General features: G+C 22.5%; 97 protein-coding genes across 97 annotated transcripts; 58 read left to right on the top strand and 39 right to left on the bottom strand. All coding sequences in view use genetic code 6, as the record gives it.

Annotated features, from left to right (window-relative positions):
- Nucleotides 1-1,631: 1,631 nt before the first annotated feature.
- Nucleotides 1,632-2,465, top strand: TTHERM_00540460 (hypothetical protein; the record flags this gene model as incomplete). The annotated part of the gene is made up of 1 exon (XM_001007971.1): nt 1,632-2,465. The coding sequence occupies one exon, from the start codon at nt 1,632-1,634 to the stop codon at nt 2,463-2,465; it is 834 nt and encodes a 277-aa protein (XP_001007971.1).
- A 60-nt stretch (nt 2,466-2,525) lies between these two features.
- Nucleotides 2,526-4,708, top strand: TTHERM_00540450 (hypothetical protein; the record flags this gene model as incomplete). The annotated part of the gene is made up of 2 exons (XM_001007970.2): nt 2,526-2,965; nt 3,064-4,708. 2 exons carry the CDS (start codon nt 2,526-2,528, stop codon nt 4,706-4,708), a joined length of 2,085 nt encoding a protein of 694 aa, XP_001007970.2.
- Nucleotides 4,709-5,721: 1,013 nt separating this feature from the next.
- On the top strand, nt 5,722-11,781 carry TTHERM_00540440 (bowman-birk serine protease inhibitor family protein; the record flags this gene model as incomplete). The annotated part of the gene is made up of 19 exons (XM_001007969.2): nt 5,722-6,115; nt 6,256-6,703; nt 6,785-7,111; nt 7,168-7,211; nt 7,731-7,973; nt 8,028-8,276; nt 8,339-8,482; nt 8,554-8,637; nt 8,699-8,752; nt 8,812-9,093; nt 9,148-9,306; nt 9,373-9,645; nt 9,704-9,766; nt 9,819-9,881; nt 9,938-10,054; nt 10,106-10,267; nt 10,318-10,443; nt 10,503-10,781; nt 11,003-11,781. The coding sequence occupies 19 exons, from the start codon at nt 5,722-5,724 to the stop codon at nt 11,779-11,781; spliced, it is 4,290 nt and encodes a 1,429-aa protein (XP_001007969.2).
- Nucleotides 11,782-12,400: 619 nt separating this feature from the next.
- On the bottom strand, nt 12,401-13,761 carry TTHERM_00540430 (hypothetical protein; the record flags this gene model as incomplete). The annotated part of the gene is made up of 2 exons (XM_001007968.2): nt 12,401-12,556; nt 12,601-13,761. 2 exons carry the CDS (start codon nt 13,759-13,761, stop codon nt 12,401-12,403), a joined length of 1,317 nt encoding a protein of 438 aa, XP_001007968.2.
- Nucleotides 13,762-14,641: 880 nt separating this feature from the next.
- TTHERM_00540420 (cyclic nucleotide-binding domain protein) lies at nt 14,642-16,882 on the bottom strand (the record flags this gene model as incomplete). The annotated part of the gene is made up of 5 exons (XM_001007967.1): nt 14,642-15,658; nt 15,771-15,896; nt 16,039-16,475; nt 16,587-16,779; nt 16,844-16,882. The coding sequence occupies 5 exons, from the start codon at nt 16,880-16,882 to the stop codon at nt 14,642-14,644; spliced, it is 1,812 nt and encodes a 603-aa protein (XP_001007967.1).
- A 691-nt stretch (nt 16,883-17,573) lies between these two features.
- On the top strand, nt 17,574-19,959 carry TTHERM_00540410 (tetratricopeptide repeat protein; the record flags this gene model as incomplete). Its single annotated transcript, XM_001007966.1, has 5 exons — nt 17,574-18,101; nt 18,156-18,243; nt 18,315-18,856; nt 18,908-19,492; nt 19,546-19,959. 5 exons carry the CDS (start codon nt 17,574-17,576, stop codon nt 19,957-19,959), a joined length of 2,157 nt encoding a protein of 718 aa, XP_001007966.1.
- A 1,413-nt stretch (nt 19,960-21,372) lies between these two features.
- TTHERM_00540400 (hypothetical protein) lies at nt 21,373-26,397 on the bottom strand (the record flags this gene model as incomplete). Its single annotated transcript, XM_001007965.3, has 1 exon — nt 21,373-26,397. One exon carries the CDS (start codon nt 26,395-26,397, stop codon nt 21,373-21,375), a length of 5,025 nt encoding a protein of 1,674 aa, XP_001007965.3.
- Nucleotides 26,398-27,802: 1,405 nt separating this feature from the next.
- TTHERM_00540390 (hypothetical protein) lies at nt 27,803-32,926 on the bottom strand (the record flags this gene model as incomplete). Its single annotated transcript, XM_001007964.1, has 1 exon — nt 27,803-32,926. One exon carries the CDS (start codon nt 32,924-32,926, stop codon nt 27,803-27,805), a length of 5,124 nt encoding a protein of 1,707 aa, XP_001007964.1.
- Nucleotides 32,927-34,700: 1,774 nt separating this feature from the next.
- On the bottom strand, nt 34,701-35,273 carry TTHERM_000540389 (tRNA pseudouridine synthase D, putative; the record flags this gene model as incomplete). The annotated part of the gene is made up of 1 exon (XM_012795603.1): nt 34,701-35,273. One exon carries the CDS (start codon nt 35,271-35,273, stop codon nt 34,701-34,703), a length of 573 nt encoding a protein of 190 aa, XP_012651057.1.
- A 53-nt stretch (nt 35,274-35,326) lies between these two features.
- TTHERM_00540380 (tRNA pseudouridine synthase D) lies at nt 35,327-36,168 on the bottom strand (the record flags this gene model as incomplete). The annotated part of the gene is made up of 2 exons (XM_001007963.2): nt 35,327-35,550; nt 35,658-36,168. The coding sequence occupies 2 exons, from the start codon at nt 36,166-36,168 to the stop codon at nt 35,327-35,329; spliced, it is 735 nt and encodes a 244-aa protein (XP_001007963.2).
- Nucleotides 36,169-37,123: 955 nt separating this feature from the next.
- On the top strand, nt 37,124-37,276 carry TTHERM_00540370 (hypothetical protein; the record flags this gene model as incomplete). Its single annotated transcript, XM_001007962.1, has 1 exon — nt 37,124-37,276. The coding sequence occupies one exon, from the start codon at nt 37,124-37,126 to the stop codon at nt 37,274-37,276; it is 153 nt and encodes a 50-aa protein (XP_001007962.1).
- A 144-nt stretch (nt 37,277-37,420) lies between these two features.
- On the bottom strand, nt 37,421-42,445 carry TTHERM_00540360 (hypothetical protein; the record flags this gene model as incomplete). Its single annotated transcript, XM_001007961.1, has 1 exon — nt 37,421-42,445. One exon carries the CDS (start codon nt 42,443-42,445, stop codon nt 37,421-37,423), a length of 5,025 nt encoding a protein of 1,674 aa, XP_001007961.1.
- Nucleotides 42,446-44,183: 1,738 nt separating this feature from the next.
- On the bottom strand, nt 44,184-46,146 carry TTHERM_00540350 (tRNA pseudouridine synthase D; the record flags this gene model as incomplete). Its single annotated transcript, XM_001007960.3, has 2 exons — nt 44,184-45,094; nt 45,198-46,146. 2 exons carry the CDS (start codon nt 46,144-46,146, stop codon nt 44,184-44,186), a joined length of 1,860 nt encoding a protein of 619 aa, XP_001007960.1.
- An 840-nt stretch (nt 46,147-46,986) lies between these two features.
- Nucleotides 46,987-50,256, top strand: TTHERM_00540340 (condensin complex subunit 2; the record flags this gene model as incomplete). The annotated part of the gene is made up of 7 exons (XM_001007959.2): nt 46,987-47,454; nt 47,544-47,811; nt 47,869-48,713; nt 48,776-48,885; nt 48,935-49,154; nt 49,209-49,336; nt 49,389-50,256. 7 exons carry the CDS (start codon nt 46,987-46,989, stop codon nt 50,254-50,256), a joined length of 2,907 nt encoding a protein of 968 aa, XP_001007959.2.
- Nucleotides 50,257-51,064: 808 nt separating this feature from the next.
- Nucleotides 51,065-54,122, top strand: TTHERM_00540330 (acyl-CoA dehydrogenase family protein; the record flags this gene model as incomplete). Its single annotated transcript, XM_001007958.3, has 7 exons — nt 51,065-51,386; nt 51,586-52,235; nt 52,300-52,689; nt 52,741-53,153; nt 53,440-53,690; nt 53,748-53,846; nt 53,914-54,122. 7 exons carry the CDS (start codon nt 51,065-51,067, stop codon nt 54,120-54,122), a joined length of 2,334 nt encoding a protein of 777 aa, XP_001007958.1.
- Nucleotides 54,123-54,954: 832 nt separating this feature from the next.
- On the bottom strand, nt 54,955-58,602 carry TTHERM_000540329 (kinase domain protein). Its single transcript, XM_012795602.1, has 16 exons — nt 58,503-58,602; nt 58,393-58,442; nt 58,094-58,183; nt 57,828-57,917; nt 57,572-57,661; nt 57,290-57,379; nt 57,063-57,152; nt 56,756-56,845; nt 56,393-56,482; nt 56,241-56,330; nt 55,971-56,060; nt 55,781-55,870; nt 55,531-55,614; nt 55,367-55,456; nt 55,146-55,235; nt 54,955-55,070 (listed from the first exon to the last, which is right to left on the bottom strand). Exons 1-16 carry the CDS (start codon nt 58,539-58,541, stop codon nt 54,980-54,982), a joined length of 1,344 nt encoding a protein of 447 aa, XP_012651056.1. The 5' UTR covers nt 58,542-58,602; the 3' UTR covers nt 54,955-54,979.
- A 1,332-nt stretch (nt 58,603-59,934) lies between these two features.
- Nucleotides 59,935-61,270, top strand: TTHERM_00540310 (PQ loop protein; the record flags this gene model as incomplete). Its single annotated transcript, XM_001007956.1, has 6 exons — nt 59,935-60,006; nt 60,124-60,216; nt 60,313-60,438; nt 60,620-60,872; nt 60,949-61,097; nt 61,160-61,270. The coding sequence occupies 6 exons, from the start codon at nt 59,935-59,937 to the stop codon at nt 61,268-61,270; spliced, it is 804 nt and encodes a 267-aa protein (XP_001007956.1).
- Nucleotides 61,271-61,998: 728 nt separating this feature from the next.
- On the top strand, nt 61,999-64,922 carry TTHERM_00540300 (IQ calmodulin-binding motif protein; the record flags this gene model as incomplete). The annotated part of the gene is made up of 3 exons (XM_001007955.3): nt 61,999-62,160; nt 62,329-62,488; nt 62,608-64,922. 3 exons carry the CDS (start codon nt 61,999-62,001, stop codon nt 64,920-64,922), a joined length of 2,637 nt encoding a protein of 878 aa, XP_001007955.2.
- Nucleotides 64,923-66,030: 1,108 nt separating this feature from the next.
- TTHERM_00540299 (MORN repeat protein) lies at nt 66,031-67,954 on the top strand (the record flags this gene model as incomplete). Its single annotated transcript, XM_001470677.1, has 4 exons — nt 66,031-66,440; nt 66,497-66,729; nt 66,877-67,165; nt 67,222-67,954. The coding sequence occupies 4 exons, from the start codon at nt 66,031-66,033 to the stop codon at nt 67,952-67,954; spliced, it is 1,665 nt and encodes a 554-aa protein (XP_001470727.1).
- A 527-nt stretch (nt 67,955-68,481) lies between these two features.
- TTHERM_00540290 (SCP-2 sterol transfer family protein) lies at nt 68,482-68,844 on the bottom strand (the record flags this gene model as incomplete). The annotated part of the gene is made up of 1 exon (XM_001007954.2): nt 68,482-68,844. The coding sequence occupies one exon, from the start codon at nt 68,842-68,844 to the stop codon at nt 68,482-68,484; it is 363 nt and encodes a 120-aa protein (XP_001007954.2).
- A 1,208-nt stretch (nt 68,845-70,052) lies between these two features.
- On the top strand, nt 70,053-71,780 carry TTHERM_00540280 (Man1-Src1p-carboxy-terminal domain protein; the record flags this gene model as incomplete). The annotated part of the gene is made up of 1 exon (XM_001007953.3): nt 70,053-71,780. The coding sequence occupies one exon, from the start codon at nt 70,053-70,055 to the stop codon at nt 71,778-71,780; it is 1,728 nt and encodes a 575-aa protein (XP_001007953.1).
- Nucleotides 71,781-74,979: 3,199 nt separating this feature from the next.
- On the bottom strand, nt 74,980-75,516 carry TTHERM_00540270 (hypothetical protein; the record flags this gene model as incomplete). Its single annotated transcript, XM_001007952.1, has 2 exons — nt 74,980-75,196; nt 75,464-75,516. The coding sequence occupies 2 exons, from the start codon at nt 75,514-75,516 to the stop codon at nt 74,980-74,982; spliced, it is 270 nt and encodes an 89-aa protein (XP_001007952.1).
- Nucleotides 75,517-76,121: 605 nt separating this feature from the next.
- On the top strand, nt 76,122-77,933 carry TTHERM_00540260 (MFS transporter; the record flags this gene model as incomplete). The annotated part of the gene is made up of 2 exons (XM_001007951.3): nt 76,122-76,236; nt 76,480-77,933. The coding sequence occupies 2 exons, from the start codon at nt 76,122-76,124 to the stop codon at nt 77,931-77,933; spliced, it is 1,569 nt and encodes a 522-aa protein (XP_001007951.1).
- Nucleotides 77,934-80,461: 2,528 nt separating this feature from the next.
- On the top strand, nt 80,462-82,277 carry TTHERM_00540250 (MFS transporter; the record flags this gene model as incomplete). The annotated part of the gene is made up of 3 exons (XM_001007950.1): nt 80,462-80,576; nt 80,706-81,139; nt 81,258-82,277. The coding sequence occupies 3 exons, from the start codon at nt 80,462-80,464 to the stop codon at nt 82,275-82,277; spliced, it is 1,569 nt and encodes a 522-aa protein (XP_001007950.1).
- A 1,318-nt stretch (nt 82,278-83,595) lies between these two features.
- Nucleotides 83,596-85,398, bottom strand: TTHERM_00540240 (hypothetical protein; the record flags this gene model as incomplete). The annotated part of the gene is made up of 1 exon (XM_001007949.2): nt 83,596-85,398. The coding sequence occupies exon 1, from the start codon at nt 85,285-85,287 to the stop codon at nt 83,596-83,598; it is 1,692 nt and encodes a 563-aa protein (XP_001007949.1). The 5' UTR covers nt 85,288-85,398.
- Nucleotides 85,399-91,505: 6,107 nt separating this feature from the next.
- Nucleotides 91,506-92,030, bottom strand: TTHERM_00540230 (hypothetical protein; the record flags this gene model as incomplete). The annotated part of the gene is made up of 1 exon (XM_001007948.1): nt 91,506-92,030. One exon carries the CDS (start codon nt 92,028-92,030, stop codon nt 91,506-91,508), a length of 525 nt encoding a protein of 174 aa, XP_001007948.1.
- A 1,420-nt stretch (nt 92,031-93,450) lies between these two features.
- TTHERM_00540220 (hypothetical protein) lies at nt 93,451-98,136 on the bottom strand (the record flags this gene model as incomplete). The annotated part of the gene is made up of 3 exons (XM_001007947.3): nt 96,251-98,136; nt 94,786-94,973; nt 93,451-94,712 (listed from the first exon to the last, which is right to left on the bottom strand). Exons 1-3 carry the CDS (start codon nt 98,044-98,046, stop codon nt 93,451-93,453), a joined length of 3,246 nt encoding a protein of 1,081 aa, XP_001007947.2. The 5' UTR covers nt 98,047-98,136.
- Nucleotides 98,137-100,363: 2,227 nt separating this feature from the next.
- Nucleotides 100,364-102,268, top strand: TTHERM_00540200 (hypothetical protein; the record flags this gene model as incomplete). The annotated part of the gene is made up of 1 exon (XM_001007945.3): nt 100,364-102,268. The coding sequence occupies exon 1, from the start codon at nt 100,421-100,423 to the stop codon at nt 102,266-102,268; it is 1,848 nt and encodes a 615-aa protein (XP_001007945.3). The 5' UTR covers nt 100,364-100,420.
- A 779-nt stretch (nt 102,269-103,047) lies between these two features.
- Nucleotides 103,048-104,394, top strand: TTHERM_00540180 (hypothetical protein; the record flags this gene model as incomplete). Its single annotated transcript, XM_001007943.4, has 1 exon — nt 103,048-104,394. One exon carries the CDS (start codon nt 103,048-103,050, stop codon nt 104,392-104,394), a length of 1,347 nt encoding a protein of 448 aa, XP_001007943.4.
- Nucleotides 104,395-105,331: 937 nt separating this feature from the next.
- TTHERM_00540170 (WD40 repeat protein SMU1) lies at nt 105,332-106,991 on the bottom strand (the record flags this gene model as incomplete). Its single annotated transcript, XM_001007942.3, has 3 exons — nt 105,332-106,276; nt 106,339-106,442; nt 106,496-106,991. 3 exons carry the CDS (start codon nt 106,989-106,991, stop codon nt 105,332-105,334), a joined length of 1,545 nt encoding a protein of 514 aa, XP_001007942.1.
- A 1,138-nt stretch (nt 106,992-108,129) lies between these two features.
- On the top strand, nt 108,130-112,900 carry TTHERM_00540160 (LRR and IQ domain protein, putative; the record flags this gene model as incomplete). The annotated part of the gene is made up of 6 exons (XM_001007941.2): nt 108,130-108,579; nt 108,624-110,439; nt 110,486-110,803; nt 111,023-111,675; nt 111,765-111,966; nt 112,056-112,900. The coding sequence occupies 6 exons, from the start codon at nt 108,130-108,132 to the stop codon at nt 112,898-112,900; spliced, it is 4,284 nt and encodes a 1,427-aa protein (XP_001007941.2).
- An 817-nt stretch (nt 112,901-113,717) lies between these two features.
- Nucleotides 113,718-114,767, bottom strand: TTHERM_00540150 (phospholipase D1; the record flags this gene model as incomplete). The annotated part of the gene is made up of 1 exon (XM_001007940.1): nt 113,718-114,767. The coding sequence occupies one exon, from the start codon at nt 114,765-114,767 to the stop codon at nt 113,718-113,720; it is 1,050 nt and encodes a 349-aa protein (XP_001007940.1).
- A 2,658-nt stretch (nt 114,768-117,425) lies between these two features.
- TTHERM_00540130 (hypothetical protein) lies at nt 117,426-122,521 on the top strand (the record flags this gene model as incomplete). Its single annotated transcript, XM_001007938.2, has 13 exons — nt 117,426-117,484; nt 117,620-117,724; nt 117,824-117,896; nt 118,000-118,086; nt 118,270-118,523; nt 118,661-119,345; nt 119,404-119,964; nt 120,016-120,423; nt 120,482-120,835; nt 120,905-121,217; nt 121,271-121,527; nt 121,965-122,298; nt 122,367-122,521. The coding sequence occupies 13 exons, from the start codon at nt 117,426-117,428 to the stop codon at nt 122,519-122,521; spliced, it is 3,645 nt and encodes a 1,214-aa protein (XP_001007938.2).
- A 1,549-nt stretch (nt 122,522-124,070) lies between these two features.
- On the bottom strand, nt 124,071-124,940 carry TTHERM_000540129 (transmembrane protein, putative; the record flags this gene model as incomplete). The annotated part of the gene is made up of 1 exon (XM_012795601.1): nt 124,071-124,940. The coding sequence occupies one exon, from the start codon at nt 124,938-124,940 to the stop codon at nt 124,071-124,073; it is 870 nt and encodes a 289-aa protein (XP_012651055.1).
- Nucleotides 124,941-127,827: 2,887 nt separating this feature from the next.
- TTHERM_00540120 (zinc finger C-x8-C-x5-C-x3-H type protein) lies at nt 127,828-128,757 on the top strand (the record flags this gene model as incomplete). Its single annotated transcript, XM_001007937.3, has 1 exon — nt 127,828-128,757. One exon carries the CDS (start codon nt 127,828-127,830, stop codon nt 128,755-128,757), a length of 930 nt encoding a protein of 309 aa, XP_001007937.3.
- A 3,582-nt stretch (nt 128,758-132,339) lies between these two features.
- On the bottom strand, nt 132,340-134,374 carry TTHERM_00540110 (Ras family protein). Its single transcript, XM_001007936.2, has 13 exons — nt 134,182-134,374; nt 134,079-134,127; nt 133,931-134,010; nt 133,821-133,872; nt 133,687-133,763; nt 133,581-133,623; nt 133,363-133,494; nt 133,235-133,314; nt 133,122-133,167; nt 132,923-133,054; nt 132,787-132,872; nt 132,681-132,726; nt 132,340-132,627 (listed from the first exon to the last, which is right to left on the bottom strand). Exons 1-13 carry the CDS (start codon nt 134,317-134,319, stop codon nt 132,437-132,439), a joined length of 1,152 nt encoding a protein of 383 aa, XP_001007936.2. The 5' UTR covers nt 134,320-134,374; the 3' UTR covers nt 132,340-132,436.
- An 888-nt stretch (nt 134,375-135,262) lies between these two features.
- On the bottom strand, nt 135,263-136,287 carry TTHERM_000540109 (small guanosine triphosphatase family Ras family protein; the record flags this gene model as incomplete). The annotated part of the gene is made up of 5 exons (XM_012795600.1): nt 135,263-135,366; nt 135,459-135,669; nt 135,767-135,874; nt 135,963-136,102; nt 136,242-136,287. 5 exons carry the CDS (start codon nt 136,285-136,287, stop codon nt 135,263-135,265), a joined length of 609 nt encoding a protein of 202 aa, XP_012651054.1.
- A 1,203-nt stretch (nt 136,288-137,490) lies between these two features.
- Nucleotides 137,491-138,601, bottom strand: TTHERM_000540108 (Rab-family small GTPase; the record flags this gene model as incomplete). The annotated part of the gene is made up of 5 exons (XM_012795599.1): nt 137,491-137,618; nt 137,685-137,895; nt 138,057-138,164; nt 138,262-138,401; nt 138,559-138,601. 5 exons carry the CDS (start codon nt 138,599-138,601, stop codon nt 137,491-137,493), a joined length of 630 nt encoding a protein of 209 aa, XP_012651053.1.
- Nucleotides 138,602-140,345: 1,744 nt separating this feature from the next.
- Nucleotides 140,346-141,434, bottom strand: TTHERM_00540100 (small GTPase family Rab protein; the record flags this gene model as incomplete). Its single annotated transcript, XM_001007935.3, has 5 exons — nt 140,346-140,467; nt 140,553-140,763; nt 140,879-140,986; nt 141,095-141,234; nt 141,392-141,434. The coding sequence occupies 5 exons, from the start codon at nt 141,432-141,434 to the stop codon at nt 140,346-140,348; spliced, it is 624 nt and encodes a 207-aa protein (XP_001007935.1).
- A 1,852-nt stretch (nt 141,435-143,286) lies between these two features.
- TTHERM_00540090 (kinase domain protein, putative) lies at nt 143,287-143,913 on the bottom strand (the record flags this gene model as incomplete). The annotated part of the gene is made up of 3 exons (XM_001007934.2): nt 143,287-143,351; nt 143,661-143,689; nt 143,777-143,913. 3 exons carry the CDS (start codon nt 143,911-143,913, stop codon nt 143,287-143,289), a joined length of 231 nt encoding a protein of 76 aa, XP_001007934.2.
- A 2,543-nt stretch (nt 143,914-146,456) lies between these two features.
- Nucleotides 146,457-149,243, top strand: TTHERM_00540070 (hypothetical protein; the record flags this gene model as incomplete). Its single annotated transcript, XM_001007932.2, has 2 exons — nt 146,457-146,790; nt 148,030-149,243. The coding sequence occupies 2 exons, from the start codon at nt 146,457-146,459 to the stop codon at nt 149,241-149,243; spliced, it is 1,548 nt and encodes a 515-aa protein (XP_001007932.2).
- Nucleotides 149,244-153,162: 3,919 nt separating this feature from the next.
- On the top strand, nt 153,163-154,287 carry TTHERM_00540050 (proteinase inhibitor I4 serpin; the record flags this gene model as incomplete). Its single annotated transcript, XM_001007930.3, has 1 exon — nt 153,163-154,287. One exon carries the CDS (start codon nt 153,163-153,165, stop codon nt 154,285-154,287), a length of 1,125 nt encoding a protein of 374 aa, XP_001007930.1.
- A 1,840-nt stretch (nt 154,288-156,127) lies between these two features.
- On the top strand, nt 156,128-157,856 carry TTHERM_000540049 (transmembrane protein, putative; the record flags this gene model as incomplete). Its single annotated transcript, XM_012795598.1, has 4 exons — nt 156,128-156,722; nt 156,789-157,195; nt 157,262-157,618; nt 157,809-157,856. 4 exons carry the CDS (start codon nt 156,128-156,130, stop codon nt 157,854-157,856), a joined length of 1,407 nt encoding a protein of 468 aa, XP_012651052.1.
- A 1,046-nt stretch (nt 157,857-158,902) lies between these two features.
- Nucleotides 158,903-161,038, top strand: TTHERM_00540040 (hypothetical protein; the record flags this gene model as incomplete). Its single annotated transcript, XM_001007929.2, has 3 exons — nt 158,903-160,515; nt 160,575-160,810; nt 160,872-161,038. The coding sequence occupies 3 exons, from the start codon at nt 158,903-158,905 to the stop codon at nt 161,036-161,038; spliced, it is 2,016 nt and encodes a 671-aa protein (XP_001007929.2).
- A 4,386-nt stretch (nt 161,039-165,424) lies between these two features.
- On the bottom strand, nt 165,425-166,091 carry TTHERM_000540039 (hypothetical protein; the record flags this gene model as incomplete). The annotated part of the gene is made up of 3 exons (XM_012795597.1): nt 165,425-165,507; nt 165,702-165,820; nt 165,973-166,091. 3 exons carry the CDS (start codon nt 166,089-166,091, stop codon nt 165,425-165,427), a joined length of 321 nt encoding a protein of 106 aa, XP_012651051.1.
- Nucleotides 166,092-168,438: 2,347 nt separating this feature from the next.
- On the top strand, nt 168,439-170,765 carry TTHERM_00540020 (AMP-binding enzyme family protein). The gene is made up of 3 exons (XM_001007927.3): nt 168,439-170,175; nt 170,236-170,480; nt 170,534-170,765. The coding sequence occupies exons 1-3, from the start codon at nt 168,557-168,559 to the stop codon at nt 170,698-170,700; spliced, it is 2,031 nt and encodes a 676-aa protein (XP_001007927.3). The 5' UTR covers nt 168,439-168,556; the 3' UTR covers nt 170,701-170,765.
- Nucleotides 170,766-172,314: 1,549 nt separating this feature from the next.
- Nucleotides 172,315-174,112, top strand: TTHERM_000539043 (transmembrane protein, putative; the record flags this gene model as incomplete). Its single annotated transcript, XM_012795596.1, has 2 exons — nt 172,315-173,878; nt 174,057-174,112. 2 exons carry the CDS (start codon nt 172,315-172,317, stop codon nt 174,110-174,112), a joined length of 1,620 nt encoding a protein of 539 aa, XP_012651050.1.
- A 6-nt stretch (nt 174,113-174,118) lies between these two features.
- TTHERM_000539032 (hypothetical protein) lies at nt 174,119-174,382 on the top strand (the record flags this gene model as incomplete). The annotated part of the gene is made up of 2 exons (XM_012795595.1): nt 174,119-174,194; nt 174,258-174,382. The coding sequence occupies 2 exons, from the start codon at nt 174,119-174,121 to the stop codon at nt 174,380-174,382; spliced, it is 201 nt and encodes a 66-aa protein (XP_012651049.1).
- A 1,739-nt stretch (nt 174,383-176,121) lies between these two features.
- TTHERM_000539021 (transmembrane protein, putative) lies at nt 176,122-185,458 on the top strand (the record flags this gene model as incomplete). The annotated part of the gene is made up of 9 exons (XM_012795594.1): nt 176,122-178,013; nt 178,072-178,307; nt 179,404-180,213; nt 180,280-180,896; nt 180,948-181,021; nt 181,317-181,472; nt 183,259-184,938; nt 184,995-185,230; nt 185,292-185,458. 9 exons carry the CDS (start codon nt 176,122-176,124, stop codon nt 185,456-185,458), a joined length of 5,868 nt encoding a protein of 1,955 aa, XP_012651048.1.
- A 589-nt stretch (nt 185,459-186,047) lies between these two features.
- Nucleotides 186,048-186,827, top strand: TTHERM_00539011 (hypothetical protein; the record flags this gene model as incomplete). Its single annotated transcript, XM_001470676.1, has 2 exons — nt 186,048-186,564; nt 186,634-186,827. The coding sequence occupies 2 exons, from the start codon at nt 186,048-186,050 to the stop codon at nt 186,825-186,827; spliced, it is 711 nt and encodes a 236-aa protein (XP_001470726.1).
- A 2,272-nt stretch (nt 186,828-189,099) lies between these two features.
- On the top strand, nt 189,100-191,489 carry TTHERM_000539010 (transmembrane protein, putative; the record flags this gene model as incomplete). The annotated part of the gene is made up of 3 exons (XM_012795593.1): nt 189,100-190,970; nt 191,027-191,262; nt 191,323-191,489. The coding sequence occupies 3 exons, from the start codon at nt 189,100-189,102 to the stop codon at nt 191,487-191,489; spliced, it is 2,274 nt and encodes a 757-aa protein (XP_012651047.1).
- Nucleotides 191,490-193,931: 2,442 nt separating this feature from the next.
- Nucleotides 193,932-195,900, top strand: TTHERM_000539009 (transmembrane protein, putative; the record flags this gene model as incomplete). Its single annotated transcript, XM_012795592.1, has 2 exons — nt 193,932-195,794; nt 195,853-195,900. The coding sequence occupies 2 exons, from the start codon at nt 193,932-193,934 to the stop codon at nt 195,898-195,900; spliced, it is 1,911 nt and encodes a 636-aa protein (XP_012651046.1).
- Nucleotides 195,901-197,227: 1,327 nt separating this feature from the next.
- Nucleotides 197,228-199,121, top strand: TTHERM_000539008 (transmembrane protein, putative; the record flags this gene model as incomplete). Its single annotated transcript, XM_012795591.1, has 4 exons — nt 197,228-197,900; nt 198,075-198,855; nt 198,919-198,991; nt 199,074-199,121. 4 exons carry the CDS (start codon nt 197,228-197,230, stop codon nt 199,119-199,121), a joined length of 1,575 nt encoding a protein of 524 aa, XP_012651045.1.
- A 2,112-nt stretch (nt 199,122-201,233) lies between these two features.
- TTHERM_00539000 (hypothetical protein) lies at nt 201,234-203,413 on the top strand (the record flags this gene model as incomplete). The annotated part of the gene is made up of 3 exons (XM_001007924.3): nt 201,234-202,897; nt 202,957-203,192; nt 203,247-203,413. 3 exons carry the CDS (start codon nt 201,234-201,236, stop codon nt 203,411-203,413), a joined length of 2,067 nt encoding a protein of 688 aa, XP_001007924.3.
- An 808-nt stretch (nt 203,414-204,221) lies between these two features.
- Nucleotides 204,222-205,566, top strand: TTHERM_00538999 (transmembrane protein, putative; the record flags this gene model as incomplete). Its single annotated transcript, XM_001470675.2, has 3 exons — nt 204,222-204,846; nt 204,928-205,476; nt 205,544-205,566. The coding sequence occupies 3 exons, from the start codon at nt 204,222-204,224 to the stop codon at nt 205,564-205,566; spliced, it is 1,197 nt and encodes a 398-aa protein (XP_001470725.2).
- Nucleotides 205,567-207,470: 1,904 nt separating this feature from the next.
- On the bottom strand, nt 207,471-217,831 carry TTHERM_00538990 (transmembrane protein, putative; the record flags this gene model as incomplete). Its single annotated transcript, XM_001007923.3, has 10 exons — nt 207,471-212,609; nt 212,665-212,839; nt 212,902-213,161; nt 213,221-213,298; nt 213,360-213,787; nt 214,045-215,011; nt 215,235-215,666; nt 215,723-216,008; nt 216,811-217,456; nt 217,762-217,831. 10 exons carry the CDS (start codon nt 217,829-217,831, stop codon nt 207,471-207,473), a joined length of 8,481 nt encoding a protein of 2,826 aa, XP_001007923.3.
- An 870-nt stretch (nt 217,832-218,701) lies between these two features.
- TTHERM_00538980 (phosphatidylinositol-3,4,5-trisphosphate 3-phosphatase) lies at nt 218,702-222,231 on the bottom strand. The gene is made up of 10 exons (XM_001007922.3): nt 221,811-222,231; nt 221,447-221,674; nt 221,172-221,226; nt 220,841-220,925; nt 220,144-220,474; nt 219,937-220,090; nt 219,816-219,877; nt 219,605-219,720; nt 219,458-219,554; nt 218,702-219,395 (listed from the first exon to the last, which is right to left on the bottom strand). Exons 1-10 carry the CDS (start codon nt 222,210-222,212, stop codon nt 219,222-219,224), a joined length of 1,704 nt encoding a protein of 567 aa, XP_001007922.3. The 5' UTR covers nt 222,213-222,231; the 3' UTR covers nt 218,702-219,221.
- A 1,372-nt stretch (nt 222,232-223,603) lies between these two features.
- TTHERM_00538960 (D-alanyl-D-alanine carboxypeptidase family protein) lies at nt 223,604-225,058 on the bottom strand. The gene is made up of 2 exons (XM_001007920.2): nt 224,573-225,058; nt 223,604-224,430 (listed from the first exon to the last, which is right to left on the bottom strand). Exons 1-2 carry the CDS (start codon nt 224,946-224,948, stop codon nt 223,820-223,822), a joined length of 987 nt encoding a protein of 328 aa, XP_001007920.1. The 5' UTR covers nt 224,949-225,058; the 3' UTR covers nt 223,604-223,819.
- A 1,619-nt stretch (nt 225,059-226,677) lies between these two features.
- Nucleotides 226,678-229,980, bottom strand: TTHERM_00538950 (PTEN tumor-suppressor protein C2 domain protein; the record flags this gene model as incomplete). The annotated part of the gene is made up of 10 exons (XM_001007919.3): nt 226,678-226,932; nt 226,989-227,085; nt 227,137-227,252; nt 227,309-227,370; nt 227,428-227,581; nt 227,649-227,979; nt 229,033-229,117; nt 229,310-229,364; nt 229,561-229,752; nt 229,849-229,980. 10 exons carry the CDS (start codon nt 229,978-229,980, stop codon nt 226,678-226,680), a joined length of 1,479 nt encoding a protein of 492 aa, XP_001007919.3.
- A 1,337-nt stretch (nt 229,981-231,317) lies between these two features.
- Nucleotides 231,318-238,384, top strand: TTHERM_00538940 (DNA-directed RNA polymerase; the record flags this gene model as incomplete). Its single annotated transcript, XM_001007918.3, has 16 exons — nt 231,318-231,410; nt 231,731-231,988; nt 232,305-232,623; nt 232,754-232,950; nt 233,197-233,620; nt 233,680-233,886; nt 233,941-234,265; nt 234,344-234,769; nt 234,822-235,024; nt 235,075-235,926; nt 236,031-236,766; nt 236,877-237,327; nt 237,384-237,675; nt 237,728-237,835; nt 237,959-238,097; nt 238,165-238,384. 16 exons carry the CDS (start codon nt 231,318-231,320, stop codon nt 238,382-238,384), a joined length of 5,250 nt encoding a protein of 1,749 aa, XP_001007918.2.
- Nucleotides 238,385-238,846: 462 nt separating this feature from the next.
- Nucleotides 238,847-243,879, bottom strand: TTHERM_00538930 (cyclic nucleotide-binding domain protein; the record flags this gene model as incomplete). The annotated part of the gene is made up of 5 exons (XM_001007917.2): nt 238,847-240,179; nt 240,593-241,357; nt 241,628-241,799; nt 242,077-242,223; nt 242,289-243,879. The coding sequence occupies 5 exons, from the start codon at nt 243,877-243,879 to the stop codon at nt 238,847-238,849; spliced, it is 4,008 nt and encodes a 1,335-aa protein (XP_001007917.2).
- A 748-nt stretch (nt 243,880-244,627) lies between these two features.
- Nucleotides 244,628-245,038, bottom strand: TTHERM_000538929 (hypothetical protein; the record flags this gene model as incomplete). The annotated part of the gene is made up of 1 exon (XM_012795590.1): nt 244,628-245,038. The coding sequence occupies one exon, from the start codon at nt 245,036-245,038 to the stop codon at nt 244,628-244,630; it is 411 nt and encodes a 136-aa protein (XP_012651044.1).
- A 2,931-nt stretch (nt 245,039-247,969) lies between these two features.
- On the top strand, nt 247,970-249,373 carry TTHERM_00538920 (FAD-dependent oxidoreductase; the record flags this gene model as incomplete). Its single annotated transcript, XM_001007916.1, has 1 exon — nt 247,970-249,373. One exon carries the CDS (start codon nt 247,970-247,972, stop codon nt 249,371-249,373), a length of 1,404 nt encoding a protein of 467 aa, XP_001007916.1.
- A 4,160-nt stretch (nt 249,374-253,533) lies between these two features.
- Nucleotides 253,534-254,406, bottom strand: TTHERM_00538910 (translation initiation factor SUI1; the record flags this gene model as incomplete). Its single annotated transcript, XM_001007915.3, has 3 exons — nt 253,534-253,680; nt 253,844-253,944; nt 254,130-254,406. 3 exons carry the CDS (start codon nt 254,404-254,406, stop codon nt 253,534-253,536), a joined length of 525 nt encoding a protein of 174 aa, XP_001007915.3.
- Nucleotides 254,407-258,019: 3,613 nt separating this feature from the next.
- Nucleotides 258,020-258,839, bottom strand: TTHERM_00538900 (tyrosine phosphatase-like protein, PTPLA protein). The gene has a single exon (XM_001007914.2). The coding sequence runs from the start codon at nt 258,832-258,834 to the stop codon at nt 258,121-258,123; it is 714 nt and encodes a 237-aa protein (XP_001007914.2). The 5' UTR covers nt 258,835-258,839; the 3' UTR covers nt 258,020-258,120.
- A 1,899-nt stretch (nt 258,840-260,738) lies between these two features.
- Nucleotides 260,739-261,098, top strand: TTHERM_000538899 (transmembrane protein, putative; the record flags this gene model as incomplete). The annotated part of the gene is made up of 1 exon (XM_012795589.1): nt 260,739-261,098. The coding sequence occupies one exon, from the start codon at nt 260,739-260,741 to the stop codon at nt 261,096-261,098; it is 360 nt and encodes a 119-aa protein (XP_012651043.1).
- A 1,769-nt stretch (nt 261,099-262,867) lies between these two features.
- TTHERM_00538880 (Serine/Threonine kinase) lies at nt 262,868-266,999 on the bottom strand (the record flags this gene model as incomplete). Its single annotated transcript, XM_001007912.1, has 7 exons — nt 262,868-263,663; nt 264,001-264,095; nt 264,167-264,325; nt 264,398-265,360; nt 266,051-266,177; nt 266,474-266,803; nt 266,974-266,999. The coding sequence occupies 7 exons, from the start codon at nt 266,997-266,999 to the stop codon at nt 262,868-262,870; spliced, it is 2,496 nt and encodes an 831-aa protein (XP_001007912.1).
- A 1,356-nt stretch (nt 267,000-268,355) lies between these two features.
- On the top strand, nt 268,356-282,318 carry TTHERM_00538870 (MIR domain protein; the record flags this gene model as incomplete). The annotated part of the gene is made up of 26 exons (XM_001007911.2): nt 268,356-268,952; nt 269,218-269,841; nt 269,893-269,970; nt 270,031-270,373; nt 270,458-270,506; nt 271,047-272,093; nt 272,264-272,749; nt 272,814-273,019; nt 273,072-273,824; nt 273,894-274,291; nt 274,944-275,360; nt 275,424-275,686; nt 275,737-275,839; nt 275,898-276,065; nt 276,113-276,322; nt 276,934-277,454; nt 277,511-278,268; nt 278,646-279,256; nt 279,309-279,905; nt 279,965-280,109; nt 280,170-280,387; nt 280,448-280,729; nt 280,820-281,038; nt 281,265-281,678; nt 281,739-281,865; nt 281,918-282,318. 26 exons carry the CDS (start codon nt 268,356-268,358, stop codon nt 282,316-282,318), a joined length of 10,035 nt encoding a protein of 3,344 aa, XP_001007911.2.
- Nucleotides 282,319-283,987: 1,669 nt separating this feature from the next.
- On the top strand, nt 283,988-297,199 carry TTHERM_00538860 (MIR domain protein; the record flags this gene model as incomplete). The annotated part of the gene is made up of 27 exons (XM_001007910.2): nt 283,988-284,608; nt 284,903-285,496; nt 286,033-286,155; nt 286,202-286,550; nt 286,609-286,657; nt 286,722-287,094; nt 287,185-287,849; nt 287,902-288,390; nt 288,442-288,644; nt 288,698-289,420; nt 289,641-290,053; nt 290,107-290,529; nt 290,589-290,851; nt 290,908-291,184; nt 291,231-291,443; nt 291,498-292,021; nt 292,668-293,094; nt 293,146-293,512; nt 293,570-294,219; nt 294,276-294,872; nt 294,929-295,073; nt 295,125-295,333; nt 295,398-295,679; nt 295,864-296,085; nt 296,149-296,562; nt 296,617-296,746; nt 296,802-297,199. 27 exons carry the CDS (start codon nt 283,988-283,990, stop codon nt 297,197-297,199), a joined length of 10,143 nt encoding a protein of 3,380 aa, XP_001007910.2.
- A 1,490-nt stretch (nt 297,200-298,689) lies between these two features.
- On the bottom strand, nt 298,690-311,074 carry TTHERM_00538850 (SET domain protein; the record flags this gene model as incomplete). The annotated part of the gene is made up of 15 exons (XM_001007909.2): nt 298,690-302,048; nt 302,101-305,348; nt 305,407-305,958; nt 306,008-306,300; nt 306,379-306,673; nt 306,727-306,911; nt 306,967-307,647; nt 307,701-307,987; nt 308,050-308,278; nt 308,340-308,677; nt 308,925-309,195; nt 309,307-309,423; nt 310,011-310,191; nt 310,606-310,772; nt 310,826-311,074. 15 exons carry the CDS (start codon nt 311,072-311,074, stop codon nt 298,690-298,692), a joined length of 10,452 nt encoding a protein of 3,483 aa, XP_001007909.2.
- Nucleotides 311,075-312,661: 1,587 nt separating this feature from the next.
- On the bottom strand, nt 312,662-313,156 carry TTHERM_000538849 (hypothetical protein; the record flags this gene model as incomplete). The annotated part of the gene is made up of 1 exon (XM_012795588.1): nt 312,662-313,156. The coding sequence occupies one exon, from the start codon at nt 313,154-313,156 to the stop codon at nt 312,662-312,664; it is 495 nt and encodes a 164-aa protein (XP_012651042.1).
- Nucleotides 313,157-313,781: 625 nt separating this feature from the next.
- On the top strand, nt 313,782-313,985 carry TTHERM_00538830 (hypothetical protein; the record flags this gene model as incomplete). The annotated part of the gene is made up of 1 exon (XM_001007907.1): nt 313,782-313,985. The coding sequence occupies one exon, from the start codon at nt 313,782-313,784 to the stop codon at nt 313,983-313,985; it is 204 nt and encodes a 67-aa protein (XP_001007907.1).
- Nucleotides 313,986-315,078: 1,093 nt separating this feature from the next.
- TTHERM_00538820 (helicase carboxy-terminal domain protein) lies at nt 315,079-324,615 on the bottom strand (the record flags this gene model as incomplete). The annotated part of the gene is made up of 1 exon (XM_001007906.2): nt 315,079-324,615. The coding sequence occupies one exon, from the start codon at nt 324,613-324,615 to the stop codon at nt 315,079-315,081; it is 9,537 nt and encodes a 3,178-aa protein (XP_001007906.2).
- A 3,588-nt stretch (nt 324,616-328,203) lies between these two features.
- TTHERM_00538810 (ubiquitin-conjugating enzyme) lies at nt 328,204-329,670 on the top strand (the record flags this gene model as incomplete). Its single annotated transcript, XM_001007905.4, has 6 exons — nt 328,204-328,263; nt 328,356-328,430; nt 328,554-328,631; nt 328,690-328,840; nt 329,097-329,257; nt 329,605-329,670. The coding sequence occupies 6 exons, from the start codon at nt 328,204-328,206 to the stop codon at nt 329,668-329,670; spliced, it is 591 nt and encodes a 196-aa protein (XP_001007905.4).
- Nucleotides 329,671-332,059: 2,389 nt separating this feature from the next.
- On the top strand, nt 332,060-337,587 carry TTHERM_00538800 (RNA recognition motif protein; the record flags this gene model as incomplete). The annotated part of the gene is made up of 7 exons (XM_001007904.1): nt 332,060-334,933; nt 334,999-335,475; nt 335,532-335,744; nt 335,807-336,289; nt 336,348-336,537; nt 336,593-336,909; nt 337,027-337,587. The coding sequence occupies 7 exons, from the start codon at nt 332,060-332,062 to the stop codon at nt 337,585-337,587; spliced, it is 5,115 nt and encodes a 1,704-aa protein (XP_001007904.1).
- Nucleotides 337,588-338,046: 459 nt separating this feature from the next.
- On the bottom strand, nt 338,047-340,069 carry TTHERM_00538790 (CobQ/CobB/MinD/ParA nucleotide-binding domain protein; the record flags this gene model as incomplete). Its single annotated transcript, XM_001007903.3, has 6 exons — nt 338,047-338,368; nt 338,469-338,737; nt 338,836-339,162; nt 339,278-339,508; nt 339,580-339,803; nt 339,916-340,069. 6 exons carry the CDS (start codon nt 340,067-340,069, stop codon nt 338,047-338,049), a joined length of 1,527 nt encoding a protein of 508 aa, XP_001007903.1.
- A 3,086-nt stretch (nt 340,070-343,155) lies between these two features.
- Nucleotides 343,156-343,860, top strand: TTHERM_00538770 (hypothetical protein; the record flags this gene model as incomplete). Its single annotated transcript, XM_001007902.2, has 3 exons — nt 343,156-343,385; nt 343,442-343,719; nt 343,790-343,860. 3 exons carry the CDS (start codon nt 343,156-343,158, stop codon nt 343,858-343,860), a joined length of 579 nt encoding a protein of 192 aa, XP_001007902.2.
- Nucleotides 343,861-344,512: 652 nt separating this feature from the next.
- Nucleotides 344,513-344,860, top strand: TTHERM_000538718 (hypothetical protein; the record flags this gene model as incomplete). Its single annotated transcript, XM_012795587.1, has 2 exons — nt 344,513-344,715; nt 344,767-344,860. The coding sequence occupies 2 exons, from the start codon at nt 344,513-344,515 to the stop codon at nt 344,858-344,860; spliced, it is 297 nt and encodes a 98-aa protein (XP_012651041.1).
- Nucleotides 344,861-347,054: 2,194 nt separating this feature from the next.
- TTHERM_000538715 (transmembrane protein, putative) lies at nt 347,055-353,076 on the top strand (the record flags this gene model as incomplete). The annotated part of the gene is made up of 7 exons (XM_012795586.1): nt 347,055-349,374; nt 349,428-350,051; nt 350,271-350,676; nt 350,737-351,316; nt 351,376-351,666; nt 351,854-352,030; nt 352,078-353,076. The coding sequence occupies 7 exons, from the start codon at nt 347,055-347,057 to the stop codon at nt 353,074-353,076; spliced, it is 5,397 nt and encodes a 1,798-aa protein (XP_012651040.1).
- Nucleotides 353,077-354,191: 1,115 nt separating this feature from the next.
- TTHERM_000538712 (transmembrane protein, putative) lies at nt 354,192-363,349 on the top strand (the record flags this gene model as incomplete). Its single annotated transcript, XM_012795585.1, has 14 exons — nt 354,192-354,704; nt 354,848-355,443; nt 355,500-355,797; nt 355,848-356,279; nt 356,357-356,776; nt 356,828-357,091; nt 357,154-357,369; nt 357,780-357,977; nt 358,036-358,197; nt 358,462-358,687; nt 359,624-359,815; nt 361,025-361,648; nt 362,187-362,592; nt 362,650-363,349. 14 exons carry the CDS (start codon nt 354,192-354,194, stop codon nt 363,347-363,349), a joined length of 5,247 nt encoding a protein of 1,748 aa, XP_012651039.1.
- Nucleotides 363,350-364,008: 659 nt separating this feature from the next.
- Nucleotides 364,009-365,055, top strand: TTHERM_00538710 (hypothetical protein; the record flags this gene model as incomplete). Its single annotated transcript, XM_001007896.2, has 3 exons — nt 364,009-364,792; nt 364,841-364,989; nt 365,038-365,055. The coding sequence occupies exons 1-3, from the start codon at nt 364,246-364,248 to the stop codon at nt 365,053-365,055; spliced, it is 714 nt and encodes a 237-aa protein (XP_001007896.2). The 5' UTR covers nt 364,009-364,245.
- Nucleotides 365,056-366,256: 1,201 nt separating this feature from the next.
- On the top strand, nt 366,257-376,788 carry TTHERM_00538690 (WD domain, G-beta repeat protein; the record flags this gene model as incomplete). The annotated part of the gene is made up of 23 exons (XM_001007894.2): nt 366,257-366,721; nt 366,910-367,505; nt 367,559-367,856; nt 367,907-368,341; nt 368,414-368,833; nt 368,885-369,145; nt 369,206-369,547; nt 369,830-370,027; nt 370,089-370,250; nt 370,318-370,455; nt 370,519-371,262; nt 371,683-371,767; nt 372,290-373,018; nt 373,074-373,697; nt 373,911-374,313; nt 374,372-374,787; nt 374,906-374,951; nt 375,010-375,106; nt 375,145-375,448; nt 375,603-375,673; nt 375,725-376,526; nt 376,575-376,723; nt 376,771-376,788. The coding sequence occupies 23 exons, from the start codon at nt 366,257-366,259 to the stop codon at nt 376,786-376,788; spliced, it is 7,803 nt and encodes a 2,600-aa protein (XP_001007894.2).
- Nucleotides 376,789-377,577: 789 nt separating this feature from the next.
- On the bottom strand, nt 377,578-378,046 carry TTHERM_000538619 (hypothetical protein; the record flags this gene model as incomplete). The annotated part of the gene is made up of 2 exons (XM_012795584.1): nt 377,578-377,692; nt 377,805-378,046. The coding sequence occupies 2 exons, from the start codon at nt 378,044-378,046 to the stop codon at nt 377,578-377,580; spliced, it is 357 nt and encodes a 118-aa protein (XP_012651038.1).
- A 2,836-nt stretch (nt 378,047-380,882) lies between these two features.
- Nucleotides 380,883-381,452, top strand: TTHERM_000538611 (hypothetical protein; the record flags this gene model as incomplete). Its single annotated transcript, XM_012795583.1, has 1 exon — nt 380,883-381,452. One exon carries the CDS (start codon nt 380,883-380,885, stop codon nt 381,450-381,452), a length of 570 nt encoding a protein of 189 aa, XP_012651037.1.
- A 343-nt stretch (nt 381,453-381,795) lies between these two features.
- TTHERM_000538603 (WD40 domain protein) lies at nt 381,796-392,612 on the top strand (the record flags this gene model as incomplete). The annotated part of the gene is made up of 21 exons (XM_012795582.1): nt 381,796-382,260; nt 382,457-383,052; nt 383,108-383,405; nt 383,456-383,887; nt 383,961-384,380; nt 384,432-384,695; nt 384,758-385,096; nt 385,375-385,572; nt 385,630-385,791; nt 386,053-386,206; nt 388,112-388,552; nt 388,605-389,228; nt 389,734-390,139; nt 390,200-390,578; nt 390,756-390,779; nt 390,837-391,074; nt 391,128-391,217; nt 391,321-391,407; nt 391,886-392,350; nt 392,399-392,547; nt 392,604-392,612. The coding sequence occupies 21 exons, from the start codon at nt 381,796-381,798 to the stop codon at nt 392,610-392,612; spliced, it is 6,240 nt and encodes a 2,079-aa protein (XP_012651036.1).
- Nucleotides 392,613-393,290: 678 nt separating this feature from the next.
- On the top strand, nt 393,291-413,000 carry TTHERM_000538595 (WD domain, G-beta repeat protein; the record flags this gene model as incomplete). Its single annotated transcript, XM_012795581.1, has 36 exons — nt 393,291-393,800; nt 393,989-394,584; nt 394,640-394,937; nt 394,988-395,422; nt 395,486-395,905; nt 395,957-396,220; nt 396,291-396,632; nt 397,462-397,659; nt 397,728-397,889; nt 398,147-398,505; nt 400,261-400,646; nt 400,703-401,326; nt 401,529-401,931; nt 401,992-402,097; nt 402,200-402,370; nt 402,462-402,571; nt 402,674-402,858; nt 403,041-403,058; nt 403,212-403,282; nt 403,335-404,136; nt 404,185-404,333; nt 404,792-405,355; nt 405,550-406,145; nt 406,202-406,499; nt 406,550-406,981; nt 407,055-407,474; nt 407,526-407,789; nt 407,842-408,183; nt 408,541-408,738; nt 408,800-408,961; nt 409,027-409,164; nt 409,221-411,705; nt 411,762-412,092; nt 412,138-412,385; nt 412,509-412,911; nt 412,979-413,000. The coding sequence occupies 36 exons, from the start codon at nt 393,291-393,293 to the stop codon at nt 412,998-413,000; spliced, it is 13,512 nt and encodes a 4,503-aa protein (XP_012651035.1).
- Nucleotides 413,001-418,277: 5,277 nt separating this feature from the next.
- On the top strand, nt 418,278-418,633 carry TTHERM_000538587 (transmembrane protein, putative; the record flags this gene model as incomplete). Its single annotated transcript, XM_012795580.1, has 2 exons — nt 418,278-418,282; nt 418,330-418,633. 2 exons carry the CDS (start codon nt 418,278-418,280, stop codon nt 418,631-418,633), a joined length of 309 nt encoding a protein of 102 aa, XP_012651034.1.
- A 510-nt stretch (nt 418,634-419,143) lies between these two features.
- Nucleotides 419,144-419,706, top strand: TTHERM_00538580 (transmembrane protein, putative; the record flags this gene model as incomplete). The annotated part of the gene is made up of 2 exons (XM_001007883.2): nt 419,144-419,256; nt 419,388-419,706. The coding sequence occupies 2 exons, from the start codon at nt 419,144-419,146 to the stop codon at nt 419,704-419,706; spliced, it is 432 nt and encodes a 143-aa protein (XP_001007883.2).
- A 1,221-nt stretch (nt 419,707-420,927) lies between these two features.
- TTHERM_000538544 (WD domain, G-beta repeat protein) lies at nt 420,928-431,766 on the top strand (the record flags this gene model as incomplete). The annotated part of the gene is made up of 20 exons (XM_012795579.1): nt 420,928-421,392; nt 421,588-422,183; nt 422,240-422,537; nt 422,588-423,019; nt 423,092-423,511; nt 423,563-423,826; nt 423,895-424,236; nt 424,522-424,719; nt 424,780-424,941; nt 425,007-425,144; nt 425,200-425,353; nt 427,298-427,678; nt 427,734-428,357; nt 428,496-428,901; nt 428,962-429,541; nt 429,600-429,890; nt 430,483-430,659; nt 430,714-431,503; nt 431,552-431,700; nt 431,749-431,766. The coding sequence occupies 20 exons, from the start codon at nt 420,928-420,930 to the stop codon at nt 431,764-431,766; spliced, it is 6,885 nt and encodes a 2,294-aa protein (XP_012651033.1).
- A 2,199-nt stretch (nt 431,767-433,965) lies between these two features.
- On the top strand, nt 433,966-434,310 carry TTHERM_00538540 (hypothetical protein; the record flags this gene model as incomplete). Its single annotated transcript, XM_001007879.1, has 2 exons — nt 433,966-434,058; nt 434,233-434,310. The coding sequence occupies 2 exons, from the start codon at nt 433,966-433,968 to the stop codon at nt 434,308-434,310; spliced, it is 171 nt and encodes a 56-aa protein (XP_001007879.1).
- A 1,218-nt stretch (nt 434,311-435,528) lies between these two features.
- Nucleotides 435,529-440,368, top strand: TTHERM_00538530 (hypothetical protein; the record flags this gene model as incomplete). The annotated part of the gene is made up of 11 exons (XM_001007878.2): nt 435,529-436,035; nt 436,237-436,832; nt 436,889-437,186; nt 437,237-437,671; nt 437,745-438,164; nt 438,216-438,479; nt 438,541-438,882; nt 439,166-439,363; nt 439,434-439,595; nt 439,860-440,085; nt 440,277-440,368. 11 exons carry the CDS (start codon nt 435,529-435,531, stop codon nt 440,366-440,368), a joined length of 3,540 nt encoding a protein of 1,179 aa, XP_001007878.2.
- A 97-nt stretch (nt 440,369-440,465) lies between these two features.
- On the top strand, nt 440,466-441,746 carry TTHERM_000538521 (hypothetical protein; the record flags this gene model as incomplete). The annotated part of the gene is made up of 1 exon (XM_012795578.1): nt 440,466-441,746. Exon 1 carries the CDS (start codon nt 440,862-440,864, stop codon nt 441,744-441,746), a length of 885 nt encoding a protein of 294 aa, XP_012651032.1. The 5' UTR covers nt 440,466-440,861.
- A 116-nt stretch (nt 441,747-441,862) lies between these two features.
- On the top strand, nt 441,863-445,994 carry TTHERM_00538520 (transmembrane protein, putative; the record flags this gene model as incomplete). Its single annotated transcript, XM_001007877.2, has 9 exons — nt 441,863-442,346; nt 442,403-443,026; nt 443,138-443,540; nt 443,600-444,179; nt 444,237-444,527; nt 444,727-444,903; nt 444,957-445,746; nt 445,795-445,928; nt 445,977-445,994. The coding sequence occupies 9 exons, from the start codon at nt 441,863-441,865 to the stop codon at nt 445,992-445,994; spliced, it is 3,501 nt and encodes a 1,166-aa protein (XP_001007877.2).
- A 691-nt stretch (nt 445,995-446,685) lies between these two features.
- TTHERM_00538500 (WD domain, G-beta repeat protein) lies at nt 446,686-455,973 on the top strand (the record flags this gene model as incomplete). The annotated part of the gene is made up of 15 exons (XM_001007875.2): nt 446,686-447,150; nt 447,342-447,937; nt 447,994-448,291; nt 448,342-448,773; nt 448,847-449,266; nt 449,318-449,581; nt 449,644-449,985; nt 450,258-450,455; nt 450,514-450,675; nt 450,733-450,870; nt 450,930-453,432; nt 453,483-454,106; nt 454,322-454,724; nt 454,788-455,367; nt 455,425-455,973. The coding sequence occupies 15 exons, from the start codon at nt 446,686-446,688 to the stop codon at nt 455,971-455,973; spliced, it is 7,974 nt and encodes a 2,657-aa protein (XP_001007875.2).
- Nucleotides 455,974-458,020: 2,047 nt separating this feature from the next.
- Nucleotides 458,021-462,154, top strand: TTHERM_00538490 (hypothetical protein; the record flags this gene model as incomplete). Its single annotated transcript, XM_001007874.2, has 1 exon — nt 458,021-462,154. One exon carries the CDS (start codon nt 458,021-458,023, stop codon nt 462,152-462,154), a length of 4,134 nt encoding a protein of 1,377 aa, XP_001007874.2.
- Nucleotides 462,155-462,649: 495 nt separating this feature from the next.
- Nucleotides 462,650-463,141, bottom strand: TTHERM_00538480 (peptidyl-prolyl cis-trans isomerase, cyclophilin-type protein; the record flags this gene model as incomplete). Its single annotated transcript, XM_001007873.1, has 1 exon — nt 462,650-463,141. The coding sequence occupies one exon, from the start codon at nt 463,139-463,141 to the stop codon at nt 462,650-462,652; it is 492 nt and encodes a 163-aa protein (XP_001007873.1).
- A 262-nt stretch (nt 463,142-463,403) lies between these two features.
- Nucleotides 463,404-465,642, bottom strand: TTHERM_00538470 (hypothetical protein; the record flags this gene model as incomplete). The annotated part of the gene is made up of 3 exons (XM_001007872.4): nt 463,404-464,640; nt 464,757-465,081; nt 465,138-465,642. 3 exons carry the CDS (start codon nt 465,640-465,642, stop codon nt 463,404-463,406), a joined length of 2,067 nt encoding a protein of 688 aa, XP_001007872.4.
- Nucleotides 465,643-466,182: the final 540 nt, after the last annotated feature.

Genomic DNA, 466,182 nt, shown 5'->3' with positions numbered 1-466,182 from the left:
ACCCCACAACCCCAACCCCAACCCCAAATATACTAAATTTCATAATCTTTTTTGTTTAATTATTAAAATTTTAGTATTTATCATTGCTGTTAAAAACCTTACTTTAGAATACATGATATAATAAAGTGTTTTATGTTTTATAGATTTATTAAATTTTAATATCCTTTAATAATTTATTATTCAAGTTCATAATTTATATAATATTTGATATGTTTATTTAGACCATTATTAAATGTTAAAAAAATTAAACTTTGAAAATGAATTAAAAATTGTAAAAATTAAATTAATAAGAAAATAAGTAGCAGGCATTACTCATTTTCAGCATTAAATAGCTTAATTAAATTAAATCCATTTTATTATAAAAATATTAAAATTTATTTGTTAAATTATTTAATTAAAAGCTATTTTTACTACTTTTTAGTTTATGTCCCTATAATGAAGCTAGTTTTTTAGTATTTTTGCTTATTTATTAATATTTATTAAATTAATTTTTATTTCTTTGATTAAAATAAGGTAATTATTATAAACTTTTCAAACTAATAAATTATTTTATAAAATAAAAAAAATGTATTTGCTTCAAAATATTTCTTTTTATTATTAAATTTTTTTTGTTTTCTTTTTAAATTTAAATGTTGTTTTTTTAAATATTTCTTATCATATAGTCTTCAATTTATTATGAAAATATTTAAAATAAATTATAAAAATTAAATTTATCTAAAATAAAAATAGAAAAATATTCAATTTGTTTGATTTAATTACTAGATGAGTTACTTAGTTTGATAATAAATAAATTCTATTAAATTGATTAATATGATAATTTTAATAATTGCCATTAGTTAGTTCAAAATACTTTAAAAGTAAAGATATAAAAAATTGTTTTGTGTTAACTGTTGTGGAGATTTAATTACCAAAGAAATCTTAATCAAATTATTAATAGCCTTTCTTTAAGTTAAAAATTATATGGCTTACTTTTTATATATTCTAAAAAGGGCATAACTTTTATTTGATAATCTAAGATTGTCTTTCACAAATTTAAATTTTGATGTTATAATTTTTTTGTTTGAAAATTAAAAGAAAAGAGTTACTTAAAAAATTAATAAATTTTTTCAAATTTCTTAATATAAAGCCAAAATTGAGAATTTGTTATAAAGATGGTGTTGAAACACATTTAAAACTGAATGTAAATCTATATGAAATATGTATATTTGATTGTATGTATGATTAAATAATTGAAATTAGTGCTTATTTCATTAGCAGAATAATTTTGCTTATTACAGAGAATCTATCATATATTTTTTAAATAAAAAGAAATTAATGATAATGATAGTAAAGAATTAAATTAAAATTGAAAAAAGTCTTTAAGATAGCTATTGAAAATAGATTATATTTAATTAAAAGTAAATAAAAGTCAAAGATAATAACAAATTATTTTCATTATTATCAAATAATCAAATCAACCAAATTCATTACAACCATCAGGAGTGACAAAAAATAAAGAAAAAAATCAAAAAAAATTAAATAAAGAAAAAAGTATCATACAAAAAATATTAATTAAGACAAATAGCAAATTAATATAGATAGAAAACTTTATTCAATAAAAGCCATCATTTTTGTTTGTCTTTTTTGGTAAAATGCAAAAAAATCATCAAACAGAGGATATAGAATTGCAAAACCCTCAATCTTCTGATGATCTAGGAAAGACGGCAAATTTCTTCTTTCCAAAGGAATCTACACCCAAAAACAGTCTAAAGTAAATAGTTTCTCAGGATAAATAATTAACTAGCCATGTTGCATAATAAGTGACTAACTATGAATAAAACAATTAAACTTTTGATAGCAAGGAACATATTTAGCAGGTCATGAATAATTAAGTTTAACTTCAGAATTAACTAAATACTTAAACAAAGACAAGTAAGATATCTACAGGAAATGCTTTAGAGTAGTTTCAAAGCAAATCCGCTTACGAAGGTCTACAATCATAACTTAATAATTTAAATCAACTAGTTTAGGAAAATCCTCCTCAGCGCAATTAAAATAACAGTTCCTAATAATCTACAAGAAGATAGAACAATAATGCAATTATTAATATATAAGGTATGTTATCAAATCAGAATTAGGTTAACCTTGCTAATTAAAATCCTGGAGGATCATATGTACCAACATACTCTTCATAGATCTAATAATAGTAAGCAGGAGCATATAGCTCAAAATAGTAGTTTGAAATGCAGAAAAAAATATCAAGAGGCGGAGGAAACCATGATGAATTTGACTAACTGATCAACAATAACATTAACAATTTAGGAACTACTTTGTCTAAGGCTCTGCCTATCAATATCTACAACTCACAAAATAAAAATAGCGAGAATTTGAATATTCAAAACTCAGTTCTATCTCCAAGGTTACAGCCACATTCTTATTCTATGTCTACCAGAAATGTCAATGGGAAACTTGATCAGAAACTATGAGGAAATGAACCTTAGTTTTCACCTAAAATAAAAATACAAACAAACCAGCAAGTGGTTGAGATGCAAATCGACCAATAATTTAACCCTTTTGAATACTCTAGATTAAATCAGCAATAATAGTAATAGATTTATCAAAATAAATAACAGTAAGCCAAAAACTCAGAAGATTAAAATCCGTTTTTTTCTATTAGCAAAGACGGATAATCTACAAGCAATAACATGCAATTTAATGCAACGTTTAATTTTAATCAAAATCTATAACTTCAGTAAAACGGCAGAAAACTTTCTAGAGAAGGAGGAACAAAGCTCCCTTCTATTTCTTCAAATTAAAATTAATAGCTAAACTTGTTGCAGTAATAATCACAGCAGCAATCCACTACAAATTCTGCTTATTAGTCTTCAATCAAGCAGTTCCAAAACGCTAATCCTAAAAGTATGGTAAAGTACGCTTAAATTAGTTTAGCTAACAACGATCCTACTGTAAGATATATTAATGAACAGTAATTAATTGAAATAAAACATTATTATTTTTAGCATTTCTTTACAAAATAAATGTTATATTTTATATTTATTCATTCTTTTTTAAATATAAAAATAGGGGTTTTAATTCTTCTCTTAAAAATCGTAAAATTTAACGTACATAAATTCAATCTGTAACAAATGGAGTTGCTGCTGGAACAATAAGCAAAGCAGCAGCATACTAGAATCAGGTTGTTAACTAAAATAGCTAAACAAACCATGAACTGTATCCACTTTAAAATAATAGCAACTCAACATAAGAAACAACCCCAGAAATGAGTATAAAAAGTACAAACTACAATAGTCCAGTTGGGCAAAAAGTTATAGGCTTAAACATGAACTAGATGTAGATGTTAAGCCCATCTATGTAGCAATAGCATGAAGAAAATATGAATAACAATTAATATTTCAGTATTGTTTAATCTGTTCCCGTTTCTTAAATGTCTCAATAATAAAATTAATAGTCAAACATGATTAATTCAGTAAGCAGCAGGGTGGGCATGAGGACAAACAGTCCTAAAACACTAAATCCTATTTAGCTAGCTCAAGCAGCTGAAGTATATTATTCTAAGAATTTAGCAGCTATGTAAAGCAATATCTAATAATCTCAAAGAGAAGCACAAAGGATTTCACCTTAATACAACTCTGAGATAAAAGTTAATTAAAAATCAGACACATCTTAAGTAAATTATCAAAATAAAGCTCAAAATAAATATGATTTCAATGAAGATTAAAAACCAGAGTTAAAAGAAATAAATAATTTTGCTAGCGCACCTCATTCACATTAGCAATCCTTAGATGTAAACGAAAGATAAAAAACTGATACAATAGTTAACTCAACTCTGCAAAAGTAAAAAATGTTTTTACCACCACCTGACTAGTAGATTCCTAAGCAATAAATAAATTTAAAGACATATTTTGAATAGTAAAACATGTTCAATCAAAATTTAAACAATCCTAGTTAGAATTTAACTAACTAAAACTTGTAACCTTATGAATCTCTAATGAGAAAGCACTAATCTCTAGGTTAGATGACTATCTCGAAGAGGATTCAGCTTGATCCTATAAAAATTTCAGATCCAATCAATCAGTAAACTCTAACAACAAATGGAACTGCCTCAACTAAAAAATTCTTAACTAGAAAACCCTAAACAAAAATATTAAACAGAGTTTTCTCTAGCAAGGCAGATGTAAAACCTAATAAAAATGTAATTAACAAAAATATCCCATAAACAGCTAACTCTCAGCAAACAACAAATTCTCCTTTATTTAACGAAGACCATCTTAATTATTTACCTGAATACAACCTTAACACAGAACCTCCTTAATTTCAAGCAAATGGTCCAACAACTAACGAATTCAAAAAGATAACTGCTAATTTTTTCTCCCAGCCTGAGAAAGATATTCTAAATGAAGAAATAGAACGCAAGCAGTAAGAAAAAATTTTGTATGAATCTAATATTTATAGTAACCTAGATTCAAAAAGAAATTATAATAAGTAAATAGGAGAATTGGATTCACTTTAAAGTACTCTTAGTAGGGGAGCCAAAGTAATATAAAACCACCAAAGATTACTCTAAAAGCCTGCTATGGAAATAATAAATAATAGACAATAAATACCTTTTTAACAAGGTGAACAGTATAATTAATAGCAACAATTTCTAAACTTTAAAAACTCTCGATAAAATTTCAAGCCTCAAGTACAACAAATTTCTTTTTAATGAAAATTATATAGAAACACAACATTCATTTTTAAGCACCATCTCTATTAAATAAGAGTTATCAATTATTATCAAAGCAACTTATTAAAAAGAAAATAAACCATCAAGAAAAATTATTATCTAAATCTATGTAAAATATTATTTATAACCAAACAAATAAAAATGCAATCTTATTTAAATTCTATTAATCAGGTCAACCAACCCTTGATTTTGTAATAGAATTAAAATTCGTTATCCATTTTAAATATAACTGTGTATATTCTTAATTAACTAATTAATAATTTATAATATAATAATTGTTATTTTTTATTACAAAACTATTTTCATTTTTCCAAAGCACTTTAGCTTCACTTTATTTTGAATAAAATTAATTGCACAATAAAATAAATTAAACTTTAAATACGCAAAAAGCTGTTTATTTTTTTTGAATTTATTTATCATTTTAATAGAGGAAAATACCTTTCCAAACACATACATTTTTACTCTAATAGATTCATGTAAAAAAAATTACTTTAAAGTCTTGTCACCTACAGTAAAATCGTCAAACTAAGCATCCTAAAAAATGCAAATAGCCTAAGGTTTTTATCCCAATTTTAGATTATTCAATATAAATTATAAATTCTAAAATAAATAAATAACTCAATATTAAAAAAAATAAATAATAAAACCATGAAATGATTGATTAAATCAAAAAATTAAATTCTAATAAAATAAATTTTATCAGTATGATAACTATTTTTTATTTTTAAGAGTAAGCTGTTAATTGTAGAAATTTCTTATTTAATGGTGGATGAATGAATTAAAAATCAAATAATAATATATTTATTTTTGAACGATAAAATTATGTAAGCTTCTGGTATGAATAATATTATGTAATCTTTCTTATATCAGAATGGAAAATTAACAATTCTTCAAAGATAACTAAAATGAATTTGACAAGGTAATCATTAGAATATCACAAAATAATGAATAAACAAATTAAGAGTGTATGGTGATATTTAATCATTATTTAAAATATGGTTTTGAAATCAAAAATAACCTTTAATTAAATTTTTTATCTATTGAGCAAGTCTTTTATAAAAACTTTAGATCAAATACTTTGTTAACAAAAAAGGATTTTGTTGGTGATTTTTAATATTTCTGGTTAGAAATTCTTTAAAACTTATATTAACAACCAACTTTTTTTATTATAAATTTTCTTCAAATTTATTGGTTAGCCACAAAGCATATCTAATTAAGAAATAAAGAAAAATAGATACCAATATAATTTGAATTAAATAGTGATTCACTAAATAAGTAGAAAAAAAGATATTAACTAAAATCAATTTATGCCTTCTTTAAAAATGATGACCTCATTAAAGAAAGCTTTACTGTTTTTAATGTTTACCCTTCAGTGTTTAGTAAAGGCATGTAAATTATCTCTTAGAATTATCAAAATGAACAAATATTTTATTTAATATAAATATTCATATTTTACATCTAAATCATTTCTTTAACTTAAAGTTAAAAGTGTTAAAATGAGTCAATTTAAAAAATATTTTAATTAAAAGAAACTGAAATGGTTCAAGTTGCATTTGAATTACAGGGAAATGTTTAAATGAGTGATCTTGTAAATTGGACTTGCTTGTAGAAAAATGTTATTGTTGTGTCTGGTGGTATTTAAAATTGGGCTTTAACTTCTTTAGGTCCTTTAGGTTAAAATGTACCAGCAAGTAGAACAATATCTGGACTTACTCCTCACAATTAATTAATTTTTACTATTGATGTTTTCTATTAATATATTGCTACTCCTTTTACTGGTACTGATAATATCTAAGTTATTCTTGATGGTACTTAAGCTAGCTATTTGACATTTACTCCTTATGATGGGTTTACTTTTGCAAATTTAATAACATGTACAGGAAACCTTACTCATACTGTGAATACTCTTTCTTTAAATGTTATAAGTAACTATGTGCGTCCCCTTTCAGATCAAAGCTATTATATAAGAAACTTTTAGTAATTTCATTCTAACAAAAATATTTTTTTATTTAATCTTTATACACAATTTTAAGCTCTAATTCAATTTTTAAATTAAAGGGCTTGGGTTAAACCTTGTCACTTTAGTTGCACATAGTGTTCAGCATCAAATTCATAGATATGTACTAGTTGCCCAGCCTATGCAACATTAAATGGTAACTTATGTACTTGTGACAATTCCCATTTTATGTTGAGTAATAATTGTGTATCTAGTTGTCCTTCTGGATACACTCCTGATACAGTTAATAGAATATGCTTGCTTAATGTTTTAAACTGTGCCACTCCAAAAAATATTACTGCATGCTCTGCATGTAATGCTGGTTACTTCTTGAATGCTTAGGATTTGACTTGCTACTCTTCATGTCCAATGGGATTAGAGACTGTTGGGTAATTAAATTAATTATCAAAGAAAATAATTTAATACATTTATTCTATTTAAATAGCAATAACTGTTAACCGTATGAGTATAAGTTAAGTCCCTAAACAGGTAATTATTTTAACAATGAATTAATGTTAATATAATAAATTAATTACTGAATTTCTTACATATTAATCTGAGCAATAATTTCGTTTAACTCATTACTTTTATCATAAATGCATTCATTTGCTTTTATTAAAGCAAAATTATTCAAATAAAATCAAATAAGTTAATAATTAATTTTGAACTAGCAAATTAGAAGAAGAAAATCCATTTTGTTTGAGATAAAAACAATTTTTATAGATTTATTTTTTTAATGAATGAGTTATTAATATTTTATGCACCTCTTTCTGATATAAAAATAAATAGAGATAGTCATGTGCTCATTTTAAATAAATTTATAGTTAATTTTATTTAATTTTTTATTAGGTAAAGTTAAAATTACTTAAATTTGATTTATAAAAAGAAAGAGTGAGTTTAAATTATTAGGTAGTTCTGTTTACCCTTACAACTTTTTATATCATAAACAATTTTTACATATATATCTAGAAATAATTAAATTCAATTAATTATGATTTTAATTGATAGGATTGTTGCTGTTTAGTCTTTTTGATAGACCTTGGGCTACGAACAAAGAATTCAGTGTAAAAGGTACATCATTTAGCATATGTGGTGGATGTAACGGTTAATATTCAATTAGAATCAGCGGATGGTGTGGAAATGATAAAATTTTTGGAGGTTATGGATCTCAAACTTCTATGTCTTGGAGTAAATAAATTACTGCTCCCCCTCATTATAGATATAGATTATATGTCAAACTCTATTTGATAGGTGATTATAAATAATTTTTTTTATACTCATATTTATTTTGAATATATTTTAAAGATAATTGGACTGGAGGAGGTTCTGTTACAATCACTGTAGACTCTAACACCTATACTTACACTACTGCTAATTGCCCTTGGTATCAGCAGCTATGTGGAAGCTTGGCCTATAATGATTGTATTATAATAGTTGATTAAATAGTGCCCCATACTACTACTCCAATTAATATTTCAATGTCTTCTTCGGTTGGATAGGGGAGTACACAATAAACTTTTGGATTTAATAATTTCTATTTTGCAGTTGATCAATGTAAAAATTATTTTTCTATTCTTTTCTTTACCATGAACTCTGTTGTTTTAATTTAATTTAAGGTACTCCTAATTGCATAGCTTGTACTTTTACTACAATAAATGCTTGTACTCAATGTGCACCTGGATATTATCTAAATACCCTTGACTCTTTGTGCTATAATCCTTGTCCTAATGGGTAATATGGCTCAAATGGTGTATGTTATCGTAAATATTCATATATTTATTTCTATTTCATTTGTTTGTTTATTTTATAAAAAATCTACTTAATTATTTAGCTTGTGCAGTTCAATGTGCTACTTGTATTACTTCAGCAGCAAATTGCCTGACTTGTGCAGCAAATCGTATAGGACCCCCTACCTGTAAATACTTATTATACTTAGCATTTTATAAACTTAATTTTTTTACTATTTCATTTTTCAGGTAATTGTGCAGATGGTTCTTTCAGTTTAAATGGTACAGCAGCTAATTGTACACGTAAAATATAATAAATTTCAAAAAATTATTGAATCCTGACTGTTTTACTTATATTCTAGCTTGTAATTTTAGATGTGCTACATGCTCAAATACTGCAACTAACTGTACTTAATGTGCAGCGAATAGAGACCCCTTAACAATACCAGCATGTAATTGTCTCGTTAATAATTATGAAATAGCTGGTACCCCTGCTTGTTAACCTTGTTTTAACGTATGCTCTTAATGTACTGGTCCCAACTAACCTCAATGCACTGCATGTAAGTCTCCCACAAGAGATCCTAATCAAGCATGTGCTTGTGCAGCTCATTATTTTGGAGATTTTAATAATTTAGCTTGCAACAGTAAATTAAATTTTAAATGTTTTAATTAACTAAAATATAAAAAAAATTATTTAGCTTGTGATCCAACATGTTGGAATTGCTCTAACACAAGCACAAACTGTACTAGTTGCCCAGCAGGATCTGCACCAGCAAATACTCTACCAAGAAATCTTAATGTTAATTAATGTATTTGTCCTTAAGGTTCCTATGACACTTTATAACCTTATTGCCCAAGTAATAAAACAACAACAACAAAAAATATTTTTTTCAGATATTATATAATTTTTATAATAAAAAAAGCATGTAATTATAGATGTGCAATATGTACAGGACCTACCAGCACTCCAGCTGATTGCTAATAATGCCAACCAGGAAGATAACTAGCCAACAACTGTGCTTGCATATCTGGATTTGATATTGTTGGTCAAGCAACATGCTCTGCTTGCCCAGTATAATGCTAAACTTGCGATGGATTAGGTAATTGCTTAGTATGTGCAGGAACTACGAGATAAGCTATTCCATAATGTCTTTGCAAACCTGGCTACTATGAAAACAACACTCCTGAATGTGCATGTAAGCTAAAAAATTATTTATTTTTAAATGTAAGATAACCTTAATTCAATTAAAAAAGAATGCATGAGCAAATGCGGAACTTGTGTAAATGGAACTGCTTGTACTTCTTGTGCAGCTGGACGTAAAAAACTATTATTTTTTAGAAATTTAATCAATTAATTTTAAAAAAATAGGTGACCCACCTAACTGCGATTGCTAATACGGTAAATATAGTGACGCTAATGGAGTTTGTTAACGTAAATTTTACTCTAAAGTTTAGAAGATATTTATTATTTAAATAAATTTGATATAGCTTGCCATCCAAATTGTTTATCATGTTCTGGCCCTGGATCTAATTAATGCATTTAATGTTCTCCAAATCGTGTCTCACCTCCATATTGTAATTGTCCCATAGGAACTTTCTCAATTAGTAAATTAATAAAATTTATTTAATTTTTAATAAATTATTATTATTACTTAGCAAATTAAGTAACATGTCCTAGATGCGATCCTACCTGTTTGACTTGTAATGGACCAAATCCTAACAACTGTACTAGCTGTGATACTTCAAATAGAATTTTATCTGGAAATTAATGTGTATGCTAAGATGGGTATTTCAGTAATATTTATGGATAATGCTAATGTAAATAAAATTAAATAAAATTCTTAATAGTAATTTAATATTTAATTCAGAATGTAGTAGTTTTTGTGCAAAATGCTCTGATTTGTAGACATGCACCTAGTGTAATGGTAATAGATACGGAAATAACTGCTCTTGTCCCTCAGGATTTTTAGACACATAAGTTGCTGTTTGTCCAGGTATCTAAATGATTAAAAGAATTAATAAATTGAATCTTTAAATATATAATATATAAAAGCTTGCGATCCAAGATGTGCTGAATGTTCAGTAACTTCTAATAATTGTACAGTTTGTGCAGCAAATAGAATTACATAACCTTAATGCCCTTGTAGTCCAGGATTTTACGAAATTGCAAACACAAAATAGTGTGATGTTTGCTAATGGTAATGTGCTACTTGCTAAACAACCTCTGATACATGCTTGAGTTGCAGAGGAAATAGAATTTATATTTAGACTTAAAATGATTGCATCTGCCCTGATTACACCTACGAAGACTACGTATCTTAGCAATGTCCAAGTAAATTAATTATTAACATCATCAACCCAAAATTCACACATTTGGTTAATAAAAATTATGCAAATAATAATATTTTAAATTTTGAAAAAATTAAATCATTAATTTAAAAATCTGTAAATAAAATTAAAGAATTTACTATTTATTTTTAAATTGATATTTTACCAAAAATTAAAATTTTTAATTATAAAAAATATTTATGAAAAAAATTTAATTTATATAAGGTTGTCATCGTTCTTGCAAAAAATGCTCAGGTGGATTAGCTTCAAACTGTGTTATTTGTAGAGATAGTTATGTTAGAGATTCATTAAATAATTGTATTTGTCCATCAAATACTTATGAAGATAAAATTAATTTTGTATGTAAGTAGTGTGATGTTAGTTGCTTAACATGTGCTGGATCTTCCAACTCTTAATGCACTTAATGTGCTTCAGGATATTTAAATTAGTAAGGAATTTGTGTAAAATAATCAGGTCAAGCTGGAACATGCTCCCCACTTTGCACATCTTGCGATTCTAATTTTAATTGTATTGGATGCAAAGACACTTTAAGATAAGTATTGAATGGTAAGTGCGTTTGTTTAGGAGGAACTTATGATGCAGTAACATCTTGTTAAAATTGTAACTCCACTTGTCTTTAATGCAGTGGTGCTAGCCCTAGTTCATGTACTCAATGTAGAGAAGGATTTGTATTAACAAGCGAAGGTTATTGTAAAATTGATGTCACTGATTAAAATTCTAAAGGTCTAATGATAGGATTAGTTGTTGGGTTTAGTGTTTTTGTTGGTTTGATTTTAATTTATGTAATTTATAGGATTGTTAAAAATTAACTCGCCAAATAAGCTGCTGCAGAAAATTATGTTTATTAAGATTCTAGACACCTTGATGAGTAATCATAAATCGACATGAATAGATCATAAGGAATTAATTCACCTTAAAATCATATCTAACATCAAAATACATAACACTTTTAAAATTAATATATGAGAGCTTCATTTTATTGAGAAATTAAAATATATTAAAATATAAATTATTAAATTTAGATAAATACATACATATATTTTTATTTTAATGTATTAATATTAGCATAAAGAAAACACAAAAATTAATTTTTGAAAAAAAAATATACATGATAATTAAAATGAAAGATAAATATGAATAAAAAAAAGTTTTATATATAAAGCATTACGACAAATATATTCCTTTTAACAAATTGCCAAAGTTTTCATTGAAAATATATTTATATTTTAAATAGTCGATTCTTTATGTATGTTTATCAAAAATCTTTTTGTATTCATCATATATAATATTTTGGTGATTATATTTTTCAAATTTGAGACTAGATAAATAAAAGAAAAACAAATCAAATTTAATTAAATTTTCATATTTGAAAATATTTTTTCTATTTAATTATTTATTTAAAAGTTATCTCTACAAATTCAAATAAATTTTTTATTAAATTGTACAAGTCTTTTAAATGACTTTTTAATTTTCCAAAATTTTTATTTTAGTGTTATATCATAATCAATGCGGATTTAGATGAAATAAAGGTTTTATAGTTTTTAATTCATATGGATTAAGTTATCATAGATATTATTTTGTATTTCTTATGTTATTTCATAATCATAAATAATTTTTTATTTTACTACAAAAACTAACTTAATTAAGCCTGATAAATTTTCTATTGATGAAAAGAGATTAAGTATTTCTTGCTTCAATATAATTTAATTATTAAATTTAAGAGAAAGTTAATTGATTTATCTCATTTATTACAGGTTTCTAGTTAAGTTTAATAAGGTTTTACTATTTAAATTAAAATTTACTTCTAAATTTAAAATTTACAAATTAGTTAATTGCAAGAAGCAATCTAAATTTAAGGTTAACTAAAATTAAATTTAAGCAGGTTTCTCAAATTTAAGGTGCAGTTATTTTAAGCTTTAAATTGAAAATACTTTTTATAAGAGTTTATCTGTTTCTATCGAAACATTAATGTTTTTAATTTAAATACTTAAACTTTCTAGATTATCTAATCCATTTAATTATTCATTCATGAATAAAATATATTATTTTTCATAAATCAAATCTAGCTATTTTAATTATTTTGTGCATGGCAACAACTCTCCTAAATCATCAGCAAGTTTTTAATTCTAAATTTTACTTTTAAGTATCCATTTAAACTATGTTAATTTTTCAAGATATTAGAACGAAAATTTGGCTTCTTTAAGTATTTAATCTGATATTGTTTCATTTCCAAATATATCTAAATGTAAATTTTCTAATGATTTAAGGTGTCTTATGCTCTATAAAAGCTAAATTATTCCTTATTAACTTATTTAATTATCTGATTAAATTATTAGATTTAGTCTTTTTAGTTAAATTAGTTTTTGAATTGAATTTGCCAAAATTATTGAATTTTCAGTTTTTAATTAACAATTATCACCAACTTGAAAGTATAAATTTTAAAGATTTGTCAACTTTTCTAAATACTGAGTAAAGATCTCTATTGAAGATGAGTCGATATCAATTAATTTAACATCTAGATTCAATGAACTTAACTTTTTTGGAATATTTTTAAAAATACTTGAGAAAATATTAAAACTATAATCTATTTTTTATTTATTGAAGTTATCGATAATCAAACTCAAGTATTCTAAAGATTCTAAGTTAGAAATGAAAATTCCTAAATTCTCAAAAACTGATGATTTTATTTCAGAATAGTTGCTGAAATCAATTGATAAATATTGTAAGCTTGGAAAGTAATTAGATGAATTTTTTAGCTAAAGAGCAGAATTGTAGATGTCACAATTTTTAAAAAAGTTAAAAGAAATTTTTTCCAAACTCATCAAGTCTAAAATAATTTTCTAAAGGGTCTATATTTTACTTTATTCGTAATTAGGATCTATTTCATTAGTATCTAAATCAAACAAACTTTCTTCAAAGTATTAAACAATATCTTCGTATTAGAAGTTAGAAAATGCAATCATTTTTAATTGAAAAGATTCGATTAGTTAACTTAAATTGTCCATTTTTTATTTTTTGAAACCAAAATCAATAATTGCTGTTTTAATTAATTAAATTTATAAAAATAAATTAAATTTTTATCTTTGGGATTTTTAGTTTTAAAATACTGTGATTTTTCATTTTTAGCTTAAAAAAACTTTTACATTCAAATTTGTTCAAAAATTTTTATAAAAATTTAAAACTTTATTTTAAAACAAAATTCTTTTAATATCCATCCATATTTTTTATTTAATATAATGTTGTCTATTTGAATTTTATTATTTAAAATCTAGTTCATATTAAAATTTTCCTGCTGCTAATAATAATTTAACAAATTTAAATACAATTTGTCTAAAATTTATTAAAAAGAATATTTTTTTATTTTTATTTTTTAATTATTTTCTTGCATTATCTAAAATGCATTATAAAACCAATCTTATTTCTACTGAAGCTCAAAATAAAATTGAATTAGATTTTTAAAAACTTAATCAAAAAATTAAAATAATTATTCATTAAGCTTTCTTTATCTTATTATAGAGGTTCAAACCCTCAAAGTAAAAAATTTTTTTTCTCGCATTTTTTACTTAAAACAAAGACATATTTTTGAAATTTTTTCATTAAAATTTACTTTTTCAAGCTAGCTTATTAGCATTTATATATTTTGAATAAGAAGAAAAAATTAAAATAGAAAAAGTAATTTATTAAAATTAAATATTTAAGAATATCTTTATCAGTTCTTTATTTATACTAATTCATATAAAGAATATTGTAATAATAGAATTTTAACTGTATATATAAATAAACATCAACACAATTAATTTATATTAAAAATTATAACTAGATGAAGATTGGTTTTGTTTGTACTCATTTTTTTATACTATTTGAGTGATTCAAGTTCTTAATTTTATAATCTGGATCAAATTCTTCTTAGATTTTAAGCTTTGCTCTTTCGTATTCTTAGTTTGTATCTCTAATTTCTTCAATACCCAAACAACGGAAACCTCTCTGTCCCAATTTATTATTAAAAGCCCCTTTAGCATACATTTTATTATTTGAATATTCTTTATTAATATCTGTGCATTAATCAATAATTTTGTTGCAGTAATTTTTATCAACTACATTAAATTTAAACTAATCGTAATACTTTTGCATATAATTTTTGCGCCTTTTTTCATAAACAGCTTGACCTTTTTGTAGACCTGAATAATTTCCAGCAGCTGCTATCTATTGTTAGCTTTAACTAGAATAATATTGAGTATTAACAAGACTATCATTTGAATTTAAGTTGTTAAGGGATTTGAAGTTAACTTAAGTCCTGCTTAGTAGTAAATTGTTTTTATCTTCATTATTTAAGTTGTTAGTCCTGCTTGAAGATAATTAATTTTCTTAATTAGAATGCTGTCTATAGAAAGTCAAATTTTAAGCAGTGCTATTATTTAATTAAGGTAGATCTATTCTAATACTGTTTTTGATACCACTTTGATTTCTCATAGTTCCATACTTGGAATCACTAAGTTTTGTTAGCGTTTTCATGCTTTAAATCATGCTTTGCTAGTCAATAATTTTAGATGCCCTTGTTGAAAGAAAATCCTCTGTCATTCGTAACTAATCTTAATTTTTTTCTATAACATCAATTTTAACACTTGAAATATACTAAGAAATATTATCTAATCTTTTAGAGTAAGAATTTTATTTATTCTTAAATCTTGCTAAGATGTAATTTTTAGATTTTTCTTAATTCATTATTAAACAACTCATTGCTGATTTTGTGAAAACGAATAGCTCTCCATAATCAGATTCGCAAACTACAGAGTATTTTCTATTCCTTTTTGTCAGTATATCTTCTTCTCCAAACATCTCATTACGTTCTATAGTACCAACCTATTTAATTAAATTATAAATTCGCTTTTCTGTATTTTTAAAGTAATTTTAACACACACAATCTATTGAAAAACAATAAACACGATAAAATTTTTTAAATTAGATTTTTTACTTGAAGATTCTTTTCCTCTTCGAATTCTTTAATTGCTTTTGTGTGATATTTATCCTAGTCCAATTACTGCTTAAAACTTTGATCATAGTATTTTCTAATACGAAGCTCATCAAAATGTTTAAAAATCTATGTTTTTAAAAACAAAAATAATATTTTAAGGAAAGATCTTTAAAACAAAGAATTAACAAAAATAATATTATCCATAAATTGAAATTCTTTTAATCTATTTAGATAGTTTAAATATGTGCATAAAACAAGATAATATTACCCTAAATTAACCTTCTTTAACGATGTAAATATATTATGATGTATCACCTTACAGATAGACAGGCTCTTCCTGAATAAACTTCTATCTTGAATAAACTTAATATAATATTCTCATGTCGTTTTCGCTCCAGCCCCAAAATAAGGGAATTTCTCTCAGAAAATTTAATTAAAATGTCATGCGAATTAAAAAGAATTAGTCAAGGACATTTTTAAATCTTTTTTTGTCTAATGTTGCAGTTTGAGTTTCTGTAAGACATACATAATTTACTAAGCTCGCTTAATTATGAACCATTCCTACTTCTCCAAACCAGTCACCTTGTCCTAAGGTTTTTACCAAAAATAGCTACTCTTCCTTTTAAACTTGGTCTTTGCGCTTTTATCTAACATAGACACCCACTTGACCTGTAAGGATTATTTAGAAAGTCTGAGCATGCTAACCTATTTATAAAAAATGATTAATCGTTGATTTTTAGCTTATCTAAATGTTTTTGATTAAATAATCATTAGAAATTTAAGAAATATCAAACAAATTTAAATGTTATTTATTACCAATTGTTAATATAACTTCATTTTCTCTGTATGTTTTGTGATTGAGCTCACTGCATACTTAATAATTTGCATCAAGCTAACCACTCTTTTTTACAGATTCAAATAAAGGCAGATTTTATGTTAACTCACATAATCTTTAAATATCTTAACTCATCCTCTCTTTTAGTGGAAGTTGAAGGATGTTAACTATTTCCTATTTATTATTATACCAGAAAAAGAACTTTTATTCTAAATAAGTATGATTATAATCTATTTACAGGAATAGCGCTTTAATTGAGAGTTGATTTTCTCCTCATTGAAGTAATGTTTTAATATAGAGAAAGATATTATTTTGATTATCTATAGATAAATTGATTATAAATATTATTCTAAGTAAAAACAATCTCTATTAATTAATATTTTTATTTATATAATTACGCCTAAAAACTGTCACTTGTAATACCATTAACTATATAAGAAGATAGATATATAATTACTGACAAATACTTAAAATTTAACTCATTCTAAATTATAATTTATCTCTTAGTGAAATAGTTGCAAAATTATAAAATTAATATTCTTTTTTTTCAAATTTAATTTTTATAATTTTAATAAATATTTTAATTAAATCTAATTTTAAGATATTTAAATTTTAAAATGAATTTTGAAATAATAATTTTAAAATTTTTACCAAAAATTGCTGTTTGAATTAAATTAAATTATAATTGCATAAATTTGAGAAAGTTTCAAATTTTTACTTATTATTGAAAAAAAAATTACATTTAATTAGATATTTTTGAAAAATAATATTCATTCATTTTTACATATTATTCATGAGTTATTAAATTTTAAAACAAAAATTAATTATAATAAAAGTGAAAGAGATATTAAAATTTTAAATTTTTGATAAAAAATATAATTCATTTTCAATCAATATCTTTAGAAAATAAATTAAAATAGTTAATTAATTAGTCTTTCACCAAATATTTAAAAGCCAAGTAAATAGAAATGATAGGAAATAATGCAGCAGGAGTCCCTCAATTTCCACCAGAGCCAGTTCCAAGAATTAAACCAAAACATGGTTATGAGTGGTATTAAGATAACAAAATAGTTAAGATTAGAATCCCAATTAAAGGAATCACTATGAAGAAAATTGATATCTTTATTTCAGATTTAGTTTTAAAAATTAACATCACAGAAAAGAAGTGGGTCAGAGTTTTGGACCTTAAGCATGAAATCGACTTTTAAGGATAAGAAAACAATGTCGTTTATGCAAATGAAGTTCTAGAAATAATTTTAGTAAAGAAAGAAGAAAAAAAACATTGGGAAGACCTTATCGAGGATGGTCTAGATAAGGAATAAATAAAGAAAAGAAGATAAGAATCATTCTAAAGAAGAGAGACAGCTTATTAAGAGCACTTAAAGCAAAGAAATGATTTAAAAATAAAATTCGATACTCATGCCACTAAAGAACAAATGAGATTGGAAGATGAAAACAGAAAGGTTTTAGAAGTCAAAAAGACCGAAGAAAAAAATGTAATTATTTTAAACATAAAATTTAATTCAATAAAATTATTCATTTTTCAAAAGTAAGCAATTGATAAAATATATGATGATGTTGATGAAAAAGGAAACATAACTCAAAACTAAGAATAGAAAACAAAGGTCAAGGAAGAAAGTACTTCAATTATTTTTAATTTCAAATAATAATTGATGAGAAAAATTTAATTTTTTAAAATACATAAAAAGTCAAACCTTAAATTATTTGGACTCATAAATACGACGATACTATTTTCAACGATGAAGACATTTTCAGGAACGAAGAATTAGCTGTTGAATATGATGATAAACCAAAGGTGAGAGAATAAAAGAAGTTAGATTTAGCCTTTACTTAGAGAATGTATCCAGGAGTTGCTGCTAGAGAATAACACTTTAAAGAACCTCCCCTTCCAAAAGTAAAATAATAGTAAGAAAAGAGCGGCGATGATTTAGAAAATAAAAATCCTCTTTGGTTGAAGGACAGAGGTGACGAATTCTATAAAAATTAAGATTTTTATTCAGCTATTATGGCATATAATTAAGCCTACAAACTAGATTAGTCTATGATAAATTGTATAGCTAATCGTTGTGCTTGCAATATCCATTTATATAACTATGAAGAAGCACTGATGGATGCAGATATGGTCCTTAGCTACTGCAATTCTCTAAAAGAAGAAGAAAAAGAGCTTGCTAAAAACTAATCTTTAAGACTAAAAACAATTTTAAGGAAAGCTATTGCAACATCATGGAAGGTAATTTCTAAATTAAGTATTTGGTATAAATAATTTTTATATAATAAATAGGGAGATGTTGATAGAAGTTTAGAAATTTTAGACAAGTCTTTAAGTGAAGATATCTTTTACTTGAAAGACAACTAGCTGATTTAATAGTTTGAAGGAGTTTAATAAACTATATAAAAAAGAAAAGAAAGTATTTTAATAAAAAAGCAAGGAGATACTCTTTTCAAATCTGCTTAGTATGAAAAAGCCTTAGAAAAATATTTTAAATGCCTTGAAATTGACAATAATGAAACAGCTATGGGAAATATAAGTTTAACATATCTTAAGATGGGTAAAAACTAAGAGTGTGTTGAATTTTGCAATAAAAGTATTGAAAAAGTTTAAAAATTTACAAGATTTGCAAGCTTTAACCCAATAAATAAGCAAAGTGTGTAAGATTCAAATAATTTTTTGATAAAGCTTTACATAAGAAAGGCAAAAGCTCAATAGTAACTGAAATTATTAAAAGAATCATTTGATACAATTAAACAAGCTATTTAAATTAATGATAAAAACTCTGAGGCTAAAGAAATTTATAAAGAAATAGAAAAATCTTTTGCAATTGAAGAAGTCAATCATCTTAAAGCATAAGCAGCTGCATTTATGAAAGTAAATAGTTTTAAAAGAATTTCAGTTTTAATTTAATTTTTTTAATTTTTAAGGAAAATAAAGTAAGTGAAGCACTTGAAATTTATAATGAATGCTTGAAGAAAATAGATAGTACTGAAACAATAGAATATTTAGCCATATTACTAAACAGATGTGCATGCTTCCTGAAGTTAGAAAAGTATGAAGATATTATAACAAATTGCCTTCGTGGTCTTAAAATAATTAGAAGCTACAAAAATAGAGTCATCTCTTGGACAAATCAAAAATTAACTAAAGAGGAAAAAGATAAATTAATTAGCTTTGAATCCAGGTTCTTGGTCAGAAGAGCAAATGCTTATTTGAAATAGAATTTAATTTTCAATGCCAAATCTGACCTAGAAGAAGCTTTAAAATTAGATCCTAATAACGAATAATTAAAATAAGATATTTTAAAAATAGATGTAACAATTAATGAAACTAAAAAATGAAATTTGTTTGTTTTGTTTTATTAAAAAAATTTATTTTACTTTAACTATTTTAAAACAAAATTAAAAAAAATTTTTAAATGATAAACAAAAAGACATTTTTTATGTAGGATTTGCTTTATTTTTAAAAAATATTAGTCATTTGTTGCAATTATTCATTCAAACAAAATTCATTATAGTGGAATAACAAATTAATATATTTTTAAAGAAAAAAAAGAATTGTTAAAAACTTAATTAAATAAAAGAAATTTAATAATATTATGAGTATTTCAATTTGTATTAAAAATAAATGCTAACAAGTTGTAAGAAGGACATTGCGCTTAAATAATTTTAAAAAATTAATTTTATATTTGATATAAAACTTTATTATAAAATCTATAAATATTATAGCAGCTCAAAACAAAACCTGTAATAAAACTTTTGGTTTTATTTTTCATTTAAAAATTTTATAAATCATAATCAAGATAATGTATCAATTAATATTATAATTTTTCACTTTTCAAGCTTTTTTAGTTTCATTAATTGAGTTTTCAATTCTTTAATCAAATATGGCTAAATTTCTTTGTGTAAATCTCCCATCTCCTTTCAAGGCACTCCATATTTACACTTGCTTTTGGTTATCTAAAGAAAGAAAGACTTCAAAACTTCCATCAAAAGAATCAGCTGTTTTGGATTCAATTTAAACGGTATTTTAATTAATTTCATACTTTTACCTAATATGTCTTTCTAATTAGTTAAAAGCACTTCTTGAACCTCATGAAACACAGTACTTAATATCAAATTTGTAATTAGCAAAAGTGTAACCTTAAAAGCTTGTCAACTATTTATTTTATTTTAATGTTTACAAAAAGAATTTCCTAATCATACTTAAATCTAAATTATAAGAATTAATAAATTTGTTTAGATAATAATAAATTATGATTTTATTAAACATTATAAAACTTGTATAAATATTAACTATTCAAAATTTGAGTTATTTAGATTTAGAAAAATAGAAAATTCAATATATTATAAAAACTTTTGATAAGAATTAAATATTAAAAGACTTTTAAAATAATAATATCTATTACCATAACTCCTCCAACTATGCCGAAACAAGGTAAAGAGGGGAGGTCTATAATTAGGTCAAATTATTTAAATTATTTCTACTTTAATATTTTTATTTTTGATTTATTAAAAAAAATTAAATTGAAGTAACTAAAACCAAATAAATATTTAGCTAAAAATTTTTATAAAATAGCATCTAAAGCTAGTTTTAATAAATCTAAAATTAAGATTTTAGTTACATAAATTAATATAAAATAGCCAATAATCTTTAAGTAAAATGCTACTAAATTTAAAGAATAAGAAAAAATATAAACTAAAAACCCAATTTTAATGTAAAATTTATTAAAAGAATATTAATAGATTTTTATTTCATTGAATTAAATCATCTTTTTCTGTTTAGAAAATAGTGTTCAAATTTTATGAATTCTTTTTCGTATGGTAGTAATGATGTGTGATTATCGTTTGTACTTCATCTTAAACAAAACTCTCAGCAATATTTGAATCTGTTTCTGGAAAATCAATATTTTACTATATTATTTCATTCTTTTCAAATTAGAAATCTAATTGTTCATTGTATTTAACTTCAATATTTATTCTCTTTATTGTGTAGCCATAGAAATCATTTATTTTGAATAAATATCTTCCAACATCTTTGTTTTAAGGAAGCCCTTTAAGTATCATAACATTATTTGAAATATCTATAATATTTACCCAAGAATTCAGTTTTTAGTTATCAATAAGTTCTTTTTAAACATAGTCAAGCCCTAAGCATTTTCTTAAACTCAAACAAGAAGTATTAGTTACTGGAACGTATCCTTCAATACACTTTAGAGAGTGAGCTCTCATATGAAGACATTCTCCAATAGGACGAGGAATAAAGTAAAATTTATCAAATATAAAGCCATATGAGTATGCAATTAAATAATCTTCAATAAGTGGCCTAAAAATTGAGAAAAACTAATTAGAGTTAGTTTTCTAAGTTTAATTTATTTCTTCCTATTTAAATATATTCAAAGCTTCATTTAGTGTTTATTCATTTATTTTAATGATAGGAAAGGGTTATGTCTGTATTAATTCAATACAAGGTTATACAAAAACATATTGCTTATACCAGTCTTGAGGAGAGAAATTTTTTGTTGCAACATTTTTAAGAAATTTAATAATGCTTTTAGTTGATTCATCGAATTCAGCAAATTAGACTGATGCAAGGCCGAAGATACAGCAAGATAATTTACTATTAGTTTCTTTAAGCTAATTGCTAAGAAATTCTTAATTTTTAATTTTTTTTTGAGTTGTTAAAAATATTCTTACTTATTCAAGTATGTATTATTTATTCAGGTATCCAGATTAAGTAAAATAACTGTTATTTGATTCATTACCAGCTTTTTATCTTTAAAGTTGTTACTTATATTTTTATTATATCTTCTTTGAAATTTTCACTTGTTTTTTATCAAGTTGGGAGATTTGTCTTAAAATTTTATTAGCTTTAGATACACTAAATAGAGATTTTTTTTAAGATGATGAAGGTGAATTTTCAAAACTTTTATCATCTACTTTTTGTGAAAGTGTAAATTTATTTTAGAGGCCTTATTCAGTTAGATCAAGAACATGAGCTTGAAAGTTGTTTGAAAATGATATTTCATTTTCATCTACACAATCCTTGAATGAATACTACTGATTAATTCTATTAGGAGTTTTCTATTCTTAAGCTGAGTTACTTTTAATGGACTAATAAGATTGGTTTAATTTAGATAAAATGTATTAATTTTAATCAATCTTCATTTGTATATTTTGATGCTATATATTTTTTGAATAAATTTCTTTTGATTTGGTTAGTGCTAATATAAAGCTTTCTTTTGATAATTATTTGTAGAATTTATCCCAAATGTCTCTAGCAATTTAGATTTCATCTTTTATTAATGGAATTTGAAAAATTATCTACTCTCCTGCATTAACCGTAACTAAAGAAGTTTCATGTTTGCTTTTATTGGTTATATTATAAAAAGTAGAACTATATCTCCATAAACCTAAAAGACCGAGAGTAGGACCTAAAATTTAAAATAAAAGAGTCAACACATAAGATAGAGGAATAGCATTTATATCAATTTCAAAAAAATCTTCTGCTGTCGTATATCCATCTGTAGCAACAACCTTGAGTCTAAGGACTGTGTTATATTCACTTGCTGAGGGAATTCCTGAGAAAACTTTTTAATTTTAATCATAAGAGAGCCAAAATTGGTTATTCAAAGGAGCATAAGTACCATTGTTGTTCAAAATAAGTGCAGATAAAACTAAATTAGAGGAATCTTTATTAAGAAAGACTTCAGAGTTGATTTGATAATCAAATTTAGTTAGAATCTAAACACTAGCTTAAGAAAATTTACGATTAAAATCATCTTATAAGCTAAGATTCGGATTTTTATATGTCTGACTATTTAGAGTAATTATTTGAGTATCTCCACAAACAAATTCTTTGTATAAATCGTAATTAACTCCATCACTGACTTATATTTTTATTTAGATTTAAGATTGATCCGTCAAATTTGAAATTTTGACACCATTTATAAGGACAGAGTTAACAGAATCAATGCCTCCTTATATTTAAATTTAGTCGAAGTTAGAAGAAAAAGAAGTTAAAACTGCGGGGTAGTTTTTATTCACAAACTATGCTACAGTAGAGTTGACAAAAAAGTAAACAACAACTGATGAAGAGTATGAAGTGATAACTTTTACTTGAGAGTAAATATCTATAAAGAGAGAATTTTGAATATTGAATTGAACAGGGTAGTTAGTTATTTTTTGGCGAAGAATGTACTTTATTTACTCCATAATTTGTGGTGTATAAACAGAAGAAGTTAAAAAAGCCTAGATTTAATTATCTGAGTAGTTTGGATTTACAAAACCCGAGTCTAATATTATTTGATATGTCATACAATCATTAAATATTTAAGTAGAGAGTGAACTTGAAATTCCTATTTACGACTGCACAAAATCAGAAGCTGAAATTCTTTCTGAAAGTTAGAAGAAAACGAGTTTATTTTGTATAACAATTTAAGAGAATATTCCATCTCCTTTACCTTATTAGCTTACTTAGGATTGAATTAATGATGAGTCAATAGCAGATTTATCGACTGAAATCTAAGCGCTTAGAGTTTTCTAGGAGATAGAAATCCAAGTAGGTAATGGTTTCATAACTTGGTTTTCATAGTAAAAAGCGTTTACCAGGGTTACAGTATTTACTGAATAGAGCTGACTTAGTTTAAGTATGACATTCATACCAACTTATAAATTTTGAGCTTTTGAGATCGAATCTACTGGATTCATTAAGATTTATTTTTTCATAGAAGAGTTTGGTATATCTTGTAACCAAATTATATCAGTATGAAATACGACGGGATTTCTTAGAGGTATATAAACAACTCCATAAGGGAATATCATCATCGAAAAAGATTCGTCTGGTGAGACACACACATCACCTGAGGTAATCTCCACTCCTTAATATTAGTATGATTAAATAAGCTATGGTTTAGTTCTGTCTCTGTAGTCAATCAAAAACAACTATCCTTAGTATAAAGAAGTTGTTAATATAAAACTACAGCTTTAAAGAAATCTCATGTGAACTGCTTATCCCTAAGTCCTAAGAGATGCTTATTTTATTGGTTTAGTTCTATCTGGTTCAAGTGACCAGAAAGAAAGCCCATAAATAGTTTCAACAACTACCATATTCAAATTGTCATCAGTAAGAAATACATCTTCTCCACCCAAAGTATAAACAACATTTACTTATTTAGGATTGTGGAAATCTGAAATGTCATAGATTACAACACCTAAATATCTATATGTCATATAAAGATATTTTTCATCATTTGATATCGAAATTCCTTTGCTTTAGCAGTTTGGAGCTAAAGGGAAAGTATAATAAACAGCGGTGATATGTTTAGGGTTATTGATGTCAGAAATGTCTATTACTATTAAGCCTACTTAACCACCAGCAACAAACAAAGTATTTCCATCTTTTGATTATCTTATGCATCCTATATGAGCATTATTCATTGGCGGAGTGTAAATAGAAAGCTGTGTTAACTGTGAAAGATCTGCAGATCTCGAATAGAAATATATCAAGTAGCCTGGAGAAAGAGCAAGATATTTAAGTCCTGACAAGAAGTGAGGTTCATCTAAGATATTATTTGAAAATGGGTAAGTTAAGTGCTATACTATTTTAATACTGTAATTGATAGGATTAATATTCATTAACCAAGCACCATTGGCTCCATTAGAAATAACCATGTTAAGATTATCATCAATGATGCAGTGCCAAAATGTTCTTATAGATTAAACATGTTGATTAAATAAGGTATTTTAATGTGTATTGAGAATATTTGGAGCTTCAATATTTAGGTTTGAAGGGATTTACCTATAGACATTCAATGAATTATCTAAGGTTAAGACAATAAATGATTCATCTTCACTCACTCCCATAGCAGTATTTAATCCTGTAAGCTAAATACTATAGTATTAGGCAAATCCTGATCTTTAACTGACATCATAAATGTAGATTCCATAAAAATTGTAGAAAACGATGAAGTAATTTGTGTCCTTAGTCAAATAGATATTTTAAAATCCCAAGATGAGCTACTTTTGGGTTGCTATCATGATAACTGATGTATTATCACATTTTTATGTTTTAATGCAACCAGAAATGTCGTAATGGTTTAATCCTGTAAATGTGGACCAAGTAAATAGATATTTATTATCAACAAAGTACATTTTAGGTGTATTGTCTCCTGTAATAATTTATTAGGAATTACCAAACTAATAAGGTTAGGTGGGATCATAACTGCTATTCTAGATCTAGTAGAAGTATAAATTATATCCTCCTAAAATTAAAAGGTTATACTGAGGCAAAACGAGAATTGAAGCTGGATTATTAGTGTTGATAAACTTTTAAATGAAAACTAAGTTCTACATCAAATAAATTTGAATATTCCCTTATGACTAAAGAAAGAAGACCTGCTTGTTATCAGAACTAAATTAGATAGTCTAAGTTGATAAAGTAAATGAATTTATCTGATTCAAAGCTTAAAGCTTTTAGGGATTAGAAGCGTCATAAATAGTTATCGCAAAGGAGTAATCAGCTACCCATAGTGTATTCTGAGCATAATTGTAAGCTATTGCTGAGACATTCTTTATAGAAGGATAGCTTTAAATGAGCTTATAGTCTCCTGTTGATATTTAAAGTTATGAAAGTACCAAGCCGCAGTTATCGCTGAGTGCAAAGAAGTAATTCTAGTATGACTATTGAAGAGTTATAATATAATTTAGCTTTTTAGTTTGACAGATGGTGTTTAGATCAACTTGAACAACTTGAAGTGATGAATATACTTATTTGTTCATAAGATTTTTTTACTACTGATAAGATAATGCACATTCTACAAAAGTCTTTATCTAGAGCAATCCACAAAAGATTATTAGAATTTATTTTACTGTTTTTTTCATCTTATTTTTAAAAGTATTGTTTAAAATTTATATGTTTTATAAAGAATTTTTATTTACTTTTAACTTTTTATTGTTATCTTTTGCATTATTTTTAAGTATAATCTTCTTAAATAAATTCAAGAAATTTTAATTAAAATTACTCAAAAAAATTTCATATAAAAATAACAAAATTTACTTATTAAGCTAAGTTATCCCCTTTTCTACTTATATCAGTTATTATAATGAAAAAATTGATTATAATTATTAGTAGAATAATCTATAATATGAATGAATTTACTTTATAATTAATCAGATTTAAATGGTACTGTTTATTTACTTTAAATTATTAACATTAAATAGATAACCACTGAATTTATTTTAGGTTGACATAACTTTATCAATTTTCTTTTTTGATTATTTTTTATGCTTAATTCTTAAAATATTTTAAAATTTTCAAATAAAAAAATAATTATTACAATTAAATTTGTTAGCAAACTAAAATCCTGATAGGAATATTTAATAATCAAAAGAGATACTTTTTATAAGTGAAAAAATAAATTATATTTAAGAAAAAAAGTAAATTTTTGTGAAGACATATATTTAGCTTATTATTTGACGTCATACACAATGTTATGAAAATAAAAATAAAATTTAAAAAAGCTGTAGAAATTTTATTTGATTAAATAAGTGACTGACATTGATTTTAATTTTAATTTTTTATTTATGAGATGCTCTTAAATGAATTAAAATACAATTATTAATTAATTTTATAAAGTCTATGAAAGACATTTTTGACAAGAATTAAAATGTTATCTATAAAACGAGGTTCAATGTTTTTATATTTTATCTTTTCAACAAACTCAAGAGGTTATTTATAAAGTGATAGAATTTTAATTCTAATCTCAATAAATAATTTACAATAAAAAAAAACTAATTTATTATGTATAAATCTTTGTATATATAGAAGAATTAGGTACGAAAAGCAAAAAAATAATAGTAATTGTATTTACTGGTGAATTATAATTAACAACAATATAACCACATTAGTTAAAATTAATAATTATAGACACCAATAAAACTTCAACACTTATACAAATACATTTTATCAAATTCAACAGTTAAAAAATAGCAATATAATCAAATATCAATATAAACCTTAATTTTCACAAACAGAGATGCATTGAAAATTAAATAACGAGCTATGAGAGTGTTCAAACTCAAAATTAATAAAAAAATACCAATAATCTTTAAAATGATACTACTCAATATAAAGAATGAAGTATATAAAAATTACATATTAAAATAATATTAATACATTTTTATTTCATTCAATTAACTCATCTTTTTCACTCATTTAGTAAATAGCTTACAAATTCTATGAATTATTTTTAGTTGAATTACAATACTGTGATACCATCATTTATACTTCATCTTAAATAGAACCTTCTGCAATATTGAAATCTGCTTCTTGAATAACAGTAGATTTTTATGTTAATTCATTCTTTTTATATTAGGAAGCTAATTATTTATTGTAAATAACTTCAATATTTATTCTTTTTATTGTGTAGCCATAGAAATCATTTATTTTGAATAAATATCTACCAACATCTTTGTTTTAAGGGAGCCCTTTAAGCAGTATAACATTATTAGAAATATCAATCATCTAAACCCAAGAATTCAGTTTTTAGTTATCAATAAATTCTTTTTAAACATAGTCAAGCCCTAAGCATTTTCTTAAACTCATACAAGAAGTATTAGTTATTGGAACATATCCTTCTATGCATTTTAGAGAGTGAGCTTGCATTTGAAGACATTCTCCAATAGGGTGAGGAATAAAGTAAAAGGTATCAAAGGTAAAACCATAAGAGCATGCAATCAAATAATCCTCAATAAGTGGTCTAAAAATTTAAAAGGAAGAGCTAGAGTTAGTTTTTTAAGCTTAATTTGCTTCTTCCTTGTTAAATATTTTCAGAGCTTCATTTAGTGCTTATTAATTTATTGAAATGGTAGGAAAGGGTTATGTCTATATTAATTCAATACAAGGTTATACAAAAACATATTGCTTATACCAGTCTTGAGGAGAAAAACTTTTGTCAGCAACACTTTTAAGAAATTCAATAATTCTTTTAGTTGATTCATCAAATTCAGCAAATTAAACTGATGCAAGACCGAAGATACAGCAAGATAATTTACTATTAGCTTCTTTAAGTTAATTATTGACAAATTCTTAATTTTTAATTTTTTTTTGAGTTGATAAAAATATTCTTACTTAATCAAGTATGTATTATTTATTCAGGTATCCAAATTAAGTAAAATAACTGTTATTTAATTCATCACCAGCTTATTTTGGTTCATCCTACTTATATTTTTATGATATCATCATTGACATTTTCATTTGTTTTTTCTCGAGTTGGGTGACTTGCCTTTAAATTTTGTTGGCTTTAGATGCGCTAACTACTGGTTTATATTAAGATGCTTAAGATGAATTTTCTAAATATTTATCATCGTTTTGTGTTAATTTAAGTTTATTTTTGATGCCTTAAGGAGTTAGATCAAGCATATGAGTTGGAGAGTTGTTTTATAGTTAGCTTTCAATTTCTTCTGTGCAAATCTTAATTGGACTCAACGCATTAAGTCTCATAATATTTTGCTATTCTTAGCTTTAGCTGCTTTTTATGAACTAGTCAGATTGAATGGATTTAAAAAAAGCTTGTTAATTTTAAGCAATTTTCTCTTGTATATTTTAATGCAATCTATTTCTTGAATAGTTTTCTTTTGATTTGGTCAGTGCTAATATAAAACTTTCTTTAGATAATTACTTGTAGAATTTACCCCATATTTCTTTAGCAATTTACATTTCATCTTTAATTAGAGGAATCTGTAAAATGATCTACTCTCCTGCATTAACAGTAACCAAAGAAGTTTCATGCTTCTTTTTATTGATTATATTGTAAAGAGTAGAACTGTATCTCCATAGACCTAAAAGACCGAGAGTAGGACCTAAAATTTAAAATAAAATAGTCAACACATAAGATAGAGGTATAGCATTGATATGAATTTCTAACAAATCTTCTGCTGTTGTATATCCATCTGTAGCAACAACCTTGAGATTAACAATTGTATTATATTCGCTTGATGAGGGAGTCCCTGAGAAAGCTTTTTAATTTTAATCATAAGAGAGCCAAAATTGGTTATTCAAAGGAGCATAAGTACCATTGTGGTTCATAACAAGTGTAGATAAAACTAAATTAGAGGAATCTTTATTAAGAAAGACTTCAGAGCTGATTTGATAATCAAATTTAGTTAGAATCTAAACACTAGCTTAAGAAAATTTACGATTAAAATCATCTTATAAGCTAAGATTCGGATTTTTATATGTCTAACTATTTAGAGTAATTATTTGAGTATCTCCACATACAAATTGTTTGTATAAATCTTAATTAACTCCATCACTGACTTATATTTTTATTTAGATTTAAGAAGGATCTGTTAAATTTGAAATTTTGACACCATTTAGAAGGACAGAGTTAACAGAATCAATGCCTCCTTATATTTAAATTTAGTCGAAGTTAGAAGAAAATGAAGTTAAGACTGCGGGGTAGTTTTTATTCACAAACTATGCTACAGTGGAGTTGACAAAAAAGTAAACAACAACTGATGAAGAGTATGAAGTGATAACTTTTACTTGAGAGTAAATATCTATAAAGAGAGAATTTTGAATATTGAATTGAACAGGGTAATTAGTTATTTTTTGGCGAAGAATAAACTTTATTTACTCTAAGATTTGTGGTGTATAAACCTAAGAAGTTAAAGAAGACTGGATTTAATTATCTGAGTAGTTTGGGTTTATAAAACCAGAGTCTAATATTATTTGATATGCGATGCAATCATTAAATATTTAAGTAGAGAGTGAACTTGAAATTCCTATTTACGACTGCACAAAATCAGAAGCTGAAATTCTTTCTGAAAGTTAGAAAAAAACGAGTTTATTTTGTATAACAACTTAAGAGGATATGCCATCACCTTTACCTTATTTGCTTACTTAAGATTGAATTAATGATGAATCTATGGCAGATTTATCAACTGAAACCTCTGCGCTCAAAGAATTCTAGGAGATAGAAATCCAAGTAGGAAGTGGCTTCATAACTTGGTTTTCATAGTAAAAAGCGTTTACCAGGGTTACAGTATTTACTGAATAAAGCTGACTTAGTTTAAGTATGACATTCATACCAACTTATAAATTTTAAGCTTTTGAGATCGAATCAACTGGATTCATTAAGATTTATTTCTTCATCGAAGAGTTTGGTATATCTTGTAACCAAATTATATCAGTATGAAATACGACGGGATTTCTTAGAGGTATATAAACAACTCCATAAGGGAATATCATCATCGAAAAGGATTCGTCTGGTGAGACACACACATCACCTGAGGTAACCTCCACTCCTTAATATTAGTATGATTGAATAAGCTATGGGTTAGTTCTGTCTCTGTAGTCAATCAAAAACAACTATCCCTTGTATAAAGAAGTTGTTAAAATAAAGCTACAGCTTTAAAGAAATCTCATGTGTACTGCTTATCCCTAAGTCCTTAGAGATGCTTGTTTTATTGGTTTTGTTCTATCTGGTTCAAGTGACCAGAAAGAAAGCCCATAAATAGTTTCAACAACTACCATATTCAAATTGTCATCAGTAAGAAATACATCTTCTCCACCCAAAGTATAAACAACATTTACTTATTTAGGATTGTGGAAATCTGAAATGTCATAGATTACAACACCTAAATATCTATATGTCATATAAAGATATTTTTCATCATTTGATATCGAAATTCCTTTGCTTTAGCAGTTTGGAGCTAAAGGGAAAGTATAATAAACAGCAGTGATATGTTTAGGGTTATTTATGTCAGAAATGTCTATTACTATCAAGCCTACTTAACCTCCAGCAACAAACAAAGTATTTCCATCTTTTGATTATCTTATGCATCCTATATGAGCATTATTCATTGGTGGTGTGTAAATAGAAAGCTGTGTCACTTGTGAAAGATCTGCAGATCTCGAATAGAAATATATCAAGTAGCCTGGAGAAAGAGCAAGATATTTAAGTCCTGACAAAAAGCGAGGTTCATCTAAGATATTATTTGAAAATGGGTAAGTTAAGTGCTAGACTATATTAATACTGTAATTGATAGGATTAATATTCATTAACCAAGCTCCATTGGCTCCATTAGAAATAACCATGTTAAGATTATCATCTATGGTGCAGTGCCAAAATGTTCTTACAGATTAAACATGTTGGTTAAACAAGGTATTTTAATGTGTATTGAGAATATTTGGAGCTTGAATATTTAGGTTTGAAGGGATTTACCTATAGACATTCAATGAATTATCTAAGGTTAAGACAATAAATGATTCGTCTTAACTTATTCCCATAGCAGTATTTAATCCTGTAAGCTAAATGCTATAGTATTAGGCAAATCCTGATCTTTAACTGACATCATAAATGTAGATTCCATAAAAATTGTAGAAAACGATGAAGTAATTTGTGTCCTTAGTCAAATAGATATTTTAAAATCCCAAGATGAGCTACTTTTGGGTTGCTATCATGATAACTGATGTATTATCACATTTTTATGTTTTAATGCAACCAGAAATGTCGTAATGGTTTAATCCTGTAAATGTGGACCAAGTAAATAGATATTTATTATCAACAAAGTACATTTTAGGTGTATTGTCTCCTGTAATAATTTATTAGGAATTACCAAGCTAATAAGGTTATGTGGGATCATAACTGCTATTCTAGATTTAGTAGAAATATAAATTATATCCTCCTAAAATTAAAAGGTTTTACTGAGGCAAAACGAGAATTGAAGCTGGATTATTAGTGTTGATAAACTTTTAAATGAAAACTAAGTTCTACATCAAATAAATTTGAATATTCCCTTATGCCTAAAGAAAGAAGACCTGCTTGTTATCATAACTAAATTAGATGGTCTAAGTAGATAAAGTAAATGAATTTATCTGATTCAAAGCTTAAAGCTTTTAGGGATTAGAAGCATCATAAATAGTTATCGCAAAGGAGTAATCAGCTACCCATAGTGTATTCTGAGCATAATTGTAAGCTATTGCTGAGACATTCTTTATAGAAGGATAGCTTTAAATGAGCTTATAGTCTCCTGTTGATATCTAAAGTTATGAAAGTACTAAACCGCAGTTATCGCTGAGTGCAAAGAAGTAATTCTAGTATGGCTATTGTAGAGTTATTATAAACTTTAGTTATTTCGTTTGACAGATAGTGTTTAGATCAACTTGAACAACTTGAAGTGATGAATATACTTATTTATTCATAAGATTTATTTACTACTCATAAGATAATGCACATTCTACGAAAGTCTTTATCTAAAGTAATGCAAAAGAGATTATTAGAATTTGTTTTGCTATTTTTTTCATCTTTTTTTTGAAAGTATTATTTCAAATTTATTTATTTTATAAAGAATTTGTATTTAGTTTAACTTTTTAATGTTATTTTTTGCATTATTTTTAATTGTGGCTTTTTAATTAACTTGAAAAATTTTAAAGTAAATTATTAAAAAGAGCAAAATTTTATTTAATGTAGAAAAATTTTATTTCATTAGCAAAGTTATCCTCTATTGTAATGATGTCAAATAATAAAATAAGACATAGTTAATATAATTCTTTGTAGAATAAACTGGAAAATTCATTCAATTAGTTTATATTTAATAAGATTTGGGCTGATCTTTTTTAATTTCAAATCATAAACAGTAAATAGATAAAACTCAAATTTTTTTTAGTGTAACATCACTTTTTCAATTTTCTTATTATTTTATTTTATATTATTGGTACAAAAAATTCATTTTAAATTTAAAAAAAATACTTAATACTCTTAAATTTGTTAACAAACTAAAATCAATCTTGATGAAGTAAACAAAAGAGATACTTTCATAAAATGAAAAAAGAAATTATGTTCAATATATAAATTATATTTTTTTGAAATCATATATTTCGTTTAATATTTGACATTGTAGAAAATTTATTTGATTAGTATGATTGACATATGGTTTTAACTATTTATAAATGATATACACTTTACTGAATTAAAAAACTAGTATGAATTAATTATATAAAGAAGACCTCCTAAAAATCAATTATTATTTTATTGGCAAGAATTAAATTTTGTTTGCAAAATGATGCTTAATTCTTCTATATTCTAGATTTTTAACTAACTCTCTGCATTTTATAAAAAGTGAAAGAGTTATAATTGTAAAGCTCTTAAAAAACTCAATTTTTTAAATAATCATTTATTTTATGAAGATATTATTTGGTCCACTCAAAATCAAATAAATATTTTTCTATTTTTAGATTATTGTGATTTTATTTATTTTTTGAAATTCTTCTAAAAAGATAAGAAAGTAATAAAAAACTCAAGTGGTTTAATAAAATTTCTTATTTCAATAACAGGATCATTATTTACCCCAATTTTACATATTTTTTTAATTTTTATTTTTTTAATTTTTCTTATCATTCAAGAGGATTAATAAAAACTAAAAAAATAATCTTTTAAACATCAAATTCGTTGCTAAATGAATATGTAAAGTATATACTTTCTTATATTTAATAACATGCTATAAAAATCTTGGGGTAATAAGAATAAATCAAACAGGAATTATTTAATACTTAATTTCTTTATTATTTCTATTTTCATCTATTGACGTTTTAAGTATTATAGTATTATTCTTAAAAGCAAAGAATAAATCATATTAATCATTAATATATTAGTTAATTTACCTTCTTTATTTCCTAAAAATAAAGTAGTTTTTGCTTTATTGCTTTATTTAAATAAAATTTTTTTAATTTTGAGGATTTTTTAGCTTTTTATTTCTGTTTTTTTTCAGATAGAATAAAATGTAACAATAATAAAAGCACAAAGGTTAACAAATTATACTAAATTCTGAGTTCAAAAAGAGTTAAAATATTTATAATTATTCCTTTTTTCAAAAAATAATTTTAAAATTGTATAATTTTTTAAATTGTTACAAATTCTATTTAAACTTAGTGTTAACACATACTATAAAGAATTATTATTATCTAAGTATTATAATAAACTGTGAAGTAGAACTAATTTTTTAAATTTAATTATTTCTTTTTTTAAAAAATACAGAAATATATTTATGATAAAAAATTTCTATATAAAATTATTTTTTAATCATTCTAAGTGTTAGTACTCTTTATTTAAACCCATTTAGGTGTCAAAATCAGAAGAAATTTTCGTTAATTCTCTGCACTATATTTACCGTTTTCTTCTTATTAATCTTGCTAAAGGTTGTAGTAAGGAGTAAGAGTGTCTGGTTTTTTTTATTGTATTTATTAATCGAGAGTATTAAACGTCTTCAGCTTAACATATTAAAAATCTGTAACCTCCTTCTACATAAAATTTCTTTTAAACTTATTCAAACAATTATTAATCAAGACCATCCTTTTCTAAAATTGAAATGAGATAAGCATTTAAATTAAAATTTTCAGGGACTTTAAGTTTTCCTCCTATTATAGGAATAAGAACGTCATAGAGAGTATATTTATCAATATTTGGGTCGTCTATCACTTCAATTTCATAATCACCAATGCTTTAATATTTAGATTCTTCTTCTTCTTAGCCATTTTCATCATCACCTTCAGCTTCACCATCTATCAAAAAATTCTCTCTCTTTTTTGCTACTATATCCCATTAACAAGCTAGTTACCTATTGTCTGAATTCTATAAGAAGCAAGTAGATTCCATATATAGCTCTAGTAAGCGTGACAATAAAGATTTCTAGTGCTCTTGTTTAAAAATCAAATGGCTTATAGGAAATTATTTTTCATATCTACTCTTTCGTAACCTTACAATAATGTTCTTTCTATTTTGTATTTAAAGGGAATGCCCCTCAAAGCATCTCTAATTTAAGTTTTATCCTTTAAGAAAGCTTTTTTAGCTTCATTTACTCTTTTATCGTTTGTTTCTTATCCAACTATTGAATCAAAAACTTATTCCTACTGTCTTTTTAGGATGAGTAAACCTAATTAAAAAATAAAAATTGTTAAAAATCACCCATAAATTAAAAACTTTTATTTTTGTTTTGTTTGAGCGACTTAATTTTTTTATATATAGCATTTATATTTTTACCTATTTCGTGAGTATGAATGCTATTATTTGTGCCAAAACGTTGCATACCAAAATAATTGATAAACCTTAATTTTTTAAGGTCTTCAACTGCTTTTATGACTTCTTGTTCTTCGTAAGAAACCAGTTTAATTGCTAATGAAAATCTATTTCCGTACAAATCACCAGCTCTGAGTTTAGAAGTAGCATCTTTAACATTTTAGAATTTCATTTTGTTCCATCTAGAATTTTGGAATCTTTGATTGAGTATCTCAGCTGATGTATTACTCATAGCAATACTGATAAGATGAGTAGTGATTCCTCTTTTTTCTTTAATACCAGCAGCATTAATATTCTTTGGAGGTAATCTCAGATATTTACTGATGTTTTGAATTGCAGTAAAGTTGTCTATGCCATTTTTAAATAAAACGCAATTGTAAACCTTTTGGTCAATCTTACCTCTTTTTGCTTTGTTTTTTGTAAAAAATACTTTAATAGACTTTTTTGCATTATCTCCCTCAGTGGAAGAATCCATGTGGATTAGCTCCTATCTCACAAATTGATGAATCTTGAGTCTCTCTCTCTTTTCATTAGGGCAGTCTACTAAAAATTGAATTCGTTTTCTTTAGCCTCCAAGCCTGCTTCTAAGTCTTTGCAAAACTTTATCATCTTTTCTCCTTTTTCATACCCAAATATTTCATTTATTTTCTAAGAAATTTCTTCAGAAATTTCATATTTTGATTTTTTTTCATCTTGAATAGCCATTTAATTTGTTTTCTCGTTCTTCTAATTATTTTATTTCTAAAATGTTGTCTTCTCAGAAGGTCTCTTTATCTTAAATATCCTCGTTTATAATAAAATCTTTAATTCTATAATTAGCAATGCCTATAAAAAGTTTGCCTTAGGTTAAAAAGACATTATTACCTACATTAGTTTCTCCTTATGTAGCTTTCTATTAATTCATTTAAATTATATGCTATCTCCTAACCTTATTACTAATTTGTTTTTTATTTAATATTTTTGAGAGTGTTAATTGTAAAACAAAATTTTAAGTTAAATCTTGATATTACCCATAAATATTCAATTTTGTTTAATATTTTTTAATCTTAAATACTTAGAAATTGATAGTATTAAAATAAAAATAGTAGAATTTAAAGTATCTTTAGACACAAATCATTTTTATTATTTATTTACATAAATTATAAAATTAATTAAGGTTAATATAAAGGGAAATATGTGGTGTAAACAAAATTTTTGAAATAAATTTTTTATAATTTTTTTTACATTCAAGAAACTCATTCTTCTGTATTTATTTAAAAAATAATTTTCAAGCAAATTCAATAAAATATTTTTAAATCAAGTAAATTCATATTATTTTCAATTTAGTTCATTTCAGAATTTAAAAATTTTTTACTTTATAAGGGTTAAAAAATAAAAATTATTCAGTAAAAAAGTACTGAAACATAATTTATAATTAAAATTTGTTAAAAATGTTTTTAAAAAAGTCTAAAAAAGTAGCCCTCCAAGGAAAATACTTGGAAGGCGAAAAAATAGTAGGCAGAGACGTTTTTTCTGCCTACTGGTCTAAAAATCCTCCAATTGTAACTTCTCTAATAAAAAATTATTTTTAATTAGAAATTTGAATTTAATATTGCAAAATTAAATTAAAAAATCATTAAAAAAAGTTATTATGATAAAATTAAAAGAAAAATTAATAATCTACTTTATAGCAAAAACAAATTAGTAATGTAAAATATATATTAAAATAATATTAATACACTTTTATTTCATTCAAGTAGCTCGTCTTTTTAACTTGTTTAGTAAATATCATTCAAATTCTATGAATTCTTTTTAGTAAAATTACAATACTGAGAAACCATCATTTGCACTTCATCTTATGCATAACCCTCTTCAATATTTTAATCTGCTTCTGGAAAAACAGTAGATTTCTATGTTAATTCATTCTTTTTAAATTAGGAAGCTAATTATTTATTGTAATTAACTTCAATATTTATTCTTTTTATTGTGTAACCATTGAAATCATTTATTTTGAATAAATATCTTCCAACGTCTTTGTTTAAAGGGACCCCTTTAAGTAGTATGACATTATTAGAAATGTCAATCATCTAAACCCAAGAGTTCAGTTTTTAGTTTTCAATAAATTCTTTTTAAACATAGTCAAGCCCTAAGCATTTTCTTAAATTCATACAAGAAGAATCAGTTACTGGAACGTATCCTTCGATACACTTTAGAGAGTGAGCTTTCATTTGAAGACATTCTCCAATAGGGTGAGGAATAAAGTAAAAGGTATCAAAGGTAAAACCATAACAGCTTGCAATCAAGTAATCTTCAATAAGTGGTCTAAAAATTGAGAAGAATAAGTTAGAATTAGTTTTTTAAGTTTAATTTATTTCTTCATAGTTAAATATCTTCAGAGTTTCATTTAATGCTTATTCATTTATTTAAATGGTAGGAAAAGGTTATGTCTGTATTAATTCAATACAAGGTTATACAAAAACATATTGCTTATACCATTCTTGACTGGAGAAACTTTAGCTTGCAACACTTTTAAGAAACTCAATAATTCTTTTAGTTGATTCATCAAATTCAGCAAATTAAACTGATGCAAGACCAAAGATACAGTAAGATAATTTACTATTAGAATCTTTAAGTTGATTGATAACAAATTCTTTATTTTTAATTTTTTTTTAAGTTGTTAAAAATATTCTTACTTAGTCTAGTATGTATTATTTATTCAGGTATCCAGATTAAGTAAAATAGCTGTTATTTGATTAATCCTCAGCTTATTTGGGCTCTTCTTACTTATATTTTTATGATATCATTATTGACATTTTCACTTGTTTTTTTTCAAGTTTGGTGACTTATCTTTAAATTTTATTAGCTTTAGATGCACTAACTATTGTCTAAAATTAAGATACTTAAGATGAATTTTCGATATTTTTATCATTGTTTAGTTGTGGAAATTTAAATTTGTTTTTGAGGCCTTAAGAAGTTAGCTCATGTAAATGAGTTGGAGAGTTGTTTTAAAATTAACTTTCATTTTCGTCATTGCAAAGCTTGATTGGGCTCAAAGGATTACTTCTCTATGGAGATTGTTATTCTTAACTTTAGTTAACTTTTAAGAAATAGTCAGATTGAATAGATTTAATAAAATTTTGTTAATTTTTTACAATTTTTTTTTGAATATTTTGATGCATTTTATTTTTTGAATACGTTTCTTTTGATTTGGTTAGTGCTAATATAAAACTATCTTTAGATAATTACTTGTAGAATTTACCCCAGATGTCTCTAGCGATTTACATTTCATCTTTTATTAGTGGAATCTGTAAAATAATCTACTCTCCAGCATTAACCGTAATCAAAGAAGTTTCATGTTTACTTTTATTGATTATATTATAAAAAGTAGAGCTGTATCTCCACAAACCTAAAAGACCTAGAGTAGGACCTAAAACTTAAAATAAAATAGTCAGAACATAAGAAAGAGGTATAGCGTTAATATGAATTTCTAAAAAATCTTCTGCTGTTGTATATCCATCTGTAGCAACAACTTTGAGTCTAATAACTGTATTATATTCGCTTGATGAAGGAGTTCCTGAGAAAACTTTTTAATTTTAATCATAAGAGAGCCAAAATTAATTATTCAAAGGAGTGTATGTGCCTTTATTGCTCAAAATAAATGCTGTTAAAATTAAATTAGAGACATCTTTATTAAGAAAGACTTCAGAGCTGATTTAATAATCAAATTTAGTTAAAATCTGAACACTGGCTTATGAAAATTTATGATTAAAATCATCTTATAAGCTAAGATTCGGATTTTTATATGTCTGACTATTTAGAGTAATTATTTGAGTATCTCCACATTCAAATTGTTTGTATATATCATAATTAACTCCATCACTGACTTATATTTTTATTTAGATTTTAGATGGATCTGTTAAATTTGAAATTTTGACACCATTTAGAAGGACAGAGTTAACAGAATCAATACCTCCTTGTATTTAAATTTAGTCGAAGTTAGAAGAAAAAGAAGTTAAGACTGCGGGGTAGTTTTTATTCACAAACTATGCTACAGTAGAGTTGACAAAAAAGTAAACAACAACTGATGAAGAGTAAGAAGTGATAACTTTTACCTGAGAGTAAATGTCTATAAAAAGAGAATTTTGAATATTGAATTGAACAGGATAGTTAGTTAATTTTTGGCGAAGAATGTACTTTATTTATTCCATGATTTGTGGTGTATAAACTGAAGAAGTTAAAAAAGCTTAAATTTAATTATCAGAGTAGTTTGGATTTACAAAACCAGAGTCAAGTATTATTTAATAAATCGTGCAATCATTATATATCTAAGTAGAGAGTGCGCTTGTAATTCCTATTTAGGACTGCACAAAATCAGTAACTGAAACTCTTTCTGAAAGCTAGAAAAAAAAGAGTTTATTTTGTATAACAACTTAAGAAGATATTCCATCTCCCTTACCTTATTTTTTTACCTAGGATTAAATTAATGATTAGTCAATAGCAGCTTTATCAACTGAAACCTATACGCTTAAGGAATTCTAGGAGATAGTAACCCAAGTAGGTAGTGTGTTCATCACTTAGTTTTCATAGTAAAAAGCATTTACCAAGGCTACGGTATTTACTGAATAAAGCTGACTTAGTTTAAGTATAACTTTCATACCAACTTATAAATTTTGGGCTTGTGAGCTAAAATCTACTGGATTCATTAAGATTTATTTATTCGTTGAAGAGTTTGGTGTTTCTTGCAACCAAATAATATCTGTATGGAATACGACTGGATTTCTTAGAGGTACATAAACTACTCCATTAGGGAATATCATCATAGAAAATGATTCGTCTGGTGAAATACACACATCAGCTGAGTTATTCTCCACTCCTTAATACTAGTATGATTGAATGAGCTACGGATTAGTTCTGTCTCTGTAGTCTATCAAGAAAAGCTATCCTTTGTATATAGAAGTTGTTAAAATAAAGCTATAGTTTTAAAGAAATCTCATGTGTACTGCTTATCCTTAAGTCATTAGAGATGCTTATTTTATTGGTTGAGTTCTATCTGGTTCAAGTGACCAGAAAGAAAGCCCATAAATTGTATCAACAACTACCATATTTAAATTGTCATCAGTAAGAAAGACGTCTTCTCCACCCAAAGTGTAAACAACATTTACTTATTTAGGATTGTGGAAATCTGAAATGTCATAGATTACAACACCTAAATATCTATATGTCATATAAAGATATTTTTCATCATTTGATATCGAAATTCCTTTACTTTAGCAGCTTGGAGCTTAAGGGAAAGTATAATAAACTGCAGAAATATGTTTAGGATTATTAATGTCAGAAATATCTATCACTATTAAGCCTGCTTAGCCTCCAGCAACAAACAAAGTTTTTCCATCTTTTGATTATCTTATGCATCCTATATGAGCATTATTCATTGGTGGTGTGTAAATAGAAAGCTGTGTTAACTGTGAAAGATCTGCAGATCTTGAATAGAAATATATCAAGTAGCCTGGAGAAAGAGCAATATACTTAAGTCCTGACAAGAAGCGAGCTTCATCTAAGATATTATTTGAAAATTGGTAAGTTAAGTGCTATACTATATTAATACTATAGTTGATAGGATTAATATTCATCAGCCAAGCACCGTTAGCTCCATTAGTAATAGCCATATTAAGATTATCGTCTATAGTGCAGTGCCAAAATGTTTTTATAGACTAAACATGTTGATTAAATAAGGTATTTTAATGTGTATTGAGAATATTTGGAGCTTAAATATTTAGGTTTGAAGGGATTTACCTATAGACATTCAATGAATTATCTAAAGTTAGGATAATATATTTTTCATCTTAACTTATTCCCATAGCAGTGTTTTATCCTGTAAGCTAAATACTATAGTATTGAGTAAATCCTGATCTTTAACTGACATCATAAATGTAGATTCCATAAAAATTGTAGAAAACGATGAAGTAATTTGTGTCCTTAGTCAAATAGATATTTTAAAATCCTAAGATGAGCTACTTTTGGGTTGCTATCATGATAACTGATGTATTATCACATATTTATGTTTTAATGCAACCAGAAATGTCGTAATGGTTTAATCCTGTAAATGTGGACCAAGTAAATAGATATTTATTATCAACAAAGTACATTTTAGGTGTATTGTCTCCTGTAATAATTTATTAGGAATTACCAAGCTAATAAGGTTAGGTGGGATCATAACTGCTATTCTAGATTTAGTAGAAGTATAAATTATATCCTCCTAAAATTAAAAGGTTTTACTGAGGCAAAACAAGGATTGAAGCTGGATTATTAGCGTTGATAAACTTTTAGATAAAAACTAAGTTCTACATCAAATAAATTTGAATATTCCCTTATGATTAAAGAAAGTAGACCTGTTTGTTATCCGAACTGAAGTAGATGGCCTAAGTTGATAAATTAAATGAAGTTATCTGATTCAAAGCTTAAAGCTATTATGGATTAGAAGCGTCATAAATAGTTATTTTATAGGAGTAATCAGCTACCCATAATGTATTTAGAGCATAATTGTAAGCTATTGCTGAAACATCCTTTATAATAGGATAACTTTAAATGAGCTTATAGTCTCCTGTAGATATTTAAAGTTATAAAAGTATTAAACCGCATTTATTGCTGTGTGCAAAGAAGTAATCCTAGTATGGTTATTGTAGAGTTATTATATATTTTAACGTTTTAAGTTAGCATATATTATCTATGTCAACTTGAACAACTTGAAGTGATGAATATACTTATTTGTTCATTAGATTTTTTTGCTACTGATAAGATAATGCACATTTAACAAAAGTCTTTATATAAAGTAAGACAAAAAAGACTTTTAGAATTTGTTTTCCTATTTTTTTCATTATTTTTAGATAGTATAATTTCAAATGTATTTGCTTGATAAAGAATTTGTGTTTACTTTTAGTTTTTTATTCTTATTTTTTGCATTATTTTTAATTATGGTTTTTTAAATAACTAAAAAAACTTTAAAGTAATTTGTTAATCTAAACAAAAATTTTATTTTATTATCTTCATTTATAATTATATTATATTAATTAATAAAATCAAGACACTCTGATTATTATCCTTAATACAATAAACAGGAAAATTCATGCATTTACTTTATAGTTAATTAGATTTGGGCTGTTCTATCTATTCTTTTGTTTCTAATTACAAACAATAAATAGATAACACTCAATTTTTTTTGGTGTAAAATCACTTTTTTAATTATTTTTTACTTTTTATGCTTAGTACTAAAAGATTCCTTTTAAAATTATGAAATAAAAAAATATTTACTACTCTTAATTTAATCAGAATATTTAATAAACAAAAAAGATTCTTTATATTAATGAAAAAAGAAATTATGATTAATATATAAACTAACTTTTAGTGAAATCATATATTTGGTTTATATTTGAGTTCATAGAAAATTTATTTGATTAGTATAATTGACATAGGATTTTAATTTATGCATGATATACTTTACTGAATTAATATGTTAGTATGAGTTTATTTTATGAACAAGACCTCCTTAAAATGAATGTTTTAATATTTTTGACAAAAATTATTTTATTTATAAAAAGATGTTTAATTTTTTTACAATCTAGGTTTTTAACTAATTCTCTGTGGTGTTTTGTATAAAGTGAAAGAATTTTAATTCTAAAATTCTTTAATTTTTAAAATAATCATTTATTTTTTGAAAATTCTTTGTTAGATTCACTGAATTAAATATTTATATTTTTAGGTTATAGTGATAAATAAATTTTGAAATTCTTTTTAAAAATAAGAAAGCAATTTAATATTAAAGTCACTTCATAAATTTATTTTTTTTAATAAAATAAATTATTTACCCCAATTTTATTAATTTTTTAATTTTTATTTTTGTTAAGAAACAGTATTATTAATAGAAAGAAATCTTATAAACATCAATTTCACTAAGTTTAATATGCATAAATACTAGATTAATAATAAAGTATATAATTACTTATATTAGATAAAATTTTTATTTTCTTCTACTACTAATGTTTTAAGAAAAATAGTTTTTTTTAATATTGGATGAGAATAAAATATATTTGTCATAAAAATATAAACTAATTTACATTCTTTATTTTCTAAAAATGAATGAATTAATTTTTAATTTATTATTTCTAACTTTCTCTCTTAATAACTGAAATAAAATTTTTTAAAAATTGTGGTTTTTTTAGAGTTAATTACTGCTTTTTTGAAGATAAAATAAAAAACTAAAGCACAAAGTTTAAGAAAGTAAGCTAAATTTGAAGTGCAAAAAAGAATTAGAATATTTATTATTATTCCTAGTTAATTTTTGAAAATAATTTAAAAATTATATAACTGCTTGAATTACTTCAAATTCAATTATCCATTAATATCTAACTATTATATAATTATGAAGTATAGCTAATTTATTTAATTAAATTATATCCTTTTTAAAAAAATAAAAATATATATCATGAAAAATCACATGAAAAAATTATTTTTTAATCATTCTAATTGTTAGTACTCTTTATTTAAACCCATTTAGGTGTCAAAATCAGAAGGCATTTTCGTTAATTCTCTGATTAGCATAGTTGCATATGAACCTTTCGCAAGAGTAAACTTTAAACAAAGGGCACTATATTTACCATTTTCTTCTGAGTGATCTTGCTAAACGTTGTAGTAAGGAGTGAGAATGTCCTAGTTTTTCTCATTGTATTTATTAATGGAATATTAAACGTCTTCAGCTTAACATATTAAAAATCTATAACCTCCTTCTACAAAAAATTCCTTTTAGATTTTTTCAAACAATTGTTAATCAAGACCATCTTTTTCTAAAATTGAGGTGAGGTAAGCATTTAAATTAAAATTTTCAGGTATTTTGAGTTTTCCTCCTATAATAGGAATTAGAACATCATAGAGAGTATATTTATCAATATTTGAGTCGTCTATCACTTCAATTTCATAATCACCAATGCTTTAATATTTAGATTCTTCTTCTTACTCTTCCTCTTAGCCATTTTCTTCTTCGACTTCAGCTTCAACATCTATCAAAAAATTCTCTCTCTTTTTTGCTACTATATCCCCCTTAACAAGCTAGTTACCTAATGTCTGAATTCTATAAGAAGCAAGTAGATTCCATATATAGCTCTAATAAGCGTGACAATAAAGATTTCTAGTGCTCCTGTTTAAAAAGCAAATGGCTTATAGGAAATTATTTTTCATACCTACTCTTTCGTAACCTTACAACAATGTTCTTTCTATTTTGTATTTAAAGGGAATGTCTCTCAAAGCATCTCTAATTTAAGTTTTATCCTTTAAGAAAGCTTTTTTAGCTTCATTTACTCTTTTATCATTTGTTTCTTATCCGACTATTGAATCAAAAACTTATTCCCACTGTCTTTTTAGGATGAGTAAACCTAATTAAAAAATAAAAATTGCTAAAAATCACCCATAAATTAAAAATTTTATTATATTTTTGTTTGAGTAATTTAATTTTTTTTATAGTGTTAATATTTTTACCTATTTCGTGAGTATGAATGCTATTATTTGTGCCAAAACGTTACATACCAAAATAATTGATAAACCCTAATTTTTTAAGGTCTTCAACTGCTTTTATGACTTCTTATTCTTCGTACGAAACCAGTCTAATTGCTAATGAAAATCTATTTCCGTACAAATCACCAGTTCTAAGTTGAGAAGTAGCATCTTTAACATTTTAGACCTTCATATTGTTCCATCTTGAATTTTGGAATCTTTGATTGAGTATCTCAGCTGATGTGTTACTCATAGCAATACTTATAAGTTGAGTAGTGATTCCTCTTTTGTCTTTAATACCAGCAGCGTTAATATTCTTTGGAGGTAATCTCAGATATTTGCTGATGTTTTGAATGGCAGTAAAGTTATCTATGCCATTTTTAAATAAAACGCAATGGTAAACCTTTTGGTCAATTTTACCTCTTTTTGCTTTGTTTTTTGTAAAAAATACTTTAATAGACTTTTTTGCATTATCTCCCTCAGTGGATGAGTCCATATGAATTAGCTCCTCTCTCACAAATTAATGAATTTTGAGTCTCTCCTCCTTTTCATCTGGGCAGTCTATTAAAATACTAAATTCGTTTTCTTTAGCCTTCAAGCCTGCTTCTAAATCATTATAAAACTTTATCATCTTTTCTCCTTTTTCCTACCCGAATATTTCTTTTATCTTCTAGGAAAGCTCATCAGAAATTTCATATTCTGATTTTTTTTCTTCTTGAGGAGCCTCTTAATTGCTTTAATCTTTCTTCTAATTATTTTATTTCTAAAATATTGTCTTCTCAGAAGGATAAAGTGTCTCTTTTTCTTAAGTCACCTCATTTACAATAAAATCTTAAATTCTATACTTAACAATGCCCTTGAAAGGTTTACCTTAGGTTAAAAAGGCAGTAATTCCTACATTAGTTTCTCCTAATGTTTCTTTTTATTATTCCATTTAAATTATATGCTATCTCCTACCCTTATTACTAATTTGTTATATATTTAATATTTTTAAGAGTTTTAATTGCCTATCAAAATTTTAAGTAAAACCTTGATATTACCCATAAATATTCAATTTTGATAAATATATATTTAATCTTAAATACTTAGAAATTAATAGTATTAAAACAAAAATAGCGTAGTTTAAAATATCATTAGACACAAATCATTTTAATTCATTCATTTACATAAATCACTATCTTAAAATTAATTAAGGTGAGCATTGAAATTTTTTATTATTAGATTAAATTTAATTTTTAGTTTATCAAGAAATAAAAAATGACTCAATAAAAGAGCAAATAAAATCTAGTATGATAACAAATATAATTTGCTTGATAACTATTTTTAGGAAAAAAAAAAATTTAATTGTGGTTATTTAATAAATTTTAATTTTTAAAACTTTTAAAAAACTTAAAGGAAAAGGTTGATGATATCAAAAAATATTTTAATTAGCTTAAAATAATATCTAGAAGAATATTTTTTGCACATTAAATTATTCAGAATTTCTGGATGTCTAATTTACTTAATGCAAAATTAGCAATACAAAAAAATAAATTACTATTTGTTTATTATTAAAAAAGCAGTAATAACAACTATGCCAAAAATTAGAAAATATTCAAATTTAATTTTTGGTGGGATTGACATTCTACCAAGTATTTATTTTTGTGATTTAAAAATACTTAATTAAATAAAATAATAAAATCTTAATTATTGCGCACTCTATTTTTTTTATCAGCTTATAAATCATAAATATTGATAGATAGATATACGCATTTAGTTAGCAAAAATAGTAAAGATGAATGCAAACAAAAAGCAAACAAAAATTAGAAGGGCAAAAAGCACTTTGAAGAGTTCTAGAAAGGAAAAATATAGCATAGAAGATTTAGAAACAGAAAAGGAAAGTAACATATCATCTTATGATCTTGATTATTAGGATGATATTTGGGAGATTAATTCTAATTAAAAAGCAGCTGAAATATCTTTTTCTTAGAAAAAAAATGTAAGTGTGAATAGCAGTCTTAAAGGGAGAAATAATAGTCAGCTAGTTAAATCTGACGATTTAGCTATGAAGACTTCTAATAAACCTATCAGGAGAGTTAACACAAGCATAAGCATGAGTTAGAGCTCTGTATAAATATAGGATGAAAGCATAGATTTGGATGCTGAAAGCGATCAAGAAAGTGATGATGATTCACATCTCACTCCAGAATAAAAATAACTAAAAGATAGATGGCTTCAAATATTCCAAAAAATATCTAAAAGTGTAAGAATTTATTTTTTATATTTACTATCTTAGTAAGTATAAAGTAAAGTTAAGACACATCATTATTTTTTAAAACATTAAATACAAAGAGAATAAAGACGGATGAAGCTTTTGATTTTGATGTAGAATAGGAACTTTAATTAGTTTTGTATGAGTGGAAAGACTCAGGATGTATATTAGAGTGTATTTCCAAGCTCTATTCTATGAAAGTTGATAGACTATCAAAAGAGGCTTATCATTTATTAGCATGTATAGCAAGAGGATAAATAGGTGGAGACAAGAGTAAAGAAATGGAAAATGAAGAATAAGAGGATGAAAGCAAGAATGAAGGAAATAAATAAGACAGAAACGATTAAAGTATTCTTTAAAAAATCATTATTTTATATTTTAATCATTCAATTAATTAATAATTAGAAAAAAAGATAGTTTCATTTGAAGAAAAATAAATCTAACAAGGATCTTTTGAAAATTTTGATCCGTTTATTGCTGGTTAAAAGCAGATAGAAAAGCCAGAAAAATTAATTGTTGATAAGTATGATATTCTTTTTGATCTAGATCCTCTATTTAGGAAGAAAAGCTAGTATTTTGACGATACTAGCTCGGAAGGTCTTCTTCTTAATGTACTGGAAGTAGATAAAGAGCTTTGTATAAATTTGTCTGAATTAGATGAGGCATTGGGCAAATAGTAAAAATTAGTTTAAAGAGATTAAAAAAAATAGACTAAGTCAAATTATATGAAATTATTCACTTAAGAAGAATTTAAAAATAAATTCTCAGCTCCTGTTGAAGATTAGATTATCGATTTATTTCCAGAATTAATTGATTTTAAGATGTCAGTGATTGACGAAGTTTCTTAATAATTGCTATTTGATAATATTTAAAGTTTAAACTCTGAGAATGATATTAAGATTCTAACTCAAAATAATAAAAAAATGGAAATCATGGATGAAAATTCTGCTTCTATAGTCAATTAAGTGCTTTAAAATGAGAATGATAAAATTTTATTAAACGAAATAAACCTAGCATATTAAATGAATGCTTTTACCTCATAAAATTTTATGTACAGAAACCTGAGTGACGATTCATTGTTTCAAAATGCATCTCAGTCTTCATAAAACAAAGAAGATTTTATTTTATCATAAATGTCTTAAAGTTACACGCCTGATAACAGTATTTTTAAGAACACAAAGCAGATAAGATTCGATTTGAATGACGAATACTAAGGTTTTGATTCTTCAAATGACTATGCAAATTATCATGTATGTATAAATTTCAGTTAAAACTTCTTCAATAAAATAGAAAATTGTAAAATATATTATAGGATGAAAATCCATCAACTTAAGAAACAAAGCAAATTGATAATTCTTTACTTCATAATTCTTTAAACAAAGTAGGAGGAGGAGATAAAACAATATTCTCTAATTTTCTCATGTAAATTTTTAATTTATGTAATGTTTCTCAATAAAAATTTATTAAAAAGGAATTTAAATTGGGGAGACCCTAAGCAATGGGATATACAAAAGCTGAGTGCTAATAAAAGGAAAAAAATACGTTCAAAAAAATTGTAAGATGATCTATTACTTGGAGAGATAAAGGAAGATATGGAAGCTGAAGAATAAAATGAAAACATAGCCATGAATAACCAGTATGAAAGATTAACGAAGCCACAAAAATATATTGATTTTAGCCTAAATAATGGAGTAATTTGTCAAAACATTAAAGATTAATTATAATTTATTTTCTAAACCAAAAAGAAAGAAGAAAGCTATAAAGAAGTAATAGGCAAGAAATTTTAGAGATATAAGAGTAATTTAGGATTAAAATATGTAAAAATAAAGTAGAAAAGTACTATTCAAAAAGATTATAAAATTACCAGTGAGCAGTACTAATTTTAATTATATTATGATAATATTTAAATATTTATTTTTTAAAAGAGTATTCTAAATAGGTTTAAAATACATAGAAAATACAAAATAAAGTAGAATAAAGGAATTTACTAGTGAATATGACAGTTAATTTGATATATTTTAGTAGAGCTAATAGAATTAAAATACAAGCTAAAATGCTATTAATTAAAATGATGAATATTAAAATGAGTACGAAGCTATTGGCTTTGATGATTTATATGATGAAATGGATGATAGATTTTACAATCCTTAGAAGTATAATAATTAAAGAGATAATAGATTTTTTAACACACAAAGAGAAGGCTAAAGTCAATTTGATATTTAAATGAATAACTCACCATACGGAAGATATCAATACCCTTTCTCTGCTAATAATAATTCACAAAGTCTCTACACTCAAAATAAAACCCAAAACTTTTTTTCATAAACTATAAAAAGAAAGCCTGTGAGAATTAGAGATTTAAAAGAAACAGTATGGTAGACTATGACTTAATAGAAGAGCAAAGAAAATAACAGCTAATTAACCTAATTAAGTTAAATTGTATAAGAAAATTAAAATAAAAGAGGAAAAAGAAAAAATAAAGCCAAGCTATCTGAAAATGAAGAATAGGAGTAAATTGAAAGTGCGATTACTCAAATTAATAGTGAAGATGTTTCTCTCAAGTTTAGTGATTTAATGCATTAATTACCAAATTCTCTTGGATAAGATAATTAAGCTTAGGGAGTTTCAGTCTAGAATTGCTTTATTAGCATACTGCATTTGGCAAACGAAAAACATCTTAGACTTGTTGATCCAAGTCACACTGAGTTAGAATTTTTTATTTTCTTGGATTAAACATTACAAGAAAATGAAAACTCATAAAACCTTAGACGAAGCAAAATTTAAGAATCTTGATTTATGAAGCTATATATTTTTGTTTATATTTAGACGATTTAATCTATAATTTTTATAAAAGAGTAAGCAAATTTTGAGAAATCAATGAAACTCCAGTCAAATAAAAAACAAACTTGAATTAAAATTATGAGGAAAATGAGATATTATTTTGATATAATAAAAATCTGATCTATAAAAACTTATTTTATTTACTAACACTCTTTACACACTATTATTAAAGCAATTATAATTTAATTAACTTAGTAATTAATTAATCAAAATTGAAAATAAAACATTCCATAGCCTTCTTGCTTGATAAAAACTAAATAAAATAATAATAAAAATACATTAATTTCTATCTATTTTACTTGTAACATACAACTTATTTATTTATATAAAATCTACAATTTTCTTAATTATTCACCAATTAATGTTGAGAAATTTTCTATTTTTGTATTTAATTTTTTATCTGTTTATTTGTGTATATCTAATTTAGTGGTTAATATAAATCTTTTTACAATCAATTATTACTTCTTTTGTTTTTCCAACTGTTAATTTCAGCAAACATAAAGATTTTTTACAGAAATCTTTAGATAAATTTAAAGAGTAATGATATAATTGGAATTGATTCTACGTCATATGAATCACTTTTGTTGGAATTTATCATATAACTTATGACTGTGATTATAAAAATCCTTTTCTAAATTAAATAAACAATACTTAATTCGTTTCAAACAAAAATAGATTCTCTCTAATCTACAAATAATTAAAAAAAAAAAATATTTCAAAGGATTAATAAATAAATAGAAAGTAAGAAGAAGAAGAAGAAATGGACACTACCGAAGTTAGAAAAAATCATCAATTTGACTCTGTTTAATTGAGAACATATTTTGATAAAATTTTATACAACGAAAATACTAACGGATAAGTTCATCCAATAGAAATCAAGCAATTTTCACATGGACAATCTAATCCTACATTTTATATTAATTACAGAAACGAAGAATACGTTTTAAGAAAAAAACCTCCAGGCAAGCTTCTTAAAGGAGCTCATTTAGTTGATAGAGAATTCAAAATTATTTCTGCTCTTCATAAAGCAAACTTCCCAGTAGCTAAACCCATATTATACTGCAGTGACCCTTAAATAATAGGTAAAATATAAACAAGAAAAACAAAGATTAATATTAAAACAAATTAACAATTTTATTTAAGTGGATTTAGATAAAATGTTTTATTTTATAAGATAAAAAATGAATAGAAAGCATTCATTTTGATTTTTATTCTAAAAAAATCTATTTAAATTTTATAATTTTATTTGATTTATAAAATAATTTACTTTTTAATGGAAAGGTACTGAATTCTACGTAATGAGCTATGTTAGAGGAAGAATTTTTAGAGCTGATAACATAGATTTAAAGGGCTTAATTCCAGATGAAAGAAGAGAGATATATAGAGAATTACTTGATGTTTTAGTAAGACTTCATAAGTTAGATCCATATTAAATTGGGCTTGGAGACTTATCTGCAAATCCTGAAGCTTACTATGATAAGCAAATTGAAACTTGGAGCCGCAATTATAAGTTAGCTGAAACTGATCCTATAAAGGATATGGATGATGTGATTGAATGGCTACCTAATAATAAACCTGTTAAAACTGCTGACAATTCTAAAATCAGTATAGTCCATGGTGATTACAGATTAGATAATGTTATTTTCCATCCTACTGAACCCAGAATCTTAGCTGTTCTTGATTGGGAACTTACTGCTTTAGGCAATCCTATTGCTGATGCTGCTTACACTTGTATGGCTTACTATTCCTACCCATCAATCCTTGGCTTTGGTAAATTAGATTTTACTTATCATGGCATTCCTCATGAGTTCACTATTCGTTAAACTTATTGCGAAAAAATGGGTTTATAAGAAATTTCTGATAAAGACTGGTACTTCTATCTGTGTTTCTCCTTTTTTAGATTAGCAGCAATCAGCTAAGGAGTTTTCAGAGTAACATAATATTAAAAATTATATCCATTTTTTATCTTAATAATTTCTAATATTTATATAAAAGAGATCTTAACTTGGAAACGCCAGCAGTACAAATGCCGGTTTATATCATAAAAATGCAAAATTCCTTGCAAACAGATGCAAGTTAATGATTAAGAAAAGTACTGGTGAAATTCCTCCTAATCCCAAGCTCCAGGGAATTTTCAATAACTTCTCTGCAAAATATAAAGAACTTGAAAGAAAATTAATCATTTTTATGGACAAGTATATTTATCCAAATGAATAAACCTACTATAACTAGATTTCTGAAGACAAAAAGTTAAGATGGTAAACAGTTCCTCCTGTATTAAAATAACTTCAAGAAAAAGCTAAAGCTTAAGGACTTTGGAATCTCTTCCTCCCTTCTGTTTCAGGCTTAACTAACCTCGAATATGCTCCTCTTTGTGAAATTATGGTAATATTAATTCAATTTTTTTTATCTTAGTAAAAAAATTATTTTATAAAGGGAAGATCTTTCTTAGCTCCAGTAGTTTTCAATTGTAGTGCACCTGATACAGGCAACATGGAAGTATTACACTTATATGGAACAAAAGAATAAAAGAAACAATGGTTAGAACCTTTGTTAAATGGTGAAATAAGATCTATGTATGGCATGACAGAACCTGCAGTAGCCTCATCAGATGCTACTAATATGAGTTTATAAATAAGCAGATGTCCTAAAGAGCCTGAAAATTTCTACATTGTAAATGGACGCAAGTGGTGGAGTTCAGGTGCTGGAGATCCTCATTGCAAGGTAGCTATCGTTATGGGTGTTACTCCTAATCCTAAGAAACGTAGACACGAATAACACTCTTAAATTTTGGTACCTATGGATGCACCTGGAGTTAAGATTCTAAGACCCTTATAAGTTTTTGGAATGTAAAAAATCATATTTTATTTTATAACAAGCAAACAAATAAATATTCATGAAAGGGATTAATAAAAATTTTTTTATCTACAAATTACAAAATTTATTCTATTTTTAGATTAAAATATTTACAATTTATCTTTATTAAAATTTATTTTTATCATCTTAAATTATAAAAAAATTCATTTAACAGTTAAAAAATTTGTATTTTGGATGTTAAAAGTTATTTTATAATTAAGGCTTAAATCAACTTATTAGTAAAATAAATATTTAAATTTTTAATCTTTTTTATAAAAGTGATGATGCTCCTCATGGCCATATGGAAATCGATTTCTAAAATGTAAGAGTACCTGCTTCAAACATGATTCTTGGAGAAGGAAGAGGATTTGAAATTTCTCAAGGAAGACTTGGACCTGGTAGAATCCATCATTGTATGAGATTAATTGGCTTGATGGAAAGATGCTATGATTCAATGTGTGATAGAGTTGGAAGAAGATCTACATTTGGCAAATAACTTAAGGACAATGATAATGTACTTTAAATCATAGGTATATTTTAAAAAATATATTTTAATTATATGATAATCATAAATATTAAAATAAAAGGTGATTGCAGATGTAAAATAGATTAAGCTAGATTATTAACTTTAAATGCTGCTAGAATGATTGATACAGTTGGTGCCAAAAATGCTAGAATAGAAATTAGTAATTTGATAATATAAAATTATAAATTAAAATTTCTAATTTATATATTTTTTATACAAAAAAATAGGTATGATTAAGATTGTTGCTCCTAGGGTTGCTTGTGAAGTTATTGATGCCGCTATCTAAATTCACGGTGGAGCAGGTGTATCTTAGGATCACCATCTAGCATAAGCTTATATTAATGCTCGTACACTTAGATTAGCTGATGGACCTGATGAAGTACATTTAATGGCCGTTGCTAAGTCTGAATTGCAAAGATATCATCCAAGACTTTGAAGGAATTAAAAATAAAAGAATAAAATTCTTAACTGATGATTAATTTTATATTTTAAAAATAAATATATAGCTTGAATTTTATAGATATATATGTATTTTCATTTATTATTATTTTAATAAAATAAAATTATAAATCTTAGTTTTGAATATAAAATAATCATCTGATATTCTAAAAATTGGCTCATTTTGATTTGAGAAATATTTCAAAATTTTAATTAATAATAGGTTTAAAACGAAGTGTTATTATTTAAAATAAATTATGTTTAAATTAAAAAATGGCTGCAAATGAAAGTTAATACTAAAAATATAACTCCCCAAAAAGTTTCAGACACCTAAAATTTTGTCCATAAATTTATAATTTAATTAACTGTAATTGATATAAACAATATTTGAAAGAAAATCTAGTTATAAATACTATTTAACCAAGATTTTTTAGTCATAGATAGATTTTAGTCCTTATATTAATTAATATTGAAAATCAAAAAAATTTTAATTAAAATTAAAAATTTTAATTAAACTTTATTAATTTGTAGCAAAATTAATTTTTTTATATAAAAAATTAACACACTATGTTTGATGTTAGTTAAAATAAAGGTTTATCTGATAAATTCTGATTTAAGAAAGAAAAAAAAACATATAAAATGACTGTCATATAATCATTTTTTCAATAAATATTTTAAAACCTAAAACAGTTAAATAAATAATTTATCATATAAAAATTTAACAAAAATATGTAAAAATAGCGATTATTTGTTTTTACAAGAATAGACTCAAAGCACTAATATAAAATATTTTTTTTAACTTTTATTTATTTATTTTTATTTTCTATTTTAAACAATATAATTTTATTTATATTATCATAAAAATGCAAAATTAATAACTAATCTCTTGGCTTTAATTATCTATTTTTTCAATTTCTTCTTTTGCAGTTCATCAACCTAATTGTAACTTTATTTAAAAATTATTTTAATAACTATTTGATTAAATATTACAAACATTTTCAAAAATGAATAATATTTTTACCGAAGATAAAGTAATGATTTTAAGAGATGAGCACTCTTTACTAAACCAGAAATTAAATTTTTTGCACCCAAATTCCCTATTTGATTATAACTATTATATTCAGGTAAAATTTTACTAAATAAGTATTCATTTTTATAAGGTTGAATATTAGTTAAGAATAAATATTATGGTATTTTTATAACTCAAAAAATAGTAAAAATAAATAAAAATACTGTTTTTACTCTAAATTAAGTGTCAAAGTTTAGATATTAGAGCAATTTGCTAAAGCTAAGCCTAAACTCGATACATTTTCATTGCAAATTAAATTGTTGCTTATATTTTTCAATAAATATTTTTAAAATATTTCCCTTAAAAGAAAAAACTCAATCAAAATGAAGTAAGTTACCTGAGGTAGAGTGTTAAAGTTGAAATTTTATTACAGCATTTTAAAATTTAATTTAAACCTGATGTACTCTTCAAATTTAAATTACTTTATTTTTTAATAAAAAATAAAAAAAATAATGAAAATACTAAAATTGATAATAATAACAGAAAAAATTAAATAAACAAATAATTAAACTGTAAATAAATTTAGCAAGCTTAGTGGATTATTTGATAATAATTACTATATTAAATCAACACATAAATTATTTTACCAGAGAAAAAGACTCAAAAAATGAAGATTAGTGCAATTAGACAATTTAGAACCAAAATCAATTATATCTTCATCACTTATTTAGTTCTAACTAATATATTATTTAGATTAATATATATAAAATTAAAATTCCTTTAATAATTTTTTAAATTCAAAAATCTGATATAATTCATAAATTATCTTTTTTTTACTTTATATTAACAGTCAAATGTGAGATATTTGTACACTTTCCTAAGGCAGATCCTAAACCTATAACACCTTAAGATTAAATTTGATTATCTCTTTTCAATAATAAGAATTTATTTAAATATTTTAGATTATTTAAAAGCTTATTTTATTTGGAAAATTAAAATATAAATTTATGCAAAAAATTTGTAAAAAGTTTAAATTTTTCCTTTTTAAATGAAAATAAATTAATTTCCTAAATAAGAAATCAATCATATATTTAATTATTTTCTTACTATAAGTTAAGAGATAAGGTTTTAAGTTAGGTAAATTTTGTGAAACCAACACATAGATCTGAAGCTCCCTAAGATCCAATTTTATTTTTACTTTTAAAATTTGAATAATATAAAATTATTAATTTGATTGCAAAAATATTAAAGCTTATAACCTAATATTTAGCTTTAATGTGGAGAGATTAGAACAATTTGTTAAATCTAAACCTAAATTTGATACACATTATGGGCCTATTTAATTGTTACTTTTAAAACATTATAATAAATATATTATAAATAAGAAATAAATTAAAAAATCAAAAAATAGTAAAATATTTAGTCCATAAAAATTTTTTTTCATATTCAATAAAAATTTAATTTGGAAATTTAATAAATACATAATTTCCTATTTTTTTATTAATGCTATTCTACTTGTTAAAATTATAAAATAAACTATTTATTTATTTAAACTGATATAATTTACAATTATTTGTAACATGTTCTACAATTTTTACATTAAAATTTTGAAAAAAATTTACTGTAATAAAAGTTCTAAACTTGTTAGATGAGAGCACTTAGCTAAAGAAGAACTCAAGTTTTATCCACCTTATGGCCCAATTTTATTCCAACTATTTATTTTATTAGAAAATTGTTAGTTTATTTTGAGAAAAACAAAAAAAATGTAATGAAGACTAAAATTTTTTCAGAAACAAACAAATGATATTTGCGGAATATTGAAAGTATTTTATATTTAACTTAATACTTTAAATCTCTTTTTTTATTCTTATTTACTAATAATAAACGCCGAATTTATAATTTATTTGATATATATAAGAAATTATTTACCCAATACCAAGTACTAATTTCGTTAAATTAATACATTTTTCTAAAGCTTAACCTAAATTAGATATGCCTTCATCTCCTATTTAATTCTAACTTTTAATACATTTAAAACCTATTATTTTTGTCCTATAATAGCAATTTTAAGAATGCAAATATAATTTTAAATAAAGATCACCAAATTATTTTATAATAAATAAACAAACTAATTAATTTATAAAAAAAACTTTTACTCTACTATGAGTGTCAAAAATGCTAGATTAGTACATTTTACTAATGCCTAACCTATATCTGAAATACCTTAATGCTAGATTCTATTTCCACTTTTAATTTATAATTCAAACATAATTTGAGTTATATTGCATTAGTTAAATAAATAATCGAAAAAAGGCAGAATTACCTATTGAAATAATAAAAAAATGAATTTGAGGGAATAAAAAGCAAACTGATAAATGCATTTTATTTTATTAATTTTGTAAAAATTGTAATTTTAACTAAAAACTAAATATTTTTACACAAGGTTTAGTGATAGACTTGAAAGAGAGTTATATTTTGTTAATAAAAGACTTAGACTCTATACACCTTCTGGTCCAATTTAATTTTAACTTTTAATCCATCAAATAATAATTTCTAAATCAAAGTGAAAAATGAAAATTAAGCAAATAAGAAAATGCAACAAACAAACAAACCAACTTTAATAATAATAATAATAAATTGCTTAATTCTTATGAATATAATAATGTAAATTTGAATGTCTAATCAATCGTTTACCATAATTAAAGCGATAAAGTTGTAATTTAAGAGCAATTTGTTAGAGCTAAACCCAAATTTGATAATTATTAATCACCTAAATTAAGGTTACTTATTTAAAATAGATTTAAAAAATTTTTAAGTGCTTAAAAATAAAATTTAAAAATAAATGAAAATAAATATTTTATGAAAAATTAATTAAGTGTAAATAAAAGAGTTTAAACTTGTATAATATTATCAGCGTCAATAATTAACAATTAAATAATTAAAAAAATAATTCTATTTACATTAAGGATAGTGTCAAATTTTTGATATTGGTACATTTTTATAGAGCAGAAGTTAAATAATCAAAATTTTAAGAATAATTATGATTATTGCTTTTCAATAATGGAAAAATATTTTATTAATTAATCAGCTTAAAAAAAATTAAAACCTAAAATAAAATTTTCAAATTAAAATTAATAATTAAAATTAGAATAAAGTTAAAATTAAAAAAAATTTTAATTATTTTAATATTTAGAGAGAGAAAAAGTATTGTTTTGAAATAAAAAATAAAAAAGCAAATGTATTCATTAGTATTTTAAACCTTATATTTATTTCTATGTCAGTATGTGATGCATGAGAAGAGGATAGAAACTATTTTTGTTATCAAAATTAAATTTTGAATGATAAAATTGCCAGTTTGTTAGTTGTTACGTCATTTAAGTTTGTAAACTATTTTTTCTATTAAATCATTTTTATTTTTAAACTCTAAATTTAAAAATTAGATATTCCAGTTTTTAAGAAGGGTTTAAATCTATTTATTAATTATTTTAAATTAATTAAAATAAAACCATCAAAATTAATAGCATTTTTTAAATACAAAAATTAATGAAATTCAACTCATAAGATATTTAAAAGTACTTTTAAAACTAAAACTTTAAACTTGGCTAAATGATATAATTTTAGATTTATTTAATATCAAATCAGAAAATTATAAAGAGATTCTTATTTTTATTTTCATTATTTAATCTTTTCTTCTTAGTTAATAAAAAATATAATATGTAAATCTAAAAATTGAAATATATAACTACTTCTTTTTTTATATATTGCTAAATAGGATTGATTGACTTATCAAGTAGTTAAATGGCCACAAAATAAATTTTATTCTAATAAATCCTATAAAATGTTTTTTAATTTATGTATTTTAAATTGAACTATCTTTGCAATAAATTATTTTTATTTTGAAGAATATTTATTGTAAAGCTTAATTAATATAAAAAATAATTTACAAACTTAAAAATTCTAAGAATTAATCATTTTAACAATATTAATTCTTGATTAACAAAAGAATAAACTTTTTTTATTCACAAAAATTTTTAAATAATTAGAATTTGTATGAAATTAATTTAATTTTTGTAAAATTCTTTGAAATTAGGGACTTAAAAATTTTAATTAGAATAATTTCTTACTAGCTTACTTAATGTTTATTTGAAGAAAATATAGTTCAAAATAAATTTAAAATAATATGATATTTCAAAATATATTGTAAGAACTTTAATTTTTTTAAAAGTAATAAATTTTCTATTCAAATCCAATTAAACTAAACAAAAATTTTGCAAAAATCTTCTTTTCTTTTAAATCTTCATAATAAATTTATTTTCCTTAATTAAAAAATTTAGATTTTAATATTCAATATGTAAATCATGTATAATGTTAATCATAAATTACACAAAATGGAAAATAAATTAAATAATAGAAGATTGCTTATTGCTTTATTTAGCAAAATTTGAATTTTAATGATAAAAATATGGAATAATTAAACAAAATAAGCGAAACACTTTTAATTACATCATTTTTATAGCACATATCGAATAATTTAGTGCTACGCGTTGAAATGATAATGATATATTATCAAAGATACAAACGTTTATTAAATAAGTCTAACAAAATTTGATTAATACACAAATTTACTTCAATATTAAATTTTAATTGATTGATAAGCCATTTTTGATACAACTAGTTTGATTTAAATACAGATAAATTAAAAGCAGATTTTTTTATATAATTTAAGAAAAGAATAAATTTTCAACTAAATTAAAAAGTTAAAAAATAATCAATTAGGAGTTAGGAAATTAGATAAATAGATATGAACAAATCAATTTTAGTTCTTGCAATATTAGTTTGCACTGTCATGGCTGCTGGAGTCAAAGCCCCTGATGTAATAAATTCATCTATTACAAACTACATTTAATGAATGAAATAATTTATTTTTTATTTCTTAAATGCTCAAATCAGCGATGTATTAACTAACATTTATATTAAATAACATCTATAGACCAGAAAATACAAGTTTGTTATTTTCACTGAAGAGTGTTTTGACACCTTTTTCACTAAGAATGATTTCTTGAACGTTCCTTGCATCAAGTTTGTAAATAATCATACCTTATAAATTAGTTTCATTTGAATTTTGATCATAGATAAAAAAACATAATTTGAATGCTAAATTTATATTTTATTCAAATAGACTTTATCTAAGATCCTTGGTACTAGTATTGTAGTCTTTTCTACTATCTTGAAGGTTCCCTAGATCCTTAAGATTGTTAAGAATAAATCAGTTGAAGGTTTATCATTCCCTGCTCTTGCTTCTGAAGTAATATCATTTATTATTTATAAAATTGGTAGTTATAGCTATATAAAAGATATTAATATTTTAAATAAAATTAATAAATAAATTAATATATGAAGGACTTAAATATAAACTACATTATAAAAAATGCTTAAAAGCCTTATTTAATCCTTGAAATAATAAATATTATTTATCATAAAATTAGACATTTTTATACTTCTTCACAGTCAGCTACAATTTGTACAAGCAAAATAGTTTCAGTTTATATGGTGAAAACGTCTTCATTATTATCTAAAATATTATCATTATGGCTCTCTTTTACGTCTATGGAAAGAATTTCAGCCTTGTTAAGTTGTTAAGTACATACATAGTTTTTGGTGTTGTAGCTGGTCCCCTCCTTTTATAGATTGCTCCCACTAAGCTTTACGATTTTGCTATGATCATCAACATGGTCTTATGTAAGACTTTATTTTCAAATAAATATTTTAATCAGTAAAATAAAATAGAAATTTAACAATTATTTTTTTTTAATAGTTTTCTTCGGAAGAGCTCCTCAAATTTATTCCAACTTCAAGAACAAAAGCACTGGTTAACTTGCTGCTTTTACAGTTTTCTTGAATCTTTCTGGTTGCATTGCTAGAACTTTCACTGTTCTCACTGAAGCTCCTGATTTCTTTGTCTTAGTAATTATTCATTAGTTTTTAAGTATTAAAAGAAAATAATATTTTAATTATTATAATATTAGCTCAATAATTTCGAAGCTGTTATCTTAAATGGAACCATTTTCGCTCAATTACTCATCTACTGGAAGAACACTCCTGCTCGTCATTAACAACAAGTTAAGAAAGATTAATGATATTTAAGTTTTAATATATTATTAATATATTTTAAGATACTTAAAATTAAACTTCTTGTGAGTATTTTATTAATTTTGATCGGTAAATTTCGGTCAAATAGATTTTTTTTAAAGAAAATTCTATGCTTATTAAATTATATAAGTAATTAATTTTTATATTTTGGAATATGTATCTTTTTTAAAAGTGTCTACAATAATTTACTTTGAATAAAGTATTTTGATTATCATATTATTATAATTTAGGTTGAGTTAATTATTTGTAGATAATTAATTTCTTTTTTTAAATTGAGTGGAGAATTTCTCTCTTAAATATATTTCTATAAGCATTCCAAAAGAGTTGTAAAGAGTAAAGTCAATTAATTTTATTGAAGAAAATTAGATTAAATAAAGTATGCAGGGCTCAAGCAAGCAATGGATCGATCAATAGATCAAAAATCTGCATAAGATCAACTACAGAAAGAATTTCTTTAAATTTTTGTAAAAAAATGTAAAACATATAAAAATATAGTAAGTGCTTATAAATCACATAAATTTAATCAACTTATTAAACAAATGTTAAAAAATTTACAATAACTAACTATATCGCATTATAAAGATAAATCAAAAAAATTTTGTATTTTTTTGATGCATAAATATTTATAAATTCTTGGTGATAGATCAAAAAAAATTAAATAACAATAATAAATAGAATAAAAAATACTTTCTTTAAATAAGTAAAGATAATAAAAATGGGGACAAATAATTCTAAGCAAAGGCTAAAAGATAGACGTGATTTATCATAGTAGTCTGTCAGCACCGAATTAGATAACAGCTCAAGTAGTTATTACTCGAATTATGAAGAGTTAAGAATAGTAAAAGAGTCAAATTGTCTGTCCTGTTAATTTAAAAAAGTATGCAAACTAAATTATCTTAGTTTATTAATTAACTAAATGCAACATTTACTTACCATTAATTTAAGTTAGTCTGTAGCGGATTAGCTAATGTTTTATGGATTTAGATAATATTTATTGCTTTAAAGTACTTCAAAAGACTATTAATTTTCATTTTTTATAAAATAGGGTAAAAAGCCAAATTGGCTTAGGTTTTTTCATTCAAAGTGTGATAAAATGATTTTGAGCAACATACCTTGGGCATACGAAGGCAAACTTATATCTGAAATGAAAGGAAAAAGGGATTATAGAGGGGAATACGATGATGTTTTTAATGCAAATTTGAAAAGTAAATTTAGAATTTATAAGGAAAAATGAGAAAATTTATTTTATTAAGAAAAAATTTTAGCAAATTTTAATTTGTTGAATAAATTGGGCTTTTATTAAATTATTTTTTAATTCCTAAAGAGATAAAATAGATAATGAGCGAAAGACCAATAGTTGTTTAAGAAGAGCCTGAGGTTAATATGAATAATTTGTTAGGCGATTTAGATACTACATAGAATCCAAACTAGAACTAAAATAATTTTGCATTTTAGAACCAAAAAAATGCTCACTTACACCATAATCAAGGAGAAAACAATTAAATAAGAGGGTCCGAATCATCTCATAAGCGCTCTGAAAAGCATTTTGGTAGTTCAAATTTAACCAACGAGAATGAATTTCAAAGCGTTAAATCAGATCTTTTAAGCAATCCAACTCCTGTAAATAACTTTCCAGATGGTCAAAAAAGATCTCACAGACACGATGACTAGTCTAACTATTAAAGTTGCAATAGCAATACAAACAATATTAATTAAAATAAATTACAAAAAGAGGATCCTACTAATATATCTGGATACATTCCAACAAATTATAATCATAATGTTCATAATAATTCTTTTCCATCATACATGCTCGAAAATTAGTTCCAAGGACTCAGAGCAGGTCATGGATCGATGATTAAAGATATAGATCCTGACACTCAGAAAAAGAATCTTTAATTTTACTTTGAATGCACCACACGCATAAGCTAGCATCTTGATGATCACAATTTTACTCTTTTCTAAATAAGATAACTTTTTATTACCTCTTTTTACGCAAGATACTCTCTATAAATTAAATAATATCGCGAGCAGCTTGAGGTTCAAAAGAAGAAATAGGAAGAAACTCTTAACACAAACTAGAACCCCACAGAGAGTTAAGAAATCCCTAAAGATTAATTCTAGTAGCAAATAGAACAAAATTAAGCTCCTTAAGTAGTTCCCTTAGATCAACTATAACATGGATAAGAAAGTAACTACCTCTACAATAATATCAGCTCCTATAGATTCAGCAGCGAAGAAAAATACAGTCCAATGATTGATGCTTTCAAAATTTACAAAAATGCAATAAGGGAATTCCAATATTTTGTTAAAATTTATATGGAAGTTATTAAATAATATTATGATATTCATTATAAAAAAAATGTTTTTATGAACGAAGATCTTAAATAGCTTTTTTCCTACCACAATTTCTAAAATTTTGTTATTTCCAAAGTCTTCTAAAATGAAAAAATTCCAAAAATATTGATAGAGCTGATTAAGTTGGTAATCCCTGACGACAGGGAGTTGATAAGCTCAATTGATCGTTCAAGATTAACTCCTTAGATGTTTGGTATTCCTGCACATTTGTCTCTTGATGAAGAAACAAGAAGATTGTTTGGTAGCTAAGGGTTTATCTCTTCTGATGGATTTGGATCAATCAAAGAAGAATTAGAAGAATAAAATGATAAAAGCTACTCAACATGTAATAAGCCTTAGCCAAAGTTATAGGCACAAAAAATATCAGATTAGAATGCTATTAACAGCGATAAGTATTCCAAATCTAGCAGCTTCACAGACACTATCGATAGCAACTTCTAAAGCAAATAAAGCTCACATTAATAGGTTTTCGTTAGTCCTCTAATTTAACCTTCTTAGCCTTAAGCTAAAGAAAAGGGTAAAAAATAAGAAGATGATGAAGATGAATTTGATATAGAAAACAATGATGAAGAGTAAGATATAATCTTTGAACTTAAAGTAAACAACAAGAGTAAAATGCAAGTTATGCAATATTATTAATAAAATGATCCTCTTAGAGGTAATTCTACCATATTTAATTCTGATTAAGTATAGGGAGTATAGAACTAAGGTGGTGAAGCTGAATAATAATAATAATAACAATAAAAAGTTAATCCCTATTAAAAGTGCATAGATTACATTCATCAAATGAAAAATAGTACTACCCCAACTGGTAAATTTAAATCAATAATTCTGGCATGCGAAAGTATCCAAAAGTGCATTACCGAATACTACAAGCAGAATGGAAGAACTTTCAACACTTCACTAGATGAACAAAGTATCATTTCCATTCTCACATATGCCATTGCTTAGACAGGCTTTTCTAATTTAGATGCTCATTGTAAATTTGTCCAATCTTTCTATAAAAATCCTTCCAAAAAAATAAAGCTTAAATACTATCTTATAGCCTTTGAAGTTAGTGTAAGAAATGTTTAAGAGCTATATTATACCTTGTATCAACAAGAGAAATCAACTGATTCAACCAATGTCAGCGACAGATCACCATAAGTGATTATTAAGAAAAACATCGACAAGAAGCTCATTGAAACATTTGGCTCTGGACCTAATTCTAACATGTTGAAAAACATTACTGGTAAAAACTCTTTCCTTAAATAAACATTGCAGGGAGTCAGATAATAATGATCCTAATTAAATCTTTAATGAAATAAAATGTTTTAAAAATTAATGATTTCTTATAGATCATCATCCTACTTTAATAACTCTTTCTAATATTTGATATTCTTGAAATAAAATTAATTATTATAAAAATGTAAATTTAAAAACAATTTAAATAAACCAATTTTAAAAATATTTTCGCTAATTTATTAAAATCAATCAACCAATATAATTTATCTGCATTTTATATATTTTGTGTTTAAAATTCTTTGAAAATTGCTTTCATTATATCTCAATTTTAATTTATTTTTGATATCTTCAACTTTATCAAAATTTGAATTTATTTTTAATTTGTTTAACTCTATCAAAACTAGGTAAAAATTTATTCAATTTCATTCAAAATTTTTAGCAGCTAAGATTCTTTTTACTTCTTTAAAAAGTGAAATATTTTAATTAATAAAACCTGCTATTTCAATTAGCTAATTATTTTAAAATGTGAAACACTTTAATTAATAAATTTTGATAAAATGTTGATAAATTAATGAAAATTTAATCTAAAAGCTTTGTCTTCTTCAAAATAAAATTTTCATATAAAAACTTGCTTTGGTAAACAAGTAGTATTAAGATTTAGAAATTGAAGAAGATTTAGATGAAATAATTAATTTTTTAGATATTTTAATTTATGTTTTAGAATTTAATGTAAAAATATCTATCTAGAATTTCTACAATCTCAACTTAACTTTAGAAGGAGAAAATATTCTTTTTACAAATAATAAATTATTTGAAATTCATAAAGTGGCTTTCTTTTTAGGTATTAGAGATAGTTTATACATAAGAGAAAAAAAAGAGATGTTAAATTACCAATTCTTTTTAAAAAAAAATCAATTTTGAAATTATTTCTATTAATTTATTCAAAAATGCGAACAAAGAAAAACTTATTAAAGATTGCAAATTTATAAAAGCACATGCAAAAACACATATTCATATTTTGATCTTTATTTTTCAAAATAGTAATTAATTAATAATTAATATAGATCTTTTAAAACAAACAGATTGTTTAACAAAAACAAACAAATAAATAATTTGAAAAACAATAGATTTATAAGTAGACTTTAAGCAATAAAAATTTTATAAAATGGGTTAAGCTAATTGTGGAGCATGTGTAAAATCTTTAGAGGGAAGCTAATATGAAATATAAGTTGATAAAAAACCTCTACCTAGAGATAATGGAACAATTTAAAAAGTAGGAAACCAAAAAATGCAAAATTATGAATTCGTTTTATATCGCAATATCGTTAAAATTCAATCTCTTTTGAGAGGATGGCTTGCTCGTAGAAAATTTACAAAACTCAGAATTGACTCTTACAATAAAAAAGTGGATTAACTATTGGCTGATTTTTCTATAAAACATCTATCAAAATTCTCAAAAGTTTCTTAGTTTGAATTTGATAAGCCTTATCCTGAACAAGACACTGATGATTTTAACTCTCGTTACTTTAGAAATCCTGTTCTCCTTGAAAATGGAGCAATTTATATTGGAGAATGGTAATTAACATCTTTATTTTTGACTTATTTAGATAATTCTTTCTAAAAAATAAAAGGGCTTTCGATAAAAAATATGGTAAAGGTATTTAAGTTTGGAAAGATGGCTCTATTTATCAAGGCTATTGGATTGCTGATAAAGCTTGCGGTTATGGAAGACTAGTCCATGCTAATGGCGATATTTACTATGGAGAATGGAAAAATCATAAATCTCATGGTTATGGTGTTTATATTCACAAAGACGGTTCTAAATATGAAGGGTAATGGTATGAAGATCTTCAACACGGTGAAGGTAAATCAGATTTACATTAAAGTTATTCTAAAAATTTATATTTGATTGATTATTCTAAAAATTACAAGAAATTTAAAAATATGTTTTTTGAAAGCAAAAAAAATTTTATTTTCTATTTAATTAATCCTTTCATCATATTAAAAAAAGGTATAGAAACATGGAGCGATGGCGCCACTTATAAAGGCTAATACAAAGTTGGTATGAAGGATGGCTTTGGATCATTTACTTGGAGTGACGGATCTCGCTATGATGGAGAATTCTCTAACAATGATATTGAAGGACAAGGAACTTACATCTGGCCTGATATGAGAAAATACACAGGTACATGGAGAAGTAATAAAATGAATGGCCGTGGAATTTTTACATGGATTGATGGGAGGAGATATATAGGTGAGTACAAAGATGATAAAAAGGATGGACTCGGAATATTTGAATGGTAAATTGAGTATGTGCATAAGTAAATTTAAATATAAATAATTTAATTAATTAAAGGCCAGATGGAAGAAAATATATCGGTGGATGGAAAAATGGTAAACAGCATGGAAAAGGTACTTTTTTCACTTCAAATGGCTAAAAGAAAAAGGGAGAATGGAAAAATGGACAAAGAGAAAGATGGATCATTTTCGAGGAAGGAAATGATAAAGATTAACAAGATATAGAAAATAAATTTAAGGATTTAATGCAATAAGTTGGTAAAAATCAGCAATAGCCTTAATAAAATTAACTTTTAACTGAATCAGGAGTTCAAAAAAACAAAGTGGTTGCATAATAAACGAGTGAATAATAAAATTAGTTGAGAAAAAGTATTTAAAACTTAAACAACGAAAACACTCCTCAAGGAAATTAACTTAGTAAAGCAGCTACAGGAAATGTCAATGAAATACGAGTTGCCAAAAATAACAACAATAATGTAAGCAATTTTAATAGTAATAACAACTCAACTATTCCTTCTTCATCTTCTATTCCTTCTTCTACAAATATAAATGGTACTAATTTTAACAACCCTCCTAAATAAATTTTTAATAGCAGTAGTAGTGCTGGAATATTTGGGTAAGTTCACCCTAGATAATCACAAGCGCTATCAGCACTTAACATGAATAACAACTAGAAAATAATGTAATAAAATAGCTAGCTACCTCCAAATCAATATAAAATTAACAACAATAACATGATAAATAGATAATAAAATAATTATTAAATGAATTATCAGACCAACAATTACTGAAAACTAATAAACTATTTTGAGTATTTAATTTAACTATTATATAAATTAATTAATTATTATCATATATTATTCAATAATAATAAAATGTAGCTCATAATTTATATCTTCTTCTTTTAAAATAAAGCATCCTCCCTTACCATTAATTAATTTAAAAGTGTTATTATTTATGTTTTCATTAAAATTATTATAGTGTATTTTGTTTGTATTAAATTATAATAAGTATCAAAAGAATTTAAAAAGAATTGTGTTTTTATTTAAATAATTTAATTAAGAATATGTTGATAAAACATTAACTTATCTTTCAATTTTTAATCATTTATTAATGAAAAATAAATTTAATACTTAAATAAATATATTCACATTTTTGCTTTTATATCAATTATCAAATCATTTTCTTCTAAAATAAAGTTTATTCCCAAACTTGTAGTGCAAGTACAGAGTTAATTATAAAGACTAAAAGCAAATATTTTAATAAATGTAATCAACATTTAATAAAAAATTTATTTGATTTTTATTATGTAGCTTCTTCAGAGCTTGGGTACAGTAGGGAAAAAGTCTGAGGTAAGTTTACTTATATATTCTTATTTTCCTTCTGCTTTTATTTTTTTTTCAGCTACTAGCTTTGAAGGATTAACTTATTTGTTGGTTATTTTAAGCATTATAGCATCATCTGTACTGAATTTAACATCATATTTTTCAAATGGAGTTTCTTGCCAAGTAACGCTTAAGTTATCGAAGTCAATTAAATAATATTGGTATGCTTTTTTTTCTTCGTCTACCAAGATTTCAAATAGGTACGTCCCTTTGTAATTAGCTTTTAGAAGTTTTTTATTAAATTTCATGTAGTCTTTGTACATATTAAATATAAGAAAAGATTTAGTTACTCTCATATCTTTTAATTTATCTTAAAAACTGATCAAATTTTTTTTAGACTTAATTAATCTAATTTATTTTTTTAATGCAATTATGAACCAGTCTACAATTGCTAAAGCTAGATAGATATATCAAGCATATCTGATCTTAATCTAGCTTAGAATTATTTAAAGAATCTATATTAAAATTCAAAATACTTTCCATAGTAATTTTTATAAGTACCTTTCACTAAAATATACAAAATCTTATTTTTATTTTTGAAATCAATTTTTCAACTAGAATAAATTAAAATAGTTTTCCTTCTAAATAAAATTTTGATAGAATAGTAAAAATTAATTAGTCTAAGAAGTTGGATTAAAAATAATTATCAAATAAACTGATTAAAAATAAAAAAATTACAAAAACTCATCATTTGTGTTTTTTAGATGATATTTCTTATTTTTGTCTTTGTTTCTAGCATAATTAGTATAATTTTAGTCATAAAAATTATTTTTTATTAATTTCTTTTAGAGATTTTTAGAGAAAATAGATTTCCATTTTTATTTAAAGAGGGAATGAAAAAATATTTCATTAAATATCTTTATTTTTGATGACAATCTACTATCACTAAAGATAGAAATATCAAGTATATCTGATCTTAATCTGAATTATTTAAAGAATTTATATTAACAACCAAAGTATTTTTCTATTTGAATATTTTTATACTAAAATTATAAGAATGAATACAAAGATAATTAATTAAAAAATTATTTTCAGTTAAAGTAAATTTTTCTCATTTATAATAAAAAAAATAGCAAAAATAATATTGAGTGCTTTTTATCTGTTATACCTAACTTATTGTGTTTTTTTCTTAAAGTTTTAACATGATTTTAGTAATTTAGATACTTTTGTTCTTTTATTTTGAGATTTTAGAGAAAATCGATTTTTATTTTTAAAAGCTGAAAGAGGAAATGATAAAATATCTTTACTTTTGATAATCTACTCTAATTCAGTTTTATGTGAGAAATTTTATAATATTTGAAATGTCTCCTAGGATTATCAATTCAATTTCAAATCAAATGAATAGAAATTTTATTGGAGCGAATATTTACTAGTTGGAGTCATATTTTAATAGAAATTCAAAAACAAAAATTAAATCATTCTAAAAAGAATAATTATTATATTTATAAAAAATTTATCAAGGATAATTAGCTAATAAGAAAGAAAATCTGTTTTATTTATAAAAATGAGCAAACCTGTCAATTTTTTAGACTTAATTAAGAACCCAGACAAGATTTAGAATAAATAACCAATAAAAGGTAGCAATTCAAATACAACTACTCCTAAAGAAGCAGTTATACCTCCAAATTTAGCAGGTGCATAAAAAAATGAATGGCTTGAATAGTAGTAGAAGAAAAACTCATAGAATGCTAATAAAAAAGATGATGATGTCTAAATTCTAGATTACAATCCCTTCAAAAATAACTAGGAAGCAAAGGATAGCTTAAAGAAATAAATTTAAAAACCAAACATTTAGTAAGCTGCTCCACCTAAAAATATAAGTGAAGGAAATAAAATAAATAATACATACTAGATTATATCTAAACCCAACCAACTATAATAAGCAAATTCACCACAATAGCAAATTAATAAGAATAATGTTGTTAACATAGGAGGTGATTAACTCGTCTTCAGACAAACTTAGAATAATAAATAAGATAAGAATGCAATTTAACCTACAGAAATATCTAAAAAAAATAGTATTTAGTTTAATAGCGACAGTAGCAATAGCTCAAAGAACAACAATATCATAAATTAAAACAATAAAGCTAATTAACAAATATCCTCTAACACAAATACTCATAACACTAACAATAAAATAGTAAGCAATAACTAAAGAGTTCAATCTAATAAAAGCGTTGGAAGTATCTTTTCTTCTAATAAATCAAATACTTCTAACAAAAGTGCAGGCATGTCAAAATAAGAAATGCTCAAAGCTAAATATTCACTAGTAAACTAAAGCAAAGAAGACTACAAGAAAATATTTTCAAAAATTGTTAAAGAATACTCAGATACAGAGAATCTAACTTATAATCCATCTAAAATCAATTATTCACTTTACTTCATCTATTTTTGCGTTTTTGTCTTTTTTGTAATGGTTTCCTTGGATTATGTTGCATCTAACACTCCCAAGTTTTGCAAAAATGAGGTTAAATATGATACACCTAAATGCATTGTATGTCCTGAAAATGCTTAATGTAAAAATTATGTCATGAAATGCAACGATGGATTCATTTAAGAAGGTTATAAGTGCAAACTAAATCCAAATTTAATAAGCAGCTCAGAGAGTTTCATAATTGAAAAAATAACACAAATACAATACGATAATGGTCATAGAATGTGCTTTGCATAGGAAAGTGATATTGACTAAAAGCAAAAAGAGGAAGAAGAAGTAATCAAAATAAGCAGAGCTTAGTTGCTTGAAGAGCTTTAACAACGTTTGGCTGATAAAAAAGCCGTTGCTTAACAAAAGAAGATATTAGAAAAGTTCTTAGTAAGCACTGAAAATCAAGAAAAATTAGGATTCAAATATGATTAAGAATCATAAACTTTGACATCTTCAAGACTTAGATTTACTATATTTTGCAAGTGCAAGCAATTAATAAAAAATAATTAAAAAAGCATAGCTATAAGTTCCTTAACCCTTGTTTCTTTAATTATTGTTGGAATAATTTTAAAGAAGCACTTTAAGAAAATTAGAATTGCTAACGAAATCTATGAAGAGCTTGCCCATCAAATTTAAGAAACATCTGATAAATAAATTAATGTATCATACTATAAAGAAGGAATTGTTAATAGATTTAAAAGTGATTTTAATGAAGATGTCTGGATTCTAGTTGATAGAAAGCGTGTAAATGAATAAAAAATAAATGTTTACAGAGATTGCGATGGACTATATTGGTCTTAAATTTGAAATTTAAAAAACTTAGTTAAATTATATTTAAATAAATATGTCTATTTTAATTATCTTACTTATATGTATGTTTATTTACTTACATAAATATTTTATATATTGCATCTATTCTTCTTTTATCAATTTATTTAATATTATGTTTTCTTTAATTATAAATAATATTCTGACTGGTTTTCATCTTGGTCAAAATTTAAAAATTTTTGGTTTTTAATAAAATAAAAATCTATTTTTATATTAAAATTTAACCATAAAATAATAAATAAATAATAAAAGCTAAAATAAAATTATTTATTTTTAAATAGCAATTATTATGTTTAAGCATCTATAAGAATCTAAATAGTGCTTTATTTGTTAATTTTAACTTTTTTTTCTCTAAAACTAAATATATATTCCTCATTTATGAATAAATATTTTTCTACTTCTTGTTAAAACAAACCAATACCATACCATACATATTTATTTTTGAATAAAATGATACTAATTATACTACTTTTTTATTTTTTAAATTTTGTATATAATTTCTTGAATAACCAAAGTTGATTAAATTTTAAGTTAAATTTATTATTTCATTCGAATTACAAAAAAGTATTAGAATAGAGTCTTAATTTCTAAAACAAAACATTTTTACTTTCTAATTTACTTACTTTAAAAACAATAAGTTTCTATTTTAATTAAAAAAAGTTAATAATGATGTAAATTAAATTTTCAAAGAGTTTTTTTTAGTCCTAGTTATTCTCATGTATATTTTTTATTATCTTTCATGCTTCAAATTAATAGAGACTGATGACTGCATTTGAAATTATTACTCAAAATTATACTCAAAATCAGCTAAAATGTATTCATAATAAAAAAATCATCATTAAAATCCAACCAAGACTTTAAATTCTGGTTAATTAAAAAAAATTATCAAAATAACTAAGAAAATACGATTAATTGGCATATTCACTCATAAATAATTATATATTTAAATCCTATTTAAAAAAGAAGTAAAATAAATTTGATTATCTTAATTCCAATAACAGCTCATTAGTATACATAATTTATATAATTAAATCAAGAATTTTTGCAAGTTTCAATCAGTCTATATAAAAAAGCTATTTAAAAATATTTTATTTATAATTAATTAAGAATAGAATATGAAACTAGTTGAAACCAATTATTAAAAAAACATAATGAAATAAATTTTATTTGCATTACAAAAATAGACTTTAGAATTTAAAATTATTTGTTTTTCTTTTTTAATTAAAATATTATTTTATTAAATACATGAATAAAAATGATAAATAAGCAAATAGTTCAAAAGAGAATATATGGATAATACGAGAGTAATTTGATATTAAATTTTTGAAATAAATAAAAATTATTGCTGTTGTATAACTATTTTTTGATAGTTATCAAAATTATGTAAGCTATAAAAGGAAATATCTATTCGTAATAGTCATTTCTATATATAATTTAGAATGCTTTTATATTCAATTGATTCATTTAAATTTCATGAAAATTAGGTAGTTTGATATTATTAAGCATTTGTTGTTATCATTGGGAAAATTAATAAATTTTTAAATAAGCAATATTATCCATAAAAAACAAGTAAGCAAGTATTTGTTTATGACTTCTTAGTTAATATTTTAATATTTATCCTAATTATGACAAAATAATTTCAATTAATTTTATTTTATACCAAACCTGTATGCAATAAGTGTTTGAAAATTAAACTTTGTAAAACTATTAGTACGTAATAATTTTACATTTAATTATTACAGATTTAATTTAGGCAAAAATTTTTAGCAACCAATGAATATTATTGGTCATATTTAGTTGTATAAAAATAGTATCGGTGCTCTATCAATAGCAGCTGAAAATATCACAAAAACTATTATATGAAACCATTTTTATTTTTTATGAACTTAATTCGATGGTGGGAGAAGATAGGTCTTTAATTTAATAATTATAATTAGTAGAAAAAAAGACAAGGATGAATGCATTTATTTAATATTATTAAGTAAAGATTTAAATTTACATAAGAGATAATCATATAAAACATACCATATTTATATTTATTTATTCGTAAGTATTCGATTAAACAGTATATTGGGATAAAATATAAATAGTGAGCCAATAATTTTAGCTTGTAGAATAAAATATAAGTAAATAGACAAATGACTATTTATTCCTTTGAAATAAATAATGGCTTTTTATTGAAATGATATCCAAGAGATGAGAAATAAAAAACATTCATATAAGCATAGAAATATAAGAAAAATAATTGTGGTCATTTTATTCAATAATATGTCAAAGATAAATATTATAACAAAATATTTGTATGATTTACAATTAATGTTGTTTGTTAGAGGGAGTGAATTAATTAATCAAAACTGGCTTACAATAAATTAGATAGTACTTCATTTTGTATATTATGTAAATCTTATTAATTTAAGTGATACCATCTATGTCTTTTTAGAACTGTATTTTTTGTTCTAGATAGATTTTTAATAATTTCTTCTTAATTTATGGCGTAATATGAACATAAATTTAAATATTATATCTCATTATTATACAGATAAAATATAATCTAATCTAAAGCCAGAAGACGCTTTTATACTTTTCATAAAACTCTATTTGAGTATTATGTGGTTATTTTGAGAATGGTTCATTTATAATAGTCCCTTATGTGATTCAAATGTTTTAAAAAAGCAAATACTTAAATTAAATTAAAAAGGATGAGTATAATAAGATTAAGATTATAATTTATCAGTGGGTATTTTAGATTATATCTATATATCATGTATTTCAAACGCTTTTAAAAATAGATTGTAATTATTTACTTGACCCTTTACTAAGAAATTTAAAATTTTCAGTAAATTATTATGCAGTAAAAAAAGATAGAATAGATAGATTGCGCAATAATTAGAAAAAATTAGTAGCAAAATGACTTCAAATTATATATTTAGATAAGGCTAATTTATTTAGATGGCTCTATTTAAAAAAGATAGAGGTTAATTTTAAATTAATGTCTAAGAAAATCATGTAAGCGCTCAATGTTTCTTACACAGGAAAATTAAAAATGAATTTTAATATTATATGAAATATCTTTGTAAAATACTTAATTATGACTCATTTTATTTTAATTATTCTATTGGTCCATCATTTTCAAATTTAAAATCGTTAAAGATTTTGTATTTAATAATTAATTTAATGTTCAAGCATCATTGTCTAAAAATTTACCGTTCTAATGAAGACTTAATAAATAGTAGACCATATCACAGCTCTAAATTATTAAAATTTGTTTGATATCCATCTAGATCAAAGATGGTAATTTCATTTTTGTTGATACTTACCTCAAATCACTGTAATTAACGTGTCTTAGTCCTTTTTGGCTTCTTTCATTATGCTTTCTCAAAAGTCTTACTGACAGCCTACATTAAAGAATTAAAAAACTAAATTATAAATATAGTGCATTAAATTTCTTAATTTGCAAGGATAAATTAATTGCTTTTTTATTAATTTTAAGCTCAAACATATAAATTTTATGCTTATTAATAATCATCAATATGGCGTTCTTAGTTATACAGTTAGTATATTTGTTTTTAAATATCAATTAAATTCAAATTTCATGATCATTTTTCTATTTTTGTGCTCTTCTTTCAAAATATATCTGCTAAACATATAAATTGTAGACATACTGAAGGGATGCATTTTACCATTTAAAGGAAATCTCTATATTTTAAGTAACCATGTATATTAATTTATTAAATGGTGCGTATTGATAGATAAGATATCAAATAAATATTTTCTCAGTTACTAGATATTTAATTCATACCTAATTTAATAAGTCAAACTTAACTATTTTAGTTGAGCTATTCTCATATATTTTCGAAAAAACTTCGAAATACGCACATAAAAATTCTAGTTCTAAAAAAGGAGTTGGGCAATAAACAAACAACCCTCAGAATATAAATTACATCAAGAAGTACACTTTTTAATAAAAAAAAAGTGTAAAATCAAGCTGTATAATACTATTAAATTGTCTAAATGTTTGTAAATAAATTTTAAACCAGACTTTGAATTAATTAGTAATTCATCAGATTCGTTAAACACTAAGAAATACTAGATAACTGATGCTATTTTTAATAACTTGATTTCGATTATCAACGCTAGTACAAATATGTATAATTTTACTATCTTAACTTTAAAAATTGACTCAAACTCTATAGCATAATATAATAATTTAAATAAAATAAAAATTACATATTAATAAATAGTACCTCAAATATAACTAAGAATTCAAATATTTCCTCAAGAAATAAAATCAATATCGCTTAATTGCTTTAAATATTCCAAATGGATAGATAAATTAACATTAACAAGCCTAGAGTCTTTGCTATGGCTTCAAATATTTGCTTAGCAAGTCTCTACTTTGGTTACAACATTGCCACATACAATTCTGCTTCTCAAGGTAATTACAAAAAAATTATTTTATTCCTACTTCCAAAAAATCTCAAAAAAAAAAAATGCAAATAAATATGCAAACGCTCTTGAGTATTAAAAATTAAAATTATATGAATTCTCAAGAAAGAGTGCTTTTTTAAAATTAAATATTCAATGATAAAAACATTTAAAAGATACTTGGAAAATAATGAATTAATTTTGAATATTAAAAAAATAAAATGATATTAAATATAATTTTATAATAATTTAGTCATCATCAGTTTGAATGGTTGGAGAGGAACTGATAAAGAAACTCTATATCCTTCACTTATTACAAGTTCTTTAGCCGCTGGTTGCATTATCTCTGCTCCAGTTGCTGTCAATGTCTTAAAGATTTTCAAGAACAATTTGCGTAAAGCTTCTATGCTTCTTGACATCTTGACAATTGTTGCCTGCGTTATCCAACTTGTTGACACTCATGTCGCTAATTTAATCGTTGGTCGTTTCCTTGCTGGTTTAATCATTGGTTTGAACTGTACTTACGTTTCCTCGTTTATTGCTGAAGTTTCTCCCACTTAATTAAGAGGTGTCACAGGTTGCATTAACTAACTTTTAATTTGCTTTGGTATCTGCGTTGTTTTCTTGCTTGGTTTGATTCTTCCTAGTAAGTAAGCTTTAATCGATGATCCCACATATGATAATTAGGTTAACTGGAGAATTGTTGTTGGTTTCCCAGTCATTTTTACAGTTCTTAGATTCATTAACTTTATCTTGTTTTTCAGATACGATACTCCTTGCGAACTATATAAATAAGGAAAGTTAGATGATTTAAAGAATTTCCTTAGATCAATTTACAGAGAAGAATCTGAAATCGATATCTAAATTGAGTTGATTAAAGAATAAGTCAATGCTACTTCTGGTTCTTCAAACAAAGTTGATATTGAAAAGGCATAAAATCCTGCTTAACCTGCTAACCCTGCCACCAACTCCGATATTTCTTCAACCAATAAAGAAAAGAAGAACGAACACCGTGCTAGTGATGATTTATCAAATGGCTCTGAAGAACACAACTATGCTAAGGAAAGTTTCAAAAGAAGATGGTTATTAGGTCTTTTGATGTGTATTGGTTAACAATTAACTTGCATTAATGGTGTCAACTTCTATTCTAATTAAATTTTCGAAGATGCCAACCAAGCTGACAACGCTTATTACTATACTATTGGTTTGGGATTCATCTAATTCTTCGCTTGCTTAGTCAGTGTATTTATTGTTGACAAGAAGGGAAGAAGACCTATGATGCTCTGGGGAACTGTTGTTTTGGTCATTTCTTTGGCCTTAATCGCTATCTTATTGTCTTTCGATTTATTCATTCCTAGTTTCTTAGCTATTTGCTTATTCTTGATTGCTTTCTCTTTGAGTTAAGGTCCTTTAGTTTGGGCTTATCAAGGTGAAATGTTAGAATAAAAGGCATTACAAATCAATACTTGTGTTCTTTGGATTTTCACTCTCGTTATTGGTATTATTTTCCCTTACATGGCTTAATACATTAAGGCTGGTGGTACTTTTGCTATTTTTGCAGCCATTACCTTCTTGTTCCTTATCTACTACAAGAAAGAATTTATTGAAACCAAAGGAAAAAGCAGAATCGAAATCTACAGAGAATTCTGCAATAAACCTGCTGTAAGCTTAAAACAAAAATAACCTGAATAAATGAATGCTGCTTGATTAAAAAATTCATTTCCGAAAATTAATAGCAACAAAAATAAATTTACTTTGATCGATTGATCAAAAATTATTTGATATTCAAATTATAAACAATAAACCAACCAATTTAAATAAACAATATATACATATATAAATAAATCTTATCTCATACTTCAATACAAAAATGTCTATACCTCATTAAATATTTGATTGTATAAATATATATTCTATTCATGTATGAAAATATACATGCGATAATCATTCATTTTTACAATTCCAATCATATTCAATCTAAAATTTTATTTTCATTATTTTTTTTTTGCTAAAATAAAAATATTTAAATAATCTAAGTTATATGATTTCCAACTAACTTAGAAAATTCCTAAAAACACAAATTTTCGTAGGAATTAAATTAAAACAGATAAAGGAGCAAATTAAGAATTTAAATATGAACAAAAATATAAATGATTCAATAAAAAATTTAATTTAATAATTAATCTTAGAAGACTTAATAAGTGAAGAAAATACTTATTATCTGTGATAAAATAAAATTTTTAGATAATTTTCATAATGGAATAATTTAAATAAAAAATATTTTTATAAGACAGAAGTTACAAGAGTTAATCAAAAAATAGAACAATATTGATTATTTAATCAAAGATTTAGTTTAATACTTAATTCATGTAGAATGAATAAGTTAGCATTATGTAATATAAATTATGTAAAAGTAATTTTATGATTTCTTGTTTTATAATTTCTAAATAAAGAAAATTCAATGATATTAATTAGTTTTTCTATTTGTTGACTAAATCATTTAGTTTTAATAAATTGTGAAAAAATAAATAATAGAAATAAATGTTAATGAGAATATAAAAATATTAGTTACTCTTTAAATAATTTGAAGCATGTTTTAAAAGAAATAAATATCTCTTAAAAAATAATAAAAACAGTATTATTAAAAAATCATTTTAATGATAATATTTTAAAAATATAATTTAGTTATATAGGATTAATTATTTACTTAAAGTAATTAATTATAAATTAATAATATTTGATAAATTTAATCAAAAAATGATTTAATAAAATGTGATATTAAATAAAAATACATTTAAATAAAATATTTAATAAAATATTAAAAAGTAAATTTAAATTTGTAAAATGTATTAATGAAAATAGTATTTGTTTTACCGTTTGAAAATGACTAAATATATATTATAAATTACACAAAAAAGTTTTATGGTTTACAAACAATATACTATTATTTATATATTAAACACAATTAATTTATTAGATTATTTAGTTTACAATTTTTTAAATGTATTTTTAGAATATATATCTTGTAAGATTTTGATTTTTTTGCAAATTAATTTGTTATTTTGGAACTGTAATTTATGTTCCAGATTATTTTCTAATAAATTCTTTAATCTTTGATTAAATTATAAAAATAATTAATAAAACAATAGATTTACAAATATAAGTCTTATTTATAAACTCTGAATGTTGTTACACTCTCTTATTACACTTTTTTAATGTAACTTGATTATAAATTATTGTATATGTATTAGGATAAATAACTTGAAAACCATCTCAAACGAATTGAATATAATCTATTTTCAATCAAAAAACGAATAAATTTAACTTAAACTTTATATAATAAATATTTTAAATATATAAAAAATCAATTTGAAATTATTTTTTGAAACATTTTGAAAATTTTTAAGCTTCAATTAGAAATACAACTAAATCAAATAAAATAGACTCATCACAATTAAAAATATTTAGTAGTAAAATGACATCAAATATCTCTTTTATTTTAATTATATCTATTTTTATTTTTAAATTTGAGGTAAATTTTTAATTAGCTTATAAAGAAATTTAGTAATCAATTTTTGTTGCTTATTCAATAAAATTGTAAACTTTTTTGAATAGTTGATTAAACATAATTATAATTTGTTTAATTATGACTCATTTTAGTTTATTTCATCATTTTTAAATTAAAAATCGTTAAAGATTTTGTATATTAATAGTAAAGTAATATTTCTGCATCATATTCTAAATATTCTTTAACTTTAATGAAGATTTAACATCAGCCAAACCTAAATTTAATAGTTAAAATTTTTTAAATAAATATTCATTCTAATTGAAGGATAAATTTACTTTATTCTTCAAAAATTTTTACTCATTTACAAATGGAATAACTCCCATTAAATATGACTAACTGATAGAGAGATGTATAAACCATTGAGATAAAATTATTCAATTATCAGTTTATATAAATCCTTAAATAGTGTATTTAAAAAAAATAAAATGTAAATCATACAATAGATAAATTAAATACCGAAATATACTAGTAAATTTACGTAATATAATTGTTTTTTGATTTCAATTCACAACTTTGTTTAAAATACCTCTATGTTTTTTTACTTTAAATTCTACTTTATATCGAAGAATAATTTATGTATTTAAATAAAATAATATAAAATAACAATTAAAAAAGTTTAAAGAAAAAATTTGCTTACAAGTAAATCACACTCTTATTTTCTTGATAAATGTAAAAAGAAATAAATATCAATAAGCCTAGAGTTTTTGCTATGGCTTCTAATATATGCTTAGCTAGTCTCTACTTTGGTTATAATATTTCCACTTATAACTCGGTTTCTTAAGGTAAAAAAACCAAATTATTAATATTAATAATCATTTCTAAAATATATAATAGTAATAATTTTACTAAAATCTAAAATTTTTAACTGAAGATATTATTTTTATTCTTAATACAATTTTATTAAAATATAGTCATCATAAGTTTGAATGGATGGAGAGGAACTGATAAAGAAACTCTTTATCCCTCATTGATAACTAGCTCTCTTGCAGCTGGATGCATTATTTCTGCTCCTGTTGCTGTTAATGTTTTGAAAATTTTCAAGAACAACTTACGTAGAGCTTCCATGCTTCTTGATTTATTGACTATAATTGCTTGTATAGTTTAACTTGTTGATACACATGTAGCTAATCTGATGATAGGTCGTTTTATTGCTGGTATGATAATAGGTTTGAATTGTACTTATGTTTCTTCTTTTGTTGCTGAAGTATCGCCTACTCAATTAAGAGGTATCACTGGATGTATCAATCAACTTCTAGTCTGTTTTGGAATATGTGTGGTTTTTTTGCTAGGTTTGAGTCTTCCGAGTAAGTAAAACTTAATTGATGATCCCACTTACGATAATTAGGTAAATTATTTATAATTATCAAAAAATTTTTAATATATATTTATTAATTCTTCGATTTAAATTTTCCTGCTTTAAGCATTTGGTTTTTGTACTTACTAATTAATTATTTAATAAATAGGTTAATTGGAGAATTGTAGTTGGCTTCCCAGTAATATTTACAATTTTAAGATTTATCAATTTTGTCCTTTTTTTCAGATACGACACTCCTTGCGAACTGTATAAGCAGGGAAAAATAAAAGAATTATAGAGCTTCTTAAGAACAATTTATAGAGATGAATCTGAAATAGATATTCAAGTTAATTTAATAAAGGAATAAGTCAATGCAACGTCTTCCTCAAACAATAAAATCGATACTGAAAAAGCTAAAAGTAATAGTCAAAATGTTAATCCTGCAACTAATTCTGAAATATCTTCTGAAACAAAACATTAAAAAAATGATAAAAATGCAACCTCAGATTTACATGAACATTCAGAAGAAAATGATTATGCTAAAAAAAGCTTCAATAGAAGGTGGCTATTAGGTCTTCTGATGTGCATAGGCTAACAATTGACATGCATCAATGGTGTCAATTTCTATTCAAACTAAATTTTCGAAGATGCCAACCAAGCAGATAATGCTTACTATTATTCTATCGGTTTAGGATTTATACAATTTTTTGCTTGTTTAGTTAGTGTATTTATTGTTGATAAGAAGGGAAGAAGACCTATGATGCTATGGGGAACTGTGCTTTTAGTTATTTCATTAGCACTAATTGCAATACTTTTATCTCTGGATTTATTCATTCCTAGCTTTTTAGCAATCTGTTTGTTCTTAATCGCTTTTTCTTTAAGCTAAGGACCCTTAGTCTGGGCTTATTAGGGTGAAATGCTAGAATAAAAGGCTCTACAAATTAATACATGCGTACTTTGGATTTTTACCCTTGTTATTGGTATAATCTTCCCATACATGGCTTAAGGAATAAAAGCAGGCGGTACTTTTGCTATATTTGCAGCTATAACTTTTATTTTCCTTATCTACTACAAGAAAGAGTTCATTGAAACAAAAGGAAAGAGTAGAGTTGAAATCTATAGAGATTTTTGTGATTAAATATTTGTTAAACAAAAAGAAATAAAATAGGAGCAAATAAATGCTGCCTGATTTAACTTTAAGTGGATAAGAAATATGTTAAATCTATCTGTAAAATTAAATATATATATTAGATAATAAAATATTTTTGAAATATACATTATACTAAAAATATTAAATTGATTGAGATTAGAATTGTTTTTTAACTAGATCATTTTAAATGTATTTTTTTTCAAAAATGTTTAATCCAATTATTGACTCTAAATTAAAAAGAAAATATTATTTTTAAATTTAAGTAAAAATTCAATTTTTGTTATAAAAAACCATTAATTTCTATTCAATTAGATAAAGCTATGAAAAATTGTAAGCATCATCACCTTTATTTACTTTTAATTATTAAATGAATCAAAATTTATAAAATTTTCTTATTTTATTTAGTTCCTTACACTCTTTTTATTTTTTTTGTAGAACTAGAAAAAATATTTTCTCAATGAATTTAAAATTTAAAAATATAATCAGTGTTAAATTAAGCAAATAAATAAAAAATATTTTGGAATATTTTCATTAATAAATTATTTGAATACTAATATAAAAATTTGAGTTCATTAAATTGGTTCTATTTTGCCATAATAATGACAAATTTTGATTATAATTGCATTTCTTGCTTACTGATGTAAAATTTGAACAATTTTTATGCTTTTTCTTTGATTTTGTAGCAAAATATGATAAAGTTGTGACTTGAATAATCTATTTTTAGAAATTAATTTGTCTTTTATGAAAACAAAATTCAATTTATTTTATATTTTTATGCTAATTTATTAACAAAAAGTACCTAAAAAATTTATAATTATTACCTTTTGGAAGTATTGCAAAATATTTTTAACTTACATTTAAATATTTTGATTAATTAGCATATAACTAATTTTAGTATAAAAATTTGAATGATTTGAGGGAATTAAGGTGTAAACGAAATATATAAATATATATGATAAAAAAAACCTTAGTAAATATGTTTTGAATTAGAATTGGTAGTATATTTAGTTGTTATTAAAAATTTATAATCTAATTTAAATTAATATTAATGGATAGTTATTTAGCCATATAATAGCCATTATTGATGCATTTAATTATTGATTTTACATAGTATTAATCATGAGTGATAGATAGTTTTTGTATAGACCCATATATTTATAATTTATAAAATGATGGAGCAATTTGTATATAGTTAGTTATAGTGAAGTGGAAAATGTAATAACTTAGTATTAATTTAGTATATTTGTTATAAAGATTTATGTGATTTTGTTTTTTTTGTAGGGTTCATTCTAAGTATTTTATGCAAACAGGAATCATTATTAATAAATAATACGCTGCATGCTTTTTAATAGATTAATCAAGATTACTAGTCTTATCCTAATTCAAATATATGCAGATTCCTATCAAATGCAACTTATTTTTTGACTTTTGATGAGTCTCTTTTGTTTTTTAAAATACCCTTTGGCTAGATCTAGCTTTATTCGCTGGTTTGGTCAAGATTGGAAGAGCTGCCCCACATATTTTAGATGACAGAGGATTTGGATGTTGTAGAGTGAATTTAAAGTTTTTATGGCATTTCAATATGCTGTAATGAAGAGTTTTTAATTTATCTATTTTTGATCAAAGGAAGGTTTTGCTAAGAGGATGATGAGTTAGCTGTTGATAGCATCTCATCGAGTGGTGAAGAACTGCTTGAGTTAGGAGAATTAAAAATTGTAAGCTTTTTTCCTAATTATTAATTTAATTAATCGTGCTAAAATGTTTACGAATTCCCCAATTTAGAGTTGAGAGGTGCATTGTTACTAGATATCTCTAGCAATTTTCTAGAATCTGTTATGTTTTATAGGTCCTTCAAAAGAATTTATCTTTAAGTGAGGTTTTTAGTAGATTATGACTAAGGAATAGTGACAGTGTTTGAATAGTTTGAATTTACCAAATTTTTTATTTAAAATTTGTGAAAACCTGTAGAAGAGTTTTCCATTAAGCTTGTCATCGAAGCAGGTTTTTTAATTGGTGAAGGTTCTGCAGAAGAGAATCCGACTCTATTATTTTTATTAGGACTCTAAAACATGTTCAAAGTTGATCTGAAATTCTCCTCTATAAGAGGTGATGGTTATTATTTAGTAAATTCAACAGATTTGTGGTTATCAGTTTATATAAAATTTTGTAGCATTTGATTTGATTATTAAGATTCTAATTATTGGTTTTATAAGTTATTTTGTTGATTTTATAGACTATGTTAATCAAAATTTTATGGATTAGTAGGATTATAAGAAGGCATTCTATGTCTTTTACGCACAATGATTTTTGCTTGAGTTTTTTACTCATTTTCCTCATTTTTTTGTTTTTCATCTGAATTTTATTCATTTTAATTCTTTTGTTAAGTATTTTGAATGATAGTTTACACTTAGTTGCTATTAGAAACGTCTGGTTATCGTTAATAAATTATATCACTCTGCGCACGGCGTTATGTTCTACGAATAATACCTCTTTCTTAAATTTGATTAATTTGCTAGTTGTCCTAGTTCTGAATTGTACTTTATTCTTGAGTATTATTTATATCTGTTTTTTTGTCTCCATTAAAAAAATCTTATTTTTTTGAAGAAGATCCTATTTATATTAAGCTGTGATTACCCTTAATACTTGCTTAATTCTAATTTTTCTCTCCTTACAATAAATTTTGTTAGGAAGGTTATTTACCTATCAACCAATCCTTTAATTATTCAGTACTCATATTTTTAGCGATTAAAGAGTTCTTTCTTGAAGCAACCAATTAAGGCTAACTGTTGTTTAGGTTCTATTGCTAAGATAATTGTGGTAAAAATGAAGTCTTTTCTTAAACTTACTATTATTAAGCTGTGTGATTTTACTATGATTATTAGATCAAAATTTATCTAGGGTGAACAGATCCCCTGCTTGATGGTCTTAGAAAATAATTTTAGCTTCCAAAATGATTATCTTACTTAATAAATTAAAGACTAGCAGAAGGACTAGCTAGTAACAACTATCCAGAAGACTTGAAGATGCTGGAATCTTTTAGTAAACTCATGTTTTAAATGTTTTTGAGCTTTAAATTTGCAAAAAAAATTATAATGTTAACAATCTAAAGCGAGATATTTTATCCTAAAATTTGTTTTTGAAGTTAATAACTTTTGATGATTATTTTTGATTATTAAATTATATATAATATTCATAAAAGGTAATTAATATTATCAAGACTAAATTCTGATTTAAATCTAAATTGTCATTTCCCAAATACAGTCAGCCTATAAAAGATTAATCATTTACTTAGATAAATAAATATTAATTCCTTTATTCGCTTTCTTCTATTTTTATGAATCTTCATTTAAAATATTAAGTCAATATTTATATTTAACCATAAAAAATTTGAGGATATAAAAGTAATAAAATTAATGGTTACAATCAAAGTTTTGAGAAAATAATAATCTTCGGTCCTTTAAAGAATTATATTTAGAAAAATAAATCTGCAAGCAATTTAAAGCGGTAAATCACAAAATTTTCTAAAACATCGAAATTTATTAATAATTTATAATATTTCATTGTATGTATCTTTTAATTTTATTTAATAAAAAAGTCCCTCACTCACTACTTTTAATTCCGAACCTATTAGATATTAGTTTCTCTTCTACTACTTGTATAGTAGTAAGTGCGATAATTAATATCAGTTTAACCTTACTCTAATAATTATAACAATTATCTAAATATCTTATAAATTAACTAACTTTTTATAGTGATTGATTAACTTTTTTATTGATTATCTATCTTTTTATATGTTTTACCAAACTTTTTATATTTTCTATCCTGCTTACACTTACAACTTAGACTCTAAAAATATCTAATTTACTAAATTTTTGATAGTGCTTTCTTGGTCATATCTATGTTTCGCTAAATACTTATCTACACAAAATATAATCTCAAACAACATATGAAATCTTATTGATTAAAAATAAATTAAGTTATTTTTTTTTTCTTTGATCTTTATTTTTTAAAAAGTATTTCATTTCTAATAAATAAATAATAAAAGCCTCCAGCGATAAATTAAATTTGAAATTAAAGACTTTTTACAGATTATAATATCTGATGATATTTCAAAATAGATATTTATTTTTTTTCTACTAAAAAATATTAAAAGATACATACATCTTTACAATTTCTTTACATGAATCAACGATTCTAATAATTATTTTATTTTTCTTAATTGAAAATCAAAATTTTATCATTTAATTTTATTTATTTACAATTTTTTTTCTTTAGAATTTTATTACTAACTAGTTTTTGCTAATTTTTGTTGTGTTTATTGTACCCAAAATATTATTTTAACTTTGTAAAAAATAAAAATGTTATTAAAAAAGTAAGATTAAGCTCACATAGTATGTAAACAAAAGCAAACTTTAATTTTAAAATTTTTACTTACAAATTCTCAGATACATTAAGAAAATATTTAATTTGATTTTTGGAAAAATTTAGTATTTTTGAATTATTTTGCTTTGTAATAGTACTTACTTACTTAATTAATTTTAAACAAAATAATTACTCAGAAAATTTATATTTTCATAAATAAAAAAGTATCTTAAACAAAATTATGTAAAGTATCTAATTTCCTCTTTTACAAAAATTAGGATACTTACTTGCCTATCAAAGATACAATAAATTTGTTTCTTTAAGTTAAATTCAACATTTTTAACATTTAAAAACAAAAAAAAATTATTTTTTTGAAAATAAAAGCTTATTTACTACTATTAAATAGCTAATTTTTTATCGCTTTAGTTTTTACTCTCTAAATCTAACCTCAAACAATAAATTTCATTTATGTATTCTTTATCTTAGTGTAAACTTAAAAGAAAGCAAAATTTTATTTTCTATGTTTGAAATTAATATTATTTGGTCAAAATAGAAGCAAATTCTTTATAGTATGGTATAATTTTTAAACAAAATAATAAAATTGATTACAAATTATCTTAAGGTAATTTTTAAATTTTCTTCTAAAATTTTATTATTTTCCTATCTTATTATCATAAATTTTACTTACATTATGTATTATTATATATTTAAACAAGACACTGGGTGTTTGTTTATCTTATATCTAATATAAAAATTAAAAAAATATATTTTATGATATCTTTAATACAAAAAAAATTAAATTACAAATTTAAACACCTCTCTCTTAAAAATGTAAATTTTATTTGCTGTAAAATAGATTATTTTTGATGTTTACTTTTAGACATTAGAATATCTCTATTGCATAGAGAGTAATTATAAATTTATGAGATTAAGAAATCAAATTTTCGATATTTATTTTTATGTAATAATTTGTATGATTTAAATTACAATTAAAAGATGCATCATTTTTGGGAAATGAATTATAAATTATAACGTCATAATCTAAAAATCATAAACTCTTTTTAAAAAAATAATAAGTAGATATTTAAATTCATATTTAAAAAGTTATAAACTCCATCAATATAAATTTCAAGAAAATAATTTCATTTGAATTTAAATTAAATTCCATATTTAAAATTATATTTTTACTCATTTTCTATAAAAATTCATCAGAAATTTATAATACTATTTTTAATAATAATTTGATTATTTTTAAATAGTTTAAAAGTTAACTATTTATATTTATATTTACATTAAAATAAACATAATCAATAAATTTAATTTTGAATAAGAAATACAAAATAATTGAATAAAAATTTAGCATATTTTTTATATCAAATAAGTAAATTATTTTAGAATAAGTACCATTTTCATTCATTAGAAATAGAATAGAAAATCAAGTAAATATGAAAGAATTCCTATAATAAAAATTTTGAAATTAAAATTTCTTTTAATTTAAAGCAAATACAAAAAAATATAAAATTAATATTAATTAGAATTAAAATTTATTAAATAATCATAATAAAAAATTAATTTATTTATTTATCAAGAAGCATTTATTTATGATCTTTAATAGTTAAATAGTAGAGTTCTGATAATTAAGATAAATATAGATATTAGCAATTTACAGATTAATTTGCTAAACTTGATCTTAGTTTATTAATATGTATTGACCAATAAAATAAATTAATTCTAAAAGGATATCTAATAAAATAATTTACTCGCTCATTTATTTATTAGAAAGTAAATTAAAGTTTTAAATAAATTTATTTAGTTTTTATTCTTTTATTGAATTATATTTTTTATTTAATTTAAAAATAAAATATGTATTTTTTTTATTCAAAATAATTTATTGAATTTTGATAAATAATTATCTCTTTAAATTTTATTAATTATGTATTGAAGTAATACAAAATTTTAAGGCTAAAAGCTTTCATGAAAGAAACTTACTAAAAATTATATTATTACAATAAAATATTATTAAAATGATATCGATTGTATTTTTCTCTGAGTGAGTTTAAAAGATTAGCAATTTGCAAAATTGCTTTTTATAATTTATATTTTGAATGATAGATGTAATGCTTATTATCTTTCAAGCATTTTCCTCAATTAAATAACTTCAACCAGCAATTTAAAAGATAATATTATATTTGAACACTTTTTATTCTATATATTTATATATTATATTCAATTTATGAATTTTATTGAATAGTGATTTTACTTACTTTTTCATAAATATTTTAATTTCTTTTTTTCATTTTAAATTAAACAAATTTTTTATTATAAATAGATTAGTTAAAACAAAAATATAATATGTTGACTTAATTTATTATTTTTAATACTAATAAACAGACAACTGATAAAAAACGAATAATATTTTTAAAATATTTTTATAATTTAAAATACATACATTAAAAATATTTATTCATTTTAAATTTGAAATAAAAAACTAAGCAAAAAATATTTGTTGGTTAGTTTCAAAAATTAGCTTTTAAAAATATAAATTCTGAAATTATTTTTAGACAATTTTTAGATAAATTTTTGATATTATTCAAACAAAATCAAATTAATTCCATTAAAATACTATATACCATCCCAAATATTTTTTACAAAAAAAAGTTAGGTATATGAAATTCTTTAATGCTTTTTAATAGAGGGGGTACAGAGAATATTTTATAAAATAAAATTTAATACATGAATTTAAATTTGTTTTAACTTTTAGGTAATATAAAAAACAAATAAATAAATAAAGTTAAGTTATTTAATTATGATTAGTAATTTTTTGATGTTATTTTTTTGTATGATAAATAATCAATTATAAAATATTTAAGAAGTGGATTAAGAATAGATCATTTCAATTAGAAATTTAATGATTATAAAAGTATTTTTTCTTATAAATAGCTAATCAGATGAAGTATTATTCGATGATGATATGTATTATTTTAAAAATGTATATTTTGTTATTATAATATTAATAATAAATAATTAATTTAAATTCTTTTAGAATTATAAGAAATTCTTTTTTAATAAAATACTCTTATAAAACATATTTATTTTATAATGACTTCAAAATTATTCTTCACTTTTAAAAATAGAATAATATTTATGTAATTGATTGCTTGTCTGATTAATTCCTTAATATTGATTATATTTTTTTAGAAATTCTTGTACAATAATTAAATTTTATTTGAATATTTAGAGTCTTTCTATATGCTATTAAATAGACCCTTTTCGAAAGTTATGAAGACTATCTACGTAGCTACTAAAGAAATATAATAAAGAGTTTTATAAAATTTCTAAGTATTCTTCTTAAAATTAATCAAACTAGATAATATATTTTAGTAAAATATATTAGATATTTATCATTAGAGAATTTCTTTTTTGAAGCAAATGTTCGAAGATATTATTTTCGCATTCAAGAGCACGAAGATCACTAATCTAATTTCACTTGATTTAATTAAATTTTTTATGTTACATTTATTCTTTTTAAAAGATGCACTATTCTTTTACAATTTAAATAATGAGGATTTTCATACTTCAATTTATTTATTTATATATTTATAGTAAATACTCATGTAAGTTAAATCTTAAAAAAGAACGCTGTTATTAATAGTTTCTTTTCAATTGAAGCAAAAATTCATTTGGAAATATTTAAAAAATACAAATAAAAAAAAAAAATCGAAATTGTTTACTCATTTTTGTTGTTTTGATTTTATACATAATTTTTTTGAGAAAGAATATTTTGTTTTATTATAATGCTAAATATAGATTAATTACTGATAGTTATTTAAAAATAGAGTTTCAACAAAAACACCTTTTACATAAAATCTAGTGTTTTAAGAATATTAAAAAGTAGAAAGCAATTTATATTATGAACTAGTTAAAACTATTGAATACAAAAATAAGGATAAAAGAGTATGGCCAGATAATATTCGAGCTAAAATTAATGAGTAATTATCATTCAGTTTAAATTTAATCCTAAGAGAGTGGAGTAAAGGAATTAAGTGTAAAAAGGTTAGAAATATAAAAGAAAAACCAAGTTAATCAAATATGGATTATGAATTTTATAAGTTTTTATAAGGAAATTTAGGAATCTTAAAAATTATGAGGAAATTAGTATTTAATATTAATTTCTGTGTAAGTTAATCGCTTGGCGAATGATTAAAGAAGAAAATTAATTAATTGATATCACCAAGTAATTGGAATGATAAAAAAACCCCAATTAATTTTTTTATAGCTAATTGAATTGATTGATGTATCTTTTGTTAAAATTTACATTAATTTGATTGTTTGAAATTAATTTGCGGATTTTAAATTTGCATTGTTATAGGTAAAGATTTGTGTAAATGAATGACTTTGTACATTTTTAATATAGAAAGAAATAATCAACAAGGAAAATATAATTTATGATAATGTTTAATAAATAAATATTTTTTTTTTTTTTGAGAAAGTAGATTGAGTGAGTGAGGGTGATTACTGATTTTGTTTGTTTGTTAGATTAGTTAGTTAGTTATTAATTAATTGTAAAATAATTGAATAATATAAGGAAGGATTGGATATTTTAAGGTTTCATTGAGTTTTTTTAATACTTTAAGTTAAGTTTTTTAGTAATTTTATATGGTGTGGTAGATTTATTATTGCATGGTATTGCTTAAATTTAATGATTTGAGAGATGTTATTAGGTATAGAAAACTAGATAATTGTTTATTATAAGCTGGAGTTTAATAGTATCTTAATGAGTTGATAAATATACTCGTATATACTTTTTTCCACTTTTAGAGTATTTCTGAAATATTTAATTTATTTAACTAAGATCTTAAATATCTTTGAAATCGCTGACTTAGTTTAATTATTAGAAAAGAGCTTTCAGAAGTTATGTAAGATAGAAATGTATTAATCTTCTAAGTTTTATTTGTTTAAACATAATTTTTCGTTATCAATGATCTTTTCCATGATCATTTTGTACTTAAATTGGTCATTTTGGTTTTTGAACAAAAATTTAATTTATTGAATTGTCTTGAATTTTTAAAGTTATCCTTTAATTTCTACATTGCCAAGAACATTGATGATTAGCATGTTAGGTTTGTTGGGATTTGTTTGAACAGAGTGGAGTTCAGAGTGCTTGAATGATAATTTAGGAGTGACTTTTTGCATTTCTTTCATGCTCATAGTGCTTTTTTATGAAAGTTTGCTATAGTAGCAAATTCTGTTGTTATCGATACAAATAAATCTGTCATTTGAAAAAAGACCACTTTTGCTGACCTTCTTAGCCTTAGTGCATAAGAAGAAAGACTTTTCCTCAGAAATAGTCTCTAAGGTACTGGTACTTTGATTTGATTTACTCTTTTTGTAGAGCTTAGTGATTGCGGGATTGATGAGAGAGCTTGACATTGTAATATGTATGTATGTGTTTGTTAGAAGGAATGAAGTTATTTGTTAGTATGTATAAGCTAATTCTGAGTTTTTTTTAGCTTTTGGATAGTATTTATTAAATTATTAATTATAAATTTCAATTTCTTTTACTTTTTCTTATTTTTAAAACAAGAAGATATACTGATAAAATTCTTTTTTTTTAATTAATCAATTTTTCGATCTATTTATTTTATTTATTGGTGCTTGCTATAAATGTAAATAAAGATAATAGCTATTTTTTACCTTTATATTCGGATAGATGCTTGTGATATATAACTAAATGTTTAATCAGAATACAAACATAACTTTTTGATTAATAGATAAATTTTTTCTGCATTTATTTTTTTTCCATAATTTACAGCAAGCACTCAAAGTAATCAAAAATTTCTTAATTATTATCTGCCTTAAATTAGTAAGTAATATTAAAAAAGAAAGAGAAAAGTAGATAGATACATTAAGAAAACCAAACATAACAAAAAGAGTCTTTCTATTTGAAAAGAAAATCTTTTATAGGTATAATGTAACACCAACATAAATCAAAGGTTTAGGAAATTTGAATCATTGTATGTATTTCCTTCTATTCACAAACTCTGTTTTCATTACTTCTATTTTTATTAAAAAATCATGTTTCTATTTAAATGTACCTGGTAAGTAAAAATAATTCCCTGACGTCTTTATCAGAGAAATCCGTTATAGGAGTAATTAATAATTGCACTGTAATTTGCAAATTCTTTCAAGATCAAAGTAAGGCATTTAAATTTAAAAAAAGCTCATTTTCCAATTTTCAATTCAAAAATTGTTTAAATATTGTAAAAGCAATCAAAGTTTATGTTTTTATTCTTAATTTGCGTTATCTATTTTAATTTAAAAAAACTTTGTCTATTTTTAATGATCAAATTAAAAATATTTTATCAGTTTTATGCTAAAATTTAAATTGCAGCTTAGTTAATTTTAAAATTATTTCAATACTTAGCTGCTTCATTGCTTTTAAATAATAATCTCACTCACGAAAGATATTTATTATCCGATAAGTTTTTTTGTGGAAAAGAGGAAAAGAGAAGAATTAACCAAATGATATCTAAGATTATTTTAAATATCGATTAACAAATGAATGACTGCAATATTATTAATATTAATTTTAAGGCAAATTATGAAAAATTTTAATTTAAATACCAACACATACATATTACTTGTAAATAGATTAATAAAATTACTGCAAAAAAAAAAACATTATGAGATAATTAACCCGTTTAAATTTTATATTTAACTACCAATTAATTTATAGATCTATCAATCTTTTTGCAAACAAAAATAAATAGATATAAACACAGATATTTCCTTATCAAATTATTAATTTTTTTCTTGATTTTCTTAATAAATCAATAAAATATTTTTAATTTCAAATACGCTGTTTATTGGCTGAATTTGAGCGTATAGTGCTTCTTTTTACATTTCCATCAACAGCTGCACTGGTTGCTGTTTTTTTGGAAGAAGAAATTGGAGTTTTAACTGATTTTTTCTAAACACTCACCTGCATTTACTATTCATTATTATTCCTGCTTGACTATCTCTCTTAAGTTTATAATTTGTCTTTCGTACTTCCTTGTGATTGATTAGTACTATTTGGAATCGAGCTTTTCTTCTTTTTTTATAGGATCACTTTCTTTAATTTATCGATTTGCTTGATAAATTCCTTAACCATCTTTTTATCTGTGGTTTAATCTTGAGTATATTTACTATTTAAGTTTTATTAAGACTCGCTTGTATCATAGTTAGCAATGTTATAATTTTCTAAAGAAACAGACTTCATCAGATGTGATTATGATGAATTTGAGTTATAATGCTTTTATGAATTTTCTCTACTACTATATGATTCTTTTATTTATTTTTTACTTTATGGGGTAGAAATCATTAATCCCCCAGTTTTTGGGGGCTTTTATTAATTTACATATTAATTATTAATTTTTATGCCTTCTTTAGATGACTAAGAGGAAGATCTTTTTTAATTTTAAGTAGTATTTATAGATTTTTAAGTGAATTAGTCATATCCTCTTAACTCGCTATTTTTTAATTTCAAATTTGAGCTGTAGTTTTTCGGAATGTTACTATTGATGGACTCATTTTTAAATATCGTACTATATCTGCCTTTCTCTTCAAACTAGACACTCTTAAACTCGCTTTTGTCTTTCTCATCTTGCTAGAACCTAGGTGCAAATTATTGATCTTCATACTCATTTTATTATATTTCTTCCTCTTATTCAATTATATTTTCTTGATTTTTCGAATCTATTTTAATTCCTTTCTACAACAAATCGGCTTCATCTTTATTTTTTTCTATTTCTCTTGCCTTCAATTCCCTGGTCATAAAAATTTTCTGATACAAAGAATTAATTTCTTAATTGTCTTCATATAGACTCTTTTCTTGGTGCTAGATATTCTAGCTTCTAAGCTCTGACTCTAGTTTATCCCTTTGTCTTTTCTCTATTTCCAGCTCTTCCTTTAATTTACTGAGCTCTTCTCTCCACTCATGTTAATCCTCTTTTGATATTTATTAATCAGTTGCTTTTGAAATGTAGCTTTAATTCTTATTAGGATTTTCATAGTTGCAACGCTTATCCTGAATATATTACTGGCTCTCGACTTTATGCTCTGAAATTTATGCTAATTTAATAATAAATTCGAAGTTAAATTTAAAAGCTCATTCAATTTTCATTAAAAATAATAAATAATTTACATTAAGGAAAAATTAACTAGTTAGTGACAACCGCTGGCTTGGTATTTCTATCAGAATAACTGCTTTGACAAAATGAATGATGTAAGCTACGTTCATTCTTTTAAATGTCAATTTAAAGCATTTAATTGTGGACAGCTAATAAATTAGAGTAACTCTAATTTATATTATCTCTCTCATCTACAAGTTCTCTAAATTAAAAACAAAAAAAAAATAAATCAAAGTGAATTAATAGTCATTATCTATCAATTTACTCCAATTTGCAATATTATGCAAAAATTTTAGTAAATACATGAATTTAAGTTTTTATTTAAAAAGAAATATCAAATAAGCTTTTTGCTTGCTATATGAAAAGTGCAATAAGATATTTATTTATTTATCAAAGCAGCAAATCTGCCTTAAAAAAAATAATAAAAAATTGGAATTTGAATATCTTTGAGAAATCGAATATCAAAATTATTTTTCTGCTTAAAAATGTAAAAAAAAAGGCTTAAAATATATTGGATAAATTAATTAATTCATAAAAATCAAAATACTTAATTATTTATGAGTAATCCAAATAATCGTAATGTAGATGTTACTAATCAATACTGATTTAGTTCTAGAAAAATATGTTAATTCGCTTTAATTAGATAAAATTTAATTTGATTTTTGGCTTTGTTTCTTTATTTAAATTCAGCTCAGTATTTAGTTTGATTGGAATAATTTAATTTTAACTACATATATTTAACTCTTTAAACAAATTTAAATTCAATTAATTAATGGTCCATTAAATTGGCAATAAGTTATTTTATAGAGAAAGTTTTCAAATTATTATTTTTTCATTTTTATGTAAACTATCTGAGTAAATATACAACTTAATTAAATTTTTGATGTCATTTAATTTTACGCAATTACAATTTAATTGTATATTCGCCTGATAGATTTTTGTTATTTTAAATATTCCTTGAAGTAAGACAATTAAATATTCATTAAAAGCCACTTTTTTTTTCGTTTTTTATTCTAGCTTTGAAGAAACCATTTTTTTAAATTTCATTTATTTCAAAGCATTTTACTAAAAATATCTTTTCCACAAAGATAAATTCATCAAATTACAAAATTATTTTTTTTTTAAAGTTAAAAGTTAATTTATTTCATTTAAAGATATTCAATTTAAAAAAAAAAAAATTAGAATTTAACTTATTTTTAAATTATTTTTTAGATAGCACTAAGACTTTCTTCTAGCTAATTATTGGTGAGTGTAATTACATTTTTCAATTTAATAATTGTTTAGTAATATTAATTCAAAAAAAAAAAATCTACTGAAGAGATTTTTATGTGAAATGTAAACATTCCTAAAAATATTTAGATGTTACTTTATTAAATGCTTATCAGCTTTTAAATAAAAGAATACTTCCAGTATTTGCTTATTGCGCTTGGTATTTATCCTATGCAATTAATTATAACGAAAAAGACAAAATTAATTTACGTGTTATTCTTCTTTAATTCGTCCAGCTCTTTCATCAAATTCTGTCTCTCAAATTTTATTTAATCCAGTTCTTTTTAGTAGGCGTGCTTTTCTTCAAGCTATTGGGACAGAAACTCTTAATTTTTGTTAGAAAACCTGTTTAAATTCATCTCAAACTCTGTATTCAGTCGATGCTCCTACTCTTTCAATTTTTGCTATATTTCTATTAAAAATTGTTCTTTTTACATCATCAACTTTTATTAAAGCTGTTCATTTTGCTAAACTAATTCACTATTTGTCTTTAACAGCTTTTAGTTCTCACTTTCCAAAGAGTTTATTCTTTCTTCCAAAATCCTTGTTCTATTTTAATAAAACTCCTCCATTTTTTGTAATTTTGATACAATACTGTCTGTTCCTCTTGTTGAATAAGTTGAAGGAAGCATTGAGCTATTATTTTAGCTATTTTAAATCATTGAATTAGAACGAGATGAAGCATTTTAATAACTTTGTGGCAGCTATTCTCTGTTTGTTGCATTTTGCTTTTATGCTTATATAGTAGAAGAGCTGTTATTAATTATGGATATATCGCCAATCGAATTTAAACCTCGATTCGTCTATTAGACGGTTGAATGTTAATATTATTACGAGGCTTTTGATGGACTAAAAGTTGTTTGATCTACGTTATTTCTTCTAGCAGTAGACTCTTAATCAAGCTAGTTTAATCTTTTTTGCAATTAAATTAACTCATTTTCTAATTCCTCTTTATTTTTAACAGAAATCACTGAATTATCCAACATACTTTTATTTCCTCTTCCATAGCTTGCATCGCCTCTAAAGCTTTACAAATTATCAACTGTATCTTCATTATTTAAATCCTTTTGATTCATTGCTTGAGATAATTATTATTGTTATTTTAGTTAAATATTTTATTTCAAATTCTCCTATAATTATTATTATTTCATCTATAAATACTATTATTGCTATTATAAATTTTATTTTTGCTATTATTATTAATCGATAAACCCTACTTATTGCTATTAAAAATGATGCATCAAATTCTTATTCTAAAACAAAGGCACTTGCTATTCTTGTTATTGCTAAATTAAGTTACTATAATTATTCTTCACATTTAATGCACCTTGCTCTGATTTATAATTTTTGTAATAATAACCATTTTCATCTAGCTAATCTTCTTGAATTGCTTATAACTCATTGCTAGTTTGATAATTTTTTAAGAGGTATTTATCTTTTAATCTCAACATTTATTCACTTGTAAATGTGTTATTTAACTAGCTCTCATTCACTTTTACATCTAATTCATCTTTATCATGATTGTAATCTTCATTTTTGTTTCTATTTAAATTTTGGTTTCTAAATTACTCATCTTAATTTTCATCATCACTGTCTTTTTCTACAGAATTTATCTCTTCTTAAAAATTGTATTACTTTTTTTCTGAGCTTGCTGCTCTTTCTCCATATAAATTCTGCGAATAATCACTAGCTTGCTATTTACTATTTACAATAGTTGTATTGCTGCTTTATTAGTTAATAGAATTTATATAACTATCTTCATTCTATTTAAATGGACTGCTCTTCATATTTGGAGAATAGCTGCTCATTTGTAAAACCATTTCCTGATTATTATTGTGATTGCTCTAATAATTGCTATTATATCCTCCAGACTTTTTAGTAAAAAATTCATTCAACTAATTCTCTAAATTGTTAATTATATTATTAGTTGCCTCTATTTACTTCATATTAGAATCTAAAGATTCAATAGAAAAGTTCTCTTTATCTCTATACTTTTAATCACTCATTTGCACTTTAAATTTAAAATACGCCTTTTGCAACAAACAAACAAATAAATAAATAACTAAAAAAAGATATAAACGAATTTCTGCTTTTATGATTTTAAATTTTTTGCAATCAAACGAAATATTTGTTTTAAAATCACAAAATCTTAAATAATTCCTCTTCAAAAGAAATTAAATCCAATCATAAATCAAAGTGATTTTCAAAATTTTTTATTTTTTTTGAATTGGCAAACTTTAATATTTTATTTGAATTTAAGATGTAGCTTTTGATATCTAAAAATTATCTACTTCTTAAAAAATTTTTATAGGAAAATTATATTTAAATTTTAATTAATTCTGAATAGTAAAAATAATTTTAAAACAAAAATATTTGAAAAAATATTATAATTTAATAATGTAAATATTTAATTTTTATTTATATAAACAAGAAATGTTAAAAATTCAAAACATAATTTTATTAATAATTTATATAATGTTATTTTTATTAAAATTGTGATGATTAAATAAAATACATGATTTTTAAAATTTTTATTATTTTTAATTTAATTTTGATAAAAATATTTTTTTAGAGATTATCATAAATGAAGAATTACAATAATTTCCAAAATAAAATAGCTATATTCACTTAGAAATTTAATTAAATATATTTAAAGATATTTTCTTTTTCATTACTCTTGCTTTTGAAGAAATTTTAAATCACAAATTGAAAATTTTATAAAATTAATATTTTAAAATTAACCAAAAGAATCTTCTAGATTTTAAGTAAGTAATATGAAAATGATAAAAGAAGATTAATTTTTCAGCAGTTTAGATGATGCAATTTAATTCAATTATCTTAACTTAATTGTTAAAATTATAAAAATATGTTTTGTTTAAAAGTTATTCAACTCTTCTCTTTCGATTCATACAAGCTTCCATATAAATTTAATGCTAATTTTTTAAAAAATTTATGATTTTAAATAAAATGATGCCAAAAATAACTTCTAAAAGAATTTAATAATAATAATTTTAAACAACTTGAATTTAAAAATAAGTAAGATCATTTTAATTGTAAAAATTATAATTTAATTTAATTTAAACATTAAATAAACTAAAAAGAAATCCGAGTAAATTAATTGAGAAGGAGAAGAAGTATTAAAATTTAAGAAATTTATTAAAAATTTCCATATTTTTTATAATAAAATCATATTATAATAAATTTATTGAATATTTAGCCTAAATATCATCCATTCATTATTTCTTTAATTAAAGCAATCAATAATTTTAAGATATAACTTTTTTTGTATTTTATTTTAATATTATTATTCTTTGAATAAAATCATATCTACTAATGTTGAATATAAAATATATAACTAAAATATGGTAAACTAATTGTTAAAAAAAAACATATAATTTATTCTAAAATGAAATAATAAATTTTTTGAAATAACTTGATGAAATAACATGAGAAAAAGTATAATGAAATTTAGTAAGATAACTTAAAAAGATACTTAGATGCTTGATCTTTAAAACAGATAATTATGTACTAAAAGAATAATTAGCCTATAAATATCAATAAGAATTATTTTTTGTTTAAAAATACAGAACAATCTTAAAATATTACAATATTATTTCAATACAATTATTCTTGAATTCAATAAAATTTCTAACAAAATTATGTCAAAAATATAATTAAAATATTGTAATTACAAAAGAGAATAACAGATAATTAAATATTAAATGAAAAATAACTTTTTATTTAATAAATAGATGAAATAAAATGTGTAAAGTTGAGAAAAAGAATATTGAAACTTATAAACTAACTAAAAAAAAATATAGATTTTTGATCTTTAAAACTTGTAATTATGAGTGAAATATCTTCCAGTAAAAATGTTGTTTTAAAAACAAAAGAACACTCCTAACATATAACTATGTATTTTTAATTTAATTATTCTTTAATTAATCAAATCTACAATAAAATAAAACAAAGATATAACTATAATTTAAAAAAGAATTACAGCTTATTATCTTTTAAGAGAAAAATAACGATAAATTATTCTAAAAAGATTTTAAAGGTTAGATTTTAAAATGAAACAAATATTCGATAAAATTAAATTTTTTATTTAAAACTATTTATTTATTTATTAATAATTTGATGAGTGCTTTTTAAAAAATAAAAAATAATTTGCAAATTAAATATGAGATATTATTTATTTATTTATTTGACTGGTTTTAAAAATAAAAAATATTCATGTAATAAACATTTATTTTTTTATCTACCATTTTATTTTTTGTTTGCTCTAAAGATAAAATTTTGATTACAATTTCAAATTATGATTTGAAAAATATAATAATTAATTAAATAAAACAATTTAAAAACAAAAATATATTAAAGAAAATGCAGTAATAGCCTATTATACTCAATAATATGCCAAACTAATTTTAATATAATTAGAATATCCTAGCCAACACGAGCATGAAAATGATTCAGCCATTTGTTCCATCGTATTTTTAGATACAATAACAACAACCTAGAATATCACAATTTTAACATGATATGTGCGAAATCGATAAAAAAATAGTTAAGTGTGCTTTCAAGAAAAAAAGAATGCTGAAAAGACTGCTTACCTGGATTGCTTTACTATAATAAGAAAAAGAACTAGAAAAAAAGAAACTTGATTTTTAGATTTATTAGAAAAAGTATACCAAGAACAATACAATGCAAGATGCTAATACGTTATAGAAAATAAACAATAAATCTGTGAAATTTGAAGAAGAAAATCAAATTCTTAAAAAGAAATCTTCTTAAGAAAATAAATAGCCTTCACAATCTTCTTCAGATGTAAATTAGAGCTTATGCAAGTATACACCTTAATAAACAGAACTTCCTCCTTCTTATTCTTCGAATTCTTCCTAAGATATCAATTAGAGCTTAAGCTAGCATACTCTTTAAAAAATATCTGTTACTCCTCCTTCTTAAGAAGTCAATTAGAGCTTATCCTAACATACACCCTAAAAGACAGAAGTTATTCCTTCTTAAGATGTTTACAATAAATTGCATGATTAGAAAACTTAAAAATTAAAAAATCAAATAATCTAATCTAATGAAGATGCTTCATTTGAAGAAACTCCAAAATTTAATTAAAAAAATATCTAATCAAATTAAGGCACTTAAGATAGCTGTTTAGTAGAGAAAAGAGATCATCAGAAGTTATCTGATACAAGTAGAAAGTAAAATAATTCTGTAAATGATTCTTAAGTCACTCATTTAAAAAGATCAAAAGTTTCAGAATTTGATTGTGAAGATAGCTAACTTAATATTAATAGAGAGAAGAATAGAGACCACCCTTAAAAAAACATGAAAAAAAGTGATAAATCTCAATGTAAATATCTGTAAAAATAAAAATAGAAACCATATTAATAAACAGAAAAAACTAGTTAAAAGGCTTTGCAAAAAATGTAAAAAGAAAAACACAAGTCTCATAAAAACTCCGAATAAGAATTAGAATACAATCGATATAAATATTAAAGTTATAAATAAGTTAAAGTTGAAGAAAATAATTTTAATGATGAATTTGAAAAACATTCTGATTTCGATTTTGAATTTGAAGAAATTACAAAAAATTTTAACCAAAAATAATAAATTGTTGATAAAAATCTCAATTTGATTCAAGTTACCAATAATTTTCAAAATAAATCACTTCAGAAATCAACTGTTGAAGAAAATTAAAATGCTAATAACAACAACTTATAAAAATAAGAATAAACTTAGTAAGACCATGACAAATAAGTTAAAGATTTGGATTTTTAAACTCCAGTAAAGTCAACTTGTGAAAACTAAAGTTCTAAGGAGAGTTCCTTAAATAAGGAGTAGTCAAGAGAGAAATAGTTTAATTATAGTACAGAAAAAAAAGTATAAAATTAAAATTGCCATTTATTAAATTCTCCTAATGAAAGTGCTATAGAATCAACATAACCTTCTTAAAATGAATAATTTTAATCAAGTTTAATGTCTTAATCGAATGATTAAACATAACTAATTTCTCACTTTTCTAATACAAAAATAGAATAACTTGAAGAACAATTAATATAATTTATTTCTGAAGGGTAGAGAGATCTTGATTCTGTGTTAGAAAAGGCGTATCACCTTAGAGAATCACTTGGACTAACAAAAAAAGATTTAACTTTATCTGAAAAATGGTATAAATAGTTTTTGTAGAAATATTAAATAGAATTCGAAGAATGAATAAAATTCATTTTTAACAACAATTTATTGCATTTAAAGTTTATACTTCTACTTAGTAGTTTGTTTTTCAAGTTATGTGTTTGTTTGTTACTTTTTCTTTTTTGTTAAGATTCTTTTAAAGATAATTATATCGAAAATATAAATAAAGGCGCTATTTACCTTTAATAAAATACTTAGTAGAAATAAATATCATCTACATTCATTTATTTTTGGCGGGATTAAAAAAAACAAACACAAATAACAATTTAACACTTTTGGTTAAAATCTAATTATTAATTTTTTGATTATTTTATATTAAATATTAACACAGCAATCCAATTCAAAACTTTTTTAGTTTTAATATTTAGAAGTTTAGTTATAAAATAATTTGTTGAAATGTACAGCTTTTAAGCAAAATAAGAAACAAATAAAAAATAGATATAGGAGGAACCAGTCAATGTGCATATGATTCCATTTAAAATTGAAGTTGATGGTCCTGCTTAAGTAAAAGAGTATTTTGAATCCATAATGCAAGAAAAGAAAAAGTAATAAACAGAGGAAATTGATCATTATAAAACCAGTTTATATGGCAGAGAACTCTTGGGAAATTAAGTATAGCTCCCTGAAGGCATATAAGCTCACTTCTTCAAGCGTAACGCATAAGATTTTGAAAGTATAAAATTCAACGAAGTAAACAAATGTAATCTATATTAATGGCAACATGATGAAAAACCTTCACTTTCAGATAAATTCTAATCTAATGCAGCTTATTTACAAATAATGCAAGAATTAAGCTAAGAATGAATATTTAGTTTAAACCTATATATAAATAAGCAGTCTATTTATTTTATATTTATGATGTCAATATATTAAAAATAAATACCACCAAAATAGATTGGAAAAATAATAATTCTAATTATTTTCTAAATTATCTTTGTAATTAGAATTTTGATGTTTGTTTTAAAAATTACTTTTTGATGTTTTTTATAGGAAATTAATAGAGTTTATGTTAAATTTTTTAGAAATACTTTTTTTAATATTTAAAACACTTTAAAATATTACTGCATAAAACATTAAATTATAAATAATTTTAAACAAACTTTTTATTTGCAAAAAAATAATTAATTTTAATTGGCAATTATTCTAAAATGTAAATGGAAGAAGAGTAAAATTCTGATATTACTTGTGATATAGATGCATAAATTTTAGAAGAGCTTTAAAATAAGAAAAAATTAATTGACAGATAGCTGTAGATTCTATGTGATCTAGAGAATCAAACTAAAGAAGAACTATCTATTTGGGAAGAAAAATGCAAAAATCTTAGATAAATTTACAATTATTATAACTATTCCTAAGCTTAATATCCAAGAAATTTAATTTAGAAGGAACCTCATTAGAATTCAAAATGTATCCAAGCAGATATCTAAATCAAGTCCTAATAAATTGATTAAATATAGTAAATGCCTTAACTTTAATAAAAACCTTTGCAAAGCTAGGCAGTAAATAAATTTGAAATGAATTAAAATCAAGAAAACAATGCTTAAAGTTAATTAATTGACAATAAACAAAATGCTGACTAATTTATGTAAAAAAAATTGATTCCTTAGTCTCCCATATAATAATAAAATGAAGTTTAGAATAAAAAAGTTGTTTTAAAAAATGTGGAACTTGAAGATGAAGAATTCGAAGACGATTTTGAAGAGTAAAAAGAGGATTCAAATAAAAATGAATTCAAGTTATTAAAAACACCTTAGATTGATCATTAGAAAAAGACTGTGTCACCTACTTAAAATTTAATTCAAGAATTAAATAATGTAAGAGTTGAAAAAAAGATAAAAAATTAAGCTAAGAAATTTAAATTCCCTAAAGATTAGATAATTGCACCATCACCATAAAATGACAAGCCTAACATTGAAAGAAAAGATGATGTATAGCAATAATAAAAACTTGATAACTTTAAAACCTTTGAGAAATATATGTAGAAATATATCAACAAATTTCAAGATGAATCTCCAAACAGCATTCTAAAATAACTTTAAAAAGCAAAAAAAATAAAAGCTATTTTAGGTGTTCCTGATGAAAAATTAATTATTTCTCATAAATGGCTCAAATAATTCAAAGCATAGATTAATAAATTCTATCAATGAAATTAAATTTACTTTCAAAGATAATAATACTTTAATTTCTAATTTCATGTTTGTAAAACTAATTTTTAAAGTTTTTATCCCTATTCAAACAAACTTTTCTTTATAAATCTTTAAAAAAATTTATTTATTATTTGAATGTGTTTATTTGTTATTGACATTTCACTATTAAGAAATAACTTTTTGTTTAAAATTTTTTAAATTGTATAATTTAATTTACTTAAATTTATTATTTAATAAAAACTTTTTAAAAATAATAATTGAATTAAATATCAAATATTTTAACTGATTAAGACATTTTAATGTTTTCTTTATAATTTGTTTATAGATCAGAAAAAATACAAGAATATAGCTTAAAAAACAAATGAATTTTAAAATTAACTTTCAAATATGTTTGCATAAGTTGGTTTTGTAATAATAAATTAAAGAATTAATTTGATAAAAAATTAGAATAAAAACACTTTAATTTAAAATAATAATTAAATTTAATTTTTAAAACTTGTTTAGCTAAATAATTAACTAAAGTGACAAAAATATAATTACTTTAAACTTTTTAAATTTCCTTATTTAAAATATCTTATTAAGTAAAATAATTATTCAAAAAAAACTTTTAATAAAAATTAATTCAAATTTCAATTTAAATTTAAAACACATTAATGTTGTTTTCTTTACAATTTTTTTAAAATTAAATAAAATCAAACAATGAAATTAATTTTAATTCATTTTCAATCTAACTTTGTAATAAATTAATTTCAGTAATTGTAAATAAAAGAATTAATTTTATAAGTATTTATTAATCATTTTTAAATTTAATTTTTTAACTAAATAAAAATATTATTAAATTTTATAAAAATTGATAAATTTCATAGAATTTGCAATACATAAATTATTTTTAATCAATCGAAATTTTTTATTTTTAACTTATAAAAACAATAATAACTCATTTTGCCTTCAAAAACAAGAAATCTCCACCTAGAGTATATGCTACTAGAATATTACGAGATGGATGGTGTTTTATGCCTATTACTTCGTCTTGTGAGACTTAAAAGAAGGATTAAATTTTAGAATCCTTGGCACGATAACAATATAAATAACCTTTATTAGTAACGCCATAAACTAATCTTTTTTAAGCTGATAGTGAACCAGAAGAAAAGTCTTCATTTCTATCGTTTACGTACTAACTTGTTATTTCAAATGTTTTTTTATCTAAGATGACTAGTCTGTTACTTTTTTCACAAACAAAGTAACCTTTTTTATGTCTAGATTCAAGGATATTAAATATTTCTACTTCGTTTGCAGATTGGTTTTCTGTACGAGGTAATTTAATTTATTAATGCTATTAGCCTGTTTTAGAGTCCCAAACTCTAATGAAGCCATCAGTTCCAACAGAAATAACCTCTTCTAATGAAGGTACAAATATATCGTTTATATTTCCTTCTTATTTTGATCTATGCTCCATAATGACAGTACCGCTTTTTAAACCATAGACTCTTATTAAATTCTTATTATATCCAACTATCAAATGTGATGGATCAGCTCCAAACTTAAGTGAAGAGATGCTTTCACTTAAGCCATTATCTATTTTCTTTAAGCTTTTTCCTGTCTATGTCTTCCAAACTTTTAATGTTCCCGCTTTATCACCTGAAACTAATATTTCACCATCATCTGAAAAAGCTAACGCATGAATTGCTTCTTCGTGGAACATAAATTGCTCGTCTTTTTAATAATTTAAATCAGATCTTAATTTCATCAATACACTATCCCATATTTCTATTATGCCATCTGCGCTTCCAAGTGCCAAATAATTTCCATTTTTACTGAATTCTGCACATAGAATTCTACTTTCACCTCCAAATTGAACAACCTTTTCTACCTTATTGATAGGCTTTTATAAAAAAACTAAAGTTGAGACTCTTAAAACCTTTGCTAAATAATAAATATTTTTACAATATCTTCTGTATCTTCAGTATGAGGTACTTAGCCTGTGAATAAGTCTAGTTTAATCCCAGTTGTAAGCTATCCTGATTGTTCTTAAAATTTCAATGCATCTCCTAATAAATAACAGATCTAATTTGATATTAGGATTCAATTAAAAATTATTTACCTAATAACTGCAAAAGACGAGAAGGAGGTGCAGAAACAACTTCCTTTAATAGTGAACTAGCAAGATTAGCTCTTCTTTTTTCTTTTGTGTATTTATCTTGATACAATTCTCTAATGTCAATTGGTATTTTTTTAGATAGATAATCTAATCTTAAAGCTCTTTCTTTGAATTCTTCGAAAAGTCCAGCAGGTTTAACAGCCTATTTAACAATGAATTAAGCAGCAACGCTTTCTCCTAATTCTAATAACTCGCAAACAACTATTTCATATAACTCCATTAACTTTTTTCCAGGTAATTTCATGCTTTATACCTCATTTAGAACTTTATCCCATCTACCTTCTTTAATATTTTCAACAAACTACTCAGTATTACTAACTACATTTAAAGAAACTTATGTTTCTTCTTGTAATGACTTTAAAGAGTTTACTAATCCATTTTCTTTCATGAATTAAAGCATAAGCTTTACTACATCTTCTGTTTTAAATTGTAAAGACATTGATTTATTTTTAGGTTAATTCTATCAATAATAAATTAAAATATAAGTAACTAAATAATTAATTTATTTGGATATTTATCAAAATAAATTATCAGCGTCTAATCTTTTCTACTAAATGGATCCAATTTAATAATGCAAACATATTTGAATCTACATGTAATTTCTATTTTTTATGCTTGAATATATAAAAAGAGATAGCAACAGCTAGTTTCTATTTATATTTTATAATAAATTGCTCTACCAAGATTAAAAATTTAAATATAGCTAAAATTTAATATAAATAAAATTATTTACTAATATAAATTTAATCCTATTTAATCTGATATTTAATATCCCTCATTAATATCATATTAACTGTTCAATATATTTGTTGTTAAATACAAAAAAATTAACTCAATTCAATTTTAAAAGCAAAAATATATTTATTTGATTTACTAAATACATTTTATGCATTAACTTTAAAAAAGAAGAATTAAAGGAAAGAATAAATACCAATAAATTACCGAATTAGTATGCAAATTTATTTATTTATTTATGTATTTTTCTCAAATTGATTTTTCTTATTTAAATTAATTTAAAAATTTTAGTTAAACAAATTTATATTGAAAATCATAAATGTGTATTTTTTTTTATAATAAAAATGACATAACAATTTTTTTTGTTTAACAAAATAGATGGCAAATATTTTTTAAGATAAAAATTATGTTTTTTATTTTAGCAAAGATTAATTCTTTAAATTATTAAAATAAAAAATATCATTTTGAGTTGAAAATAATTTGTAAACACTTTATTAAATGAATTTTTAAATAAAATAATTTATTTTTTTGATTTGATTTTGCTTTTTTTAAACTTTAGTAAAAGGATTTGATTTTATAAATAGTAAATAAGATTTCTATTTATGAGTTCAAATTGGTTTTATAGTTTTGTGTATTAGAAATTTGAGAAAATAATCAATTTTTAACTGCATAATTTATTCTCATGCTTAATTATTTATTTTAACTATTAATTAGATTTTTGATTGGTAAAAAAATTGATTTTTTTGTTTGTTTAATCAAAAGAAAAAGAAAAATATTGGGTAAAGTAAGCAGTCTTTATAAATACTGAATAGGAAGGTTAAACGCTCATTAAAGTTAATATAATGAGTTTGAATAAAAATATTGACAGCTTGTAAGAAGGAAATGTAACTATTTAAAAAACAAATGTTTTAGCTAGCAGAATTTAAGAACCACTCAAGCTAAAAATTCTTATTCTTTAAGGGACAGAAATAATGGTTAAAGAATTAGAAAATATTAAATAATGCTCAAACTTGATAAAGCTCGATATAAGTAGCAATAAAATATAGTCTTTTCCTAAGAATGTTTCATTCAAAAATTTAACATCTCTTAAGTTACTTTATCTTCATAATAATTTAATTGATGATGCTGAGAGTTTGTATAAGGTCTTTGAAATACCTAATTTAATGTATCTTACTATTTTCAACAATCCTCTATCAACTAAGTGGTCACTTCGTCACTTTGTTGTTAATTCTATGCCTAAGCTATTCGCCTTGGATTTTAATGCAATTTCTGATGAAGAAAGGATGGAGATGGTAAAACAAATTATTTTAATCACAAATTAAATTATTTTTTTTAGATATCAAAAACTGATAGATTTTATGCTCTTTCTCCTTCTACAAAAATAAATTGGCCTCTTATTAGCATCCCCTCTGAAACTGTTCTCTAAGATGATGACTATCTCCTCTTAATGAGAGAAGAAATTAAGATTATTATTAAAAAATATTCAGAAAATTCCCCAGTTGTGATAATATAAAGGATATGGAGAGGCTACGTTTGCAGAAAGTAGCTCAAAAGTAAACTTAAAACAGCTGAAGATCGCTTACAGATGTCGTTAAGGGTATCTCAGCATTGGAAGAAACATACTATGAGGAAGCTAACTCTCAAAACGTTATTATAAGAAAGGGGAAAGGAATATTTATTATATGAAAAAAAGTCATACTAATTTCACAGAAGTCTTGATATGCTTAAAAAATTGTTTAGGGATTACTTGCACAGATTTCGTATTAAAAAGTAAATGTAAATGGCAGCTAGAATTATATTAAAGGCTTTCAAAAAAATGAAATAGTTTTTAAATTCATATTAGCAGGTACTCTTTCCTTAACCTGCTCTTCCATAATCTTCCACAAAGTCAAATTAAATGACGCCTGCTAATAAATTCTAATCATCTCAGTACAAATAAAACCAAAAGAACTCTAATTTAAATATGCAAATTCAAAACTCAGACAATAACAATAATAATTTATAACCTAACTAAATAATTATTTATTTTCATCGTGATTAAGTGAGGGAGTTTAGTAAAATATTTAATGATTGCTACAAATATATATAAAATTAAGATTAAGCTTAAAGTATTTATGAAGATATTAAAAAAAATCTATTTTCAAAGTATGTAAAAAAAGCTGAAAAAGTTTTGGGATTTCGTGTAATAGAGAGTTAGGAATCTAAAAATCATATTTATTACAGTAAGTATCCGTTTAACGCTTTAATGCGTCCTTCATTAAGATCAAAGGTTTTGTTCACAAAAACAGATCAAAAATATTACGAAATGCAATATCATCCCTTCTTCAATAGATTTCATAGCTACATTAGTTTGCCTAATATGGATAGAGAATTGAAAAAATAAATAATGACTGAAAAAGATTGGGAGAAGTTTAATTATCTATGTAATAAACTAAGAAGATTTTAATAAAAAGAATATGAGTGCCTTATGGAATTTCAATGCCCAGATCCGAGTATAGCTACAGCTTTCACAAAGCAAGTTATATCATACAACTATATAGCTTTCCATGGTTCAGAAGAGGAAAGCTAAAATTAAGTTAGAGATTTATATAAAGAATAAGAGGATCAATTAAGAAATAAGAATAGATCAAATGAATTGGAAGAAACCAATTTTCTTACTAGTGTAGCTGACTAAGCTGAATAAATTTTACCTAAGAATCAAGAAAGTTTATAGCAAAAAAAAAATTAAAAAAAGCCTCTTTTTTTAGTGTTTTTTAAGAATTATTTAATTTAAGTATCTGCAGCTGTAAAGATACAAAAAATATGGAGATACCATAAAAGCAAGCCACAGCAAATTTAAGTTTTTGCTATAATACAACAAAAAAGAGCTTGCAGTAAGCTTCAGCATTGGTTTCGAAATATAAAATGGTATCACAAAAGATCCTTTTACAGTTAGCTTTCATACTACGTACATTAACAAATTAATACAAACACACTTTTCCTGCATTACTCTACTTATGAAGAACTTCCTAAAATTTATTAAAAAACTCTCCAAAAGAAAACTCTAACGTTTAAGGAATAAGACAATATGATTTAGTACTCTCCCTTAAAAGGAACAGCGAGATTAACTTGGAATTTTGATAATTAAGAGCAATAAAAATTCATAGAATTATGTAAAAGTAAATTTAAAAAATATAAATTAATTTTATTTTGTAAAAGAAAAAAGAATTTTCCCAAAGTGGTTAAAATTGACTGCAGATTCAAATACTAAAGAAATGTCTGATGAAGAATATTGTGGTGATATTATGCATTTGATTCATGTTTCTACAAAAATAGGATTATTGTAGATTGGAGGAATGAAGTATCTTAAAATTGAATTTGCTTCCCTCCAAGAAGCTAAATATAGAGCAGCAGCCCTTGCTCTAATAACATATAGATTTAGAAATAACGGATACTTTATTAAGCTCTTTACTTATTCATAAATATCAAACTATACATTTATACTTTCCGAAGAGACTGAGCTCAAAGCAACCTATGGTAAAATTTATTTATTATTATATTTAAACTTTGACTTATTTTATAGACATGCTTTAAGCTCTTTTTAGGATATATTTTTAGTATATAATCAGTTTTAAGCACTTCGCACTTGTTTCTACAAACTTTAATATCATATATATTCATTTAATATTCAATAAGTTTTAAGGATTTTAAATTTCTATTTCATATAAAATAAAAAACTAATTTTATATTTAACAGACATAAATTTGAAGTATGACTAAAATAGATGTCTTGCAAAGGAAGAAAAATCTATCAACAATCCTAATAGTTTATTCTTAAGCAGCCAAAATAAAATAGAATTTAATTCGAAGGCTAGCAAGATTTGCTAAATGAGCTAAGTTGAAAGCCTTGTCACATACAAAGAAACTATGATTCCCTTGCTCTAAAAGAAATCCACTTAAAAACTGAGTAACACAAAAAAATAGAAACCACTTTAAAAACTAGAATAAGAATTCAATTTATTCTATAATGATTAAATTTATATTTACAAGCCTCAAAATAATTAAGTTTTACTTAGTGGTAAAAATTTAAATGAATAGATAAAAGTTTAAATTGAAGCTTAGAATATTGAATTGCCTAATAAAAGGGGACTTCCTTAGCTTTAAAATGAGAATTTTGATTTCTCAAAAAGAGGTTTACCAGTAACTACTAACGATACTTCTACCAAATACGCTAAGTCTGAATTTGATTCAACAGTTATAAGTTTTTATAAAGGAAATTAGGTTAATCCTTTATCAACTTCTCATAGTAGATATCGCAGTAAACCTCTCTTAGACAACTCTTTAAATAACATAGTCACTGATGTTACACTTTTAAAAGACCAGTAAAGGTGTCTAAGCAGAGATTTCCAAGTAAAATTTTATGGTTTTTAATTAATTATTTATGCCATTTTTCAATTTTTTTATTGAAAATGCTTACAAATTTTATTCTAATTAATTAGGTTTTACTGAAGGAAAGAGAAGAACAAAGTATAATAGCAAAATAAAAAGGAATTTAAGATAGTAAAAAGAGATCTTATTTAATAAAAGAGATAAAGAATATGGATAAACTCATTCACTAAAACGAATAAAAAGAAATTACCAATATTGAGAAGAAGAACAGAGAATTTACAAAAGAAGTTAATATGAAAATAGATATTGAATGTAAAATATTTTTAATTTTGTTAATTTAATTATTTATTTATTTAATTATTTATTTATTTATTTATTTATTAATTCTTTCAAAAAATTAGAAAAACTGCAAAGAGTCGAAATTCTAAAGCAAATTGGGATGCAAACAAAAAGTGAAGAAATGTGGGTGCAGAATTTTAACAGATCTCAGAACTATCTAGTTCGCTAAATGACTTAAATGAATAAAAAAAAGGCTTAAGATGATCTTATTAAGCGAAATGTGGAGAAGGCTAATAAGGTTAGAGAGAAAAAATTGCTTGGAACATCTTAACAAAACAGAACTTAATCATCACATCATAGAAATAGAACAGAATCATCATTTTGTTCAAGTTCAAGCAATCAAAATAATTTTATGTTGGCAAGCTTTTAAGATTTTGAAAATCAATAAAGAGGGAAAATTGCTAGCAGAGGAGGTGATAGAACTACATCCCTTTAACCTGCATAAAATCAATAATAATAAAATCCGTCTTTGGTTTAACTTGGAGTATACTAAAATGCTAAGCCTCCTTCAAATAACAAAAAAAATGTTAAAAGATTAAATACCTCAAGCGATGTTATGTATAGAACAACTACAAATGCATCAAATCCTTTAGATACAATTACTGGTTTAAATACAGAACCAAACGAAATATAGAATATTATTAGCTTAGAATCTACTTTCTATGGAATGAACCAAGTTTATAATAAAAACTAAAAACTTTTTACAGAAGGAGATGAAAAATCACTAGGTATCCATACTAGCAATAGTAAAAACAGTAAGAAGATAACGCTAAAAAGAAGTTTGGATAAAGGTTTAAAGACATAAACTCAATTTAATAATAAAATAGTGCATGCAGTATTTCCAGAGGAATTCTATCCAATTTCTACAGGATCTAATTAAATAAAATTAAATATTCAAAATTTTTGATTTTAAAAAATATTTTAAAAAAATTATTAATGAATTAAATAAATAAATAAATTAAGTTATAAAATCATCTTAAAATGAGTAGTTGTACATTTATATATTTTTCAATGTAAATAAATATTTTTGCTTTATATTAAAAGTTTTTTTGTCAATTTTTTAGTTTTTAAATTAACCATTCAAATTTAAATATGTTAATTCAAAATTCTAATTCTATTTTTTATAGATAAAATAACCAATTTTTTTAATTTTTATTTATCAATCACATTTAAAAATTTTATAAATTAATAATAATCAAATTTTATAACAATACAATTAATTAATTAACAAAAAAATGAAAAAAATAAATTTTTTTTGATAATTTTATGAATAGATTTATAAAAAAAACATGTTAGATTTTTTAAAATTTTAATTATAATTTTTTTAATCCTTTTCTCGTCTTTAAATTTAGTCAATCTTGTTTTAAAATGTTTATTTTTTTTAGAAAAATTACAGGCCTTTAAAAACAATATAAAGAAAATTGCATATTAAATTTATATGAAAGAAAATTATTTATTTTTTCAAAATAAAAATTTATTTGGAAGAGGTGTGATGTAAAAAATGACTTAAATTTGATTTTTAATAGATAAAGAAATGATTGGTAGGAACTTAATTTAAATAAGATTTAATCATAATTAATTAATAAATAAATTATGATTAGATGAAAAATATATATTGATTAAAAACTAACTATTTTCTGATAATATAAAGCAAAGCATGTAGCAAGCAGTAGATAAAAACAAACATGAAAAATAAGAAAAATATTAACAGTTATTTAACTAACTCAGAATTTTCTTTAGGATAAATAGAGGTAAGAACCAAAAGATAAGACTCCCAAAGTGAATGAAGCTGCATTGTAAAGTATGTTCTTGAATTTTTGGAATCTAGATTAAGCCATTTTGCTCTATAAAACCACCCTTTTAACCTCAGTTACTTTGCTCATTTTGACCAATTTTTTAATCTTCTTTTTTTTCTTTGCATTCTCTTTTTTTTACTATAACTCTTCCTCTTCTTCTCTGCTTAATTATCTTGGTTTTCTACCTCTTTTTACAGGAGTTGTATCTCCGTTTTGTGTTTAGTTAGAAGGTGGAGGATTATTATTATCTTCTTATTCAATGGGCTTTTATTATTATTAGTTGTTTGGTTTTCTTGATCTTTTTACTTGATCTTCATCTTCTTCCTCATTTTCAATTATCATATCTCCTGCAACTTACTTTTTCTCTTATTCTTATGGCTAAGCTTTCTTTCTACCTTTGCTACTAGCCTACTTTTCACCTTTTTAAGCTTCTTTTTCTATTTTATTTTTCAGAGATGTCCCTCTTTACTTTACATCACTAGATAGCTTTGAGAGAGACTTTTCAGTTGATTTAAATTATTCCCAAAGTTCCTCAAAATTTTTTGAGTATATTTTAGCCAATTTCTGATTTTTGATTAGAAGTAAATTTTCATTATTTTTCAATACTGCAGCAGAAGTCCAGTTAAAGGACCCAGTTGCAATCATTTTGTCATCAATAACAACATATTTATGATGCATGTGAGCATCCTTATTTAAATCTGTTCTGAACTTAATTAAATCGTCGCTAGCATATTAAAGCACATCTACTATACTAAATTTACCTTCATTTTGTACGTCATCAGTAATAATTCTTACTTTAATTTTTTCATTTTCAACTTTTTTCAAGATGGCTGTAGCAATGGCTGTATTGGTAAAAGTAAATACACAAATCTTAAGCTCCTTTTTAGCCAAATTAATGAAATCAATCACCTTCTACTCATTGCTTTTATCAGGGAAGAATAAAACATCACATTCCTAATCTAATTTTTCTTAACCCATCTTATTAAATAAAGCGTTCTAATACTAATTATTTACTTCAATTGCTTTTAAGTTTTTTTATAGAATTTATTTCCTCCAAAATATTATAAATCAAAATTTTTTTATTTAAATAATGATTAATAAGATTCATTTTTAAGACTTGGTGATCACCAAATTAATTAAGCATACATTTTGTGATAAGCAATCGTTATACATATAACTTATCCACTTTAAAACCGGTAAAATAAAATTGTATTTCCCTCTTTTTATGATATTTCAAATTCTTTATTTATTCTTGAATTATAAAACAAACATACTTTTTTTCATTTTCTTCTAAAGAGATGTATTCTGAAAATAAATTGTAAAGGAAGTAAGCATAAGCCAATGTTCCTTTTCATAATAAATTTATATAACACTTATTTTATATTATATTAATATATTTTTATTTTAATAATATATTTATAAATATTAAATGAAAATTAAAGATTTATACATTAACTAATATTATCTTAATTCTTAATGAATATAATTAAATAAAGTAAATTCATAAATTCAAATAAATTTAGATTTAAAGTTACTTCTATTAGTTAAATCACCTTTTTAAAAGTTATAAATATATACTTATATATAAATTTTCCAAATTAATTAATGTTAATCGAATATATTAATTATGCTTTCTCTTTATTTAAAATATTTTTTTATTGGTTTCTTATTAATTACAAAAGAATTAATAAAAAGTTTAATTTTTAGAATAAAAGATGAGAAAACAGTCTTTAATCAAAACATGATAAATAATGTTAATAATAGAGAATAAATTAAAATTATTATAATTTTATGCAATAAACAATAAAAATCAAAAACAGTAATTTTAAAGATTGTAAAATTCTAGTTTTTTAAATAATTCTCAATTATAATTTTCAAAATGTATACACAATATTTTTAAGGATATAGAATCAAACATCAAAGAACAGATATTAAAAAATAAATTATCACAAATTAGTAAAAAAAGGAATATAATAGTAGAAATGATAATTATTTTTTAAAAGGTAAAATTATTTTAAATAGAGATATTTATATTGAATTATATAAGTTTTAAATTCTAATAAATTCAAAAGATAAACTCATTTTTCTTTATTTGGAGCTAGACAATCAATATCTAATATAAAAATAAAATTTTTATTTTAAAAGATTCGTTCACAAATCTGCAAAAAATTTTAAGAGAAAAATAATAGGAAATTAATAAATAAATTGTAACTATCAAAATTTTCATAAATAAATAAAAGATCATTTATAAATATTTAAAAGAAATAAAAAAACTCATATTAAATAATATTATAAAATTTAATTGAAATGCTTAAATAAATATTCCAACCAACAATTTCCTTACTTAAAATTACAATCTACTTTTATATCATTTTGGTTTTGGTACTATATCTCCAAGTTAAGCAAATTAATTATTTAGCTTTTTTGATTTAAAACTGAATGAGCTTTGTTATTTTCTAGTTCTTATTTTCATAAAGAAAAGTTAGAAAAAAAATTAATATTGTTATTAAATATTTTTGTTTGAAAAATAATACAAAATTTTTAATGGATGAAAACAATTTCAAATTAAAGCAAAATTTTCTTTAAATAGTTAAATTACTTAACTTGTAAAAATTCTAAAAATTTGAAGGAATAGAATAGAATAATTTTTGGTTTTTATTCAAAAATATAATATATAAAGATATGAAAACTTTAAAACTTAAAAAACTTTTTGTTTTGTAGATTAAAAATACACTTTCTTATAACTTTAATTTTGAATTGCAGAAATTTTATGACTATTTTACAATGTTTAAATCAAACTTAAGTGTTTTGATAAATAAATTTTTTTAAACATAAAATATTTTTATAGAATCTGTTGATAATTTATTAATTAAATTAAAAAAAAGGTATTTAAATAAGCTTTTTACAAAATTTAATGGATAGATTAATCAAATTTAGTTTTAATAAAATAAATTATTTCAGTAATAAAAATGAAAACTTAAAAAAGCTTTTGGTTTAGTATACACTTTTCTTATAACTAAAAGTATTGAATTACAGCAATCATGTAATTATTTTACAGTGCTTAAATCAAACTTAAGTGTTATGATAAATAAATTTTTATATGTCAAGGATTTCTATTGAATTTGAGAATAGTTACTTAATTAAATTAAAAAAAGTATTTAAAAAAATTTTTTATGGAATTTAATGTACAGATTAATGAAATTTAGTTTTAATAAAATAAATTCGCACAGTAATAAAAATGAACTATTGCATAAATTAAGTAAGTTAGTAACTTTATTTTCATGCTTGAGAATACAATTTTTCCTTGGCATTAAAAATAGTTAACATAAAACGATCCAGTATAAAATTTATAGACAGAGAATATAAACAATTTATTATATTTTTCTTGTCATAGCTTTTTGATATAAGATAATTAATTAAATAATTGACTGATACCTGATTCATGCTAAATCCAATATTTATCTATTTATTTTAATTTATAGAAGTTTATTGTTTTTAAAGAAATCAATAATTTTATGTAGTAAAAATATAGCCAAATAAATCTTTATATTTTGTTCAGCAAAAAAATTATCAGCAAAAAATTATTAGCTAAAAAAATAATTAATTGTTTAAATAATCGTAGACTTTATAATATAGATGAGTGCAGCTAATAATAGATATTCAGATAGTTTGAGGATACAATCAGCTAAAAGCAAGTAAATAGAAACAAAGATTAACAAAATAAAATCATTTCTGTTTTGAATTAGCTTGTGGTTTTATTGTCAAAAACCATCTTATGATTTTTTTTCTAATTTTTTATCATTATGTAAAATTTAAAATAAAATTAATAGCAATAGCATTAGAGTATAGTCAATGGTAATTAGGTCGCATGATAATTTATCACCTGAGAGAAATACTGCTTCAATGACAGTCTTTCCTACATTTAATCATAATTCGTAAGAGCACACTTTTAATTTTATTTGCACAAATCATATTAAATTGATAAATTAAAGTTACATTAAATGATGAAAATCATATTCTGTATTTATTTAAAGGTAAAAGCTTAAACCCGAATTTCCTAAGATTGTAGATAGCGTCATGCCCTTAATGTACGATTCTACTTATGGTGTAATTCTAAATTTATTTGAAATTTGGTTTCTTTAAAAGCTTTTTTTTATCATTTGACTTTTCATATGAATAATTTAATAGTAATATTAAAATTAAATAAAAGAATATAAGCACAGGAAACAGGTACAAATTTTAAGACAAGGGAATGCCCATTCTTATTAACTACAGAGCCTTGCAAAACAAGCAAAAAGTAAATAAATTAAATGAACTATGTATGTTTAAGCCTTGAGGATAGTTAATATATGTATATATAGATTAAAGTTAATAATAGCGAATAAAGATATTAAAGATGTTACAAATTTTAATTAATTAATTAATTATAATTATTATTATCATTGATTGTTTATTAATTATTTTTAATATAAAAAAATAGAATTAATAAATTCCAGTTGGTATTTTAGTAGAATATTTCAGACAATGGATAGAGATTATGAAACTTTAAATAGACAATATAATCAACAATTTATATGAAAAAGCAAGCTTTTACACAGAAAAATCTATTATTTTATTTGAGGATGCCCTTGCATACAATTAAAAATACATGAAATACATTATGTTGTCTATCATTCCATCTCGCGCAATACACCAAAATCACAGTTTGACTAACGTAGAATAGACTTTATCAAGGTATAAAAAAATAGCTTTTGAAAATTAAAAATATTTTATTTGATAAAATTAATTGAAAAATTAGCAATCAAGCTTTTACAAATTTGTTAGAATGAAGATTTTAGATTAAAAATATAATTTAATTTTAATAAAAATAGATAAAATTTAAAGCTAACCACATGCCAACATTGCTATGACTTTACATTAGAATGCGAAATGTACGTTGAGAAGGTTCTTTGTACTGAGAAGATTTAACCTGAAGTAAGTGTTTAGAAAGATATTCGCGATATTAAGAATAAATACAAATAATTGATCACTGATGTTGAATGCAAACAAATATTCTAAAAATACACTTAAATATTAACTTAACACTTCTTAGAGTAATTTGCTCAGTAAGCTGCTGTTTCCAAGAAGATTTTTAACGAATATCATGAATATCGTAGACAAGTTGGTAAATTTACTACAGTAGATTTGATGGATACCGAATCATATGATTAAGAGGATGCTATTAATGTTTTTAGTGTTCACTTACCCAAGGGAGATGCAATTATTGAAGGTCTCATTTAGATAGAAAATTATTAGCTATTTTCTATTAAAGTAAGGTAATAAGCCAACGCCTACAAAGAAGACATGGAAAATATAAATCAAAAGCTTATGGGATCGATGCAACAAGCTCCTTATCTTATGTTAGAAACTTTGGAGCATTTGATTTCTGCCAAATTTTGTCTTAATATGAATCTTGAAAAGGTTGAAATGCAAATGATAAACTAATTCAAGAACAATGAACGTTTCCTCACTTCAATCAGCAAAAAGTTGCCTTCTTTCTAGGAAAAATTCGATAAAGTATTTTTTTTAGTCAACGAATTAATAAATAATTTTATTTATTTTTTAAATTAATTAGTACATGGTTAAACAGCAAGAGTTCAATTAAAAATGGAACGATCTTATTAAGTTTTACAAATAAGAAATAGGACCATTTGTCGATAAACTTAAATAAGGAAACCCAGATTAGCAATTGTACATCGATATTGACTCTTAGAAGTTGTTTGCAGATTTGAAATAAAGAGGTAAAAAGATAGAGGAGAGATATCTTGAGTTATGGAAGTTCTTAGGAGATCTCAGAAAGGAATTGGACATGAAAGTTGATTTATTCGAGGATGATAAAGAAGTCATCACAAGAGAGTTAAATTTCTTAGATAAAATTACCAAGACCTCTTAGCTGTTCTATGAAACAATTTATGGATCACCATTTTTGCTTGATGATCCTATTTCTTTGATGGAAATCAATGGACTTGAAACCCAAAAGCAAAATATTTCAAACTTCCTAAACGTGCTCTCACATATGTAAAAGGAATTTGATTAACTTAGAAATAACAACCTTTTAGGAACTATCTTTAAGAAGCTTACCATAAAAGACCCTTTGATGCATTCTCTTATGAAAAAGAAACTAGTTAATCTCTTAGTAAAATTTAATATTCATTTTATTGAAATTCTATAATTTATATTAAAAAAGAACTAGATTTTGAAATAGCCCAGCTTAGAAACAATTAAAGATAAAATTGAATATTACAATAAAATCGAAGCAGCTATAGAATAAACTCAATTAAAGGAGTCTACTCCATAATAGCTGAGAGACAGACTATTCAAATTAATAAGAAACATGATTTATTGTGAATTGAAACTAACTTTTAAGTATGAAATGATCCCCTAGATGAAGGAAAAACTCCAAAAATCAATAGCAGACGTACTTAATACAGATATTTAGGCTGATTAAAATGAATATTTCTAAAAAGCTGTCTAAGTTTGCTATGAATAAATGGTCGAATTGAAGGGTCATTTGCAAAATTTCAACTACCCAGATTTTTTGAATCTTTTCAGCGAAATAGAACATATAAAAAATAATTTCTAGGTTTATAATGATGTAATCAATATTTAAGCACATTTTGATTCAAATTTTAAACTAAATATTTATTAAAAAGGTTATTGGTAAGTAAAATCTCCACATTAAAATTGCAACTTACAGAGAGATAATAGACAAAACTTATAAATATTTCTTCTAGTTATAAAACCCACCAGTTTATAATGTATTGAGAGTTGTTGAGAGTTTCTTAGAAGAGTTAAAATAGAACATAGCTTTGATTGACGGATTTTTGAAAAAAAATTTCCAAGGATTTGAAAACTTAAGCAAGATCCTCTAAAATTAAAAGACTATTTTACTTGAAATATAAAATGAATACTCAAATTTCTAAAAATAATTAAGTTAATGGGTAATTTTAAATCCTTCTAACTTATCAAAAGTAATCACACCAATCAAAAACTGGCTTATCCATGTCGTAAATAATTTTAAATATTATTTGATTTATTTATATGATTTTTCATATTTATCATATATATTTTTTTAGCATTAAAAAGTTTACACCTTAGACAGCAAGAAGCTTAAGGGCTCAACAATCTACATGAATACTTGTGAAGAAAAGGAGCCTATCCAGGGAATTTATGATAAAATCTTAAGAAATAGATACTTCGGTATTAAAGGAGGTATGAATAAGAATGAATAAGAAAAGCTTAAAGAAAATTTTACTCCTTATAAGTAAGAAAAATACGAATTAGGTATTGACTGGGACTAAAAGCCTAAATAAACAAAGTTGCTTCTTGATATAGCAATTCCCTTTAAGTCCTTTAATTATAAAATACAGGCATTAAATGAAAATAATTGTAAAAAATAAATTGAAAGAGATTAATGTATTTAAGCTCATTTTATTTTATAGAACTAGTTACAGTCTTAGAGAAGACAGGCTAGAATGATAATGTATACAAGACATTGAGGGATGAAGTTGATATCGAAATGCATGATATTTACACCACAATAGTTGCAGAAATTACAGCAATTGATGAAAAAGGATTCAAAAGAGTTTAATATACAAGAGAGATAGTTGTAAGCAGTTTGGAAAGAGAGACCAAGCTAGTTTTAAATGAATTAGGTGTCTAATTCCAAAAGAACGAAGAATGGAAAATCTATGTTAAAGTAAAATTTTAATACATAATTTAATAAAAAATGAAATTGTTATTCCAAGTTGAACTAGTTTTATGATAATTTTTGAGAAAATAAATATCATTAAAAGCATGACTAAAATCTGAAGAAAGCACCTAAATAAAAATTAATTTAATAATAAATTTAAAATAAAATAAAAATATTTTTAACTTTAAAGAAATTTTAATTTTAATGAAAATATTAAATTAAAATTAATTACTATTTTCTTCAAAAATAGATTCAATAATTTTTTTTAAGTTTAAGTAACTATTTTACAGCTAAAAATATGATATAAGTCTAGCCAAAAATTTTATTTAAAAAAGAAAAAATAAACTTTCATTATAATGACAAAATTAAAAATTTTTAGATGAATTAAGAAAAAATATTTTAAAGTTTAAAATTTATAAAAAATAAATTTGTTTAAAAATTAGAACTTTGAAAGTATCATGTGGACTCCTTTAATCAAGATTGGAGAAATGAAGTAGGTTGGAAAGAATGGAGATATTTTTATAGATTTTATTCAAGATGTAGATGTGAAATAAAAAAGTTGGTAGAATGTAGAGCTATCTGAATATTAATATGGTTCATTTGAATTCACTATTTCACATGCTAATAATCATTCTGCTAGTAAATACATATATTATATAATTATTGAATGCGATGGTTGTGAAAAAGACTTGTAAACACAAGACCACAAGATATTTTTGAGTGGTAAAACTCAAAATCTTCCATAGGTTTTCACATACACAATGGCAGATACCTAAGGTAATTATTTATTTAATTATGCTTTAAATTAATAATAATTTTAAAATTATCATTTTTTTTAAATTAAGCAATGAGAAGAGAAAAGCCTATATGGATGCTTGGCTATATAAAAGAAGGAATATATTTTAAGACCAATGTTTTCGTTAGTAGAACCGAAGTTGATGAGCACCTTCAAAATATTTTCAAATAAGACGTTTAATAACAACAGGAAAAATAACAATGATATTATTATTAAATTTATAATATAATTTGTTTAAATTTTATTTGTTTTTTCATTAAGTAAACTAACTATGTATCAATAAATTCTTCAAACCCTAATTAATTTATATGCCCGTTTAAAGCTATTTTTGCATTTATTTTTTTAAAATCTGAATGAATCTTATTCTAAAGTAAATAATATATAGTGAAAAGTTATCTACTAAAATAAATAGCTGAATAGCGGGGCACAAAAAAATAAAGAAGATATTGAATTAAAAAAGGCTAGCAAATATATAATTTGAATATTCTGCATATATTTATGAAAATATATAACAAATTTAGAGGATAAGAGACATGGTTTTATTTTTAGATACCAAATAGAAGTAAAATCTGATAAGTAAATTTGATCCAATTATTTTAATAGATATAATAAATTTGATTGCTATATTTTTGATCAAATTAACTGAAGTAATCAAGTATTCAACCAGTAAATAATTAATTGTTTGAATTCGAGTAGCCAGCCTTTCTATTTCAAAAATTAAATAGATCTTTTCTAATTTTTGATCATTAAAGTATTTGTTAAGAAAGAATTAATAAAAATGTTATTCATGCTTGAATTTTTCTAAGCAATAACAAAAAAATTTCTGAGGTAATTCCCCAAATATTTTTTAATTTAATTAAGTCAAAGTAATATTGAATTTTTTCATAAGTAATATTGTGTAATATGAATAATGTATTAATTATTCTATAAATATAATATTAGGATTGAAGTAAGACTTGCCTTAAAATATTTTATATTTAGTTTATTTAAAAACTTTCATTTGTTTATTTTTTTAAAAATTTTTTAGTAAAAAAATCTACTTTTGTCATTCCAACATTAAAAAATTAATTTATTTTTAAAGCGTTTCATAGTAAATTTATGAGATTTATATAAAATTATCAAAGCCTATTAGTTATTTACTAACTTAATACCAATCTTTCAATAAGTAAATATGAAATATACTTCAAGAAATAAAAGCAAGATTAATATTGTAGTCTTATTTGTGAGAATTTTGGAATAAAAGTTTAAATTTCAAAAATATTTTAGAAATAGAAAATAGATAATTTTTTATCTAGATTATTAAAACCAATCAATTAGTAAATTAAATTTAAATCTGAAATAGACGAAAATCAAAAATCTCCTATTATAAATTATTTGTCAATTTTCATGCACTTTATCCCTAGATAAAATGCAGACAGAAAGAATAAAATTTATTTTAATGTTTTATGGTCTGTGAAACATTAGGAATAAATGAATACTTTAAAAAAATTAAGTTTATTTTCGTTTATAATGAAAAATTATTCAATTAACTTACTAACAAACATATTTTTCTTTTTAAAGAATTGTAATAAATATTATTCTCTTACTTATTAACCCATTTTACTTCTGATGAATTCAGCAAAGCGGCAAAAAAACTTAATAATATAAATACTAAAATCAAATAAAATATCTTAACAATTTAACTGATATATACATTCAATAAGATCCATGAAGGTTGCTTTTTAAGGTTCATATTTAAATAATAATTCTATGATCAAAAATAATTTTTAGTGAATTAGCTTTAATCTTTAAAAAAATGATTCTGAATCAAATAATTATAATGCATTTTTAATTTTTATGATGATTCTTAACAATTCTATAGTTAATGCTTAGGATTTCTTAAAAGGTCATATTTTATCAAGTAAATCAAACTGAATAATAGAGAATGACAGTGTAAAAGTAGCGTTGGATGCTAAAAAGTCAGATAGGATTAATAAATAATTAACCTTTTTATTAATAACACTTATTCATAATAAGGCTGTGTTTAAATATTTGAAATTAATTAAATTTACTTGATGCTTAATAAGAAAGTAACTATGATTATAATTTACAATAAAAATGAATTTTTAAGGTAATTATTAATGGCCAAAATGTAAATAAGTTAAGAAAAAAGGATTCTACATTTTTTTTAAATACCATAATTAAATAATGCTTATAAATTAGGATTTTATTTATGAAAATATGAAATATCTACTAATAGAATAAATTTTCTGTCAAGAAAGTCTAAATAACTAAATGAATTTGAATAAGAAGTTTAAGTTGCTCTAAGCTTCTAGATGAATGATGATATTAGGCTTTGAGTTTATTTCTTTATTTTTAAGTATTTTAAACTCTTAAGTTATAATGTTTTGTAATCAATTTAGTATAAAATTGTTATTGAGTAATATAACAAAAGCAAGATTTCATATATTAGTTGAGATAAAAAAATACTTATGTAGAAAAAAAATGAAAATGAAAATGGTAAAAAATATTATCTATATTTTTAATTATTTAAGAGATTCACTTACTAAATGAGGAAGGGATCGTTTATCAATTAAATTGTAGAATTATTTTTATTGTACGAAAGTTTTTTGAGTTAGAGCATTTAATAGGTGATTAAAATCAGTTTATTTACTTGATAAATATTACCAACAAATTTTTGTATTACAGAATAAGTATAGAGATAATTAATTTATTAACGAGTAAATTTGCTTAAATTTATAAGATTTTTGGAGGCATTACCTGCCCACTTAAGTATACTAAAAAACCTTACATCAAGAAAAGGTAATTATTTGTTTATTGTTTTTGGAATAGAACTTCTTCAATAAATTAAATTGTATGACGAGGAATTCTCGCTTCTTCTTTATTAAAAGTTTTTGGATTTTAGCTCTTTATTCAGAAGATGAGTAAATGTAAATCACATTTAATTTATTATAATTAATTATTTGTTGATATTTAGTGATATTCATTATGTTTTTTGATCCTCTCTTAGCTTGATTGAAACCATATATTTCATTCACATATGATTCTAATTCTAATTCTTTTGATTTTGATTAAAAATTTTGTTATAATCAAATATATACTACAATAGATAATATATACACACACTTTCAATACAAAAAAAACAATATCATATATATTTAATTTTAGTTATTATTTAATAATTTATATATACTAACTCATTCACTCATTTATTAATAAATATTTTTGTTTTCATGTGTAACTATATATTTATTTACTTACTTACTTACGGTAATATAAAAATGTTATTTTTATCATAACTATTAATGCTATTGATATGAACATCAATATTAAAATATTAAAATAATTTTGACAAATTTCAAATTAATAAGTATTTATTTACTTACTTACTTAGTTTCTACTTCAAATATTTCAACTTCTAAAATACTAAAAGTAATTTAAGCATCTTTTACAACATTTTTAAGAGTAAGCCTTGCATTTTTTCTGTAACAAAGCTGTTCTAAATCCCATATTTTGTAGTATTTTGTTAAAATATTGAAATATTTAATGTTAATAGGTACTAAGCTTCAATATAATTCAAAAGCAATGATTACCCCTGATAAAACCCTTAAAATTCTTAATTATTTATTCACATATGTTTTTTTCAAAGTATATCTTATTATCAAAGTAAAAACCTAAGCTGATTTTGTTTATGACATTAATTGTTGAATCAAATAATGACATTTTTCCATTTGATTAATAATTCAATAAATCTACAAAAATTAATATCTTTACAAAGATAGAACCTTATTTTATATAATCTAGGTTAGGTATCCCAAGGTTCATTTATCCAATAATGTCAAAAATAATATAAGAATAGAAGAGATTATTAAAAAAAGTCTTATATATTTTATATGAAGCCTTTCTATTAGAGTTGCCCCACAAACGATAATGGTGCCTATTGCAATATTGATCTTCCAAAGCATAACCAATATTTATCAATGTCATAACCAAATAAAGGACTTAAGCATCAAAATTTCTAATATGAATATCAACAAGAAAATATTCCTGCTTTACAGTTTATACTTCTCTACAATTATTTTTATATGTAAACAATGCATTTTATCACTCTTCTTATAAAAATACGGCGTCAACAACTTATACAACAATATCCATATTTAGCATTAAATTTAATTTAACCTTTATTTTAATCACACATTAATGGTATTGAAAGTTAAGCATGAGTACTTAAAATTAAGCTTATAAATATAAAAATCACAGCAAAGCTATTTTTTGCTGCCATTATTAGAATTTGTGCTTTTAGATTTAATTAGACTATTTCAATTTTAATTAATCAAATAAATCTGATATTTTAATTAAATAGAGTAGAGGGTTTTAATTTTTTTTTTTTTCTTCATAACATTACTTTGGCTACTTCTGTCTATTTGAGAATTGGTTTTTTTTTTTGGTTTATTTTGAAAGTGAAAACTGATTAGGACTTATATTAATGGAAACTATAAATTATTCGCAGGGATTTTTGAAGTAGTAGTGATAGAAAACTAATTTAGACAGTAAATACAGAAAATAAAAGAAAAAGCATATAGATTTATTTACAACATACATATCATTAAATTTTTGTTTGGCTCAGAGGTAAAAATGTCAATTTTATAATTTAATTTTCTAGTGATCAAAATAATCAATGCAAATTTAATAGCCAGCAAGTTGCTTAGGAATTTCATGAGTTTCGCTTTGTCTTTTATTAAATTTGGAGAAATTCCCTAACCTAAAGAGAGATGATATTTCTATTGATTGATGATTGTCTATCTGATCTAAATAAATCAAATTGTTTCTAATCGTTTAAAATTCCTTGATTCATTTAGCTAAGAGTGATTAAAAATTTATGAATTAATTGATAGATTCATAGATATAAAATATATGTGTTTTGTATTTAATCAATGAATCAAATAAATTTATAATATTGCAATCAAAAATCAAATAAATTGATTTGCAAAAAGCTATGAAAGAAAGAAAATCAAAGGTAGCCTGATTGATCTATCGATAGACTATTGCCCTTCAAGCGAACGTTTAATTAGGTTCTTCAATCAATGTTTTTTTGATTGTTTGCTTAATTATTTGTTTATTCATTCAATAATGAAAAAATAAGCACATTCATTCATATATAAATACACACTTTAATTAATTAATTCATTCATTCATTCGTTCACGCCTTTTTGATTCGATTTGTTTGCTTGATTGCTTGATTGCTTGTTTATATATATTGTCTCTATCCTAAAATCATAATTATTTTTTCATTCCAAATTCTATATAAATCAAAAAGAAAAAAAAATAAGTAAAAAAATTTATAATAAACAATCTTAAGAAAACAAACAATAAAGAGAGAAAGAAAAGCTTAAACCTCTTTGAATTAATCAATAATCAATAAAATATTCAAAATCACCATCTATTAACAAAAATCAAAGAGATTGATTGATTGCTACTCAAACCAATTATTTTAAAAAACCTCAGTAAATATGTTTTACAATAATTAATACTCCTCCTTCACCAACCAATAAATTGGATACCCCTAATATTAGGGCTTCTAAACTCATCCTTAACAATAGCAACAACAATAATAACATCCATCTTAATTATTAAATGGATTTGCACCTCAGTAATAATAATAGTACGCAAACAACTAATTATTTGCTCCAAAGCCCATCAACAACTTTGGCTACTGCGCTTAAAACTAATTCGTTAAATCCTCTAGCCCCATGCAATTGAACCATGCTAGTTTCACTTCAAATAACCAAGATTAGTACTCCGAAAATTCCACTTCTTGTGGCTCTGAAGAAAATCAACAAGACGATTTCCTTGACTAAATGCCCTAATTGCAACCCACTCTTTCTTTTAAGAATATTTAAGCTGCTTCCCCTGCTATCGCTTTGAACTCCTAACAATAGCATAATAATATCCAAAAAATTGCCCCTAAAATAGCTACCACTACTGTTCCTTCAACTAACGCCTCATCAGCTGCTTCCACTAATGTGATTCCCGAAGAAGCCAAGTATAAGACTGAAATGTGTAAGAACTGGGTTGAAAATGGAAAGTGCAACTATGGAGATAAGTGCAAATTCGCCCATGGCAAGAATGAACTCGTTCAAAAGGTAGCTGCCAATAAACATTTCAAGACAAAAAAATGCAAATAATACTACGAAAGCTGCGTCTGCAATTACGGTCCTCGTTGCCACTTTGTTCATGATATTCGTACTGTTGCAGAGATTAAGGCTAACAATGAATACACCAAAAAGATGCTACACCCAGAAATCTTCTTAGATCTCTCCTCTTCATCCTCTCAAACATCTATCTCATCTAACCAACCTTCTGCCTCTAGGAGATTGGACATTTTCCAAAAACTAACCTCTTCCCAAACCTCTTTTATATCAAATACTACTTCTCAATGATTTTAATCTTCTTTAATTATTCATTCATTTAAACATACAAATCGTACCAATAGTTTCAAATAAATTATTTAAGATCAATTATCAAATCAAATTATACAAACAAACAAACAAAAAATAAACAACCAATAATAAAATGAATAATAATACCAATAATCAGAATAATAAAATTGAATAAAGCGTATATTGAACTATCCTATCCTATATAAATAGTAACAACTAACTGACAGTCGGCCATCCATAGATCCATTCACTTATCAACAGATTTATGAATGAATCAATCAATCAATTATAGTACTATCTATCTATTGTGCTGGCTGCTCATTTTTCTCTTATTTAATAACCTAATTAATACAATAGACAAATATAAGTTTATAAAAACTACTTTTATAAATGCTCAGTAGGCTGATTCTTCCTTTTGTCGATTCAAACGATGGCAGCTAAGAATCAGGCAAGTATTATGACAAAAATTTCCTTAAATTATAAATTTACAATGAAAAAATATATAATTAAATATATAAGTAATAATAAATTATATGCCAATCTGAAAAACAAACACTGCTTGAATGATTAAATCAATCTTGATAGAGTTTTCTAAGTATGAGCTTCATATGTGTGCATTCATTCTCGCTAAATCCGCGAAAATAATACACATTTAGTGTGTACTTGAATTAGCAATTTAATATTTAATTTTTTTCCTCAAAAAAACTAAACATAATCAAACAAACAATTCACCAAAAAACATCCAGAAAATAAACTTTGTTTTAAAGCCACTCAATGGACAAAAACTCTATAGAAGTGCACAACTACTAGCATTAAACAATAAATAAATCAGGCATGCAGGCAGGCAAACAAACACCAAACACATTATTTAATAAATTATCAATTAAAATCAATGATTTTTTATTTATAAACTCCAAATTAAACTATATTTTAAAATTTTCATTTTTTGTTTTAACTTTATATTAAATATTATTGTAAGAACTATATAATTAATTATTATTTATATCTCAAAAAACTCTCAAAAATCCATCAGTTATGAATTCTTTCCCTACTACTATTTACCTTATTCTATCTTTTTGTTGACTCTTTTGTAGTAATTTTTAATAAACATGATAGTAAAATGATTATCTTATTTTTCAAAAATGCCTTTTTCATTAATACCGCTCAAAAAAACTCAATTAAAGCCAACAGATATTCTTATATTACAATTTTTTTTCTTAATATTGTAAAAAAATTAGAATTATCCGATTTTTAATCCCCACAAAAAAATCAAATAAAGATTGCTTATATATTAATTTATTTATTTGTTTGTTTGATTTGTTTTTTTGGCATGATTTACCTGTTAATTAATCTTATTTTCTTATTAATTGACTGAAAAATCAAAAAATTTGAAATTTTCATTGAGATGAATTTAATTTATTTTTTTTTGAAAACAGAAGGGAAAACAAATCTAAAAATCAATTGTGACAATTTATTTTGATAAAAAGGAGAAGTAACATTAAAAACAAATAAATTTTAAATTTCTTTTTTAATAATTTTTAAAATTTTAGTATTCTATTTTTCTATGCTACTAAATTATTTATTTGTATTTTCATTTGTCAATAATTATTCATGACAAATAGCTAAGAAATTCAAGCAGTAATAATTAAATAACAAATATGAAAAATTTCTAGATTTTATCAGTGTTATTTAAATTTTCATTGTAAAATTTTATCCAAATAAATATAAAGCAATCTTTCAAGAAAAAAATTTTAGATTGAAAAAAATTTAATTTGATTGTTAAAAAATCCCTCAATTTTATAATGGGACAATCTTAATTTCAAATTTTATTATTATCACATAAAAAAGTTATTGCTTTATTTAAGATAAATTTTTTTTTTTTTCAAATAAAGCTATCATAAAAGTAAGTTGGAGTTTATTAATTTTTTTGGATTTTGTTTTGAGTAATATAAACCCTTTTTTATAAACAACTAGACTTTAGGCGCTACTTGAGTCTAAAAGCATTTAAATTTATTATGACAATATGTGGTTTTTATTAAATACAATATTTTCAGAAATTTTATTCTTTCATAAAGATTATTAAAATTTTTAATATCTGATAATACAATAAAATTATAGTAAAATCTAATGTTTATGATGCAATTTTTACTATCAAAGTCTTTATCTTTAAATTTAAATTACACTTTAAAAAGCTCATTCCAAAACCATAAAATAGCTTTTATAATGATTGAATGATAAAACTGTTTTTATAATTTGAATAGTTTCAGTTGTAAACTTTCATAAAATCTATTAAAAATAATTATGTAAAAATATAGTGATATATTTCTTAATTCTTAGTAATTGCGTTCAAGCAATCTAGCAATAAATTTAATGTAATAAATAAATTCTAAAAATTTAAATATTTGTAAGCTCATAATCATAAAAATGATAGTTAATGTTAAATTTAGTAATAAACTAAAAAAAAGCTTATGAGCATTTTCTTTATTATGGTAAAAGTTTTTATAATACATCTTACTTAAATTTTGCAGTAAAATAATTATTTTCTAACTGTTATATTTTAATCTCCATTCTCACAAATGTTTATCTATTTTTATTTATTATATTTGCTTGCATCATTGATTGGTCTTAATAAATAATTACTAATAATAAAATAAAAAATTCTAGCAGTCAAACAACTAGTAAAAATGTATAATTAAATCTTATCAGCCCTTGTTTTTTAGAATTTTAAATATTTCTTTATAAAAAACCTCATTTAGTAACTAATTATTTATATTAATAATAGTCTATATTAATAATATTTAACCAATATTTAAAAAAATAATATGGTTTAATTCTTGAATGTAATGAATTAATTTGTTACTACAGTAAGTCGATGTGCTAAAAATGTTTAGAAAGTTTATAAAAACAAATATTTGCTTTACTCTATTAATTGTTGTAAAAATATTTACCATGTTAAATATTTTTCAATTTTTTATTTTCTTTTCTTTTCAAATAATCATTTCAAAGTAAGAAAATTACTTTTTAGTTTTCTTATAGTTATTAATTGACAGTAAAATAATTAAAATTTATTATTTTGAAATTAATTTTTATGTCCAACAGATTTAATTATGATTTAAATTTAAGAATACTTTTATTTATGAAATAATATTAGTTTTTTATAAATAATTACTTTTCATTAGTTTTTCTTAAACTTAATTATTTAAATTTACAGTATTTATTTAATAAGTTTTACTTTAAATTTTAATGCAACATTTACAAAATATGTTTTTTATAGAATTTAATATAGATTTAGAACATACTTTAAAAAATTTTATTTTTAAATTATTGCTTTTTTTGTATATTTTATTATAAAAACTTAATTAAATATTTTATTAACATTTTTTATTTTTTTTGTTTGTTTAGGTTTGAATCCTATTTCTCTATACCTTTTTTTATTATTTTAATTTTTTTTTAATTTATAAAATAATGTTTACTATTCTAGTCAATATTTATTTCCTACTAGAGAAATATTTATTCGAGAATAGCAATAATTCAAAAAAAAATTAAAGTATGTATATATTTATAAAGTAAAGAAAGGTAATTAATTATAATATTAATAACTATTAATTTAATTTAAGACTAATACAAAATATTTTATTTACAAATTATTATTAATTTGAAAAGTAAAATAAGCAAAAACTCATAACTCTTCATTTAAATCATCCATAAAAGGAAGCTTGATAACCACTTCATCGCTTTCTTCTTCAACTTTTTCTCCACTTTATGTTGAAAGGCAAATCTATCTACTTTCATCTTTTTCTACACAATTTTCAATGCAAGTATGTGTTTCAAGATTGTAATAATCATATTTTGTTTTACAAATTGTCCATTCTAATTTATTATCAAAAAAGTTTCTATCTATTGTAAATTTAATATTTTTTTACTTTTAGTTGAATAATCTGCTGATGAACTATAAAAGTAACCAGTACCCTAAATTTTTAATATTCAATTATTTAGCAAACAGTGCTTAAATTTCAACAAAAAACATACTTCTAAATAAACTAATCTCCAAATCTCATTGATGTGTCCTTGCTTTTGGTAAAGAGGTTTTTGATTTTATTTGGTAACATCAAAATCTAGTTTTTAAATATATTTTATATTTTATTTTACTTAATTAAATACTTACAAAAGATCTATTTCTTTCCAAACCCAGCTGCTATCAAAATGTTGCTATTAGGGATTACCAATAACTCTAAAGGGAAAAATCCACTGAAGTCTTTGTAAATTTAAAATGGTCTGCCTACCTTCCAATACCAAGCTGAATAATTAATTAATTAATAAACAAATAATTGATATGATAATCATTTCAGTATTTTCAAATTTACAGTAGATGAATCCTTCATTGTCACCTGTCAAAAGTAGATCAAGGTGCTGTGATATAAATTATTTATTTATTTATTAATTGATTAAAAAATAAATTAATTTTAATATGTTTTACTTTAATATATATTAAACTATAAACTAATGCCCCAGCTGTTCTCATCTAAGCTACCTATTTTCCGGTTTTGGCATCCCAAACTTTATTTAAAAAACAAATTAAAAATACAAACAATACTTTTTTTATACCTCTAATATAATCATTTCCTACAGTTGCAAATTGCATTGGATCTGATGTCATAACTGCTGTCAGACGAGTACCGTTTTCATGAGGTCTGTCTATTTTAATGATAGGTTCTCCTCCTTGAACAAAATTCCAAACTAATTTAATAAAATATAATATGAGTAACTCTTTAGTATTTATATTATCTATATAACTTTATTTAATTTTAAATTATTAATCTTACCTTTAGATACAGTTTCTTCTTGAGAGACAATAAAATCAGTTCCCTTTATTGATAAATCATATATTTATTATTGAAATCAATCTAAGATAATTAATTGAAGTCTTACCTCAAACTAAAATACTTTAATTGTTCTTCCTATTGAATCTAATTTATGAACTAGCTCGAAGGTAAACAAATCCCATACTAATTGATAATTAAATAATTGATAGCTTTTTGCTTATAATTCAATTTAAATATTACTATAAATAACACTGTCAAATCCATGGCTTAAAATGTATCTTTTGTCACCACTCTAATTTATATTTGGATCAAGTATTAGATATTTTCTTTCTCTTTTTCAAATAATTTACTTTTAAGGCTACAACTCCTCTAATTTGATCTTTGTGATCATCAAAAGTATGAATCAGTGTATGGTCGTCTGCATTCCACACTATATTATTTTAAAAGTTGGATTAAAATAAGAAATATTTAAATAGCTATTTATTTTAATGCATATACCTTTAACTTTTTTATCAAAAATGCCTCCTGTTATGATTCTTTTTTCTTCCTTTATTTAAGTAGAATAAGTCATTTTTAAAATATTTATAAAATAAGCTTATACAGAGAATATTGCAAGTCCTATCGTAGGACCTTAATGTGCTTCAAATGTTTTTTCAAAAAGATATTCTTTCTCAGCACAACAAAATGCTAAAATGCTTGCTAATAGTAGTATATAAGCTATAAAGCTCTTCATATTCATCTATTTATTAGATTTATATAGATCTTTAATAAAAACAAATTTTTTTGGATATTATTTGATATAAATAATTATTTATTTGTTGATTTTCTGATTAACGCGTAAATAAATAAATAGATATAGCTTGATGTATTTTCTTAATCAGCTTTGAAATAACTTCTTTTTTTTACTGATTTATAGGGAAAAAAAGTTTATCGAATTAAACTTATAACTCAAAATTTATTCGATCATTCCTTTTAGAAATAGCCAGAATTTTTTTTTTAAAAAGATTTAATAAACAAATTTAAATTGAATGAAAAGGGTTTACTTTTCTGTCTATTTATGCAAAATAAAAATAAATTTATAATTGAAATATTTTTTTTATGAATTATTTATAATTTTACTTCAATTCTCATCAACATTAATAAAAAACAATAAATTCAAATAAAATTAAGATTCCACAAAATAATAAATTCACTTAAGAAGACAGATTCTATAACAAAAAATGCACAAAAATTTATAAAGCATTGTTAATTTCTTCTATATCAATTATAAGTTTCACTAACTTATCAAAAGAAATGAATAAACTTAAATTATAAAAAATAAAATAGAGTCAAAATTTTTATTTATTTAGTGCAAAAATCAATTTATCAAGTAGAATTATAATTTTCAATAAAGAGCATCAACAAATAATAAATTTTTAATATAATCAGATTTTTTTTTTGAAATCAATCAATAAAAGAGAGCTTCATATTTGATATAAATAAATATAAAACTTATTTGTTATTTGTTACAAGATATTTATTTGTTAATAATTTAAATTTTTCAGTTTGTTAAAAAAGGAAGATTTTTAAAATTATTTTACTAATTATTTGTTATCATTGATTTATTTTTTATTGAATTTATTATTTTATTACTTATAACAATCAATAAACTATCTGTATAAAATCTCAGATTGAAAGAAAGATCAACAGCAAGGTTTTCTCTAATTTTATTAATTTTAAGCCTTATCTTCAAATATAGGAGGACCTCTTCTTTTTTTTACGTTTGTATTTTTTCTTTTGAAAATTTCTATTTTGTATAAATTTATTATTAAATATTTTAAATAAAATAATGAATGATTCTAAAATGAAAGATTTAAATCAATACTAATTTTAATTTACCTTGACCTATATATTGAAACAGTTCATCAACTCCTCTATTATTTTTTGCTGAAGTGTGAAAGTGATGGGCACCAACAGATTAAGAGTATTCTTCAGCAAATTGCTTGCTAATTTATCTATTATTTTCTAAATCGCATTTATTGCCTACTATACATATTATTAACTTGCTAGTATCTAAGATCTAAGTGAGCTCAGTCACCCACAATTTAACCTAATTTTTAAAAAAATTTATCATTTAATAAAATGAATATAAATAATCCTAAAAAAATTTTTAATTTTTAAAAATTTAATAATTTATTTATTATTACCTTATCAAATGATTCTTTGAAAGTAATATCATAAACTATAATAGCACAAACTGCATCATGATAATACATTGGAGTAATAGACTTGAATCTTTCTTATCCAGCAGTATCCTATAATAATAAATTAAATATCTTAGATTCAATTAAAGTATACTAGAAATTAATTTATAAATAATATTCTTTTGAATTTAATTTTTACCCAAATGTACATGTTAAGATTTTCTGTATCATTCACTTGAATTGTTTTCTCTAAATAAAAAGCATTAATAGTCGATTCTTAATTATCACTATATTCTCCTTTACAGCATCTCAAAATCAAAGATGTTTTCCCAACTCTTCCTTTTCATTTTCATAATTTAATTTGTTAATAATTTGCTTTTGAAAATCAAAAAACTGCAACATTTTTTATAATCTGAAAAATGAATTCATAGTTTTCAATTAAAAAATGGACACACTATATTAAACTAGAATTAATTACCTTCTCCTACGATAACTATTTTATTATTCATTCCTTTGCTCATCATTTTATTCTAATTTATTTAGAATATTAAAATGTTGAATCATAAACAACGAATTGTAAAAGTATTTGCTTCATATTTAATTTGATCATAAATAGATCTTAAAAGATTTCTATAAATAATTTTATTTGTAAATCCCTTGCATCCTTAAAAAAATGAATGTACAAGTCTAATACTGCTTATTTAATTCTAAAAAACAGATATAAAACTTGTTTGTATCAACAAGTTTATCACATAGAAGTAAAGTTCTTTATTTTATCTAAATAAAGTATAATAATCTAAAATTGCTTCAATAATATTAAATTAATTAATAATTAAAGATTTACCTGTAAATATTCTACTTAATAATGTTTCCTTCTTTGCAAACAAAAAAAAAATAAAAGTAATTAATCTTATTAAATAATTTTTTTATGAACAAAAATCAAGATAAACCGCTTTTTTACTTTCTTTTTTGATAAAAGATTTTGTTGCTATATTTATTTTTTCTATATTATTTTATCAGATTTTATATAAAATAATAATTAGATTTTCACTTAAAATACTGTAAAAATAAAATCAAATTTAAAGGTAAAACGAATAAATCAATTTCATTATATTTTTACAAATAAAATTAAATTTTTTCAATCATAAATCTTAGCTAAAAAAAACATATAAATGTCTTTTTAAAGATAATTTTATAAGAATCTCTTAAATTTATGCCATTTATCTTACAGAATTATAAATTTACTTTTCAAAAATACAATTTTTCTTTTATAAAAACAAATTAAGATGTGATTATTTAAAAGAAATGAGTTAATAAAAAATAGAAAAATACTTATTTGTTTTCGGAACTACCTAATTATTTTATAAATCTTATAAAAACTGATTTAATTAATTTTGACTGAATATCTCAAATGACAAAAACAATATAAATTTTTCTATTAAGATTATTTGAAAACTTAAAGAATATAAATAAAACCAATATAAATTGTGAATAAATATTAAAGCAACATTCTTAAATTTATATTTTGATTGAATTTGATGAGTTAAAATAATATATTTTTATTATTGTTTATTTTTTGTTGCAAATTAAATTATTTCGATTTTAATTTGAAAGTAACTTGAAAAATTTATAAATATTTTTATTTGTTAATTTCACTTTCATTTTTATTTTTAGCTAACGAAGTACTTAATCTCATAGTTTTTTATATATATACTAGTTAGGAAGAATCAACAGCAAGATTTACCTTAATCCCTTTCTTCTTCTTTCTTTCTATTTGCTTCATGAAATGATTGATTATTAATTACAAGTCTTTCTTTTTTCTTCTTTCCTTTAATACAATTTCTTTTAAGTATTTCTGTTTGAATAAAAAATCAAAAAGCTATCTTAAATTGTTTTATTATGATGAAAAGAAAATATTCACCTGATCCAATATATTGAAATAGCTCATTAATTCCTTTGTTGTTCTTAGCAGAGGTCATGAAATGGCAAGCACCCACTTAGTAAGCATAGCTTTCTGCAAAATATTTATCAATCTATCTATCCTTTTCAAGGTCACACTTGTTTCCTGCGATGCATAAAATAATCTAACTTGTATCTAAAGTCTTAGTGAGTTCAGTCACCCACATTTTTACCTAAGTTAATTTTATTAAATAAATTGAAGATATTTGATATATGATTTTTGTTAAATTATGATTAGAAAATTTGCTCTTTGATCTAAAAATTTAACTTCAAATTAGATTATGAAAGAATTAATTAATTAATGAATGTTATAATTATTGATAATTAATTTTACTTTATCAAAAGATTCTTTGAAAGTAATATCGTATACTATAATTGCACAAACTGCTTCTTGGTAAAACATAGGAGCTAAAGCTTTATATTTTTCTTATCCTGCAGTATCCTTTGATAATATAATAAATTGAGTTAATTACATTTATTAAATACCAAAAATCAAAGAAAATTATATATTTTAAATATACATGTAAAAAAAATATTACCCAAATAGCAATATTAACTTTATCAGTCTCATTTACTTATATTTACTTCTATAAACAAAAAGCATTAATTGTTGATTCCTGCTTATCGCTATATTCACCTTTACAATATCTAACTAATAAAGATGTTTTTCCTACTCTCCCTGTATATTTTTATAATTAATAAATAAAAATTAGTACATTTTTTATTTTTTTATCTCAATCTATTTTGCATTTTTAAAAACAATAATATGATATTTTTTTATAAAATGACCAAATTATATTCGTATTAAATATATTTAAAAATAGGTAGTTAATTACCTTCACCAATAATGACTACTTTATACTTTGTATCGTTGCTCATATTTTTTAAAAAGTGAAACTGGGTCAAATATTTACTTTTATATTAATCTAATTTAGTAGTTAAAATTATTATGTCACTCTTTTGCTTTAGAATAAATTTGAAATCTAAATTGATTCTTATTTATATCTTGAATTATGCTTGCTATATTGCTTATGAATAAATATGTTGATCAGCTTAAATTTTCTAATCAATATTGAGTGTTTCAAAAAAAATTGGAAATCAAAACTTATTTTATTCTCTCTGAATTAGTATTTTTAACTACTAAGTGTTTTTTAATTAAGCTGTAATTATCTTTGTTTTTAATAACCTTAATCAACAAAATTCTTAAAGAAAATTGATATAATATTTGGTATTCACTAGCACCAATTCTACTTAATTTTTCTACTTAATAACCAAGATGAATTTAATTAAAGTCTAATTATATGCATTTTTTCCTTTATTTAAACCATTATAAAATAAATACTTTACATATAAATTATTTAGTTTATAATTGATTATATTTTTTATCTTAGTTGCTTTAATTATCTCTTAATTATTTAATAATCATTTGTTTCTTAATAAATTTTTTCTAGACAACAAATAAAGTTAAAGCAACTTCCTAACTATGTTAAATTTTGAATCTCTTGTTTGATAATTTAAATTAATTTTACAAAAAATGCTTTTGTGTTTCATGTCTCTTCAAAGAAAAAGTGAATGAGCTGTTTGTTATGAAGCTATAAAGTAATTCCTTATCTTGAAATAGAATATCAACCATGTCTTAAATCTCATAAAAATATTATTAATTTCAAACCCCAATATTAATTTTATTTATTAATGATATAATAAAAGTAGAATTTGTAAACAACTATTTTTTTTTTTTGAAAATATGTAATCAATCATTTTAAAAATTGATATTAAGATTAAGAATCAAATTTTTCTCTCAAAACATAAAAAATATTTTTCTTCTATAAAATCATATAGTGATTGATAGTTTATTTTTGGCAAAAATTAAATTTTTATTTGAATAAACAATTTGTATTTCTTCTATTAATTAATTTTTAATGGGTATTTAAAATCTTAAAAAATAAATATTTTGAATTCATTTTAGCACAAACTTGCTAGAATTATAAATTAATGATTAGTATATAGAAAAATTATGAAGATTATTAATTATTAAAAAAACTAATTAAAATTATAAACAAAAATTTGTCTTTTAAAGGTTTCAAAATGTAAATAAATAAACATTTTTCTTCAATTACCAAATTTATTGCTCAATTATTTTAGTAAAATTATTTTTATTTAAATAGAAAACCAAGTAATTTTCTTGAATAATTTAACTATTTAATTAATATTTTTGATCTTTAAAAAATGAATATTTTTTAATTTAGATGGAAAATCGATTGTATTTAAAATTAAAAGTTAAAGAAAACATTATTATTGGTTATTTATGAAGAAAACTAATTCAGATTATAAACATGTTAATAATGTATATGGACACATTTATTTTTTTATATATAAATATAATTTTTTATTCATCGTAATTTTGATAGATATAACAAAAATAGTTTTGTTTTCTTCGTTATCATATTTTATAAATTTTTTAAGCGAGTGGTTTTTAATATTAATATTTAGATAATATTTAAGAAATATATTCAGTTTCTTATCGTATCTTCATTTTATTTTATTTATTTTTTATAATTTTTGTCAATAAAATATATTATGTATGCATGCATGAATTGTCAAATCTAAATATTTTCATTTTTAATCAACAGCAAGAGTCCTTCTTCTTTTTTTCTTCTTTCTTTTTATCACCTTCAAGAATTGATTGATTATTTATAATCATTTTACTATTTTTCTTTCCTTTGTTAGTATTTCTTTTTAGAATTTCTTTTTTATAAAATGTTATTAAAATTATAAAACAACAAACTATTAAGCTTAATAATATTAATTTATTTATTTATTTATTTATTACCTTAGCCAACATATTAGAAAAGTTCATCAATACCTCTGTTGTTTTTAGCAGATGTAAGGAAATGACGAGCACCCACAGATTTAGCATAATCTTCTGCAAATTATTTATCAATTTATCTATTATTTTCTAGATCGCACTTGTTTCCTGCTATACATATTACTATCTTATTTGTATCTAAAATTTAAGTTAGCTCAGTAACCCACGATTTAACCTATTATATTTCATTAATTGATCAAATAAATAAACTAAATTGAATGAAAAATATCATTTTTTTATAGGAGAAATTAGTATAATATATTCAAAATAAGATAATTAATTGTATTTACCTTATCAAAAGATTCTTTATAAGTAATATCATATACAATAATAGCGCAGACAGCTTACTAGTAATACATAGGAGTTATAGATTTGAATTTTTCTTGTCCTGCAGTATCCTTTTATATAAAAAATTATGTTAGCAAATACTAAATTTTAAATAAAATAATGCAATTTTAAAGATAATATTTATCAGAAACTATTTTATTATTAATAATAATTTTTACCCAAATAGCAATGTTAACTTTATCTGTCTCATTTACTTGGACTGTTTTTTCTAAATAAGAAACATTAATTGTAGATTCTTATGTATCGCTATATTCTCCTTTGCAATATCTCAATGTAAGTGAAGTCTTTCCAACTCTACCTAAACATTTTCCAATAAAAATATTCTCAATTTTAGATATTATTTTGTTTGATTGATTAAAAGCATCCATATTTTTTTCTCAATATTTACAAGAAATATCAAAAAAGTTTTTAACTATTTTAATGAATATCTTCTAAAAGTAAAAAGCAATAATTACCTTCACCAATAATGACTATTTTATTCATTGTACCTTTGCTCATTTTTGTTGCGTTTATTAAAGGATTATTAAGGGATTTATATTTTTCAGATAAATTTAAATAAATCTATTTTAAGAGCTATGATTCTTTTTTTTGGTTCTTGATTAATTTATACAAGTATTGATGTCAATATTGAGTAAATGGTCTCTCTCTAGTTAGATGGCTTTATTGCTTATAAATAAATATGTTAGTGTGCTAAAAATGTTGATAAATATTCAGGAAAAAATAGATAATTTTAAGATTTATCTAATTGATTCCTGCATTAAAAAAATAAATATTCCTTCATCTGAATAAATATGCTTCTTTTATTAATGAAAACTATAAATAATTTTTGTTTTTGACATGGCGAATCATCAAAATCATGTCATTCTTTGTGATAATAGTTTAATAATTTAATGTTTACTAGCACAAACGCTTGTTTAAGAGCTTTTTTCTGCTTGAGTGATTAAAATAAGAAGGTATTAAATATTTTTGAAATAGTAATTTTTTTTCTAAACGAAAATAATAACAATCTGATTGTTTTTAATCTTTTTTTGATAATAAATTTTCTTTCAATAATCTTAAAGATTTAGTAATATCTAATAAATATTATGTACACTGACTGACTGACTTGCTATTTCGCAATTTTCTTATTTTATTCCCATATCTCTTTATAAGCTTTCCTATTTATGAGAATGACTCACATAATACGATTTATAAAAAATAAATTATTCCTCTACCATAACAGAAAAATCACTCAAAAGAAGCTAAATGTAATATTTAATTTCTAATCTTTTAATTCCAGATTTAATGTTAATTTTTTTATTAATGCATAAGTCTTCTCAATTTAACACACTTACTTACATATGATGTTTATTTTATATAAGATATTTTTATTTTCTTGAAACAATTTTAATTAATCAGTAATAATCTCATCAAAACTTATCATTACTTACAAGTGTACTGTACTATTAATTATTTGAGCATATTTTATCCATGCACTTGTAAATTTATCCTTATATCGCACGTTGTAAGCACAAATAATTTATTAAATTTTTAAAAATTGAATTTTATTCAAAACTATTTTTATAATAGTATGTAAACTCATTTAAAATAAAACAATTTAAATCTAGATTTGCTTTGTAATTTCAAACTTTTACTTGATTTGCTTTTCACCATTTTCTCAAGGTTTCAAATAAAAATACTTAAATAAAATTATTTAGACTGTAACACCTGACCTATATTTGATATTACCTAATCAATACATTAGGTTATAAAAGTATTATAATAAATTTTCGTATAAGAATATCTGATCAAATAAAGTTTTGAAAGATTTTAGTTATTTCTTAGTAATTTATCAGAAAGTACACACACAAAAAAAGTAAATTTAAATAACTTTATTCTTTTTATATCAAATAAAATAATTAATTAAGAATCAATACAATATAGTAATAAATAAACAATATAACAAATAATCTCATTTTTGAATAAATTTAAGCTATTTTTATAGAATTTGTTAATAAAAATAAATAAAATAAAATTTAATAAAACAATTTTTAAGTTAAAAATGGTCTTACAGGCATTTAATAATTATTATTATTTAGAATTGATTAAAGAAACAAAGTAAAGATTTTTATAATATTCGTACATAAGTCAATAATAATATTTAATAGACATAATCTGATTTTAAAGTTAATTTTATTATAATATCAATCAATTAATCAATTTTGTATTTTAATTTTATAGTCAAATTTATAATTATCTAAAGCTAGTTAAGAAAATCTAGCATCTTTTTTCTAAATTTTTCATGATTGTAAAATATTTCATAGCTCTTTTATTTCATTCATTTTTAATTTATTTAGATATTATTTTCTTTTCAGACTCTTGAAGAGGAATCTGGCTTTTCGAGTTCGTTCATAATGTGCTTATCGGAATTATTTTCTTTTGTTATTAAAATTTAAAATATTTATTTTTTAAATTTACATTTAAATAAGTAGATTTATTTTTTATATTTCATTATATTTGCTATTGTTATAAATTTATATTTTTAGATTTATAAATTTTGAAACTTTTTAGAAGTTAATTAATTAAACAAAGGGGATTCAAGAAAAGAAGGCTGACAATATAGCAAATAATGCATAATTAAATAAAAATAGCCAATAAATCAACTAATTCATAATTAATATGAGATATTTTAATTTATCTAATCTATTAAACATTTTTAAATATTTGCTAAATGAAAATTCTTACTTCTTTTTTCTATTAAATCGCGGAAGTACCTAATTAATAACAAAAAAAATGATTTAGATTACTTTTATTTTAATACAAATAATTATGTTGAAATAATATTTTTGCAATGCAATTACTTGGCAGAGAAATCATAAATTGAAACTGGGTTATTTCTGATAACTTCTTTGGAATAATGCTTTAAAATTATTGGTAATTCTTGGGGGACTACAATTTATTCGGCACAGTAAATTCTTTATTCTCTAACGTCAGCCATTATCTCTATGTGCTATAATATATAACTTTTCTTTTATCTTTTATCAAATAATAATTGATTATTTAATGTTAAATCCTAAAATATTCAATTTATTTATTTATTATTTTTTTTTCTTTTTTAAAAATCAAAAACCAACTAATTATTAAAAGCCTTGTTTCTTTTAAATTTTTTAAGAAACTCTTCTTTTTACCTTGAAAACCTAGTAAAATTAGTGCTGCGTTATCATATTGTTTATTTTTTATGAAAGAAGGAAGATACATTCATTCTATTTATACATAAAGCTTATATGAAAAAACAAAAAAGCAAAAGAAATTAATTATTCATTCAAATTAATATACAAGTCATATAAAAATTAATAGAGGAAATAAGCTTACAAGCAAATAGAAAAATATTGCAAAAAAAAAAAGCCTAATAAAAAACAGATGAAAAAAATAAAAATAGACAATAAATATTTATCAGAATAGGCTTTAGTTAAAAAAGAGGTTATGTAATTAATGGACATTTAACATTTCAAATTCAATTGTAAATACTTTATGAAAATATTTTTTGACAATAAAAAACTGTAATTATTTCCCTTTTTTATTTATTTTTTAGGAATATATTATCAAGAGAAAGCAAAAAAATTGAATTTTTTGATATTGTTTTCAAATTTGAAATGATAAAGAGTAACCCGTTTTTTATAATTCAAAAAATGTTATTTAACAAATAAATTCTTGCTTCATCCAAAAAAAATATGATTTTTCAGCCAAATTATTAATAAAAAATGGATGTAAAACAGAGTATCTTGGAATAATGTTATATATTGATAATTTTTTTGAGGTGATTTTATAGAAAGCAAATAGGAAAATCTATTTATTTATTTACGCTTTCAGTAAAAAGAAGTTTTTTCAAAATGGTGGCAGCAAGTAATCAAGTTTATTGAAAATTAGTATTTCATACCTCAATTAAAAAATTAAATAAAAAAAAATGTCTTAGTTTACAAATTTAATTTTACTTGATTGATTTTCAAAATTTGAAATATTTCGTTTCTATTGTCAAAGATAATCAAATAAAATTAAAGTTAGATTTGATTAGGCTAAATTTTTATTGTGAAAGGGATGGACAAGAGTCTAATTATTTTTAAAGTGATTACTATTTAAACAGTGTCAGTGAGTTTTGTTTGCATATGATGCAATAATTTAAGAATCCTTTCATGTTTATATAAGGAATAAAATGAAATGCGGTATTAAAGGAAACATAGAAAAAAAAGGGGAGAGAGAGAAATCTAGAATCAATTTCTGCACAGTCTGACAACTGACTGATCAAATTCGATTATTAAAATCTGGGTTATTATAGAAATCGCTTCCCAAAAATTATTGTAAGGAAAATATGGTTGTACTGCTTTTAATACTCTCACAATATCTATTCATTAAAAATGTATATATGTCTTTACTTCTTACTTGAATTATAAATGTCAAATTTTTTATATTATTTTAGATTAGTCGCTGTAAAATGAATTTTAGGTTTTCAATATTTTAATGTAAAAATTATGATTTTTTTTAAGCTCACTTTGAGCTAAATTCTGAGTATGAAGGAAGGAAGGAAGCATATCAAGCTAATTAATTTCTTTATTTATTTAAAAATATTAATCAAATTCACTAACTAACTAACAACCCTTAGAATATTCTTATGAGTGAAAGCAAAATAAACACTTACCAAAGACACAACAATAAAAAACTCAAAATTTCGGATTAAACCTCAGAGTGGAGAAGGTCAAAGTAAAAAACGTTAATAAAATTGTTTTTAGAAGGAAATATATATAGGTTAATATTTTTACTAATTAATTTTCCTTTCATGCCTCAAACAAGTACTTTTAAGATAATTTTAAAAGGGATCTTTGATATTCGCTAGTAGCACTAATCCCTAAAATTACTTTTTCAAAGTTATTAAGGTTAAAAATTGTAAATAAATCTGGATTTTACTAAGCTATACGTTTAAAATTATGTATATAGATAGGTTTGATGGAGTTAGCTTTATTTGTGAATTAATTAAACCGAGCGCTTGGCAACAGAGAGAGGAGGGGCCAGCTAGAAACCAAATTAAATAAATTAATAAATTTAATATATGTAGGCAATGTTCAATGAGAGGGTGAGTGCTAATATTTATTTTGGTCAGAACGACAAACGAAATACTAAAAGAGATAGTAATTAAGGAAATAATCTTAATAATAATTATTATTATAATGTGTCGATAATGTAGAAGGTAAGTGAAAACAGGAAATAGAGTGTTTGCTTGTAATTATTCAATAATGATTTCTTTATATTTTTAGTTAATCAAATAATGCAGAGACAAGTTAGTGAGTGTATGTGTGTGTTTGTTTGTATATGAGTATATATTAATGAATGAATGAATGATAAAGATAGCAGGCAAAAAAATTAGCTTTAAAGAGCAGCTATGAATGAAATTTATTTTCAAATAATTTAATTGTTATAAAAATTAATCGGAAAGAGAAAGAGTGAAAAAGAAAAGAAGAGTAAAAAAAAGTAGAGAGTTTTCAATTAATAATGGGAAAATCTAAGACCCCGAAGGGATAACCAAGCTTGGAAAACGGCGGAGGCAGTAGCTGTTAGCTTTTATGTAACATATGCCAGTCTAACAACCCAATAAACTTAGTCTGTACTGACCAAAAGTGCAGTAAGCAGGAGTAATTGTAAGCGATATGTGCTACATGCCATTACAGCCTTTATCATTCCTCGGTATCCCTAGAAACCTATCTGAAAAAGATTTCTTTGATATTTTAAGACTCCCTTGCTATTCTTGAAATAGACCAAAAAAAATTATTGCAATTTTAAGAATCTCTGAATTAAACCTACTTCATGATAGAGAACCTCAAGCTCAGTAAGATGATTTCTATTATTATTTTAAGTCCCCCCTTGACATTTTAGTCTCTATTGGTTTGAATTCTACTTCTTTTACTTTACTTTCTTCCTTATTGCCCTCGCCTTTTTAAAAATAGATTCCTTTTTTCCTTGAAAATAACTTTTAAATTCATATAAAACCTCTTCTTTATTTTTTTCTTTTCCTCCCCACCTATCTTATTCTTACCAATTTATACGTTCCTTCGCTTACAAGCACTGCCAAAGTAACTCAATCCATCAATAAAAAGTATGATTTAGGATTGAACGAAAATATTTTTGAGAGGCAAGGTTTGGCAAATGAATCTCTTTTAGCACTGCAATTTGATATCGATTAGAAGATTTGCATATTGATTTTTTACGCTTAAATTAGTTTGAAATAAATCATTAAATGAATGAATAATTAAATAAATCAATGTATTTATTTATTTATCTCTAGATTATTAATTAATTAATACTGCTTGCTTGTGTTTAACAAACAACCTTATAAATTAAGTTTATGCAATTGATTATAATCAATCAGATTTTTCAATTTCTCTTAAATTTTCTTCTCGTTTTAAATAATAAAAAGTTAGTCACTTATTGTACTCTCATACAGTATTTTTTTTCCCAGCTAATTACTTATCTAAAAATCTAAAAACTTTTTTTTTTGCATCTTAATCGACTTTTATTATCACTCACCCATTCATATAATCAATAAAACAGGAATAAAAGTAATTAAGGAATTCGTTAAAGAAAAAAAGCTGTTTGATGCAAAGATCGATCAATCCCAATTAAATCTTTTTTATAGAAAAACTACAATAAAAGGTTTTATGAATAAATTTATTTACTTTGATTGCGTCAAACTTAAAATTAATTTGAATCATTTTAAGAGTAAATCAAATGAATTTTTGTGTAATTTATTGACCATTTTAAAAATGGTCTATTCAAATAATTTAAGTCGTTCTAGATTTTGTACTAATACAAGGTTTGTTTGATTGATTTACTTACTAATTTACGCATTTGAATTTATTTACTGCTTAAATTAGAGTAATATTTTTTTATTCTAATTTTTGTCCAGAATACTGTTTTTAATTCATCTTGATAAAATTTGTTTTTAAAAAAATGAAGTAGTATTTTTTAAACTAATTAATTAGACTTAGCCATAATATTTATGGAATCTTGCTTGACTCTATAAAATTTTAATCAAAAATTTATCTTTTTTTTTTTTTGATCTAAACAGAAACTTATGAGTATCTCCAAGAACAAGAGAATTAGAGATAGCAGCTTTTGACTTTGATTAAGACTATTAAAAACTTGGAAGAGAGTAAACAACCCTCACCATAAGTGCTCAAAGATAAAGTTCGAGAAATAAGCAAAATTGTTATCCTTGATCCGAAAGCAAGTGAGGAGAATCCTCTACGCACAACAATGAATTTCTACCGTGAATTCGTTTACTAATGTGAAATGGAGATATGGATTAAATTTAACAGATATTTCTCATAGAGAAGAGACTGGGTTGTCAAAACTGAAGAAGAAATTGAATCTGCAGAAAATGTTGTTGCATCCACAAATAATAACCCAAGCATGACTTTTATGAATGGAAATAGCAATATTTACAATACACAATACCTTAAGAATGATTCTCGTTTAAATGGTCAGCGCGACTAAAGTAGGGGTAAAAAGGATTTAATATTTGGAAATCAGAGTCAAATGGAAACAGAAAACCTTCAGAATGGAAATAAATACTACCAAAACAATTAAAATTAGAGATAAAATGGTGAAGAAACGGATAATTCGAAGGAAGAAGAAGATCTTCATTTTGAGATTGAGAGAAATCCTGATGAATACTCAGAAAAATCTGAAAACGAAGATGAAATAGATGAAGAAGATGATGATGGCAAAGAAGAGGATGATGAAGAAGATGCAGATTTCGAATATATACAGAGAAGACGTAGAACTTCAAACGGAAGTCAAGGCGTCTATAACAGAGGCTCTTAAAATAATCATTCTACTATAAATGGCTATCAAAGTCAAAGAATTAAATCGAACAGTGCCTATCATAGATACCATGGAAATAATTCAAATCATAACGATTATTAGTAATCCAGTAGCCATTCAAATCAAAGCACAGGCGTGCCTAAAATTGCTCAAGGTATACGCAAAATCCGCGACCTCTTGCCTAAAGAAAAAGAAACTATTTTGCAAGAATACGACTAAACAGGAGATATTCGTAAAATTTCTGAAAAATATAAGATTAAATATCGCCGTCTCTATAATTTCATTCAAAACTCTAGAGGACCTAACAACTAATCCATCCGCTAATACTCTGATGATGACAAGTAACTCATCTACGAAGACTATAAAAAGAGTAATAACGTGAGAGAAGTTGCCAATAAATGGAAACTTAATTATGACTCTCTTTACTCCTTCATTCGTTATAAAAAATAAAAGTGAGTGGTATGAAAATCAAAACAAAATTCTTTTCTTTGTCTGTCTGTCAGTGAGTTGAACATAGTTTCTATCTTAAAAGCTTACTCTACCAAAAAAAATATAATTACAAATAAATAAATAACTAAATTATTTCATTAGGAGATTAAACTATAGCTCCTATTTAAACAAACAAAATAGATTTTTTGATTAAATATGATAATAACAATAATACTAACTAACTAATTTATAATACATTTTATATCTAAAAACTCGCTATCAAATGAGCTAGGCTAGCGCATTCAATATAAAACTAAGTGAATAGAAAAAAATATTTCATCATACTAATAAATTATTAAAATTCAAAAAGAAAGAGGAGCAACCAAATTAATCATAGAAGTAACTCAATCAATCAATGATACAATTTTACATTTAAAATTAATACCCAATTATCTGCTAGCGTCTCTTGCTAATTTTTGCTTGAGCTTCAAAAAAATAATCACATAAAATCTAACATGCTTGAAACTATCCAGAAATAACAGAAAACAGATTAAACAAAATTATAAGCAAGACAATTTATATTTTGAGTGCTTCTTGTTACAAAAAAAATTGATTAATAAATATCATTCATCCATTAATACCTTCTATTCAAATTTTATTGAAATGATACTAAGATAAAAGATAAAAATTAAAATTTTTATTCATAAAAACATTCATTTGCTCGCTAACTCACGGATTTTTATATCAATCAATCAATCAAATTTATCTATCTATCTATCTTAATAAAAAATTATGATTGTGCTGTACATTATTTATATAAACTATATTAATATTACATAATTTTATATTGATACCTAAAATATTATGATCTTTAAAGTTTTAACATCTTTTAGAAATATTAACAGTCTGATAACTGCTAAATTAATGTAAAAATCTTCCAAATTAAAACTTAAATATCAAATGTATTTTTAAAGTTGTAATTGATTGATTTTTCATTTACTTTAGAGGAAAAAATCTTGAGCACACACAGAAGAACAATAAAAAATATTAATTAATTTTATATTCATTCAAATTTGATGAGAATCTAATACTTAAGTAAAAAAATATGAATAACTTTGGATTAAATCTAGTTTTAATCTAAAAAGGATTTTGTTTCAAAATAATTCATTTAAATTGAAAGAGCTATTTTTTAATATTTGATAGCAACTTTTAGCATTTTACTTACGTTATTACAATTACTTCACATCAGTATTGCCTTATTTTTATCAAATTAGATATCTTGAAAGGGCAATATATTTTTAATAAAATCTGATTATCTTTTTCTTACGTCGGTGATTTAATGTGCGTAAAAAAATTTATTATTTTTCTAAATTAATAACTCTTGTTTCTTTTTTCTTTTTAGTTTTCTTAATTTCTAAATTTGCTTACCTCCTCATCCTCCTTTATTCTTCTCCTTTACAACTAATCCTTTGCAAGACCTTGAAAATTCTATTCACATATTAATATTCTTATTCATTCCTATATTGATTTTACTTGCTCTATCAAATCAATATATCCCACATTGTATCTGCTTAAAATAATAATGATTTCTCTAAATTTCCATAGAAATATTTACCAAACTATTTATTTATGCATGTTTTTAATTAAATAAACCTTATCTTCAGAAAATTTAAATAACATCATTAGCAATCTCTTGGAATATGGATTTATTTATTCTTTAGTAAAATCTTATTTAATATTTAAAAATATAAAACAATCCATTAAATGAATTTTTATATGAAAAATTTTCTATCAAATTCTATAATAATAATAATAAAATTCTATTTAAATAAAAAAAATATATTATAAACTGATTTTCAACTTATGATAAAAGGTATATTTCTAATTACTTTTAAGTATTTTATTTTTTATGAATTAAAATCATATGTATTTTATATAATAAAAATACCTAATATGGATTAATGAACAAGAAAATTATAAAATAATAAAAAAAATTACACATTTACTCTTTTTTTCAGGTATGCCTTACTCTCAATTTATCCATAAATTTTTAAAATTTAAATTATTTAGGTTTTTTTTTTTATTTGTTACATTTCTAAAAGATTTAGATAAATTAGATAAAATTATTATAATCATAAATATCTTATTTATTTCCTCTTTTTATCTTTACTAAGGAAAATTATTAAAAAAATTAAAAATTAAACATTTTAACAATACTTCTTTCACTTTTTTTTCCTTAAAATATTTTTTGGTTTTTAGGTTTGTCTCAAAAAATAAGCTCTTTTAACTAATCCATAATTGATAATTTTAATACATTTTTAGTAAATTAAAACTTACTTAGCCTGATGAAAAAAAGTTTTTCATTATTGTTAAAATAAATAAGCTATTTATAATCTAATCAATAATAAATAATGTCAAATAAATATTTAAAATTAAAGAGACATTTTTATTATTTTTTCCAAACCTGAATTTTAAATAATATTTTTGTTTTAAATATAAAATTTATTTTTATGATATTTTAAACTTATAAAATATTTAAAGTAGAAGTTTTATTTCTAGATTTATTTAAATTTATTGCTAAAAATACTCATTAAATCATTTGTATTTAAAATAATTTATCTATAAATAACAAGAATACATAAAAAAAAGTAATTTTTTATTTATCTGATCAATAATAATGAGACATATTTATTTATATAAAACTTTATTAATTCTTAGCTATAAGGACAGTAGCAATACATAATAATTTATATAATTTAAATCCAAAAATAATTTAATTTTATAGATTTTTAGCTAGTTAAATTCTTATATATTTAATAATTTATTAGTTAATCTATATTTCTTGATAAGAAAATGGATTTTGCTCATAAAAATCAATGATATGTTTCTTTATTAATAATTTACCCTTCAGAATTATATTCACTTCAAAAACAAATAAAATCTGTTTTTAATTTGTTGATTTTATTTAAAAAAATATTTTAAATTTTTTAGTTTATTAAAAATTTTAATTTTAAATAAATGATAAAACAAAGACAAAAATATGTTTTATCTCTTCTAAAAATAAAATCATCTATTTGTTTAAATGTATTAAAATAGATAAATTTGTTTTTTAATAAAAGCTAAATTTAACATTTAGTTGAAAAGGAGTTATTTATTTATATCACCCATTATCTAAATATAGATTTTTTAAATTTATTAGTTTTTTTAGAGATAATTTTTGTCTATTTTTTATGTGCTTGAAGTAATTTAGTTATATCAAAAATTTAATATAGACAAAAAAACAATTAATAATTAAATAAATAAAAAGTAATTAATTCATTCATGAACATTAAATAGATCTTAATTATTTATTTTATTGTAGGAGACTCAAATATTAATGATAATAGAAAATAAAATCATAATTAGTTTGCTATTTTTATAAAATTTTTCTTATCAGAAATTATTTTAATAGAGATTTATTTCTTATTTAATTTAAATATGAATTAGATTTTTTTAAAAACATTAAATTATTTGTTAAGAGATGTTATTTGAATAAAAATACGTGTTCCATTCAATTATTTGATCAATAAATAACTATTAAATTCGATGGGCTAATTATTTTATTTAATTAATGCGTGAATTATTTTAGTTTACAAAGTCTTATTTTAGGTCAAACAAAGTGTATTAATTAATTCAAGCTGTAAGTTAAGATGCTAATTGTTAAGAATATTTTAATTTGATCAGAAAAATATAGATTTTTAGAAATTTAATTTTAATGATTTAATATGTGGATCGTCTCCAATAAAATTAAAGGTTATAGACAAGATACCATAAATCATACTTTATATTTCTGCATAAATTGTATGACTGATAATCTGTAATTAATTAAAAATAAAAACAATTATCAAATAAATAAATATCCAAACAACAACAAAAAATAAATATCTTTTAATCAAAAATATCTTAAATGGAAACTCAATAAGTTAACTCTTAAATTTCTGCCTTCGGTCTCAGATTGTTCAAGGAACTCCCTACTAATTCTAACTTAATTTTCTCTCCTGCCTCCATTTACTTAGCTCTTGCTATGGCTGGCTTAGGCTCTAACAGCTAAACTCTCTAAGAATTCAAGGATGTTCTTGGTTTTGAAAACCCTCAATAGTTCGCTAAAGAAGTCAGCAACGCTACTTAGCTCTTACTTACTAAGTCTGAAGGCATTTAAACTAGAATTGCTAACAAGATTTACTCTGGACTTCCCAACTTAAAGGCTGAATACTAAACCATGATGAAGGAGAGCTTTAACTCACCTGTTGAATAAGTTAACTTCAAGACTGAATACGAATAAGTTCGTTTAACAATTAATAAGTGGGTTGAAGAAGTTACTAATGATAAAATCAAGGATTTACTCCAATCTGGTACTCTCACTCCCTCAACAGTCATGGTCTTAGTCAATGCCATCTACTTTAAGGGTAACTGGGATGAATAATTCCCCAAGCACAATACTTATAAGAGCGAATTCAACGTTTCTGCTAACTCTACCGTCTAAGTAGACTATATGTCTATTGAAAAGAAATATCCTTATTTCGAAAATGACTCTTGCTAATACGTTTAAATTCCTTACAAAGGTAAAGAATATATGATGGAAGTTATTTTACCTAAGGAAAGTGTTGCTTTAAGCTAGGTTGAAGGTGATTTCAGTCAATAAGTTCTTCATGACTTAAGATAAAATGCTCATGAAACAAAGATTAACCTTGGTTTACCCAAATTCAAGATTGAAGATCCTTCAGCTAATAGCTTGAAGTTCATCTTATCCAAGCTTGGATTAAAGAAATGTTTCTAAGGTGATGCTGATTTCTCTGGTATGGATGAATCTAAAGAAATCTTTATTGATGACGTTGTTCACAAAGCTATGATTGAAGTTAACGAAGAAGGAGCTGAAGCTGCTGCTGCCACCGCTATCTTAATGAGATGCTTGATGATGGAATTCAATCCTGAAGTAAGATGCACAAGACCTTTCCTCTACACCATCTCCCACAAGCCTACTGGCTCTATTCTCTTTATGGGAAGAGTCAACAACCCTGCTGAAAGCAAGTGATTAAAAATCATATATATGTTTAACAAATTATTTTAAATGCTTAACTTTTAGCTTACATCGTAAAAAATATATAACTTTATATGAATGTATTTTATTATTAATAGCCAAATAGCACAAAATTTAATCAAATAAATTTCAAAATTGTTTAGTCTCTAAAACCATGAACTATTTGTTTATTTATTGTTTATTTACCTCAAAAACACAGTCAAATTACATTTGTTATAAAAATTGTACACTTGATCAATTATTAACTTCAAATTTGATAAATTTTGTTAATATTACAAACAAATTAAAAAAATCAAAGTTTAAACGCGTGAAATTATATGAGCATAGGTGGATACTTAATATTGCATCAATAAAACAATTACCGCAATATTCAAATTAATTTTTTGAATTGCATCATTTTTAGAGTTTAAGTCTACACCATTATAATTTATTCATAGACATCTGCTGATAAAATACAGATTTGAGTAGTTTAAAATTAGTCATCTAAATAAAGAATTAATGAGCACAAACACAATAAATTTTAAATTATTTTTTGTTATTTCCTTAATTTAGATACAAAAATAATTTTAACGTATTCCAAACCATATTAATTTTCAATTATTACCTATTCCTAAACTTTAAGTATAAATTAATGTTTATTTTGTTACAATTATTATATATTCTTCCTTAAAAAATAAAAATGAATTTTTCTATTCTTAATAACATAATACTGATTATTTTTCAAAAAAATAAATAAATAGTTTCTAAAATTAAATTATAATTTTTTAAATAAAGTAAATTTAAATAATTTATTTTGTTAAATAAAATGTGAGCGTTTAATTTATTTTATTGTTTCTATTTTAATTTAGTATTATTTACATTTTACCATGCAATCTATTATTTCTTTATTATTATATAATTTAGACAAGGTAAAATTATATAAAAATTTATTTTCGCTAATTCTTAAACTTCAGTATATATTAAATTTTCGATTAGGTCATTAACTGATTTCATTCTTTTTAGAGCTTAAATTAATTCTTTAGTAATACTTATATTTCCTAAATAAATTATAATAGATTTAATAGAATTTTTATCAAAGAAAACTCTATGCTATTTAGAAAGCTTTAAAGAACTACAAGTTTCTAAAAATAAATATATCTATTTTCTCGACTATCATATTCAATAAATAATCATAATTAATTAAGATCAATTATTATTGCCAATTAAGTTCCAAAAACAACTATAAAAAAAAGAAAAGAGAGTGTTAATAATAAAAATATTTAATGATTTGAATAAACTTTTTTAATTTCTTTTCATTTTCCTTTTTTTTATTTAAGTATTTTTGCTAAATCAAATTTTTCTTTGTTTTTTAAAAAGCAGCTATTCTAGTTAGCTAGTGTGGGTGGAATTTTAAAAATAAATATAGAAACAATAATTACTAAGTAAAGTGATAAAAATTAAAGTTTTATTTTTACTTTGTGATTAATCTAACTAGAAAATAATACATAAAAATAAATAAAAATATAGAATCAAAAGCAAATAAAATTTTTTTTAAAAGTATAATTAACTGCTTTCCACTAAAAAAATCATGAATATTTAAGCTTTAGATTTATTTTCTTCAGAATTTTATTTTAATTTAGGGCCAAAGCATTATAAAAGAAACACTCTCTTAGGATTAATACTCTCGTTTTTAGCTGTTACTACGACTCTTTCTTATACCATTTACTTATTTTATCTCAATTTTAGCAACTAAATAAACCCGAAATTTTAATCTTAAAGCTTTATTACAAATGAAAAGATAGAAGTACCTCTCGAAGATGATTTAGTTGGGTTTTAGTTTATGTATAATTATTCAATGACCATAGATTAATATTAACAATCTTTGAATCAGACATATCTAGTTTATGTTGTTTAGCTTTACTATTAAGACCCTACAAATAACACTTACAATACTATCAATCTCAATACGTTTCAATGCACAACGCCTTAATTACAAGGTTTTAGATGTATTGATTTTTCCAATGTAGGTAACTATACTTTTTTGCTTGATAATAATAATAATAATCAAATTTATTCTTCTATTTACATTCATATGTATGGTTGCAGAGATTAGGACTTTGTAAAAACAACTGTACCTGATAATTGTCCAGCACAAACGGATATTGATAACGTTATAAATGGATAATAAGCATATTTTTAGCTGAAACTTAAAACTTAGTAATACAATACAAATTCATAAGAAATTCAAACTACTTACAGAAACATATATAATTATGCATACTCTCCTTAATTTGTACTTAATTCTTTGAGCGCATAAAAATAAGAAACTCAGGTAGACTTAGGTCTCCTTTTTTAATAAAGATAAACTTACTCTTCTCCTATTTAATATACTTAAACAACTTAAAATTTTGATAGAAATTCCTCATTGGCATTAGGATTAGGCCCATATAGTAAATAAATATTATTAATGGATGAAATTGTTTAAAAATTTCAAATTTAATATCCAACAATTACAGAAATTTTAGCACTTGTAAATGCTGTTGCTGGATTAATAGTTGTATTTAGGATTTTGGGTAAATTTTACAGTTAAAAGTTAATAAAATAAGACTTCTTTATGCTAATGCTTCAAAATCTTTACTAAGATAAATACAAAAATATCATAATCCATAATAATCTTATTAACAACTAAGAAAATATTTCTAGTTTGATTTCAACTGAAAAAACTTAAAAAGATGAAGTGGAAGATGAAATTTAAGAAAATTGTTTAAAAAGAGACATTATTGTACCTGACTTTCCAACAAAACTTAGAGATTATGTAGAAAAAAGTCAAAGTCCTATTTTAAATGATACTAAAAATTGTTAATATCTTTTAAAATTCAATGACTAAATAAATGAAGAAAATGAAAAAACAGAAAACTAGAAAGTAAATATAGACTTAAAAAATAATTTTTAAAACAATGAAGAAAATACACTAAATTTAAAAAATTAGAACTCTATAAATAATAACGATCTGAATAACTATGTAATAAACTCTCCAAATGAAGAATCAATAAACAAAAAATTCAGTTTTCCTCAAGTAGTAACAAATTAATAAAATGAATAAAATGAGCAAAGCACAATTAAAGATATTTAATTAAATGAAAACTACTATTATAATACATACAAGAATCAATTATTGAATTCTCAAAATAAAATAAAATTAAACAATTTGCTTTGTAGCTAATAAATCAGCTCTCAAAGGTAACTTCTATCAAGCCCGAAAATGTAGAATAAATAGAAAAGTGCCAGTGTTTTCTAAAGTAGATCTTAATTTAATAACAGATCATCTATTAATATTGCTAATAGAGTATTCAACTCATAAAATTTAACACAAGGATAAAAAAAGGAGATATTGAAGGAAAGGGACTATTAACATTTAAAAAATATTTAAAACAATAGTTTTAAATAAACCATTAAAAATACCATTTTTAAATTTAAGTAAATATTCAAAAAAATTAGAGATTTATTAATTTAATCATATTATTAAATAAAAAAAGGTAATTTAAGTCTAAAACATTTTTTCAGTAGAAGGGGATAGAATATGATTTTATAAAGTAAATTGAGGAAGAGGTCAATAGGAATTTAAACATTTATGATTTATACAAAGACATTATTTTTTTGAAAAAGGCTATTACAATGATGTTAAGCGAAGAGTAATTAGCAGCTATATAATTTGTAACTCTCACTGAATAATTTTAAAGTTTTGATAAAACACCAAACATGAATATTGAATGTAAGTTCTTTTTTTAAATTAAAAGTATAGCATCTAAATCACTTTATTTTTTTAAGAAATAAACGATGGAAGGTTAAATTATTTTGAAAAGCAGATTTGCATATTAAATTCCTAGCTATTGCAAGAAGAGTATCTAAAAAAATTTTACATAAAATAGTAATAAGAAATACATCAACAAGATGTTATAGATTAAAGAATATTTTTTTCATTATTAAAATGTTGATTATAATACTTCGCATTATATAATTTTATATATCATAAAATGACAAAGATTAAATAATATATATAAGTACCTTCAAAAAAAAGTTTGCCAATTAATTGAGTAAAAATATATATTCAAGTTTTTATTGTAATTCAATTTGTTTAATAAATTCTACATTAAATTACATGAAAAAAATAAAAATTAATAAACCTAAGAGAATAAAATTAAAACTTTACTTTTTTATTTTTTTATTTATATTTAGTTAAACCAGCCTTTAATTAAAAATAATTTATTTAATAAGTAAATATATATAAATAAAAAGTAGAAGCAAAAAGCAAATAAAAACCTCTAAAAGTATAGTTAGCTGCAACGCACATATCTCAAAAAAAACCATGACATAAAGTTTCGATTTATTTTCTTCAGAGTTTTATTTTAATATAGGGCCAAAACATTATAAAAGAAACACTATCTTAGGATTCATCCTATCAATTTTAGCTATTACTACCACTCTTTCTTATGCCATTTACTTATTTTATCTCAATTTTAGTAACTAAATAAACCCAAAATTTTAATCTTAAAGTTTTATTACAAATGGTAGGATAGAAGTACCTCTAGAAAATGATTTAGTTGGGTTTTAGTTTATGTATAATTATTCGATGAGTGTAGATTAATATTAACAATCTTTGAATCAGACTTATCTTATTTATATTGTTTAACTTTACTATTAAGACTCTAAAAATAATATTTACAATACAATCTATCTCAATACATTTTAATGCACAACACCAGAGTTATAAGGTTTTATATGTATTGATTTTTCTAATGTAGGTAACTATACTTTTTTGCTTGATAATACAAATAATAATCAAGTTTATTCTTCTATTTACATTCATTTGTATGGTTGCAGAGATTAAGACTTAGTAAAAACAGTTGTACCTGATGATTGTCCAGACCAAATAGATATTGATAATATTATAGATGGAGTTTAAGCATATTTTTAACTGAAACTCAAAACATAGTAATACAATACAAATTCAAAAGAGATGCAAACTAATTACAGAAACTTATATAATTATGTATCCTCTGCTTAATTTGTACTTAATTCTCTCAGCACGTAAAAATAAGAAACTAATGTAGACTCAGGTCTCCTTTTTTAGTAGAGATAAACTTACTCTTCTCCTATTTAATATACTCAAACAACTTAAAATTTTGATAGAATTTCTGCATAATAATCAGGATTAGGCCCCTATAGTAAATAAATATTACTAATGGATGAGATTGTTTAATAATTTCAAATTTAATATCCAACAATTACTGAAATTTTGGCAATTATAAATGCTGTTGCTGGAATAATAGTTGTATTTAGAATTGTTGGCAAATTTTACAGTTAATAATTAATAAAATAAGACTTCTTTATGCTCTTACTTCAAAATCTTTACTAAGATAAGTATAGAAAAATCATAAACCATAATAATCTTATCAAAAACTAAGAAAATATTTCTTGCTTGATTTAAACTGAAAAAACTGAAAAAGAAGAAGTGGTAGGTGAAATCTAAGAAAATTGTTTAAAAAGAGACATTATTGTGCCCGACTTTCCAACAAAACTTAGAGATTATGTTGAAAAAAATCAAAATCGAACTTTAAATAATAATAATTGTTAAGTTGTTTTAAATTTTAATGACGACTAAATAAATGAAGAAAATGAAAAAACGGAAAACTAGAAATTAAATATTGACTTAATAAATAATTTATAAAATAGTGAAGAAAATTTTAAAATTTAGAACAGTGCTAATAATAACGATCAGGTTTACTCCGTAACAAGCTCTCCAAAGGCAGATTCAATAAACAGTAAATTAATTTTCTCTCGAATTGAAAAAAGTTAGTAAAATGAATAAAATGAGCAAGATGTAATTAAAAATACTTAAATTAGTGAAAATTGCTGTAATAATACAGAATAGTCTTAACTATCGAGTCCTCTAAATAAAACAAAATTAAAAGTTTTGTTAAACAATTAATAAATCAGCTCTCAAAAGTAATTTCTATCAAACCAAAAAACATAGAGTTAGTAGAAAGGTGCAAGTGTTTTCTAAAGTAGATCCTTATTTAATACTAAACAATCTAATAATATTAGTAATAGCGAGTCTATCTAATAAAATTTTACTCAAACATAAAAAAAGGAAAACTTGAAGGAATATGCCCATTAATATTTAAAAAATATTAAAAATTATAGTTTTAAATAAACTATCAAAAGTACCATTTTTAAATTCAAGTAAAGCATCAAAAAATTCACAAATTTATTAATTTAATCATTTTATTAAATAAAAAAAGGTAATTTAAGTCTAGAGCATTTTTTTAGTAGAAGGGGATAGAATATGATTTTATAAAGTAAATTGAGGAAGAGGTCAATAGGAATTTAAACATTTATGATGTATACAAAGACATCATTTTATTGAAAAAGGCTATTATGATGATATTAAGCGAGGAGCAATTAGCAGCTATATAGCTTGTAACTCTCACTGAAAAATTTTAAAGTTTTGATAAAACATCTAACATAAATGTTGAATGTAAGTTATTTATTTTTATAAATTAAAAGTATAGCAACAAATTAAATTTATTTTTTTTAAGAAATAAACAATTTAGGGTTTAATTACTTTGAGAAGCAGAATTGCATATTAAATTCCTAGCTATTGCAAGAAGGGTATCTAAAAAAATTTTACATAAAATAGTAATAAGAAATATATGAACAAGATGCTATAGATTAAAGAATATTTTCTTCATTATTAAAATATTGATGCTAAATATTTCACTCTATATAATTTTATATATCCAACTATAATAACGTGTTAAAGATGAAAGAAAATATATATTTTTTTTATTAGTAAAAATTTAACATTTCATTCTACATTATTTTATTAATTTATATTTTGAAATTAACAAATATTATTTTATTTGAGTTACCAATTTTCAAAGTTGGTAGAATAAGTTAGTCATATGATTAATAAAAAGAATTTTAAAAATATTTGCATTAATTTAAAAATAAAAAAAATTTGTTACTTATCAATTAACTTGAAGAAAAAAGTAAATTGACATTTTTAATTAATTTCATTATGGCCTTGAAAATATGCTTAACAAAATTAGATTATGCTCTGATAGAAATTTTTATTTAAAAAAATTTTTTTATACTTTATCACAAAAATTATATCAAATAAGAATTGAATTTTTCATTCATTGTCCGGTTCCAGACTACCCCGCCAATAATTCTACAATATATTCACAAAATATAATAAGTTTCATTATATCAAAGATCTTTGAAAAAGTATGGACATTATTTTTTTCGTATCCTGTATATGTTAGGTAATTAGTTTTAAATTTAATTTTTATTAAATTTTAATTATAATTTAACATAAACAGAAAAAAGCTTTAAATATTCAAAAAAATCATTACTGTTTTTATCTTAGTGTCTAAAAATATGATAACTTTAATTTAATAATTATAAAAAATAAGAATTTAATTGGTTCAAGAAATTCAGCTAGCTTTTAATTAATTTAAAAAGTAGAAGTAATTAATAACAAAATTAAGATAATATTTTGATTCATATATGGATATTCTCAAGTACGATTTATTTTCTTCAGAATTATATTTTAATATGGGAAGCTAGAAATACAAAAGAGGCACAGTTTGGGACTATCGTTATCTGTGATAGCTACTGTGGTTGTACTTTTTTACTTTTTTTACTTATTTAATTAATATTTCAATAACTTGATAAATCCGAAATTTAGATCTTAAAGTTTTATCACAGAAAACAGGAAAGAAGTGCCTTTGACTTTAGATTTGGTTGGATTTTAGTTTAATTATAATTATTCAATGACTATTGATGAATATTAAACATCTTAAAATAAAACATATATTATTTTTTATGCTTAATTTTACTACTAAGATATTAAAAATAATATTTACAATACATTTAACCTTGATATTGTAAGATGCACTGATCCTTATTTGAATGGATTCTATTGTATAGACTTTTCCTAAATAAGTAATTACACTTTATTGCTTGATAATAGTGATTAGTTAACTGTTTACTCTTCAATATAGATTAATACATACGGTTGCTTAGATATAGATAATGTAAAAACTAATATTCCTAATAATTTTGCCAATTAAACTGAAATTGATAATGTAATTAATGTTTTAGATTCTTATTTTTATTTAAAACTTAAAATATAGCAATATAACACAACATCCAAAAAGATTTAAACAAATTATAGAAATATTTACAATTACCTTTCATCTAATTAGTTTTTTGTCAACACCTTAAGCACCTAAATGCAAGAGATTAGTGTCAATTAAGGGTTAATATTTTAAAGTTAAGAAACATTTTCCTCTCCAATCTAGTATAATTAAATAAATAAAACTTTTAATAAGGAATTCTCATTAAAATAAGGGTTAGGTCCATATAATTAAGTAATTATACAAATGGATGAAATTGTTTAGTAATTTGAAATTTAATTTCCCACTTTCACAGAAATATTTGCTGTTTGTTGTAAATGGAGTAGCTACTTTAGTTACAGTTTTAAGATATTTTGGTAGATTTTATTCACAAAGATTAATCAAATAGGATTTCTTTATGATACTACTTCAAAATATTTATCAAGATAAATACTTAAAGATACTATAATAAAACAAATTTATTTAATAAAATAAATCTATTAATGAATCAAATCTAAAATAAGATGATGAAATGTTTGAAAGGAACAATAGCAATAATATTTTTATCCCAAATTTTTAAATTAAATTAAAAGATAATGTTGAAAAATCTCAGGCTAGTGATTTCAATTAAAATATATTTTAAAGTAGTATAAAAAGCGAAGAAAATTAAAAACCAGATATATATTACTCACTCAAATAAACAAAACAAGTTAAACCTTATAAAAAAATAATAAAATTTTACTTTACGATTTTACAAACAAAGCTAAACAATTAGGTAGCCTACTAACTATTTCCCCAAAAGGAAACGTTAAGAGTCCAAGAGCAGTTTTCTATCAAAAAGAAAGTATTGATTCGAGTAAATCTAATATTTTAAAGAAATAAAATAAAAAAACTACTCATAAAATTTAACAAACTCAAAAGAAAGAAACTATTTATTTGGAAAGCAATAATAAATTGAAAAATAAAACCCTAACTGAGAAATTCAAAGCAATTTATAGCAATTCAATAAGAAAACTGATTAAAAACTTTATTTTTAAATTTAAGTAAAATATTTAAATTATATTTTTATTAATCAAATTTGATATTTAAAATTTTTTTCAAAAAGGTTTTTCAAATCGAAAAAATATTTTAAGTCTAAAGGAATAGATAAATAATTGATAAATCACATTTAGTTCGAAGTCAACAAAAGTTTAGACATATATGAATTCTATAAAGATGTAATTTTTATAAAAAAGGCTATATCAATACTTTTAAGCAATCAATAATTAGCGGCTATTTAATGTATAAGTCTTACTGAAAATTTCTTTAATCTAAATTTAAAAAGAGATGAACATCTAATAGGAGCTTAATAAAGTTATTTCATATAAATTTACATTCAGTTTTTTGGCTGAAATATTGTAAATTCTCAAAAATTTAAATCACATAAACTCTGTTTTGACCCATACCAAATAGGCTTTTAATTTAATTTTTTAAAAATATGGCTTTAATAAAAAAGTCTTAATAAATAAGGATCTAAAGCATATGTTTATTTATTGTATTAAAAAATAAATAGAAATAGATAACAAATTAAATTACTTCGAAAAGTAGCTTTGTATATTACAGTCTCAGGAATTATAAGATTTGTATTTATAAAAGTTCTTACTCAAATAATAAGAGAATAAACAAAAAAATGAAATAGACTAAAGAATATGTTCATCTATATTTATGACAAAATGAAATTAAAAATTTCACCTCAAATTCTAACTCATTGGCATATAAAATTTCATATGCAATTCTAATGTAACTAAGTATAAATTTAGGTCTAATTCATGAAGAACTAGATTGTTAATCACAGTTGTTGTATTAAAAATATTTAAGTTAATCATCCTTTATATTTTTTAACTTCTTTTGAAATCTATTAATTGTAAATTGTAAAAAGTTAGTTGATTTTTTTATTTATAACAACACACAATACTTTACTTGTAATAATTAAGTAAACTTGAGTAAATTATAAAATTTAGTTATGCAATATTACATTTTTTAAGAAGCTTATTTTATATTTTATAAAGAATCCAAAATATATTAATTTACTCTTTATTTAAAAAATACTTAAAATTGCTAAAAGTAATTACATCAAGAATATAAAATAAACAAATAAAAATTTTCAACTTAAAGTAAAACAAATTTTAAAATGTTTTAAAAATATTTAAATCTTTTGTTTTAAATAAATCATTAAAATACCATTTTTAAATTCAATTAAAACATCAAAAAATTTACATATAACAGTATTCGAATATAATTCAATGAAAAAAATATATTTTATTGTTGTTTATTCAGGTTCGAAACAAACCTATTTTGATACCTTTTTTTATTATTTTTAAATTTTTTTTTCATTTATAAAAAAATATTTAATTTTTTATTAAATTTAATTTTATTAAGGAAATAATTATTATAGAGAGAATGCTAAAAGAATTATATGATTTGGGAATACATAAATTAAAATTGGAATTTTATGAGCTTAATAATTTATATAATAAAAGAATAATTAAGTAAAAGTAGAGATAAGTGATATCAATTAGTTAGTAGAAATAAAAATATAGTGATTTTCATAACAATAGAAATGAATATTAACAAATATGATTTATTTTCTTCTGAGTTTTATTTTAATATTGGAACTTAATAACAGTAAAAAAGAGGTAGTTGCTTTGGCTTCATATTATCTATACTTTCTTATGGTGCTGTTTTTTATTACTTCGTTTATATGCTTTATTAATATTTGAATAATTTGATTAGTCCAAACTTTAGATCTCAAAGTTTTATCACAGACTATCAGAAAAAAGTAGACTTAAGCTAGAATCTAGTAGGGTTTTAATTTTATTATAATCTCTCAATGACAATAGATCAGTATTAACAAATTTATAATTAAACATATGCAGTTTTTTATGCTTAATATTTCTATTAGGATACTTTAAATAATATATTTAATACTATCAATCTTGATATTGTTAAATGCAATGATCCTGCTTTATAAGGCTTCTATTGTGTTGATTTCTCAAAGATTTAAGACTAAGTTCTATTACTTGATAATAGTAATAATAATAATGTTTACTCTTAGATATATATTAGTATGTATGGTTGTTAAGACTTAGATTAAGTAAAAACTACATTCCCTAGTAATTGTGCTAATTAAATTGATATAGATAATGTAATTAATGGAAAAGATGCTTACTTCTATATTAAACTTAAAACTTAATAATACAATACTACTTCGTAGTAGATTCAAACTAATTATAGGAGTGTATACAACTATGTTTTATCTAATTAATACATAGTTAATACTATCTATACATAAACTTAAGAGACTTAGGTTAGCATAGGATTATTATCTTAAAGTTAAGAAAATTATTTTTCCCCAATATAGCATAATTAGGTAATTTAATCATTTGATAGAAATCTATCTTTGTTATCAGGTGTGGGTCCATATATGTAAGTAATTATCAGAATTGATGAAATTGTATAAAAAATTAATATTTAGTACCCTACAATAACTTCAATTTTGGCACTTGTCAATGGAGTTGCTATTCTAGTTATCATTTCTAGATTTTTTTGTAGGTTATATTCCTAAAAGCTAATTTACTAAGACTTCTTTATGCTCATACTTTAAAACATCTTTAGGAGCAAGTATGAATAAATACTTTAACATAATCATTTTATAATTTAAAAGAATTATAATTTTGATTAATTAACAAATATAAAGCAAGAATTTTCAGATGATAACTTGGAAAAGAATTTAAAAAAGCAAATTTTTATACCAAGTCTCAATACTAAATCAAAAATCCATGTTGATAAAAATTAATTGACTCATTAATCAAAAGACGATGCCACTTAAAATTTATAAAAATATATGAATAAAGAAGAAAATTTAATGTATAAAAAAGATGACTAGCAGCTAATTACTGTAGAATAAATTAGTACAAGAAACAAAAAAAGTGATTAAAATCTGTTGATCAATTCTCCAAATTTTAGTTTTTTAACAAGTTCATAGACCAAGTCTTAAAGTTTTTTATTAAACTTTCTCCAACCTTCTAATTATTAAAAGGAAAGTTAAAATTCAAGTAAATAAAGTTAAAAGTAAACAAGAGAGCTTAATATTAAAGATAATTTAGAAAATCTAAATAATAAAATTATCTATTAGAATAGAAATAAAGAAGATTTTAGTCAAGCTTATTCTTCTAAATTTAGAAAGATTTAAAGTCCTTCAATAAAATAATAAATAAAAAATATTATATTTAAATTTAAGTAAAATTTTTTAAAAAAATAAATAAATAATTTTTTGTTTAACGTTTTATTTATTTATTATAAAAATTAGAATTTTCAAGACAAAAGAATTTTTAAAATCAAAAGGTATAGAGAATAAAATTATCCACAAAGTTTAACAAGAGATTAATACAAGCTTAGATGTATTTTAGCTTTATAAAGATATTATTTTTTTGAAAAAAGCAATTACTATGCTTCTTAGCTAAGATCAACTCTCTGCTATATATTGTATAGGTCTTTCAGAACAATTTTTGAACCTAGATTTAAAGAATAGCTAATCAAAACTTAGTTATGATTGTAAATTAATTATTTTAATAACTAATCATGTATTTATATTTTTATGATTTTAAGAAATAAAAAGCAAGCTTAATTATTTTGAAAAATAGTTTTGCATTCTACGATCATAAGATTTGCAATAAAAATATATATATAAATTTATTTAAAGATGCTAGTAAAACAAATAATATAACGAAATAGATTAAAGGATAATGTCTTCAATATTAATAAAATTATGATATAAAATGTATAAATTGGTATATTTTATAATTTGTTATATTTTTATTGAATAAAATAATTTAATTCTCTATTTAATAATTTGACACAATAAATTTTGAAAATATGTAGAAAAAAATTAGATTAGTTATGAATAAAATATTAATATTAGCATTAAATCTTTGGAATAGGGATAAAAAGCTTGATTATTAAATAATTAAAATATATTGTGAGATAAGAAATAAATTAATTTCTTTTATCTACAAATTTTGAATGTTTGGAATAATTTCTACAGAAATTGATGACCCCAAACCCTGTATTTTTGCTACCCTACTTCACAAAATTTAACTAAATTTAAAAATTATGATGAAAAAAATTATTTATTTTTGAAATTATAATAAATTAAATTCATAATAAAAATTTTATTATAAAATATAAAAATCAAATTTTTTAATTAATTAAAATCTAATTCATAATGAGTGGTATGCAAACCACGAAATTTTTGTATGGCATCTTGCTTTACATAAATTATACCCTTATAAGCAGTAAATCAACTTAAAATATTTTGTTTTTGTAATAAGCAATAAATATATTTTAAGTTAACTGAGTTAACATATTAAAAATAATTTGATTAGTTAAAGTAAAACAAATCAGGTTAAAAGTGAAACATAGAATTAGATTATTATAAGAAAGTTGTTAAAATTTATAAATACTTTTAGAATTTTTAGATATTTTTTTGTTTTTGTTTTTGTTTTAATGATAACTGAATTGATAAATTTTAAATCTATAATATAATTAATTGATAAAATTTATTCTATTTCTTTTATTTGTCTCCCAATTAAATTATTAATATTAAAAGATGACATATAAAATAAATTGAATGAGTTTTTTTAAAAATAATCATGCTTTAATAATTTAACTTGCATAATATTACTAAATTTGCTCTATTGTTATCAAATATCAAAAATTAGTGATCATTTTAAAACGAAATAAGGAAACATTTATATATTTTAGTTTGACATAAAAATTGATTTTGTCTATTTATTTTACTTATTGATAATCTAGTAATTAATTTGTTATTTTATTTATCATTTTCTTTGAAGTCACTATCATAATTTATTTAAGAATTTTTTTTACTATATTAGTTCTTATTGATTGTAATTAAAAAATATTTATATTTTAAAAAAGTGTTAAACAACTATCTATAATTTGATTGTAAATTAAAAAAGTATATTTAGTCAGATAGTAGAAGAAAAAAATTAATTAAAAACTAGAAGTAAAGATAAGAGAGTAGGATAGATATAGTAAAAGTAATGAGCATTCTTAAATTCGATTTATTTTCTTCTGAATTTAACTTTAATATGGGAGAAGGAAGATATAAAAGAGGAACTTGTTTAGGTTTGTCTTTATCTGTGGTAACTGTTGCTATAGTTCTCTTTTATATATTTTACATATTTAATTAGTATTTTAGTAATTTGATTGATCCAAAATTTAGATCATAGAGTTTCATCACAAGCTTTAGGAAAGAAGTACCTTTAAGCTAAGATCTTATAGGGTTTTAATAATTTTACAATTTATCTATGACTTTGGATGAATATCAGGCTTCACAGAATAAAACCTATGTTGTGTATTATCCTTAATTTTATTACTAAGACTTGAAAAATCAGATTTACTTAACCATCGATCTTGATGTTGTTAAATGTACTGACCCTTCACTAAAAGGATTTAACTGCATAGATTTTTCCTAAGTAAGCAATTACACTTTTTTACTTGATAACAGTAATGACAATTAAATTTATTCTGGAATTTACATAAATATGTATGGATGTTTAGATTTAGATGTTTAAAAGACAACTATTCCAGATAACTGTGCTTCATAAACTGAAATTGATAATGCTATTAATAATTTAGGTTCTTATTATTACCTAAAACTTAAAACATAATAATACAACACTACTTCTAAATAGATTCAAACTAATTATAGAAGTATATATAATTATATATACTCTAATTAATATACTATCATTACTCTCAATACCTAAATATAGGAAACAAAAGTTAACTTAGGTTTATTATATCAGAATGAGCTTAATTTTTAGTCTCCAATACAATATAATTAAATAAGTTAAAGTTTTGATAGATAATTTTCTTTAAAGTAAGGATTTGGTCCATACTATTAAACGATGATATTTATGGATGAAATTGTTTAGTAATTCTAAATTTAGTATCCTACAATTACAGAAATTCTGGCACTAATAAATGGGGTTGCAGCATTAGTAATGATTGCAAGATTTATTGGTAGATTTTATTCATAAAAGCTTATTAAATAAGACTTCTTTATGCTTTTGCTACAAAACATCTACTCAGATAAATACGAAAAAATACTTGAGCATAATAATCTAATTGAAAAAAAGGAAGATATTTCATAATAAATTATAAATTTAAAATAATCATCAGACATTATCTCAGAAGAGTATTAGAATAAAAGTGAAATGTTGGTTCCTACATTCCCAGCTAAATTTAGAGATACTCCAGAAAAAAATATATTTCCTTCTAAGAACAATTAAAATAATAATAGCAACAATTATTGTAATGACTCTTCGCCCTTATATAAATAGAGTAATATACTGATTGAAGATTTTGACCTAAAAGATGAAAGTTACATGTTTTCAAAGAAATAAAACATTAGCACTTAAAAAAGTTTTATAAGTATAAACAAAAATCAAATAAAAATGACTAATAGCCAGATCCAAACAAATTCTAAAAAGACATTATTTAATTAAGCAAAATCTGCTTTTAACGGATCAATCATTGAAACTCGAAAAAAAAACTAAAACAATGACACTTTAAGCTTAGCTGTTTCTTAAAAGTTAAAAGCCATTCAAAATAAACCAACTAAACAAATGATTCAAAATATTTTATTTAAATTTTAGTAAATTACAATTTTATTTTTAAAATAAATTAATTTTTTTTAATTTAATTTTCAAAAAAGATTATATAGATCTAAAGATTTTCTTAAATCTAAAGGATTAGATCTCAAAATTTTAATGAATGTTGGATAAGAGGTCAATAAAAATTTAAATATATATGAATTATACAAAGACATCATTTTTTTAAAAAAAGCAATCTCAATTCTATTAACCAAAGATTAATTAGCTGCTATTCAATTTGTAGGTCTCACAGAAAATGTACTGAATCTTGACTTTGTGAAAAATAAGTTTTCAGATGATTATCAAAGTAAATTATTATTATTTTAAAGAAAATAACAAAATTTTTAAATAAATAAATAGAAATAAAAGAGAAGCTTAATTATTTTGAAAAGTAATTTTGCATAATGCAATCTTAACAGTTACAGGAAGAATATATAAAAAAATTCTTTTTTAAATACTAACTGAACAATAATAAAAATGAAATTAATAATAGAATTATTTCTTCTATTTTTAAAAAAAATTAGTGAATGTTTGTTTTTTAATTATTTTTTTGTAAAAGTTTAAATTAAAAATTATAAAAAAATTAACGAAGTAACAAATTTTATTTCTTTTATTTTAAATATTGTTAAATAAGAAAATTTAAGTAAATTAATTTTAAATAATATATATATAATGATAACAATTTTAAACTTGTAATTTGTTTTTAAAATAAAATAATTTTCACAATAAAGTATCAGGCCATTTTTTTTTTTCGTCTGCCAACCATTTCATTTGGAGGACTTATTTTACAATATTTAATTTTATGTTATGCATATTGATATTTTCATTTATAATATTATTCTAATGAATACAAAATTTTAATTAATACAAACTATTAATTTATTTTATTAAGGCCAAAAACTAACTTTTTCGAGCAATTATTTGTTTATTTATTTATTTTCAAATTTTGATTAATAGAATGTGATTTTATAAAGTACATTGAGTAAGAGGTCAATAGGAATTTAAGCATTTATGATTTATATAAAGAAATTCTTTTTTTGAAAAAGGCTATTATGATAATATTAAGCGAAGAGCGAGCAATTAGCAGCAATATAGTTTGTAACCCTCACTGAATAATTTTAAAGTTTTGATAAAGCATCTAACATAAATATTTAATGTAAGTTCTTTTTATAAATTAAAGGAATAGCTATAAGATCATTTTATTTTTTTAAGAAATAAACAATAGAGGGTTAAATTATTTTGAAAAGCAGATTTGCATATCAAATTCCTAGTTATTGCAGATAGAATATCTAAAAAGATTTTTCATAAAATAATAATAAGAAATATAAGAACAAAATGCTAAAGATAAAAGAATAATTTCTTCATTATTAAAATATTGATGTTAAATATATCAAACTATTTAATATAATTTTATATATCCAACTGTAATAGCGATTTAAAGATTAAAGAAAATTTATATTTTTTTTCTATTAGTAAAATACTAATATTTAATATTTCATTCTACATATTGTTTTTATTTAATACTTTTAAATTAACAAATATTATTTTATTTGAGTTATCAACTTTAAAGGTTTGCAGAATGAATGAATGAGTTAGTCAGGTAATTACTAAAAGGAAAATTTTAAATATTTACATTAAATTAAGAAAATAAAAATAGCAATTAATTTGAAGAAAAAAGTAACTTGGAGTTTTTAATTAATTTCTCTATTATGGCCAGGGCATTTAAAATTGGCTCAATAAAATCAAATTATTGAAATTTATATTTTTCATTTATTTTTCTAATTTTAGTACTTTTGATTAAAAAATTTTTTTCCTACCTTAAAATACTGTTAATTTAATAATCTTGGGTAGGATTTTAACAAAATATGCTTGCAATTGAGTAAAAATTATATTCAAGCTTTAATTATGATCAATTTTTTTTAATAAATTCTAAATTAAATTACATGAAAAAATGTAATCTAAACAATCAAACATTTTGTATTTTTTTTTTATCTTAATAATAAATTTAAGGTAAGCCAGTCTTGAATTAAGATTATTTCATTTAATTAATACATAAAAATAAATAAAACTTAGAAACGAAAAGAAAATAAAAACCTCTAAAACTATTGCTAGCAGCTACAAGCTTATCACTAAAAAAAACAATGAGTATTTAAGGTTTAGATTTATTTTCTTCAGAGTTTTATTTTAATATAGGGCCAAAGCATTATAAAAGAGATACTGTCTTAGGATTTATCTTGTCTTTTTTAGCTGTTACAACCACTCTTTCTTATGCGATTTACTTATTTTATCTCAATTTTAGCAACTAATTAAGCCCAAAATTTTAATCTTAAAGCTTTATTACGAATGATAGGATAGAAGTACCTCTCGAAGATGATTTAGTTGCATTTTAGTTTATGTATAATTATTCAACGAGCATAGATTAATATTAACAAACTTTGAATCAGACATATCTTGTTTATGTTGTTTAACTTTACTATTAAGACCCTAAAAATAATACTTACAATACTATCAATCTCAATACATTTTAATGCACTTCACCTTAATTATAAGGTTTTACATGCATTGATTTTTCTAAAGCAAATAACTATACTTTTTTACTTGATAATAGTAATAATAATCAAGTTTATTCTTCTATTTACATACATTTATATGGTTGCAGAGATTAAGACTTAGTAAAAACAACTATACCTCATAATTGCCCAGCCCAAAATGATATTAATAATGTTATAGATGGAAAATAAGCATATTTTTAGCTGAAACTCAAAACTTAGTAATATAATACAACTTCAAAGCAAATCCAAACTACTTACAGAAACATATATAATTATGTATCATCTTCTTAATTTGTACTTAACTCTCTGAGCACTTAAAAATAAGAAACTCAGGTAGACTTAGGTCTCCTTATTTAGCAGAGATAATATTATTCTTCTCCTATTTAATACACTCTAACAACTTAAAATTTTGACAGAATTTCAGCATTAACATCAGGATTAGGCCCATATAGCAAATAAATAATACTAATGGATGAAATTGTTTAAAAATTCCAATTTTAATATCCAACAATTACAGAAATATTGGCGCTTGTAAATGCTGTAGCTGGAGTAATAGTTGTATTAAGAATTGTGGGGAAATTTTACAGTTAAAATTTAATAAAATAAGACTTTTTTATGCTCTTGCTTCAAAATCTTTACTAAGATAAATATAGAAAAATCATGATCCATAATAATCTTATTAAAAAGTAAGAAAATATTACTTGTTCAATTTCCACTGAAAAGGCTGAAAAAGAAGAAGCGGTAGATGAAGTCTAAGAAAATTATATAAAAAAAGACCTAATTGTACCTGTGTTTCAAACAAAAAATAGTGATTATCTCAAAAAAAATAAATATCCTATTAAAAATAATAACAATAATTGCTAATTTCATTTAAAATTTAATGACTAAATAAACATAAAAAATGAAAAAATAGATAACTAGAAATTAAATATAGACTTAAAAAATAACTTTTTAAAAATTGAAGAAAATATGTTGGATATAAAAAATTAGAACAGTATAAATAATAAAGATCTGGTCAATTCTGTAATAAATTCTCCAAATGCAGCAGAATCAACAAATCATAAATTAATTTTGTCTCAAATTCAAAAAGATCAGTAAAAAGAATTAAATGAGCAATATGAAATTAAAAATACTTAAATTTTTGAAAATTGCTGTTAAAATATATAATAGAATAATTAACTATCTAATTCTCAAAATAAAATAAAAACAAACAATTAGTTTAGCAGCTAATAAATCAACTCTGAAAGGTAATTTCTATCAAGCCCAAGAGAGTAGAATTAGTATAAAAGTGCTAGCTCCTAAATTAATAATATATAACCTAATAATATTAGCAATAAAGAATCTATCTAATAAAATTTAGTTCAAGGATAAAAAAAGGAGATATTGAAGGAAAATGACTATTAACATTTTAAAAATATTTAAAGCAATATTTTTAAATAAACCATCAAAAATACCATTTTTAAATTCAAGTAAAGATTCAAAAAATAAATTCACAAATTTATTAATTTATTCATTTTATTAAATAAAAAAAGGTAATTTAAGTCTAAAACATTTTTTAAGTAGAAGGGGATAGAATACGGTTTTATAAAATAGATTGAGAAAGAGGTCGATAGGAATTTAAATATTTATGATTTATACAAAGACATAATTTTTTTGAAAAAGGCTATTATGATGATGTTAAGCGAAGAGTAATTAGCAGCTATATAATTTGTAACTCTCACTGAATAATTTTAAAGTTTTCATAAAAAATCTAATATAAATTATGAATGTAAGTTATTTATTTTTATAAATTAAAAGTATAGTAGCAAAAATGACTTTATTTTTTTTAAGAAATAAACAAAATTAGGTTAAATTATTTTGAGAAGCAGATTTGCATATTAAATTCCTAGTTATTGTAAGAAGAATACCTAAAAAGATTTTTAATAAAACAGTAATAAGAATTATAAGAATAAGGTGCTATAGATTAAAGAATATTTTCTTCATTATTAAAATCTTGATGCTAAATATTTTGCATTATTTAATTTTATTTATTAATTTATAACAAAATGTTAAAGATTAAAATGTATAAATAAATATTTTATTTATTTCATAGTAAAATTTTGGTATTTAATATTTCATTCTAAATAATTTTATTAAGTTATTATATTTTTAAATTCACTGATATTATTTAATTAAGATTGGCAGAATAAACTAGTTAAGTATTTAATAAAAAGATACTTATAAATATTTGCATTAAATTAAATAAATAAAAAAAGATTTATTACTTTTCAATTAATTAAAAAAAATATTAAGTCCTTTTTAATTTATTTAATTATTATGATTAATTTATGTTATATTTCCTAGCTAAATATATTTAATTTAACTCATAATTATTGATAAAAAACTCAAAATACCCCCTCAAGTAATTAAACTAAATATTCCTATTTCCTATGCTAGTAAATACACCTTTTGGTTTTCTCTATGGACTCAACTCAATCGCCTAAAAAGTTTTAAAACTGATTGAATAGAAATAATGACTTTCTTCGTAACTGAAGTACTTGATTATTCTCATGCGCCTGAAAAGTAATTGAAAATTCAGATAACGAGAAAGACTATCTAAAATTTTGATTTAACACTACCATTTTAAAAATATAATTTTTAATTACATTATTTATTTTTATAAAAGTTTTATTAATTAATTAGAATATCTGTTTTAATTTATTTTTATTGAAGTTGAAATCAAATAAAATTAATAAAATTTACATAATTTTCAAGAAACATTTAAAAATATCAAGCTTTAGATTGAAATCTTAAATTTTGATAATATTTTTAGAAGTTTCTTTTATTTATTTCAAAATATTCTTTAAAATTATTACAGAATTTTAATTTTTTACTTATTTATTTTTTTTAATATTCTTTATTTGAAAATTATTTGATTATTAATTATAAATATTTTCTTTTAAAATAATTAAGCATGCTTTATTATAAAATAAAAATATATTATAAATTAAAAATTGTATATTTAAAATATTATACCGTAGGTATTCAATCAATAAGGATGATTTTTGAATAAAGAGATAAAATTTTTAAAATAAAAAATCTGAAAAATTATTCAAATTTTAATATTTTATCTAATTTCTTAAATTGAAAATTATTTGATTATTAAATAGTTAATATTTTATTTAAAAATAATTAAGCATAATTACAAGAAAAAAATAAAAACGAATAAATTTAAACAAGAAAAATCAAAGATTTTTACTATTTTATTTTTTGATTTATCTTAATAACAAATTTAAATTAAGCCAACCTTGAATTAAGAATACTTTATTTTATAAGTAAATAAAAATTTGAAGCCAAAAGAAAATAAAAACTCCTAAAACTACAGTTAGCTGCTACACATTTATCACTAAAAAAATCATGAATATTTAAGGTTTAGATTTATTTTCTTCAGAGTTTTATTTTAATATTGGGCCAAAACATTATAAAAGAGATACTGTCTTAGGATTAATATTGTCATTTTTAGCTGTTACTACAACACTTTCGTATGCTCTTTACTTATTTTACCTCAATTTTAACAACTAAATAAACCCAAAATTTTAGTCTTAAAGCTTCATTGCAAATGGTAGGATAGAAGTACCTCTCGAAGATGATCTTGTTGGATTTTAGTTTATGTATAATTATTCTATGAGTATAGATTAATATTAACAATCTTTGAATCAGACATATCTTGTTTATGTTGTTTAACTTTACTATTAAGACCCTAAAAATAAAATTTACAATACAATCAATCTCAATACATTTTAATGCACAACACCTTAATTATAAGGTTTTACATGTATTGATTTTTCTAAAGTAGGTAACTATTCATTTTTGCTTGATAATATGAATAATAATTAAGTTTATTCTTCTATTTATATTCATTTGTATGGTTGCAGAGATTAAGATTTAGTAAAAGCAACTGTGCCTAGTAATTGCCCAGCCCAAACGGATATTAATAATGTTATAGATGGATAACAAGCATATTTTTAACTGAAACTCAAAACTTAGTAATACAATACAACTTCAAAAGAAATCCAAACAAATTACAGAAACATATATAATTATGTATCCTCTGGTTAATTTGTACTTAACTCTCTGAGCACATAAAAATAGGATACTCAGGTAGACTTAGGTCTCTTAATTTAGCAGAGATAAACTTACTCTTCTCCTATTTAATATACTCTATCAACTTAAAATTTTGATAGAATTTCTGCTTAATAATCAGGACTAGGCCCCTATAGTAAATAAATATTACTAATGGATGAAATTGTTTAAAAATTTCAAATATAATATCCAAAAATTACAGAAATTTTGGCACTTGTAAATGCTGTTGCTGGATTAATAGTTGTATTTAGAATTTTGGGCAAATTTTACAGTTAAAATTTAATAAAATAAGACTTCTTTATGCTCTTGCTTCAAAATCTTTACTAAGATAAATATAGAAAAATCATGATCCATAATAATCTTATTAAAAAGTAAGAAAGTATTTCTTGTTTGATTTCCACTTAAAAAACTGATGAAAAAGAAGAAGTGGCAGATGAAGTATAAGAAAATTGTATAAAAAAAGACCTAATTGTGCCTGTCTTTCCAGCAAAAAATTAGGTAGAAAAAAGTCCATATCCAACTTTAAATAATAAGAATAATAATAATAATAATTGTTAACTTCTTTTAAAATTTAATGAATAAATAAATGTAGAAAATCAAAAAAAAGAAAACTAGAAATTAAATATAAATTTAAAAAAGAATTAGCAAAATAATGAAGAAAGTATGCTAAATTTAAAAAATTAGAGCAATATAGGTAATAATGATTTAACTAACTCTGTAATAAACTATCCAAATGAAGAATCTATAAACAATAAATTAATTTTCTCACAAATTGAAAAATATTAGTAAAAAAAATAAAAAGAGCTAGATGTAATTAAAAATACTTAAATTAGTTAAAATTTTTGCTATATTAAATAACAGAATTAACTATCAAATTCTCAAAATAAAATAAATAATTAGTTTACCATCTAATAAATCAGCTCTCAAAAGTAATTTCTATCAAACCCAAAAACATAGAATCAATAGAAAGGTACCAGTGTTTTCTAAAATAGGTCCTTATTTAATAAAAGATAATCTAATAATATTAGCAATAAAGAATCTATCTAACAAAATATAACTTAAGCATAAAAAAAGGAGATATCTAAGGAATCTCCTTATTAATATTTAAAAAATATTTAAAACAGTAGATTTAAAAATACAATCAAAAATACCATTTTTAAATTCAAGTAAAGATTCAAAAATTCTCAAATGTATTAATTTAATCATATTATTAAATAATAAAAGGTAATTTAAGTCTAAAACATTTTTTAAGTAGAAGGGGATAGAATACGGTTTTATAAAATAGATTGAGTAAGAGGTCAATAGAAATTTAAATATTTATGATTTATACAAAGACATTATTTTTTTGAAAAAGGCTATTATGATGATACTAAGCTAAGAGCAATTAGCAGCTATATAATTTGTAACTCTCACTGAATAGTTTTAAAGTTTTGGCAAAACATCTAACATAAATATTGAATGTAAGTTATTTTATAAATTAAAAGTATAGAAACAAAATCATTTTATTTTTTTAAGAAATAAACAATATCAGGCTAAATTATTTTGATAAGCAGATTTGCATATTAAATTCCTATTTATTGCAAGAAGAATATCTAAAAAAATTTTTGATAAAATAGTAATAAGAAATATAAGAACAAGATGCTATAGATTAAAGAATATTTTCTTCATTATTAAAATATTGATGCTAAATGTTACCCACTGTATAATTTTATTTTTCTGTATATAATAGTGTGTTTAAGATTAAAGCATATATAAATATATATACGGTAAAGGTTCATATATTAAGGCCATTTCGATTTCAGTTTAAACATCTCACTTACCAGCTTTAATTTTTTGAGAATATTTTATTTAAATTTATTTTAATAATATAATAAGTATGTGATTTAAAGTATATAAATATTTAAGTAAATAAAATACATTAAAAAGTACATTTTTATTTTAATAAAAAATATTTGATAAAATACTTTATTAGATTCGTGTTTTTGATATGTTTTACTTAAAAAAATTTTTTAAGATGAAGTACCTTTTTATAAGGAAAAATATTTTTCGTCCTTATTCAAAAATCATCCTTTTATATGAGTACCTACGATATTAAGTCACTCATTACTTTTCATTTTCATTTTTCTAATTTTAGTATTTTTGCTTAAACATATTTTTTTCCTTGATTACAAAGTAGTTAATGCAGTTAGCTTGAGTAGGATTTTATCAGAATATGTTTATAATTGAGTAAAAAGTTAGATTCAAGCTTTAATTATAATTCAATTTGTTTATAAATTCTATAAATTACATGATAAAAAAAATCTAATAAATCTAAAAGAGAAAAATCATAGATTTACTATTCTATTCTTTAATTTTTCATAAAAGTAAATTTAAGTTAAGCCAGCCTTGAGTTAAGAATATTTAATTTAATAAACACACAAAATAAATAAAAATTTAGAAGACAAAAACAAATAAAAACTTATAAAAGTATAGCTAGCTACTACACGCTTATCACTAAAAAAATCATGAATATTTAAGGTTTAGATTTATTTTCTTCAGAGTTTTAATTTAATATAGGGCCCAAGCATTATAAAAGAGATACTGTCTTAGGATTAATCTTGTCGTTTTTAGCTGTTACCACGACGCTTTCTTATGCTGTTTACTTATTTTATCTCAATTTTAGCAATTAATTAAGACCAAAATTTTAATCTTAAAGCTTCATTTCAAATGATAGGATAGAAGTACCTCTCGAAAATGATTTAATAGGGTTTTAGTTTATGTATAATTATTCAATGAGCATAGATTAATATTAAAAATCTTTGAATAAGACATATCTTGTTTATATTGTTTAATTTTACTATTAAGACCCTAAAAGTAATACTTACAATACTATCAATCTCAATACTTTTTAATGCACAGCACCTTAATTATAAGGTTTTACATGTATTGATTTTTCTAATCTAGGTAACTATACTTTTTTGCTTGATAATAGTAAAAATAATCAAATTTATTCTTCTATTTACATTCATTTGTATGGCTGCAGAGATTAAGACTTAGTAAAAACAACTGTACCTGATAATTGTCCATCCCAAAAGGATATTAATAATATTATAGATGGATAATAAGCATATTTTTAGCTAAAACTCAAAACTTAGTAATACAATACAACTTCAAAAGAAATGTAAATTAATTACAGAAACATTTATAATTATGTATTCTCTCCTTAATTTGTACTTAATTCTCTGAGCACATAAAAATAAGATACTCAGGTAGACTTAGGTCTCCTTTTTTAGTAGAGATAAACTTATTCTTCTCCTATTTAATATACTCTAACAACTTAAAATTTTGATAGAAATTCCTCATTGACATAAGGATTAGGCCCATATAGTAAATAAATATTACTAATGGATGAAATAGTTTAAAAATTTTAATTTTAATATCCAACGATTACAGAAATTTTGGCACTTGTAAATGCTGTTGCTGGATTAATCGTTGTATTTAGAATTTTGGGCAAATTTTACAGTTAAAAATTAATAAAATAAGACTTCTTTATGCTCTTGCTTCAAAATCTTTACTAAGATAAATATAGAAAAATCATGATCCATAATAATCTTATTAAAAAGTAAGAAAATATTTCTTGTTTGATTTCCACTGAAAGAACTGATAAAGAAGAAGATGTAGATGAAGTCTAAGAAAATTGTATAAAAAAAGACATTATTGTTCCTGAATTTTCAACAAAACTTAGAGAGGATGTTCAAAAAAGTCAAAATCTAACTTTAAATCGTAATAATAATAATAATAATAATAGTTGTTAATTTCATGTAAAATTTAATGAATAATTAAACATACAAAATGAAAAAGTAAATAACTAGAAATTAAATATAGACTTAATAAAGAATTTTTAAAACAATGAAGAAAATATGCTGAATATAAAAAATTAGAATAGTATAAATAATAACGATCTGGTTAACTCTGTAATAAACTCTCCAAATACAGAATCAACAATAAATAATAAATTAATTTACTCTCAAATTGAAAAAAATTAGTAAAAAGAATAAATTGAGCAAGATGTAATTAAAAATACTTAAATTAATGAAAATTGTTAATATAATAAACTATAGAATTAACTATCAAATTCTCAAAATAAAATAAAAATAAACAATTAGTTTAGCAGCTAATAAATTAGTTCTCAAAAGTAATTTCTATCAAGCCCAAGAAAGTAATATTAGTAGAAAGATGCCAGTGTTATCTAAAGTAGGTCCTTATTTGTTAATAAATAACCTATTAATATTAGTAATAAAGAATCTATCTAATAAAATTTAACTCAAGGATAAAAAAAGGAGATATTGAAGGAAAATGATTATTTACATTTAAAAAATATTTAAAACAATAGTTTTAAAAAAATCATAAAAAATACCTTTTTTAAATTCAAGTAAAGATTCAAAAAATTCTCAAATTTATTAATTTAATCATTTTATTAAAAAAAAAAGGTAATTTAAGTCTAAAACATTTTTCAAGTAGAAAGGGATAGAATACGGTTTTATAAAGTACATTGAGTAAGAGGTCGATAGGAATTTAAACATTTATGATTTATACAAAGATATTATTTTTTTGAAAAAGGCTATTATGATGATATTAAGCGAGGAGTAATTAGCAGCTATATAATTTGTAACTCTCACTGAATAATTTTAAAGTTTTGATAAAAAATCTAATATAAATTCTGAATGTAAGTTATTTTTATATTTTAAAGGAAAAGTAAAATCACTTTATTTTTTTTAAGAAATAAACAAAAGAAGATTAAATTATTTTGAGAAGCAGGTTTGCATATTAAATTCTTAGTTATTGCAAGAAGAATATCTAAAAAGATTTTTCATAAAATAGTAATAAGAAATATAACAAGATGCTATAGATTAAAGAATATATTCTTCTTTATTAAAATATTGATGCTAAATATTTTGCACTATAATTTTATTTATCCATCATTAACAATTGTTATAGATTAAATAATATCAATTTTTTATTAAAATATTATAAGTTAAATGTTTATATTTAATATTTCGCTCTATATAACTTATTAATTTATATTTTTAAATTTTCAAATATTATTTTATTTCAGTTATCAATTTTCAAGATTGCTAGAATAAGCTAATCAGGTACTTAATAAAACGAAGCTTTTAAATACAATAGAGATCGATATTTTCCCCGCATTTTATAATAAAAATATAAGGTCTTCAGGGAAAATTTTAATCAAAAAATTTTTAAGTGTAAATATTTGAGTGGATGAAAAAAAGGAGGATTTACAATAAAATAAATTATTTTGAAAAAAATTTAACTTAATCCATGAAGTTAATTTTACCTATTTGGTTTAGACTATTAAAATAAATTTCATTTGTAGAATATTTTGGACTAATTAATCTAAAACAATATTTCAGTTTTTTAAAAATAGGCCTTAAATAAAAAATACTTAATAAAATAGAATCTGAAAGAATCCAAAATAAATTAGCTCATCATCTGAAAATAAACATAATTTTATCATGATTAAGTTTAGTAAATAAAAAATATTAAAATTATTTATTACTTACTGTGAATATCTAATAAAAATATGTTTTTGAAAAAATTTTTAAACAATTTTCTTATGTAGTTAAATAAATTATTATTCTATGTTATTTATAACTTTTGGAAAACTTTTTACAAGTTTCTAATAATAGTAAATTAATATATTTTAAGGGAAGTTATATTTGATAAATAATCAAAATTAAATAAATAACCAAGATAATTATTTGTGCTGATTACGGTCCAATTTCAACTATGAAAAAAAGGATAAGGCTAATAATAAAAATATTTAATAATTCTAACAAAATTTTTTAATTACTTTTCATTTTCATTTTTCTAATTTTTGTATTTTTGCTAAAAAATTATTTTCCTACTTTAAAAAGCAGTTAGTGTAGTTAGTTTGTGCGGAATTTTAACAAAATATTATTTAATTTAGAAAAAATTCAAGCTACAAATAATTATGAATTAAATTAAATAAAGAAATAAAAATTAATAAATTTTAGTGAGAAAAATCAAAGGTAAATTTCTATTTTTAGGTTTATTTCAATTGCAAATTTTAGCTAAACCAGTCTTGAATTAAGAATAATTTATTTAATAGTACATAAAAATAAATAAAAAGTAGAAGCAAAAAGCAAATAAAATCCTCTAGGAGTAGAGATAGCTGTGCATTTTATCACTATAAAAAACAATGAATATTGAAAGTTTAGATTTATTCTCTTCAGAGTTTTAATTTAATATAGGGCCCAAGCATTTTAAAAGAAACACTATTGTAGGATTAATCCTATCCTTTTTAGCTGTTACTACGACACTTTCTTATGCTATTTACTTATTTTATCTCACTTTTAGCAACTAAATAAACCCTAAATTTTAATCTTAAAGCTTCATTAAAAATGATAGGATAGAAGTACCTTTCGATAATGATTTAGTTGGGTTTTAGTTTATGTATAACTTCTCAATGAGTATAGATTAATATTAACAATCTTTGAATCAGACATATCTTATTTATGTTGTTTAACTTTACTATTAAGATCCTAAAAATAATATTTACAATGTTATCAATCTCGATACATTTTAATGCACTACACCTTAATTATAAGGTTTTATATGCATTGATTTTTCTAATGTAAGTAATTATACTTTTTTGCTTGATAATAGTGATAATAATCAAGTTTATTCTTCTCTTTTCATTAGTTTGTATGGCTGCAATGATCAAGACTAAACAAAAACAACTGTACCTAATAACTGCCCAGCCTAAAATGATATTGATAATATTATAGATGGAAATTAAGCATATTTTTAGCTGAAACTCAAAACATAGTAATACAATACAACTTCAAGAAAAATGCAAACTAATTACAGAAACTTATATAATTATGTATCCTCTGCTTAATTTGTACTTAATTCTCTCAGCGCGTAAAAATAAGATACTAATGTAGACTCAGGTCTCCTTTTTTAGTAGAGATAAACTTACACTTCTCCTATTTAATATACTCTAACAACTTAAAATTTTGATAGAATTTCTTCATTAGAATCAGGAGTAGGCCCATATAGTAAATAAATAATACTAATGGATGAAATTGTTTAATAATTTGAAATTTAATATCCAACAATTACAGAAATTTTAGCACTTATAAATGCTGTGGCTGGATTGATAGTTATATTTAGAATTTTGGGTAAATTTTACAGTTATAAGTTAATAAAATAAGACTTCTTTATGCTAATGCTTCAAAATCTTTATTAAGATAACTATAGAAAAATCATAATCCATAATAATCTTATTAAAAACTAAGAAAATATTTTTTCTTTGATTTCTGAAAAAACTGAAAAAGATGAAGTGGAAGTGGTAGATGAAGTCTAAGAAGATTGTATTAAAAAAGACATTATTGTGCCTGATTTTCCAACGAAACTTAGAGATTATGTAGAAAAAAGCCAATATCTTTCTTAAAATAATAACAATAACAATGGTAAATTTCATTTAAAATTGAAAGACTAATTGAATGAAGAGAATGAAAAAATAGATAGCAATAGATTAAATATAAACTTAAAAAAGAATTTTTAAAATACTGAAGAAAGTGTTCTAAATTTAAAAAATTAGACCAGTATAGATCATAGCGATTTGCCAAACTATGAAATAAACACTCCAAACGCAGAATCGATAAGCAAAAAATTAATTCTCTTTCAAACTGAAAGAAACTAGTAAAAAGAATAGAACGACCAAGATATAATTAAAATTGATAATAAATAACAAAATTAACCATCTAATTATTATAAAAAATTAAAATTAAAAAATTTGTATAACTGTTAATAAATCGGCTCTTAAAGGAATTTTCTATCAAGCCCAAAAATATAGAATTAGTAAAAAAGTGTGAATATTTTCTAAAGTAGATCCTTATTTAATACAAAATAATCTAATAATATTAATAGTAGAGATTCTATCTAATAAAATTCAACTTAAGCTTAAAAAAAGGAGATATTAAAGGAATCTGCCTTTTAAAATTTCAAAAGTATTTAAAGCAATAGTTTTAAAAAAATCATTAAAAATACCATTTTTAAATTCAAGTAAAATATCAAAAATACACAAATTTATTAATTTAATCATTCTATTTTATAATAAGGCAATTTAAATAAAAAAAATTTTTTCAGGAGAGAGAGATAGATTGTGATTTTATAAAGTACATTTAGTAAGAGGTCAATAAAAGCTTAGACATTTATGATTTATACAAAGACATTATTTTTTTGAAAAAGGCTATTATGATGATACTAAGCGAAGAGCAATTAGCAGCTATATAATTTGTTACTCTCACAGAATAATTTTAACGTTTAGATAAAAAATCTAATATAAGCGATGAATGTAAGTTATTTATATCAATTAAAAATAAAGCTACAAAACCATTCATTCTATTTTTTTTAAGAAATAAATAATATTAGGTTAAATTATTTTGAGAAGCAGATTTGCATATAAAATTCCTAAATATTGCAAGAAGTATATTTTAAAAAATTTTTTATAAAGCAGTAATAAGAAAAAGAGTAGAAAGATGTTATAGACTAAAGAATATTTTCTTCATTATTAAAATATTGATGATAAATATATTTCATATAATAATTTTATGTATCAATCCATAATAATGTGTTAAGTTTTAAAAGCAAAAAATATATTTTTTTTTTATTAGTAAAATGATACTTAATATTTCACCCAAAATTATTTTATTAATTTATATTTTTAAATAAATAAATATTTTTTTAATAATTTTATATGAGTTTTCAATTTTTAAGATTGGCAGAATATGTTAGCTCGGTATTTAATAAAAAGAAACTTTTAAATACATTAAATGTTCTTATATTAAATGAACTATTTATAATAATATTTTTGAAAATTAAAAAACAGCATTCTCCCTTCTACCGTACATATCAAAAAGATGTTTATCTAGCAAAACATTGCTTTGATTTGAATAAAAATAGTAAAACCTATTTATAATTTTGAAAATAGAAGATAGTTTAGAATATTAACATCTTTTGTTTTTGTAATATAAACAAAGACATAAACACAAATTTAAATACTTATATTTTTTCTCATTTTTTTTATAAAAAATATAAAATCAAAATATTATTTACTTAATTACAATTATTTTTTGCCTTAAACCCGAGCAAAATATTTTAGTTTAAAAAGCATGAGCATTGGTGATAAAAGTTTAAATGAGTTGGGCGACTTCTTATTGAGCAAGTGCTCAGATAACGTCAAGATTGATAAAGAATAAATCTTTAGTGCGCTGAAAGAATTCAAAGAGTTTAACAAAGCAAAGGAAGTTGATAACTTGAGCCAAAATAAAATAAAAGTGAAGAATGTAGAGGTTAGCAGTGGCATGAAAAAGGTTGCAAATAGTGGGTTAAATAGGTAGAAAATCGAAAAGATTTAAAAAGTACTCGAGCAAAAGAATCAAAGGTAGCTGGAGTTGATTAACGAGTACAGGTCATTCAAGGATTAACTGGAGAGGAACAAACTGCGTGGCGCTGATAATGATGATGATGAAGATGATCAGGACGAGGACAGATAACATCAGGGCAATGGGAGCTAGGAGGCGGCACGTATACCCTGTCTCAAGTAAGATTGCAAAAAGTCTTACGGTACGTTTAAGGCGAGAAAGCTGCACATTATCAACAAGCATAAGATGCTTGCTGTGAAACTTGGTATTTCTATTTAATTTTTCCTTTATCTTTTAATTACTTACTGTTCAATTAATTCTTTATAAAAAATAGACTATATCAAGTACATTTGTGAAGTATGTGAGGACTATACTTCGAATGACTTCGATGCCTACAAGGATCACGAGGAGGGCTGCGCGATGGAGCAGTCTAAGGTACTAGGGCTTTAGGGCATTCACTTCGATAATGAGCTCAAGCTGACTAAAGAGCAAAACTAAATGCTTTAGCAAGCAAAAAAGTTCAACTGAAGGCTGGAAGCAAACAAATTTCGATAAACTACTATATAAATTGCTACTTAATTATCTGCTAAGGCTGCTCCTGCTCTAGCGCATTCGAAACATGAAAATTAAAAAAAAAATATATATATATAAAAATTCAAAAGCTTGGCTTATCATTTAGTCTTATTATGTTATTCATTTGTGTTATTTATTTTTGTATGTTGAAACTTTGAATTTTAACTTTTTAATTAATCTTTTTTTTTTTAAAGTATACATTATTGATTTTATTCAATTTTTAGATCAATTAATTCAAAAAAATTATGATGATAAAACAACATAAATCTAAAAGAAAAAGGATTAGATGGCCATTCGTTTGCATGCAGCTCCCAAAGCTAAGTGTTAAGCCATAAGATGAGCGAGTTGAGAGGCAAATCAACTGTAAAAAAAAAAGATTGCAGCGTTTGTTTTTTTGGAATTTTCATCTTAGTACAACTATTTTATTTTACTTGTTTCGAGTAGCGCCGGCGATAAACGTGCATCAGAAGTTAGGCTCAGCTTCAGCAACATGTAATAAGCTTTCAACTTTAAAAAAATGTGCATTCAGCAAATTAGATTTTTCAGCGGAAGCTCCATCATTCCCAAAATTTAATTTAGAGCTGTTATAAATGAAGTCAAGCTTAATTAAAGATTAAAGACGTTTATTGAATTTTGATGCTGTTTCTTTTTAATTCAGTTTGAATAAAAAGCTTTTCCATAATTTTTTTTCAAGAGTAATAAATTGAAATAAATTCACCTTTTTAAAAATTCTAAATTTACATGTTGAGCACAGTTACTCTAACCTAATCTGATTATTTTTGCTCCTTTATCACCAAATTTATTTCCATTTTCAAAATAAAATAAAATAAAATAAAACAAAACAAAACAGAACAGAACAGAACAAATTAATTTATTTATTTACGACTTAAAATTGTTTTTGAAATTTCAATCAAAATATTTTAAACAATTCAAACTTCTTAAAGTTATCATCATCAATGCATAATTAAAAAAATTAATTTTACATCTATTTCTTTAATTGTTTTTTGAATTAATTTTATTGACAAACAAAAACTAATTTCAATTTTAATATCTGTGTTTCATTGTTAGCTTGTTATTTTTGATTGAAATTTATATGGATACTTTTAAAAAATAATATGTTTAAAGGAATAACGGAATAAAGGAATAAAAGAATAAAGGAATAAAGGAATAAAAGAATAAAGGAATAAAGGAATAAAAGAATAATGGAATTAAAAAAATTTTTTTAAAAATTAATCAAAAAATTTTTATGTGTAAATATTTGAGTGGATGAAAAAAAGGAGGATTTACAATAAAATAAATTATTTTGAAAAAAATTTAACTTAATCCATGAAGTTAATTTTACCTATTTTGGTTTAGACTATTAAAATAAATTTCATTTGTAGAATATTATGGACTAATCTAAAACAATATTTTAGTTTTTAAAAAATAGGCCTTAAATAAAAAATACTTAATAAAATAGAATCTGAAAGAATCCAAAATAAATTAGCTCATCATCTGAAAATAAAATTAATTTTATCATGATTAAGTTTAGTAAATAAAAAATATTAAAATTATTTATTACTTACTGTGAATATCTAATAAAAGTATGTTTTTGAAAGAATTTTTAAACATTTTTCTTATGTAGTTAATTAAATTATTATTTTATGTTATTTATAACTTTTGGAAGAATTTTTGCAAGTTTCTAATAATAGTAAATTAATATATTTTCAGGAAAGTTATATTTGATAAATAATCAAAATTAAATAAATAATCAAGGTAATTATTTATGCTGATTACGGTCCAATTTCAACTATGAAAAGAAGGAAAATATTAATAATAAAAATATTTAATAATTCTAATAAAATTTTTTAATTACTTTTCCTTTTTATTTTTCTAATTTTTGTATTTTTGCTAAAACAATTATTTTCCTACTTTAAAAAGAAGCTAGTGTAGTTAGTTTGTGCGGAATTTGAACAAAATATATTTTTAATTTAGTAAAAAATTCAAGCTACAAATAATTCTGAATTAAATTAAATAAAGTAATAAAAAATAATAAATTTTAGTGAGAAAAATCAAAGATAAATTTTTATTTTTAGGTTTATCTCAATTTCAAATTTTAGCTAAACCAGTCTTGAATTAAGAATAATTTATTTAATAGTACATAAAAATAAATAAAAAGTAGAAGCAAAAAGCAAATAAAATCCTCTAGAAGTAGAGATAGCTGTGCATTTTATCACTATAAAAAACAATGAATATTGAAAGTTTAGATTTATTCTCTTCAGAGTTTTAATTTAATATAGGGCCCAAGTATTTTAAAAGAAACACTATTGTAGGATTAATCCTATCCTTTTTAGCTGTTACTATGACATTTTCTTATGCTATTTACTTATTTTATCTCAATTTTAGCAACTAAATAAACCCAAAATTTTAATCTTAAAGCTTCATTAAAAATGATAGGATAGAAGTACCTTTCGATAATGATTTAGTTGGGTTTTAGTTTATGTATAACTTCTCAATGAGTATAGATTAATATTAACAATCTTTGAATCAGACATATCTTATTTATGTTGCTTAACTTTACTATTAAGACCCTAAAAATAATATTTACAATGTTATCGATCTCGATACATTTTAATGCACTACACCTTAATTATAAGGTTTTATATGCATTGATTTTTCTAATGTAAGTAATTATACTTTTTTGCTTGATAATAGTGATAATAATCAAGTTTATTCTTCTCTTTTCATTAGTTTGTATGGCTGCAATGATCAAGACTAAACAAAAACAACTGTACCTAATAACTGCCCAGCCTAAAATGATATTGATAATATTATAGATGGAGATTAAGCATATTTTTAGCTGAAACTCAAAACATAGTAATACAATACAACTTCAAGAAAAATGCAAACTAATTACAGAAACTTATATAATTATGTAGCCTCTGCTTAGTTTGTACTTAATTCTCTCAGCGCGTAAAAATAAGAAACTAATGTAGACTCAGGTCTTCTTTTTTAGTAGAGATAAACTTACTCTTCTCCTATTTAATATACTCTAACAACTTAAAGTTTTGATAGAACTATTGCATTAAAAACAGGAGTAGGCCCATACAGTAAATAAATATTACTAATGGATGAAATTGTTTAATAATTTGAAATTTAATATCCAACAATCACAGAAATTTTAGCACTTATAAATGCTGTTGCTGGATTGATATTTGTATTTAGAATTGTGGGTAAATTTTACAGTTATAAGTTAATAAAATAAGACTTCTTTATGCTAATGCTTCAAAATCTTTATTAAGATAACTATAGAAAAATCATAATCCATAATAATCTTATTAAAAACTAAGAAAATATTTTTTCTTTGATTTCTGAAAAAACTGAAAAAGATGAAGTGGAAGTGGTAGATGAAGTCTAAGAAGATTGTATTAAAAAAGACATTATTGTGCCTGATTTTCCAACGAAACTTAGAGATTATGTAGAAAAAAGCCAATATCTTTCTTAAAATAATAACAATAACAATGGTAAATTTCATTTAAAATTGAATGACTAATTGAATGAAGAGAACGAAAAAATAGATAGCAATAGAATAATTGTAAACTTAAAAAAGAATTTTTAAAATACTGAAGAAAGTGTACTAAATTTAAAAAATTAGACCAGTATAGATCATAGCGATTTTCCAAACTATGAAATAAATACTCCAAATGCAGAATCGAAAAGCAAAAAATTAATTCTCTTTCAAACTGAAAGAAACTAGTAAAAAGAATAGAACGACCAAGATATAATTAAAATTGATAATAAATAACAAAATTAACTATCTAATTATTAAAATAAAATGAAATAAAAAAATTTGTATAGCTGTTAATAAATCGGCTCTTAAAAGTATTTTCTATCAAGCCCAAAAACATAGAATTAGTAGAAAAGTGTGGCTGTTTTCTAAAGTAGATCCTTATTTAACACAAGATAATCTAATAATATTAATAATAGAGAGTCTATCTAATAAGATTTATCTTAATCATAAAAAAAGGAGATATTGAAGGAATCTGCCTTTTAAAATTTCAAAAGTATTTAAAGCAATAGTTTAAAATAAATCATTAAAAATACCATTTTTAAATTCAAGTAAAATATCAAAAATACACAAATTTATTAATTTAATCATTTTATTGTATAATAAGGAAATTTAAATCAAAAATATTTTTTCAGGAGAGAGGGATAGATTGTGATTATATAAAGTACATTGAGTAAGAGGTCAATAAAAGCTTAGACATTTATGATTTATACAAAGACATTATTTTTTTGAAAAAGGCTATTATGATGATACTAAGCGAAGAGCAATTAGCAGCTATATAATTTGTTACTCTCACAGAATAATTTTAAAGTTTATATAAAATATCTAATATAAGTGATGAATGTAAGTTATTTTTATCAATTAAAATAAAACTACAAAATCATTCATTCTATTTTTTTTAAGAAATAAATAATATTAGGTTAAATTATTTTGAGAAACAGATTTGCATATAAAATTCCTAAATATTGCAAGAAGAATATTTAAAAAAATTTTTCATAAAGCAGTAACAAGAAATATAACAGTAAGATGTTATAGACTAAAGAATATTTTCTTCATTAGTAAAATATTGATGATAAATATATTTCACTTAATAATTTTATGTATCAATCCATAATAATGTGTTAAATTTATTTTTAAAGTAAAATACTGTAAATGCTCATTAATTAAGGAGTATTTTAATTAAGGCATTTTTTTCTTTAATTTTTTAATCGAAACAATACTATTTTAAATTAGAAAAATTTAAACATTTTTATTCTAATAATTTGTCAATCAATTTTTTTTGATTTATTTTTGTTATTTTCGATCTGAAAATTAATCAATTAAAACATTGATTTTTAATTTATTTTTTAATATTTGTCTATTTGAAAAATTAACCAATTAAAGCATTGATTTTGAATTTATTTTTATTTTTTGTCTATTTGAAAATTAATCAACTAATTCTTTGATTTTTAATTATTTCTAATTTGATTAATTTTCGATTTCTTATAAATTCAAATAATCCTTTATTATTTAACTAATTCTTTTAAATTTCTAGTTTTACTTTTACATAATTATATAAAAATCAATGTTTTCACAATTTTACTAAAGTAAAATCTAAGCCTAATGCTCCTTTTGCACCAATTTAATTCATTCATTTAAATATGAAAGAAAGAATATATAGTTAAATAGTTAATTAGAAGAAATAATATGAAATTATAAGATTAATAAATAATAAAAGCAAAATTTGAAAATAAAATGATGAGTTAAATTAACAAACAAATAAAAAAAAAAGAGCAAGTATAATAAAAAGAAAAAGAACGATATTATTTTAAATTAGTTTTAATAATTAAAACATCACAATTCAAAATGAATAAACTATTTTTACTAAAGCTCAAGTATCAAATTTAAGAGATTAGTGTGTTAAAGCTGAACATAAGCTTAATACACTAATTTAGTTGTAACTTTTTAAATATTGAAGAAATAAAATATTGTTAAATAGTTGGAAGGAAAAATATGAAATAATAAGATTAATAAATAATAAAAGCAAAAGTTTAAATAAAATGATGAGTTAAATTAACAAAGAAAGAAATATTGTTATTTAAAAAATTTCTGATAAAATTAAATTTACATATATACTGTAATTCCTCTAAAAAATGGGGGTTGAGTCAGGTCTCTGACTATCTAATATATTAAATTTCATTTAAAATCAAATATAAAGAAAATAATTAAGATTCAGAAAAAAAAATATTCATAATCAATATAATAATTATTTCAAATGCAGAAACAGATATATTTAAGTTAATTATCCATCATTATATTTTCAAATTACTTTTTAAATCTATTAGCTCTTACTTGTAAAACATATATTATTTAAAAATAACTCACAATATTTTTATATTATTAAGTAAACTTAAAATAAATTTATATGTTAAATTATGCAATATTAATCCTTTAAGATACTTATTTTATATTTAAAAAAGAATGCAAAATAAATTGGCTCACCATCTTAAAATAAACAAAATTTTATAATTATTAAATTAAGTAAATATAAAATATTAAAATTATTTTATTACTTACTAGGAAATATCTAATAAAAGGAAGTTTAAGAAAGAAATTTAAACATTTTTCTTATTTAATTAATTTGATTATTACTTTATGTTATTTATAACTTTTGGAATAATTTTTGCAAGTTTCTAATTATAGTAAATTAATATAATTTCTGGAAAGTTATATTTGATAAATAATCAAAATTAAATAAATAACCAAGATGAATTAATCGTGATAATTACAGTCTAATTTTTTCAAAAAAAAGGAAAATGGGAATAATAAAAAATTTAATAATTCAAATAAAATTTTTTAATTACTTTTCATTTTCATTTATCTAATTTTTGTATTTTTGCTAAAACAATTTTTTTCTTACTTTAAAAAGCAGTTAGTTTAGTTAGTTTGGGTGGAATTTTAACAAAATATATTTTTAATTTAGTAAAAAATTAACCAATCAAACTACAAATAATTCTACATCAAATTAAATTAAGAAATAAAAATTAATAAGTCTTAGTGAGAAGAATCAAAATTTTTAATTATTATTTTTATGTTTAGGTTTATCTCAATATCAAATTTTATCTAAACCCGTCTTGAATTAAGAATAATTTACTTAATAGTACATAAAAATAAATAGAAAGTAGAAGCAAAAAGCAAATAAAAACCTCTAAAAGTATAACTAGCTGGGCGTTTTATCTCTATAAAAAGCCATAAATATTTAAGGTTTAGATTTATTCTCTTCAGAGTTTTATTTTAATATAGGACCCAAGTATTATAAAAGAAACACTATTTTAGGATTAATCCTGTCGCTTTTAGCTGTTACTACGACACTTTCTTATGCAATTTACTTATTTTATCTCAATTTTAGAAACTAAATGAATTAAGACTAATTTATTTAATAGTAAATAAAAATAAATAGAAAGTAGAAGCAAAAAGCAAATAAAAACCTCTAGAAGTATAACTAGCTGGGCGTTTTATCTCTATAAAAAGCCATGAATATTCAAGGTTTAGATTTATTCTCTTCAGAGTTTTATTTTAATATAGGACCCAAGTATTATAAAAGAAACACTATTTTAGGATTAATCCTGTCGTTTTTAGCTGTTACTACGACACTTTCTTATGCGATTTACTTATTTTATCTCAATTTTAGCAACTAAATAAACCCAAAATTTTAATCTTAAAGCTTCATTAAAAATGATAGGATAGAAGTACCTTTCGAAAATGATTTAGTTGGGTTTTAATATTTTAATAATTACTCAATGAGTATAGATTAATATTAACAATCTTTGAATCAGACATATCTTATTTATGTTGTTTAACTTTACTATTAAGACCCTAAAAATAATATTTACAATGTTATCAATCTCGATACATTTTAATGCATTACACCTTAATTATAAGGTTTTATATGCATTGATTTTTCTAAAGTAAGGAATTATACTTTTTTGCTTGATAATAGTAATAATAATCAAGTTTATTCTTTTATTTTAATTCATTTGTATGGCTGCTAAGATCAAGACTATGTAAAAACAACTGTACCTAATAATTGTGCAGCCCAAGTAGATATTGATAGTATTATAGATGGAGATTAAGCATTTTTTTAGCTGAAACTCAAAACCTAGTAATACAATACAAATTCAAAAAATATGCAAACTAATTACAGAAGCATATATAATTATGTAGCCTCTAATTAATTTGTACTTAATTCTCTCAGCACGTAAACATAATAAACTAATGTAGACACAGGTCTCCTTTTTTAGTAGACATAAACTTACACTTCTCCTATTTAATATACTCTAGCAACTTAAAGTTTTGATAGAAATTCTTCATTAGCATTAGGATTAGGCCCATACAGTAAATAAATATTACTAATGGATGAAATTGTTTAATAATTTCAAATTTAATATCCAACAATTACAGAAATTTTAGCACTTATAAATGCTGTGGCTGGATTGATAGTTGTATTTAGAATTGTGGGTAAATTTTACAGTTATAAGTTAATAAAATAAGACTTCTTTATGCTAATGCTTCAAAATCTTTATTAAGATAACTATAGAAAAATCATAATCGATAATAATCTTATTAAAAAGTAAGAAAATACTTCTTATTTGATTACTGAAAAAACTGAAAAAGAAGAAGTGGTAGATGATGTCTAAGAAGATTGTATTAAAAAAGACATTATTGTGCCTGATTTTCCAACGAAACTTAGAGATTATGTAGAAAAAAGCCAATATCTTTCTTTAAATAATAACAATAATAATGGTAAATTTAATTTAAAATTGAATGACTAATTGAATGAAGAGAACGAAAAAATAGATAGCAATAGATTAAATATAAACTTAAAAAAGAATTTTTAAAATATTGAAGAAAATATGCTAAATTTAAAAATTTAGAGTAGTTTAGGTAATAGTGACTTGACTAACTATGAAATAAACTCTCCAAACGCAGAATCGATAAACAAAAAATTAACTTTCTCTCAAGCTGAAAAAAATTAGTAAAAATAATAAGATGAGGAAGATATAATTAAAAAAAGCTAAATCAGCGATAATTACTTTGATAGTAAATAACATAATTATATAACTATCTAATTATTAAAATAAAATGAAATTAAAAAATTTGTATAACTGCTAACAAATCCCTAAAATATAGAATTAGTAGAAGAGTGTGAATGTTTTCTAAAATAGGTCATAATTTAATAGATAACCTATTAATATTAATAATAGAGAGTCTATCTAATAAGATTCATCTTAAGCATAAAAAAAAGAGATATTGAAGGAATCTGCCTATTAAAATTTCAAAAAGATTTAAAGCAATAGTTTTAAATAAATCATTAAAAATACCATTTTTAAATTCAAGTAAATAATCAAAATTTCACAAATTTATTAATTTAATCATTTTATTAAATAAAAAAAGGAAATTTAAATCAATAAAATTTTTTCAGGAGAGAGGGATAGATTGTGATTTTATAAAGTACATTTAGTAAGAGGTCAATAAAAGTTTAGACATTTATGATTTATACAAAGACATTATTTTTTTGAAAAAGGCTATTATGATGATACTAAGCAAAGAGCAATTAGCAGCTATATAATTTATAACTCTCACAGAATAATTTTAAAGTTTAGATAAAATATCTAATATAAACGACAAATGTAAGTTATTTTTATAAATTAAAAATAAAGCTACAAAATTATTCTATTTTTTTTTAAGAAATAAATAATATTAGGTTAAATTATTTTGAGAAGCAGATTTGCATATAAAATTCCTAAATATTGTAAGAGGAATATTTTTAAAAATTTTTCATAAAGCAGTAATAAGAAAAATAGCAGAAAGATGTTATAGACTAAAGAATATTTTCTTCATTAGTAAAATATTGATGCTAAATATATTTCACAAAATAATTTTATGTATCAATCCATAATAATGTGTTAATGATTAAAGCAAACAAAAATATATTTTTTTTATTCGTAAAATGTTGATACTTAATATTTCACACTAAATTATTTTATTAATTTATATTTTTAGATAAATAAATATTTTTTAATTTTTAAAATAATTTTATTTGAGTTTTCAATTCTTAAGATTGGCAGAAAATGTTAGCTAGGTAGAGCCAAACGCCATTCAAAAATTTAGTTAATTGAGATCACTATATTTTTCAATTGCTGATGCGTTTGAATATTAATTATTTTAAAATAAATAATTTTATAATAGAATTTAATTAATAATATTTTTTATTTTAATTTATATCAATATTTATGATTTTTCTATTAAATTTTTAATTAATTTTAGCCTTTTTTAAAAATTTTTATATAAGAAATCAAATAAAAAGAAAATAATTAAGATTTAGAAAAAAAAAAAATACATTAGTAATATAAAATTTATATGAAATATCACAAATCATGATATCATGATCTGTGATATTTCAAATGCAGGAACAGCTATATAAAAAATTAGTGATCATTTTAAAAGGAAAAACATTTTTTTATTTTAGTTTTACATAATAATTAATTATATATTTATTTTGAGTCATTGATAAGAAATCTAGTTATTTTGTGATTTTATTTCTATTTTATATTAATTCACTATCATAATTTCTTTGAGAAATGTTTTTACTAAATTACTTCATTTTTGATTTTAAATTAAATAAAATTTATATTATAAAAAAGTGTTAAGCAATTATCATTAATTTGATTGTAAATTAATAACAGGATATTTAATCAGATAGTAGAAGAAAAAAATAATTAAAAACTAGAAGTAAAGATAAAAGAGAAGGGTAGATATAATAAAAGTAATGAGTATTTTGAAATTCGATTTATATTCTTCTGAATTTAACTTTAACATGGGAGAAGGAAAATATAAAAGAGGAACTTTTTTAGGTTTATTTTTATCTGTGATTACTGTTGCTATAGTTCTCTTTTATATATTTTACATATTTAATTAGTATTTTAGTAATTTGATTGATCCAAAATTTAGATCTTAGAGTTTCATCACAAGTGATAAGAAAGAAGTACCTTTAAGCTAAGACCTTATTGGGTTTTAGTATTTTTACAATTTGTCTATGACTATAGATGAATATCAGGCCTCATAGAATAAAACCTATGTCTTATATTATCCTTAACTTTATTACTAAGACTTGTTAAATAACATTTACTAAACCATCGATCTTGATGTTGTTAAATGTACTGACCCTTCACTAAAAGGATTTAACTGCATAGATTTTTCTAAAGTAAGCAATTACACTTTTTTACTTGATAACAGTAATAACAATTAAATATATTCTGGAATTTACATAAATATGTATGGATGTTTTGATTTAGATGTTGTAAAAACAACTATTCCAGACAACTGTGCTTCTTAAACTGAAATTGATAATGCTATTAATAATTTAGGTTCTTATTATTACCTAAAACTTAAAACATAATAATACAACACTACTTCTAAATAGATTCAAACTAATTATAGAAGTATATATAATTATCTAGTATCTAGTTAATTTAATATCATAACTATGAATACCTAAATATAGCAAACAAAAGTTAATTTAGGTTTATTATTTCAGAATGAAGTAAATTTTTAATCTCCAATATAATATAGTTAAATAAGCTAAAGTCTTGATAGATAAATTTCTTTAAAGTAAGGATTTGGTCCATACAGTTAAACAATGATACTTATGGATGAAATTGTATAGTAATTCTAAATTTAGTATCCTACAATTACAGAAATTCTGGCACTAATAAATGGAGTTGCTGTATTAGTTGTGATTGCAAGATTTATTGGTAGATTTCATTCACAAAAGCTTATTAGATAAGACTTCTTTATGCTTTTGCTATAAAACATTTATTAGGATAAATACGAAAAAATACTTGAGCATAATAATCTAATTGATAAAATAAAAGATATTTCATAATAAATATAAAATTTAAAATAATCAACAGACGATATCTCAGAAGAATATTAGAATAAAAGTGAAATGTTGGTTCCTACATTCCCAGCTAAATTTAGAGATACTCCAGAAAAAAATCTATTTTCTTTTTAGAAAAATTAAAATAATAATAGCAATAATTATTGTAATGATACTTCGCCCTTTGCTAAATAGAGTAATAGACTGACTGAAGATTTTGACCTAAAAGATGAAAGTTACATGTTTTCAAAGAAATAAAACATTAGCACTTAAAAAAGTTTTATAAGTATAAACAAAAATCAAATAAAAATGACTAATAGCCAGATCCAAACAACTTCTAAAAAGACATCATTTAATTAAGGAAAATCTGCTTTTAACGGATTAAGCACTGAAACCCGAAATATATAGATACAAAACTAAAAAAATGACACTTTAAGTTTAGCTGTTTCTTAAAAGTTAAAAGTCATTCAAAATAAACCAACTAAATAAATGATCCAAAATCTTTTATTTAAATTTTAGTAAATTACAATTTTATTATTAAAATAAATTAATTTTTTTTTTTAATTTAATTTTCAAAAAAGATTATTTAGATCTAAAGATTTTCTTAAATCTAAAGGACTTGATCTAAAAATTTTAATGAACGTTGGATAAGAGGTCAATAAAAATTTAAACATATTTTAATTATACAAAGAGATCATTTTTTTAAAAAAAGCAATATCAATTTTATTAACGAAAGATTAATTAGCTGCTATTTAATTTGTAGGTCTCACAGAAAATGTAATGAATATTGACTTTGTGAGCAATAAATTTTAAGATAATTATTAAAGTAAATTATTTTATTTTAAAGAAAATAACAAAAATTTTTAAATAAATAAATAGAAATAAAAGAGAAGCTTAACTATTTTGAAAAGTAATTTTGCATAATGCAATCTTAACAGTTACAGGAAGAATATATAAAAAAATTCTTCTTTAAATAATAGCTGAACAGTTAATAAAATGAAATTAATAATAGAATTATTTCTTCTATTTTTAAAAAAAATTAGTGAATGTTATTGTGATTTATTTTTTATAAAAGTTTAATAAAAATTATTAAACAATTAAAGAAATTATTTAACAATATTTTATTTAAAAATAACTTGTAATTTATTTCTAAAATATAATAATATTCATAATAATTTGCTTGCATTTTAATTGCAACTTCTATTATTTTAATAAAATAAATCTAAACCTATAAATTATATTTTATTCGAGTAACGAAAGGATTCTATTATTTTAATAAAAAATTATAAAATAAATTAGATTTTAAAACAAATTTCACCAATTTAAATTACTATTATATACTTTGATTTATAGGTAAATATTAACACTGGGTTACAGCTTTTTGGCTCAAGCTTGTCATTATTTAAAAATAAATTGCAATATTTTGGTATTATTAAGCAAACTTAAATTAGTTTAATTACGCTATATTTTTCTTTAAAGAAACTCATTTTATATTTTATAAAAAATCCAAAATAAAATAGTTTATCATCTTAAAATTAAAAAATTTTGTGATGATTAAGTTTAGTAAATAAAAATATTAAAATTATTTTATTGCATACTATGTAATAATTAATAAAACGGTACTTTCTTAAGAAATTTTAAACATTTTTCTTGAGAAATTAATTTAATTATTACTCTTGCTATTAAACATTTTTGGAAGAATTTTTGTTAGTTTCTAATAATAGTAAATAAGTATACTTTCTTGAAAATAACATTTGATAAAAATGAAAATTAAATAAATAACCAAGATGAATTGTTAGTGCTAATTACTTTCTAGTTTAAACTATAAAAAAGGAAAATTCTAATAATAAAAATAATTTTTTAACGACTTTTCATTTTCATTTTTCTAATTTTTGTATTTTTGCTCAAATAGTTTTTTTCCATACTTTAAAAAGCAGTTAGTTGGGGAGGAATTTTAACACTATATTTTTTCACTTATATTCAAGCTAATCATAATTATACATTAAATTAAATAAAGAAATAAAATTTATAAATCTATTTTTAGGTTTATCTCAATAACTAAATTTTAGTTTTATTAGCCTTGGTTAAGAATAGTTTATTTAATAGTACCTAAAAATAAATAAAAGATATAAGCAAAAAGTAAATAAAAATCTATAGTAGTATAGCTAGCTGCGCATTTATCACTATTAAAAAATTTAAAAATTTTTGGAAGAATTTTTTTGTTAGTTTCTAATAATAGTAAATAAGTATACTTTCTTGAAAATAACATTTGATAAAAATGAAAATTAAATAAATAACCAAGACGAATTGTTAGTGCTAATTACTTTCTAGTTTAAACTATAAAAAAGGAAAATTCTAATAATAAAAATAATTTTTTAACGACTTTTCATTTTCATTTTTCTAATTTTTGTATTTTTGCTCAAATAGTTTTTTTCCCTACTTTAAAAAACAGTTAGTTGGGGAGGAATTTTAACACTATATTTTTTCACTTATATTCAAGCTAATCATAATTATACATTAAATTAAATAAAGAAATAAAATTTATAAATCTATTTTTAGGTTTATATCAATAACAAATTTTAGTTTATTAGTCTTGGTTAAGAATAATTTATTTAATAGTACATAAAAATAAATAAAAAATATAAGCAAAAAGTAAATAAAAAATAATCAAAAAGCAAATTAAATCTCTAGTAGTATCGCTAGCTGCGCATTTATCACTATTAAAAAAACTATGAATATTTAAGGTTTAGATTTATTTTCTTCGGAGTTTTATTTTAATGTAGGGTCCAAACATAATAAAAGAGGCACTTTTTTAGGATTAATCTTGACATTTTTAGCTGTTAGTATGATACTTTTTTATGCGATTTACTTATTTTATCTCAATTTTAGCAACTAAATGAACCCAAAGTTTTAATCTTAAAGCTTTATTAAAAGTGATAAGATATAAGTACCCTTTGATAATGATTTAGTTGGGTTTTAGTTTATGTATAATTTCTCAATGAGCTTAGATTAATATTAACAATCTTTAAATCAGACATATTTAATTTATATTGTTTAATTTTATTATTAAGACCCTAAAAATAATATTTTCATTACTACTAATCTCAATACATTTTAATGCACTTCACCTTAATTAGAAGGTTTTATATGTATTGATTTTTCTAGTGTAATGAATTATACTTTTTTGCTTGATAATAGTAATAATAATCAAGTTTATTCTTCTATTTTCATTAGTATGTATGGCTGCAATGACCAAGACTAGACAAAAACAACTGTACCTAATAACTGCCCAGCCCAATCTGATATTGATAGTATTGTAGATGGAGGTGAAGCATATTTTTAGCTGAAACTTAAATCTTAGTAATACAATACAAATTCAAAAACAATGCAAACTAATTACAGAAATATATATAATTATTTAGGCTCTGAATTATTTGTACTTAATTCTATTAGCGCGTAAAAATAAGAGACGAATGTAGACTCAGGTCTTCTTTTTTAGTAGAGATAAAGTTACTCTTCTCCTATTTAATATACTCTAGCAACTTAAAGTTTTGGTAGAGTTAAAGCATTAGCCACAGGAGTAGGCCCATATAGTAAATAAATAATACTAATGGATGAAATTGTTTAAGAATTTCAAATTTAATATCCAACAATTACAGAAATTTTAGCACTTATAAATGCTCTTGCTGGATTAATAGTTGTATTTAGAATTGTGGGTAAATTTTACAGTTAAAAGTTAATAAAATAAGATTTCTTTATGCTAATGTTTCAAAATCTTTATTAAGATAACTATAGAAAAGTCATAATGCATAATAATCTTATTAAAAAATTGGAAAATAATTCATGTTTTATTACAGAAAAAACTGAAAAAGAAGAAGATGTAGATGAAGCCTAAGAAAATACTATTAAAAAAGACATTATTGTGCCTGATTTTCCTACGAAACTTAGAGATTATGTAGAAAAAAGCTAGTCTCTTTCTATAAATAATAACAATAACAATAGTTAATTTCGCTTAAAATTTAATAATTAATTCAATGAAGAGAACGAAAAAATAGATAGCTAGAAATTAAATTTAAAATTAAAAAATTAGAGTAGTTTTGATAATATTCATTTGTTAAATAGTGAAATAAACTCTCCAAAAGCAGAATTTATAAACAAAAAATGTATTTTTGTTCAAACTGAAAGAAGTTAGTAAAAGGAATAATATGATCAAGATATAATCAAAAATAGCTAAATTAATGATAATTGCTTTGATAATAAATAAAAAAATTAACTATCTAATTATTAAAATAAAATTAAATTAAAAAATATGTTTTACAGTTAACAAATGAGATCAAGCCCAAAAAATAATAATTAGTAGAAAGGTACCAATGCTTTCTAAAATAGGCCCTAATTTCATACAAAATAATCTATTAATACAATTAATAGAGAATCTATCTAATAAAGTCCAACTTAAGGATAAAAAAAAGAGATGTTGAAAGAATCTACCTTTTAAAATCTCTAAAATATTTAAGACAATAGTTTTAAATAAACCATTAAAAAAACCATTTTTAAATTCAAGTAAACTATCAACAATATCACAAATTTATTAATTTAATCATTTTTTTAAATAAAAAAAGGTAATTTAAATCAAAAATATTTTATCAGTAGAGAGGGATAGATTGTGATTTTATAGAGTACATTTAGAAAGAGGTCAATAAAAGCTTAGACATTTATGATTTATACAAAGACATTATTTTTTTGAAAAAGGCTATTATGATGATATTAAGTGAAGAGCAATTAGCAGCTATATAATTTATAACTCTCACTGAATAATTTTAAAGTTTAGATAAAATATCTAATATGAACGATCAATGTAAGTTTAATTAAAAATAAAGCTACAAAATCATTCATTCTATTTTTTTTTAAGAATTAAATAATATAAGGTTAAATTATTTTGAGAAGCAGATTTGCATCTAAAATTCCTAATTATTGCAAGAATAATATCTAAAAAAATTTTTAAAAAAACAGTAATAAGAAATATAACAACAAGATAGTCTAGATTAAAGAATAATTTCTTCATTAGTAAAATATTGAGGTTAAAATATTTCATATAATAATTTTATGTATACATTCATAATATTATGTTAACAATTAAAGTAAAAAAAAATAAATTTTTTTATTAGTAAAATGCTTTTACCTAACAATTCTCTCTAAATCATTTAAATACATAAATATTTTTTAATTTTTTAATAATTATATTTGAGTTTTCATTTTTTAAGAAGGCAGAATAAGTTAGTCATGTATTCAATAAAAAGAAACTTCTAATTATTTATATTAAATTAAAAAATATCAAAAAAAATATTTGGATTTATTTATATATTAATTTGAAGAAGGAAGTAAATCTGCATTTACACCTAAACTTAAAATTCACACATTTTTACTATTATAATCATTTTATGCTTTAAGAATTTAACTTTCATATTATCAAAAATTTGTTCTAGTGTTATCAAATATCAAAATAGTGATCATTTTAAAATGAAACACATTTATATATTTTATTTTTTCATAATAATTAATTATTTATATTTATTTTGAGTTATTCATATTAAATCTAGTTATTAATTTGTGATTTTTTTTATCATTTTCTAATAAGCCACTATCATAATTTCTTTAAGAGTTATTTTTACTAATTTACTTCTTTTTTTTATGGTAAAAAATAAAATTTACATTATAAATAGTGTTAAACAATCATATCAATAATTTTATTCTAAATTAATTAAAGGAGATTTAGTGACATAGTAGAATCAAAAACTAGAAGTAAAGATAAAAGAGTAGGGTAGAAATAATAAAAATAATGAGTATTCTGAAATTAGATTTATTTTCTTCTGAATTTTAATTTAATATGGGAGAAGGAAGATATAGAAGAGGAACTTTTTTAGGTTTGTTCTTATCTGTGATTACTGTTGCTATAGTTCTCTTTTATATATTTTACATATTTAATTAGTATTTCTGTAATTTAATTGATCCAAAATTTAGATCATAGAGTTTCATCACTAGCGATAGGAAAGAAGTACCTTTAAGCTAAGATCTTATAGGGTTTTAATACTTTTACAATTTGTCTATGACGATAGATGAATATCAGGCCTCATAGAATAAAACCTATGTCTTGTATTATCCTTAATTATATTACTAAGACTTGAAAAATAACATTTACTAAACCATCGATCTTGATGTTGTTAAATGTACTGACCCTTCACTAAAAGGATTTAATTGCATAGACTTTTCCAAAGTAAGCAATTACACTTTTTTACTTGATAACAGTAATGACAATTAAATATATTCTGCAATTTACATAAATATGTATGGATGTTTAGATTTAGATTCTGTAAAAACAACAAAACCAGACAACTGTGCTTCTTAAACTGAAATTGATAATGCTATTAATAATTTAGGTTCTTATTATTATCTAAAACTTAAAACATAACAATACAACACTACTTCTAAATAGATTCAAACTAATTATAGAAGTATATATAGCTATTTATTATCTAATTAATTAACTATCAATACTATGAATACATAAATATAGCAAACAAAAGTTAATTTAGGTTTATTATTTCAGAATGAGCTTAATTTTTAATCACCTATTCAATATAATTAAATGAGCTAAAGTTTTGACAGATAATATTGTTTAAACTCGGGATTTGGCCCATACAGTTAAGCGATGATACTTATGGATGAAATTGTATAGTAATTCTAAATTTAGTATCCTACATTTACAGAAATTCTGGCATTAATAAATGGAGTTGCTGCATTAGTTATGATTGCAAGATTTATTGGTAGGTTTTATTCACAAAAACTTATTAGATAAGACTTCTTTATGCTTTTACTACAAAATATCTACTAAGATAAATACGAAAAAATACTTGAGCATAATAATCTAATTGAAAAAAAGGAAGATATTTCATAATAAATATTAAATTTAAAGCAATCAATTAACGACATCTCAGAATATTAGAATAAAAGTGAAATATTGGTTCCTACATTCCCAGCTAAATTTAGAGATTCTACAGAAAAAAGTAAATTTTCTAATTAGAACAGTTAAAATAATAATAGCAACAATAATTGTAATGATGTTTCGCCCTTTGCCAAATAGAGTAATAGACTGATTGAAGATTTTGAACTAAAAGATGAAAGTTGCATGTTTTCAAAGAATTAAAACAGGAGCAACTAAGAAAGTTTTATGAGTATAAACAAAAATCAATCAATAGAGAATAGTCAAATCCAAATAAATTCTAAAAAAACATTATTTAATTAAGGAAAATCTGCTTTTAACAGATTAAGCATAGAAAAAAGAAATGAATAAATAAAAAATTAAAATAATGACACAATAAGTTAAGTTATTTCTTAAAAGTTAAAAGCCATTAAAAATAAACCAACTAAATAAATGATCCAAAATCTTTTATTTAAATTTTAGTAAATTAATTTTATAATTAAAATATATTAACTTCTTTTTTCAATTTGATTTTCAAAAAAGATTATATAGATCTAAAGAATTTCTTAAGTCTAAAGGATTTGATCTAAAAATTTTAATGAATGTTGGATAAGAAGTGAATAAAAATTTAAACATATATGAGTTATACAAAGACATCATTTTTTTAAAAAAAGCAATCTCAATTCTATTAACGAAAGATTAATTAGCTGCTATTTAATTTGTAGGTCTAACAGAAAATGTACTCAATCTTGACTTTGCGAGCAATAAATTCTAAGATGATTATCAAAGTAAATTATTATTATTTAAAAGGGAATAACAAATATTTTAAAATAAATAAATAGAAATAAAAGAGAGGCTTAATTATTTTGAAAAGTAATTTTGCATAATGCAATCTTAACAGTTACAGGAAGAATATATAAAAAAATTCTTTTTTAAGAATTAACTGAACTGTTAAAAAAATGATGTCAATAATAGAATTGTTTCTTCCATTTTTAAAAAACATTAATGAATCATGAAATTTATTTTTAATTATTTTGAAAAAAAAATTTAAATTAAAAATTTTAAAACAAACAAAGAAGTTTCTAAATAATATTTTATCTAAAAATAACTTGTTTTTTGTTTTTATAATGCAAAATAGTTTCTTTTTATTTTAATTGCAACTTCTATTATTTTAATTAAATAAATAAAATGATAAAATAAAAGACTTATGTCAAAATTATTCAATAAAATTAGATTTAAAGCAACTTTACTAATTTTAATTTCTATTTCATACTTAAATTTATAAATAAATGTTGAAAAAAAACATTTATTTTGATTGATATTAATTCAATTTTAGAATTTAATGAAATATATTTTAATTATTTATAATTGATATTTTTAAAAATGTTAAATAAAATTCTTAATACTTGATTTGAAAACACCTTTCGCAAGTAAAATTTTTATTTTATATTTTAATTTTTCAATAAGTTTGTTAAAAGTAAATATAATTATTATATTAAATTTTAGATTTAAAAATGTAGATAATTTGTTTTGATGGTGAATAGAATTAAAAAAAATAATTTATTGATATTGCCTTAAAGTAATTTACATTTATTTGATATTTTTTTATTTTTATAATTAAACTTTTAATTCAAATTTTTAAATTTTTAATGAAAGTTTAGAAAGTTAAATTATATTCAACTTTTTAAATCTAAATGAAGGTAATTGAAATAAATAAAAGTTTAGAATTAAAGATTAAGAAAAATTGTTTTGGAGTTAATCAAAAAAAATAATTAAATTTTAGTTTGAATTTATCTATTGATCAATTATAATATTTGGAGCTATATAGATATATATATATATATATATTTTTTATTTTTTGTTTATTTATATATTAATATTAGATAAATTATATGAAATAGCCCATAATTGGCATAAATAAAGGTCATTCGAGTATTTTTTACCTTTTTTATTTCATCACATTCTTTAAACATTCAACTTTCCTTTTATTAGTTCATGTATTGATTTAAAGCTTGCTTTTATTTATTTGATTAGCCTTATTAATATTCATTATGTATGTCTTTTTATTTATTGTTGGTGAAGGTAATTATAAATTTAATAGAATGTTGCAATTAAATGAGTTAATTTATTTAAATTAACTAATGATAATACTCTTTATCACTGATTATTTTTAGGTGGTTATCCTATCAGTCCAGGAGGAGCTGAGAGATCGAATTTGAGCTCTGTAGTCTTAAATTATTCAGGCTGGTTTGAATTTAGAGTTTTGCTACCCTTCAAATTATCTGGGACCATGCACATTCCAGGAGGAGGACCAATGGTTGGGAATTTAATTGCTGCATTTGATAAAATAGGCTTAGTATTAGTAGTATTCACAAATCCTTACTATGGGAATTGTTTTTAGAAGTTGAATGGCTACTATTAAATTACAGAAGGATTTCCTTCATCCAGTTCATTAGCTGAAGACTTCAAAGGCATTTTTTTACTGATATTTCCACTAGTTGGGTAGGGATTACGTGAGTTAGCCATATGAGGGAAATTAAATGATGTATTACTTCTTTGCTATTGGGTGTTTTGCTAGCGATTAGAAACTGTAATTTCATTTTTTTCTTAAGATTAGTTTGTTGATAATAAAGTAGGATTACATAATGGCTACTCATCTGAAAAGAATTCAGACTCAGAATCTTTGTTAGGCACTGTGCTTGAAGCTGATTATTATTGTGGAGGATTAGAGTATTTCTAATTACTTAAGTAAAGGTTTTAAGAAGAGTTGGGATTAAAACTTGTACCAGGATTATTAAAGAGATGGATATTGTTTGATTCAATTAATGTTTATGAACCTGATAAATTTGTACTATTACTAGCATAAGGGACAAAGTTTCTATTGTTAGGAGGGTTATTTAATATTGAAGTACCAATAGTTTGTTAGAAATTCTAAGATTGGCTAGGGCTGAATTAGCTAGAATTTGCTCTATTGTGAGTTAGCACTCCTCCTAAATTAAGTTATTGTGTGTCTGAGCTAAAGCTACTTTCTACACCAACTGGATCAACTGAACTTGACATATCTACAGCATTATTTTAACTAAGTAAATTAATGGGGTAAATTAATGTAGGCTAAGAGAAAACGTTATAGTATCTTCTTTGAATGGGTTAAGAATTATCATCGTCACTGCTTTCTGATTAATAATTGAAAATGTTTCTATAAGGTTCATTTTGATTTGAATTCTAAGTAGTTTAGATTTAGTTGGGGATGTAAGTATTTGCAGTGCTACTATTGAATGGGTCTTTTATCTGAGTATTTAGGTTGCCTTAGCTGGTGATACTGTTTTAGCTCTATAATTAATTAACTTGCACATTTGTATCTTTTGTGAAATTCTAAGAATTCTTCAAGGAGTTATTGTTATTACTATAAGTACTGTTGTTATCGTCATCGTTTCCTAAGAAGCTACCTTGTAATTAACCTAGGCGAGTAAAGCCAATAGCCTTAATGTGTTCATTCGATCTCTTGAAATTATCGATATCTTCCTCAGATAAACTATCACCACTAGAAAGTTGACTACTCTCACTACTCTTGTTATTTAAATCATTTGATTTACTTTGGTTTTCATCAAATTCCTCTTCATCTTCATGAGTTTATTATTCTTTCTTCTCAGCAACACCAGAAGGGTTATGGTCTTCCATATTTTTAGCAGTTTAATCAACATTTTATTATTACAATAACTTTTAGTTATTCTAAAGGATATTAAATGTATGGTTGATGCTACTGCTACTATTGTAACTAGCAGTTAATGTCATAAGCAAAGGGTTATCCATATAATCTAGTTCTTAAAAGTCATTTTAATTATTGAATTGATCATCTTTCTTTTACTAAATTGCAGAAAACTAATTTAGTTGTTATTTATCATCTTGCATCTTTGCTGGCTTACTAGGAGTTGTCTACTGCTAATATTATTAGTACTAGCTTTTGTTGCTTTAGTCAACAAGTTATTGAATTTAAGGGAATTAAGTTATAATATCTTAGCTTGCCTTAGAAATTTTCTTCTTGCGAATATTACTAGAAGAAGCAGGATTGTTATCATCATCCTCTCCACAGCTACTAATATGGTCATGGACAAGGAATGCCTTTTTTTGCATTTGCTACTGTTATCCGAATTGATAGGAATTAGCTTGATTAGAGTTTTGAAGGCCAATTTCATTCGCTTAATGGAAATCATCAACAATGAAATTTTCTGATTTTTTTCTCTTTTGTGCAGCTTAATTCTATCCACCCCATTAATTCATTAAATCATCAGCAATCTTCTATGTAGCTTGCATGACTTACTATTATTAAGATTGTTACTCAGATTAGTAATTTGACATTTTACCTACTTTATTGTCAGTAAAACCCTATCTACTTTATTGCACCTATTATTTTTAGTTAGCTTTACTTTGTTGTTGCTTTTACTACAGCTATTGTTATTGTTTTTACTATTATTATTGAGACTTCTACTCGTACTTAATTTTTTGTTGTCTCATATACAACTCTTCTATCTCTTTTTAAATGCTTTCGTCTTTAACTCTGTTTGACTAGTTCTGTTAAGAAGAAGTTGGATTTGATCCAGAAGATTTTCTAGTTTCAAAATTTGCATGAGAGTTATTCATACTAGCGTTTGTGGCAGTAGCAGATGAAGAAGACTTGTTTGAGTTTTTTCTTATCACTGCAATATCTTCATCATATTCTTCCTCATCAGAGTTTTCGTTTTCTTATTTATTTTGGCCATTTTGCAATGAGGATTCATTATTATCTAATGAGTGAGGTTTTGAGTTATTTTCGTTCTCTCTGGTGATAATCACAACTTTCTCCCTTTCTTTTTCCCTCTTTGTTTTCTTGTGTTTGTCTTTTTGTTACTTCTTCTAAATATTTGGTTTACTTTACTATGAAGAAGTTTGTTGTTAAGAGCTTATCTACTAATCTTCTTGAGTAGTCTGAGTTGTGCTTTATTGCTATTCCTAAACCTAATATTATTATTGTTGTTAAACCTACTATTATATCTATGATTAAAGCCCCTACTAGTGTTGTAATCCATTTAATTACTGTTAAATCATATGTTGTTATTACTAATCCCTGGATTTTACGTTTTGCAAATCCTCTTTCTCAAATCTCTAAGTTTAATTATTTGTTAGATTTGTATTTTATTAGTGTTAATTAGATTTATTATCAATTTGTTTATTTTTGTTTGTAGTCTTAATGCAGTCGATTTCCTCATCTTCTTCTAATCCATCATCTTCCTTATCAGAATTATTGTTAAAATAGTCTTTTTAATTATCTTTTTAATTTTGATAAAATTATTAGACCTAATTTTGTTTTAATTCTTCAAGAGTTCTTTCTTTATTTTTTCTTTGTTGCAATTATTTTTGCTTTTAAAGTCGAATTTCTAATTATTACTTTTCTTAAAATTCTTTTATCTTTTAAAGTTCTGCTTTATAGCTTAATATTGAAGGATCTAATTTATTTTATTTAATAAATTATGATATGTCATAACTAATTTAATCTTAGGCTTAATCAGCTACATTTATCTGTTAGCCTGAGTTTTTTTTAATCTTTAAATTGCTTGAATTTGATTAATTATTTTTGTTTTGCTGAGATTGTTAAGATTAATTAGCTGTTTATGCTTTAGAAGATTGAGAAAATTCATATTTATTCTTCTTACTATTTAGGCTGAGAATTTCTTAGAATAAGAACGAAATAAAGGTGTAGAAGAAAAATATCAAAGTCATAAAAATTATGGTAATTATAAAATAATTAAAATAATAATTTGCATTAACTTTGCTTGCTATTTCATGACGATTGATTTAGGTATTAGTTATCAGATAATGCTTGGCTTATTCCAAAACATCTTCACGTATTTCGAAACTTTTATGAGCTGCAACTGTTGCTTTTTCAATATTTTCTAAGAAAATGCTAAGTAGTTTTTCATTATTTTCATTTGAAATATCCTAATTACCAAAGATACTTTCATTATTTTCATTGAATATTTCTATGATGTTATCAGCTAGCTTCTTATTTACCATTGGATGTATGATTGTATAAGTGCCAGGAGAAGCTTCAGGATTGTAAGTAGGCTTATGATAAAATTAAGCTCTTAATTTAAATTTGATATGGTATGTTTAAGTGTAGAAATAAATATTCTTCTCCAAGGTATCATATGGATAGTCAGTTTTATAACCAATAGTTATTGTTCTCTCTTATTAAGGTTCAAGTTTAAAGGAACAACTACATCCCAATATAAAAAACCCATATGCTGCACATGGCTGACTCTCAATAAAAATATTTTTAATACTAATAGGATACTAGCCTATATTTTTGATAACAAAATTCTTCATACTATCTACCTTATGCTTTTGCGCTCCATCTAACTCTTCTTAAGTCAATGCATACAGGAAAACATCATTATTTATATTATCTTAAATGAATTCTCTATATTTAATTTCATCATCTGATTTATTTTTTTGGCTTTAAAGCTAAGAAAAAAGTAAAGGAGACATATTTTTAATTTCTGTCAATTTAATTTAACCAACCCCACTTCTGCCTCTAATAGGGATAATATCGATACCACTTGCGTTACTTTTTATTATCAAATTATTCTAAGTTTATCCATATTTTGGTAAATAAATCAAAGAATTGATCTCAAGAGTTTGTTTAGGTTGTAATACCAGTGTTTTATTTAGCACCTCGCTACTTAAGAAGAATTATTATTAGCTTAATACATCATTATTCTTTTGTGCATTGTTATATGAATATTACCATTCATTATTGAAATTATGAAGCTATGATTACCATTCAGCTACAGTATTTTCAGCAGAGTTCTAATTAAAAGATATACCAAAGCTTAAAAAGTATTTAATTTTTTCCCACAATCCTTTATCTGTCTTTATGTTATAGTTGAAAAGAGAAGGTCTATTGCGTGTAGTTGTTGTAATTTCTACAACTTCTCGCTTCAAAGATTAAATTTGAATAATTGTGTTTTTAATCTTTTGAATGTGCCTCTAAGGATCATTATAAAAATCTGCTAATTATTTGTTGAATTCTATTTTGATCAAGTAATTGTTTATTTTTTGTGTAACAAGACCCTTTTTGCAGATATAATTTCCACTTTAACTGATTTTGTTGTTATTACTACTGCTCTTATTATCTCCTTAGTTGTTATTCTAGAATTGTTATTCCTAGGCTTCAAGCTCTTCGAAGTATTTTTAATATTATTTTATCACCTCAGAGCAATGGATTAAATCTTTTTCTTATGATCTGTCGAAGTCTGGATTCTATTATTTAAATAAAATATTGTAATTAGTTATAATTTATTTATTATAAGGCTACATTAGATAATATTTTGACAACATCTTGGTGCTGTATTTCTGTTAGTTGCTCAGCACCTCTGTTAGTGAAAAAGATAGATAAATTATCATAAACTTCCTTAATAATAGGGCTATTTTGTAAACTATCCTATGGTACCACAAAGAGGAACTCTACTTCCTGCTAGAATTACGTTTGTCTTTTTGAAAGAATTAATAAAAAATTTAATTAAATAACTAACTAATTAATTGATTGGTTTACTTGCTGATATAATTTTCAGGTGTTGAGATATTTTGAGGAGCTAAATAGAGTTAGAAGGAAACAGGAATATCTAAAGGATTAAAGAATGTTAGAGATTTAGTATAGAACTAATTAGTTTCTGTGTTATTGAAATCTATTACTTACTCATTAATTAATTTTAGCTATTAAACTTCTGCAGTTGCACTGATAAAAATATTCTTAATATCAAAATTAACTATAACATCAGCACTCAAAATGTTTTTCTCAGCATTTTAAAGCATCTAAAATAGCAAATATAAAAATATTTAAAAAAGATAAATGTTTTATTATAAAACTTTACACTTTAGGTAACATTCCACATAATCATGTCTTCAATACTGATGAAATTATCGTCATTTGTTGGTTTTATATTTTAACCCTAAAATAATAAATTTTTATCTATTAATTTATTTATTTTAATATTTAATTAAATCAAATACATATCCGAATGTTCTATTGAAGACCAAAGTAAGTAGTTATTTTGTTGACTTAGCTGGAATAGTTCTGGTGTAGCTTAAAATTTAAAATCTAGGATCACTTACTTAGAAGTCAACTACTTTCAGAGCTACATCATAAGTATTTTTAATATAGACTACTTAAGGTTAATCCAATTCGTTAATTAAACGTTTGAAATGAATATTTGGAGGAATCAGTTCTGTATCTCCATCAACTACGTTATATTCCATTAAAAATGAAAATTATTCATAATTAGTTTAAGTCTGAATTAAATCGTTGTAGCTTTTAACTATGTTTTGTGTATTTAATTCTATAGTAAAAATTGCTTCATCATAAGGACCAACATACATTAAAGGAGTCTTTTTATTTGTTTCAACAATCACCCTGTTTTAAGTTTGTTACTAAACTTAACCTAAATAGTTTTAAAAGTAAAAAGATTTTAAACATTTGAATTTTTATTCTTTATTTATTTATTTATTTATTTATTTATTTATTTATTTATTTATTTATTTATTTATTTATTTATTATTTATTTATTTATTTATTTATTTATTTATTTATTTATTTATTTATTCATTCATTCATTCATTCATTTTGTTTAGATTTTATTTAAGTTTAAAATGTATCCCATTTCAATTTATAAAAATAAAAGAAATTTAAATGTTTTACCTTAATAGTTAATTTGCTTTTTGAGTATAATGTTGATTGGAGATTGTAATTTATATATTCCATAAAGAGTGACAACTTCGGGATTATCATTTTTTAATCTAAATTCTTAAATAGCTGTTTTATTTATTGCTTTATTGCCAAATTTAATTAATTCGTGTTAGCTTAGTTCAGTACAGTCAAAATAGTCTGGTATTGAGTTTATTGAACATAGAAGATGCATGTTGTAAATTTTAAAGAATACTGGAATTACGAAGTTATGATTAAATTCTAAAAGAATGTATGTATCAACTTTTTATGTGTTCCCTATCAATTAAAAATTAAAGATTGATTTCTTTTCTCCAACATCAATTTTAACTTTTTAGAAATCAGAAATAAGGATATTCTTGTCAAAGTCAAAGCCATTAGTGACTGGAGGTTTAATTAAACCAGTTAATTTAATTTAAGAAGAAAAAGTGTTAACTATTTCTAAAACCCTTTTTTCAGAAGGTACTTTTGTAGATGGAATATAAGTTTATTAGTTAACTGTATCTTCTGGTTTTATTGCAACTTTAAAACTGGTTTGAGTAGAAGTGTAATTAATCAACTACTCATGACGATAAAACTTAAATTCCTATTCAATATCGAAATTAGTAATATTTGTCACAATTTAAATGCGCCCTTCAAAAATTTTTTATTAAGTATTTAAGTCTTAAAATTTAGGAAATATTTTTAAAACACCTATTTTTTTGTTTTACTCAAACGCCCTAATTACTAGTTTCTTATTTTATTATATACAACCTACTTTAGAATATTCTAAGAAGGGATAGATTTAACTACTAGAGGTTTATCTTTACTTTTATTCATCAAAATCCAACACAGCTTCTGCCTATAAGCAGCTATAATTATTTTTAAAATGCACTATGATATCTAAAATCTCTACTGCAACACCACTATTATTTTCAATGATAATACTTCTACTATTATATCCCTTAAATTTATAAACAATTTTATTTTAAAATTGATTAACAATCATATTTAAAGAATTTGATTTTCAAAAAAAAAAAACAATCATAAAAATTTAATTATTTTTAGAAAAACCTTTTTTTTATATGCATAAACATACATTTATCCTATTTTACTGATTTATGGATATATTTTTAATGAATTTAATGATATTTTATTGATTGATTGATTTAAAAATATGTATTTACCTAGCGGCTAGAGATCACACCCATGAATAAAAAATTATTTTTGAAAGAAATTGAGTTTGTTATAATTCTAAAGTGTATTGGAATTTAAATAACAATTTATGAATGCTCATAGAATATTTTAATATAATCTGTAAAAGATCCAGTCTAGTTTTGATAGGCAAATATGTCAATGATATGAGAATTTTCGTTTTATTTTAGAATCCATTTTTACTTATTTTAGAGATCTTTAGATTAAATAATGTGATTTCTTTCACTTTGAAGAAATTCATCTAAACTTTCTGATAAAAAGAGGTACTTTTTTAGAAACTGGATTTCACTTATAATCAAATCTTGTTGAAAAGGGTTAATTAATGATAATTATTATTGAGAAATTTATCCTTAAATAACTTTTCCTAAATTGATAGGTTTTATCCCAAAAACATTATGTTTTACCTTTATTTATTATTATTAATCATTTTATTTATTAAAAATTTAAAATAAAATTTTACATTTGCAAGAGTTATTGTGTACATCACAGTTCTTTAAGAAACTGGTTTCATAAGCCTGTTGTCGTAAAATCTTACTTTAAAATATAAATTTATTTCTTGATTTGCTCCTGTTTCCTCAGGTATCACATAAAATTTTATCACACGCTCTTTATTTTAATAAATATCTTATTTTTTCTCAGGGATTGTTATAATGTTAGAGTCTTGTATAATATCTAAGATATACAGAACATAATCTGTGCTGTGATTATAAATTTTTATTTCTCCTTAAGTTTCAATTAATGTGTGACTTTTTTATTGATAAAATAAATAAATAAATAAATAAATAAATTTATTAATAAATCAACTTTAGTTTCCCTCTTTACAACTCTACTATTTAAAAAATTAATTAAAATTTGTTCATATCAGAAATGCATTTCTTTTATAATTATTTAAATTAGTCTTATTAAGGTATTTTTAGTTTTAGTTTGTCTAGAAACAAAAATGTAGAATAAATAAAACTTTTTGTCTTTTTAAGTGCTTCATTTATTTAAAATGGCTTCATTCATAATTCAAATATGTTGCTTTATTATGAAAAGAATCAGATTATTATTATTAGCAATATTTATTACTTTTTGTATAAAGAGATTTAAATATTCCTTAAGAGTAATTTTATGTTTAATAATAGATGCTATGATTTAAAAGGTTATTTATTTCTCAAATTATTGTATTTTTGATAGGAAAAGAGCTTTATTTAAAAATATTTTGCATTTTCTGTATTAGCATGACAAAAAATATTTGGAAAAATGAAAGAAAAATTTATGTTTTATTTTTTGGAATGTTAAGGAAAAATTGGAGTGTCAAAAATAATGTGTATAACAATCTATTTGAATATGTGAGTATGTCGCATCATAAGCTGAAGTAATAAAAAGAAGTTAATTTAATATGCGAAATAGTTTTGGTAAGAATAATAAATTAAATATAAATGTGTTTTATTTAGAAAATGTTCCCTACCAATCTATCAGGCTAAATTAGCTACTAAGGGCAAGTAAAATAAATGAATGTAGAGTAGAGGTGTTGTTTGTTTATTGAATGAAAATTTGAAAACATACATTTCTTCTGAAATGACTTGATTCCATGAGCTAAAGAGTCTATTAAATAAAAGATTAGAATTTGTATTAGATTTATCAGAGGGAATATCTCTTCTTTATTCTGACGTAGTACTTGATTGTGCTTAAGAAGAGCAACCTGCTGACGAAGTGCAAGAAGAATGTGATGGAAACTGTATATCACTCATAACCTCAATGAATGAAAAGTCTTTATTGGAATTTATATAGAAATGATCATCCAAATTAACTTGTATTGTATTTGATTGAAGGATTTCGCAATCATCCTAGTAGACATACGCTGCTTTTTCGAAGAATTCTTAGCAATGCTATTTGTTTGATATTTGCTATATATAAGGTGTAATCGGAAACTAATTTTAGTTCAAAATTATGGAATTAACATTGCTATTTAGAGTTTGGCCTTATTGCTTAATAACATAGTGGCCACTACTGCACCCTTATCCATTTTTTCCATTTACTATTCGCCCTTGCTGAAAATAATTTCCATTTCTCCTGCTTGGATCGATGTCCTAACTGCACTATACATTATGATCACTAAAAAGAATTCTACACGAATCTTTTAAGTATACTGGTTGTTCTTCTTAGCCACACATGGACTGGCTAGATGAACTTCCAGACTACTATCCACTAACTATTATAATTGATAGAAATTTTAAATAAATTTGCATAGTTGTGCTTTATCAGCAATTTGTAATTTTTTGCCAGCAGAGTTGAAAATCGCATAGTCCTATTAGTTCATTCTATTTTCCTTAAGTTTTGCTTTTGATCATTCTGAGTTTTGAATTATAATAAAGATCGAAAAAAAAAAATAGAACGTGATAGTAAAAATGCTTTTATTTGATGGCTTTTGAAAGTTGGATTTGCTAAATGAACTCTATCAAGGAAGGACCACTTCGATTCAACTCTGGCGGCATTAAAGAAGCTATTTATTGATACCTTGTGGTGCTTGCTAGATAAACCCTGTTACTACTATGAATAGAAACAAGATTAAAAATCGTTCTTTCATACCTAGTTTTTGTTTTTTTTTTGTTTCTTTAAAATATTGGTTGCTAATTGCTAATTACTATTTACTTTTTCTTATTTTAAATATATACCTTCTTATAATTCAAAGATTAATTATTAATATTTTTTCTCTTCTTATATCTTGATTTTATTATTCACTTTTTCTTCTCTCTCTTTTATTACTAACAAAAACATATATAAACTCACACACTCTCTCTATCAAATAATCTATCAAGCTAGTATATAGATGCATGCATTTATGCAAACTAACAAAAACAAACAAAAAATATAAAATTTTGCAATTCTTTTTTTCATGGGATTTCTTTTCCTATTTATTGACACGCATGCCAGCGAAAATAAATCTATACAGCCAAAGATGCATTGAATTCGTGTTAATTGTCATTTAACTAAAACTATCATAAATATATTAAATTTTCATGATTTATCTTTATTCCTTTTTTCAAATTATTTGCAAAGTTTTTATTTACATTGATTATTCTACTGTATTCTATTTAAAGCGTTTTCGAAATAAATTTATCTAAACACTACAAAAGTTTTTCTCATACAAATTTCTAAAATATAAAAGTAGCAATATTGAAATACCTAATATCTTCTTATTTCTATATAAGTTGTCTAAAAATTATTGATATAGCTTTCTGTTCAAAATTATAATTATAAATATTAAAGATCTAATTCATGATGATCTTTCAAATAATTCCAAATTATTAATTAAAATTAATAATCTCACATGAAAATTTTATTTCGTTTAAATAAAAATTCTGTTGAAAATAATGAAAAAAAAAATTTTGAAACATAATTTATTCCTACTAAATGAACTTCTAAGATAAAAAATAAAAATAAATAAATAAATTATATTATATTAATTTAATAATGATAATAATAAAAATATATAACTAAATAACTACATATGATACATTTTACTAATTAAAAGAAAAAAGTAAGATACTTAGGGTTATAGTAATTAATCCACTCTAAAATTATATAAATATTTATTATATATTAAAGTAATTGAAATGCACTTGTTGTTGTAGTTTTAGCATTCAATAATCTTATATAGCTTGATTATTTCTCTAAATAGCTCGTCCTCCAATAATGTTTAACAATGTTTTCTTGAAGAATTAATTCATTTATTTGACAGAATAATATTTAATTTTAATAAAGAAGACAATTTTATTTACTAATTTATATCATCAGAAATAAATATTTTTGTTTATTATTTTTTGTAAGAATAGCTTTTTTAGCCAGGAAAAATATAAAAGTAACTCGACTTAAATAGAATGTACATCTTATGAGGAAATAAGTATGTAAAATAGTTTAACGAGCCTACTACGTTAATGTAAAATTTATTCTATTTTGGTTATACTATTTCTTTATCATTAGTTTTATATTGCACTCTTTTATTACTGCTATTATTTTAGTTGAGCTATAAAGTGTCTGTTTTATTCTAAATAGCTTGTTTACAAGAATTCGATTTTTGTATCCTGCTATGGGTGAATTGCATGAACTTAAACATGAAATTCTTTACTAAATTTCTTATTTTTCTTATCCTATTTTAATAAATATAATAAGTTAAACGTTCTTTAAATTCTCAATTTAATTTCAAACATACTTTGCATGCAGTGTCCAACATAGTCTTTTCGATTTCCATGACCCCATTAGGTTCAAAAAAGGCACAATTGAACCAAAATTAAAACATTTTCTCCTTTCTATAAAATAATTAATCAAAGTTATTATTTTATTTAATTCAATTAATTACTTTTTGAATAAAGATCTATTATAAAATTAAACTTGAACATCCCCATAGACTACGTATTCGTCTAAATTATATTCTATATAAGCTTCTTTTTCATACTTCTGTAATTTGAATTTATCCTTTAAAATAATATTTTATTAAAGCAATTAAACAAGAAATATAAAAAATATTAATTAAAAAAACGTTAAAAGAAGATTTGAGTTAGTTTGCTTACCAGAGAATTGAATTCGACTTTTTCTTTTTTTGATCTAGAGTAAGTAATTGTGAAATATGGTTCTGTTTTTTTATAAAATATCATAAAATAAATATTATTCCTCTTGTAGTTAATAGATTACCACATCCTCCAAACAAATTAAAGTTAGGAATTGTCATCAATCTTATCTTAATCAACTTTTTACATATCTATGGGAAATCATCCAATTTCCACTTATTGTGTAAGGCTTTTTCAAAATATTGAACATATCTTATTTAACTTGGAATAGTTACTCCCTAAATAATTAATATACAACTAAATTTTAATTCACATAAATTATTAAAAATACCTTTTTGTTATTTGTTCTCATTAATCCATAGTAGCGCAGAGCATCAATAGCTTTTTCATATTCACCTGAATACATTAGATAACAACAAATCATAACTCCTGTTCTACCTTTACCTGCTTTACAATGGACTCCTGCTGTGTTTTTGCCTTCTTTATCAGCATGAATATACTAAAACAAGTCCTTGCAGAAGCGGTATATTAAAGAAAATTCTGGAGCCTAATGATCCTCAAAAGGGTAATATGATACATCAGGAAATCTTGTTTTCTCATATGTTCTTTCAGAGCAAAGATTATAAACTTTATAGTGGTTAGTGTGCATTTTATTGAAAAAGCTTTTATTACACATAAAAGGGATTAATTTACATGTAATTAGAATATTTAAATATTATTCTACTATAAAAAATATTGAATAATAAAGAAAAAAAAATATCTTCTTTGTAATTTTTTGCAATCTATTAAATACTTAGTAGGTAATTTTATTTGAAAGAGAAAAAGAATAATTAATTAATTAACTAATCTAAATAAAAGATAATCTATAAATAAATATTGCAAGAAGGGAAGTAAAGTATTTAATAATTTATTGGACAAAATAAAAATTAGTTTACTCCTCGAAAGAGTAAGCTAATAATAATTTAATATTCAATTAAAGTTTATTTTGATTGAATTTTGTTGATATAATGAATTTTTATTCAAATTACTTTTAAACGTCAATCATAGAATTTCTATACCATCGCTCATAATTTTCAGCAGGAAATCCCATTGCAATAATTCTCGGAGTTATATCTATTTTAGTATTTTGAAATTAAACTTGTCAATATTGAAGCTTTATTTTTAAAACATAAATTTCCGAGTAAATTATTTATGGAAAACAGAATGAGTAAGGAAAAGAGGGATACGCAAGCTAATTAACTTGTTAAAATTTTCTTTTATTTATTTATTTATTTATTTGCTTAAGTTCTCCCTCCTTTTCTAACTTTAATTTTACTTATCAAATTTATGTGCGTTAATAAGTTTATAAATATAAATTACATGTTAAATCAAGCGAGAAACCATTAGATTCCCACCTCTTTTTCTGCTTTGATACCTTTAAATAATATTAATGACATTAACTTTTTATCAGATAAATGTTTTTTGTAACAGGTTAATTTTATTTTATCTAAAACTTAATACTTTAGCTTCTAATTTTTATTTATGATACAGTAATTTATCACTTAAAATTATATATAGAATGTATATAGAGCTAAATAAATGAATGAATGAGCTACTATATTAACATAACAATCAAATCAAATCAAATTGTCTACCAGAAGTTTTATGTAATTTTTAAAGAACTTTTTCTTTTGGTCCACATTCTCATTCTTGTCTTTAGCTGTTTGGTTTACTTTTTTGTTGACCATTTCTGCCTCAGCATCCAACTCTTTTGTAGTCTTGCGGTGAAATTATTAATTATTCTAGTTTCTTTCAAAAAAATCACCCTCTCCACCGTTTATTTCATCGAAATTATCTCCATAATAAAAGTCATCTATTTCTTCCTAAATTTAAATTATTGGCAATAAGATTTCGCTCATAATTGATTGTTTAGCAAGATTGAATTGTTTGAATTTTTTGTAAATAACCAATATTTTTCTGCTATTATCTCAAAATAAATCTTGTTTTTTAATAAAATACATCAGAAGAGCAAGAGTCAGACTCATCGCTTGACTGTGCCTTCTTTCGATTTTTGAAGAGCTTATCAGCTTAATCGGATGAATAACCTCTCTAACTAACTTGATAGTTTTATTTCTCTTCTTCTTATATCCTAATATCGCTAGAAGACATGCCTTTGCTTACTTGGTTGCTATTCAATCCAATTAAATACCTTTATAATCTATTGCTTTTTGATTGATTAATTATTTAATTAGAAAGAAAGAGAGTGCGTGAAATCAATCCTTCTATTTATTTATTTGTTTTTAATTATTTTTTTTACTACTTCTTTTTCAGATAGTAATTTATTTAGAGATTCCTAAAAAAATTAGATGCCTTTATGGTTAATTTTTAGAACTCAGATATTATAAATAATAAACCCTACATTCCTTTTAAACAAATTACGCATACTTATTTTTTTATCAATAATAACAAACAGACGGATAGACAGATAAACAAACAAACAAATTAGCTAGTCGTATGAGATAAAAAATTCTAAAGTTTTTTTATTATATAATCAAACTAAGTCTTTTTTAAATATTTTTTGTTACACAAAATCAAAACTCAATACAAAAAAGTAAGTTTACATTTCTAAAATTTAGAAAAACAAATTGCCAATTTTTTGAATTTGCCTAAAAAAAAAATTAAATTTGATTGAATCGAAAATCGAACTTGTTTTAATTTTATTGATAAATCTCCCTAGCTCATAAATTTTAAGTCAATTCGTCTCCTCTTAATGTAATTTAACTTCATCAAAAATATAATCTAAAAATAAAAACAAACAATTATCCTTTGTAATTTTAAGTTTGTCTTTTAGGATAAAGTTTTAAACAAAAATAAATACATTTATAATAGTTAAAATTTATTGAACAATATTTTTAATATTTACATTTATATATAATTTATTAAATAAGTAAAACAATTTTATGAGTTATTTTAAAAAGTATTTCTATTAAAACTATTAATTTCAACTGATTGAAAAAAGGGTTTTAAGCAGTAAAGAATAAATCAAATTATTAATACAGATTAATTAATACCTTTTCACCCTATATGTCATAAAATTATATCAAATTAATAGTTATGCGAAATTTGTAACTTTCTCGATTTAAACAAGATTTCCATTCCCTCATTATTAAATTTTAAAAGTGTAAGCAAAAGGAAATGACAAATAACTTTAATTAAATCAAAGCTTTCTTTTCCAAACGATGCAAATCTATTATAATGATTTATAATTAAACTAATATAAGGATTTCAATTTATGAGTAGAGTTAAAGTAACATATAAATATTTTTTTTATAATTAAATTCAGGTGTTTGAATAATGTAATTACTAGAGAAGCTTCTTGAGATTAAAGCATTATTTGGTAAATATATTGATTATAGTAATTACTAATAATATTATAAAAAATAAATGTTACAATTTTATTTCACTCAGCACTTTAAGGAATTTTCCAATTTAAAATTAAATCTGCTTATTCTATCTAAAATATTTGTAATAGAATTTAACATTTTGTTGAAAATACTTGAAAATATTTTTATGAGATTACAGATAAATCTTCATTCTTTTTTAAATTAAAAATATTAAATATTTAGTTTGAGAAAAATAATATCACATTCGTTTTAACTAACAGGCGCAAATTAAATGATATGTTAAAATATAAATAAAGAAAGTATTTATTAAAAGAAGCACATTTAATTTAATAATATGAAATCAAACTAAAACAAGTATTTTAAAGTTCAAAAATTTTAAATTTCATTCTTTGATAATTTTGTAATAAATATCTATCTAAATTTTGAATTTTATTTACTACTTTTTTTAGCAAATATTTATTTTTAGTCTTTTGCCAACTGATTTAAATTTTATTTCAATTTTTAATTTGTTAATTTATCTTATTTTTGTCTTATCTCAAAGTTATTTCCTCAAAGAAAAAAATTCATTAGAACAAAAATCCGTTGATGTAAATATTTAAATTTGATATTTTTAAGTTATTTTTATCAACTTGGTAAGGATGCCATTTATTTAAATGATTATTCATAGAATTTGCATCTCTCTTTTATTTTATGATTCAGTTATCTAAAATACCATTCCACTAATAACTAAGTATCAACAAACCTATTTTCCATAGAGTCTGATTTTAGGACAACTATTATAACCTCAACTGTTTAAGCCATAATTTTATCATATTATTTAAACAATGAAGCCAAACAGCCACCAGCTGAATTTGTATAACCTGTTTTCATTCCAAAATAACCTGGCTTCTCTAGCAGTTTATTTGTATTAACCAAATTAATTTACCTACATGTATTGTCAATTTAATTTTTAACTTCAAATTAATAACTTTTTGCTTGGCATAACTAAAGAGTAAATTTATCTTCCTTCATAATCTCTCTTGTTAGAATTGCCATATCTTTCGCAGAAGAAACATTTACTTTATCATGTAATCCATGAGGATTTGAAAATTTAGTTTCATTCAACCCTAACTCTTAAGCCATATTATTCATTTCATTAACAAAACTCATTACAGAGCAAGATTAAATTGCAGTAGATTCATTTTATATATTCAGAATATTTAAATTTCTTATTACATAAGCTGATTTAACCAGACCTTAATTATAAATTAAATAAATTTGAGTGTAAGTCTAGCTTACCTTTTAAATTCTAAAAAATGAATCTTTTTTAATAAAATGAATTAAATTAAAACTCTAAAGTATATTTAGTGTAATTAATTATAGCTTATTTTTCAATACCTTTCTGCATTTTATATAGAAGAGATCCTATATTTTCAGCTAAGCATAGAGCTGCATCGTTCCCACTAGGTAGCATTAAGCAAAAGAGTAAGTCTCGAATTGATATTTAATCGCCTACCTTCAATCCAGAAGATGTTCCTAAAATTGCTGATGCGTTTCTGCTAACCACAAACTAAAGATTATCAATATCTATCTGATGCTTCTTGCAAAATCGGAGAACTACGATATAAGTCATCATTTTCGTCAACGAAGCAATTTGTAATTACATATTTTAATTAGCTCCACATATTACTTACAACTCTTTGAGAGAATAAATACACCAACTTTTGCAAGTTATTTCAGAAGGAGGATTCTCATACATAGTAAATTGGTTCATTTTAAGGACAAATATTTTGGTAATTTAAAAATTTATTATAAAAATGGATGTCCTCTTCAAATCTTATTGATAATTATTATTGTTTTTAATTAAGTCTATTGAAATATTATTTAGTAATCCTCTTTATTTGATTGATTAATAACATAACATTATCAATAATCACCAGAATTAAATAACGCAAATAATATTTATTAATAAAGTAATTATAATTGGTTTGTTTGTTAAACAATTAAAAATATCTCTTCCAAATTGAATAAAAATAAACCAATTGCTTTTAAATAAGAAGGGTTACTGTTAGTAAATAAGTTATTATTGATAAAAAAATAAAAGATTATATAAAAATAAATAAAAATTGTCAATTTAAAATTAATTTTATATTAGATAATTCAGTTTTTTATATTTTATAAATTCCTAAAAAAAAATATTGATTAAGCTATGGCTGATGATAGCAAGCGATCATTCATTTTTAAGATGGATTCATAATGATGAATATGTAGAAGGACTACAACAAGCAATCATGCGTGAGGCAATTTAAACATATTATAAAAGTAGTGCATTAATTCAATTATCAATCAAAAAATATTATGTTTAAATCTTAATATTTAAAAAATTAAGATAGATTATATTTTAATAAATTTTTTAAATTTAAATAGTATTAATTAATAGTATTTATGTAAATATAATTTGTTAATATTGATTGAAGATTTACAAATATTCATGACCTTTAAAACATAATAATCTCATAAAAATGGTAAGAATAAAAATTTAAATGTTAGAAATATTTGATTAAGAAGTACTGTATATTTTTATATTTTTGAATTCAGCATAAAATTAAAAAAAAAATTTTTTTATTAACATTATTAAGAGATTTCTTGAGAAGAATTTTTAAAATTTAATAAAATATTTATTAAATCCTATTTAAAATCTAATTAAATTAATAAAAATAAGATTTGTAGGAAATTTAATTAGCTAAGTAAATAATTGAATCAAATATGCATACTCATTATTAATAACAACTCAAGAAAGATATTTATTTATATATTTAATATTTCAGCTTCTACTGAAATTTCTCATATAGATATTTACAAATTAAAAATTTGTTATTAACTCATTTATGTGAAATATATAGTCATTTAGTTTTAATTAAGACATTTTTTAATTGGACTTAATACAATAATTTTAATTGAAAAATTGATGATGTTAAATTATCTATAAAAATGATTAATTCAACAAAATTTATTTAATTTTAAAAAAGTTACAAAACAGCTTTTTTTAAATACAAATATACAAATGATTTTTTATTTTATATAAAGAGATTTTAACTCTAGTTTTTATTTTAATATGTTAAAATCTTCTAAAAATATAATTCAATTTAATTTAAATATATTTTTTTATAATTTTGTCAAAATTTGAAATAATTTTTTGTAAATTAAACATTTATAAACGAAATTCAATTAAGAATAATCATCTAATGAATGCTTGCTTCTTATATTTGAATTCCTTTGAAATTATTTTTTTAATAATTTTAATAAACAAAGATTATTATTTATGGTTTTAAAATTCAATAATGGAAATTTATTACATTATATGAACTCCCTAATTAAAGATGGTAAGGAGAAGTTCATAATTTCTAATTAAGTTTTTGATTTATTTTAATTCTAAGAGCTTATCTTTTATTACTATTTATTTTGAGTAAATTACTTTCTTGAAATATTTTCAAATGAAAACTTCAATTTTTTTAGTTCTTCTGTAACTAAAATATATTTATTTTATCAATTTCTAAATTTTATGGGATATTTTATTGATTGAAAGTTGAAGCACCCTGTTTCATCTTCATTCTACTTTCATATTCTTCTTTTTTTCTTTTATTTACTTATAAATATCCGTTTTCTTCACTCATAATTTATATTTCCTATTATTAATTTGGTCTTAAAGCGTGTACTTCTACATGGAATGCTTCGCTAAATTATTTGTGCTTTTTATCCTAAAAAATTTATAATCATATAAGAGAGTGTAAAAAATAAAATATATTATTTCTACCTTGCATGCAGAATCTAGCTAATTTTTATCAAGGACTAGTACTCCATTTGGCTCAAAGAAAGCACAGTTAAACCAAAATTAAAACATTTTTTCTTTCCTTTTTAAATGAATTAAAAATTAATTTATATTTTATGTGAAAAGTAATCACTTTTTAAGGAGAGATTTATTAAAGAATTGAATTTAAACATCGCCTTTAACTTCATATTCATCTAAAACAAATTCTATATATGGCTCTTTATGGTATTTTTATAATTTAAAGTTGTCCTTTGTTTAAAAAAAAATATTTTTAAGTGAAAATATAAAAAAATTAAATAATTTACTAGCGAATTGTATTCTGTTTTTTCCTTATTATCTTAAAAGTAAGTAATTGTAAAGAATGGCTCTATTATATTTTTTAAGATCATTAAATAAATGTTTTTAAGTTTTTAATAATTTTTACCGCAACCACCAAAGAAATTAAAATTAGGAATTGTGACTAGTTTTATCTTTAGTAATTTGAGGTTGATTCTAGGAAAATTTTCTAAGTTATATCTGCATTATAGCGCTTTTTCGAAGTACTATACATATCTTATTTAGCTTGGAATAGTTACTCCCTTTTATGAATTTATTTAAAATAATTAATGTTTTTTTTTGTTAAAATTAATTTTGGGTGTTTTTTACCTTTTTATTTTTCGTTCTCATTATGCCATAGTAACGTAAAGAATCTATAGCTTTTTCATAAACTCCTGAGAACATTAAGAAACAACATATCATCACTCCAGTTCTACCTTTTCCTGCTTTGCAATGAACTGCAGCAATATTCTCGCCATTACCCTCTTCATAAATAAATTTAAACAGGTCTTTGCAAAAGTTGTATATCAGTTAAAACTCTGGTGCTTAATGATCTTCAAAAGGATAATGAGCAAAATTTTAAAATTCTTCTTTATTGTATTCTCTTTCCGAACATAAATTATATATCTTGTAACTATCTTGATGCTATTTTTTGAAGAAGCTAAAATAATTTAAAAAAATGAATTAATTATAGTAATTTAAAAGTCTTTCTAACTTATCTGATTTTAAAAAAAAGAAAATTAATCAATAAATATTATATTATTAGCTATATTACTCTTTATTATAATTATTATTGCTGTTAATTAAAATAATTAAATTATCTTATTTATTGATAAATTTATTCAATTTATAGAGTTATCTAAAAAAATTACTTGTATTTATTAATTTTTTGCAGATTATTAATAAATAAAAAAAGTAAACATAACATAATCTTGAAAAAAATATTCAAAATATGTTTTTAATTTTTAATTTGAGGTTTATCTAAATAATAAAAGTAACAATAATATTTATCTATTTTTCTTTCTTAATTTATCAGTAAAAATAAAGAAGTTAATCAGTAAAAAATTTTAATTAAAATCTAATAAATATATTCAATCATCATGCTCTTAATTCTTTTATATTCAGCATACACTAAATAATTAGTTGATTCATTAGTTAAATTAGATTTATATTTAAAATAATTATGCTTGGTTTGGTTATATTAGGATTATAAAAAATATTAAGAGAAAGTCTTTTAAAATTATATTTTTCTACCAAGTATTTTGGCATAAAATTTTTATGGTTGTACTTAATTTAGAAAGAGTAACAAGGCTAGAATAATAATAGAACTGGGTAAAATTGATAAAAAATCAAAATTGGAAATTTTGATAAAAATTATGAATAGACGTAGGACTAAAAAGAATAAAAAAACAAATTTTATAATAATTCTTAAAATTTCTTAGATTACCGAACATAATTTGCTTTTCTATTAAAATAGTTATTACCACAAAAATTTAATTTTGCAATATTTTATCGACTTTTTATCAAAGTATTTAGGAAAAAAAAAATTTTTTTCAATGAATTTGAATGGATTTATCTCTTTCAAAGCCTGTTAATTTGATGTATAAAGTTTTAGCTTTTATATGGAAAAATAATCATTCATTAATAAATTCATAAAAGTGCCAGTATTTTTTGCTTTTATAAAATAAATTAATGTAAATGAAATATTCTATACTTTTTCACTTCTTTACGATCATTTCTGTAAAGACTCTCCAATTTGTCTGCAGGAAACCCCATAGCTATAATCTTTGATGTTATATCTATTTGTATAAATATAAACAATAATGCTCATTTTACTAAAATCATCTTTATATTTATTTAAATAGTAACAAATTATTTTGCTAAATTGAAATTTTAAATATTTTTCTCACTATCATTAAGTAAGTTTGCTTTGAAGTTATTTAAAGTAGTGCTTTTTAACTTATTTTATAAACTTAATAAATAATGCCTACATGTTAAATCGAGGGAGAATTCATCTGACTCAAATCTTTTTTTTTGTTTTGAAACCTGTATATTTTATAAAATAAAGATTATCAATAAATTTTGTTGACATATTTGATAGTATTATTCTATCTATTCCTTGTTGATTATATAAGTAGCAAGCAATGAAATATAAGACAAGCCTTAAAATAATTAGATTTATAGCTGATTAAATTTTTTTTTGCAATATTTCTCATAATTTATTTATTCAAAATAATTTTACTAGCATCTTTATGTAGTTCCTGAAATATTTTTTTTTGTCTTTATTAAATGCTTTATTGATTCTTGTTGCTTCTTCATCTAACTGCGTTGTTGTTTTACGATTTAATTCGGTTTGGGCAGGAATTTAACTTATTTCTTAAACCTCTGCTTCATCTTAATCGCTATCGCCATAATAATAGTCATATTGAACTTCCTAGTTTAAACAAAATAAATTAATTATCTTTGCAGATTTTCTATGTAAAATCCAAGCAAAATCTAACAGCCTTATTTATAAAATTGTGCATCTTACATTATCAGATGATTAGCTTGCATTGTCAAAGACATTATTTTATTCTTCATAGTAATCGTCATCATAAGAATACCCCTTCTAATTATCTTAGTTGGGTTCAAATATGTTTCCTTAAATTGGTTATGATGCCATGTTGATTTTAGTGAGTTGCTATTTAGTTATAAATATTTCCTTAGCAAACTATCTCTTTGAAAACTTATTTTAAATGCAAACAAAGCAAAGAATATTTGTGATTAATAATTATCAATAATATTAACAAACAAAAGAAGTATGTTAATTAATAGTTCAGTCTTCTTCTATGTTATTTTTGTAATAATTGAACTAATTACTATTAAAAATTAATTATGTATATTATTTACAATCTAGAGAAACAAAGTATAAGATTATTCTATTGCTAGAATGACTTCATAAAACTAAAATTTTAATGTATAAAACTGATATCAACAAAAACTCTAGTTAAATTACTTAAACCCAAATTACTAATTATACTTATTTATAAATAGATTTTTACAATCCTTAATTAATTCAGCTTATATTATATTTTTATGTCATTTTCAAAATTTATTGATTTATTTTTATTCCATTTTCTTAAAATAGTAAACATAATTAAGTAAATCATTAACTGTTGAAAAATTTATTTAAAACCAAATATCAATCAATCAACATTATTCATTATATTTAAATGAAAAAACTGAGTTGTTCAAATATATTTATTTTAAATGAATTTAGTCAATATTAAATTAAGAATTATTTTATTTTTACAAAAAATCAAACTTATTTTCAAAATATTTAAATGATAATTAAAAAATTTAAAATATATATAATAATATAAATAATATATTTTTATAATTATTTTATTCAAAATATAATTAAAATATTTAAATAAATTTATAAATTTAAATTAATTTTAAACCAAATTCCTTTTCATCAAATAATATTTCAAATTATCACTTTTGTATAATTTTTGACTTAATATTTATTTGGTGATTTTTTAGTTAGCTAGATTTTTAATTTGAAATTGCTCATGAAAATTTGAATGTTTAGCTAAATTTGTTTTTAATAATTTGGCGGACTTTAAACAAATTGCATTGTTATGAATGAAAAATAAAATAGATATAAACAATTTATTGATGTTTTTGTTAAAAGCACTATAAAATAGAATAAAATGATTTTCATAAAATTTTAATTAGTAAAATAAATAATATATTTATTAAAAAATTAAGTTAAAAACAGTCTGATAGATATAATACTTTATTTGGTTGTGTCTAGGGAAGATGATTTACTAAGTAATTGAATAGACTGTTTTCGAAAAGGAAGAAATTAATTAATTAAAAAGTGTATTTATTTAGTTAGATACATTAAAAAAATAAATCTTTTTACAGCTAATAATTAAACAAAGCAATTGATATAATTAATAAATCAGATTTATTGCATTTTATTGATATTAAAAAGCAAAAAAAAATCAAGAAATGAAATAGTCTGGACAAAAGTATGCTTACTCCTAGATGGAGACAGCCAAAGTTAATGGCGTCCATTTCTCTATTCTCTCTGAAAAGGAAATAGTACATATACATTCTATAAAATTATTTTTTTATGCAAGATTAGAATTTATTATTTAAATGGACTTCAAATATTAAGATTTACATTAGAGGGAATATTAATTTTTAAAATTTAATGCATATTTCAAATCTTAGAATATACTTTTTAAAAATGGATATAAATTTTTTATAGCTATTGTTTTACTATTTGATTGTAATAAGCATAAAATGAATGTTTCAAGATTTAGCATAATTAAATAATAAGTCTATTTAAATAAATTGGAGTTTGCTTATTCTTAGCGGTTCAAAGAGCAATCATTAAATTATTTCATAAAATAAAATAGGAAAGCTGGTGCGTTTGTGAAATTAAAAATTTTGAAAATGGTAATAAAGAAGATGAAGGCTTTATAAACGATAAAAGATTAGGTACTACCTCTAAGGATGCATGCAAAACTTGTAATTAAAAGAATGAATGTCCTGGTCATTTTGGTTACATCAATCTTAGAAGGCCTATATATCATATCAATTTCATAAACACAGTCAAGCAAATTCTTCTCTGCGTCTGTCACAAATGTGGTGCTGTAAGAGAGCCCCCTATTAAGGTGAATTATTATAGCAATACATTATTTTTTTCTTACAATTCGGCTGTATTTCTCCCTAAAATGAAATCAATTTTGCTAAAATTACCTTTGATTGTATAATTTATGAATTCAATTCTACCGCCTTTAAAAAAAACTTAACTCATAACATCGAAATTACAAATTGCATGAAAAAAGGAAGCATTTATAAAATAAATTAGACACAACTCAATTTTAATTTAATTGTGTTTGTTTTTTAGAGAGAAAACAGCTTCAACATAAAGAGAAAAATAAATCATTTAATTTCTATTTATAAAGAATATTCAATATTAAACAATAGAGAAATGAGAGTGGTAAACCTGCAAGTAAAACAGAATTTGCTAAACTTGAAAAGTATTTAGAAGTTATGAATATTTCTTAGCCTAAGAGAAGACTTAATGAATTGTATAAAATCCTTGGAAAATAATCCAAATGCCAAAACGATAAGTGCAACTCATATTTATTTGTTAAAGTCAGTGTAGTGAAGTTCTTAAATCTTAAAGTAGCTGAAAAGTAAAGTGATAAGGATGCTATTGAGTATGATCTGAGTGCAGAATAAGCATTAGAAATTTTAAAGAAGATTAGATATGCTGACTCCAAAAAGTTATTAGCTTACAAAGGTATTAAGATTTTTAGTTAATACTTTGTAATCAAAAACCAAATGAGAGTTTTAAAATACAATCATATTTATTGATGATTATATTTGAATACTTCTTTTATATGTAAGTGAAATATTTTTTATATTAAAAGGATAAAGAAAACATGATGACGATTTCTTGTAGCCAACTAATCTTATCTTAACAAAGTTGCTTGTACCTCCACCCTAAGTTCGCCCTTCTATTGAAATGTCATCTAATATGACCTGTCAAGATGAACTCACTAAATGCTATGAAGAAGTATTGAAGCTAAATGCATAAATTAAAGATAATTCTGATAACAGAAAGCTGGTAAATAAAACATTTTTTTAATAATTTATATTTGTTTTAAAAAATAAAAAATCTCAGTATATAGTTTAGCAAAAATTTATTAAAATTTTAGATAGATAATATTAATTAATATTTAAAAAGAGCAAGAATATCTTTAAAAATATAAAGCTTTATAAAATAAAATATTTAAATGCTAAGCGAACATATTTTATGATGATATAAATTGTTTTTAGATTATGAAGTTAATTTTGATTTTTTGTTTAAAAGGTTGAGTAAATCTAGAGTGTTGTTGCCAGAATGATGGATAACGATAAACCAAGATTAGAAGCACTTAAAATTAAATCAAAGGTTGTTAAAAGTTTTTCTTAGAGATTAAAAGGAAAAGAAGGTAGATTTAGATAAAATTTAATGGGTAAAAGAGTAGATTTTTCTGCAAGATCTGTTATTTCCCCAGATGCAAATTTATGGTTGGATGAATTAGGTGTTCCTAGAAGTATTGCTGACAGTTTGACTGTTCCTGAAATAGTTAACTAACAAAATATAAACAGAATTCGTGAATTATGGAAGTAAGGCAAAATTAAAAGTATTATGAAACCTAATCGTGAAAAATAGATTTATGAAGCTTACGATGCTATTATTTGCAGTGGTGATAGATAAGCTGATGATAATTTTGACATGCACGTTAATGATGGTAAATATTATTAATTTCATTCTTTTTAGATTATAGTTATTGTTCATAAATAAAAATAGGTGTTATTATTGAAAGAGCCTTATAGAATGGTGATTATGTGCTATTTAACCGTTAGCCCTCTCTCCATAAAATGAGTATGATGGGACATAGAGTTAGAATTCTTCCTTACAGTACTTTCCGTCTTAACTTATCAGTCACAACCCCTTATAATGCAGATTTTGACGGTGATGAAATGAATATGCATGTGCCATAATCTTATGAAACTCGTAAATATGATTGAATTGAAAATATCTTTTTAAAAAGTTAATTTAAATATAAAGGTGTTGAACTTGGTTATATTTGCCATGTTCCTAGATAAATTGTCACTCCCAAGGCTAACAAACCAGTTATGGGTTTGGTGCAAGATTCATTATTAGGTGTAGCTATGTTTACTTTAAGAGATAAGTTTTTAACAAGAGAATAAGTTATGAATTTAGTTATGTGGATTGACAATTGGGAAGGAGACCTACCCATGCCTGCTATTCTTAAACCTGAACCTTTATGGACTGGTAAATAAATTATGTCTTTAGTCATTCCTGAATAAATGACTATGACCAGATTCAAAGGTGACAAGGAAGATGACAAGTGGTTCCATAAATAGGATGAGTAATAATTAGTTAAATTTTATTTTAATTTACATCTATCTTATTTATATTTTACATAAACGATTAATTTAATAAACAGATCTATTTACATCTACAAAGGTGAACTAATTTAAGGCTATATGAATAAGGCTATTGTTGGTGATGGTCCTGGTGGTTTAGTCCATTTGATTTGGTTAGATATTGGTCATGAAGAAACTAAAAATTTCATGACTAGATGTTAGAGGGTAGTTAATAACTGGCTTATTATGTTTGGTCACACAATCAGTTGTGCTGATATCGTGCCTAGTGAAAAATGTTCAGAAGAAATTGAAAAAATTAGAAAGAAAGCCTTTGAAAAATATGATAAAATTGAATTAGATTTCTAAGATGCAGCTTATATTGATTAAAATAATATGCACAAGGCTGGTAAGAAGATTTTTGATTCTTTCGAAGTTCAAGTTAACTCCATCTTGAATGAACTCAGACAAGAATCCGAAAAGAAAGCAGAAGAAACAATTAAATTCAAGTATATTTATTTATTTACTTTTAAAAATGTAACTCTAAAAAATCTAAAATAGGTACAACTAATTCAACAAGATGGTGTGGTCAGGTTCAAAAGGTAAAGCTACTAACTTAGCCTAAGTCATGGGTCTTGTAGGTTAACAAAATATTGAAGGTGCTAGAATCAGGAATGGTTTTTCAAGAAGAACTCTTCCTCATTTCTGCAAAGATGATAATGGTATTATTGCAAGAGGTTTCGTCGTTAACAATTTCTACATAGGTAAATAAATATTAAAAAATAAATGTAATAATTGTTTTAAATATATACAGGTTTAAAGCCCTACGAATTCTTCTTCCACACAATGGGTGGTAGAGAAGGTCTTTCTGATACTGCAGTCAAGACAAGTAGAACTGGTTATATTTAAAGAAAGCTTGTCAAGGCTCTTGAAGATGTCATCGTACGTTATGATGGTACAGTTAGAGATAGTTAGGGTATGATTATTTAAACATGCTATGGTGAAGATTCATTGGCAGGTGAATTCATCGAAACCTAAAAGATCGGAGAAGTTGATTATAAGGAAGAAGATTTCCAAAAGGAATACAGATTTGTCAAAGCAAATAAAAGCGACGACTGGTTATTCCAATATACAAAATTGGACTAGATGGAAAATCAAATTAGCAAAGAAATCAGTAGAGATGTTTTAATTGCAATCAAGGAAGAATTTATGCGTATGATTAACGAAAGAAACGAAGGAGAAGATCCTAAATTTATCTTAGAATAAGAGTACGAAGAACTCATCGAAGCTAGAAACCTGTTTAGAAAGAATTTCTACTTCTACGCATAAGAAGGCAAACTTGATATTAACTTGCCAGTCAACATTGGTAGAATGATTGAATCTGCTAAAATTGAAATGTCTTAAAAGAATAAAACTTATACTAGAGATTAATGTAAGACTAATCCTATTTAAGTTTATAAGAGTCTCTTAGAATTATTTAAGAATCTTGATGACTATGCAGTTAAAAGAGGTATGGAGTATGAATCTTTGGCTTTGTTCAAGGCTCATATCCGTCTCCATCTTGGTTCCAAAAAGATAGTATTAAGGCATAAGCTTTCAATGGAAGTATTTGATAAACTCACAAAGGAAATTTTTGATAAATTTAAAAAAGCCATTTCTCACCCAGGTAAATATATTTTTAAAATTAATTGGCAAGAAAATTTTTATTTGTTAATTTCATTTTATGCTTTTTTATTCTGTTTCTTATGAGTTGGTTTAATTTTATTAAAGGTGAAACCATTGGTGCTATTTCAGCTTAATCTGTAGGTGAACCCACAACATAAATGACTTTGAATACTTTCCACTTTGCAGGTGTGTCAGATCGTAACGTTACGCTTGGTGTCCCTCGTCTTTAGGAAATATTAGATGCTTCTAAAAATGTAAAGACACCAGAAATGACTGTCTTCTTTGAAAATGGTTTAAGAAAAAAAATTTTCAGGAAAGATATGATGAGCAACTATGATGCAGAAAGCTTTAAGAGAGAATATGACGAAATTGTTTCGTAGGAAAGATAGGAAATTTTAAGACTTAAACAAGAGATTGAATACTAAACTATTTCTTACTACATTAATCAAACCAGAATTGTTTATAAATCTAAAGATGATGAAGACTTTTAATAACAAGATAACATTTTCGATGATGATAATATTTCTGATGATCTCGAAGATCCTATTGTCCTCATTATTTATTTTGATACTTAAAAGACAACAATTGATACTTTTGAACTCTTGAATGCAAAAATTAGAAAAATTGCTGATGACTCTAAAAAGTGGGGTAACCTCATAGTTGAAAAGAAATAATTTGAAAAAGGACAAATTCATGTTAAATTTGACTCTACCCAATTAGGTTAAGGATAATAAAATCCAGATTCTTAAATGAACGCTTATTCTTCTCTCCTTCTCTTTGAATCCGAATTCAAGGATGCATACATAGGAGGTATTTAGAAAATCCAAAAAGTTTATCCTACGTAATATTTTATATTTTTTTTCTATCTCTTTTATTTAATTATGTTAAAAATAAATAAATAAACAAACAAACACATAACTATCAATTAATTATTTATTTTATATTTAATAGCCAAAAGAAGGAATTCAGACCTTGGGTTGAAAATGAATGTATATGTGAAGCCCCCAAACCAGGTGCAGCTTTCTTCACAGAGAGAAAACCTTAAGAACATATTTTCAATACTTCTGGTTCAAATCTCAAAGAAGTATTGAAGGTTGATAAAGTAGATGCTACTAGAACTTATTCTAACGATATCTAAGAAATCATTACCATTCTTGGTATCGAAGCAGGTAGAAGATCTATTGTTAATTAAATTAGAGTCGTCATTGAACCTTATGGTATTTACATCAACTATCGTCATTTAGCTATTTTGGCTGAGTGGATGACTGTAAGAGGTCGTTTGACTCCTATTAATAGAAACGGTATCAATCGTATTCCTGGTTTATCTTGCCTCAGAAAATCTTCCTTTGAAGAGACAGTAGATATTCTCAACACAGCTGCCATTTTCTTTGAAAAGGATGATGTAATTAATTAATTAATCAAGAAATATTTTTAAATTATTATTTTCATATTTTAAAGTTGAAAGGTGTTACTGAAAATATTATCTTTGGTCAAAATTGTGATATTGGTACTGGTTGCTTCGACTTATTAGTCGACTTGAATAAGGTTGGTGAATTTAAAACAAAGAGATAGGTTGAATAGACATTAGAGATGGAAGATTATTCAGAAAACGAATCCTCTCGTTACGAAAATACTCCTTCTCATTTCCAAACTCCTGGTCCCGGTCTCGTTTCTGCTTATCCTAATTCTATTAGAACAGTATAACATGCTGGATCTTTCACTCCAACCACTCCCTACCTAAACTCTCCTGGTAAAATAATTTTGTTTTCAATCAACAGCATAATTTTTAATTTATAAATTAGGATACAATATGTCAACTCCTATCTCTTACTCTAACACCTATAACCAAACCAGAAGTTCTTAATATAGTCCTCAGACAGGCAATAATTCTCCATTTGTTCCTTCTCCAAGTAATTTTTTTCCATTTTTTACAACTTTAAATCAGGAAAGAATTAATTTAATCTTGAAAAATAAATTTTAAAACCATAAAAATATAAATTAAAATTTTAATTTTTAATACTAATATCATAAAGACTACTCACCTCCAAGCCACACTCCAGCTGGTTCAACAAGCCCTGCAAACGCTAGTCCTTATGCAAGCTCACCTTAATATAAAAGCAGTAGTCTTAGTGGAGCTCACTCTCCCTCTTACACTTCACCTTCACAAGTGAGGTATAAAAATAAAAAAAATACAATAAATTTTAATTTAATTATTAATAAAAAATGAAATATAAATTAGATATAATTCCCCAAGTTATCAAAATCCTCATGCTAGTTCATCTAGTCCACTTGATAGATCTAAGTCAGCTTATATGGGATCCTAACAATCACCTTAATACATGAGTTCTCCTCACTATGAATAGAGAACAACTCCTATGACTAGAAATATTAAAAGCGAAACTTCTTACAATCCAACTGAAGAAAGGGAAAGTGAAGAAAGTGATTCTGATCAAGATTGAACGATTTGATTTTTTTTAATTGTACACTTACCTCTTAAATTATATATTTTATCTAATTTAACTTAAATTACATTTGTTAAAGTAATTAAACTTTATCAAAAAGAGTTAGGTTTCAATTAAAATTATAAAATATTTTCAAAAAACTTATGTTTCAATTTTTAAATAAGTTTATATCGAGTATTTTTTTATTTTTTATTTTCATTAACTCTATCAAAAAATTTCTTCAATTTCATTTAATAATTTCACAAAAAACAAAAAAACAGAATTCGTATAAACTTTAAATAATAGTAAAAATTTTCAAAATATAAAAAATTAATTATGTTTTGAAAAAGTTTTTTAGATTAGATATGACTTAGCTTTGAAGCACTAATATATAAATATATAATTAAATAATTATGTTTTTTTAAAAATTTATAATTAACTATTTATTTAATTTAATGAATAAATTAAAAACAAAAAAAATCAGACTACTTATTTTAGCTATTCTTTTTACTTTAAAGTAACTCCATATGATAACGAAGTAAGCTCCTTTTTTTTTTAGCGTACATTGTTTTTAGAAGGCGTTTCACAAATTAACCTGTTTTAAATATGGTCTAAAGCAAATATAATTTATCTTCTTCTTTCTAAGTTTTTTTTAAATCTTTCTTTTTTTTATTAAGTCTAAATTTTTTTCAAAGTTGTTATTACTCTATCAATATTATTATGAGGAAAAAATTTTTTGTATATTTTTACTCTCTCAAAATCATACATTTAAATCTACTCAAAAAAATCTTATTAAGAATAAAACTTTGAATATTAAGAATAGTCATGAGATCTAATCAAGTTATTACTGGTTTTTTAACTGTTTCTCATTTTTTCGGAAGCAAATTCTTACGTTAACTAATTTGTCTAATTTTTAAATTACAAATTTGTTTACTTACTTGAGCTTAATTTAGTTAAAGATCTATTACCCTTGTATTCGCTTGATTTAATTCTGTTTAATTAATTTTTAGATGGGTTTTCTTCTCCTTTTTCTTGCTATTATATTTGCTACTCAAATATTTTGAAGCTTGTTGCAGACAAAGAAGGTTATTCTTTTTTATTATTTTATTATATATTGGATTAAACCTTTATGATTTATGGAGATAGAAAAAAAACATCCTAATCATCTAGTAACTCTTTCGATATTTTCTTCTAAAAGAAAATTTAATTTTTTGGATCTTAATTTGAATTTTAAGTATTTTATTTATTAAAATTGACTTATTTTGAATTCAAATAATTTTTAAAATCACTTCTTGATTTAATAAATTAACCTTATTTTTAGTTATTCTCCTTAGCATTTTCATTAGCTAGACTATTATACAGCTAATTTTGCTTTTTTAAAACAGAAACTATTTATTCAACCTTAGAAAAATACTGTGTATCAGGAGATATGTTAAAGTTATTATTAATTTATTATAAATCATAATTATTAGCACAATTGTTAGAAACTTAATCATTCAAAGCCGAATTCTATTTAATTAAGCCTATTTGTTTTTCTATTATACTTATTTCATCTTAATTAGATTTAATGAGTTTTTGTATTTGTTTATTTTCTATCTTTTAAGATAAATCTGTTGTTTATTTTGCAAAACTTTTTATTTCTTACCCAAATTTACTAGATTAAGCATCCTAAGATAGTAAGCTGTCAGTATCAAAAGTTAATCCTTCATCTTCATCAGAAGTAATATTGTAGAGAAATTATGTTCTACTATTGAGATTTCTACATAAATCTTTTAATTTTTTACAAATTTGGATATTCTTTTTAGCTTAAATTCTAATTAATTTTTTAATTCATTAAAAAAATTATTAAATTTAGTTTTAATTATAATTAGAAAATACATATGAACTATTAATATTAAGTAAAATATCATGAATATAGATAATTATTTAAATTAAAAATTTGTTTCATATTTTTACTAATTTTCTATTAAATATTCATTAAAAAAAGTTATTTTAATAAATTATTCAAAATAAATATTTTTTATTTAGTATTTCAATATTCATTTGAATATTTATTTTTTTAAAATAAAAATTTAGTAAATGTTTAAAAAATAAAGATAGAATTATCTATCTGAATTAATTTTTGAAAATTTAATTAAGATATCTAATTGAAATTAATAAAAATGATAATTAAAAAATATATAAAAAATAGGCTTCACTAAGCAAATAAAAAAAATAAAACATTACATGGGTTTCAGTTATTTTGTTTTTTCTGCTCTTAAATAGTTTGGTTGTCTTTCTTAAATCTCAGAAAAATTATTTTTCAAGAATATGAATTACTTGTCAAAAAATGGATGAGTTACAGGGCAATTAGAAGCTAAATGACCTATTTTTTTACATGAGTAACACTTTAAATATAGGCAGCTTAAATTTCCATGGATAGCTATTTTTTCTTATATCATTTTAAATCTCTCAAAATCATATTCACTAGTTTTTACTAAATCAATAAATCTATCTCTTTTTATTCTATATAAAGTAGTGAGATTCACACTTCTTGCAGAAGCACTTCTTGCTAAACCAGAAAAGAAGGAAATTTCACCAAAAAACTAGTTTTATGTAATTGTCTAATATACTTTACAAGAAGTTTCTTTGTCTTATCTATAGCAATCTGAGTATATTTCAACTATTCCGTTTTAGATAAAATAAATTGATTAATCATTCGTATCGTTTTCTTGAAATATTATTTCATTTGGAGTAACTAGCACTTCTTCCATAATAAAAACGATACTCTTATTAATTTTATGGGAAAAATTATTTTTAAAAATATTTTAATCTTGCAGAATTTTTGAATTTATCTATTAGGTGATTTCTTCTCTAAGCTAGTTAGATAATGTACCTATAATCTTATCCTCAGCCTACTTATCTCTATTTTTTGATTCTTATTCTAAAAAACTGAGATAGAATCTTACTCTAGTTTTCAGCTAAATATCCACATTCTTTCTATTTAAATATCTATTTAAACACATTAATTAATTTTTACAATTTTTATTAAAACAAATTAAAGATTTTTTTAAACATTCAAAAGATTTTAAAAATTTATTCATTTTTTTTAAATTCAACAATAATAATAAACTTATGAAAAAAATAGTTAATTCGTCATCTGTTTATTTTTATATCTTAATTTAAAATAATTAAAATTAAACAAGTTTTAATTAAAATGATTAATTAAAAAAAAAAATAATTATTTAATATAATTTTATTTGGTTTTATTTAAATATATACCTTTATATAATAGAAATATTCTCATTCAACTTTTTTGATGATCTTTCTATTTCTTAAAGGATAAAACCAATATTATTTATAGAATAAGCATATACACAGCTGAAAACAATCAGGGCTATAGAAATAAACAATGCTTCTGAAGAGTTTGTTGCTGTAATATCACCATAACCAACTTTTTAATTAATAGATAACACTTCAAATACTAATGATCAATTAATTAATTAGTTAAAATTTTTTGTTGTTTTTTTAATAATTTAGAGACTTTTTCATCATTTAAATTACGTTTAAAAAGTTTATGAAAAAGTAAATATGTTTAAAATTTATTTTTAAGACTTATGGAAAAATTATTTAAGATTTGGATTATTTAAAGAATATTTTGATATCGTTTTTAAATAAACAATTTTAATTATTTATAAAATATTTTTGTATGAAATTAATGAATTAATTACCTGTTGTCATTGTTGTTACTGCCCAGTAAATAGAATAAATATATCTATCATAATATTCTAAATTCGTAATTCCATATTTTTATAACCAAGAGACTTAAAAGTTGTTTGAATCTTCATAGATTCCTAACATGTAGAATGCTATACTTACTTTTTACAAATAATGAAAAATTTAATAAAATAATATAATTACTGCTAAAATTTTAGTTATTTACCTATGTGAGTAACTGTGACTACATTTAAGACTTACGAAAAAAGCCAAAATAAATGCTTTTGACTTTGTTCTAATGTAATAATGCTTTGCAATAATTTTTTCTATTTTAAAGCCCTGTTAAGGAGTAAAAAGATTAAAAAATTTTCTAGATACAAATAGAGGCTATTGTTTGGATTATATGAAATTTCTTTATTTCTATATTTTAACTTAAAAAGGATGGTGGAAAGACTTATTACATCGGTTATAAAGATACTTGAGGTAATATATTTAAATATAATCTTTGACCTTATTTAAATAATTTAATCTTTCTCAAAGTATGAAGTATTAAATTTTTTTAAAATATCAATTAAAGTTATTGATAATATTATTTCAAAAAAGGTAACCATAAACAAGTTTGTTGTCTCATTTTAAGCAAAAAACACTTCAATCGAGTAAAGGAACAAAAATAAATATGTCATTGTAATCTAAAGCAAATCCCATAAAACAATTGCTGAGCTTGTTGGCATAAAAATTTTGATAGGAATAACTTCTTCTTTAAAACTATCAATTATTAATGATTTAATCTGTTGATATTTTATAATAAAAGCCCTTAGAAAAGAATTTTTATAAGCCTTAAATGATACTTAATTATAATTTTGTTAATAGTAACTTAAATCACTAATTAGCTATAAATTACCAGTGTCTACATCATTTAGACTTTTCTTTAAGTGCCTTTGCTTAATTGCTGAAGCAAATTTAAATATTTTAAATTAAATTCTATTCTATTTTTATGTTTAGTTTAACTAAAGATTTTCAAAAAATGTTAAACTCCTTTTGTAGTTTTTAAACTTTTTTTTAGGTTTTATGCAACAAATAAGTTTATTCAACACACCTTGTTTGCTTTTTGATTTTGATTTTATATTTTTAAAGAACAGAGAATTAATTTCTTGTTAGAAATTAAATTTTTTCTTTTACTCATTACCATTATCTTATCTCATTAGATTTTTTCCACTCAACATACTAAAATTATTCATTTCAATATTTTAATGGGTCTTGTATTTACTAGAATCTTCAGAAGATTCATTATATTTGTTAAGAGATTATTGTAATTTTTCGCTTTATGGAGAAACAACAAGATCATTTCGATTAAAATCATAGGAAAGCATATTTTATGGCGAATCCTCACTAAAAGCTAATTTTAAATCTTGACCTAGTTATTATTTTTCATCATCTTCCTACTTCTACTAGAATATTCCCTTTTAAATGCTAATATCATCAAAATCAGAATTAGAATTCATTTCTTTAGCATTTATAGATTATTTGCCAAGCTAAAATCTATTTTTAGGTTAATGTTCACTTTAACCAAGCTAATTTATAAATTCAAAATCTTCTATACTTTTAAAAGAAGGAGGATCATTTCCATGATCTCCATTGAGTGATCTCCCAATTTTAGTTTAACCCTTTAATTTGTCATGCATTGTTTACATTTTAAGTCTGAGTTCGTTTTATTCTTATTCATCTCTTTAGCCTCCTTACTTTAAAAGCTGATTTGTTTGAAAAGATGTCTAGTTTTGAGAAGATTAATAAATTGTAATTCTATTAATATCTTCCATTGATAAATAGTTTTATCAGATCTTGTTTTTTAATTAAGTCAAAATAGGTATTTAAGCTAAATAAAATATAGTGTATAGCTCTTTTTTTCACCTGCTTAATAAAAATTTTTTCTTTATTTAACTAATAAATTATTAGCTAAGTTTTATAAAGTTTTTATGTATTTAACTTATTTAAATAAATAAATAATTCTTAATTATATTAAAATTCATTTTATTTTCATATTTTTCGTTATTTATTTTTTTAAAATTCATGAATCATAAATTATGTAAAATCAATATTAGTTATTTAGTTTATTCAACCTGTTAAATCAATATTATTTTTATCATTTTTATTAAAATTTTAAAAATAGTTAACTTCCTTTAATTTCATTTTTTTAAATAGCATAGATTCTTAATATTTAATATAATCAAATAAATACTAAATAAATTATTGTTAAAATATTATTTCAAAGATTTATTAGATTTTATATTAATGATATTTTTATTTTTAGTATTTACATACATATTATTTTAAATACCGTACACTATAATAACTAATTATAATTATTTAATTTATTTTACTTTTTAAATATAAATAAATTCTTTTCTTAATCTTCTTATTCATTATTTGAATGACCCCCTATCTTTTTGAAATGTATTGATGTGTTGTCTGTCTATAAATATCTCTATGTTATTTTATTATTTTCTATATTTTTTTTTCTCTAAAATCCATCTTTTTATTTTATTTTATATTTTTATTTCATTAATATCATTTTGTTTATATTTAAATAATTTTTTATTTATTTTTAGAAGATATCTTTTAATGTTCTTCTTCACTTCCATGCATTTCAAATAATTTATTTTTTTACTAAATCTTCTATCTAAATTTTATTTATATTTTCTTTAATTTTTCTTTGTTTATTTATTTTGGACTAAATTTTATTTTTATGGTTCTTGCAAGAAATTATTTTTAATGTTAAAATATCCTCTTAGTTTAAATTATTTTCTGTTTATCAGATATTTTGGTTTTTTACCTTCCCACTTAAAAACAGTTACATAAAGAATCCTTCTTCTTTATGTCTTTTTCTTTCTCTGATTTACTTTTTATCATTTTATTTTTATATATAGTAAAAGTTTTGAAATTTATTTAAGTAAATTGATTTTTTTTTTGTTTTTTCATTTTCTATCACAATCGCCAACAGTAAGTAGTTTTAATTTACCTCTACTGAATTTTAAGTAATGCAATTTTTTATTAATTATAATATCATTTAGCAAATACATTTAGATTTAAGATACATCTTTAAATAAATAATTATAGTTTTTCATATTTCTTTAAAAAATGTTATCAGAAAATACTTTGAATAATGGAATCTTAAATGAAATAAATTAGATATGAAATATTTATAATTTAACAAGAATTTTTATTTAATTTAAAGATATTTATTTATCTTTATGTGTAGAATATAAATTTTTAGTCTTTTTCTATTAAAAAATTAGTTAAGCATCTACATAAAAAGAAATTATTGTTCCTTAACTTGTTTAAGAATAAAAACGTTTAAAAAAATATAAATCAGACAGATAAAAATTTGTAATTAGATGTAAAATTTATAAAATAATTTTAATTAAGTAGTAAAGAAGTTTGCTTTATATTTTGTTTTGTATCATGATCATGAATTTCTTCAATTATATTGAATTTCTAAATTTTTTATTATTTGATTAATTTATTATGAGAATGTATTTATTGATCTTATTGAATGAATGTTATTTACTTTACTTTATCAATTTGTTTTTATTTTTTTATTTTATTTTGTTAAATTGTTTTATTTTTGTATTTGTTTTTAGATGAATATAAATCATTTTACTTTTTTTATAAGATTTGCGATGCATATTAATTTTTTAAGCAAGTAATTTTGAAAGAGGAAGAAGATTTATTGTTTATTTAAGTAAAATAAGTTAAAAAAGAAAATACAGCCCCAAAGCTAGATTTTATAATAGTATTAAATTTTATATGAATAAAAGAAAGCGGTGATAGCAATTTATAAAGGAATCTTTGTTAATATTTTGAAAAAAATGTATTTGATTATGTATTTATTTTTTCGCTAATAATCTCTAAAGGAAATATGTAACAATCAATGTTGATGTGTAAGGGATTAAGAATGTGTTTGTGTGTGTGTGTGTGTTTTCCTGGCTTAAAATAATTTTGGATTAAAAACTATATCATTTTAACTGTTACATTTCACTTTCGTTTTAGAAATTTTACAAATGCTTAAGCTTTTTGTTAGCTATTTAATGATTCTATTTTTTTTTTCTTCTTTGAATTATTATTAACTTTAAAACAAAAAAATTAATGCGGAATATTTAATTAACTTTATTGAGATAAATTGTCTTTTGTTATTAAAGATTTATTTTTTATTAGTATTTTTTATTAAAAATCTTTCTTATAAGAAGTAATAATTTTTATGAAATTTCTTAATAAACAAAAAAAATATCCGTTAAAGTTTAAATAGATTTGCATAAATAAATAAATATTAAATTGTCTAATTGGATATTTTTAGATGGGAAATCTGAGATATTATAACAAATTAATTTACTTCATTAATAAAATAATTTTATAACTCTAATTAAAAAGAAACAAATTATTTATAAACTAAGTAAAATTAAAAGCTTGATATTAAATTTATTTTTATGTTTAAGATCTTTTTAGGTTTTAAATTACAATAATTGACTAATGTAAAGGAATTAAAACAGAGTGCAAATTCTCAAGTATTATCACACACGTATTATACAAAACACAGGCTTATATTTAATATAAAACTCTAAGATTCCAAAGATTAAAATTAATTAAATTGGATAAATTATAAGCTTTTATTTATGAATAATATTTATTCTAATTTAAATATTTTATAAAATTAATTTATTTTATCTTCTAATTTTTTAAAGCTTATTATTTGAAATATTTTAAAATAGGCAAAAATTTGAATGTAATTTTATGAATTTTAAAGCTGATTTTGTTTAACTATTTCTATTTATTTATTGAGCATATAATTATCTCAAAGTCTAACTCTTTTAATTATTATTTTCCTTTCATTCTAAAAAAATTGAAATTATTGTAAATAATTTAATATCATACCAATTTTCAAAGTAATTATATTAATTTAACAAAAAGAAATTTAGTGATTTTAATGATGAGTTTTGAAAGAATTATTAGAAATTTAACATACGATAGATAGATAGCTTGTATAATTGCGTCATTATATTACAAAAAAAATAAATGATTAGATTTATAAAAAAATAGTGCACTAAATAATAACAATATTTAAATTTATTAATGTTTGAACGCATCTAATTAATTTTTCTTTAATTTACATCTTAAAGAAGTAATAGATAAATTAATTATTTGCCCTTAAAGATACTTGGTAAAAAATACTTAACTATACATAACTTACATTTATTTTAAAAATCTGAAAATAATTAAATTTTATTACTTCATTTCAAAGTTTAACATGGAGAACATTACAAAATTAAAATCAAAATTGATGGATTTTGTTTATATCTTAGAAAAATACTAAAAATCATTTTAAAAATAAATATTATTTTGTTTTTTTTGGTAAAAAATATCTTTTTATTTTAATTTACATGAAATTACTTAAATTACATAAGAAAATAATCCAATAAAACAAATGTAAGATATGTAAGTAAATTTTTACATCATTATTTTAAGATACAACAATTAAAACGTATTTGTGCCATTTCTTTTTATAAGTCTGAATGAAACAACAGTAAAAATGATTAAATAAAATATGTCTGATGCTAGGTTTTAAAAGTTCCATCTTATAAAGTTAAGTTAAAATTGAAAATAAAATGTTTATTTTTAATATTTGACATTTAAAAATTTTTTAATTTTGTAAAAAAGTCTTAAAACTCCTTTTTCTCTAATTAATTATTTGATATTTAATCTATTTAGTAAAATTTATATAATGCTTAACTTCATACTTAATCCGCCTATAAATAGTAATAAACCTATGGGTTTTACACAGATAAATAGATAAATCTTTTTTCAAATATTAATCAAAAAATTTTAAAAAGTGTACTTATAAATTTAAAAGGAGTAATGCAAGAAAGTAATATTAATAGAGAGGAAGCAAGCAACACTAATTATCCTTCAGAATGTGAAGTTTTGATAGTCGGAGCAGGCGTTTCTGGTGCCAGTACTCTTTACTAGCTCCACAAGGCTGGTGTTAAGGGTATGGTAATTCTTGATGCAGGTTAATGTGGATAAGGAAGTAGTTAAGGCAAAGTATCTGAAGACCATGCATTTATAAGAGAAGATGATATCTACTAAGGCAGAGAATTCTAACATGCCAGAAAAAGTGGAACAGCTGTACTAGATAAACCAGCTTCTAGAATTAAAATGATGGTAAATATCTATCCATGCACTTCTGAGTACTTTATGTCTCATCATGGTGAACAAGGAGCACGCCGTTATTTAAAGCTGTGCTACGAAGGTTTGCAAATCTAAAAATAACTTGCAAGACTTGTATTTAAAAGTGAGGAATTAGAAGAAAATCTACTTGAAAAGGGGTCTCTTCAAGTAGGTGTAGAAAAAGATGAAGAGGATATCAAAGAAGAGTTTGAAACATTAAAGAAACTTGGATTCGTTGATATTTAATTGTGGGGAAGAGATTAAGTTGAAAAGTAATTAGGTAAGGAGAGTAAATTTACTATTGGGCTGTATTATCCTCATGACGCAATAATTAACTCCTAATAATATTCAGCTAATTTAGTCAATTACGTTTTAGAATAAGACAAGACAACTAAGTTATTTGAAAACTGCTCATAAGTAACTAACGTACAAACTATTAACTCTGAATACGCCTTGACAACTCTATAAAATGGTTGCACAATAAAAAGCAAATATGTAGTCCTTTGCACAGGAGGCTTATTTACTAATTCAACCACATTATGTGGTATTTTTACTCCTTGTTTTTCTTATCTCGTTTCGATGAAAGAACCTGAAAATATAAATCCCCAACATCATCGCTTAGAACATCCTAATTCTATGAACTATTTTACTTGGGGATTCACTCATGACTGGTGCTTGACCTAAGGACATATCAGATTGAGTGGACAAGATCATTTTTCCGCTTTTAAGCCTCCAAGAGAAGATGAAAGATGCGGAATTTTAGCTAAATGGATTATTCAAAAATTCCCTTATATGAAAAATTCAGAGATGAAATATGAAACAAAGTATGGTGTCTACTCAGAAACACCTGATAAAGCTCCATTAGTTGGTACTGTTTCACCTTCCAGTAAAATTTGTTATGTTGTTGGATGCAATGCTTAAGGCTAATCCTCTCTAACTTATTGCGCAACCTTAGTACCAGGTTTATTAGGTTATAAAAAGTTAGATTCAGACCAAAAAGATATCATGAAGTTAGTCACAATCAGAAGATTTGCTTTATTAAATGATGTATTGAAAAACCAAAAAAATGAAGAAAAAATCCACAAATCTTGATAAGAAGTAAGGATATATAAATAGTAAAAAACTAGAATTTCTTCAAAATAATAATAGCAATGACAATATATTCATTATTAATTAATTAAAAAATATCAATCAATTTTTAACAAACATATCAAAATAATAAAATAAATAAATAACAAAATAATTAAAACATTCAAAACAATTCTTATAAATATTTTTTCTTTCTTAATTAGCAGGCTATTTATTTATCTTTGTATTTTAATTTAATTGCATTATATTTTTAATTATATTTTTTATTTTTCAAAGATGATTTTTATTAGAAGTTGGAGTAGAAAGTAAATATTTTACATTTATTAAAATATAGGTTAATTGTTATTTTTCTTTTGCTTATCATTTTTATAAAACATTTTAATTATAACTTTATTTTATAGATATAAGTTATTTAATAAATGAATTATATATCATAATTATAACTTGGATTATTTATTTTTGTCAAGCATAAATAAACAATTAATTATGTAAATCATTAACATATACTTTAAATTTATTAATCTAGTTTATTTTTTCAGCACTTTCATTTGTTTAAAAATACATCTAACACATTTTAAGATTCTTATTATTTTTTTAAATTTAGCTTAAAATAGAAAATAGTATTTATATATTTCAAAAACATATAATATCAGCTATAAAAAATTCGTTAAAAAGTAAATTTTAATCATAATATTTATTTGATATATTCTATTCAAGCGTAAATAAATGATTAATTATTAAAATTACAAAAAAAGAATAAATTTATTAATCTAGTTTATTTATAAATTATTTCATTTCCTTAAAAATACTACTATAATTTTAAATAAGCAATTCTAAGAATTTACTTTGAGTTAATGTATTCATTTATAATTCTTTAATTATCTTAACCCAAATAAGTTACTTATATACTTTTTATGAAATAAAAATATACATTAAAAATAATTGAATTATTGCAATACTTCAAGATTAGTCCCATTAAAATATAAATCCAAAACTAAATTAGTTATCTTATATAAATTATAGTTTAAAAATATGTTTTATTATTTAAAATTCTTTTATAATCAGAAATAAATTAATTTTATTTATCATTTAAAAAAAACAAACATAAAATAACAGTTAATTTTTAATTGGATAAGTATTGCTTTATAATTGGTTTTCATTAAACAAAAATATATTTTTTAGTTTTTATCTTGTTTATTATATAGTTTATTTATTTTGATGTGATTTATGTTTGTATTTATTAATATTTTTAGTTATTTAGTTAGATTTTAAATCTATTTAATTTTCAATTTATTTTTATTCATTTATATATATATTTTATTTTTAGTGAGTTGTTCTATTTTTTTATTTTGTTTAGAGTTTAAGTTAAAATATTTGTGTATTAAAAAAGAGAGTTTTCATTTTAAGTAGATTTAGCAGCAGTTTGTTTTAAATAAAATTGTTGAGTAGATTTAAGAGGCTTATAGTTAAGAATAAAGTCATTCCTTTAATATATAATTTTATATGAAAAGAGAGTTGTTTCAATATTATTTTAAGTAGGAAATTTTGAAAATGTTTTCTCTTTACTGAAAGATTAGAAATAAAATCTAAACCATGATAGCAGTTTAGTATTTCAAAGATGGATATACGAGATATAGTAATAAATATATGATGATTATTTTCATATGCGGGCAAATGTATCACCAGATAAGCATTTAAGCCGAGTTAAAAAACTTTTTACCTTAAAAACTTAGAAAATAATTAACTTTCTCTATCCATTTATTTGAAATCTAAACTAAATCCATAATGATTCAAACTTTTTCTTCATCTTCAAGCTAGAGAGCTGTTTTTATTTTTTAACGGTATTATTTAATTGTTTTTTTTCTTCTTTATTTAATTTAATGTTATTAATTATTAATTTTCTATGGATAAAATTTTTAGATATCTTTTCTAATAATTATGAAATTTCTTTCTTAGTTTTTAATTGATTTGAAACTAAATATAAATTTTCTTTGTAATATTTATTGATAAGTTAAGTATACTTAATCGTTTTTATCAAGAGTGCGAGTGCGTATATTCTAAATTATTAACAAAATTTTTTCATTTTTTTCAAATATTAATATTATGAATATTATTTTATCTAAAAAACAACAAAAATCTAAAGAAAAATCTAATTTAAATTAGTTTGTAAAATTTTTAGATATAGTAGAGTACTTATCATTTTCATCAATCTTCATATTCTAATATAAATTTCCTTTGAAGTATCTATCTCTTACTTGTTAATTTTATAAATAATAATTATAAAATTTAATGAAAAATTTAATTTTAGTTTGTTTATAAAATGTATATTAAGTGTTATAAAATATTTTGATCAACAGACATTTTATTTTAATTTATATTTAATTTTTTAACATAACATATTAATAAATACTTATTTTTTAATTTTATGAATGTTAATTATAAAAATATTATGAAAAATCTAGTTTTAATGTGTTTGCAAAATTAATTTTACATTCTAATTTATATTTCCTTTTTAAGCAAAAATTATTCATGCTACTTGCTTATTTTATTTATGAATAATATTTTTAAAAATATAATAAATGTTATTTTAATTTATTTGTAAAATTTATATTAATCAACCTTTTCATCATATTAATATTATTCTAATTTATATTTCTATATTAAGAAAAAAATATTATGCTAAAAAACTAATTTTTTGAATAATAACTTTAAAAAAGAATAAATCTAATTTAAATTTGTTTTTAAAATAAATATATCCACGATTTTGATTAACCATTATATTTTAATTTATATTTAATTTTTTAACAGAACATATTAATTAATACTTATTTTTTAATTTTATGAATGTTAATTATAAAAATATTATGAAAAATCTAGTTTTAATGTGTTTGCAAAATTAATTTTACATTCTAATTTATATTTCCTTTTTAAGCAAAAATTATTCTTGCTACTTGCTTATTTTATTTATGAATAATATTTTTAAAAATATAATAAATGTAATAAATTCTTATTTTAATATATTTGTAAAATTTATATTAATCAACCTTTTCATCATATTAACATTATTCTAATTTATATTCCTATATTAAGAATAAAATATATTATGATAAAAAACTAATTTTTTGAATAATAACTTTAAAAAAGAATAAATCTAATTTAAATTTATTTTTAAAATTAATATATCCACGATTTTGATTAACCATTATATTTTAATTTATATTTAATTTTTTAACAGAACATATTAATTAATATTTATTTTTTAATTTTACAAATGATAGTTATAAAAATAAATATAATAAATCCAGTTAAAAATCTAATTAGCTTGTAAAATTAACATTAAGAGTAATAAATAATATTCATATGTTTTTATATTCTAATTTATATTTTGTTTTTGAACAAAATTTTTTATGTTAACTTGCTAATCTTATGAATTATATTTTAAAATGCAAAAAATCTAATTAAGTTTTTTTATTAAAAGAAATATTAAAAACTTTTTTTTCTCCTTTCAAACTTAAATTAAATTTTATGCAAAAATGTTAATTATGTTATTTTCTGTCTATTTGAATAAGATATTAGTAAAATTTAAGTTTTTAATTCTTTAAAGAAAAAGAATTAGAATAATTGATATGACTAGAAGTATTTTGAATTAATAAATTAGAAAGACAAAGTTTAATAATAAATGAAATACTAAAAAGTAAATTATGCAGAATAACAATATTTCAATTCACAATTGTGTGTATTTTAATTATTAGTAATAATATTAATTAATGGCTATAGAAGTTATTATTTATTAGCATTTAGTTTAAATCAGTAATGGGCTTAAATATTTTATATGTTATTAATGCTAATTCGCCTTTGTCTTAAGACTTATTTAGAAAACATAGAAAGATTCCATTTAAATAGTTATTTCTATCTTAAATTTGCTATTTAACAATTCATTGCTTTTATTATTAAACTTTGGCTAACTTTTAAATTATATCATAATACAAAAGATTTTTATATGAGTTGATGAATTAAGAGCAAGCAAGCAAGTAATTATATTTGAATTTATATGTTTGAGATGCTAATTGTGTTTATGTGTTTTAATCCATTCACTCACTCATATAATCTCTATAGAATATTTTTTAATGTATTAGGAAAATAAAAAGCATAAGCAGCACTCTTCAGATACCGTGGATAGTAATGTTATCAACAGCAGCAATACCTTCTTCACTCAAGAATTATTGGATTTAATTTCTGTGGTCACCATTAAGCTTAATTACTTTTTTTCCTTCATCTTCTTCAACAATAGTAGCGTTACAAGACAACCACTTTTTTATAAATAAATTCAATTAAATTCTGCTAATTTGTGATCAAAAGCAATTTTAAAAGTTGCAAAATATGTTTTTTATCTATTTTTTTTATCATTAGATTAATCCACTCGTTTGTTATGTGCATTTATGTAATGTTTTTAAATTATCAATATTTATTTACCTTTTTCCAGTATTTCATAATCTTTTCATAATCAAACTCAGGAGGAATACCTTCTACAGTGGTGAAACACTTTCTACCTCTTCTTTATTCGACTCTAATGTCTTTTTATGTTATTTAATTGATTAAAAATTATTTTATTTCATAAATTTAACAAATTAAAATAATTCAAATCGCAGCTATTTCTCACTAAAATCCTATAGTTAAATATTTAAATTGGTCTTTCCTTTGAATTAAAATGATTTTCTATTTGCTTCTTGCTTGAAACTTAAAAAAAATAATTCTTTACGAATATGGGTTTGGAAATCATCAATATTATTTTCAAACTAAAAGTCGTTGTCGTTCATTTTTAATTTTTTATATATTTAGTCTCTAGTTTTTTTCTGTATATTTTTATATTTGTTTTGATTTATTAATATATTCCTTTTTTCTTCTTTTCTTGTAAAAAATATACATACATACTAAAACAAAGAAAGAAGTTCTTCTGATTTGTCTAATTTATCTTTCTTTCTTGCTCCACTTAAAAACTAATTTATTTATTTAATAATTTAACTCTATTCTATCATCCCTTAATATCAATTAATTATTACTCAATAATATCAAAAACATTTTTAACTTAATATAAATCCTTCAAGTTTCTAAAAATTTGTTTCTCTTATTTCCATTCTAAGTTTCCATTTTTTGAAGAACAAATTCATTATTTTATATTTATTTTTAAAACCAAATACCAAATGATCAACTAGCATTTATCCATTCTTCTCTAAAAAAGATCAATAAGTAGCATATTAAAAATTTTTTAATTTTTTGTATTATTTATTGAGTTTATATTTATTTTAAAATTGAATCTTATCAAGTTCATTATCAAAAAATTAATTTATTATTCTAAATATTGTTAAGAAAAAAAATGTCTTGTGCATTAAATAAATTTAAATTTATTGAAAATTTAATGTTAATATTATTAAAGTTTTATTTATGAATTATTATTAGCTTTAATATTTAATACTTACTGGCTATTTGTAGAAATAATACGATTAGATAGGATTATATTTATCCTTTGATTAAAATAAAGCTAATTCAAAAAATATTTTAATTAATTTATATTTAAAAAGTTAAAATACATTTTAAATTAAAAGTTTATTTTATATCACACATAAATCAAAGTAAATAAAAGCATTTAAATATCAACATTATGAAACAAATATCAATAAATTCTTAATTTTAGCTTTTATTTATCATAATTATTATTGATATTATAAAATGAATTAACTAAATTATAAACGTCTTCAAAAAAACTTCAATTAAAGCTATTATTATGATTAATAGCAATGTAATAAAATTTTTTTATAAAATTTACATGTTTTCTTATTAATATTGAGGAATGACTGTTAAAATTCTAGCAAAATATCTTATACTCATAAGAAATATTTATGAAATTAAAAAAATACAAGGTGGCAGCTATAAATACTTTGATAATTATCTTTTTGTTGAATCCTTTGTATTGATTCAATCAAAATGTTAAAAAATAAATAAATAATTTTATATAAAAACCTACTTTAACTGCGCAATATAAAATATATGTTTAGTAAACATTTAATGATATTTTTGTTAAAAAATTTGTGCTTTTAAGTATAAAAAAACAAATATTTATTTTCAAAGTATAAAATCATTCAGTTAAAAACTACCCCAAAAAAAAAAGTGAAACACTTTCATAATAGATTATTCAAAACAATTTTAATTGAAATAATATTTTAAGTTTAGCTTTTATTATAAAGTTAAGCTGTTATATCAAAAACAAGAACAAATTTTATCACTAACTTTAATTAAATAACTAAAAAATTAATTTAAATTGTACATAAAAATACTATAAATCCTCTTTTTTTAATAAATTAAATGTTATTTAGTTGCTTATTAAAATATTAATAGGTTAAATGTATAAAGAGCAATCAAAATAAAACAAATTTCTTTAAATTGTTAAATGCAAAGATATATTAAGTTAAAAAATTTTATAAGAAAATATAAATTTATTGATTAAAGCAGTTATGAAAACTTGTTCTTTTGATTTTGTTCTAATTTATTAAATTTACTTTGTTTCTTTATTTGTGTTTAATTAAGATTTTCTTTTATTTTTTTATAGCTGTTAAATTTTTTTCCTTATTTATTTGTTAATTTTTCATATTATTTTTATTTTTAATTAATTAATTAGCAATTATGTTAGAAGTTTGTTAAGTATTTTATTTATATTTGGATAAAAGAGTTTGTCCTGTGTTTATTTTATAAAGATTTGTTTGTATTTATGAAGAATAGATGAAAGAGAGTATTTAAGTTTTATTAAAATAAAAAGGCTTCAGAGTTTCTTTATTATTGAGACTATCAATAAATAAGTTTTATGGTTTAAAATTATTAATATCTAACTATTAAAAGAGAAATCAAACGATAAAGCTTTAAATAAAAAAAATATTTTCATTAGTTTTGAGTAAACTTTAGAAATTGTAATTTTAACTGTGTTTTCGCTTCATCCTCGAAAGATATGATGATTGTTTTAGAGATAAAAGAAAACAAATTATTGAGATAAAATCAATCTAAGCATATACTTGTTTAGCTATAAATAATAACTTAAGTATAACAAATCATTCATAAAAATGAAGATATTGTATGCCACCACTTAGATGATTTCAATCTCATCTTTTTTTGTAAAAAACTTGCTATCCAAGGGTAATAACATTTTAAAAACTATTATTAATTATCTCTTTTATCTCTAATTATCTTCATTTTTTCTTATCTTTCTTATATTATTAATGTTTTTTAATTAAATTATTGTTAATCAAAGTCAATTCAATAACCTACTTTTTACTAGAAATATCAGATATTTAATTAAATTTTATGAGTAAATTATATTTTCTTTACATAAACAATTTATTTCTTTTATTTAACAAATTTATATAATATTTATTTAATTAATTAATTTGTCTATAAATCTAATTATGCCTTTGTGTTACATTCATATTTATTTTTTAATAAAGAATCAAATAAATTTAAGAAATTTATAAAAATAACTTTATCGAATTGAATATTTTGCTTGATTGACTGATAAAATTATTTCCTATTAATTACAAAAAATAAAAAATTATTCTATTTATTTAAATTTTTTATAATTTTTTATTAACTTTCTTATTCACTATCTTCACAACTCGTCCCACATACATTTAACAAGCTGACTTTAACGAAATCCTAAACATCAGAAAGTTCTATTAGATTGAATAATAATAGAATCATATTTGAATTAATTTTATTTACTTTTAATCATTTTATATTTATACACAACTTCATTACTTTTTTCATGGTTTTTTCAAGTTTATCAGAAATATACTTATGTCTTATTTGTTTAAATTGAAAAAGCCGAAAAAATATACCATATTAATTTTAATTTTAGCATTAAGAAAAATAAAATTTTATAAATATATGTTAAATTTTTAACCTTTTAAAAAGCTAAAAAAATCAACCAAAATTGTATCTATGTTAATAATTAGTTTAAGATACGATATAAAATTTTTAATATTGGTATTTTTAATTGAAATAGAAATTTAATTTAAATATAATAATTTATTTTTTTAATTTAGATTGAGATATAAATTTTGATTTAGAGAAATGGAAAATTAAGTTAAGAAAAAATAAATTACATAAAGACTTAGATATTAAACAAAAATTGAAATAATGTTTATTTTATCTTTATTTAGTTTTCAATTTAAAGAAAATGATGGATTATTTGTTATTTAAAATAATAATTTTCTTTTTTAAGTTTAGCTTGAGAATAATTTTGTTTGAGGAATATGGAAAATTTATAAATGAAAAAGATGAAATTAAGATTATGATATTTAACAAAAGATTAATAAATATATCTTATACAAATAATTAATAGTCGAAATTAACAAATGATCCATCATTTTATTTAAGTTGATTATTAACTAAAGAAAGAAAATAAAATATTAAATAAATAATTGGTATTTTTAATAGAAATAGATTTAATGGCAATTTATTTTTAATAATAATAATTTTCTTTTTAAGTTCAGCTAGAGAATAAATTTTGATTGAGAAAAATGAAAAATTTTATAAAAAAAAAGATTAAATTAAGATTAAGATATTTATTTAACAAAAGATTAATTAATATTTCTTATACAAATCATAAATAATTGAAATTAACAAATAATCCATCATTTTACTTACATTTATTCAAAATTTTATTAGATTTTGACAAAAATATTAAAGTTAAGCAGAAAAATCTTTCAATCTCTTTTCTATTAAGATTTGGTTTGTTTAACTTATTTAGTAGATTCTCTTTTGCTGTAGAATTTAGATCTAACTTTTAAAAGATAAGCATAGAGCAAAGGCATACCGATACAAACGGCTACTTAGACAAATTTTCCAAAATAATACTAAATGTCATAGAAATCAGATGTGGGATTTAATTTAGCCAATGTGTATTGAATGCAAAAAATTTCACCTAAGAAAACTCCAACTGGATACAATATTAAAAATGCATTATATCTAAAGAATGCAACTATATCGCTTTTTGAAATGTAATAGAGATATCTTATGATATCAGCAGTAGACCAGGCTAGAAGCACACTAGTAGCATAACAAGTTGGGACTACCTCACTCATATAAAGCCAAGCAACAATCATTCTTCCAAGGTACTAGGCAAATACTGAAACGAGGTTTCCAGAAGACTAAATGAAGTCTATAAATTAAGCTGTTTAAACGATTCTCATGACAAAAATGGCTCTGCTAAATGTGTTTTCGCTACTTTAGTCTAAGAATTTTTCGGGTTTTTCTAAAATGTTGAAAATCACATCAATAATGACATAACTCCAACCTGCTATCTAAAATAAATTGATTAATTTTTTCATTAATTCTTTCTTTAATTTTTTAGGATTTAAATTTAGTTAATTTTAAGTTTTTATAAAGATTTATTGAAAGATTTTATCACTTTACACCATTAAATAACAATTATCTATCACAAAATTGATTTAAATTTTATATCAAATTAAATATTGTTGTAAAATGATATTGTAAATCAGATCATAGAATAAGCACTCAAATATAGTTTTCTAGAATTATTTTACTCAAAATTTATTATAATTTTTAAATAAATACAAATAAATTAGCTAAAACATATCAAAGTATCTATTTCAGTTTCATCTTATCATAATAAAAGTAATTTTCTATCTTATTATTGTAATTTTTTTTCAAATAATAAAGCATATTTTTTAATTTTCTAAAAAGTTGAAAAATATTCTACATTAATCAATAAAAAATCTATAGAAAAAACTTAATTATATCAAATTGTTTATAAAATAATGAAAATAAAGATATTTTAAAATACTTCAAATTAAATTCAAAGAAAGTCTATTTTATTTAAGAATCTCCATAATTAAATATAGAAAAGCATTAATGTTTGTTTTTATTTAATATTTTCATATGTTTGTATAAAGTAATTATTATATAAAATAATTAATAGCATTAATTTATTGTTTAATAGTGAATTTAATTGATAATGATATATATGAATAATCAATCAATAAATAATTCTATTTCATACCATACTTTTCATTCAAAAATTATACCATTTAACTTTTTTGATTTAAAATAATATATTAACACAATTAATAGATAACAGTTATTTTAATAATATTTTTTAAACTATCTTTTTCAAAAAAATAATAAATTAAAAGGATAATTTAAGCTTTATTAATTTAATCTATTCTAAACAATAATTTAAAAAGTTATTAAGTTTTATCAAAATTTTATAAAAATCTATAATATTTTTAAAAGAAAGCTAGAGAAATAGAATATATTTTGTTCGTATATGTTGAAAAATAATTTATGATTTCTTATTATTAATTTTCTTTAGTAAATATATAGATAAATTGATTAATAAATAGATAAATAAATTACTAGTAATAATATCTTTAAAAAAGTAAATATTACTAGATAGAAATTTAATCTAATAATAAAAATATAAAAGTATTAAAAAATAATTTAAAATGACTGAAAAGTAATTTATAATTTATTATGGTTATTTTTTTAGTAAATATATTTATAAATACATTATTAGGTAAATAAATTATTTTATAATAACTTTATTATTAAAACTTTAAAAAAAAAATTAAAAATATTCATATTTTCTTAAAAGAGAATGAACATTAATATATGATTTACTAGGATTATTTTTCTTGAGTAAATATATTAGCAAGTAAATTAATTAGTTTATAATATACTTTTTGTCTACAAAATAAATTAAAAACATTAATTTATAAAATATTTTGTTTAAAAAAAATTATAACGATAAAAAAAAAAATAAAAAAATATTTTTATTTTCAAAATAAAATTAATTATTAACTTAAATATTTTATTTCATTGAATGAGCTAATATATATAATAAAATTAATATTAATAAATAGATTATTCTTGCTTTTTAGTCAAAATGTCACTTTTAATTACTTGATGGAAAAATAAGTTAAGAATTTCATTATTCAGATTTAATTTATTTCGAAATTAATTAAGTCTTTCTTTCTTAAAAATTTAAATATTTTTTGATTAGAAATTTATTTATAAAAGGACCTTCTTAACGGAATTCTTAATTAATAAAATTTTCATAATAAATAATAAAGAAAAAAATTAAAAGAATACAAAAAATAAAAGTAAAAGGAATCTCAAATCACCAAAAGCTTCATGGCAGACAACATTATTTTTTTGATTAAAACGATAAAAACTCAAAGATCAAGTACCATTCCACAAAGTTTTTTAAAATCGTATGTCATGAAGCAAACAATAAACCTTCGGATCCAAAAAAATAAAAAATGGCATCAGCAAAAGGTCGAAAAGTTCAAATGAATTAAATATGAGCAAACAAATTTTTAAAAATCTTGCTAATAGTTAAATTTATTTGAAAAAAGATACTAGCTATGTCTCCCTAATAGTTTTATTCCTATTACTAATTAGTAAAATAAAAATAAAAAATCATTTTAATCTTTTTTAAACATTTAAATAAAAAATAAATATATTGCTTTAACGCACAAGTTAAAAAAAAATAAATAAAAAAATCTTAAATCCTTTCTAACAGATATAAAATAAACAAATAAACAAACAGATAAAACAATCAAATCAAATTAAATTAATAGAAAAAATAAATCAAATTAATTAAAAATTAGAAAGAAAGATAAAAAATAACTATTAAAACAATCATACATAAAAAACATGAAAAACTCCTCTCAAATTCACAAAAATCAGTTAGCAAAAAAGCTTTTTTAATTAAGAAATTTTTTTTTTCGTTGATATTTCTAATTTTATTAAAATAAGAAGTTAATATATGTCATAATGCATAATGCGGTTTTTTAGACAACTTATAAATTGCAAATATTTTTAAAGACAAGCATAATTAAAATTGAAATTAGCCTTTTTTAATAGCTTTGTATTCTAAAATATAGTAAATATATTTCTAAAGATTATTTCTTTTATAGTATCTGAAATATAAAAAACAAATTTATTTAGTATTGTTTTATATATTTTTATAATTGATTATTTTTGATGAAAGCTTCTCTAGCTTATCTAGTTAATAATCTATCCATTTCCCTTAATTTTTTAGTTAATATATTCAAAAGGAAATTATTTACAAATCGTAATATAATTTTATTTAAAATTTGCTTGTAATTTGAAATTAAATTTGGAAAAAATAATTTAATTTTTATCATGTCCTATAAGATATATTTTATAATTTAAATTTATTTACCTATTTTTAATTATTTTACATGATTTACTTACTTTAAACTCTTAAGCACAAGCATAATCATAATTAAAATTAACCTAAATAATTAATTTCATTTTAAAATGTTTAGAAAATAAATATCTAAATATTATTTCAATAAAATGAATGAAATCTATCAAACGATTAGAATTGATTATTTTTGATGAAAACTGCTTTCTTTCGCTGATATATATTTATTGTTAATAATTTGTAAGTTTTTCTAAATCTCTTTATTATATTTTAAACTTAAAAAAATAAATAAGTGAAAGTAGATTTTAAATGAGAATTTATTCATAAATAGAAATCCAATTTTAGTTGAAAAATTCTTGGATGAAAATTGAAAAAAAATACATTTTTTTGTGAAAAAAATTTTATTTATTATATGAATTTTTTTTAAAGCATTATAATATAAAAGAATAAATATGTATTTACAAAGAAAAATAGATATTAATATCCTAATAGATCTTTTATATTTATTCATATATTATTAATTATTATATATATAGGACTTTAATTTGAGCCAGAAAGAGAAAGATAATTAGAATTAAAATTAGCTAAACCAATTATTTTCATATTTAAATATATAGTAAATATTAATAAGTTATAGTAGATTTTAAATGAGAATTTATTCATAAATAGAAATCCAATTTTAGTTGAAAAATTCTTGGATGAAAATTGAAAAAAAGATAAATTTTTTTGTGAAAAAATTTTATTTATTATTTGAATTTTTTTTTAAGCATTATAATATAAAAGTATAAATATGTATTTACAAAGAAAAATAGATATTAATATCCTAATAGATCTTTTATATTTATTCATATATTATTAATTATTATATAGGACTTTAATTTGAGCCAGAAAGAGAAAGATAATTAGAATTAAAATTAGCTAAACCAATTATTTTCATATTAAAATATATAGTAAATATAAATATAAATACAATTTTATAGATTTTATTTGAAAAACACTTGCAATTATTTTGTGATGTAATTTTTTTTGGAAAAGATGATAAAATTCAGCTTAGAAATAAATATGAATTTTAATATATTTATTAAATATTTATTTAGTTTATTATTTAGTATTATAATATAAAAAGTATATTTGAATGTATGTACAAAGAAAAGTAGATTATTATAACCTATAGGATCTATCTATTTTATACGATGAATTTATTATTCTATTTTAATTATTTTATTGCATTTTACTTTAAAATTTTGTTTGTTTACTCAATTATTATTGTTTGGATTAAATATAAATTTGTGTTTGAAATCGTTATAAACTTGTATTTATTCGTATGTTTGTTATATTTTCTGATGCACTTTTTTAGGTTGAATTCCTAAATCGTTAGCTAGTGCAAGTATAAAGGGATTTTAAGCATCTAATAAGGGCAAGTGCTGCACAAATTCCATATATTAGGGCACTTTAAACCATATTTAGCAGTTAGGTAAAATCATTTATATTCCTTCGCAAACCCTTTCCAATTGCTTTTCGCTTGCTGCTTGGTACTTTTCTGGAAGTAGTACTGAGTGAGAAGATATTTTATTAGAAACAGAAATCAATTCTCTAAGTGAAGGAAGAGATTGATTCTATTCTGATTTAACAAAAGGATGCTTTAGCAGTTCTTCTATAGACAGCCTAGACCTGTAATTATATTACAAGCATTTACACAAAAAATCCTTAAAATTAGAAGAGTATTTCTTTAATAGGATATTTATACTCAAGCAGTTGGCACCATTTTTTCTAATAGATTGCATGATATTTTCTTCATCATGTAGTAGACAACAGAACTTGTTATCGTTGTTTTTACTTGAAAGCTCAACTTATTTTTAAACCTACTCAAAGAATAAATAGAGCTGATCATCCAAAAGATCAAGATTTCCAATAGCAGAGACAAGTAATAAAAGACCTAATTTGAAAATTTCATCTTATCTATCTAATAAGTCACCTTATTTCGATTTATCTCCATTTCGTTCTAACATACTTTTCTACCAAATACTTGCCATACTTTGATAATCGTAAAAGCTAATGTTTAAAATGAAATAAAAAATTACATTTAAAATAAATTTATTTTATTTTATAAAAATAATTAATTAGTGCTAATTTTCATTCTTTTGATAAGAATTAATAACAATATATCCCTAAAATTGCATAATACAGAGATATATGTTACACTTAAACAGTTAAAATTAAATTTATAATTAACGGAGTTAAATAAAAAGCTAATCATTATTTTAATAAATCATATTTATTTAAAAATGTGAATAATCTGTTAACAATTTAATTTATTATGTTTGTTAATTTAAAAATTTGAATAATCAATATAAGACAGAATAAATAAATAAATAAATTAACTAACTACCTTTTTTTTTCATTTTTATTATAGCTTACTGTATTGAAAATGCTGCTGCTAACTGACTAGTTATTTTGTGTTCTGTTAGTTATTCCAAGGGATAGCTATTTATTTATTTTAAAAATTATTGAATAACTTTTTACTATCAAGCTTTGAGTAGTATAATTATTTATACCTTCAGAAATCCTTGTTTGTTAAAGAGAATTTGAGATGGAGAAATACTACCATGACAAATGTGGTGTTCATTGTGGAGAGTGTAAAGAGCAGAAATTACTTGCATAGTTAATTCTTGTATTGCTCTTTCATTTAAATTTCCAATATTCTCTAATAAATCCTATTTATAATTATATGAAATATCTATAGAATCAAACTATTTAATAATATTAATTCAATTTAAGATGATTACCTAAAGAGAATTTCCATTCATATGCTCCATTATTATTGACACACAGCCTTCTGGTACATTCCAACAAGTTCCATAAACTCTAATAAATTATTCATTAGAGTTTAGCACTGTTGGCCAAAAGTGAAGCCAATCTTTAAGAATTTTTCTAATGTCTTTGGTAGCTATTGGCTATTCTTTAACAGCAAAAATAGACAAAGTTGGAGCATGAAGCATTTTTTTTATAGCTCCTGAGTTTTTATTACTTTTTAAGAGATTTAGAGTTATCATTTCTTCTAGTCTAACTTTAAAAACTGGATAAGACTATCCGCCTACAGACACAGAATGACTCTTATTTAAATTTTAGTTGCTAGAATCTGTATGATGTAGATTTTACTCTTTGTTAGGCTTAGATGAAAATCCTTTTCTTAGATGAGCTTCAGAGTGAATTTGATTGTAAATTTAACCATTACTTGTAGTAGAGCTAGGGTTACTAAAGTTAGAAGGTATTAAACCATTTTATTAAATAAATTTTGATGAAATTAAAGGGCCTGAGGCTTAGTTATTTTGTTATTAATTCATCGAAGAAGGTATAGGAGTTAACGTTGGTGGATATTAATTATCAATTTATCCAAGTTTTTCATTTTTAAGTATAAGTTAGTTAATTTTATCCATAAGTAAATCTGGAACTTCTTTGAATTAATCTTTAAATTTTTGCATTGTGTCAATATATTCCCTCAAAGGATTGAGAGGATTATTATTTGATTTTTCTTTACTGAGAGATTTTCTATTATTCATTTGAGGAATAGAAACCATTTGATATTATAACCCACCATTTTATTATCCTTTAATTAAATTTTGTAATGCATCTCCTTGCTAAAGTGGAGTTGATAAAGTTGTGCCTATTTTTGAGTCATTATTAGGATTTGATTGCTCATGAAACGAAAATAGTTTTTTTTGTTTATTGTGAACAACTTTGCCCTCTCTCTTTTTATAAAATAATTTAAATAGATAGATGATAAAAATTATATAAAATTCTATGATAAATAACATAAAATAAATGCAACTATTCCGTTTTAAATCTAAATTAGTATGATTTTATCGATTATTTTGAAGTAAAATATTTGTCATTTTTAATATGTTATTATTATTAGCTTATCTAAGATATCTTTAATTAATCCAATTTTTTAAATCATATGTTTGTCGTTTTTAATATATGGTAATACTATAATTTAACTAAAATATTTATTTTTATTGTTTAGAGAAAATAATAATTTTGTTTTTTCTTCTAATTCCTTATAAAAATAATCAGTTAAATCTTTAAATTTAAGTAGAATAAGCATTTTTCAATCTGTTCATTTTCTAATCTTCATTTAGATTTTCTAAACTTTTTCAAATTTTAGATTGAATTTATATTCTTTTAATAATATTTTAATTCATTTTAAGCTACAATTTTTGTTAGTTTAAATTATTCAAAAGCAAGAATTGCTCTTTTTAAAAAAGTTCATTTATCTTAAATGGTTTTTTTTTAACTATTTATTAGCCATCTTGTGTAATATACTTTAATTGAAATGTAAACTATCAGGATTGATTTAAGTGTTTTAAATTTGATTTTTTTTTACTTTTATCCTATCGAATGTAAAATATTTAAAAAGCTTTTTAGAACAAAAGTCTTACTATTTTCAAAGGAGAAAGTAGATTTTAAATTTATCTGTACTCTTATATGTCTACCATGTTATCGATTTTTTTAGAAATATCTTCTTCTTATGGTTTAGGCAATGACATCTGAGAAAAAACTGCTGGTCTGATAAAATAAAAAAATAATGAATTAAAGTGTTATAACAGAAATAATTTTATTCATTATAGGAGAAAAATATGAAATGTTTTATAAAATAGCCCTATTTATGAAATTAATAATAAGCTAAGAGAGCAAGCAAGATAAAAAAATTTAACATTAAGTATAGCTATTAAATGATTTTGTATCTGTTTGTTTTAATTTGAACAATTAAAAATAGTAGTATCAAAGAATTATAGTAATAGTCTTAAACAGTAAAAAATTCTCCTTTTGTCCATATATATTTTCAATAGAAATAGACTTACTTTAGCTTTTTTGGTGGATTTGCTTACAGATTCATGAAGGCTGAAGGGAGTTTGTGATAATGAATCTTAGGAGGACCTCTTCTTGAAGAAGAATAGGGATCATCTTAGTTTATGCAATTCAAATTGTTTTCAGAATTTCCTAAATTTGAGTTCGTTCTTTTGTTAATTTTTACAGTTTGTTAAATCTGATTTGGATTAAACTGCTACAACAAATTTTAATTCAGAATGCCTTAAGAGACATCTAGAGGACTTTAACTTTCTCCAGATTTTTTGAAGCTATTGAATGAGTAGCTATTAATGATCTTCGGAGCCTTAAAGTTTTAACTTTCCCTAAACGCATTTAAGATAAAAGAGAAAAATTAACTTACACTTATTATTTACTTTTAATTTAAGGACATTTATTTTAGCATTATAAACATATAAATTGCCATCAAAAAAAAATTTTTAGATCATAAGAAGGATTTAAAATTATTTTAATTATAAAGTATATTTTAAAATACCTGTTCTCAACTTAATCAACAAACATTTTGATTCAAATACAGGGTTGCTCTCTTTTTGTAGCTATTTTAACTATTGTTTGATTATTTTTTTGTAATATTGCTTGCTTGCTATTTGCAATAATTCAAAGTTGATATTTTTTGTAATTAATTTTAAGGATTTTAATATAAATATATAATTTCGAATAGTTGCTTGTCAATGAAATACCTTTTGTACTTTAACTTCTAAGTGAATATTGTTTGTTTGTTTCTTACTAATATACAGAAAATGTTAATTAATTTAATAAGTAAATAAATAAGAGCATTTCATCTCACTCTTTCATTAATAAATTAGCAAATTAGATTAAAATTTTGTTTTCATAACTTTTTTTAATTAATTCATTTACAATTTACAAAGATATCAAAAAGCCTAATTATTTAATTAATCAAACAATCAACCATAGCATAAATTTAAAAGTAACATTTAAAAATTTAACAGAAAAATTAAAATAAAGCAAGTAATGCAAAATAACGTTTATTTATTTTTTTTATTTCATCAACAATAAGATTTATTTCTATAAAATTATTAAAGTAAATAAAAATATTTAGATTTTTTTAAATCTTTTTTCATTCATAATAAATAAAATAAAGTTAAATAATAAATTTTAATAAAACCTAAGAAAGGATATACTTCCTTTTCATTTTTAAAACAACAAAATTTATAATTATAATTATTATTTCTTATATAAAACTACTAGAAAATTATCAATAAAAAGATTAATTTCTTATCAAAAATATATTTAAGATATAACTTATGCCACTTGAATATTATTATTTACTTAAGATAATTAATACCTTTTTATAATATTAAAGGTAGCTAATTGAACATGTACTTGATGTTTTCCTACAATTAAATTATTATTTACATTTAATTATCTGAAGTATTTTTCATCTTTTTTATTTTTGATTTGTTTTTTTTATGATTTAAAGTTTTGAAAATTAAAAAAAATATTTAATATTCATAAATTGTTAATGAATGATAAATAAATATTGTTTTAAAAATTGAAAATAAAATGAAAATAAGTTACATAAATCTTTAATTTTATGTGTTAAGAAAGATTCTCAGTAATTCTTCTGATAATAGCCAAAGATTAAAATGAGAAAAAATTTAAAATAGAAAAAAAATTTGTGTTTATTTTAAAGATTTGTGATAGTTGCTATGAAATTTAATTTGCTTTGCTTAATCCTATACAAAAAAGAATAAGATTTGATTTTTAGCTTTTTTTACGCAAAAAAAAAAAATAATTAATATTTGTTTCTTATTAAGATTAATAGACTTACTTACTTACTGATTATTTAAATTGAATCAATCTGTAATTCTGATATTTTGAAATATATAATTAAGCATGGATTTGATATAAATCAATAGTGGGTTTAAATATTTAGATATTTTTTTAAAGAAACGCTATTTTAATAGTTTATGGAATGGATAAGATGATATGCTTGTAGAAGATAGATAGGATTAAGAATAAATACTAAAATTATTTAGACCTGCTATGACAAACCATATAGAAGAGGCGCCTAGAGCTCAAAGTGCTAACTAAAGGATAAGCTTTTAAGATGAAAAGAAAGTTAGTTTAGTTAATTAAAAATAAGATTCAGTATCTCCTCAGACTCTTCCTAAATTACATTCTTTCAAGTCTAAGAAGTTTTTTGATAGTTTGCAGTCGAGGAGTAACATTAATGATTAACTAGAATTAATAGATCAAACTGTTCATTTTGATAATGAAGTTGAAAATATAAATAGTAATGGAGAAATATCTCAAATTCCGATTGTTAAAAGCACCAAATCCAGACTTTAGAATGAAATTTTTTTCCCTAGGTTTTCTTTAAATACTCCAGAAAACTCTTAAAATAAATCGAAATCTTCAGATAAACCTTTTAAAACGTTAAAATTTAATGACATCGTTTATTTAAAATTCAAGCAGGAGAATAAAAAAGAAGTAATTTTACATTGAATACTTATTTTAAATAAAAAAAGATGTTACATTCAAAATATTTTAATATTTTATTTGTAAAAAGAGTAAATTTAAGCTTCAAAAAGCTTTGCCTTATTTGATATTTTCTACTTTCTACAATTTAGAAAAAAAATTTAAATTTTGAAAGAAATTATTTTAAAACACAAAAAATACATTTTTGAACTTTAAACTAAAATTGAAAATAAACTAGATATTTTTTAATGAATTTTGTTTAAACTTACAAAAAAAGAATGAAAGATAATCAGTTAGAAGCTATTTGGTTATAACAAATACAAAAAATTAACTTGAATGTGTTAGTGAATAAGTTCAATCGTTGGACAACCCAGTTGCAAATTTTAGGAGATGCTTGTTTTAAATATTGAACCCAAGATAATCATTAGAAATATAGAAACTTAATGCAATTACTAGTGTTTAAAGTGCCAGCTCAAATTCTAAAAAATAAATATATGGAACTTTGAAATAGCTTAATTCAAGTCAATAAATTTACAGCTAATAATTAGAAACTTAGAAGTATCAGAATACTCTTAACGGGGATAATTTATAGAGTTAACAAAACTAATTGAACGAAGATGATAATGGAGATTTACTTGTTTATGGCAAATAAGTTTTGCTTTATCATTAATATTCAAAAATGTTTTTAACTTTCAATCCTTAAAAGCCTGCAAAATAGAATGGATGTATTTAATGCACATTAGAGAAGTATCCAAATTCTTTCTCTGTATTTAGAATGCTTCCAAATGACTATAGTCGTAGGTTAGGAGATAAAATTTTCGACTCTGATGTGATTAATATATAAGAAATTAAAAAAGGATTATTTTTTTTAAATGTTTAGGTGACCAACAAAATTTTGAAAGTAAGAAAAAAGCATATTAGAATTTAAATAAATATTTTCTTATTAAAAAAGGAAAATGTTCTATCGAATTAAATTGTATAAAGCAGTGTATCTTAAATTTATGCTAGTGAAGAATCATCTAAGTTTAAAGTAATTCATTTTGGATTTTTGTTAAAAAATCTTTAAATTTATAAAATATAAATTTTTCAGGTGAAATGCTATTTGGGAAGTGAGTACATTGAATAAAATAATGATTTACCAGAGGACGGTATAGCATTCAAAACAGGAGATATCATAAAAATTAAACATCTCGATTCAGGAGCCTTTCTTAGTGTTTCTGAAAAAAAATTCAGTAAATATAGCTTAACTTGCAAAGTGTAAAATAGCTAAGAAGAATAATAATAATCTGGTCATGGTGATAACTTAGTTATTAGAGGGCTAGAATAAAGCAAAATTTTTTCTCCCGATAATTTTTAATTATTATATGAGCTAGAGAATCCTAATTCTTCATATTGTCACTGGGAAATACAAAGATCAGATCATTACAAAGGAGGTAATTTATATTATATAAAATACTTTGATAAATAAGCTTTCAAATTTAAGTGAGTGAAATATTGATTTGTTAAAATTAATTTAGGAGAGTTATTTAGTGATGAGTGTTTTAGATTGAAAAACTTAGCCACAGGGTAAACTATTAATATTTTTTTAAATATTCTTAATATAAATAAAACCAATATCTGCTTCATTATAATTTAAATTAGCTTTAAATAAATAAATAATTTAAGGGTTTAAATTCATTTAATCATTCCTTTAAGGTTATTTATTAATTAATTGATAAAAACATATTTTTCACTATTCAAAATAAGAAAAATAGATTTGTTAGAAAAGGAAATTGAAAGATTTTACAATATTAACAAATCATTTTTGATTTGAACTAATTTAAAAAAAAAATATTAATTAAATTTTCCTTCAAACAAAAACTTCAAATTAAAATATTAACAAATATTCAAAAAATGTTTATGCTTTTCCAGGTTAGAATATTTGTAAATAAAAGAATTACATTTATACTAATTTGGTAGATTATTGCAATTATATTAAATTTTAAATTGCTAATCTGCTTTGACTGTCTTTTAAAATTTAAAATATATTTTTAATTCAAGCTAATTCTAAAAAAATACTTTTTAGCTTATTATCATTTATTTATTTATTAATAATTAATTAATTAGATTGTTTTTAACTTAAGACTAATTAAGAGTGGGGAAGTTATCTTTGACTTATAATGGAAAAGAAGAAGATTGCTACTTTTATATTAAGAAAGATAAGACTACAAACGAGAGAAAGAATATTTATCAACAAGATACTTTTAAAATTTATAATTATGAAAGAAAATATGTTGCTGCTAATTTAATTGAGAAGGGGAAATTAGAAATTAGCATTTAAAAAAAGATATCTGGAGTAAGCATACCTTACCTTCATGCATTTATTACTACTGAAAAGCAAGTAGTTGAATTTATTGAACAGTCTTTGCAAATCTATAATATTCTTTTGTAGTTTCATTTTTATCTGTAAAATTTTGCCATAACTTTAGACAAATCTAAAAAGCAAACAAATGAAAAAATCAGTGAAGATGTCATTTCTTTTTCATATCAAGAAGCTAGTCTTTAATAAAAAGCTTTAGAAACGGAATAACAGTAAGTCTAAAAATCACTCACTGAGCTAGAAAATCTTTTGATGAAAGACTCAACTGATAGCTAATTTACTATTTAGATGAAACAGTAAATTTTGAAGGAATAAAAAATACTTGAGTTGCTTATTTTGTTAGCTAGACTTATTGATGTTATGTCTCATGGAAGCAAAAGTAGTTAAGGGTCTAAAGACAAATTTAAATTTATCCGTAATATTAGAAATGTTAGTGATAAATCTCCTCTGTTTATTGTAAACAAACATCTTTAACAGCTCCCTATTAAGATATACAACATCCTTCTGCTGGGATCAAAGTAAAATTCAAGTTGGTCTTCTTACATATTTGAGAATGATGATTTATTTTCTGGCTAACTACGTTATTATCCAAAAGAAGTTGGTGCCTTACTTAAAGAAGCAGTTAAGAATGTTGAAAATTTCAAAAATGAAAACACCTAAGGAGAGGAAATTGCAGAATGGGTAAGATTATTGGAACCTTTAGATGACACAAAATCAAATATTTCAGATTAAATATTCTTTGTTGAGTTCATATGCTTGGCTATAATTGATCCGTTACAGCGTCCCATCTAAATGTAATTATTTATTTTTTTAATTTTTAAATACATTTTAAAACTATTTTTTAGGGCAATTCAATTATTTATTAATAATTTTAATTTCAATTAAACTTTAAAAAATTAATTTTATTAACAAATAAAACTTTTTTATGGTTTTTATATTTAAAATATTTGTAATATAAATATAGATACTAAAATAAATGTTGCAGCGAACTACTGTCTAAGAAAGATGGGAGACCGATCATTCAATTACATGATAGCTCAAATGCGAACGGAGTGAATGTTTCGTTTTTTTATAGCTAAAGACCTGAGGATATTTAGGCAAATAATAAATCTTTGGAAGATTTAGGAATAGAAGGAAACAAAGGAGATAGAATTACTTTTTCTTTGGAGAAGATGAGCAAAGATTCTATTGATAAGGATAAAAATTTATTATAATATATAAGGTATATTTCTTCTGCATTGAATTTACTTGCGAATCTATGCAGAGGAAGGAATAAGAATTCAATTATGATCATCAAAGATAGTTTAGGAATAAATGAAAATCATATTTTTAATGCTCTAAGGTCAAGTGATATGCACATAAGTATTAAAACAAGCTTTTTATAACTCTTTGAAGTTTTATTTTTAGATGATGAGCCTTATTTGTCACTTGCACGCTCTGAAAACAGAAAGTATTTTTTTGTTTTTCAAAATATCAATCAAAAATTTTAACTTATATTAAAAAAATATTAAAAGCTATGTTTGGGAATAAATTGAGAAGAAGAATTGTACTTCTAAAACAGCTGATATTTTCAAGTAAGTTCAGTAAGAGCAGGAGGGTTACATTTAAAATGTGAAGTAGTTTGATTAGAGAATTTTGCAAATTTTAGTTGATTTATGGGAAAAAGGGTTGCCTGATTTTGAATACAATTTTGCAGTTAATTTTCAAAATATGACTCAAAGTAAAGTTTCGTTTAAAAGTAAAACAAAGATAAAACTAAATAAATTTAATAGAATAAAAATAGGAAAGAGAAGAAAAAGGGAGATATTAACTATAATTTTTGATTACTGTAATGAAGGTTACTCGAACTGCTATGGATTTAGGTTAATTTACAACTGAAAAAATAGAATTTATAACAAATTAGGTTATATAAAGTCTTAGTGCTTTTGTTGGATTTAGTGTTTAAAAGAGTTTGTATCAGTAAGATCACTGGATTAAAAAGTTTATAAATAAAATAGTTGTCTTTGGAGATTTCGACTAAGAACTAGAATAAATTATAATAGAAGTCTCAAATATAATCAGACTTTACTTAAGGATAAAATTAAATTTACAGATAAATGCATTACTTAAGATATTTTATTAAGAGTACACTTCTATGAAGGGGAAAAAATCATAGAAAGAGCTCTAAGAGCTATATTAACAAGTAATCCTCAACTTTATAATCAATACAAAAAATGCTTAAAACTCTCAGTCTAAAGATTCAAAAAAGAAAAAAGCTGATGTATTAAATATCACTGCACCTGCAGTATTGAATAGAATCGACGATGCTGTCTTGCCTTTAAATAAACAAGATGGGGGAAGTGCTGGAAATGGAGAAAATTTAGGCAGTTTTAATATTTTAAGCGAGCACAATAATAATTTACAAAACAAACTTGCAATTTTAGAATAAAAAACTATTTTTGAAAGAAAAGAATTATTCTAAGAAGATGAAAGTTTAAATGCATCTAAAATCGAAAATATGATATTAATTTTCCTCCTAAGCAAAGGTATTTATATTTGATTTTATCTTAAATATTTGAAATTGTTTATTTATTGAATTTTTTTAAAATTTTTAGAGAAGCTGCATTTTAATTAAGCATATGACCACATGACAGAGACTTTAAAATAAGCCATTAACCATGTTGAAACATTCTTCAAAGAGCTGAAAAATGTAGAGCTATTTTATGGAGAAGATGAAAATAACTTATACAGGATGTTTGAAATTGGCTCAGAAACTCAACTTATTTCCTTCTTTAAATTAGAAAATTTGATTGATTCCTTGCTTTTTGAGGAGTCTAGTAAAAATAAGGGACAAAAAAATGAAACAGTATCAAATCTTATAAATAAATATATTTAAACAATTAATAATGAGTTTAAGATCATGCATAAGAATGAAAATCACATCCTCTTTTAAAAGTTTTAAAACATCATAAGAAATCTGAGAGTTCATAAATCAATCTCTAAACTACTCATTGTAAAATTATTTAATTAATTTATTATAAAATTTTTAATTAATTTATTTTAAAATTATTTATCAATTTAATTTAATAATTCAATTTAAAGTTAAGAAAATTAATGTTTGCTATTTTTAAAAATATTTAAAGTGTCAATAAAATTATTCAAATTCTTTATAAATTTTAATTCATTTTATAAGAAGAATCCAAATAATTTCATTAAATATTTACTTATTTTTGATATTTGAAAATCAAAAAAAATTTCTTATTTTAAATTTTAACATTCCTATTAATTTTTTAACATTTTTTCCATGTATTTAATTTTTTATCAGCTTATTATTTTTATACATTGAAAGTTTTATTTCAAGAAATAGTTATCAATAATTATATTTTCTTAATTTTATAATTAAAAAATTTAGCTGTATTACTTATACTTAAATTAAGTGGTTGCTAAAATAATACTTTTTTGTTTAAAATGCTTTATATTTTCTAAATCTAATAAGAATAAAACTTAATAATATATTTAAAAATAAAATTTTAGATTAAAAATATGAATTTATTTTTTGCTTTTATAAAAAAAGCTTTTGATTCACTTATTTAAATTTTCTAAATTCAATTCAATTTAAATTAAATTTTTTATAATATGAAATTATTTTTTATTTATTGCAATAGTTGAGTCCTCAGTTTTATTAAAGCACTTTGGAGTGCGTGATTAGATTTTTAATTAACTTCAGCAAAAATAATGAATTTAATTAAAAAGAACTTTTGTACAGATTTGATGATCTCCTTAATTTGATCAATTATGAAGTAGGTGCTGAAATTTTACTTGGAATTATATTATAGTCAGTTTGTTTAAGGGAGCATGAATTTAAGCCTTATTTATAATCAATATTTTAGAAATTAAACTCTCCATTTTCAACAAAAGCAGGATAAACTCATATATTTGAGATGCTTTTATCTGTGCTTAAGAAGCAAATAAACATTTAACATTCTTAAAGCTCAGACCCAATAAAATTATAAAAAAAAATAAACTGCTTAGCTGAATTAATACCTGAAAACTAGCAAAAAATACTTAATCTTATCCTATAGGTAATTAATTTTTAAAACATTATTATTAAATTTATTTATTATTATTTTTTTATATATTAACAGATATCTCCAGTTTAGCTTTTCATAGAATCTCATAAGCACTTCAATGATTTCTAATAAAAAAGTAAAACAAAATAAGAATTATACTAAGATATATACATGTACAAAAGCCTGATGAAGTTACTCAGCACTCTTTCAGAGAAAAATTAGCTAAGTATAATTTAATGTTAGAGAATAATGATATATGAAGATATGAAGTAGTTCTTGCTTAGTCCATAAACGCCATACATTATTAAATAAGAAACTTTTAAAGTCTTGTTATAAATGTAACTTTTGCTTATTTAGATTAAAAATAAAATATTGAATTATTATATAGATATATTCAATAAACTGAAGATTCAAATCTCAACTTCTCAATAACTGAAATGAATGAAATTTTACAACACGTAATTTTAAAAGACCTCACTTAATTCTCAAAAGTAAATGCAATTTATTTTTACTTTATTACTCAATTGATAACATTTTTTAAATCTACAGTATATAGAAGGAGTCGTATATGTTGGATAGCATTCGCTAGAATCAGAGCAGTTACTTTAAGCTAAAATAAAGGAATATACCAAAGAGTTTTTTGAAGATAAAACTTTAAATGTTGATAAGCCAAACCAACCAGGATTTGCTCCTAAAGTAGCTCTGCAAAAAGAAGCAGTAAAATAATTATTATCTTATCAATTTTAAATATGATCTCTTAACAGGAAAATAATGTAGATATTATAGACTCTCCACTAGAGTATTGGAATTACTTATATTCAGGCCATAATTGGAACTTAACTAAAGATGGTCTTTTATAAATAATATTAGACAGTTACTAAGAAATAAATAAAAGAGGTTGGACAAATTTTGAAGCTAATGAAGAAGAAATACCCACCACAGAACAAGAGATATTAACAGATTAGCTATTATTGGTATATTTTTTTAAAATATTCATTTTTAATGTTTTAAAGTTATTTAAAAACTTAAAATTTTATGAAAATTAAAATTAAAATTTTAAATAAACAATTAAATATTTTAAATACCATTAAACCAAAGTGAAAAATATGAATTATTTTGAAAATAAACTAAAAAGAGGAGAATAAATTGTTTAGTAAAATATGAAATTAATTAGGGTAAACTTTAAGTTTGAAAAAAAGAGTTTATTTAAATTAAAAAAACTAAATAAAAGTTTTAATTATTCTAAAATTCCTCATTTTTATGAAGATTAAATTTGAACTAATTTTAATGTAATTTCTAAGTAATTTTGCTTGTTAGAGTTTCAAGAATTTCTGTATTTTTAAAAAAAAATTATTTCACATTACTGATCTTCGATTTATATGACTGAATAATCTGTAATTGAGAATCTACAAAAAAATTATAAATTTAGATAATAAATTTAATTGTTTATAATTTTAGTAATTAAATGAAAGAATATTTTGAATAATTTAAAAACTTAGACAAAATATATTAAACTCAATTAAATACTGAAAATATTTCAAAAAGAAGAATATTTTAATATCAAAATTTATTAACTTTAAAAAAGATAAAATTGGTTTGTCAGAATATCAGATGCATCCTAAAAAAAATATAAAATTAATTTGACATTGATCTTTCCTAGTTGATATATATGCTGTCTGAATGCATTATGAAAAATAAAGTGAAGAAAGAGTTCAACAACCTTAAAAATATCAAGTAAGCTTAACTAAGCATATCTGGCATGTAATAGAAACTATATGATACAATATCTGAAGATTTTGAGAGCTATGTTAAAAATTATGAAGAGGTCAAGATGATTCAGATAGTTGAGCAGCTTAGAAAACATAATAAACTTTATGATAGGTTTTAGAAGCTTGATTAGGTGCCAAAAGAACCATCTAAAGAATTTGTTTATAGACAAGAAAGACAAACTTAAAGGTAAGCGCCTTTGCACCAGCAATTAATTAAACAAAGATACTTAGAAAGCATCTAAATATAAAAAAATTCAATTCTGACACTCATTTTATTTTATGACAAATTAAAGTTCTTAATTGAAAGGAAATTCCTAACCTTAAAATAAATATACAAGTAAAATAAAATAAAGGATTAGCTTTTAATTAAAATGAATTTTTATAATTAATTAGAACATTTGGTGCTCAATAGCTTGCAAAGGAAGGAAATTAGCCAATTATTGAATTAGATAAATACAGTGAAACAGCTATTAAAAAAGAAGAATTTATAATTAAATTTGTTAGTTTGCTTAAAGATATATCTCTTTATGGAATTAAAGATGCAAATTTGATAAACTATGATGATCTTAATTTCTTCTTTGATGCTTTTGCTATTGTTTATCCTTAATATAAAGATTCTTACAATATTTAAGTCTAGCAAAAAGGTAAAGGAAATACCACTTAAAGAGAAATTACATAACTATAACTTAATTTGTAAGGGAGCTTTATAATTAAAAAAGATATTGAAAAGCTTTATTTCTTAACTAAGTTTACCAAATATATTTAAAAGAATTATCATGTTTCTATATAAAGTCATGACTAAATTGTACTTTTATCATTTGAAAAGAGCTTTAAACAATTTGAATCTTTTAAGTATTTTATAAATGTCTTCAAATAAGTGAGTCTCTAATCAGTAAAAGAGAAATCATATTCTACCTTTGCAAATAATATTTTAAATGAAATAATTATGTGCAACGAATCAGATCAAAGAAGAAAAAGTAAAGTTTTCTTCGAATAGTTAGTCACACTATTAAAAAAGAAGGATCACTAATACTTTTTGATCCTAATGAACTTCATTGAAGAGTTGGCTGCTTAATAAAATCAAAGCCTTACAAGTTCTTATGGATAGTAAAAGGTTCACAACTAAATTTAATACCAAATTTAGTAGATGGGTAATAATAACAATATTTCATAATTTTGTTCATGAGTTCACTCTAAACTTTTTCATTATTCTAATTTGAAATAAATTAATTTTTAAACAAATAAATAATCTGAGAAACAAACAAAATAACAAATAAAAAATGTTTGAATTAATTTAATTAAAAATGGATAATAAAATCTAATTATTTTAATTAATTAAAAGAACGCAAAATAAAATTTAAGTAAAAATAAATAAATAAAACTTTAAATGCATTTCATTTTATTAAATTTAAAAGAGCAAAAAAAAAAAAAGTTTTTGTAATAATTTTAACAAAAAAGTGATAATTTAAAATAAAAAATTCATAAAAATATGAATAAAATTTTTTAATTTATTTTTAAAATAATAAAGATCTCTTTGGAAATCATAGTGTGAATAGGACTAAAGAAATTAGAAAACTGTTCCATCCTTCAAAATATATGAGGGTTTCTTAAAATTTAATTTGGAATCAAAAGCTTTATTATTAGGTTTTGCTCACAATTTCAGATATTTTTATTGAAAATTAGACTCTTTCTAATACAAATAAATGGATTTAGCCTAATTAGTAAGAGACTTAAATTTTCTAGGAAAGCAGCATGAACAACAGCTTGCATTAGCAAGTAAAGGCTTTACTGATTAGGAAAAAAGAAAACACAAAAATAGTACTTTATTGCATGAAAATACTAAATGGATTATACTCTTTGAATCTTAAGCACTCTCATGCTTAGTTACTCTCTATATTAAAGAAGCCTAGAAACATCAAAATAACTAGAAATTTCCTCAGCTTCATGAAAAATAGCTTTTAGAATTATCTTCAATAAATAGAATAATTCCATAATTAAGATGTGAATTAATAGTTATTCTACAAAGAAAGAAAGGAAGAGCTTTAATTGCAAGAAGAAATAGTGCTGCAAATACTCAAAGTCATAGAAAATTCGTGTGAACATTGCAATGAGGAGTTTTAAAACTTCTTTAGAATTTAAGTAATATTTGAATAAAAATAAAATAAAAAGTTAACAATATATTAAAATATAGAATATTGAATCTTCTCAGTCTTATGTTCATTTAAATATCTTGAGAGAGATCCTTTACTTCTTTACAAACTTTACTAAACATAAAAGTTCCTATTTTTACTCTTTTACATCTAAGCAATCTCAATAGAATATTTCTTAACAAAAAAGATTAAATATAAGATATTATTTATTAATAAACTAATGCATTGCAACTCTTAAAAATCTCTGCAACGGAACTTCTTCAAAAAATAAAGATTTATTATTAAATAACACTAATTTCTTAATATAGCTTAATTCCATAATAACTGAATCAAATTTAGACTTACAAAGTGAGAATTTAAATGATATTAGAGCTCTTTAAACAGTTTCTAACTGTGTAGATTTGTTATTAACTATTATTGTCTGTTCAGATGACTAAAACTCATTGATGAGATTAATTTCTATTATGAATATGGAAAATATAATCAAGTTGCTCAATTTTATTTATCACTTTAAAATTAAATCAAGACTTTACATAATTTAGCAAGAGCAGCAGTGCATTCACTAAAACACACTTAACTGCAGTGCCAGTGTTTGTTATAAAAACTTTATGACATTCCACGATCACTTAATAATGAGAGTATTAATTATTAAATAAAATATAAATCTTTTACAATTTTTTTTGCCTAAAATAAATAGCTAGCGTTTAATTTTGTTATAGCTCTAGAGCTAATACTTGACAATCTAAATGAAGATGACATGAATTTAAAGTTAAGAATGCAAGAAGAAAACACTCTTTTGTTAAGCATTTTTATAGAAATGAAAAAGAAAGACGATTTTACAGGTAAATAAAAACTAAATTTACAATAAAAATTAAACTGATTGTTTTTTAAATTTTAATTAGATATTTATAATAGGGCTAAGTTGAGTAATGAAGAAAATTCTCTTGAAAACAAGCAATCTTTAGAAAAGAAACGTTCTAATGATAGCAGATAATCAAAAATTTACGATTCAAAGAAGAGTCAAATATTTAAGAGTAGAACTTATAAAAAGTTTACAAGTGCAAAAAAAAGCATGACATTACATAATATACTATATAATGAGATTAAAGAAGATGATTCAGTAAAATTTCTCATCCAAAGATTTATTTGATTTTAACATTTACTAAATTTTTAAATTTAGAGCAAGTAAGATGAAATCGATAACTATCAATAAGAATAACTAGCCGAAGATATGGGTCTTCATAGAGAAAGCAGAATTTCAACAAAGTTTAATCAACTGAAAAGAGAAAGGGCGCTTTTAAGAGAAAGCTTAAGCTTTTATATGTAATTTGTTGGAAGTGTTGAAATAGTAAAAGAAAAGTCCATTTCTAAACTCTTCTTTAGAATTCCCCTCCTTTCTTCCTATCTCACTCATAGTATAAGAAAAAATCTCATAAACAAAGCAGTTGATTTATCAGATAAAGTAATTTTTTTCTCATCAATAATTTTTGATGAACTAAATAAAATTGTCTTTGATTGTATAAAATTAATTCAAATTTTTTTAACATTACAGAATCGTCTTAAGCTATTAGTTAGGTACACTGATTACTTCTAATAAGAAATGAGATTTTGTTAAAATCTTTCCAAGTATCAACTCATAATTTTTGCTGTGGAATACCAAAGTTATTTAATTAATCTTCTATTCATACTTGTCTTGATAATCAACCTTGTATTTTTATTTAAACTAACTATTGTCGATGCTTCTTAAAATCTTAGTGGAACAGGGGAAGTGGTAAAAATAAAATTTAATTAAATGTTAAAAACAGATTTTAAACTAAAAATTAAGAATTTGCTAATTTACTTAATAAGTATTTAGAATTTCTTTATTAAAATTATGAAATTTTATAAAAAACAATAAATTTAAATTACTGAAATTATAAATCCAATAAAATTTTTTAAGATTCTTTGAATCAATTTGAAATGGAATAATTTATTTTTTTTGAAAATATTTATTTAAGGTTTACACAATAATTAGACTGATTCATTTGATTTTAACAATATTGAATATGATAATTGTGACAATTGAGAGATATCCAGTAGTAACTTATCAAAATTATATAGAAATAAAATAAAAATATAGGAGTAAAATTATGCAGTAAATTCTAAAATATCCTTAGGCTGCTTTTGCATTTGATTTTGATTTTATATACTACCTTTTCTATCTTGTTTTAACCTTTTGCGCTTTAGGAAATATCATTATTTATTCAGTCTTGCTTGTAGATATTATTAAGCAGAGTGTAGATCTTAGTCAAATCCTTTTAATATTTAGCCTTAACTTTAGGAAATTGTTTAAAACAGCAATCCTTTGCTTTTTGATCATTTTTATATACTCTCTAATTGGATCATTGTCTTTTACATAGAATTTTACCTAAGTAAATTTTATCATCAAAAAAAAAATGCATTTATTTTTAAATATTGTTATTTAAAATTAGAGCACTGTTATGGGATCAGTTGATACGAATTCAAGTATTGAGTTCTATGATCTATTTACAATTACCCTTTTAGAAGGGCTTTTGAATCCTTAGGGAATTAGTTAAGCTTTAGTTATACCTGGAACTTGTAAAATTTTAAGAATATTTATTGAAATATTAATTAAAAATTTTTATTTTAGAAAATAGTAAATATTGGGGAAGATTTTTTTATGACATAAGCTTTTGGCTAATTGTAAATTTTCTGTTTCTTAATTTGATGCTCGGATAAATCATAGACTCCTATTCAGAGTACAGAAATTTATAAAAAAAATATGATAAAAATATCAAACGCAAATGCTTTATTTGTGGACTTACTGTAGAGGATTTAGAAGCAAAAACCTTAGATTGGGATAATCATATAAAATACGAACATAATTTAAATAATTACCTAAACTATCTTCTCTACATTAAAAGCAAAACTCTAGATGAATGTGATGGTATTGAAAAGTATGTAAAAGAGTGTATTTCTAAGTAATAAACTGACTTTTTCCCTTAAAGAAATACTCTCACAATAGAAAGGTTAAACAAAAAAATTAAGTGAGAGATACCATTAAAAATATTAATACAAATTTTAAATTTATTAAATTGCTTTAAAAATAAATAAATAAATTACAATTTTTCATAAAAAATTTAAAATAAATAATTTAAAAAATGACAATAATAATTAATTTTATGTTGTTGAGTTATATAAGCTCCTAATAATTAAATTACCAATTAATAGTGTTTTTTCATCTTTTTATTACTCTAAAAAGTTAATTATTTAGTAATGGTTTAGAAAATATTGAAAACAATAATTAAAATCTGCTAAAGAGTCTTTTATTTTTATAATTATTTTTAACATTTATTTTTAAATTTTATCTCCTCGAATGAAAAAAGAAATATTTTTATGTAATTTAATTATTAATTTTTAATAGATTGAAATTTGATTTAATTTTGATAAGTAGTATTTATTTATTAATTATTATATCCTTAATGTTGCTTTAAATATGTATCAGTTTTCCTTTAATTAAAAATTTAAGAAATGATGATTATTATTTCTAAATATGCTTATAAGTAGAGCGGAGAAATATTAAATTTACTTTAATTTTAAAAATTCTTAATATTTATTTATAATAGATTATCAAAATTTATTATAAATTCTAATAACCCTGCACCCCTTTTTATAAAATTTAAAATATAATTAATAGAGAAAAGTCATCGATTTAGCATATTAGAACTATTCAAGTTTTATCTCTAAACACAACATTAACTTAGTTACATCAAAAGATGATCTAAAAATTAATGATTTGGCTTGGTTTATAAGCTCAAACTTAGATTCAAATCAAAAAGCTTACCCTTTAATGTGTATATCAATTAAAGATAATGGTTTATTCTTATACAGAAGAGCCAAATATTTGTTTTTTAATAATATTTTAAAATATTATAAAAACTCTATAATAAATAAATAGCTGTTTTTTATTAATTTATTTATTCTTTATCTCTTTTGTTTTGTAACTAATTATAAAGATTCAGATTTGGTAAGGGATAAATTAAGCTATTTGAAAATTGTAGAATTCAAATACAACAAACAAACAAACATTTTGTAAAAAATAAATAAATTTTTTAAGGTTTCATTTATAATTAGTTCATAACTCCAAATAAATATAATCCTAATTAGTTAATTTATGAATACTTTGCATATTAAAACTATTTAATATTAAAATATTAAATTAAAAAAGAAAAGGTTTTTTCTTTAGTTTTATTGAAGTAATTTGATTTATTTAAATGTCTTTATAATATTTGTGAAAATCAAATGATACAATTATGTATTCAATAAACAAATTTATTTAATTTGAGAAATTATTTGCTAATAAATTAATTTCTTAGATTTAGAAGAAGTTACATATTATCATTTATAAAACCAATTATTTTAAAATAGAGTAGTTTAAAATAAATTAATTAAATTTGATTTTTATGATTTAATGGAAGACGTTTGCGTATTATAACTATTTGTTAATCAATTTTAAAATTAGATATTTTCAAAAAACATGCAAAAAATAAATAAATGAATTAATTAATATAGATTCTCTATTTTACTCTAAATAATATATAAATATTACATTCTCCTACCTAAACATAAGTAGGAAATAGATTGATTAGCTCTTATAAATTTTAAATTCCTTCAACAAGAAGATCAAACAAGTTTATTTTATTGTATATAAGTTGGAAAGATGGACGAAACAAGTCAAAGTATAGGTTGGATGTACAGGACTTAAATCGAGAGTGGGTTTAAGCAATTAGACTATCTTTTAAAGCGGTATTATGTTAAATCTCTATTTAGTGGATAGGATTAATATGAGGAAAATAAGTAAGAAGAAAATGAATTATAGACCTAAAAAATTCAATCCACAATTAAGGAAGAAGTATATAATGATAGCAAAAACATATCTGATTAAATAAAAACGCCTAGAGGCTTAGGAAATACGGAAACGAAATCACCTTAAAACATTTAATCATAATTTTCATACAAAACCAGTAAATTATCAAGCATATAACCATAGCTGATTTAAAACTATATAAATGAGTAATAATCAGATATGATGGATTAAATAATAGACGAACCACCTGAAGTTATACAGGTTGTAGAAAACTAAAAAAATATAACGAAATCTTTATCAAAATTTCGCTAGCTCAATTTAGACAGTGTATAATCACAGCAATCTCCTAACATTTTTGTTAACAACTACAATAATTAAGAAATAAAGGAGCTGTAATCAACTGAAAAAGCATTTAAAACCCTGCAATTCAATGACATAGTATATTTAAAATTTAAGCATGAAAGCAAGAAAGAGGTAATATAGTGTAATTTTATTTAATATTTTGCAAAAAACTAATATAAATAGATACAAATATATTTAAATAAAAAAGAACACTGAATAATTAATTTATTAGTTTCTTTGAATACTATAATGATTAAAATTTTTGAAATTTAACCAAAACTTGAAAATTCAACTTAAAAATAGAATTAGAAAGGAAAAAAATGTAAAAGCATTACATAATTAAATATGCAAACCTTCTTTTAAAATTAGATTTTCTCAAAAAATTATTGCTCTATTTTAATTTAAAGAATATTTTTAATAAAATAGACTAACAGTGAGGAATTAAAAAGCTTTTTAGTAATAACAAATACAAGGAATTAGCTTGAATGCATTAGTGAATAAGTTGAATCTCTTGATAACCCTATTGCTAATTTTAGGAGATGCCTTTTTTAAGTTCTTAACCCAAGATAAGCTTTAGAAATCAAAAAACATAATCAATATAATGCAGTATAAAAGAAAGTCTAACGTTAGAGCTTATTGTCTCTGGAATTAAGTAACTAAGATGAAAATAATTTTCAAAGAAATAAAAAGCTCTAAATGTTTGAATAGTAGCTTAACGTTAAAAACGATACCCATGAAGATGATGGAGATTTACTCGTCTATGGAAAATAAGTTATGCTTTATCATTAATATTCTAAAATGTTTTTAACATTTAACCCATAGAAACCAGCAAAAAAAAATGGATGCATCTAATGTACTTTAGAGAAATTCCCTAACTAATTTTCTATATTCAGAATGCTCCCAAATGATTATAGCCGTAGGGTTGGAGATAAAATATTTGATTCTGATGTAATCAATATTCAAGAAATAAAAAATAGTTAATTTTTCCTCAATGTTTCTCTTACCAATAAAATGATAAAAGTAATAATTAAATTTTTAAAAATTTTTAAAGATAAAATTAATTTTTTAATATTTTCAAATGGAAAATATAAATTTAAGAAAATAAATGAATTTTAAGAACATTTTTTATTCTTTAATAATAAAAACCTTAATTTTTATTAATAATCTATAAATTATGATGATAAACTTTGATATTTAAATACAAAAAAAGCATGAAGATTACCTTATCGTTCAATTTTTTTATATAAACTTATTGAAGTTCTACATAAACTTGAATTAGTTAAATTTGATTGCTATTCAAAAATCGATATACTTTATTTTTTGCTGCGATTTAACAATATTTTGCATTTGCATTTGCAATATTTTTGCAAATTTTTAAAATAATTCCAAATTAGTTATTAAGTAATTTTAAAATTTTTAGAATCTTTATTGTTATTTAATTATTAGGTAATTTAATTGAATAATACTTAGATATTTTTATATAGAAATTAATAAAATTTATTAAACAAAACATTTTATAGAATTTTAATAATAAACATGTTAATTATAAAAATTAGGATCCTCAGCAAGGTAATATTGGTTTCTTATAAAATAATGTATCGATTCAGCCTAGTCCTTTCAGAGGTAGATAATAAAATAGGATACATATAAATGCTAGTGAAGAACAAACAAAATTTAAAGTATATTTATTTTTATTATTTAGTATTATAATCTTTATTTGTATAGGTAAAATGCTATATTAGTAGAGAATCATTAGAATAAACGAAAGACCAAGCAGAAGAAGGAATTGCCTTTAAAACTGGAGATATTATAAAAATTTAACATCTCGACTCAGGAGCTTTTTTGAGTGTTTCTGAGAAAAAGCTCTCAAGATTTATTTTGACCAAAAATTGTAGAATCCAACACAGCCATGATGAAGTATATTCTGGTCTAAGTGATTAAATATTCACACTTAGGTTTTTAGATTAAAATAAAGTTTCTTCTCCTGAAAATTTTGAAGCTATATATGATTCTGAAAATACTAATTCATCATATTCATTTTGGGAAATACAACGCAAAGATCACTTCACTGGAGGTAAATATAAATTAAAAACATCTTATATCTCATTGCATTTTATATTAATGATCAATAGGTGACCTATATAGCGAGGAATGCTTCAGGTTGAAAAATTTAGCAACAGGGTAAATTAATTAAAAAAATTAAGATTTTATTAATTTAGTTTTTAATTTTGAATATCTAAATTAGACTCTTTCTTTCTCGTGATAAAGGAATGCCTACGAAATTTTCGTTAATTTGGAATGGAAAAGATTAGGATTGCTATTTTTATGTTAAAAAAGATAAAACAAACAACGAAAAAAAGAAAATTTACTTGTAAGATACTTTCAAAATATACAATTAAGAAAGAAAATATATTCATGTTGCTTCCAACCCTGAGAAAGGTAAAATTACTTTGAGCTTACAACCTAAAATTTCAGGAGTAAGTCTGCCTTACTTGCATGCCTTTACAACTACTGACAAAAAAGTTGTAGATTTTTTAGAATAAAGCTTGTAAATATACAATACCTTGCTACAGTTTCATTATTTTCTTCAGTGCTTTGCAATAAATGACAAATTAAAGGTAAAATTTTTTAATAGATTTGCAAAAATACTAATTACTCAATAATATTTTGGGGTGAAATTGAATTAAATAAATCTTATATTTTTAAAGGGCAATGAAGAAACTGTGTACTCTTATCAAGAGGCAGTACACTAATAAAAAAAATTAGAGTCTGAATACCAATACGTACTTAGAGCTCTCAATGAGTTAGAGATATTATTAATGAAAGAATCAGTTGATTCTCTTTAAGTTTTTTAGATGAAATAATAATTTTTAAGAGAATAAAAAGTACTAGAGTTGCTTATACTTATTGTTAAATTAATTGATGTTATGTCCCATGGAAATAGGAGTTAGCAAGGTTAAAAAGATAAATCTAAATTAATAAAAATGAATAGAAGTGTAGGTTATAAAATAAATGAGAAATCACCACAATATATAGTAAATAAACACTTATGTCAGTTACCTGTTAAAATCTTCAACATCCTATATTTAGGATCGAAGTAGAATGCTAATTGGTCATCTTATATTTTTGAGAATGATGATTTTTTTTCAGGTCAACTTCGTTACTATCCAAAAGAAGTTGGATCGTTGCTTAAAGAAGCAATCAAAAATTTATTTAATCTCAAAGGAGAAGGTGCTTAAGGTGATGAAATAGTTGAGTGGGTTAAATTGCTTGAACCTTTAGACGAAAGCAAATCAAACATCTTAGATTAAACTTTTTACATTGATTTTATTTCATTAGCAATGATTGATCCTTAACAAAAACCACTTTAAATGTAATTTCTATTTAAATTTTATTTCTAAAAATAAGGTTTTGTATTTCAATAGCTACTAAAACAAATGCTCAACAGAACTATTCTCTAAGGGAAAAGGTGGTTAGAGTAAGGCAATCATTTAATTTCATTAAGATTTTACCAATGGGACATATATCTCGTTTTATCATGAAACTCCTTTGAACGAATTCATAAATAGTAATGCTCCTTTGAATAATATTGGAGTAGAAATAAATAAAAGAGATAAAATGGCTTTTTCGCTTGAAAAAATGAGTAAAGACGCAGAAAAGAATAAGAGTATCGCTCCATATTTAAATTATGTGTCTTCTGTTCTAACTTTATTAGCAAATTTATGTAATGGCAGAAATAAAAAATCTCTAACATAGATTAAGAATACATTAGGAATAAATGAAACTCACATTTTTAATGCACTCAAGTCGACTGATATTAATATAAGCATAAGAACAAGCTATTTTCAGATTTATGAGGTAATATTCCTTGACGATGAACCTTTCTTGACTTTAGAAAAATCTTAAAACAGAAGGTAAACTAAATTTTTCTAAAATCAATTTTTATTATTGTTAATATTAAATAGTTACATATGGAAGGATATAGAAAAGCGCTTTTTATCAAGAAAGACTGCTGAGATTTTCAAGTAGCTTTCAGATTAAAGTGATGTAATAAAGAGCACTTAAAATTTTGATTAGAATATTTTGCCTATTTTAGAAGAATTTTGGGAAAGGGGAATGCCTGAATTAGAAATTCAAGCCTTAAACAAATATTAGTTCAACAATTTAAGTAAAATACAACTTAAGCAAAATAAATAGACTTAAATGAATATTTAAAAAAAGCCTTAGAGTAACAGCAAGAAAAATAATAAAATGCAAAAATTCTGCTTAGATTCGTCTTAGTAGTTTTGTAGGTCACAAGAATCGCTATGGATTTAGGCTAACTCACAACTGAAAAAATAGATTAAATTGTGAATTAAGCAATTTAAATATTAAATGCTTTTATTAATTTCAGTAAATTTAAGAGCATTTTCTAGTAAGAGCACTGGCTTAAGAAATTTTTCAATAAGATTTAGAATTATGGAGACTTAGATTAGGAATTAGAAGCTATAATTATTGAAGTTTCCAATTTAATCAGACTTTATTTAAAAATAAAATAAAATCTTTAAATTAATTAATTGCTAAAGTAGTTTTATTAAGAGTACACAAGTCAAAAGAGTAGAAAGAAATTTAGAGAGCTCCAAGAAGATTTCTAACAAATTATCTAAGATTTTACAATAGTATAAAAGTAAATCAATGTACCTCTCAAAGAAAATAAAAAGCGTAGAGTGGATTTCTTGAATTTTATATAACAAAATGAAGGTCAATCATAATCTATTAAAGACTCAGCTTTTAATCCTTATGGTAGAAACAATAGCAATAGTCTAAATGCCAATAATAGCAATAATAATATGATCAGCTAGTTCAATGCAGATAAGAATGAAGGAGACAAAAAAGATAACTTAGATGATGATTCTTTAGCAAACAAAATAGAAAATATGATGTTGACCTTCCTTTTAAGCAAAGGTAATTTTGAAATTCTAAAATATTTAAAGGACATTGTATAATATAAAACTAGCTTTGATGATAAAAAAATATATTTTATTTATTTTTTAATCAAATGTAAAAGAATTTGAGTGAACATATTAATAAATATTCATCAACAATCACTCAATCAGTATATTAAGACAAAAGAAAGCCAATTTATTTGCTATTTTATTTATTAATTTATTTTTTTGAATTTTAGAGAAATCTAATATAAGTCTTGCATATGATCACGTGGCAGAGACAATGTAAATAGCTATGAACCATGCTAAATTCTTTTGTGAGGAGATTCAACATGTTGAGCTAATTGATGGAGAAGACGAATTAAGTTTATACAAGCAACTTGATAGCAATCATTCAGAAAATTAGATAGTTTCACCAATTAAACTAGAAATACAAGTAAATAATCTACTTTTTGACGAATTTAACAAAGCGAAGGCTTTAAAGAATGAAAATTCGTCTGCTGAGAATATCCTACAAATAAACAATTTGGTTGATAAGATCGTAGGAGAATTCAAAAATAAAAGAAACAACTCTAACGCCGTGCTGCTGAATAAAATGCAAAATATTTTAAGAAATGTACGAGTGCACAAATCTATAGCCAATCTTCTAAATGTAATTTTATTTAAAAGTCAAATACTATTTCAATTTACTTACAAAATAATTAGCTGCCTTCTGATGAAAAAGTTTATCATAATATGTTTGAATGCGTTATAAGCTTTTTGATTATATTTTGTCAGGATAATCATATAAATAAGAAAGAAATTCTCCCAAGATTTGATGATTTGCTAAATCTAATAAATTACAATGTTAAAGCATAAAAGTTAATAGGCTTAACTCTATAGTCAGTGTGTTAAAGTGAGCTTGAGTTTAAGCCTTATCTGTAAGCAATATTCTAGAAACTGACATCTCCAGGCATAACTAAAGTAGGATAGACACACATTTTTGAGATGCTTCTAGCTTTTCTTAAAAAAATAGATACTCCAAAATTTTAAGTTATTTAAGATACCATTTAATTCTAGAAAAAAATTAAAAGAGAAGGCATTTTAATCCCAGAAAATTAGTCAAAAATCTTAAATTTAATCTTGCAAGTAATTAAATTAATTACATTTAATCATTATTTAAATGTTCAATATAAATTAAAATTTAGTTGAATATCATTTAGCCTTTCCTGGATTAGCACAAAACTCCAAGCGATTTCTTAAAGCACTTTAAAGAAGGATAAAAAGTTAAACAAGATATTTATTTATATAAAAGTATCATGAAATTAATGAGTGCACTTTCAGAAAACAACTAACTTGGAATAATCTAATGCTAAAGAATTTTAGTTTATGAAGATTTGAAATAACTTCTTTTAAGCGCTTAAAGTCCCTTCATCATTAAAAAAGAAGTTTTTAAAATTCTGTTTTAGATGTAAAACAAAATATCGCTCAATAAAAAATAATAAATAAATATTTTATTCATAAAAGTTACATACAGCAATATGAGGATTAAAATAACGGCTTCGCTCTTGTTGAAATGAATGAGCTGCTCTAAAATGTAGTGCTAAAAGACCTTTCCTAATTCTCGAGATACATAGAGGGATTAGTTGATCCTAATAATAAATATCTTTTTGAAGATAACAAAGAAAAAGGAGTAAAACTTTAACAAAAGCTGAGGGAATTTATTAAAGATTTAATAGAAGAAAAGTCAGTTTAAAGCGAGCAGAAGTAAGTACTAATTAGGAAGTCTAGTAACAACAAAGAAGTAAATATTTCTAATAAAATTAATTAATAAATTAATAATTTTAAAGGATGCAAATATAGATATAATAGCATCTCCAAAGGAATACTGGGATTATTTGTATTCAGGAAGCAATTGGAATTTTTCAAAAGATGGACTTTTGCAAATTTTATTAGATATTTATAGAGAAATTGACAAAAGAAAATGGCTGGCATTTGAAACATCCTAAGAAAATAAAAGAGGTAGCACTGATGAAGAAAACCTCACCGATCACCTTCTATCTGTATGTTAAAAATCAAAATAATTTTGTTCTTATTTATAAATTTTTATGATTTAGATTAAAATTATGTGCGAGAATATCAGGTTCATTTTGAAGAAAATATAAAATAAATTCTAGATAGATCTTACTGAAATTACATACATGTTTTCTGAGTGCATCATTTTATGCTCAACGAAGAAACATAGAACAAATATGAGCAATTTCAAGCATCAGAGTTAAAATCTCCCAAGCATTAGTCTTGAAAAAAAGTTAAAAGAAACAAGAACAGAAGATTTAGATACTTATGTCAAGAGTTTTGGATAAGCTAAGCTGAATCAAATAAATGAATAATTAGAAAAACATAAAAATTTGTTTGAAAAATATTAATTGCTTGAATAATAAATTAAAGATGCTCCAAAGGAAGCGATTAATTTTACCAACGACAAGGTAGTTTCTTCTTAAGTTGCAAGCGTAGTTCATACTTAAAAAAATAAAGCTTCTAAAGAAGAATTGAAAAATTCTATAATAACATACTTCTTATTCTTAGAAAAGTTAAGAAACTTGATACTTTTAAAATACATTACCATTCACTAAGTTTATGAGTAAATTTTTTTAATTTAAATGATAGATTTTCAAAAAAATCAAAAAATAAATAACTGCATTTAAAAAATAAAAATAATAAAAACTAATTAGCTAATTTACACAAAAAATCAATTTTTTGGTTGAATAAAATTGGAAAATTTAATGAAAGAAAATCTTTCAAAAAATAAAATATTTCTAAAATAAAAACTGTTAATTCTTTTTAAAATATTACCAGTCAGATTATTAATGATATTCAATAAATATTTACAAAAAAGTGAATTTATTGAATAAAATAGGACAATTAAATAAAAATTTTACATAGAATAATATGCTTCTAAGATAAAAACAGTTAATTTCTTTTAAAAATATTACCAATCAGATAATTAATTCAAATGATATTCAATAAATATTTACAAAAAAATGAAATTATTGAATAAAATAGGATAATTAAGTTAATATGTTTCTAAAATAAAAACAGTTAATTTCTTTTAAAATATTATCAATCAGATTATTACAGTAAAAAATAAATAAAAAATTAGTTAATCAAATTATATAAAAACAAATTTGGCTTTTAGGAAATTATTTTCAGATTAATTCTAAACATAAATTTCAAAATTTATGAATTTTATTTATTTTTTTGGTATTAACTAAATTATTTAATAATAGGATTTTTGATTCAAATTATAATCCTTTGGATTAGAATGAAGAGTTTTTAAAAGAGGAATTAAGATTTATTAATTAAATTGAAAATGAAGTCTAACTTTAGCCAAATCCGTTCTTGATTAATGAATAAGAATTTATTGCTAAATTTGTGAATTTGATGAAGTCTGTAGAAATATTTGGAATAAATGACCAAACATACATTGATTATGACGATATTTACTACTTTTTTAATGCATTTATAAATATTTACCCTTTCTAAGAAGTTAAAGATAAAATGATTCAGCTAGGAGCTCAAAAAGAAGGGATTTAAACAAATATTGGAATGTAATAGGCCTCAAAAAGCAACAACCAAGCTTAAAAAATGGACAAATAAGTATTTTTGAAAAAACTCAGCAGATATGTTGAAAAAAACAAGAGTGTCTATGTTAAAGTAAATTAAAATAAGTCATTTTAATTGAATTAAAAGATTTTATAAATAAAGTTGTAGAAATAGAAAAATGAACTCATCTAATTAACAGAAAACGAAAAAAGTTTTTAGCAACTCTAGTCTCTTAAAAAATACACAAGTATTTTTGAAAGAATTAGTGAAGAAAACTGCAAAGAAAAACCTTTCAAACTATTTGCTTAAAAAATTATGAACGAGATTTTATAAAGCAACGATACAGATTAAGGAAGGAAGATAAAGTTATACTTTGAGCAATTTGTGAGCATTTTAAAAAAGAAAGACTCTCACTATTTTAGAATTCTTTAATACTTTATTAAAGATTTAGGAATACAATAGAGCAAAAGTGTGTAATAAATATAAAATTCTTAAAAATAATCAACTACAACCTTAGCAAACGCATTAGGTAAACTTTTTTAAAAATATTATTTAAAAAGTTAATGGAAAATATTTTTTTAAAAAGAATAAATAGGCCTTTAATCCAAGTAAAGTAAGGAGTAAAAAAAATAAACAAACCCATAAGTTTATATAAAAATATCTTAAAACTTAATTTGGAATCAGAAACTCTACTATTAGATACTACAAACAATTTCAGATATTCATATTGAATAATAGTAATAAGCTGCAAACTAAAATAAAAATACTTTCCAAAGCATCTTTTAACAGCAAGCCCAGACAGCAAGCATGTAACAATAACAGTAGGATGCGTTTAATAATATGGAAAACCTTCACAATAGATTTTCTTGCTAAGTTAAATAATATCTTAGTAAAAGGGAGTAAAATGTTTCTATTCTTTTAGATTGTATGGAAATTATTAATGGACTTTATCATCTTAATTTGAAAAACTCTCATGCATAAATTCTGGCTATTTTGAAAAAACCGAGTAATATTAAAATAACAAGGAATTTCTTGAGCTTTATAAAGCAGAGCTTCTCTAATTATTTACAAGCTATAGAGAATCTTTCAAATTAGGACGCTTAGCACTATATTTTATACCAAGAAAAGAAAAAAGATCTTTAGAATTAAGAAGAGATAGTGCTCTAAGTTCTCAAAGTTATCCAAAACTCATGTGAACTATGCAACGAAGAATTCTAAAATTTCTTTAGAACTCAGGTAAAATACAAATAAATTTTATCAATTTAATAATTAAAAAAAATTATATATAAAAGAATATCATTTCCAGTTAATCGTATGTCCCTTTGAATATACTCAATGAGATTCTTTACTTTATGACTAATTTCACCTAGTTGAAGTGTTCTTACTTTAATTCCTTTGATTAAAGCAGCTAAGGGATTAACTGCAACATATTTTAAGGATAGAATTTAAAATATTATCTCGTTATAAACTAATGTATATCCACCCTAAAAAATCTTTGCAACGGAACTTCACCGAAGAACAAAGAATTGCTTCTAAGCAATAGCCATTTCTTAGTTCAACTGAATGCTATTATAACTGAATCTGATTTAGATCTTTAAAGTGAAAATTTGAAAGATGTAAGAATTCTCTAAACTGTTTCTAACTGTATAGACTTACTTCTTACGATAATTGTATGTTCAAACAATGAGAAATCTTTGCTTGGTTTAATCACAATCATGAATATAGAAAAGCTAATTAAATTATTGAATTTCGTTTACCACTATAAAATAAAATCTAGACTAGAAATAATCCAATAGGAATAGATATGTACTCATAAAAACTCTACTACTTGTAGCACAAGTGTTTGCTATAAAAAGTGCATTACTTATCATGACCAGTTAGTGATGAGAGTAATTTTTAAAAAATATTTCTTTTCTTCTAGAAAATATGTAATTTAAATATAAAGTTGGCATTTAACATTGTCATAGTAATTGAACTTATCCTTGACAAAGTAAACGAAGAGGACTTGAACATGAAAATGAGAATGCAGGAAGAAAGTTCAAATTTACTTGGAATTTTGTTAGAAATGAAGAAAAAAGAAGACTTTTTTGGTAAGAATAATTTTATTCTAAAAATAAATTTAAAATTATGAAATAAAATAGAAATGGAATAAACCAAACTGCATTCTGGGCTAAGTGTTGAAGCTGCTCAACAAAATAGCTAATCAGTCTAAAAAGTTTCTGATAAATTATCCCAGTCTTTTGGTTAAAAGAAGCTTTACAAAAACCAAAAAACTGCTAAAAAAATATCTACTAAAAAATCAACAACTTTACATAATTTAATATACAATGAAATAAAAGACGATCAATCTGTAAATTTAAAATAAAAAAAAATTATTTTTTCTAAAATAAGTTTTTTTCTTTAAAATTAAAAAGAGCAAATAAGATGAAATAGATGCATTCTACTAAGACTAGTTGGTCCATGATATGGGAGTTTAGAGAGAAGTTAATCCTAGTGGTAAAATAAACTACTACAAGAAAGAAAGATTATATTTAATTGAAAGCTTGAGCTTTTATTTACAGTTTGTAGGTAGTGTTGAAATAGTTTAGGAAAATTAAATATCTAAACTTTTCTTTAGAATACCATTGCTTTCTTCTTACTTAACTCATAACATCAGAAAAAATCTAATCCAAAAAGCCGTTAATTATTCAGATAAAGTAAAAACTTTTAATTTTAAATCTTAATTTTAATATTTCTTCAGATAAAGTAATAAATTTAAATTTTAAATTTTAATTTTTAAATTTTTATCAAATTAGTTTCAATATTTTTGAATAAAAATTTTCCCTTTATTTATTTATTTATTTATTTATTTATTTATTTATTTTTATTTGTAAAATTTAGAATCGTTTAAAACTCTTAATGAGGTACAGTGAATACTTTTAGCATGAGATGAGATTTTGCTAAAATTTATCAAAATATTCATTAATAATTCAAGCTGTAGAATATAGGAATGCCTTGAATATCTTTATATTTTTGCTTATAGTTGCTATCAACTTAATTTTTCTATTTAAAATGCAAATAAAACCTGATGGTAGTACTTCTCTCAGTACTTCTCAGGACGTAGTAATTAAAAATTATTTTTATTTTTCTTTTTTTAACTGAAAAAAATTTAATTTAATAAAAAAGATTTTCTAAGTTCTTAAGTTAATACACTTAATTCTTACCTTTGCGAACATGCTAATTGTAACCATTGAGAGATATCCTGTTGTTACTTATTAAAAATATATAGAATTGAAATAAAATTACCGAAATAATATCATCTCAACTATTTTAAGACATAAATTAGTTTCATTTATTTTTGACTTTGATTTTATATATTATTTAATATATCTCATACTTGCTATTGTCGCACTAGACCAGATTGTTATTTACTCAGTGCTTCTAATAGATATTGTTAAGCTAAGTGAGGATCTTACTTAAATAATTAAAATAACTAAGTTAAACTTAAATAAGCTCATAAAAACGACTCTCCTTTGCTTTTTAATTATATTTATTTACTCTCTAATTGGAGCTATTGTGTTTCCAAACCATTTCTCTGATGTAAAATTTAAATTAGCAATAAATAAAATTAAACAATAAATTATTTTTAAAAAGGCCGAGAGTTTTGGACCCGTAAACGCAGCCGTTTCAACATTAGATTTTTACTTTTTCTTCAGTACTAGTTTACTGGAAGGCATATTAAATCCTCAAGGAATAAACGAAGCACTAACAATTCCTGGTGTTTGTAAACAACAATTTTTTTATTTTATATATTTATAAATTAAATTAATTATAATTAGCATCAAATGTTTACTGGGATAGATTCTTTTATGATATTAGCTTTTGGATTATAATAAATTTCCTGTTTATGGATTTAATGCTTGGTTAAATTATAGACTCGTATGCACAATTCAGATACTTTTAGAGGAAATATGAAAAAAATATAAAACGTAAATGCTTCATATGCAGTCTCACAGTAGAAGATCTAGAAGCGAAAACTTTAGATTGGGAGCAACATATCAAATATGAACATAACTTAAATAATTACTTAAATTATATCATCTATATTAAAAGCAAACCTTTAGACGAATGTGATGGTATAGAAAAATATGTAAAAGAGTCAATAAGTAAAGAAATAACAGATTTCTTCCCATAAAGAACTTCGTTGTCTCAAGAGAGATTAGAAATAAAATATTGATATTTTAATTAATAGAAATATTTAAAAATTTATTGTAGAAATAAAGAGCATTTAAAAATATTAAATTGTTAATTATTTATATATTTAATTTAAAAAAGCTACTTAATTTATTTTAATTTTCAAATAAATAAACTTTAAAACTTTCAATAAAAATTTATCTAAAATTAATGTATTTTTATGTGTGAAATGAAGCCTGCTGAATTAATTATTCAAATATTAACTTATTTAGTTTAAGTTTAGATAAATTTTTGTTTGTAAATATCATTTACTAAAATTTTAATTTTGATTTCTTTCTACAAATTAATCCTCAAAGATGAATGAGTATTATTTACTTTTCAAAATTATTTAAAATAGAGTTTTTACAAATTTAAAACTGTTTTTTTAAAGAATAAATCCTATTAGAGTAAAAACTAATGTAAATCAGTCAATTATATTAAAATTATCATAACCCTTTTAAATTAGTATTTTTTTAAAAAATTTTTAATTGAATAAAAAATAAACAATAAAAAAATCAACAAATTTACATATTTTATTAATAAAATTTGTTTTACTTAAAATCAATAAAAAAAATATATTTATTATAAATTTCAAGAAAAAGATTAATCAAAAGTTTTATTTAATCAACACATTTATCAATATTTATTGTATTTTGATTAAAGATTTTTAAATAATTTTGAATGAATATTCGCCAAACATAATAAAAAAATTGAAGATTTCTATAAAAAATTTATTTATTTATTAAATAATTATCAAATTTATGAGATAATTTTAAATTTTATTTTGATTTTTAATAATTTTAACTAAAATTGATAGAAAGAAAGAATTAAAATTTGTATCACTTTATTAAATAACTAATTACAGAATACAATAAGAAATATATAAAAATGTAATGAAGTAAGTTAGTTAATTATTGAGCTATTTATTTATTTATTTACTTAATTAATTAATTTATAAATAACAAATGAATTCAATTTAAAAATATATTGAAAAGATAAGAAAAATTTGTAAGTTTAAACAAATAGAATGAATGAATGAGCAATAATTTGTATAAATCAAGCTAGAATGAATGAATCAACTATAATTTTATATAGGAATTATTAGATGATTGATAGATTAATTGATTATCTTTTAACTACAAAACTGATTAATTTATGAAATAAATTTTAATCTTTAAGTTAATTAATCGGATTTTATTTTTGGTTTGAAAGTAAGTTAAGCTTATTTCTTTTAATTTCTAAAAAATAGTTTAAATATTTTGAGAGTTGTTAAGTAAGTAGATAAGTATCTAACTAACTAACTTACTAATTAAGCAAACAAAAAGAAAGAAATGAAGTATTTTCTATTCATAGTTACTTTTAAAATACTTTTGCTATGTATGATTCTACGTTCAACTCTTCTTTTAATTTAGTTTTAATGCATTTTATTTGGTTTAACGTTATTAAAATAGAAAACCAGTTGGGTTCAATTATTTTTCTTTTCTCATTTTAGACTCACTTTTTACTTGAGTGGGATTTAGACCTGCTTTTAATATGCTTTTTATGGCTTCTTGATCTTTTTCTTGAAGATTCTTAATGATGGGTGATCTTAGAAGATGTCGGAGAATCTCCTGGATTTGCTCTGCTCCAATGGTTTACTCTTCCCCTTGAACTTTATACTGATTAGAGTGAAGAAACCATAGCTAAGCTTCCGCTTTAAGAATTAGTTGATGGTTGGCTTGAGAAGTTACTAAAACCTTTTTAAGGGATATTAGATAGCATAGACATATTTTATTATTAGCCTGTAAATGAAAATTTATTATTTGAATATCTAGTAGTTGGAGGTGGTATGTTTGAAGAAGAGGCACCATGTCGTCCACTAAATCTCTAAGTAGGTGGACTATTTTTGTTTCTAAAGCGGTTTCCTTGAACAAAGTTATATTATTCTGAAGAGAAAAATGACTAAGACCCTGTCCCTGTACCACTGTGATGGAATTTAGAATGATAAAAACCAGAAGAAGAGTCTGAATCACTTGAGTCATCTCTATGAGTTTTATTTTTTTTAGATTTAGATGCGTGATTTTTAGATGTCTTTTTAGTCTTCTTTTTTTTATGACTAAAACTAGATCTACTACTGCTTGATGAGTCTTTCTTTTTCTTCTTCTTTTTATCTTTACTTGAAGGAATGCCTCCTTCTTCTTCTTCGCTATCATTATTTTCTTAATCACTTTCGCCTTCTTCCTCAATACCCTCTTCTGATTCACTTTTAGCTTCACCCTCATCAAGCTTTGCAGCTCCTTCTTCCTCTTCATCGTCTTCTTCTCCTGCTTCTTTATCGGAATCAACTTTTGGTTTAGAAATATTTTACACAATGCTACTTGTTTCTTTTTTGAGAGATGATTTCTGTTTAAGCTGCTGAATAGTGTTCAAAAGGGGATCAACCTTCATTTGAGAAAAGGCTTAGCTAGAGCTCTGTTACTATTAAGTTTACTACGCAGTAACTACGGTTACTGGTTATATTGTGCTTGAGGCAGTTGCTTACTTTACAACCTTCTCCTCTTAAGGAGGGATTGAGCTAAATTTAGAGCTGTGATGGTGAGGTTGCTATTGTTTTTCTTAACTCAACTAGATATTTTCATTAGATTTATTTAATGTAGGCGCTGAATCAGAAACAATCTGACCAGATTCATTTGTAGAAGTTTTTGAAGCTAAGTTATTATTATTATTAATTATAATATTTGTACTATTGTCATTAGACTAAGATTTAATTGATTAAGTAGGCGATTATTAGCTTATATTTACAGTTTGGTTAGCAACTATTGTATTCCCTAAGGATATGCGCTCACTACTGATGCTGACATTTTTGCTATCATCTTAGTTATTTTATTCTTCATTTTTAAATTTATTTTTTCTTTCTGAAAATTTGCTGATTCTTTATCCCGCTTCTCTTTTGCGTCCTTTGATAAGCTATTGGAAGTGTTAGTAATCGATACCACCTGTGTTAGTATTAGAATTAGCAGTTCCATACTTTTTAAGCTATAAATTTTATTTGCTAGCAGATGATTGAGAACTATCATCATCTTCATCATCTACTTCACTTTAGTAATACCTTAATTATGATCTGCTACTTGAACTAGAATAAAAATTACTAGACTAATGCTACTAGGGTTCAGAGTCTGACTGAGATGAAGATCCTGAAGAAGACTAAATGTGATAATTAGGTCTAGTAGCAATAACGCCTCTCTGCATTCTTTGGTTTGTCATAACTAATCCACCTTGCAAGTTAGACTATCCCATATTCAAGCCAGAAGGTACTAAATGTCTTTATCCACCACCGTGATGATGAGCAATTACTTATTTTTTAATAGCTACATTAGCTTTCTTCTTTTCTTTGCTTCTTGATTTAGAATTTTTATTTTTCTTTCTATCACTTTTTGTTAAGCGAGGATTGCTGTGATTTTTTTCTTTCTTCAAATTATGACTTTTATTCGATTTATAATCTGATGGTTTAAGCAAAGAACTTTCGTCAAGTTCTCCTTCATCCTCATCTTCACCTTCCTCACCCTCTTCTTTCTTTAAATCTTCTTCACCCTTTTGATCATAGTTCTCTGTTTTACCTTTTGAAAATCCCAAACTGCCCTTTGAAATATCTTTGCTTTATTTCTATTAAAGTTCTTGTTTTTCCTCTTAAACTTCATTTTTTTCTTCAGAAAAGTTAGATTATTTTATTTGCTATTGCTAGTTTTTATTTTGTTCTAACTTTTATTAATTTGTATTCTCAACTTGCTGATGTTGCTTATTAGAAGATTATTGAGTAGGTTAGGTCTAAATTTGAGTCGGACCAGATATGAGTTGTAATTGAAGAGAAGTTAAAGTTTTAAGCAATTCTTCTTTTGGTATATTTTCATCTTTCATGATTTTATTTTATATATCCATGATAAGAGACATGATGTCCTTTTTAAACATTTATTCATTTTATTAGGGCTATTGCTGTATATTTTATTGTTACTAATTTTAGATATTCAATTGCCCATCTTCTTATTATTTTTAGTGTTAATTTTACTTTTGTTCAACCATTTGCTTTTATTAATCCTCTTTCAAATCTTTCTAAATACTGAAAGAAGTTTTTCTTTCAGATTTAACAAAAATTTCTTATTTATTCTCCATTTCTATTTCCTCTTTAGTGCTAAATAGACTTGCTTTTTTTATTGGAGGTTTAGCGGTTATTTGCTCTTTGATTTCCTCAGCCTATTTTTTTGATATGTTAAAACCTTTTGAAGTATTTTAGGTTTTATTTTTTCTTTCTTAACTCTAAGTATCAACTCTTAACTGCTCTTTATTTGATGATTCAGATACTTCCTAATTATTTTCTGGTGGGATTGCTGACGAGAATCTGCTTACCTTTTTTACCGCTGTGGGCTTATTTTCTTTAACAGGCTGCTTTTAGGATTTATGAGTAGAAGAAGAGCTAGAAGAAGATGAAGATGAATGTGACGATGAAGAAGACGAAGAGGATGAAGAATTTGAGCGGCTTCCACTTGAAGAAGTAAATTTGCCTTTTTTATTCCTTGCACCACTGTGGCGTCTGGCTTATTATTTATAATTGCTTCCTTGTTCCTTAGTATTTTTCTTTTTTGTTTATGATCTTCCCCTTGATGACCTACTTCTGCTTTTGTTACTTTAACTCAGGTTTGCTAAATTAGAAAGTTATTTTTAAGAAATTTATGATTCGCCTTCTTGTTAGAGTGTTTCATTCATCTAAGAAGGGGCTGCATCACTAAAACCACTACTTTTCTTTCTAAATTTGTTCATTCTTACATCACTATTCATCGGCTATGAAACTCCTCCTGATTAAGATACAATACTCTCCATTCCTTATATAATTATAATACATAAATTTAATATTTAATTATAAATATAAATTACCTCTTCTATTTTTACCCATCTTAAAATATTTATTATTCACTTTTTAGTACTTGAATTGTTGTGAATTCATAGGATGATAATAGTTTTCAACCTATTCAAAGCCTCCTCTGCGTTAGTAATCATATGAACTGGAAGATGAATTAGAAGATTCAGAGTTACGTTTTTAAATGTAATTTCTTTTCTTATTTTTGATGTTACTTTTATCAGATTCTTCTCCTTCCTCATCTTCTTCATTTTCTGATTACATTCCTTCTTCTCCTTCTTCATCACCCTATTCTCTATTGTTCTACTTTTTTTGATCTTAAACTGTTTAACGAGTCTTTGGAACAATTTCCTCCTCACCTTCCTCTTCATCATTATCTAAGTCATCCTTGACTGAAAAATTATCAAATTTAGAGCGTGATTTTTAAGTATTTGTAACTACATTTTTACTGCTGCTATTACTTCTCTTTTTTAATTTATTTTTAGATTAAGATGAAGATGTTTTTTTTTGGCTCTTACTGACTTATCCTTTACTAAATTTACTAATATGCTTGCTTTATCTGTTAATGCCAACTTTTGATGTTTATAATCCTTCCTCTTCACCCTCTTCTACATGTACTTGCTCTCCTTCTTCTTTTTCCATATCTCTAAATTTCGATTTTCTGTTTGCTGGTCTTTCGAAATTAGATTCACTTGTCAGAGGAGAACTATCTGCATCACTAGAAGATGTTTTATCTTCATCTAATATTGACAAAATAGTCTTGTTATTTTTTTTCTTTTATTAAGATTAGCTTAGTAGATGAGACATAGTAATCTACTTTTATGGTGGAGAACTAGAGTGAATCTTTTATGAATCAACTTATTATTAATCAAACTAATTAATTATTGAAGTTTTTTGCTATATTTCCTTTACAGGAAGACTTTCTTCCTCTATTTCCCCTTCTTCTTCCATTTATGATTTATCATTATTATTTATTTAAGAATGCTGATTATCTTACTTTTTGTTTAAATTATATTCTGAATTGAATGTATTTTTATTATCAACACTTAGAATTGTTTCTTATTTTGATTATTTTATTATCTAGCTAGAATTACCTATAGATTCTTATATTTTATTGATGCTTTAGCTTTCATTTTATTGTGATTATTGTAAAATATTTTAATATTTAATTTCATTTTAAGATATTTGTTGTTACTTTTAGTCTTAAGCATTTGCACTATTTGTTTGAATTGAGTTTTTTTCTGAAAAATTAGTTTATTTTTTAGAATTTATTTCATTAATCATAGCTTTTGTGCTCAAAATAATTGTTTCTTTACTAAAGCTCTATTCTTAAGATTATTACTTTTAAATTGTTGGTAAAGAGAATCCTTTGCTTACTGACTAGACTTATTGAGTTGTAATTTGCTAAGAAGAGATAGCAGGATTCATATTATTATCTTATTACTATTAAAGAATTATTGATTTCTGAGCTAAAGAAGATACATTTTGCTAATTTTAGGAAGTAATATTTAAGTTACTAATTGCATTCTATGCAATTTTACTTTAAATATCTCCAATTAATTACTATTACTACTAGTTTTGTTGCTATAATTATGATGATTATTAAGGTTATTGCTTATCTATTTAATTAGACTATAATTAGTTTAGTAAACTAGTACTAGCTTCATTTTAAGTTACTGGCTTACTAGAAAATTTACTAACTTTTACAGGTGGAGGAGCCTAGACCTAATTAACTTGAGGAATGATGTTTTATTATGTTTATGTGAGAAGAGCTTAGGAAGTAGAAGAAACTACAGGTGGTATAGTTGTAGCTGTTTATTGTGACTATAAAGGATTAGTTGATTATTATGTTTAAATAAATGTATTTGATTAATTTTATTGAAGGTTTTAATTAGCTTAGCTAGTATTTTAAGTTATTGCATTTGGGGCTTGTTGAGAAACTTGAGATGGTTAATTATTATTCAAGTCTGATTTTATATCCCATTTTGAAAGTCTTTACTTTTAAGGTTGCACAGTAGATATGGTGTTTGATTGAGGTAAAGAGATAGACGAAGAGGCTTGTGTTAGATTTATGGTTTTTATGTCAAATTTACTTGAGAGTACTTATGTTGGAGTAATTAAAGGAGAGGTTGAAGCTGAAATAGGTGTTATTTGAGAATTAATTAAAAAATTAGAAGAAGCGTTGTTAGAAGGCGTAGATAGTTATTATTAAAGTTTTACAGGTAATATAGTGTTATTAGCGATAATTTATTATGAAGCTTACTATGTTTATTAAATCTAATTTTATGAAAGAGTGTCAGAAGATTAGTTGTTTTATGTTTATATAATTTTATTTTGTGAATTCTATATAATCGATTAAGTTGTTGGATTATTACAAATTTATTAAACAGGATTTGAAATTGGTTAGTTTGGTTGTTGCTGAGAAATATTTTATGTTTAACTCTCTGCTACTGCAGAAGGTTGTTGTTACTACTGCTACTGCTATAATAAATAATTTGTTTCTTTATTTTAAGAAATAGGAGAGATAACCTGCTACATAGATTGCTATTAGATATTCTATTATTATTGCTGCGAAGTTTGAGCTATGTTTTAGGCTAAGTTGCTAGACAGACTTATAGTTTTGATTGGCGCGTTAGCTATACTGAAGGAATTAGAAGGTGCTAAAATAGGTGAAGTAGAAGGAATCAACTAGCTTGAACCAACCTATTTTAAGTTAGATACTACGGGCCCAGATGAGAAATTAGATGGTTTATTTGCTCTTCTTGGTTTCGACTGAGATTTAGAATTTTTCTTTGAAGATGAAGATGATGAAGATCTAGATGTAGAGGATCTAGAATATGATGAACTAGAATTTTCTTCTGCAGAGGAGTTGCTTGAAGAATTACGCTCAGAATTACTACTTTTATCTTGCTTTCTATGTTTTGGTTTTGAGCTAAAATTGTTTGAACGGCCAAGACTTCTTTCTCTTGAAGAAAATTTTGTATTTTTTTAGAATCTTGTTGAAATTGATTGGGTTGCAGGAACTGCTCCAGCAGAATTTGATGCTCCAAGTGATACATTTGGTACACTTGACCAATTACTACCTGGAGTAGCTGCTGAATTCACAGAAGTGAGAGCTAAACTTGATGGCTGAATAGGAGGAGCATCACTGAAATTAGAAGATTAGGTTTAAGTTGGTGGGATTGAAGAAAATCCGCCTCTGCGTATTGTGCTAAAATTATTTGTCGTTCTTCTTCTACCTCTGCTCTTGCTACGTGATCTGCTTCTATTTATTTATAAAAATTAAATTATTAAAATTTCCTTTATCTTTTTTTTTTAATTACTTTTTTCCATCTTCTAAAGGTAATTCTCCAATCTCAGGTTCTGAGCTTTCTCTATTATAATATGATCCACCGTTAAAGTTAATTCCAGAAAATGAATCTCTGAAAAAATTGTGGTTAGGGAGCTATTTACGATTGTAGATTGTCTGGTAGTTCTTAAGAACTCCTACATTCTTATTTATCAATTTATGGAGAATCATTTTAATCAAAAGGATAATGTTTTTCTTAACTTTAGCATCTTAACTTAAATTCTAGTCAAAGCATGGATATATTTAATCATCATCTTGATGCAAGAAGTTATTTTTAGGATTTCTTTGATAGGGAGATAAAGACTAAGCTGAAGATTCACTAGAAGAACTCCTACTTGAGGAAGAAGATGAAGATGATCTGCTTTTACGAGTAGTATTTTCATCTACCATTTTATCATTCTGAACTTTATTCTTATTTGCATCTTCATTTTCAACTTTATCTTCTTCTGACATTTCTGATGAGTCTGAATTTGAATTACTCTTATCCTTATTGCCCCATTTATCGCCATGAGATTTTTTATTTTTCCTAATAAATCTTATTATTAAAAATATTTAAAAAAAAGTATTTATATTACGTTTAATTTGCCATTTCCTGTTCTTTTTCATTAACAAATCTTTAAACCAAGTCCAACTTTTTTGCAACAAAGCAAATATAGAGCTAGGTATCGTAGTCGTTCATGACATGCTTCTTAATAGCTTTCCAAAACCAATTTTATTCTAACGATGTATAAGACATATAAGGAGACACTATATCCCAATTTTTCATAAAAGAAGTGTCATTAGTAAGAAAGCTATTTTGCATGTATTTGAATAGATATTTAGTCATCTAGTACATCATTTAATCTTAGAAATTATCTACTTCGAATTTCTATTTGATATGTAAAATTTTGTTAGGTTAGTGATTAACAGTTAACAACATTTATATAAATATAAAAGTATAAATTACAAATTATCTCTATTCATTTTACTATTCCTCAAAATATTTAACTATGACTTATTTCGCTTTCGATCTCTATTCTTATAACCCACAAGTAGTCAGAGTGATATTCTTACGAGGGTGAGTTGGATCAAACAAGTATACCTTCAACCCTGGAACTTTATTTTCTATTTACTGCTTAATTTGGTTTGTGCAGTTCTTTAAGTGATGAGGAATCAAATAATGTGAACACTAAAACTCTTCTCTGTCTTTATTTGTAGAATTTATCAAGTTAAGAATCTCCTACTATGTTTATTCATTCTCCCTAATTATATCAAGAAATTAATCTTAACTCTCACTACTAATTATTTTAAATACTCTCTGGTACCGATAAGTGTCAACTCTTTTTCTTTTACTTGGATGAAAAAGAAAGGATGGTTTATATCTTTAAAGGGGTTTTCCCTATGCAAACGAAATTCAGATTTATGATTTTTCCTTTTCAGCATTTAGAGAGAACTTAACACATTCTTTGTTTCCCATGGAGTCAAATATACTCTATGAACCTAAAAGAATTTATAATCAAATTGATCATTAATTAAAAATTAAAATATTCTTTACTTCAAGTGAGTTTATCTTTTCTGAAATATCTTTGTGGCACGAAATGATGTTTTCTTTGATACCTTTTACAAGAAGGCTCACTTTCTAATCCATGGTATAGCACTCATCAGTGATAAAGCGCTTATTATAGAAAATAGTGACATTGTGCTATTTTTCCATTCTGTTTATATTTGAATGGCTCAAACCAATAATTCTCTTTAAGTAGATAGCTGGAATGGTGATATATGCTTCAACAATACCCATTTCATTTTTTATCTGCTTTACTACTTCCTGCATAGAGTCAATTATTTCAGTGAAGATAGCAATTTACTAATCGTTACCCAAAATTGATAGTTCTGTATTTTTCATAAATAAGTCATGGGCTACTTTTTGGCTATGATCCCAAAATGTCCTTACTCCCAATTTCTCAAACAAAGTGAAATTAGTACGAAAGAGGTGCATTTCAAGCTTATTTAATTATATGATAGACTTCTTAGAAACATCATTCAAAGCTAAATTATTTTCATTGAATATATTTATTTTTTATAAGAATGAAGGATTTGTCGTTAAAAATTCCTAATAAGAATGTTCAACTTTTTTAAAAATTTCTCCATTAGGACCTTTATTCTTTTTCATAGGTGAAACTCTGTCAACACTCAATTGCTTCTAATTAGTAGTTTATATATCCTAGCTTGATGAAATCTGTTAAGTAAAAAAAAGTATTAAATATATTTTATAATTCAATTTTTTTTTACTCTCTTTGGATTTGGAGATTTAAAGACAAAGCTTCTGTTTTATGAATCTTCCTCTTCATCTTCATCATCCTCATTTAAAAAATATTCCTCTTTATCAATATGCTCTATATCAGGCTCTTCACCTTCCTCCAACATTTGGCTAGCTTATTGCTATTGATTCGATTACACTTACTATGATTAATTTTAACTTGATACTGCAGCAACATTAGCATTTTAATCTGCAGGTTAAGACTTTTTTGATTATTCTACTTTTATCTTAGCTTTTTTATACTACTCATTAAGTTATTCTATTTTTAATGATAAAAATAAAATTAATCATAAAATTTTTCATTTAATTTTTTCTGCTTACTCTAAAATTCTTCCTCTGAATACTATTTAGATGCTGTTTTTTCCTAATGCTTATTTTGTTTTTTTTTCTTTTATTCTTCGAGTCTCTTTTACTCTTCTTTGTCTTGCTAATGAAGCTCTTTGCGCCTTTTGATTTTCAATTAAACTTAATCATCATCGTCATCCCTATCGTGAATATCATATAATTCCTCAATAGCTTAGTTTTCTATATTCTTCATGAAGCTGTAAAACTTTTTATTAAATAATTAAATAATAAAGCCACATTCTGCTAAGTAATTGAATAGTTCTTACTTGCTCATATTATTCAGAATATTTAAATATTTCTTCATCATTTGATTCTAAAGTAATATTTTTACTTTTCTTCTTTTTGAGCCTCTCTTTCTTTTCTAAAGCTATTTTCTCATGATTGACATTATTCATCTAGTTTATACAATCAGCGCAAAACCACTACTCTTCTGGAATTTCTGTTAAGGGAGGTTTCAAGCAAAATATGTGAAATCCATTATTACATCTATCACATAGTAATAACTTATCATCATCATCTTCAGTATTTCCATCACAAATGCTACAAGGAAGATTATCTAATCTCTCTTCCCATTCTTCTACAGTAAAATCAGTGGGAATGTATCCTATAAAATAAATATAAATATTATTTTATTGCAAAAATTATTTTTTTAATTTTTATTTTCAAATTTAAATTTTGGTTTGTAAACAAAATTGCTATCAAAAATTTCTTTCTTTAACTAGAATTTGAAATATTTCAATGTAACTTGCTAGAATATTTTCTTAATTGAATTTAAGCACCAAGATTAATATTAAATAAATTAAATTTCTTAAATAATTTGAGTTTTTATTTAACATTTGCTTATTATTTACCTAAATATCCTTTGCATTTGGCAGCCTGACATAAACATTTAGTTAAAGGAGTTTTAAATGAATCAAACTAATAATCAAATGTAAGTTCTTCGTCTTCTTGTATGTCTTTAATAGAAAAAATACCAATGCAGATTTCTCCCAAAACATGCCACTTCTATGTAATGCAGTTTGGGTCGCAAGAGTGGTTTATAAAACGAGCTAAATTTCCTTTATAAGTAGGGTCAATAACTTCGTTTCTATCTATTTTCATCAGATAAGTGCAAGTTGATCTCTTTTTTATATATAAAATCCATTAAGTTTTTAACTTGAATAAATTGTTTTTTTTTCATCATATAATCATGATTTTTTTATTGCTTTTATTGAACAAATCTTAAATATTTACACTGTAATCTTTGCATCTTTTGATACCCTCGGAAGAATTGATATCAAATACTTCTCCTGTGTATTAAATGATAAATGTTCCCTTAGGAATAAACTAACCTGCACAAAGACCCCAACCCTTTTTATTTAATAAAATGTAAATAAGTAAACAAATGAATTAAAATTTTATTTGAGTCTAATAAAATATGACAAAATTTAATTTGTATGCAAAAAAAAAAAAATTGGAAAATTCCGCAAAAATTATTGATCTTAATAGACACAAGATTTTGTATAATGTTTTGTTTAGATAATATATTAAATAAGATTAATTTGACTTCATCGGCCAATATATTTTAATTCGTGTTTTTTTATATACACTTATTCTATAAATTTTTTCAAAATTTTCAAGGCAGTTTATAATAATTTGTTTGCATTTTTTTACAATTCAGCCCCAATTTTTCTTGAATTTTCAAAAGTTATATTCAGAAAAAGCTATTTTTTAAATTAACAAATTTTTTAATAATTTTCATCCTAAGAAATATTGTTTCTTACTTATATCATCGATTATTGGATAGATAGATAAATAGATTGATCGAAATCAAATTAATAAGAAAAATAATTTAATAATTTTATCAATATTTTAAAATTGAGTGAAATTTGGCTTTAAATCAATAGTTTTTTTGTTATATTCATTATATTGCACATTTGCTATTTATGATAACTTACCTTTCCTCTAGTAGGTACAGGATAAACGCATGCATCTTGATGTTTTTAAAATCTTCTATTTTGGCATAGTTCACCACATCTACATGATAAATCGCAACATTCAGTACATACTGCCCTATTCCAGCAATTTTCACCACAGTTAATCATGCCATTCATACGCTTTGATAATGGAATCTTTGAACTAATTTTATTTTTATTTTAAATTAATTTTAATAAACTTTATCTTATTTTTCCTTTTTGCTGTTATTTTCATTCAATCTGCATAATCATCATTTATTTGTTCACTTGTAATTAATTCTCGTATCGCAGTTTCAAATTTGCAGATTTTTAAGTCTTGGTTGATGCTTAGCTTCAATTCGCACTAAATTGTCTCAAATTACATAATCAAAATTCACTTTTTCAATTTAATTATTATGCAATAACTCTTTATACTTCTGTATCTACCAAATCTTCTGCTTCTGAATTTGAACTTTCTGCTCTTATGAGTTGAGAAATTAATTTTAAATGATGATTGAGAATGCAAAAACTTGCGCATTTGCCAATCTGCGATTGAATAAATTTAAGCTAAGGATGAATATTTATATTAAATTATTACATATTCTCTGGAGCTACTCTCTTGCAATCGCATCCTATAATGTCTTTATGAGAAACCATTCTTCGCTTACGAAAAAGATATATATTTTTCTTAATTAAGCAGAAATCCTTCAAGGATTCCTTAAGCCACTTCAACCTTTAAGGATTCTTCTTGATCGCATCTACAATCTAAATTAATGAATTATGAATACAAATTATTCACTCTTTTTAAATTAGCTTACATTTATTTAACTAAACCTTTTCATGTTTTCCTCTTGAAAAGCAGTTCTTTGTGGGCTTGTAGTAGAAGATTATTCAGTATCTAAAGTAAAAGGGTTTTCTTTGATCCTCTACTCGCCTCCACTAACCAATGTGCTTGCTGCAGTGCTTTTAGTAGGTGATGCAAACTATTGCTACTATAAGTTACTACTACTTTTGCTACCATTTTCTTGATTATCAGGCGCCTTTTAATACGCCTACTCAACATTCATTTTCTCTCTCTCTATGCTTTTTGTAAGCTTTTTCTACCACTCTTTATTATTTATTTATTTATTTCTTTGTTTTTTTGTTTCTCTCTTTGTTTGTTTGTTTCTTTCTTTCTTCTTTTGCTTCTTGCTTTCTTTTCTTCTTCTTATTTCTAGGTTTAATAATTTATTTATATATATTTTGTTAGCTTTTACTTGTATTAATTAATCATTATTAATTTCTTAGTATATTTATTTAGTAATTGATGTTCACTCTCTAATTTTTTTTATGATATACCAATAAATAAATATCCGTATTTATCTATATATGTATGCACAATCTATGTCTAAAAGATGCATAATTCAATCTATATACTAAAAGCATTCGCATAATTATATTATATATATGTTGACCTACTTTCTAGTTTTCAGTTTAACATTCAAATTAATAAATACCAACTAAATTTTGCTATCCCTAAATTAATTTTTAGTTTTTTTTAGTGCTATTTCCTAAATAGTTATAAACACAATTATTTATCTATTTTTAAATTATTTAAAATTAAATAAAAATTATAATAGGCATTTATTGCAATAAATAATACTTAAAACTTAAAATATTACAAAAATTATTATTTACTTTCTTTAATTTTTTTAATAATTAATTTGAGTATTTTATTATTAATATTGGCATTTGATTTATTTAATTTAGAAAAATTTGGATATAAAAATCAATCTAAGATCTAATTTATAGAAATTGAAATTATAAAAGTTAGATTTCATATCTATTAAAATGAATAAAATCATCTTATCAATTATGAAAACTAAATAATTTTTTTTTTGTTTCATAAATTTAAAAAAATATTTTAAATCAATCACTAAAATAGTGAAAAATTAATTAAAATGTTTCAATAAATATATTTTTGTTTTAAAAAACCATTAAGATTATTCAATATTAGTGACATAAAAATTAAAATTAAAAAATTATTTAAAAAAAATTAAAATTAAAATATTTTAAATAAAAAAACACTTTAAAGATTGAATAATAAAAATATTTTAGAAATTGCTTAGATAAATATTTTAATTTTAATTTAATCAATGAAAATTAATAAATTAGCAAATAATATATTAATTATATACATTATTTAAACATATTAAATGTTTTCTTATTAATTTAAATTATATTATAAAAGAGTATTTATTTTTGTTATATTTATAATTATGTTAAATTTCACATTTTATTTTGATAATTTTTGAGGAGCATGATTGACTGATTAATTAATATAAAAAGTGTATTTGGTTTTATTTTTTGAATTTAAATTAGAGGGTTTGCTTTCAAAAAAGATATTGGTGGATCTTTGATTATTTGATTAATTAATTAAAATATAAAGGAAATAAATTATTTAATGATTTGGAAGAAAAAAAATTTGAAAAATTAAAAACGAAATCAAAGAGATTTTGATATAATTAATTAAATTCCTTCTTAATTAAAAACTAAGAAGGAACTGCCCCGAAAAAGGAAAGTATGAGTAAGGAGCGAAAATAAAAAAATACTTTGAATTCTAAAATTAATGTCCAATTAATCAGAATTCTAAGTAGATCTTAGTTAGTACCTACTCATCTCAACTATGAGGAACAGCGCTCTCTCTTTGTTCCGTCCATATTGAGCAGTTTCCTTAAGCCAAAGTAGTTGAGAATAACGATTTGCTCAAATTGTTTTATCTAATTCTATTCTGAAGAAAGTCCAAATCTGAAGAAGTCATGATTAGTAAAACAGCAGCAAATCTAGGTAGAGAACTCTAAGATCACACAAACTGTTCCGTCCAATAAAGAAGTCCATTAAATATTTTTTACTTAAAACCAAAATGATTATTTAAAATAAAATTAGGAGACATCTAAAATAAAAAATACTTATATTAACCATTTTTTTAAACATATTTTTTTAAATTCCTCGGAAATCCCATAAAAATACAAAAGAACTTCAAACTAATAGCTTGAACAATAAGTTTTTAAATAAAATAACAACTTTAGTATCTGGAAGTGGTGTTCCAATACTAAAAATATATAAAATGATGGAAGAATATTTGTGGTGAATATTCTTATCAAAACCATCTAAAATAAAGGAAAAGCCTTTATGAGATGAATTCAAAGTGGTGTTTGAAAGATTCTCTTAGGCCAATCCTAATAAAAGCAAAATAAAGTGCTTAAGTTTTTAAAATCCAGAATGATATTTTATGAATCATAACTGAATGTTTGAAAGAATTTACAATTACTTGTAATTGTGGTGTGAATACGTTAATATTCAAGTAAAACATTCAAATGAAAGATAATTATCATACGCTATAATAAATGCACAGATCAATGATCCGAATAAAATCCCTTATGTGGTGTGAGGGTAAAACAAGTTTTTAATTTTTTCAAAATTGTTTAAAAAATTAGCAAAAAATCTCAAGAGCTTAAAGATATTTCGTTGAATACTGCTGATAATAATGATTTATTGATCGCTAGAAAAATATGCTTTGAATGAAATTAAGATTAAGATTGCTAAGTAAATAAGATTGATTTTGATTTAAAATACTATATTAATGAAAAAGATATTAATTAGATTCATTATGATCAGATTATTTATAACATACATATCAAAATAAGAAAAATTATGAAAAAAGAAAGAAAAAAGAATTTAACTTAATTAATTTATTAAAAACTTCAAATTGCATAAATATGAAATAATATTGAAATGAAATAAAAATCCCAACTGAAAAAGAAAAAATAAATAAATAAATCATAATCCTTCAATAAAAATCTCACAAATATCGAAAGATGTGAATACGAAAAGAGATAGAAGGAAAATGAAATATTTATAAATAAATACATCCATCAAATCCCGGACCACGCCCGCCATCCCAATTCATTTCAATATGATTTTCATATAACAATTTGAATGTTTGATTTTTTATCAAATTTTAAGTTTTTAAATCCCCAAATCGAAATTAATTAAAAAGCAAAAAGAGGTAGAGAAAGCAAAAAGGTAGAGAGATAATTAGGCAAAATTTTTTAATTAAGAGGAGAGAAAGCAAAATTAAATAAAAAGAAAAAAAGAAAATTAACTAATAAAAAAGATAATAAAAGAAAAATAAAAAGATAATAAAAAAATTAAAAAGAAATAAAATTAACAAAATAAAAAGACAAGAAAAGAAAAGAAAAAAGTATCAAATATTAAATAATATGCATAAAAAATTCAAACAACATTAAAACTAAAGACTAAAATAAACAGAGGCTCATCACGCTAATTTTTTTTTAATATTTCAGTATTTATTTAATAATAAAAATAATTCAGATACAAATAATTTTAAATATTAAATTAAATTTTTTTGACAATTTAAGAGCAGATAATTTAGTTATTATGCATTTTCTTAAAATTATACAATCTATAAATAAATAAATTATTTGCTTTTTAATAAATAATTATTTTACCCAAATATTATTTATTTAATTAAATATATTTACTATTTATATTATTTAAATTCAGGATATAAAAAAATATATATAAATAATATTTTGCGCCAATCAATCTGAAAAATAAAAAATAATAAATAAGAGTAATAAATAACTTACTAAAAAAAGAAATGTTTATAAGTAAAAATTTCTCATAGAAACTCTAAGACTTTTATTTATAAAATTTTAAAGAAATATTTCAAAAGCAGTTGTTATATGAGCAAAATATTTTAATAAAATGAGATGATATAATAGATTTAAAATTTATCACAGAAAAATCATAGACTTTAGTTTATATATTTTTAAAGAAATATTTAAAATTTAATCATCATTTATTTGAATAAGGATATTAAGATTAAAAATTTCAATTAAACACTTTTATTTATTAAAAGAATATATTAAGATAATTATTAAAAATAATTCATTAGGAAATCAAATTAGGATACAATAAGCTAATATATTTTCTATAGTAAAGATAAATGAAAAAATGAAAAAGAAAAAATATTATTTAATAATTTTTCAAATAAAACAATCAACACTCACTCACTCACTCTGATATAACTTTTGCTGTATATTTTTAAATATTTTTGATAGAGAGAATCTCCTACTCCATTTTATTTTCCTACATTAACAAGAATGGGTTCAACAACAAACTATATCAATTTCTAAGAAGCTTAGGAAGAATTAATATCTAAGCTCTCACATTTTCCTCCAGTCTAGCTCGAAATTTAAGTAAAATTTTCCTTAGCTCCATAATTCAAGTAGAAACAATGCACAGGTATTTTAACTTTTTTGATTTTTTCAATTTCCGCTTAAAAATCAGTTATCTATGAAAATTTAGTTTTTTTCCAATAATCTTCTCCACCATATTTTTTTCTGTAATTCTTAATTTAAGATAAGCTTTTTGCAGGAGCATCTGCAATTAAAATAATAGCTGATAATGGATATTTTGAATTTTCCTAATTTGCATGTTATAATCCTATTTCAATAGCTTCTTCATAATCCTCTCCTCCTTTAGGCGTTATTTATTCTAAAAATTGCTTCAAATTCTCTGCTTTTGATTCCCATGGAGATACTTATAAAATACCTTCATTCATTTAGTCATAATCCCTATAAACTGCAAATTATATCTAAAAACAATCCTCAGGAATGTTTTTTTCGCTATTTATTATTATCTGACAAGACCTTTCAAGCATAACGCTTATTTCAGTTTTAACTTTGTTTAACACAAGTCCCATTGAACTTGTTCCATCTACTAAGCATAGTATTCTGATTAAATTTTGTATATCATTAGAGCCTTTATTATTTTTTAATAAGAATTCTTAAACTTAATTTTCATTTTAAGAAACAAGGGAATTAATATATTGTTAACCTTCAATGTGCTTTTATTTAATTTAATCAATATATTTATGGTAGTTAGTATACTCTAAACACTCAATTTCATTTCGTTTTTTATCTAAAACTTCATAAAAATTATTATTTTATCTTATCTATTCTATTGCTTTTCTATAGTCAGCTCCTAATATTTTTTCTAAATCTGAATCTAAAAGTACTAAGCTATAGGATCCTTCTGCTCCTTACCTAGCACACCTTCCCATAATTTAGATTTCCTCAGATTTTTTACTTGAGAAGAAAGTTTAGATAACATGAACTCCGCCATTATCTAGAACTTGTTAATCAGAACATTTGAAATCAGTACCACGACCAAATGAAGAAGTTAAAAGAGTTATTTAACCTTAGATAGTGGACTTTTTAATTAGTTATTTAATTTTTTCTACATAATTATAATTTGAAATTTATTCAGTAATAATATTGATATTATATTTTAAATCATTTAATTCTGGAGAATTATAAAATTTTAAAAGCTATTACTCTGTTTCAAAGAATAATAAAACAGCTCTTTTTTATTCATTTCTATATAAACTTTTTTCAATTTTTTCTCTCAGAATCTTAAAGTAATCATCTTCGCTCTCAACATATGTATCATCTTTCTATGCAAACTTACGTTTATTTTTACCAAAAACACTAGGAATAAATGTGCTTTTTGTTATTTTAAAAATCTTTTAGACAATATTTTTTTCAAAATCATTCAAAGTCTCTAAAGTACCTGTTACTCCAATAATATTTTCAAATTAAAAAGGTATTTCAGAGTAGGAAAAACTACCACATCGTAATAAAATAAAAGTATTTTCTTGCAAACTTTTTAAACTTATTTATCCCTTTTCTTGTTCATAAAAGTAAGCAAATAAAGTTTTATAGCCATAATTAATATCAAAAGACACTCTATCTTATTCCTTGTAACAAATTCTATCATTTAGAACCAAATAATCATGAGAAAAATTTTTAGAATCTGAAATCATGTCTTTTAGACATTCGTCGATAATAGTTCTCAAATTTTTAAATTTATTTATGCATTATTTGTAAAAATTTGTTTATTAAATTTTTTCCAAAAACAAATGCTATTTTCTTGATTACCATATAAATTCAGCTAACTTTACAATATTTTCATCTTGCAAACGAGCTACAGGATTATACATGCTTCCATAAAAATCCTTAGTAAAGAATACATCTACCTCATCAATAATTAATATGCTTGGATTTTTCGTTGTTTTTTTAGTCTTTTTCTTATTTTCAGAAAAGCCATTACATATGTAATCCGCTGTTAACTAACGAATATCTCCCTATTGATTTATGAAATGTTCACATATTTTAGTAAAGGCTCCATACTTTATATTTTGTATAACCCCTAAAATATTAAATAATTTTAGAAAACTTTCATAATCTCTTTCACTAAGGTACTAGCTATAGCAAGCACAATATACATCAACTTCATGCAGTGCAAATATTATTGCAGTAACTGCTAATACAATAGATTTTCCTTCTCCAGTTCCTATTTAAATAAAATTATTTTATAAGCCATCAGTTTAATACCCCAATCCTAATAAACGGAATATTGATATAATTTATCCTGCATGAGGTGAAAATAAGTAAGTTTCTTTCTCTTCCTTTGCCATATGAGTTAACTCTTTGAAATATTCCATATTCAAAAATGTCCATAAAGCAAATATATGAGCCATAAGTGATGGAATATTTTGTCTTACAGAATTGTCCCATTTTATCTATTTATTTTTTAATTCTATTTTTTTGGCAAAGCTTTTAACTTTGTAAGCTAAAGATTCAATAACTATCTTTTCAGATTGACTCTTATTTTCTATGCAAATGATATTATTTTAAACGATATCTTCATATTATTTTAAGAATTTATTGTAAACATTATCTAATTTTTCTTTATTCAGATCTTCACCTTTAATGTTTTCTAAAACATATTTAATTCCTTACTCTTTTACTTACTTATTAAAGATAGATATGGATTATTGTTTAAATATATCGTGTTCTTCAATTATAATTATTCCTATACCAGTTTTTTCTCTTTATAAATGTGTTACGAGCTAAGCTAATTTCATTCCTTTAAATTCATTAAAATAGATATTTTTGATCCAAATATCTAATCGACAATCAAAATTCTTTTTAAATGAAGGTATATTTTCAGAGTAAGTCTTTATCAAAATCAAACTTTTGGCAACACTATCAATTTAGGTAACATCTATGCTCTAAAATAAATTTTCTATTTTTTATTCTAATTTTTAACTGATTCTCCTTTTGTAATATTCAATATCAATATTTAAATTTTTAACATTTTCATTAAATTAATTCAAATTATCATAATACTTATTAAACATTTTGAATTCATTTTCTGAAAATTATTTCTCTTAGCTTTCCAAAATTATCTCTATTTCTTTTTAAAATTCTTCAATTTTACTTATTAATTTTGGGAGACACTCTTTTTCATAGCATTCATAGTCAAGTTGAGTACTTTAAAAATCTATTTTTTCCTCTTTTAATTGTATTAGAATATTAACATCTTTTTTCAGTTCTTAATGTTAAGAATGCATTTAATAATCATCTTAGAACTTAAAATTTATTACATTTTATTTTACTTCTTATATCTAATTTATAAATTTTTCTATGCAATCTTTATAACTATGATATTTTTCTTTAAATTATGTTATTTAATAGTCATTTAAGAATTATTCAGTGAAAATATTTTATTTTTTTACATCCATAACTATTTTTTATATGAAATTCTCCCATTTACTTATAAGTAAAAGATCTTATTTAATTTTCTTGATCTTCATGTCCTTTAAGTTATCATTAAAACTTTTAAAGATTTTTTCAAAAAAATTATAAATTTCAAAGCCTAAACTTTTTATTTTGGTATTGAAATCATTGATAAGGAAATATTTTTCATAATCTTTAAGATTTATAATGAAACTTTAAAGCTTATCATATTCTTTTTGGTAGGAATCCTAGTCTTCTATTGTTTTAATAGCCTTTAAACTTTCAAAGCTCATTGATATATCCGATTAGATAGCCCTACGAGCGCTTTCGTAATTGGATGAAATAGCTTTTTCAAGTTCTGAATACATTTTTTCGAACTCTTCAATTCTATCTTTTTCTTCTCCAAATTTCTTTTTATAATCTAAAAATTTATTTTTATTCTCTAACAACTTAATTGCTTATTAAATACTTTCTTTAATTTCATTTTTACCTAGATAATCTGTTAGTTAAGAAGAATACTTTTAGCACTCTTATTGTATTTATTTGCTCATTTTATCTTAAAATGAAAACATTTTTTCTTAGCTACATTATTCCATAAACTTTAATTTTTTATCTAAGTCTTTGCTTTTTTCTGCTTATTTAAAATCTTTTTCAAAAACATCATTCTTTTATTTAATAAATTGCTTCACACTATTAAATTAATCTTATGATTATAGTTTTAAATCATCTGGTAGAGAATTTATGAGAGTTTAAATTTTAAGTTCTTTCTAATTTTGTTCTTATTATATTGAATTTTGATAATCCAGAATACTATTGCTTACTCTATCTATCAAAATTTTATTTAATTTATCATAACATTCAGCATATTTAATATTTCTTGATGAGACTTTACTGAGCTTTTCTAAGATAAATTTTGGAGGTTTATGTATTAAATTATTTTAATCATTATAATCGATTTAAGTAATTTGTTTTACTTTTTCTTCGAGCTCTTTTTGCAATTAATTTAGCTTTTTGTTTATCTCTTCTTTTGTTTAGCTATTATAGCGAGACAGAAGTAATATAATCTACATTATGTGCTCTCTCTTTTCCTCTACTTAAAAAAAATCTAATTGCTTTACATGAGCAGACATACTCTCTAAATATTGCTCTATTTTATTTTAAATATCAATAATGATTTAATCAACTTATCTATCTACGTTATCTAAAAATTCTTTTTCAAAATAGTCTTACAAGCATTACTTTGCCTTTTTTATTTATTCAATAATTTAAACAATTTGATTTATCAAATCTTTTTGAATTTGATTTTCAAGATACGATTGTTTATCTTAAGCTTTATCAAGTAACAGCTCTACTGAGGTTACAAGCGTTAATCTTATTTATTTCATAGCTTTTTCATTAGCAGATTTATCATCTATTGACAACAATTCAAAAGATGCATTTTAATATTAATTTAGTTCTATTTACTCTATTATTTTTTAATAAATTCCTTTATATTCATTATTTATTTCAATTTACTGATTCTTATAAAGGTTATAAAACTTATTATCGCCAAGGATATTTTCAGTGTGAATTAGTTACTTTATAATCCTTATTATTTGCGCTTAAAATTATTTTTCTAATGAAGTCTAGTTCAGTTAATCATACAGTTCTAAATAATGTTATTGCATTAAATTTTTTAAATCTTTAAGTATTTATCCTCCTTAGACTAGCTAGCAAGTCATTTTATAATTTTATAGCTCCATCAGCTCTTGAGCTTATGTAGCTAGCTTTTAAGATGCCAAAGACTTCTCATTATCATTTTATTCATTTGCTTCTGTGATTATTTAAAAATATTATTATATTTGAACTTTTAAAGAATTTCCATATTAGACCAACAATTATTTTAGTTTATCTTTTAGAGTGTTTGCATCTAATCTTATCCATTTACTTGTGCAACAATTTTCGATATAAACTAAATAGTCTTCAATCTAGTTCATATCAATTTTAATAGGGAAAAAATTTTATTTATTCTTAAGTTTACTTTGATGCTCAATTTGTATAAACCTTTTTGATTCTCTTTTTATTTTTACAATATTATTTTTGATAATTTATTTTGAGCATTTAATACTCTTTTTTTATTGTATTTAATTATCATTTGCCAAACAATATTTTGAAGAATTTATTTTGTTTTATATATTCTCCTTCTCTTCTTCTTATTCTTCTGAAGTTTCAGTATTTTAAGGCTAAATTAAGAAGGAACCTTCCATTCTTAAATTTAAAAATTTATTATATTTGCTTATTAATTCCTTGATCTAATTAAACACACTTTCGATGGAATTTGAAAATTTTTTTTCAGCTGTTTCTCTTAATTCCTTTAATTTAATATTAAATTCTTCAAAGACCTACATTCTTTCCATTTCTATAAGCAACTCAGATGCCACAGAAATATTTTAATAGTTTTTACAGCTTAAATCTAAATCTACCAATTTTGTAATTATTTAAAACTGTGAATATTTGAAAAGTTCATCAGTAATACCTTTAATCTTTTATTCATAAATTCCTTTTTGAACACCATCCATCCACTCAGCAGATTTTAACTAAATTAAGCATCTATAAACTTTTTAAAAATCTACTTTTTTTTTATCATGTTAGAAATCATTTAAGTATTAATCTATCTACCTCTTTATTGATTACATTAAACCTTCCACATCTTAGATTGATTTATAATACTTATCAGAAGTCAAATGATCTATTGTATTAATTTATCTAAATTATTTCATTTAATAAACCAAAATTTCTAATTTTTAGAATGCTTGCTCAGGTTCTAATTTAAGCGTATCTTCAATTTATTTGATTATTTTTTCAAAATGTTTTACCAAATTATTAATGAAATTTTTTTTATACTTTGAGATTTAGTCAGTTGAAAAATGCTGAATCAGTTTCAAATTTTTTTCAACATCTCCAAAATCTTAAAAATGTCTATTTAAGTTATCAATATCTTATATTTATAATTCTTTTTTTTCTAACGTGTGGTTTGATTATTCAATAATATTAACAAAAATATCATAAAATTGTTTTTTCACATTATTTAATTCTTCATTTATACTTTATTCATTCAGATGGTTTTTAAATTCAATTTGGTAAGATTTTATTTATGAAAGCTACATTGAAAGTTAATCGTAATTCTTATTTTTTATTGTCTGTTTGCAAAGTATAAGAAGGCTTTCAATTTTTTTCATTATTAATTAACAAGAGTTACCATATTACTACTTTATTTCAGGAAAGATTTCAGAAATAAGTTTTATGTTATCAATATTATTTGAAGCAAATTTGGTTATATTATCATCTTAATTAAAAACATTTGCCATCTTTTAAACTGATAGTTTTAATTGTTATATTAGAGAATCGTATTACATAACTTCATTACCTAAATGCTAGCTTCTTAACTATTCTAAATTTTTAGATTTATTTACTAGATCTTAAAACTAATAAAGATATTAAATATCCAATTTATTTTGATTCTAAATAGATTAATCAAGCTACGATATAGCATTGTTGTAATAAGTATTAAAATTATCTATGATTAGCTTTTTGCATTTTTCATAAGTTTATTTAATAGAATTTTAATTTAAAGTATCCACTAAAAATTTTAATTTATTTAATTAATAATTTATTAATTCATATTCACATCTACTTACAGCTGAAATAATCATTTATTGTGTTTTTAAAGCTTAATCCTAAATTACAGATTACGAGTTTTAAGTAATTGAAAATTTGAAGATCTAACTTGGATCATCAACTCCTTATTTTTTAAGTATTTACTTTAATAAAACTTAAGGCTGATTTGTTAATGGTTCTACTCTGCAGCAACCTTTTTCAGTTTAATAAATCATATCTTCAAAGAGACTTATAAATGCTTTATCTGAGGATTCTTCTATACTTTTTTTGATATTTTTCAGTTCCTTGTTTATGTCAACATCTTGAGGAAATTTTGTAAATAAGTAAGTAAATAGACTTAAATTATCATCTGGATTTTAAATAAGCCCTAGAAGCAAGTGAGCTAAATCTTTTATCCCTTATCCTTTGTCTCCAGTGCTTTTGAAACTTAATAAAATGACAGGTCTAACACTTTTGCACTGTTTAATAGCCTCGACTATTCCGATTCCGTTTGCGATATCTACTTCAGGTCCAGCAGTATCTCCAAATCCTGGTACATCGCAAAGTATAAAATGTCCTTTTTAATTCATTTAAACATCTTAATAATGCACTTAAACAGGAGTAATGTAACGTGTTTCTGATTAAGCTTAAACTCCAATTTTAACTTTTTAAAGAGACTTGTTTAATATTTTATTAGGGTCTGGGCCAATGTAATCTATAAATTCGCTTTTTAATTTAACCATCCTTGATCCAGATAAAAAATGAACTGTTGTTGATTTACCTGCCCCAGTATTACCTAAAAATAATATAATGTCTTATCCTTTCATAATATTTGATGCCTTATTAGCTTCATTAATTAGTCTATTCATTTCATTTACATTTAAAGGTCTAATTTTTTTAAGCAGCTTTTCTGTATCAACAATAAATTATTTTAAATTATCATGATCTATGCTTAATTTTAAACACTATATTGACTATAATATTTCTGGACCGAGCTAATCTTCTATCTTTAATCTATTTTCTATTTCTAATAGAAAATTTAAGACTTAAGAATAATATTCATCAGCAATCTTAATACCATTAGAAGTTAACAATTCTATACAAAATATTAGCATTTCAGTTAGTAGTTTTTCGCTAGAATAAGGTATTTGCGAAGCATCTTATTTTAAATATTTAACATTAAATTTTGTATTCAAATCCAAAATTTAGTTATCTCTTTAATTAGGATCCTCCTATTAATAAATTTAATTGGTAAAATCTAATTCCATTTCTGAATTTTAATTAATAATTTCTTTTAAATTACTATTATTTAAATTTGCCTCATCATTTAGTTTCTATAAGTCTAAGTATATTAATTGGCAATTTTTAAGCTTTGATAAAGTTTATTCTTCTTATGAAACTTTGGAATTTTCTTTTCTTTATGAATATTTTTCTATTTTTTCCAATATTTATTAAATTTCTTCTTCTATTTATTAAACGTCTTCTAACTCAAGTTCTTTCATAAATTAATCCAGCTATTGTTCTAGTTATTGTTTCTTTTTTGACTTTTAATCGATTTATAACTATTAATCTAATTAATGTAATTCTTTTGCAATGTTTTAAAGATTCTCAAGCTTTTCAAGGTTACACTTTTTTTCAGAAGCCTAATTTTATTTTTTTTTAGATAACAGCTATTTGATTTCTGATTTTACTTCTTATATCACTATTTCTATAGAATCAACATCTTCTAATTTTAGCTCTTGCAAACCTATTCTTAATTTTTCTTCTAAATGTTACTTAAAAAGCTAATCTAAAATAGTTTATGGATCTCCATTTGAGTATTATATTTCAAAATATATTTATTGAGCATTTATTAGCTTTTCTAGAGTTTTTCTTTTCTCTGCAACTTTTTTTGGTCTTTTTTTCATTTCATAATTTTCTAATTCAGATTTAACGTCTCCTATTTCTTCTGCTAATAGATTCGCATCTCTCATATTTAATTCAGAAAGTATTTCATTTAATTAATATTCTAATTATTAATTTCTTATTTCACATAATTGTTTTATCATTTACTGAATCTCATTCAGTTTTTCAAGAGTTTATTCTTTTTCAGATACTCTAGCCTAATTATCTTTCAATTTATACTTTTCAATTTCTTTTTATACTTCTTCAATTTCTCCTTAAATTGAGCTGACATTTCTCAATTCGAGCTCTTCTAAATATTTTAATAGTCTATCTTCTAATTAAGATTTCTTAATTTCCTCTTAATTTTATTACTAGGCATTCTATTATCGCTAATGATTAAGCTCATTATTATTTTCGTCAATAAAATTAAAATCCATTTATTTAGGTTTTTTTTAATTTGTTTTATTTATTTTTATCTAATTATTTATAAAATTCAATTTTGATTTTGTTTTTAAAATGCATCACAATATCAAAATATATTATATTTTAGAATATTTATACTCCTACTTTAAAAAAAAAAACGGGTTCTTAATTATAACAGTTGAAGCCCTTTAATTTGAAAACTGAAATTAATTATTTGGAGATTCTTAATAAAGAATAGATACATTAAAGATATTCATAAATAATTCTTTTACAATTATAAAAAATATTTATCAACATCATAAATATAATCAATTTAATGGTTACAATTTTTTATTCATATTTTAAAATACGAGAAAGCTTATTTTGAATTTTTTAATGATAAAATAATAATAGAATTCATACATATATCTTAATTATGGTTTAAATTATTAATAAAAATAATTGCAATATAAACTAAGAATAAAATTTGAATTTAATTTATTTATTTATTTTCATCTCTAATCTTTCATATTCTTATACATAAATTTCTATACTCTAATCTTAAATTGTTATATTCTAATATTTATTAATTTTTATATTCTAATATTTATTTTTCATATTCTAAATTCAATTTTCATATTCTAAATTCAATTTTCATATTCTAATGTTTATTTTTCATAAATAAATATTAATTTTTGATATTAGTATATGAATATATGATAATCTTAAAGTATAAATTTTATTTTAGCTTTATTCTTTGATATTTGAAAATGAATTTTTGATGTTCTAATATTATTATAAATGATCTAAAAAGAATTTTGAAAAACAAATATATTTTTACATATTCGAATATTTATTTTTGATATTCTAATATTAATGTATGAAAAATAGATATTAGAATATGAAAATTCAAATTAGAATATCAAAAATGAATATTTTATAATTATTAATATGAATTCTTGAAAACTAATATATTTTTTCATATTCTAATATTTATTTTTGATATTCTAATATTAATGTATGAAAAATAGATATTAGAATACGAAAATTCAAATTAGAATATCAAAAATGAATATTTTATAATTATTAATATGAATTTTTGAAAACTAATATATTTTTTCATATTCTAATATTTATTTTTGATATTCTAATATTAATGTATGAAAAATAGATATTAGAATAATAAAATTCAATTTAGAATATGAAAAATAGATATTTTATAATTATTAATATGAATTTTTGAAAATTAATATATTTTTTCATATTCTAATATTTATTTTTGATATTCTAATATTAATGTATGAAAAATAGATATTAGAATAATAAAATTCAATTTAGAATATGAAAAATAGATATTATGAATTTTAAACTAATATATTTTTTCATATTCTTATATTTATTTTGGATATTATAGTGTTATTTTAGATATTCTAATAGGTATTTTTTAATATCATAATATTTATATATCATATTCTAATTTTAACTAACATTTATAAAATAATTTATATTTAAATATTTAATTTTTAAAAGACATACATCTTTAAAAATAATAAAATAACCATTAAATTATTTAAGCTAATTATTTTTTTTATTTTTTGTATATTATTTTATGATTTAAAGTTTAGAATTCAATTATCAAATAATTTTAGGTTAGTCTTTGAAGAAAATTGCATAAAAAATTCTAAAATTGGTTTATTTTTTTTCTTATAATATTTTGATAATTTAATATGTATAAATTTTATTTTAGTAATTATTATTCTTTCATATTCTAATATGAATTTTTGAAATCACAATATTTATATTTCATATTGCAATTTTAATTTGCATTAATTAAATATTTAATTTTTAAATGAAGCATATCTATCTTTAAATATTAAAGTAATGATTAAATTATTTAAGTTAATTATTTATTGAATTTAATTTATATTATTTTATATTTTAAAGTTAAGGATTTAATTTTCAAAAAAATTTAGGTTAATCCTTGAAAAGAAATTAGCTTAAAAAATTCTAGAATAGATTTTATTTTTTTCTTAAATATTACTTATACTTATATTTATTTTAGTATTCTAAAATTTAATATGCTTGCTGCGAATTCAAATATTTATTGCTTATGCTTTAAATTTTTAACTTTTAATACTTTAATATTTATTAATCAAATTTAAATATTTGCTTAATATTCTAAAATCAATATTTGATTTCTAATCATACTTGCTTTACATTCTAATATATTATCTAATATTCTAATACTATTATTTCCTAAAATAGTTTTGAAATTTTAAATAATTAGGAGTCAAAAGAGTTCTTAATTTCATATTTGAAAAAATTATGATATCTTATTAAATGTTGGTTATGTAAATTTAAAAATAAAATTTTTTAAAATTTAATAGTCTAATAACAATAAATTGACTTTAACGATAATGTAATTTAAAAAATAAACAAAAAATAAATATATCAACATATTAGAATATAAAACAAATATTATAATGTATAAGAAAATAGGTCATGAGACTCATTTTCAAAATACCCCTCAAGTTATAAGTAGCAATTTTTACAACATGCTTAATTTACTGTTTATTATGGTTTATTTTGAAATGACTCTAATGACTCATTTTCTTACATTTAATAATTTAATATTAAAATCCAGAATTTAATATGGAAAAAAATAAAATAATTATTTAATTAAGTTTTTACATTACAATAAATTATTTTTTATTCGTTTTATATTAATTAAATAGCATAAAAACCTAATTAATAGATCCAAAACCATAATTTCTAAAAATTCTGCTATTATTCTATTTGCAACAAAGATATTTACTTAATTAAATTACACTTACTAGTATTAATTTTATTTTCAATAATTTAATTCAATTCTTTAAATATTGTTAACTCTTAACAAAATTATATGGTAATAAATGTTGGTAAAATTTTAATAATTTATTTAATGTTTTAAAATATACTGTTAAATATACTTTGTTGTTTAAAAAATATAATTATATAACAATCTTTTGTTTTATAAAACATAGATATTTTTAGTAGAAAATAAATTAATCAATTGATATTGAAAAAAACAAAAGCTTTTTAATAATTTATTGAGTGTTCGAGCTTTTTGTTATTTTCATTATTCATTTAAATTACAACATACAGCAATTAAATTACAATTAAATTCAAATAACTATAAAGTTTTAACTCAAATCAACACTAACATTTGATTCAGAATACATAATTTATTAACAAATTAAATATGCTTTTTTCCCTATTAAAATATATTGTGAAATTAATAATCTTTTTGGATAAATTTTTGTCATACCTTTTGTCATTTTTGTTCGAGTCGGAAGAGTTTTTAATTGAAATATATTGCTTAAAAATGGAGAAATGGGGCAATTAGTTTTTAAAGAGTTGAGTAATTATTTTCAATTTTATTAACAAGAATAAATAAAGAATTAAAATAAACATTAACCTTTTACGAGTAAGAAAGAATTTGGAAAAAATGTTTAAAGACTAGATTTTATTAATAGTGAAATGATGTGTGCAAATCAAGAGTAGAAAAAAAAACAGGTAAAGTGAAAAAAAAAATAATAATTTTAAAGAAAAAAGAAAAATTTGATAGAATTTATTAAAAAAGAATGCAACCTGGAAATAATAAAGGAAGAATTCAAAAAGAATTAAGCGATTTTAGTAAAAATGTGATTTTTACTTTTATTATTTGAATTATAAATGCTTTAGCATATTTCTTGACATGCAAATGCTCATTTCTTACCATTTTAACTTCAAATAGGCTGAATCCAGCAATATTAAAGTTTGCACAGTTGGCGATAATATCAATCATTGGAAAGGATACATTAATGGACCTGTAATTTAATCATTTTTACTGCAATTCAAAAATATTTCTTAGCTAAACCTTTTCTTTCAGGAACAATTCTTCAAAATATCTTTTTAAGTCAAGCCAAATGTTCAATTTTATTTTATATAAAAGGAGGATACTCCCTATCACGGAGGTGTTTTCTAGATTGATATCTAGCTTCCAAATGACTATCCCTATAAACCTCCTAAAGTAAACTTATTTTAAAAGAAAAACAAATAATTTGAATTATACATTACCTATTTTCTAGATGAAATTTGATACTAGAATATGGCATCCTAATATTTCTTCTCAAACTGGAGCTATCTGCTTAGATATTCTCAAAAACGAATGGTCACCTGCACTTTCAATTAGAACAGCTTTGCTCTCCCTCCAAGCCTTGATGTGTGCACCTGAACCAGGTGAGACTTAAATTCAATAAAATATACAAATCTCAAATGAATTGTTAAAGACCGTTCCATAATGGCATAAATTTTTCTTATAGATATGTTTTGCAAAAGCAAAATCCACTATTTTTGCCAGCCTCATTTTGAGATTTTAAACAAATTCAAAAATTTTCTGAAAAACGAACAAATAGAAATTGAAAACATAAATTTTTATGGATTAAATATCAACGAAACACATTTTAATGCATTTTTTTTACTTAAATTTATATAGATGATCCTCAAGATGCAGTTGTTGCCGGCTAATATAAAAGTTAAAGAGATTAATTTTTAAAACAAGCAAAAGAATGGACACAAAACTATGCAAATACTAAATCTTAAGATGAGAAGATCAAAAAGTTTGTAGATATGGGTTTCGATGAAAAAACTAGTAGAGTAATAATTAAAATTTAGTTATTTTTTAAATAAATAGAGACAGTTAACCTCCACCAAATAAAAATAAAACAAAGCAAGCGAAAAATACACTTGAAGCTATTTGATCATTTATTTATTTATTTCAAGTAGTAATAAAATTCAAAATGTATATATAAATAAATATATTACCAAAAGGGTTTATATAATTAACTAAAATTAAATTGATAGATTTAAAAAATAGCAATATAATTTGCATTCAAATAATTGATAAACTAAAGATAGATAGATAGAAAGCTGATATAATTATTTTCAATTTAAAGCAAAGCGAAAAATGATTTATTGATTGAGTATTAAAATTTTATAAATAGGAAGTATTAATGAAATATGGCTGGGAAGAAGAAAATGCCTTGAATCATCTACTTGGTGGAAATTGATAATATATTATTTAAATACATCTTGCTCTCTCGTGCGTGACTAAAAAAATGGTTTTATTCATGAAAAATTAAGACTATTTAAAGAAAACAACGAATTGGGCTAGGAAGGAAGGAATTGAACTAGAATATATTTTCTAATAGAATTTTATTCACTAAAAACATAATTATATATTATATCTATTAAAATAAATAAATAAATAATCAATTAAACCATTTTCGTATTTTTTCTAGTTGCTAATGTTATATATTAGAAATTTAGTTAAAAATATATTTTTTAATCTCACAAAAAATAACCCTTCTCTTTTTACCATTTCATCCCTGGCATATTTTGTTGAAGCTCATTTTTGTTTGTATTTTCTTTTTTTCTTCCAAAATAAAATCTAATATCTTATCCTAATTAATCAGATTCTATTCTGATCTTTGATAGTTAAGTATAAAGTAAAATTAACATTTTCTCAATTATAATTATCAGATTTTTATTAATACAATTATGCAGATATTATATTCATTACTTATTTCATTCCAAATAAATCAAATAAATAAATAGACATAAAAATATAATATGATTAAGTTTTTTAGTATTCTTCTTTTCAAGTTCTTTCATTTAAAAATTTAAAACAAGATTTTTTCATTCTTAAAATTTCATTTTGAATTTCTTATTAGAAGCAATATAAATCAGATAAAAATATATTGCTAAAATCAATTATTATTTATTTAAATTTAGCAACAAAAATAATTAAAATTAGCAATTATAAGCATAAGTATAATTAATATAAATTTCATTTAAATTAAAAATAAAAAATTAAAAAAATAGAAAAAAATTTATTTAATTTTACATCATTGAAAATAAAAATATTTTATTAACAATGCTTAAACCAAAATAAAAGCTAAGAAATTTAATTATATAATATTTATAAAATTCTTATTTTAAATAATTTGTTACTGTAGCAAAAATAAAAATATATTAATAAACATGCAATAATAATTAAATTCAATATTATTTAATTTATTTTGTGAGGAATTATTAAAAATATAAAGATATTTATGAAAATTAATTTATAAAATTAAAAATAAAAACAGTTTATTTAAAACCAAAATAAAAGTTAAGAAATTGAAGATAAAGATATAAATCATATTAACACAAAATTATTTTTTTAAATATTTATTTATTTGAATATTGTAAAAAAAGATGAAAAACATTAATAATAAATATGCAAAAATAATTAATATCAACATTTTTGAAAATCAAAATTAATAAATTTATTCCGATATGAAATTTATTTAAATATAAAAAGTAAAAAATAAAAAAAGTTTAGTTTTTACAAGAGCGAAATATAAATTAAGATATAATTATTCAAAGATAATGCATAAAAATGCAAAATTATTTTTTTAAATTTCAATTTTTTTCATCAAAGTAATTAATTTAAATTTGTATTTAGATAATTTACTTTATTATTTATCAAAGAATCTTTAAAAACAAACTATGTGTTTTTTTTAATAATAAAATTTGCTTTAAACTACTTTAATTTTAAGGAAAAATTCAACTAAAATACGATAAGAATAGATTAAAATAAACTCTGCTAATAAAGGTAATAAAAAATTAAATTATTCTTTAAAAAATTAATAATTAGAAAATTGTTATTTGCCTCTAGAAATTAAAGTGACTATTAATGAAAACAAAGGAGACGCTATTTTTTATAATATTTATTAAAGTGATAACAATAAAATTTATTAAAATCATTTATTTTTGTTAAAATTGATTTTTTAACATAGTTAAATTGACAGAAGAAAACTCATAAAATACAATCAAATTAGTATAAAATCATATAGAAAAATTAAATAATATATTATTAGTTTATTTATTTTACGATTAATTATATCTTACTTTCTTTTCTATAAGATACAAATAAATCTTATTTTATACTTCTACATCTATTTCTTTTAAGAATTAGGGAAATACATAAATAATAAAATCAATTTTAAGCTCAATATAAACTAAGTAATAATTTAAATGGTTTTGCTATGAAAAGTTTCATTTTTTTAATTTATGGTGAATTATTAACACATAAATGAATACGTATTATGTCTAAAGTAAAGCAAGAAGCGCTAGTTTCAAAACTTATTAAGGAGCCTCTATGACCAAAAAATATCAGATAACATAAATAATATTTATCTATAATAAACATCAAGTATCTCTTTGATCTTTCCCACAAGCTTTTTTATATGATGCTTATACTATTTATATCAAAAAACGAATCTTATAATAAAATTTTGGATTAAAAAATTTGGTTTCTATAACCTATCAAAAAAAAATAACAACAAATAATAAAAGATTGATATTAGTAGAATCATCAATAAGAATTTAAAAAGCAGTTTATATTTATAAATTATGTAGCAGCTTTAATAGGAACTCTCTGAACTCATAAACTAATAGGGTTAAGTTCAAGATATACACAGTACATTAACAAGAAACTCTGCTTCTAATAGTATTATAAGAGAAGAAACATTACAAAACTATTTGATTTCTGAAAGTAAAGAAAGCCAAGAAAATTTAAAGCATATTATCCAAAAAAGCAAAATAGATTATTTGTGCAAATTGTAATCAACTTTCACTAGCTCTGAATAAGAACAAGAGTTGGCTGAATATATCAAAGATTTCAAAAATAATTTTGGATATCTTGGAAGCGACTAAAATAGCCATGTTTGGTAAATTTTATAAAGTTTGAACGAACTTTAATCTGTAAATAGTGGATTATCATTTATAACAGATAAAAACCCTATTTAGAATGGAGGACTCATTTTTTCTCTTTTAAAGAGTGCTTTTAATCTTTATCATAAAATTAACTTAGTTAACATATTCGAATCATAAGCTAGTGAAGACAAGAACTTAAAGCTATAACTAGACGAATAGATGATAGAGACAATTTGGGACTCCGTTATCGTAAATGGATCCAATAATAAAAAAACTGTTTACTTTTTAAATTTAGAGTTTTTGAATCCTTCTTAGATTATTTTTATAGCAAAGTTATAGAAACATTTAAATAATTTAAAAAATGAAGCTTAGATTCCAAATATCGTGATTTACTCTGATGACATTTTAGCATCATAGCTTAAAGAGTAGATAAAGCCTTAATTAGAAATAGTTTTGGAGTTCAAAAGAATGCCTCAAAAAATTTAGTATGTATAGAATGCTATTTTATCACAAAAAAGTAAAATGGATTTAATAGAGCAACTGATAATTGATGCTTTGAAAAAATACAAGCAAACTTTGTTGAGATTTGACGTGCTTATATTTGTTAAGAACATTGAAGAGAGCAAATACTTATAGCAACACTATTTAAATCTTATCAAAGAAAAACTAAATATTATAGATTTGACAGATATTGAAGTGAATGAAGAAGAAAGTAAGTTTTACTTAGAAGATTTCAAAAAGAATTGGGAAAAATAATTGGTCGAAAAAAAAATAAAAGAAAAAGAATTAAAAATTTAACAAGAAAAAGAATAGTAGGCCAAGAAAATTGAGGAGGAGTTAGCACTTGAAAGAGAAAGACAAAGGAAGATTGAAGAAGATAAAAATAAAATATTCGATGAAGAAAAAAAACTAATAAAAGAAAAAATAAATCAATAACAAGTATAATAAATACCAGATGTTCATCCTTTACAACAAATTAATTAAGATGAACTTAACATTCCTCCTTTCCCTGCTGTTCCAGAAATATAGCAATAATAGTTAAACTTATAAGAAATATAGATAAATTAAAATTAAGAGTAAGAGATCTAATTATAGAAAGTACAAAGAGAAGAAGAGATGGTAAAAGAAGAAGAAGAGTAAAAAAGAAAAGAAGAAGAACTAATGGTAAAAGAAGAAGAAGAGAGAAAAAGAATTGAAGAAGAAGAAGTGAGAAAAATAAGAGAAGATGAAGAAAACATTAAATTAAAATAATTATAAGAAGAAGAAGAGAGAAAAAGAAGAGAAGAAGAAGAAATTAAATTAAAAGAAGATGAAGAGATAAAAAGAAAGCAAGATGAAGAAAATAAGTTGAAGCAGGAAGAAGAAGAAAGATAAAAAGATATACAGCAATATAATGAAGATTTAAATAAATAGATTAATAAAAATAAGTAAAATCTCTACAAAGCAAATGAATTTAATATTTTCATAGCTAAAAGCTATAAGCAATTGAAACATCATAACTTAGATAATGTAATCATTTAAATTGATACAGGTGAAGCATTCAAAGTATATTTCATGGATACTATTTTTGATTAGATTCCTGTAGTAAGCTCTAAAATTACAAGAGAAGAAGCTATTAAAAGAGAAAGACTCATTGGTAATACTAAATCATGCGAAATTCATAGATTGTATGAAAAAAAAGAATTCCTTAGACTACAAAAGAGGGATTTTTTGAATTTAATAAATTTGGAATAGTATAAGGCCTTTTCAGAAATTTAAAATGAGAAATGCCCTTAAAAGTAAGCAATTAGGATTTTGTTATAGATCATGATAAATCTTAGTGAAAACTGGTTTAGCTGCTCTTCAGAAGTAGGAGCTCATATCTCAATTTTATGGAGTAGAATGGGTGATATCTTTTCTGTTCATAACTAGCTCTTGGTTTCTTAGACTGATGATTTATATTTAGCTTGCTAAAATCTCAATCTGCAGAATATTTTAGAAAAAAATCAAGTTAATTCAAATCAATATGATAAAATTGTTTATAAAATGCTCAATATTCAAAAAGTTTTAAATATCAAAGAAGATCCAGTTAAAATCTTACAGAAATTAGAAGCAACCAAATTTTCAGAACTTGTTCAGTAAGTTGCTATAGAAAAATATTGGAAAAATTTATGCGTTTATTCAGGACATAGAAGACTTGGTTTCCGTCACTTTGAATCAGCTAAAATGTTGAACTATGCTGAAATAAGCAGCATGAACCTTATTTAAGAAAGACCTTTCCTTATTATTCCCCTTCAGCTTCAAATTAATTCTAAAAATTAATATGAAATAAAGCAATGCTTAGCTATAGATCATCCTTTTTTACTAGAAAATGCTCCTTCTTAATTTATTGAAAAGCATTAACTCAGACTGCTTAAAAGACAAAGTTTGAATTTGCATGAGATCGAATATTTTGGTATTTCAGATGCGTTGTTCTAATACTTTGAAGATAACAATTAAATAATTAAAGATATGGAAAATAAATTCGATTGTTATTATGAGCCTAATCATCATATGGACACTATAACCATACATTCTGATGCAAGCTAAAAGGTAATTCTTAATTTTATTATTTCAATTATGAAAATAAAAATTTTTTTTTTTTTAATTTTCAACAGGAAAAACTAGAAAAACACTTTAATAACTTGCTTTAAGAAGCATAAAAAATACTCTCAGAAGAAGTTATGGAAATTTCACATGGAAACAACTGCATCCTAAAGATTTAAAAAGGAGGTACTATCAAAGAAGTTACTATTTTACAGAATGAACACATCTTTATTGTTGATAATCTACCCTTAAATGTGAAAGAGTAAGATGTTATAAATTTATTTGAAGAATATGGAGATATTGTTCAAGTCAAATTTTTCACTGATCCCACCCTCAAAAATGTTGAAGAAAAATCTATTTCTGCAGAAGTTTTAGTGGCTGAAACAGAAGATTCCAAATTTTTTGTAGAAACATTTAATTAAATAGAATTTTAAGATAGAGTCCTGCAGTTGCGTTTGAAAAACCACAGCTACTAAATACATCAAGATAATAATTCTACTAGATATCATAACATTTTTAGATGGCAAACTTGGAAATCAAAACAAACTGTAATTTTATTCATCTTTCTTTGAATTTTTATTGAAAAATATTTTTTTAAATTAAGGGAAGAATTGAATTTCTTGATGAATCATCAGTTTAATCTTTTATGAAATTAGTTTAAAATAAACTAATTGTTGATGGTAAGGAAATTAAAGCAGAATAGGATAAAAATTTTAATAAAACCGTCATATTGAGTGGGCTATAAAAATGCACAGATGAAGAAACTTTAAAATCTTGTTTGATACCAGAACTTTAAAAGAATATTGTGAGAATAAATGTAAATTGATTATTAATTAATATATTTGTTTATTTTACCATTTTATTTTTAATATAAAATAGGTAGATAGAATAGCTGATGTTGACAGAGGAATTAGCAAAACTAGTTTAATATTCGCTCTTAATAAGATTTATAAAGAGTAACACTAAATAAGTTGGGTAAGAAGAAAAGATCATGGTATTGTTGAAGCTAAAATATGCTTTTCTAAAAATTACTTATATAAGATGAACACTTACTATGAAAGATTTAATAGTAAGCCAGATATTTTAGGATAATAAAAATTATATGTTTAAAGAAATTATATTGAAACCTTTAACTATGACTTGAAGATGATGAACGTAGTCTAAATGATATTAAAAGGTAATCAGGAATTAGTTTAAATGTAACAAAAGAATGAAATAAAACTCAAGGAAAAAATTGTAAGACCAATTCCCTCTAAATAAGAATTCATTGTAATTTTGAAATGCAATGATGAAACCCACTTTAATAAGGCAAAAGGAATTATGTAAGCTCTGCTTTAATCAAAACTGCTTGATTTGAGAAATGTATTAAAATAATTAAATTTAAAATAATTTTTATAGATTGATTAATTAATTGAAATAGGTAAAATTAGATTTGGCCAGCTTATTCGATGAGGAAGATTAAGTAGATTACTCTTAGTTGTTCACTGAAATAGGATAAAAGAAGCTCAAAGAAATAGAAAGCAAATACCCAGTATTTTTCAAAATAAATTTAATCAAAGAAGAAGTTAGAGTTTTCTGTACTGATGCCATTTATGATTTGATAAATAAAGGTAAATTATTAATTAAGTTTAAAACAAAATTAAGGAATTTATAAAATAATTAAAGATGTTGAGTACTTCTTAAGATAGAGTGTCAGAGTTAAAATTCCTATTAGTGGAAAAAATATTAGAAACATACTTGGAATAGATGGAAGAGGTTTAGAAGAGTTTAAAAATAAAACTAACATTTGCAAAATTTAGCTAGACTACATATCTAAAGACATTTATATGGAAGGTAATTCTAAGTAAGTTGACTAAGCTAAGAATGCTTTACTTGCTTTATTGGAGGAAAAAAATAGCTAAGCATGCTTAAATAACATGCCTTATTCATATGAAGATTGCTAAGTCTGCTCTGACACTATTGTCACAGGATACAGATTGCAAGTAATTCAAAGATATCAAATATTTTATTTTAACATTAATTGATATTTTTAAATAGAAATTGTCAAATAAAATATTTTAGAGCAAAATATTGATTTAATTTTTTAATTTATTAATTAGGGCTGTGGTCATAAATTTTGCCTAAGCTGTATTATGTTTGTAATAGATAATTCTTTAGGTGATGTGAATTCTCTTCCAATTAAATGTCCTTTTTGCAGTTAAGCTATTATTATGAAAGATATAAAAACTCTTATGAGTGAGGATCAAATATAAAAAATGACAAGAATGTCTTTAAATCATTACATACAAAACAACTTTTAAGAATTCAGCTTTTGTGTGAATGAAAATTGTAAGTCTATTCATTCATCTAAACTAACTAAATATACTTGTTATGAATGCAAAAAAACTTACTGTTCAAAGTGTGCAGCAGAATATCATTTTGGTATGACTTGTACAGTTTATTAGGAAACTGAAGCGAAAAACATAGAATTCTTAATCAAAGAAGGTGCTCGTAAATGCCCTAATTGTGGAGTCTACATCATTCGTATAGATGGATGTTATAGGGTAGAATGTAGAAGATGCAACCAGCATATTTGCTGGAAAGATAATTGCATGAAGTTCTTTGCAACTTCATCCGAATGTTATAACCATTTAGACGAGAATCATGGAGGTTATTGGTGATAGGCAAAATGAAATATAAATATAATTCATTCAAATTAATAAAAAATAATTTTAATTTTAATATTTTTTCCTTAATAATAATTTACATACAAAGTTTAATTTTCTTATTTTTATTTTGCAAAGCTTTAAAAATTTATATATTTTTATGTTCTGTAGTAATTTGGATAATAAATAATTTAACATATATCTTCCTTTAAAATTTACCAAAAATATATGTCCATATAATTTAAAAAAGATATTAAAAAATATAATGGGTAATAAATAATATGTAACTTTTTTAATAAATTAGAAAGGTTAAAGTATTTATTATTATTATTAACATTTTAACTACTTCAAATCAATTTTTAGAAAAGCTATAAATTTATTTATTTTAGATTTGTTTATTTATTTAATTTTGTAAATTAACATATCTTTGATTGTTAAACAAAATGAAAATACAAATAAATTATTATTGATTAATCATTTAGAAGTAGAACAGGCACTTTTTTTCTTTTCAGGCTCTTCATAAGCTGGGATCTTATCTGAAAATAAGGTGTCATAAGGATAAATTGAAGAACGATGCCCATCACTCCAAATGATAGCTACTGCATAGTTACCCTTAGGTTCTATTTTATAAGGATATACTTCGTTATCAATGGTATCATCTTTAATTAATCTTTTTCCAGTAAATTCATCAACGCAAAGAGCACAATTGCAGTGCTTTCTTAATACATCAGCTTTCATCTTTTTGATTTCCCCATTATTCTTTTCAACGATAACTAAACTATTACCGGTTTAGTATCTATTATTTTTAATATAAGTTAAATTAAAAAAATTGCTCAAAAAACTCAAATGATATGTAAACTAATTAAATTGCTGATCTTTTAAAAAAAGTTTTATACCTTACGATAGGAGGTTCGTTATTACCGTTTTGTAATTTAAGAATTTCTTGATGGACATTTTCAGCAAGGCTGCTGTAAATTTTAGTAATTGTGTGCTCATCGGGGAGAGTGATAGATACAGGACGACCATAGTCAGAGTATTTAGCTATCATATCGTATATTGGGATTTAAACAGAACTTTGAATACCAAATTAGTTTTTCAACATATTCATATAACCAGGTCCAAAAGGATGATGTTCTTTACCACATCCATCACAAACAAATAAACACTTTATTTAATTAAAATAATTCATTTAAGATTTTAGAAGAATAAAAAGGATTAAAGTCTGTAAAAATATATATTTAAATATCAAATTTAATTTCATACCATATTTTCAACAACAGCTAAGGTAGGAACCTTTAATTCATCAAACATTTCAATTCCCTTAATAACATCAACGAATGCTAATTTTTAAGGAGTAGTGACAACAACAGCACCATCGAATTTAATTTCTTAGCAAAGTGTAATTTAAATATCTCCAGTACCAGGTGGCATATCAACAATAAGGTAATCAAGATCTCCCCATTGAGTTTGCATAGCCAACTATGTTACTATAGCTGAAACCATAGGACCTCTAATGATTGCTTTTTTTCTTGCAAAACCATATGACATAGTTTTTAAACCTTCATACTCAATTGGAAGTATTTCTTTAGGCTTTAATTTATTGAAATAAATTCAATTTAGAATTAATTAAATTTTCAAAATTTTATAGCATATCTTTTTTTTTAATGTTGATGCTAACAAAATTAATAAATTAATTCATATTTACTCTATCTTCAGGTGCTTGCAGGATAGCATTTTCCTTATTAATCAAAGTTGGTATAGAAGGACCATAAATATCAGCATCGAAAATACCTACTTTGTGGCCTTGCTTAAGGAGCGAAAATGCTAAATTAATTGCAACAGTTGATTTTCCTACACCACCTTTGCAACTGCTTACAGCAATAATCTTTTTGACATTTTCTAATTAACCTCTCTTCTTGAAAGATGTTTCTTAATCCTTTTAATTTATTTTGAATAAAAACACATAAGTATTTTCTTAAATCTAAATTATTCATTATAATTATTTACTTTTGGTGCCATTTTAATTTCAAACTCCTTAATCCATGGAATTTCTTACAATTTGGCATTGCATAATCCTTTAAGTTTTCTGTAATTTTAATCTAACTTAAGCTAAACAGTGACCTTTCCACTTGATTCAATATCGATAGTGAGAATAGATCCATTATCAATAATATTACTTCCATCTTCAAATGTGATTTCTTTCAATTTTTTAGTAATTTCAGCTTTTCCTTCTATATTTTAAAAAAAGATTGGTGATTTTATTAAAAATTAGGAAATTTCTATTTTATTTTAAGAAATTGCTCCAAAAAGCAATCAGCTTAAAATTATAAAGATATTATGTACCTTAAACTGCATTGGAGAAATGAAAAGTTGGCTTTTGAGTCAATTAACCTATTTTAATAGTATTGCTAAAGCTTTATGAGTTAAGATTAAGTTTTTTTAAAATAGTTGCAGATCTTGCGCACTATTTAAAGAGCTATACGGTGTTTCTAATCATTAGAATAAATATTTTCTTCAAGTAAAATTAAAAATTAATTAAATTTATAAATCTTAATATCTATTGATTTACCAAAATATATTACCACTATTTTTCAGATTTAAAGACATATCTTAATTTTAAAAGTAAGTAAAGACACAATTAAATGATAAAGACATAAAAATAAACAAACGTTTTCTCAATATAAAATGAATTATTTTTATCAAATTAATTGATAAATATTGAACGAAAAACAAAATTTGTTTCGTAATTCAATAAAAAAATTATTAAAAGTGATGATTTTTGAAAGGAAAATACTTCTATTTTAATAATAATTTTTATTGATAAAATTTCAAACAAAATAATACTTTACATAAAAATATTAACTCTTTTTATCATTATTTTAACTTTAACATTAATAATTGATGAAAAAATTTTTCTTTTTTAATAGTTTATTTATTCATGTGCTATTTATTTAGTTAGCTGTTATTTTAATATAAACTTTTTAAAAATTATTAGTTTAATAATCTAAAAACAAATATTAAAAAGATAAAAGACTTGTCAAGTGATTATGAATTATGATATTTTATATATTGTTATTTTATTACTTTTAAAAAGAAATACTATCATCAAAAAATATTAAATTATTCATTTTAACATTTTAAAAGGAATTTTAAATTTATTTTTTTTTTTTACTTAAAATATTAGCCTTTATAAAAGAGAGTACAAGTAAAAAATTCAGTGTCACCTCCTAATATTTTTATTTTAGAAGTAAATAGAATAAACAGTATTATATTGATTGATATATTTTAAAAAGTTCTATTATAAATACATTTATTTATTTTAAGATCTTTTATAGATAAAATATTTTTCTAATTAATTTTTTTATTTTGGATAATTTTTTTTAATTTTTTTCAAAAGAAAATTTCTAGATGAACTTTACTTAAAATATAAAATACATTATTAAAACTAATGGATAAGATCTATCAGATAAATAAGTAAAGAATGTATTATAAATTTTATTATAATAAGTCCTATAAAGGCTTAATTTTTAATAATTTTGAAAATTAATATGAAATTAAGTAAACTTTAGAAACTAATTAATAAATCCTATGAAATACTAAATTAATTTATGGTGTATTTAATAAAATAAGAATTTAAAATATATAATTTACAAATCAAAGTTCACTATTTATTTCAAAAAATATAAATAAAAATAATTTTTAAAGTTTTTAAATTTATTTTGTATTACCAAAATGAATGATCTTAAACTTATAATTAAAAAAATTGTTAAGCTCGATTAGCTCAGCTGGTTAGAGCATGCGGCTGTTAACCGCAAGGTCGTAGGTTCGATCCCTACATCGAGCGCTTTTTTTTGGTTATAAAAACTAAGTTTAACTATATTTATCAAAACAATAAATATACTTACTTTTTTTTCAAAATAAATTTAAGTAATCTTATTTAAATATATTATGATTTAATTTGCACTAAATTTATGATTCATTAATAAAATTTGAGAATTTATATTTAGCTAAAAATACATCTATCAGTAAGTATGCTTTAAAGAATTATTTGCTTTTTTAATTAAAATATATCTTTTATTTTAAAGCTCTTTTTTTAAGTAAAAATGTTTAATCTTTTATTTTTTATCTTTCAACTATTAAATAACATTTAGGAAATAATTATGAAAATTTCTAAGTGCAATTTTATTACTGTATCTATAAAAATAACAATAATGGAATATTCAAAATATCATAAATTTCTTCCTTTATTCTTTTGTAGTTAGTTTTAAATATATGAGTAATTTAAATTAATGTAATGTAATAAAATAAAGTATTTTAAACCCCTTCAAATAATAGTTATTTTATATATCTTTTTTTTAAATTATTTTAAAAATTATTTTTTCATAAAGTCGGAAAATCAGCTAATTAGATATCCCTTTTTATATTGTATATAATTAAAAATCAAGATTTTTTATTGATCAAATGAGTAAATTTTAGGAGTTGGTAATAAATAAATAATCATAAATTTAAATGATTAATTTGAAATATAAATTAGTTTTTCAAATCAATAAGAAAAAAATAATAAGTAAATAACTATTTTGTAAAAATGGATAAGCTTTTAATAATTTTAACTTGTTTAAATTTAATAAAAATATCATTTTAAGAAATTTGCCCTTTTGATATTGATTTAGGTTATTCCTCTACTAATTGTTAAGGAAAAATAGGAGATTATAATGTTTAAGGAGGAGAATTATTATTCTTTAAAAATTAAGATATATATGAGTAACTAATGGTAGATTATGGAAGCTAAGGATTACTTGGAGTGTGGAATCTTACAGATGCTAGTCTTTTTTATTCAACTTCTTATTTTTCTGATAAAAAAATTCAAATTCACTCTATTTTTACTGATAAGCAAATCAACTTTTCTGATCCATTTTTAGCACAAACTTTCATATACATAATAGATATTAATTTTAATGTATATTAATAAAGTCTATATCAATAGAATAGTACAGTTATTAAATTTAACTATGAGACAGTAGATAATAGTTAATAACTATAAATTTAAATCTGTTACAACATTTAAAAAAATATTTTATACTACCCTAAAGATAACTATGTAAAATATATTTTACTTTTCCTCTTTTATTAAATTATATTCAAAAACAATCATTAATTTTCTTATTTTTTATCTCTACTTTTTAATTGTCTTTCGTTTTGAAATTAATTATTATTTAAAAGGTCTACCTTCGCTCAATTGAATAATCTTCTTAAATAAAATTAGATTCTGATGGAATTCAATGCGAAAGTGATTTTAGTTAAGACTATATATATGTTCTTTCATCTAATAATAACATTTACATGATAAGCTAAACTAATTTTGAAATTTAAAATATATTTTAATTTTAATTAGGAAATATTACTCATTTGAAATTTTAATAAAACTAAGGATTAACATTCATAAGTTATAATATAAGTGGATATTCCATTTTCTCTTTGAATTAAAATTTTAATTAACCTAATTTACTTTTTTTCTCTCCAAATTAAATTAATGACTATGGATTTTTAAAAGATCGATCTTTGATAGTATGTGGAAATAATTCAATGATTTATTTTGGTTCTTAGTTTATAAATCCTGCTACATAATCGATCGACTATAATGATTATCATGTGTATGATAATCTTAATGCTCTACTTCTGCAAGATTTAAAATAGATAAATTACACTAAACTAATTGTAGGAGATGATTTCACAGTATTTTATGGAGAAACAATGATAACTGTGGTAGTAAATGAAAATAGAGTTATACAACTTAACAAATGCTTAGGCTCATAGTAAATATTACATTTTTTATAAACAGCTTTCTAATTTCAATTTAATGATCAATAAGATTACTTTTAGGTGTTACTCCAAATGCTATTTTTGAAGGTTCCATATTAAAAACGTTAACATCTAATGGAATAGTATTTATAGATATAACAAATGGATAAATAAAAAGGCATACAAGCTGCTTCTAGACAAATGATATACCAAACGAATAAGTAAAAGGTCTTTACTTTGATGATGAATTACTTAGAATTTACATGATTGAGAATTAAGGGAAATTAGGGTACTTTAGCTTTCCAAAGGGTGAATATCTGACTTAGTACTATAATCTATCAACTTAAAGTAGATTATAATTTAACAAGGTTTTGTTTTTAATTCAAAATTCTAAAAATAAATTATTTTTTTAAAATAGTAAGGAGATTAAATATATATTTGGCCATTTTAGACTCCTTAAAATTATTTAGTAATAACAACCTATCTTGATGGAACTTTTTTATAAACTCTAAATTTTGATAATGACTTCAAAGTTAACTAAATTTATTATGACAATAATTTAGAAATTATTTTAGTTATTGATTTAAGCTAAAAATTATTTGTTTTTAATTATAAAAAATTTAATTTACTCTATGATTCACCAATTACTAATTACACAGTAGAAATTTTTTAAAGCTAGTATGGAACAATTATTGTGTATTAAAATTTGATACAAATGCTCACAAAAGGATAGGATAATCACCAAATTTAAATAAATACTTTAAATTTACAAAATTACTATTCTAATTAAACATACTTTGATACTTTTTCAAACTCATTGATCCTTTTTAATATAGTTGGATTATTATAAGTAAATTTTATTTAAATATTAATTTTTGTTAAAAATTGAAAACATTTTATTTTTATAAATTATTTTACAAATAGATTGTAGATATAGAAAATCCTTTAAACATAAATATAAAAAGTTTATCATTCATATAAAAGTAAAATTAAGTATCTTTAAACGTTTGCTATGGAAAATAATATTTGGTTATTTTAATGGCTTCTCCAAACCAAATTATCCTCATTAACAAATAGACTAATGATTTAAAAGTGATTAATTTTGCATTCACAATACCAAACTAGTGTTTACTACTTCTTGATGAAAAATTACTCTTGGTTGTCTCTAATGGAAACTAACTTATTTTTATTGATGTTTAATCTTAAATTTATTTAAAAAATGAATAACTTGATTAATTAAGTTCTACTGTTTCCTCTATCTAAATTGATGAGGAAGAAAAATTATTAATTATTTTGCTTTCTACAAACCAAATATTTAGTTACGATTACTCATCTCTATAATTAGTAAATTCAATCCCTTTAATAACTCATTTATTATATTATGCTTATTAATAGGTTTGTGATTGGATGGAGACTAATTAAATTACAATCTCTACATTTTAGATAAACACTTCTTATAAAAAAATTCTATACGCCTCAGGGATTATGATTTATTTTATTGATTACACTTAGAAAAAATTAATGAAATAAATTTAATTTGTAGAGTAAACTTAAGGAGGAGTTATAGATTAGAAAAAAAACATAATATTTATTTATACTAATATAGTGTATTAGTATGATCTTTATACATATAATCTGATTAGAGTCTCTTAATTTAAAGTAATTTTATTTTTTCATGTAATTTTTCATAATTTTATATTAATAATATGTGTTTAAAAGCATCTTTAATAAATAAATCAATTAAATATTATTTACGAATGGGATATCATTGTGACCTCTTCTTTAGATAACACTATAGCTATACATAGCTATCCAGAATTACATTTTATAGAGTTACTTTAGCATGATCCTACCGATTGCTAAAGTGTTAGCGCTTTTGCTGTGGATATATAAAACAACAGAATAATCTCTGGTTGTGGACGTGGGAGTATTTATGTATGGAAGAACGATATTTCAATTAATAATTTCTATTTGCTTAAAAATTATTAACATTTGCTTTAGATTTACTCTGTATCTCGAATTATAATTGACTAAACAAACAACTTTTTAATGTTATTCGGAGTAAATTTTAAACTTTTTATCATTTTAAAAATACTCTAAATTCTCCTATATTCTAATTCACTTTAACATTAGCCTATAAAAAATTTTTTGGCTTAAAATTTAATAATTTGCCCAAAATGAAAAAATTAAAATGGTTGAAAATTAAGATATATTTTAATAGTACTAAAAAAAAAATATTTTATTATTAGGATATTCTAATGTTGATTAAAGTTTATTGATAGAATCCACCTAGCAAAAAATAATTATAAATAATCACAATGTATCGTAAAGCTTAGGTGTCATAGCAAAATTAATTTTATTTATTATCTCTTGTAGTAATAGGGATATAGCAAGAAAGAAGTTAATCTAATTCACTTTTTGGATTGAAAGGAATAGAAGATATTTGTTATTATTTTTTTGTGATATTATTATTATTATTATTATTATTTTTTAATTAATAATTAATTTTTGATTGATTTATAGCTTTACAGGTGTTAAAAATTATAATCGTTTAAAAGAAGTTCAAAATCACTTTAGTGAACTAAAAAATCAAATGTTCAGAATTATGAGTTTTAATTTTAGTTAAATTTTTTAATTTTAAATTGTTTTAAAAAATAATAAAAACTAGTTACCCCTAATTAAATTATAAATTAACTGAATTAAATATAGTATTACAGTATTCAATTTAATAAATCCTTTTAAAAAGAAAATTATATTATTTTTAAATAAAATATTATTAAGTTTATTTAATAAATTTTAAAAATAATAAGTAATTTAAATTATCAACTATTAAAAAAGTTAGATGGGTTTCCATTGTTAGTTTAACTAAGTAGTATAGATTAATAAGTTAACATAATTTAAGTCTTACAAGGAAACGATGGAGCATATGACAGGCTTAATTAATGTATACTTACTTTTGACTAAGATGGATATGTTTGGAATTTCAATATCACTTCTAAAAGCTACATTTTTAGAAAGCAGTTTCCTATTCACCAAGTAATAAGTTTGTTTAATATTATTTTAATCTGTACTTACTTTCTATTTTTTATAATAGGGTTAAGTGAAAACAATAGTTCTAGATCCTATTAATTAAAGATTTGGGAGCATGGGTTTAGATAATAAAGTATAAATATGGTCATATAATCCTTAAAATGCTCAAATACCACTTTTTTAATATAAAAACATAGCCTAAATTTAAAATGGATATTTAGATTTAGTAAGTATTTTATTTAATTAGAAATTAATTATATTATTATTATTAAATAAAAGGATAATTAAATTTTAATTATTTCAGATTCTAATTTTAGAATAGTTTTGCTTTCATTTCCTTTACTGAATGTTATTTAAGTTTTTGACTAGCATAAAGATGTCATAAATTCTTTTATACTTAATTAGAACTCATTTTAGGTACATTTTCATTTTTAAAATATTTCAAAATACAGAAAATTTATAATCAATTATTTTAGATTATTTCATTTTCGAATGATTAAACAGTAAAGTTTTGGGAATACGAGTTTTCTATACAAAATAGTTATTTTTAGATTATTAATAGATCATCTTCTATTATAAGTTATGCTTTTGATGAAGAAAATAATAGTCTATATTATACTAGGTCTGATGGTAATATTTAAAAATGGTCTTTAATGGATTAACAGGCAGAAAATGGGCCTATATTATAATTTAGCGATAGATGTAACAATACGATATATTTAATAAACGAAGATATTTTTGTTTTAGTCACTACAAAGTAGATTAATTTAATCTAAAAAAAAAATTTAGAGCTAATTCAAAAAATTTAAGTAGAATGCTCTCACAGTGTTAACAAATAAGATATAATTGTATGCGGATATAATAATTAAATTACATCGTATTAAATTAGTTAGATTGGTAATAAATATGATTTCTTAAAATTATACCAGAAGTAATTAGATATGCCGTTATATAAGTTTTTCAATAGTATTTTACAATCAACTGAATTTATTATTATATTTGTCAACCACTCTATTGCTTTTGTAGAAAGTTCAACAGGTTTAATAACAAAATAATTTCCAAAAATTCATCAGCTAGCTATAATAGATTTGATAATATATACTGATTAAATAATTTTTAGTTACTCTTTTGATAGTTAATTAGTTTAATACCTAGTCGAAAATAATAATGTAAAAGTTTAAAGATAAATTCATTTAGGATTTCCTATATTTTAAATTATTGTAAATTCCGATTATATTTTAGTAAACTTGCAAAATGTAAACTATTGCCAAATCTATAAAAACGATGATTATGAATAATTTACTTTACTGTAACTTATTTAAACAGCATCTCGTTGGTAGACATATTAGTAAATTATACTTTAACCAGAATACTAATTGATTTTAGTGAGTTCTGATTTCTACTATATTCTATATGATTATTAATCATTTGAATTAATAAATTTCTATCAGAGCAATTTTCTAGTGGAGACCAATTTTATGAAAAGGAAAGCTACTCTTCTTTAAAATTAGCAAATCTTTGTGTAATTTGGGTAGACTTTTTCAATAATTTCTTCTAATGAAAATCCTGAATCGATATAATTGAGCGTTGTATAATAATTTCTAAATAGAAACTAATTTTATGAAAATATTTATTTAAAAGTTGAATAAGTAGGATTTGATTATATAATAAGTGTTCTTTCATATAATTACAATGGTATCAATTATATGATGGCAGATACCTTGGGGTAAATGTCATGCTAATATAATACTAATGATGCTGATTATTTTTAATTATATAAAAGACTAAGCTAATATTAAAATTTGAGGAAAAATAGTTTGATAAACTACGAATCCTATCAGTAACATAAAATTCTCATAAATATGTATTAAAATTTTAAGTTTAAAGGATTTCCAGTATTGGATTCTAAAGTAGATATGCAAATTTAACTTATAATAAACGGAGCTAATTATTCAAAATCTGTTGAAGGAAGTATAAATATAAATTAGTTAATCAATTCATAAACATTAGTAGAAATATAGTTATAAAATTTAATAGTTTATTTTCAAGAAGAAGAATAATAATAGCAATAATTAGGAAATGTTTAATTATAAAAATTATAATTTCTTTCATGTTAAATAATCTTTTAAAACCAATCTTTAAATGTTTAAAACCTGTAATTATTTCATTTTAATAATGTCAGTATAATTAATCAAGATATTTAAACCTCCTTAAATATTGAAAACACAGAACTTTTAATAATAGAAGAGAGCTACTTTACTGATAATAATATTAATACAAAACAATTTCTTACTTTTAATAACAGTGTTAATTATGATAAAGATTCAGAATTTATATTTAGAAATAATAAGATTGCAAATAATAAAATAAAATCGACTAATTTCTTTTTAATTTAGTACGCATATTCAATTACTATGGATTTAAATGAAATTTTTGATAATGTTAGCACATAGCTCTCTATCTTATTGTAAACTGTAATATCGAATAATATTAATTTTACCTATTTAAATTTTAATAATAATATAAATCTAGCAATAATTTATGACAATTATTTTTTATAATAATCTCAAAACTCCTTAATTAATAATTTGTAAGTAAAAAATAGTTACTTTGGAATGTCTTTGAGTAAAATAGAGTCAAATAAATACTTAATTCCAGATAGCTATATGATATATGCTAATTTTTCCTTTATTGATTTTCAAATTATATCTATGAAAAATTAATTAAGCAACTCAACTACTGGTTTAATAACACTTATTTCAGAGCAGATTTAAATAAAGAATTTTAAGCTAGAAGATAATTAATTATAAAACTTTTCACCAATTTTTATTACCTAAAGCTAAGTGCTAATAGATTAATCATATTTTACTTCAAATAAACTTTATTCTACATAATACGGAGGAGGTGTCTTTTATTTTGAGTCTTCTTATGTTGAAATATAAAATAGTTAATTTTTTGAAAATGAAGCTTAAAGTAATTATTCAGAATTTTTACAATTATTAATGATTTATTATATTAAAATAAAGATGGAGGATCACTATATTTTATTAACATGTGTGATGGTCAGTTAAATAATGTAACCTTTACGAATAATACAGCAAGAGAAAATGGTGGAGTTTTTTTACTTAATGACTCAAATATCTAGATATCGAATAGCACTTTTGAAAGAAACAAAGCTATTATTGGAGGAGTAGCTAGGTACTTGAACTTTATACCTTAATTCCTTAAAAAAAATAGTAACAGCTCAGTTAAAGATTCGTGTGGTACTGCTTATTAAAATGAATGCATAAATAATTAAGGTTAATTCTATGGTAACAATTTCTGTTCTTATCCTTAAAGCGTTAAAATTAATAATCAGTCTTTACAAAATGGATCAATATATACTTTTAAAGATATATAAAGTGGAACGCAAAATAATATTTTGAAAATAAACATCTTAGATGAAGAAGGAAGTTAAGTAAAATTTTAGAGTTCAGAAAATGTCCCAGATAAAATAATATAAGAATTTTCTTAATATTTTGTTGAGCTCTAAGAGTTATATATTTTAAATAATATCCAAGATTTAAGGTAAATTGACTTGAAGTTATAGGGCGCAACAATTTAATCTTTTGAGTTTGATGAATTTCTTTTAAATTAGTACTAAGTATCAGGTAATTTTTTAATAAATAAATACCATTGATTCTCATAAATTCTAATATACCTATTATAGGATAATTATTTCTTGAATAAGAAATATGTAGTTTTTTTTATTTATCCTCATTATTTATCATCAAATCAAATTTTTTGAGGATTTATGGTATATTTGTTATATTAAAATAAACAATTGCAAAAAATCTGGGTAGATTTGAATAAACTTTATAAAAAATAAGGGCAATTAGGTAAAATAGGGAGAGCAGTTTTGTAATTTAAAGGATTTCACTTGTTTTCTAATTTAACACAAGGATTTACTGATACTTTAACTATTTATATAGATTACAACTTTAGATATTGTTAAATAGGAGAAATAATATAATCAGCTTGCACATCTTGTTCATTAGCAAACTGTTAAACATGTTAAAATGGTACATATTCAATTGAAGATCCAAACTCAAATACAAATAATATATAATGCAAGCCTTGTGATTATTCATCTTGCATTTCTTGTTTAGGAAGCTAAATTACTTTAAAATAAGGATTTTGGAGATCTGATAAATTCAGTGATAATATACTATCTTGTACTACAAAATAATAAAATTTTTGTAACGGATAAGAAGATACTAATTATTGCTCTGAAGGGTAATTTTTTCTCAAAAATTACTTTAGTTTTAAATAAATTTAATTGATAAAAAATAAAAGTTTAATAGGACCTCTTTGCTAGACTTGTGATATATTAGGATCATTTTGGAATCATTCTTATGGATAAAGTGGTTTAGAAGTTAATTGTTATAAATGTTAATCAGAAGGAAAATAAATAGCTGAATAGATTTTAATATGTTTCATTACTCTATTATATTTGACATATTTACTTTACTAAACTAAAATGAATTTAAATATGATGACTAAGGTTTTGATTATTGATAGGCTAGGGCTAATAAGATTAGGCAATTCAGGCTAAATAGGTGAAAAAAGTTTTTATAGTAGATTGATGATTAGATATCTTTAAATCTTTATCAGTATTTCCAATCTTTGCCCAAAACAAATATTTAACTTTAAAATAATCTCAATATTTTCTCCTGTAAGTTCAAATTAAAATTTGCTGGATTGTATTGTAAGTAAATTTGGTACTATCTTACCAGTGTATTATTATAAAGTGTTATTTTTTATAGCATTTCCTTTAATAATCATTCCCTTAGGGTTCTTATTCTACACTGTGATTATTAAAGTAATAAGTTTTTTCTCTAAATAAAATAAGAGTTCTTTTTATTATGAATACAAGGTAAATTTTAATTACAAAATAAATTTTTTATATGTAAATAACTCTAAATATCTTACTAGAAAGATTCAACTGTGATTTGTTTCGTCTTCCTTTTCTTTTTCTTATAGTAAAGTTCCTTTGAGTCTTTGGCTTAGATATTTACTTGCAAAAAGATAGGTAAGGAGTCGTTTATGAGCTACTACTTATTAGAAAAGTGCTATTCAACCAATCATGTGATTTTGATAATATCTATGATAATGCCAATGACATTATTATGGATAGTTTTAGTACCAGGGATATTGATTTATAAAATATGTAGTAAATCAAAGCATTTTGATACATTTTCACATCAATTTGAATTAATTAGAAAGGTATTTATATACTTTAAATAATCTACCGTAGCTTCTTACTTTTAATTAAACAATAATCATTAATTGATGGGCTACCCAAAGCCAAGTTTTTTTTAAAAAAGAAGAGTAAAATTTTGAATTTTGACTCAGCAGAGTAAATAAGAAGTTACAGTAACTTATATTATCATTTATTTATTTTTTTAAAAAGTATGGTTTCCTCATTTGTGGATATAGATAAAAATTTTATTTGTGGGAGTTTTTAGCAATGAACTTGAAGTTGATCTTAGTCTTTTTAGTAATATATTTTGATTCCAGCGTACTTATTAGAGCATCTTTGATACTAATTATCCTTTACTGCTATCTTCTGCTTTTACAAAAATATTAAGTAAGTTTTCTTTTTTATCTGAAAAATTAACTTTTTTTTTTAAAAAGCCATACTAAAAGGTTAAATACTATAAAATAGACTTATTTTTTTCTTAAATTTGTTGTTTGCTCACAATAATAAATATTCTACTCAATATTATAGAATAAGATATTCTTATATACCTTGGTACTATTGTTGCTTATATTTTGCAAACAGCCGCATTTTTAAAAATCTTCTTTGCTTACTTAGATACCTCAATTTTTCTTACTTATCATTAGTTAAAAAATACTAAGGTTATATTAATTATAAAAGGATGTTTGCAAAGCAATTCAAATTTTTTCAAGTTCATTAAAAAATACTTAAAATAGCATATGAACTCTCTTTATTTATTAATCTATTGCACAGAAGACAATTCATTTAAAAAATTCAATAATTTTTAGCTTCTTCGACTTTAAATTTAAGATTATATTTAGAGAAAAAAAAGAGATAAAAATGCACCTTTCTTTTCTAATTCTGAGCCTAATGATCAAAATAGCTTTAAAGAGGCTAATAATTTAGCATATAATACAAGAAAAAAGCTTCTTTCCAAAAAGATGAAAGAAAACAGTACTTTAAAATAGAGCGGTCTATTTTTAAATATAAACTAAACTTCTCCAAAAAAATTTTTGGTTTAGTATAATACAGAAATCTAATCTACAACATAAAATTTTACTCTTAGCTAATAAGGAAGTCCAAAACTATATAAAATGTTTTCTGAATTACAAAACAAAAATCAAAAGGATATTGACTAATAAATTAGTTAAAATGTTAGTGAGCAAGAAGAGAATTAATAAAATAACTGCTTAGCTAAGTATAATTTTAGAACAAGAAGTAATTTTATAGTAAAAACAAACAAATTTCAAAATTTATTATTTAAAGATAATAATATCAAAAATATCTATCGTGATTAGTTTGCGCTGTTGAATAACCAAATAGAGTACAGAGATTATAAAAAGAATGACTAAGAATTAGATTCAATCTTTAATGATTAACTTTCTACTTTTAAAAAAACAAACTCTTAAATATGATGAAGTAATATTATTCTTTTATTTAAATTAATATTAATTCATTTTCATAAGGCCGATTAGATAGAACGGTCAAAAGAAATTTAATAAAAATAAAATTTGATTAGTATTATTATAACTAATTTTTATTGAAGTATATTTAAATTGAAAAAAATTCTAGAATATAGTTTAATTATTGAACCTTATTTAATGTTATTCATCTATATTATATTTATGTTAGCATATTATTATTGTACTATATTAAAAATTATTTTATTTTTTGCTTTTAAATTTATAAAAGCGCTAAAAATATAAAAGAATTTCAAAAAAAAAAAATTATTTTAAAACACCAAACAATAAATGTAAACCTTTTGTATCAATAATCAATTACCAAACTAAATTAAACCAACAATTTCTTTTAAATTTAGTTAAAGAAATCTTTATTTTACTCAATTTCATTATTTTTAAACCAAAAAAACTCATATAAAAAACTCGAAATGAATTTTATAAAATGATTAAAAAGTTATTTTTACAATTGTAACTATTTTATAGAAGCCATTTTAGATCATATTTTAAAATATTTTATCATTTTACACAATAAATATTTTAAACTTTAATTAAAATCTAATTAACTACTATAAAACTTGAGGAATTTGGTCACTCAAGGGGGAAAATTTTGTGCCCAATATACAAAGGTTTAGCTAAATTTAAAAATTTTGATGTAAAAAAATTATTTATTTTTGAAATTATAATAAATTAAATTATTAATAATAATTCTATTATAAAATATAAAAATTAGATTTTTTAATAACTAAATAAAAAATATATTTCATAATAAGTGGCATGCAAACCAAGAAATTTTTGTATGGCATCTTGCTATATTTAATAATTTGTAAAAAAGATAAATAGTTATTTTAAAAACGATTTTTTCATAAGGCCAATAATGGACACTCTATTAAAATTCCCTTTTTATAAATATTATCAAAGATTAAGATTTTTATTAGTCAAATACACATATTTTATAAGTTAATAAGAAATAAATAAACAGAAAATTTAAATAATTAATATTTATAGAATATAAATTAGTTTTTCAAAATCTATTTAAGAAAAGACAATAAATAAATAACTATTTTTTAAAAATGGATAAGCTTTTAATAATATTAGCTTGTCTAAATTTAATAAAAATTTCATTTTAAGAAATTTGCCCTTTTGATATTGATTTAGGTTATTCCTCTACTAGTTGTTAAGGATAAATAGGAGATTAGAATGTTTTAGGAGGAGAATTATTATTCTTTAAAAAATAGGATAAATATGAATAGCTAATGGTAGATTATGGAAGTTAAGGCTTGCTTGGAGTGTGGAATCTTACAGATGCTAGTCTTTTTTATTCAACTTCATATTTTTAAGATAACAAAATTCAAATTCATTCTATTTTTACTGATAAGCAAATCAACATTTCTGATTTATCTTTATCAGAAACTTTCATATACATAATAGATATCAATTTTAATGTATATTAATAAAGTCTCTATTAATAGAATAGTACAGCTATTAAATATAACTTTGAAACTATAGATAATAGTTAGTAACAATAAATTTAAGTTTGTTACAACATTAAAAATAATATTTTGTACTACCCTAAAGATAACTATGTAAAATATAACTTTCTCTTTTTATTTAAATTATTTATCTCTACTTTTAAGATAATTAGATTTCGTTTTGATATTAAATATTAAGCTTTTTAATTTTTTTTATTTTAAAAGTAAATATAATTTTTATGCAAAATAATTAAAAGGTCTACCTTCGCTCGGTTGGATAATCTTTTTAAATAAAATTAGATTCTGATGGAATTCAATGCGAAAGTGATTTTACTTAAGACTACATATTTGTTCTTTCATCTAATAATAGCATTTACAAGATAAGCTAAACTAATTTTGAAATCTAAAATATTTTATAATTTTAATTAGGAAATATTACAAATTTGAAATTCTAATAAAGCTAAGGATTAACATTCATAAGTTATAATATAAGTGGATATTCCATTTTCTCTTTGAATTAAAATTTTAATTAACATAATTTACTTTTTTTCTCTCCAAATTAAATTAACGACTATGGATTTTTAAATGATGGATCTTTGATAGTATGTGGAAGTAATTCAATGATTTATTTTGGTTCTTAGTTTATAAATCCTGCGACATAATTGATGGATTATAGCGATTATAATGTGTACGATAGTCTTAATGCACTACCTCCTTAAGATTTAAAGTTAATAAATTACACTAAGCTAATTGTAGGAGATGATTTCACAGTATTTTATGGTAATTAAACAATGATAACTGTGGTAGTAAATGAAAATAGAGTTATACAACTTAACAAATGCTTAGGCTCATAGTAAAAATTACATTTTTTATAAACAGTTTTCTAATTTTAATTTAATGATCAATAAGATTACTTTTAGGTGTTACTCCAAATGCTATTTTTGAAGGTTCCATATTAAAAACGTTAACATCTAGTGGAATGGTATTTATAGATATAACAAATGGGCAAATAAAAAGGCAGACAAGCTGCTTCTATACATATGATATACCAAATGAATAAGTAGAAGGTCTTTATTTTGATGATGAATTACTTAGAATTTACATGATTGAGAATTAAGGGAAATTAGGTTACTATAGCTTTCCAAAGGGTGAATATCTGACTTAATATTATAATCTCTCAACTTTTAGTAGATTATAATTTAATAAGGTTTAGTTTTTTATTCAAAATTCTAAAAATCAATTAAATTTTTAAAATAGTAAGGAGATTAAATATATATTTGGCCTGCTTGGACTCCTTAAAATTATTTAGTAATAACAACTTATCTAGATGGAACTTTTTTATAAATTCTACATTTTGAAGAAAGTTTCAAAGTTAACTAAGTTTATTTTGACAATAATTTATCAATTATTTTAGTTGTAGATTTAAGCTAAAAATTATATGCTTTTAATTATAAAAAATTTAATCTATTCTACGATTCACCAATTACTAATTATACTGTAAAAGTTTTTTAAAGTCAGTATGGACCAATTATTGTGTATTAAAATTTGATACAAATGCTCACTTAAGGATCGGATAGTCACTAAATTTAAATAAATACTTTAAATTTACAAAATTATTACTCTAATTAAACATACTTTGATACTTTTTCAAACTCATTGATCCTTTTTAATGTAGTTGGGACGTTATAAGTAAATTTTATTTATATATTAATTTTGTTCAAAATTAAAAAAATTATATATTTTTTTATAATTTTTTTTACAAATAGATTGCAATAATAGAAAATACTTAAAACATAAATATAAAAAGTTTATCATTCAAGTAAAAGTAAAATTAAGTATCTTAAAGTGCTTGCTTTGGAAATAAATATTTAGTTATTTTAATGGCTTCTCCAAACGAAATTATCCTAATTAACAAATAGACAAATGATTTAAAAATGATTAATTTTGCATTTATAATACCAAACTAGTGTTTACTACTGCTGGATGAAGAATTACTCTTAGTTGTCGCTAATGGAAACTAACTTGTTTTTATTGATGTTTAATCTTAAATTTTTTTGAAAAATGAGTAACTTGATTAAGGAAGTTCTACTGTTTCCTCTATCTAAATTGATGAGGAGGAAAAATTATTAATTATTTTGCTTTCTACCAATCAAATTTTTAGTTACGATTACTCAACTTTAGAATAAGTAAATTAAATTACTTAAATTACTCAATTACAATATTTTGCTTATTAATAGGTTTGTGATTGGATAGCGACTAGTTAAATTACACTTTCTACTTTTTAGATAAACACTTCTTATAAAAAAATTCTATATGGCTCAGGCCTTATGATTTATTTTATTGATTATACTTAGAAAAAATTAATGAAACAAATATAATTTGTAGAGAAAACTTAAGGAGGGGTTATAGATTAATATACAAACAGCATATTTATTTATACTGATAAAGTTTATTAGTATGATCTTTAAACATATAATATGATTTTAGTGTCATAATTTAAAGTAATTTTATTTTTTCATGTACCTATTTTTTATTTTATTTTAATTATTTATTTTTTAAAAAGCATCTTTAATTAATAAACCAATTAAACATCATTTATGAATGGAGTATTATTGCGACTTCTTCTTTAGATAACACTATTGCTATTCATAGTTATCCAAAATTAAATTTCATATAATTACTTTAGCATGATCCTATTGATTGCCAAATTGTAAATACTTTTGCTGTTGATGTAGAAAACAACAGAATAATTTCAGGTTGTACAGGTGGGAGTATTTATGTATGGAAGAATGATATTTCAATTAATAATTTCTATCTGCTTAAAGATTATTAATATTTGATGTAGATTTACGTTGTCAGTAGAATTATAATTGATTAAACAAACAATTTTTTAATCTTATTAGGAGTAAATTTTTTAACTTTTTTATATTTTATAAATACTTTAAAATCTTCTTTTTTCATTTTAAATGAAGAAAACTATAATTTTCACCATTTTTGTATTATTTTTCCTAAAAAATAATAAAACTAACTAATGATTTAATTGTATTGTAAAAAATTATTACAGTATTTAATTTAATTAATAAGCATTTAAAAAAGAAAATTATAAAAAATCTGAAATAAAATATTATTATGTTGAAATAATAAATTTAAAAAAATAATTTGTAATTTATTTTATCAACTATTAAATAGGTAGATTGGTTTCCATTATTAGTTTAACTGAGTAGTTTTGACTAATAAGTTAATATAATTTAAGTTTTATAAGGAACAGATGGGGCATATGACAAGCTTAATTAATGTATACTTACTTTTGACTAAGATGGGTATGTTTGGAATTACAATATCACTTCCTAAAGTTACATTTTTACAAAACTGTTTCCTATTCATTAAGTATTTTATTTTGTTTTAACACTACTTTAAACTTTACTTACTTTCTATTTTTTATAAGGGTTAAGTATAATCAATAGTTCTAGATCCTATTAATTAAAGATTTGGGAGTATGGGATTAGATAATAAAGTATAAATATGGCCATATAATTCTTAAAATGCTCAAATACCACTTTTTTAATATAAAAACATAGCTTAAATTTAATATGGCTATTTAGATTTAGTAAGTATTTTAATTCAAATTTAATTGATTTTGATATTAATTATATTATTTATTAAATAAAAGGATAATTAAATTTTAATTATTTCAGATTCTAATTTTAGAATAGTTTTACTTTAATTTCCTTTACTGAATGTTATTAAAGTTTTCGACTAGCATAGAGATGTCATAAATTCTTTTATAGTACATTAGAGTTCATTTTAGGTACAATTTTATTTTAAAAATATTTTATTTATAAAACAGAAAATTTATAATTAATTATTTTAGATTATTTCATTTTCGAATGATTAAACAGTAAGATTTTGGGAATACGAGTTTTCTATACAAAATAGCTATTTTTAGATTATTCATAGATCATCTTCAATTATAAGTTATGCTTTTGATGAAGAAAATAAAAGTCTATATTATACTAGGTCTGAGGGTAATATTTAAAAGTGGTCTTTAATGGATTAATAGGCAATAAATGGGCCTATTTTATAATTTAACGATAGATGTAATAATACGATATATTTAATAAACGAAGATATTTTGGTTTTAGCTACAACAAAATAGATAAATTTAATCTACAAAAAAAACTTAAAGCTAATTCAAAAAATTTAAATAGATTGCTCTAATAGTGTTAAAAAATAAGACATAATTGTTTGTGGATATAATTAATAAATTACTTCGTATTAAATTATTTAAAATGGTAATAAATATGATTTCTTAAAATTATATCAGTAGAAATTAGATTAGCCATTATATAAATTTTACAACGGTATTTTACAATCAACTGAATTTATAATTATATTTGTCAATCATTCTATTGCTTTTATAGAAAGTTCAACAGGTTTGATTACAAAATCATTTCCACTAATTCATCAATTAGCTATAATAGATTTGATTATATATACTGAGTAAATAATTTTTAGTTACTCTTTTGATAGTTAATTAGTTCAATACCTAGTAAAAAGCAATAGTGTTAAAGTCTATAGATAAATTCATTTAGGATATCCTATATTTTAAGTGATTGTAAATTCAGATTATATTTTAGTAAACTTGCAAAATTTCAACTATTGTCAAATTTATAAAAACGATGATTAAGAATAATTTACTTTACTGTAACTTATTTAAACAGCATCTCGTTGGTAGACATATTAATAAATTATACTTTAACCAGAATACTAATTGATTTTATTAAGCTCTGATTTCTACTATATTCTATATGATTATATAACATTTGAATTAATAAATTTCTATCAAAGCAATTTTTTAGTAGAGACTAATTTTATGAAGAGGAAAGTTACTCTTCTTAAAAATAATTAAATTTTTGTTTAATTTGGGTAGACTTTTTCAGTAATTGATTCAAATAAAGATCTAGGATAGAAATAATTGAGTGTTGTATAATAATTTTTAAATAGAAACTAATTTTATGAAAATATTTATTTAGAAGTTGAATAAGTATAATCAGATTACATAATAACTGTTCTTTCATATAATTATAATGGTATCAATTTTATGATGACAGATACCTTAGGATAAAGAGATTGCCAATATAATACTAACGATGCTGATTATTTTTAGTTATATACAAGACTTAAACAATATTAGAATTTGAGGAAAAATATATTGAAAGATGATGGTATTTAAAAGAAACATAAAATTTTTGTAAACATGTATGAAAAATTTAAGTTCTAAGGTTTTCCGATAGTGGATTCTAATTCATAAATGTAAGTTAACCTTACAATAAATGGAGCTAATGAATAAAATTATGTTGAAGGGATTATTAATTTAAATTAGTTAATCAACTCAAAAACGTTAGTAGAATTATATTTATAAAATTTAAACATTTATTTGTAAGAAGAAGGTCAATAACAGCAATAATAATTAGGAAATGTTTAACTATTTTAATTACAATTTATTTCATGTTAAATATTCTTTAACAATAAATCTTTAAACGCTTCAAATCTGAACTATTTTAGTTTTACTGATGTCAGTATTACTAATCAAAATATTGAAAATTCCTTAATTCTCATTTAAAACACATAATATATAATTATAGAACAGAGTTATTTTGCTGATAATAATATAAATACTAAACAATTTCTTACTTTTAATAATACTATTGATTTTAACGATAATTCAGAATTTATATTTAGGAATAATAAGATTGTAAATAACAAAATTGACTTGACTAATTTCTTTTTAATTTAGAATGTGAATAAAATCACTATTGATCAAAATGAGATTTTTGATAATATTAGCAAATAGCTCTCTTTCTTATTGTAAACTATAATATCTAAAAATATTATTATTAGCTATTTAAAGTTTAATGATAATATAAATCTAGCAATAATTGATGACCATTAATTTTTATAATAATCTCAATACTCTTTCATTAATTACTTGGAAGTATAAAATAGTTACTTTGGAATATCATTTAGTGAGATAAAGTAAAATAAGTACTTAATTCCAGATAGCTATATGATATATACTAATTGTTCCTTTATTGATCTTCTAAGTACATCTATGAAAAGTTAATTAAGCAACTCATTTGTTGGATTAATAACATTTATTTCAAACTAGCTAGTAATAGCAAATTTTACTCTAGAAGAGAGTTAATTATAAAATGTTTCACCGATTGTAATTACCTAAAGCTAAGTGCTTATAGATTCATCTTATTTTATTTCAAATAAACTTTATTCTACATAATATGGAGGGGGTGTCTTTTATTTTGATGCTTCTCTTGTTAAAATATAAAATAGTTAATTTATAGATAATGAAGCTTAAAGTAATTATTTGCAATATTTATTTTTAATTATTAATTATATATTAATTATTTTAAATAAAGATGGAGGATCACTATATTTTATTGATATGTCTGATTGTGTGCTAAAAAATGTAACTTTTACGAATAACACAGCTAGAGAAAATGGAGGAGTTTTTTTGCTTAATAACTCAAATATTTAAATTTAGAATAGCACTTTTGAGAGAAACAAAGCATTAATAGGAGGAATAGCTAGATATTTCACCTTTATACCCTTATTCCTTAAAAAAAATAGTAGCGAGTTAGCTAAAGATTCATGTGGTACCACTTATTAAAATAATTGCATAGATAATTATGGTTAATTCTATGGTAACAATTTCTGTTCTTATCCATAAAGTGCTAAAATTAATAATCAGTCTTTACAAAATGGATCAATATATGTATTTAAAAATGTATAAAGTGGAACGTAAAATAATATTTTGAAAATAAACATCTTAGACGAAGAAGGAAATTAAGTAAAATTTTAAAATTAAAAAAACATTCCTGATAGAATATTACAAGAATTTTCTTAGTATTATGTTGAGCTCTAGGAGCTATATTTGCTAAACAATATTCCGGATTTAAGGTAAATTGACTTGAAATTATAAGGAGAAACTATTCAACCTTTTGAGTCCGATGAATATCTTTTAGATTAGTACTAAGTATCAGGTAATTTTTTAATAATGCCTTAAATTCTCATTGATTCTCACAAAACTCACTATTATCTTTAAAAGAAAAAATGGTGAAAATACAAATTGAGCAAAGTGTAGAGAAATTATTTTTAGTTCGTTATTTTTTATTAAAATATTTAATCTCACTTTAAAAAAATTATTAGAATAAACATATTTTTTGATTTATAAAATATTAAAATATGACTAACAACAATAGTTTTATTTAAGTAGACATTTAATAAATATATAATATTGCTAATCCAGGTACAAAAATTGAATGCTAAGTAGCCTTCTTGCTTTTTTTATTTTTGTTTTTTTAAATATATCAATCAGATCTACCTGTGATTTTATTAAAAACAAATACCTTTTAATTTTTTATTCAAAAAATATTTATTTTTGCTTAACAAGTCAAATTTTTTTTTTAATTTAAGGAAAAATGGATAAAATTAAAAAGGATTTATGGCATATTTTGCTAAATTTAAATAAACAATTGTAAAAAACTTTAGTAGAATTTAATTTATTTTATAAACAATAAGGGTAATTAGGTAATATAGGGAGAGCAGTACTGTAATTTAAAGGATTCTACCTGTTTTCTAATTTAACATAAGGGTTTACTGATACTTTAACTATTTATATTGATTACAACTTTAGAAATTGTTAAATAGGAGAAATAATATAATCAGCTTGCACATCTTGTTCATTAGCAAACTGTTATACATGTTAAAATGGTACATACTCAATTGAAGATCCAAACTCAAATACTAGTAATATGTAATGCAAGCCTTGTGATTACTCATCTTGTATTTCTTGTTATGGAAGCTAAATTACATTAAAATAAGGATTTTGGAGATCTGATAAATTCAATGATAGAATAATACCTTGTACTACTAAATCGTAAAACTTTTGTAATGGATAAGAAGATACTAATTATTGCTCTAAAGGGTAATTTATTCTAAAAATTATTATAGTTTTAAATATATTTAATTGATAAAAAACAAGTTTTATCGGACCTCTATGCTAGACTTGTGATATATTAGGATAGTTTTGGAATCATTCTTATGGAAGAAGTGGTTTAGAAGTTAATTGTTTTAATTGCTAATCAGAAGATAAATAAATAGTTGAATAGATTTTTATATGTTTCATTACATTGTTATATTTGACCTATTTATTTTACTAAACTAAAATAAATTTAAGTATGATGACTAAGGTATTGATTATTGATAGGCTAGGACTAATTAGATTAGGTAATTCAGGTTAAATAGGTGAAAAAAGTTTTTATAGTAGATTGATGATTAGATATCTTTAAATCTTTATTAGTATTTCTAGTCTTAGTCCAAAACCAATATTTAACTTACAAGTAATCTCAATATTTTCTCCTGTAAGTTCCAATTAAAATTTGTTTGATTGTATTATAAGTAAATTTAGTACTATCTTACCAGTATATTATTACAAAGTTCTATTTTTTATAGCATTTCCTTTAATAGTTATTCCTTTAGGGTACTTATTCTACATTTTAGTAGTTAAAGTGATAAGCTATTTCTCTAAACAAGAAAAGAACTCTTTTTATTTTGAATTCAAGGTAAATTTATATTTTAAAATAATTTTTTATAATCAAATAACTTCAAATTTTTTTCTAGAAAGACTCTACTGTCATTTGCTTTGTGTTCCTATTCTTTTTCTTGTAGTAAAGCTCCTTTGAGTCTTTGGCTTAGATATTTACTTGCAAAAAGATAGGTTAGGAGTCGTTTATGAACTACTACTTATTAGAAAAGTGCTATTCAACCAATCATGTGATTTTGATAACATCTATGATAATACCCATGACATTTTTATGGATAGTTTTAGTACCAGGGATATTGATTTATAAAATATGGAGTAAATCTTAGCATTTTGATAAGTTTTCACATCAATTTGAATTAATTAAAAAGGTATTTATATACTTTAAATAATCTACCATAGCTTCTTACTTACTATTCAGCAAAATTCATTTTTTAAGTTTTATCTTTTTAAAAAAATGAGTAAAATTTTTAATTTTAACTTAGAAGAATAAGTAGGAAGTTATGGTAGCTTATATTAAAATTTATATATTTATTATTTTATTATTTAATAAGTACGGTTTCCTAATTTGTGGGTATAGATAAAAATTTTATTTGTGGGAGTTTTTAGCAATGAACCTAAGGCTGCTCTTAGTATTTTTAGTTATATATTTTGATTCCGATGTATTTAGTAAAGCATCTTTGATGCTAATTATCCTCTACAGCTATCTTATGCTCTTATAAAAATATTAAGTAAGATTACTTTTTTATCTGAAAAACTAATTTTAATTTTTTTTAAAAAAAGCCATACTAAAATATTAAATACTACAAAATAGATTTATTTTTTTCTTAAATTTGCTGTTTGCTAACAATATTATATATCCTACTCAATGTTATAGAATAAGATATTCTTTTATTACTTGGTACTATTATTGCTTATATTTTGCAAGTAGCAGCATTTGTAAAAATCTTCTTAATTTACTTAGATGTCTTAATTAGGCTTAATTACCATTTATTAAAAAAAACTAAAGTTATATAAATTTTATAAAGATGTTTGAAAATGAATTTAACATGTATCAAATTCTTTAAAAAATACTTAAAATAGCATATGAACTCTCTTTATTTATTAATTTACTGCACAGAAGACAATTCATTTAAAAAATTCAATAATTTTTAGCTTCTTAGACTTTCAATCTAAGATTATATTTAGAGAAAAAAAAGAGACAAATATGCTCCTTTCTTTTCTAATAATTAGCCTAATGATGAAAATAGCTTTAAAGATACTAATAATTTAGCATATTCTACCAGAAAAGCTCTTCTTAACAATAGAATGAAAGAAAGGAGTATTTTAAAATAGAGCAGCATATTATTAAATACAAATTAAAATTCTCCAAAAAAATATATGATTTAGTTTAACTACGAATGCTAATCTCCAACATAAAATAGTATTTTTAGCTAATAATTTAGTCCGAAAGTAAATATAAAGTTTTCTGAATTCCTAAACAAAAATTAAACATAAATTGATTCATAAATTAGTGAAAACACTAGCGAGTAAGAAGTTAATTAATAAAATAACTGCTAAACTAAATATAATTTTAGAACAAGAAGTAATTTTATTGCTAAAATAAACAAATTTCAAAATTTATTATTTTAAGGCAATATCAAAAATATCAATCATGATTAGTTTGTGCTATTGAGTAGCCCAATAGAGTACAGAAATTATAAAAAGAATGATGAAGAATTATATTCAATTTTTAATTATAAACCTTCTGCTTAAAAAAAACAAACTCTTTAATCTGATGAAGTAAGAATATTATTTTATTTGAAATAAATATTAATTCATTTTCATAAGGCCAATCAGATAGAATGATCGAAAGAAATTAAAGAAAAATAAAATTTGATTAATCTAAGAATCACTAGTTTTATTTGAAGTAAATTTGTATTGCCAAAAGTATATAATATAATTTTAGAGCCTTATCTATGTTAATAGAAGACAATTATATATATATATATATATATATATATTAGCAGCTGTTTTTATTGTATTATGTCAATTTTATTGGATGTTTTTAATTTTTTGTTTGTTTTTAATTTATAATAGTGTCAAAAATATTTTTTAGATTTAAAATTATTTTAAATATTGTAATTAATAAGCACATAAAAATTATTTGAAAAACACGAAACAAATAAAAATTAATCTTTTTTGTGATAATAATCAATTACCAAACTAAATTATATGCGAGAGGTAGTTTTAGAACTATCACAAACCATTAGTCAACTAAAGATGTTAGAAGCTTGAATTTAATGAATTTTTCAAAAAAAGAAATTAAGAGAGTATTATTTGTTATTTTAACTCTCTAAGATAGCTTGAAAATCACAAGATATTCAAAGTAGAAATAAAGTATAGTTAATTTAGGCAAATTACTCTCAAATATCAAAAAAATGAATAAACTAGTATAATTTGATATCTTTATTGGTTCTAACTCAAAAATATTATAGTTTCAAATAAAAAAACTCTGAAGAAATGAATATCGTTTTTTTTAATTTTATTTATTTTTTTTATTTTTAACCAATTTAAATAATAATAAAAAACTATTTTTTCATTTAATAAAAATGTTTAGTGATTTAAAAATATTAATTATATAAATATCCTTTTACCTCTATTCTTCAGTACTCAATTTTCAAAAAAACTGGCCTACTAGAGGAAGTATAGAACCTCTCCATTCGTAATCAAAATTTTTGATTTCGAGCTGCGAGGTTGCGAGGGATTACGGTAATTATTTGGAAAATTATTTATTCATAAGGACACAACATCACTGTTCAATATAGTTCCCTTTTCAATATTATTTATTATTAAAAGTCAATATTTTTTATTTGTCAGATAAGCATATTTTATGAGTTGAAACTTAATAAATAAACATAAAATTTAAATGGTTAATACATATATATATATACAACATAAATTAGTTTTTCAAAATCAATAAAAGAAAAAGATAATAAATAAATAAAATAACTATTTTGTAAAAATGGATAAGCTTTTAATAATATTAACTTGTCTAAATTTAATAAAAATGTCGTTTTAAGATATTTGCCCTTTTGATATTGATTTAGGCTATTCTTCTACTAGTTGTTAAGGATAAATAGGAGATTAGAATGTTTTAGGAGGAGAATTATTATTCTTTAAAAATAAAGATAAATATGAGTAGCTGATGGTTGATTATGGAAGTTAAGGATTGCTTGGAGTGTGGAATCTTACAGATGCTAGTCTTTTTTATTCAACTTCATATTTTTCTGATAAAAAAATTCAAATTCATTCAATTTATACTGATAAGCAAATCAACATTTCTGATCCATCTTTACCACGGACTTTTATATACATAATAGATATCAATTATAATGTATATTAATAAAGTCTCTATCAATAGAATAGTACAGCTCTTAAATTTAACTATGAATTGGTAGATAGTTAATAGCAATAGATTTAAATTTGTTACAACATTAAAAATAATATTTTGTACTACCCTAAAGATAACTATGTAAAATATATTTTATTTTTCCTCTTTTATTAAATTAAAAATCAAGATAATTTTCTCTTTTTAATGAAGTTATTTATCTCTACTTTTTAATTCGCTTTCGTTTTAAAATTAATTACTAAGTTTTGCAATTATTATAATTTTAAATGTAAATAGAATTTTTTAGAAAATTTTTTTTGCAAATTTAAAAGGTCTACCTTAGCTCAATTGAATAATCTTCTTAATTATAATTAGATTCTGATGGAATTCAATGCGAAAGTGATTTTAGTTAAGAATACATATATGTTCTTTCATCTAATAATAACATTTACATGATAAGCTAAACTAATTTTGAAATTTAAAATACATTATAATTTTAATTAGGAAATATTACTCGTTTGAAATTCTAATAAAGCTAAGGATTAACGTTCATAAGTTATAATACAAGTGGATATTCTATTTTCTCTTTGGATTAAAATTTTAATTACACCAATTTACTTTTCTTCTCTCCAAATTAGATTAATGACTATGGATTTTTAAATGATGGGTCTTTGATAGTATGTGGAAATAATTCAATGATTTATTTTGGTTCTTAGTTTATAAATCCTGCTACATTATCGATGGATTATAATGATTATCATGTGTATGATAATCTTAATGCTCTACGTCTTCAAGATTTAAAATTGATAAATTACACTAAACTAATTGTAGGAGATGATTTCACAGTATTTTATGGAAATTAAACAATGATAACTGTGGTAGTAAACGAAAATAGAGTTATACAACTTAACAAATGCTTAGGCTCATAGTAAAATTACATTTTTTATAAAAATTTTTGAATTCAATTTAATCATTAATAAGATTACTTTTTGGAGTTACTCCTAATGCTATATTTGAAGGTTCCATATTAAAAACGTTAACATCTAGTGGAATGGTATTTATAGATATAACAAATGGGCAAATAAAAAGGCATACAAGCTGCTTCTATACAAATGATATACCAAACGAATAAGTAGAAGGTCTTTACTTTGATGATGAATTACTTAGAATTTATATGATTGAAAATTAGGGGAAATTAGGATATTTTAGCTACCCGAAGGGTGAATATCTGACTTAGTACTATAATCTCTCAACTTAAAGTAGATTATAATTCAACAAGGTTTGGTTTTTAATTCAAAATCCTAAAAATAAATTAATTTTATAAAATAGTATGGTGATTAAATATATATTTGGCCATCTTGGTCTCCTTAAAATTATTTAGTAATAACAACCTATCTTGAAGGAACTTTTTTATAAACTCTAAATTTTGATAATGATTTCAAAGTAAGCTAAGTATATTTTGATAACGATTTAGAAATTATTTTAGTTATTGATTTAAGCTAAAAATTATTTGTTTTTAATTCTAAATAATTTAATCTACTCTACGATTCGCCAATTACCAATTATACTCTATAAGTTTTTTAAAGTCAATATGGAATAATTATTGTATATTAAAATTTGATACAAATGCTCATTAAAGGATAGGATAGTAATCACTAAATTTAAATAAATACTTTAAATTTACAAAATTATTATTCTAATTAAACATACTTTGATACTTTTTCAAACTCATTGATCCTATTTAATGTAGTTGGTATGCTATAAGTAAATTTTCTTGAATATTAGTATTTGTTCAAAGTTAGAAAAATTTTATTTTTATAAATTTTTTACAAATAGATTGCAATAATAGAGAATCCTTAAAACATAAATATAAAAAGTTTATCATTCACATAAAAGTAAAATCAAGTATCTTAAAATGTTTGTTTTGGAAACTAATATTTGGTTATTTTAATGGCTTCTCCAAACGAAATTATCCTAATTAACAAATAGACAAATGATTTATAAATAATTAATTTTGCCTTTACAATACCAAACTAGTGTTTACTACTTATGGATGAAAAATTACTCTTAGTTGTATCTGATGGAAACTAACTTATTTTTATTGATGTTTAATCTTAAATTTTTTTAAAAAATGAATAACTTGATTTATTCAGCTCTGCTGTTTCCTCTATCTAAATTGATGAAGAGGAAAAATTATTAATTATTTTACTTTCTACCAACCAAATTTTTAGTTACGATTACTCATCTCTATAATAAGTAAATTAAATCCCTTTAATAACTCATTTAAGATATTTTGATGATTAATAGGTTTGTGATTGGATGGCGACTAATATTACACTTTCTACATTTTAAATAAACACCTCTTATAAAAAAATTATTTATGGTTCAGGACTTATGATTTATTTTATTGATTACACTTAGAAAAAATTAATGAATGAAATGTAATTTGAAGAGCAAACTTAAGGAGGAGTTATAGATTAGTAAACTAACACTATATTTATTTATACTAATAAAGTTTATAAGTATGATCTTTAAACGAATAATCTGATTTTGGTGTCAAAATTTGAAGTAATTTTATTTTTTTTTCATGTAAATATATAATTTAATATTAATTATTTTTTTTTAAAGCATCTTAAATAAATAAATCAATTAAATATTATTTATGAATGGGGTATAATTGTGACTTCTTCTTTAGATAATACTATAGCTATACATAGTTATCCAGAATTAAAATTCATATAATTACTTTAGCATGATCCTATTGATTGCCAAATTATTAGTTCTTTTGCTGTAGATGTAGAAAACAACAGAATAATCTCTGGTTGCGGATTTGGGAGTATTTATGTATGGAAGAACGATATATCAATTAAAAATTTCTATTTGCTTAAAGATTATTAATATTTGCTTTAGATTTACACTGTAACTCGAATTATAATTGATTAAGAAAATAATTTTTTAATGCTATTCGGAGTAAATTTTTTAATTTGATTTTTTATAAATAATTTAAAATCTCCTTTATACTAACCCTCTTAAATATTCATTTATAAAAAATTTTAAACTTAAAAAAAAAATAAATTAAAACTCTTTGATTAATTATGATTTTATGAATAAAAAAAAATTACTACAGTATTTAATTTAATTAATAAACCTTATAAATAGAAAATTATATAAAATTTTAAATATAATATTATTATGTTTAAATAATAAATTAAAAAAACAATTCATAATTTATTTTATCAACAATTAAAATAGTTAGATTGGTTTCCATTATTAGTTTAACTAAGTAGTATAGATTAAGAAGTTAACATTATTTAAGTTTTACAAGGAAATGATGGGGCATATGACAAGCTTAATTAATGTATACTTACTTTTGACTAGGATGGATATGTTTGGAATTACAATATCACGACCTAAAGCTACATTTTTACGAAGCAGTATCCTATTCATCAAGTAATAATTTCTTTTAACATTATTTTAATCTGTACTTACTTATATTAAATTTTTATAATAGGGTTAAGTATAATAAATAGTTCTAGATCCTATTAATTAAAGGTTTGTAAGCATGGGATTAGATAACAAAGTATAAATATGGCCATATAACTCTTAAAATGCTCAAATACCACTTTTTTAATATAAAAACATAGCCTAAATTTAGTATGGATATTTAGATTTAGTAAGCATTTTATTTGAAATATTATTTATTTAGAAATTAATTATATTTTATTATTATTAAATAAAAGGATAATTAAATTTTAATTATTTCAGATTCTAATTTTAGAATAGTTTTACTTTAATTTCCTTTACTGAATGTTATTCAAGTTTTTGACTAGCATAAAGATGTTATAAATTCTTTTATACTAAATTAGAACTCATTTTAGGTAAATTTTCATTTTTTTAATATTTTAAAATACAGTAAATTTATAATCAATTAATTATATTAGATTATTTCATTTTCGAATGATTAAACAGTAAAGTTTTGGGAATATGAGTTTTCTATACAAAATACCTATTTTTAGATTATTCATAGAGCATCTTCAATTATAAGTTATGCTTTTGATGAAAACAATAATAACATATATTATACTAGATCTGATGGAAATATTTAAAAGTGGTCTTTAATGGATTAACAAGCAGTAAATGGGCCTATTTTACAATTTAATGATAGATTTAATAATACGATATATTTAATAAACGAAGATATTTTTGTTTTAGCCACTACCAAGTAGATTAATTTAATCTACAAAAAAAATTTAGAGCTAATTCAAAAAATTTAAGTAGAGTGCTCTCACAGTGTTAACAAATAAGATATAATTGTATGCGGATATAATTAATAAATTACATCATATTAAATTATTTAGAATGGTAATACATATAATTTCTTAAAATTATATTAATAGAAATTAGATAAGCCATTATATAAGTTTTACAATGGTATTTTACTATCAACTGAATTTATTATTATATTTGTCAACCACTCTATTGCTTTTGTAGAAAGTTCAACAGGCTTGATAACAAAATAATTTCCACTAATTCATCAGCTTGCTATTATAGATTTGATAATATACACTGAGTAAATAATTTTTAGTTACTCTTTTGATAGTTAATTAGTTCAATACCTAGTCGAAGACAATGATGTTCAAGTTTAAAGATAAACTCAGTTAGGATATCCTATATTTTAAGTTATTGTAAATTCTGATTATATTTTAGTAAACTTGTAAAATTACAACTATTGCCAAATCTATTAAAACGATGATTAAGATTCATTTACTTTACTGTAGCTTATTTAAACAGCATCTCGCTGGTAGACATATTAGTAAATTATACTTAAACCAGAATACTAATTGATTTTAGTGAGTTCTGATTTCTACTATATTCTATATGATTATTATACATTTGAATTAATAAGTTTCTATCAGAGCAATTTTCTAGTGGAGACCAATTTTATGAAGAGGAAAGTCACTCTTCTTAAAAATCGTTAAATTTTTGTTTAATTTGGGTAGACTTTTTCTGTAATTTATTCTAATGAAGATCCTGAATAGAAACAATTGTAAGTCATATAATAATTTACAAATAGAAACTCATTTTATGAAAATATTTATTTAAAGGTTGAAAAAGTAGAATTTGATTATATAATAAGTGTTCTTTCATATAATTATAATGGTATCAATTACATGATGATAGATAGCAAAGGTATAAGTGCTTGCTAATATAATACTAATGATGCTGATTATTTTTAGCTATATAAACGGCTTTAGTAATTTTAGAATTTGAGGAAAAATATTTTGATAGATAATGGTTATTAAAAGAAACATTACATTTAATTAGATATGTATGAAAAATTTAAGTTCTAAGGATTTCCAATAGTAGATTCTAATGCAAATTTGCAAGTTAGCCTTACAATAAATGGAGCTAATGAATAGAATTATGTTGAAGGAGTTATTAATTTAAATTAATTAATCAACTCATAAACGTTAGTAGAGATATATTTATAAAATTTGATAATTTATTTATAAGATGAAGACCAATAACAGCAATATTAACGAGGAAATGTTTAATTATTTTAATTATAATTTATTTCATGTTAAATAGTCTTTAACAATAAAACTTTAATTGCTTAAAATCTGTACTATTTTAGTTTTACTAATGTCAGTATAACTAATCAAAATATTGAAACTTCTTTAATTTTTTAAAACACATAATATGTAATTATAGAACAGAGCTATTTTGCTGATAATAATATAAATACAAAACAATTTCTTACTTTTAATAACACTGTTGATTTTAATTATGATTCAGAATTTATATTTAGGAATAATAAGATTGCAAATAACAAAATTAATTTGACTACTTTCTTTTTAGTTTAGTACGTGAATAAGATCACTATGGATTAAAATGAGATTTTTGATAATATTAGCATATAGCTCTCTTTCTTATTGTAAACTGTAATATCTACAAATATTATGATTAGCTACTTAAATTTTAATAATAATATAAATCTAGCAATAATTGATGACTATCAATTTTTATAATAATATCAAAAATCTTTAGTTAATAATTTGGAAGTATAAGATAGTTATTTTGGAATTTCATTTAGTGAAATAAAGTAAAATAAGTACTTAATTCCAGATAGCTATATGATATATACTAATTCTTCCTCTATTGATCTTCTAAGCACATCTATGAAAAGTTAATTAAGCAACTCATCTATTGGTTTAATAACGCTTATATCAAACTAGCTTTAAATAACAAATTTTACTATAGAAGAGAGTTAATTATAAAACGTTTCACCAATTGTAATTAGCTAAAGCTAAGTGATCATAGATTAATCTTATTTTATTTCAAATAAACTTTATTCTACATAATATGGAGGAGGCGTATTTTATTTTGACGCTTCTCTTGTTAAAATATAAAATAGTTAATTTATAGATAATGAAGCTTAAAGTAATCATTTACAATATTTTTAATTATTAATTTATATTAATTATTTTAAATAAAGATGGAGGATCCCTGTATTTTATTAATATGTGTGATTGTCTACTAAATAATGTAACTTTTTCGAATAACACAGCTAGGGAAAATGGAGGAGTATTTTTGCTTAATGACTCAAATATCTAAATATAGAATAGTACTTTTGAAAGAAACAAAGCTTTAATTGGTGGAATAGCTAGATATTTCACCTTTATACCCATATTCCTTTAAAAAAATAGTAGCGATTTAGCTTAAGATTCATGTGGTACCACCTATTAAAATAATTGCATAGATAATTATGGTTAATTCTATGGAAACAATTTTTGTTCTTTTCCATAAAGTGCTAAAATTAATAATCAGTCATTGCAAAATGGATCAATTTATATATTTAAAGATGTATAAAGTGGAACGTAAAATAATATTTTGAAAATAAATATCTTAGACGAAGAAGGAAATTAAGTAAAATTCTAGAGTAAAAAAAACATCCCTGATAGAATATTGTAAGAATTTTCTTAATATTATGTTGAGCTATAGGAGCTATATTTGCTAAATAATATTCAAGATTTAAGGTAAATTGACTTAAAATTATAGGGTGCAACTATTCAAGCTTTTGAGTTAGATTAATTTCTTTTAAATTAGTACTAAGTATCAGGTAATTGTTTAATAATACCATAAATCCTTATAAATTCTCACGAACCTACCTCTTATCTTTATAGGAATAAAATAGTGTTACATCAAATCAAAATTTTAAAAAAATTAAGGAAAAGTGAATAAAAGTAATGAGGATTTATGGTATATTTTGCTATATCAAATAAACAATTGTAAAAAACTTGAGTATATTTTAATATATTTTTTTAATAATAAGGATAATTAGGTAAAATAGGGAGAGCAGTATTGTAATTTAAAGGATTCCACTTATTTTCTAATTAAACACAAGGGTTTACCGATACTTTAACTATTTATATTGATTACAGCTTTAGAAATTGTTAAATAGGAGAAATAATATAATCAGCTTGCACATCTTGTTCATTAGCAAACTGTTATACATGTTAAAATGGTACATATTCAATTCAAGATCCAAACTCAAATACAAGTAATATGTAATGCAAACCTTGTGATTACTCATCAAGTATTTCATGTTAAGGAAGCTAAATTAATTTAAAATAAGGATTTTGGAGATCTGATAAATTCAATGATGATATAATACCTTGCACTAAATCGTAAAATTTTTGTAACGGATAAGAAGAAACTAATTATTGCTCTGAGGGGTAATTTTTTCTCAAAAATTATTTTTGTTTTAAAAAATTTAATTGATAAAAACAAAAGTTTAATAGGACCTTTATGCTAGACTTGTGATGTACTAGGATAATTTTGGAATAATTCTTATGGAAAAAGCGGTTTAGAAGTTAATTGTTATTAATGTTAATCAGAGGTAAATTAAATAGCTGAATAGATGCTAATATGTTTATTTACATTGCTATATTTGACATATTTATTTTACTAAACTAAAATTAATTTGAATATGATGACTAAGGTCTTGATTATTGATAGGCTAGGACTAATTAGATTAGGTAATTCAGGTTAAATAGGTGAAAAAAGTTTTTATAGTAGGTTGATGATTAGATACCTTTAAATATTTATTAGTATTTCTAGTCTTAGTCCAAAACCAATATTTAACTTGTAAATAATCTCAATATTTTCTCCCGTAAGTTCCAATTAAAATTTATTGGATTGTATTATAAGTAAATTTAGTACTATCTTACCCGTATATTATTACAAAGTACTATTTTTTATAGCTTTTCCTTTAATAGTTATTCCTTTAGGGCTCTTATTCTACATTTTAATAGTTAAATTAATAAGCTGTTTCTCTAAATAAGATAAGAAGTCGTTTTATTTTGAACTCAAGGTAAATTTATATGTCAAAAATATTTTTTAAAATCAAATAACTTCAAATATATTTCTAGAAAGATTCTGCTGTCATTTGCTTCGTGTTCCTATTCTTTTTCTTGTAGTAAAGCTCCTTTGAATCTTTAGTTTAGATTTTTACTTGCAAAAAGATAGGTAAGGAGTCGTATATGAACTACTACTTATTAGAAAAGTGCTATTCAACAGATCATGTGATTTTGATAACATCTATGATAATGCCAATGACATTTTTATGGATAGTTTTAGTACCAGGGATATTGATTTATAAAATATGGAGTAAATCATAGCATTTAGATTAATTTTCACATCAATTTGGATTAATTAAAAAGGTATTTATAAACTTTAAATCATCTACCGTAGCTTCTTACTTGCTATTCAGCAAAATTCATTTTTTAATTAAAGACTACCCTAACCAAGTTTTTTAAAAAAAGAGTAAAATTTTGAATTTTAGCTTAGTAGAATAAGCAGGAAGTTACGGTAACTATTATTACCATTTATATATTTATTTTTTAATTTTTTAATAAGTATGGTTTCCTAATTTGTGGGTATAGATAAAAATTTTATTTGTGGGAGTTTTTAGCAATGAACCTAAGGCTACTCTTAGTATTTTTAGTTATATATTTTGATTCAGATGTACTTAGTAAAGCTTCTTTGATGTTAATTATCCTCTACTGCTATCTTTTGCTCTTACAAAAATTTTAAGTAAGATTACTTTTTTATCTGAAAAACTAAGTTTAATTTTTTTAAAAAAAGCCATACTAAAAGGTTAAATACTATAAAATAGATTTATTTTTTTCTTAAATTTGCTGTTTGCTCACAATATTATATATATTGCTCAATGTTATAGAATAAGATATTCTTTTATATCTTGGTACTATTATTGCTTATATTTTGCAAGCAGTAGCATTTTCAAAAATCTTCTTAATTTACTTAGATGTCTTAATTAGGCTTAATTATCATTTGTTAAAATAAACTAAGGTTATATTAATTTTATAAGGAAGTTTGAAAAAAAATTCAACATGCTTCAAATTCTTTAAATAATAATTAAAATAACATATGAATTCTCTTTATTTATTAATTTACTGCACAGAAGACAATTCATTTAAAAAATTCAACAATTTTTAGCTTCTTAGACTATCAATCTAAGATTATTTTTAAAGAAAAAAAAGAGACAAATATGCTCCTTTCTTTTCTAATCATTAGCCTAATGATGAAAATAGCTTTAAAGAGACTAACAATTTAACAAATTCTACCAGAAAAGTGCTTCTTTCTAAAAGGATGAAAGAAATGAGTATTAATAAATAGAGCGGCTTTTAATTAAATCAAAATTAAAATTCACCAAAAAGATTTTTGGTCTAGTTTAATTCAGAAGGCTAATCTCCAACATAAAATAGTATTTTTAGCTAATAATTTAGTCCGAAACTAAATATAAAGTTTTCTGAATTACAAAACAAAAATCAAACATAAATAGATTCATAATTTAGTGAAAATGTTAGTGAGTATGAAGCGAATTAATAAAATAACTGCTAAGCAAAATATAATTTTAGAACAAGAAGTAATTTTATTATTTAAAAAAACAAATTTCAAAATTTATAATAAAAAGGCAATATCAAAAATATTAATCCTGATTAGTTTGTGCTATTGAGTAACCCTATAGAGTAGAGAGATTATTAAAAGAATGATAAAGATTTAGATATAATCTTTTATGATAAACCTTCTGCTTAAAAAAAAAAAACTCTTTAATCTGATGAAGTAAGAATATTCTTTTGTTTAAATTAACATTAATTCATTTTCATAAGGCCAATTAGATAGAATGATCAAAAGAAATTAAAGGAAAATAATATTTGATTAATCTTAGTATAACTAGTTTTTATTGAAGTAAATTTGTATTGCCAAAAGCATAAAATTTAATTATTGAACCTTAATACATGTTAATAAAAAACAATTATATAGATCTTTGTAGCTTTTTTAATTGTGTATGTGTATTGTCAATTTTATTGGAAGTTTTTTATTTTTTTTTTGTTTTTAATTTATATAAGTGTCAAAAATATTAACAAGAATTCCAAAAATATTTTTTAAATTTAAAATTATTTAAAAAAAATTTGTAATCCGAATTTCAAAAATAGCAAATAAATACTAACAATTGAAAATATTATCATTTAATATATTTTCTAATATCATTTATAATTATGTTATCCATTTATTATTTAGACTATTTTGATTCTTTTTATTCATTTAATTTATTTTTAACTTAAATTAGTTTATAAAGATGTATTTATTCATTATATTAACTAATATAAGTTTCTTTAAACATAATGTCAGAACCATATTTAGTAAATATTATATATTCTTGAATTATTTATGGCTAAATAGGATCATTTGCAAAATTAACTTAAATATCCATCTTCTTTTCTTCCTCTATATTTATTTTTAAACAACTTTCCTTATTCATTTCTATTTTCATATATATATTAGTATTACTTGATTTATATTCATTTTATTTAGTTTTCTTTTTTATTTCTATTTCATCTTCAAACTATATTTCATTAATATTTCTCTTAGTATTTAAATTATTTTCTTTTTCATCACCATCAAACTCTGAACTATCATTATTATCTTCCTTCATATTATAGTGATGTATTATTTTCTTAGTCATCTTAAATTTATAAATATTCTATAAATGATGATTCTTAACTTTCTTCACTGCTACTATAATAGTCGCTAAATTCATATAATACCTATATAATGGCCTCTTTTGATTCTGGTGTGTTATTAATTTTATCTTTTAAACCTTAAGAAATTTCATATGGAAGATATAATTGATCTCATTTACTTTTTCATAATTTCAATCAATTCATCCCCTTTTTATGAATCATAGTTGTTTATTTCTAAATCTATTTGCTGTTGAACAAATTTAGTATCTTTAATTTTAGGATTAAGTAATAGATTTTCACTATTATCTAAATTAAAACTTTTACCACAATATTTAAAACTTTATTAAATACTATCATTCTTTATACTATTTAAAGATTAAAGTTTCCATTCTAGAATATTTTCTAATTTTGGATGTTTCATTTTCTCACAGCTGTTTTAATTTGAGGCTTTATCAATATACCCTATTTTAAAATTAAATATGGATTTCATCATTAAAAGGGTTGTTTATCGAAATATCCAATGGTTCAAAGAGAGAAGTAGATCCTGCATGAATTTAAAATTCCAAAATATTATTTTCATATTGATACTTTTTGACAAAATCAAGTCTATGAACTGAAGATTTGTCATGTACTAAGTATAATTAATATTTATCTTTGTAATATTTAAGATTTCTAATTGTAGATTTTAAATATAATACAAAGAGAGTCTCAGTAATCCAAGCATTTTAATTATTGCAAAGCAAGCAATATTAACCATACAAATTAAATATCTTCTGTGTCATTAAATTTTTACTTATTTATTTAGGGAGGAAACATTTAACCTAGATTATTAATCATTAATGTGAGAGTGTATCTTATTTAAAATTTGAAATCCCTTTTATTTATATATCCTTTTCTCCTTAACTATTAAAGGTTTTACTAGCTAAATCTAATTATAAAAGAGTTTCATCTTTATTAAAAATAATTAGCTATTTCTGTAAACAACTAATTTAAATGCGATAATCTTAAACTTGCTATAAAAATAGTTATATTTCAAAACTATTTGTTCACTGCACCTTTATTTACAATGATATGTGTAGATGTTCTTAAGGAAATTTTCCAATGATATTTAAAATTCTGAAACCAACCTGAAGATGCTGTAAAACATGAATCATGGCAAATGTAATACTATGGATTTCTTTACCTTTTTTTGATTATTATTTTTTTTATTTCACTTGAAGTACTAAAATATTAGTTTTTGTAGTTTCTAACAGTTTTTTGGTTAATTTAATATTTTTTAGCAATGTAGCAGTTATTTCTTTAAACAAATACCTCTTTTCCTATTACAACCTTTTAGGATTGTGACAATTTATTGAATTTTTAAAAATAATTTATTGTTCAACATCAATTTCTTTTTTTTAATTTACTTTGAAATATATATTTGTGATAAATTTTTAATCTTCTCTATTTCATTAAGAAGATCCTATTTAAAATCTAAGAGATGCTTTATAATTAGTCCATTCTTTTATAATTAATTTTAATTTTCATGTATTAATTATTTGTTACTGACACACCTTATTTTAAAACAATCAATATCTATATCAAATCTCTTAATAAATTTTATCTTAAAAAATAATCCAATAAAAACTTAGATTTTTAACTTATATACCATATAATTTTAAATTAACTGCTTTAATTAAATTTTTTTCAATTTTAAAATTTAAAAAAAATAAGTAAAAAAGTAAATAATTAATTATTTGAAAAATTATTGTTTTGATAAATCCTAAAGATCACAGTTCACTAGAGTTCCCTTTTTATATTATATATTATTTAAAGTCAAGATATTTTATTAGTCAAGTAAACATATTTTGCAAGTTGATACCAAATAAATAAACATAAAATTTAAATGATTAATATATATTTAATATAAGTAAGTTTTTCAAAATCAATATAAGAAAAAGATAATAAATAAATAAATAAATATTTTATTAAAATAGAAAAGCTTTTAATAATATTAATTTGTCTTAATTTAATAAAAATTTCATTTTAAAATATTTACCCTTTTGACATTAATTTAGGCTATTCTTCTACTAATTGTTAAGGATAAATAGGATATTAAAATGTTTTAGGAGGAGAATTATTATTCTTTAAAAATTAAGATAAATATGAGTAGCTAATGGTTGATTATGGAAGTTAAGGATTGCTTGAAGTTTGGAATCTTACAGATGCTAGTCTTTTTTATTTAACTTCATATTTTTCTGATAAAAAAATTCAAATTCGTTCTATTTTTACTGATAAGTAAATCAACATTTCTGATCCATCTTTACCAAAGACTTTCATAGACATAGTAGATATCAATTTTAATGCATATAAATAAAGTCTCTATCAATAGAATAGTACAGCTATTAAATTTAACTATGAATTGGTAGATAGTTAAAAGTAATAAATTTAAGTTTGTTACAACATTAAAAATAATATTTTGTACTACCCTTAAGATAACTATGTAAAATATATTTTATTTTTCTGTTTTATTAAATTAAATTCAAAAATTTATGATTAATTTTCTCTTTTTAATTAATGAAGTTATTTCTACTTATTAATTTGCTTTCGTTTTAAATTAATTATTGAGTATTCCAATTATTATTATTTTAAAAGTAAATATATTTTTTTACAAATTTTTTTGCAAATTTAAAAGGTCTACCTTAGCTCGATTGAATAATATTCTTATATATAATTAGATTCTGAAGTAATTCAATGAGAAAGTGATTTAAGTTAAGACTACATATATGTTCTTTCATCTAATAATAACATTTACAAGATAAGCTAAACTAATTTTGAAATTTAAAATACATTATAATTTCAATTAGGAAATGTTACTCATTTGAAATTCTAATAAAGTTAAGGATTAACATTCATAAGTTATAATATAAGCAGATATTCCATTTTCTCTTTGAACTAAAATTTTAATTAACCAAATTTACTTCTTTTTTTCTCTAAATTAAATTAATGATTATGGATTTTTAAAAGATGGTTCTTTGGTAGTATGTGGAAATAATTCAATGATTTTTTTTGGTTCTTAGTTCAAAAATCCTGCTACATAATTGATGGATTATAATGACTATCATGTGTATGATAGTCTTAATGCTCTACTTCTGCAAGATTTAAAATTGATAAATTTTTACTAAACTAATTGTAAGAGATGATTTCACAGTATTTTATGGAAATTAAACAATGATAACCGTTGTAATAATTGAAAATAGAGTTTTATAAATTAACAAATGTTTAGGCTCCTAGTAAAAATTACATTTTTTATAAAGATCTTTCCAAATTCAATTTAATTACCAATAAGATTACTTTTAGGAGTTACTCCTAATGCTATTTTTGAAGGTTCCATATTAAAAACTCTAACATCTAGTGGAATAATATTTATAGATATAACAAATGGACAAATAAAAAGGCAAACAAACTGCTTCTATACAAATGATGTACCAGCACATAAGGTGTAAAAATATCATGTTAGGGTAATAGTGTACATTTAACATGATAGGATGTAAGGTGTTTAACAAGAATTGGCCAAAATAAATACTTAATCAAAAAGATTGACTTTTACTATATAAAAAAATCAAACAAAACCTCATAAATAAAACCAAAAAGAAACTGGGCCTTTTTCGACCCAATATTATAAAAATAAATTAGAAAAAAATTTAAAATTCTAAGCAGAAAGAATTAATTTCCCTTTATTATAGATATTTGCAAAGAAATATTTAGGAATGAAAAAGAGAACAAACAAGAAGGTTCATTAAAAATCAAAAAATTTTGCAGAAGAAGAGAAAAACACTACTTTATGAAATTTAAATTAAATATCAAAATAGGAAAACGAAGTAAAATCATAGATTGAAACTAAGATAAACATTCTGACAAGAAGGAAGACAGGCAAAAAAGCAAAATCAGATTATAAATATAAATATAAAATTAAATAAATTAGTAATGTAAAATATATATGATGCATATTTGTTAAAGGAAAAAGAATAATACAATAAACGTAAAATTTAACTGATTAGTTTATGTATATAATTTAAATTAGTTTTTCAAAATCAATATAAGAAATAGATAATAAATAAATAAATAGTTAACTATTTTGTAAAAATGGATAAGCTTTTAATAATATTAGCTAGTCTAAATTTAATAAAAATGTCATTTTAAAATATTTGTCCTTTTGATATTCATTTAGGTTATTCCTCATCTAATTGTTAAGGATAAATAGGAGATTAGAATATTTTAGGAGGAGAATTACTGTACTTTAAAAATTAAGATAAATATGAATTGCTAATGGTAGATTATGGAAGCTTAGGATTGCTTGGAGTATGGAATCTTACAGATGCTAGTCTTTTTTATTCAACTTCATATTATTCTGATCAAAATATTCAAATTCATTCTATTTTTACTGATAAGCAAATCAACATTTCTGATCCATCTTTATCAGAAACTTTCATATATATAATAGATATCAATTTTAATGTGTATTAATAAAGTCTCTATCAATAGAATAGTATGGCTATTAAATTTAGCAATATAAAGGTAGATAACTAATAGAAAAAAATTTAAGTTTGCTTCAACATTAAAAATGGTAGTTTGTACTTCCCTTTAGATAACTATGTAAAATATATTTTTGCTTTTCCTCTTTTATTAAATTAAATTCAAAATCAATAATTGTTTTTCTCTTTTTAATGAAGTTATTTATCTCTACTTATTAATTTTCTTTCTTTTTAAAATTGTTTATTGAGTTTTCAAATGATTATAATTTTAAATGTAATTAGTTTTTTTTTACTAAAGTTTTTTGTATATTTAAAAGGTCTTCCTAAGCTCTATTGAATAATTTTCTTAAATAAAATTAGATTCTGAAGTAATTCATTGTGAAAGTGATTTTAGTCAAGACTACATATATGTTCTTTCATCTAAGAATAACATTTACAAAATTAGCTAAACTAATTTTGAAATTTTAAATACATTATCATTTCAATTAGGAAATATAACTCATTTGAAATTCTAATAAAGTTAAGGATTAACATTCATAAGTTATAATATAAGTGGATATTCCATTTTCTCTTTGAATTAAAATTTTAATTAAACAAATTTACTTTTTTTCTCTCCAAATTAAATTAATGACTATGGATTTTTAAATGATAGGTCTTTGATAGTATGTGGAAATAATTCAATGATTTATTTTGGTTCTTATTTTATAAATCCTGCTACATAATCTATGGATTATAATGACTATCATGTGTATGATAGTCTTAATGCTCTACTTCTGCAAGATTTAAAATTGATAAATTACACTAAACTAATTGTAGGAGATGATTTCACAGTATTTTATGGAAATTAAACAATGATAACTGTTGTAGTAAACGAAAATAGAGTTATACAACTTAACAAATGCTTAGGTTCATAGTAAAATTAAATTTTTTGTTAACATCTATCTAAATTCAATTTAATTACCAAAAAGATTACTTTTAGGAGTTACTCCTAATGCTATTTTTGAAGGTTCCATATTAAAAACGTTAACATCTAGTGGCATGTTATTTATAGATATAACAAATGGGCATATAAAAAGGCATACAAGCTGCTTCTAGATAAATGATATACCAGCAGAATAAGTTGAAGGTCTTTACTTTGATGATGAATTACTTAGAATTTATATGATTGAGAATTAGGGGAAATTAGGATATTTTAGCTTTCCGAAGGGTGAATATCTGACTTAGTACTATAATCTCTCAACTTAAAGTAGATTATAATTTAACAAGGTAACATTTTTAATTCAAAATCCTAATAATCAATTCATTTTTTAAAATAGTAAGGAGATTAAATATATATTTGGCCATTTTAGACTCCTTAAAATTATTTAGTAATAACAACATATCTTGATGGAACTTTTTTACAAATTCTAAATTTTGATAATGATTTCAAAGTTAGCTAAGTATATTTTGACAACAATTTAGAGATTATTTTAGTTATTGATTAAAGATAAAAATTATAAGTTTTCAATTCTAAATAATTTAATCTACTCTACGATTCTCCAATTACCAATTAGACTGTATAATTTTTTTAAAGTCAATATGGACCAATTATTGTGTACTAGAATTTGATATAAATGCTCACTAAAGGATAGGATAGTCACCAAATTTAAATAAATACTTTAAATTTACAAAATTATGTGTCTAATTAAATATACTTTGATACTTTTTCAAACTCATTGATACTTTTTAATGTAGTTGGGACTTTATAAGTAATCTTTACTTAAATATTAATTTTTGTACAAAATTTCAAATATTTTACTTAAAAAATTATTATACAAATAGATTGCAATTATAGAGAATCCTTAAAATATAAATATAAAAAGTTTATCATTCCTATAAAAGTAAAATTAAGTATCTTAAAATATTTGCTTTGGAAATAAATATTTGGTTATTTTAATGGCTTCTCCAAACGAAATTATATTAATTAACAAATAGACAAATGATTTAAAAATAATTAATTTTGCATTTGTTATACCAAACTAGTGTTTACTACTACTGGATGAAGAATTACTCTTAGTTGTCCCTAATGGAAACTAACTTGTTTTTATTGATGCTTAATCTTAAGTTTTTTTAAAAAATGAATAACTTGATTAATTAAGCTCTACAGTTTCATCTATATAAATTGATAAAGAGGAAAACTTATTAATTATTTTGCTTTCTACAAACCAAATTATTAGTTACGATTACTTATCTCTACAATAAGTAATTTCAATCCCATTAATTACACACTTACAATATTTTGCTTATAAATAGGTTTGTGATTGGAAGGCGACTAGTTAAATTACACTTTCTACGTTTTAGATAAGCACTTCTTATAAAAAAATTTTATACAGTTCAGGACTTATGATTTATTTTATTGATTACACTTAGAAAAAATTAATGAAACAAATTTAATTTTTAGAGAAAACTTAAGGAGGAGTTATAGATTAGTAAACAAAAAGTATATTTATTTATACTACTAAAGTTTATAAGTATGGTCTTTAAAAGTATAATCTGATTTTGGCGTCATAATTTGAAGTAATTTTTCTTTTTCATGTGCCTATTCATAATTTTATATTAATTATTTATTTTTTAATAAGCATCTTCAATAAATAAATCAATTAAATATTATTTATGAATGGAATATTATTATGACTTCTTCATTAGATAATACTATAGCTATACATAGTTATCCAGAATTAAATTTCATATAATTACTTTAACATGATCCTATTGATTGTCAAAATATTAGCACATTTACTGTAGATGTAGAAAACAACAGAATAATCTCAGGTTGTGGAGCTGGGAGTATTTATGTATGGAAGAACAATATTTCAATTAATAATTTTTATTTACTTAAAGATTATTAATATTTGTAGATTTACCCTATTACTCAAATAATAATTGATTAAACAAACAACTTATTAATACTAATAGGAGTAAATTTTTAAATTTGACTTTATTTTTTTAATACTTTAAAATCTCATTTTTTCTAACCTTCTTAAATATTTATTTGTATTTTAACTTAAAAGTTAATTATAATTCTCTCTAGATGATTAATTATAAATTAATTGAATTAAAAAATAATTACAGTATTTAATTTAATTAATAGGCTTTTTAAAAAGAAAATTATATGAACTTTTAAATAAAATATTATTAAGTCTAAAAAATAAATTAAAAAAAATAATTAATTATTATTTATCAACAATTAAAAAAGGTAGATTCGTTTCCATTATTAGTTTAACTAGGTAGTATAGATTAGTAAGTTGACATTATTTAGGTTTTGCAAGGAAACGATGGGGTATATGACAAGAATAATTAATGTATACTTACTTTTGACTAAGATGGTTATGTTTGGAATTACAGCCTCACTTCTTAAAGCTATATTTTTAGAAAACAGTATCCTATTCATCAAGTAATAATTTATTTTAACATTATTTTAATCTATCCTTACTTATTTTTTTTATAATAGGGTTAAGTAAAAACAATAGCTCTAGATCCTCTTAGTTTATTGTTTGTGAGCACGGGATTAGATAACACAGTATAAATATGGCCATATTATTCTAATGATTTTTAAGAACCATTTTATTAATATACAAACATAGCTTAAATTTAATATGGCTATATAGATATGGTAAACATTTTATTTGAAATTTGATTGTTTTAAAAATTAATTTTATTATTTTTATTAAATAAAAGGATAATTCAATTTTGATTATTTCAGATTCTAATTTTAGAATAGTTTTACTTTCATATCCTTTATTGAATGTTATTCAAGTTTTTGACTAGCATACAGATGTCATAAATTCTTTTATACTAAATTAGAACTCATTTTAGGTATATTTTTATTTTAAAATATTTTAAAATACAGAAAATTTTTTATAAATTATTTTAGATTATTTCATTTTCGAATGATTAAACAGTAAAATTTTGGGAATACGAGTTTTCTTTTCAAAGTAGTTATTTTTAGATTATTCATAGATCATCTTCTATTATAAGTTACGCTTTTGATGAAGACAATAATAGCCTATATTATACTAGATCTGATGGTAATATTTAAAAGTGGTTTTTAACGGATTAACAAGCAATAAATGGACCTATTTTATAATTTAATGATAGATGTAATAATACTATATATTTAATAAACTAAGATATTTTTGTTTTAGCCACAACAAAGTAGATTAATTTAATCTACAAAAAAAATTTAGAGCTAATTCAAAAAATTTAAGTAGAGTGCTCTCACAGTGTTAACAAATAAGATATAATTATATGCGGATATAATAAATAAATTACTTCTTATTAAATTATTTAGAATGACAATAAATATAATTTTTAAAAATTATATTAGTAGTAATTAAATAAGCCGTTATATAAGTTTTTCATCGGTATTTTACAATCAACTGAATTTATAATTATATTTGTCAACCACTCTATTGCTTTTGTAGAAAGTTCAACAGGTTTGATAACAAAGTCATTTCCACTAATTCATCAACTAGCTATAATAGATTTGATAATATATACAGAGTAAATAATTTTTAGTTACTCTTTTGATAGTTAATTAGTTTAATACCTAGTCGAAAACAATAATGTTAAAGTTTAAAGATAAACTCATTTAGGATATCCTATTTTTTAAGTTATTGTAAATTCTGATTATATTTTAGTAAACTTACAAAATTTCAACTATTGCATAATCTATAAAAATGATGATTAAGATTCATTTACTTTATTATAGCTTATTTAAACAGCATCTCGCTGGTAGGCATATTAGTAAATTATACTTAAACCAGAATACTAATTGATTTTAGTGAGTTCTGATTTCTACTATATTCTATATGATTATTAAACATTTAAATAAATAAATTTCTATCAGAGAAATTTTCTAGTGGAGACCAATTTTATGAAGAGGAAAGTTACTCTTCTTAAAAATAGATAAATTTTTGTGTAATTTGGGTAAACATTTTTTGTAATTGGTTCTAGCGAAGATACTGAGTAAATATAATTGAAAGTCATATAATAATTCTTAAATAGAAACTAATTTTATGAAAATATTTATTTAAAAGTTGAAGAAGTAGAATTTGATTATATAATAAGTGTTCTTTCATATAATTATTATGGTATCAATTATATGATGACAGATATCAAAGGTCAAAGAAATTGCTAATATAGTACTAATGATGCTGATTATTTTTAGTTACATAAACGGCTTTAGTAATTTTAGAATTTGAAGGAAAATATTTGGTTTTATGATGGTTATTAATAGAAACATTACATTTAATTAAATATGAATGAAAATTTTAAGTTCTAAGGATTTCCAATAGTAGATTCAAATTCAAATTTGCAAGTTATCCTTACAATAAATGGAGCTAATAAATAGAATTATGTTAAAGGAATTATTAATTTAAATTAGTTAATCAACTCATAAACGTTAGTAGAAATATATTTATAAAATTTGATAATTTATTTATAAGATGAAGACCAATAGCAGCAATATTAAAGAGGAAATGTTTAATTATTTTAATTATAATTTATTTCATGTTAAATAATCTTTAACAATAAATCTTTAAATGCTTAAAATCTGTACTAATTTAGTTTTAATAATGTCAATATAACTAATCAAAATATTGAAAGTTCCTTAATTATTTAAAACACATAATATATTATTATAGAACAGAGCTACTTTGCTGATAATAATATAAAAACAAAACAATTTCTTACTTTTAACAACACTGTTGATTTTAATTATGATTCAGAATTTATATTTAGAAATAATAAGATTGTAAATAACAAAATTAATTTGACTAATTTCTTTTTAATTTAGCACATGCATAAAATTACTATAGAATAAAATGATATTTTTGATAATATTAGCACTTAGCTATCATTCTTTTTGTAGACTGTAATATCTACAAATATTATTATTAGCTATTTAAAGTTTAATAATAATTTAAATCTAGCAATAATTGATGGCCATTAATTTTTATAATCATCTCAAAACTCTTTAGTTTATAATTTGGAAGTATAAGATAGTTACTTTGGAATGTCATTTAGTGAAATAAAGTAAAATAAGTACTTAATTCCAGATAGCTATATGATATATACTAATTCTTCCTCTATTAATCTTCTAAGCACATTTATGAAAAGTTAATTAAGTAACTCATCTGTCGGTTTAATAAAATTTAATTCAAACTAGCTTTTAATAGCAAATTTTACACTAGAAGAGAATTAATTATAAAATGTTTCACCAATTGTAATTACCTAAAGCTAAGTAATTGTAGATTAATCTTATTTTATTTCAAATAAACTTTATTCTACATAATATGGAGGAGGTGTCTTTTATTTTGATGCTTCTCTTGTTAAAATATAAAATAGTTAATTTATAGATAATGAAGCTTAAAGTAATTATTTACAATATTTTTAACAATTAAATATTTATTATTTTAAATATAGATGGAGGATCACTATATTTTGTTGATATGTGTGATTGCCTGCTAAATAATGTAACTTTTACAAATAACACAGCTAGAGAAAGTGGAGGAGCTTTTTTGCTTAATGACTCAAATATCTAAATTTTGAATAGTACTTTTGAAAGAAACAAAGCTTTAATTGGAGGAATAGCTAGATATTTGACTTTTATACCCTTATTCCTTAAAAAAAATACTAGTGACTTAGTTAAAGATTCATGTGGTACCACTTATTAAAATAATTGCATAGATAATTATGGTTAATTCTATGGTAATAATTTTTGTTCTTTTCCATAAAGTGCTAAAATTAATAACCAGTCATTACAAAATGGATCAATATATATATTTAAAGATGTATAAAGTGGAACATAAAATAATATTTTGAAAATAAACATCTTAGACGAAGAAGGAAATTAAGTTAAATTCTAGAGTAAAAAAAACATTCCTGATAGAATATTGTAAGAATTTTCATAATATTACGTTGAGCTATAGGAGCTATATTTGCTAAATAATATTCAAGATTTAAGATAAATTGATTTGAAATTATAGGGTGCAACTATTCAACCTTTTGAGTTTGATGAATTTCTTTTAAATTAGTACTAAGTATCAGGTAATTTTTTAATAAAACCTTAAATCCTCATCAATTCTCACAAATCTCAATATTATCTTTATAAGAAAAAGATGATGAATGCACAAAATGAGCAAAGTGCAGAAAAATTATATTTAATTAATTATTTTTTATTAAAATATATAATCTACATTTTTTGATTTAAAAATTTTTCAAATATGACGGCGATATAATATTATTTACGTAAACATTTAATAAATATATAATATTGCTAATCCAGGTATTGAAAAATTGAATGCTAAGTAGCCTTCCTGCTTTTTTTATTTATGTTTATCAAAATTTATCATATACCTGTGTTTTTATTAAAAACAAATGCCTTTTAATTTTTATTCAAATCCAATATTTTGCTTTTATCAACAAGTCAAAATTTTTTTTAATTTAGGAAAAATGGATAAAATTAAAGAGGATTTATGGTGTATTTTGCTATATTAAAATATCAATAGTAAAAAACTTGACTTGATTTTTAATATATTTTATAAACAATAAGGGTAATTAGGTAAAAGAGGGAGAGCAGTTTTGTAATTTAAAGGATTCCACTTATATTCTAATTAAACACAAGGGTTTACTGATACTTTAACTATTTATATTGATTACAACTTTAGAAATTGTTAAATAGGAGAAATAATATAATCAGCTTGCACATCTTGTTCATTAGAAAACTGTTTTACATGTTAAAATGGTACATATTCAATTGAAGATCCAAAATCAAATACTAGTAATATGTAATGCAAGCCTTGTGATTACTCATCAACTATTTCTTGTTAAGGAAGCTAAATAAATTTAAAATAAGGATTTTGGAGATCTGATAAATTCAATGATGAAATAATATCTTGTACTACTAAATCATAAAACTTTTGTAACGGATAAGAAGATACTAATTATTGCTCAGAAGGGTAATTTATTCTCAAAAATTATTTTAGTTTTAAATATATTTAATTGATAAAAAACAAAAGTTTCATAGGACCTTTATGCTAGACTTGTGATATATTAGGATAATTTTGGAATAATTCTTATGGAAGAAGTGGATTAGATGTTAATTGCTATAAATGCTAATCAGAAATAAAGTAAATAGCTGAATAGATTTTAATATGTTTCATTACATTGTTATATTTGACATATTTATTTTACTAAACTAAAATTAATTTAAATATGATGGCTAAGGTTTTGATTATTGATAGGCTAGGACTAATAAGATTAGGTAATTCGGGTTAAATAGGCGAAGAAAATTTTTATAGCAGATTAATGATTAGATACCTTTAAATATTTATCAGTATTTCTAGTATTAGTCCAAAACCAATATTTAATTTTCAAATAATCTCAATATTTTCTCCCGTAAGTTCAAATTAAAATTTGTTAGATTGTATTATAAGAAAATTTAGTACTATCTTACCAGTATATTATTACAGGGTACTATTTTTTATAGCTTTTCCTTTAATAGTTATTCCCTTAGGGTTTTTATTCTATATTTCGATAATTAAAGTAATAAACTATTTTTCTATACAAGATAAGAACTCTTTTTATTATGAATTCAAGGTAAAATTTTATATCTAAATAATTTTTTTAAAGTAAATATATTCAATTTCTTTCTAGAAAGACTCTACTGTCATTTGCTTCGTATTCCTATTCTTTTTCTTGTAGTAAAGCTCCTTTGAGTCTTTGGTTTAGACTTTTACTTGCAAAAAGATAGGTATGAAGTCGTTTATGAATTATTACTTATTAGAAAAGTGCTATTCAACCAATCATGTGATTTTGATAACATCTATGATAATGCCAATGACATTTTTATGGATAGTTTTAGTACCAGGAATATTGATTTATAAAATATGGAGTAAATCATAGCATTTTGATAAATTTTCACATCAATTTGAATTAATTAAAAAGGTATTTATATTCTTAAAATAAACTACCGTAGCTTCTTAATTACCCTTTTAACAATAGTTATTTTTGAATTATTGACTATACAAAGTCGAGGTAAAAAAAATTAGTAAAATTTTGAATTTTGGCTCTGTATAGTAAGTAGGAAGTTACGATAAATTTTATTATCATTTATTTATTATTTTATTTTTTTAATAAGTATGGTTTCCTAATTTGTGGGTATAGATAAAAATTTTATTTGTGGGAGTTTTTAGCAATGAATTTAAGACTGCTCTTAGTATTTTTAGTTATATATTTTGATTCCGATATACTTAGTAAAGCATCTATGATGCTAATTATACTCTACTGCTATCTTCTGCTCTTGCAAAAATATAAAGTAAGATTACTTTTTTATCTGAATAACTAAATTTAATTTTTTTTAAAATAGCCATACTAAAAGGTTAAATACTATAAAATAGATTTATTTTTTTCTTAAATTTGTTGTTTGCTCATAATATTATATATACTGCTGAATGCTATAGAATAAGATATTCTTTTATACCTTGGTACTATTATTGCTTATATTTTGCAAGCAGCAGCATTTTTAAAAATCTTCTTAATTTACTTAGATATCTTAATTAGGCTTAATTATCATTTGTTAAAAAAAAATAGATTTGTATTAATTCTAAAAAGATGCTTGCAAAGCGATTAAAATTGTTTTAAACTCTTCAAAAAATACTTAAAATAACATATGAACTCTCTTTATTTATTAATCTATTTCACAGAAGACAATTCATTTAAAAAATTCAACAATTTTTAACTTCTTAGACTTTACATTTAAGATTATATTTAGAGAAAAAAAAAAGACATAAATGCTCCTTTCTTTTCAAATGTTAGACCTAATCATGAAAATAGCTTGAGAGAGACTGACAATTAAGCATATTCTACCAGAAAAGCGCTTCTTTCTAAAAGGATGAATAAAAAGGGTATTTTAAAATAGAGCAGCTAAGAATTAATTCCAAATTAAACTTCTCCAAAAAAATTTTTAGTTCCATTTAATTCAGAAAGATAAACTACAAAATAAAATTTTATTTTTAGCTTTTCATAAAGTCCATATCTCAATATAAAGCTTTCTGAATAACAAAACAAAAATGAAATAGATATTGATTCATAAACTAGTGAAAATTTTAGTGAGTATCAGGCGAATTAATAAAATAACTGCTAAACTAAATATAATTTTTAAACAAGAAGTAATTTTTTTGTAAAACTAAGCAAATTTCAAAATTTATTATTTAAAGGTAATGTAAAAAATATCAATCATGATTAGTTTACGGAGCTGAGTAGCTAAATAGAGTACAGATATTATAAAACGAATGACTAAGAATTAGATTCAATCATTAATGATTAATCTTATGCTTAGAAAAATCAAACTCTTTAATATGATGAAGTAACAATATTTTAATTGTTAAATTAATATTTATTCAATTACATAATATCAAATAGAAAGAATGATCAAAAGAGATTAAATAAAAATAAAATTTAATTAATCTTAGTATCACTAAAATTTATTAATATATATTTAGATTACCAAAGTTTGAAGGATATAATTTAATTATTAAATCCTACTTCATGTTAATAGCTGACAATTGCATATATCTTAACACCTATTTTTATTTTATTATGTTTATTTTATTGGTAGGTTGTATTTTTTTTGTTTTGAATTTTATATAAGTATTAAAAATATTAATATGAATGGCTTTCAAAAATATTTTTAGATTTGAAATTATTTTTAAAATTTTCTATTAAATAGCAAAATTATTTATTTTCTAATTTGCGACTTAAAGGGTATTCTACAGTATTTATTTTTTTTCTATGGTTAAAAAAGATAGATATTTATTTAAATAAATATATTTTTATAAATTAAGAGAAATATTTGCTAATTTCTAAAAAAGTAAATAATTATTTGGAAAATTATTTTTCATTAGGTCTCAAGATCACAACTCACTATTGTTTCCTTTTTATATTATTTATTATTAAAAGTCAATATTTTTTATTTGTCAAATAAACATATTTTATGAGTTGAAATGTAGTATTAACGTAAAATTTAAATGTTTAATAAAAAAAATTAATATAAGTTAATTTTTCAAAATCAATATTATAAAAGGATAAATAAATAACTATTTTGTAAAAATGGATAAGCTTTTAATAATATTAACTTGTCTAAATTTAATTAAAATCTCATTTTAAGATATTTGCCCTTTTGACATTGATTTAGGCTATTCCTCTACTAGTTGTTAAGGATAAATAGGAGATTAGAATGTTTTAGGAGGAGAATAATTATTCTTTAAAAATAAAGATAAATATGAGTTGCTAATGGTAGATTATGGAAGTTAAGGATTGCTTGGAGTGTGGAATCTTACAGATGCTAGTCTTTTTTATTCAACTTCATATTTTTCAGATCAAAAAATTCAAATTCATTCTATTTTTACTGATAAGCAAATCAACATTTCTGATCCATCTTTACCACAAACTTTCATATACATAATAGATACCAATTATAATGTATATTAATCAAGTCTCTATCAATAGGATAGTACAGCTATTAAATTTAACTATGAATTGGTAGATAGTTAATAGTAATAAGTTTAAGTTTGTTACAACATTAAAAATAATATTTTGTACTACCCTAAAGATAACTATGTAAAATATATTTTATTTTTCCTCTTTTATTAAATTAAAAATCAAAGATAATTTTCTTTTTTTAATGAAGTTATTTATTTCTACTTTTTAATTTGCTTTCGTTTTGAAATTAATTACTGATTATTTCAATTATTATAATTTTAAATGTATAAAGAATTTTTTACAAAATTTTTTTGCAAATTTAAAAGGTCTACCTTCGCTCGGTTGAATAATCTTCTTAATTATAATTAGATTCTGATGGAATTCAATGCGAAAGTGATTTTAGTTAAGACTACATATATGTTCTTTCATCTAATAATAAGATTTACATGATAAGCTAAACTAATTTTGAAATTTAAAATACATTATAATTTTAATTAGGAAATATTACTCGTTTGAAATTCTAATAAAGCTAAGGATTAACATTCATAAGTTATAATATAAGTGGATATTCTATTTTTTCTTTGGATTAAAGTTTTAATTCAACCAATTTACTTTTTTTCTCTCCAAATTTGATTAATGACTATGGATTTTTAAATGATGGGTCTTTGATAGTATGTGGAAATAATTCAATGATTTATTTTGGTTCTTAGTTTATAAATCCTGCTACATAATCGATGGATTATAATGATTATCATGTGTATGATAATCTTAATGCTCTACGTCTTCAAGATTTAAAATTGATAAATTACACTAAACTAATTGTAGGAGATGATTTCACAGTATTTTATGGAAATTAAACAATGATAACTGTGGTAGTAAACGAAAATAGAGTTATACAACTTAACAAATGCTTAGGCTCATAGTAAAATTACATTTTTTATAAATAGTTTTCTAAATTTAATTTAATGATCAATAAGATTACTTTTTGGAGTTACTCCTAATGCTATTTTTGAAGGTTCCATATTAAAAACTCTAACATCTAGTGGAATGGTATTTATAGATATAACAAGTGGGCAAATAAAAAGGCATACAAGCTGCTTCTATACAAACGATGTTCCAATGGAATAAGTAGAAGGTCTTTACTTTGATGATGAGTTACTTAGAATTTATATGATTGAGAATTAGGGGAAATTAGGGTACTTTAGCTTTCCGAAGGGTGAATATCTGACTTAGTACTATAATCTCTCAACTTAAAGTAGATTATAATTCAACAAGGTTTGGTTTTTTATTAAAAATCCTAAAAATAAATTCATTTTATAAAATAGTAAGGTGACTAAATATATATTTGGCCTATTTGGTCTCCTTAAAATTATTTAGTAATAACAACGTATCTTGATGGAACTTTTTTACAAACTCTAAATTTTGATAATGATTTCAAAGTTAGCTAAGTATATTTTGACAACGATTTAGAAATTATTTTAGTGATTGATTTAAGCTTAAAATTATTTGTTTTTAATTCTAAATAATTTAATCTACTCTACGATTCGCCAATTACCAATTATACTGTATAAGTTTTTTAAAGTCAATATGGACTAATTATTGTGTATTAAAATTTGATACAAATGCTCACAAAAGGATAGGATAGTAATCACTAAATTTAAATAAATACTTTAAATTTACAAAATTATAATTCTAATTAAACATACTTTGATACTTTTTCAAACTCATTGATCCTTTTTAATGTAGTTGGTACTCTCTAAGTAAATTTTACTTAAATATTAATTTTTTGTTAAAAATTAGAAACATTTTATTTTTATAAATAGATTGCAATTATAGAGAATCCTTAAAACATAAATATAAAAAGTATATAATTTATGTAAAAGTAAAATTAAGTATCTTAAAATGTTTGCTTTGGAAATTAATATTTGGTTATTTTAATGGCTTTTCCAAACGAAATTATCCTAATTAACAAATAGACAAATGATTTAAAAATAATTAATTTTGCATTTACAATACCAAACTAGTGTATACTATTGCTTGATGAAAAATTACTCTTAGTTGTCTCTGATGGAAACTAACTTATTTTTATTGATGTTTAATCTTAAATTTTTTTAAAAAATGAATAACTTGATTAATTTAGTTCTACTGTTTCCTCAATCTAAATTGATGAAGAGGAAAAATTATTAATTATTTTGCTTTCTACCAACCAAATCTTTAGTTACGATTACTCATCTCTTTAACAAGTAAATTAAATTCCTTTAATAACTCACTACCAATATTTTGTTTATTTATAGGTTTGTGATTGGATGGCGACTAGTTAAATTACACTTTCTACATTTTAGATAAACACTTCTTATAAAAAAATTATTTATGGTTCAGGACTTATGATTTATTTTATTGATTACACTTAGAAAAAATTAATGAATCAAATTTAATTTGTAGAGAAAACTTAAGGAGGAGTTATAGATTAGTAAACAAATAGCATATTTATTTATACTAATAAAGTTTATTAGTATGATCTTTAAAAGTATAATCTGATTTTAGTATCATAATTTGAAGTAATTTTATTTTATTTTTCATGTACCTATTCATTCTTAATTTTATATTAATTATTTGTTTTTTAAAAAGCATCTCCAATAAATAAATCAATTAAATATTATTTATGAATGGAATATTATTGTGACTTCTTCAATAGATAACACTATAGCTGTTCATAGTTATCCAAAATTAAAATTCATATAATTACTTTAGCATGATCCTATTGATTGCCAAATTATTAGTACTTTTGCTGTAGACGTAGAAAATAACAGAATAATCTCAGGTTGCGGAGGAGGGAGTATTTATGTATGGAAGAACGATAAATCAATTAAACATTTCTATTTGCTTAAAGATTATTAATATTTGCTGTAGATTTACACTGTCACTAGAATTATAATTGATTAAGCAAATAACTTTTTAATGTTATTTGGAGTAAATTTTTAAACTTGATTTTATTTAAAAAATACTTTAAAAACTCCTTTTTTCTAACCCTCTTAAATATCCAATTTTAAAATATTTTTTAACTAAATTTGAAATATCACAAATCTAGATATTACGATTAGTGATAGTTAAAATGCAGGAACAGCAATATAAAATATAAAGAAAATAATTATGCTGTTGAACAAAAAAATTTTTGCCTATAATGATATAATAATTACATGAAAAATCACAGATATCATGGTTGGTGATATTTCAAATGAAAGAACAGCTATATTTTTGAGCTAAATCATATGTTATCGAATTTCCATTATAACTTCTGTGACTTACATAAGGGTTAAATTAAATAATGCTTACAGTTTTGCAATTTTTAAATGGAAGAAAGCACACATTTGTTGGGAATATGATTTTTTTTATTTATTAATAAACTCTTATAAAAAACCTTGCTCTTTAAGAACATGAAGTTATATTTTTCGAACTAATAAGTTATACTTATTTTTTATTTTATCTGATTTCAATTTTAATTATATTTGAAAAAAATAAATAAGATCATTATGATTTGTTTGTTAGAAGTTACTTCACTTATTCATATATTTATTATTATGAGCTTTAAGTTTAATTTAATTTTTTTATTATTTTAAAAAATAAATCAAAACTAGATGATTAATTATGATTTAATGAATAAAAAAATAATATAGTATTTACTTCAATTAATAAGCCTTATAAATAGAAAATTATATAAAATTTTAAATTAAATGTTATTATGTTTAAATAATAAATTAAAAAAACAATAAGTAATTTATTTTATCAATAATTAAAAAAGTTAGATTGGTTTCCATTATTAATTTAACTAAGTAGCATAGATTAATAAGTTCACATTATTTAAGTTTTACAAGGAAATGATGGGGCATATGACAAGCATAATTAATGTATACTTACTTTTGACTAAGATGGGTATCTTTGGAATTACAATATTACTTCCTAAAGCTACATTTTTAGAAAACAGTATCCTATTCATCAAGTAATAATTTCTTTTAACATTATTTAATCTGTACTTACTTACTTACTTACTTTCTATTTTTATAATAGGGTTAAGTATAATCTATAGCTCTAGATCCTATTAATTAAAGGTTTGTGAGCATGGGATTAGATAATAAAGTATAAATATGGCCATATAATTCTTAAAATGCTCAAATACCACTATTTTAATATAAAAACATAGCTTAAATTTAATATGGCTATTTAGATTTAGTAAGTATTTTATTTTAAATTTTTTTAATTTATAAATTAATTATATTATTTATTAAATTAAAGGATAATTAAATTTTAATTATTTCAGATTCTAATTTTAGAATAGTTTTACTTTAATTTCCTTTACTGAATGTTATTCAAGTTTTTGATTAGCATAAAGATGTCATAAATTCTTTTATACTAAATTAGAACTCATTTTAGGTATATTTTAATTCTTTAAATATTTTTAAATACAGAAAATTTATAAATTATTTTAGATTATTTCATTTTCGAATGATTAAACAGTAAAATTTTGGGAATATGAGTTTTCTATTCAAAATAGCTATTTTTAGATTATACATAGAGCATCTTCTATTATAAGTTATGCTTTTGATGAAAACAATAACAACCTATATTATACTAGATCTGATGGTAATATTTAAAAGTGGTCTTTAATGGATTAACAGACAGTAAATGGGCCTATCTTTTAATTTAATGATAGATTTAATAATACAATATATTTAATAAACGAAGATATTTTTGTTATAGCCACTACAAAGTAGATTAATTTAATCTACAAAAAAAATTTAGAATTAATTCAAAAAATTTAAGTAGAATGCTCTCATAGTGTTAACAAGTAAGACATAATTATATGCGGATATAATTAATAGATTATATCATATTAAATTATTTAGAATGGTAATACATATGATTTCTTAAAATTATATCAGTAGAAATTAGATAAGCCGTTATATAAGTTATACAATGGTATTTTATAATCAACTGAATTTATAATTATATTTGTCAATCAATCTATTGCTTTTATTGAAAGTTCAACAGGTTTGATAACAAAATAATTTCCACTTATTCATCAGCTAGCTATAATAGATTTGATAATATATACAGATTAAATAATTTTTAGTTACTCATTTGATAGTTAATTAGTTTAATACCTAGTCGAAAATGATGATGTAAAAGTTTAAAGATAAACTCATTTAGGATATCCTATTTTTTAAGTTATTGTAAATTCTGATTATATTTTAGTAAACTTGTAAAATTTCAACTATTGCCAAATCTATAGAAACGATGATTAAGATTCATTTACTTTACTGAAGCTTATTTAAACAGCATCTCGATGGTAGACATATTAGTAAATTATACTTTAACCAAAATACAAATTAATTTTAGTGAGTTCTGATTTCTACTATATTCTATATGATTATTACACATTTGAATTAATAAATTTCTATCAGAGTAATTTTCTAGTGGAGACCAATTTTATGAAGAGAAAAGTTACTCTTCTTAAAAATAGATAAATTTTTGTGTAATTTGGGTAGACTTTTTCAGTAATTGATTAAAGTGAAGATCCTGAATAGAAATAATTGAAAGTCATATAATAATTTATTAATAGAAACTAATTTTATGAAAATATTTATTTAAAAATCCAAAAAGTAGTATTTGATTATATAATAAGTGTTCTTTCATATAATTATAATGGTATTAATTACATGATGATAGATACTAAAGGAAAAAGCAATTGCGAATATAATACTAATGATGCTGATTATTTTTAGTTAAATAAAAGACTTTAATAGTTTTAGAATTTGAGGAAAAATATTTTGATAGATAATGGTTATTAAATGAGACATTACATTTAAGTAAATATGAATGAAAATTTTAAATTCTAAGGATTTCCAATAGTGGATTCTAATGCAAATTTACAAGTTACCCTTACAATAAATGGAGCTAATAAATAGAATTATGTTAAAGGAATTATTAACTTAAATTAGTTAATCAACTCATAAACGTTAGTAGAAATATATTTATAAAATTTGATAATTTATTTATAAGATGAAGACCAATAGCAGCAATATTAACGAGGAAATGTTTAATTATTTTAATTATAATTTATTTCATGTTAAATAATCTTTAACAATAAATCTTTAAATGCTTAAAATCTGTACTATTTTAGTTTTAATAATGTCAGTATTACTAATTAAAATATTGAAACTTCCTTAATTATTTAAAACACATAATATATAATTATAGAACAGAGCTACTTTGCTGATAATAATATAAATACAAAACAATTTCTTACTTTTAACAACACTGTTGATTTTAATTATGATTCAGAATTTATATTTAGAAATAATAAGATTGTAAATAACAAAATTAATTTGACTAATTTCTTTTTAATTTAGCACGTGCATAAAATTACTATAGAATAAAATGAGATTTTTGATAATATTAGCACTTAGCTCTCTTTCTTTTTGTAGACTGTAATATCTACCAATATTATCATTAGCTATTTAAAGTTTAATAATAATATTAATCTAGCAATAATTAATGGCCATTAATTTTTATATTCATCTCAAAACTCTTTAATTAATAGTTTGGAAGTATAAGATAGTTACTTTGGAATGTCATTTAGTGAAATAAAGTAAAATAAGTACTTAATTCCAGATAGCTATATGATATATACTAATTCTTCCTCTATTGATCTTTTAAGCACATTTATGAAAAGTTAATTAAGCAGCTCATCTGTTGGCTTAATAACGCTTATTTCAAATTAGCTTTAAATAACAAATTTTACTCTAGAAGAGAGTTAATAAGAAAATATTTCACCTATTGTAATTAACTAAAGCTAAGTGATTATAGATTAATCTTATTTTATTTCAAATAAACTTTATTCTACATAATATGGAGGAGGTGTCTTTTATTTTGATGCTTCTCATGTTAAAATATAAAATAGTTAATTTATAGATAATGAAGCTTAAAGTAATTATTTACAATATTTTTAATTATTAATTTTATATTAATTATTTTATATAAAGATGGAGGATCGCTGTATTTTATTGATAAATGTGATTGTGTGCTAAATAATGTAACTTTTACAAATAACACAGCAAGAGAAAATGGAGGAGTTTTTTTGCTTAATGACTCAAATATCTAAATATAGAATAGTACTTTTGAAAGAAACAAAGCTTTAATTGGAGGAATAGCTAGATATTTGACCTCTATACCCTTATTCCTTAAAAATAATAGTAGCAAGTTAGTTAAAGATTCATGTGGTACCACTTATTAAAATAAATGCATAGATAATTATGGTTAATTCTATGGTAACAATTTCTGCTCTTTTCCATAAAGTGCTAAAATTAATAATCAGTCTTTACAAAATGGATCAATATATGTATTTAAAGATGTATAAAGTGGAACACAAAATAATATTTTGAAAATAAACATCTTAGACGAAGAAGGAAATTAAGTAAAATTCTAAAATTAAAAAAATATACCTGATAGAATATATTAAGAATTTTCTTAATATTATGTTGAGCTCTAGGAGCTATATTTGCTCAACAATATTCAAGATTTAAGGTAAATTGACTTGAAATTATAGGGTGCAACTATTCAACCTTTTGAGCTAGATGAATTTCTTTTAAATTAGTACTAAGTATCAGGTAATTTTTTAATAATACCATAAATCCTTATCAATTCTCACAAACCTCGCTTATAAATAGTGAAAATTGGTATTTATCTAACAAATCAAAATTGAAAAAAATAATTAAGGAAAAATGAATAAAATTAAAGAGGATTTATGGTATATCAAATAAAAAATTGTAAAAACTTGAGCAGATTTTAATATATTTTATAAAAAATAAGGGTAATTAGGTAAAAGAGGTAGAGCAGTGTTGTAATTTAAAGGATTCTACTTATTTTCTAATTAAACACAAGGGTTTACTGATACTTTAACTATTTATATTGATTACAACTTTAGAGATTGTTAAATAGGAGAAATAATATAATCAGCTTGCACATCTTGTTCATTAGCTAACTGCTTAACATGTTAAAATGGTACATATTCTATTGAAGATCCAAAATCAAATACTAGTAATATGTAATGCAAGCCTTGTGATTACTCATCAACTATTTCTTGTTAAGGAAGCTAAATAAATTTAAAATAAGGATTTTGGAGATCTGATAAATTCAGCGATGATATAATACCTTGTACTAAATCGTAAAACTATTGTAACGGATAACAAGATACTAATTATTGCTCTGAAGGGTAATTTTTTCCCAAAAATTATTTTAGTTTCAAATATATTAAATTAATAAAAAACCAAAGTTTAATAGGACCTCTATGCTAGACTTGTGATGTACTAGGATAATTTTGGAATAATTCTTATGGAAAAAGCGATTTACAAGTTAATTGTTATTAATGTTAATCAGAAGTAAAATAAATAGCTGAATAGATTTTTATATGTTTCATTACATTATTATATTTGACATATTTATTTTACTAAACAAAAATTAATTTAAATATGATGACTAAGGTCTTGATTATTGATAAGTTAGGACTAATTAGATTAGGTAATTCTGGTTAAATAGGCGAAAAAAGTTTTTATAGCAGATTGATGATTAGATATCTTTAAATCTTTATTAGTATTTCCAGTCTTAGTCCAAAACCAATATTTAACTTACAAATAATCTCAATATTTTCTCCCGTAAATTCCAATTAAAATTTGTTGGATTGTATAATAAGTAAATTTAGTACTATCTTACCAGTATATTATTACAAAGTGCTATTTTTTATAGCTTTTCCTTTAATAGTTATTCCCTTAGGGTTCTTATTCTATGTTTTAATAGTTAAACTAATAAGTTATTTCTCTAAACAAGATAAGAACTCCTTTTATTTTGAGCTCAAGGTAAATTTATATTTGAAAAAATATTTTTTATAAGCAAATATATTTCTAGAAAGACTCTGCTGTCATTTGTTTCGTGTTCCTATTCTTTTTTTTGTAGTAAAGCTCTTTTGAGTCTTTGGTTTAGATTTTTACTTGCAAAAAGATAGGTAAGGAGTCATTTATGAACTACTACTTATTAGAAAAGTGCTATTCAACCAATCATGTGATTTTGATAACATCTATGATAATGCCAATGACATTTTTATGGATAGTTTTAGTACCAGGAATATTAATTTATAAAATATGGAGTAAATCATAGCATATTGATAAATTTTCACATCAATTTGAATTAATTAAAAAGGTATTTATATTCTTAAATTAACTACCGTAGCTTCTTAATTACTCTTTTAGCAATAGTTATTTTTGAATTAATTTCTACCCAAAGCCAATTAAAAAAAATGAGTACAATTTTGAATTTTTGCTTTATTAGAATAAGTAGGAAGTTACGGTAACTCATATTACCATTTATATATTTATTTTTTATTTTTTAATAAGTATGGTTTCCTAATTTGTGGATATAGATAAAAATTTTATTTGTGGGAGTTTTTAGCAATGAACCTAAGACTGCTCTTAGTATTTTTAGTTATATATTTTGATTCAGATGTACTTAGTAAAGCTTCTTTGATGTTAATTATCCTCTACTGCTATCTTTTGCTCTTACAAAAATATTAAGTAAGATTACTTTTTTTATCTGAAAAACTAAGTTTAATTTTTTAAAAAAAAGCCATACTAAAAGATTAAATACTACAAAATAGATTTATTTTTTTCTTAAATTTGCTGTTTGCTAACAATATTATATATCCTGCTTAATGTTATAGAATAAGATATTATTTTATACCTTGGTACTATTATTGCTTATATTTTGCAAGTAGCAGCATTTTTAAAAATTGTCTTAATTTACTTAGATGTCTTAATTAAGCTTAATTATCATTTGTTAAAAAAAACTAAAGTTATATTAATTTTAAAAGGGTGTTTGAAAAAGGATTAAACATGTTTCAAATTCTTTAAATCATAATTAAAATAACATATGAACTCTCTTTATTTATTAATCTACTGCACAGAAGACAATTCGTTTAAAAAATTCAACAATTTTTAGCTTCTTAGACTTTCTATCTAAGATTATATTTAGAGAAAAAAAAGAGATAAAAATGCTCCTTTCTTTTCTATTCCTTAGCCTAATGATGAAAATAGCTTTAAAGAGACAAACAATTTTACTTATTCTACCAGAAAAACGCTTCTTTCCAAAAGGATGAAAGAAAAGAGTATTTTAAAATAGAACAGCTCATAATTAAATCCAAATTAAAATTCTTCAAAAAAATTTTTGGTTTAGTTTAACTCAGAAAGCTAATCTACAACATAAAATATTATTTTTAGCTAATAATTTAGTCCGAAAGTAAATATAAAGTTTTCTGAATTCCAAAACAAAAATCAAACATAATTTGATTCATAAACTAGTGAAAATGTTAGTGAGTAAGAAGTAAATTAATAAAATAACTGTTAAGCTAAATATAATTTTAGAACAAGAAGTAATTTTATTGCTAAAATAAACGAATTTCAAAATTTATTATATAAAGGCAATATCAAAAATATCAATCATGATTAGTTTGTGCTATTGAGTAGCCTAACAGAGTACAGAGATTATAAAAAGAATGATAAAGATTTAGATTCAATCTTTAATGATAAACCTTCTTCTTAAAAAAAACAAACTCTTTAACCTGATGAAGTAAGAATATTATTTTATTTAAAATTAATATTAATTCATTTTCATAAGGCCAATCATATAGAATGATCAAAAGAAATTTAAGAAACATAATATTTGATTAATCTATATATAATATCACTAGTTTTATTTGAAGTAAATTTGTATTGACAAAAGGATATAGTCTAATTATTGAATATTAATTTTTGTTAATAGAAGACAATTATATATATCTTAGTATCTGTTTTTATTGTGTTATATTAATTTTATTCTAAGTTTTTAATTTTTTTTTTTTTTTTAATTGAAAAATTATTTTTTCATAAGAACATAAAACCACAATTAACTTGAATTCCCTTTTTATATTATATATATTAATAAAAGTCTATATTTTTTATTCGTCAAGTAAACGTATTTTATGAGTTTATACGAAATAAATAAACATAAAATTTAGATGATTAATATATGTATATAATATAAATTAGATTTTAAAAATCAAGATAAGAAAAGGATAATAAATAAATAACTATTTTGTAAAAATGGATAAGCTTTTAATAATATTAGCTTGTCTAAATTTAATAAAAATATCATTTTAAAATATTTGCCCTTTTAATATTGATTTAGGTTATTCCTCTGCTAATTGTTAAGGATAAATAGGAGATTAGAATGTTTAAGGAGGAGAATTATTATTCTTTAAAAATTAAGATAAATATGAGTAGTTAATGGTAGATTATGGAAGCTAAGGATTGCTTGGAGTGTGGAATCTTACAGATGCTAGTCTTTTTTATTCAACTTCATACTTTTCAGATCAAAAAATTCAAATTCATTCTATTTTTACTGATAAGCAAATCAACATTTCTGATCCTTCTTTACCACAAACTTTCATATACATAATAGATATCAATTTTAATGTGTATTAATAAAGTCTCTATCAATAGAATATTACAGTTATTCAGTTTGATAATATAATGGTAGATAATTAATAGAAATAAATTTAAGTTTGTTTCAACATTAAAAATGGTATTTTGTACTTCCCTTTTGATAACTATGTAAAATATATTTTACTTTTCCTCTTTTATTAAATTAAATTCAAAATCAATGATTATTTTTCTCTTTTTAATGAATTTATTTACCTCTACTTATTAATTTTCTTTCGTTTTAAAATGAATTATTGAGTTTTGCAATTATTATAATTTTAAATGTAATTAGAATTTAAAAAAAATTATTTTTGCATATTTAAAAGCTCTGTCTTCGCTCGATTGAATAATCTACTTAAATAAAATTAGATTCTGAAGTAATTCAATGCGAAAGTGATTTTAGTTAAGACTACATATATGTTCTTTCATTTGAGAATAACATTTACAAGATTAGCTAAACTAATTTTAAAATTTAAAATAAATTAAAATTTTAATTAGGAAATGTAACTCATTTGAAATTCTAATAAAGCTAAGGATTAACATTCATAAGTTATAATATAAGTGGATATTCCATTTTCTCTTTAGATTAAAATTTTAATTAAACCAATTTACTTTTTTTCTCTCCAAATTAAATTAATGACTATGGATTTTTAAAAGATGGGTCTTTGATAGTGTGTGGAAATAATTCAATGATTTATTTTGGTTCTTAGTTTATAAATCCAGCTACATAATCTATGGATTATAATGACTATCGTGTGTTTGATAATCTTAATGCTCTACCTCCGTAAGATTTAAAACTGATAAATTACACTAAACTAATTGTAGGAGATGATTTCACAGTATTTTATGGAAATTAAACAATGATAACTGTGGTAATAAATGAAAGTAGAGTTATACAACTTAACAAATGCTTAGGCTCATAGTAAAAATTAAATTTTTTATAAACATTTTTCTAAATTCAATTTAATTACCAATAAGATTACTTTAAGGTGTTACTCCTAATGCTATTTTTGAAGGTTCCATATTAAAAACGTTAACATCAAGTGGAATGGTATTTATAGATATAACAAATGGGCAAATAAAAAGGCATTCAAGCTGCTTCTATACAAATGATGTACCAATAGAATAAGTAGAAGGTCTTTACTTTGATGATGAATTACTTAGAATTTACATGATTGAGAATTAGGGGAAATTAGGGTATTTTAGCTTTCCTAAGGGCGAATATCTGACATAGTACTATAATCTCTCAACTTAAAGTAGATTATAATTTAACAAGGTAAAATTTTTAATTCAAAATCCTAGAAATCATTTCATTTTTTAAAATAGTAAGGAGATTAAATATATATTTGGCCATTTTAGACTCCTTAAAATTATTTAGTAATAACAACATATCTTGACGGAACTTTTTTACAAACTCTAAATTTTGATAATAATTTCAAAGTTAACTATGTATATTTTGATAACGATTTAGAAATTATTATAGTTATTGATTAAAGCTAAAAATTATTTATTTTTAATTCTAAATAATTTAATCTACTTTATGATTCGCCAATTACCAATTATACTGTATAAGTTTTTTAAAGTCAATATGGACCAATTATTGTGTATTAAAATTTGATACAAATGCTCACTAAAGGATAGGATAGCCACCAAATTTAAATAAATACTTTAAATTTACAAAATTATAATTCTAATTAAACATACTTTGATACTTTTTCAAACTCATTGATTCTTTTTAATATAAATGGTACACTATAAGTAAATTTTACTTAAATATTTAATTTTGTTCAAAATTAGAAATATTTTATTTTATAAATTATTTTACAAATAGATAGCAATTATAGAGAATCCTTAAAATATAAATATAAACAGTTTATCATACACGTAAAAGTAAAATTAAGTATCTTAAAATATTTGCTTTGGAAATACATATTTGGTTATTTTAATGGCTTCTCCAAATGAAATTATATTAATTAACAAATAGACAAATGATTTAAAAATAATTAATTTTGCAATTACAATACCAAACTAGTGTTTAATACTGCTGGATGAAGAATTACTCTTAGTTGTCTCAAATGGAAACTAACTTGTTTTTATTGATGTTTAATCTTAAGTTTTTTTAAAAAATGAATAACTTGATTAATTAAGCTCTACAGTTTCATCTATATAAATTGATAAAGAGGAAAACTTATTAATTATTTTGCTTTCTTCAAACCAAATTTTTAGTTACGATTACTTATCTCTACAATAAGTAAATTCAATCTCATTAATTACACATTTAAAATATTTTGCTTATTAATAGGTTTGTGATTGGAAGGCGACTAGTTAAATTACGCTTTCTACGTTTTAGATAAACACTTCTTATAAAAAAATTTTATACGGTTCAGGACTTATGATTTATTTTATTGATTACACTTAGAAAAAATTAATGAAACAAATTTAATTTGTAGAGAATACTTAAGGAGGAGTTATAGATTAGTAAACAAACAGTATATTTATTTATACCAATAAAGTTTATTAGTATGATCTTTAAACTTATAATCTGATTTTGGTGTCATAATTTGAAGTAATATATTTTTTTTTTCATATGGTTATTCATAATTTTATTTTTTAATAAGCATCTTCAATAAATAAATCAAATAAATATTATTTATGAATGGAATATTATTATGACTTCTTCTTTAGATAACACTATAGCTATACATAGTTATCCATAATTAAATTTCATATAATTACTTTAACATGATCCTATTAATTGTCAAAATATTAGCACATTTGCTGTAGATGTAAAAGACAACAGAATAATTTCAGGTTGCGGAGGTGGGAGTATTTATGTATGGAAGAACGATATTTCAACTAATAATTTCTATTTACTTAAAGATTACTAATATTTGCTGTAGATTTACTCTGTAACTCGAATAATAATTGATTAGACAAACAACTTATTAATGCTATTCGGAGTAAATTTAAAATTTTTACTTTATTTTTTAATATAGCTGTTCCTGCATTTGAAATATCACGAACCATGATATCATGATTTGTGATATTTCAAATAATTTTTATATTACTAATGAATATTTTTTTTCTCTAAATCTTAATTATTTTCTTTATATTTGATTTCAAAACGTTTTAAAAAAATAAATCAACTAGATGATTAATTATAAATTAATTGAATTAAAAAATAATTACAGTATTTAATTTAATTAATAAGCCTTTTAAAAATAAAATTATAAGAACTTTTAAATAAAATATTATTACGTTTAAAAAATAAATTAAAAATAATAATTTATAATTTATTTTATCAACAATTAAAAAAGTTAGATTCGCTTCCATTATTAGTTTAACTAGGTAGTATAGATTAATAAGTTGACATAATTTAGGTTTTACAAGGAAACGATGGGGCATATGACAAGCTTAATTAATGTATACTTACTTTTGACTAAGATGGTTATGTTTGGAATTATAATATCACTTCCTAAAGCTATATTTTTAGAAAACAGTATCCTATTCATCAAGTAATAATTTTTTTAACATTATTTTAATATACATATACTTATTTTCTATTTTTTATAATAGGGTTAAGTATTAACAATAGTTCTAGATCCTATTAATTAATAGTTTGTGAGCATGGGATTAGATAAAAAAGTATAAATATGGCCATATAATTCTTAAAATGTTTAAAAACCACTTTTTTAATATATAAATGTAGCTTAAATTTAATATGGCTAGTTAGATTTAGTAAACATTTTTTTTGAAATTTGATTGATTTAGAAGTTAATTATATTATTTTTATTAAATAAAAGGATAATTAAATTTTGATTATTTCAGATTCTAATTTTAGAATAGTTTTACTTTCATTTCCTTTACTGAATGTTATTCAAGTTTTTGACTAGCATAGAGATATCATAAATTCTTTTATATTAAATTAGAACTCATTTTAAGTACATTAATATTTTAAAATATTTTAAATTATATTAAAATTTATAAATTATTTTAGATTATTTCATTTTCGAATGATTAAACTGTAAAATTTTGGGAATACGAGTTTTCTATTCAAAGTAGCTATTTTTAGATTATTCATAGATCATCTTCTATTATAAGTTACGCTTTTGAAGAAGAAAATAATAGCCTATATTATACTAGATCAGATGGTAACATTTAAAAGTGGTCTTTAATGGATTAACAAGCAATAAATGGACCTATTTTATAATTTAATGATAGATGTAATAATACGATATATTTAATAAACGAAGATATTTTTGTTTTAGTCACTACTAAGTAGATAAATTTAATCTACAAAAAAAATTTAGAGCTAATTCAAAAAATTTAAGTAGAGTGCTCTCACAGTGTTAACAAATAAAACATAATTGTATGCGGATATAATTAATAAATTACTTCGTATTAAATTATTTAGAATGGCAATAAATATAATTTCTTAAAAGTATACCAGTAGTAATTAGATAAGCCGTTGTTTAAGCTTTATAACAGTATTTTACATTCAACTGAATTTATAATTATATTTGTCAACCACTCTATTGTTTTTGTAGGAAGTTCAACAGGTTTGATAACGAAATAATTTCCACTAATTCATCAACTAGCTATAATAGATTTGATAATATATACAGAGAAAATAATTTTTAGTTACTCTTTTGATAGTTAATTAGTTCAATACCTAGTCGAAGACAATAATGTTAAAGTTTAAAGATAAACTCAATTAGGATATCCAATATTTTAAGTTATTGTAAATTCTGATTATATTTTAGTAAACTTGCAAAATTTCAACTACTGCCAAATCTATAAAAATGATGATTAAGATTCATTTACTTTATTTTAGCTTATTTAAACAGCATCTCGCTGGTAGACATATTAGTAAATTATACTTTAACCTGAATACTAATTGATTTTAGTGAGTTCTGATTTCTACTATATTCTATATGATTATTAAACATTTGAATTAATCAATTTCTATCAGAGCAATTTTCTAGTGGAGACCAATTTTATGAAGAGGAGAGTTACTCTTCTTAAAAATAGATAAATTTTTGTGTAATCTGGGTAGACTTTTTCAGTAATTGATTAAAGTGAAGATCCTGAATAGAAATAATTGAGTGTCATATAATAATTTATAAATAAAAACTAATTTTATGAAAATATTTATTTATAAGTATAATCGGATTACATAATAAGCGTACTTTCATATAATTATAATGGTATCAATTACATGATGACAGATATCAAAGGTCAAATCAATTGCTAATATAATACTAATGATGCTGATTATTTTTAGCTATAAAAAAGACTTTAATAATATTAGAATTTGAGGAAAAATATTTTGATAAAAAATGATGATTAAACTCCGTAACATTACATTGAAATAAATATGTATGAAAATTTTAAGTTCTAAGGATTTCCAATAGTAGATTCTAATGAAGAATTGTAATTTATCCTAACAATAAATGGAACTAATTATGTTGAAGGAATTATTAATTTAAATTAGTTAATCAACTCATAAACGTTATTAGAAATAAATTTTTACAATTTAATAATTTATTTGTAAGAAGAAGACCAATAACAGCAATAATAACTAGGAAATGTTTAATTACAATAATTATAATTTTTTTCATGTGAAATTATCTTTAACAATAAAACTTTGATTGCTTAAAATCTGTTTTATTTTAGTTTTATTAACGTCAGTATTACGAATCAAAATATTGAAACTTCGTTAATTATTTAAAACACATAATATTTAATTCTAGTAGATAATCAATTTGCTGATAATAATATAAATACAAAACAATTTGTTACTTTTAATAACACTGTTGATTATTATCAGGATTCAGAATTTATTTTTAGAAATAATAAGATTGTAAATAACAAAATTAATTTGACTAATTTCTTTTTAATTTAGCATGTGCATAAAATTACTATAGAATAAAATGATATTTTTGATAATATTAGCACATAGCTCTCTTTCTTTTTGTAAACTATAATATCTACAAATATTATGATTAGCTATTTAAATTTTAATAATAATATAAATCTAGCAATAATTGATGGTCATTATTTATTATAATAATCTCAAAACTAATTAATTAATAATTTGGAATTAAAAAATAGTTACTTTGGATTGTCATTTAGTGAAATAAAATCAAATAAATACTTAATACCAGAAAGCTATATGATATATACAAATTCTTCCTCTATTGATCTTCTAAATACATCTATAAAAAGCTAATTAAGCAACTCATCTGTTAGCTTAATTACACTTATTTCAAATAAGCTTTAAATAACAAATTTTACTCTAGAAGAGAGTTAATAAGAAAATGTTTCACCTATTATAATTAATTAAAGCTAAGTGCTTATAAATTAATCTTATTTTATTTCAAATAAACTTTATTCTACACAATATGGAGGAGGTGTCTTTTATTTTGATGCTTCTCATGTTAAAATATAAAATAGTTAATTTATAGATAATGAAGCTTAAAGTAATTATTTGCAATATTTATTTTTAATTATTAATTATATATTCTTTTAAAAAAAGATGGAGGATCGCTGTATTTTATTAATATGTGTGATTGTCTACTAAATAATGTAACTTTTACGAATAACACAGCTAGAGAAAATGGAGGAGTTTTTTTACTTAATGACTCAAATATCTAAATATAGAATAGTACTTTTGAGAGAAACAAAGCTTTAATTGGAGGAATAGCTAGATATTTCACCTTTATACCCTTATTCCTTAAAAAAAATAAAATTAATTTCGTTAAAGATTCATGCGGTACAACTTATTAAAATAATTGCATAGATAATTATGGTTAATTCTATGGCAATAATTTCTGCTCTTTTCCATAAAGTGCTAAAATTAATAATCAGTCATTACAAAATTGATCAATATATATATTTAATGATGTATAAAGTGGAACGTAAAATAATATTTTGAAAATAAACATCTTAGACGAAGAAGGAAATTAAGTAAAATTCTAGAGTTTAAAAAACGCCCCAGATAGAATATTATAAGAATTTTCTTAATATTATGTTGAGCTCTAGGAGCTATATTTACAAAACAATATTCAAGATTTAAGGTAAATTGACTTGAAATTGTAGGGTGCAACTATTCAACCTTTTGAGTTAGATGAATTCCTTTTAAATTAGTACTAAGTATCAGGTAATTATTTAATAGTACCATAAAATCCTCATTAATTCTCACAAAATTCTCTCTTAAAGTTACTCAAATTTTAAAAACACTTATAAACTTGAGTAATTTTAAATATATTTTATAAATAAAAAGGGTAATTAGGTAAAAGAGGGAGAGCAGTATTATAATTTAAAGGATTCCACTTATTTTCTAATTAAACATAAGGATTTACTGATACTTTAACTATTTATATTGATTACAACTTTAGAGATTGTTAAATAGGAGAAATAATATAATCAGCTTGCACATCTTGTTCATTAGCAAACTGTTATACATGTTAAAATGGTACATATTCAATTCAAGATCCAAACTCAAATACTAGTAATATATAATGCAAACCTTGTGATTACTCGTCAAGTATTTCTTGTTATGGAAGCTAAATTACTTTAAAAAAAGGATTTTGGAGATCTGATAAATTCAATGATGATATAATACCTTGCACTAAATCTTAAAACTTTTGTAATGGATAAGAAGATACTAATTATTGCTCTGAGGGGTAATTTTTTCTCAAAAATTATTTTAGTTTTAAATATATTTAATTGATAAAAACAAAAGTTTAATAGGACCTCTATGCTAGACTTGTGATATATTAGGATAATTTTGGAATCATTCTTATGGGTAAAGTGGCTTAGAAGTCAATTGTTATTAATGCTAAACAGAAGGAAAATAAATAGTTGAATAGATGTTAATATGTTTCATTACATTGTTATATTTGACATATTTATTTTATTAAACTAAAATTAATTTGAATATGATGACTAAGGTCTTGATTATTGATAGGCTAGGACTAATTAGATTAGGTAATTCAGGTTAAATTGGTGAAAAAAGTTTTTATAGTAGATTGATGATTAGGTATTTTTAAATATTTATCAGTATTTCCAGTCTTAGTCCAAAACCAATATTTAACTTTGAAGTAATCTCAATATTTTCTCCTGTAAGTTCCAATTAAAATTTGTTGGATTGTATTGTAAGTAAATTTAGTACTATTTTACCTGTATATTATTACAAAGTGCTATTTTTTATAGCCTTTCCTTTAATAGTTATTCCCTTAGGGTTCATATTCTACATTATAATAATTAAAGTAATAAGCTATTTCTCTAAATAAGAAAAAAACTCTTTTTATTATGAATTCAAGGTAAATTTATATTTCAAAAGAATTTTTTATATGTAAATAATTTCAAATATATTTCTAGAAAGACTCTACTGTCATTTGCTTCATCTTCCTTTTCTTTTTCTTGTAGTAAAGCTCCTTTGAGTCTTTGGTTTAGACTTTTACTTGCAAAAAAATAGGAAAGGAGTCATTTATGAACTATTACTTATTAGAAAAGTGCTATTCAACCAATCATGTGATTTTGATAACATCTATAATAATGCCCATGACATTTTTATGGATAGTTTTAGTACCAGGGATATTGATTTATAAAATATGGAGTAAATCATAGCATTTTGATAAATTTTCACATCAGTTTGAATTAATTAAAAAGGTATTTATATACTTTAAATAATCTACCGTAGCTTCTTACATGTTAATGATCAATTTTCATTTTTGAATTGATTTCTACCCAACTTATCTTTTTGAAAAAATAAGTAAAATTTTTCATTTTGGCTCTGTAGAATAAGTAGGAAGTTATGGTAACTCATATTACCATTTATATATTTACTTTTTTATTTTTTTAATAAGTACGGTTTCCTAATTTGTGGGTATAGATAAAAATTTTATTTGTGGGAGTTTTTAGCAATGAACCTAAGACTACTCTTAGTATTTTTAGTTATATATTTTGATTCCGACATACTTAGTAGAGCATCTTTGATGCTAATTATCCTCTACTGCTATCTTCTGCTCTTACAAAAATATTAAGTAAGTTTACTTTTTTTATCTGAATAATTAATTATAATTTTTTTAAAAAAGCCATACTAAAAGATTAAATACTATAAAATAGATTTATTTTTTTCTTAAATTTGCTGTTTGCTCACAATATTATATCTCCTGCTCAATGCTATAGAATAAGATATTCTTTTATACATTGGTACTGTTGTTGCTTATATTTTGCAAGTAGTGGCATTTTTAAAAATTATCTTAATTTACTTAGATACCTTAATTAGGCTTAATTATCATTTGTTAAAAAAAACTAAAGTTGTATTAATTCTAATAGGAAGTTTGCAAAACAGTTAAACATGTTTTAAAATCTTTAAAAAATACTTAAAATAACATATGAATTCTCTTTATTTATTAATCTATTGCACAGAAGACAATTCATTTAAAAAATTCAACAATTTTTAGCTACTTAGACTTTCAATCTAAGATTATATTTAGAGAAAAAAAAGAGATAAGTATGCTCCTTTCTTTTCTATTCCTTAGCCTAATGATGAAAATAGCTTGAGAGAGACTAAAAATTAAGCATATTGTACCAGAAAAACCCTTCTTTCCAAATGGAGGAAAGAAATGGGTATTTTAAAATAGAGCAGCTCATAATTAAATCCAAATTAAATTTCTCCAAAAAAATTTTTGGTTCAGTTTAATTCAGAAAGCTAATCTACAACATAAAATTTTATTTTTAGCTAATAATTTAGTCCAACAGTAAATATAAAGTTTTCTGATTTACAAAGCAAAAATTAAACATAAATTGATTCATAAATTAGTGAAAGCATTAGTGAGTAAGAAGTAAATTAATAAAATAACTACTAAACTAAATATCATTTTAGAACAAGAAGTAATTTTATTGTTTATATAAACAAATTTCAAAATTTATTATTTAAAGGCAATATCAAAAATATCAATCATGATTAGTTTATGCTATTGAGTAGCCCAATAGAGTACAGAGATTATAAAAAGAATGATAAAGATTTAGATTCAATCTTTAATGATTAACCATAAAAAAAACAAACTTTTTAACCTGATGAAGTAAGAATATTCTTTTATTTAAATTAATATTTATTCAATTTCATTATGCCAACAGAAAGAATGATCAAAAGATATTTTAGAAAAATAATATTTAATTAATCTTAGTTTAACTAGTTTTTATTGAAGTATATTTGTATTGCCGAATATTCATTGATATAATTTAATTATTGAACCTTAATTCATGTAAATAGAAGAACAATTATATAAAGAGCCAAATGCCATTCAATAATTTATTGATTTGAGATCATTATTATAATTTTTCAATCAAATTTTTAATTTTAGTCTTTTTTAAAAATTTTTCTTCTAATTTTTAAGACTTTTTAAAAAACTTTTTTAACAAATTTTAAAAAAATATTTCTAATATTTTTCTTTTTATTTGAATAATTTGAAATTTTACTTTTTAATTCAATATTTATAATTATTTTCCCTCAAAATAAGCTAAAAAGAATAGTTAATTTATTTATTTTAGGTTTAATTTTTGTGCTAATGATCTTTAACAATAAATCTTTAATTGCTTAAAATCTGTTTAACTTTAGTTTTATTAATGTCAGCATTACTATTCAAAATATTGAAACTTCCTTAATTATTTTAAACACATAATATTTGATTCTAGTAGATAATCACTTTGCTGATAATAATATAAATACAAAACAATTTGTTACTTTTAACAACACTGTTTATTATTATCAAGATTCAGAATTTATATTTAGAAATAATAAGATTGTAAATAACAAAATTAATTTGACTAATTTCTTTTTAATTTAGCGCGTACATAAAATTATAAAAAGAATAAATTGATGTTTTTGAAAATATTAGTACATAGCTCTCTTTCTTTTTGTAAACTGTAATATCTACTAATATTATTATTAATTATTTGAATTTTAATAATAATATAAATCTAGCAATATTTGATAGACATTAATTTAAAAAGCAATCTCAAAACTCTTTAATTAATAATTTCGAAGTATAAGAAAGTTACTTTGGAATGTCATTTAATGAAATAAAGTAAAATAAATACTTAATTTTAGATAGCTATATGATATTTACTAATTCTTCCTCTATTGATCTTCTAAGTACATTTATGAAAAGTTAATTAAGCAACTCATATGTTAGCTTAATAACACTTATTTTAAATAAGCTTTCAATAACAAATTTTACTTTAGGAGAGAGTTAAATATAAAAACGTTTCACCAATTGTAATTACCTAAAGCTAAGAGCTTATAAATTAATATTATTTTATTTCAAATAAATTATATTCAACATAATACGATAATACAGAGGAGGTGTCTTTTATTTTGATGTTTCTCGTGTTAAAATATAAAATAGTTACTTTATAGATAATGAAGCTTAAAGTAATTATTTATTATATTTTTAATTATAAATTATAAATTATTTTAAATAAAGATGGAGGATCACTATATTTTATTAATATGTGTGATTGTCTACTACATAATGTAACTTTTACAAACAACACAGCTTAATAAAATGGAGGAGTTTTTTTGCTTAATGACTCAAATATCGAAATATAGAATAGTACTTTTGAAAGAAACAAAGCTTTAATTGGAGGAATCGCTAGATATTTAACATTTATACCCTTATTCCTTGAAAAACATAGTAGCGACTTAGTTGAAGATTCATGTGGTACTATCTATTAAAATAAATGCATAGATAATTAAGGTTAATTCTATAGTAACAATTTTTGTTCTTATCCATAAAGTGCTAAAATTAATAATCAGTCTTTACAAAATGGATTAATATATATATTTAAAGATGTATAAAGTGGTACTTAAAATAGAACTTAGCTTATTTTTTGCAGAAATATGCAAAATGCAAAAAAATTAAATTTAAATTAATTAAGGTATTTATCTAAAATAAGTAATATTAATATACATCAATTACAAATTTAATTCTAAAGTTAAATGAAATGGGATCATTTTTTTGTTATTAAAAAAATTATTTATTTTTGAAAATAATAATTTAAATTAAATTAGTAATTAATTATAATTCTATTATAAAATATCAAAATCAGATTTTTTAATAAATAACTTAAAAATCTATTTCATAGTTAGTGACATCCAAATTGGTACTATTATTGCTTATATTTTGCAAGGAGCAGCATTTTTAAAAATCTTCTTAATTTACTTAGATGTCTTAATTAAACCTAATTATCATTTTTTTAAAAAAACTAAAGTTGTATTAATTTTAAAAAGAAGTTTGCAAAATAGTTAAAGATGTCTCAGATTCTTTAAAAAATATTTAAAATTAAAATAACATATGAATTCTCTTTATTTATTAATCTATTGCACAGAAGAAAATTCATTTAAAAAAATCAACTATTTTTAGCTTGTTAGACTATCAATCTAAGATTATATTTAAAGAAAAAAAAGAGACAAATATGCTCCTTTCTTTTCTAATGCTTAACCTAATGATGAAAATAGCTTTAAAGAGACTAACACTTAAGCATATTCTACCATAAAAGCGCTTCTTTCTAAATGGATGAAAGAAATGGGTTTTATAATAGAGCAGCTCATAATTAAATCCAAAATAAACTTCTACAAAAAAATTTTTGGTTCAGTTTAACTCAGAAAGTTAATCAACAACATAAAATGTTATTTTGAGCAAATAATTTAATCCGACAGTAAATATAAAGTTTTCTGATTTACAAACAAAAATCAAACATAAATTGGTTCATAAATTAATGAAAGTGTTAGTGAGTATGAAGCGAATTAATAAAATATCTGTTAAGCTAAATATCATTTTAGAGCAAGAAGTAATTTTATTGTTTAAATAAACAAATTTCAAAATGTATTATATAATGGCAAAAAAAAAAAATCAATCATGATTAGTTTGTCCTATTGAGTAGCCCAATAGAATACAAAGATTATAAAAAGAATGATAAAGATTTAGATTCAATCTTTAATGATTAACCTTCTGCTTAAAAAAACAAAATTTTTAATCTGATGAAGTAAGAATATTCTTTTATTTAAATTATTATTAATTATTTTTTATAAGTCCAATTAGACAGAATGATCAAAAGAAATTTAAGAAAAGTTCTATTTAATTAATCTTAGAATAAATTCTTTTTATTGAAATAAATTTATGTTGCCAAACATTCTATGATAAAATTTTATTATTAAACCTTAATTCATGTTAATAGAAGACAATTACAATTATATAGATCTTAGCAGTTGCTTTTATGGTTTTTATTATGTTATTTCAATTTTATTGGAAGTTTGTATTTTTTTGTATTTAAATTTATCAAATTATCAAGCCGTTTCAAAAGTAATTTTAGATTTAAAATTATTTTTAAAATTGAATTTAAAAACTTAAAAAAATAAAAATTATTTAAAAAACAACAAAAAACAAAAATTAATCTTTTTCTTTTACTAATAATAAATTACCAAACTAAATTATATCAACAATTTCTTTTAAATTTAGTTAAAAAAATGGTTGCCATATCAATTTCTTTATTTTTAAAACTACAAAACTAATCATTATAAAACTCTAAATGAATTTTATAAAATGATTAAAAAGTTATTTTCACAACAACTAATTGTAATTATTTTATAGAAACTATTTTAGATTATTTTTTAATATATTTTAGCATTTTACAAAATAAAAAAATAAATAATTTAACCTTTTATTAAAACAAATATTATAATTAATTATTTTATATTATGAATATGTTACCTTTTTCTATAAAATAAAATTTAAGCTTGATATTTTTTAGCATGATGATAAACACTCTTAATTAATATTAAATATAAGAAATTATTATTTTTAATTATATATTTTTTGTTTATTTGTAAGGATAGAAAATATTAATATGAATTAAGGCGAATTACATAAGACAATATTGAAAAGTAAATAGAAGATAACTTCTCAAACTTCATTTGACTTGTCCTATCATTATTCGTATAGATAAAACAGAAAAGAATAGTAAGTATTTATTTATCATTAAAGATTGCTTTAATGGCTAATTCTTACACAATATTATAAATCTCAAACTATTAAGTGATTAGCTGAGATATTTAGTAATTATAAAACCTTTTAATACATTTGTAAAAAAGGTTTAATAGATTTAGTATATATGCTTAAATAGCTACTGAATTTATATTGAATTTAATTTTGGCTATCGAATCAATGATAAAGGTTTAATTGGATTACACTGGAATGTAAGGCTTACAAAATATTGAAAAACCATTTTTATAAATAGATCTTAGTAAATTACAAGAAGTAAGTTTTATAAGTCTTTCTGAGTCTCTTGACATTTTTTCTAAATTAAGCAACTTAAAATTAAATTTAGATGGTGAAATGATTAAGGTCAGGCACATACCAAAATAATCAAAGTATTTGAAGAAATTAAAAAATATTAGACTTAACATTTGAGCAAAATTTAGAGAGAGGTAGTTTTAGAACTTTCATAAACAATCAGTCAACTAAAAATATAAGAAGAGCTTGAATTAAATGGAAATTTTTTAAAAATTAGATTAAGAGAAGATTATTTACTATTTACATTCTGTAGGATAGTCTCAAGACCTTCATAAAAGAAGTAAAGTTTTAGTATAATGAAGGAGTTAATTTATGCAAATAACTCTCAAATAGTATAACAAAAACTGAATAATGGAGTTTATAGTAAGAAGTCACTATAAAAAATTAATAATTAAATTATTGGGGGGAATTAAGGAAGTTCATGAAATTAAAAAGATGATCTGAATTATGATTGGTTAAAAAAACAATATTTCATCAATAATTAATTAATTTAAAAGACTCTGATTTTAAATCTAGATAAAAGAAATTAACAGAATTTTTTAAAAATTATGATTTTTAATTTTTATTTAGTATTATTCCTCACATTCTCCATCTTTAAACTTCTTTTTAAAAATTTACATTTTTTACTCCGCTTTAAGGTGTAGAAATATTATGTTAGGGTAATAGTGTATATTTAACATGATAGGATGTAAGGTGTATAATTAACAAGAATTGACCAAAATAAATACTTAATCAAAAAGAGGGACTTTTACTTTATAAAAAATAAAACAAAACCTCATAAATAAAACCAAAAAGAAACTGGGCCTTTTTTGTCCCAGTATTATAAAAATAAATTAGAAAAAATTTAAAATTCTAAGCAGAAAGAATTAATTTCCTTTTATTCTAGATATTTGCTAAGAAATATTTAGGAATGAAATAAAGAACAACCAAGAAGATTCATTAAAAATCAAAAAATTTTGCAGAAGAAGACAAAAACTCTGCTTTATAAAATTTAAAAATAATAATTTAAATAGGAATACAAAGTAAAATCATTGAGTGAAACTAAGATAAAGACTCTGACAAGAAGGAAGACAGACAAAAAAGCAAAATCAAATGATAAATAAAAATTTAAATTTAATAAATTAGTAATGCAAAATATATATAATTCATATTCGTTAAAGGAAAAAGAATAATACATTAAACGTAAAATTTAACTGATTAGTTATGTTTTTAACATAAATTAGTTTATCAAAATCAATATAAAAAAAAGATAATAAATAAATAAGTAAATAAATAAATAACTATTTTGTAAAAATGGATAAGCTTTTAATAATATTAGCGTGTCTAAATTTAATCAAAATGTCATTTTAAAATATTTGTCCTTTTGATATTAAATTAGGTTATTCCTCAACTAATTGTTAAGGATAAATAGGAGATTAGAATGTTTTAGGAGGAGAATTGTTGTACTTTAAAAAGTAAGATAAATATGAATAGCTAATGGTAGACTATGGAAGCTAAGGATTGCTAGGAGCATGGAATCTTACAGATGCTAGTCTTTTTTATTCAAATTCATATTATTCTAATCAAAAAATTCAAATTCATTCTATTTTTACTGATAAGCAAGTCAACATTTCTGATCCATCTTTACCAGAAACTTTCATATACATAATAGATACCAATTTTAATGTGTATTAATAAAGTCTCTATCAATAGAATATTACAGTTATTCAGCTTAACTATATAATGGTAGATGATTAATAGAAAAATATCTAAGTTTGCTTCAACATTAAAAATAGTAGATTGTACTTCCCTTTTGATAACTATGTAAAATAAATTTTACTTTTTTTCCTCTTTTATTAAATTAAATTCAAAATCAATCATTATTTTTCTCTTTTTAATGAAGTTATTTATCTACTTATTAATTTTCTTTCATTTTTAAATTAATTGTTGAGATTTCCAATTATTATAATTTTAAATGTAGTTAGAATTTTTTACTATATTTTTTTGTATATTTAAAAGGTCTACCTTAGATCGATTGAATAATCTTCTTAAATATAATTGGATTCTGAAGTAATTCAATGCGAAAGTGATTTTAGTTAAGACTACATATATGTTCTTTCATCTAAGAATAATATTTACAAGATTAGCTAAACTAATTTTGAAATTTAAAATACATTATAATTTTAATTAGGAAATGTAACTCATTTGAAATTCTAATAAAGCTAAGGATTAACATTCATAAGTTATAATGTAAATGGATATTCCATTTTCTCTTTGAATTAAAATTTTAATTAACCAAATTTACTTTTTTTCTCTCCAAATTAAATTAATGACTATGGATTTTTAAAAGATGGGTCTTTGATAGTATGTGGAAATAATTCAATGATTTATTTTGGTTCTTAGTTTATAAATCCTGCTACATAATCTATGGATTATAATGACTATCATGTGTATGATAGTCTTATTGCTCTACCTCCATAAGATTTAAAACTGATAAATTACACTAAACTAATTGTAGGAGATGACTTCACAGTATTTTATGGAAATTAAACAATGATAACTGTGGTAGTAAACGAAAATAGAGTTATACAACTTAACAAATGCTTAGGCTCATAGTAAAAATTAAATTTTTTATTAACATCTTTGTAAATTCAATTTAATTATCAATAAGATTACTTTTAGGAGTTACTCCTAATGCTATTTTTGAAGGTTCCATATTAAAAACGTTAACATCTAGTGGCATGCTATTTATAGATATAACAAATGGGTAAATATAAAGGCATTCAAGCTGCTTCTATACAAATGATGTGCCAATAGATAAAGTAGAAGGTCTTTACTTTGATGATGAATTACTTAGAATTTACATGATTGAAAATTAGGGGAAGTTAGGGTACTTTAGCTTTCCTAAGGGCGAATATCTGACTTAGTACTATAATCTCTCAACTTAAAGTAGATTATAATTTAACAAGGTAAAATTTTTAATTCAAATTCCTAACAATCAATTCATTTTTTAAAATAGTAAGGAGATTAAATATATATTTGGCCATTTTAGACTCCTTAAAATTATTTAGTAATAACAACATATCTTGATGGAACTTTTTTACAAACTCTAAATTTTGATAATGATTTCAAAGTTAGCTAAGTATATTTTGACAACAGTTTAGAGATTATTTTAGTTATTGATTAAAGATAAAAATTATTAGTTTTCAATTCTAAATAATTTAATCTACTCTACGATTCTCCAGTTACCAATTATTATGTATCATTTTTTTAAAGTCAATATGGACCAATTATTATATATTAAAATTTGATACAAATGCTCACTAAAGGATAGGATAGTCACCAAATTTAAATAAATACTTTAAATTTACAAAATTATAATTCTAATTTAACTTACTTTGATACTTTTTCAAACTAATTGATACTTTTTAATGCAGTTGGAACGTTATAAGTAATTTTTACTTAAATATTAATTTTTGTTCAAAATTTGAAATATTTTACTTAAAAAATTATTTTACAATAGATTGAAATTATAGAGAATCCTTAAAATATAAATTTAAAAAGTTTATCATTCCCGCAAAAGTAAAATTAAGTATCTTAAAATATTTGCTTTGGAAATAAATATTTGGTTATTTTAATGGCTTCTCCAAACGAAATTGTCCTAATTGATAAATAGACAAATGATTTAAAAATAATTAATTTTGCATTAATAATACCAAACTAGTGTTTAATGCTTCTGGATGAAGAATTACTCTTAGTTGTCTCAAATGGAAACTAACTTGTTTTTGTTGATCTTTAATCTTAAATAATTTTAAAAAATGAATAACTTGGTTAATTAAGCTCTACTGTTACTTCAATCTAAATTGATAAAGAGGAAAACTTATTAATTATTTTGCTTTCTACAAGCCAAATTTTTAGTTACGATTACCTATCTCTGCAATAAGTAAATTCAATCCCATTAATTACACACTTACAATATTTTGCTTATTAATAGGTTTGTGATTGGGAGGCGACTAGGCCAATTACGCTTTCTACGTTTTTGATAAACACTTCTTATAAAAAAATTTTATACGGTTCAGAAAATAAGATTTATTTTATTGATTACACTTAGAAAAAATTAATGAAACAAATTTAATTTGTAGAGAATACTTAAGGAGGAGTGGTAGATTAGTAAACAAAAAGTATATTTATTTATACTAATAAAGTTTATAAGTATGATCTTTAAACTTATAATCTGATTTTGGTGTCATAATTTAAAGTAAAATTTTTTTATTTCATGTACCTATTCATAATTTTATATTAATTAATTATTTATTTTTTAATAAGCATCTTCAATAAATAAATCAATTAAATATTATTTATGAATGGAATATTATTATGACTTCTTCTTTAGATAACACAATAGCTATACATAGTTATCCAGAATTAAATTTCCTATAATTACTTTAACATGATCCAATTGATTGTCAAAATGTTAGCACTTTTGCTGTGGACATATAAAACAACAGAATAATTTCTGGTTGCGGAGGTGGGAGTATTTATGTATGGAAGAATAATATTTCTACTAATAATTTTTATTTACTTAAAAATTACTAATATTTGCTGTAGATTTACTCTGTAACTCGAATAATAATTGATTAGACAAACAACTTATTAATGCTATTCGGAGTAAATTTTTAAATTTGACTTTATTTATCTTTAATACTTTAAAATCTCATTTTTTCTAACCCTCTTAAATATTCATTTGTATTTTAGCTTAAAATTTAAAATAATAAATCAAAACTACATGATTAATTATAAATGAATTGAATTAAAAAATAATTACAGTATTTAATTTAATTAATAAGCCTTTTAAAAAGAAAATTATATGAACTTTTAAATAAAATATTATAACTTCTAAAAAATAAATTAAAAAAAATAATTAATAATTTATTTTATCAACAATTAAAAAAGTTAGATTCGCTTCCTTTATTAGTTTAACTAGGTAGTATAGATTAATAAGTTGACATAATTTAGGTTTTACAAGGAAACGATGGGGTATATGACAAGGATCATTAATGTATATTTACTTTTGACTAAGATGGTTATGTTTGGATTTACAGTCTTATTTCCTAAAGCTATATTTTTAGAAAAAAGTATCCTATTCATCAAGTAATAATTTATTTTAACATTATTTTAATCTGTACTTACTTATTTTTTTTTTTATAATAGGGTTAAGTAAAAACGATAGTTCTAAATCCAATTAATTTATGGTTTGCGAGCATGGGATTAGATAACACAGTATAAATATGGCCATATTATGTTTATGATCTTGAAAAACCAATTGCTTAATATGTAAACGTAGCTTAAATTTAATATGGCTATTTAGATATGGTAAACATTTTATTTGAAATTTGATTGATTTTAAAATGAATTATATTATTTTTATTAAATAAAAGGATAATTAAATTTTGATTATTTCAGATTCTAATTTTAGAATAGTTTTACTTAAATATCCTGATCTGAATGTTATTCAAGTTTTTGACTAGCATAGAGATGTCATAAACTCTTTTATATTAAATTAGAACTCATTTTAGGTACATTAATATTTTAAAATATTTTAAATTATATAAAATTTATAAATTATTTTAGATTATTTCATTTTCGAATGATTAAACAGTAAAATTTTGGGAATACGAGTTTTCTATTCAAAGTACCTATTTTTAGATTATTCATAAATCATCTTCTATTATAAGTTATGCTTTTGATGAAGAAAATAATAGCCTATATTATACTAGATCTGATGGTAACATTTAAAAGTGGTCTTTAATAGATTAACAAGCAATAAATGGGCCTATTTTATAATTTAATGATAGATATAATAATACGATATATTTAATAAACGAAGATATTTTTGTTTTAGTCACTACAAAGTAGATAAATTTAATCTACAAAAAAAATTTAGAGCTAATTCAAAAAATTTAAGTAGAGTGCTCTCACAGTGTTAACAAATAAGATATAATTGTATGCGGATATAATTAATAAATTACTTCATATTAAATTATTTAGAATGGCAATAAATATAATTTCTTAAAATTATACCAGTAGTAATTAGATAAGCCGTTATATAAGTTTTACAACGGTATTTTACAATCAGCTGAATTTATAATTATATTTGTCAACCACTCTATTACTTTTGTAGGAAGTTCAACAGGTTTGATAACAAAATAATTTCCACGAATTCATCAACTAGCTATAATAGATTTGATAATATATACAGAGTAAATAATTTTTAGTTACTCTTTTGATAGTTAATTAGTTTAATACCTAGTCGAAAACAACAGTGTTAAAGTTTAAAGATAAACTCATTTAGGATATCCTATATTTTAAGTTATTGTAAATTCTGATTATATTTTAGTAAACTTGCAAAATTTTAACTATTGCCAAATCTTTTAAAACGATGATTAAGATTCATTTACTTTATTGTAGCTTATATAAACAGCATCTCGCTGGTAGACATATTAGTAAATTATACTTTAACCAGAATACTAATTGATTTTAGTGAGTTCTGATTTCTACTATATTCTATATGATTATTAAACATTTGAATTAATAAATTTCTATCTTAGCAATTATCAAGTAGAGACCAATTTTATGAAGAGGAAAGCTACTCTTCTTAAAAATAGGTAAATTTTTATGCAATTTGGGAAGACTTTTTTAGTAATTGGTTCTCGTGAATATCCTAAGTAAACATAATTGAGTGTCATATAATAATTTTATAATAGAAACTAATTTTATGAAAATATTTATTTAAAAGTTGAATAAGTATAATCCGATTACATAATAAGCGTTCTTTCATATAATTATAATGGTATCAATTACATGATGACAGATATCAAAGGTCAAAGCAATTGCTAATATAATACTAATGATGCTGATTATTTTTAATTATAAAATAGACTTTATTAATATTCGCAATTGTGGAAAAATACTATGATAAAAAATTATTATATGTAACATTAAATTTATTTAAATATGTATGAAAATTTTAAGTTCTAAAGATTTCCAATAGTGGATTCTATGCGATTTATCCTTAAAATAAATGGAACTAATTATGTTGAAGGAATTATTAATTTAAATTAGTTAATCAACTCATAAACGTTATCAGAAATAAGTTTTTATAATTTAAAAATTTATTTGTAAGAAGAAGACCAATAACAGCAATAGTAACTAGGATATGTTTAATTACAGTAATTAAAATTTCTTTCATGTGAAATTATCTTTAACAATAAAACTTTAATTGCTTAAAATCTGTTTTCTTTTAGTTTTATTAACGTCAGTATTACTAATCAAAATATTGAAACTTCCTTAATTATTAAAAACACCTAATAATTAATTTTAGTAGATAATAACTTTGCTGATAATAATATAAATACAAAATAATTTCTTACTTTTAACAACACTGTTGATTATTATCAAGATTCAAAATTTATATTTAGAAATAATAAGATTGTAAATAATAAAATTAATTTGACTAATTTCTTTTTAATTTAGCATGTGAATAAAATTTCAATAGAATAAAATGATATTTTTGATAATATTAGCACATAGCTCTCTTTCTTTTTATAAACTATAATATCTACAAATATTATGATTAGCTATTTAAATTTTAATAATAATATAAATCTAGCAATAATTGATGTCAATTAATTATTATAATAATCTCAAAACTCATTAATTAATAATTTAGAAGTAAAAAATAGTTACTTTGGATTGTCATTTAGTGAAATAAAATCAAATAAGTACTTAAAACTAGATAGCTATATGATATATACTAATTCTTCCTTTATTGATATTGTAAATACATCTATGAAAAGCTAATTAAGCAACTCATCTGTTAGCTTAATAACACTTATTTCAAATAAGCTTTAAATAACAAATTTTACTCTAGAAGAGAGTTAATTATAAAATGTTTCACCTATTGTAATTAACTAAAGCTAAGTGCTTATAAATTAATCTTATTTTATTTCAAATAAACTTTATTCTACATAATATGGAGGAGGTGTCTTTTATTTTGATGATTCTCATGTTAAAATATAAAATAGTTAATTTATAGATAATGAAGCTTAAAGTAATCATTTCCAATATTTATTTTTAATTATTAATTATATATTATTTAAATAAAGATGGAGGATCGCTATATTTTATTAATATGTGTGATAGTCTACTAAATAATGTAACTTTTAAAAATAATACAGCTAGAGAAAATGGAGGAGTTTTTTTACTTAATGACTCAAATATCTAAATATAGAATAGTACTTTTGAGAGAAACAAAGCTTTAATTGGAGGAATAGCTAGATATTTCACCTTTATACCCTTATTCCTTAAAAAAAATAGAAGCAGCTTAGTTATTGATTCATGTGGTACAACTTATTAAAATAGATGCATAGATAACTATGGTTAATTCTATGGTAACAATTTCTGCTCTTTTCCATAAAGTGCTAAAATTAATAATGAGTTATTACAAAATGGATCAATATATATATTTAAAGATGTATAAAGTGGAACGTAAGATAATATTTTGAAAATAAACATCTTAGACGAAGAAGGAAATTAAGTAAAATTCTAGAGTTTAAAAAACGTCCCAGATAGAATATTATAAGAATTTTCTTAATATTATGTTGAACTCTAGGAGCTATATTTACAAAACAATATTCAAGATTTAAGGTAAATTGACTTGAAATTGTAGGGTGCAACTATTCAACCTTTTGAGTTAGATGAATTCCTTTTAAATTAGTACTAAGTATCAGGTAATTACTTAATAATACCATAAAATCCTCATTAATTCTCACAAAATTCTCTCTTAAAGTTACTAAAATTTCAAAAAAAACTGAATAAATAATTGCAAAAAACTTAAGTAAATTTAAATATATTTTATAAACAAATAGGGTAATTAGGTAAAAGAGGGAGAGCAGTATTATAATTTAAAGGATTCTACTTATTTTCTAATTACACGCAAGGGTTTACTGATACTTTAACTATTTATATTGATTACAACTTTAGAGATTGTTAAATAGGAGAAATAATATAATCAGCTTGCACATCCTGTTCATTAGCAAACTGCTATACATGTTAAAATGGTACATATTCAATTTAAGATCCAAACTCAAATACAAGTAATATGCAATGTAAGCCTTGTGATTACACTTCAAGTATTTCTTGCTATGGAAGCTAAATTAATTTAAAATAAGGATTTTGGAGATCTGATAAATTCAGCGATGATATAATACCTTGTACTACAAAATAATAAAATTTTTGTAATGGATAAGAAGATACTAATTATTGCTCTGAAGGGTAATTTTTTCTCAAAAATTATTTTAGTTTAAAATATTTTTAATTGATAAAAAACAAAAGTTTAATAGGACCTCTATGCTAGACTTGTGATATATTAGGATAATATTGGAATCATTCTTATGGGTAAAGTGGCTCAGAAGTTAATTGCTTTTAATGCTAAACAGAAGGATAATAAATAGTTTAATAGATGATAATATGTTTCTTTACATTGTTATATTTGACATATTTATTTTACTAAACTAAAAATAATTTGAATATGATGACTAGGGTCTTAATTATTGATAGGCTAGGACTAATTAGATTAGGTAATTCAGGTTAAATAGGTGAAAAAAGTTTTTATAGTAGATTAATGATTAGATATCTTTAAATATTTATCAGTATTTCCAGTCTTAGTCCAAAACCAATATTTAACTTTGAAGTAATCTCAATATTTTCTCCTGTAAGTTCCAATTAAAATTTGCTGGATTGCATTGTAAGTCAATTTAGTACTATCTTACCTGTATATTATTATAAAGTGCTATTTTTTATAGCATTTCCTTTAATACTTATTCCCTTAGGGTTCATATTCTATGTTATAATAATTAAAATAATAAGTTGTTTCTCTAAACAAGAAAAGAACTCTTTTTATTTTGAATTCTAGGTAAATTTATATTTCAAAAGAATTTTTTTTCTGTAAATAATTTCAAATATATTTCTAGAAAGACTCTACTGTCACTTGCTTAATCTTCTTATTCTTTTTCTTGTAGTAAAGCTCCTTTGAGTCTTTGGTTTCGACTTTTACTTGCAAAAAGATAGGTAAGGAGTTGTTTATGAACTACTACTTATTAGAAAAGTGCTATTCAACCAATCATGTGATTTTGATAACATCTATAATAATGCCCGTGGTATTTTTATGGATAGTTTTAGTACCAGGGATATTGATTTATAAAATATGGAGTAAATCAAAGCATTTAGATAAATTTTCATATCAATTTTAATTAATTAAAAAGGTATTTATATATTTTAAATAATTTACCATAGCTTCTTACACCAAAACTGAGTCTTGTAATATTTTTTAATAAAATATTTACGAAATCCAAATAGTAGATAAAATTAAAATTCTCAAATTTTTGTTCAGATGTCCATACCTACTATGTAAATAATTTAGATAGCATTAGAAAAAAACCTATTGAATTACTTAATTATAAAGTGCTTCTCATAATAATGGAAATTCAATCGATTTTAAAAAATATGATTGTATATTATGAAAATAGACAGTAAATTGACCTAAAATTAATATTTTTGAAAAAAGAATATAGTCATACCTGTTTTGAAAATTCAGTTAATTATATTTATATTATCAGCATAATTTGTAAAAATATTAATACATAAATGACTAAATGGTTTTTTTTTTTAATTTATCAGATATACCTTTACTTAAATATCGAGCAGAATATTTTAATTTTTGGTGTAAAAAATAAAATTTTTGTTGTAATTTAAAAAAAATGAGTAAAATTTATGATTTTGGCTTAGTAGAATAAGTAGGAAGTTACGGTAAATCATATTACCATTTATATATTTACTTTTTTATTTTTTAATAAGTACGGTTTCCTAATTTGTGGTTATAGATAAAAATTTTATTTGTGGGAGTTTTTAGCTATGAACCTAAAGCTGCTCTTAGTATTTTTAGTAATATTTTTTGATTCCGACAAACTTAGTAGAGCATCTTTGATACTAATTATCCTCTACTGCTATCTTCTGCTCTTGCAAAAATATTAAGTAAGATTACTTTTTTTATTTGAAAAACTATTTTTAATATTTATTTAAAAAAAGCCATACTAAAAGATTAAATACTTTAAAATAGATTTATTTTTTTCTTAAATTTGCTGTTTGCTCACAATATTATATATCCTGCTCAATACTATAGAATATGATATTCTTTTATACCTTGGTACTATTATTGCTTATATTTTGCAAGTAGCAGCATTTTTAAAAATTATCTTAGTTTACTTAGATACCTTAATTAGGCTTAATTATCATTTGGTAAAAAAAACTAAAGTTGTATTAATTATAAAAGGATATTTGCAAAATAGGTAAACATGCTTCAAATTCTTTAAATAATAATTAAAATAAAATATGAATTCTCTTTATTTATTAATCTACTGCACAGAAGACAATTCATTTAAAAAATTCAACAATTTTTAGCTACTTAGACTTTCAATCTAAGATTATATTTAGAGAAAAAAAATAGACAAAAATGCTCCTTTCTTTTCTATTCCTTAGCCTAATGATGAAAATAGCTTTAAAGAGACTAACACTTAAGCATATTCTACCAGAAAAACCTATCTTTCCAAATGGGTATTTTAAAAATAGAGAAACTCATAAATAAATTCAAATTAAGGTTCTCCAAAAAGATTTTTGGTTTAGTTTAATTAAGAAAGCTAATCTACAACATAAAATATTATGCTAAGCTAATAATCTAGTCCAACAGCAAATAAAATGTTTTCTGATTTACAAAACAAAAATCAAACATAAATTGATTCATAATTTACTGAAAGCGCTAGTGAGTATGGAGCAAATTAATAAAATAACTACTCAACAAAATATAATTTTAGAACAAGAAGTAATTTTATTGTTTATTTAAACAAATTTCAAAATTTATTATTTAAAGGCAATACCAAAAATATCAATCATGATTAGTTTTTGCTATTGAGTAGTCCAAAAGAGCATAGGGATTATAAAAAGAATGATAAAGATTTAGATTCAATCTTTAATGATTAACCTTCTGTTTAAAAAAAACAAACTTTTTAATCTGATGAAGTAAGAATATTCTTTTTATTTAAATTGTTATTAATTCATTTTTATAAGGTCAATTAGATAGAATGATCAATAGAAATTAAATAAAAATAATATTTAATTAGTCTTAGAATTACTAGCTTTTATTGAAGTATATTTAGATTCCCAAAGATTCTAGGATATAATTTAATTATTAAACCTTAATTCATATTAATAGTAGACAATTATATATATCTTAGCAGCTGTTTTTATAGTGTAATATCAATTTTATTGAAAGATTGTGTATTTTTTTGTTTTTAATTTTATAAAATAATCTTCAAAAATATTATAGCACTTTGCTATTTAAAATATCTTTTTTAATTTTTTTATATGTATTTATGAATCAAATTTAATTTGTAAAATGAGGGCACAATGGAATATTTTAAGATTTAAAAAAAGGAGGGCAATAACATAAAAAATAAAATATACTTTAATGAATTTTTAATGTAAATTAAAAAATTGTTAAAAATGTTTTTAAAAAAGTTTGAAAATGTAGCCCTCCTAGTAAAATACTTGGAAGGCGAAAAAATAGTAAGGTAGAATCGTTTTTTCTACCCACTGATCTAAAAATGCTCCGATTGTAAATTCTCTAGTTTTTTATTACATTAAAATTTAAAGTGTAATCCAAAACTGAGTGAGTGAAGTGAAAAATGATTTCAATTTAATTAAAAAATGAGTAAAATTTTGAATTTTGGCTTAATAGAATAAGTAGGAAGTTACGTAACTCATATTATTATTTATATATTTATTTTTTTATTTTTTAATAAGTACTGCTTCCTAATTTGTGAGTAAAGATAAAAATTTTATTTGAGGGAAATTTTAGCAATGAACTTAAGGCTGCTTTAGTATTTTTAGTTATATATTTTGATTCAGATGAAAGAAATAGGTATTATAATAGAGCATTTCATAAATAAATCCATAATAAACTTCTACAAAAAATTTTTGGTTCAGTTTAACTTAGAAAGTTAATCTACAACATAAAATGTTATTTTTAGCAAATAATTTAGTCCAACAGTAAATATAAAGTTTTCTGATTTACAAAATAAAAATCAAACATAAATTGGTTCATAAATTAGTGAAAGTGTTAGTGAGTATGAAGCAAATTAGTAAAATATCTGTTAAACTAAATATAATTTTAGAGCAAGAAGTAATTTTATTCTTTAAATAAACAAATTTCAAAATGTATTTTTTAAGGCAATATAAAAAATATCAATCATGATTAGTTTATGCTACTGAGTAGCGCAATAGAGTACAGATATTATAAAAAGAATGATAAAAAGATTTAGATTCAATCTTTAATGATTAACCTTCTGCTTAAAAAAAAAAATTTTAATCTGATGAAATAAGAATATTCTTTTATTTAAATTATTATTAATTCTTCTTCATAAGTCCAATTAGACAGAATGATCAAAAAAAATTTAAGAAAAGTTCTATTTAATTAATTAATCTTAGAATAAATTCTTTTTATTGAAATAAATTTATGTTGCCAAACATTCTATGATAAAATTTATTTATTAAACCTTAATTCATGTTAATAGAAGACAATTACAATTATATTGATCTTGCTGTTTTTATTGGTTTTTATTGAATTATTTCAATTTTATTGGAAGTTTGTATTTTTTTTGTATTTAATTTTATCAAAGTGTCAAGAGTTTCAAAAAAGCCATTTTAGATTATTTTTAAATAAATTTTAGCATTTTACAAAATAAAAAATAAATAATTTAACCTTTTATTAAAACAAATATTTTTATTAATTATTTTATATTATAAATATGTTATCTTTTTCTATAAAATAAAATTTAAGCTTGATATTTTTTAACTTGATGATAAACATTCTTTATTAATATTAATATAAGAAATTATTATTTTTAATTATATTTTTTATTTATTTGTAAGGATAGAAAATATTAATATGAATTATGGTGAATTACATATTTTAATAGACAATATTGAAAAGTAAATAGAAGATGAAGACTCAAACTTCATTTGACTTCTCCTATCATTATTCATATAGATAAAACTGAAAAGAATAGTAAGCATTTATTTATCATTAAAAATAGTTTTAGATAGAAGAATCTCATTAAATTTTCTCACACAATATTATAAATCTCAAAATATTAAGTGATTAGCTGAGATATTTAGTAATTATAAAACCTTTTAAAACATTTGTACAATATGTTTAATAGATTTAGGATATATGCTTAAATAGCTACTGAATTTATATTGAATATAATTTTGGCTATCTGATCAATGATAAAGGTTTAATTGGATTAAGCTGGAATGAAAGGCTTGTAAAATATTGAAAAACCATTTTTACAAAATTATTTTAGTAAATTACAAGAAGTAAGTTTTATAAGTCTCAATCAAGAATTTTATAAGTATCACCTTGACTATTAATTTAAATGTGAATATAATTTCACTTAAAGGGAAGAACAACTTTTTTTTTATTTTAAATAAATTTATAAATAGCACATATAAAAATTATTAAAAATTTGTTAAAAATTGTTTTTAAAAAAGTCTAAAAAGTAGCCCTCCAAGGAAAATACTTGGAAGGCGAAAAAATAGTGTGGCAGAGAGGTTTTTTCTGCCTGCTGATCTAAAAAAGCCCCGATTGTAAATTCTCTTCTATTTCATTATTTTCATCAAATGAATTGTTGGAGCTTGTATCTTCATTTTAAGAAAAAGAAACTATCCCTTATTAGTTTTCAACTGAAAAGATGCTGCTAACTACTTTAATACGATTCTGTGATATGTCTTACTTTCTTTTTATGCTTCTTTTTTATTTAGAGAAGGCTTCTTTTTTCTTTGAGATTACTTCATTAATTTTTAATACCTTTATAAACTTTTATTTTTCTCCTCTTTAATTTATTTTTTTACCTAATAATCAAATACAAATAAATTGATTTTAACCTCAAATCTTTAAATTTTGAATGAAATATAAATAACACAAATTAATAAATAAAAACAATAATGATTTATCAAAAGACTTTATTTTAAATTTATTGAATATGTAAAATTCATTCAAATTATGAAAAAAGAATTAAAAATAATTAATTTTATCATAAATTAATTTAATAAATAAATTTTATATTTTTTTTTGTAAAGTGTACATTTAGCATGTTATGACAAAGGTGGAGAATTAACAAGAGTTGCATAAGGTGTAGAAATATCATGTTAGGGTAATTTTGTACATTTAACATGATAGGATGTAAGGTGTATAAATAACAAGAGTTGACCAAAATAAATACTTAATCAAAAAGACTGACTTTTACTATATAAAAAAATCAAACAAAACCTCATAAAATAAATAAAACCAAAAAGAAACAGGGCCTTTTTTGACCCAATATTATTAAAATAAATTAGAAAAAATTTAAAATTCTAAGCAGAAAGAATTAATTTCTCTTTATTCTAGATATTTGCTAAGAAATATTTAGGAACCAAATTAAGAACAACCAAGAAGGTTCATAAAAAATCAAAAAATTTTGCAGAAGAAGAGAAAAACTCTGCTTATGAAATTTAAATAGAATTTAAAATTAAATATCTAAATAGGAAAACGAAGTAAAATCATAGAGTGAAACTAAGATAAAGACTCTGACAAGAAAGAAGACAGACAAAAAAGCAAAATAAAATTTTAAATATAAATATAAAATTAAATAAATTAGTAATGCGTAATAATTAATGCATATTTGTTAAAGAAAAAAGAATAATACAATAAACGTAAAATTTAACCGATTAGTTTATGTATATAACATAAATTAGTTTTTCAAAATTAATAAAAGAAAAAGATAATAAATAAATAACTATTTTGTAAAAATGGATAAGCTTTTAATAATATTAGCTAGTCTAAATTTAATCAAAATATCATTTTAAAATATTTGTCCTTTTGATTTTGATTTAGGTTATTCCTCATCTAATTGTTAAGGAAAAATAGGAGATTAAAATGTTTTAGGAGGAGAATTATTGTACTTTAAAAAGTAAGATAAATATGAATAGCTAATGGTAGATTATGGAAAGAAAGGATTGCTTGGAGCATGGAATCTTACAGATGCTAGTCTTTTTTATTCAAATTCATATGATTATAAAAAAATGGAAATTCATTCTATTTTCACTGATAAGTAAATCGACATTTCTGATCCTTCTGTACCAGAAACTTTCATATACATAATAGATATCAATTTTAATGTGTATTAATAAAGTCTCTATCAATAGAATATTACAGTTATTCAATTTAACAATATAATGGTAGATAATTAATAGAAAAATATCTAAGTTTGCTTCAACATTAAAAATAGTAGATTGTACTTCCCTTTTGATAACTTTGTAAAATAAATTTTACTTTATTTCCTCTTTTATTAAATTAAATTCAAAATCAATAATTTTTATTTTTCTCTTTTTTAATGAAGTTATTTATCTCTACTTATTAATTTTCTTTCATTCTGAAATTAATTAATGAGTTTTCGATTTATTATAATTTTATATGTAATTAGAATTTTTTACTAAATTTTTTTGTATATTTAAAAGATCTATCTTAGCTCGATTGAATAATCTTCTTAGATAGAATTAGATTCTGAAGTAATTCAATGCGAAAGTGATTTTAGTTAAGACTACATTTATGTTCTTTCATCTAAGAATAACATTTACAAGATTAGCTAAACTAATTTTGAAATTTAAAATACATTATAATTTTAATTAGGAAATGTAACTCATTTGAAATTCTAATAAAGCTAAGGATTAACATTCATAAGTTATAATATTAGTGGATACTCCATTTTCTCTTTGAATTAAAATTTTAATTAACTAAATTTACTTTTTTTCTCTCCAAATTAAATTAATGACTATGGATTTTTAAAAGAAGGGTCTTTGATAGTATGTGGAAATAATTCAATGATTTATTTTGGTTCTTAGTTTATAAATCCTGCTACATAATCTATGGATTATAATGACTATCATGTGTATAATAGTCTTAATGCTCTACCTCCGTAAGATTTAAAACTGATAAATTACTCTAAACTAATTGTAGGAGATGATTTCACAGTATTTTATGGAAATTAAACAATGATAACTGTTGTAGTAAACGAAAGTAGAGTTATACAACTTAACAAATGCTTAGGTTCATAGTAAAAATTAAATTTTTTATAATTAGCTTTCTAAATTCAATTTAATTATCAATAAGATTACTTTAAGGAGTTACTCCTAATGCTATTTTTGAAGGTTCCATATTAAAAACATTAACATCTAGTGGAATGGTATTTATAGATATAACAAATGGGCAAATAAAAAGGCATTCAAGCTGCTTCTATACAAATGATGTGCCAATAGGATAAGTAGAAGATCTTTACTTTGATGATGAATTACTTAGAATTTACATGATAGAGAATTAGGGGAAGTTAGGGTACTTTAGCTTTCCTAAGGGCGAATATCTGACTTAGTACTATAATCTCTCAACTTAAAGTAGATTATAATTTAACAAGGTAAAATTATTAATTCAAAATCCTAACAATCAATCCATTTTTTAAAATAGTTAGGAGATTAAATATATATTTGGCCATTTTAGACTCCTTAAAATTATTTAGTAATAACAACATATCTTGATGGAACTTTTTTACAAACTCTAAATTTTGATAATGATTTCAAAGTTAGCTAAGTATATTTTGACAACAATTTAGAGATTATTTTAGTTATTGATTAAAGATAAAAATTATTAGTTTTCAATTCTAAATAATTTAATCTACTCTACGATTCTCCAATTACCAATTTTTCTATATAAGTTTTTTAAAGTTAATATGGACCAATTATTGTGTATTAAAATTTGATACAAATGCTCACTAAAGGATAGGATAGCCACCAAATTTAAATAAATACTTTAAATTTACAAAATTATGTGTTTAATTAAACATACTTTGATACTATTTCAGACTTATTGATACTTTTTAATGTAGTTGGGAAGTTATAATATGTAATTTTTACTTAAATATTAATTTTTGTTCAAAATTTGAAATATTTTACTTAAAAAATTATTTTACAAATAGATTGCAATTATAGAGAATCCTTAAAATATAAATATAAAAAATTTATCATACCTGCAAAAGTAAAATTAAGTATCTTAAAATATTTGCTTTGGAAATAAATATTTGGTTATTTTAATGGCTTCTCCAAACGAAATTATCCTAATTGACAAATAGACAAATGATTTAAAAATAATTAATTTTGCAACTATAGTACCAAACTAGTGTTTGATACTTCTGGATGAAGAATTACTCTTAGTTGTCTCTAATGGAAACTAACTTATTTTTATTGATGTTTAATCTTAAATTTTTTTAAAAAATGAATAACTTGGTTAAGTAAGCTCTACTGTTTCCTCAATCTAAATTGATAAAGAGGAAAACTTATTAATTATTTTGCTTTCTACACTCCAAATTTTTAGTTACGATTACCTATCTCTGCAATAAGTAAATTCAATCCCATTAATTACACACTTACAATATTTTGCATATTAATAGGTTTTTGATTGGAAGGTGACTAGTTAAATTACACTTTCTACGTTTTAGATAAACACTTCTTATAAAAAAATTTTATACGGTTTAGAAAATAAGATTTATTTTATTGATTACACTTAGAAAAAATTAATGAAACAAATTTAATTTGTAGAGAATACTTAAGGAGGAGTTGTAGATGAGTAAACAAAAAGTATATTTATTTATACTAAAAAAGTTTATAAGTATGATCTTTAAACGTATAATCTGATTTTGGTGTCATAATTTGAAGTATTATTTTTTTTTCATTGGCCTATTAATAATTTTATATAATTATTTATCTTTTAATAAGCATCTCCAATAAATAAATCAATTAAATATTATTTATGAATGGAATATTATCATGACTTCTTCTTTAGATAACACAATAGCTATACATAGTTATCCAGAATTAAATTTCATATAACTACTTTAACATGATCCTATTGATTGTCAAAATGTTAGCACTTTTGCTGTGGACATATAAAACAACAGAATAATTTCAGGTTGCGGAGGTGGGAGTATTTATGTATGGAAGAATAATGTTTCAACTAATAATTTCTATTTACTTAAAGATTATTAATATTTGCTGTAGAATTATTCTGTTACTCGAATAATAATTGATTAAACAAACAACTTATTAATACTAATTGGAGTAAATTTTTAAATTAGACTTAAATACTTTAATACTTTAAAATCTCATTTTTTATAACCCTCTTAAATATTCATTTGTATTTTAACTTAAAATTTAAATAAATTAATCAAAACTAGATTGTTAATTATAAATTAATTGAATTAAAAAATAACTACAGTATTTAATTTAATTAATAAGCCTTTTAAAAATAAAATTACATGAACTTTTAAATAAAATATTATTAACTCTAAAAAATAAATTTAAAAAAATAATTAATAATTTATTTTATCAACAATTAAAAAAGTTAGATTCACTTCCATTATTAGTTTAACTAGGTAGTATAGATTAATAAGTTGACATAATTTAGGTTTTACAAGGAAACGATGGGGTATATGACCAGTATAATTAATGTATATTTACTTTTGACTAAAATGGTTATGTTTGGAATTACAGTATCACTTCCTAAACCTATATGTTTATAAATCAGTATCCTATCCATCAAGTAATAATTTATTTTAATATTATTTTAATCTCTACTTATTTATTTATTTATTTATTTATTTTTATAATAGGGTTAAGTAAAAGCAATTGTTCTAGATCCTCCTAATTAAAATTTTGTGAGCATGGGATTAGATAAAAAAGTATAAATATGGACATATTTTTCTTATAATCTTTAAAAACCACTTTATGAATATATAAACATAGCTTAAATTTAATATGGCTATTTAGATTTAGTAAACATTTTATTTAAAATTTTATTGATTTAAAAATTAATAATATAATTATAATTATTAAATAAAAGGATCATTAAATTTTGATTATTTCAGATTCTAATTTTAGAATAACTTTACTTAAATATCCTGATCTGAATGTTATTCAAGTTTTTGATTAGCATAGAGATGTCATAAATTCTTTTATACTAAATTAGAACTCATTTTAGGTACATTTTTATTTTAAAATATTTTAAAATATAGAAAAATTTTTATAAATTATTTTAGATTATTTCATTTTCGAATGATTAAACAGTAAAATTCTGGGAATACGAGTTTTCTATTCAAAGTAGCTTTTATTAGATTATTTAAAGATCATCTTCTATTATAAGTTACGCTTTTGATGAAGAAAATAATAGCCTATATTATACTAGATCTGATGGTAATATTTAAAAGTGGTCTTTAATGGATTAACAAGCAATAAATGGGCCTATTTTATAATTGAATGATAGATGTAATAATACGATATATTTAATAAACGAAGATATTTTTGTTTTAGCCACTACTAAGTAGATCAGTTTAATCTACAAAAAAAATCTAGAGCTAATTCAAAAAATTTAAGTAGAATGCTCTCACAGTGTTAACAAATAAAACATAATTGTATGCGGATATAATTAATAAATTACTTCATATTAAATTATTTAGAATGGCAATAAATATAATTTCTTAAAATTATACCTGTAGTAATTAGATAAACCGTTGTTTAAGTTTTACAACGGTATTTTACAATCAACTGAATTTATAATTATATTTGTCAACCACTCTATTACTTTTGTAGAAAGTTCAACAGGTTTGATAACAAAATAATTTCCACTAATTCATCAACTAGCTATAATAGATTTGATAATCTTTAGAGAGTAAATAATTTTTAGTTACTCTTTTGATAGTTAATTAGTTTAATACCTAGTCGAAAATAATAATGTTAAAGTTTAAAGATAAACTCATTTAGGATATCCTATATTTTAAGTGATTGTAAATTCTGATTATATTTTAGTAAACTTGCAAAATTTCAACTATTGCCAAATCTATAAAAATGATGATTAAGATTAATTTACTTTATTATAGCTTATTTAAACAGCATCTCGCTGGTAGACATATTAGTAAATTATACTTTAACCAGAATACTAATTGATTTTAGTGAGTTCTGATTTCTACTATATTCTATTTGATTATTAAACATTTGAATTAATAAATTTTTATCAGAGCAATTCAAGAGTAGAGACCAATTTTATGAAGAGGAAAGCTACTCTTCTTAATAATAATTAAATTTTTGTGTAATTTGGGTAGAATTATTTAGTATATGGTCCTAGTGAATATCCTGAATAGAAATAATTGAAACTCATTTAATAATATTTTGATAGAAAATAATTTTATGAAAATATTTATTTAAAAGTTGAATAAGTATAATCGGATTACATAATAAGCATTCTTTCATATAATTATTATGGTATCAATTACATGATGACAGATATCATAGGTCAAAGCAATTGCTAATATAATACTAATGTTGCTGATTATTTTTAGCTATAAAAAAGACTTTAATAATATTTTAATTTGAGGGAAAATACTTTGCTTTTTTATGGTTTTTTAATGTAACATTACGTTTATTTAAATATGTATGAAAATTTTAAGTTTTTAAGATTTCCAGTGTAGAATGTATTCTAATATATCCTTAGAATAAATGGAACTAATTATGTTGAGGGAATTATTAATTTAAATTAATTAATCAGCTCATAAACTTTATCAGAAATAAGTTTTTACAATTTAATAATTCATTTGTAAGAAGAAGAAGACCAATAACAGCAATAATAAATAGGAAGTGTTTAGTTACAATAATTATAATTTCTTTCATGTGAAATTATCTTTAACAATAAAACTTTAATTGCTTAAAATCTGTTATCTTTTAGTTTTATTAATGTCAGTATTACTAATCAAAATATTGAAACTTCCTTAATTATTTAAAACACATAAAATTTAATTATGGTAGATAATAACTTTGCTGATAATAAAATAAATACAAAACAATTTGTTACTTTTAACAACACTGTTGATTATTATAAGGATTCAGAATTTATTTTTAGAAATAATAATTTGTAAATAACAAAATTAATTTGACTACTTTCTTTTTAATTTAGAATGTAGACAAAATCACTATAGATTAAAATGAGATTTGTGATAATATTAGCACATAGCTCTCTAAATTTTTGTAAACTTTTATATCTAAAAATATTATGATTAGCTATTTAAAGTTTAATAATAATATAAATCTAGCAATAATTGATGGTCATTAATTATTATAATAATAATCTCAAAATTCTTTAGTTAATATTTTGGAAGTATAAAATAGTTACTTTGGAATGGCATTTACTGAAATAAAATAAAATAAGTACTTAATACTAGATAGCTTTTTGATAAATACTAATTCTTCCTTTATTGATATTCTAAATACATCTATGAAAAGCTAATTAAGCAACTCATCTGTTAGTTTAATAACATTTATTTCAAATAACCTTTAAATAACAAATTTTACTCTAGAAGCGAGTTAATTATAAAATGTTTCACCAATTGCAATTAACTAAAGCTAAGTGCTTATAAATTAATCTTATTTTATTTCAAATAAACTTTATTCTACATAATATGGAGGAGGTGTCTTTTATTTTGATTCTTCTCATGTTAAAATATAAAATAGTTAATTTATAGATAATGAAGCTTAAAGTAATTATTTGCAATATTTATTTTTAATTATTAATTATTTATTATTTTAAATAAAGATGGAGGATCGCTATATTTTATTAATATGTGTGATTGTCTACTAAATAATGTAACTTTTATGAATAATACAGCTAGAGAAAATGGAGGAGTTTTTTTACTTAATGACTCAAATATCTAAATATAGAACAGTACTTTTGAAAGAAACAAAGCTTTAATTGGAGGAATAGCTAGATATTTCACCTTTATACCCTTATTCCTTAAAAAAAATGGAAGCGACTTAGTTTATGATTCATGTGGTACAACTTATTAAAATAAATGCATAGATAATTATGGTTAATTCTTTGGTAACAATTTCTGCTCTTTTCCATAAAGTGCTAAAATTAATAATCGATCACTACAAAATGGATCAATATATATATTTAAAGATGTATAAAGTGGAACGTAAGATAATATTTTGAAAATAAACATCTTAGACGAAGAAGGAAATTAAGTAAAATTCTAGAGTTTAAAAAACGTCCCAGATAGAATTTTATAAGAATTTTCTTAATATTATGTTGAGCTCTAGGAGCTATATTTACTAAACAATATTCAAGATTTAAGGTAAATTGACTTAAAATTATAAGGTGCGACTATTCAACCTTTTGAGTTAGATGAATTTCTTTTAAATTCGTACTAAGTATCAGGTAATTATTTAATAATACCATAAAATCCTCATTAATTCTCACATAATTTTCTCTTAAAGTTACTCAAAATTCAAAAGTAAATTTAAATATATTATTTTATAAAAAAAAAAGGGTAATTAGGAAAAAGAGGGAGAGCAGTATTATAATTTAAAGGATTCTACTTATTTTCTGATTAAACACAAGGATTTACTGATACTTTAACTATTTACATTGATTACAACTTTAGAGATTGTTAAATAGGAGAAATAATATAATCAGCTTGCACATCTTGTTCATTAGCAAACTGCTATACATGTTAAAATGGTACATATTCAATTCAAGATCCAAACTCAAATACAAGTAATATGTAATGTAAGCCTTGTGATTACTCGTCAAGTATTTCTTGCTATGGAAGCTAAATTAATTTAAAATAAGGGTTTTGGAGATCTGATAAATTCAGCGATGATATAATACCTTGCACTAAATCGTAAAATTTTTGTAACGGATAAGAAGATAATAATTATTGCTCTGAAGGGTAATTTTTTCTCAAAAATTATTTTAGTTTAAAATATTTTTAATTGATAAATAACAAAGTTTAATAGGACCTCTATGCTAGACTTGTGATATATTAGGATAATTTTGGAATCATTCTTATGGGTAAAGTGGCTCAGAAGTTAATTGCTATTAATGCTAAACAGAAGGATAATAAATAGTTTAATAGATGATAATATGTTTCTTTACATTGTTATATTTGACATATTTATTTTACTAAACTAAAAATAATTTGAATATGATGACTAGGGTCTTGATTATTGATAGGCTAGGACTAATTAGATTAGGTAATTCGGGTTAAATAGGTGAAAAAAGTTTTTATAGTAGATTGATGATTAGATATCTTTAAATATTTATCAGTATTTCCAGTCTTAGTCCAAAACCAATATTTAACTTTGAAGTAATCTCAATATTTTCTCCTGTAAGTTCCAATTAAAATTTGCTCGATTGTATTGTAAGTCAATTTAGTACTATTTTACCTGTATATTATTACAAAGTGCTATTTTTTATAGCATTTCCTTTAATACTTATTCCCTTAGGGTTCATATTCTATGTTATAATCATTAAAATAATAAGCTGTTTCTCTAAACAAGAAAAGAACTCTTTTTATTTTGAATTCAAGGTAAATTTATATTTCAAAAGAATTTTTACATGTAAATAATTTCAAATATATTTCTAGAAAGACTCTACTGTCACTTGCTTAATCTTCTTATTCTTTTTCTTGTAGTAAAGCTCCTTTGAGTCTTTGGTTTCGACTTTTACTTGCAAAAAAATAGGTAAGGAGTTCTTTATGAACTACTACTTATTAGAAAAGTGCTATTCAACCAATCATGTGATTTTGATAACATCTATAATAATGCCCATGGTATTTTTATGGATAGTTTTAGTACCAGGGATATTGATTTATAAAATAAGGAGTAAATCATAGCATTTTGATAAATTTTCATATCAATTTTAATTAATCAAAAAGGTATTTATATATTTTAAATAATTTACCGTAGCTTCTTACACCAAAACTGAGTCTTATTATATTTTTTATAAAATATTTACGAAATCATCATTTAATAAAAAATGAGTAAAATTTATGATTTTGGCTTAGTAGAATAAGTAGGAAGTTACGGTAAATCATATTACCATCTATATATTTATTTTTTTATTTTTTTAATAAGTACGGTTTCCTAATTTGTGGTTATAGATAAAAATTTTATTTGTGGGAGTTTTTAGCTATGAACCTAAAGCTGCTCTTAGTATTTTTAGTAATATTTTTTGATTCCGACAAACTTAGTAGGGCATCTTTGATACTAATTATCCTCTACTGCTATCTTCTGCTCTTACAAAAATATTAAGTAAGATTACTTTTTTTATTTGAAAAACTATTTTAAATATTTTTTAAAAAAAGCCATACTAAAAGATTAAATACTTTAAAATAGATTTATTTTTTTCTTAAATTTGCTGTTTGCTCACAATATTATATATCCTGCTCAATACTATAGAATATGATATTCTTTTATACCTTGGTACTATTATTGCTTATATTTTGCAAGTAGCAGCATTTTTAAAAATTATCTTAGTTTACTTAGATACCTTAATTAGGCTTAATTATCATTTGGTTAAAAAAACTAAAGTTGTATTAATTATAAAAGGATATTTGCAAAACAGGTAAACATGCTTCAAATTCTTTAAATAATAATTAAAATAACATATGAATTCTCTTTATTTATTAATCTACTGCACAGAAGACAATTCATTTAAAAAATTCAACAATTTTTAGCTACTTAGACTTTCAATCTAAGATTATATTTAGAGAAAAAAAATAGACAAAAATGCTCCTTTCTTTTCTATTCCTTAGCCTAATGATGAAAATAGCTTTAAAGAGACTAACACTTAAGCATATTCTACCAGAAAAACCTATCTTTCCAAATGGGTATTTTAAAAATAGAGAAACTCATAATTAAATTCAAATTAAGGTTCTCCAAAAAGATTTTTGGTTTAGTTTAATTAAGAAAGCTAATCTACAACATAAAATATTATGCTAAGCTAATAATCTAGTCCAACAGCAAATAAAATGTTTTCTGATTTACAAAACAAAAATCAAACATAAATGGATTCATAATTTACTGAAAGCATTAGTGAGTCAGAAGCAAATTAATAAAATAACTACTCAACTAAATATAATTTTAGAACAAGAAGTAATTTTATTGTTTACATAAACAAATTTCAAAATTTATTATTTAAAGGCAATACCAAAAATATCAATCATGATTAGTTTATGCTATTGTACAGAGATTATAAAAAGAATGATAAAGATTTAGATTCAATCTTTAATGATTTACCTTCTGCTTAAAAAAAACAAACTTTTTAATCTGATGAAGTAAGAATATTCTTTTTATTTAAATTATTATTAATTCATTTTCATAAGGTCAATTAGATAGAATGATCAATAGAAATTAAATAAAAATAATATTTAATTAGTCTTATAATTACTAGCTATTATTGAAGTATATTTAGATTCCCAAAGATTATAGGATATAATTTAATTATTAAACCTTAATTCATATTAATAGCAGACAATTATATATATCTTAGCAGCTGTTTTTATTGTGTAATATTAATTTTATTGAAAGATTGTGTATTTTTTTGTTTTTAATTTTATAAAATAATCTTCAAAAATATTATAGCACTTTGCTATTTAAAATATCTTTTTTTATTTTTTTATATGTATTTATGAATCAAATTTAATTTGTAAAATGAGGGCACAATCGAATATTTTAAGATTTAAAAAAAGGAGGGCAATTATATAAAAAATAAAATATACTTTAATAAATTTTTAATTTATTTGAAAAATTATTTTTTCATAAGGCCACAAAACACTGTTCACTAGAGTTCCCTTATTATAATATATATTATTAAAAGTCAGGATTTTTTATTAGTCAAGTAAATGTATTTATTTTATGAGTGGATATTAAATAAATAAACATAAAATTTAAATGATTAATATATGTATATAATATAAATTAATTTTTCAAAATCAATATAAGTAAAAGATAATATAAAAATAAATAAATAAATAACTATTTTGTAAAATGGATAAGCTTTTAATAATATTAGCTTGCCTAAGTTTAATAAAAATGTCATTTTAAAGTATTTGTCCATTTGATATTGATTTAGGTTATTCCTCTACTAATTGTTAAGGATAAATAGGAGAATAGAATGTTTTAGGAGGAGAATTATTTTTCTTTAAAAATTAAGATAAATATGAGTAGTTAATGGTAGATTATGGAAGTTAAGGATTGCTTGGAGTGTGGAATCTTACAGATGCTAGTCTTTTTTATTCAACTTCATATTTTTCTGATCAAAAAATTCAAATTTATTCTATTTTTACTGATAAGCAAATCAACATTTCTGATCCATCTTTACCACAAACTTTCATATACATAATAGATATCAATTTTAATGTGTATTAACAAAGTCTCTACCAATAGAATAGTACAGCTGTTAAGTTTAACAATGTAATGCTAGATAGTTAATATAAATAAATTTAAGTATGTTACAACATTAAAAATAGTATTTTGTACTTCCCTAAAGATAACTATGTAAAATATATTTTACTTTTCCTCTTTTATTAAATTAAATTCAAAATCAATGATTAATTTTCTCTTTTAATGAAGTTACTTATTTCTACTTATCAATTCACTTTCGTTTTAAAATTAATTATAGAGTTTTTAATTATTATAATTTTAAATGAAATTATAATTTTTTACAAATTTTTTTGCAAATTTAAAAGGTCTGCCTTCGCTCGAATGAATAATTTTCTTAAATAAAATTAGATTCTGATATAATTCAATGCGAAAGTGATTTTAATTAAGACTACATATATGTTCTTACAACTAAGAATAGCATTTACAAGATAAGCTAAACTAATTTTTAAATTGAAAATAATTTATCATTTTAATTAGGAAATATAACTCATTAGAAATTCTATTAAAGCTAAGGATTAACATTCATAAGTTATAATATAAGTGGATATTCCATTTTCTCTTTGGATTAAAATTTTAATTAAACCAATTTACTTTTTTTCTCTCCAAATTAAATTAATGACTATGGATTTTTAAAAGATGGGTCTTTGATAGTATGTGGAAACAATTCAATGATTTATTTTGGTTCTTAGTTTATAAATCCTGCTACATAATCGATGGATTATAATGACTATCATGTGTATGATAATCTTAATGTTCTACATCCGTAAGATTTATAATTGATAAATTACACTAAACTAATTGTAGGAGATGATTTCACAGTATTTTATGGAAATTAAACAATGATAACTGTGGTGGTAAACGAAAATAGAGTTATACAACTTAACAAATGCTTAGGCTCATAGTAAAAATTACATTTTTTATAAATAGCTTTCTAAATTCTATTTAATTATCAATAAGATTACTTTTAGGAGTTACTCCTAATGCTATTTTTGAAGGTTCCATATTAAAAACGTTAACATCTAGTGGAATGCTATTTATAGATATTACAAATGGGCAAATAAAAAGGCATTCAAGCTGCTTCAATACAAATGATGTACCAATTGAATAAGTAGAAGGTCTTTACTTTGATGATGAATTACTTAGAATTTACATGATTGAGAATTAAGGGAAATTAGGGTACTTTAGCTTTCCTAAGGGGGAATATCTTACCTAGTACTATAATCTCTCAACTTAAAGTAGATTATAATTTAACAAGGTTTGGTTTTTAATTCAAAATCCTAACAATCAATTCATTTTTTAAAATAGTAAGGAGATTAAATATATATTTGGCCATTTTAGACTCCTTAAAATTATTTAGTAATAACAACATATCTTGATGGAACTTTTTTATAAACTCTAAATTTTGATAATAATTTCAAAGTTAACTATGTATATTTTGACAACAATTTAGAGATTATTTTAGTTATTGATTAAAGCTAAAAATTATTAGTTTTTAATTCTAAATAATTTAATCTACTCTACGATTCGCCAATTGCCAATTATACTGTATAAGTTTTTTAAAGTCAATATGGACCAATTATTGTATATTAAAATTTGATACAAATGTTCACAAAAGGATAGGATAGCCACCAAATTTAAATAAATACTTTAAATTTACAAAATTATTATTCTAATTAAACATACTTTGATACTTTATCAAACTCATTGATCCTTTTTAATGTAGTTGGTACGCTATAAGTAAATTTTACTTAAATATTAATGTTTGTTTAAAATTCTAAACATTTTATTTTATAAATTATTTTACAAATAGATTGCAAATATAGAAAATCCTTAAAATATAAATATATAAAGTTTATCATACACGTAAAAGTAAAATTAAGTATCTTAAAATATTTGCTTTGGAAATACATATTTGGCTATTTTAATGGCTTCTCCAAACGAAATTATCTTAATTAACAAATAGACAAATGATTTAAAAATAATTAATTTTGCAATTACAATACCAAACTAGTGTTTAATACTGCTGGATGAAGAATTACTCTTCGTTGTCTCTAATGGAAACTAACTTGTTTTTATTGATGTTTAATCTTAAGTTTTTTTAAAAAATGAATAACTTGATTAATTAAGTTCTACTGTTTCATCTATATAAATTGATGAATAGGAAAATTTATTAATTATTTTGCTTTCTACCAGCAAAATTTTTAGTTACGACTACTTATCTCTATAATAAGTAAATTCAATCCTTTTAATTACTCACATAAAATATTTTGCTTATTAATAGGTTTGTGATTGGAAGGCGACTAGTTAAATTACACTTTCAACGTTTTAGATAAACACTTCTTATAAAAAAATTCTATACGGTTCAGGACTTATGATTTATTTTATTGATTACACTTAGAAAAAATTAATGAATCAAATTTAATTTGTAGAGCAAACTTAAGGAGGAGTTATAGATTAGTAAACAAACAGCATATTTATTTATACTAATAAAGTTTATTAGTATGATCTTTAAACATATAATCAGATTTTAGTTTCTTAATTTGAAGTAATTTTTTTTTTTCATGTACCTATTTATAATTTTATATTAATTATTTGTTTTTTAAAAAGCATCTTTAATAAATAAACCAATTAAATATTATTTTTGAATGGGATATTATTGTGACTTCTTCTTTAGATAACACTATAGCTATACATAGTTATCCATAATTAAGTTTCATATAATTACTTTAGCATGATCCTATTGATTGTCAAAATGTTAGCACATTTGTTGTAGACGTATAAAACAACAGAATAATCTCAGGTTGTGGAGGTGGGAGTATTTATGTATGGAAAAACGATCTTGAAATTAGTAATTTCTATTTGCTTAATGATTATTAATATTTGCTTTCGATTTACTCTGTTACTCGAATAATAATTGATTAAACAAGTGGCTTCTTAATGTTATTCGGAGTAAATTTTTTAACTTTACTTTATTTTATAAACACTTTAAAATCTCCTAATTTCTAACCCTCTTAAGTTTTCATATATAAAAATTTTTTTAACTTAAAAGAATAAATCAAATCTTTATGATTAATTATAAATTAAATGAATTAAAAAAATTATTACAGTAATTAATTTAATGAATAAGATGTTTAAAAAGAAAATTATATGAAATTTTAAATAAAATATAAAAATATATTAAAAAAAATAATTAAAAATTCATTTATCAACAATTAAAAAAGTTAGATTCGCTTCCATTATTAGTTTAACTAGGTAGTATAGATTAATAAGTTGAAATAATTTAAGTTTTACAAGGAAATGATGGGGCATATGATTAGCTTAATTATTGTATACTTACTTTTGACTAAGATGGGTATGTTTGGAATTACAATACCACTTCCTAAAGCTACATTTTTAGGAAACAGTATCCTATTCATTAAGTAATAATTTATTTTAACATTACTTTAATCTGTACTTACTTTCTATTTTTTATAATAGGGTTAAGTGTAAGCAATAGCTCTAGATCCTATTAATTAAAGGTTTGTGAGCATGGGATTAGATAACACAGTGTAAATATGGCCATATAATTCTTAAAATGCTCAAATACCACTTTTTTAATATATAAATATAGCTTAAATTAAATATGGCTATTTAGATTTAGTAAGCATTTTATTTTAATTGATTTAGAAATTAATTATATTATTTATTAAATAAAAGGATAATTAAATTTTAATTATTTCAGATTCTAATTTTAGAATAGTTTTACTTAAATTTCCTTTACTAAGTGTTATTCAAGTTTTTGACTAGCATACAGATGTCATTAATTCTTTTATACTAAATTAGAAATCATTTTAGGTACATTTTTATTTTTAAAATATTTTAAAATATAGAAAATTTATAATCAATTATTTTAGATTATTTCATTTTCGAATGATCAAACAGTAAGATTTTGGGAATACGAGTTTTCTATACAAAATAGCTATTTTTAGATTATTCATAGAGCATCTTCTATTATAAGTTATGCTTTTGATGAAGAAAATAATAACCTATATTATACTAGATCTGATGGTAATATTTAAAAGTGGTCTTTAATGGATTAACAAGCAGTAAATGGACCTATTTTATAATTTAGTGATAGATGTAATAATACGATATATTTAATAAACGAAGATATTTTTGTTTTAGCCACTACTAAGTAGATTAATTTAATCAATAAAAAAAACTTAGAGCTAATTCAAAAAATTTAAGTAGAGTGCTCTCACAGTGTTAACAAATAAAACACAATTGTTTGCGGATATAATTAATAAATTACTTCGTATTAAATTATTTAGAATGGCAATAAATATAATTTCTTAAAATTATACCAGTAGTAATTAGATAAGCCATTATATAAGTTTAACAACGGTATTTTACAATCAACTGAATTTATAATTATATTTGTCAACCACTCTATTGCTTTTGTAGAAAGTTCAACAGGTATAGCAACAAAATCATTTCCACTAATTCATCAACTAGCTATAATAGATTTGATAATATATACTGATTAAATATTTTTTAGCTACTCTTTTGATAGTTAATTAGTTCAATACCTAGTCGAAAGCAATAATATAAAAGTTTAAAGATAAACTTATTTAGAATATCCTATATTTTAAGTTATTGTAAATTCCGATTATATTTTAGTAAATTTGCAAAATTACAACTATTGCCAAATCTATAAAAACGATGATTAAGAAACATTTACTTTACTGTAGCTTATTTAAACAACATCTCGCTGGTAGACATATTAGTAAATTATACTTTAACCAGAATACTAATTGATTTTAGTGTGTTCTGATTTCTACTATATTCTATATGATTATTAAACATTTTAATTAATAAATTTCTATCAAAGCAATTTTCTTGTGGAGACCAATTTTATGAAGAGGAAAGTTACTCTTCTTTAAAATAATTAAATTTTTGTGTAATTTGGGTAGACATTTTCAGTAATTGATTTTAGTGAAGATTATGAAAAATTGAAATAATAGAGTGTCAAATAATAATTTATAAATAGAAACTAATTTTATGAAAATATTTATTTAAAAGTTGAATAATCAGAAATTGATAGTGTAATAAGTGTTCTTTCATATAATTATAATGGTATCAATTACATGATGACAGATATCAAAGGTCGAAGCAATTGCTAATATAATACTAATGATGCTGATTATTTTTAGCTATATAAAAGATTTAAATAATATGATAATTTGAGGAAAAATATTTTGATAGATAATGGTTATTAAAATAAACATGATATTTAAGTAAATATGAATCAAAATTTTAAGTTCTAAGGATTTCCAATAGTGGGTTCTAATGAAGAATTACAATTTAGCCTTACAATAAATGGAGTTAATGAATAGAATTATGTTGAAGGAATTATTAATTTAAATTAGTTAATCAACTCATATAAGCTATTTGAAATAAGTTTATCAAATTTAATAATTTATTTGTAAGATGAAGACCAATAAGATGAATAATAACTTGGGAATGTTTAATTATATTAATTATAATTTTATTCATGTTAAATAATATTTAACAATAACTCTTTATTTGCTTAAAATCTGTTTTATTTTAGTTTTATTAAAGTCAATATTACTAATCAAAATATTGAAACTTCCTTAATTATTTAAAATACATAATATGTAATTCTAGCAGAGAATTACTTTGCTGATAATAATATAAATACAAAACAATTTCTTACTTTTAACAACACTGCTGATTATGATAAAAATTCAGGATTTATATTTACAAAAAATAAGATTGTAAATAACAAAATTAATTTGACTAATTTCTTTTTAATTTAGCACGTGGATAAAATCACTATGGAATAAAATGATATTTTAGATAATATTAGCACATAGCTCTCTTTCTTATTGTAAACTGTAATATCTAAAAATATTATTATTAGCTATTTAAATTTTAATAATAATAAAAATCTAGCAATAATTGATGCCAATTAATATTTATAATAATCTCAAAACTCTTTAGTTAATAATTTGGAAGTATAAGATAGTTACTTTGGAATATCATTTAGTGAAATAAAATAAAATAAATACTTAATTCCAGATAGCTATATGATATATACTAATTCTTCCTTTATTAATCTTCTAAATACATCTATGAAAAGTTAATTAAGCAACTCATCTGTTAGCTTAATAACACTTATTTCAAGTAAGCTTTAAATAACAAATTTTACTCTAGAAGAGAGTTAATTATAAAATGTTTCACCTATTGTAATTACCTAAAGCTAAGTGATTATAGATTAATCTTATTTTATTTCAAATAAACTTTATTCTACATAATATGGAGGAGGTGTCTTTTATTTTGATGCTTCTCGTGTTAACATATCAAATAGTTAGTTTATAGATAATGAAGCTTAAAGTAATTATTTACAATATTTTTAATTATTAATTATATTATTTTAAATAAAGATGGAGGATCACTTTATTTTATTGATATGTGTGATTGTGTGCTAAATAATGTAACTTTTACGAATAACACAGCTAGAGAAAATGGAGGAGTTTTTTTGCTTAATGACTCTAATATCTAAATATAGAATAGTACTTTTGAAAGAAACAAAGCTTTAATTGGAGGAGTAGCTAGATATTAGACCTTTATACCCTTGTTCCTTAAAAAAAATAGAAGCAACTTAGCTAAAGATTCATGTGGTACCACTTATTAAAATAATTGCATTGATAATTATGGTTAATTCTATGGTAACAATTTCTGTTCTTATCCATAAAGTGCTACAATTAATAATCAGTTATTACAAAATGGATCAATATATATATTTAAAGATGTATAAAGTGGAACGTAAAATAATATTTTGAAAATAAACATCTTAGACGAAGAAGGAAATTAAGTAAAATTCTAGAGTTAAAAAAATGTCCCTGATAGAATATTATAAGAATTTTCTTAATATTATGTTGAGCTCTAGGAGCTATATTTGCTAAATAATATTAAAGATTTAAGGTAAATTGACTTGAAATTACAGGGTGCAACTATTCAACCTTTTGAGTTAGATGAATTTCTTTTAAATTAGTACTAAGTATCAGGTAATTTTTTAATAATACTATAAATTCTCATAAATTCTCACAAAACTCCCTCTTATCTTTATAAGAATAAAATGGTGAAAAATTAATTATCATCAAAATAAATTTTTTTATAAAAGTGGATAAAATTAAAGAGGATTTATGGCATATTTTGCTATATTTAAATAAACATTTGCAAAAAATTTGAGTATATTTTAATATATTTTATAAACAATAAGGGTAATTAGGTAAAATAGGGAGAGCAGTATTGTAATTTAAAGGATTCCACTTATTTTCTAATTAAACACAAGGGTTTACTGATACTTTAACTATTTATATTGATTACAACTTTAGAAATTGTTAATTAGGAGAAATAATATAATCAGTTTGCACATCTTGTTCATTAGCAAACTGTTATACATGTTAAAATGGTACATATTCAATTGAAGATCCAAACTCAAATACAAGTAATATGTAATGCAAGCCTTGTGATTATTCGTCGAGTATTTCTTGTTATGGAAGCTAAATTAATTTAAAATAAGGATTTTGGAGATCTGATAAATTTAATGATGACATTATACCTTGCACTAAATCGTAAAACTTTTGTAACGGATAAGAAGATACTAATTATTGCTCTGAAGGGTAATTTTTTCTCAAAAATTATTTTAGTTTTAAGTATATTATTTAATTGATAAAAAATAAAAGTTTAATAGGACCTCTATGCTAGACTTGTGATATATTAGGATAATTTTGGAATCATTCTTATGGGTAAAATGGCTTAGAAGTTAATTGTTATTAATGCTAATCATAAGGAAAATAAATAGTTGAATAAATTTTAATATGTTTCATTACTTTGTTATATTTGACATATTTATTTTACTAAACTAAAATTAATTTAAATATGATGACTAAAGTATTGATTATTGATAGGCTAGGACTAATTAGATTAGGTAACTCAGGCTAAATAGGTGAAAAAAGTTTTTATAGTAGATTAATGATTAGGTATCTTTAAATATTTATCAGTATTTCAAGTCTTAGTCCAAAACCAATATTTAACTTTCAAATAATCTCAATATTTTCTCCTATTAGTTCCAATTAAAATTTGCTGGATTGTATTGTAAGTAAATTTAGTAAAATCTTACCAGTATATTATTACAAAGTGTTATTTTTTATAGCATTTCCTTTAATAGTTATTCCCTTAGGGTTCATATTCTACATTATAATAATTAAAGTAATAAGCTATTTCTCTAAACAAGAAAAGAACTCTTTTTATTTTGAATTCAAAGTAAATTTAAATTTAAAAATAATTTTTTATAAGTAAATAAATTAAAATAATTTGTAGAAAGACTCTACTGTCATTTGCTTCGTCTTCCTATTCTTTTTCTTATAGTAAAGCTCCTTTGAGTCTTTGGTTTAGACTTTTACTTGCAAAAAGATAGGTAAGGAGTCATTTATGAACTACTACTTATTAGAAAAGTGCTATTCAACCAATCATGTGATTTTGATAACTTCTATGATAATCCCAATGACATTTTTATGGATAGTTTTAGTACCAGGGATATTGATTTATTAAATATGGAGTAAATCATAGCATTTTGATAATTTTTCACATCAATTTAAATTAATTAAAAAGGTATTTATATACTTTAAATAAACTACCATAGCTTCTTACTTTCTATTCAGCAATAGACCCAAAGCCGAGTTTTATTATATTTTTTTTTATATTTTTGAAAAAAATGAGTAAAATTTTGAATTTTGGCATAGTAGAATAAGTAGGAAGTTACGGTAACTCATATTACCATTTATTTATTTTTTTATTTATTTAATAAGTATGGTTTCCTAATTTGTGGGTATAGATAAAAATTTTATTTGTGGGAGTTTTTAGCAATGAACTTAAGGTTGGTCTTAGTATTTTTAGTTATATATTTTGATTCCGACTTACTTAGTAAAGCATCTTTGATGCTTATTATCCTTTACTGCTATCTTCTGCTCTTGCAAAAATATTAAGTAAGATTACTTTTTTATCTATATAACTAAGTTTAATTTTTTTAAAAAAGCCATACTAAAAGGTTAAATACTATAAAATAGATTTATTTTTTTCTTAAATTTGCTGTTTGCTCACAATATTATATATCCTGCTTAATGCTATAGAATAAGATATTCTTTTATACCTTGGTACTATTGTTGCTTATATTTTGCAAGTAGCAGCATTTTTAAAAATCATGTTAATTTACCTAGATGTCTTAATTAGGCTTAATTATCATTTGTTAAAAAAAACTAAAGTTATATTAATTCTAAAAGGAAGTTTGCAAAACAGTTAAAAATGTCTCAAATACTTTAAAAAATACTTAAAATAACATATGAACTCTCTTTATTTATTAATATACTACACAGAAGACAATTCATTTAAAAAATTTAACCATTTTTAGCTTCTTAGACTTTAAATTTAAGATTATATTTAGAGAAAAAAACGAGACAAATATGCTCCTTTCTTTTCTAATCCTTAGCCTAATGATGAAAATAGCTTTAAAGAGACTAACAATTAAGCATATTCTACCAGAAAAACGCTTCTTTACAAAAGGAGGAAAGAAATGGGTATTTTAAAATAGAGCAGCTAATAATTTAATCCAAATTAAACTTCTCCAAAAAAATTTTTGGTTCAGTTAAATTCAGAAAGCTAATCTACAACATAAAATTTTATTTTTAGCTAATAATTTAGTCCGACAGTAAATATAAAGTTTTCTGAATTGCAAAACAAAAATCAAACATAAATTGATTCATAAATTAGTGAAAGTATTAGTGAGTAAGAAGTAAATTAATAAACTAACTACTAAACTAAATATCATTTTAGAACAAGAAGTAATTTTATTGTTTAAATAAACAAATTTCAAAATTTATTATGTAAAGGCAATATCAAAAATATCAATCATGACTAGTTTATGCTATTGAGTAGCCCAATAGAGTACAGAGATTATAAAAAGAATGATAAAGATTTAGATTCAATCTTTAATGATTAACCTTCTGCTTAAAAAAAACAAACTTTTTAACCTGATGAAGTAAGAATATTCTTTTATCTAAATTAATATTAATTCATTTTCATAAGGCCAATTAGATAGAATGATCAAAAGAAATTAAAGTAAAATAATTTTTAATTAGTTTTAGTATTACTAACTTTTATTGAAGTATATTTAGATTACCAAATATTCTAGGATATAATTTAATTATTAAACCTTAATTCATGTTAACAGCAGACAATTATGTATATCTTAGCAGCTGTTTTTACTGTGTTATATCTATTTTATTGAAAGATTGTGTTTTTTTTTATTTTTAATTTTATAAAATCTTCAAAAATATTAACAAGAATTTCAAAAATGTTTTTTAGATTCAAAATTATTTTAAAAAATTAGAATTACAAAACATATTTAACTTAAAAAAATAAAAAATTATTTAAAAACATTAAACAAACAAAAATTAATTTTTTTTGTGTCAATAATCAATTACCAAACTAAATTATACCAACAATTTGTTTTAAATTTAGTTAAAAAAATCTGTGTCTTGCTCAATTTCTTTATTTTTAAAACTACAATACTAATCATTTTTAAACTCTAAATGAATTTTATAAAATGATTAAAAAGTTATTTTTATCAACAACTAATGGTAAGTATTTAATAGAAACCATTTTAGATTATTTTTTTTAATATATTTTAGCATTTTACAAAATAAAAATATAAATGATTTAACCTTTTAGTAAAAGAAATATTCTAATTAACTATTTTATATTATAAATAAATAAATATGTATATATCTTTTTCTATTAAACAATATTTAAGCTTGATATTTTTTAACCTGATAAAGATTGTTCATTAATATTAAATATAAGGAATTATTATTTTTAATTATATATTTTATATTTATTTGTAAGGATATAATATATTTATATGAATAAAGGCGAAGTACATATTTCATAAGACAATACTATATAGTAAATCGAAGAAGCCTTCTCAAATTTCATTGAGACTTCTCCTGTGATTATTAATATAGATAATATAACTGATAAGAATAGCTAGTATTTATCTATCATTAAAGATCGCTTTAGAGAAAAGAATCAGATTAAATTTCTAAATTTAAAGATTAATTCAAACACAATCTTATAAAACTCAGATTATTAAGTGATTAGGGAAGGAATTTAATAATTATTAAGCTTATAAGCATTATAATTGAGTATAGATGAGCTGTGTTTTGCTGGACTAGGTGGATTGGAAATATTAGAATAGGGAATAATTAAGTTATAGAACTTAAATAAACTTTAATTAGATATTTATCGTAAAAATTATTTAGGCACAAAAGGTTTAATAGATTTAGGGAATATGCTTAAATAGCTACCAAATTTAATTGAATTCTATTTGGCTATCGGTGAAATGAATGACATCACTGACGAAGGTTTAATTGGATTGAGCGATGGAATCAAAGGCTTGTAAAATCTTGAAAAACTATTTTTACAAATAGATTTTAGGAAGTTAGAAGAAGTAGGCTTTTTAAGCCTTTCTGAGGCTCTTGATTTTCTTCCTAAATTAAGTAGCTTAAAACTATGCTTAGATGGTGAAATGATTAAAGCGAGATGCATACAAGAATTATCAAAGTATTTGAAGAAATTAAAAAACTTACAAATATTAGACATAACATTTGAGCAAAATCATGAATTCTAAAAAGAGGTAGTTATAGAATTATCACAAAGTATTAGTCAACTAAAAATGCTAGAAGAGCTTGAATTAAATGAATTTTTGAAAAAAAGAGATTTAGAGAGCAATATTTGTTATTTTAATTCTGTAGGATAACTTGAAAATCTCAAGATATTCAAAGTAGAAGTAAAGTTTTAGCATAACGAAGGAGTTAATTTATGCAAATAACTTTCAAATAATATAAAAAAATTGAATAATTTAGTATAACTTGAAGTCTTTTTTGGTTCGAACTCAAATATTGGAGAAGAAGGAGCTTTATTTTTTTCTGAAGCGCTTTAAAATTTACTAAATATAAATACTCTTAAACTAACTTTCGATACTGGAAATAAAATAAGGATTTATGGGGCATAGAAATTAGGCGAGTCTTTTGGAAAGTTAACTTAATTATAAAATTTTAATTTCTGTATAAGAGATTAAAATTATATTGGGATAGAAGGATCTTAAGCAATATTTGATGGTTTAAAGAATTGTGTAAACATGAAAAATTTAGATTTATCAATAGAAAATAATAAAATTACAAAGTATGGAGCAATAAAACTAGGTCAAGCTCTTGAATGCTTAATTAATTTAGAAATTTTATCTTTAAATTTAGTTGAAGATATAAGAGAAGAAGGTGCTAGTGCTCTTGGGTAAGGACTATCTAAATTAGAAAAGCTGAATACCTTCAATTTTATTTTAGAATGCAAGTCTTGCATCACTTAACTTGGCATAAGAAAATTTAGTTAAGAGTTTAAGTAGCTGTAAAAGTTAGAGAATTTGTGTTTAACATTTTATGAAAACTCTCTCAGAAATTGTCATGGATTACTTGAGTTATCAGAAGGATTGTCTCATCTAAAAAGTTTGAAAGATTTAGATATCACTCTATATGGAGAAAGCGATGTTGATAGCTAGAGTTACATTGCTTTCGGAAAGGCATTGCAAAATTTGAGCAAAGTTACTAGTTTAAACATAAGAATGAGAGGGAATAACATTCAAACTGATGGGTTTATTGGATTAGGTTAAGGATTAAAATGTTTAAAGTAGCTAGAGACATTCTGCATAGATGTTTTCCCTAACAGCATAGATCATGAAGGCTCTGATATTTTATAAGACATTTTCTAAAATCTTGAGAATTTAAAAGAGCTATCTTTATGGCTTTACCAAAGCTAAGAAAATGCTTAATACTCAGCCGAATTAAGTAATTGTATAAAATATCTAAAGAATTTAAATACCTTGTGGCTATTTTTTGGTAGAGAGATAAAGATCGATTACTAAGGGGCTGTTTCATTAGGGAATGGATTAAAGGAGCTACACAATTTGAAATCTCTTGACATTTGGATTCATTTGAATTAAGAAATTGAAGAAGAAGGCATTAATATTCTTTGTAAAGGGTTAAATAATTTATAGAGTTTAAATACCTTAAAATTTAGAGTTTATGATGACCCAGGTTATTCTTATAATATTTTATATAATTTTGGATAACAGAAAAATTTACAAAAAGTAAACATAACTCTTGGATCTAATTTACTATATTCAATATCCAGTGATAACCTATCACCTATTAAATATTTAGACATGTGCGGTGAAGATTATAGTCCTTTGTAATATCTATATTAATAATAACAGTAATAATAAATGCCATAAAATAATTCAGATTAAATGGAGTAGTTATAAAAAATAGAAATAGAAGAAGAAAAAAATGATACAAGTTAGTTAGAGAATCTATAATTAACCTAACTTAAAATTGATTTAAATAAGTAAAAATATCCTTAAAGCGAAAACCAAAAAGATCTATTGAAGTAATTAAACATATTTAAGAATCTCAATTAACTCTCAATTAAATTTGGAAAGAAATTTGAGATTTCAAAACAACTTGCTACAAATATTAAAAATGGACTTAAAAATTTTGATAAATTGCAAGAACTGACTATTAGCTTTTCATAAGAAAATGGATTTGATATTTAGAATGCTGCTCTTTTGAGTGAAGGCATAAAATATTTAGTAAACTTAGAATCACTTAAATTTTAAATAGGAATAAAAAATAGCTTAGATTCAAAAGGATTGATTTATTTGGCAGAAAGTTTTGCAAAGTTACAAAATTTAATAAGACTAACTTTAACCATTAAAGAAGGAGGAATGAATAGTCATGGAGCTATAGCACTTGGAAGAGCTCTTCCTAATATGAAAAACCTTAATTTTCTTTCCTTAGAAATTGGTTAAAATAACAACATTGGACATGAAGGAGCTTAACAAATAGGTAAGGGCTTATAATATTTATAAAAAATCTATCACTTAGATCTTAGGATAGGTAAAAACAATCTCATATCTTCGTAAGGAGCTGCAGCAATAGGTGAAGGCTTATCCTAATTAGTAAATTTAAAAGAACTAACTATAAGGATTGAAAGCAACAATAATATCTAAGCAGATGGAGCTGTAAAATTAATCGAGAATTTGCATTTACTGTAAGACCTTTAAATTTTTTGTTTTTCTTTAGACTCCTATAATAAAGTGTCTTCTAGTATAATTGAAAAAATAACAAATGTCATTGAGAAAGTTGACTGTTTAGAAACTATTGAAATATCTATTTTTTTGCATTCTATAGAGCAGGATTACGAACTTTAGCTAAGTTAATTATTTAAAGCTATGGAGATGACAAGCTTTAGTTAAAAATTGTCTTCTTTTAGAGACTAATGCTCTAGCAAAATCTCATATCAAAAACCGAATACCAGTATAACAACTTAAATAACAATAGGATATGAAATGCAAAATAGTCCTGAGTGTAATTTGTTTGATTATGTTTTTAAACCTGTGGAAGCTATTAAATATATGCCATAAGTGAAAACATTAAGCACTATTATTTCATTTTCCATGGTGATTGGAGAATATGGAGCAGCATAATTAGCGCAGTGCCTCAAATATTTAACTAATATATAAGAATTACAAATACACTTCGAATATTTTAATAAAATAGGCAAATCTGTAAGAAATGTAGCTGAAAGCATATCATAATTATCAAATTTAAAAAATCTATCTCTAAAAATATAAGAAGGTAATAAAGTTTAGATTGAGGACTCTATATTTGTTTCATAAAAAGTATCTAGTTTAAAGAATTTGATACATCTAACTTTCCTCTTTAATAAATCAGAAAGCCTACTTTTTGAAGATTATCGCTAAATAATTACCAATTTTTCTTACATGAAATCGCTTAGAATTTGTTACGTTGGTGTGAGTAGTGAAGAAAGTATTTTATCAAAAAATAAATTTTAAAGAATACTATATAAAAATAGAAGATTAGTATCTTCCAAATTATCCTTTAGTTTAGATGAATTAGAAAATTAAAGTGATTTTGGTTGAGATTTATAAATTTTAATAAATAATAAAAAATCTTTTAATTTTATTTAAAATAAATTCATTGTTGTCTAAATAATTATAAATTATTTTAAAGCTCTTTAAATATAATTAAATACTACTAATTGATTGCAACTCCAGCTTAAAAAAGTTTGGTTTAATACAATTTTTTAATTTAATTTATTTTTTTACTTTAGTTAAATTATTTAAAAATAGAAAATTTATAAAAAACTATTAAACCACATTATTTATTTATTTTTAAAAATCCTATTTATTAATTCTGTTTTCTAACTAATTTCTCCTAAATTTATTATAAACATTTTAATTATTTAATTTCAAAATAAACATTTTATTTTTAAATATAAATAAATTGAACTTAAATTAAAGAAAATAAAATAATATTTATGTAAAGATTATCAGATTTAGTTTTTTTTATTGATTATAAACTCTACATAAAAATTAAGTATTATAACAAGAAATATATTTTTTTAATATCTACAATCATTCTTCGAAGTCTGCAATTGGATTTGCGTGTATTGTTACTTTATTTATTTTTATTTCGTTTAGTGGTCTATCGTTTGCATCTATTGGTTCTTTTTCCATTAAGTCTAAGGCCTCCCAGCCATCAATAACTTTACCAAAAATTGTATATGATCCATTTAAGTGATTTTATTTAGAATAAAGGATAAAAAATTAAGATAAATTAGTATTTGGACCTGAGTTAGCCATGCTTAACATTCCTCTTTTATCATGCTTAATATCTTCTTTAATTTCATCATTAAATGGCTTTCCATAAATACTTTATCCTCCTTTTCCTGTATTAGTAGGATCACCACCTTAAATAATAAACCCTTTTATATTTCTATGGAATATTGTTCCATTATAATCTCCTCTAGCGCACAAAGCTAAAAAATTTTTAGCAGCATTTGGAGTTTTTTCACAAAATACTTCAATTTTTAGTTCTCCGTGCGTAGTATGCAAAGTTACTGACATTTATTTTTGTTGCTATTTTAAAATTTTAAAATTTATTTAATTTTCTTGAGAGACGCTTATTTTTTTTAATTATATTAACAATGAAATTTTATTAATTAAATGTAAAATCAATCTTTATTATTAATATCTAATTTGAAAATTTAATATTATATTAACACTTGATGTGTTATTAGTTTTAATAAAAAAAATGAATGAGCGCCTTAATGCATACTTACAGATAAAAAATAAATTGTTTTAAAACATCAATAATTTTATTTATATTTCAATCTAATCCATCTAAATCTAAAGCATTGTCATCTATTTTTTTGAATAGCTAAGAGGTTGAATCTTCCTTCTATTTGTTTTGGCTTTCCAAATTTTCGCTGCTTTACTCTTTGTTTATCTTTTCCCAAGAAGTATTTGAGAGATTGTTAGAATCTTAATCATTGATCGCTACATGCTTTTTTAACTCGTCTATTTCTTTACGAGCATTGACGAATAAACTACTCTCTTTTTCTCTTTAATTAGACTCATTAGTTTATGACTAGATTATATTAAAACTATTGTTATTTTCACTTTCAGGTGAAGACTCTATATTGCTAATAGCTTATTATATTTCTTTATTATTTATCTAGCTTTCTTATTATTCTTGCTGTTAATTATGAGATTCTTACTCTTTTTCCTTTTGCTTTTACTCATCTATTTTATCCTAATTTTTTTATTATTCTTGTATTCTTTGATATTCTTCATTTGTTCTGTTTTTTCTAAATTTGTTAACTTCAATATAAGTCCAAATCTGCCTCAAATCGTCTGAAGAAAATGGTTGGAACTGCTTTTATAAGCGTATCATAACTTCAGATACGATTTTGTTAAACTCAATTGAGGCTCTTTCAAAGTCAAAAACATAGCTTAGGAGTAAAGTTTCAAGTAACTAATCATAATCACCATCAATCCATCTTTATCGCAATTATTTGATGCTCTAGAATTGGGGATTGGACATTTATTTGTATTCTTCTTATTATTTTCTTTCTTTTTCTTCCTTTTCTTTATCTGCTAACATAAATGTCTTCCATTGCTTTGAATAATCTATAAATTCTTTTTGTCTTCTCTCTTCTTCATCTCTTTCTTCTTGCTTTTTTTACAACTCTCTTTATCTTTACTCTTCATCTTACTTTTGCCTTAGCTATTCTTCTCTCTATAATCTCCTTTCCTCTTCTAACTCTTCTCTCGTTCTTGTTCTTTGCACATCAGGGTTATCAAAGAATCGCTTCTTAATTTCTGCAACTTGCTCCTCTGTTTTATTCCAGATTGAAACGGAACCATCTTCATTATAAGTACATGAAAAAGATCTAACAACATTAAAGTTATCAGCAACATTTATATTGTCTAAATTTTCTTCCATGTCTTTTATCTTCTACTTCTCTATCTCAAGATCTCTTTCTAAAAGCTCTATGTAATAAGCAGGTTTATTTTCATCTTTGCATTTTTAGATAACTCTTTGTATTCTTTCAACTTCTTTTCTATATTTAATTAAAAATTTAAAAGATTTTCTAATGATTTCTGCTGATAACTATATATTTTTCTATCAAACCACTAAAAACATAAAGGTATGTCCAAAAAAAAGTAAATTGTTTACTTGTAATCTTCTTAAGCTTTCATGAAGACATTCCTTCTTTTCTTCTTTATTTATTCATTCATTTCAACTGTTTCTTCAAAAGTTTTCTAATTTCTTGAATCTCTTTCTCTAATTATAGCATTCCTTTCATTCATTTCACCATCTCTACCATCTTTAATCCACGCTTCTGCTACTCTTCTCTCGTTTATAAAAACAGGTCTATCATCAAGATATTTTAATGTAGAGATGTAGCCAATCAAACGCTTTCTGTAATTCTTAAATTCCCTAACACAAGGATTATTTCTTAAATACAAACATGCTAATATGGGCATCTAAATGAAAATATCTAAAAATATTTAAAAGGTGAAGTTAAGTAAAATAAAAATATAAAATTTTAAATACCTAAAATTCTATCATCATGCTCGATCAAATTATTACTTATATCAACATTAGTCAGAGAAGGGCATTCTAATAGCCCAATTAAACCATCATAATCCTATATAATATTAGAAGAGAGATCTAAATTACCAAGTCTTTTCAAAGCTGAAAGATTCTCAATTTTAGAAATTCTATTGTGAGATAAATTCAATGTCTATAGGTTTTAAAGGTGAGAAATATTTTCAATCTTGGGAATTAGATTGTTGTTTAAAAATAGAGAAATCAAAAAAGTCTAATTAGTCAAATTTTCTATTTTGGAAATGCCATTATTGTTAAACCATATAGCTTTCAAATTCACATATTCATCAAGGTTTTCTATTTTATGGAACCCTTTAAACTGCAAGTAAAGCTTTTCATTCAAATCTGGAAATTCATAAAGTTCATCGTTCTCGCAAATAATCTTTAAGTTATTCTTGGACATGATAGTATATCCTTTCTCATCTCTCTCTAATTCTTTCTTTCTTCTCATAACTATTTACCTAAGCTATATATGTATGTATGTGTATATATATTATTTTAATTACAATTTAATCAATTTTTAAATATTTATAAATTTCAGTATGCGGTTTATTTTTAAAAATTTTTAAATAAACAAAATATTGGATTTTTATAATATAAATTAAAAATGCAACCAAAAATATTATAAAATTAACAATAAAATGAAAAATAATGCATAATGTAAATAAATTAAATACTAAATTATTATATTCTAAAAAATTATAACTACTTTTCATATTCATAAATTATATTAAAATTATTTAATTAATTTTAGTGAATTATTAGCTTTAAAAAATAAGCACAATATTTATTTATAAATGTCATATAAATTAGCTAACAGTTTAATTAATAAGAAATAAATAAAAATATCGTTTTCCAGCAATATTTGTTATTGAGAGTTTATTTTAAATACAAAAAAAAATAAATAAAATTTGTATTCGTTTATTTAATTAAAATGGCAAATTGAATTAAAAAATATTTTGGGGTTGGGGTTGGGGTTGGGGTTGGGGTT

This window comes from Tetrahymena thermophila, assembly GCF_000189635.1.
Source record: "Tetrahymena thermophila SB210 genomic scaffold scf_8254807, whole genome shotgun sequence".
NCBI lineage: Eukaryota > Ciliophora > Oligohymenophorea > Hymenostomatida > Tetrahymenidae > Tetrahymena > Tetrahymena thermophila.
Note: the sequence above shows the minus strand (reverse complement) of the source record. Positions and strands in the feature narration are given on the sequence as shown.